General features: G+C 32.4%; 9 protein-coding genes across 15 annotated transcripts; 5 read left to right on the top strand and 4 right to left on the bottom strand.

Annotated features, from left to right (window-relative positions):
* Window positions 1-1,030: 1,030 nt before the first annotated feature.
* LOC118182762 (dehydrogenase/reductase SDR family protein 7-like) lies at window positions 1,031-105,365 on the bottom strand. Of its 4 annotated transcripts, none has more exons than XM_085825694.1 (7): window positions 105,166-105,365; window positions 33,499-33,682; window positions 23,188-23,285; window positions 18,788-19,007; window positions 17,399-17,491; window positions 4,709-4,861; window positions 1,031-1,351 (listed from the first exon to the last, which is right to left on the bottom strand). In XM_085825694.1, exons 1-7 carry the CDS (start codon window positions 105,316-105,318, stop codon window positions 1,137-1,139), a joined length of 1,116 nt encoding a protein of 371 aa, XP_085681820.1. In that variant the 5' UTR covers window positions 105,319-105,365; the 3' UTR covers window positions 1,031-1,136. The 4 variants fall into 4 exon arrangements, with proteins under 4 accessions (XP_085681820.1, XP_035208033.1, XP_035208030.1 ...); XM_035352142.1 differs by lacking the exon at window positions 105,166-105,365 and adding an exon at window positions 34,481-34,501; XM_035352139.1 differs by lacking the exon at window positions 105,166-105,365 and adding an exon at window positions 34,332-34,474.
* Window positions 34,780-89,555, top strand: Mppe (Metallophosphoesterase). Of its 2 annotated transcripts, none has more exons than XM_035352143.2 (8): window positions 34,780-34,945; window positions 38,275-38,487; window positions 48,342-48,504; window positions 51,121-51,252; window positions 53,634-53,753; window positions 55,710-55,760; window positions 61,510-61,684; window positions 76,467-89,555. In XM_035352143.2, exons 1-8 carry the CDS (start codon window positions 34,914-34,916, stop codon window positions 76,616-76,618), a joined length of 1,038 nt encoding a protein of 345 aa, XP_035208034.1. In that variant the 5' UTR covers window positions 34,780-34,913; the 3' UTR covers window positions 76,619-89,555. The 2 variants fall into 2 exon arrangements, with proteins under 2 accessions (XP_035208034.1, XP_035208036.1); XM_035352145.2 differs by having other exon boundaries at window positions 84,542-89,555.
* A 79-nt stretch (window positions 105,366-105,444) lies between the features above and the next one.
* Window positions 105,445-190,563, top strand: LOC118182761 (telomere length regulation protein TEL2 homolog). The gene is made up of 20 exons (XM_085825693.1): window positions 105,445-107,006; window positions 110,805-111,008; window positions 119,056-119,213; window positions 122,593-122,740; window positions 128,612-128,714; window positions 131,439-131,507; window positions 133,915-134,056; window positions 135,557-135,693; window positions 138,498-138,571; window positions 139,599-139,712; window positions 153,880-154,060; window positions 157,961-158,077; window positions 165,372-165,443; window positions 165,636-165,794; window positions 171,564-171,655; window positions 173,157-173,256; window positions 178,121-178,185; window positions 186,813-186,928; window positions 187,771-187,853; window positions 190,447-190,563. The coding sequence occupies exons 1-20, from the start codon at window positions 106,684-106,686 to the stop codon at window positions 190,480-190,482; spliced, it is 2,493 nt and encodes an 830-aa protein (XP_085681819.1). The 5' UTR covers window positions 105,445-106,683; the 3' UTR covers window positions 190,483-190,563.
* Window positions 190,564-198,733: 8,170 nt separating this feature from the next.
* On the top strand, window positions 198,734-261,105 carry Hn (phenylalanine hydroxylase). Of its 3 annotated transcripts, none has more exons than XM_085825696.1 (13): window positions 198,734-198,888; window positions 237,344-237,481; window positions 240,511-240,688; window positions 241,035-241,129; window positions 242,281-242,348; window positions 243,655-243,705; window positions 248,241-248,386; window positions 249,232-249,367; window positions 252,453-252,579; window positions 255,496-255,591; window positions 257,377-257,510; window positions 257,704-257,819; window positions 260,778-261,105. In XM_085825696.1, the coding sequence occupies exons 1-13, from the start codon at window positions 198,832-198,834 to the stop codon at window positions 260,816-260,818; spliced, it is 1,383 nt and encodes a 460-aa protein (XP_085681822.1). In that variant the 5' UTR covers window positions 198,734-198,831; the 3' UTR covers window positions 260,819-261,105. The 3 variants fall into 3 exon arrangements, with proteins under 3 accessions (XP_085681822.1, XP_085681821.1, XP_035217508.1); XM_085825695.1 differs by lacking the exon at window positions 198,734-198,888 and adding an exon at window positions 226,446-226,602; XM_035361617.2 differs by lacking the exon at window positions 198,734-198,888 and adding an exon at window positions 233,546-233,698.
* A 30,086-nt stretch (window positions 261,106-291,191) lies between these two features.
* LOC118190834 (uncharacterized) lies at window positions 291,192-301,117 on the bottom strand. The gene is made up of 2 exons (XM_035361614.2): window positions 300,794-301,117; window positions 291,192-292,008 (listed from the first exon to the last, which is right to left on the bottom strand). Exons 1-2 carry the CDS (start codon window positions 301,098-301,100, stop codon window positions 291,425-291,427), a joined length of 891 nt encoding a protein of 296 aa, XP_035217505.2. The 5' UTR covers window positions 301,101-301,117; the 3' UTR covers window positions 291,192-291,424.
* Window positions 301,118-315,626: 14,509 nt separating this feature from the next.
* On the bottom strand, window positions 315,627-326,695 carry LOC118190835 (zinc finger protein 711-like). Its single transcript, XM_085826112.1, has 3 exons — window positions 326,441-326,695; window positions 321,059-321,148; window positions 315,627-316,453 (listed from the first exon to the last, which is right to left on the bottom strand). The coding sequence occupies exons 1-3, from the start codon at window positions 326,571-326,573 to the stop codon at window positions 315,831-315,833; spliced, it is 846 nt and encodes a 281-aa protein (XP_085682238.1). The 5' UTR covers window positions 326,574-326,695; the 3' UTR covers window positions 315,627-315,830.
* Window positions 326,696-386,420: 59,725 nt separating this feature from the next.
* Window positions 386,421-487,370, bottom strand: LOC118199710 (EF-hand calcium-binding domain-containing protein 6-like). The gene is made up of 18 exons (XM_035371623.2): window positions 487,247-487,370; window positions 481,094-481,226; window positions 460,715-460,842; window positions 460,364-460,483; window positions 445,414-445,508; window positions 437,485-437,536; window positions 427,078-427,214; window positions 420,109-420,279; window positions 416,574-416,673; window positions 416,116-416,264; window positions 414,919-415,017; window positions 411,561-411,663; window positions 409,560-409,742; window positions 401,247-401,372; window positions 399,327-399,515; window positions 389,585-389,818; window positions 389,223-389,462; window positions 386,421-387,910 (listed from the first exon to the last, which is right to left on the bottom strand). Exons 2-18 carry the CDS (start codon window positions 481,194-481,196, stop codon window positions 387,632-387,634), a joined length of 2,508 nt encoding a protein of 835 aa, XP_035227514.2. The 5' UTR covers window positions 481,197-481,226; window positions 487,247-487,370; the 3' UTR covers window positions 386,421-387,631.
* A 557-nt stretch (window positions 487,371-487,927) lies between these two features.
* LOC118199711 (lysine-specific demethylase 3-like) lies at window positions 487,928-494,162 on the top strand. The gene has a single exon (XM_035371625.2). The coding sequence runs from the start codon at window positions 488,176-488,178 to the stop codon at window positions 492,301-492,303; it is 4,128 nt and encodes a 1,375-aa protein (XP_035227516.2). The 5' UTR covers window positions 487,928-488,175; the 3' UTR covers window positions 492,304-494,162.
* A 28,871-nt stretch (window positions 494,163-523,033) lies between these two features.
* On the top strand, window positions 523,034-553,516 carry LOC118199712 (ionotropic receptor 40a-like). Its single transcript, XM_035371626.2, has 7 exons — window positions 523,034-523,142; window positions 525,512-525,602; window positions 529,338-529,496; window positions 530,614-530,767; window positions 540,666-540,892; window positions 548,203-548,462; window positions 552,696-553,516. The coding sequence occupies exons 1-7, from the start codon at window positions 523,054-523,056 to the stop codon at window positions 552,925-552,927; spliced, it is 1,212 nt and encodes a 403-aa protein (XP_035227517.2). The 5' UTR covers window positions 523,034-523,053; the 3' UTR covers window positions 552,928-553,516.
* The last annotated feature ends 23,200 nt before the right edge of the window (window positions 553,517-576,716 follow it).

The following is a 576,716-nucleotide window of genomic DNA, read 5'->3' on the forward strand; positions in this document are numbered from 1 at the left end:
AAAATGATGAAATGCACACAATAAAACTTTTCAGTTCACCAGATTAAGATTTTAAATGCTTCGTATAACATTAAGATGCTGAAAGAACATCAGAAACAAGAATATATACATTTTTAAAATTAGCTAACTTAAAATAAATAAATCCAAAATATAAACTTCAAAACAGAAAGCTCACTTTTGCATGGTAATGCCTGAAACGTGATAATAAGTCACACTAAATTCAGTACTAAACAATGAATATAAATTTCTTCTAGCTTGAATGAGATGCAGACAGGGAAAAACTGATCAACTATCTCACACTGAGAGAGAAAGTTGCTCTTGTGAAATACATTATTTCATTAATGATGCTATATGAATAGCATGAAGAGGCAGAATTACAAAAGATACAACAATTAATGCACAATTTGGTTTACACTAATTTCTGATTCCAAGTAAAATTGATTATGCAACGCAAAGCTGTATGTTTAAAGTAATTACCAGGGATTCTACTATACAAGTGAATTAAAGAAAATAATTTTACATTCAAATTTGTAGGCATTCATTGCATGTCCTAAAATGATACCCCTGATATATATATAACTTAAAAATTTTATTTTAATTTTATGCCCATTTATTTTTCCTTATGTCATATTTTAATATATTTTTAATGCAGTTTAAATAACCAACTCCATTAGATCAATACTTTTAGACTGTAACATACTCTTCCCAAGACCTCTTTTCTCAAGTGAAATTTTCCTCAACTATAGGGTAATGGTAGAATGGCCCCAAATTATCTGATTCCTTATATCATGATAACTAATTACTAAATATTATAGCTGTACCTTCCGATTAAATATCTTAGAAATCTTCAATTTAAATTTTAGCTCTTGAAATATATACTCCTTGAAATTCCGCATTTTTAAAATTTAACATAGAAGGTTTCTCACCCTTTTAACCAGTTCAGTGTAATATTTATGCTTCCTGTGCTATTTTATGCCTTGCTTAATTAAGTGAATCCTACAACTGCCTATTTTATTAAAAAATTCTCCAGTTACAGATTGGAAATCATCGTTTTTATTACATAGATATATATTTATAATACAAAATAATTCATTTAAAATATCACAAATGGTACATATAATACACATATAACACAGTTAGTCTTCTTTGATCATATCAGCAGCTCGTATTCTGCGAGCTCGACTGCCCATGATATAAAAATACAGCCAAGGGCATAACACCCTAATAAGTATAGCAATCTTTGGCAAAATTCCAGCTAAAATAAGCTCTGTCTGTTTCGATGCAGTTGCAATAACTACACTTTCAGCAACTTCTTTTGGGTCCATTCCAGTGGCTGTAGTTTGATCCATTTCTAAAAAAATTAAAATATAAAATTATTATTAGCAAGATTAATTTTAACCTTTTTTAAAAAATTCATCAGTTTTTAAGAAATTAGAGAACTAATATTTCTAAAACTGAAAAGTAAAATAAATGGAAATGGTTCAAGTTTAGATACAAGAACTTCAAGATGAAATAAGAAATGTTCAGAGAAGGGTGGAGGACAATTAGCAATATAAAAAATATTACTCTTACACATTTTTGTCCATAAATAAAGCAAAATTAAATAAATAATTTTAATTTAGGTATATTATCAAATACACAGTAATCAAATACACAGCTGCTTTGATGAAAATTTAATATTAATACCATTGTAAACTGTTTTTATTAACGAAGTCTGCCCATCTACCGTAATTTCAGGTAGATAAGTTGCGGCTTATACATATTTAAAAGTTGAAAATTTAGGTCTACAGTGTATATGAGAAAATTTTATTTTCCCTTTCCTTAAAACTTCGCTAGTCCAGATCATAAGCTATGCAGAAGCGAAACGGTAAGAATTCGCTACAATATTCTAACCTCAGATTGCACTAGGGCAGTGCAATAAGTTCAAACTCGCCTAACTAAGGTAGGTGGTTTTCTCTACCTTAGTTAGATAGAGAAAACCACCTACCTTAGTTAAGGTAGGCGGCATGTACTAAACTCCATAAGGCATGTACTAAACTCCATGGTTTTGCTGTCGTTTTCCTATTACTTTTTGTTTTAATGGAAACAGCTACATTTACTTGCCAAGTGCTGTGTTCATTTTTACACGTTTTTACTGCTTCATAGCTTGCTTTTTTGCTTGCCTTATCATTCGCGCTTTAAAAATATCATTATTATTATGGCTCTTACTCAAAGAAAATGTTATACAGCTGGCTTTTAAGCTTTTGGCAGAGAAGAAAGGGATCGAAATTGGAATCGCGCTGCGGCTAAAGAATTTCAACTTGATGAGTGATGCATTCGGCGGTGGAAATCCGAACAAGAAGAACTAGATAAATGCCTAAGAATAAAAGATCTCATTGAACTTGTTTCATAGCCTGGCCTGTTTTGGAAGACAATTTAGAGAAATGGACAATAGAGCAGTAAGAAAGTGGATTATCAGTATCAACAATTTGCCTTCAAGCAAAGGTAATTGCTCGACAAATGGGCATTAAAGATTTTGTTGAAGAACCTAATTGGTGTTTCAGGTTCATGAAGCAAAAGAAATTATCAGTCTGTCAGGACTAAAATAACAGTTGAGCAAAAGTTTCCCATGGACTGGATTGAAAAAAGATGGCTTTTTTGGAGTATACATCTAAGAAAATTAAAGAACAAAATTTGAAAAGGGGGCAAATAATTAATATGGATGAAGTGCCCATTACGTTTGACTGTCCTCCGAGCAAAAATGTTCATTCGATAGTTGAAAAACTCTTTCAGTGTTAACAACCAGGAATGAAAAGACTTCTTTTACCTGTGTTTTGGGTTGTGCCACCAATCGGACAGAAGTTGAACCCTGTCCCATTGGCCCTAAGCTCCGAAGCAAAAAAAAACCTTAGCATACTAGGTCTCAGTCATACCAGGTGAGCTCAGAAAAATTTTACAGCTGCTGGATCTCACTACCAATAGAATTTTTAAGCATGAACTACAAAAGCAGTGGGAGGAATGGATGCAAAGCGGACTCAATTCCTTCACGAATTTCTGACCAAAAGAGAAAAGTGTCATATGACGAGGCTGTCTTATGGGTCGATAAAGCATGGCAATCAGTCCGAGCTGATATGTTTGTATCAGCTTTCATTAAATCGGAAATTAGCAAAAATGAAAATAAAAGTGAAGATAGTGATGTTGAAAGAAGTGATTTACAACAGAATGATGATATTGACCTTGATGATCATTTGTTAAATTTATTTAACTCTGACATCGATGAGTCGGACTTTGAAGGCTTTGTATAAATTTAGTTTAATTTAAATAAAAAATTTTGTTTGTTTATCTAATTTCTGTATTCTTTTTCATAATATGGTAATTTATGGTGATAAAAGTTTACCGAACCCATAAAATAATGTCTATTAGAAATCATTAGAGTTCGTTTTCGGCAAGCTCAAGGTAAGATTTTTATTTCTTCTTTATTTATTAAATATTACTGATTATATTTATGTTGTAGATGTTATAAAATGTTATCAATGATGATTACATCAATATGGCAGAGAATTATTGAATAAATGAATATTAAGTGCCGTGTTTCGGAATGCTTTGCTGTGGCATATATGGCGGTGTGGCTTATTTGATGAACTTTAATTTCTTTTCAGTCATTTATCATGTGTACGACATATTTGCCAGGACAGCTTATCTACCTGAAATTACGATACTTTCCAATAATTGAAGATGATGTGAATAATTTATACATTTAGATTAAATTTAAAAGCAACGGATATCTCTATACAGCATAACATTCTATTTTTAAAACTAACAATCCACCAATGAAAAGCTGCCTGAATTCACATTGTCTAAGCTTTCTGCAAATGAAAATACCAACTTCAGATCACAGGCAAAATTATCTTCATTCTAAATTCATGACACCACCTTACTTCAAAATAAAATTAATGTTTTGCCAACTAAAACATCTATAGGCTATGAAGCATTTAATTTATAAACCCACTTTCAGATGACAACCGCTCACATGGGGAAGTAGTTAGCAACTCTTGCCTTACCAGAGAACATGGGTTCGAATAACAGGAAAGGTTTGGATGTAATTTGTTCATCCCTTCATAAGATTCTCTCCCTAGTGGCCTACCTACTAGGTGCCTCCATAACAGAGACCATCGTTTCCTGCCTTAATAGTGGCCAATGCTTATAAACTATGCTTATAGAGTCTGCTTTTGAAGGAGGGGGAGGGGGACTTTTGCATGACATTTTTAAAAAGATATTTGTTTTGAGCAGATTAATCTCTCAAATTCTAACTTTCTCTGTTGTATAACATTTATTGTCTGTTAGTACTATTAATAATTTTCATATCAAGAGATTTTTCAAATAATACGCATTTTCTCTTAATTGAAGTACTGTAGTTTAAATCTGTGATTGAAAACTCAATTAGATCAAAACATAATTTTCCAAAATGAATGGTATCAGATGAGATACCATTTCAAAGTGTACTGTAATCAATCATCATCTGTCTGATGATGATTGATTACAGTACACTTTTCTCAATAAGAACACATTTTGTGAATAGTCAGCAGTTGCCTAAATTTCTTTAGAAATGTGAATTTTTAATTCCATAACATTTTGGTAATGATACATTTTTTCTTATATAATCTTGTGTAATATCTATAATAAAACAAGACTAAACAATTATTCTAAAAAGTAGAGAAACTATTCTTACCACCATATCTGCTACCATCACCAGTGACAGCATTTAATGAAAGATTTGTCTGTACATAACCTGGACTAACTACACAAACACAAACATTTGTATGACTGAGTTCAGACTTCAAAGTATCAAAAAATGCTTGAGTAGCATGCTTAGATGCTGCATCTGTGAAGGAAAAAAAACATTTAAAATAACAAGACTACAATTGATACAAAATAAGTTCACTACAATTAATGCAAAATATTAAATCGCAATAAATAAACTATACAATAATATTCAAAAACACGCATTCAAATTATTTATGCCCAGAATGCACTAAGGCTGCTTGCACATTTTTTAGATGATTTTGCTTTGCTATAAAATAACTGTCAGCTTGGAATTTTTATTTTTTAACTGCAATCATATTTTTGAAAGTATAAATTATTGTCTGCTATTTAACAGGTTTGGTTTCATGTAAAATGGCATTTCTAAAGAAGCAGACAATAGAAAGCCATGTCTGTGGTATTTCCGAAGAATTTACTCATATCTAGTTATTAAAAAAGTGTGAAAAACATATTCTAATCAAGCGACACAGTCGCAGAGCAGGTACCTAGGCTACAGCTTTACCCTGTGTATAACACGTGAGGAGTGAGCATATATTTCTGTAATAGCATAAACATGGCAATATTTAATGCGAAGCATACAGGTGCTCTAAAAAGAGCAGTGATGACGAGGAAAACGAAAAGATAGTAGAAAGTTCATGATGTAGCAACTATAGTTAATAGGCATAAGTAGTATTGGATAGCTGATTGAAGATTTGACTTGCAGAATTCCGCATGTAATTAGAAAAGTTCATTTCAGATGCCACTGGGAGCATAGTTCCTTCTAGAAGTTCGACCGCTGCTGTACTGACGTAGCTGCTGCATTCGTCGTAGAGGTGGTAGAAGAGTCAGGTGACTTGGAGGAACTAGAGCTGCTGTGATTGGAGGAGAGTAAGGTGAGTACAACATTAACTATCGGCAGGCAGGAAAAAAAAGGGGGTAGGGGCTAGGGGAGGGTTTTCAGAGTCATACATAATTTAGTGATAAGTTGAGCCAAAAAGAGGGGAGGGGCTAAGGGGAAATACAATTTTTTGCACGGTTTAATTACGTATCAAGGCATAAATTAATTTAAAGGTAGTAATTAAGTATTAAAGCAGCAATAATAAGATTTTAAGTTTTTGATGCATAGAATATACAATTCCTTAATTCAGAGCCCGTAGTAATGCGCCAGACCTTCTGATGTTGTTAATATCATTGAAATCATATTTCATTTCTGGGATACTTGGGTTTTGAACACTGCTAATCTTTCTGTAGAATTTCTTAGCTATTTTGGGAACATACCATTGTAACTGAGGAATTCTAAATTCCTCGTGAATAGCAGAGTTTCTGATGAACCATCGGCATCTGATAATTTGCCGTAAAGTTACATTTTGCAGTATTTGTAATTTTTTAATATGTGTTTGACTGGCAAAACCCCGAACGGGAGAGGCATAAGTAATTATGGAACGCAAAATGACTTTATACAAGAGTAATTTATTATCTATAGACAAAACTGAATTCCGAGAAATTAGGGGGTAGAGTTTAGCTTTAGCAACTCGGAATTTTTGAGCTAACTGTGTAATGTGGGGGAGCCATGTTAATCGTTTATCTAACGTAATTCCTAGGTATTTGACAGTCCTGGCCCCACGGGATATCAGTGCCATACATAGTAATTTTTTTAGTAATGATTCTCTTTCTGGTGAAGAGTATGGCTTCAGATTTGTCGACATTGATCAGAATTTTCCATTTTTGGAGCCAGGCCTCCAGTGCATGTATGTGAATTTGTAGTTCTTGTGTGAAATGGTCTAAAGATGCACTTTTTGCTAGAATCGCTGTGTCATCAGCGTACATGGCAAGTGTAGTGTAAGGGGTCTGTGGGATGTTGTTCGCATAAAGTAGAAAATAAATTGGGTCAACCAAGGACCCTTGAGAGAAGCACGCATGGATATGTCTCTGAGTAGAGTACGTGTTTTTGTAGCGAACAACAAAGTGTCTCTCATAGAGATAAGATTTCGTGATGTTTATGATGTATCTTGGGAATCCCAAGTTTATGAGTTTGTAGATTAAGCCGTCTAACCATACTCTGTCGAAAGCTTTCGATATATCGAGAAAAAGTGCTCCAGTGCTCTCCTTCTTTTTCAGTCCTTCGGCTATGAATTCTGTTACACAGTAGAGTTGATGAGTGGTGGCATGCTTTCTTCGGAATCCATGCTGCTGAGGGATGATGATGTTTTTCTCGTTGATATATTCGAGAATTCTGTCATGGATAACAGCTTCTGCAATTCTGCTGAGAGACAAAAGTAGACTTATCAGCAAATAAGAAGCAGGTTCATTTTCAGGTTTGGAAGGCTTGTGAATGGGAACAATGACTGCTGTTTTCCAGGTTTTCGGGAAGTAGTTCAGGATCAGCATTTCGTTGATGATATTGGTGAGTTTAAATAGCATCATGTGACCCATCTGCCGGATCATCTTCATACTTATCCTGTCCTTTCCAGGGCTTTTCCGAACTTTCCTTTTCTCGATATATCTAATAATTTCCGAAGGTTTAGCTAGACGAATGTTGTCTGCGTTTGTTTTTGAGAAGTATTGATTGTTTGTGCGACTAAATGTGAGTTCTGTATCTGGGTTAGCAATGTTGTTAGTGAGAAACTGAGATGCATAGTTATCAGCTAGTGACTCAGCTTTCTCAGCTTCGGTGTATGCGATTCCATTTTGGCCATTTAGGGGCAGAATATTTGTGGAGCATCTTTTAAATTTGAAGACTGCTTTCCATATTGAATGATCATCTACGGAGAGAATCCAAATAATTAGACCAGTCTTGTGAATGGGAATTAGTAAGGGAACTGACTTCCTGATTTAGTTGATTTAATAATCGTTTGTCATCAGGGCAGCGAGATCACTGCCATTCTTTTCTAGCTCTGTTGCGTCTTGTGATTAGTGCCTTAACTTCAGGATTTCGAGAGTGCTTGAATACAGGGACCACTTTGCTATGGACGTTTGATATCTAAAGCTATGATAGGTAATACTGTCAAAAAAGAGAAGGGGGAAACATCAAAATCTGACTTCAAGTGGAAAAATTGTTCAAATACAGTACAAAGTCCGAGATCTGGACGTCCAATATCCGGAATGATCTAAGATCTGGACCTCAAAGCCACCAACAACCCTTGTTTTATTTTTTTTTTTTTATTATTATTTTTGTATGCTTTACACACAAGCATTTGATTTTTCCCACATAATAAAACATGCAGAGAGGCCCTGTTCTTAATTCACTTTGCCACTGAATAGAATACCTCGTCACTGAGGAAACAATCATTTTAGAATAAATTTGTGTGATCAATAATTTCACTTCGTAGTAGCGTATTTGCTTGGCACAAATTTCAAACCCAAACATTCTACATAGAAACATAGTTCACAAACAAACACATTTTACACCAACTAGTATTTTATATCCCTGAATTCATAATGGCGAATCATTATTTATTATATTTAGCTTTCATCATTGCATGCTTCTCAGAACATGACAACTTGTGTAATGACTCATGCAGTGATGCGTAAACAATTTTTAATTGAATAATAAAGAGTATGGTAAACTTTTTTGTTATCATTACGCTTGACCATGATTACAGTTTTAAGCTAAATGCACTAAGAAATGTTGACGAAGTAGTGAAGAAAGTGACAGAGAGGTTATTGAAAATGAAAACATTCTAATTGACAAGTTAGTCGAAATTCTCGACAAGAAATTACAGGACTTGAACAAGAAATTAGATCTATCTGTAGAATTAAATAGAAAATATTAGCACAAAAAAAACAAAGCAACTTTCAATGAAGGAAATGTTTAATAAAGTAAACAAATAAATAATTAGCTTTTTTTCTTGTAAATTTTGATACCCTTTAGATCATAAATGCTTCATTATTTCATAAATCACCAACTCATATTTTTAATTTTATAATTTTTACCTGACATCTGAGGAGATTTAAACTGATGTTCCAATATCTGGAAAAATCCCAAATCTGGAATCACCAAAGTCCTGACGAGTCCGAATCTCGGACTTTGTACTGTACATATCTAAGGCAGAAACAGAATGTTCTGAATATTGGAAAGGCAACATCTTTATTGTTAAAAAAAATCTACCAGATTAACGAACAACTGCAAAATCATTAAAATGCTCAGTGTCAAATGTAAACAAAGTGATTAATGCCGATTTGCATCTTTAAAGGAAAAAAAAAATTACATGCATCATCTTTCTCCATAACATATCATCAAATGCAGAATGCACTTAAGAATTCTTTAAGAGAAACATATATCCAGACAAAGGGAAAAATTTTGTCCCCGTAGATGATTCTTGGGTGTATTTAAATGACTGCAGTAAAAAGAGAGCCATTTATTACAATCAAAGAAAAGAAAAAGTCTCAAAATATGGTTCAAAGAATTCAAAGAAAGCTTTAAAAGGGAATTTATGATTATATTGATTGTTTTTAATAGAAGGGCAAATTAAAAATAAAGAGAGTGGAGAAAAATGTTCAGATTAACTGCACATATTGTCAGAACATACTTTGTATGCAATTTGCAAATATGAAACACTTTCTCTTTAGGCACAGTGCCATCAATCAGTAAAACTGCATCATAATAAAGCATGCAGCCGCATGTCAAAATCCACTGTTAATTCCCCCCCCCCTCCAAAATGAAACAAAAAACAGCATCAAGGCCAGACCCTTCACTCATATCTCTACTAAATCTTTTGATTATCACTCATGGATTTTTTGGTTTTTGAACTTTTAAAAAGCAGATTGTCCAAATGTTGACCTACAAGCCTCCTTGGACTTTTGAAAACTGTTCAAGAGGAATGAGTTAAAATAAAGGGTGCTCAAATGAAAAGGCACAAAACGTTGTAACAACCAAACTGGCTGAAATTTGAATATGCCGCTCTGGCATAACATAGTGAGACTTTTGAGGATGTGAACGTAGTATCCAATGTGGTTGCTCCGCACATGCAAGCGCTCGCACATGATGCCAGAGTGAAGTAAGCACTTGTGTGTTCCATCCAATTGATGCGGCGATACGTGTGATCCCATTGTAAAATTCGACAACTGAACAGCAGAGAGATGTTACCAGATTTCTGACTGTGGAATGGAACCAGCCAATATTCATCGCTGGATGGTGGCCGTATATGGAGCAGACTGTGTCTGACAAATCAATGAAAAAGTTGAGTTTTCATGACAAGTCAAATTTCATGAAGGCTTGGAGTGTTTGAGTAATGACCTGAGACCAGACAAGGTAAAAATGGTAACCACGGTCAAACTCATCAACAAGGTGAACAACTTGGTGAGAAGTGACATCTCAAAGCGAAGTGCTTCAATTCAGAGAATGAGCTGAAGGACACAGTGGAGGATTGGCTCCTATCACAACTACAGGAATTCGGGGAAGAGGGAATCCTTCTCGTGAAACAATGGGATAGTTGGGCTCCGGCCTTTCGTGATTACTTGTGAATAAAAACTTCAGTATATCTATAGTGTTGTTTTGCACCTTTTCATTTGAACACCTGAAATACCTCTTCCAATACTATATAAGGCTATTTTGGAAATAAAGATGTAGATAGTAAAGAATAAGGATTATCAAACAGAACATTCAAAATAGAAAAATTTTAGGTAAAATATTTCTGTAAATACAATGAAAATTGTCTAAAAAATGTGCAAACATCCTATGTATATATCAAGTCTCTATGGCATGCTAACAAATAGCAGCATGAGGGGTTGTCCATTGCACATACAAAAAAGAAACTCCTGGACTCAACATTATGCTGGCAATTTTAGAAAATTCAGTTTTATGAAAGGTACTGATGAAGAGCTATTGTATGTTATTTGTTATATGGCCTTATCAAACAAAACCTTCAAACCTGAAGTAGCACTTGGAATTAAAACATCCAAACTATGTTAGCAAGCCAATAGATTTGCTTGAGAATAAGAAGAATGAATTAATAGTTGGCATACAGACTATGTCTTTGAATTTTTCTTAAGGCCTTTGTCTGAAAATCTAGTTATAACTTGTTATGAAAATTCCCAAGTAATGCTATAACTGAATATCTTCATACAGCTGAGAAAGAGTTAATAGTTCTTGCAATGAAAATGTTGGACTCTTGGATATGTGAAAAAAAACAGCAAAAGTAAATAAATATATTGTCTTTTCTCCAATAATACATTGAAGTATAGAATCATGAAAATAGCAGATAACATCGAAGAAGCAGTAATAGTTCACTTAAAACAGTGCAATTTTTTTTCCTTCAAATCGATAAAAGTACAGATATATTGGCAAAATAAAATTTAATGTCTTTTGTGAGATATAATTTTAAGAATGCATCTAATGAAGAATTTCTATTTTACAAACTATTGAATACAAGAACAACAGAGCAAGAAATTTGTATAAAAAAATGAGTGGGAGTGAGCAGCAATGGCAGCCATCCATGCACAGCTTTTTCCAAAAATAAAAGCCATGATATCAGAATATGCTCGGTTGCATTGTAGCATACACAGTGAAACCTTGGCCATAAAAAATGCCAACGCTTTTGTAAACTGCTATGCAAGAGTGTATGAAATTCATAAATTTTATAAAACATCATCCCTTGAATTCCAGGTTATTCAGTGCATTGTGTAAAGAATATGAAGACCTTTGCGAACATGAACATCACATATTAACATCTTTTGCAGTGACTATGAAAGTCTTTCAATGCAAAGTACTATAGCTATCTAATGAGAATGTTTGAAGTTTTAATATTTATAAACCAACATCCCCCACCAACTAGAAATACAGTATTTAGTGATGTAAATTTGTTGATGAGCTTGCCTAACCTTTGTGACATTTTTTTTATCTTTTAAATAAATTTATCTTTTGTGAGGAGGTAACAATGTAACTGAAAAAGCTCAATTTGTACGCTCTTTATATGGGAGCAGAAAATGATAATGTTTTTATTAAGCTAACTGAAATGCTAAAAAATATATAATTTTTGCTCCATACCAGATGAAGTTTCAGTTACTATGGAAGAACATCTGATAGGATTGCAAACAAATATAAAAGAATATTTAGCTGAAATTCATAGCAAAATGTGGATAAAAATTCATTTCACAATTAATACAGAATCAGAGATGGAATTATTAGATTCAGATACTGAATCCCTTACTGAACTATTTTATGATACAGTGCTTTTATTGGCAATGTTTTTGTCAATGAAATGCAAGAAATCTATGTTGTAACATTAGAGAAACTGTAAAAAATATCCAAATTGATAATGTCCAAATTTGATAATGCAATTACACAAAAACTTGTTTAATAAACATAAAAATTAAATCAGCCATGTTCCTTTAACAACAATGAGTATTTAGTACCATCTACTAAAAACATATGTACTGTACAGATGATCTAGATTGCTTGGCTTTAATGAATAATTACACAATGTAACCTAACCTTTCCTAACACAGCATTCACTGCCAACTGCCAGTCTTCATCAGTAACCTATCAACAGGTTCAATATGACTCTAGACGGCTCATATTCACAAGTGATAGATAACTTTCATGATTTTATAGTTCATCATGTCTGGCCATTAAAAAAAAGTCTCACCGAAAACTGAAATTGTTCCCACCTCCCTTGGGGAAAAAATGTGTAGCAAGCCCCATGTGCAACTGATGCAGTGACAAAAATGAAAAAATGTGTAGCAAGCCCCATGTGCAACTGATGCAGTGACAAAAATGCACAGCTGCATTTGAATAATTAAATCATTTCTTTATTAACCATTTTGAGTACCAAGCAGGGCAATCGAGATTTTGTGTCGAGAAAAACCCAGTACATTTCGAACATTGTGAACAAAATGACAGACACTTATGCAGGGATACGTCTGATCATTTTGCAAACTGCAATGAGAAAAAGATGACAATCGAGTTACCTAACAAATACAAGAAGTGCTATTGCTCCAACTGGGATTTATCGATGTAAAATAAACATAACACTATTGCGCCACTTAGTATTTCTCGACATAAAATAAAACAAGCGCTGTCATGCTGCTTGGGTCTTTTCCTACTCATTTAGAGAAAGTTTGGTTGCACTATTTGGCATTCTTCGACAGCGTTTTTTCAATACCCTCTGGGACTCAAATGGTTAAACAAGTGCAAAAATCTCCTATTTACTACTGCTACTTTAAGCTGCTTCTTCTAAAATATATGTACAGGTAGAAGTAGGTGGGATACTAGAACCCTCAAAAAAAGTCTCATCTTGATATTCAGAGACAGAGAAAGAGAATACAGGAAAAAAAAGGCACACTTCTTTTTTAATGTTTCCAAGGATAACCCATTGTAATTGTTTGGTATTGAACTGAGTGTGATGATTCCCTTCCAGCTGAAAGCATAAGCAGCTTAGCTCTCATACACAACATCTTAAGACATGAACATATTCCCAAGTCTAACTCTCAAAGAGAAATTGCAGAACACCAGTTCTTAAAAGTTGGACATAATACAGGGTGCATCCAGAAAGTAATGAAACTGATTCCAGAAAATCACTTATTTGAAGATAATTTTACAGACATTTAATAATCTTCAAAATAGCCTCCTCCTGCATTGATACACCATTGGCAATGACTCTGCTACCCATTGATGTCTACCTGGAAGTCTTCAGCTGTAATGCTGTTCAGAACATACGTTATGTTCTGCAAGTTCTCCAGATTTTCAAAACGATGACCTTTCAAGCTGGGTTTTAACCGGGGGGAATAGAAAAAAGTCTGGCGGTGACAGATTGTGGCTGTACAGTGGTTGCAGCAGTGGTGCAACATTGTGCTTTGGCAGGAACTGAATCATTTTGAAGGATGTGTAGACTGGCACATTATCGCTGTGCAGAATTCAGTTGTTTGTGAGCTCCAGGTGGATATGCAAAATTCAATTCTTCAACCTTTTAAGCACTTTGTAAAAATCTACACTAAACTGTCTGTCCAGGTGGCACAAAGTCTTTGTGCTGTATTCCCTTGATGTCAAAGAAGGCAATGGGCATGGACTTCATTTTGATTTGCTCACTCGAGCCTTCTTTTGTTGAGAAGATTGGGACATGTGCCAGTCTGCACTCCGTCTCTTTTTTTTTTTTTTTTGGGATCATACTGAAAGACCTATGTTCTGTCACTCATGATCACTCGCTTCAAAAAATTAGGATCACTTGTTAACACCAGAAAATTCCCACGAAGTTGACTAGCAGTTTTCTTTCTGTCTATCGGTCAAAACCCTTGGAACAAGCTGGCATAAATTTTCCACATTTGAAGTTCTTCCTGATGATTTGATGCACAATCAGTTTTGTAAATCCCAATGTTTCCACAATCATTAGAATACTCATTCAACGATCAGAGTCCAGAAGTGCTTAAGTTTTGGCCACATTGTCTGAAATTCAAGAACTTGATGGAAGCCCAGCTTATTGTTCCTCATCCATGTCCTCTCTTTCGTCTTTAAAGGCTTTTTCCACCTAAACAACTGAACCTTGGACAAAAAATACTTCCCATAAGCTACTTGTAACATGCCAAACATCTCAGCATTTGGTTTGTTTAGTTTTACACAAGATTTTAAGGCATATCATTGCTCAACCCTCCACTGCATTGCTTGGCTCAAAAATTTTAATCTCATTACTTTCTAGACAGACCCTATATCAATAACAAAATTTTTCACAGAACTATTAATTGTTTCTAAAGGAGCGAATGGAATTCAACAAATTCTTTTCTTAAACTTTATAACATTTAATATATATACGTCCTTTGTCAGAAAAATTCCAGGACAATTTTTTTTATTTCTGAGTTTGCAATACTAAAAAGGAACAAATGTTGCTTTTATGTTACCTGGTATGTATTCTTACTTGACATGGCCTTGGCCATGTTTCCATGCAAACTTTTTTCTTGTACTGCTGCAATCAAAAGTTTTTCTGAGCAGTTGATCTAGCATAGTCACTAGGAAATATTCTTTTGAATCATGACTTCAGATTCACAGCATTTGTAAAGTAATATAAACAGGCTATCACTTTTGACAGTTACAACTGGCATTCCATTAAATGGAAAGTACATTTATTGAAGAACCCTTTTTAATACTATGAAATAGTAGCACTAAAAAATGAAATAAATAATTATGAAAATTCTCAATCAGTCTGAACAAAGGACACTTACTAAACAAAACTGAAGATCCTGTAAGTGGATATTATTGAAGCATTTTACTGCATTTATTTTATGTTCCTTATCTTCAACTTCTGGAATTTAATTCTTAAACTCAACGGCCTATTATAACAGCTTCATTTAAATGTTTCAAATGCTAAATTGAAATCTTACATTAACAAGAAGCGTAACAAAATAAATGCACATTGGCTAATACAAAATTTCAATTGCAGTATCATTGTATTCAATTGCAGTGCTAAAATAGCATTATTTAAATTATAACCCAATTTAATTACATTTTAAGTGTTTTGTATTTGAAATATTAAATAAATTTTAATTTAAAATGAAAAGTCCTACTGTTCATTATGATATTTAAATATCATAACTGATAATCTCAAAAGTTTAGGAAGGGAAAAAACTGCTCAAAATATCGAAAATAATCAAAATGCAAATTACTTTTTAAAAAAATCTATTGTGAAAAAAATGAACCCTCATAAAAGGCAGATATCATAGTAAGAACAGACAACTTTTAAGATATTATGGTAATGTTCTGTTATTGGGACCATATTCAGGAATGTATGAATGAATGTATGTATGTATACACATACATACATTTGTACTTACATATATATACATGCACACATACAACCATACATAAATTTTTGGAACCAGTCCCCTCATAATAGAACAGAATAGATATGATTTATTATAGCATAAATTTTGTCAATACTATGAAATAGTAGCACTAAAAAATGAAATGAATAATTATGAAAATTCTCAATCAGTCTGAACAAAGGACACTTACTAAACAAAACTGAAGATCCTGTAAGTGGATATTAGACATGCTACAGAGTTCGTCACTTTTATTTTGCTAAATAAGTTTTGAGGAACCTAGAGAACTGTTAAGCGAATTCTTGCTTATTTCAAAGGACAGAGATCATAAACTCAAGAAGGGTTGCCCTTTATTCACTCAAAATAAGATTAACAGTCAGCCCCTTTTAGGGGGCTTACAGCAAAGCCTCCACTCGGCTTAAACTCAAAAGTAAGAAACAAGAACTAACTATTACTAACTAGGAAATTTAGTCGAAACTAATGCAATTCTAATCTAGTTGGCCCACAATCTGAACTAGCCAACAAACTATCAAAAAGCACATAATAATACGGCCAAGCATAGCAACAGCTTAGAGAGATGCAGCCCAAAGGCAAACGCGCGCTACTCAGGATTCCTAACTCTTTCTCTTGAAAACAGCTGAACTTTCCTTTAATACTACCTCTTCTTCATTTGCATTTAACCCAATTCTAAAAACTTATTCTGGCAGACAGTTGTAAGTTGAAATGAGACAAGATAGGATAGTTCACTAAATTAAAATAACTATTAGAAAATTAAAAATATGCTTTACAATGTTAATTATGCAATAATATAAGAAATAAGTTTTCTACAAGATAAATGGTATTTAATGGTTTTTAGATAGATATGATTTATTATAGCATAAATTTTGAATGAATGTATGTATGTATACACACACATACATTTGTACTTACATATATATACATGCACACATACAACCATACATAAATTTTTGGAACCAGTCCCCTCATAATAGAACAGAATAGATATGATTTATTATAGCATAAATTTTGTCAATACTATGAAACAGTAGCACTAAAAAATGAAATAAATAATTATGAAAATTCTCAATCAGTCTGAACAAAGGATACTTACTAAACAAAACTGAAGATCCTGTAAGTGGATATTAGACATGCTACAGAGTTCGTCACTTTTATTTTGCTAAATAAGTTTTGAGGAACCTAGAGAACTGTTAAGCGAATTCTTGCTTATTTCAAAGGACAGAGATCATAAACTCAAGAAGGGTTGCCCTTTATTCACTCAAAATAAGATTAACAGTCAGCCCCTTTTGGGGGGCTTACAGCAAAGTCTCCACTTGGCTTAAACTCAAAAGTAAGAAATAAGAACTAACTATTACTAACTAGGAAATTTAGTCGAAGCTAATGCAATTCTAATGTAGTTGACCCACAATCTGAACTAGCCAACAAACTATGAAAAAGCACATAATAATACGGCCAAGCATAGCAACAGCTTAGAGAGATGCAGCCCAAAAGCAAACGTGTGCTACTCAGGATTCCTAACTCTTTCTCTTGAAAACAGCTGAACTTTCCTTTAATACTACCTCTTCTTCATTTGCATTTAAACCCAATTCTAAAAACTTATTCTGGCAGACAGTTATAAGTTGAAATGAGACAAGATAGCATAGTTCACTAAATTAAAATAACTATTAGAAAATTAAAAATATGCTTTACAATGTTAACTATGCAATAATATAAGAAATAAGTTTTCTACAAGATAAATGGTGTTTAATGTTTTTTTAATTCTTACTTAATCAGAAATTCAAAATTAGTAAAATAACAATAATGTTTCATAGATATAGGAAATCTGAAAATAACTTAAAAAATACAGCATACATACATGAAGACCTGAATGGAATAGCAATTTTTCCTTGTACACTGCTCATTGCTATTATAAATCCAGAATCTCGTTCCAGCATGGATGGCAGAATTGCTAAATATCAAAAACAGTGCAACAAAATTATTACACGTTGCACATATTTTATGAATATAAACTTAGGAAACTGTGACTAAATATTTTATAAAAATTTAATTATATAGTAACATAATAATAGGTTTTTTTTTTTTTTTTTTTTTTTTTTTTTTTTCTGATATCTGCATTTTCATTTCAAAAAAATGCAAATGTTTAAATTTTTTCCTCTCGGATAGAGAAAAGTCATTAAATTACATTTCAATAACATGCTCAAATAAATGCTAGATGGTGGTTTTACATAATCTTACTCAGTTACACTTTCTACGATACTATATACTAAAAACAAGATAATTTTATCCAGATATTAATAACAAGATAATTTTTTATTTCCTTGTAATTTTTTAACCTACCCTTGTATTTAAATAGCTGTGGTTTTGCTATCATTTTATTATATTGTTAATTTTTTTTTATTTTTCCCTTTTCTTTAATTTTATTAATATTGAAGTACAAGAAATTGCAGTACGTGTGATGGTAGAGGCATTGGAACTATATTTCTCACTCTAAATGTTTATTATAGAAAATATACTGAAGTAAAGCAATTATTAATTTAAGAGTTAACTTTATTGAATTTATAAAAATTTGACAAATACGAATTTATATACACATATTAGACATACTTATACTGGCCCTGCCTAAGGAGATGCAGGTAGTAATTTTTTTTTAATTTTTAATTTTTTATTTTCTTACTAGACCTGCATACTGAGGAGTAACATAGTCTTATTGAAATGCTTTCAGCTTAATATGGAAAAAAAAATTTCTAAATTGGAAATCCTCCTAAATATAATTATGAGTGCAATAAATATAATACACATAAAATTTAATAGAACAATTTGGTACATTGCATGTTTCTAATTGACATTCAGCTCTTGCTCATATGTGTCACATCTCTTATTATTTTTACAATCACTTCTCAGATTTTTAATACTTGTTTCAACATTTTAGTACATAGCATGTGCAGTAAGGTACATGGCATGTGCAGACAAAGCAATTCATCAATCTACGTAATCCCTGTCACATCTTTACTTCACAGTGAACTCATGTTTAAATGATTGAAAATGATGCAGCATTGGATAAAGTAATAGATTTAATAAAACAAATCAATTTTCAGCACTTTGATATTACGCATATTCTTAATAAAGCAAATCTTTGAGAGAGGGGAGGAATGGCCGACTACAGTACAAAAATTCATTCGGATAACAGTTATAAAAATAAAATAAAATTTCCTTAACATGAAACTCTCAGCTGCTATCAACTCACCTTTCGTCAGAGCTACAGGTCCAAAATAGTTTGTAACCATAACTCTTAGATCAACTTCTAATGCTGTATCAGTAATTTCTCCTCGAGAACTGATGCCACCATTATTTACCAAGATATCAATGTAACCATATATATTAAGTGCTTCTTGTGCTTTTGCAGGAATTTCTTTCAGATTGTGAAGATCTAATGTAAGAACTGTTGGTTCATGCTTAGATGGATACTGAAATGAAAATTTGCTCATGTAAATAATAATTTAAAATAGTAATTAAACTGAATATGTAATTTAGAATATCTCATTTAACTATTTTTATTTCATTTAACGAGTTTAATATCTTTAGAGAATGTAAAATTAAAATGCTGAAGAAAGTTAAAATAACATACTTAAGACACATGTAACTTGAATTTCAAATGGGGAAAAAAAAATCATCTAAGTTAATTTTCTCCCCAGTAAATATTGAAATTCCAATTGCAAAAAGAATGATTGGTTAATTCAGAGAAACAAAGCATGTGAAGACTATTGCAAATAAAAAATAAAAAAAAAAATTAAACAAATATTATTAATCAGTTATTATAAGAATTTAGAGAATAAAATACTAAAAACACTAAACAATTATTCTACAAATCTTCTAGATTTTAAATAATGAAAAACATTTTATATAACCCATGTTTTCACTTCTTTAATAAAAAAACATCCAAACAGAATATGCGATTTAATTATGAAAAATTTAATTCAAACAGAATAAATAATTTAACCAAACATTTATAAATGACACTACACTGAAAAAAAAAAAAAATTAAAATAAATTAGGACACAAAAGATATTTTAAAGGAATATACTGTTATGAATATGTAAGTAATTTTAATGAAATTATATGCAAAGTGTAATATATCTTGCATAGTGTAATATGAAAGAGTACAAGATCATCAAGCCTTTCTAAAAAAAAAAACCAGGTCACAAGAGTAAATGCATTGAATATTGAGGAAAATTGCTATAGTGGCAAACAGCAGTAAGGTGGTGATGTTTTGATGACTAATTTCGTTGCCAAATTTGATGAGAGATTGCCGAAAGACGTGAACATTTCATGACATTTTGGTCCGATCCCCGTATAACACTAGCTAGTGCAATCGCTATGTAACTGTATACGCCTTCCAAAATTTCAAGAAATTGGAGGTACTGGAAATTTCTCAGCAAACAAGGAAAATTATATAAGACTGAAGAGAGCAGTTTTAGTTCAGAGTTTAGCTCAGAGTATTGAGCAACCACTGTGCAAGCTTACACATTTGAGGCATATTATATTGTCTAATGTTTAATGTTCTTCGTAGTTTATAAGTGATAACTATTCATTGAACTCTCTCACGCTTAGAAAAGTTGTACGAATACATCTGTTTCAGAACTGTAAAGTGTTTCTTCTGGGAGCATAAATCCTATCAAGCTATCACGGGTTCTGTGTGCATTCAATCCAATCTTAACCCGTACATACAAAACAATAGACTTAAAAAGCTTTGCTTAGAAGATTATGAATTTTATGTGCTCTTATCACAGTAGCGTGTTACTTAACAATCATTTTCTTTTTTAATTTTTTTTCCCAAGTTCAAAACATCTAACTACTTTATTAAACCATATACAAGTTCCAGCTTTTTCACAATTACATTAAAAGCACATTCTATTTCAGATACATTTCCAACTACTTTATTTTCTTTCAAAGTTCTTTTTCCTTCCTTTTTCTCTCTTTAGAATTTTGAAATGGTCTAGTTTTTTTTAAACCAACAGAAAATATGTAGTTTCCTTTTTACTCTAAAAAAAGTATTTTCATAATTCTTTTAAGGTTACTATTTCATGGACTTAAACTTTTACACTGGACTCTTCATTTAATTATTCGATTAAATAAAACCACACCACTGCTTAACTACACTTTCCATAAAATAAGTTTTGATCATGCTTTATGAATTCTGAATTATCCTGGGAAATGGGAAAGAAAGAAAAACAGAATTTGACAAAATTATCATTAACAGTTATTTATACACAGTCCAGTCACATTAATGTGACTACCACCTACTTTCAACATCAGCGTGAAATAACCAACCACAGAAGGCAGGTGGCAGCAATTGCAGTGGAGCATATATAAAGGATGTACGAGAGAATCAGAAAACGTTGCAATCATTGGCAGAATGCATAAATAGAGTGATTTACCTGACATCCAAAAGGGCATAAATTATTGGCTTTCGGGCCAAGAGTAAAAGTATTTTTGAAATGGCTAATTTTATAAACTGTTCGCATGCCTCTGTAGTAAAAGTATACAGTGCATGGCAACATGGCACTATTCAAAATCAGTGATGTTGCAAATGTGGTGCACCATGAGCCACAGATGACAGAGGTGAACGACGGCTGCAGAGATGCATTCGTGTGGATAGACATGCAACCGTTGAGCAACTCACCGCCCAGATGAACCAAGGGACTACAAACAGTGTCTCCTCAATGACGATTCAGGGAATGATGCTGGGTATGGGCCTCCACAGCAGATGCCTGGTTAAAACACCTATGCTGACTGCAGTTCATCAGCAACGATGGCTGGAATTTGCAAGGCTGTACCACAACTGGATATCCACTGAGAGGTGACAGGTAGCATTTTCTGATGAATCACATTTTATGTTTCATCGGACAGATGGACGTTGGCGTATATGGTCTGAAATGTCAGAAAAACACCGTGCAACAATTGACGGAGGGGTCAAAGCTGAAGGAGGTAGCATTATGGTCTGGGGAATATTTTCGTAGCATTCTCTGGGGGCATTCATCATTGTGGATGGCACGATGGATCAACAGAAATATGCATCTGTCCTTGCAGACCATGTCCACCACTGAATGCAAATTGTTTTTCCTCAGAATGATGGCATCTACCAGCAGGACAATGTGAAGTATCATACAGCTAACAGTGTGCATGTGTTACTTCAAAGAGTACCAAGATGAGTTTACCATACTTCCCTAGACTTAAACCCAATCAAGAATATGTGGGACCACCTTGATTGGGCTGTTCGTGCCATGAATCCTCAACGGCATAACCTAGCACAGCTGGCTACTGCACTGGAGTCGGCATGGCTCAACATCCCAGTGAACACCTTCAAGAATCTGACTCTTTTCCTGGCATATCTCACAGTGGTCCGTTCTGTGAAAGGTGGTTATTCTGGCTTCTGACAGGTAGTCACATTAATGTGACTAGACTGTGTAATTAGAATTAAAATTAAACTTTTCAAATTACATTAAATTAAAAATTATAAAACTTTACCATAAAAAGTGGATTCAGTATACACAAATACACACATTTAAACAGGTACAAAAAGAACCAAATATATTTACTACAAATATTGCAGCAATTGTGAAATTTTAAAACAATAAGGTCAGTCAGTCTAAATTTCTATGATAACATTATACATTTGAATTTAAGCCCTTAATGTTCCTTATTTTCCAAGAAAAATTATATGGTTAAAAGCCTATGTTATTTTCTTTTCAGCTTAGCTTAAATTTTTGAAGTTTTAAAAGATCTTTTCCCATAAAAAAATAAGCTGCTTACATATTATCCCATCAGTCATGAAAGTTGGCTACTATTGAATGATGAAAGTTGGTGGATATCCTGCCAAACTTACACCTGGAGAATTCTGAGCTGCATTTCTCTCTGCAACTCTTACAGTGAAATATTCATCAGTCTCTCTGCACAATCTACTGAATAGCCAATGTAGTGGTAGTACCCAACCCACTATGTTTTTACCAGAGTCGTAGCTAGGGTTTTCAGCGCCCAGGGACAACTGAAGATTTCGCATCCCCTACTGCTTGCCAAGAATGGAAAACATTTAATTCTAAAATGTCATAACATCAGTTTGGCGCCCCTTGAATTCTGTGCCCGAGGACAGATGCCCCCCTTGCCCCCCTCTAGCTACTCCCCTGGTTTTTATATTTAATAAGGCTTTTGTTGATTTCTACCATTTTATTAATCTCTCCAACTTTACAAAATACCTTGCTTAGAATGCTATTGAATCAAACTTCCCTTTTTCCCATTCAACAGATGTTGATTCTATTGGTCAGTTATAAATGTACCAAGAAGCAGTCACAAATATGATATAGCCCTCGAAATTACTTTTTTCAAAATGCAAGAAAATATACAACAACAATTAATATCTTTTTTCTTAAAAAACAAAAGCAATCAAAGTTTGAGAATCAATTGGGGTGACATCAAATAAAAATACAGATGTCATGGATAAACATGATGTCTTAATACACTCATTATTCACGTATGCTGTTTGGCGAGTTTCACTGTTGATGGGATAATATATAAGTATCAAATATAATATACAATTTAATTTACAATAATTATTTTAGACACCAGTTACACTATGTAAATAAATCATACCATTGACATTAAATCCTCCTTAACTTTCTCCAGAGCATCTCTACGTCTTGCAGCAAGTATAACTTTTGCCCCTGCTTTATAAAAAGCATGAGCAAGAGCTGAAAATATCCAGATATTTGTAACTTGAATCCAAAATAAAGTGAAAGTAGTTCTATGTCAATACAATGCAAAGGAAAAAATTCATGAATTAAATAATTTTAGAGAAGAAAAAATTCAATTACCATTAAATAAGCAAAGTAGTAAAATGAAATTTCATTAAATATTTATAACAAATATATACTTTTGTACTAGAGTGTTAACATGTACTAACATATCCTGAACTGCCCTTGAATTAGCGATACCTCATTAGTAATAAGTTGTTACTCTTTTGCCTGATTAATGGTTGTATCACATGACAAGGCGTAGATTCAATAGTACTAAAGTAGTACAATGGTACTAAAGTGTACAATGGTACTAAAGTGTACAATGGTACTAAAGTAGTACAATGGTACTAAAGTGTTAAATAATTTTTAAGTGCCAAATGTTTTTTACAGTTTCACATAAATCAGTTAAATATGCTGGTAATGGATGATATGCTTCTACATCATTTTAAAGAGTATCCCAAACGTTTTCTATGATATTTAAGTTCAGGCTTATCAATGACCATTTCAGCAGTGAAAATTCAATTTCACTGTTGAAGTGGCCTCCTCGATAAAGTGACACCGAGATCTATGACAGAGATAGTTGTCCTGCTGGTACACTCACTTTCAGAAAAGCATCAAAGGATTAAGTACAGTACAGTCTTTAATCCGGACTCGTTGGGACTTTGGCTATTCCGGATTAGGGGTTTTTCTGGATTATAGAACATCAATTTAAATCTGGTAAGATGGCATGCAGAAATTATAAAATTAAAAATATGAAACCGTAATTTATGAAATAAAGAGCAATTATGATCTAAAGGTATCAAAATTTTCAAAAAAAAAAAAAAGCTTAATATTTATTTGTTTTAGTAAACATTTCTATCAACGTAAGTTGTTTAAGTTGCTTCATTTTTTGTGCAAATACTTTCTCTTTAATTCTATAAACAGGCATAATTTCTTGTTTAGTTACAAAGTTCCACTGTTCAAGTCCTGTAATTGCTGTGCCGAGAATACTGACTAACTTGTAAATCGAAATTTTTTCCTTTTCACTAACCTCTCTGTCACTTTCTTCATACCTTTATCCATTTTTTGCAGCAATTCCACTTTTTGTTTCATGGCCATCGAAACATGCTTTCGCATTGTAGATCCTTTGGCAGCTCCAGAATCGGAAACTCTTTTTGACATAATCGAAAGTTCAAGCTTACTTTTTATAAAATTGCTCTAACAGTCTGCAAAAAATAATAAGGCGGATCCAATTACAAATTACAATATTAAGGAACAATGCAATCTGCAACATTAACTGAAATAGATAATTTTAGCCTAGTTATACCGTCCGTTATACATTAAACGCACATGCGTAAACATATTATGCGCATGCATAAAGGTATTATGCACAAGCATAAATGGTATGCATGCGCAGAAAGTTTGTAGCTTTGAGGTCAGAATTATAGATCATTCCAGATTATGAACGTCCGAATTAAAGACTTTGTATTGTAATCACCCAGCATAGTAACTGAAGACTTGGGGAGAAACACTGTTTATGTCCATTAAGAAGAATTTTCAGAAAAACTAATTTGTGTGTAGCTTCAAAATTAAAGAAAACATTACACAAAATCATATAAAAACTTGATAATATATTTCCAACCTGTATTTAATGAAATTTGTATTATAAACAAACTTCAAATATACTAATAATAGATATACAAACACACAAAATAGGAGAGACACAAATTTTCATTTCCCCCCCCCCCCCAATATGACTAAACTTCTTTCCCAGTTCCTTCTATTAAACCTTGGAGACACAAAAGTTTTTTGTTGCCATAATTGGCTTTCCCTCAAATGAGTTCTTTTCCAATCATTTTATTTTTCAGATTTTAAATTAGCTTTGCTTTTTCTTGTCTTTCAACAAGTTTTCCGATTTTTTGGCAAGCATATCAGTCTCTACTTATAATGTATCACAAGACTACTAGTGTCCTTTTTTGGGTAACCAAATCCAATGTCAAACTTAGAATTCAAAATATCTCTAAATTTATCACATCACACTGGATTGTTCCTTTTATACAGTCAAAAGTCTTTAATCCGGACTCGTCGGGTCTTCGGCGATTCCGGATTATAGATCATAAGTTTAAATCTGGTAAGATGGCATGAGAAATTATAAAATTAAAAATATGAAACCGTAATTTATAAAATAATGAGCAGTTATGATCTAAAGGGTATCAAAATTTACAAAAAAAAGAAGCTTAATATTTATTTGTTTACTTTATTAAACATTTCTTTCAATGCGCGCATGCGTAAAGCATACCTTACGCATAGCCGAAATTAGAAAATTGCAACCAGAAAACTATTTGATTTGTATTCGTGATATTTATAATGACGAGGAATTTGATTTAAATCATGTCAAAGACGGAGTAAATCGAGATTAAATACTACATTTAGTAAGGAATTATAAGCCGAATAAAATAAAAACATCTGCCCTGAAGATAACGATAGTGCTGACAGATCAACTTCCAGTTCATTGCACGCCACGACATCTTCCCCCGCGCAGAGCAGCGTGAAATTGATAAACAGATTTCGGAACGGTTAGATAAACAAAGGATATGCCTTTATCCATTTTTTGTAGAAATTCGTTTTTTGTTTGATGGACATCGAAACATACTTTCGTTTTCTAGATCCTTTGGGAGCTCCAGCATCGGAAATTCTATTTGACATAATCGAAAGTTCAAGCTTACTTTTATAAAATTGCTTTTACAGTCTGTAACAAATAATAAGCCGGATCCAATTCGAAGATTAAGGAACAATGCAATTATCAACATTAACTGAAATAGATAATTAGATAATTTTAGCTTATACCGTCCGTTATACATTAAACGCGCACGCGAAAACGTATTCTGCGCCTGCGCAGACGCATATGTGCAGTCGTAAATGTCTTGCGCGCACGCGTAAAATGCCTATGCGCATGCGTCAACGTGGGGCATGCGCAGAAAGATTTTAGCTTTGAGGTCCGGATTATGGGTGTCCGAATTAATGACTTTTGGCTGTACATCATTTAATTTTATGATTTTTAACTTTTCCGACAGGTATATTTTCATACTCTTTTTTAAGAAATAATGAAACTTTCTGTCCTTGAAGGATCTGACAAACATGATTATTTTAAATACAGCATTTTCAAGAAATGCATGCTTTCTGTTTGTATGTTTTCTTCTGAGGTACATTGTTGCTTTTCCGTTGATGGCCAAATCTCCTCTTACTTTATGAACCTATTTTTTTCTAATGCTGTTAAATAAAGCAAAGATGTTTATACAAACTTACACACCAATATATTGCCCGACTTGCAAATAATGTTCTCAATAAGAGTAAGAGGCAATGAATGAAGATCCCTCTTTTTCCCATACAAGAATTTTGGCACATCATAGGCAAAAATGTTACAAGACTGGGAAGATAATGATTTTAGGTATTATAATTCTGAAGTTCATTAAAATTGAGAATTCATCATTTTCCACTAGCAGAGATCAAAGAAAAACACTGAAAACATTCGCACTAATAGTCAGGTCCTAACGCACGTGTGATTGCTCTTTAAACTTTCATAACATTGCAGATTCTTCATTTGATTCTGCTTCTTGCCAAAAAACTGAATTCAGCCTGCATCGGAATCACAGTTTCCACGTTCGCTACTACTACTGTAGAACTGATGGATGAAGCATTACAAGGTCATCATTACAAAAGACAAGAATGGACATGAATAAGTTTGTTTGATAAAGGAAGTTGAATACAAATGCTTCTTTACTTTTGATGTGTAGAGAAAAATTGTTTTTCTCCAGTACACAAAATCTTTCTTCAGTTCCAATTACGGACATATATACTTTTGCTCCTGAAGTGATTCATAATGTAAAAGTTATTCTTATTATTTCCGCACTATACAGCATTATTACTTCAATTTTCACAAAAAAGGACATAAATGCTTTTTCCCCCAAGGTCTTCAATTTGATGCAGTGAGTCATTACATTCAAAAGCCCAGTACTTAGATGCAGTGAGAATGTTTGGTAAAAGTACCCATGTATTGCAGAAGTAAACATCTCAAACACACATAGTTATCCCGACCTCATAAATTTGGAACTTAGCATACTGGACCCATGGCTTCTTAGGTCTGGTACCATTCATATACTAGCCTACCAGAGTGATGCAGTTGGAATTGCAACACATTCCAATCATAGATGGCCCAATCCTAATGTTCTATGGCCTATACAAAATGCTTAAAATGGTGGCATGTAATGAGAAGAACAGTTTGGCTTCTGAAACCCATATGGTAAAGCAAACACCAGACAGTCCAGCTAACCAACTGTCTAACTGAATCTCACAGTAGGTGGTTCCCGAGTTCAGAGTTGGTATTGTCGATTAGAGCCAAGTTTTCAATGATCACAATCATTCAAGACAGCATATTCATTGCAAACTGCACAGTTAGTCTTTGATTTTCTACTCTCTCTATATTTTTAATATACTTTGAAAAATAAGAAAACCTCAATTCTCAAAACATTTTCTAAACTGGATGTTCTATGACCCATACAAAATGCTTAACACGGTGTCATGTAATGAGAAGATATATTTTGGCTTCTGAAACCCATAAGGTAGAGCAAACACTAGACAGTCCACCTACCAACTGTCCAACTGAAACTCACAGTAGATGGTTCCTGACTTAAGATTTGGTATTGCTGATAACAGCTGAGTTTTCAATGATCATAATCATTCAAGATAGTATATTCATTGCAAACTGCACAATTAATCTTTGATTTTCTACTCTCTCTATATTTTTATCATACTTTGAAGAATAAGAAAACCTTGATTCTCAAACCATTTCCAAAACTAAAATTACCCATATGGCAAGTACTAAGCCAACGTTTTCCCTTGAATAGATGCAAGCTAAACTGCAAGCTTTATCTATCATGTTACATTCAATAATTGTTTACAAAGGGATATACTTCCAGAAATATATAACCCAAATGCAACACCATGATGATTCAGCCCTATTAAATCATGAAAATTCAAGGGTTGTAATAAAATTTTCCTGACTTAACTTTCCTTTTGCTGCCAGACAAAAACTAACATAAAGAATAATAAATTCTTCTCAAAATAGTCTGAAACTAAAATCCTAAGCTGTGAAGGGGAGGAATTGTATGATTGATCTAACCCACTTTACATTTAAAACTATTTCTTAGAATCACTTAACTCAATCAGATGCAGATTCACACTTAATAAAACTTAACCTGAGAAATAAAGAGGAATAAGTCTTCGCTGGCACTCAGGTTAAAATAGTATGCTATCTCTCAAACAAAATTATTACTTCAATTCACTTACACTACACATTCAGTCATTTATTATATTGACTCAAGAGCAACTAAGATCAGTTTCATTAATTCAAAAACCTCACAAACACCAGAGAAAAAATACTCATACCTCAATCTGTCAGTTCCCCTTAAAAAAAAAAAAAAAAAAAAAAAAAAAAAAAAAAAAAAAAAATTCTAGAGTTTAAATACAGTCCTAGCACCTAAAAATCATTACAATTTAACCAAAATCAAACTTTCAAATAATTATACGGCTCAAACAAACGGAGTGACTAGACAGACCCAAGTAAGGTAACACAAAATAACAAATGAAACATAAAATATACAAATCAAAACACATTTATTAATTCTAGATTAAATTCAGATAGTATGATAAAATGATCAACATTCTACAAAATTAACCTTAAGATGTAAAATAACATATATGTCATTCCAAAAATTACACTCAGATTAATAGTAAGTATGCTATATTTTTTTTAAACAAATCCAGAACTCGCAATTTAAATGGTTAAACAGATTTTCTAATCATTTGTTTACAGATACATTAAAATAACTTGTCATTACTTAAATCTTCAAATCATTTCATTTACATGTATATTAATATAACTGATCATTATTTAATTCTTCTATTCACTTCATGTAAATTAATATAACTCATCATTACGTAATTCTTGTATATTAATATAATTTATCATTACTTAGTCATGGTTTAAATTGAAAAGACAGAGAAAAAATAATCACTCGCAGGATGAAGTTCATATATCAAACTTCTATTACTGGGGATTGCTATCATCGACTGAATATTCAAGAAATTTAAATAGTTCAACAGATCACTCCGCTTATTTCCTTTGGGCGCCTAGGAATTCTCCACAGAAACCCAAACCGAGCAAATTGCCGGATACAGATTAAGAATATTTAATGGCTGGGTTCACTATGAGCTTTTCACACCAGTTTTGTGTACAGGTAGGGTGAAAAGTCTATGTAAAATTATCTCACACTAAATTGCCCTTTTCATCAAAAACACAAAATGATGGATACTGATCAAGAGTATTTAATAGCTCGGTTCACTATGAGTTCACACCAGTTTCGAGATCGGAAGGAATGATCACGAGATGCAGATGAGGTGAAAACAATCTGTGCTAAAATCTCACAGTTAATTTGACTTTGCATCTTGCATTAAATTGCTTAATCATCTCGGACTAAATTTTGCCCTCTTTTAAGCAGATTGTCAATTAGGGCCCCTTGTGAGAAAAAACTCGTTCTGCCACTTCAGTAGGCGAATCTTCTTTCAAGCAACCTCCAGTCGGGAAAACGCAGCCCCAGCCCACTTGCAGAGGCAACCCGCAGCGGGGAAAGCCCGTAGTTGGACAAATGACCCATAATCTCTTTTTTTCTAAGCTCACATCACAGAAAACTCCAATGTAACTCACTTCAACACATTTATAAGTTCTCAAGAAAACTCAGTTTCTCCACTCACTAAAAAACTATAGGCCAAAAAACTGAACATAAAATTAAACTTAACCAACACAAGAATTTTTCTTCTTATATTGCTGAAAAACTTCACACCCCCAACAAACCGAAGCAGAGACGTACAAAGAACTGTTGACAGTTGTACACGGTGAGCATGAGAAACCAAAATTCGACCAACAGCTAACAAGCAGAAAAACAAGAGATAAGAATCAAGCTGCCCTTTAAGATGAATTTTAAGATGCCTTTCCACCTGAAAGAAACTCATTTATTCAACATCCCCAGCATTCACAAAAGAAAGTGCAAAGCAAGACGGCAATTAAAACTTCCTTTCACCACCCAGTAACCCAGTAAAAGGTAACAGTTGCGAAAGACCAGGTCTATCTAGATGCACTAGAGAATGCACAGAATGATGCACATGAAGAAAAGTAGTGGCAGCTTCACAATTGACTACTATGGACACTGCAGAACGTGCATGGAGCTTTGGTTGCTCCAGTATTGGAGAGAACAGTTTCCCAACGTTTGGATGCGTGAAGACTGCCATTGACACAAAAGACTGTGATGGTGTCATTAATGATCCACGTGGACATCTCAGTGGCACAATGTGGTATTCAATGATGAATCTTGGTTTTGTATGTCTGATGATCATCATCGGTTAAGGGCCTGGAGGTGCAGTGGAGACACAGCTAATCCAACTACTATTGCTAAATGCCACACTGCTCGTCAATGTGGTCTAATAATTTGGAGTATCATCAGTCACGATAGCAGGTCACCCCTGTTATGCATCAGAGGCAAAGAACATCTATGTAAAGAAGGAAAGGCTCCACAGACGTAATGTAAATCAGTTCGTCTTCTACGCTGCTTGAAAGAAGAGGAAAAATTCGCCAATGGATTTGGCGACAGAACCTGTTGGCAAGAATTTCCCTCTCTGTGATGTACCAGACCTGGCCAACATTTTCCTCCTTCGCGACATATAATATATATTCTTTGTCGGAGGCATGCTGACAGCATGATCCGTTGAAACACTACAGCCAGTCGTGCTACTTTACTTTCAGTGGCTGCAAAATGGTATTTTCCGGCAATTCATTAGCCAACAAGCCTTGCAGCATGCCCCATTGCTTTCATGGTCTGAAAAGTCCCCTGATCTTTTACCGATTCAGCACACTTGAAATGTGATTGGTCGTCATGTGTCTGCTCTGCCTCAGTCATCATCAGAGGACTAACTTTGGAGGAGAGTGAAAGAAATAATAACCCATATTAATAAAAAGGTTTAATCAGAAACAAATATATGTAAAAGAAAACATTCTGACAAATGGGACTTATAGATAACAAGATGCCATACTGTAAATATGGTATGTATTGCAAAAATATTTTATAATGTAATCATTTGTTACTTGTATAAATGTTTTATGGTTGAGTAAATGAGGGCAAAAGCATTTTATTTACTCTATTAAATGGCAAGTCAACTCCAAAGAAGAAACAGATTACAAAGAAAATAAAGACTATTAGACTAATCCATAAATCTTCCAGATCCAGTCAGTGTATGTTATGTTGAGTTATGGCAAAGCACACGAGCGCTATCTGACTAAGGGGAGGGATGCGTTCGTGGAGGACTTTCTAAGGAAAACTGGCTCGTATACACGTTACACATGGGGAAAACCTTGAAAACGCACACGAAGCCAGCCCGTTTGCGGGATTCAAACCTCGGATCGAACTACCAGTGTTCAGCAATTTTACCGATCGGCCGCTGGTGGGCCCAGATCCAGTCGGAGAAAAGACAGAAAAAAAGTAAGCAAGTGAAGACTGGCAGCAACCGCGAAGGTATAACCAACCTACAATGCCGTTTAATGGCAGAGCAAGTAAAGGATAAATAAATAATAATTACTGCTTTCAAAAAATTATACTTTTAAAAGGTGGTATAAAAATAATGTAATCATTTGTTAATTGTATAAATGTTTTATGGTTGAGTAAATAAGGGCAAAATCATTTTATTTACTCAATTACATGGCAAGTCAACTCCAAAGAAAAAAACAGATTACAAAGAAAATAAAGACTTGGACTAACCAATCTTTCAGATCCAGTCAGAGAAAAGAGAGGAAAAAATAAGTAAGTGCTGACTGACAGCAATCGGGATAAAAATTTCCCAATTACAGAATTAGAGTGAAACACTGCTATAGTGAGCTTCACATAAAATATATATCTATATGAATATATGGAATCCGAAAGAATCTATATGATATATGATCTATATGAATATATGGAATCCAAAAGAATCTATATGATATATATGAATATATGGAATCCGTGAGCTATATGGAATCCGAAAGAAAAATGAATCATTTCACAAAAAAGTACATAAATTGACTGGAGCATCACAAGAAAATTGATTAGCATAATTACACTTACCAAAAAAAGTCAATAAGAACTACTTTTGGTTAGTCTATATTTTAGGGTACCCCTTGGATTATCATCAAGTTATTGTTTCATTTATGGTAACTGAATAGTTGAAACCCTATTATGACGCGATTAGTTGCATGACTGCAGTGAATCTGACTAATGGGATTTGTAAGGGCTTATTTATGTGTTGGATATTAGTTAAGAAATAGTATGTTGCTTATTTTGTGCTTTACACCATAAAATGCCTGCTGGTGGTATGATTAACCTGAAGTTTCAGTACACTTTAGAACGATTGGGAAAGAAAACATTGGTAAAAGTATAGTCTACGGAACCCCTTGGCGATTTTTGGCGGCACATGGATACCGATTTTGTGCAATTCTTTGACTCGTTATTTTGGCGCAAAAATCGCCGCTACACAAAGCCAAAATAACAAGACAAACAATTGCATAAATTTGGTATCCATGTACACATCGATTTATTTTCACTTAAAAAAAAACCCCGAATTGCACAAAAATGGCATTGCGCACTCCTTTGACTTTATCCATGTGCACGTCGACCTATTTTCACTTTAAAAAAAAATTCCAGAATTGCACAAAAATGACATTGCGCACTCTTTTAACTTTATCCATGTACACGTCAACCTTTTCACTTAAAAAAAATCCCAGCATTGCACAAACTTGCATTGCGCACTCCCTTTACTTTGCCCATGTACACATCGATATATTTTCACTTAAGTCACGAGGCAAGTATTTTGCATATTTTCAAACATTTTCAACCAAACATTTCTCTTTAAAGTCAGCAACTTGTTTGCCATATTTCAGTGGGGATAAGGATAATCAGAATGTACCGAAATCACTTTTTCAACCTAAATAAGAATTTTGATCATTATTAATGATTATCTAATTTACATTTCAAACTTATTGCAGTAAACAGTAATTTCATACATAAGAAAAGTTAGTCTGATTTAAAAGAATGTGAATATTATTACAAACCTTCTCCTATGCCAGAACTTGCTCCAGTTATTAAAACTACTTTATCTTCAAGAGAGCGGTTTCGAAAGATTTTATGTTTGAAATGAGACTTATATAAATTATAAACCAGCCAAGGAAAAACAAGGGGAAGTGCAAGTCCTCCAATAACTAGGCGTGCCCAATGTAACATACTAGATGCAACAGTCTATTCAAAAATTAAAATTTTAATCACATTAATATGACAATAAAAATCTGCAATTTTTATACAGATAAAAATTTAACAATGGTAAATGCTAAAAATTCAGAATAAAGATAACAATCAATTCATTATTACTCAAAATCCTCAAAATAGGTTTAAATGTACTGAACTGAGCTTTCTTCCAGTCAGAGGCAAACAAACTTATAAATGCACAGATAAGAACTTTTAATTTATGTTAATTCCTTAGAGAGAATATATAAAAAGCTAAGTAAGAATAAAAATAAAAAGCATATTTGCAGGAATCAACTGTAAAAAATTTGGTGAAGCTTAAGAATTAAATAGGAATTAAAAACATAATTTGCAAGAATCACCTGTAAAAAATTGGTTGTATCCTGCAATGGATCATTACTAGTAATAACCATAATTAATATTTTAAGAGATGCTGACGAGTATATTGCATTATGAGTAAAAATATATCAGTGAAATTTTTTTTAAGTTTGTTATTAGGGCTTATCTCCATACAACATATGATAAGAGAGGTGCAAAGTTTCATTTTATCTTTGACATACGGAGAAGGAAATACCCACATTTGTTAAGCAGAAAGTGCTTGACAGAACTAACAAAAATTTTTTTAAAAAGAAAATAAATTTTTTACCGGTACAATCTGGTGAGCGTGACTCACTAAATTCGTTGGCCCAACTGATGATTTATATGATTTATATTCTGCCATTTAACCTAAGTTAGCATAAAAAGATAAATTTAAATGTATTTTAGCTAAACTAAATGTTAAATTACGACGATTACTTTCATAACTTTCAGCAAAATTTCACTTTTCTGTGTACTAGCAGCTTACGAATATTTAACAGGGAAACAAAAATTACGGCTACATATTAAACATCTTTGCGGCTGCCATAATATCTAGATCTAATCCAGGTAAAATATCTGGTTAAGAACATCTTATGCGCATGTAAACTAGAAATATACCATGAAATATTTTGATTAATGTATTTCAATGAAACTTTAATTTTAAAATCCTAATTTCATATTTCGGTCCTGTAGCAAAGGGGCAAAACGAACTACTACTTCAATTGTGTCATTTTGAAGTTCACGATGTTTCTACGTTTAAGAGTGTTTGTTTCTTTTAATTTAAAATGGGCTGTTTATGCTCAAAAGGCTTTTAAAATACCAAAGAATTTAATCTCGTTTGTTTGAAATATAGTGGGAACAAATCCGAAAAATGGAAATGAATAATCTGTCGAAAAAATACAGGTTTGTTTCGATGACTAACCTTGTTAGCCTGGATAGTGCAGAGTGTTAATGTTTGAGTGGAAGGTTGAGCATTGTACTCCCGGTTATCATTATTTGTACTAAAAAAAATAGTTTTGTAAAATTATATTTAATATTTGAATTTGGTAGAAAAGGTGAACTTTTCAGGTGTTTTGAATAAAATGCGTTTTACTATTTAAATTAAGATTAACTAAAATTATGTAAATTAAGTGTGATTAAAATAGTTATGGAATAAATTTCACTTTTTCATCAGCGTAAAAGTGATCATTACTCAGTACGTAATACACACATGCATATGTACATCATTTAATTGCGAGGCGCGTTCTCGTGTTACATAATACAGTGCTCGTCCTCCCGGGTTAACTCTCTAAATGTCATGGTTAACCTATTTATTTTACTTCTATATGTTAAATATCTTATAACTTGACTGTACACCGCTAAAATCATCGCTTCCATATGCTAAATATCTTGCAACTTAACTATACACCGCTAAAAGCATGGTCAATTAGCCATTGGCGAATAAATTCACACCGCCGCCAATGGATCCTTTGCAGAAGAAAACCCCAAAATTATGTTAATGCACTGCACCAAAGCAGCAGCTTTATTCAGCTCCTCACAAACCATCACCAAATGGTTCCCTGTTGACCCTTTGATACAGACCAAGGTTAAAAAGGGCTCTTGGCATGATGTGACTAGTGCGAGGGAGGAACAGTTACAAGGAAGTACCAATTTATTTTCTCGAAAACTTTGACATTAAACCTGTATTACCACACATCTGCACTCTCCAAAAATATTACTTAATTATAAAGCACTCATGCTGCTTCAGAAGAAACTCATTTACAGTGCAGTGAATTGTTAAAGTCTGGATTGAAATCAAAAGCTTGCACTTCCTGCAAGACTGAAAAATTCTGATTGTTGATTTCATAATACATTGAGCTTTAATAAACTTATTTCTTGTATCCACGTATCGTAAAATATAAAAAAAGGGGAGAAAATGTTTTTCACACTGAAGTATGGATGGAGAAATATGAGTGGTGATTTAGCCAGCCTAGGTAGTATTGATGCAATAACACAGGAAAGTCAACAAAAAAGTAGGAATCGAATGAGCGATAGAAAAAAAAAAATAATCATCAGAATGTGTAGACGAAGTATTCAACATAAATGAATAAATTGAAGAGGTAATGTGCAGAATTGCCCACTTATTTGTTTGGCACTTTTTGCAAGTAAGAAGAATTGGATTTATGTCAATTTTCTTTGACTTTTTAAGTGAAAATAGTTCGACGTGTACGTGGATAAAGGGAGTGCGCAATGCCATTTTTGTGCAATTGTGGGATGTTTTTTGAAGTGAAAATAGGTTGATGTGTACATGGATAACAAGTGTATGCAGTTCTTAAAAACGTACCAAGCAGTGGGTGATTCTGCACTTTCCCCCTTATTTTATCAGAAGTTTAAACAATAACTGTTTAAGTTTCAAATTTATATACTGGTTTTTGTGTGAAGGAAAATACAGAATAATGATAGTTTATCTTCACATTTTATTTTATGCAATGAATAGATAACTTTGTAGTTGTTTTAAAAAGATTTTTGATAAAGTAATTCCAGTTTCCTAGGTGATTTCCACAAGTTATTTTTTTTGCCAATGTCACATGCTTTGCAAAAGTATCCACATATCCAACGTCAAAATTGAATATTTTTCCAAGGAAAGTTTAAGCTAATGACTGGGTTAACTATAGTAACACCTTTAGGATTTAAATAATGTGATGCCTTAAGCTATGAGCACATCTGAAATACTGGAGAGTAAAAGAAAAAAAGACTTCTCTAGAGAGTTTATAGGCAAATCACTTGTGCAATGTTAAGCTTCATAATGAATTAATATTTTCTGTTCGTTAATTGCCTTCTGTAAATTTAGTAAATTTTCATTGCAATATTTAAAAACTGATTCACTTTTTGATAGGATTACAAACTCTAGGATAGCAATAATTGATAATCAAAGCTAACTTTTTATCTTTTAACATTGGAAATATCAAGTTTTTAATGAAAGTTTCCCGCCACTGCAAATATCGTCTTTGCAGACAGTTCGTGTTGGCATGTTTAATCATATTTTGTCAAACAATTTTTGTCATTTGAAAGAAAGAGACTTGCTTAAGAATACTGTGTTGTGGAATTTGTAAAAAAATATTATTAAAGTGTCTGAAATGGAACTATTACGCTATCAGATTAGAACCATCATTTACATCCAGCTCTGTTGCAAAATGTCAGCAACAGAATGTCACCAAATCATGTGTACAACTTTGGATACTAATGTTGTATCATATGATACTGTGAAGGTTTGGTTTCGAAAGTTCAAAAACAAGGAATATGACATTTAAGAAGCAGAGCACTCTAGCCTACTACTAAATATTACTACTGATGTTGATGAGACCCGCCTGTGAAAACTTATGGAAAAACATTAGTATGCAACTGCTTGAGAGCTTGCTAAGGAGTTATATGTTAGTGCCATGTCCAAGAATCGCACTGTACAATGCATAAGCTTGCCCTCTCCCCAGACATGAAAATTAAAATTCTAGTTTTAATTTGTAGTAGCTTCGTATTTCTTCATTTTAACTTGGTTACTTCCTATTTCTGTCTCCAAAATAGTAACTGCTTATAATAAGTCACTGTAAACTGCATCATTTCAAAATTAATCCATGTCGTATATATTTTATATAATGTTAATGATGCTTTTGCTTATGTAATGCTTCAGCCGATAGTAATTTCAAAATTTGGGGACCAAAGCTTAAACTTAAGTTATGATAATAACCAAAAATAAACAATTCTGAATTGGGTTTTCATTTTAGAATATCATATTTCTGCTGCCCTGCCAGCATGTTGTTGCTTATCTATCATCATTTTCATTTTCATAATGATGTTAAAATTCATATAGGTGATAAAGAAAGACATGCACATTGTGATTATTAACTGTGTCATGTCTCATCTCAAAAACTTTTGGATAGAAAGGTGCTAACTTGGCCATGATTGTAGCTATTTCTTAATGTGTCTGCGTGTCAACATCATCTAGATCATCTTATATTAACATAAATATTACTAAATGTAGAAAATGTAATCTGCAGTAGAATAGCTTTGAAGCTTATAAACTCTGAATTAATATTAACTCTTAAATATTTTTATGTTAATAACTTATGTAGTGTAACTTCGGCAGATTACTTAGAATTTTTTAATGTATGTTTGGTAAAAAATGTAAAATTTTTTTTCATTTTGCTACATTTTTTACATTATTTTTGTTATTTTATTAATTATTGTTTTTATTTTAGGAATTCCTTGAGAATAACAGTATTTTTCATGTTTGTTCTTACCATGTTTGAGTGGTTTGAATATTCTCTCTCACCACTACTCATTTGGCCAAAGTTCTCTAAAGGTGCTGGAGATACAGTAAAATTGCTCATTGTGGGAGATCCTCAATTACTTGGAAATCGCTATTCTGCTCCTTCCCTTCTTGGTCTCGTACTCCGTTGGGATGCAGATAGGTCTGTTAACTTTATTGTACAGTCAAAAGTCGTTAATTCGGACACCCATAATCCGGAATGATCTATAATCCGGACCTCAAATCTACAAACTTTCTGCGCATGCGTCGCTTTGACGCATGCGCGTAAGACCTTAACGGCTGCGAATATGCGTGTGCGCATGCGCATAATACATTTACGCAAGCACGTTTAATGTATAACGGACGGTATAAGCTAAGCTGAAATTATCTAATTCAGGTAATGTTTCAGATTGCGTTGTTCCTTAATCTTCGAATTGGATCCGGCTTATTATTTTTTGCAGACTGTTACAGCAATTTTATAAAGGTAAGCTTGAACTTTATGTCAAATAGAATTTCCGATATATATTTACTAATATGTAAAGGATCTACAAAGCGAAAGTACGCTTCGAAGTCCATTAAACCAAAAGTGGAATTGCTGCAAAAAATGGATAAAGGCATATCCTTTGATTATCTAATCATTCCGAAATATGTTTATCAATTTCACGCTGCTCTGCGGGGGAAGGGAAACGACATGGCGTGCAATGAATTGGAAGTTGATCTGTCAGCACTATCCTTATCTTCAGGGCAGATGTTTTTATTTTATTTGGCTTATAATTCCTTACTAAATGTAGTATTTTATCTCAATGTACTCCGTCTTTGATATGATTTAAATCAAATTCCTCCTCATTATAATTCGCTTCCGATAGTGAAGAAAGTGACACGGAGGTTATTGAAAACGAAAAAATTTCGATTGAAAAATTAGTCGGTATTCTCAACGAAAGTATGTTTCAATGTCCATCAAACAAAAAACGAATTTCTACAAAAAATGGATAAAGGCATATCCTTTGTTTATCTAACCATTCCGAAATCTGTTTATCAATTTCACGCTGCTCTGTGCAGGGGAAGATGTCGTGGCGTGCAACGAACTGGAAGTTGATCTGTCAGCACTATCGTTATCTTCAGGGCAGATGTTTTTATTTTATTCGGCTTATAATTCCTTACTAAATGTAGTATTTAATCTCGATTTACTCCGTCTTTGACATGATTTAAATCAAATTCCTCGTCATTATAAATATCACGAATACAAATCAAATAGTTTTCTGGTTGCAATTTTCTAATTTCGGCTATGCGTAAGGTATGCTTTACGCATGCGCGCATTGAAAGAAATGTTTAATAAAGTAAACAAATAAATATTAAGCTTTTTCTTTTTGCAAATTTTGATACCCTTTAGATCATAATTGTTCTTTATTTCATAAATTACGGCTTCATATTTTTAATTTTATAACTTCTGCATGCCATCTTACCAGATTTAAACTGATGATCTATAATCTGGAAAAATCGATAATCCGGAATCGCCGAAGTCCCGACGAGTCCGGATTAAAGACTTTTGACTGTATATATAAAGCTTTTTGTTATTTAATCAATCTGATTTTTTTCGTATTTATTCTATAAATATCATGAAAATTTTTAAACATCTTTATGGTAAAATAAATTCATTGTTAGTAATTTATTTGAATTGAGCATAAAATTGTATGGCAGAAAATGTGACTGTATGTTGCATTTTCTAGTAAAAAGTGATCAAATATTTTATCTCCCTTATCTTTTATATATTAAACCACTGAAGAAATGTGGCAGTATTTATGATACAAAATTTATGTTTTAAAAGCCTAAAATTTTTAGGTCTTGCTTTTTTAATTAACCCCTTTGAGCTGGGTAGCGAAAACGCGCGCTTATTGCGGAGGCCGGCAGTGTCTTCCGCGAGCGTCTCTCCAGGGCCGGGGGCTTTTTTGCTACTAAGCCTAAATCCATGAAATTTCCGAAGTATCAACGCATTGTTTAATAATGCTCTATAGAGTATTTAAACGGCTTATGCTTTATAGATATTTTTATATATATACTTTAATTACCTTATTTCTTGTTTTAAATGCATATTTTACACATTTTATTTTAATTACTCACCATTTTATGACTTTTAACATTATACATCTGAAAACTAAATATATTACTTAAAATTCTCTTTTCGTATGAAAAATTTGAAAACAGGGATCTACACACAGTCCTACGTTACATTCCTTGAACAAACGAAGCATCGTTGTCTCATTTTCTTATCAGTCTCTTCTGAACAAAGTTTTGGAAAATGTCTTTCAGTTAATCTTTCAGAATCAATATCTGAAATATTTTGCATCATTTCTGCTATTTCATGCTCTGTTAAACATTTTCGACGCTTCGACATTGCAACAGTAAAAACAAAAAGAATTCACGTCTAACAGGATATAATTATTTTCTAAAAACTGAACTGTAAACCGAAATACTCAACGCTTTAGCGCATATAAAACTTCTGCTTACAATAAACAACTACCACGTGCGAATAAAGTGCGATTTAAAGAGACGTCATAAATCATGCCATTCGGAAACATTTAGTTCCCGTTTGTTTATATAATCAAAAACACATGTATGTGAGTCATGCTTCTCTCATTTCTAGTAGAAGGTCTAATGTGCATGTATCTGAAACCATATGGACATACAGTGCCATCTTGTGGCAGAAATTATAGTTTGAAAAACGTTCCAGGACGCTGGCACAAATACGTGACAGTAGGTAGTAAACGGGAAAATGCTCTGTCACGCCTGCGTGTCGGCCGGTAGGTGAGTGTGTTCGTTGCTGGTGCGTAGACGTGACAATCGGCGCGAAGGGGTTAAATGGTTAATATTCCATAATCGGGGTGAGCGCCAAACTTGGCGAGAGGTTTTGATTAGGTTGTGGTATTCGGCTGTATGTTTCCTTGTAGCAAACCTAGAGTTTTATTTCGGTAATTGTAAGAGTGCAAATTTAGTATAGCCAGATTTTTTTAAAATTTAATTTTGAAATACTGTGTTTGTTTTTAAAAGTTTTACTGTTTAATATTATTATATAGTATATTGTTGCATGCGTATGGGTTCGTTATGAAATAAATGCACAAGTCCGATGAAAAATGAACAAAATTTTTTATTATCACAACAAAAATGCTTAAATTTTCTCAGATATTTGTCAGTATTACAATATCTCACAGTAGTTATCTTTTAACTACTCAAACGTTCAATAAAACTTAATTGAAAACAGCTAAAGAAAGCTAATCCGCGAATTCGCTTCAGTCAACAAGAGCAGTTTTCTAAACAAACTCTTAAAACAACAACAAACTAACTGACTAACTTAATTGAGAGGTTTTCCTCCCTTTTATAAGATTTTTAAATCGCGCGTGAGAACTTTCTGGAACTTTCTTGAAATCAAAAAGAGATATTTATTTATTAACTGTTAAATGCATGTGCTCTTGTATTTTTAATTTTCCAGCTTAACTTTCCTTTAATATTCATAACGCGCTACACTGCACGGGGAATAAAACAATTTAATTTATAATTCAACTAAGATTCGCTATTTAAATACCAAATCCGTAACACTGCCCCCTTCCCAAGGACTGCACGTCCCGGGCAGTACAATCCCTGGACAGGAAGCCAAACTTACAACTAAGGCATAAATGCAATAATGAAAATTACATTACAATAACAACCAACATAAACAATAAATGCAATAACTAAAATAAAGCAAGTGTTATCGAATAAATACAAATTAAATACTAAATACACATTTAGAAACAGAAAGGACCATGGTCTTACACTATTTACATTACGTACTATGGCCATATTAATGAGCTAACCTGTCGTAATGAACGACTTTATGTTTAAAGTTCGAAGACTTACAGATCCAAACCACGACGTCATTCAACCTGTTTAGGACTGTGTACGGACCATCCCAAGATGACTGTAATTTCGGACAGAGTCCTTTCCGTCGAATCGGATTCCACAACCAAACCTTGTCTCCTTCATGGAATTGATGTCTAGTGGCTCTCGTGTTGTATCTGGTCTTCACTTTCTCCGTCGCCAAGTTGACTCGCTTTCGTGTGGAACGGTGCATCACTTCAAACCGGGCCTGGACATCTTGGATGTATTCCTCAGGTGATGAAGGTGCATCCGTAGGCAGACCAAACAGGCGGTCACAAGGCTGACGAAGGTCTCGACCGAAGAACATCTGGGATGGAGAACAGCTGGTAGTCTGGCTGGTAGTCTGGTGTTTCTTTCCGACCCTAGTATGATTACGGCAGCTTTCTGAGCTGGGTCTTTCAGACAAGGCGTCGGTGTTTCCATATGAGCATCGCTTCACAGGATGGATAGTCATGTCATCAGATGCTGAAAGAAGTTTGTTGTTTTTGAAGTCTAAGGAAAAATTGTATTTCCTTAAAAATCCAATCCGAGTATGCATGGATCTGTAATATCCGCCACATATGCTGTGTGATGGTAGGCGGCACTTCCAAATATGATATTCATGTTTAACTTTCCAGCTATGTCGATCTTATCACCAGAAGCAATCTGAAGGGTTACACTGGATGGCATTCAAATAAGTTTATCTTTAAATTGTTGAACTAAATCTCTCCGAATGATGGTAACATTAGCTGCTGTGTCAATGATCATATTGCAAGGAACTTCATCGATGTGCCCATTGATGGACAGTCCGTTACTGTTGCCACTTACTGTAGAAATCTTCAGCACTTTAAAACAAGGTTTTTCATTCTCTGGCAACCTCCGTTCCTCGATATGGTCATTCATTTGTTTCCTCGGTCGTTGCTGGGAAAAAGTCTCAATTTCCGTGCTCTGGGGTGTTCTGCAGTTCCTTCACACGTGGCCTTCAGCTCCACAGTTTCAGCACTTTCGTTTCTTGTCACTCCTTTTTCGTCCGATGGCATTTAATTGTCTATTCAACTCGTTTGTCATGTTTTCCGTGCTTTGGGGTGTTCAGCAGTTCCTTCGCACGTGGCCGTCAACACCGCAGTTCTAGGACTTTAGAACTGGTTTTTTTTTTTCACTTCTGTTCCATCTGAAGCCACTGACTTGTCTGGTAAAATCATTTGTTTTATTTTCCGTACCCCGGGGTGTTCTGTAATTCTGTCGCAGGTCACCTTCAGAACCACATCTCCAACACCTTAGAGCCACTTTGTTTTCACTTCTACTCCGAATCAAAGCGTCAACTTTTCTGGATAAATCATCTAAAAAAGCCATCAATTGATCCACTGGCTCGTGGAGTCGTACAGCTCTGACTGGGTAGCGACCTGTACCAGTTGCTTGCTGAGCTGCCTCGAATTTTACGGCATACAACAGAGCGCTTTTCAAATCTTTAACATCTGCCATTCGTAGATCTTTCTGTATTTCAGAATCTCGGATGCCGTCGATGAAGTATTGCAAGGGCAGGATTTTCCTTGTTTCTGTTGGGCACTTCGAAAAGGCAAGATGGGATAGCCTGTTGGCAGGATTTTAATTGAAGCCTACTGTAGTCTTTTAAACACTTTTCCCCAAAGTGCAGCTTCAACGCACTGGACAAAGCTTCGAAATCTAGCCTTTTGTTTTCGGGAAGAGTCTGAAGGATATCCGCTGCGTCTGCTCTCAAAGAAGTGGCGAGATGACAGGCCTTTGCCTGGGGATCCCATCCATTTGCTTCTGCCACTATAGAGAACTATGTCTTATATACTTGCCAGGATGTCTTCCCGTCATAAATGGATAACTTTAGTGAGGAGCGAGAAGGCACAGATAAAAATTTAAATCCATCGGAACTACTTCCTGTTGTTGCTATGCATTTCTTTAAGGTGTCAACTTCTTTGGTGATGGCAGCAGAAACCCTCTTTTCAATTTGTTGTTCGATTTGCTCTTTGACAATAGAAACCCTTTCTTCAATTTGTTGCTCCACTGCAGAAACTCTTTCCTAAATTTTTCCAACTTTGTCTTCAACTGTGTCTATTCTGCCTTCCATAGCCTCGAATTTGGTTTCTATTATGCAGGCAATTTCTCTTTTCGTTTCGCTTCAATTTTTTCTTGTACAGCTTTTATGTCTTCTTTAAAAGTTACTTGACCAGGTTCCAACTTTTCGTGAAAGGATTCCTGTCCCGATTTCATTTCTTCTTTAATGGATCTAATCTCTCCTTTAACAGAGTCTTTCATCTCTTCTTTAAATGCAGCAAAGGCTGCCATAAATTGCCTTAACTGTTCTTCCAATGCTTTAGTAAATGTCATTCAAATTCCACTTCTGACACCAAAACCTGTTGCGTGCATATGGGTTCGTTATGAAATGAATGCACAAGTCCGATGAAAAATGAACAAAATTTATTATTATCACTACAAAAATGCTTAAATTTTCTCAGATATTCGTCAGTATAACAATATCTCACAGTAGTTATCTTTTAACTACTCAAATGTTCAAGAGAACTTTATTCAAAACATTTAAAGAAAGGTAATCCGTGAATTCTCTACAGTCAACAAGAGCAGTTTTTTTAACAAACTCTTAAAACAACAACAAACTACCTAACATCACATGAACTGAGAGGTTTTCCTCCTTTTATAAGATTTTAAATCGCGCGTGAGAATTTTCTGGAACTTTCTCGAAATCAAAAAGCGATATTTATTTATTAAATATTAAATGCACGTGCTCTTGTATTTTTAATTTTCCGGCTTAGCTTTCCTTTAATGTTCGTCACGCGCTACACTGCACAGGAAATAAAACAATTTAATTTATAATTCAACTAACATTAGCGATTTAAATACCAAATCCGTAACACTATATGTGTTTACTATTATATTTATATAAATATTTGCAGAAGGTTAAGCTGTTGTTGGTGGGAAAATGTAGGATTTCAGATGACGTGAAGTTTATAATTTATGAATGTATTCATTTAATTTTATTTATTTAATTATTTTTTATAGTTTTGTTTCTTGCATGTGGAATATTTAAAGCTTTGAAGGAAAGTTGTTTAGTGTGTTGAATTCCACAACAATAATAACTTGACTATTTTAGTAAGTTTATGATGCATCCATTATTAGTGAATTTCAATTCAATATATTTACTATTTAGTAGTAAACACAGTGCTTTGTTTTTATTTACAAAGCTGATGCACGTTGTTTTATCATTTAATCAATTTCATTTACTATTCTCTTTGCACATAATAATCGCTGTTTACCACTGTAAACAAAAATGTGCTATTCTGTTTACATTTAAAACTCACTTAGCAGTGCTCTGATGTAATAAGTGTTATATTTATTTACTTAATAATTATTTATAAAAATTGTTCATTCTACTAGTTTATGATGAATTACATAGATAGGACTATGTTTTTACTTGCAAAGTTGTTGGACCTTGTTTTACTCATCTAGCATTTTATCATCTCATTTTACTATTATGTTTACATAAAATAATGGCATTTCACTACTGCAAAACTTAAAAGTTGCTATTCTGTTTACATTTAAAAATAACATCTTAGTGCTTTCATTGCCGCCAAATTTTGAAGGCCAAAATAGTTTGATGCCAACTTACCCAGCTTATAGAATATTAGCCAATTAAATTAAAATTACAGTGCTAACAACTGATTAAAACATTTGGTACCTATGTATTATTCCATCAAGTTTAAAAGCTGACTATCATCAAACCATGAAAGTTGGTTGCGTTCCTGCCAAAATTGTACCAAATGTCTACAGAATTCTGAAGGAACTTATATTTCTTTATTTAAAAAACAATCAGTATTTGACCCACTTCTTAAAAAGGCTTTTATCAATTTCTACTGTTTTATGTTTTTAATTTTAGAAAAGTTCCTCTTAGAATGCTTTGAGTACAAACTTTCTATATATAGTTGTTCCAGTCTATTAGTATTTTGTTGTCCATATTTAACTGACAATATCATGTCCATTAGTACCCACTTTTGTGAAGGTTTGTTCAGTCCCAAAGAAACAGTTAATCATTAGCGCATTTTAAATATTGGAAGGGAGTAAAATGCTTGATACATAAGTGAAATAATAAACTGATTTGGAATGAAATAATTACTTGTTTCAGACTTGTAATTAACATGTCTACTCTGATGTTGAAAATTTTTGTCTGACAGTTTTTTTTTTTTTTTTAATATGAAAATGGTTTTTTTCAGTGTAACAATGTAACTGGTTGTCTTCAATGTTAAAGCTTCATGCATGCGATACAAATTTTCTGTGAACTTTTGGATAGAAAGGTATTACTAAATATTGTGCTGAATGTGATGTGTACAATTCTATTAAAATATTTTATTGCATCACTTTAAACCCTTTGCACCCTGAAACCACCTATTTTCGAATTTTTTTCTCCTCTTCTTTCTGAAATTTTTTAGTGAAAATCAATTGATTACTGATCTTTAATCTCTAAATAACACAAAATGACTGCAGAATCGTACATGTTTTAAGTCTTAGTACTTCAAATCAGATGCCTTTTAAAATTCGTTTTCAATGAGACAAAATGACTTCCTTTTATTAATATAAGCAACTTTAAATTTCAAAATTATTCATCGCACATCATGATTTCTATCGTGAACAATAAAAAATTGTAATACTTGGTCGCACCTTGAAACCACTGCTCTTCACAGTGGCGTTTGCTTGCTTTTCAAATGGGAATGTTTATTTTTATCCAGCTATTTTATTACTAAACAATACATGCTCCTGCCCAGTGAAAAGGTCTTTCTTTTCCAGAGATTTTTCTCTGACCTCAACACACTTGTTTCCCAAGCTAGTATTGTGATTTTATAAATTATTTGGTGTGGTTTAAATTTGATGTAAATATACTTTGTGATAATTAAAAATACAAATTGCGCTAAAGTTTTATTTAAATTAAAAGTATTTTTTAAATATTTTGGGACGAAATACGAATAAAATAAATATGAATGGGAAACGAATGATCCTTTACCAAAGCCAAAAAGACCAATCCCTCCTTCCATTAACATAAAAAAACCCCACAAATTTCATGTGCCAGATGAAAAGAAACTAAATAACGTTGAACATATACCAGTGAAATTTAGAAGATACAGGCAGTGTACATTTTATAACACAAGGAAGAAACCTTATAGAACAAGATACATATGTGAAATGAGCAATGTTGGTCTATGCATGTATCAAAAAGACAAAACATACTTTGAACAGTGTCACAAAAAAAAATGTGTTCTTTGAAATTAAAAAAAAAACTTTCGCTGCTATAGAAAAATTATATAAATGTTTATTTTTAATTTTTTCTAATTATTTACTTTGTAAAACAATATGAAAAATTTACATATAATGCAATTCTTACATACGTTTTTCAAAAATTCATAAATTTTGTCATTTATTGGAAACCTTCAAGGAAAAATTAAGTTTTTCCCCTACTACCTCAGTAAGTTTCAAAGTCCTAGATGTGTGCTGTTTTCACAGGGCAACCACCACCCACAGAACAATGGGCAAGAATAGATTTTTTTTTTAATTCGTATATTAGTCTCTAAAATCATAATATTCAATTCCTAGAATTTCTAGTTAAAAAAATTATAAAAATAATATAACGCACATCAAAAGGTTAATAAAGGAAATGACATGATGAAATTTATTAGGAGAATGTTATGTTTCTAATTAAACCTGAAAATGCTAGTTAAATTTACTTAAGTGAAATGTTAAATACATAATTTTTTCAACTGTAAGTGTAAATTCAAATGTTATTCACTTTTTCAAACTCAAAAATTTTCTTCTTCCTTAATTGCATTAATCCAGTTTAATGAAAACAAACACAGTCGACAATAACTGTATTATTTTTCTTTTTAATTATTGATTCCAATGTTATTTTTACATATTGGAAAATGGCTCTTACTTTATTTGCTGCATTAGAACATATATGAATTGAATTAAAGAAATATGAAATGCAATATGCAATATCAAGTTGTTGCTGAGTAATGAATTATGTATAACTTTACTAAATTTATTAGGTAATATTTGTATATATATAATAATAATAAATGTTTTAATTTTTTGTAGATATATATCTAAAACATTTTCTCTGGCATACAACTTTGTAGAACCTGATTTGGTCATATTTCTTGGAGATAATTTAGATGAAGGAGAAATTGCTAATGATGAAGAGTTCACTACCTATTTTAAAAGATTCAGGAATGTTTTTCAAGAAGTTGATTTTGATAAGGTGTCGTACGTATAACTTGTTGTTATGTCTGATATTTTTATTATAGGTGCTAATAAATCGCATGTAATATGTCATTTATTTAATTATTTTGAAAATACCTTTGTTATTTCTTATACCAGCTATCTAAAAACATTCATGCCACTGAAGTTTTTGGCAATCCTGTTGAGATGATGTCAAGTATTAACATTCTCATTAACCATCATTCAGTGCAAAGTTGTGAGATGTATCGGTGGTCATGTTGAAAGCAGTTCTGTGGAAACTATAGTTCTGTTGTTGTACCATGCTGTCAAAGGATGTTTTACAGTCATGTTTACTTTGTGAATTCAAACTAGGCAACAATTCTGCAGAAACTGGAAAATATGCTGCATGTTTGTAGAGGCATCAGTGAGTGAGCACACAGAACAAAAGTGGTTCAGCCAATTTGCATCGGGAGATGAGAGCCTCCAGGAAACTCAACATGGGCATCCATCTGCTATTGATGAAGCCCTGCTGAAGGAGAACATCGAGCATAATCCACATCAAATGCGCAAGGAACTCATACAAGGCTTTGGAGATTTGCAGGAAACCATTCGACTGCATGTGCACAGACTTGGGAAGCATGGAAGCTCATTAAGTGGATTCCTTATGTTTTGATTGAGGAAACTACACTTCATCTTCTCACCATTTGCTCTTCATTGCTGTCATACCATGAGAAAGCTCTATTCCTAAACCAAACATTGACATGTGATAAGAAGTAGGTGTTATACAGTAGTCTTTAAAGAAAACATTGGTCATTCCCTGGTCCTGTGGCTTGCAAAGGGTTGATGCTGCACTGCATCGGAAGCAGCCAACGCTAGTCAGCAGGAAAGTAGTGATCATTTTTCAAGATAGCACGTGATCTCATATGCCAAAAGTGACCAACACACTCAATTGGAAAATTTTACCTCATCCTCCTTACTCCCTGGACATTACTCCATCCGACTATTAGTTGGCTTTGTCCATGGATAATCATTTGCATGAACAACAGTTCCAAAACCGAGATTATATCATGCAGTCCATCGGACAGTTTTTTTGGCTCTAGAGACAAGAATTTTTACAAACGTGGGATTTATAAGCTTGTAACTCATTGGGAAGGAGATTGTTTTACTGAGTAAAACGCATTTTCATAAAATTATTGGGGTGTTATTTCTCACTAAAAACTGTGGCACAATTTTTTTTTGAGTACCTAGTATATCCTTTCCAACTATTTTAGTTTTCTTTCAGATTGGTTTTTCAGATAAATGAAATGCTTTTAAAATTATTTTGTATCAACTTAGATTTTCAACTCATTCAAGGGATAGAACAATTGCTAATTTAATATTTTTCATTGTCGATATTTCTGTGTAATATAAAAGCAATTCTCTCAAAAGTATTTTTGGTCAGGAACATGGTTTTTACCTGGGCAAAAGAATTAAGTATATTACTGTCTCAAATCTTTGACTCGCGGACCAATTTTATGTTAACTATTCTTGAACACAAATACCTTAAATGTAAATATTTATTTGTATTATGAATTAAGAAACACTCGTAAATTTAGATTTGTTAAAAGAATATACTGTAAAATTATCAACTGGAGATATAAATAATAATTCAAAAATATTTTGAACTCCTGAAATATAAAAATGTTTTATCTTAAATTCTTGTGTTCATATGAATACTCGAAATTGTCTGATTTAGAGATTAACTAGATTTGTAACTGTATTTCGGCGTGAAAGAATTAGCTATGTAAAATAAGCACAATGATGAATGTAAACTTTTACATTGAATGTTTTAATTTGAATGTTCCTCTTCTTAATAAAGCTAATGTAAATAAGATTATTTTGCATTATTACTGCCTTTCTGCCTACTTGAAAAATGGGAACTTATTAATGATGCTATGAGAGAATGCTCTTAAAAGATTGGCATTATCGTTGTATCTCTATAAATAATCTTCTGTATTCTTAATTTTTTTTTTTTTTTTTTTTTTTTTTTTTTTTTTTTTGGCTGATACAAGGAGTGTATGTATATGATTGTGTAACATTGAATATTTTTAAACGCTCACATTTACCATTCTGCTACTTCTGTATTAGAAACGAATTTGTTATTTTTCTGATTTTCAGTCATAAAATGCTACTTCATTTTCTCTTTATAACTATTTGTTATATTTAAAGAATTCATCGCTTTCATACTAACATAAGCTTATAATTGGAAAATATAGTGCAATGGCAGTCACCTATGAAAGTGGCTTGTCTGAGAATCTACTAATGAGTGTATTAATAATAATATTTTCTTTTCAATTATGATTAAAATCTTTATCAGAGATAATAATTTGCTATTCTGTCTGGTATATTAATTTAACAAATATTTTTGAATTTCTTATTAATAACATAGAAGTCAAGTATAAGTAATTTATAGCAAAATTTTTTTGCTTTTCCTTGCACATTAAGGTATAAAAATGTGTACCATTGAGATATCGAAATCATTGTCATATATAATTTTTTTTTTTTTTTTTTTAAACTCTTAAATCCAAAGGTTTTAAGTAAAATTTTTTGTACCATTGTGTGGAATTTTTTAATGTTGTTTTTTCATTAGTTGTCTGTTTTGTTATTTGTTTTCTAGGCTGTTATAGTACCAGGAGATAATGATATTGGTGGAGAGAATGAACCACCCTTACCTGAAATAGAAAAAAGATTTAATAAATACTTTAGATCTGATGTTTTCATTAAATTTCAATTTCTGGAATTCGTCAAAGTGAGTAAATTGATTTTTACTATTACCATTAGCTTTTATGTCAAAATTACAGTACAAAGTCCGAGATCTGGACGTCCAATATCCGGAATGATCTAAAATCCAGACCTCAAAGCCACCACCACCTTTTTTTTTTTTTCGGTATGCTTTGCACATGCACATTTGATCCTCCCCCCCCCCCTTCGTGCATAATAAAGCATGTGGAGAGTCCTGATTCTTAATTTCACTTTGGAACTAAGTAAAATACCTCATTATGGAAGAAACAATCATTTTAGCATAAATTTGTAAATAATTTGGCTTTGTTGCTATATATCTGCTTGGCATACATCTCAAACAAAACATTCTACATAGAAACATTGTTGATTTTACACTGCTAATATTTTATATTCCTGACACCAACCTGGCGAATCATTATTATATTTTGCTTTCATCACCGCATGTTTATCAACACATGACAACTTAAATAATGATTCATGTAGGCAATGCCTAAATAATTTTTTTTATGTTAGTAATTGAATAATAAAGAATATGGTAACCTTGTATGTTGACATTACGCTTTGGGACGATTACAGATTTAAGTTAAATGCACCGAGAAATGTTGATGAGAAAAATTTAAAAAAAATTTCTTTCCATATGCTAAAAATAAATTCGTTAATGATACTCATAGGCCAAAAGATTATATTTAGTGCCATTTCAATTAAGAACAACTGATTTGTTTTTCACATAAACCCAGAACCAGCACCAGAGCTCGTATGGCCACACCGGGCGGCAGAATTTGGAGAAGACAAAGGGTGGTGCTTGGTAGCAAAATTTAGGACTCGCAGAGACTGAATCAGATTCTAGCACTTGTATGGCCACACCAGGCAGCAGAATTTAGGAAAGACAAAGAAAGGCACTTGGTAGTAGAATTTATGACCCACAGAGACAGCATCAGGTTCTAGCGCCGGCCCTCAATAAGCCGTAAGTATGTGTGGGAATTAATTTATTCAGAACTCATATAAGCCTTAAGCATGTGCAAGAAATAGACATAAGTATAATAATAAATAACTAAACTAATACAATTCAAACTTAATTGTCTCAGTGCAAGAGATGCAAGATAAAATTTAGTGGAACAATTTGTCATTAGTCACCAATCTCATGATACATAACCAAATATTTATGGCGAACGACAGCTAAATTTGATGATGATAGCCATGAATTTTAAAGGTTTTTTTCAGATATCGCAAACCAAAGGTGAAATTTTACAATTAACGAATTTTGTAATGTAGAGAAGTGGTAATATATGAAGATAATGTAAAAGAAGTTTTCCATTATGATGACGTTGTTCCTCAATCATAGATCAATTAATGGATGGCAAAATCTGTAGTATGATTCTAGATCCAGAAAATACTGAAAGTGACAGAGAGGTTACTGAAAACAAAAAACATTTTGATTGACAAGTTAGTTGGAATTCTCGACACACCAATTACAGAACTTCAACAATGTAACTAAACAAGAAATTATGTCTGTCTACAGAATTAAAGTGAAAGTATTAGCACAAAAAACGAAGCAACTTAAACAACTTACATTGAAAGAAATGTTTAATAAAGTAAACAAATAAATATTAAGCTTTTTTGTAAATTTTGATACCCTTTAGATCATAAATCACGATTTCATATTTTAATTTTATAATTTCTACATGTCGTCTTTCTGTTTTTAAACTTATGATCTAATATCCAGAATCTCGAAAGTCCCAACGAGTCCGGATCTCGGACTTTGTACTGTAGCTATTTTATTTTTTAAAGGATTTATTGGTGGTTACCAAATTGTTACCCTTTCTGATATATATAAGTGTGCACCTTTTGATGCAGGTAATAGGATATCCAGCCTTGGATCTTGGTTCAAATCCCAGAGAAGGTATGGATATTTGTAAATGTATCATGTCTTTGTGGCATGGGACATTAACAAGAGTTTGGTGGAAGGGGAAGAAGGGTGGAAAGCCCTCAGGTTCATCTTTTTTTTTTCAGGGACTACTCCACTGAAACTGTATGAAGCTAAAAAAATCTATACTGTCACCCGTAAAGTATCCCAAATCTTATGCCAATGCTAGACAAACCTTTTCCTACTGGCCATGATAAAACTTTCGAACTAAATTTGATATTACTGTTGGGATGTGATATATGTCACAACAACAACATTATGTGTTGTCATTTTTTTGTTAATAGTGATTAAAAAGTAATAAAAAAATGTAACAATTTGATAATGACCAGTCTGTTTTTTAAATTCTCCACATGGACATGATACAATAAATAAAGACCTACATTAGAAATGCAAAATTTTGCTAATATCTGTGCTATTTTAAAATAATACAAAGAATAATATTCATTATTTTATTGTTTATTTAGGTAAATTACATTACTCATTCTAATAAATACATGTCAGCACCAAATGTTTCCAGCGGCTCTTATAGGATAATACTGTCCCATATTCCTTTGACTCAGTTTTACAGTACTTTTGTTTCTAAGGTAAGAGGATTATTTCTTATATTTCTTCTCATATATTCCAAAATCTAAATCATTTATGTTTTAAAATAGATTGTTGAATTTTTTTTTTTTTTTTTTTTTTTTTTTTGTTGTTGTTGTTTTCCCTTCTTCATGTATATTATTTGATCATAACATTTTAAGAACTTTTTAAGTAATGGTTATCATAAATTTCTTCGTATTTGGGAATTCAGATTGTCTGAGAAGAGTGTACGTAATTTATCTTAACATTTCTATGTGTAATGACAGAAATGACAGGTTGAAGTATAATACCACTGTCTCTATTATCTAAATCTGGAAATAGTAACATTTTATATTTTTTTAATTTTTTGGCTAAGAAAATGTCACGCTTCACGTAACCCTACAATGCGACCACATTCAAAATTGTTTAGTTGTTTGTAAAGTCTTCGATATCGTCGTAATGGCATCTTTAGTTGCTTCTTTACAAAATTACAATGGCAGCAACAAAAAAAGATAAACTTTCCACCTCTGTTACTGCTTTTATACTTTGCGAATTGTGCACTAGAAATGTGCACTATGATCACAGTTCCTGTTCATTTGCCTTGAAACTTTGATCATTTGCGTGTTTGATCAAGATGTTTTTGCATTCCAAATTTCTTTGTCATCGCAAAAGTCCTTCTTGGTGCTTAGATTTTTTTGCAAAAGTGTGTAAAAGGAAAACAAGCAATACAGTAGCATTCTGGTGATTATTGGTAATAATAACTTTAGAACATCAGTTGGAAAGAACAATGGTCAAACTTTTCAGTAGTCTTTAAAGGTTTAGCAGAGCTAGAGTCAACAGCATTCAACTGGAAAGATGTTTGAATTCACCAGAAAAATGCTCATGCACATGTGACTTAACGAAAGATACCATTTCCAATAACCAATTCAAATAATCAAAGATACCATTTCGTATCATAGCTATAAGACACTAATCTGTCAACCAGATTCTCAATACTTCTTATCTCACAAAAAACCTGTAGCAAAGTGCTGCACAGATGTTTGTCTACTCAAAGCTACGAAATTTCTACTGTAAGGATAATTATAACCTTTATCATGATAGAAAAAAAAGCAACTGATTATTTTTATCAATAAATTTTTAATTGATAGAATCTGTTACCTTATGTTAAAAATGATAGACTTATGATTACCTAATAAAAAGATTGGCTTTTATCTTAGCCAAACCAGAAGCTTCAAAATGCACCATGATAACTTTAATGGGAGAAAAATGGCGATTTTGTTTTATTGCAGAATGGTAAATATGGCAATAAACTAGCACACTAGCCTTTTGATTTCCAGTGTTTACTATTTCCTGCAAAATCAGTTTCCGTTCACTTACAAAATAGTTTCCATTCACTATTTGGTAAATCACAACAATCCTTAAAGAAGGTAAAAAATTATAGACATGTGAAAGTTAATAGGGGAAATAATCATAGGTTAAAAAAAAAAAAAAAAAAAACTTGCAGAAAGTTTTTGGTGAGCCTGCAGCAAAGTGGCAGACTTTATTGGCCAAAATGTATCATATTTTTGGCATTTTCAAAAACGTCTGGTTCCCAGTAAGTACAAATATTGAAATATGTTATAATTTTTTTTTCTTTAAATTAAAGCATTGTAAATTAGAACATTAAATTTCTATAGTTTTTAGAACAAATGACTTGCACTTGCAAAAGATGCCTACTTGAGAGGAAAGTTACCTTCAGGGGTGAAGAGGCTTTCAAATCAAATCTGCCTGGTTTTAATTTATGTTATACATGCAGGAAACCTATGCTACCCCATTCAGCCACAAACTACCTATTCCCCGACAAAGTACCAGTAATTTATGATTTTTAGCTATTCACTCGCAGGTGGATCTTATACTTAATTAATAATATTGTATATAATGCAAATGAATGTTATATTTAAAAAGTATTGTATATCTCATAGTTTTATGTGCAATTTTAGGTAATTCCTTTTTTGGAACCTCATATAATTCTCTCAGCTCATGATCATAAGGTAAATAAGATTTATATAACCTTAATTTTGATATTAAAAATCTAATTGGTTAAAATGTTTTGTAGAGTAAATGTACACCTGTATATACCGGGTGATACATTTGAAAATTCAATAATTCACTGAATAATGTAGGTAGAGAGGTTAAAAACTGACACAAATGCTTTGAAATGTCATGGGGTTTTACTGAATTAAAAAATGTGCTTAAAACGGCCAACAGATGGTGCTTCATATGATAACAAAAGCAACAATTAACATAAAAATTCATTTTTAGCAAAGACTATGTTCTTTATAAATGTTCAACAAGATACGACCATTCATCAACAGTACTTGTAGTCAAGGGACAGTGTTGTTCACAGCACTGTACAGCATATCTCTAGCTATCGTGAGAAACTGCTGTCAGATGTGGTCTTTTAGCATCCCTAATGCATACCTGCCAACTTTTATGAATTTTTCGTAATTTTTACGAAAATGCGTTTGTCTTTACAATTTTACGATCGTAATCCATTTTTTATGATTTTTTTTTTTTTTCCTTTTTGAAGTGTTTTTAGTGATTTTTGTTGAAATTTTAGAATTTTTCGCCAATTTAGCATTTTTCGCCAATTGCATCGTGTTTTACCGACTACTTCGAATCCAGTAACCTGCGGTTTCTCCCAACTCGCCGCTTAACCAGCCAATCCAATGCGCTGAACTTGTTTCTCCCACTCTTTTAGTTGTGGGCGCCAGATTATTTTTTTCGCGTTTGCTTCAGCAGCAAGGGAATTACTCAGCTCAGACTCAGTGAGTGTGGATTGTCGCATTCTGTTTGTTTTTTGTTTGCATGTGCTACGAATTTTCTTAATACGTCGTTGTTACGAAATGAGTTCAAAAAAACCGTGTTCTCAATATTTTTGGCCTGCCTACAAAGCCGAATTTCCAACAATTAAAGAATCCTTCAAAGGAAATAACTATGAATTTCCAAAGAATTTTTGGCTAAAGCCAAAAAATGCAGTCTAAATTCATTGCAATAATTTTTTTGTGTAACATTAAGCTCTTGTTTTATGTTTCCTAATAAATTTTTTAGTTACTACTTAATTGAGATTTACTAATGTAAGTACAATTTTCTTTTTTCTATTTTTATAAATTGTTATTTTGTTAATATCAAAGCATGATATTAATTCTTCGTGTTCTTCTGAATTTTTATCTTTAGAGGTTGGCAGGTATGCTAATGAAGTTATAGGATCACAGTAGACTTGCGATTTCAGGAAATCCTGCAACCAATAATCACACGGATTGAGATCAGGGGAACTGAGAGACCAAGCATGACGGAAATGGCGGCTTAGCATGCAATCCTCATCAATCAAATGATGTGTACAAGAGATCTTTCACACGTGTAGCAATATGGGGTGAAGTGCCATCTTGCATATAAGTGATACATTACAGCAGGTGTTTATCAGCTAGACTAGGGATAATGCGATTCTGTTAGCATATCAGCGCACCTCATGCCTGTCACACTGATAGTTTGAATAGCAAAACCATACATTTCCTCAAAGAAAAAGGGTCCGATCATGATTGATGTAATAAAAACACATCACACCATGGCCAACACCCAGAGGCAAGGATAGAAAAGTGACCATGAAAGCAATGAATCCCTCTCTCACTACAACTCATTTCATACATGATTCTCATGTGGCATCACTGGCATTTTGCTGCCCAGTGCCATATGATGGCCTTCTTTTCGCTTTTTTTTTTTTTTTTTTCCTTCTCCTTCTTTCAATAAAACCCCATGTCATTTCCAGCATCTGTGTCGATTTTTACCTCTCTACCTGCATTATTCCATAAATTATTGAATTTTCAAATGTTAACAGACTTTTGGGGCACCCAGTACGTGTTTCAGATTTTCACTTTTCATAATAATGGTGCTTAAAATGCTCATATGTTAACAGTTTCAAAATTGTATCTGTGAATTTGTATTTTGTACTTGATTATCACAGCAGCAGTATTTAAAGCAGCAGGATATATCTGGTTGTAACAAAATTTTTCTGCCCCAAAAATATCTTAATAAAGTTTTAAAAAAAAATTTAAATAAAAAAACCAAGAAAGCAGTACTCTTAGTGCGGATAGTAATCACCACTCAATTCTATGATTTTTCTCCCAACATTTTGGTAATTTTTCAAAGCCTTTGGTCCAGAAACATGGTGGCTGCAAGTCCAAAAATAAATAAACCTCATGTTGGATGCCCCATGCAGAATGAAAGATGATAGCACCAGAAGATGTAGCTGAAGGTGTGAAAAAAGGAAGAAGTTGTAAGGAGCAATGTCAGAACTATATGGTGGGTGTCGCAAAAGATCCCATTCGAGTCCCTACAGAAGTTCAGCCAGTGAATGCAGACACATGTGCTTTTATATTATCTTGATAGAACATTACTTTATTGTGCCAGAACTCAGTTCGACATTTTTCCTTGGTAGCAGTGTCAACATGGACTAGCATATTGCTGTACACCTTACTGTCAATGGTTTTACCTTTTCCCAGATCCTCTTTGTGGATGATACCACAGCAGCCCCAAAAGATACAAAACATGATCTTCCTGTTAGTCAAATAGTGCTGTACGATGATGCCAAGGGGCTCACCGGACCCCCTTTTCGGCCTGTGTTGTTCAAGTAAATCCGCTTTTCATCACAAGATGCCGATCCGGTCCAGAACTGTGTCCTTGCACTGATATTCAAGCAGATTAGTGCAGGCTGGAACACATCTGTCCTTATCAACTTGAGTCAGCTCATGTGACACCCAGCGATTGATCTTGTACGTCAAGTTAATGCAATGCTTAGTGGGACTAATGGACATAGCACTTATGTTTAACTCCTGAGCAAGCTCTCGAGTGGTTGCATACTGATCTTCTTCCACAAGTTCTCGCAATCAGCATCAACATCAGTAGGGTGGGCAGAGTACTGTACTTCTTGAATGTCATCGCTCTTGTTTTGAAGGTACCAGACCTTAACAGTGTCATATGATACAACATTAGTACCTAAAACTGATTAGGTGGCATTCTGTACCTGACATTTTGCAACAGAACTGCAAGTAAATGATGGTTCTAATCTGGTAGATTAGGCACCATTAGTTCCATTTCAGACACCTTAATAATAATGTTTATATATATAAAATAATTTATTTACTAAAGAAATATTGGATATATTATCTCCTAATATAAATTTAGTAGAATGTATCAAAATGATGGAACCCATAAGTAGGAAGTTAAAATCCGAAAATTGTTTTTTAAAGGTACTTGAATGTAAATCATGAAAAAACTTTTAAAGGGGACTTGAATTTAAATCATGAATAACAAAATTTCAAACTTTGAAAAATTTAAAAATTAAAAAAAACAAGTAATTATTGCTATTGGTCGGAAATTAGTTGACTTTTCAAGGGGAACAAACCAACTCCTTTTCAATGAACAATAATTAATAAATGCAAAGGTGTTTCGTCTTTTACTCAAGTAAAAATAATAATGCCAAACTGGCAAATTAAGTTAGGCTAAAATTGTAGTTCCATGAAGTGATAGGATTTATAGCCAAAGTAGAGTATTAAAGAACTCATTCTAAATAAAGCATTTTCGCTAATACAAGATTCTTTAGAAATTTTGAGTGAAAATCCGATTTATGTAGTAAAATTTACAATATACTTGAGTAAATGTTCTCTGACACCTTTGCTTTTATGCATGTTAATTCAAGACTATTTTTATAAAAATAAACATAATAAACAGTGGTAATCTTAACTGGAATTATGAAATAAAACTCAATTGTAATAAACATAAAAAACATAACTATGCTATCTTTGCAAAAACAAATCAAATAAAAGTTTAAAAATTGAAATATGTATAATAAAAAATAGTGAAATGTTAAATGTACATGAAATATAAAAGGCCAGAAAATGCATTAATTAGCTTACTTTCTTTTTAGTGGGATGTTGGTGAAGTGTGCTCTTCTGTGTCTTACTTAGAAGGGGGGTGTCCGAAATGCTGTTATCGGCAGTGGGAATACTTTTAATTATTACAGGCAGTGAATCTTTGAGAAGCTATTTTGGGTACGTGGGAGGGACTTGAAATGTTTGAGGGAGGTTTGTTGTGGAGTTCTTATGTGAGAGAAAATGTCTGTTAAAATTTTGAATGTACTACTGAATGGAAATTAATTAATTTCTGGCTAATTATCATGTTGGAACAAGTAGGAAAAAAAGAAGGCAAAAAAGTAATTTTCACTATCAGTGAGCTATTTGACAGACTATAGAATATGAAATAGGCTCATTTTTTTAGTAACAGCATAAGAAAAGTCTGAAAACAAAGATTTTTTACAATTTTGTAATTATGCTATGTACAAATCCTCCAACTGATAGTCATCCAACTTATACCGCCTTCTCCGGTTTAGGAACAAATTATCATATCCTTATCAGTTAAAGGATTTAGAGTGAGTATTTAACGCCTGCCCTTTAAAGACAATGGTTAATAAATCGATTAGGTATTAGATTATTTTTGAGAATTTTAATAAGGAGCATAATTTCACATTGTAGATCTATCGTATCTGTGCAGATATTTTTAATATGTTGTATTTGATTTAAGATAGTATTACTGATAACTTTTTTGGAGATGTTGGAAGTCAAATTTATTAATTTGTTAGTATTGAAATGGAACTTTCATATTTTGTCGAACAGTGAAATTTTTTTGTAGTTAATTATTTGAAGATCAAGATAGTCTATGTTATTTTGCGAATGATTAGTTTTATTAAGGTATTCTGGATAAATCTTGGAGTGTTGAATCTTATTCAAATTATTAAATGTATAAGATCATCTATCTATCTATAAGTGTGCTTGTAGTAATTTAATTCTTGCTGTTGTAAATTTTTTGGGGAGATAAACTCTCAATATATATATATATATAAATTTCACAACACGGTGTTCTAAAGCAAGTCTCTTTCTTTCGAATGGCAAAAATCATTTGACAAAATATGATTAAATGCTCCAACGCAAACCAATTGCGCATATGATATTTGCAAAGGTGGGAACTTTCATTAAAACCCGGTGTATATATATATATATATATATGCAATAAACACACAATTTAGAAGTACTGATGTAGGAACACTAAGACGTAGAAACACAAAAAAATACTGATGATGAAACTTGTAGATGGCATGTTGAAGTGGAAGCATTCCAATTGCATAGTATGTTGAGTTTGCAATATCTAAGAAACCTGGCAATCGAGGCAGTTTTAATTCCATTTTTATTTGCAATTGACATTTGTGGCGACAGTTCGCTTAGCACTTTAGTCGTGCCTATTCAAGAACATTTATATTTTTTATATTATTGTGACAAGAAATGAGCCACCCTGAAATCTTGAAAACCACTGATAAATGGCTGTTTTCTTTAAAGAGTCATACCCATAAACTGTTAAGGTTAACAAAGTATCTGGAACAGATTTCCTCGATCTGCACATGAACTGATGTTCGGCCTTTGTTCGAACTTTAACATCGTACCAACTGATGACCACACCCTCCTACCTTCAGCTACTTTACCTGTTATGAATTCCATTTGTAAATAAATATAGTGGTAGTAAAAAGTAAATTAATTATTTGAGGTGATAAAGAGTTACAATGAAATTCCAGGAACTTTTTGACTGCCCCTCATATGTCAATAAATAATATGATGAATATTTTTTAAATCCTTGAAAAACTTATATTTTTGTTTCTTGACCTGGAAAAGTAATATGCAGGTATCTCTTTTACAGTCACAGTACATTATTTCAGAAAGAAAGACTAGTATTCCAAAGCAAATGGCTCCTGTTACTGATTTCAATTCCTTCCTTTTCAATATTACAGAAACTACTGTTCATGAAATAGTAGTTCCAACTTGTTCATATAGAATGGGTACAAGCCAGATGGGATATGGTGCTTTAGAGATAAGTATGTTTTTCTAATTTACTATTTTAAATTTGTGATAATAAGTGCATATGATATGGCTGTAGACAGTGTTGAGTTTTTTCTGGAAGAAACAGGACATTTGCAGAAATTGGAAGAAATGAACAATGATTCTCTCTTAGTAACCATGGTAATGGGGTAAATCTGTGTACAACAGTTTAACTTACTTAGAAATAAATGATAATTTTATTATTTCTACTATAAAATGCAAAATAATTAAATTTCTGCAAAAATTTGTATGAAAAGTGTGATAGAATTCTTATTTATTTGCTGATGTAATATTTAGTTGAATTTTATTCATCCAACAGAGTTTATATAGTTCTTAAGAGTCCTAAAAGTCTTTAGGTGTTTCGAAAACAATTTTTGATTCTTAAAAGTCCTTAAGTTTGGCTGAAATCAGCATAAGATCCTTAATTTTAATCATCTGAAATTTGTGCCATTTTGAGTGTGAATGAGCATTCTATAGGCATAATTTTTGGCAGTTCACTGACAAATATGTATTTTATGGATTATTGTTTGAATTTATTCCTACTTTTAATATAAATGTTGTATTTAAGTTTCTGGATAAGAAGGGGAACAAGCATTGTGAAATCATTTTCCTTTTTGTAGATGTGAATTCTTTTATTAAACTACTGTAAATTTGGGGATTTGTCCCCAAATTTTTGGGTTTTTTTTTTATTTTGGGTTTGGGTTTGGGTTTTGGGTTTCAGTTTGGTGAATTTAAGGTCAATTTCTATACAAAATTTTCAATTCAGAGAGTTGTGAATTTTTTAACTACTTTTTAAGCATTATAACATTGATAAATTTCATTAAAATAATGATAATATATTAAAATTATACTTAAGAAATAACATTAAAATAAAACATTTTTATTATATGTCATACATTTTTATTTTTGTTGTATTTATTGTATAGAAAAGACTGAATAAAAAAAATGCATGCCAACATTTAACACTCCATCAGAAATTCTAAACACCTTCTATTTTTAAATTTTTTAAAAAATTTGCTGTTGAATTGTATGGAGTGTAACTGGAAAGAAAATTATGCTTAATAAAGCTAAAAAGACAAAAAGAAATGGATTAGCGAGAGTGAGTGTAACGGTAGACTGCGAGCTTGTAGCAGCTCCCTCTATGTATAATATTATCTTTGTTGTTGTGAAGTTTAGTTTCTCTGGATTGGCAACAAGAAAAATGTAAATAAAGATGAGTTCAGTTTGATGTAACTCTAATGACTTCTTTTACTATTGTGAATTAAAATATGATGTAACCATTTTGGAATTATCATTTAAGTTATTAAATTATTCTATATGTTGACTCAGCATAACGTCCACAACAAGCTCAGCGAGAGATTAGAAAAATCTTAACAAATGCTATTTGATCAAAATCGTAAAAACAACCTTGTATTTAGCGTAGGTATAATGAAACACTCAATCGATTTCGAGGGCAGCTAAAGGTCCCTCCTCATCAGGAGAAAGAAATACCTAGAAAATAAAATAAAGGAGAAGAAGTCACAGAAACACATGGTCCTTATCAGCCCACGTGTTTTTGTGACTTCTTCTCCTTTATTTTATTTTCTAGGTATTTCTTTCTCCTGATGAGGAGGGACCTTTAGCTGCCCTCGAAATCGATTGAGTGTTTCATTATACCTACGCTAAATACAAGGTTGTTTTTACGATTTTGATTGTCACATTAGCGTGTTTCTCTTCTAATCTAAATGCTATTTGGCTACCATTAAAATCTGAGCCCTTTCATACTTTTTTGTACTCAAATTTGTTTATAATTTTTTTTAATAATGTGCATCTTATTTACAAACCTGTTATATTTGTAGGATGGTATCACAAAAGTGAATTTAATTTGTTCATTAATGATCCTTAAAAGTACTTAATTTCTATGTGTAGAAATGTTTAAGAACCCTGTTTCAAGCATATTGGGTCAATATGAAAATGTTCATTACACTGCATGCAATTTTTGAAATTCCATGTAAACTGTGGAATACAGTTGCTTTAAAGCAGTTATCCAATGTCATTAGGATTAGAATGAATTTTGTTTCTTTTAGATTTATCCATTGGCTATTATTTAAAAAAATTACCACATATAACAACAGAAAAAAGTTCTATTCTGTTATATGTTTTACTGGCTTAATGATCAAGATCCAGTTTTGCAATAATTCCAAATTGAATTTTTTCCATTCTTTCTGAATAAATGCATTAACCCCTTGGGTACAGATTTATTTGAGAAAATATTTGCATGTGGAACAGATATAATTTTTGGTTGCGATTCATCAATAGCTACTTCACTATCAGGAGTATAAATGTAACAAAATTTATTATTTAGGTAATCCACTATATTTCTAATATTTCTTCGCGTGGCATAGTAAAAATTGGAGTACTTATTGCATATATTTTTGACCAATACATATGCATTTTTGGCTTCTTCATTTTCGACATCAAGATGCATAATCCAATATAAGCTTTCATTTCATCAGAACTTACAGGAAACCACCTTTGGTTTTATATATATATGTGTGTGTGTTGTGTGTTACATAACCTTCTTTTTCTATCACTTGTCTGGCATATCTATTCATCTCTTCTGTCTGGCATATCTATTCATATACATATATATATAGTGTCCCAAAAATTTTCATTCAAGACTTCTTTCAAAACATCTAAAGGCGTAGGATTACCATCTAGTCTATGCAGGCTCAAAGGATTAATTCCAGATATTTCGGAAAAAATTTTTATATCGGCTACATTTCCTTCTTCTTCTTAAATCCATTCCTCTGATTTTGGTTCACGAGAAGATTCACTATCACTGCTTGATAGACATCTTGTGCATCTTCAAAACCTTGGTTTTATATGAATAAATTGTCAATTCAATTGTCAATTACAATTGTCATCATTTCTGGTTCACGAGAAGCTTCACTATCACTGCTCGATAGACGTCTTGTACATCTTCGAAACCTTGATATTATATTACACTTGTCATCATTTTCTAGTTCAATATCGTCTTCATCACCTTCGCATTGTATTTCATTGTAATTGTCAATTTCAGGATCACTAAGCAATTCTTCTTTAGATTTCTCAAATTCACTTTTGGTATCACTATCATAAAATATATTCTTTGTTTTTGACATAATGGGGCAGTGTATCACAAATAATGTTCACCGAAATACTGTAATTGCCTCTTCTATTATGACTGATACAAGCTACAATGAAATGAACAGAATTGCGCTTAACCTCAAATAACGTTTTAGACACGTTATCCGCTCCTATTGAAAACAAGTGAATGACGTCTCTCAGACGTCAAATGTACCCAAGAGTTGAATTTTTGGTTTGACGTCTTAGACACATCATCCGCTCTTAGGGGGGGGGGAAGTGAATGACATGTCTCAGATGTCAAATGTACCCAAGGGGTTAATTTTTTATTTTTATTATCTGTGTTGGTTAAAATTCAGTTTCAGAATCAATCAAAAGTAAAAGGCTTTTCACAGCAAATGAAAAATATTTACAAGACTCTCTGTGATCTTATATATTAAACACGGTAATTTGTTTAATGCAGTTTCAAGTTTCAAATTGTACAGAGGAATGACAAATGTATTTCGACTCATTAATTGAGCAGTTTAGCATTTCAGACACTTACGCCTTGGCAAGTTCTGTTTGAAGCAAGGGAGATTAATGTTATGTTTTTCTTATTTTTTTTTTTTTGCATTTCTACCTGCAATGCTTCCAAATGTTCACTTTTCACTGCAGCTTTTTTTGGATTTTTAACTTTAATTTTATTTTTAAAAATTTTATTTTTAAATTTGTTTTAATGTGTTTAAGATTCCTATACAAAAGTCTTACTTATTTTAACACCTTTAATTTCTTCACTACACCGATATTCCGGATTGCTTTTTCCGTATTTTTCAAACTTTATATATGTGTTTGTATATAAACTAACAGAGAAGTATATATTCAGCAGTATTAAAGTCAATTTTTCCCTCTTTTCAATTTGTTCATTCAAATTTATATATATATATATAAAAAAAAAAAAAAAAAAAAAAAAAAAAATTTTTACAGGAAATAGCAAAAAAATTTCTGTCTTGTTTATGAAAATAAATACAAGTAATTAAGATTGGTAATGATTGCATTAAATTTAAATTGCTTCCAGTTTTACAAAACGGAAAGCCCCTTAAGGGCTGTGTTTTTCTGAAGTCATTCAGCCATTTATACTGCTTGTGTCATGCCGCATGGCCAAAAAATAATCATTACTTTTATTAATTTTAGGCAGATAACCTTCAGGTGCTTTTCCATAATCAAATAAACCAAACTACTTTTATTAACAGATATCCATCATGTTTCTGCATGATATACAGGGAAGTATTTGCTGTCTTGTACTCTTACATCACAATTTAGTTGTTTGAATATTAGTAGTGTCTACAAGATTGACACAGTTCTTTCAATGGTTTACTGTTCGATGATCAATTTGGGATGGTTAAGGGTTTGTGCAACCTCTTCAACAGTGCATCAGAAATCCTGGTCTTTGATACTTTGGAATTAGTTGTCATCTGCCATGGTTGATTGTCCAGACCTTGCTTGGTCTCGGGTAAGGTAAGATCTCATCCAAATCTGCAGAACTAGAAGTTCATTGTCCATCTTGTACTAAGATTATTCTTGTAGACTGTTTAAGTTTTTTTTTGTGGTATTAGCAATAATCGTTTTTTAAAAAATAAATAAATAATGAAGCACAATTTGTCATGCGTGTTTGTTCAGATTGTTCATTTTCAGTGCTTCTGTAGTGAAATTAGTGCAGCTAACATGGCATGCAGGCAATCTGGGGGAAGGAAGACATCGTCCTTTAATGGTAAAAAAGCAGTTGGGAGAAATACAGGTGCATTGCTCATGACCTTGGAATGTGAGAGCTGGCACATGTATGGGTAGTGCAAAATTTTGTTAACAACACAATATTTATGAATTTAAAAATACAAGTAAAATATTAAATATATTTGTACATTTGTAGAGATGGTAAAGTTGGTGCTTTTTTCAGCAGCAAGCAGTTTCATTTAGGTGGAATTTGTAGAATAAACATAATAAAGTAACCAATTCGTATTTGCAGCAGTACAATGAGTAATAAAAAGTGACATGCAATGCCTATTAACTGGATAAGGCAGGTGTGAGAATAGTAAGTGCTTTGGCTGTTGGATTAAAGAATGGATACTTTATTTCTCAATCGATAAACATACTATCATTTTATTACTATTGGTTGATAGAGTGCAATGTCCATAATTCGGACTCGTCGGGACTTTGGTGATTCCAGATTATAGATCATCAATTTAAATCTGGTAAGATGGCATGCAGAAATAATACAATTAAAAATATGAAACCATAATTTACGAAATAAAGAGCAATCATAATCTAAAGGGTATCAAAATTTACAAAAAAAAAAGTTTAATATTTATTTGTTTACTTTAGTAAACATTTCTATCAACGTAAGTTGTTTAAGTTGCTTCATTTTTTTGTGCAAATACTTTCTCTTTAATTCTATAAACAGGCATAATTTCTTGTTTAGTTACAAAGTTCCACTGTTCAAGTCCTGTAATTGCTGTGTCGAGAATACCGACTAACTTGTTAATTGAAATTTTTTCGTTTTCAATAACATTCTCTGTTACTTTCTTCACTATCAAAAGCGCACATGGGTAAACGCTTTACTGGCTTTACACGTGCGCATCAAACGCGAATGCGTAAGTTTGTGGCTTTGAGGTCTGGATTATAGATCATTCTGGATAATGGACGTCCGAATGAGAGACTTTGTACTGTATAAGTTTTGATTATTATTTGATAAAATACTTCAGTTTCACATTTTCTATAATGGAAGTATGTACACTGCTCAAAAAAAAAAATGGGACAGTGCTATATCTCCCGTTCTATTGGGCCGATTGACAAAATTCAAACTGCGTTTTTCATGTCTCGAAAGCGCGACTTAGGATATATATTAGATTTATATATAGCACTATTCTAACATAGGTATTTTGACACAAAATCGGACTTTTTCTGAAATAACATACCAATTTTTTTTCATATTTCGATTCTACGACTCAAATTATGCCAAAATACCAAGTTTTGTAAAAATCGTACGAATAGTTTTTAAAATATTAGCTCTCAAAATTTTAGCTCCTCAATGTTAATTGAATTTGGCAAATATTTATTAATATCTCTTTTTTTATTAAACTTTTTTGATTTTTTCTCTCACATTTCGAAATTTTGGTTCATTCCAAATAAAATTTACCCATTTTTTGCGTTTTATTTTTTTAATTTCTATTTTTAAATAATTTCTATAGATTTTTCGAAAAAAATTTTGAATTATAACCTATAAAATTTTTACCATCATCTTAAAGTAGGTGTATTTTTAAGCATATCTGCAAAAAATTAGACTTTTTAATTCAAAATTTTCTAAGATATACACGAATTTAGATAATTTCGCGTTTTGAAATTTGGCACCTTTTTTTTGAGCGATAATAACGCCAAATGTGGTCTATGGATTTTTGTTAAACTGAATTGCCACAGCTATTTTTAACCTTAAACTTCAAGCAAAATTTTACGAAGAATTAATTATATGACATTTTTTCCCTCAATGATGCGTAATAAATATTTATTAATACTATATGAAAGGCTATTTTTTAAATTATAGATGATATTATTCAAATTTTTAATTATTTTTTTAAATTTCTCTCGTATCTTTTCTTTTTTTAAAATATTTAAGAGTAAGTTTTTGTAAGAGTAAATTTTTACCTTTGGCGTTTTATCGTCTGCTACTTACTTCGTTTAAATCGAATTGTCTAAAACTGAGAATTTTCGTTTGATATTTATTTGAATTTTATGACATTAACTGCATAATTTATTTCTAAACAAACTGTTGCTTTTGAAGTGGCTGAAAGAGCGGCTGATATTATCATCCATATTTTTAAAGCACAATATATTTTTATAGAAACATAATATTTAGAATAATCATTTTTTATAAAAGTCAAATTATGATATAAACATACAACCCTCTAGAGAATGAATTAATGGAAGTTCAATGGTTATGTAGAAATGATCTGCAGTTACTTAATGGCTGAATAAGTCAGCAGATTCTGTGGACAAGTAAGAATAATTATATAAATGACATCCAACATTCTGGATTCAATAAACAACGAGGATACAATGTTTACTAAATGAATTTAAAAAGTTTTAAAACATAAAAAATCAACTCATTTTTTTTCCTAAAACGTATTTTTGTGCGTAGCGTATTTTCATTATACCCTTAAAATTCTAATTTAGAATGTAATTGTCAAGAACTGAATCCTAATCATCAGTAATATAATAAGTAATTATTACGGTTATTAATAAATCCTTCTTATAAAGTAATTGCAAATATTTCAAAAAAACTTTCTGTCTGAATGCAAACATTTTTCTATGCAAATATTTTTAATTTTATATTAATCAAGATTGCACACCATATTACTTATTTCCACTTCAATTCTTACCGTCAGTTTTAGTAAAATTTACAAATCAATTATATTTAATTAAGGATTGGATTGGATTATTTAATTATGGCAAAGCACATGAGGGCTATCTGCCTAAAGGGAGGGATGCCTTCGTGGAGGACTTTCTAAGGGAAACTGGCTCGTATACACGTTACACATGGGGAAAACTACGAAACCGCCCATGCGGCCAGCCCGTTCGCGGGATTCGAACCTCGGACTGAACTACCAGTGTTCAGCGTCTTTACCGCTCGGCCGTTGGTGGGCTATTTAATTAAGGAATGACCATCTAAGTTAAGAAGTTAAGAAACAGCGTACCGTAACAACATTTCAATTATTGGCGCCGTATCTTTCATGTTACTCCCGATTGGCTAGCTACATGATTTTTAATGAGTATTCGGATTTTACTAGTAACTTCACTTGGAAATCGCGCTTAAACTAGGTTAGTTGGTTATTGGAACATAGAAAGAACATGGGAGCTATTTGATTAAGATGCTTTCATAGAGAATCTTTGTAAAGAGAACCTAAAAAACTAAGAAAACCAACCATGCAGCCTGGGTTAGACTGAGCAGCAAACAATTAGTATTTAACAATCTTTTTTTTTTTTTTTTTTTTTTTTTTTTTTCAAATGCTAGGCAACTGATGAGGCTCCAATTTAATATTTTATTTGTAAATATTTAAAATATTGTTGTATTCTTAGACACAAAAAGCAGAATTTAAGTTTTGTTAACTCGTTAGTAAACTACCAAGCCGCAGTGCAAATGAATATTCAATTTCTTTGGCAATAATTGCATTCACTTAATATTCTTGGAATATGAGCTAAAGAAGGAACGTTCTCGGAAGATTAAAGAAGTGTTTAAATCCAGTGATATTAGGTTTGTCTTACAAGCTCAGGATCAAAACGATTCTGCAATTGCCCGAGTAGTTGACTTGTAAATGGATGTGAATTAAGCAGATGACTTTTAATCTTACGTTATTCAGCCAGAAAACGTATTCCAAATGTTTTGTATTGCATGACAATGCATCTTTTCATTATTCAATAACCAGTCGGAGAACCGCTTGTGTTCCGAAAATATTATGTGTACTCAATCGTCCTGCATGTTCTTCAAATTTGTCTTCTTGTGATTTTTTTTCTTTCCCAAAAACTAAAGTTGCCTCTCAAAGGAATGTTTTTTGACATTGAAGAGACAAAATTAATATGACATCTACTTTTAGAGGCATGTCAAAAACAGATCTCTACAAACCTTCTCTTCCATTACATGTTGTGCAGTCAGACAAAAAGTTACATCAGCGTAAATTCTATAATCTATTTTTATTACACTTTGATTACTTTATTAACATACAGTGAATATATACTAAATCTTTTACTTTAGCTTAAGTAATTCGGAATTTTTGACGGAATTGTTGTCGGAACTAGGACTTAGAAGATAAGTCAAATTAAATATTTCGATAACCCAATAAATTCAAGTTCGAAATTTCAATATTTTATTTTCGGAGGGAGGGGAAATATTTTCAGTTTTGGTCCATTATACTAAGTATATTTGCTTCGATTTTTTATTTTTCCATAAAAGCGAAAATTTTGCGCATGGTATACATATAACGCATAGCTTCAAATTAAAATTTAATAATATACAGAGTGGTTATAATTAAAGTTCCACATTGAAACGGTCATAAAAGGAAAACTACTGGATCAAATGTTATCAAACTTGGAAATCATGTAAAGGAGGTCATGGGAATTTATTTTCAGCGAAAAAAAGGAAGTTCGAAACATCACCACCAGGGGGGAAATGGCACTGTATGCAATATTGTTAAACGAAATATGGGTCGGAATCTAACTTAACCTTTTGTTAAACGTGTTTAATATGTTGTATACCCTTAAGAAACTTTGAAGTAGGCAAATTACCATCTAAAGACGTTAAATTCGATAAATGTCGAGTGCGCCATCCCTGTAAGTGAGAATTTCGTCCGTGAAAAACACGAATTTGCGATTAGAAAATGTGAGATCGCAAATCACTCTCACAAGCGTGTACAATCTGGAAATCGTTTTCTTACAGATCGCTAATTTGTAATTTTTTAAGCCTGAATTCAGCACTAAAACATGAAGATACTGATTCAAAACGCTTTTAATCGATTTGGGCCAAAGAAATCTCTCATGTTATCTATCTAGTTCCATTGCATTCTCCTACTGCATTCGATTGCATAACAGTCATTTCACATCGTTTACTGTTGAATGACAGCTAGTTTTATAACTGAACCATTTTTTTCTGAAGAGCAGTCGACAGCTGGACCACTGCGATTGCAGCTCACTTAGAGCCAATATTAAAATGTTTCGTGATACATGAACTGCAGTAACGTGGCATTTTAGATACTACGATTTTTATGCAGGGCTGGGCACCACCTCAAGAGTGTCGCATAGTTACTTAGGCAACATTTCACGAATGAACGTCTTATAGGCCAACACTTCCCTTCTTCCCACCAGACCTCAACCTCTGTGACTTTTGTCTATGAGGTTATCTCAAAAGCACTGTTTATGGTGATAATCTAAACAATTTGGCAGAAATGAAAAATGTGACACACTGATAACATTCCTCCTCATATGCTATGTGTAACGTGTATACGAGCCAGTTTCCCTTAAAAAGTCCTCCACGAAGTCATTCCTCCCTTAAGGCAGATAGCCCTCGAGTGCTTTGCCGTAATCTAATAAACAAACCAAAACCAGACCTGATATGCTAAGAGCTGCTGTTGAGAATGCAGTAACATGATTTAACTTGCTTTCGTAAAATGCTGGACGCTACATTGAACATGCTTTGTAACACGTTTCGGAAAATATTAAACACATTTTAAACAGATGTTTTCGTGTCTTATTTCATTTAACAATATTGTATACAGCGCCATTTTTCCCCTGATGGTGAGTTTTTGAACTCTTTTTTTTTCCGCCGAAAATAAATTCTCATAACCTCCTTTACACGATTCCCAAGTTTGATAACATTTGGTCCAGTAGTTTTCCTTTTATGACCATTTCAAAGTGGAACTTTAATAATAACCACCATGTAAAATAAGCTTTAAAAGTCTGACAGTTTGGTTCAAGTCCCAACTTTAAAAAATATATATATAAATATAAATTTTTATATTAATTCTCTTAGAAAGCATGTTTTAAGAAGCTAATTTTTCTCTCGCGTTATAGATTGTATAAAAAAACATGATCTTTAATATGATTTAGATTGTTTCAGCCGATATAAGAATCGGGTTACTCTGTGGTGCAGAATAAACCCTGCTGGACTGTTTTATTTCTTTGTCATTTAGCAAAAATCTTTTAATTAAAATATTTATCCTTTGGACTTCGCTTTAAACTTTATTTATAGCTAAAATGACTAGAAAATGAAAAGCTGTCTTTAGCTGAAACGCAATTCATATAATTGATATTTTAAAAAATTGACAAGAATGCAAAATGTATGGAAGTCTAGCAGTCGAAAAATCTTAATTTTCTTGTGTGAGCACTGAAAATAACTGTAGAAGGAAAGAAGAAAATTATGGAGAAAAGTAAGCAAAAATTTGCAGGGAAATTTGGCTGTCAGACGTGCCAAGATGTTCAAAAAGTTGGACGCTTTCGAATATACTTTCAGGATACTTCAAAGAATTTAGGTGTTCAAAGAGAAAACACTTGGAGGAGTACACCAGCAAATACCATCAATTGAGCTTGTGTTAACAGAAAAGACAAAACGATATCATTGCAGATTAAAGTGAAGAGCGACTGGTTTTAAACTATATGGTTGTGTAAATTACGTTATAGAACATCATATCATATCATAAATGGTGAATCCCATGATTTCCTCAGTCGAATTATTTGAAGATTCAGGAGTTTATCCAGTGATGTATGTGGATGTCACTTAAAGATGTTTTTTCCCTTCCTGATGAAACAGCGGCCGAGCGGTAAAGTCGCTGAACACTGGTAGTTCGGTCCGAGGTTCGAATCCCGCGAACGGGCTGGCTGCATGGCGTTTTCGTGGTTTTCCCCATGTGTAATGTGTATGCGAGCCAGTTTCCCTTAGAAAGTCCTCCACGAAGGCATCCCTCCCCTTAGGCAGATAGCCATAGTGTGCTTTGTCATAATAAAATAAACCAAAACCTTTTGATGAAACCAGTCTTTCCTTTCATCTCATACCTTCAAAATGTGTAGCCTCTAAAGACTGATAAAGGCTCTGACGAAATACTTCGTGAAGAACTTTCTAAGGGAAACCAGCTGTCATACGCGGTACACATGAGAAAATCCACGAAAATGCCCATGCAACCAGCCCGTTTACCGGGGTTCGAACCCCGGAGTGAACTACCAGTGTTCAGCAACTTTACCGCTCGGCCGTTTGTGGGCCTTTATGAAATGGAAGGCGATAACTTTATTTAAAATGATTGTCAGAAATACCAAAATGTTTCGAAAAGTTAGATACTTTTCAATATACTTTCAGAATGCTTAAAGAAACAGAGAAGAAAAATAAATTTTTTCGTAAAATTAAGTATTCGTTTTTTTTAAATTTAAAACTTTTCAATCTTATGATATTTGATTCTTGCGATTTAAAAAATAAAATATTTGACTAAAATATGAATAACATTTTAAGAAACCAAATGTAGAATAAAATTGTGTAAAGCAATGGGTACAATGATAAAACTGTTTAAAGCAGTGTATGCAAGTCATCCTAAGTTAAAATATCGGTTATACATCTCTCTTATTTATATATATTTTTTCTGAACGGAACATTGAAAGGCGTGTAAAACTGTGCTTTACTGTATTTTCTCTTTTAATATAGTATGCAGTTTTCAAACGCATCGTAGTCTGGGTTACAAAGTATTCTTCCGAAAAAAACGCAGTTCAAATAAGTAAAATCAAATTCTGGAAAATTGATATTAATAAATATATTTAAAATGCTCAGTTCGAAGGAATAAATAGAAAATTTTAAAACAATTATCTGAAGAGACAATGCAACACAAACAATTAAAATAAAAGTATAAAAATTTAAAAATGACCTAAAATAATAGCTATGACGAAAAATATATATAAAGAAAACTATTTGAAAAAAAATAATAATAATAAAATAAACGCTGCACCTTTATTTACGCAGTTCGAATAGGTAAATAGAAATTTTTAAAACAGTTATTTGGAAAAAAAAAAAAAAAAGTGCAACTTAAACAATTAAAATGAAATTCGAAAAGAAAAATTACTTAAAATAATAAGTTATAATTAAAAATATAATATAAAGAATATTATTTGGAGAAAAGGAACGATGGTGACTTTTTTTCCTAAGGAAACTAGGTTGCCATATATTAAGAAGTTCGCCAAGTGAAGTATTCTTGGCGCAAACTGACAAAAAAGTGCCAACATAAATTTGTGAATTTCTCCGTAAATTTCGCTCCAAATTTTACAAAATTTCATATTTAGGCGTAATTTGAGTCGTAGAATAGAAATATGTAAAAAAATTGGTATGTTATTTCAGAAAAAGTCCGATTTTGTGTCAAAATACCTATGTTAGAATAGTGCTATATATAAATCTAATATATATCCTAAGTCGCGCTTTTGAGACATGAAGAACGCAATTTGAATTTTGTCAATCGGCCCAGTAGATCGGGAGATATAGGACTGTCCCTTTTTTTTTTTTTTTTTTTAGCAGTGTACATTAGGTATATTATGTAAAAATCATTTAACAGGTAATAATTTTGGAATGATACACTTCAAAATGATTGATTACAAACATGTACTATTTTTGGGGTGAAAAGAGAAAATAACCAATTAGAAAGGAGACTTTGGAGGCTATTATAAAAGTAAAGATAAGACTTTAACTTATATATTTGTGTGTGAATGAATGAATAAGGTAATATATATTGTTGTTTACGTATGGGTTCATAATAGATTAAATGCACACAGGTCCAGTGACAGGTTAATCTTTTTTTTTTTAATCAAATGAAACACTTCAAAATTTTGGAATTTTCCACAGAAATACTCGGTGTTTGCAGTATCACAGAGTACAATCAGTAGTTACACTTCGAACTACTAAGAGCGTTAAAAAATCAATGTAAAGCACAGCTAAAGAGAAAGGTAATCTGGGGATATCTCATTTCATGCTAAATCAACAATTCACCACAACAATAACTAAACAACTAACTGAGAGCAGATGCTCTCTCCATCCTTATGGAGTTTTCAAGCAGACATTGAGATATTTCTAGTACTTTCTGGTTCTCGAAATTATTAGAAAGTAATATGAGGGTCAAATTACAGTCATAGGTAATACAATGATCAATTACATTTATTCATTTACAATACTTATTACAGTGATATAGGGACCAGACTAAAAGTCGCTAAACAGTGGCCAAGTTTGGAGACTTTTGTTCATTTCTCACCAAGTTTGGCAACAAAATAAGTCGCCAAAACCATTGTCAACTTGCGATATCTCGCCAAATTACCGAGATACCATTATTTATTCAGTGTTAAATTGACTTGGCCCTGCATTCTTACTTTTCCAGTATAGCTTTTCTCTTCACATTTTTTGCATTACATTACACAGAAAAAGACAACAATTTCATGTATAATTGAACTAAAATCATCTAATTATGTACAAAATTTGTAAGAATATGGAAGATAAAATTCTAGCTTTTATTTGTTATAGCCTCTGTCATATAATTTTATATAATGCACATGAAGAAAAGCCTTATAGTCAATAATAATGTTGCATTTACAAACGAAAATTTATGGCTAACCAGTAAAAAATAAATTGCTATCATAGCCTTGCTATCTTAATCTAATTTCACTGTCATAATCTTTGCTTGCCTGTGTGTGTCTAATGTCATGTCCACCACATCCGTTACATTTCTATCAGGTTGTTAAATCTGTGCATGTGTTGCTAGATTGTATTATTAGTCAATGAAAATTGCTTCAGTAAAGATGAGTGAAAGCTTCATTACAGATCAGTTTCATTGTGCAACATCTTCATCACTATCTAAATTTTTTTCATTATATATATGTTTCATGTTTAATATATGTATTTTTTAACACATAGATTAATACATAAATTAAATGGGAATATATTTAAATAAAATTGGTTTTTAATGCTTTAATTTATAAAGACTAGAGAAGTCATAGTGCATCCATTTTCTTCTATAGTATGCATTCATTGATATTAAAACTTATTGGGAAAGTCACTTTTATGATCAGTAAGTAGTTTAATTGTTGTATGAAAAGAAATTTCAATACTATGTAAACAATTTATTTTAAAATTTTGATTTGCAGATGCATTTGGGGAAGTTTCATATGCTGTACTTTGGTTACCGTCAAGATTTCGACAATTGCTTATTTACCTTATTGTCATAATATTAATTTTTCTTTTGTGTCTCATTTCTGTTTTGAAACCATGTTTAAGATTAAGACATTATGGATTCTAGCCAAGCAAAATTTATGAAGGAGTTTTATATGTAGTTAATAAGAATTTTTTTATTTTACAACTGGTGATCAAAGTTAATCAGATTTGTGATATATATTAGAAAGAACTGTTCTTTCTTTCATGTTTTGTAAAAATATTGTGGTTGTAGTTAAAGAAGCTTAAGATGTTCCAGCTATTGAAATGACCTTGTTGCTAATGTATGGTAGGTAGATCTTTTGTCACTTTGTGAAGAAAATTAGGAATAGGAAGCAATTGCTGTCCAAAGAAAGATATGAAATGCCTAATGCTCATTTCAAAGAAGTGGTACTACTAGACACTACAGTCCATCCAGTAAAATTGAAATTATTGCCATATATTTAATATAAAGTTTTCTCTTAAAATTAGAAGTTTATGAGCGGAATGTACTTAATGCAGTGATCTTAAACTCAGATTGCATGTGGGCCAAATGCATGACCTGAGAATAGCTATTGGACTGCAGTTTAAAAGAAAAGATGAAGTTTTTTAAATTCCTACTTTTAGTTCACACTTTCCCTATACCTTGTTCAAATTTTCAGTCATTAATAAAATACTTTTTATTCATCTACTCAAGTTCAAATACATTTTTTTAAACTTTTCCAGGGTTTCACGTGATATTAATACAGTTTTTTCACATATTAAAGTCGATTCCTACTTGTGTATTCCTGTTTATTGGAACTAAAGATATCCTGTTTTTTTTAATATATTAAAAAACTTATAAATAATGACCATTTATTAGGAATCCTCACATGTTGTAAAAATTAATTTTAAAATAACTTAGAAATAATAGTACATGTCTGAGATAAACGGGATATTTAACAAAAATAAGTGGCAACATTAAGACAGAGTTTTAAAGTATATGAAATTGTAGTTTTATATAGTTGAAGTGGGTGTAATGTTCCATTATGTAGCAAAAATTTAATAGTAATACATCTAGGATGAAAACTCTTTGCAGCAGGTCAAGCATGTCGTGTGAAATCATTAGATGGAATATTAATTGAAGAACTAGACTGCTACAAACTCACTGGAAAGGTTCCTTGCAATTATAAAGCATTACAAGAGATGGATAGAATGAGAAATTATAGACCACCATCAGCTTCATAAATTAGAAATGAAAAAATAAAAATATTTAAATTTTAAATTTGGATTTTCTGTTAGTTATGCTGTGCTTGAAATCTAAAAGTTGGTATCTGCAAAAAATTGCTGTTGGTCAAAATTTGTGATTCAAACATATTGACAGCTAAATATTAAAATTTTCAGATTGACATTGGTTCAAATAAATGAAATATTATTGAAGTAATCACTAAATAACTTACGTAAAATAAAAAGAAATATATGAAAACTTCCCTAGATGGGCAACACTTGAGAATGAATAATGACAACCTTTTCTCTTTCTTTTATTTATTAGATTTTTCTATGATGCATACAGAAAAATTACATATTTGTATGTAAATTAAACTTCTTTGTTTCTTACTACAGCTGTCAACTACACTATCTCATAATGTTTCAATTTTTATAAAGTTAGAAATCTTAAAGGGGGGGGGGTTCTTTTGCAAAATTATTATAAAGTATTTTCGTTACAAATTGTAGATACTAATCAACAGTCTGGTTCTTTTTTGTAAACTTATTAATTTTCAACAATGGAAAAAAACTGTTAATATGCAAATATACTCCCAAACAAAGCGATTATCCTTATTGCAAAAATTCGGAACTGAGAATATTTATTTTTTGACGAGTGCTAATAAAAGTTAACTAAATCTGTATCTTCAAATTTTTTAATAAGATTTATTTCACATTGTAAACTACTTAGCTCTGTTTCTTGATTTTCTGGAGCATATTATGCATATTCATTTCTTTCACATTTACTCACATTTGTTTTTAATAATGGAAGTAAAATAAAATTGAATTTCAAATCATTAAACTTTTTCTTCAAATTCTTGTCATAATAACGCTAATTAATTTACGGGAAATGTATTTGTAGGCTTGGGGCCACATATTGCCCGTGAGCCACCAGTTTGAGAACACTAACTTACTGGTTTGATACTTTTTACTAACATAGTTGTTTCACTGTCTCTGTATAGCAATATTCATGTCGTAACATGGTAATTTGTAAAAAAAGATGTTGACTTAGGTACAGTCAAAAGTCATTAATTCGGACACCCATAATCCGGAATGATCTATAATCCGGACCTCAAAGCTAAAAACTTTCTGTGCATGCGCCGCGTTGACACATGCGCATAGGCGTTTACGCGTGCGCGTAAGACCTTTACGACTGCGCATATGCATGTGCGCAAGTGCAGAATACGTTTTCGCGTGCGCGTTTAATGTATAACGGACGGTATGAGCTAAAATTATCTAATTATTTATTTCAGTTAATGTTGATGATTTCGTTGTTCCTTAATCTTCGAACTGGATCCGGCTTATTACTTTTTTCAGACTGTAAAAGCAATTTTATAAAAGTAAACTTGAACTTTCGATTATGTCAAATAGAATTTCCGATGCTGGAGCTCCCAAAGGATCTACAAAACGAAAGTACGTTTTGATGTCCATCAAACAAAAAGTGGAATTGCTGCAAAAAATGGATAAAGACATGAAGAAGGTGACAGAGAGGTTATAGTGAAAACGAAAAAATTTCAATTGACAAGTTAGTCGGTATTCTCAGCACATCAATTACAGGACTTGAGCAGTGGAACTTTGTAACTGAACAAGAAATTATGTCTGTTTATAGAATTAAAGAGAAAGTATTATCACATAAAACGAAGCAACTTAAACAACTTACATTGAAAGAAATGTTTAATAAAGTAAACAAATAAATATTAAGCTTTTTTTTTGTAAATTTTGATACCCTTTAGATCATAATTGTTCTTGATTTCATAAATTACGGTTTCATATTTTTAATTTTAGAATTTCTGCATGCAATCTTATGAGATTTAAACTGATGATCTATAATCCGGAATCGCCGAAGTCCCGACGAGTCCGGATTAACGACTTTTGACTGTATTTAGTTTTCAGAAAAAACTGTTAACATTTATATCACTAGTGTAATTTTAAAAAATATATTTTCTAATATCATGTATTATGTACTTTAGTTTAAGAGTTATTAACTTTTTCATCTGTATGCGATTTTCTGCATCAAAAAATTAACGAGTAAAATTCTAATAATGAAATTAAATTTATAGTCATAAAATTATTACAATTATCTGAGTAATAAATATCAGTGGCTTCCAAACTGTTTACCATGGTGCCTTAGTGTATCATAGGTGATTTATATAGGTACTGCAAAATATTTGAATATTTTCATAAATGGTGTTTAGTCCTCTTGTTTGTAGAAATAAATCATCAATGTGTATGTGTTAGCTCAGGAGGAATGGCTAACTGATAGTATGCAAACCATTGTTTCTGGAAGACATTTATTAGCCTATCTGTTGATTTTCTTTTACTCTCAAGGAAATAATGTGGACAATTCAAGGCGCTTTCGTAGCCAAACTTTTTCTGAACGACATTGCGCAAAGAAAAAAGGGGGGACAGTTCTATATCTCCCGTTCTACTGGGCCGATTGATGAAATTCAAATTGCATTTTTCAGTCTCGAAAGCATAGCATTGTTCTAGTATAGGTATTTTGACACAAAATCGGACTTTTTCTGAAATGACATCCAATTTTTTTTATATTTCGGTTCTGTGACTCAAATTATGCGTAGATTAAATTTTGTAATGTTTGGTGAGAAATTTAAAAATTTATCTTGGTGTATTTTTTTCAGTTTGTGCCAAGAATAATTCACTTGGCGAACTTCTTAATTTGTAGCAACTTATTTTTCTTTCCCTTTTTTCATTGTACACGTGCAGGAAAAAAGTCATTTTTCATGTTTTCAAACAATTATAACAAAGTGTCTAAACCACATTTGGGGTTATTATCGCTTATAACGAATAAATCAAATTTCAAAACACCCCAATGTGTAAATTCACATAAATCTTAGGAAATTTTGGATAAAAAACTATATTTTTTCCATGTGTGCTTAGGAGTACATCTACTTTAAGATGATAGCAAAAATTTTATAGGTTATAATTCAAAATATTTTTCGAAAAAATTATAAAATTTAGTTAAAAATACAAATTTTAAGAAAAATCATAAAAAATGAGCAACTTTTATTTGGAAGGAACCTAAATTTCGAATTCTGGAAGAAGGAATTAACTAAGTTTAATAAAAAAAAAAGAGATATTAATAAATATATATCAAATTCAATTAACATGAAGCTAAAATTTTGAGAACTAATTCTTTAAAAACTACTCAGGCGATTTTTACAAAACTTGGCAGTTTGGCATAATTGTAGAATCTGAATATGAAAAAAATTGGCATATCATTTCAGGAAAAATCTGATGTTGTGTAAAAATATGTATATTAGACCAATGCTTATATAAATCTAATACATATCCTTAGTCATGCTTTCGAGACATGAAAAAGCAAGTTGAATTTTGTCAATTGGGCCAGTAGAATGGGAGAACTGTCCCATTTTTTTCTTTCACAGTGTACCTCTGTAGAAGAAAATTATATTTAGCTGTATTGCAGTTGTACACCGAAGACAAAATTTAACAAGAGGGAAAAGAAATGTTTGGGAACCACTGATCTGTATGCTTCTTCCCTTTATTTTAATTTTAGTTTTAGTAATAAAGTTTGTTATTTTAATTCGGAAAAAAAAAAGAAATGAAATATTTGTGTATAGTTTTTTCCCTCAGTTAATGTTTCAGTAATGTTCATTAATAAGAATATGTAATATTTACAGTCCCTTTTTAGTTTGCATGTTGGATATATTAATTGCTAAACAATTTTATTTGGGAAGAAAGCATTTTTTTTTTTAATTTGCATATTATATCTAAGGTGATAAAAAAAATATCTGTAAAGGCAGATACAAGAACCGAAGTAAGTAAATTTTGTAATGGAATGTGTGTCTCGAAATGGCATATTGAAGTGGTATATTGTATTGTTGAAGAGTAGGTAAAAGAATTCTGTCAATGTAGATTGTAGTCTCCCCCAGAAAATTTCAAGCAATATGCATTGCTACAGGAACATGGAGCTCACTCATATGCATTTTATCTGTGAGGATGCAGATGGTAACAGAGCACCTGCTCAAAGGATGCCCTCAGGAATTGTTCTCTTTACCTCCTTTGAGTAGCTATTCCATTTTAGCCATAGCTCCATAGATAAAATGTATGCTGGCAAGCTCTGCCGTCATGTAACGATGCATACTGCTTGATATCCTGATGGGGAATGGCAATTTACATCAGCAGAACTCTTTTATGTACCACTCAACAATGCCCTATACCATCTCAATGCACCATTTCAGCAAATGCATTCCATTACAAAATCTGCTTATTTTGGTTCCCTTTACTTGCTGTTACATTTCTAACAAATATTTTTGAATCACTATGAATATTATATATATATATATATATATATATATATACATATTCTAATCATGGAAAAAAACCTAGTTCTTGCATTTCATATTGCAGGGTATCCATTTGTCACATATATTCAGAACAAATTTAATTTGTAGCATTGAATAATACCCAATGATAAGAACTGTATGTAATACTAAATGTATTATCTTTGATTATTTATTTCCAAATGACTGAATGTAAATATATTCTAATTAAATAATTTTTGTAATACTTGTAATGAAAAGAATTATAATTAAAAATATTACCACTGAAGCTTAATTCAAAAATGATAACGTGTAAATATATGCTTTTTCTAATAATCATAATATTTCAAGTCAGTTTTGAGGTAAATATGAATCATAATTTGCAGTCATTGCATTTGTAAGTAAAAACATTTTAAGAATCTAATATTTACATAAAAAATTGCTGAATTTTGTCAGCAAAGATTTCTGTTAAGCAAAAAGAAATAAAATCTATTAAAGTTTATTTTATTGAACAATAAAAATTTTCTGTAAATGATAATTTTACCTATATAATTTTTGTTAATTTTTCATAATGAGAAATAATCTTAACTTGTTGTACCTCTTATTTGCAGATGAAATAATATTTGTTATAACTATGGTATATTATTGAAAGTACAGATTACATTAAAATACAATTATGTTTTTCCATCTCTTTAGTTATCAAAAAAATTCTATTATATATCCAAGCACTGTATAAAAATTCTCTTTTGCAGATGTTTGCAATATAGTGTACAAAGAAATATTATAGTGCCTTAATATTTTAGTAAATCTTAGTACTTAATGCATATATTTAAAAATATTTATATAATGAATGTTGCATTATGAAACATTTTAATTCTTTCAGCACTGTTAATGTGCAACTTCAAATATTTTCAGAATTTTTTTTTTTTTTTTTTTTTTTTTTTGTAAGTAAAGAGGGTAAATTCAATACAAGAATAGTTCAAATTCTCTTTTGAATTTGAATAAATAATTTGATTAGGCAAGATATGAAAAATGTAATAAATCTCATAAAATATTATAAGAAAATGCTTGTAACAAATATCTTAATGTTTCTTAATTGTGTATCTTTTTGATGCAGCTCATGATATGTGTTTAATAAATGAAATGAATAAGTACTAATATAATGATTCCCTCCTCCCCCCACCCCAAAAAAAGTTTAATTTCTTCATTCTCCAAAAAGGTCTTTATATTAATATAATTGAAAATCACTGTAAACTTTATTTTGGCATAAAAAAATATTGCACATTTTCAATATTTCCTCGTGAATTCCCTTTGTATCCAAATTGGAATGTGTCGTTCAGTTTTAAATAATTTTTCATGTTTCTGTACTCAGCTATTTCACAAAACGTATAGCAACATCAATAAGAAAAAGGTCACTTCATTTCCACTATTTTATGTTTGCCATAGGCTGCAGTTTGAAGCTTGGATCATATGAGACTACAGATAAATCTCTCTTAAAAACTATTTTTAGCAAATTTAATTTTCTACGAAATAAAGATTTTATTTCTTTCAGTTTAAAACTTCAGTTGAAATGATAGTTTTTTAATTTTCCACAACTTATTTCTTTGCAGACTGTTTAACTGAATTCTGCATTTGTTTTTCTAACAAGATAAAAAATTATATTTTTATTGTTCATATTTATAGAATTAAATATTTTATCTAATGGTATACAGAGAAATTTTATGATGGCTTTTTTTCTAAGTATGTCTCTGAACCTGATTAATTTCTGAAGTATGAACAAATATTAGTATTAAACATTATTTCTCTAAAAAGAGCAGCTTTACAGAAGTAATTCTGTGGAGATGTTTTATCCATGTACTTCTCATCTGGAATTGCAAATTGTCATCTGAGAAAGGATGTAATTTTCATGGTTTTAATCCACAGGTTTAAATCCAATTTTATATTTTTTTGGAGGGGTGAGATGCTGACTGTAGAAACCTTTGAATACTTTACCAAACTACAGTTCTATTTTATCTGCTTTAAAAATCGTATTTTTGTCATAGTTATATGCTGAATTTATTATTGCTGCAGCTTTTCAGAAAGATACCTGAAATCCTGCTTTTTTGAGTAAATATCATATAATTTTCTTTAACGCATTCTCTACTGACCAGCTTATATAAGGGTTTTTTCAAACAGAACAACAACTCATATGTAGGACAATGACAAAAGCATAATCCCTATATAATCTTTTGATGAAATCCATACCAACTGCACTTGATATAGTGATCTGCAAGAAACTAAGACTCATATTTGTGACTTGTTGTCTTAGGTTCTGAATTGTTCTTTAAAGAATATTGAAGGTATTAAAATAATATTAAAATCATATTTTTGATTATATTAACCCTGAATGCTCATATTTAGCATTTGGTATTACTATATAAACATTTACTATAGGTTTGTGTAATATGGTGCTTTTTTATATTGGTAGTGAACATGTTAATTTTCTTCAGATTGATGTGATTTTCCTTGAATGCAAGCTTCATTTTATAATTTCATCTAAAGTCTCAATCTGAACAGCCGAGAGGATAAGAAAATAATGTCATGCATTTTTTTAATTAATGGATTGATATGCTTTTGTAGTCATTGCAGAATTCACAGTTCTCAGCATATAAATAGGAAACTCACAGCAGTTAAAAACTTATTGATTCTTATCTATGATTTTATTTCCTAATGTTATCATTTACTTTTACTTTCAAGCTAAATGTAATTCAAAATTCACATTGTATGCACTTATATTAATGTTAAAAAATGGGTTTATATTATGTCTTGATTACTAGTATAATTTAATGTTACGGATAAATATTTAGTATCATTTATTCATTGAGTATTTTCTGTGGTATCTTTATTAAGTATGATCGGATGTGAATATTACAGTTTTGTTTACAATTTGCCTTTAAGGCAAATTATCTTTTTTTGAAAGTGGTTCTGTATGTGTATGTATGTTTGTGTCTAAATTTCTCTTCCTTGGAGATGATATATGAAAAACCTTTTCTAATAATAATAATAATATATATGTGTGTGTGTGTGTCTTTGCAAAAGCTGCAATGGATTGAAAAGGTTTATTACATTTTAATAACTTGGTAAATCTTTACTGCATAGATAAAAGGATGACTTCTGTAGAAAGCTGTAGAATATAATTTTATTATTGGATAAAGATGCATAAAATCTTATTCACAGTAAAATATGCACCCCGCATTCTTATTAGCTTAGCACATCTTCATACAATGGATGCTGCAGAGAAGCGAGCTACATTCGTTTTAGTAAGAATGATGCAAGTGAAAAAGTGATTACACATGAAGAAGTTTCAGTTCTTAATTGAAATCTCTAATCTGATTGGTTAAATAGCATTTGTTCTGCAGTGTTACATTAGATAGTATAATGACGATTTAGTTTGAAATTGTGTAGATAGACATACTATAAATAGTTGCTATTTTTAAGATAGAAAGAGGAAATACCCAAATTAAAATGAAGAATAAAGGGATTAATTCAAAATTAAAGTTAGTAGTTTGCTTTCATATTTTTTATCTTGCATATATATTAAATAATATACGTGGTTAAAAATATTTACCATGGAAGGTAGCTGAAGGCAAGTGTTTTCAGCAGAATATGCTACAAATTTTCCTGCATTCACTATCTAGAGATATCAATACTAGTTTGGTTTTAGAATATTGAAAAGAATGTGTATGTCAGGTAAGATTAGTGAAACTTCTTTGTTTATCTGGTGCAATGTAAGAAATTTCTTTATTACAGCTTGAGTTTATATATAATGGAATGAATTATTATATTATTATGGAAGTTTAATTTTTTCTTATTCAACTAACACACACAGTTGTTATTCCTTATAGGGCTTCCATGTTGTATCAAATATACATAGAATTTTTTAACTTCTTAACTGTGGGAATTGAATTCCTATGTAGCTAACAATCAAATTAAAGAATCTGAGATGTGTTCTTCAAAAAATGTACTTCCATGAAATGTAGTATAAGTACAGAAGCACATTTTGGCTTTGGAAATGAAAATATTTGGAAGTTTATAGTTTCCTTTGTCAATAAAGAAAATTTTACTTAGCAATGTTTTGCTTTTATATAAATGTTGATTATCAATATGGTATCACTGAATATTTTAAAATTGTAACAATTTAAATATGCAAAGAGAATTTGAGTGATCAGTGATACTACATTTGTTTAATATGGAGAATGAAAATTTTGATACAGAGGGACTTTGCTTTTCTTTTAAATTAAGTACTAATTTTATGACAGATTTTTACCAGGTTATCTAGTGGTCACAATTAATATCTGTTCAGCTTTTCATGTTTCAGAATAATGCTTCTGTCATTAATTTCAGTTTGTAATTATTAAAATGTTATTCTTTGAAGTAAGAAATTTTTCAGTTATCTGATGTGATTGGTTGCTTCGGAAGATATTTTAAAAATTGTCTCATGCTCTTCTCAAATATGTGTTGTGATAATTTTATTAATAGTGTTATTTTTCATAAAACTAACAGGTTTTAATGTCTAGAAAATGGCTGTTAGATTTTAGTAAGATATAAATACCTCATTTTACAGCTTTGTGATATGTTTGTAGATTGCAGTTTTATTCCTTATTTTATAGAATTGATATAATTTTATAATCTAGGAAAAAACATTTACACTATAGTGATATTTTAATTGTATGTATTTAGAATATATCAGCATGGATTTTGTGAAACTTCTTATTTTATAATATTTGTATATAAGATAATATTATAGATTTATTATGTATATGAATGATTTATAGAAAAAATATTTACTTTTATTTTATTGAAGACAGAGTTTTTATTTAGATTTGTTACTTTTAAATTCGTATTTCATGTAATTTTTATGTCACTGTAAATTTCTTGGTTCATACATAGTTAAATTTTATACTATGATTTTGGCTTTGTATACAGCTACATAAACGTAAATTCTTCCTTTCGGTCTGTACTTACCAAATGTGCTGCAACATTTTGTATTTATTTTAAACTGTTTTGCATTTGTAATAGTGATTTGAATATTTTTTATGTGTGTATCTGTAATTTTAATCTTTAACATTTTTGTGACTAAATAAACAAATTATAAATAAATCATGAAAAACAGCTGAAGAATTAATTGTACTTTTAAAATATATTATTTTCTTTTCACATTCAAATACACATTTCCAAATTTTGAAGTAAAATACAATTAATATGATTTTTAAATCTTAATTATAAAATGGGTTATTATTTTTCCAAGTTCTTTAGTATAATTTTTAGTACAAAGTTTATATGAAAAATTACAGAGATCTAAGAAACAATTTTCAACTCATGTCTGATAGTAAACTAGCAGTCTTTAAGATAGTCGACATTGCTTGTCGAAACCAATTTAGTCTATTCTGATCTTTTAATATATCAAATTAATAATCTTCAAATTGTACATAAACATTAAAATCAGCAAATTCTTTTTGAATGAGTTATTAGTATATACATACTCATTTACTTTCACCCACATATATATATGGTATATATGTAATATTTTAAGTGCACAGTCATAAATACGATACTTTAACTTCTGATTGTAGACATGGCTGGGTGGAAAAGGCAGGAATAAGACATTCACAAAACTGAATTGAAGTAAAAAAGTTATTGAAGTAAAAATGCTAGTAAAAAAGGAACGTAGTCATTGTTCATCAGAATATAATAGGCATTTGAAATATGCTTTTACCTAGATTTGAAGTTTTTGCCCAAGGGCACTGGCTAACATTTAAGAACACAGTAGTGCTCACACCAAAAAGGTGAATTCATAGACAAGTGCTGCCACTAGTAGTGACTAAAAGAAGGGTAATTTGAAAATTTAAGCTCGAGAAGCAATTAAAAATTTATCATTTTGAATTGTGATGAATGGTTCTTGGCCTTTTGACAGTATGTTCAATAATTGGATCATAGTTTACAAGTTCTCTTATATGGTGGTATTCTGAATTTTGCATTTTCTGGAAAAAATTATGGCAAGTAGAAAGTATTTCGTCATGCATGGAATCAGTCTTCATTTCTTTAAGTATCTGCTTGTTCCGAACATACTACGGGGCATTTAAAATCATCTTTAGTAATTTATTTTGAAAAACTTCTAATTTTTTACTCTAGGTCTCAGCAATGGTGTTCCAGGCAGGAATACCATATAGTAAAATGGGTGGAATCATATTGAGATATAGCATGCGTTTTGTTCTTATGTGAAGTTTCGAGTTTATTCATAGGAGAGGCTAAAGGGCAATAACACCTGCATAAACTTTTCATAGTTTGTTCTTTAAACAATAGTTGTTTGTCAAAGAACATGCCTAGGTATTTAATGGAGCATTAACTGGTATTTGTACATCATTAATTTGAATATCAATGTCAACAGGATTATTCTTTTTATAACTTCTAAAAATAGTGATGTTACACTTATTTGGGTTTAATTTAATTCTCCAAATCTTGAACCAATGATCAGTGTTGTTAACTGCTAACTTTAGTTTGTCAATAGCGAGTTGCAGTTTTAAAGACTTCGTAAGAACGGCAGTATCATCAGCATATTTAGCGATTTTTGGATTTAATGGCTGTGGCATATCATTTATAAAGATGTTAAATATAATCAGTGCTAAAATGCTTCCTTGAGGGATAGCACTTTTAATGATCTTTCTATATTTGAGGGAGATTTTCCAATTTAAACTTGAAACGTGCGATTTTTTTAAATAGGAGTATATTAATTCTTGAGATTGATAGGGAGAAGTGCTTTTTGCATTTTTAAGAGAAGGTCGGCGTGCCATACTCTGTCAAATGCCTTTACTATGTCTAAAAAGCATGCAGCAACAGCATTTTTCTTAATAAAAGTGTCAGCAATAAATTCAGTTGCATTAATGAGCTCGTCTGTGGTACTCTGTCCTTAGCAAAATCCATATTGTTCAGAGTCGACGATATTATTCTTTTCTAGGTGATTAATTAGTTGAACTTAAATAATTTTTTTCATGCCAGTGCAGGGAAGCAGGCTTATTGGGTGGTAACTGGTCATTCCTTTTGGATAAGGAAGTTTATGACTACAGCATGCATCCATTGATGTGGGAAATAATTAAAATGAAGGCAGGCATTAAAGAGATTTTTTAATAATACAATGTAATGCTAGGAAAGTTCTCTGATAGATTTATTGGAGATTGAATCATATCCTTGTGCTTTTCTGATCTTGAGATTCTTAATGATGTACTGTACTTCTTTAGGGAATGTAGTTCCTCGCAAAACCGTATTTATACTGCATAGGTGCAGAAAGTATTCTAAACTATGATTGGTCAATATTAGTTTTAGTTACCTTTCTCAAGCAGTGTTATGTAATTTGGGAGAACAGATGAATTTAGGAGGGAGAACACCAAATCTAGAATAGTTAATTTAAGGTTGCCAATGATTTTTAAAGCAGCTGTTGTATTTTGTTATTTCTTACATATATGTATGTGCACACGCATATGGAATGAATTGCCAAATTAACTGCATTTCCCTGTCAACTGTGGAAGTATGCAAAATGGAAGCAAGTGCATTAAGCATAATTAACATTTCTAAATCATCTTGCATAAACTTCACTGTATTTTTCTTTTTCTAATTTTTATGTGCATTACATTTCATTTTAAATTCATTTCTTGAACATGATCTAGTTTTAATTTTTAAAAGGGGATTATTAAAAGCAAGGGATATTAATTAAATTGCAGTTAGTTAACATAAGAAAGAATTTATCTTGTAGCTGATATAAATGAGCAGCTGCCATGAGATAATTCGAATTTCCGCACATGTTTGACTAGTGAAAAATTAACTGAAACATTTTGTAAATGCCTAATATTAACTTGTTTACTTTAAAAAATTCTTCTCCTCTGTCTGAATTATATATATCATACTACAAATGTTTTAATGAATTTCATTATTTTTTAACAGAAGTTTTTGATAAAATGTGAATATGTATGATATTAAAACACTTTTAAAGTTGCATTAGATATTGCCCCATGAAAACATGACCACCTTTTTTAAAAAATAATCATATTACCTATTTATTAAGAAATAATAAAATTTCTTTCAATTTACGTTTGTTTAGTGGTTTTCTTTTAATTATAAGAATAATTTGTTTGCTTCAAATTATGCATGCTTTCCTTTTCTTAACTATACTTCACATATTTTTTCCATAAAAAATTAACTTTACGAAACGCAATTTTGGCGTATACTCAGTATATTAACGACGTAACCCCTGCGTTCGCAAGGGTTTGCTGACGACTTTTGATATTATAGATTTTTTAATGCACTGAGAAGGATCCCAAACGAATCGCCCGTCGGGTGGACAATCATTAAACTAGTTCTTGCACTAGTGTCTCATGTTGTTACGCAAAACTGATTCCGAATTTCTTGATTGCATAAAGACCTAATTATATGAAACATTTTCTATTTGAATAAAAATGCATATTATATTATGCTAGGTTTTCCTTGCAGCATTTCTAGTCTTTGTGAAATTAATAAGTAGCATCATCATCGTGCAGCAGTTTGTTACGGATGTAAAAATGCGCTCCTGTAATGGTGCGTAAGATTGTGTTTTGAGTCATCTGCAATTTATTGATATTTGAGCTCGTAGCAGTCGCCCAGACAGGGGACGCATAACGCATAATTGGTCGTAAAATAGAAATAGAAATCTGCCTTTTCCTTCTCAGATCTAACTGCGAGCTGCGTCCTAGCAGTACTTGTAATTGTTAAGCAACTCCTCTGGTCTTGTTTGCAAGGTAATTGACATGCGTGCTCCACGTGAGTCTTTGATTCAAGTAAACACCTAAATACTTGGCTTTGTTTACCATCAGGACACGTTGGCCGAATAGGTAAAGTGGCTGAACTGAGACCAGTATTTTCTTCCTTCTAACAAGAAGTAGCTGTGATTTAGTCGCATTGATGGAAATCTTCCAGTTGGAGCACCACTCCTCAATGTCCATAATAATATCCTGCTTAACAGAAATTGCCCTGTTAGGCTGAATAGATCTGACTGCTACAGCAGTGTCATCCGCGTAGCAGGCCAGCAGTGTTTATCCCGCGGAAATCAGCTGTTGAGTTTATCTCGCGGAAAATCAGCCGCATAGAAAAGCTAGACTACTGGGCTAAAATAGGACCCTTGGGGAACACCTGCAGCGATAGTTTTGTATCCAGAATGAGTCAGCTTGCAGCTAACTGTAAAGTAACGATTTGCAATATAAGATCGGGTGAGTAAGATCAGTTCTCTAGGCAAATTCATCATTATCAATTTTTTTTTTATATATTAAGCCTTCATGCCAGACGCAATCAAATGCTTTGGCCACGTCCAGCATGAGCACTGCAGTACAACTCTTATGATGCAGAGCAGAGCTGATAAATTTCACAAGCCTAATCAGTTGTTTAGATGAACAAAGTTCGCTCCTAAATCCGCACGATCTTCCGGAAGTAACTGTAAATAAGGCTGGAATTTCCTTAAAATTATTCGTTCAAATATCTTGCCTATATTAGAGAGCAAGCTTGTGGGTCTGTGATTCTCCGCCTTAGCCTGCAAATGTCCTTTGCAGGCTTCGGTAGTAGGAAAACTTTTGCGTACTTCCAGCAGTTTGGGAAGTAGCATAACGTAATGAAAATATTAAAAATGCTGGTGAGTCTTGTGATTCCACCGCGCGGGAGGTTCCTGATCATTAAGTTCGCAACTCCATCAATACCCGGGGCTTTCTTGGAGGTTCAATTTGGAGATAATATCCGTAACTTCTCTTAGATTAGTTAAACCATCGGCATTTAGAACCATGGGAGCACCTAGCCATTATTCTACTTTCATTCTGACTTGGGTTTCAAAATGAACATTACAAGGTGTCCGATTGGGAGAAAACTGCTTTTCAAGATGTGAAGCGAAAATCTGACATTTGTCAGTATCTGAATAAGCAGTCATGCCGTTAGCAATTAATTGGCCTATCACACTGATGCGTCCTCTTTAACATTTTTGCAAACTGCCAGAAGGCGTCACTGTCTAACTTTAACTCCTCCATTTTATCATTCCAAGCCTCACACTTTAATTTTTGCATTTCAAGCTTAATATGCTTACTGATCCTATTTAACTCCGTTTTAGTAACTGGGTCCCAGGTGATATTATACACCCTTCGTAGGCTATTTCTTTCGGCTATGAGAGATTTGATGTACCTTGGAATCTTAGCGATTTTGCTAGACCTTTGAGTAACATTGATGGAAACATAGTAAGAGTCATTAAGACATGTAGTAAAGTTATCAATCTCCTTGTCAATATCAGAAGGGCTTTTCATAACACCTAATTTAGGGAGCCTCGCTTTCACAACATTGTGGTATATTCCCCAGTCGGTATGGGTCTTAACATTTGTATAATTAATACTGGTGACCCCTAGTGTAGCAATCACAGGAGTATGATCAGAGCTCAAGTCCCCTCGAACCTACAGCACCATATAAATTCCTGTTCTAGACAAAATGATATCCAGAATATCAGGCCTGTATCTGATGTTGCTGGGCCTGAACGTCAACACAGCAGGCGCAAAAATACTAACTGGTGGTTACTGATATACTCTCTCAGTATTTTACCATTGTGGTTGGTGCTGCGGCAGCCCCAATCTTTATGCTTACTATTGAGATCGCCAACAACACTCATTATTGAGGAATCTGGAATAATATTTTGTAATATTTCCTCAATTAGGCTATTAGTTGGGGGGTTGTAAATAGCCGCAAATAAGATATCTCCAATCTTAGGCAAGTTAATAGAAGCAACCACAATTTCATAGCCCTTGTCTCCTTCAGTCGAAATTATGTATGATGAATATTTACAATGAATGTAGATGAGTGCTCCATCTCCTCTGTGATGTAACCTATCACATCGGTAGGTTCTATAATTTTTTATGCTAACTCTGTCTCCTGGGGTGATGTGCGTCTCGGAGATCAGGCAAATATCAATGTCGTTCTCATACATAAAGTCCTCCAACTCATCTTTCTTTCCTCTCATGTTGTTAGCGTTCCACATTAACATCTTGATTGGCCTAAAATTATTGTCTTCCCTATTCACGACTGGGTTCATTATTGTCCGCGTTGAAACTACTAGGAGCTAAATTTACTTGTAGAATGTCGGAGGACTTAATAACCTCAGCAAGATTTTTAAGCCCTTCAAAAATACTTATAGCTTCATCTAGAGTATTCGTGGTTTGCCCGCTAACAACAGCGGCATAAGATTTATTGATAACTACTCTGTCACTGAGTTTCTTCAAAGGCGGATTTTGAGTATTTATTTTGGGAAAACTCGGGTAATCCCTGTAATTGCTTGTATGGTCTAATTGGCAATTTTTATACACTTAGGTTTCTCTTCTCTTGGCTAGGGGGTAGGGGCAGTCTTTTGAATAATGATCGCCAGCACATTTCATGCATTTGGAGTCATGCATACATCCTGCCTGGTCTTGATGAAATGCCTGATACCGAAAGCATTGTACCGGCCGTTTCCTTCCTTTGTAAGCTTCTACTTTAACATTCAGCAAACATAATTTAGTTATATTATGTATCCCTTTTATCTGATCAAAATAACCAGAAACAGGGGCAGATTAAATTTTTCTCCATTTCTGCGTCTTACTAATTGCGAGACTCGTTCAACAGGGAAACCTCTATCTATCGGTTCGTCAGCTATTTCTGAGGTTGGCGTGTCGATCGGTAAGCTGCGTATAACAACTTTAACCTTCTTGTTTTCGAGTAATATAAATGAGTGATATTTCACTCCTTTGACATTAAGTAATGCTGTTAAACTCTTATGAGTTTCTATACTGTCAACTTTTAGCTCATAGTGGTCTTGAGCTTTCATTATACCTAATTTTAGCTTAATTCCTGCATCTTTAAACATTTCCTTATATTTTGACTAGGAATATTTACCATCCTGTATAATAATCGGGGGAACTTTATTGCTCACTTTATTTGGATATACACTGGTGGGTAAAAGTTAAGCAATAGGTGTTCTTTTTTGCATAACTCCACGAGAAATCATCTGAGAGACATGAAATTCGGAATTAAGAGACAGCATTTTGTATTTAAACGATGACAAAAGCATAATTGCGCTAAAATGAATACAATGGATACAGTATGAAATCAAACAAAAATAGGCTTTATTGAACTCATAGTATCATTATACATGATTGTCTGTACAAGAGGAAGAACAACAAGCAGATGTTCCTTACTATGAGATATACCCTCCCCTTACTGCAATGGTTGCTTCGAACGGTCTCTCCATACTCAGCACCAGATTGTCCAACAGATCTTGAGGTAAGACGGACCATTCCTCAATCAGCATCTATTTCAGTTGCTAGGTGTTCCCCGGAGGATGTAATCGTGCCACAAGGCATCTCCCCAAGGCATCCAACACATGTTCTACGGGATTCAAATCAGGGGAAAGCTGTTTGAACAAATCGTTGTTCTAACAGCTGGCCAATCCATTTGAGTGATATCTTCACTTTTCAGTAGCTTCTGAACAGCAGGAGTCTGGTGTGGTCGTGCATTGTTATCCATAAAACGAAGTCTGCTTCAATGACACCTCGGAACAGACGCACATGGGGAAGAGTCACCTCCTGACAATAGTGATCTCCGGTCACAGAATTTCTGTCGAAAACGTGGAGCTCTGTCCGCCCGTTCAGCATAATGCCTCTCCAGACGAGATCTTCAGAATACCGCAACGGTCTCTTTCCGTGATTTTACTGAGATTAAACCGTATTCCGACCTCTCTCCAAATCAATTTGTGTTGAGAATCGCTTGTGGCACTAAAATGACTCTCATCCGTAAGGAGGATACAATTCCATTGATGAAATGCACAGTTTTTGCGCTTCTTGCACCACTGTAAACGGTGACGCCGATGGCCAACTTTCAAAGGGATGAAGCGTTCAGGACGGCAGGAAAATAAACCACCTTTTTGAAGGTTTCTGCACACAGTAAACCACGACACTTGTCGCCCCGTTGCTGTACACAGTTGTTGAGCTATGGAGTTTGGTGACTGGTTTCGGGTTCTTTTCGCCTGCGAGACAATATATCTGTCATCCACTGCAGTTGTTTTCCTTGAGCGGCCACCACCAACCTTTCTAACGGCCGATGCTATTCGCACCAACATTAACCACGCATGCGCATTGAGTTGTCAAAGGCGGGTTTCTACCTTGGCGTAGTTTATCATTTTTTAAGCGTTGGTGACTTTCAAAAGTTTAGAAAGGAAAATGGGTTCCTTTTCTTGTAAAAAGAAGGAGCACATTTCCTTTTATTAAAGTATATATAAAAAAGGCAGATTTTTATGTTCGCAATGTTTATCCTTTTCCTGAACGGTTTGAATAGTTTAAATTACTGATTTGAAGGGGGGGCAAAATCATGTTGACATTTTTTGTTTTTCTTAGAATACATTTAGCTTTAAAGATGTGTTTTGCTCAATCAAGCTTTTAATTCATTCCTCTTTGAAAAATTTCGTCCGATAAAAGGTACTAAAAATTAGACAGCGGATTTCTGTGTAGAAAATTTAGACAAGAAATAAATTAAAAGCGATTATATGAACTATTAATGAATTATTCTGTATGCCTGCTTATTTTTTTATGGAAATACTTGGCATTTTCAGGACACAAAAAGTGCTTTAAAGAACTTTGAAATATTAGTACAAACACATTAATCAATTAAATTGAAATAAATAATGGGATGTAATTTAAAAGAAAGAGATAATTTAATGTAAGAGATTTAGATTTAAAAATTTGTACACACAACTCAGATTTATTTATCAGATTTTGTAAGGTTTTATTTCATAAATAACTTTGATTTTGAAATTTGGCATTTGAACCTATAAACCTGTGTGGATACTGAAAAAGTGATGAATATATAAGAATATTATCATTTTCAGTAAGTTTACTTATTGAATAATAAATTCTGACAGTCCTATGCTATGAATAGGGTCTAAGTTTGCATAAAAATTCTTCTGTTAAATAAAAGAATTTAAGTAATTTCTGTAACCTTTTTGTCAATACACTAAAGATTATTTAACTAATTACTCGTCCTCGCTTGCAATTAGAACCATCATTAAATCCCTATTTTATCTAATCATTTCCTGAACATTATCATGTATATAGATTGACTTCGTCTTTGTAACTGATAATTATTACTTGCAAATTATTCTCTTGCTGGTGAACTATTAACAACCCTTTCTATTGCTGAGTTAGGTTTAACAACCTTCGCTCTCACTACCGCCTGCCTTACGGAAATCGGCGTAAAATGCTGGTACCTGGGCTGCTTGTGCGCATGCGCTAACGTAGGTGGTGTGAATAGCCTGTTAGCTATTCGCACCGTCGGTGCGATTAGCCACTGCGCCTTTCTAACAGCCCTACCTATGGTTTGCAAGGCTTTCCAAGCGCACGAAAAGACACTTTTGGTGATTCCGAACTCTTCAGCTATACTGGTCACACTTCGTCCCTACTCCAAATTTTCGATCATTCTTTCACGTGTGAAGTCATCCAGATGCGTGCCGACCGTACGCATTTTGCGTACGCTCACGTAGCCTGTGACTTTTTTTCTTGACATTTGAATACGCATGATCTTTCTACTGAATTGCGTGTCCATTGTACTGAACGCAAGAACCCCCTTTTCTACAATTTAATGGCTATCTTATCAAAATTTACATTGTTGCTTAAGTGTTGCACACCAGTGTATGAATTTATCCGTATCCTGCTCATTATTTTTGACAGAATTGGTGCCAGCTTCATAATCATGAGTACCACCTATTGGGGGCCTTAGATTTCTGAGGCGCAAGCGAGAATACATCCTTAGGAATTATAGCGAATTTCTTCCTTTTGGCTTTTGCAGCGGTTCCTTGTATATTTGATTTAATGGAGTTTTCCTCAACATTTTCTGAGGAGGGAACAGTATCCACAGGAAGGCCAGCAAATTTATTGTTACATTCCGTAGTCGTAGAGGCCGGATCTCGTCTCCACTTATTGTTAACTTGTTGGAGACCTTGGAAATCCATTTCCTTGGAGTCCTCATCTGGAACTGTTGAAGCAGTAGCAGTGGTATGATTGAGGGCTAAATCAGGGAACATAACATTGAAGTTGGACAACTCCTTCACTAGAAGCTTAACAAACTTCTCGGTCAATTCATATAGGAAGGTGTCATCTGAATCCAGGGTGCCATTTTCCTTACGGCTCCTGAGTTCCTGGTAATCAGTTGTGAGTTGTTTTAAGAATGCCATAATCGGTAAGCCAGTCAGTCGTTTTGCGAAAAAATCAGAGTGAAGAAAGTGCACTGACACAGAAAAATAGCAGATACACTTTAAAGTGCATCACACACAGGGCACTTAAGGCGGTTTTACAGTACCCAGAATGCAAGGCTCAATGGGACCAACCTTCTATTAGCTCCAGCAAATGCAGAAAATTAACACAGTATAAATTCGTAGTAAGAGCGAGGGGTAAGACGCGCATGCACAGACAGATAGGAATGGCAAGTCCTGCTGACACCAGAGGGCATCACCTGACAGTGAAAACTCATCGCCTGCGCACCTGCAAACAGATATTCTCGGCCCATATTTATGGGCCCTAGTCTGGACACCGTCGAGATGGAAGAACGGGTCTTTTTTTGCGATCTACTCGACAGAGAGCGAGTCTCGTGTCATCGTCTCGATCATTACAGAGATCGACGTGTTGGAAATTTTTCCGTAAGCTGGATAGCTGCCGTTTAAGTTTCTGACTGTCGTTTTAGAGCTAAAGTGACGGCGGATAGTTTCTGGAAGTGTACTTAAGGGATATTTTAATTTCTTAAGATTTGTGAAAAACTCGAATATTTCGCTATAGAAATAACGCATTTGATGCTGACGATTCTAGATTATTTATGTATTCTACAGTAGCAATTCCTTAATTAAATTTTAGTGAAAATAATATATTTGGTGTTTTCCTATTTCACATATAAAGAAGGAGTGCATACTTTTAATTTAAAATTTTAATTTTTCAACTAATGCATATGTCAATGTACTTAATTTCATGTTTGGATGAGTAATTTATAAATTTTATTTTTTAAATTATAATGTATTTCCCTCTACTTTTATTTTAATTTGTAGTGTATAAAAATTCAATACATTAAAACGTGCATTAAAGAATATGCAGTATATAATTCAAATTATTCACATCCTAAATTCAACATTTACATTAAATTGCTTTGAGTTAAAAAAATTATTTAAGTAGTTTTAACTGTACTGATATGAATGTCAGTTTCCAAAATCTCCTGTATAAAACAAGTTAAATTCCTGTATAATTTTCGGTTAAATTCTTGTAAATATTATAATGCAAGATTTATAATTAGTTATCAGATTTTTTAATGTGGTCTGCGTTTAGATATTACATCAGTTTTGTATTTTTATTCAGATCTTAAAGTGCTTGGTTTTGGTTTTATGTAATTACGGCAAAGCCTCGAGGGCTATCTGCCTAAAGTGAGGGTTGCCTTCATGCAGGACTTTCTAAGGGAAACTAGCTCGTATACACGTAACACATGGGGAAAACCACGAAAACGCCCATGCAGCCAGCCCGTTCGCGGGTTTCCAACTTTGCATCGAACTTCCAATGTTCAGGGATTTTACCGCTCGGCCGCTTGTAGGATCGATTTAAAAAGGGTATAAATAAGAATATGTACTGCAATTTCTTTCACTGCATCTGATAATATATATATATATACACATTTATTTATTTAAAACAGATATTACGTGCCTTAACCTTCTATGCTTCTGGAAGTTTACCAATGATATGTTGGTAATGAGGCCCATGCAGCCAGTCCGTTCGCTGGATTCGAACCTCGGACCGCACTACCAGTGTTCAGAGATTTTACTGCATGGCCACTAGTGGGATCGATTTAAAAAGGGCATAAATAGGAATGTGTACTGCAATTTCCTTTCACTGCATATGTTAATATATTTATAATACATTTAATTACTTATTTATTTAAAACAGGTTTTGTATGTCTTAAATTTTTATGCTTTTGGAATTTACGAGAAATATGTTTGTAACGAAGCCCATGCAGCAAGCCCGATCGCGGGATTCGAACCTCGGTCCGAACTATCAGTGTTCAGAGATTTTACCGCTCGGCCGCTAGTGGGATCAATTTAAAAAGGGTATAAATAGAAACATGTACTGCCATTTCTTTCACTGCATATGCTGATATATTTATAATACAGTTATATATTTATATAGCTATTTATTTAAAAAAGATTTTGTACGCCTTAAATTTTTATGCTTTTGGATCTTACCAGAAATATGTTGGTAATGAGAAATATATTAGTAATGACAGATATATTGATATATTGTTTATTAGAGATATGTTGGTAATGCAGCCCATCCGTTCGCGATATTCGGACCTCGGACTGAACTACCAGTGTTCAGCGATTTTACCTCACGGTCGCTGGTGAGATCGATTTAAAAATTTAAAAAGGGTATAAATAGGAATATGTACTACAATTTCCTTTCACTGCATATGTTGATATATTTATAATACAGTGATATATATATATATATTATATAGTTATTTATTTATTCAAAACAAGTTTTGTTTACCTTAAATTGTTTTACTTCTGGAAGTTACTAGAGATATATTGTTAATATTATTGGGCTGAGAAATAAATATCAAGTTGGTGCATTTGAGAGGTTACATATGCTATTTGTTCTGGTATTTTCACCAAATAGATAAATTTACGCAGTTTTCAACAAAACAAATTCAAATTACGATTCAATCGAAAGTTTATATTTTCTGGTGTCATCAGCGCTGTAGGATGGTACCCACGTATCTATAATTGCACCTACTGAGACGGAAGAATGCCAGAGTTCATTTATATAAACAGAATAATTTTTCCATTATCTTTAAATGCAGCTGTTATGCAATTTTCCCTTCCATTTTATATAATATATATATGTTTATGTGTGTGCATTTATATGCAAGATGATATGTTTTGTGACTTAACCTATAGTTATTTAATTCTTTTTATTTTCCTTCCCATTACTTTTGTTAAAAATTTCTTATATTTTTCCTCACTAATAAATCGTCTTTTAATGCATCAATCCAAAGTTTTCTGCTTATTAGTATTTTTGATACATGGTATATTTGTAGCTACGTGATAAGTATGATTCCTGAATAAATAAAATTATTGATATAATCATGGGCTGCTAAAAATTAAAAAAAATTTTGGATTCAAATTCAATATGAATATTAAACACGCGTACGTGATGCTATATTTTAATGATTTGATTTAGGACACTGTTACATAACCTTTTAAGACAAAAATATTTTAACCATAAAACTGTTAACAAATAGTTTACAAACATGTTACCTTTTAGAAAATTTCCATTTTGCAAAAGATCATACGTAAAATTATGCTTACGCTTATCACATATCTGCAGTTTTGTGTAAAATATCCATTGACTCTTCCCATTTCTTTTTCCTGTGCTCTTTACTAAATGTTCTATCAAGTTTATCACTTAACAGCTGCAGAGTTTTTGCGAAAAATTTCACCATTTACTCCAACTGATTGGTAATTTTTTTTTTTTTTTTTTTTTTGATACCGCCATCCTCATTGAAAAGCACGAGCGAAGCAGCACTTTTGACAACAAACTACCCCCTTTCCCTGAGCCTCGAGCAATGTAGAGGTGAAACAGACTGGTTGCTATAATCTCCACTTCATTTTCCGCCGACGGAATTTGAAGGGGTCAGACTCGTTATCCCGTTTACTGTGGAGTGGAAAGAGAATCCCGACTGTTTTTCCGATATCGATCTCGACAGGTGTCCAGACTAGACCCCTATATCTCTTTTACGTTGCCGACTTCCCAACTCCTTCAAATTCAACTTCGATGCTTGCTTGCTACGCGGATGATGTCGGCAAACACCAACCATGCTATTCGGAAACTTCAGGATTTCTTATACTGCAGTTAAAAAATGAAATTTTGCATTTTGTCGAATTTTGAACAATTAAGACTTGAGAGCATTACCATGTCTAACAGCACACAAATTTGTCACATACATATTTCTAAAAAGTTGTTATTATTTCTAATTCGTACAATAAATACTAAAAATACTAAATGTGCTATAAACTAAATATCAAACTGAGGCTACAAATGTCCCAGAACAAATATACTGCAAATATGTTTAGTCTGAGAACTTAGGTCTGTTTAAGCCAGATATTTCTAGCAACTGTGAAGTAAAACTTCCACTCTACAGGCAAATTTAAAGTTCCTCTGAATTCAGATTACTGTACATAACTATGAATATGATATGAAAGCACACATTGACTTATTTTATTGCACTACGATATGAAAGCACACTTTGCAAGAAAGAAAGTACAGGAAAATGTTTATAGATTATTTGCAATCAATGCACATAAAATAAATACTAAAAAGCTATAGAATAAGCCATGTATGATTATCGATGTGTACAGGAAGCATAACAAAGCAAATGAAAACAGAAAATACAGCATTAAATAAATGAAAACAGAAAATAAAGCATTAAATAAATATTTACAGATGCACGACACTTATTTTTACATATATTATTAATTTTTTTATTTTATTCAATTATGTGCTATTTCTAATTTAATACTCTTTGCTTCATAAGCAGAGAGCAAACATAATATTTTCCGAATACGTATCCCGATCTGCTGCTACGGATAATCCCTTAGTAGGGAAAAGTATCAAGCTGTCCTCCTAGAAGTAAGGCTCCTCTAAACCAGGCTGAATCACCAACTTTTCTCTCTTGGCGAGGGAGTGAACGCGCTGCCAATTTTGGCGCGTTTATCGAACACGCTGTCTGAATATCTGCTGTTTTTTTAAAGATTTATTTTATAGACGCGCGGCATTCAGCGCATATAAACTTTTCGGATAATTTATTAATTCTCGAATAGTATATAGACGTTTTCACTTAAATAAAAATTTCGCGTATATTTTGTAAACATATTCAAAATAACTTAGTCTTTAGATGTTTCAGTTTCGTTAGCAGACTAAAATAAATAAGATATGAATAAAAACTTTCAATAGTGTCAAATGGGGAAATAGTTAAAGCGTAGAGTGTGCAAATAAATTTATCTTAATGACATTTTAACAAAAATTTCCATAAAAGCACTGTAAATTCATACTAAAAAAATAACCTAAGAATATGTTGTCATTTAAGTCTGAGGTATATGGAAATAATTGTGCAAGATTCTGAAGAAACACTTTCTTTCAAATGTGTGAAATATTTCATAACATATATGGAAGAAGAAAGTACAGCATTCTGTGTTTTGGATGCTTTTCATCAAATGTAATATAAATACGAACTAGAAACCGTAATAAAAAGTCCTTCCTCTTCAATCAGATCACCTTTGTGTTGCATTGTATTTGTAATACTTCTAAAAATCCAATTTTTACCTAAATTAAAAAACAGTTATTCCATAAAAGATAATAACTTTGAACGTATATAGAATGAATTTTGTAATTTGAGTTATGTTACAAAATAATTCATAGTTTATATATTTTATACTAATAATTTAGGTAAAACCTGTCCAATTTAAGAATGTGTGTTAACCACATTCTTAAATTGTAAAAGGACGACTTAACCACATGTAATTCATTTCAAAGCATAAAAGAAAGCTTATTTTTTATTTTACACAGCAACAGCATTTTCATGCAGTCAAGCAGTCAAGTTTTTTTAACTTCTAGTTATTATACATAATACTTAATTTTAAACCCATTCTTATTAGAAAGCATAACTAAGAAACTTCTTTTTAAAGCACCACAGTGATTGCAAAGAATGTCATTAAATTTACAAAAGTATTGAAGATATATTGAACAGCATTATAACAAGAAAGTACTGTACAAAATATGTAAATTGCATAACTTCTTTTTTAGTATTTGCATAGTTTCCTCCAAATGAACTTTAATGGGAAGTTATCTTGCGAAAATTTAAAAGTATTAAAATGGCCTCTATTTAAGATGTAACTGCATTTATAATTATTTTGTAATTGCGAATAGATTATATTATTACAATTCGATTATGCACTTACAACATAATTGCATAAAGTAATAAAATTGAGAGTTCACAGATACAATGTAATATAATTACAATGCAATTACCTAAATTGTAATTATAATCACTTATTTAACATCACAATATTATTACAATCACAATGTAATTTAAATTGGGTACTATATTTGCATACCCTCCACTCAAAAGGAGGTACTGATAAGCCTGGAAGTTATTATCAACAAAAAGCCTGTTCAGGACAGTTTGATGACAATTTCCACTGGGCGAAAAGTACATTCTTAAGCCCAGGCAAATCATGAAAATAAAAATCATTTAGTCTTATGATTCACTATATTTTAAACCCTAAATTTGAATTCTGCACCAAATTATTTACCTATATTTTAACATACTTTATGAATTATTAGAAGCGATATGGCAAATATCTTCTAAAAATAACTGTAAAATATTTGTATCCATTAATTGATTCAGATACACACTTTTATTATTTAAGTATATCAAAATAACAGTTTCATGTTCCTGAAATACAAAAATTCTGGAAAAAGTTAAAGTAATATTATTAGAAGCATATGATATTAGTCACCAGATGCAAAATTATAGTTAATTTTTTGCCCTAAATACAATTTTATTACACAGTAGTCAAATGTGTAACTTAATAACATGTTATATAAAAAATTAATGATAATAAGTTTATCAGAAATGAATTAATTCTGCAAATAAACTTTCTGCACTTGAAAATTTTCTACACCTGAGGGGAGGGAGAGATCTAGTAAAATTAGATTTATTATAACTTCAGTTGTACCAAACATCTTCTCTCTATATATATGCATCACTAAAGAAATAAATAAAATTATCATGCTTAAAAAACAGATATACCATACCAGTTTTTTTCCCCCTTGTTACCCTTTACATTGAGAAATAACAAACACTGAAAAATACTATCCTTGAAATTTTGTTTAAATGAAGAAACACACACCATCTTTTTATTTAAGCATTACACTTCAAAAACAGATACACATACCAATTTATTTTCATTAGCCTTTATACTGATAACATGCCATATAAAAATGAAAAGAATTATCCTTGAAATTTAGATAAAATGAAGTAACACAATGGGAAAATTTATGCACACGGACATCTTTTTTCTATTGCATGTTGTCCGACATGATCCACAAGTGCCTAAAAATGTACCCAATGAAACGCATTTCAATATTAACAAAAAATTGTTTACAGATTAAAATTCATTCATTTCATAGCAGTATTATAAAGATCATGCATGAAACAAATCTGCTTTCCCATACTTATAAGTAAAACTTTTATACTGGAAAATAGACTATATTTCTATATATTAGAAACAAGAAAATACTAATTTGAATGTTCTGCATTCATTTCTAAATCTTTACTCCATTGCCAAATTGTATAATACTGTGATTATAAATAAACTTGCACAATCCTTGCAATTATTGAAGTCATTATATATATTTTGTCTCACACTATTCAATTTATTCTATTGACTTCAGATGTCAATGTCAAAATTCTGGAAGTTATTTTAACCAAGAAACAGTAGTGGGCACCGTGCATAAACAACTCATCTAACTTTTTAACAATAGCGATTATAAAATAAAGAAAAAAATTATATATCATTCCAACGATATTGCAACTATAGTATAATGTTACATATATCTTTAGCAAACATTCAGATTTTATCTTGACTTTCCAAATTATTATTTATTTTTTAATAAATTTCAATATGCTAATGATTTTCATGTTACATTAGTATAAATTCCACAATTAGCACAGGAAAACAAAATCCGCGCTTTATATTAGCAGAGAAATTTCTTTTCCACATTCAAAACATCTACATTGGCGATGTTTGGCGACGGGTACATTAACCCTAGACTAATTTAATTATAGCTATTATTACAGAAATTAGCAGATACTCAGGTTATTGTACACAAGAATTTCACTTTACTTGCACATTATAAACATCAAAGAAGATATAAACTCTAAATGAAGGCGTAATTAACATTATACTTACTAAGTAAAGTTCAGCGCCTGGACCAGGTTTCCAATTGTCTCTTCGGCAATTATTTACCCATATTTTTCTTCTTTCTTCATTTTTAGGAAATTTTACCAATGTATGACCTTTCCGTGAATGATTTGAACAATTAATAGCTGTACATCCGCCCATTTTACACAAAAAAAAACACAAAAAATTGTTGCACCGTAACTACACAGCCGCCATTAAATCTCCCACTTGGGAGCGCGAATGCCTGATGATTCAGCCTGGTATATAGGAGCCTTACCTAGAAGAAGTACGCCATCGGAGGACAACCATAACGTTGTCTACAATAATAAGCTGTTTCTCCCCGTTTTGGCGTTAAGGCTGTTCTCCGAACCTTATCCCATCCGTCAAATTGAAAACTGGTGCCGGAGATGGAAAGTTTGCATCAACGCACAAAAGTCCCAAATATGAATCATTAGACGAAAGAAAAGTCCCAACCTACGAGGAAACAACTTCTCATCTTTAACGAGCCGGTCTCGACAGTCAAACAAGCAAAATATCTCGGAATCATAATTAATGACTACCTCACCTGGGAAAATCACATTCAACATGTCAAGAAGAAAGCTAATTATGTTTACCACTTCCTTCTCCCTCTGCTAGGTAAATACTCAAGATTGGACTTTGGCAAGAAAAGGCATATCTATCTCTCATTCATAAATCAATAATGACTTATGCCTGCCCTGCCTGGGCCGCTGCAACATAGCAAAAATTAACCAGCTACGAATTCTATTGTCTAAAATCCTAAGATGCATGACAAATGCGCACTACTTTGTGAGAAACGAACAACTTCAGGATTTGAAAATATGTAAAAGCTCCTTTTCCTTTTAACAAATAGGACATTCTTCAACTCTGCCAAACAATGCGATTTCCTTACTTATTCTGGAACCTTCCATTAAGTTACTGAATGAGGATAGATATTTCCGACCCCTTGCAGCCCATATGTTTGCCGAAAATCAGAATTTTCCCACCTAACTGTATTTTCCGGACTTGACATGTCGTCACTGCGTAGCATCAGTTTATTATTCTCCCACTCCAGGACGTGCTGCTGATTATTTCTCAGACCTGTGCTATCTTGCGGTCTCCCCTTCTCAGCATGAAAACCTCGCTTTCAAGCACCAGGAAAACTTCAGGCGGCCCACAGTCAGGCGGCCCACAGGGCAGTTATTTCAAAGAGCCGGAACACGTCCTACAAATAGTATGATATTCGCGGCATATCAGCGGCACTTGGACCTGCAAACAGAGCGAGATAGAGACAATGGGCTTTCTTCTGATCGCTAGAGCTGGAGCAAACCGCATGTATTCATTACCGAGATAGCAGCGGAGGCAGAGGATTGAGTTGAATTTTATGGTTTTTAATTTCCGGAAAACGTTTTATCAGAAAGGATTTGGCATCCGGAAGTTTATGTGTGAAAAGCGGTCTGCATGAGCGGGCTTGACATGAGTGTCTTGTGTTTTTATCCCAAATTTTGATTGTGTTTATCTTCTGTGGTAATGGAAGGCAATGCATCCCCTGATGCATCTGCTGAAATACATAATTTATGTTTGGAAATAAAGCATGCTTTTAATGCACGGCCAGAAGATGCTGAATTGAAGTGGTCATTATTAAAAAAATATAAATTAAAATACCTCCCTGAAAGTCATAATAATCAAGCTTTTATATCTAGCTATTATTCCGTTCTGTCAGCATTATTAGATTCTCTAAAACCAACTATTTTTACTGAAAAATGGCAGGAAAAATTGTTTGATGACATTTTTCTCAGTGGAGTACACCATGAAGCTTTTATGATTTTGGCTAGACGATTAAATGAAACCTGGTACAGTTTATAGTTTCATTTATATTATATTTCAGTGTTATTGTTATAGAATGGTTCTTAGGATTCTTGTTAGTTTTGATATTTCTTTTAATTGTTTGTTTTTCAACAATTGTGCGATTCACACTAACCATCAGTTCATTGTGTACAGGAAATATCAGTGATTGTTCTTAACTGTATATAAATGAGTAATAAATAATGGTACTCTTACTGTTATCAGGACTGCATTCAGAAATGTATGGATGGATGTATGTGTTCATGTATGCATGTATATATGGGTAAAATCCTAGTATACGGTGCAGACTTGGCGCAATTTTGAAAATTATCGCCAACACCAAAAATTACCAAAAGAACGTCTATGTATATATAGTGATAGTATACTATACACTATATACTGTCACTATATACATAGTATATACTATGTATACTATGTATAACTATATTGTTTCATAAGAATAAATTGAATTTAATTAAAAAAATTAAATTTAAATACATATTTAATTAAATATTCTTTGCGCCATTGCTGCAAGGAATGAAATTTAAATTTAAACAAATTTAAATTCTTAACAAATACGTATAAAAGTAAAAAACCAAATTTAGATTCTAAAAAAAAAAAAAAAAAAAGCCAAAATAATTTTAAAAAGAAAATTGCAAACATGTAAAAAAAAAAAAAAAAAAAAGCCAAAATAATTTTAAAAAGAAAATTGCAAACATGTAAAAAAAAAAAAAAAAAAAAAAGCCAAAATAATTTTAAAAAGAAAATTGCAAACATGTAAAAGAAAAAAAAAAAAAAAATGTGCAAACTTGTATAACTATATATATTCTTTGAATACCTGTTTACTACTCATCGTATATGTCCCGTTTTTACTGCTCATCATAAAAGTCGCCAAAAGTAGCCAAATCCCGTGTGCACCGGATACTAGGATTAAAGCTACATATGTGCATATGTATACACATACACACACATATAGATGTACATTCATATATACGTACATACACACATGCATGCATACAAATATACATTTCTGAATCCTGTCCTGATAAGATAAGCATAGCTAAATAAGTAATAATAAAGCTTTATATAGGTGTAAATTATAATTTTTTCAACCTCAACATTCAGTTCATAAAGTGACATCAAACATGTGAGTCTCTCATGTCATTGCTAGATATATATATATATCATTATAAGGTATAATTCATTACAAAATACAAACTCAGTGCTCAATATAGACCTAGTGGTTTGAGGAAAGTAGGTTCTTCACAGTGTCCTAAAAAAGTTCTAATAGTAGTCTCATTTAAATTTGATTTTCAAGTAATTTTATGCATACCTGTTAGTTATATGTCATTTTCACTCAAGGATCTTATGGGCCTTATTATTTGAAAATAACCTACTTGAATATAAAACCCTCTGCATTTTAGGATAAATTTGAAGAAATAAAACTGGAATTTGAGAAATGAAAACTGGTTCGTAAGGAGAAAATTAAAGATGGCAGGGTTCTTTCACAATACTGGATATTTTGCAGGTTGTGCCAAAAAACTGATGAATTCTTTCAGGTTTCAAATACAGAAGAAACTCTTTAAGAAAAATATATCATCTTGATCACTTCTGTGAAAATCAAACATTTTAAGCATTTATTTGAAAATAAATATTAAGCATACTCGCAGCTCTTTTCATGATACAAGAATTACGATTGATCGTAAATTGTGTACGTTTATATGAAAAAAGAAAATATAACACATGATATGATATATAAGAAAATATAATAATATGATAAAAAAATATGCTAAGGTATGGTTGACTTGGAGCTCTTGTTTCCTTGAGCAAATTATAGATGGTCAAAGGTAGGACTGCCATTCATTTGATGTTGGTTTGTATTGGCGATTTATTGATAATCTTGGGTGCACTTACAAAGTGAACTTATAGGCAATGAATGAACAAACAAACAAAATTACAAAATTAATGTATTGGCTGCTAGAAGTTATAAACAATGCTATTGATTAAAGACAAGTCTTCACTTATTTAAGCAGCTATCCCTTATGATATTGTATAAGAAATGAAGTATTATAAATAATTAATGCTATTGCTTAAGTGAAGATTTGTCTCTAGTCAATAGCATTGCGTATAATTTCTAGCAGCTAATAAATGCATTTTGTAACACTTATGCAGCTGAAGAGGAAGGTTATTTAAACCTTCAAAAGGAGTTCTGCAAATTTATGAATATTTTGCTGATTCTTGTTGCCTTGGCACCTCCAGTATTCATTATTTGGCATGTTATTTTAATTCAGAAAGCTGTTATAGTTAGTGGTAATTATACTGTTTATAGTAATTACTTGTGTGGTTTGCAGTAAAGTCCTGAAAACTTGACTCTTGATTATGTGACATTCTGTTTAACTTAACATTTTAATAGCTGAAATCTATTGGTCAAGCAGAACATTTTTTAAAAATAACTTAGTGGTTTAATAATAACTAGAGTATAATAATCTCGAATATTACTTGTTTGTTACAGATATTATAAATACATATTAATTACTGCTTTGTTATAATTACAGTACATATTCATGTGTATGAATGCCCATATCTCTGCAAGTTCTGTTCAAAGATTTATGGTATTCTAATTTTGAAACTTTTGCCTCTTTCCTTTTGTGACCCTATTTCTTGAAATAAATAATAAATTTGGTGACAGGTTTTTTTTTTTTTTTTTTTTCTTTTCTTTTCATAGACTTTCCAATCTGCTCCATTCCTCTTCTTAGTAACAAAATTCTAAGTAAAACCAGGTTACCAGGCTTTAGATTACCACTTACATTCCTCCTCTCTGTTGCTAGCTGTTAGCAGGTTTATGACTGTTCTCTGTTGCAAGCTAAATTTATAGTTTATTCTAGTGAGTTTCTTAGTTTATATCCAGGCTTGCAAAAGTTGTCTTGTGTCATCTATTTAAGTGGAAATGCAAACAAGAATAAAAGAAAACAAATTAACATAAGAGTGGAAATGTAAACAAGAATAAAAGAAATCAAATTGACATAAGAGTGGAAATGAAATTGAATGCCTCAACGGACTGGAAAAATAGAATAGTAATAAAATTCTCTTGGATTTAGGTTTTGAATGACATGCTATGAGTTGTAATTAACATCTCCTTTCTTCTGTGAAACTCAACATCCTCTCAGACCATTAAGTTGAGTTTGTGGAGCTCTACTATATTTAAATTTAAATAGTTTTAATTATTTGGTACTCTTCTGTTATTGGTACCGGATTCAGAAATGTATGCGTTTACATGTATATATGAATGTATGTGTTTATGTAGGCATGTATATAAGTGCATATGTACATATTTTTGCATATATGCACATAAACACATCCATCCATATATACAAGTATGCATAATATATTTCTGAATTCGGTTCTGATAGCAGAAAAGTACCAATTATTCTATATAGCATGATAGTTTAACTCCTTTCAGTTTTCAATTTCATTTTTCAAAATACCTGATTATAAAAACCTACCAGATTTTAGTACAAATGCACAGCAAGGCAGAAGGATGCCTTATTTTTGAGTAAAGAATATGAAGTAATATCTAGGACCTGCAGCAATAAAAATACTGCACTTTTGTTGTTATAATTTCTGTCTTTGAGGGATTTATCCATATATGAAATAAGATATCTGTATGCTTTACTGATAAGTAATTTTACTTAGTTATGAATGATTGTGATTCATTATTTATATTTACATTGTGATTTATTTTATTATTAAATAGCTGCATTGTGCAAAGAATTTTGCTTATTACTATTATTTATTTATTTTTTTAGTGAAAGTTATGCACAGGAAAAAATTCTCAGTCTTCTGCAGATGTTTCTTAAAAGCTCAAGTATTGATTCCATGCTACATTTTCAATGTGTTAGTAGCGTGTGGAATCCAAAATTCATAGCAAGTTCAAAAATGTGGGATGATTTGATTACCTTAATGGTATCATTGTCTGAAAGAATAGCTAATAAAACAAAAGGGCAAATGAAGTGAGTCTCATTTTTTCATTGTGATTATTTTATTTAAGCTGTAATTATTGATATAAGATAAAAGTAACTGTAATAAATATTACAATTAGGAAAAAATTATCTTTGTTTTTTATTGTATAGTATTTTTTTACCATAGTATGGAGATTGCAGAGTCACCATTCTGTAGAGATACGTGTTAATGTAAGGGTAAAAGATGACTTACCTGGTTTTAAAACCATTATTTTAAATAGGTTAGCAAATATATTAATTTAGCGCATATAAACAGATAACAAAAATAAATATCAAATGTGAGTTGCTCAACGCAATCAAAGAGTAATCACTAGCAGGAATCCACATGCTGGTTCGCAGGAAAGTCAGCAGGTATTGCACAACTGGGGTGAGGTAAATTTGATGTTTTGGCTGATGGCTGCCAGAAATGAACTTTTGGAGGTGATAGTCTCAAATTCTGTTTCATACTAGACTAGAGAGAGAAAGCTAGTGGTGTTATCTCTTGCATCTGGCTTCTACTTAAGATATGCCATAATAGTGATTATGTGTTTAAAAATATTGCTTCGATTTGGGAAGCAGAAAAATATTCTTTTATATGACACATTTTGCGCAAAAAAATAGTTCTTAAGCAATTGTAATATTCATAATGCTTTTTAATTTCTTTTTCTATTTCCAGTTAAAGGCATTAAAGTATTATATGTTATTATTATTATTAAATTAAAATATTTAAATGCAGTCTAGAATTTTGTTAAAATGAGCCACAGAAGAAAAAAAAACTTCTTTAATCTCTTATTTGCTATATTTATGGCATTTAACTTTTTGTGAAGGCCATTCATACATTAAAATCATTATAATTTTCTCGCCCACCCGGGTAGTGGTAAAGCCACTGAACTAGATTAGATCCAGTGTTCAAGTCCCAGTGAACCAGCTGGCTGCATGGGCATTGTCATGGTTTTTCTCATGTATAATATGGATATGAGCCATTTTTAACCTAACCTTTCGAAGTGAGGGTTTGATGCCTGCATGATCCTAAGATTTTATATAAGATATTATTCTGTAATTTTTTGCTATCTTTTGACAATTCTTTTTTTAAAGTTATTAAGTTTTTCATAAAGAATAATTAAAATGATATTGGACAGTCTCCAAAGAAAAACTCCAAACCATTCAGAGAATTTTGAAGTGAAAAGATGAAAATCTGAGGGAGAAAGGTCTGGTGAATGTTGGGGGGGGGAGGGGTGATACATAGCATCCCAAGTATATGCTTTGTCAGATATTTATTATGTGGGCTTGGAATATTGCCATTATTATTTACAATAACATTTTGATGATTGGTCAGTTCTGGTGCTTCGCTACGATTTCTTCTTTTACAGCTGCCCTTTCGGAACAGTAATTTTTCCGTATTTACTTTCTCATTTTGTGGCTGGCAACAATTCATAATATACAATTCCTGTATAATCCCACTATACAGAAAGTACTTTTTTTAATGAGGATGCAATTCCTCTCTTGATGCTACTGCAGAACATTCATTTTACCATATAATCCTTTTCTTGTAACATTATTGCATAATATCCACTTCTCATTTCCAGTCACTAGTGTTTTAAAAAAGGAGTTTCTTTATTTTGTTTTAACAAAAATCACAGGCCAAAATTCAAGCAAGTATATTCTGCTCTGTTAAAGTATGAGGTTTCATACATTTTAGTAGCTTACCTATCCAGTCTTCTTCAAATGATCATGTACTGTACTTTTTGGCATGTTTAAAGAATTTTATGATTCTTGAACTATACAATAAGGTTTTTCAGAGGTAGCTTTTTTTTTTAATAGGTCATTGTTTAGAGAGGATTGGTTATCCAGATTGGGCATCATCTTCAAGCTGAAATTTCTGCCCTTCTGAAAACACCTTTTAACTATGTTATCAGAAACGATACTTTCTGTTTGTATGCAGCAGAAATTTTAAGAGCAGTCTGACTAGGATTTTTTCTTTTTAAAGTAAAAGAGCATGATGTGATGAAAATGAACTTTTGGGTTCTCCTTACTTAGCTCTGTGCTGAAACAAGTTAGATCACAACGTATGTTAGAATTACACAGTATGAACTGAAAAGACTGTATTTACACATCTGCTTCAATAAGACTCGCTGTTATCAGCAGTAGTAAAACCATTAGAACAAAATGCACTTTGGTTTTAAAAATTATAGAACTTTCCATTTGACCCCAATATATGTGCCAAAGTTTTTTTAAATTTTTTCTTGAAAGGATATACCACATGCAATTTTAATCAATCTTGTTCAGAGTCATTTACTTTAGTCTATATATTCCTTATTTTCACTATAATAAATATAATCATTAAGTCATAATTTCCAGATTGTTATCACAAAATTTGGTAGTAGAGCTGTTAGTAACAGGAGGTTGTTATTTTAAAGATATTGGTGATATAGTTAAACCAGAAGCTTTTGTTTAAAAAACTTTTATAATATATGGGGGATTTTTTTTTTCTTTTCCCTTTAACATTTGAAATCTGCATAATGAGCCTGAATGTCCTAAAAAATCCTGTGTAATTTACAGGCAAGGCAAATGACATCAGCCAACTTTGAATAAATCTTCCATCTTTACTGTATTTGAACCCTTCAAAAAGAGAGGAAAACTATGTTGTTTTACTTCATTTGGTTACAAAAGATGAAATATTTATAAAATAACTAATGTATGGTTGAGACACTTTCTCAAGTATCTTTGATTCAAACAAGTATTTTACCTGATGAGCTGGCCATAGGTGTGTTTTAACATGATATTCTCAATAGCATATCTATATGATTTATTTTGCTAGTTGATGCAACTGCCACAAAATGAGAGGAAAATAGTTGCTAAAAATAATCATTACATCATTGTTTGTAAATTTTTAAAACCATTTTATGGTTGTCTTCAGGAGATAATTAATATTAGCACTGTAGTTCCAGCCATAGGATGGCTGAAAATTCCTTTTAAGATGATCAAATTTATGAGTTTTTAACCAAAGATTTTATAGTAATTTTATCCAGACACTCCATTTTATTCATTGATTCATGAAAACTATCCTACACTGAATTTACTATGAAATGTGGATTTTTTAAGCAAACAAATCTTGAGCAGAATAACAATAATGGTTTGTTCAAAAGATCTGTTTTGAAAAACTGGGTGCTTTTCTGTTATCAGCATTGGCTACAGAATATGTATACACATACATATATTTCTAAACCCAATTCCGATAACAGAAAAGTACTGAAAACTGCCAATTTTTATTTTTGAACATTAAAACTTGAATACATAATTCTTATAAAATTTTGATGTTGTATTAAAAATGACAGAAAAAACATTAAAAATTTATGTATGTAACTGACCTAAACTGGTCAGTTTGATCTAAACTGGTATGTAAACTGACCTAAAAGAGAGGAGAAAGAAGTGGGTCAAAAGATAAAAAAAACTCAAATGTCATCAACATACTGATTATCAGCTTGAGGTACAGCTATAAATATTATGAGTCTTTTAATTCTTTGATAATTTTCAAAGGAAACAAATGTTTTGTTTATTCTGTGACTAAAATTAAAGATGTTTCTAATATCATGTATTATGCTGCTTCAATAACAGAAGCTTTTTTTCTCTACATACAAAAATTTCAGCCAGACCCACTGATTACAAACACAATTTGTCCTTTTCTAAGATTTGCAATGACAAAATGTGGATACTTTTTTGCAGGTGTACTTTATTCCATATGAATGTCTAACACTGCGGCCCGCAATGAATTGGAAGTTGATCTGTCAGCACTATCCTTATCTTCAGGGCAGATGTTTTCATTTTATTTGGCTTATAATTCCTTACTAAATGTAGTATTTCATCTAAATATATTCTATCTTTGATATGATTTAAATCAAATTCCTCATCATTATAATTTGCTTCTGGTAGTGAAGAAAGTGACACAGAGGTTATTGAAAACGAAAAAATTTGGATTGACAAATTAGTCGGTATTCTCAACACAGCAATTATAGGACTTGAACAGCGGAACTTTGTAACTGAACAAGAAATTATGTCTGTTTATAGAATTAAAGAGAAAGTATTATCACATAAAACAAAGCAACTTAAACAACTTACATTGAAAGAAATGTTTAACCCCTTCGCGCCGACTGTCACGTCTACGTGCCAGCAATGAACACACTCACTTCCCGGCCGACACGCAGGCATGCAGAGCATTTTCCCGTTCAGTGGCAACTGTCATGTATTTGTGCCAGTGTCTTGGAACATTTTAAAAACTATAATTTCTGCCACAAGATGGCACTGTATGTCCATATGGTTTCAGATACATGTATATCCTTCTACTCGAAATGAGAGAAGCATGACTCACATACATGTGTTTTTGATTATATAAACAAACGGGGAAATAAATGTTTCCGAATGGCGGGATCTCTTTAAATTCGCACATGGTAGTTGTTTATTGTAAGTAGAGAAGTTTTATTTTCGCTAAAGCGTTGGGTATTTTGGTTTGCAGTTCAGTTTTTAAAAAATAATTAGATCTTGTTAGACGTGAATTCTTTCTGTTTTTACCGTTGCAATGTCGAAGCATCGAAAATGTTTAACAGAGCATGAAATAGCAGAAATGATGCAAAATATTTCAGATATTGATTCTGAAATTCTGATATTGATTCTGAAAGATTAACTGAAAGACATTTTCCAAAACTTTGTTCAGAAGAGACTGATAAGTAAATGAGACGACGATGCTTCGTTTGTTCACATTCCCAGAAAAATCCTCCAAAACGGCAAATGAGTTATTACAAGTGCAAGGAATGTAACATAGGACTGTGTGTAGAATCCCTGTTTTCAAATTTTTCATACGAAAAGAGAATTTTAAGTAATATATTTAGTTTTCAGATGTATAATGTTGAAAGTCATAAAATGGTGAGTAATCAAAATAAAATGTGTAAAATATGCATTAAACAAGAAATAAGGTTATTAAAGTATATATTAAAGTATATATAAAAATATCTATAAAGCGTAAGCTGTTTAAATACTTTATAGAGCATTATTAAACAATGCGTTGATACTTCGGAAATTTCATGGATTTAGGCTTAATAGCAAAAAAGCCCCCTGCCCTGGACAGACGCTCGCGTAAGACACTGCCAGCCTCCACGATAAGTGCGCGTTTGCACTACCCGTCGCGAAGGGGTTAATAAAGTAAACAAATAAATATTAAGCCTTTTTTTATGTAAATTATGATACCCTTTAGATCATAATTGCTCTTTATTTCATAAATTACGGTTTCATAGTTTTAATTTTTTAATTTCTGCATGTCATCTTACCAGATTTAAACTGATGATCCGGAAAAATAATCCGGAATCGCCCGACGAGTCCGGATTAACGACTTTTGACTGCATATCTCTTTTGTATATTCATACCAAATTTCATTCAAATCTGTCCATTAGTTTTGAAAAAATCTGACGTTATGTGCAAGTTTTCTTAATTTTGCATATGAGTGTATGATACAAATTTCAGCTTTTTTTTTTATTATTATTCTTAAGTTTTTTTAAAATGAAAGGTCTTTTAACTCTCTGGCTGCTCAACCCGCAATTTTTGCAGGCATGTGTTTTTCTTCCTTTATTGAGGAGTGCATCCCACCTTTTCATCATTTAACCAGTGAAATAAATTACACTGCTCGACATTGAAAATGCAACATCAAGAAGGAGTGGTAAGAAATTTATGCAAATTTTAGAGTAGATGCACGTCACTGAGTTATGCGAATGATGTGAAATGCGCAGCTCTCCGACGCACGTGAAGTAAGATATAAGGGAAGGAACGTGCAGAATGGGCAATATTCGTGTCGTTATTTCTGCCAGACGAATTATCAAAGAAAGTTGGTTTTTGTCCCGGTGGATAAGTGTAGTAGGAGAGAATGCCAGACTGCCGTCAACGAAGGCACTTCCAGCAGATAGACGATTTTACGAGGGGTATGGTGATCGGACTGAGAAGGGCGGGTTGGTTTTTACGTCAAATCGCAGCTGATACCCACATGGATGCAAGCCCGGTGCATCGGCTATGGCGAACATGGTTGGAACAAGGAAATGTGGGAAGAAGGAGGGGTGGAGGTGCAGCCAGAATGATGTCAGCACACGTGGATCGACGCATCTACCGACAAGCTTGCAAGTAACTTGTACTGCGATTCTGCAGCATGTGCAAGATACCCTGTATGTTCCCGTGCCAACCAGAACCATTTCTCGTTGATTGGTTGAACGTGGCCTGCACACACGCCGTCTGTTAAGAAGACTGCCATTGACCCCAGAGCATAGATGCCAACGTTTAAAATGGTGCCGGACTGGAGCGATGTGGATTACGGAATGGTGAAACGTCGTGTTCTCAAATTAGTCACGCTTCTGTTTATCCAGTGACAGTCGCTACATACGTGTGTGGCGTCGACACGGAGACAGATGTAATCCGGCAGTAACTGTGGAACACACCACTGTGTGACAATGTAGCGCAATGGTTTGGAGCGCTATTGCCTACGATTGCAGGTCACCTCTAGTTCGTATTCAGGGCACTATGACGGCTCAACGATACTTGGATAATGTACTGTGGCCGGTGGCAATCCCTTACCTTCAGGGGCTGCCTAATGCAATTTTTCAGCAGGATAATGCCTGACCACACAGTGCTTGCATCTGCCAACATTTTCTGCAAGGCATACAGATGCTTCCCTGGCCACTGTACTCTCCTGACCTATCACCAATCAAACATGTGTGGGATGTGATTGGATGCCGTTTGCAAACTCTGCCCCTGCCTCATTCATAAGACGAACTGTGGCAAATGGCTGAAAGGGAATGGAGAGCCATCTTCTCAGGACACCATCTGCACTCTTATTGACTAGATGTGTTTCTTCGTGCATCGCTGTCCGCCGTGGTCCTACATCCTACTGAGCCGACGCCGTTCTCGCTCTGTATTCTGACTATCATTTTGAAATAAAGATCACTTATTGCTGGTTGCTGTCTCTGTCTTTTTTCCAAATTTCATCACTTTCTAGCCACTCCTTCTTGGTGTTGCATTTTCAATGTTGAGCAGTGTATATACAGTATTAGACATTTGATTTAGATTTTGACCAACAGATGTCATTAGTCCTCTGCTAAATTGCAGGATTTGAAAGTACTTGGTATTTACCGCTCTAACTTCACTATATTTGCCGCCTTTTTCTAATCAGAAATGGCTGCTAGAAAATGTTCAGTGATTGATGCAAGAAAAGATGCAAATGGGAAAAAGAAACCGTAAAGAACACGAATCTGGTGCAAAGATTGCAAAATTGGACTTTTCCTTGAACTCTGTTTCAAACTCTATCATACTAAACAACATTTCTAAGGTATTTTTTCCTCAGTGCACATTTTAATTTTTATATTATGTAACAAATAGAAATTAACTGTAATTCAATTCAAATTTATTAAAAAAATTTTTTTTTTGTGTGTGACAACATCTGAAATTGGTTTTTCTGAGAACTTAGTTTCTCATGATAAAAATCTGTATAAAGAACTTTTCTAGAAAGAAAAAAGTGCATTTTTCAATTCTCCAATATATATAGATTTAAAATATGAAAAAAAAAAAAAAAAAAACACACAAATTTTTAAGCGATTTTGGTCCACAAATTGAGAAGGTTAAATGGTCAGAGGGTTAAATGACAGTTGTGGGTATTCAGTTTGAAAGAGAAACATGCCAATGTAAAATTTAAAATTAATACAAAGGAATTTAGGAAGAGAAGGAAAATGCTTGCATATTTCTCTACTCATACAATGTTTCACCATTTAGACAATTTTCCCATATTTCTATGTATGTATCATGCCATATCATTAAACATTGTTGATTGATAAAGTTGTGTTTCACCCTTGAAGATTGTGGCATGTTTTGCATGCTAAACCTGTGTCATGAAACATTTTAAATAACAACCTCTTTTTGGGGTTTTAATTATTTCTGAAAAGTATTATCTCAATATTAGTAGAATGTTTGTTAATTTCTATCAAAAAAGTTTATGGCAAATTTAATTTATAGTAAAATGTGTGTTTTCTTTTAGCAAAATATTTGGCATTAATTTTTATGTACCTCTTTTGGCATCATCAGTTCTAAAAGTATTAGGTCAACTTCATGAAAAAATTATCAGTTGTGATCAAGACTGTAGCCTTGAATTCTTGGCTAAATTAATTGGAAGGCTTTGTGTTGTTGGGCATGCTAGTAAGTAAATTTTTATTTATTTAAAAGGAACCATATTGCTTTGTCTTTAAAACTTTATTGTGTTCAAAGCAAACTGTGGGCAGTATATTATTTTTCATTGATTTTTATTGTTACAATTCTATATGAATTTATTTGTGCATTTCTGATATTATTCTTGTTAAATTTAGTGGATAATTAAAACATGTCTAAAAAATTATATAAAAGTTCTTTAAAATATGAAATAAATTATGTAAAACATACTTGTTTTTTGCATTTGTTTATCTCTGAAATATTCCAAAGTTGCTGCTAAGACCTTCCATATATTTAATTGAAGAAATTGTATTGTAAGTCACTCAGTTATTCTTTCAAATAATCATCAAAAGCAAGACTAGAATTAATGCTGTCTCTTGTTAAAAAAGATCTAAACATCTGAATCTTCAATACTATAAAATTGTGGACACCAGACTTTTCTATACTATATTACTTTAAGAAATGTTTTATTAGTTTTTGCACTTCCTGCAGTGTTTATGGACTAGTGACTGGTTGTGATGATTAATGACTTTTTCCTCTCAAGGATACAGGCCACTCTTTATCCCATCCTTTAAAATTATGTTTTCCAAGTTTCTAAACACCATAAGTAATTAAACTATTTAAACTTTACATTTCAGTTTTGATAGAATTTTATGGCTTCATATTAAAATTCTATGGCTTCATACTAAATAGTTATTAAACTCAAAATATTTTTAATATTTATAAATTAATTGCATCTGGTATTTTTAGGTTTTTCTTGCAAGTAATTTGTCAGTAAATGTCTGTTTTACAGTTAGAACACCATAGAGACCAGCAATAAATAATTTGTATAGCAGTTGTAAATGTTCTTTTCCTTTAAACGATGTATTAATAGCAACCATATCTTCCTTTAAACCATGTAATGTATTAATTAATATTATTCTATGATACGGTGCCTTCTTGTTGAGTATTTTATAATTTCATTGTTTGGGAATTTGTATCCTAATTTTTTAGCAGTACTTTGCCACCTTGAAAGAAATGGGTAGCTTATTTTTGCTTCATTTGGCAGCTGGTAGGCTAAGAAAAAGGATACTGAATTGGATTAAATAAGTTTTTAATAAGAGAAGGCTAAAGTTATTAAAATGTTGCAAAACCTAATTAAATCTTTGTTGAAAAATTATAACTAATGATAATGCAAAAGTGTTCCTGTTGGCAAATTGCTTTTTATGTAAATGAAAATTATCAGTTAATATGTAAGTACCACACTTTAAGTTTTAATAAATTTATTATAGTTTCCTTTTTAAGTTATTGTGACATATCTTTTTTGTGTAACAGTAATATCAAAAGCTTTGTGACCCAGAGACAAGGATTGTGCATGCCATTGGCCTAAACTGTGGCCATCTTGTAAGTGACAATATGAATTTGCTTAGCTTCCATACGAGTTTGAAGGAAAATCCAACGGGAAATGCACCCGAGAGTCAATCTCTCTAGAAACTTAGCTCAATAGTATTTTAAGTGCCATCATATGTCAGAGATACTGTATGGTTATAAATATTCGTGCTTTCTCCAGGTTTCAAACTGGAGCCAAAGCTATGGCAGTCAGATTTCTAATCCAGCATGCGGAACTGTGTATCGAAAATTCTAAAGATATGCTCATTTAAAAATTATTTTGGGATATTGCTGTTAAACTGAATTTTATGGTTTAAATGCGATGAACATGATATTTAATAAATAAAGGTAACACATAAAATGTTGGAAAAAAAAAAAAAAAAAGACCCCTTTGGATGTAATTTAAAATCTGAAATCTTTCAGATTTTTTCTTTTTCCTTTGCCACCCTCCTTTTTTTAATGATTTACTTATTACAATTTTTTTTAAATCTCTCAGTGCATTGACATATTTTTAATGTGATTATTTTGTTAAAACTCTTCCTACCATCCTACCATATTTGGTCTGTTTCAGGCATTTGCAATATTTCTGAAATCTTGTATTATTTTTGTAAGTTGTGAAATATATGATATTTATACAGACTTGATAGCATCATGACATATCTCTTTTATATGAGAAACGTTTCTTCATAATCAAGGAAATATTTTGTTGTAAATGAGGGATCGTTAGTAAGCATTTAGTGTACTTGGGCTTAATTTGTGACCTTTCTTTGCAATGTAACTCTTTTGTGAGCTGGCCTTTGGAAATAAAGTGTTCTGAGTCTCCCTTTTCCCCACGTATGCACTTGTCCACATCGCTCAGATTTCATACAAAGTAGTATGTGGGGAAAGGATCATATTGAAATAAAAAGATGCTTATAAAGAAGTTATATGAGATTGGATCATATGTGGGTTTGTTATAGAAGTTAAAAAGCCTTCTACCTACTTCTGCATTTTCCTATTCAGCTTGCCATTTCTTTAATGTAAATTTCCTCAGCATATGTTTCGCATACGATTTTGGGAATGGGACATTGATTGATGGTAGAGATGGATCTTCAGCTGCATTCTTTGCAAGTGCCTCCATACAGGAGAATGACAGACAAATGAATGGTGAAATTGTCTGTTTAACAAAGAGGAATAAGTGACAGTATGTTTGTTGTTGCTGTCTCAGTACTGTAACACACCCATATTTGGCTGAATTCTTACAAGAAATGAAAAGAAGGTCCAATATGACACTCCTAAGACTATTAGACATTGGTTAACATCACATGACCCTGCAACAGACACCTTTGCATCCAGTGGACTAGTTGGCAGTTGGTATATTAAGAACTATTACTACCAGGCCACACTATTACTCTATTACTGAGACATATACTTGCAGCTGATGTAACATACTTTACAGCAGGAGGAACCAGTGTTAGCTAATTGCAAGGGCATGCTGTACCTCCATGACACTGCAAGACTACATGTGGCAAAGATGAGTGGGGATATTATTCAGCAATTTGGGTTGGAGATACTGTGCTTATAATACTTAACATTCATAAACTACAATCTTTGTCGTCTACTCCATCCCTGACAGACAACTCAATGCAAAATCTTTCAATAATGAGGCAGAACTCCAGCACACACTCATGCATCCAAGGCTATCAATTTTTATTGCCAGGACATTGGACAACTTCAGGAACCTTGACAAAGGATGATGGATGCTGTTGGAGATTACTTTAAGCATAACAATGAGTACCATTTGCTATACGTCTGCTTTTGATTTTCACAAATGGCAGGAATGGTTTTGGTTACGTTGTATTTTAATACTGTTCTTGTAATGGATTTTTTATGTCATGATCTGTATCTGTATTCTTTTTATATATGCTTATTATAATACCATGAATTATTTCATATTATGTGAGCTTATATTTTTTAGCTTCATAATTCTAATTGATACTTTGTATGTAACTTTTCATTGCAGCTATTATTGCTAAGAAATTTTCTGTAGAATTTATAAAATATTGTGAATCAGATTATGTATGGAGGCGGATGGCTCAACATCTAATTAAAAAAATGCCTGCAGCTTCTCTGGAGTCATTCATTACAAATATGCTTTTAGTTATCCCCTGGTGAGTATGCTTTTGGCTAAAAATTTGCTGTAGAAAGTATTCATTAAAAAAATTGTTTTTGGTATTTGTTTTTGTATTTAGGCATTGTTTTTCAACAAATTATTGATATTAAAAAATTGGAGCAAGGCATATTATTGTTTTATATATAATAAAATAGGAAAAAAAGTTTCATTCTAACCTGTTTTCTCCTAAAATTTATAAAGGTGTTTTAGATTGTGAATTTGGATTAACAATATTTGAAACTTACTACGGTTACTGAGAAAAAGTTGTAAATAACTCGCTTTATTTCAAAGCATTTCTTTTTTTTTAGTGAATTTTATAATGTTTAATTATGTATACACTTATGTGCACACTTGTAAATATATACAATCTTAAAAAAAATTTCCTCAAATGTGTCAAAATAATAAGTATTATTATCTTTTGAGTTTTTAAAAATTATTTTGCAAGAATAATGTGAAACTATTTCTAAACTAATCGCTTGCATTAGAAATATATTTGGATAGCCTAAAACTGTAAAATTACTAATTCAAAGTAAAAAAAAAAAAAAAAAAAATTAAAATTTTTCAGAAATGCTTACTTAACCTAATTTATTTAGTGGATCGGAGTACTAGTGAAGATGTAAAAAAATTGAATCTTCTAAGCTGTTTTTACCTTCTTGTATTTGTTTATTAGAATCTATAAAGAAATATGATTTAGAGAGTGTGTTATGTAAGTGCTTTTATTTTATTAAAAACAGAGAAACTGTTAATAAGTTTTTGAGCTCCGTCATGGACCCTTGTAAACTTCCTCTGGCATTGGGCAAAATTTTGAGTCATGGACCACTTCCTTGTATCTGCACTAGCCATTATAACTCTTTGTTTACCCTAGAATCTCATTGACTGGGTGTGCTGTTACTGATGTGTCATTAGACTTCACATAGGGCACTTTTTGAATTTTCTGCCCTGCAGTGGCTGACTATGCATTGGGGACTTCCAGTATGAATGCTGGGTTTGATATCCATGCTTTGTCTCATGGCTGTGAGCATTATTTGGTACCTATTTCCTTGTGCACTGAGTTTCCATTGATATCTGCTGCTTGCTCGATTGTTTCAAGGATCTGCTGGATCGTTGTAACTTTCTTTTCTTGATGGAAATTTTTCTTTTCAATTGACTGCACCTCATCCTTCTTTTATCAGACTGCTTTCTTTTAAGTGGTCATATTTTGATTTTTTTCCCTCATTCGCTGTTTCCAGCCTGCTTTCTTTTTCTTTCCGGGACTTGCATTCCTGAAGTTGATGGAATACTGCCTGTGTTTATTTCTGTTCCTACGTCGCTCATAAAAGGTGATTCGTGCACAATAATATGAAATAAAGACAAAATTATGGATATCACTACGCTTGTTCTAGCACTTTATTTGATCCACATTTGACTTATTATTTATTATTCCCCATTTGGAGTTTTTAGCTAAAACACTGTCTTTTATATTCTCTTGTTGAAGAAGGGGTCTTCAAATTTAGGCCAAAATTTCTTCGCTTTATCTTTAGGAATGCATAAAAAAGAATGATTAATTTTCAAGACTTTATCTCCCACCTTGAATTCAAAATCCCACCTTTTGTTGTCATTACAAAATTTTTACTTTGCTGTAGCCACATCAGAGTGTTTGATGGCCTCATCTACTAGTTTCTGGATGTCTGCCATCTGAAATTCCTCACCTGTCTTTTAGATGAAAAATAGTTCATCCAATTAACTTTTTGCCAAGAAAAAATTCGACTGGCATTCTCCTCATAGTTTCATGCTTGCTGTCTTGAAGGCAAGTGCAAGTTCACTGACGTAGCTATCTCAGAGTTTATGCAATTTTTTTATAACAATATTTCTATTCATCCACTCTGCACTATTTGATGGCAGTCAATAAGGAACCATTTTATAATGGAGCTGCATATTTTGGAATAAATTTATTCAAAAGTGCAACAATTTTAGCAGAGGATCTTTTGAGGGGAACTATTTTTATCTATTTTGAAAATTGATCCAAAAGAGTAAATATCTATTTTTGTTAACCTCACTACTTGTATATGAGCTTAATAAATCAACTTCTGTTAATTCATTTGGGAAAGTAGCTTTTATGCTATTTAGATACCCAGCTGGGCTATGATTTACATCATTAACTAATTGGCAAATGCAACTGGAATTAACATACTGAGTAACAAACTTTTGTAGCTGTGGGAAAAATACAGTTTCTTGAACTCTTTGAACTGTTTTGCTTATCTTGAGATGGTCTGAAATTAGTGCATCTTCCAGTTCCTGAAAATACTTTGTCTTAAACTTACTGAGATAACCTGTCTTAATGTTATTTCTGTTTTTTTACTTTAGAGTAAAACAAAAGTTTGCCAATAATTTCGTAATATAGCCATTATATCCTGGTGTTCAAAATGATCAGATCTTTCAATGAAGGATAAATATTTTTAAATTCCAGGTCTGTTTGTGACTTAGAAATAATTGTTTTGCCAGAATCTAAAATTTTAATTCATTCCCCTTATCATCTGATTCAATTCTTTGTAAAGCATCCATGATAACATTTATTGGCAAATTTTGTATGGAACATGTTTAATTATTGAATTGTATTCTTGTAATTTAAGGGCCATCTTCTAAATATTGGCGACAAACTCTTCTTGAAATACAAACAACTCATGGTGGCATGCTCTGAATAAATTTTTATAGGTGATTTCCCAAAATAAACTCAAAATTTCTGAAGCACTGAAAGAACTGCTAATGTTCCTCTTTTTGTAGCTGTTTAATTCCTCTGAGTTGGATTAAATGACTTACTAAAATATGCAATTAGCTCACCATCTTGCACAAATACGCACAACCTCTACTGTAAAATCTGATGCATCTGTGTAAATTTCTAGGTTCCCATCGCTTCAGGAAATTTCAAAGCTGGACCTTGTATTAATGTGGTCTTAAGTCTTTCGGACATTGTGTTTGCTTCAACCATCCAAGTAAATTCGACTTTCTTTTTCTTTAATATTATTAATGGTTCTGCTATCTGTGCGAAGTCTTTGGTAAAAAGTCCTATAATAGGAACACAAGCTCAGAAATCAGTGTGATTTCTTCACTGTATTAGGTGGAGGGTAATTTTTTATTGCATCTGTTTTTGAATCTTTGGTTTCGATTCCTTTTTGAGATATCTTATAGCCAAAGTAACGAAATTCTTTGGCAGCAAGCAAATTTGCATTTGGATGCATTTACTTTTAATCCTGCTTCATTTATACTTCTCTTATACTTTTATGGTTCTTTTATACTTCTTTCTTCTTCTATTGCTTTTAATCCTGCTTCTTTAATCTGCTTAGAAATTATTTCATGTAAAGCTCGAATATGTTTGTCTGTGATTTCACTGGTTATAACATATAGGTTAAAAAACATAGATTTTTTTTAGGACAGGTTGTAGTATAATGTCTATGGCTTTTTTTTTTTTTTTTTCTGTTTTAGTTACAGCAAAGCCTCGAGGGCTATCTGCCTAAGGAGAGGGATGCCTTCGTGGAGGACTTTTTAAAGGAAACTGGCTCGTATACACGTTACACATGAGGAAAACCACGAAAACGCCCATGCAGCCAGCCCGTTCGCGGGATTCGAACCTCGGACCGAACTACCAGCGTTCAGCGACATAATGTCCATGGCACTTTCAAACATGGTGATGCTCTATATAAGCAAAACAGTATTCTCAGGAACACCTGGTAATCTGTGCGGTGGTTTTTGGCACATTCTGTGGTTTCACACATATTGGAAAATACCCAGAGAAAGATCTAGTATGGTCATGTATTTTCGGTGACTATTTTCGAATTATTTCTTCAATTATGGGCAGTGGTTAAACTGGATATTTAGTTACACTATTTAATTTTTGACAATCGGTTGCAAAAAAGCATGCATAACAATTTATCGATGGGACATTATTCTTTCTTCGTGGTACTACTGGGCTAGCATAAGACCTAGTTATGGGAATTTTAATTTTGTTTTTTACCATTTCTTGGATGTGTTTTTCCATTATTTCTTCTTTAACTTTATCATAATGGTAGAGCTTTGCTCGATTGGGGGGAGGGAAGAGTTATTTACTGTGTCTGTGGTATGGTTTATGATTTTGTGTTAACCCAATTGAATAAAGTAGTAAAGCTTCTTACCAGCAGGTTCATCTTCAGTTTTTCTTTTGGCTCTAGATCCTTGAAGTCTATGGCCAGATTGTCGCTTCCTGAAAATTAATTGTAACTCCTGCCACTTTTAAAAAATCCATTCTTAAAATTGCAGGTGCTTGAAGATTTTTCAAAACCCTATTTTTGTTCTCATTTTTCACTTGTACATTGTAACTGTACTCATATATTGGCACTATTTGCTTGGACAGTAATAATTTTTATTCCTTCAGTAGCAAACACTTTATATCATTTAAAATTCTTTCTAAAAACTTTTCTGCCAAGAAACTACTTTGTGACCCAGTATCCAATAATGAGTCTGCTGAATTTTTTTTAACAGGATTTGGATTAAACATAGGGATACATTTTTGATTGAAACTATTTAATTGAGTTTGAGAGGGAGTTTTCTTCTTCAGAGATCTCTACTTTTTGTAACCTCTGTTTTTCAGTACCTCTTATTAGTTTAAATTTTTTCTGTCTTCCCCTTGTTTCGTCTTTTGTGATTTATCTTGGCAATTGCCATTTACATGTGAAACTTTCTTTTTATCTTCAAAATGTTTACTGCTATCAACCCTTAGCCTCCATTCTGCTACAGATCTGCAAAAATATTCATTTGATCGCTGGCCATATCTTGACATATGCATACATTTCTCCCTGCCTACTTTAAACCTTACCGCAAGCTCAAATAAATTCTCAAGTGTGCTCAGGATTCTCAATTAAAAAAAAAGTCTCCTCTGCATCTTTTTTTTTTTTTTTTTTAACCGTACAATAAATTTACCAGCTGTGCATGTGGAGACTGTGATGCTGAGAAGACCAGACTAAAAGCTGTATTGTGTGTAGTCTGAGATTTTCTTCGAATAGCAACAGAGTTTAGTCTTCTTTGCTACTATAAACTAAGTCCAGTCCAAGCTCCTAATAGACTTAGAGCAAGTTATTGTTTCATCCGAACAGAGCTACAAAATGTTAAAAAGGTTTTAAAACAAACCTTTTTTTTTTATTAAATTGAAATGGAATATAAATGCATGACTCATGCTTATAAATCAGTCAACCACTTGTGGTGATGTAAGTAACAGTAAATTTAAATTTAAAACTATGTTTCATAGCCAAGGCTACACAAATTGATTAACTCAAAATGGGCTAAACCCTGTCAATGGCATGACATTTTAAATGTTGGCAACTATAATTAAAAGCTGAAGAAAATAATCATATATGAGCTAGCTAACCTAGTAACATGGCCTGAAAAGGCAGAAACACTCTCTGTCTTAGGATCTAACAACCTTGGCTTAAATACTCAATCTAATTGACATTCTGATGAGGAAATGAAAGGGAGAAGTGACAGTAAAGATCCAAAGCATAAAATAACTGGTTAATGAAAACTAATAGTAACCTTACGATTTGATGAAAGTTAATTTTTAAAAGTCAGAGAAGCAAGGGAACAAATATTACCTTTAGCATTTTTATCCATGTAAATTTATTAATATCCTATGAGCAGTTTCTTAGCAGTGAAACCCACTTACTGAATTTCGTTATATTTTTTCCAATTTAAAAAAAATGTATATTCTTTCTTCATTTCATAGTTATTTATATACAGTTTAATTCATTTATATATTTTCTTTTCTTAGCTACTAACTATATCAGGTTTCATTGAAATTTTTAATTTTAAGTTAATTTAATTATGCATTATATGGTTAGTCTGTGACAGGTCATTTTATTTCTAGGTATGGTTATGTTGATTGGATTCTAGGAGATGAAGGTGTTAAAATTGAAAAGTTGAACTTTATCATGACAGTTAAATTGTTTCTCATGCGATGTTTTCAATCAGTATGTATTTTTATGATATAGATTGAATATCTGTTAAATTTAGTGAGAAATGGTTGAAAAGTAAAATTTATATATATATATATTTTTTTGAAAGTCTGAAAAGAAAAGTATTTTAGTTTTCAATCCTTTTTTAATTTCTTTTAATCCATGTTTATTGCTTTCATTATACTTTTGTTTTTGAGAGAGACAGAAATTGCCTGAAAATTATGGAATTTAACTTTCTGATTTAAAATGTTTAACAAAATCATGCTGTAATTTTTAATAAGGAATTAAATAGTTATTATGTTTTAGATTATTATCTGCATTAGAATGGTAAGAATAATAGTTACATGTTGATTTTTGTAGAAAGTGATTCGTTGGAATGCTAGTGGAAGTGCATATAAATACAGTCAAAAGTTGTTAATTCAGACACCCATAATCCGGACCTCAAAGGTTCAAACTTTCTGCGCATGCGTCGCGTTGACGCATGCGCGTAAGGCCTTTACGGCTGAGAATATGCTTGTGCGCGTGCCCAAAATACGTTTACGAGTGCACGTTTAATGCATAACAGACAGTATAAGATAAGCTAAAATTATTTAATTATCTATTTCAGTTAATGTTGCAGATTGCGTTGTTCCTTAATCTTTGAATTGGATCTGGCTTATTATTTTTTGCAGACTGTTAGAGCAATTTTATAAAAGTAAGCTTGAACTTTTGATTATGTTAAATAGAATTTCTGATATATATTTATTAATATGTAAATGATCTACAAAGCGAAAGTATGTTTCGAAGTTCATTATACAAAAATTGGATAAAGGCATATCCTTTGTTTATCTAAACTTTAACGTTTGTTTATCTAAACTTTGTTTATCTTTAACGCTGCAGCACCCACCGCGCAATGAATTGGAAGTTGATGTGTCAGCACTATCCTTATCTTCAGGGCAGATGTTTTTATTTTATTTGGCTTATATATCCTTATTAAATGTAGTATTTCATCTCGATGTACTCCATCTTTGATATGATTTAAATCAAATTCCTCGTCATTATAATTCGCTAACGAAGAAAGTGACAGAGGTTATTGAAAACGAAAAAATTTCAATTGACAAATTAGTCGGCATTCTCGACACAGCAATTATAGGACTTGAACAGCGGAACTTTGTAACTGAACAAGAAATTATGTCTGTTTAAAGAATTAAAGAGAATGTATTATCACATAAAAAACGAAGCAAGTTAAACAATTTACATTGAAAGAAATGTTTAATAAAGTAAACAAATAAATATTAAGCTCTTTTTTTTTGTAAATTTTGATACCCTTTAGATCATAATTGTTCTTTATTTCATAAATTACGGTTTCATATTTTTAATTTTATAATTTCTGCATGCCATCTTACCATATTTAAACTGATGATCTATAATCCGGAAAAATCGATAATCCGGAATCGCCAAAGTCCCGACGAGTCCGGATTAACGACTTTTGACTGTAATATGTCAGCATGAGGGAGTGTATTAAGTACTCATACTATTACTGATACCTACATGATACTCATATCAATACTTCTTTTGTGGCATGGAGAATGTCAAGTGGGTAATCAAGCTCTTGTCATGTATGGTTTAGCTTGTCGATATTTATAGTGGTTATTCCCCCCCCCCAATAGCAGGCACTATACATTATAGGCATTGGCCACTACTAAGGCTGGAGGCGGTGGTCACTTTGTTATAGAAATACTTAACAGGTAGCCCACTGTTGCCTCCTATGAGAGGAGAGACAATTTACATCCATGTCTTGTTTGGAATTCGAACCCTGGCCCATCAGTATGGCAGTCAGAGTCACTTATGACTTTCTTGTTTGGGCAGCTCTATAGTGGTTATTGTATTGATTATTCTGGCGTTTAAATCAACACTCATAAGTTTCATCTTATAAAACAATGTCTTTCACATATTCCCAGAGAAAAATCTGAAAGGTAAATTCCATAATTTCTACAAAATTGATTTTCTTAAATATAAAAATGCCAAAACATGAATATTTAAGTTATTTTATATTTGAATAAAGTACATGATGAATATTTATGTCATTTAAACATGAATATTATGTTAGTAATTTTTTTTGTAACTGGAAGTATGTGTCTATGGCCAATAGTTGTGGAAATAAAGGCTGAGTAAGAACTTTCATGGGCACAGTGTGTACATTTACACACACATATACATATATAAGAAAGAAATAAAATAAACAGAATTCATATTAATCCAAAGTGACCAATTTTCTAACAAGGAACATAAATTAAAACAATTGAATCAAAAATTTGGAAAACAAGACTGATGTAAAAGTAAATTAATACAAAAATAAAAAATATTCAGATAAAATTTGGACAAGTTGCAGAACTAATCCAAGAAGTCTTTAAATAAAAATATTTAAAAAAATGTTAATATAAAATTTAAATTAGTTAATTTTTTAAGAAACAAAACTTTAAAAAATAATATAATAAAACTTGTTTGATGTTATTAGGCATAAAAAGTTTTTTCCTTTCATTATTTCCCATCTTTCTTTACTCAAATGCTTTTTTCAAAACAGGTACCCTTAAAAACTGCATTTTTTGGATTTTTAACAGTAAGAGTATTAAACTAATTCTTATTCAAGTTATTTTATAAAATTTCTTTGTCAAACAAGTTAGCAAATGTTATAGTTTTTAATTATTTTAGTACTTCTGTGATTTTGCAACTGCTTAAAGCATATCATCATTTCAATAGGAACTGATTCTTCAGAATATAATAGGTTATTTTGCTAGTTCAGATAGTCGAATAAGTTCTTTTTGGAAGGTAAGTAAGTTTTATTTATATTCATTTTATTTAACTGATGTTTTATCATTTCTGTGTTTCTGTGTGTATGTTTCATGAAGATATTTCAAGTTAAAATTGCTATTAACATGAGAGCTCTTATATATATAGCTTATAAGAATAATATAGCCCAAATAATATTATATAATATTATTATATATATATGTATATTATAATATATATATGTATCTGTGTTTATTTTAAGCATTTTGTAGTATTGCATCTTATCTTCCTTTTAAAAAATGTAACTCTTCTATGCTGACACCCATTGCTAAAATTATAAATTTTATTGAATTATAAAATATTATGCTGTAGAAAATCTAAAATAGAACTAAAATAAACTTTTGATTTTCCTCTATCTTTCTCTCTATCCCTTCTTCCTTTTTTTAAGGAAATTTCTTTGACTGAAAAGACTTTATACTTGATTGAAACATATTTCATTGGTAAAGTTTCATATTCCTACATTTTATAACTGCCCAGCATTATTTTCATTAATAACTGCCCGGCATTATTTTCATTAATGTAATGAATACAGTCAAGCCTACTTATTGTAATTTTGGTTTATGGATATCTTGCTCAATAAAACAAATTTTATGTGTCACAAACCGTAGCAATTTCTTTTAACCCCCCCCCACTCAAAAAAATTCCCACCTAAGAGAATATGATATTATTGCTGTCCTGCTTATAAGAATAATTTTAGTAAGTAAATAAAGTTTTCAAGCAATCTTCATTTTTATTTTATGCAAGTTTGGTGGCAGTGAGAGGAAGTAGTGTCCACAAAAGCATTACATAAAGTGTCTTCGTTCATTAGCGGTCTGGAAACAAGAAAATATTCAATTTATTCTGCTGTAAAGACATTTGTTTTTGTTTCTTTTTCATTTCTTTGCCCCTCCCAATCGAGATTTTGTAATCTGGTATAAAAATTTAGCATTTTCTAGTTTTATTTTTATTTATTACCTCCCCAAATTCAATGCAGTCTTAAAAAAATCTGAAGTAATTAATTCATATTACATCCAATCCAACACCAGTTGGGATGTTAGAAATTTGTAAACCTGTCTTATTAATGTCAAAATTTCCCTTTTACCAGCACTACTTTTATAGAAAAATCTTACATTAGAAGAATGGTAGTTTTATTGAAGCAGTATTCTGATTTTGCCAATTAAATGCTAGAACAGTTTTAATTATTACTTTAATTACCAGTTTTGTCATTGTATATGACACCCCCCCTTTTTTTGTACACATTTTTAAAGAATAAAACTGTATTGCTGATCATTACAGAGAATTTACAGTATTTTAAATATACAAATAATACAAATGCAATGTAATACTTTCTTCATATACCCAATCTATCTGGGAAAGAACACCTTTTAACCATCTTTGTCAAAACCGAGACACTCATCTCCATAGCTATATGAAAAGTCACTTAAATCCTCTTCTAAATCAGTATCTGTCCTTATGCAACAAATTGTCATGTGTACTGTCCAGTGTGATTGTGAATGTCAGGGTATACACATTCACTGAACTGTACATAATTGTAATATTCCCACATTCCTCAAGGAAAGAAGAAAAAAATCATATAACTCTGAATAGAGGAAATTTCCTGAAATGAAGGTAATCAAAAACTGAGTACCGACATATAAGAAACTGAGTACGACATTTTCAGACCTATTTTCAAAGGAAAGAAGTGCGTCTTATTTGTCAGCAAATATGGTAATTAATGCTATTATTTTGAAAAGCGAGTTTTCTATTGTAATTGATGTACATTTTCAATTTCTGATTTGTTGCTCATATTTTAATTTAAAATTGTGAGGCATTCATTTCAAACTTTTTGTGATATTTCTTTTTAACTGTTCTAATTCTGAACTTGCATTGGAACAATTTCTTTAGATTTAGCACTTATCTTTTTTCTTTGTAAGAACATAATCATATTTTTAAATTTCTTAAAAACAAATTGATAATACCAAAAATATAATAAAACTCAATAATATATTTCTGTGAGAGATGCACGTAATGGAACTGATTGTTTAAAAGAAAAGGAAAATGTTTCCATTTTCAGCATTGAATATAATGCAACCTTTTAATATGCATAGATGAATAGAATATGAATATAATACATAGATTTTCTTGATGTTATATCTGAATTTTCGAGTTAAATGTAAGAATAATTCTTTCAGATGGATACTGTAAATTGGCCGAAAAATCTTCAATAAATTGTTAATATGTTCAAGTTTTTAAAGTTATTAAGGCATGAGAAATATTCATGAAATTAATAATTTCATTAAACAGGATTTGTTTAATGTGTATTTTGTTTCAGTTTTAGCTTTTAATTCTTGAAAAGTACATAAATTGAGTGTTTTATTACTTTCTAAAAATCCTACCTTTTTCTTAGATTTTTGATACTTTACTTTCTTCTTGGACTGATGCAAGTACTATGAAATACCAAAGTTTTCAACAGCAAAAATATATTGCTTCTGCTCTAATAGTGTGTGCAGGATGGTTAAAAAAATTAAAAGAAAATACAAACAGAAAAGGTAATTTTTTTTTTTTTTTTTTAAATTTTAGTTATAAAACCTGGGTCTCTCTTGTAAAATATCTGCAAATATGAATGAAATTATAATGATTCATTTTGGAGGGGGGGACCTAGCTACAGAAGTAGGAAATAAAAGTGTTTAGAACAGTTTAACAAAAAAAAAAAAAAAAAGAGAGAGAGAGAGAGAGAGAGGTGAAACATCTTTTCATAATCTGTGTGTGATCGTAGAGACAATTTGATAAGCTAGTTTGCTTTGATTTTATTCTTGACTTAAATATTTTCAATATTCCTTTATTTAAATTTAAAAAAATGAATATATCTTTGTGGTTTACATTAATAGTTTAATTTTGAAAATAGGAAACTTCATAAAATGGCATAATTCATTATACTTGTTTTCCTTTTTTTTACAAAGTTGTTAAAATATCTAACTTTGTTTCAGCATCCATGCATTTGACCCATTTAAAAAAAGTCTCGTCTAATAATCCATATGATTATTATAATTATTTGCAGTGATGTTAGAGAGGGATAATATTGCCTTTTTCTGAAAAAAAATATTTATAAGTTTAAAATTATATATAATTTTATAATTAAACTGTTAAATCTAGTTTTATATTCCTGAGAAATTAGTACTTTTGCCAAGAATTTAAATTTTACTGCTGAATAATAGAATACACTTCCATGCTTTTGACCTGAAATCTGATATTTTTAGGTCTAGATGCCTAAAACTATGAAATGCTGATAATAACCTAAGATACTATGCCTGGCAGTTGAATGGGGTAACCCTTGTATATTTTGCCATGATGAAATGATCTAATCCAGTCTAAAAAAATAAAGATGTTTAATATAAGTATAAAATCCTTAATCTATTGAACTTGTCTTTTATTGCATTCTGCATGTTGAACATTATCTGCAGTTTAGGTGCAGTTCTTGTATTTATGTTATCTTAGAGATAAAACCATATTGCTTAATTAATTTTTATAAAAGATTTTCATTATTACTCACACATAAAATGAGTTCAGAAACTTGGATATTTGACAGAAATTGAGTGATTCGGGAGGTGGCTGAAATGTTCATGACAGAATCAAAGATGGGAACCATATTAAATAAATAAAAAAATTCCGATCTTCTGTTGAAATTTGATTGATAGTAATTGTTTAAACCTCCAAGAACTTTAATATCTGTTTAAGAATTTGGCCTTAAAATCTCAGTGTTCTCAAACATGCCATTAAATATAGTATTTTTTTCGTTTGCACCATTTTATATCCAGAGTCTTTTTCATTTGGCATACAGCTTCAATTGTATGAACACATTTCAAGATGAATTTGTAAAAAAAAAAAAAAAAAAAAAAAAAAAAAAGAGAGAGATTTGATCTGCAATATACATAATTTGATAGGCTGGAATGTCAATAAAAGATCATATTCAACAAAAGTGTATGCTTTTTAAAATTCATTCATTATTCCAAAAATTGCCTCACTTTGTAATTAAAAACTTTATTTTGTAGTACATTTAGATAAAGTGTTATATGGAACACACATAAGAATTGCAAGCTCTGAAGCATCTGTTCGTAACCTGGGCATGATCGTTGGAGATAAATTGATAACTGCTATTGATCCTGAAGCTCCAAAACTAGAATTTGAGGTAAAAATTAAATTATTTATATTTAATTAATTTTTTACTATAATGAATATGTGCAGTATCATTGAATTTTTTTTTTTTTTTTTGCAAGTTTTGCAGTTTTATAAAATATTCTATAAGGGTTATAAATATAACAAAGTAAATGGGAAAAGAAAATAATGAATGCTGTTAATGAAAATGAGTCTTCCTATAAAATTACCCTGCTAGTTATGGATTGAAAAGATGTACATCAACTTTTGTAAAAACATAAGAAAGATAACTTTCTTCAGGAACAAATTAAATTATTTTTTTGCCTTTTAGTTTGTAGAATCAGTCCAGAATAAGCGAATTTTAGCACACAAAGAACTTTTTATTGAGCTTGAGATAACCTATCCTTTTGCTTAATTTTATAAAAAATGTAGAGTGTCATTAGCCTGTTATTATCAGTAAGTCAAGATACAAGTTGCTGTATGTATGTTTATAATTTCTGCTGCTTTCATGAAAATACTTGATCAGTATGCTGTGATGAGGTGATGCAAAATTAGATCTTCCTCACTACCACTGCTAACTTAGGTACTAAACACCAACCACTGCGGAATCCAGGAGCAGGAAAACCAGTTTTCTTGTAGTACCTAAGACAGTAGCTTCACTCAAATTCAGTTCCCAAGGTGTACCTTATGGCTTCTCCTTCATTCAGTTGCCATCTCATTTTTTTAGCTGCTAACAGTACAAATAAAGCATCTAATTTCTAGTATGTCTTTAATTTGCATACTTTCAACCATGTAAGAAATTAAGCAGCAAATATTTCTATAAGTATTGGCTATTTGCTTACAATGAAGCCACAGCTTATGAATTTAATTCGTTCCTGCATCAAACAAAATGTTCATAAACTGAAACTGTTTTTCCTATAGGAATTAATGTAAAATGGATTGATTCATTCCTAGACCACAGATGGCTACTAGTTTAAATTTTACAACAGTATTCAGTTTCATAACATGAAACCACCATTAAATAGAAGGCATCTTCTTTGATTTTTTCTTTGTCTCTGTCACTTAGTTCTGCTTTAGATTCACTGAGTTTTTGTTTCATTGAAGATGGGTCCAATCTGATTTATCAGGCTGATATCTTTATGGGAAACCGTTGCATTTTACTTCATTTTGCAAAAATTTTGTAGTTCAGAGAACTATGCTAATATTTCTTTCTTTTTTTTATTCTTAAGATATTTCTTCCGTTATCTTTTGTCTCAGCTTCTGAAGTTGTTCTTTCTTTTCGAGCTCATTTTTATGGTCCTTTAGTAACTTCTCATGCCTTCATTGTTCAACTTCAAGTCTATTGTTTTATCTAGAGACACAATATCATAGCTAACGAAAAGTCCTATATGTCAAAGGGCTGTGTTTGCAACACAATCTGGCCATAATTTTCTCTGAGTGGAATTTATGGTTTTGTAAGTCACTTGTTGACAGGTTTTGTTACTGAGAGTCAAGCAATGTAAAATGTTAAAATGATATTTCCAGAAGTCCCCGAGTGTTAATTATGTGGCATAGATCACCTCAAAACACCTTTGAAAATCCTATGTTGCCAACTTGAATGTTTGTAACTCGAGACATTGTTTGTCATCTGAGGCATTTTTTGTTCAAATAAATTGTCTGTTATCCATTGTTTAACTGAAAATTGTACGAAGATTGATGCTTTTAGGCACAATATGAGATGCTTGTAATAGGATTTAAATAGATTTTTGTGTAAATAATTTCTCATTGAAATAATAACTTAAGTAAAATTCTTAGTTCATTAAATATTTTTTTTTTTTTTTATAAACAGGAAAGAATTCTCTAAAATAAAACAGTAAGAATTTTCTAAAACAGTAAAAAATTACATCTGAAATGACTTTGGAAAAAAAAGGCAAATAAATTTTGTTGTTATGGGCCTGGTTTGTTTGATTATCAGCTGTGTTGCTGTCAGAAATACTTTTTCATGTAAAAATAAAAGCATTTCATTTGCACTTCTAACACTTGCATATATTTTTAATTTATGGAATATTATAATAATGCAAAGAAATTCTCACATAAATAACAAGAAAAAGATTAATATTTTTAGTATATTTTCTTTCGTTGCATCATTATATGTTAAAAAGACATTTATCTTTGGGAAATATTCTGAAATAAATATAATTTTGAAAATGAAAGATTTTTATTATCAAATATACTTTTTCTCAAATATCATTAATTATCATAGTATTTGTTGGTTGTGACAAATTATTGTTATAATGTCATAAGGTGAAAAGCTCTAGATGTGAGATAGTTTCTTCCATATGTAACATGAGTATGAGTTAGTTTCCCCTAGCAAGTCTTCCATGAAAGCATCCTTCTACTTAGGCAAATGACTAACTGCGTCTTGAATTGGTTAAAACCTGGATGCAGTGCCTAAGTATGGATTTTTGTAAGTAACATATATTAATGTTAATTGTTACTAGTTTCAATAAAGAAAAGCTAAAATAATTTTGATTTTCAATAACTGGTTTTGGCTAATTAGTAATCAAGTTATTATATATCTGTTGCAAGTAAAGTATGGAGTTTGATAATGATTTAGAAATGACTTTGCATTTTGATCCTGTTCTGATTAATATTTAACTAAAGCATAAACAGAGGAAATTAATATAGTACCGAGAGAGGGTTAAACTAAACTGGAAAAATGGTTAACAACATTTCAGTTAATAAATCATTGAAAAAAAAAAATGAAATTTTTATTTTTAAATTTATTTTTATCTTCTATACTTGATATTTTTATTATGCTGTTTATCTTATTTGGAATTTTTTACCTTTTATTTCCAGCATACAGATACTAAATTAGTAAATTATGCTCAGAACTTGATTGAAATTCCACGCAAACCAGAGAAAGATTCTTTGTAAGTATTCCTCTTTAACTTTTTTTTGAGGTAAGGAACTCAAAATAAATTTTACCATTTTACTTTTTTTTTTTTTTTTTTTGTGAGAGAGATAATTCTTTAGGGGAAGTGTTTTATTATACCTTCAGAATGTTAATTTGTTTTAACTGATTTGTGGACTCGTATTAAAGGTAATTGTTCACATAGTGAGAGCTTTGCTTAGAATTTGACAAGAAAATGTGAATATGATCCGTATCTTTAATTTATAGAAGTAGATGAAGTAAATTTGTAGTAGCATGCAAAACACTTAAAATAGTGAATTATAATGATCGTGATAGATATTTTGGTATAACAGCTCAAACTGTGGTTTACCAAGCATCAGTTCTCTGATCTATAATCTATGAAATTGGTACTGCAGACTGCAAATGGTATTTGTTTCAATATGTGGCAGCATCACTGCAATATTCATTCATTGCTAAGCTATATAAATTTGTTTTCTTTCATCAGATGAAGGCAACTACGCAGTATATTTTGACTTAAATTCAACAAGGTTGCATTATATTTGTTGACAAAACAGAATTTGTACTTGCCTGTAACCTTTGAAGGGGGGATATGAGAATTGAATATTAAGCGAACATGACTAGGAGAAAAAATAATATAAGAACTCCCTAATGCAGAAATGGAGATGAATGTATTTTAGTATAGTTATTATTTTAATTGTATACTTATAATACTTTTTGATTTTGTACATTCAAAAACTCTTATTAATTACCATTTAGTTTCAGTTTTGCAGTAAAAACAAATTAAGCCATAACTTTATAATGAAAAAAAATTCAGTATTTGTTATCTTCTAACTATTTATTGTGTATTAGTTATATATATATATTGTTTCAATTATACAACTTAATTGCGTTCAGCTTTTAATGTAATTAATAAGTAGAATTCTTGTTTATCATATAAAAAGAATTATTAAATAATTCATTTTATTCCCAAATAAAATTCCTTTGAAAATGCTTGAAAATTATAGAACATTTATTATCTTATATAGGATCTTTGTTGAGGATCTTAAGTGCTTTGAAATTGTGGAACAAGAAAAGACTAGTTGGAGCCAATGTGATGATGCTAAAGCTCAAAATGCTACTATTCATGCAATGGTTGATAGGTAATTAAAAAAAAAAAAAAAAAAAAAAAAAATCTGAATTGTCTTCTTTTCTCAAACTTCAATCTCTGGGGATATTTTTACCTCAATTAATGGAATAAAATGTATTATTTTTCACACTTACACGTATATATGTGACTAAAGGATTTCTGTTATTACAGCATTTTGCATGACTTTAATAGCAATTTTTATTAATCTATTATCTTAATTTTGGAATTTCTAAACTCTAGGTTTAGAAATATTGTTTTATATATGTATATGTATGTAGAATTTGACTTAATTCACAGCATGAGAGCACGAAGTAATATTTAAATGGTTTACTTAATAGAAAGAAATAAAAGTAAATAAGAAAAAGTAAATAAAGATGACGTTAACGGTATGCAGGATTAAAATAATGATGTAGTCCTTTTACACAAACATTTAAATAGTATGATCGTCTAGAGTCATCACAGCTAAAGGCATAACATCAAAAGCACAATCTAAATTCATAAACTCTTGAAGACGCGTGAGCCGTCTGCTCACGTCTGCCCTCTGCTCTCGACCAGGTCTCAGCGCTGTCTGGGACGATTCTTACTGCGCTGGGCTGTACAGATGACGTCATCTGGTATTCTAATTTGGCATTGGATGTTATGATTTCCCACAGCTTCGGCCAGCCTGAAGAGGCATCGTCCTCGATGTCTGTTGAATGGACATCACCATCATGTACCTGCAAAGATAATAAAAAAAAAAAAAAAAGAAAAAAAGAAAAAAAAAAGAGTATCAGGTTTTTAGGTTTTAAGCTGATACAAACATCAAATCAATTTGACCATGGCTTCATATGGTCAGCCACAGTAGATGTCAAATTTGGTCCTTCATGGCATCCTACTTTTTCGATTTCATATCTGTCATTTGGTCTTACAGCTATGATTTTATACGGTCCATAAAATTTAGGTCATAGTTTCAAACCAGTCCCATATTGAGTTCTCTGAATGGCTACCAAGTCGCCAATCTTGTATAGTTTCGGTTTTTTACGTTTCTTGTTGAATTGTTTACAGTTCTCTTCTTGTATCTTCAAAATGTTGTTTTTCGCATCTTCTCTCATTTCATCACGTTCTTGTATCAATTGCTTTAGATATTCTTCATTCAATATCTCACTAATTCTCAAATCTTCTTTATTCTTCATTTTCGTGCCTGTGAGAAGCTCAAACGGTGAATATTTCGTACTTCTCGTAGTTGTACTGTTGATTATTCTCTGAACATCTGGAACATACTTAAACCATTTCGTTGAATTTTCATGTGATAATTTTGACAAAACAGGAATCAAAATTCTATGAATTTGCTCAATTTGTCCGTTACCTCTTGGAATACCGGTAGTAATTTTGACATGTTCTATTCCTTCTTCGGTACAATACGCTGAAAATTCTTTCGATGTAAAGGCACTACCTCGATCTGAAATGATTCTGGCTGGATTTCCAAATACAGTCTGTTTTTGCTTCAATTTTGAAATAACTTACGTAGTTGGTGATTTCACTGGATAGAACCAAGTAAATTTCGTAAAAGCGTCGACACAGTCAGGATGTGTTGGTATCTCTTGTTCGTCGATGGAAGAGGTCCAATAAAGTCGATATGATACATACTCAAAGGAACATTTTCTTTCAGTACAGGATGAAGAAATCTTTCTGCTTTTCTTTGCTTCTTGTTGTACAGTATACATTCTATACAGTTAGCAATTAACTTTTTCAACTTTGCATTTCAATCTGGGAATATAGAATTCTTGCTCAACAGCATTAACAGTTTTATCTACAGCAAAGTGGCCTTTTTTATGTACCTTCTGTATGATTTCATTCTGTAAGGATTCTGGCACTACTAGAAGATCTTTAATATTTTCAAATTTGTACAAAATATCATTTCTCACGAAGAATCCATTTTCTTCTCCCTTCTCAACTAAATTCTTGATTAACTTCACATGTTCATCTTCATTCTGTTGTTGTACTAACCGAATCTTCTCAGTTATATCGGATGTGTATGACGTTAAAATTAAAGTGTTTCTACTTAGAGCATCAGCATGTTTCATTTGGCTTCCTGAACGATGTAAAATTTCGTAATCGAATTCTTCAATAAACATTGCCCATCTCGCAATTTTAGGAGTTAAATCTTTCTTATCTAAAGTTTTCTGAAAAGCACTACAATCAGTTACAATTTTGAATTTAGTCCCTAACAAATAGTTTCGAAATTTCTTCAGAACTTCTATTACTGCAAGGGCTTCTAATTCGTAACTACAGAGTTTCTCTTGCTGCGGTGAAGTCTTCTTACTCATATACTGGATTGGGTGATAATTACCATCATCAGACAATTGGAGTAATACCGCACCAAAACCTTGACTACTAGCATCAGTATGAAGTTCTAATGGATATCCTTGCCTAAATATGCGTAGAACAGGTGCTTGAGAGAGAATTTCTTTTAATCTGCAAAAATCCTTCCTGTTGTTCGGAATCGAACTTAAAACCAATACCTTTTCTAAGCAAGTCACTAAGAGGTTTAGCTATTTTAGCATACTGAGGAATGAATTTACGAAAATATCCCGTTAGTCCTAAAAAGCTTTGTAGTTGTTTACAGTTACGTGGTTGTGGAAAGTTTCGAACAGCAACAGTTTTGGAAGGTGATTTGTCGAATAGTTCCGTTTTCGATTACATGTCCCAAAAATTCAATTTTACGTTTTAAGAATTGGCACTTTTTGAAATTTATTTGTAATCCATACTCCGAAGCAGTTTTGAATACTCTTTCTAATTTGTCTAAACATTCAACTTCATCATTAGCCGGTATGACTATATCATCCATATAAATAATTAGTACACCTTCATTTAACAAGTCACGGAATACAGAATAAATATACCTTTGAAAAACATTTGGACTAATACATAAACCAAAAGGAGCTTTAAGAAATTCATAGATACCATTATGTGTTACAAATGCAGTATATTTGGTGCAATTTTTGTCTATGTCTACATGGAAAAAGCCATTTTTCAAATCTAGTGTCATGAAGACTTTTGACTGTTCTAAACGATCAAGTACTTCCGGAATTAAAGGCAGTGGAAATTTGTCTTTAATAATCTTCTTATTTAATTTCCGATAATCAACGCATAAACGTTTCGAATTATCACGCTTATTACACAAAACAATAGGGGCCGCATAATTAGAATTGCTAGGCATTATTATGCCCTCTTTCAACCATTCCTTAATTTGATCGTCAACAATTTTTTGTTCCGCGATGTATCTTCTATTTTGACAGACCGGAATATCATTGCATAAATTTATTTGCATCTTGAAGTCAGATTGTCTATTTTTCCGAGGCTGGTACAAATTAATTAAATTACACAGTCTTTCTTTATGTTCTGCATTTGAAATATGCGATAAATCAATCTCGTTGACAGAAATAGCATTCACCAGATGTGAAAGGTAATTAAACGTCGAGCTACTTCCGCTTTTGGGACTTTTGTTTACATTAACAGAGACGCCAGACGATTGCGAAGGATCGTAAACATTCTTCAATGACATAGCAATATTCAAATTTCCCATAATGCAACGAACGTTAGAATTTCGATATGACTCAGCAGTTATCAGGTTTACATTACTTTTATTCCGATGAGAAATTATTTGAAGGCCATTCTCGGTAAAAGAGAAGTTAAACTGACTCAATACATCCAAACCTAATACAATTTGATTACATAATGACTTAACAACATAAATTTTCGTACAAAGTAAAAAACTATCAATTGAAATATCAGAAATGAAAAAGCCGATGGGGTATGTTTGCTTTGATTCAATTCCGTTTAATGTGATATCGCTACAATTTAAATTAGGAGAACCAATCTGCTTGTGTAACTCTATGCTGCATATCATTACATCTGAACCAGTGTCAACTAAACTAGCAACTAAATGATTATTTATTTCTACAGTCTTCATAATTCTATCCTTCTCAGAAATTTGTTGTAATAAAGCTGCTTGTTGTGTCTCGGGGTTCCGCTCTGGACAGTCCGTTGAATAATGCCCGAACTTCTTACATTTTATACATTTTACACCCTTCGATTTGTTTACACAATGCTTAGAATAATGCCCAAATTCCTGGCAATTAAAACATTTGACCTTATTAACGTTAGATTGATTTCGGTTTGATGACGAAAGCTTACTTCTATCTTTAACTTGAGTGTCTACTTTTAGTTTTGGATTTTTAAACTTATCATTATCCGATTTCATTTTATCATAAATTTTAAGCCTTTGTTTAAATTCAGATATTGTTCCGCAACCATATAGTATAGTTTTCCTAACCACAGAATCAGGAATACCATCAATAACATATTTAATTAATGAAGCATCTTCAATGTTACCTCGCAAACACATTTCTTTCATTCTCAAAAAATACTCATCTAAAGATTCATTAGGCATTAATTTACGTTTACATAACATTTCATGCAATTCAGCAGAATTAAAAGCTCTACCATATTCAGATTTCAAAAGTTTTTTTAACATACACCAGTCATTAACTTTAGGTTCACTCTGAATAAATAGTTTCGCTTTACCTTTCAATGATCTTTTAGCAAAAACTAATTTATGCAAATCACTCAATTTCAAAGAATTTATAACATCTTCAAATTCATCAATCCATTTATCAACATTTTCATATGCATTACCAGAAAAAGGATTAACAATACTTTCAATATCAGAAAAACTAAGATGAGGTTTAAAATGATCTTGAATTGGAAGCTGCATACTATTATTTACTTGAGACTCATTAAAACCAGGATTGTCTCTTTGATTATCATCAAGCATTACTTCAGAAATTTTATTAATAGTTTCATCTTCAATATCACTATTTTCTTCATGCAAAATATTTTCAAATAATACAGATAAATCACATAGGAAAGAGACAATTCGGGTTACTACTTCCGTTTTTGAACCTTCTGAATTTATGCACAATACATTACAAACTTTAATTAACTCATTCAAAGTAAAACTATTCTGTACTGTATCTATTTTCTTATTAAATTCTTCAGAATCTGGTTTAAGTGTAAAGCCAGAAAATTCACGTAATCTTTTCCGGTTATTTCGGTCTCCATCAGTATTAAAAATAAGCTTATGCAAACTTTTGATTTCAGAACTTTTACTGTTCTTTAAAGCTGCTTCCAATTCTGGAATTTCTACCAACTTCATATTGGAAAGAAAGTTTTGTACTCACCCGACAGATGATCGTCGTTAATTGGGTATTCCACACTTTATACGAGTAATCCAATAAATCGAATAACTTGTGAGAACAGTTCACTCAGTTCACAGTTCAAAGCACAGTTCTACTACTCGCACAATTTCAAGTTCTAGGCCGCACAATTGGTCGCCATATTTTTTGTAGAATTTGACTTAATTCACAGCATGAGAGCACGAAGTAATATTTAAATGGTTTATTTAATAGAAAGAAATAAAAGTAAATAAAAAGTAAATAAAGATGACATTAACGGTATGCAGGATTAAAATAATGATGTAGTCCTTTTACACAAACATTTAAATAGTATGATCGTCTAGAGTCATCACAGCTAAAGGCATAACATCAAAAGCACAATCTAAATTCATAAACTCTTGAAGACGTGTGAGCCGTCTGCTCACGTCTGCCCTCTGCTCTCGACCAGGTCTCAGCGCTGTCTGGGATGATTCTTACTGCGCTGGGCTGTACGGATGACGTCATCTGGTATTCTAATTTGGCATTGGATGTTATGATTTCCCACATGTATATATATATAAAACAATATTTGCTTGTATCAAATAGTGCTTATATAAAAAATTTAGATCCTAATTCACAATGAATTTCATTTCCTTCATGTCTTTGTGAAATAAGTTCTAAATTTCTTACTATTTTATCCATAATTAATTTTTCAGCAGCATATTGTGTGGAAATAATTTTTTAGTATTTTTGTTCAAAAGAATTTTGTGATACTGTAATATCAGCAGCTTTTAGCACTTTTTCTAATAAAATAGTTTAACAAAAACTTAGTGTTTAGAACTGACCAACACAAAGACAAAAGATTAAAGTTTTCCTCTGTAAACTTTATAAACTTTTATAAAGTTTCCCTTAACCCTGTAATTTAGGCTAGCTCCCTGATTGCTCACATTTTGCTTGTATAAAAGATAAAAAAAAAAAAAAAAAAAAAATTAAGGAATAGCAGAGTTCAAACTGATTAACCTGTAGTCATAATGACACTCCAGTCAACCATATTGCAACAAAACAACAATAACTTTAAAAAACATATAATTGTATGTACTCCATTATATGTAAAACTTGCAGTCTTGTGTATATTGCACAAACTAAAAATAATCTTAACGTCAGAATCAACCACTATATATCACACATTAAAAAGCTTGGAATTGATAACAACAATATTAATTCAACTACCAAGGAAATGGAACTTTTCAAATTTTACGATTTCAACAATATAGCTATTAAAATCTTAGATATTGTTCCTAATCTTAAAAGTAGACTTTTTAAGGAATCTCTTTATAGTTTGCAGTGCAAAATGATTTATTATCCATATGGATTAAACTCTTCACTCAATAATAAATCTGATTTTTGTGCTACAGTTCAGTGTTTTCAGAAGAAAAAAAAACACAAAGAGGAACCAGAGGAAAAAGTAAGAAAGTAAAAACTACTATAAATACTACTTTACCACAATCAGAATACCAGGATATGTTTGATGAGCCTAATTTTAAGAACATTCTTGACAACATTTATTCATTCCCTCACAAATATGTGCTTATCATTCAGAATGTCTTCAAAAATAAGTTAACAGGAAATAACATAATCAAAGATTTAGTACTTGATTTTATAAAATTTAAATTTAACTGTAATTTATATAAGTACAAAAAGTTTTTCTGTACTATCAAATTTCTTCATAAAATTTTTGATGAGCTCAACCTCCATTGAATCTTTAAACAAGTACAACAAAAATTTCCACCAAAAGAAGTTAAAAATAATTATCTGTTTTAAGTACAACATAAAGCTCAGTAGTTAATTACATTGCTAACTATGATGAAGAAGAATTTCTTCAACTTGATATTATAGTCAACAGAGATTTCTACCATATGTAGATGAACAACGTAAACATATAATTACAGGAAATCTAGACATTTTATGGAATCAAGAATTAATTCTGCAGATATTGATAATTTCATATTGAAAGAAAGTTCTCTACTAAGTGTACCAACTCACCTTTTTAAAGAATGGAAAAAGAAGTACTTGAGCAGAGCAAAAATAATACTAATAAAGTTAAAGGATTTAAAGGAATTAAAAATTGGAAAGATTTATATCAGAATTTTTTTGCAAATGAAAGAACTATTTGCTATTACTAAAATTGATGAAGCAAGTAACAAATTTAGTATTTTATGAAAAAACTCCGATAATTCTCTTATTGAAAAGGAGCTGCATAATTCAACAACCTATTGCATTTCCAAAAATAAAAAAAGGTCTATAATCATCAAAATTTATGCTTTTCTCAAAAATGCAAAATTTCTATTTATACTGCAAACAATAGATTTGCCAATTTATTCACAATTTCAAAATTTCATAGAAGTCCTCTCAAATTTAGATTTACAGCAAGAGGAGTACTAGAAACTGTAAGAAAAATTTTGGTAATATATTTACAAATCTCTTTAAATCAATATGTAATTTAATTTTTGATAAAGTTGATGCTGATAAGCACTTCTATTAACAAAACTTGCAAATAATTGAAAAAAAATTAAAAAAGATCTTAAGGTTTACAATATCAACTGCTATGAATTTAAAAATATCTACATCTCTCATCCACTTAAAAAAATCTATGAACATCTTCTTAAACTTCCAGATTTTTTCCCTGAAATACATACTATACTAGATTTATAAAAATTGAGAGATTATCTCTATTTCTCGCTTTTTAATAACATTACCAAGCATGCAAACATTCTTCACCTGCATATAAATGGTACAGTGGGAAGTTCTTATTTGACTCACTTATGTAACCTCTGTTTATTTTCTAAAGAGTATAAGTTTTTTAAAAACCTTTTAGAAAATGATTTCAGTAAATTTGCCCATACATTTAGATGTATTGATGATATTGCATTCAACAATAATAATCTTATTTAAATCAGCAACATCTGCCCCAGCTGTTTAAAACTTAACAAGTCGAATAAAAATTAATTAATTGTAGATTATCTAGATCTTAACATTTATAATCTTAAAGAAGTAAGACTTTTTAATAAAAGAAGAGAATTCAATTTTTCAAGATATGATTAAACTTATATGTTGTGTTGTGACTTATCTCACTTGTCTGACAGTAACATCAAAACAAGCCTACGAAATTCATTGTGGAAGGGTTTGCAAGAGTGCACCTCTTGTTGGCAAAAACCTTGAACACCATAAAGGTGACAGTACGACTTTGCTTAGTTCCATCCCCAATTGTGATGGAGAGCACCCTTGAAAGATGGGTCCAAGTGTCTTCCACCACTCTTCCTTTATCATCAACCTCTGAAGAGGAATTTTCAGCATGCCGCCTATTTAGAGTTCCCCAATGTCACATAGACACTATGCATTTACAAACAATCATACCTTCTCCGGGATTCTAAGCCAGCCCCTTTGGTATGGAGTCAGAGTCAGTAACCACTATCCCGGATGGGCGGCTTAAATTTATAAATTGAAATACCAACATCTCTAAAACATTTATTTCAAATACAATTTTTAATCAAATTACTAGAATAAAAAAAGTATGTATGGAAATTGAACAACAGCAGGAAAAAATTCTTCTGCCTAAAATTTTACAAGAAAATGAAATTCCAATTAATTCACTCATAAATCTGCTTAAAAAAGCTAGAGCGGTCTACATCCTGTACAAATTTTTTTTTAAATAATGAATTTTTATCTGAAAGCTTGAATAACAGAAGGATGAAGAAGGATGTCTTAGAGGGTTTTATAGTATAATTTGTATATATGTTTAAAAATTTTTTTTTTTTACTATACTTTTATTAACAGAAAACCTACTCTTCTAAATCATCATGATAAACCTATGGTATGAAAATTTTATTTTCTAACATTTGTTTCTTTTTTCCTTTTTCTTGCTTTACTGTAATGCTTTTGAAACCTAAAATTAGAAAATTACTTGGTATAACTTCACCTTTTGGGATATTTCCAACTTTCCATTGCCAGTTTGTATTGCCAATGGCGTCAAACAGGCAACCATTAACATCTACTTTTTCCTTTTGAATTATGGTCCTTTGATCTACTTGTGGTGAGTTCAAAAACTAATTTTCTCGGTTAATTGTTAATATATTTTATATATTATTATGTTTTTATCTGAAAGCTTGAATAACAGAAGGATGAAGAAGGATATCTTAAAGGGTTTTATAGTGTAATTTATATATACACTCAAGAGCCAAAACATTATGACCAGCCCTACATTTTGCGATGAACACGCCTGGATGACGTGGAAGGCACGTGATCAGGTGGAAGTGGTATTTAACTGCTGCTGGAGAGTCTGAAGAATCATTCTTTCACTTACTTCTGTGTGTGATGGGAAAGCTGCGGATCTAAGCGACTTTGATAGAGGGCAGATTGTAATGGCTCGAAGGCTCAGAACAAGTATTTCCGAAACTGCATGACTCGTGGGTTGTTTGTGATCTACAGTTGTTAGTACGTATGAAAAGTGGATGAATGACATTGAAACCAGCAGTAGACGACATGGTGTTGGACGTGCACACGCTATCAAAGAAAAAGATCGTCGGAGATTGTCTCGCATGGTGGAGCCAGACAGTGGTTCAGCTGACAGCCGAATACAATGCAGAGCCAAGTAGAAAAGTATTGGAGCACACTGTTCAGCAGACACTATTGCATATGGGGCTGCGCAGCAAACGTCCCACTTGTGTGCTTTTGCTGACCAAGCGTCATCGCCGCCTGCGCTGGGCCCGGGAACATTGCGACTGGTCCATGGATCAGTGGGTGAGAGTTGCCTGGTCAGATGAATCACGGTTTGTCATTCATCACATCGATGGCCGTGTCAAGATATGCCATCTTCCAGGCGAACAGTTGCTCCCTCAATGCACATTAGGTCATACACAGGCCGTTGGTGGGGGTATTATGCTCTGGGGGCATTCTTTTGGGCATCTCTGGGACCCGTGGTTGTGGTAGAGCAGACCATGAATGCTACAGGGTATCTGAACATCATTGCGGACCAGTTGCACCCTTACATAGCCTCTGTTTTTCCAGCTGGAAATGGAATGTTCCAACAGGACAACGCCCCGTGTCACAAGGCTACAATTGTGTTGGAGTGGTTCCAGGAACATAATGCTGTTTTCCAGTTAATGTCCTGGCTGCCTAACTCACCGGATCTCAATCCGATAGAACACCAATTCGCAGTATCTCGAATTTGTGTGACCGTTGCTACACCATCTGTTACAATCTGTCTCCGGCCATCTATCAAGGACTTGTGGCATCCATGCCAAGGCGTGTTGAAGCTGTGTTGCGTGCCAAAGGTGGCCCAACTCGTTATTGACAGGTGGTCATAATGTTTTGGCTCTTGAGTATATGTTTTAATTTTTTTTTTTTTTTTTTTTTTTTTTTGACTATACTTTTATTAACAGAAAGCCTACTCTATTCTAAATAATCATGATAAACCTATGGTATAAAAATTTTATTTTCTAACATTTGTTTCTTTTTTTTTTTCCTTTCCTTACTCTTTACTGTAATGCTTTTGAAATCTAAAATTAGAAAATTACTTGGTATAAATTCACCTTTTGGGATATTTCCAACTTTCCATTGCCAGTTTGTATTGTCAATGGCGTCAAACAGGCAACCATTAACATCTACTTTTTCCTTTTGAATTATGGTCCTTTGATCATTTGAACTACTTGTGGTGAGTTCAAAAACTAATTTTCTCGGTTAATTGTTAATATATTTTATATATTATTATGTTTTAATTTGAATTTTAATATTTGTAAATATTGTATATTTTACTTTTGCTTTTTTTGGATGTTGAATTAATTTCCTTTGGATTTTTTTTTCTATATTTTTATCTCACATGAAGGCAGGGCTGCTGCATAGGGGATGCAATCAGATGAACTTTTATAATTAAATAATTTAAAATGGTTCATCAACTAATTTTTGCTGAACACAAATGCAGTGATTTTCCTGGGAGGATGAATTCACTTGAATCTGATCTACCTTTTCTTGGTAGCATTGAATCAGATTTGAATTGTATTTTTTCTTCCTATTTTATTTTATGTAGTTCTCTTGTTTTTGAGAATTCTTCTGGCTTGAAAACACTTATGGTATTTTTTTTAACAGTTTTACTGTTAAAGTTTGGGATTTTACTGGTTTTGAATTTTATTTTTTATTTCTTGTCTTTGTGAATTAGGTTTTAAATTTCTTAATGTTTTGTCTATAATTAATTAATTTTCAGCAGCGTATTGCATGGAAATAATAGCAAGATATTTTTGTTGAAAAAAAATTAATCCTATTGATGAGTGTGGAAAATGTCGGATGATTGCTAAATATTTTAATATTAAATGTCAAATGTGCTGTTTAGTAACTGAGCTTTAATTGTATGTAAGCACTTTTAGTAACTTAGGCTAGTCATTTTTTTCCTGGTGTTGTGGTTTTATCCAGAGGTTTATCCATTGTCGTTTCCAGTATTCTGTGTGAATTCCAAACATGTAAGATGCTGAATACCGAGAGCAGTTTGCTAAAAGCCTGACATTGTTTCAGCATGACTATGCAGTTGCTTATAAAAACACAGGTTGTACAGTTACAGTTTTAACACATGTATAGTGTCAAGAAATGAACAGTAAATATAGTATTCTGACTTGCACTGTATCTTTGCATAGCATATTTCCAGCCTTCCACCCAAGCTTTATTAATTAATTTTTTTCAACCCTTTTTTTTTAAAGCAAATTTTGCTTCTTGATCTCTTCCCATTTGAAGTCCACATCTGAAACACTTAGTGTTCTATGGCTGGCATTGTTGACATGTGTTCTCTATAACTGCACATGTGGTATTTAATTTTAGAGTTTGTCTTTCTTTTTCATAAACAAGTCTATAAATAAAGTGATAAAACTTTTTCTGGGAGAACTTTTTTTTTTCCATTTAAATTACAAATCCATTTAATCCCTTCCAAAGAGAATGCCCTTGGGAAGCCATACGTTACTTAAAATGTTGCCACCCTAATAGTAGTGCTAGAAATTAAAAGAAGTATAATATCCTTTTAATGCTTTCTGCAGTTGCAAAATGATCAACTTAAGAAACAGGAAAATGTCACAGACTTTGAGAGCAGGTGAAAATAGGGGTGTATTTTTGAGTCAAAAACATTGTTGTGGAAAGCGACACATGACAGGACAGAAGTAGTATTTGTTAAAACTTGAGAAAGTGTGGTGTGATTTAAATTCAGATTTTCTGCTGTTATTCTCAGTTATTTGATATACTGAATGCACAACATGTCTAATTTTGACTACATTTGCATTTGTTTATTTTGTTAAAGGTTTTCTTTAACAAAAAAAAAAAAAATGTTAATTCTTGGCTTTCTGAAATGATTTTAAACACTTAAAAACGTGCTATCAACAAATCAGAGTTGCCATAGTAATATTGACAAAATTAACAGTTGCATTGCACCCAATTTTGAAAGAGAATTTCATACTACACCTTTGCTCAAAACACAGACTATTTATTGTGATGTGTGAACAATGTAATAACATATGTGAACTGCTTGAAGTCGTTTCTTGAACTGAAGCTATATGAGAAGTTCACCTTCATACCCTGTAAAGAACAACTGCTGTCACCCTCTGCAGGGTGCTGTCTGACCATTTTCATTATTTTGTGTACAGACCTCATAATCTGGTTCTTGAATTCATTTAAGGCTAAAAAATGTTTGGAATTATACTTTTGAAATTCATTACCATTTTATTCAAAAATAATTTAATAAAGTTTCTTAAGAGTTTTTTGTAACATCCAAACTTTGGGTAAAACCTATTTTATAATTGAATTTAAAATTTTTAATTTTAAACTAATATGGCAATAGCTGAAACTATCTGTTTTATATAATAATGGTAACATGTACAAGGGCTGTTCAGAAAGTATTGAGACGGAATTTATTCTATTTATTCCAGAAAACCCCTATCGGTGAGACTGTGTGCATCATGCACATGCATGTTTCACCTCGTTTTACAAAAACCGGCAGGTCTGTACAGCGCGTCGTTCAGTCACACTGACTTCTTTCATGTGGAGTATTTGCGTGCGTTCGTCGGAAACAGAAAATGTCTGAAAACACAGAGCAGCAAATCTGTATCAATTTCTGCTTTAAGCTCAGTAAAATTGGCACCGAAACCTACGATATGATGAAAATAGCATTTGGAGATGAGGTGATGAGTCGTGCTTGGGTTTTCAAGTGGTTCTGGCGATTCAAGGAGGGTCGGAAATCAGTGAACAGTGATCCCTGTTCTGGACGCCGTCCACCTCTCACAATGAGGACAAGATTGCATAAGTGCAGGCTGTGGTGAGCTCTGATCATCGTTTAACAGTCCGAGAAATTGCACAGGAGTGTACCATTTCCATAGGATCATGTGATGAAATTTTGAGAAAGGACTTGAACATGTGTTGAGTGTTTGCAAAGCTTGTGCCGCGCCTCCTCACTGAGGATCAGCAATTCCAACGGCTGGCAATCTCATCTGATTTGTTTCAAAGTGAAAACGATGATCCAGAATTCATGAAGCTCATCATCACTGGGGATGAGTCGTGGATTTACGGATGTTTCGAGGACTAGAAATATTGTTGGGCCAAGTGTGTTACTGCCAATGGAGCATATTTTGAAGGAGTTTGACTCAAAACCTGTTTTGCATAATAAATTCAGTCTCGATACGTTCTGAACAGCCCTCATACGTCCTGTTTTATTTTTTGATGTTTTACGTTGGAAGACAAGAGATAATATGTAATATGCTTAAAATGTTATTTTTAATCATAAGGAAAGAAACAACCTACTTTTTCAAAATTTTTGATGAGCATATCGAATTTTGAAGAATAGTCTAGAATTGTTTACGTGTGATTGATTTAAGATGACTTACTTGCTTAGTTGCAAAACATAAACTAATAGTTTTAGAATTGTACTTTATTTTTTAGTATAATATTTTTTATTGCTTATAGTGATGAAGAATTGGAACCATATGATATGTCTCACGATGTTCCACTAGAGGAAGTGAAGCGTCCTTTATACATACGGGATTGTATGATGGGTTTGCTTGAGCAAGAAAATTATGATTGGACAGAACAGTGTCTAAAACATGCTGAGCATCTCATTAAGATGAATTCTGACACTGTGCACGAAGTAATTCTGTTATATCTATTTTTAATTACCTTTATTTATCTAGGTAGAAGTTCATATGAATGATGTTAAATTAACCTGATTTTCAGTTTTATAGTACAGATCAAATTAAACAATTATTTTGGAAAATAAGATAGATATACTGCTATGATTTTGAGGAAATAACTTATTTCAGGTTATATATGAATGGGTACCATGTTAATTATAAGAGGGGGATGCATTAAGCCTATTAGTTAAATAGGTTACTGTAACGTTTTTATTCATTATCATTTTAGGAAGTCATCTTAATTTTTGAAATTTGTAATGCATGCTTGAATTCATATTTATCTGAAACTTCTGCAATTATAAAATGTATTTTTATTGCTTCTTTAAGAATCAATAAAACTTACTTTTGTATACATCTTGCAATCTTCACATAAGATATTAAGGATTAGAACATTGGGCTTGTTACCTAAATGGTACTGCAAATCTTATATCATATGGTTTTTCGTCTCTTTTCTCTAGAATCTTATCATCCTTTTAGCACTTGATATTAGGGATTAGAACATTGGGCTTGTTAAACCTAAATGGTACTGCAAATCTTATATCATATGGTTTTTTCTCCCTTTTCTCTAGAATCTTATCATCCTTTTAGCACATCTGTAATATTATAATGGTGAAACTCTATCAGTTCAGATAATGTCATGGTGATTTTTCTCCCACATCGTGGGAGAAAAGAAAGCAAAGAGAAAACACTGCAGTTCTAAAATGCTATAGTAAAAAATATCCTCTTCGAAAATAAAATGCTTAAAAAACTTTACAGTTTAAAAGCATTGTCGTGGACAATATCGTAGTAAAAAATAAAGCACCTACGAATCATTGCATGATGATAACATTGCAGACACACTTTTTTCAGACATTAATAAATGTAAATGCTTAATGTCACTTAATTATATATGAGTGCAACAAGAAAATAGGGACATTTTTATTTATATTTCATATTAACTGATAATTTTTTGCTGAAAAGTTAAGAAGGAAACTTAAGTGAAAATGAGTAAAAAATCAATGCAACTTACAGCACTTAATGGAACTTTAAACTTAACATACTTAACTAATGAGGTCATTAATAATTTTTTTTTATAAAGTTTTACTGGTAAATTTCATGAAAAACATAGTCTAAAACAATTAGGTAAAGGAAGATAAGTAACTACATGAAGTTACCTAAATTATTTTCTTTCACATTTCTTAATATGATAGTCTTTTAATGAAATTTACTTTTTCAGGAAAAATTTATTAGTTAATGTTAAAATATGAAATAAAAAAAGTAAAAATATCCCTCTTCCCTTCTTGCGCTCGCAAATCATTATGTGAACATGGATTACAAGCTTTAAGGTTCAAATTTAAGGTACTGCATTCAAATCGTAAATTGTGATGAAATTTTTCAAAAAATTTTATTACTTTGTTTTTAAGCTTATACATTAAGGTTCTCAAAACTATTTTTATTTTGTCTCTCTAGTTGTGAGAAGTAGAATTATGGTTATTCTTGTTCTGCACTCTGAATGGGAAGTTCTGTTTAAGAACCAGAAATCTGATGTCTAAAGGTACACAGACTACTCGAAATAACTTTAAAATGAGAATTTTTCATTTGACTAATTTTGGTGATGTTCAGAAGATGATTTTAAAACTTTCTATTTGTTATTAAGTGTTCAGGAACAATCAGTTTTGCAATTTAATTTTCACACTTGGAATATTTTCTTTTCCTTCTGTTTGGACTTGCATTACTTTAAACCTCAATGAAATATTGTGAATTTAATGGACTAAAACTTTACTTTTATGTACATGTCTAAAATATTTTCAGGTAATTGTGTATAGGAAAAGAGAAACATTTCTAAAAAAATAGCTAGTGCATGTACTCAAACAGGTTTATTTAATAATCGTTTTACTTTATCACTTAGATTTTAGTCCATTTAATTCCCTAATAAATATAAATGACAAATATAAAATTAAAAGTTGATCAATATTTTTGTGGGAACATGTCTACTAATCCTAAAATGTAACACATTTTAAACCAAAATGTAAGACATAATCAAAAATTATACTTTGATAATATGTTTAGCATTTGTTTCTATCACTTTAAGTAGTGTTCTGCTAAATAACACCAGTAATAGATTTATTTGTACTATTTTCCAAATTTGGGTGTCGAAACATGTTTGGCTACCTTAAAAGCCTGAAAAATGTGGGTCTATGATGTTATCATCATGCAATGATTTGTAGGTGCTGTATTTTTTAACAGGATATTTTGGACAACGATGTTTTTAAACTGTGAAGTTTTTGAACTGCTTTATTTTCGATGATGATATTTTGCACGTCCATATTTTAGAACTGTGATGTTTTCTCTTTGCTTTCTTTTCTCTCATGATGTTTTGTAGTTCAATATTTTTTCCTAGTGTTGTTTTCTCCTGTAACCATTTTAGTGACAGTGTAATTTAGGTATTTATTGCTATTTCACTGTATATCAGCTAATTGTTTTCTGTTCTGAAATTTAGAAATCATATACGTTTTTACTCTTTTTACTTCCTTGTACGAAGTAAAAAAGAAGTATTGTAATCGCGAAAAGTTTCAGGCAGCATATTTCAACGAATTTTATTCAATAGCGGTCACTTTTTATTTTGACTGCTATTGAATGCAATTTAACAATGTTTTTGCGTGATATCTGTACGTAAGGACAGAGTAAAAGACTCGTTTCCTCCAAAAAAATTATAAAGCTGCCTTAAAATCAATTCTGAAGAGAATTTTTGGTGGCGTCTGTACAAACGTATGTACGTACGTATCTCGCATAACTCAAAAACGAGTAGCCTCAGAATGTTGAAATTTTGTATATAGGACTGCTATAACATGTATATGTGCACCTCATATTTTGGTTGCAATTGGCCGCACCAAACGTATATAAATATATTTATATATATATCTACTCTGTTAACTGGCTCAGTGATCTCAGTTTCTTTACTCTTATATGTTTGTAAATTATACATTGTTTGCTTTAAAAATGATTGAATTATGTTGTTTTTATCTTCTGGTTAAGGTTTTTATACCTTTAGTAAATCTGTATGCAATATTTTTAGAATTATCAACAATTTTAAAGTTGTTTAAGTGCTTCTAAGCCTTTTTTTTTATGGTGGCCATTGATTGTTTACATTTGAAACAGCAGACTAGTGGATTTGTTGCCAATCTAGAGAAACTTAACTTCGCAACAACAAAGATAACGCCTTCATTTATTATTGCCAATTAAATCATGCTTAATCCTTTCTGGAATTTTTTCGAGGAAATAAGTGTTTAAGATTTACTTCGCAATTTTTAATATAGATATTTTGAGTTTTTATGTATTTTTGGCTTCTTGCAAAGTGAGAACTGAATTAATTGAATGAGAAATACTCAATGGTCTGTGAAAAACTGTTTCTTTTTTGTTTTGTTTGCTTAATTTCTTTTATACATCATTCTAGCTTTATTATAGTATTTGAATAGAACATGTGGCAACAATTAGATAATTCTATTCTTTAAATGATATAAATTTTGTGCATTATGAGTTATAATATGAACGAAATATAATACTGTTAAGTGAATGTAACGCCAGAGTGTCGCTATGGTAAACAAATACTAGAGTGAATTTTAAAGAACGCATTTATTCTATTGTGGTTTATGCGCTGTCGGCGAAGTAAATTTAATTCAATTCAATAAGTTTAAATGAAATGCAAGAAAAATGCGTATAATTTAATATTCTGTACAAGGAAGTCGTGGTGTACACATCAAATTTTTTATTTAAAGCATTCTCAAATTTTATGTAATTTAAAATCATCTTTTGTATCAGTGAATATTGACTTTTAAATTCCTTTTTGTCAAGCATGTACATGAAATGCTTTTTCATAGATTGCTGTAGAGATGACAAAAATTGTGCTTCATATGGAAGACAAATATTCCATTCCAGACTTTATCAGCTTGCGACACAGAATTCTTTGTGCATTAAATGTTGAATGCCCTATTCTGGTAAGTTATATTTTTTTAATAGCAGAAATGTTATGTCATTTATCTTGAAATGTTCATTATTTTGAGCTTGCCAGTTTTCTTCCAACTCTACATAATTGTTATGGACTTTAAAAATGAGTATTTTTGGAAACACCTAGCTTGTATCTCTTTGAAATAAGCCTGAAAATTAAGGTTAAAACTCTAAATGACATTCATATTATTTAATTCCTCCATTTATTGCTAGCCTTAATAGATATGGTTGATTGGCAATAAAAATATATCAGTCAAAAATTCATAGTTTGAATGTAACTGTTGGCATTGTTATTTTTTATTAGTACTGTCAGTTATTTTAACATTGTTTTATTTTGAAAGAAAATTTATCCACGAAAATAACTTTTAACAAAATAACATAAGAAATTATTGTGCAATACAAATATTTTAGGGGAGAAAAGCTTTTTTTATTTATTCTATCCCATTGTTAAAAAATAAAATTTCTTGCTATTTATATTGCTGTTTTATATTTTGAATATTTTTATTTATAATGAAAACACTTAAAATATAAAATATCAGAATTAGCTCCTTGAATAAATGATGGTTTATCATAATTTAAATGAACTAGTTCAGTATTTCTCGAAGTTTTTTCAAGTGAGGACCACTTTTATAAATTAAAATGTTTTTGGTCAACCTTACTCCTCTCCTCTGAAAGCAAGTTTTTAGCATATGTCTACTTTCATTTTTAAAATATGATAAATTAAAATTCATTTAATTTTATATTGATATTAAGTAATTATGCTAATAGAAGGAAATTTACATTTGTCTTTAATAATTTAAGGTTACCAGAGTTTGGATAATCTTTATCTTATTAACTAAAAATTAAATAAATGTTGGTACTCACAATTAAAGAGATGGGTAAGCCTTCCGATTTTTGCATAGCATATGTATGCAGTGCAGTCTAATTGTAGGGATTCCCATCCTTTTCTTTCATTGACTCTTTTTAAAAGAATAGTTTTCTTCATTGACCCCCTTACATTTTTCTGCATAATATATAGCATACAACATAATCATAATACAAATAATTGCACATACATACAATTTAAAGATACCAGTTAGACTAAAAATATAAACAAAAGTTTTGGAGAAGAAAATGTTTATCAGGTTTATTTTTTTATTCTGATTATTTTTAATTTTACAATCATAAACAAATTATCAGACACAAAGTCACAGATTCTAATCCCCCATAAGTTCAATTTTCATTAATATGATCACTGCACTTTATGCAAGTTCTTAAATACTTACCATAAAATAGCTTAATTTAATTCTTAAATCACTTCATTCAGAAATATTCAACCTGTTTCTTGTTTTCCATAATAAGCTATTGACTTGACTAAAGCCTGTTTCCATTACATAAGGAGGAGGAAAGGGCAATAATATTATTTTGATAGTAACATTAATTTTTGGATATTGTTACATTATTTTCTTCCTTCACATTCGTATGGGGTTCGTAGATTTGGAGTGAATAACTACGACACTGGATAAGTATCGAAAGACACTTTATTTATCAATATTAATCAGGACAGCTCCAAAACACTTTTTCAGTTGTCGAAGATATACCATAAACACGCCGGAACAATCAGTGACACAGCCATCACACTGTCAGGAAATAACGGTGGAGACAGCTTCCTGCAAAGAACCCGACTCTGCTTTCCAGAGTACAGCTCCCGACTCTGCTTGATCGTTCTCGGAACTCCACGTACTCTCGAGACTCTCCACGCTACAACTCGCGATGCACTTGACGACACACGGAGCTTGGCTCCCGACTCTTCGGTTCTGTCATTCCCGGAGCTCAGCACGCTCTCTCGACGATGCACTAACTGCGATACACTTAGAGACTTCTTTGGTGCACTCGCTGCCTAGCTGTCAACTCAATCAACTCTGCAGGAATTGACTCGCTAGACGAGACACCAACTCGATACTGACTAGACAAGGCACACTAACTCGCACTCTAGACGAGGCACACACATACACACTAACTGACTGTGGACCAGCAGGGTTTATATAGCTTTCGGCTTGTGTTCGAGAACATTCCGGGCTAAACTGGTAAGAATCCGTTCCAGAAGGTTCTCCATCCGTCCATGGTATATCGCCAATTTTGCCACCAAATGACCGATTTCACGCCAAATGTGGCAACCCTGCCTTCCCTTGCCATTTTATGGCAACCCTGAAACTGTGTTGCAGGAAAGCTATCTTACCACACGCCTTTACATTTCATAACACTGCCACCTCCCAAGGACTGCACGTCTAGGGCAGTACAACCCTTGGTCAGAAGCCAAATTCGATACAAACAAAAGGTAATAAAACATACAGATAACATAACTAAAGAAACAAATATTTACACTATGTACAAGTTATATACACAAATTAAACACATAACAATTTTAAATTTTACAAATTAAAGTTCTGAATGAATTTCAGTCTCAGTCTATTCACTAAGTTATACCCGGGTCAAATACTTTTCCAGTGCAATTTTCAGATACATTTCTATTTTGCTGTCTGAAGATTCAGTCCTTTCAGAATTTTCATCCACAGGAAAATCTGAAACAGTTTGTTCACTACTCTGAAGTTTGTTTGCATCACGTGTACAGTTCACCACGATACTTTTAGCAGATGGTACATGCTTATTTTCCTTCATTTCCTGGGAACCAGCTTCAAATTCTGCATCAGAGTCATGAACAGAGCCCGATGCTTCACAAACATAAGTATCCAGGTTTAGAATCAAGTCCTTGTCTGTAAAATCTGCACTATGAGACTCGCACATAATTTGCGAGGTGAATGAATTTTCTTGAAATTGGAGCGCACTGCTTAAGCTGCACATCAGTTTCTCCCATCTCTGCATCACATTCACTTTCAGATGGCTCAACACTTGCTGACTGTGTTTTCATAACTTCACTGTCAGTTTCGAAGAACTTAACAGTTGGATTTTCACTTTCTTCCACCTCCACTTCAGACACTTGAGAATCAAAAAGTTTCTTTACTGTCTTTTATTTCTTCATGTTTTCATACTTTTTTGTTGATCCTGTTAGATGCTTCATCCATCATTTCTTGATCTTTCTCAGGCAGTTTGTTAGTTACTTCATTTCTTCATCCTTTGATTCTTCAGATGCCACTTCTCTCATTTCAACATCTTCTTTTATAGCTCCAGTTCCTTCCGGAAGCTTGACTTTCATCTGTTGGAGTTGCTCTCGCCCCTTTTCTTGGCCGGCATTTATTTCTTCTCGCCGGGCTTTCTTATCTTCCAGTCCCGCTTTCATCTCTTTCAATCCAGCTTTGATCTCAGTTGTCATCTCTTTATATCCAGCTTTTATCTCATCATATCCGGCTTTTATCTTAGCCAGTACGGCTTTCATTTCAGCCTTCATCTCAGCCCTCATCGTAACATATCCGGCTTTTATCTCGGCTAAAATGTCCATCAAAGACTTCATTTCTTCCGACATGGCTTTCCTCTGCAAACGAGTCACTGGCATTCACTCGCAAATCCCGCTCCTGATACCAGTTGTTGCGTTTTTCTTTTTCTGTCTCCAGTTGTTACATTAATTTCTTCCTTCACATTTGTACGGGGTTCGTAGATTTTGAGTGAATAACGACGACACTGGATAAGTATTGAAACTCACTTTATTTATCAATATTAATCAGGACAGCTCCAAAACACTTACAGTCGTCAAAGATGTACTACAATCAAAAGTCGTTAATCCGGACTCGTCGGGACTTCGGCGATTCCGGATTATCGATTTTTCCGGATTATAGATCATCAGTTTAAATCTGGTAAAATGGCATGCAGAAATTACAAAATTAAAAATATGAAACTGTAATTTATGAAATAAAGAACAATTATGATCTAAATTATTTAAATCAAAATTTACAAAAAGAAAAAGCTTAATATTTATTTGTTTACTTTATTAAACATTTCCTTCAATGTAAGTTGCTTCGTTTCATGTGATAATACTTTCTCTTTAATTCTATTAAACAGACATAATTTCTTGTTTAGTTACAAAGTTCCGCTGTTCAAGTCCTATAATTGCTGTGTTGAGAATACCGACTAATTTGTCAATCGAAATGTTTTCGTTTTCAATAACCTCTGGGTCACTTTCTTCACTATCGGAAGCGAATTATAACAACGAGGAACTTGATTTAAATCATATCAAAGACGGAGTATATCGAGATGAAATACTACACTTAGTACGGAATTATAAACCAAATAAAATAAAAACATCTGCTCTGAAGATAAGGATAGTGCTGACAGATCAGCTTCCAATCCGCAGCGTGAAATTGATAAACAGATTTCGGATTTCAAAACATACTTTCGCTTTGTAGATACAAATTACATATTAGTAAATATATATCGGAAATTCTATTTGACATAATCTTTCTAATCTATCATAATCTAATAATGACGTTTCTGCCCCCCCCCCTCTGCCGCAGAGCAGTGTGAAATTGATAAACAGATTTCGGATTTCAAAACATACTTTCGCTTTGTAGTAAATATATATCGGAAATTCTATTTGACATAATCGAAAGTTCAAGCTTACTTTTATAAAATTGCTCTAACAGTCTGCAAAAAATAATAAGCCGGATCCAATTCGAAGATTAAGGAACAACGCAATCTGCAACATTAACTGAATTAGATAACTTTAGCTTAGCGTATAACTCCGTTACACATTAAACGCGCATGCGCACAAACATATTCGCAGCTGTAAGGGTCTTATGCACTCTCGTAAACGCCTGTGCGCATGCGTGAACGCGACGCATGCGCAGAAAGTTTGTAGCTTTGAGGTCCGGATTATAGATCATTCCGGATTATGGGTGTCCGAATTAACGACTTTTGACTGTATAAACATGCCGTAACAATCAACGACACAGTCTTCATACTGTCAGGCAATAACAACGGAGACAGCTTCCTGCAAAGCACCCGACTCTGCTTTCTGGAGTATAGCTCCCGACTCTGCTTGGTTGTTCTCAGAACTCCACGTACTTTCGAGACTCTCCACGCTACAACTCGCAATGCACTCGACGACACACAGAGCACAGCTCCCGACTCTTCAGTTCTGCCGTTCCCGGAGCTCAACATGTTCTCTCGACGATGCACTAACCGTGATGCACTAAGAGACTCCTTTGGTGCACTCGAAGACCCACTCGGCACTCGTTGCCGGGCTGTCAACTTAATTGACTCTGCAGGGATTGACTCACTAGACGAGACACTAACTTGATACTAACTAGACGAGGCAAACTCACTCGTCCTCTCAATGAAGCACACACTCGATACTAACTCACACTCTAGACGAGGCACACACACACACTAACTGACTGCGGACCAGCAGGGTTTATATAGCTTTCGGCTTGTGTTCGAGAACATTCCGGGCTAAACCGGTAAGAATCCGTTCCAGAAAGTTCTCCATCCGTCCATGGTATATCTCCAATTTTGTCACCAAATGTGCAATTTCTCGCCAAATGTGGCAACCCTGCCTTCCCTTGCCATTTTATGGCAACCCTAAAACTTCTTTGGGGGGAAGCTATCTTACTGCGCCTTTACATTTCGTAACAATATTTTTCTCAGATGACTTTTAAATTTCAAAACTTATTATATCCATGTATTTTGAATAAGACTTGACTTATTTGTACAATAAATCTTCATATTAATAAACAATTTTATTAACACATTTTTTTAATGAACGGGAATTTGATTACACCAATCAGTTGCTGGTGTATATTTGTATATCGACCCCTTGATCCTCATAGACCCCCTTGAAAATTTCATCAGCCCCATTTGGAACCCCTAGTCCAGTGCTTTAAATTTCTTTGTAGTTGCTAAGATTAGAATGGGAATGCCATAGGCAGGTTAATCATGATGATTGCCAGGTGTAATTTTCAAACTCTGAAAAATTCAGCAATAGTATGGTATACTCATCTCAATTTTATTTTTTCTCTTTTTTGGAAATGGAGGATCAGCAAGGTGAGGCTTTGAGGAGCACGTGTAATTTGCAAACCACAAACTGAGAAACACTCGCTAAATTAAGGTATATGGTCAATACATGCATTCCTTTACATATATATTTGCCAGGGTATCTGTCTGCCTAAAGATATTGAAATAAAGTTTTGCAATTATATGTAAAGCTGTTTAGAGATATATATATGGATCTGATTTTTTTAATGGATAGCTTGCGTAAGAATGTAGGAAAAATGGTTGGTTTATGGATATGTAGGAAACATGGTTGATGAATTAAGATACAATAACACTCCAAACAAATACTAATTCAGATGTCAAACAACAAAAATCAGCGTTACATCTTCAAATTTTCACAGGACTAGTTTCGATGGTTTTACCGAACCATCATCCTCAGCTGCAAAAGTGCAAATGAACGAGATAGTATATAATGATTAGATAAGATAAGAAAGCCTGGACAGGAAATAAGCTACTGGCGCCATCTGTTAATGAAACCAGAACTAAAACATAATTTTTTTAAAGGCTGAAGGCAAAGATGGATTGGAATTAGGGTCGTTAACTAGAAATTGTTTGACTTCTGAATTAGTATGGTTGATGAATTTTTGGAAACAGAAGGTACTGAGTAAAACATCTAGTCAATCAGATCTCCTGATCTGGTATGCCTCTTGAGTACTTCAAGAACTTGTCTGATATTTTCAGAGAAGGTTTTGTTTGGTAAAATTATACTAGAAATTTCAGTGAAGAGCATTGTGATTTAAGAATGGAATTTAATTCTCCCAAAGCTAACTAACCACCTTACTGTAAGTATGAAATGGTATTATACATTTGAGAGGGGAAAGATTGCAGTTCTCTTTGTTTCTGAGATATTTACATTCCATTTTTCTCTTTAATACAATTTTGCATCGTATACATTCACATTTAAACTTGTATTTGTATGCTATGATGTTATGTACTAGCCCAAATAAGTTTTTCCAGTTATATTAAACAGTTTTTGAGAAATCAGTGTTTTTGTTATGCAGAGATAATTTTAGATGCTAGTATAATAAGGTTTTTAAGAAATGATAATTTGTTTATCTGAATGCTTCTGATTAATGAGAGATCATTTCAGAATTTCTGTGCTATTGAGTTTTAGTTTATGCTACTTAATTTTAGTTTCCTTGTATAATTTATTTACTGTCCTCAATGTTTTTTGCCAGTGCTGTGATAAAAAAGATACATAACAGGAAAGGAACGTATTTTGTATTCTGCATCACTTTTATTCAAACATATTTTCACTGTGGAGTTATTTCTAAATTTTATTAGGTTATTTCTTTCTATTAGGTAGCTGAATATCTTACTTCTCAGTTTTATGAGAGAGATTATAACATTCGACAACGTTTAGATATATTAGAAGTGAGTTATTTAAATTATTTATTTATTAATTATATAAACATATTATTTATTTATTATAATTTAATTATTTATATTAATATAATCTTTATATTAAATTTATTTGATTTTTTTATAATTATTTTGATGAATTTCATGGAACAGAATAAGTTAATTTTTTATTAAAAATTACATTTGAATATTTTACATATTTAGGTTTTAGCTGCATCGAGCCAAATTTTATCTCGTCCAGATGTAAAAATTACTAGTACTAATCTTTCAAACCCAAAAGAAAAGTTTGAAGTTGCAACAGAAAAGCAGTGGAAATTAATAATTGATCAACGAATTGAAGCAAAGTCTAGACATATAACTAAGGTGAATATTTAATATTTTATGTATATATTCATTCACACTTCTTTTTCTGACTAAATCAAAATTTAATCTATTCCTTCTTGTAGCTGCCAAATCTGATATTTATGTGGATATTGGTTTTTTTAATCAGTGAATTTGTTATTTCTAGAAATTTGTATGTATGTACATGTATGTATCTCACATAACTCTAAAACAAGTAGCCTCAGAATGTTGAAATTTTATATATAGGGCTGCTATAACATGTAGTTGTGCACTTACCTTTTTGGTGGCAATTGGCCGCACCAAAAGTATATATATATATATTTATTTATAATTATTAAAGATGTAAAATAAGAAATTTAGAACTAATTTTTCAAAAAGACCAAAAATTGAAATTCATAATTAATGAATTTCAAATAATGCTATAAATGCAACAAAGAATTAAAAAAATGTTAAAACAAAAACTTTTCAAACAAGCAAAAACCCATTTCAAAAAATAATTAATGAAATTTAAAGAAAAATGAACATAACAGAAGAGGAATTCAATCAACTTCAATGCCACTTTGTCAGGGAGGAGGAACATTGAAATCTCTCTTCTACAAAAATCCTTGCTTTTCTGTATCCAGAATTAGCCAGCGAACCATTTCAGTGTATTTTAATAGTTCACCCCAAAATTCTGGCCCTTTCCCAAAGCAAGGGGAAAGAAAACGAAGTAAATTCTAATTAGAATCTTGTACCTCAAATAAAGAGAATTCCATTTCACTTAAAGACTTGAAAACGCAAGTGAAATAACAAAACACTTCAGTTTAAAATTACCCCCCCCCAAAAAAAAAAACATACAGCATATAATCCAAAGAATTAAAATTAGTGAATTATAAAACATAGTTGAAAAGACTTAATTAAGCCTCACAAGAAGTAATTAAAAGCTTTGAACACTCTCATTAGACACCAATCAAAAGTAGGAGATTTATTACAGTAGTGAAGTACAGGATTGCCATTTTGGCTTTATTGGCAAAACTAAAAAACCTTGACGAGAAAGTAATAGCTCAAAAGGCTAAAATTTGGAACAAAAGAGGGAATTTTGAAACCAAAAGAAAAATGTTTAAACATTTCAATGAATTTTTTTTAAATTTTAGGCAAAGAAAAAGGTTGCATTTTTAATTGAATGAAATTTAAGTAAATTCTGACTCTTTTAAAACAAAAATGGGAATAAAAAATATCATTCAGTGTAAATCTTTAATTAAATTTTTAAATCAATTAATCTTTAAAAAATAGCCTCAAAAAGTGGTCAAAATGTTTTTAATAATTGTGTTGTAGATATTAGTATTAAAATTCATAAATTTGAATTTTTGATTTTTTAAAAAAAATTTGTTATTTAAAATTATGGTAAAAGGTAGAAAAAAGGAAGTAAAGGACTATGTTAAAAATGTAAAAAGTCTTCACATCATGGGTTTATCATGACAACTTTGAAAATATAGAATGTACGTAACAGAATAGTAATTAAGAGAAAAAAATAGTAATTAAAGTCCCATTCACATGCAACGCTCTTTCGTGCAGCCACTGTTTGTATTAGGGAGAAACAGGGATATAAAGCAGTTTCGCCTTCAGGATTGGTTCAGATGCACATCATCTTTCATCCCTCAACCATTAAGCCACTGTGAGCAATGAATGATGTCACAAACGTGGATCAGATTGGCAGATTTCTAATGCTTGCTCACATCTTTTTTGGCATTGTTTACTATTGCTATCGAAAGCCATCGGAGTTTAACTCTTTAATTAACTAAAATACACCTAAATTAATTTAAAAGGCAATTTATGTATGAGACCAAATGGTTAAAAGAAGAAAAGAAATCACGTATATTGCTGAACAGTTTTAAATAAAATGTTTTCTGGCTGTTAAAATTTCAAACTTTGCTTTTGAAAAAGTGAATAAAACGACAAATTAATATTATTTACATTAATTATAAACATTTTAATATTGATTATAAACGTTTTAGAAAATATATTATAATAAATTCATGCATTAAAATTGTTTTGAACCTGTTTTACAAAGATTTAAATAAAAGCTTGTAATTTATGTTTATATTAACCAATTGAATAGCACTAGGTTTTATTTTATATATATATGCATTGAAATTCAGTAATAACATTTTCAAGAAATTTGAAATGATTTAACGATGATTTAGGCCGTTTATATAAAGTTCTTTTTCTCAGTTTGCATTTTTTCGACAAATTTTTTTATTTAATGTCCTAAAACATATAGATATGGCCTAAATTATTTAATATTTTTACCACTTATTTAAAATTATGTACTTTATAGAAACAAGGATGGATTTTGCAAAATACTGAAAAGAAAATTTATTTGAAGTGAAAATGTGAATGAGATATTTGTTTCAAAGTTTTTACATAAAAATATGTTTTTTTTTTTTTTTTTTTTTTTTTTTTTTTTTTTTCTTAGAAACTAATTCATTATTTGCAAAATCAATCATTAAAGTTAATTAAGAACTCTCTAATAAATACAATAAGAAAATTTGGGAAAAAACATTGAAAGCTGCTGTGGGGGAAGAATGATATTTTAATTGTTAAAACTTTCTTCAAAAAATTTTAATTAAAAAAAAAAATTACTGGCTAAAAAAAAGTATTAAAAAAATTTGAAAGGTTTTTCAGATTTTAAATTACATCCAAAGGGGTGTTTTTTTTAACGTTTTGTGTGTTACCTTTATTTATTAAATATCATGTTCTATGTACTCAAACCATAAAATTAAGTTCAATTTTAAAATGAGCATATCTTTAGAATTTCGGATACAGAGTCTCACGCGCAGGAGATAAAAAAGGATTTTTTTTCATGAAGTTTTGCCATTGCTCGCTTTGAAATCGTTGAGTTTGTTAATAAAAAAATTCTTGAAAATTTTACAAAATATGAAATAGTTAATAAAACAAATTCCAAATTTAGGCTTCCAGATGCCTGTACTGGGGTTAAAATGCACGTTTTTCAAAATTGGCTGGCTCTAGGTACCTTTGTTTCATCACAGTGCGAGAAACAGACATACATTTATGCAGATTCTTCATTATTTAATTAATTTAAATATAATACAAGGTGATAATATTTTGTGGCAACAATTTGAAAAGTGATTCGCCATTTAGTTTTCAACGCAAAATGCCAAAATGAAATATAGTCCTTCAGGGCAAATTGTCCCTTTAGACTAAACATTTTCTTTCAGCTTAAAATTGTCTTGTCTTACAAAACTATTTAATAATATAAAAAATAGTAAATGAAAGTTCTTAAATTAAAAAAAAAAAAAAAAAAAAAAAAAACGTTCAAAAGGTACCGAGTCTCCTTGTCTCGTTGAATACGATATGCACGTCTTTAGTTTTAATTTGAACAGTATTTCTGGAATACCCAGCATCAGATAACCTTGTCTGTACTAGTTTACAAATTTCCATATTTCGTATGGTTCCATCTAATTTTTTTGGGACGACATCGCATCCCTAGATATCTATCAATGCGATTATTTCGCTGACAGTCCAACGAAAAAAAATTTTTTTTTAAATCTTAAATACTCTTTAAAACATCCTTCTTTATCCTTCTCTTTTGGAACTTTCAGATAAAAAAAAAATATCATACTTTGAAAAAGTATTATAGGGTGTAGACTACTCCAGATTTCTTTAATAGACTACTAATGAATTTTAAAGGAATTTCATTATTTTTTAAAATTTTGGTGAGAATTAGAATTTCTTCTTTTTATGTTTCTATTCCAGAGTAAACTTTTTTAATTCTACTAATTTGGTTAATAATAACTTTTTTAGATATGCTAGAATTCCAATTTATTAGTAGAAAAATTAAAATCTTTTCTTTTATCAAAAAGTTTGATTTCGTTAGATTATGAATACTTATATCAAGATAAACTATTTCTGTTTGGTTTTTATTGGTCTTATGTAGTTTTAGACAATTTAGGTAGATCTTGCTGTTTTCAATGAGATTAAATTTGTTGAAAGTAATAATGTCATCAGTATATCTATAAGTGTGTTCAAATATACTTAAATTTTTTTTATCAGAAGGGCTCTTTAAGAATTTGAATTCTTTACAAAATAGAAATAAGTTACAAATATGAGTGGAATTTGAACTCTTCCCATTTGAACTCTTCCTTGTGTTTGCAGATAAAGAAAGTTTGAATGTTTAATATAATTATTGTATATCAAAAAATGTAATTTCTAAAAAAACTTTCATAGATTTCTTTGAGTGGCAGAGACGTATAGAGGTTTTCAGAGTCATAGCACTTAATATTGCATATTTTAAGATTTTTAACTTTTTAAATGATTTTCAAATTGTTGTAAATAATCCAGCAGAAGTTTTTGTCTTCTTTAACTTGTTCAAAAACTGTATTACAAATAGTTTCAAGTAAATTGGTAAAAATATTAGAATAGAGTTGAAAACATAAGTGAAATTATAAAAATTTCCGTTCCCTTTTTAAAAATGAAATTTTGATTTAAATTTTCACTAAAGTATGTTATCATTTCACTTACATTTTCAATTCTTTGAAATAAGTTATCTTTGTTTAAGGATAAGAGTTTGATTTGAATTTACTTTTTTTTTTTTTTTTTTTGCCCTATCTTTGGGGAGGGGCTAGAGTTTTCAAGTGAACTATAATAAATGGAATGCATTGAAATGGTTCATTGGCTAATTCTGGATGCAGAAAAGCAAAGATTTTTTTGGAAGAAAGATTACAATTGATTTCGATGTTCCTCCTCTTGATGAAGTGGCATTGGAGCTCATTGAGTTTCTCTTCTTTATATTCTTCGAATTTCATTGATTTTTTGAATTGGGATATTACTTGTTTGTGGTGTTTTAGTTTTGACATTTTTTGAATTCTTTTTTTACATTTATAAGATTTTATGAATTTTATCATTTATAGGATTTTATAAAATTTATTATTTATAGGATTTTATGAAATTTATTACTTATGAATTTCAATTTTTGGTCTTTGTGAAAATTTGGTTATAAATTTCTTACTGTATGTCTTTACTGATAATTTTTCTGCAGCTTAATGTGCAGAAATACTAAGCATCATTATATTATTATTATTATTATTATTATTATTATTATTATTATTATTATTACTATTATTATTATTTTTTAAGTTGCTAGTGTATATATATATGTGCATTTTTGCTTTAAATATGATTGAATTATGTTGTTTTTATCTTCCGGTTAAGGTTTTTATGCCTTTAGTTAATTTGCATGCCATAGTTGTAGAATTATCAATAATTTAAAAGTTATTTAAATGTGGCTAAGCCTAACTTTTTTTTACCATAGCAGCCATATTTGTTTATATGTGAAACTTAGCAGAATAGTGAATTAAGACAAGTTTTGCACCTTCAGTGTCTTTTTGCCTAGTGAGACCAAAAGTAAACTTTCACTTTTGCACACCCAATTTGCCTGCTGGCCAAATTGCTTGTTTTTGCATAGAAACTCTAATTTTTTAATTGTAATTTTTGTAATTGTTTTAACGGTTTTGCTGTTTTATATTTTTTCAATTTTTAATAAAGACATTTTAAGTATTTTTGCGTTATCATGAAGTGAGAACGGAATTAATTCATTGAGAAATATATCAGTAATGAAATTTGAGGTAATAAGTTTTAATGAAATGCAGGGAAAACTACATAATATTTAATATTCTGTACAAGGAATTTATGTGGTGTACACATCAAATGTTTTATATTTATATTTATATTTATTTTTCATTTATTATTAAGCAACTAAATTATACTTTTTAATCTTTTGGTGAATGCTAGACACCCAGGAAGCCACTTCCTGAACCTCAAGTAAATAGATTCTCAGCTGTTGCAGGATATTTCTTTTATCCTTTGCTGGAAAAGTATGATAGGTATGTGAAGTACCCTTTAAATTTTTTTAAAACTGATTTGGAATTTTTTTACTTTCTACAACAGAACTCCAAATATCTGCTTTGAGTGGAACAACAGCCCATTCAGGAAATATAAATAATTGCATCAACTTTTTTTAAAATTTTTTCTTGTAATCCAAATGCATTAAATATGATATGCAACTAAGGATATTTTATTTATTTATTTTGCCACATTTTAATTTAAGAAAGACTATAGTTACGAAAATACGATCTTTTTACCTGTACTGTTTAAAAATTAACATTTATCCTTAAACAAAAAAGTAATAATGACATGTATGAGAAAAAATGACTGCAGCTGTGTTGCATATTGTAATGCAAAAATTCTTTGCTGAAAGAATTTATGCCACATTTATTAAGTCTGTTTTACAGATATTGTTTTTAAATATGAGGTTTAATATGTCATTTACTGGTCTTAAAACTTGGCAAAATTATATGATTTAGAATATTTACAACAAATATTAATATCAAATCACTAGGTGAGACAGAATAAACACTGGAATCTATTGACCAAAAGAGTTTGAAAGATGCTTTATTCCTCTATAATTTGGTAGCACATTTTTAGCTGAAATATTTTTCCTCCAGGATTTACGTGGAGCTTAATTTGCAGTGAAGATGTTTAGAAAATGAAAAGTAATCTCGCTGAAAGGTACAACTAAAGTTTAAAAAAAAATTGATAAAAATATAACATTTATGGGAATATAACTTAAAAAAAAAAAAAAAAAAAAAAAAAAAAAAAAACCTGAACATTTGTGTGTCAACAGTACAAGCAAACGTTTCTGAAAGAAGAAAATTAGAAGAAAGAGCAACCATTTTAAAGAAACTGCATGTACAAGGTGAAATATCTGGGGGTTTAAACCAGATTTTGCTGAAGTTTTCATTCATTGCGGTGCATCAGATATTCCAGCGAATGTGCCTGTACTGGCAAAAAAGATACAAGGAATTACATCATGAAGGGAGACTGTTTTTTCACTTAAGGGCTATATAAATTTAAATTAAATCATAGTATATTATGTCATATTATAAATGGAGAATCCAAAGATGTCTCAGCTGAATTTGTTGAAGATTTAAGAATCTATCTAAATGAGTGTGTAGATATCAGTTAAACATGTTTTCAATATTGATAAAATTAATATTTTCTTTCATCTCCTGTCTTCTAAATGCCTAGTCTGTAAAGACATTCAGTATCATAGATAAAATCGCTTTATTATTTTGTTCTGACCTAATACTGATGAAACATTTCAGAAAAAGTCCGATTTTGTGTCAAAATACATATGTTAGAGCAATGCTGTAACATAAATCTAATATATATATAAAATTACAATTTTTAGTCATGAAAAATATAAGTTTTAAATTTATCAATCGGCCAAGTAGAATGGGAGATTTAGAACTGTCCTTCCCTTTTCTTTTGAATCAGTGTAAATGTATGTTTTTAATGTCTTGATGCATATGTTTCCTTTATTAGGCAAAACGATATGCTAAAACTTTTTGGGGAAGACAGTTATGTACTCGGAAGATTAATCTACACCTTGGGAATTATTATGCACTCTGCTTCAAATATACCTGTAAGTAGCTAAGGTGTATATTGCTGTAGTTTCACTTTTGTTGAAGTAACTTCAACATGTTTTATTTATGATGTACTTACTTTAATCATTTTGTAATTTATTAATGAAATGCATCTTTCTAAATGTGTAAATAAGTTTCTTTTGTATGTAAATAGTATGTATTTCTGTTGTATAAGGATATGATTTAATTTCAAGGAACTTTTTTGTAAGAAAACAAAATTATACCATAAAATGTACTGTAAAACTGCGAATCCATAAATTTTGTATGTTCATGTGGTTTTCTTGTATTTTGATGTAAAAGTAAGGCTTTGTGTATCATATTTGAAAGTTCACTGTACTGCATCTTTAAATCGAGCATATATAATAATTTAATGAGGCTGAGAGTACTGTTTAACACATGAATTTTACCCATGTGCCAAAGCTTTACTTTAATTACATTGAATAATGAAATAATATATAAAACACTTTATTATTTCAGTAATTTTCTTTATTGAAGTCTTTCATTATGATGATTATTTAATCATTGCATTTTATAAAAAAAAGTTGAGATAAGAAAAGAATAAAATATTATTCAGTTACTTTTTTACAAAGGCTTTATATTATCTATTCCATATAAAAATATGGAAAAGATAATATAAATATAATGAAATGATAATATAAATATAATGATAATATAATGAAAGTAGTGAATCTGTAAATAATATTTGATGTTTAAAGATAATACTGATAACTCATGTTTAAAATAACCAAAATTTGCAATTTTTAATGAAATCTTTCGACTCGTGCTTTAGTTTTCAACTGTCCATATTTCAAAAGGTAAAAACAACCTGGCTGAAGAGCTTCCATAGAATTTCAACTTTAAATTTGAAGAAAATATTTCTAGTATATCAGTTTGAAGTTATGCAAACTTGAAATTTACTTTAAATCATTATTATTCCAGTTCATTTAAAATTACAACATGCAATGTGTTTTCTAATGTAGATCCTTAAATTATGTGTCTCCATAGTGAAGCATATGAACTATAAATTATGAATGATATGTTTATATTAGAACAACATGGTAAACAATCTGTGATTTAAACATCATTTATAAGAAACTCCTCATTGTAAGTTTGTTGTACTGTTGTTTAAGGCATTGAAATTTTATTGATTCTTAAGATGTCAAGCTTCTTTAAGAATTTACCTTTTTATTAATTTCTTATCACACATGAATCACATATTATTAATATGATAATTTATTTCGTTTCATTAAATTAACTTTTTTATATCATTCATTTCTGTTTTGTTCTTCTAAAATCTCAGTTTTCATATCTTATGATATTCAGTTAATACTGGTGCTGTTTTTTCTTTTCTTTATTAACTTAGAAGGCTTTAATTTAATGTGCGAAAAAAATTTAATTTTGCTAAGATTTTTGAAGATGCAGTCAGACAAAAATAGCATACCAGTTACAACTAAATAATAGATATACAATAACATGTTTATACTCAAGTGTAGCTATGCAGTAATGTCCTAATAATCATAACTATCCTTTTTCATGGTAATGAAATGTATTTACTAAGACATCAGTTTAGAAACCTAGCATGATGTGTTTCCTTCATTGCATAAATAATATGGTATAATATTTGTAAAATTTTATTTTTATTTGTATTAGATTTTACCATATTATCCAAAAACTACTGTTTAAAATTTTTCATTTTTGTAGCTCAGGTCCTTTTTTTCATTACTATTATTCCTATAGCATGCACCATAATATCTTAAAAAGGGTGCTTAAAATTTATTCTTTTCTTCCTCCCCTTTTTTGATGGAGCTGATCCATAATCTTATTTCTTATACTGATTATAAATGATGAGTGTGTTTTCACCAGTAAATATAATCATATGGGCCCTTTATATTATTAAAATTAAGTTTACATATTAATCCCATTCTCATAACATACTGTAGTTTTAAGCTAAAAGAATTTTAATGCCTCTTTTGTACTCTGCAGGTATTCGATAGTTTGCATTACAAAGGAGCAGTGAAAATATGAGAAATATTTCATGAGATCATTATTTATATAAGAAATATCATCCATACTGAATAATGCTTGAATAGAATTTTTTATAAATTTGACTTCATGAAATTATCAAGTTTTTAAATGTTAAATAGATCAAATAACAACACAAGTAATAGATTTAAAAATCTGAATTTTTAATATGTTACACATATCCATATGCAAATATTTACTTTATGTTATTTTTCTTTTATGAAAGACCTAAATTGGCATTTGCAAACTAAAAAGAATTTGAAGAGAATTTTCACTCTCAAGACAAAAAATGAAACATAATGCACTTTTTATGCTGTGAGTGGGTGGGAAAAAAAGGGGGGTGGTACTCTTTTTAATTGTAACAGAAAGAGAAACATGACAATGTAAAATTTAAAAGTAAGCAAAAATATCTTAAGTTGTGCATGTTTTAAGCAGTTGAATTTTTTTTTTTTTTTTTTTGATTTCTAGGGTGATCAGTCTTTTCTTCAAGAGCCAAAGGAAAATAATAATAATAATAATAATAATAATATCATCTTCTTTTACTTTTGAAGAAGAGAGAGATTTATTTCTGGTCACTCTTCAAATTACTAGTTTTATTCAAAATCTCTGCTAACCTAAAGTTGTATTTTTTGACTAATGTTAATTTTAATTATTGAACATTCTAGCAATTTATAGATTGAAATTCTCACAAAACGTGTTTTAAATTTTTACAAAGAAATAAATTATAGAAAAAGAATGAGTTTAAATAGGCAAGCATCATTGTATTTGAATCCCTCCTTGTCAACTTTGGAGATGACAGACCTCAGTCTTAAAATACTGAAGTAAGCAGGTATAAAATTATAGATTTTTAAAACCTATCAGATTCGTATGTAAATTAATTAAATTATCAAAATACATTTGCATTACAAAAAAGGAAAAGAAAGTAAAATAAAATGTTAATAGTTGATTCTTTCCCTCTCATTTTTATTTTAAAGCATTTTATTTTAAACTGCAAACTTACATTTACAGCCAGTTCTTTGAACTTTTCAGTTTCTTTCCATTTTCAAAAGCCTATAGATATGATAGTGCACGCATTATTTCAATTTCACAAAGGCTGTGTATTTATTAGTCTTCCTTTCATTATATTTTATGTATTATTTGATATGTTATTTTCAGGAATTGGGCATGCTAATTTTTTAAAAATTTATTAGTTCTTTATTTTAGGAAATTTTGGCTTACAAAAGCATAAGAATACTGTGCTTTCATGTAGAAGGCTAAATCTGCATTTATTAAATTGTTATAATTTCTGCTGTGACATGCAATGCAACATGTAATTTGTTTCGTAAGTGTTCATACGAAGGGTTAAACGTGTGCATAAGTTATTTTTTTGTTTTCATCTATTTCATAGTGCTCATACGGAGTGCACATATGGAGTAAGTGCTCATATGGAGGGTTAAACATGTGCATAAGCTAATTTTTTGTTTTCATATATTTCATAGTATGTTGTACCGTATATAAATGAAAATTCAAATTCATAACTTCTGCATCCATTTTTCTTACTATTTAAACATTTAAAATTTTTTCTGCGCTTTTCTATTAACTGGATGCTAGTTGCCAAATGTGCATTAAATGTGGTAGCTTGTTTATATTGCATAATGAAAAGTCATTAAGCATTACACAGCATTAAAAAAACTATATTTGTTTAACTACTTTTCTGAGCAAAAACAGGTCACTGTGCACATGGGAGAAAAACGTTTTATTTAAGCAAAAACAGATCATTATGCACATGGGGAAAGTAAGTTTTCTCCATGTATATAGTGATCTTTTCTGCATAAAAACATCTGAGAACTGCACAAATTCAGCATTTTGTAGAGCTGCAGCATTGTGCACAGTGAACATTATATATGTTTTATTATATGACAATTACTGTTATTAAAAGCTGATTTTTGTTTCATGAAGCTTTATGTATCAATGGGGTTGCAGCCATCCAGTCAGATAGCATGTCAACATTTATATTTGGTTCTAAGGGGTGCCCTGTTAACAGAAAAGCATCTTCCCCCCCCCCTAATTAATGTTACTTTGGGTGTAAGCAGATTAAAAGATAAATGAACGATGTTACATATGGAAGTTTTATGCACTTCACATTTTAATTAGATTAACATTCTTTTTTATTTTATATTTTTACTTGGAATTTTAAATGCCCATCTTAAATTAATTAATTACTTTATACATTATTAATATACATAGTGTTTGGTAATGAAATAGTAGAAATGATAGATGTATGTATCCAAAATTAGTATGTTTATTACATGGTGATTTACATAGCTGGAAATAATTTCTTAAAAAGCTTTATTTTATTTATTTCATTGTGAGTCATCACTTTCTGGTAGCTTAAGTTGCTAGTTTCAGGATAGGGTATAATTGTAAGTGGGGGGAGGGAGATTTGCTATGTTCCATCTGAAAATGATGTTGAGCATATGTGGCTCATTTGATTTCGGCCAGCCATGGACTTTGCCATCTCTTGATTGGAAAACACCCTCACGCTCTGTTGTTCTCTACTCAAAATGCTGTGCCTACATTCCTCATATTGTCCCTTTGACTTGTACAACTGCACATGCATTGTCCCTTTGCACCAGTCTTTCTAGCAGGCAAAATTGTTTGACTCCTTTCAAGCTGTGTAAACCAAAATGTAATAAATGTATTGAATAAAGAATAAAGGATGCATGTGTTCTTCTTTTTTTATCACTTTCTTCACACTTGTATATATTAATGTTATTATTAGTTAGCTAGTCCACTTCGTGTATCACCTGTATTTAACAAGCCAGTGTAAATCAAATATTCAGACATCTCCTGTTTAAATAGCTCTGTGACAAAATGGGTGGAGCCATGCTGCAGTTCTTAAAGAGTGTGAGGAACTATGCGGATATGTGAGTATTTTGCTTATCATTACCTTTATAGACAATTGTAATTTTTTCCTGTCAAAGTTGATAAGAAATTATCATAAGAATGATTACTTATTGTGCTTTTATCATAGTAGATTATTCATATTTTAGAGTTACTGCATGCTTGCTTTCTTTTTTCGTCCTCTTCAGTAACATAATGTGACCCTTTCATATATTGCTGCATGTATTATACTTGATTTTAAGAACTTTGATTTCCCTCTTTGCCATGAAGTCTAACAAGAAATGGGAAAAACATATAATAGTATATATAACATTTGCTGAAGGAATGTGAATCCTTTGTTGATTATAAACATGAGTACAGACATAAGATTATGAGTTCAGGTACATTTTACTTGTACTTTGTAAATCAGGAGATACTGCATCTTGTGAAAATGACCCGCAGAACAGTTACATAGATTTGATACTATGATGGGGTAGTAGTGCTAGTCAGGCACCAGGACTTCATCCATAGATCTACTGTTAGATGCATTGTTACACTGGGGACACATTGAAGGAATACTGATGAGCCAATCAAGTTGTAGACGAGAATGCTACCATAACATGCATCAGTTTTGGAGGCATCTAATGAGAGAGCTCTCGTAGACTGCTAACTCGTACCATAGATAAATTTCCACTTGGGTTTTAAATTAACCTTAATGATGTTACTTTTCCTGCTCCGCACAAATGCAACTAAAATGTAAATTGTTTAACTTTCTCCATACTATCAATGGCTTCAAGAATTAAGTTGCAGGGAAACACTTCCATATTGTCTTTTGATTAATCAGTATTTTCTTTAGAAATTTTCTGGTTGTTTTCAGTTTTTGTCTTTTCTGTATCTTTTGTTTTATGTTTGATATACTGTAACTGGTGCTATATTACTTCTCTGGCTTCATACTTTTAGTTTGCTGTACTATCTGCTTACTCATCTGAGTCTGTTAGTGAAAAGTTACAGTATACTAACCTAGTAAACTAAGTTTTCTCATTTTTAAAGTTATTAAAATAAACTGAATTTTCAAAATTATTTACTTATTTCCACAGCTAGTGTAAATTCATTTCTTAACAATTTGTACTTGACAGATATAGATTTAAATACTGCAAATATAATCACCTTTAATATACACTGAAGTGCCACTAAATTAGGGATAGCTAGTCAATAACAAGTTGGGCCTCCTCTGGCCTTTATAATAATGGCTGCCAAATGATGAAGCATAAATTCACTATGTTTCTGAGATAATCAACAGCCAAGTTGCAGATTCCAATATATTCAGAATGTTAAGTGAGATAAAAGACTCTTTTTGCAAAATAATTTCTAAATTTGCTGCTTTCTTTTAAACTATTTCTGGTAATACCAAGGAAGAGATTTCACTGGAAGCTGACAGCACAGATAAAACTTCTGTTGTCTCATTATCATAATGAAAAGATGTAGATGGTAATCATTTTGTTTTAAGTGAATTTTGTTCAGGCAATGTTTCTGGAACAAAACATCATTTCACCATGTCTTAGCATGGTGAAACATATGCTGAAATCAAAGATTGTGTATTTTCTGCAAGATCAGCACCCACCAAGTTTCCTTCTAATTTAAAATATTTATTTCAAGTTCCAAATTGCTTTCTCTCCTTATTTTCTTGTTCTCGTCTTCGTTTACTCTACTGCCCGCTGGACAGCTGAAATCATCTATCAGACATTTTAAGAAACCAGAATAAACATTTCTAATAAGCTATGATATTACAGAACAACTTCCCTCACAAATAAAAATTTTTAAAAAATAAATGTAAACAATGATTTGTGTTAATTTTTATTTACATTTTGCTTAACCTTTTGAGGCCGGAGCTTTGGTAGCAGTAAAAGCTACCAAAAGACGGGGAATCTTGAACCGAATGCTTTCCCCCTTTTAAGAAATCACCTCCTATTTGCAACAAAGATTCTTATGTGTAGTTTAATGGATTCTCAGAGGGGTGCATCTATGTCGCAAAAGAAAGACCTTTGAAAGAGATAAGTGGTTAAAACCCCCAGGGACGTCAAATTTGACATTTCACCCCACTTTTCAGCCTGGAAAATGGGGGGAAAAGACATGGCCACTAAAGTGGACAACCCTGTCTTTTCAAAGAGAGGACTCTATGGCCACTATACACTATAATGGCCATCCCATCTGTAAAAGGTTAAGAGAAACTTTACAAAATATTGCAAAATTAATTAAGATTTCAATTTGGTAATAAAAGAATGAAAGAAAATAAGAAACATTTGTATTTTAAGCAGAATTATTATACGTGCAAAAACTGAAGATAATGAATTACAAGTATTTAAACACAGATAAGCACAAAAACTGACAATTAAAACTTTCATATGAGGGGAATGTTAATGCATTGTATTATTTTCATGTCAGTTATAAACTAAGCAGTTGTAGTTTTCATTGTCTGTAAGCTGTTAATAATTAAATTCTCTAAGAATGATTAAAAATATTTTATATTTATGCAATAAAACACAAATAGCATTATAAATATAGATTTCAACAATTTTAGATGCTGTTATTTTATTTCCTAAACTAATTGTTTATGTTTTGAAGTATTGGGGCTCAGATTTGCAGATGAATTTGCAGTTCAAAGACGTTAGACATTATGTATACATATAGAGAATTTTTTAAAATTTATATTTGCATCATGTATTAGACAACATACACAGAATATGTGAACTATTTCATCTGCAACCTTTTCTTCTGAAAAACAACTTCTGTATTGAATTCATACATATCCTTATGAGAACAATACCATTATTCAAGCTAAGATTAATTTGTTTAACAGATGTGTTCCAAAATATAAGCCAAAGGAAAATAAATTATATTAATACATAATTACTGATTGACAAAATGAACCTTTCAGATACTTAAACACCATTTAGTTTCTTTTAAGTATTATTAATCACCTCAAATTTCCTATTTTTACATCGTTTACAAATTAAAGCCTATCAATTTTCTTTTATATCTTAATCATTAATTATTAATGACAAAAATATGAAAAATAAATATAATGTATGGAAACATATATTATATTTCTATTTCAATTTCATCATCAAAGTAGTTCATGTTCATAATAACAGAATGTTATTAATATTAGTAGACATTTGCATTGTTAATAGTGATCAGTTTGGATTTTCAGATAAATGGATTTAAAGTGTGCTGCATTGAATTTTTAGCAAATTTTAAATTATAAGAATTTAGTTTAGCTTATGTTTAATTCAATGGTACTTTTATAATGAAGAAGTATATTGAAGATCATTATATCACTTTGAAATTTATGTATTTTTATTAAAGAAAATCTTTTTTATGTTCTCGATATAGACTATAAAAATTACCTTGAGAATAAGGGCAAATTTCAAGTTCAGTTTTAGAGTTCTGACATCTCAGCCAATTACAAGTATATTTCAGGAGTAACATTTCGCACTTCAACGCAGCTGTTTAGCAAAGAAAGGGACCCCACCTCCACTATAAATTTTGAATGGCTTCTCTGAAAACTTTCATCCGAGGCTTTACTGTAAAGATGTTCTTATGTTTCCACTTTCCTTTTAACACGCCGAAACGTTTTTTTGGCAGTGTTAAAACATCAATTTGTACTATTATTATTGTCATATTCTAATGATACATAATATATGACCCACTATACCTTTCTGCGTTTTCGCTGTACTTTAAATATATTTCAGTTAATATATGATTATTAAGTATTTAACAGTAAAAGTTAGGTATTTGACTAATTTTAAGAAGTTCTTTCTCAAGTTTAGGATGAATTAATAAACAAGTAGAAACAAATTTAATGATTCTGCATCCAAAGAGCTTTGAAAATAAATGTGTGATACGAAATGAAAATTTTAAAATCGTTTTAAAATTAGTATTGGTACTTTATCTAAATTTAATTATCAAGTATAGTAGAATATGATGATTTGCTTCCAAATTTCAAGTTCCCAGAATAAAATTTATTTGTTTATAAAACTTATTTATAAAACAAGTGTAAGGTTTCTGTATAAATAGTAAAAGTAAAGTTGTAAATGTGCAAAATTTCATTTAATGAAAATAGGTTTTTTGTACTCGAGGTAGATCGAAAAGCAAAAATCACTTAACGAAACTGGATATATTTTAAGAGCATTAATACTTATAATTATTGTTAGCCTTTTTATTTATGTCTAGAAATACTGGTAATGGAAACCATTTATGTCTTTAAAATGTTATGCAGTGGTGCAGAAATGAAAGTAGGTAATGTAAAAAGAGATTTTATAAGTGAGAATCCTTCATTTACTATTAAAACATATTTAATAAACTTTTTAATTGCAAAAAATTATTGAAATATTGCAATGTTCCAATAACAGAGGAAAATTCTTTCTAAAATATTTCATTCGTTTGTGTAGGGAAAATTACAGTGTAATTCGCATTCTTTTAGGAAATGTTAAAATGCAACATGAAACTATTAGAACAATGTATGGTATGTTTAATATTTTCAGTAGTTAATTAATCGAAACTTCAAAGCAATATATACTTTTAGTTGTGTGTTAGCATTTTTATTATCATTATGTATTACTATTGATCATTTTAAGTACTGAATATCATGAAGTTCTTCTAAAAATTTCATTTCAAATAAAGATTAGGAAGTACTTCACGAAAGCATTCTTCCCCTGAGACAAATAGTCCCTGAGTGCTTGCCATAATATAATAATTCAATTCATTTTAAGTAACACACAAATTACTGCACATTACTGAATTCTATACATAAATGTTTCACATTGTTAAAGTGAATTGTAATTTATTGCATTTTTTCAAATGAAAGGAAATGAATATATTACTTTCAAAACAAATTCAACATCTTCAGAATTATCTTTTACAGATTAGTGGGAATTTTTGAATGATAAATAATTTACAAGCTAAGAAATACCATAGCTCTTGTCTTTGGAGAAATCCTCAAGCACTAAAATATGCTTAGTAAATAAGATATATTTTAGGAGCTCAAGGCTAATTTCTTTGCATTTACACTATGCATGTGTGAAACCACTTCAGCAATTACCTCCAGTTTGTTTTCCTGTAAATCAAAAAGGATAAAACTATCAATAATTGAAAGTTGTGCAACACGCCACCACTTGTAGCCACTTTTAACATCAAAAGCATTTAAGCCTTATATATTAGTGATGTTATGATTTATGTTAGGATTTACAGGGGAGGCAGTAGATCTTAAATAATTAAATTAAATAGCTTCAAAAATAATAAATTATTAAAGGAATAGTACTATTTTTTTTTAAATACAATAATTTTTTATGGCATTCTTATTTGACATTTTCAATCTACTGAATTATTATGACATATAATGATTATTGAAATGCTCATGTAAGTTTATTTTACTCATAGATACTCTCTTAAATAGCTGCTTCAATTATTTGATAATGCCGTTTTTCATTTCTCGGTTATATGAAATAGAACAAACATATTCTGCCATAATGTTCCAATGTCCTATTGATCTCCTTTCTATCTTTATATCTCTTTCTATGCCCTCAGGTTTAATTCTCATTTAGGGATTTTAAAGAATTCTTAACCTGCATTTTATCTGCAATGTGACAATATTTTGAAAACTTTCAATATGAAGAATTGGAATAATACTGATTTATTCATAATTTCAAGTAAAAAAATTCATCCATTCCATTTCCTTCTCCCCATGAGTGAAGAAGTGATGAATTTCAATAAGTGTAATGGAAAAAAAAAATGCAATTTATGCCAGAAATTAACTGAAATATTTTTCCACTTAGTGTATGAGCATCTGATTGAAAATTTGTGTTTTAACCTGTCACATAAAACTGCTTCATCTTTCTGACCTTGAATTCATTCAAAGATCCCTAAGCCAAACCGGAGACCTCACATTTCCAAATGTGAGATCTAAATATTTTGGATATCCTGGATGAAATCTGCATTTCCACATGTGGGTGGGACAAAGTCCTTTCATGCTTCAACTCAGGACTTAGAAGAACTTTTTAGTTACTTCAACTCAAAACTTAGAAGAACTTTATGAAAGTTAGTTAGCAGTTGAGGCAGCGTTCTGCCTCAACTGCTAACTAACTTTCATTTATGATTTTGTATCCCCAAGAAAGGAAGGCATAAATTCTGGAGTTAGCAACTGATACTTACAAATGATTTCTTTTTCCTATATTCTTAGTCTAAAAAAAGGAGAGAAAAAAATCGTTAAAATCCTCCTTGAACATTGTCATTTTGGAATGTCAGTCGTATTTCTAAATCCAAAATTTTACGCCCCTATATCCTGTTGCCCAATGCGACTGCACAGGTTGCATTAGCTCTGGCGATGTGTAAAAACCAATTTCTCTGTAGTTATATATATATAAAGAATTTATCACAATTTCAGAATTGCCAAATCTCTTAGCTAATTCAAATTTTCTGTGTGATCTCTTAATCTCTTATACATTTTCAAATATCCCTGTTTTTAATTTATTTGAATTTATAGTATCTTTTTGAAATTCAATTTTAGAAGAATTACTGATCCCTAAGTATCGGTAAAAAAGGAAATGATATGGGGAAAAAAAATTGTGATAATAAGTTCCTAAAAAAAAAAAAAAAAGCTGGGACTTTTGTTCCATTATCCTCTGGCTCTTAATGAAATTTGAAAGACAGCTGGATCCTCCCCCCCCCCATTTTTTGTACAAGTGATTTCCCTGATTAATATTTATTTTTGATCTGGTCTGTTTTAATTTATTTTAGAGTATTTTCTAAAGATTTAATTAATGTTTGATAAGTGGACATTATATACTTAAATAATAAATTGTTAAGTTTATTGGCATGATTATATGCATGTATGTTATTAATTTTATTTTTAGATAGATTACAACGTGGATTAAGTCGTATTGCACGCAACACATACGGTATTAATTACAATGTTCATTTGCTCATGTATAAACAAGGAATTGCACTCTTCATTATGTATGGCTCTAAAGTCTGGGGTATATCGCTCAAGAAGAAGATAAATTATAGATATTTACGACTTGTTCAAAGGCGCATACTTCTGCGGGTCATATGTGGATATCGTACCGTTAGCTATGAGTCTGTTTATGCAATTTCTGGCTTTCCTCCAATTGACGTTCCCATTCTTCATGCTATTGCTTATAAGAAAAATATTTCTGCTTCTACTGTCTCTCAGTGTGATTGTATTTTAACTCTTTGATCTTCCTCATCCTTCAGAAAGAAATGCTGTTAATTTTATCAAGTTTAGCAATAAAATCGTAGATGATTCGCCTGTAACTTGCTATACTGATGGCAGCAAAATTGATGGCAAGGTTGGTCTCGCATTTGTTGTCTTCAAAAATGGTCTTGAATTTTAGCACTTTCAATTTAGAATTAGAGATGAATGTACCGTTTTTATAGCTCAACTTTTGGACTTAAACTTCGCCATCAAATGGGTCTCTGAACAAAATAGTGCTGTTTCAGACTATCTCATTTGTACTGATTCCTTTTCATCCTTGGAGATCTTAAAATATATTTCTTCTAATAATATCATTATCAAGATTCAAAAAGAACTGAAAAACCTAAAAGATAAAAATATTTCGGTTGCATTTTCATTTGTTCGTGGTCATACAGGTGTTGTTGGGAACAAATGAGCCGATTTCCTTACTAAGGCTGCGACTAAGTGGGAAATTCACACTTTTGTCAATATTCCTAATTCCTTTTATAAGAAGGTCATGTATGAAAGTATTGTAGAGTTGTGACCCACGAATTTATTAATTAAAATAAAGGGAGCTTAACAAAGAGATTTTTCCCTTCTATCAAGATGAGATTGTCATGTCATCACTTCTTCACAGACTATAAATTAACCCAATTTCTTACTGGCCATGAAAATTTCAAAAGTTATTTGAATAGATTTAAGTTGAGCTCCGAGTTTGTCTGTGATTGTAGCCTCGGTGGAAAGGAGAATGTTGAACATGTGCTTCTTCTATGTCCTAAATATAAGAACAAAAGAAAAGTCTTGAAACTGGAACTGAAAAACTTAAATATCAACTGGCCTCCAGAATTTTATCAATGTATTTCTGAGAGAAGTGCTTTTAACACTTTTTGTCAATTTATTGTGAAATTTTGTAATCATTCTTAATTTTATTTAAGTTTTTTCTTCTGTTTATTTTGTATTGTGTTCCTTACTTACTTCTGTAAGCCCCATGTGATACTATGTGGTACATGGGGAACTTATTGTGTTTCTTTAATTAAAAAATAAAAAATGTGCTTAAAAAGTTCTTTGAAAAGTAAAAGCTTTTTCTTTCCTATTTGTATTTCTATTAGCATAATATAATAAGGAAATTTCAAAATGAAATGAAATTACCCAAAAAATATCAGTAAAATTAAAATTTAGAATTATGAATTAATAGTGAGCTAATATATTTTTACCTGTATTATAACTAGTTAAATGAACTGAGTGATGTATTATAAAATGGCTTTAAGAAATAGTTGCCATTTTTGGCATCTATTTGAAATAATGTTGCTGCACAATATGCTATTCTTTTTAAATATTTTTTGATTAAAAAGGATATGCTTTTATTTAAATTATCTTAATAATATATGTATGATTGTCAATGATAATTATTTTTTTTAGATTTGTTCGTCAGGCTGTAATTTTTGCTATAGCTACTATATATGTAAGTGTCCCTGGTTATCTGCTCTGCTCAGAAATGTTAGATGAAGTAATGGATAGTCAAAAATGGTTACAAAGTAAGACTTTCAGAAACAGTAAATAATTTACTTTAAAATAATATACTTTAATATATGTTCTGTCTATATAAGCATGAATTATATTTTACCTGGTATTTAATCAATTTGAAATGTTAAAAATTAAAGAAAGATAATTTCATTAATTGCATGTACAGAAATTTCTTTTTCACTCTGAAATGCTTACGTGTGCATATTTTGTTTCATGCATTATCATTCAGTTGATATTACACTGCACCTCTTGAAAAAGGTGATTTAGGAAAACATTTTATATTCCAGAAATATTATTATTTTGTATTGATGATATGCAACTTAAGATTAAAATCATGTTTAATATAAAAAGTCCATTTTAATATTACAGATTATTACAAATAATTTTGTAAGTAAACAAATTTATTTGTAATTTTGTATAAATTTTGTATTGCAAATAATTTTTGTAAGGAGCCTTTAGTTATGCATAAAGTTATGACTATGCTACTGTATTTTATCTTAACTTGTAATGTAGAATATTAAATAACTAAAATTTGGTTTGACTGTATGCAGTACTGAATACAAAGAAACAGGTTCTTTACAGTCATTACTGATACTTCTTTCATATTTACTTACACATTTGAAATAATATGTTAATTTATAAATACTTTTTATAAAGCTATAATAGTATTTATGGGAAAGCTATGTGTATAATTTTATGGGATTTATGTAAATTATAATTAATCGCAATCTAATAATAACTATATTTACTGAATCAAATCATATCATATTTGTATGTTTAGTTAGCATATTTTGCTGTCAATGAAATTTTTTTATTTATATTTTTACATGTACAGAAAACAATTATATTACAGGTGTTATAGATGATGATCCTGATATTAATTGTCAGCTAAAAGCTACTCATGCTCTTGGTTTAATAATAGGAATTCTGAAAGAGGTAGTTATTTTCAATAGTATAAAATTATTCTGTTCTTATACTGGATGATTGTGTTTATGTTGAATTCATATGGAATGTTGAATTCATATTCTTATGTTAATTTTTTAATATTTGTTCAGTATGATACTCAGTATGACTTTGTAAGTTCTGTGTAAGTTATAACTTGCAGCAGTAAAATATATGTTATATCAATCATTGAAAAATTCTTTAAATTTAATTTTGAGGTACTTTTCATTTATTTAAATTCCACATTAAAACTTTTAAATTACAACATATTTATTCCTTATCATATTGTCTTATAATAAGGGAAAACAATTCAGCTTTCTGTAGATAATTATCTTATTTGTTAGATCAGGAAGCTATTTTCTTGACTCTAATATATATGTATATATATATCTGCCTGCCTGTCTGAATGATGCATGTATATGTGTGTGTAAAACATGAACCAGAATTTTACCCTAGACCTTTAATCTGTGCTACTGATGCAACTTTTGTTTATGTTTGATATATAATTTTCCGCCACAAGGACTGCTTGTTCTCAGCATGTAATCTGTACCACAAATGCAAATTTTATCTGTGGTTAGTTCAGTCTTCAATGATTTTCATGTGTAACCTATAAAGCCATATTATGAATCTGACTCATGTAAACCAGTTTATGAATATGGCTTGTGTCTGTCATGTTTAGCTTGTCATTAATACCATGAATCTCACCCATCATTTTATGGCAAGGCATTAATATGCTTTCTAACACTGTTTTGCTGGGTCATGCAAGTTTTGAATTTATAGTTCTTAAAGTAAAAAAAAAAAAAAAAAAAAAACACTGAAGGCAATTTTGGAGCAACTTAAACAGATTTGCTCTTTTGTAGTTTGTAAAATGAGCCTTTATAACCATATTAGGAAATCCTATTTTATCATTTTAAAGGTTTCTTTTATAGGTATAAGTTCAAAGGCAAAAAGTTTAGAAAAATATTCTCTAAAGTTTCGTGAAGGAAATCTTTTAGAATTGTATATATATGTACTGTAATTTACGAAGGAATAAAATTCTGGCATGATAGTGATTGCAAATATATTACATCCAAAATAGTCGGTGAATTTTTTTTTCTTATTGTAATATTTGTCTGTTACATGTTGGAAAATATTTGTTTTCAAATGTGTGAAGATATCTCATAAAGAGACCAATTAATAAAATAATTCATAAAGAGATCTCATGCGCATTAAACGTTTTCTTTTGACAAAAATGAATGATGCTTATGAAGCACTAAAATGTTTCTTTAGATTAACTTATAACACTCCATTTAAATAAATTTCTTTACTTTGCATATTTGATTGCAACTCTTGTACTCCATTTGCAAGTTGTTAGCTAAGTATGTTGTCAGTTGAGAAGGATATAGCAAATATGAAATGCAAGTTAGTATTTTTGAAATCTTGAAATTTTTACGTTCTGATGTTAGTCATGGTTGCATCTTTTGTACTGTTTACATACATGACTTTATCCAGTCAGACGTCTAGAAATTCCTGTTGTCATTTATTTGAGATTACTGTAATTTCAGTTTTATTTCAAATGTTGTTATTTTTCATAACATAGGTTATTAATTGCTTTTGCTGCTTTTGGCAGTTTAAAAAGAAACAGTTAATTAAAATAAATATTCACATTAATGATGCAATTTCAAGCATTTCATGCTATTATTCTTTTATTTTTCAGTCATATGATGAATTAGACATGTGCGATTTAAAGAAAAACTTTACGGTTCTTTAACATGTTTTCTGTCGAAGCTGATAAGTGCATCCGTTATGCACACCAAGATCCTATCTGCATTTTTATGCTTTAAAATTATTTTCTGTTGTTTTATCATTTAAATATAAATATAACACATTATTTTTAGTACAAACTAAATTCACACGAGTATACTTACAGTTGGCACAAGAAATAATATTTTTGCACCCTGTGGCAACTATGAGATAACTCAGGTAAACAACATTCACCCTTTCTGCATATTCATGCAAAGCTCTTAACATAGGATGCATTGTTTTCCATTAGTCTTGTAAAAGTCATTGAATAAGAATTCAATCAGTCTGCTTATAACATTTCCCCAAGTGAATACACAATAACAATACATTTTGAGAAATAAGGATCCATTTCAGTATGCCAAGCCTTTCTTTGCATCAAGTATCAATACTCATACTCGCGATTTAGGTAAGCCGATCAATAGTGAGTTATCTCATAGCTGGCAAGTAAACTCAATTTGTCAACTATTAGTATTCTTACAGATGGCAGTGAATATGTTAAGCATTAAAAGTTTTTTTGTATTTGTAAATATGACTGGACATCTAAACAAGCATTTTTAATTATCAGAGATCTGATTCTTCTGAGTGAACTTACCTCTGGAAATTTTATCTTAATGCTGTTTTGTCTTGCAGAAATTGCAGTTCTGAATTATAGCATACGTATTTTAATTACATAAAATTTCACGAATTAATTTTTGTATCCTTTTATATGCTAGTAACAGGAAAGTTTTAGGAAAAGTTACTGTAATTCTTTTACATTCTTTCATATAAAAATTCTGGATCTATGACAACTTTTTCTTTCTTTCAGGAATTGCCACTGATGGTAGATCCATTTAGTACTTAAAAGCCCAAAGTTTTTTTTTATGGTTGTAAAAACTGTTAAATATTTATAAATATTGTAAATAAATACTTTTGCATATGAAAATTGGTACTGTTTTAATAATTATTATATTTCTTGACATATTCATTTTTTCGTATTTTTTTGTTAACATTGCAAAAAATTGCTTGTTAGTTTTATAAACTGATCAGCATTAGCCCTAAAAATGCAATAAACCTAACTGGGAAATTTAATTTACATGTTCGATGGGCATTGTCTCTTTATCGAACATCTCTACTGAAACAGTGACAGAAGCTTCTTAGAAAACTGGGTTTCTATTTAGTGTTCTGTAATGTATAAATACAGATAGAGGAGCACAATTTTAACGTCAAATCTTCAAAAGAAGTCTTAATATCATATGGGGCATTAAACTTCAGAGTACAATGTTACATTACCTTCAGTTAAATGGGAAAACTGAGCAGTTGCTTAAAATCCTGAAAGTGCTGTGAAAACATAAGTTTTAATTATTATGAAACACTGTTAAATGAATTTAAAAAAATCAATCAGCATTGTAGTATTAGAGCTAGGTGTTGCCTTATATGATGGAGCTAACTGTACTATTGCACAAGTGGTAGAAGGTAAATCTCTCAAGCTGCCTGGAAAATGTTTTGTTGAGTTCAAGACCAAATTAGAACACTATACTTTTAAGTAATTTTCAAAAGTAAATGGAGATTTTAATACCAATCAAGTACAAAAAGAAACACTTTTGTTCATAAGGATTTAAAATCATGCACACTTAAAAGAGAAAAGCATGAATATTAATCAAGGAGAAATATTAATACAGTAATTGATAGACAGAAAACTGCTTATATTGGGTCATATAAAAAGTTTCCATGGTTTTTTTGCCACTAGATGGTGCTGATGCCTATATATCCGGCAACATTTGCCCGATTGTTTCAAATGAACATGTGCTTAAAAGGTGGCATTAAGCTTCCATCGCTTGTGAAGATAGTTTTCTGATTTGTTGCTCGTGTAAAATGTTATATTGATTTGAAAATGAGTGAAATACTTGTAGAAATATGCTATGTGATGCTTTTTTACTATAAAAAAGGTAAAAACGCTGCAAAAACATACCGGAAAATTTGTGAAGTATACGGTAAGAATGCTGTGAGTGAACAAAGGACCCAGGAGTGTTTTGCTCTATTCTGTTCCATAAATTTTGATGTCAAAGATGCACCTCTCTCTGGTCGGCCTGTCACTGAAAAAGTCGATGAAATTTTGCAACTGATGGAGCAAGACCAGCATGCAAGCTGTCAGGAAATAGCAGAGGCACTAAAGATCAAGCACATGACAGTTTGGAATCATTTGAAAAGAGCAGGCTACAAAAAAGAAGCTCGATGCTTGGATGCTGCATGAATTAACACAAAGAAATTTGATTGGCTGAATTCCATCAGTGAAATGCTGCTGAAATGCAATGAAATCGAACCATTTTTGAAGTGAATCATTACAGGTGATGAAAAATGAGTGAACTACAATAATATCAAATGCAAGTTATCATGGGCAAAGGCTATTGACCCTCCACAGATGACTTCAAAGCCTTGATTATCATCAAACAAGGTTATATTGAATTTTTTTAGATTGAAAGGGAGTTGTCCATTATGAGATGCTGTAACCTGGCAAGACCATCAGTTTGGCCCTGTACTGCGCACAACTCAACCATTTGAACTAAACAATCCAGAAAGAGTGACCAGAAGTGGCCAACAGAAAATTAGGTAAAAAATTGGCCGACCAATGTGCCGCTGAAAATCACTTGGCCAATTTTTGGAGAATAAACCACACAAGTTCTACACCGATGGAACTATGAAGCTATCTGAAAAATGGCAAAAGGTCATAGATGTACGTGATTAAAATGGTCAATATGTACGTGATTAAAATTGATTTTCGATAAAGAAAATTTGTGTTAAAAAACGAACTAAAAAACCACGGAGACCTTTTTATATGGCACAATATATTATCTTCAGGTGAAACAATGCCACTGGCATGGACTATATTACCAACTTCATGATATGAATCTAAAAGACTTCTGAACATCCTTCTGTACAGTGAATCATTCAGACTCATGACTTAACACATTCTAGGTCTGGAAAAACTATTACACTTTACAGTTTAAATTAGAGATTAATGTAAGCAATAATTTTTTGTGTATAATTTAATTGCTTGTGTATGAACTTTTTATTTTTTCATTTTTGTTTATTAATATAAACTTATTTTCCTTTTCTAAGTTACAACGTAATGTAACAAAACTAAATTCAAATGAAAAAGAATTTAATATGTTCCACACTACATACAGTATTTTTCTTTAATGTAATATTTTTGCTGAAAGGGGAGTAGCATAGCAGGATAATTATCTAATTATTCTAAATGTATATTTTATAATATTTTTTTATCAAATAATTGTTATTTTTATTTAAATATTATCTATAGTTTTTGGATAAATGTGAATTATATTAATTTAATATTCTTTTGTCAGCAATGTATTTTAGATTTGCTTTTAACTACAGAAAAAATTCTTTAAATTAATACTACCAAAATATTTTTCAAGGCATAAAACTACCACCTTGGCAGTGCTTACCATGTTTACAGAAACTATTGCTTCCTGTATCAATGCAGTACATGAGCATGACTATTAATCTGCTGAAAACGAAACTGCAACCCATCAAATGCTTTTTCTCAGATTGAAATGGGCCAGCTGGTATATTGTGGCCAACATACAGTCCTTTATCTGATGATCTTTGGTCAAAAATGGCATCAAATAGGGCAGTGGTTCTCAACCTTTGACTAACACATACCATCTAAACAAAAATTGAAAAACTTTAGTACCACCACTACATTTTACAATGATTATGTTTCATTTTCTCAAAAGAAATGTTAAATATATATATTGCCATTTGCATAACCTATTGGCTGTTTGTATTAAATATGCACACTTGAAAAAATATTAGATAAAAAATTGGTGATCATTCTAATTATCAAAATTTAAGTTATAACACTTTAATTCTAAAAATTTAATGTGAAATCTGAGCCTGTTTAAGAGAGATCACTTTCTTTGTCTGGTCTTATTTCGCCTACTTTTAACCATAAATTAGGATCTGTTTATATTTATTTTTGTATTTTTCAAATATAACATGGAAGAAAATCCTTCTTTACACAAATAGGTTGTTCAAAAAGGCAATCAAAATTGAATAGTTGTATTTGAAATGCCTTTGAATTCTATTTTTGCTGTTCATCCAAGGGTTAACAAATGTGCTATTTTCAAAAATCTTCCGTTAGAGTTCGATCACAGGGAATTTCTGTCAATTTTTCTTTTTCATAGGAGGTAAAATTTCAGGTACTTTTGGACAAAGTGGGTTTCTAACCCAACTTTCTTTTTCATAATCCTCTGGAAAATACATGTTGAAATTATTTATCAATGAAAAACAATGATTTTTTAATGTCAGATGCTAATTTTTTATTTTCAAATTATTTTTGGTTAGAAAAACTTTCCGAAAGTTGTAGAAAGCTTAGAATATTATTACACAATTCGTTGATTGTTAGCTCGAGTTTATTTTATCATTGCATTTGTTTTATCTCTAATGGTGAACAAATTAACTTTCCCCATATAATCCTAAATTTAATTCATTTAACTCTCCAAAAATATCAGCTAAACATGCTAAACGTGCCGGCCATATTACTTAAACAAACAATTTTGCAATTCAAATTCTGCAAATAACCCTTCTTGAGTATCTGTTCTTTGTTTACTGAACTAAAGCGATTATTCACTTACTAGTTCTTAAGATTCCTCAGGTTTAGCTGAAACTTGAAAGTAGGAATCTTACAACTTATTATTTATTTTAATTTATTTTGCAAGAAGAATATGAATGGAAGATATTTACCTTTAAAAACAGCAAAAATAGTTTTCACTTTCTTCTAAAATGCATTAATTCTAAAATTACGTACATATAGCAGCGGTAATGTATGATTATGTCATACAATGACCGATACGAAGTTGGTCAAGTATATGAAAACTGTTTTTCAAACACTATTTGTATAAAACAACAACGTGAAACGGGGCTTATTTTTATTGGACCACTGACCACCACCACCAAATAAGAGAAACCATTGAAATAAGAAAAACAATATACTACTGAAAGAAGAGAAACGATGGTTGAAACATGTATACCTTCCCCGCTGGGCCCGAAAAGGTTAAGGTACTAGTATTGTAGAATTCCATAGCCTTACACACAAAACTTAGTATTAATCAAATAATTTTTCTTTTTTTATTACCAGACTAGACAAATACTTCTATTATCCTTACGAAATTTCTTTATTCTGCCAATTAAATTTCATAAAAGTCGCACATCTAGATAATTTATTTTTCATGTAAATTAGTTACAAAATTGTAGCTATCCCAATCTGGCGTAACTATACCCCTATGCAAAAACAGTTCTTGGCCCTCCTGATAAATTTACAGTACTAACCCCCCAAATCGAGGTTTCCAGGAGCCAACATTTTAACAATGAGTTTTAGATTAGGATTAGGATATTAGGAACAAGATTAGGATTAATAGTTAAAAATCTGATATGGACATGACTTCCTTGTATCGCCTATTCAATTATACACACTTTTTGCTGCATTTCATCTAAAGTTTTTTCCTCCAATAATTTTAACTTAATTACCCAATCCCTCAAGGCAAGTTGAAAATGACATCAAAAATTGCAAATTTTGAATCGAATATCCCGGTCAGTTTTTGTCGTACGGGAATCGAACGTCTAATTTATTTTTTCATAAAGAGTACAAAACTTTCCCAAGTATAAGTATAGGAACCGGGAGACCGAATAAAAAGTTAAATTTCGTTATTTGTCGAATTTTTTATTTAAAAAAATATATATATTTTTTTTTTCATAATTTGACATAGCCAAGACATTTTTCGTCGGTTAAAACACTTCTGTAATGGGAAGATATGACTACGACCAACGACTGCGAAAATAAAGGCCTAGGTAATGGGGTTGATATATATGTAGATGTTCACTGCAATAAAAAAGAGAAGTTCAGAAATGGATATTATAGCAGCCCCATGTGCAAAATTTTAATGCTCTACGGCAAATTGCTTTTGAGTTATGCGATGCATATATATACATATATGTACATACATATGTACGTACATGCGAACATACAAGTGTCGAAAAAAAAGTCCTTTATATTATCTGTACATACAGACGTAATCCCACCCACCCAAAAATGGAGTCGGTTTGGTTTATGCGATTACGGCAAAGCCTCGAGGGCCATCTTCCTAGGGGATGGGAGGCCTTCGTGGAGGTCTTTCTAAGGAAAACTGGCTCGTATACACGATACACATGGGGAAAACTACAAAGGCCCATGCAGCTAGGCCATTCGGGGAATTCGAACCTCGGACCGAACTACCAGTGTTTAGCGACTTTACTGTTCGGCCGCTGGTGGCCCCCAAATGAATTCGGGAACAGTCAAAATGGATATTTCCATTGAAATATGATAACAGAAGTTTTTCGTGATTACGATTACTTTGTACACGATATTCTTAGAAGAAATAGAAAAGGAGAATTTTTGATTTTATCCAAAAGCTTTGTTTTCAAACAAATACTACTTAAACAATCAAATAACTCATTTTATGTGGCAGAATTCAAATATTCAACTTGAGAGCAGTTTTATAACACTGTAAGGTATTTCTCCTGCCTTCTTGGCATGCCTTTGTGATGTAGTGGTCAGCACATTCGGCGTGTATCGAGAGGTTCGTGTTTCGAGTCCCGGCCAGGGCATTGCTCATTTTTCATCTCTCTTGCTTTCAAATAAAAACCAAATGTCTCTACAGTGGTGCCCGAACTAAAATAGTGGTGGATGATGATTCTCCAGCAGTAGGATTTGGCGATTGGGTCCCCTAATCTCCAGTCACCTTTTAAAAGGGGGAGTATGTAAGGTAATTCTCCCGCCTTTTTGGTATGCCTACATGGTATAGTGGTCAGCACGCTTGGCGCGTATTCGAGAGGTCCGTGTTTCGCTTCCCTGCGAGGACATTTCTCATTTGTCATCTCTCCTGCTTTCAAAAAATACATAATGTCTCAACAGTGTCATATTTTTCAATAATTTGACATCAGGTAAAAAATTAGCTATTTATGTAACCATTGTTACTTTTTACTGTTAACTATTCTTACTTTTTTAAGTTATCCGGATTTAATCTCCCTAAAACTATCTGAAATTAATTTCATCTTTTACAGATTTTCCCCTTATTTGATCAATACAGTCATTTGCTTCCCAAATTTTTCTGTTTAATAGAGCTTGCAATATGATGAGAACTTCCCTCGCGCTTTTTTTTTTTCTCATGGGTAACGTTTGCCACTGCTGTATTTCTGTTGACCACGTCTGTCCTTATTTAAAATTATCCAACATGGTTCGCAATAGTCTTTAAGTTCAAGCGAATAACAAAGCAAAATCTGTCTCTAAAACGGAGTTATTAATTCACTGTAATAATGAATAGAAGAAAATGATCTGCTATCTTTATTTCGGGGAAAATTGGTATGGTCTGGAAAGGCTAAAATTTGAAATAAATTCCTTCTTATCCTTTGTAAGAATTTCTGAATAATGACCTAAATTGGATGAATATCTTTCATTTTTTACACCTCTAAGAACGGTTGGAATATTGTCTGACCTTTCGTCACTGTTAATGACTGTAGCTGAAGTATTTTCTTATACTTCACCTTCTTCAATGATTTCATGTCGAAATAGTTTTTGGTACATTTTTAATTTTTATGTTTCGAAGGTCTTCCCTTCTGCCAAACCACACGAGAGGACTTTCGGCTCGCCACATATTTAGAGTGCCGCTATGCCGCACCGACACTACAAACATCCATGCCTTGCAATCTCCGAGATTCGAACGGCAGCCAGCGACGCTAACCACTATACTGGTTGGGCAGCGAAAGCTCTTCTCTAGATAATATCAAATTAAAAGGATATAGCTTATATCCTTTTAATTTGATATTATCTAGAGAAGTTGATATTATCTAATATCAAATTAAAAGGATCTTATATCCTTTTAATTTGATATTATCTAGATCTAAAAGGATATATAAATCAAATTAAAAGGATATAGCTTATATCCTTTTAATTTGATATTATCTAGATCTAAAAGGATATATAAATCAAATTAAAAGGATATAGCTTATATCCTTTTAATTTGATATTATCTAGATCTAAAAGGATATATAAATCAAATTAAAAGGATATAGCTTATATCCTTTTAATTTGATATTATCTAGATCTAAAAGGATATATAAATCAAATTAAAAGGATATAGCTTATATCCTTTTAATTTGATATTATCTAGATCTAAAAGGATATATAAATCAAATTAAAAGGATATAGCTTATATCCTTTTAATTTGATATTATCTAGATCTAAAAGGATATATAAATCAAATTAAAAGGATATAGCTTTTCTGCTTTGTATTCAGTTGAAGTTTTGGAGTATATAACACTGAATTCAGCTTTTTTTGTCTGCTTTCAAGAGCCCCCTAACTGTGTCATATGACCCAGAGGGCCCCTGAAAATTTAAAAGAAGACGGATTCTATCATATAGTATTTATAAAAGAATCCATCGTCTTTTAAGTTTAAACACATAAATGTGGTTCAGCAGAACATTCAAGGGCCCTCTAAGCCTTTATGCGACGGTATTCTTTCCATACCCTTATTTACGCCACTGGTTCCAATGTAATCAAAGCGGAAAACTAAAGTTAGTAAAACATATCTAGAAGGCATTGCCGTTTAGGATATCTCAAAATCTCAAGCGCTGACACTGTGAAAATGCACCATTATTATTTTAAAAACTATTTAAAAAAATTATCAAACATACGATGCAACGATAAATGATCATCGGTTTTTTTCGGCTATGATTTATCTATCAACTATTCTAATCGACTCCCATGAGCTAAGATTTGTTTCCATCCGAAAATTGCCACAAATGAACTAGTCACTTCTCTTATCAAGAAGAGCAGACCTAATTTTTTTTTTTTTTTAAATCTCGCAAGAAAATTTTTAGATTTTTTATCTTAAACATCAGACTTGTGAAAGCATATGCTGCAAATATGGTACTGCAAATTAGTAACAAATCAGAGAAAGATACTGGGATCTAATATCTTGATGAGCAGTTAGTAAGAAGTTAAAATAAGTGAAACGATAAATCAAATATTTGATCTCTGTAGTGTTTCTGATAGTTGTTATCTTATTGACTCAAGAATAAATTCTGTGTGGTCCGAATGAGAAAGGTTAAAATTTGAATATCGTTTACTGGCTCGTGTTTCAAGCTTGAAAGATGGCTGCTGCTAATGTTGATCTCAAGACTTTATATGACGGGGTTAAGTTTGAAAAGGTAAAATAATTTTGAGGCCTTTTAAAGCATCTTTTAGACTATAATAATGAAAACTTTCTATACATTTTTTATATTTCTCTACTGCTTATTAAAATCTGTTAATTTCATATTTGACCCAATAAGGACGCTTCTGATAGAGACTTTATTACAAAGTTACAAAATATTCGATAATTCTAATTGCTGTTGAAATTGAGAAATTAAAAAAATTCATTTAAACAATCAATATTAAATCATAAAACAAAATTCTTTATAAATTAAAGATTTTAGAATAGGTTATTTATTGCAAATGAAGAACGAAATTAAGTTTCTTCATAGCTAAAAGAAGAATTATTTTAAAAATTTTCCTTTTGAATATATTTTCTATCAATTTGCATAATAATCTTTTATATTTGAAGAACCTTTATGAAGCCTGATAAGGGTTAAGCCATTATAAAGTTCTTTTCACTTGATAAAAGGATGAAAAGAAGCACAAAAAGTGCTTCAAGATATTAGTATATTTACGGCGTAAATTTTTAAGATTCAAGTAAGAAAGAAAGCAAATTATCAATTTAATACTAACATCGAGAATCATTTACAAATTACATGTCTGTTTTAAATTGTAATCTCTGAAATTATTAAATATTTATTTTTTGGACTTATCAGAGATAAGTTTTTTTTTTTTTTTTTTTTAAATCTATGTAAAAATTTCGGATGGTGAAAATAAAAATACAAAATAATTGTCTTTTTGCATATTTAACCTACCAGTTTTCCAGAACTATTTAGTTTTTCTCTTTATCGAATAATTTCTGAAAATGTTGCAAACTTTTAAACAACTTTTCTGAAAAAATGTAATATAGTCTTTTATATCTGCATTACATTGTTCTGTATCGTATCTACAATACTATCTAATAACGTTTTAATTTGTTTATGAAAAAATAAGATATACTTTCAAAAAGTAAGGAGAAGTCATTGAAATTGGATTTTAAATTTTTAACTTCTCAAAACAGATTCAATACTTTGTTCAAAGTAAGTTTGTTATTTCAAAATACTATTTTATCTATTCGAAAAACTATGTAATCTTTTAAAATTTCATGTACCTTTCTCTAAATCCTAGAATTTCAAAACTACTTGACTAAAAGATGTAAATTGGTACTGTATCATTTTCTTGTGTGCTAAAGTTTTTGTTTGAATAGAATGTTAAATACAGAAACATAATACATCAAATCGGTTTAAATGCAAATTGCATATTACTTACTCTGAAACACTATATTGCATCTTTTTATCAATGTCACATGTAAAGAAAGTCAACAGAATATCTTCTTGAAAAAGGAGTTTTTCACGATTTTTACTATTTACGTAATAGGAAAGATAAAGCGTTCTAATTTGAATTCTAAAACTGGAGGAAACCAGTTACCTTTATTAAAAATAGATATTAAGAAAAAGACCTAATGACAAAGAAGCAGTTTGTTTGCTTCGGTAATAAATTATTCTATGCACACTCATTCATTCAAACATCTTAGGTCAAAGGAAATTTAATGTCTCCTACTGAGAACAGAAGAATCAATTTTGGAAATAAATTCATCAGCTAAAACTGACGAATTAGATGAAGTGATGAATGAATTAGTATTAGATGATTAAATTAGATGAATTGATGATTAGTGACATAAGCGCACGTCACTAATTGCAAATTAGAGAGACAAAGGATCAGTTTTGAAATTAAATTCGTCAGCTAAAATTGACGGATTTGATAAATAGAGAAGGCTTTTATACTAATTTCAAGTACAGTAATTGAGAACAGAGTGATCAGTTTTGGGATTAAATTCATAAGCCAAAACTGACGGATTTAATGAACACAGAAAGCTTTAAATAAATGGATTTTAATAATTGCAAGCACAGTTACTGAAAGAATGATCAATTTTGGAATTAAATTCATCAGCTAAAACTGACAGAGCTGATGAACATAGAAGACTAAAAAAGTAGACTTTACTAATTGCAAGCGTAGTTTGATAAATTTAATAAGAAAAATTGAAAATAATAATTAAGAGACCAGCAATGATTAATGACTGAAAATTTTTTAAATTCGCTTTTACGATGTGAAATTCATTCCCATCCCCAAGAAATTTTAGAACTTTCTAAATTTGAACTATGTGCGCCAAATCTAGGCACGAACAAAAGCATTTTTTTCTTTCGATGCTAATATTCTTACTTTCGTATAAAGTATTTTTCCTACACAGTTTGTTTTTACACAGAAACTCAATTTTTTAAAATCTTGCTATTTGTAAGAGATTCATTTTTGTTGTTATTAAACTTTTAAAAATTTTCTTTTTATCTATACCGTATAATGGTAGTTGACATTTTTGTATTAAAATATAAACGTACATTCTCATATTAAAAAAAAATATAGCGACACCCTTTGTCTGTCTGTTTTATTATTTATGAAACTGCATTAATTTAAATGTGGTCTAATATTTAAAATTATGTTACCTTCTACAAATAAAATTCGCAGTTCAGTCTTCAGGAATTCCGCGCCAGATATGAATTTGGGGAATACAAGAAGCCTAATGAAATGAGAATGTGTATTAAGAACTAGAGCTGCAAACTCGACGCAGATACTCAAAACTGGGAAGGAACTTCCTCTTTCTGTTATGTAAAATCGGCCCTTGGGCAAAATTCTCGGTGATGAAATGGTTAAATGACTTCATGACGAATGCATTAAATTCCAGGTGTCCACCATTTGAAATAACAATGTATTTTCATATCAAACGGAGAAAAGAGACATTTATACATTTACTTCCTGTATTATATGCTACAAACCTTCTCCATTATCTGGAATAATCAAAGTGACTATCTAAGGTATTTCTACCGCCTTCTTAACATACCTTCGTGTAGTGGTCAGCACGCCGGGCGCGTATTCCAGAGGTCCGTGGTTCGATTCTCGGCGAGGGCGATGCTTATTTTTCATCACTCCTGCTTTAAAAATAACCTAATGAATCTACAACTATAATATTCATTAATAAAAATAAATTTTAATAATAATATTATTTTTCTCCTTTACATAAAGGCAAGTATTGTCAAGGCATTTTTGTCACACTTATATAAACGCACTATGTTCTCTTCCTCAAGGCTATAACCGCGAGATGTATTCTAAATCCGACAGTAATGCTACTTAAATATTTCTTATTGGTCCAATCCTCAGAAATTAAGGACTTTTCTTATTGGTCCAGTCTTTAGAAGAGCCTTAAGATGAGTTTACAGATCTGATGCTCAAGAATCTCATAGTCCTAAGTCAATCATCAATGAATCAGGATCTAAGCTTACTTCATTGATTTCTAGAAGAAACAGGATATCCTCCAAATGCTGATTGAAGGTTTCATTAGAAAAATTGGTTTTAAAATAAGCTTGGCACAATGACAGATCTCTATGCTTATCCTTCTAAAGTAATTTTTAGGATTTTAAGAATGTCATATAAATTCTGATATTGATCTTTTCGAGACAGAACCATTATCTGAGATTAAGGTAAATCTTCTCTTGCCTTAGCCTAAGAATGAGTTTACAGTTATTAGACTTACTTATTCAATGAATGCAGAAAATGTATTTTAATATGGAAATGACTTCATTTTTAAGAGTTTTGCAAATGCAATTTAAATGCAAGTGCCGTTTAAATTCAATGAAACAAAGATATGAACATGTAATCATATTAAATAAAATTTTGCCACGAACTGGCACTGCATTCCTTGAAAGCCTCAAGGCTTTAAAAAGGCACTAATATGTAAATATAATTGTAAAAGTAAATATTCAAACACAACACATAATAGTGGGGCAATAAATGTATTTGGCGAAAATATTTCTATAATTTCCCTTCCTCTTTACATTCTTTGTCTTCATTCACGATCATGTTTATTCGTCATGTCGTTATATGTATTATTAGTTGTTGTCTTGCCCATGTAATGCTAGAGTCTCGAGGAGGTTGGACTGCTACTTCCCCCCTCCCCAATTTTGAGGGAGAGCACCCCAGAAAGGGGGCGACTCGAGGAACTCCCACACCTCCTACCACCAAACCACAAGAGAGGACCTACGGCTCGCCATATATTTAGAATGCCTCACGCTGCAAAAGCACTGCAAACATAGGGATTCGAACCCGGACCCTTCGGTATCCCAGTAGGCTTCCCTATCCATTCTTTTTTGCATTTTATAAATGTCGTCTGCTCAGCCGGTGCTGCCCAGGGCTGCGGCCTGGTAGCTAGTGGTTGACTCCTGCCGAGTTTGTAATCAATTCTGCATGGATATATCTATACCTGGGTCGGAAGCCAACTCAGCGGTTTACCTCCCCTATTCATTATACCGTCTAGGCGGCTACATGTGTTATTTATTACTTGAAAATGAAACAAAATTTTGAACATTTTAATTTAAGACTTTTTGGAAAATATTTCTATCAGTTTTCGGCAAATGGTGTCAACATGTGCCGAAAAACATTTGCCATTTAAAAAAAATAAATGAATAAAATAAAGGGAAAAAAAGGTTGCGTATATATTTGATATGTAATGCTTATCAACACCACGGCTTGTTTCAAGTATAAGCAACATGGGCAGTTGTTTAAGGCACCGATTTTCAGAGGGCGCCAGCTAAATTATTTTCGTAAGCGAAAATTAAATAAAGATGTGCATTACAAAGTTCGATGTCTGGATGTCTAATATGCGGAATGATTTAATATCTGGACTTCCCGACAATCAACCGAAAAATAAATAACATAAATGAATAAAATTTTTAAAAAATCCACTGTAAAAAGTCTGGGAATGGAGAATATAAAATTCAACAAAAGAAAGCAGGTGTGCTGTAAATGCAATTTTTCTTCAAACTAATTGAAATTCCTACATGTCATTTTCAAACACTTGCTGGCTAGGAGAGTCGCACCGTAGCCAATAACAGTACATTAATTGACGTTATATTGATGTTAGCCAGTATCACACTTTCGGCTTTTGATTGGTTGGGGGAAAAACCCGATGATACATATATTGTCACTCGCTATCTCTGTGGGTCCTAAATTCCGTTGTACACGATTTCTCGGAATTCTAAAAATTTTGCTGCGCATAAACTTTGAAGCTCAATACCTCTCCTAAATTCTAAAAATTTTGCCATCATTAATTTTCGATACTCAGTGCTCCTCTAAATTCTATAACTTCTTCCGGCCGTATTGGCTCTGCCACCGGATCTAGCGGAAAAATGTTGGAAGCCAAAAGGATTAATTTGATATTTGTTTTCGAGGTAGGTAACAATTCTAAATGTAACGTAGCATAAAATTTTACATCACATAACATTACAAAAGTTACCAATGTTGTTCGTTCACAAATACGTCCAAACAACATGCTGTAATAACACGTACTACGCATTAATTCCTCGCATACGTTAGAGTGTTCTAAGCTCTTAAGAATCTTCTCGTCGTTCTTGCTCTAGCATTTTTGGTAGGGAGTAGAAAGTAATAATAACATACATCCCTTCGCTCCATTTAAAGGGCAAATGGAGAGAGGCACGTATCTCAGTATATAAGGTATTTCTCCCACCTTCTTAACATGCCTTCGTAGTGTAGTGCTCTGCACGCTGGGCGCGTACTCCAGAGGTCCGTGGTTCGATTCCCGGGGAGGGAGTTGCTCATTTTTCAAGTCTTCTGCTTTCCGAAACATACCTAATGTCTCTACAAGTCTACCAAATCCAAGTGATGTCCGACTTGCCGTCTTTTACATTTAGTTTTATGCCATTGTATAGATATACTTCTCCCCCCCCCCCCACCTTCAGCGCAGGAAATACTAAAAATTATAGGACGCTCACACGGAAATCACAGAAATCACATGCGCTCACAGGGATTTGAGTCACAGGTTTTTTAGTGCTAACTGAACGTGCTACCATTTACATCACAAGAATACACAATGAAGAAGATGACAGTTCTTTATACTTACTTATCTTGTAATCATCATTCTTGTTTTCACCTTCCCTTGCCCTGCATCTACTTCTTGATACTACAGACTTGTTTCTCTATTGAGTCTGCTTCATTATTTGGGCTTTAATGAAAAAGAAAGTCTGTTTTGTGAATGTATTATACACTACGATATATAAATGCAAAAGAGTTGAGAATTCAATTGTGAGCAAGTAAAATATTATCCATCATTAAAAAAGTGGATAGAAAATCAGGTGAAGTACTTGTTGTTACCAATGAATGGAAATTAATAATTGCAAATATTTGGTACAGGTATTACTTCTTTGTTCGTTTACTGGAAAAAAAAAAAAAAAAAACTAGTGACAAATTAAAATACCAATAATTGATAATAAATTTTCATTTAATTAAATATTGTAATGTTTAAATGTAAATAGTTTGCTTTAAAAGTCAGCTTTTTATTAAAAGAAGCACAAAAAATTGATTATCAAACATACCTTGACTTCATCTAGTTTGAATTGTCAAGGTTTTGTCATTTTTCTTTTAAAATTTCGGTTTTGCATTTTAATAAGTCCAAATAATGCAAAGCAAATACAAATCCTTGATGTTGCTCAGCTACAAATACAGCCTTAGTAATTCGATATATGCAAAACACTGCAACCAATTAAGTTATTAAGTTTCCTTTCTGTATCTGATGTTGCTCATTTGTATTCCTTCATGTGTTAACAGTTTTTGAATTATTATTACATTTTCTCTCAGAATATACAATTTAGAAGAAATAGCATCACTGGGAACCTCCCACTCTTGAAGGTCAAATACTGACCTTAAACTTCTTTTGAATGTCTCGCCTAGCCTGTCCAGGTCTTTTATTACTAACCTGTTTGAAGGCCACTTAAAAAGTTTCTTTTGGCATTTGAAGTTCAGGTTCAGAGAAGTAAGGATAGGAATTTTATTTTAGGAGAAGTAAATCATTAATAGAAAATTTAATGGTAATAAAGGAGGTTTTTAACGAGGGAAAAAAAAAAACAGACATAAGCTCATAGTTCTTTATATGCGACTCATGGCAGTATCTTAACAATATATATCAACTTGAATAAAGCTAAAATTAATCAGCTGCATGAAACACACACGCAAGGAAAACAAAATTAATGCTATACTACCTCTACTACAAAAAGTGTCTTTAAAAAATTCTACTTACAAAGTCGTCTAACGCCATTACAGTTATGAAAGTGAAAGAATAAATAAAATGATGGCACACATCAATGAATCATTTTCAACCGGGAAGCATCCTAAATATGTCTTTGAAAATATAATAATGTTGTTTATGATTTGAATAGTTCAGTTCAGTTGATGACTGAACTAAACTGAACTATCATTAACTGGGATTTTTTATGAAAGTACATAACATTTTTGCATTAGTCTAATTGCAATGCAATAAGTTTTGAATATATGAAGGAACGAATATGATATATATGAATATATATGAAGGAAGAATAATTAATTAAAACAGAAAATAATAGTCCTAAAGTATATAGAGCTCATAAAGTTCACAAAATAATAAAAATAAAAATTTGATTAGATATAAAATTCAGTAAGACTGTAGAGACATTAGGTACTTTTTTTGGAAGCAGGCAAGATGAAAAATATGCAGTGTCTTCGCCGAGAATCGAACCATGGACCTCTCAATTACGCGCTGAGTGTGCAAACCACCACACCCCAAAGGCATGCCAAGAAGGCGGGAGAAATACCTTATATACTTCCCCTTTTAAAGGGCAATGGGGTTTTTAGGAGACCCAATCGCCAAATCCTGGGTGAGGAGAATCATCAACCGACATCCTTTTAGTTCAGGCGCCACTGTAGAGACATTAGGTTTTTTTTTTTTTTTTTTTTTTTTTTTTTGTTGTTGTTGGAAATGAAGGCAAAATGAAAAATATGCAACGTCTTCGCCGAGAATTGAACCATGGGCCTCTCAATTACTCGCTGAATGTGCAGACCACCAAACCACGAAGGCATGCCAAGAAGGCTGGAGAACTACCTTATAAGATCAATAAGATTTAATTCAAAATTTAATAAACTTATAAATAAATTTTATTTAAAATTCAATAAGATCATGCATATAATTAATAATTATTTAATAAGTTCAACGTTATGTTAATATTCAATAAGATCATATATAATATTGTCCATTAAATCGAATATTCATCGGTTCACAAAATCTATAACAGTAAAATGTCTTTATGCCTTATGTCCATAAGCAAGTCACTAAGTGTGGGCTGATATACAGCAAATATTTAAATATGTATAAATGATACTTTAAAAGATTCATTCAGTATGCTAACTACCATGTTTTCAATTTTATTTGCTTGGCAAAAATCTTCTCCAAGAGCAGAAAATGGATTCACGATTTTAGAAATCATGAATAAGATATTTTTGTCTTAAGAATAATCTTAAAACACGAAACTCAATAAATAAATAAATAAAATAAAAAAACATTAACTATTTAAAATTTAAATAGCTTGGGGATTATATGGCTCTAAAGACACAGTGATCGATATTAATTAAGGTTAGTTATCATGTGCTATTATGTAAGGTAAGTTGAAAAATAAGTTTTCCCTGTCGACTGTGGTCAGAGTTGTGTATGAAAGTCAAAAAATAGAATGAGACATTAAAAATATGAGATACCTTTATTTTATTATTCTCGTACGAGTACGTTGAGATATTTGTCATATCGTTTGATAAGCTTCAAAAAGCCCTCCAGGAAAAAATCAGGGCTTTGCATATGGAAGAAGCGTTAAACGGCTTGTTTCACTTCAGTATTGCTTCCAAAGCGCCTTCCCCCGAGATTTTTCTTCAAAGCCGGAAACAGGGGGTCAGCCTGGAAATGGGGGTCAGCTTGGAACATCTCGTGCATTACCATGAAGATGGCAATGACTTTCTGTTTCGGATTGTGACGGGGGATGAAACGTGGGTCCACCATTTTACGCCAGAATCGAAGGCCGCATCTATAGAGTGGAAACATCCGTCATCACCTGTCCGAAAGAAGTTCAAGACAACTCCCTCTGCAGGTAAAGTGCTCCTCACAGTTTTCTGGGACGCCCAAGGAGTTTTGTTGCTGGACTTTTTGGAGGTTGGAACCATCAATGCTACGCGCTACTGTGACACCCTGTCGAAATTGAAAAAGGCGATTCGGAAAAAGCGGCCTGGCCTTCTCACATCTGGCGTTCTGCTGTTGGATGACAATGCCAGACCACATTCGGCGACGGCAACGCAAAACCATATTGCAACTCTTGGTTGAAAGCGCCTACACCATCCGCCATACAGTTCTGATCTCGCACCAAGCGACTTCCATCTGTTTCCGGCTTTGAAGAAAAATCTCGGAGAAAGGCGCTTTGGAAGCAATACTGAAGTGAAACAAGCCGTTCAACGCTTCTTCCATATGCAAAACCCTGATTTTTTCCTGGAGGGCTTTTTGAAGCTTATCAAGCGATATGACAAATGTCTCAATGTACTTGGTACCTATGTGGAAAAATAAAGGTATGTCATATCTTTAATGTCTCATTCTATTTTTTGACTTTCATACACAACTCTGAACACAGTCGACAGGGGAAACTTATTTTTCAACTTACCTACGTATCTTAACTGCGATATCGAAATTTTGCGATTTTCATCAAAATATATCTGCCATGTTCACAAATATCCCAAACTTCTTGCCATTTCTTCTTAACGGACAGGAAATAAATTATTACTGGGAATGTATAATAAAATTTATGTTTGACTAACAGACTCCAGGTTTTTTACAACATTATGAAAAATAGTAGTTATCATATCGATACCTGTCGATAAAGAAGGTTGCCACATGAGATTCCCCCTTTTTTTTTTTTTTTTTTTTTTTTTTCAAACGTTAAGTCTGTGGAAAATCTTCTGGACTATAAAGTTGGTTTTCGTAAACTAAAAAATCTGTAGCCTTCACAATAGTCAGTGCCCATATATGTTTTCATAGACTTTTAGGCCATTACTGCAGCTTTCTTTTACTGAGAATAAAAATAAAAAAACATTCGCTGGGAAAGATGCCAAGTAGGTCGAATTATATGATTAAAAGATAGGCTAAATATTTAAAGAAAGCATCTCTGAAGCTTTGAATTTCATTCAAAAGAAGAGCACTCAAAAGAGTTTATAATGCAAGTCTTTAAAAGTATACATGCTTTTGGGAATGAAACAGAAAGTGACATTCATGTTAAATATTAAGGTAAAAATGGTATGGGTCATGCGATAAATGGCAAATGAAAATTTTATTTATATCTTAAATAAAGTTCTTTTTAAAATGCTAGTGTTAGCCTGTTACAAACCGCATAATGTATTCTAGTAATTGGAAACTAAAAATAATTTTTTTCAAGCAGACTGAAATGCATTTTCAAATTTATCATCTTAACACAACCTCGGGGAATTCTTGAATGAATCAGTTATTATTTATGACTGATTCATTCAAGAATTCCATGAGATTCCATGAGCCGTAAATAAAGAGCACTCAAAAGAGTTTATAATGCAAGTCTTTAAAAGTATACGTGCTTTTGGGAATGAAACAGAAAGTGACATTCATGTTAAATATTAAGGTAAAAATGGTATGGGTCATGCGATAAATGGCAAATGAAAATTTTATTTATATCTTAAATAAAGTTCTTTTTAAAATGCTAGTGTTAGCCTGTTACAAACCGCATAATGTATTCTAGTAATTGGAAACTAAAAATAATTTTTTTCAAGCAGACTGAAATGCATTTTCAAATTTATCATCTTAACACAACCTCGGGGAATTCTTGAATGAATCAGTTATTATTTATGACTGATTCATTCAAGAATTCCATGAGATTCCATGAGCCGTAAATAAAGAGCACTCAAAAGAGTTTATAATGCAAGACTTTAAAAGTATACGTGCTTTTGGGAATGAAACAGAAAGTGACATTCATGTTAAATATTAAGGTAAAAATGGTATGGGTCATGCGATAAATGGCAAATGAAAATTTTATTTATATCTTAAATAAAGTTCTTTTTAAAATGCTAGTGTTAGCCTGTTACAAACCGCATAATGTATTCTAGTAATTGGAAACTAAAAATAATTTTTTTCAAGCAGACTGAAATGCATTTTCAAATTTATCATCTTAACACAACCTCGGGGAATTCTTGAATGAATCAGTTATTATTTATGACTGATTCATTCAAGAATTCCATGAGATTCCATAAGCCGTAAATAAAGAGCACTCAAAAGAGTTTATAATGCAAGACTTTAAAAGTATACGTGCTTTTGGGAATGAAACAGAAAGTGACATTCATGTTAAATATTAAGGTAAAAATGGTATGGGTCATGCGATAAATGGCAAATGAAAATTTTATTTATATCTTAAATAAAGTTCTTTTTAAAATGCTAGTGTTAGCCTGTTACAAGCCGCATAATGTATTCTAGTAATTGGAAACTAAAAATAATTTTTTTCAAGCAGACTGAAATGCATTTTCAAATTTATCATCTTAACACAACCTCGGGGAATTCTTGAATGAATCAGTTATTATTTATGACTGATTCATTCAAGAATTCCATGAGATTCCATGAGCCGTAAATAATGACTTATACTCTATATGTGTCATGAGCTCTTTTCTACAGAAACTTTTGTAAACGCTTCACGTTAATGTTGCGAAATGGAGAACAGATACAAAATTAAAGGAAAGCTGTTAGCCTTGAAAGACAGTTATTTCAACTGGCAGTCATCAAATCATAAACAGACATAAAAATGTTACCAGTCATTGTAATAAAGAGATTTTAATTCAGGACATTTTCTACTTTCATTTAGAGAACGTTTTATAATTTTGATTTTTAAATTTCAAGTCAAAAAATTAAGTCTTAAATCTTAAAAGAGCTTTTAAAGCTATTGCAACAGAATTGCACATTTGGTGGAAGGAAAACTTTGAATGTAAAAAGAATTCATTTGACGCAGTCTAGGGTCATTTGTGCAGCATCGTTTGGGGGCCTATTTAACATGTTTTCAAAAGCAAAACGCGATTATAACGAATTATAGGAGGATTTGCCTTTACATAAAATTAGTGTTTATCAGAGAAGGAAGTTTCTTTTCTTATATACATACATCAAATTCAGGGACAATACTGAATGCGCTTTTTTTCTTTCATTTTAAACAACAGAAGTTTAGAAATGACATGGCTGTTAACATGGAAATAATATAACATTTGCAGAGGAAATATTTGAAAGGAACAGAATGCAATAATGACAACATACCAACTGGCACACAGTGCTTTAATAAATTGTACCGAGATCGTCGCGTTTTAGTTTTTGAACTAAATTCACGAACACAGCTATTTATATAATCTAAACGTTTAAGATTTCTTCTGGTATTAACAGCGTCTTTGAAAGATTTTATAATTTCATTATTTCATAAAACAGGAAGCCATCTGCAGAACGCTGCGGATAAATTTTTTCATTTCAAAGAAAATAAGCCATAATTTTCAGACATCCGTTTAACTCATGCGTGTCATTCAACGAAAACAAAACCGTATGAATCCCGCCTAACGTCAGTACGCCGAAAGAAAATGATGTCATCGGAAAGTATGTCCAATCACAAGTACGAATTTTTTCCTATACTCATGGCGCGGCACACAATGCTTATATGCGTCGCACCATTCTGTAAAAAGAAAGGTTAGAGGCCAAAACATCGTGACCATGGAAGAGGAAAACGTCGCGAGAAAAATAAATGAAGGAAAAAAACGTGCGAGAAAAGAAAAGCAAGGAGATTAAATTGTAGCTATAAAACATCGTCGTAGAAAATGAACAGGTTCAAAAAAATTTCGCAATTTTAAAACGTCGTGGTGAAAAACAAAGCACTTACAAATCTTCGCATGATGATACCATCTCAGCCATATGTTTTTCAATCTTTAACAGTTCTAAATGTATGTTCACGTAATGATTTGCAAGCTCAAGAAGAGCTGAGGAATGTTTTTACCTCTACATTTTGTATTTTAAAATTAACTAATGAATTTTTACCGAAAAAGCAAAAAGGAAATTTCAACATTTAAATTCTTAAATTTATGCTGTAATACGTATAGGGTATTTCAAAACTAGAGGAACAAACTTCTAGGAGGGGTTGGTACACTGAGACGACTCGGAATCCTATAGCAATGCAGGGTCGGAAACACAATCCTAATGAGATAGAGGGGCTGTTAAGGGTTGTCACAGGGAAACCATCGACAGCCACCCAAAAATGTATCAGGATGGAAAATACGAATACATCGTGATCGCAAATTAATATTTAAAGATCAATTTTATATTTCATTATAAAAAAAGGCATAACTTTTTTTGACAATGAAGTTTCGTAACGTGGGGACCACATGGAATCTGGAACGCTTTGAAATGCGCTGGGCATCCGTCGGAAGGCTTCTATAGCCACTTAAGATGCCCCATTGCAAAACGCCCAGTACATTTTAAAACATCCGAGATTCCATGCCTTACGCCTTGTTAGAAATGTCGCAGACCTTCATCAGGAAAGTCAGGATTTATTGTTACGGTCTTTAAATGCCAGTTTGCGAACAAGATGAATTCGTATTTTCCATCCTAACATCTCTGCGGGGCTGCCGACGGTTTTCTTGCGATAGCCTATAATATCCCCCACCCCCCATTTCGCTTAGGATTGCATTTTCGATTTGGCATTACTATGAGATTCCGAGTCATCTAGATGTACTCTACCCCTCCTAGAAATGTTCTCCAGTTTTGAATCACCCTTCATATATTTTGAAGCATCAGTTATAATTAATTTTACAGTTTGATAATTAATTAAACTACTACGGAGTTCATAGGTAAACTGCAGAAAAGTACGTTTCTAACAGAATGACAGATGATTGCCTTTCGAAAAGAAATTTTAATTAGGCAATTGAAAAACTTCAGAATCACATGCACTGAATTTAATTGGAAGTACATGATGGCATACGTTTCACTAAACTCGAAATTGCGGAATTACTACTTCAAAAACATAAAAGAAACTGTATCAACTTTTGAGATTAAGCTGTATAGTCATAGAAAGTGTTACTACCGTGAAAAGCTGTTATGTCTGTAATCAAATGAAAAGAAGATAAAAATTAACTCTGAGATCAGAAACAATTTTTTTTTCTTTTTCTTAAGGTGAGTGAACAGAAGCGCGAGATATGAAATGAGTTTTCAAGATAAACACCTCGTGCTGTAAAGATTAGAGAAAAATACCAGATTTCCTTCGCACGCACATGCACTTTCGGAGAAAAGAATTTCTATAGCAGATAAACAGAACTTAGCTGTCATCTGCATTAAAGAAATTGCAAAAGGATATCTTCTGGTAGATAAAGTTTTAGCCTATCATCTGAAATCAATTTTATCAAACTTATCTATCAGTTTGATGATAGATCTAACAAAAACATATCAAGTTAGACAAAATTCAACTTTAAAAATGGTACCTTCAGAAGATGCTATAATGTTTTTACTTTAACAGACTAATGTATTCTAGTTAGTAAGAACTGAACATTTCGTATTAGGAATTCCAATGATGTCCTTGATGCATATGCTCAAAATTAAGCAGAAGATAACTAAATCGTATAGTGCTGAGACAGTAAAGTTTTTAGTAGTTTCTCAAATAAGACTTGTTCTGAAATAATCACTTTGAGGTATATTTCGAGAGATGGTATAGATGTCTCTTCTTCAACTATTCAAGTATTCTACTAAATGTCTTCTGCTCTAAAATAAATGCACATTGTATGTCAGTAATTAAAGCGGTAATTATATTCGGCAACACACACCGAAAATTAGAATAGCTGAAAATTAGTCAGAAGGAGCATTAAATTGCATTGTGAAGACATATTTTCTTTTGCTGAAATAAGCATTTCTTACATCTGCTGCGAAAAATTTAAAATCTGTACACACAATTTGGCTAAGAAACAACATGACTTAAATTTTCATGATTTTTCAAAACACTTTCGACCATACTACACTTCTATACACTTAGGAACAACCCGTTAAGCTAAATCTTACAAGTTTCCTCAAGAAGGCTGAATGCGCTCATCATTTGAAGATCCTCTTCTAGGAAATGCCCTTATTTTAGCCTACTCTCCTTTGAGGAAAAGTACGGTGTATTTAATTATGACAAAGCACACTAGGGCCATCTGCCTAAGAGGAGGGATGCCTTCGTGGAGGACTTTCTAAGGGAAACTGGCTCGTATACACTTTACACATGGGAAAACCACGAAAATGCCCATGCAGCCAGCCCGTTCGCGGAATTCGAACCTCGGACCGAATTACCAGCGTTTAGCGACTTTACCGCTCTGCCGCTGGTGGGCATCAAGAGGAAAGATTTGGACGGGTGGGAAGATAATTTCTCATCTGCAGACCTAGTACTTACAAAATCGGTGGATAATTTGGGATGCTCTGCAATAGTATAAAATAACGGGGTTAAAATAACGGCAATAGTATAAATAACGCAGTTATAAAATAACGGGGTATAACAGAGTATTATAATGGTGGTGAAATCACATGCTTACGTTTCTTTGAGATGAATGGTTTCGAGAACTTGAACGTCTCTGGTCAAACACTTCTTGGTATAAGAGTTCGCTGTCACTGTTTTTTGTGTTTTCAGTACGGTAAGGTTTTCACTTCATAAAACATAGAAGAAGGCACCGCAATTCTGTTATACGCAGAGCTTGGTTTTCGCATAGATATGCGCGTGTTTTCAAATACCTAGACTTTACTTTGTACTTTTGTTTACTGAGAATAGCAGCAAACAAAAGTAAGGTCTTATTGTCTGTTGGTATAGATTCTGACATAGAGAGATATTTCATTTAAAAATTTCTTGAGCGTTGTGCGATGCCATTAAAAGATCCGCTCCTTGGTTAAGGTATGGGTTATTCCATGGAGTGCACACTTTTCTAACTTGAAAATGGCTGGGAAGAATGGCATGAATATTCAAATGTATTCTTGATACGAATTTTATTTTTCAAATAAATGTAAGTTTCTTCCAGTGGTGGGCTCTAACCATTTATAGAAGTTGGCTATTACTAAGGTCGGAGGCGGTGGACGGTTTATTATGGAGGCACCTTAATAGATGGGCCACCGTTGCCTCCTATGAAGAGACGAAAAAAATTACATCCACGTCTTCGCCAGGATTCTAACCCAGGCCCTTCGGTATGGCAGTCAGTGTCACTAACCACTTCCCGTTTGAACGTCTTATTCAAACGTATGAATTGTTCAGTATATTTGGCTAAAGGTCTTAGATACATTTTCGAGACTATGCGTGTGAATAAGCGAGCGGTTAAGATGTCATAATAATAATAATGGTTTACAGAAGGAAAGATCTTGCTATGCAGATTCTTTGCAGGTTTTGAGAGATCGTCCAGGAAACTATAAAGAATACGCAGAAGTCATCTTGAGTTGGGTATTTATTCATCATTCTAAATCAATGCTTCATATTCTGTAACAACAACATCAGTAATGACAACAAAATCCATATAGAAATTTGTGACATATCAGGTAATTTTGCCAGTCTAAATACTGTGATATGAAAAATCACACCGTATATACTTCCAAATGACTGTTCAATTTTACATTGCGCTATCAATCAGGCATTTAGTTTCACAGTTACAAAGTTTACAGGCAATGTTGGAAAGAAAACATAGGTAAGATATGTATTTTCTCCTTCCTTTCCCGTGACTTTGTGTTGCAACTGGAAAGCACATTCGGTTGGCAATTGAAGGTCTAGAGTACGAATTCTGGGAGGGACATTGCAAATGTTTCATATTTCTAAAAACCTAACGATTCCACAATTAGTCACCAAAAAAATCTGATACAGTGTCTAAGCTGCTTGCATATCATCTGATAAATATTTACGGAATTTCCCTCTTAAATTAAATTAATGTGATATCGTCACAGCCTTCCTGGTAACCGCAATTGTCTTTGTGTTAGATGAGACTGCCCATGTTGTCTTTAGAGCTACTTTCAGGCTGAAACTTATCCAGAAATTTGATACTGAATAAATATGATACCACTTTTGAGAAGGATTACCTACGAGCACAAAAGCCTTTTTCTCTGAAACTCATTACCATTCAAACAGTATAGAAATCCGTAGCGCAGAATATCCTAGTATTTGCTTTTAACCAAAATGACAATAAAGACACAATAACACGCCGAATAAATACTAATTCAGAAGTCAAACAACAAAAATCAGCGTTATATTTAAAAAATTTTCACAGGACTAGTTTCGATGGTTTTACCGAACCATCATCTTCAGCTGCAAAACCGCAAATGAACAAGATAGGAAATAATGTTTAGATAAGATAAGAAAGCCTGGACAAGAATAAGCAAGTGGCGCCATCTGTTGGCGAAACCAGAACTAAAACATAATTTCTCTAAAAGCCGAAGGCAAATTTGGATTGGAATTAGGATCGTTAACTAGAACAGAAAGATTTTTATGAATGTGAAATGCCTCTAGAAAATCCAGTTCTCCAATGGAAGATGTTTTTTGAATAATTTTGGCAGCAGAAAAATTGAAAGTGTGATTTTCGGATTAACAATGCTGAGCAACAGAAGACTTCTGTGTTTCCTTTTTTTCTAACATATGCCTCATGTTCTTTGACGCGAAATTTTAAGGCTCTCTTAGTTTGGCCAATGTAAATTAAACCACACTGGCAAGGAATCCTATAAATACCCCAGGAATTCATATCCGGAATGGGGTCCTTGAGTATAGAAGTTGGAATTTTATTGATGGGAGAGTAAACAACCCGAAAGTTAAATTTCTGCAAAATATGTGCGACTTTATAGCTAACTGATGGAAAGAAGGGAATGACAACACAATTTTTATAATCTCCTAAAATAAGAGTGTGGCTTTTAGTGTGTTGAGATGATAATTTTTTAACTGCTTGATTAATAATGTTGGGTGAAAAGCCCCTGTCAATAGCTATTGCTTTTAAATAATTTAGTTCTTCATCAAGGGCTAGTTTGGAGGAGCAAACTTGAAGAGCACGGAAAACATAGGAATAAAATGAAGCTAACTTTTGTTTAGTCGGATGACATGATTTAAAGTGTGGTGGAAGGCAAACCGATGAAGGTTTACGGTAAACTGTAGTACTGAAGTTGGATATGTTACGTGTGACCAGAATGTCGAGAAACGGAAGAGAATTGCAAGTCTCAAGTTCAAAAGTTAACTGAATAGCAGGATCAATAGAATTCATTGTTGAAAGAACTTTATTCAAATCATCTTTATTGCCTTCAAACAGGGTAAAAGTATCGTCTACGTAGCGGAACCATGCCGGGAATTTTAAAGTTTCAAACAATTTTGATTCATAATAATGCATGTAGATGTCAGCCAGGATGGGACTGCGGGGGCTTCCCATGGCTAATCCCTCAGTTTGCTTGTAATATTTTTTTTGGAAAACAAAATGTGTTTGTTTCAAACAGAGTTGAGTGAGAGAAATTAGCTCATCAATTTCGATGCAAGAGAAATGAAATTCGCGAAGTCTGGTTTCTAGACATCTTAATGCACCCTCCACTGGGACATTGGTGAATAATGATTTTACATCAAAAGAAACCATGAGTAAATTACGAGGAGAAAAGTTTTTAACTTTTTTTACAAACTCTATTGAATTTTTTATGGTGTAAATGTTATTGTCTAATAGAGTGGAAAATCTAAAAACTAAATATTTAGCTAATGGATACGAGGCAGTACCTAAATTTGATACAATAGGGCGGAAAGGAATACCACTTTTATGAATTTTGGGAAGAGCATATAATTTGGCACAATTCACAACAGATGGGATAAGTGAATGTTTTAAGTTGCTTGAAATGATTTGCGAAGATTTGATCGCAGTTTTTATTTTGGATAAGTCCGAAGGTGAAGGATCTTTAGGGATAGGATTATATGGTCCTTCGTTTAAGAGTTTAGTGACAACATCGATGTAAGTGTTCTTATCTGTTAATCGTTTCACTAAATTACGCCTGAAACGGCAAAAATTCCTGAATCATCTTGACTTAAATGTAAATGTAAAAAATTGATCCCCAATTTTATTCAAATCAAATCTAATCAAAAACCTTCGAGTCGCGTTTCAAGAATTCTGTTAAATTGCAAACTTGCCTTACTTCGGTCCGTGATAAGGGATACACGTCAACAATTGTCCAAAATTGAACATGAACTCTATAAGCTTCATCTGGAACTCGCTAAAACATATCCAAAATTCACTGCCCTTAAACAAAAGTCTTGGCCTAGAACGGAGAATGCAGTTAACCGTCATAAAAACACCCTTGCAGTTAAATTCGAAAAACTTCTTTTACAGTCTTCCAGTTCAAGTAGTTCAAAAAATCTTCCCATTGTAAACATCAAGCCACTAGTTAATATTTCTAATGTTAGTCTTTCAGAAGAACAAGAGAGAATTCTAAAATATAATTTTAACTTCTCACAAACCTGTAAACCCTCGATTCCAAAGATTTTGGCTCCTATCGAAAAAGCTTTCAAGTTCAGTAAAGTTTCAGATTCACAGAAAGAAATGATTAGGCATCTTATCGCTCATAATGTGAAATTCAATAATAAACCTTTGAAACCAAATCTAACTGCGAGAGAAAGAGCTACAATGCGCGAGATTCATTCTAACCCGGATATTGTCATTTCAAAGGCCGACAAAGGTGGCCAGATAGTCGTCATGGATAAGAACACTTACATCGATGTTGTCACTAAACTCTTAAACGAAGGACCATATAATCCTATCCCTAAAGATCCTTCACCTTCGGACTTATCCAAAATAAAAACTGCGATCAAATCTTCGCAAATCATTTCAAGCAACTTAAAACATTCACTTATCCCATCTGTTGTGAATTGTGCCAGATTATATGCTCTTCCCAAAATTCATAAAAGTGGTATTCCTTTCCGCCCTATTGTATCAAATTTAGGTACTGCCTCGTATCCATTAGCTAAATATTTAGTTTCTAGATTTCCCACTCTATTAGACAATAACATTTACACCATAAAAAATTCAATAGAGTTTGTAAAAAAAGTTAAAAACATTTCTCCTCGTAATTTACTCATGGTTTCTTTTGATGTAAAATCATTATTCACCAATGTCCCAGTGGAGGGTGCATTAAGATGTCTAGAAACCAGACTTCGCGAATTTCATTTCTCTTGCATCGAAATTGATGAGCTAATTTCTCTCACTCAACTCTGTTTGAAACAAACACATTTTGTTTTCCAAAATAAATATTACAAGCAAACTGAGGGATTAGCCATGGGAAGCCCCCTCAGTCCCATCCTGGCTGATATCTACATGCATTATTATGAATCAAAATTGTTTGAAACTTTAAACTTCCCGGCATGGTTCCGCTACGTAGACGATACTTTTACCCTGTTTGAAGGTAATAAAGATGATTTAAATAAAGTTCTTTCAACAATGAATTCTATTGATCCTGCTATTCAGTTCACTTTTGAACTTGAGACTTGCAATTCTCTTCCGTTTCTCGACATTCTGGTCACACGTAACACATCCAACTTCAGTACTACAGTTTACCGTAAACCTTCATCGGTTTGCCTTCCACCACACTTTAAATCATGTCATCCGACTAAACAAAAGTTAGCTTCATTTTATTCCTATGTTTTCCGTGCTCTTCAAGTTTGCTCCTCCAAACTAGCCCTTGATGAAGAACTAAATTATTTAAAAGCAATAGCTATTGACAGGGGCTTTTCACCCAACATTATTAATCAAGCAGTTAAAAAATTCTCATCTCAACACACTAAAAGCCACACTCTTATTTTAGGAGATTATAAAAATTCTGTTGTCATTCCCTTCTTTCCATCAATTAGCTATAAAGTTATACATATTTTGCAGAAATTTAACTTTCGGGTTGTTTACTCTCCCATCAGTAAAATTCCAACTTCTATACTCAAGGACCCCATTCCGGATATGAATTCCTGGGGTATTTATAGGATTCCTTGCCAGTGTGGTTTAATTTACATTGGCCAAACTAAGAGAGCCTTAAAATTTCGCGTCAAAGAACATGAGGCATATGTTAGAAAAAAGGAAACACAGAAGTCTTCTGTTGCTCAGCATTGTTGGTCCGAAAATCACACTTTCAATTTTTCTGCTGCCAAAATTATTCAAAAAACATCTTCCATTGGAGAACTGGATTTTCTAGAGGCATTTCACATTAATAAAAATCTTTCTGTTCTAGTTAACGATCCTAATTCCAATCCAAATTTGCCTTCGGCTTTTAGAGAAATTATGTTTTAGTTCTGGTTTCGCCAACAGATGGCGCCACTTGCTTATTCTTGTCCAGGCTTTCTTATCTTATCTAAACATTATTTCCTATCTTGTTCATTTGCGGTTTTGCAGCTGAAGATGATGGTTCGGTAAAACCATCGAAACTAGTCCTGTGAAAATTTTTTTAATATAACGCTGATTTTTGTTGTTTGACTTCTGAAAATGACAATGTGAACAATTTTCATTGCGGCAGATCATAAAGGAATAACATTCAGAGCTCATTGTCTATTGTGGTAGAGGTCTCAAAATGCGTGAGCTCTTCATACCGTCCGACAATCGGTTGTGTCCTAGTAACCTTAACATTAAAGCAGAAGGTGTTCAGCTTCTATACAAAACGAAGCCCAGATTTATAACACGGGCACAACTACAATTAAATCTCACAGTATTTTTATTTCGCCAACTTAAGGAATACATCCATATGAAAATTTTCTTCAAGACTGCAGCCAAGTACGTCTATAGTAACAGATATGCAGTTAAAATATTAACAAGTCAAAATATAAGTCTGTGGAAGCAGGAAATTTAAAAAGAGATTGTAAATAGAGTTTTCCATAAAATATCTGTAACCTCGAATTTTAAGACTTAAACTATAATAGAAAGTTAGTGAGTGCCGAAGTAACAACTTCATCAAGGCCAATGTTTAGTGATAATGCTGATATTTCCAAATCTTTGATGATGACTCTGAGATGTTTAAAGGTCAAATGGCGTATAGAGTACCCGTCGCTTATTAAACTCGCCAGTTAGTAAACTCAACTGCTTCTGAATTCAAATTTCCTGGAACCAAAACAAATAAATATTATTCAATAGAAAAGTTGTAGTTTATTACTCAGCTCCGGCGTAGTTCTCTCATTTAACGTATTGTGGACTGTGGCTTTATGGTTCAAAACCATTTTAATATACGTATTGTGAACTTGTTCATCCACTTAACATATTGTCGATTGTGGTTATATCGTGGGTGACCGAAATTTTACAAACCCTGTCTTTGTACCTGTAAAATAATGTTTTAAGATTTCTTTGTCGGCAATGATCTTCAGAGGCGCAGAATTTCCATAGCTTAAGGTTAACGAAAACAGTTCTATAGAGATATATATAAATGAGTGTTCTTTCTAGAATAGCAGCTGAGAGGAGATGGAAATGCAACTCCTACATGCCATCCTCTAAGGTTTCCACGTTTAAAGTCGTCTTTTTGAAACAGATGCTGTATGCTCTCTCAAAGTCATAATAAAAAGTTCATAAAATGCTTCTGAGCATTACCGTACATTAATAGTCTTTGAATGGAAAGGAAATAGTAACTGTAGATTGAAGAAAAAGCAAGAAATGCATTAATCATGCTTAAATGTTTTGTGTGCATAACCTGCAACATGTCGAAATGCTGTTTTCGAAAATGTGGCCTTTAGGTAGAAGACGCCTCAAAGGAATTGCAAACTATGGCTAGCATTTCAAATAACAGTGAGGGGCATTATGTGGATTCGTTTTTAATATAGGTATCAATTCACATCAATGTTGTTGCGAGGTGCATTATCGTTAATGTTTCTTTAAATAATGATGTCCAGATAAACAGAAAGAAATCTTTATTTGTTTGTTGTCCTGTCCATGAAGTCAGTTAGATGGTATCATAGGCGGTGCAGACCGCCTTAACTATCTTGCGGCAATTTTCTTCATAGAGGCCTTTCTGGGAGAACTAATTAATTTGCTGCATTGCAGCCAAGATGGCGTAACAGGGGAAGAAGTGGTATGGCCCAAGTTCAATTCCACGGTAATTTCTGCAGACAGTGTAGGTTCTTGTTTTGTGTGGAAAATGTTCATTCATCTGAAATGGTCAGTTCGAAGTCTTGTCAAGGTTTTGGAAATAACTCTGTTGGTGTTGAGTTCTCATAGCTGAAATTTCTGTCTGATGGTCGGATTTCTTAGTTTTGATTTAGCAACAGAGTTTATGTCAATAAGCGAGGTGGGTTGATGAAATTCTTCCTTTAGTTTTTCTCGCTTCTTTGGCCAGGGCATCCGCAGCTTCATTGCTGTCAGTGCTGACGAAGGCTGGTATCCATTGCATTATAATGTTTAGTTGATTGATGTGGTCACGTATCATCACGTATTTCATGAGTCTGTCTTAAGACACGTTACTGAATTGCCTGAAGGACAGCCCTGGAGTCATTGAAGATTATTATTGTCCTGGCCTTCTCGGGATTCTCGAACTGGATATAGAAGTTTAGAGTCGCTTGTATAGCAAGGAGATCACAGGTGTAATTTGAAACAATTTTTACTGTTCCAGTTCTATGTTGTTTTATGCTGCCGTCTGGGAAAATAAAGTTTATTCCAGCTCCGCCGTTAGAGTCTCATCTAAAGATCCATCTGTGAAAACGCAAACACAGGCATTCTCTGAGCACGATTCTATGGTCCTGATTTCTTTAGCTTCGATTTTGATAGATGGCTCTTTTTTTGCAGCATTGTTCAAGAAGATTAATAGCAATTGCAGCATTTTGAGGTAGCAAAGAGGGTAAAATTGGCTCCTATATAACGGTATATTTGTAATGTTCCAGGTTGATTTGCTGTGTTATCTCTTGATCGTACTGAAAGGTGGAAGATCTAAGCCTTGTTTTTCTGATCCACATCTGAAAGGGTTTTTTTGCTAATGTGATCTTCTTTACGGCTTTTATTCTTGTTAATGAACTTGATAACATTAAATTTTCTTCAGTTTTTTTAAAGTCTTCAGGCTACATTCTTGCTGTGATTTCAGATTATTCGAGGATGAGACTGCTGCGATAATTATCTTTGCTGCTCTTGCTCATACGTTATCGTGCTTTTCTAATGCAGATTATGAAGCATGGAACCAGACTGGTGTTTTATATTTCATGATGGGCCTTGCCAAGATTGGTATAGTTAGTTTCTAAAGTCTTAGTATTTGCTCCTCAATCATTGTCACATACACTTTTCAGAATTTTCAGTCTTGAGAATGACTTATTAGCACATTTTCTGATATGTTCAGTAAGACTTATTTCTGCTTCCACAGTTAGTCTTAAATAAACTAGATTTTCTATCTTTGTAAGTGGTTGGCTGTTTAGAGATAAATTTAGTGAGAAGAAATACCTATGTTTCCTATCCGTGGAAAAAACACGGAAAAAATACTGTAATGTATTTTCTGTTGGTTAATCTCCAGTTTTTAAGAATTCCGCTTATCTCTATATTTTGCAAAAGACTAATATTCACAAATATTTATAACACTATTGAGACAACGTGTATAAAGGACTGCAGAAACTGATAGCAAATGTGGTACAAAAAAAAGTGATGATATGCTATCATTAATCAAATCTAGAATAGCACTTCGAATTTTAAGAAAAATTCTTGATCAGAAGGATGCTGATTAAAACACAGATGGAACAGTTAGTTGTAAGAGGCAAAATTTCGTCAGAAACATAATTATAAAAGTGTTTTTATGAAAATTTTTAAAATGAATGTAAAAATCTCGTAAATAGTTTAATTTTAGTATTAACTTTTAAGTATTACGTTAAGGTTCATTAATAAATTAAATGTTAGTTATTAATTTATTTGTTTTTAAAGTTTAAAACCGATATCATGGTTTCCAATACTTAAATCACCGCTTGTTAAACTCAGGTGCTTAATAACCCGAAATACGTCTAGAAAGGAAGTAATTTTAATAAGCGGTGGGTATAGTATAGGAATTTTAAACACAGTTTTATAATTAAATTTGAGTTGAAATTTTTTTCCATTAATGAATTTTGACTCCTGTAGATATACAATAAATTTGAGTCTAATACCTTCATACATGCACAAATTTTGAATAATTTCTCCTTTTATGAAATATTCTATTATTGCAAATGCTTTTAAATTTTTTTTTTGTAATATTTATGTTTACTCAAAAGGCATAAATTTAACCGCACATTGTTAACATGTTACTCCTCTTTCGATTATTTACTCGATGACAGAATTTTATTTTAAGAGAAATTCAGAAAAAGTTAAAAATTCTGTGAACTATGTCTTTACATCTTGCCCGTGAAAGAAAAATCAAAACACGCAGTATTATATATAACCAGGACTTTTTTCAAGGATAGGTGACATATCAACCGTCTGTAGCCTGTTATTTTAGGGCAGGAATGGCCAACCTCCAGCACGCGTGCCACAGTGTGGCACGGTGGAGTTTTAACAGTGGCACGCAAAAACTTATTGAAAAAATTAAAAGATCCGGAAAAATAGTAATATCATTTGTATCAATTCCGTCCCCCCGGGGAATTGACTCAGGCGAACGCCTGGGAAATACTGGTTAGGATCTGTACCTAGGCAGTCTCAACCACGGAGGTATATAATCAGTCTTCACAGGACTAGAACCCTAATATTATACTTAGGTTGGTTCAGGCTTGGCAGGGACCTTACTGGTACTGTCGTGTTTGTTCCTCTGGCTGTGGTGGAGCTATATATGGTTAGATTTTCTCGACCTTCTCGATGGGGGTTTGGTTCTCAGAGTCCCAGTGACGGGAACTGACGGAGTAAGGCAAGGCACCAAAACGGAATGTATTCGATGCCGAGGGAGTGGTGCCCGAAAACAAAGATGTATTAAGCATCATATTAAGTTCAACATTTTCGTACTTGCCGAGGCTGTGTATAAAGCCGGGCAGGAACTGTGGGGTCTGCGCCGCCACTGAGGGTTCTCCAAGGCCCGAATATCCAACTTCGAAAGGCTTCTACCGGGACGAGGGTTCTTTCTTTGACGCGCTGTATCAATTCCATCATAAATATATTGGAATAAATACAATTATTTGTATCTTCAGTTTAGGTTTATTTTACTGTAGCGAAAGTCCGTCACACTATTGTTTTAGGTTTGAATCAACATCTATTAGTGAACAAATGTTTTTTGTTATGAACATAGTAAAATGAAAATATTATTCAAAATTAACTGACATGCACCTAAAACACTTAATTTTGTTAGCATCTTCAAGAATTAATACTAATACAAATGGCTTGGTAAAAAACTACGCATTCAAAAACCACAATAATTAAGAACCGGCTGTTCAATATTTATTTGGAATTTAATTTTTTTCAAATTTTGCATTTTAAATATGTTTAATGACAATAAAACCCTAGTTTGTACGTTTTTTCTATTTATTGTATTATTTTTTTAACATCCGCTTCACAGAATTGTATAAAAAATGTTCTGTTTGCGTAAAAATCCTAGAATCGGCTTATAAATAACACTTTTTCACCTTTTCATATTTTTTAATGTATTGGAAAAGTTGGAAGCGGCACGTATAACTTTTTTTTTCAGATAGTGGCACTCTTCCCAAAAGGTTGGCCACCCCTACTTTAGGCGCTTCAAGTCATTTCTTCCATTTCAACTTATTTCGCAAGCATGGTAACGATTGCTACAAAAGATGATCGAATTCTCCAATTTGTTAAAATCTCCTTCTCTCTGTGCGATAAAGACGACAGACATTACGATTGCAAATGAGGCAAGGGTCGTTACGACCTTAAAATTCCTATTTTAAAGAAACACACTATAGTGTGCAGATTTTTCAAAAGGCACTCTATAAATTGATCTAGTAAACGATTACTTAATAAAGAAGTATTTTGCTTTGCATTATTGATATGTTTAATTTACACGTGGTGTCAATTGTACTCCTCGCCTAGAGCGCTGAAAATGCTGAGTCCTGGCCTGATTACGATAGCAGTCCAAACTAAGAAATGAAAAAATGGATAACAAAGTTCAAGAAGGTGCGCATTGCCAAAAATTAATTTAGTTGAAATTTATTTCATGGAAAGTGGTATAAGACGTAGTAAACCTTTTAAATCAGCTGTTTTCGTGTCATTTTCTTTATTGCACACAATTGATAGATAATGTAAGACTCTTTCGACACTTCCTTATTTTCCTCGTTTGGTATAATATGCCCCATCTTTATTTCATTGACAGTAATTCCAGTGACCTTCGGACTTTCAATCTGAAGCCAAGTCGTTTCGAATACTTTTATTAACAGCAATGTAAGCACTATGACTATAACCCTGAAATCTGTAAATTATGGAGAACAAAAGTACAGTTCTTTAAAAATTAAAAAAAAAAGTTCGATAAAGAAACATGATGCTTATAAAATGTGCATAGGGTGTTATACGAAAGTGAGTTAAAAAATATCAACGTATATATATTTTATTCATTCTCTTTTTAAATTGCCTCACTTCAGACAATAAGAATGGAAAATGGAAAGACTTAAAAAAAAAAAAAAAAAAAAAAAAAAAAAAAAAGCAAAAAAGCAGAAAGCACTGAAATTTGAATATGCTTTTATTTATTTTCGATGCACCTGCATTTCCAGATTAAGTCGGGTTTAGTTGTCTGTCGCCTTGAAGTTTGAGGTCGAACGAACTGCCGGCTATGACGCAACTAACGGTGATTATGAACTCAGTATGTAGTATATAAACAAGAGGAATGAAAATGTGTAGCAAATGAAAAAATGGAAGTTCTAAAGCCGTGGAAAGAAGAATTTAAGACGACGAAGAGATGGAAGATACAGGTTTGTTTTTGCAAACTTCCGCTTTTGGTATGGAAGGAGAGTAATGGATATGCATGTTTTTCATCAGGTGCCCTAGGAATGTTTTATTAAATGCCTATTTAAAAATTTGTTAAGAAATAAAAAAACTGTTTAGCATACATAATTACGAATTTATTGTACTGAAAGCAATCAGGAGAGTAAGACAACTAAATATTCAGTTTATTATTTTTTCTGCGTGTTTGATAGGAATGAAGTCAGTTGAAATAGTCATTTGTATTTTAGATTAGAAAATTTTCTGAATCAAAGTCAAAGCATGCTTCTTACTTTAACTAAAAATAATTTACAACAGGATATCAGAAAAGCAGGCTTTCTGATCCGTCATATGAAATTGAGTCAATTGAAAATAAGTAATATAATGCATCAAATATATTATGTAAAATGTAACAGTAATATTTAAAAACATAAGTAGAGAACTTATTTTTAAAAATGCATTGCGTTATTTTTCAATAACCCCCCATTAATATTGCTATGTGTACTTTGCAGTTTCCGAAACGTATGTGCAATTAAGCGTTTAATAAGTTTGGAACGGAACATTTGGCTTCAACATTTTCGGTGGTTTAGGCGATCAGTGCAGATATCACCCTATGTAAATTAAACATATTAATAATTCAACTCGAAATTCAGATGTCGCTTGTATATAAATACACTTAGCTGGCGTCCTAGACTGCTAAAGATGACGCTATAGTGGATGGAGCAGACCTTGTGAGCTAGCAGTTATCGATTTGTTACTTCCGTATTTTTAATACAATTATGAATTAAAATAACACATAAATATTCATTAAATTAAAAGATAAGCAATTAACAATGGTAGCCAAATGTAGTAATAAATATTTAGATATTGCAAGTAAATAATATTTTAAAAAACAGAAAGCAGATCTTTTATGTAAATAGGGAAAATATTATGTAAACAGGGAAAATATTAAGAAATATATTATAAATTTTGTTTAATTACTGCAAAAATACTTACTACTACGTTTATCCAATGAAATTTTGTTACTTGATTTTGTCTTTTGGTTAACCACTTCTTTTCTGAAACAGTTTTAACTTCATAAATTAAATCTACCCTCTTATTTGCTACATTATGATCTAGTTGTTTTAATTCGTTTTATATAATTTAGAGGTTTATTTAGGAGAGCTACTGGATTTCTTCCAGTTTTTTCCTTTTCTCTAGAAATAAAAGCATTATAAGGAATTATCACGTTTCTCTAGGTGGGCTCTCGTTGTGTAAGTGATAGCACGTCCAACTAGAAACTAGAAGAATTTGAATCCCAGCGAGGGCACATTTGATTTTTCACGTTTCTCGCTCGAGAAACTAAAATAAGCTTTACAAAATTAAAAATCTGGTGGCCTATAATTCGTCACCACCTGGCTTTGGTCGACTAAAAATTCTTTCACGCATTCTTCTTTCTGTAAATTGCTTGAGTGCTTTAATGCAACCATCTCAGAAAGTATTCTTATTATACTACTAATAGTGCTTCTAAGTAGGTTTCGCAAAAATACACCATAACTAACAAAATTCATTTCGACTATTTGCAGAAACGGGGAATGTGTATAGAATCTGAGACTATACCCCATGGGATACAAGGCTGTATTTTAATACTTAAAAACATTTTCATACATGGAGTATAGCCTAGAACAGTTTTCAATTGCATTTAGAAGTTTCTCGTAAGTGATGAAGTCTCTTCAGAATTTTACCAAAACAAAGTTAATTATTGTGCCTTATGGAGAAAAACAATTCTTTGTATTTGCATGTGTATTTTTATATACGAATTTTAAATGTATGAATGTCTAAACAAGAGTGGGATAAGTAAACTCTACCCAAGATAAGTCATGAGAGGATCAGCAAAATTAAAATATCCCATGGGCTACAGCCTGACGTGGGATATTTCAGTAAAATCCGAAACTACCCCCGAGCAATTAAGATGCTTGCACACTTTATAAGGTATTTCTCCCTTCTTAGCATGCCTTCGTGGTGTAGCGGTCAGCACGCTCGACGCGTATTCGAGAGGTCCGTGGTTCGAGTCCCTGCGAAGGCATTGCTCATTTTTCATATCTCCTGCTTCAAAAATACCTAATGTCTCTACAACTTTAGATTAGAGTTAGCATTTAAGTTATACCACTCGCTTCTAATTATAAGTATTTCCCCTCTAGATTTTATTAAAAAGGAATTATTTCCCTTCGAGTTTCAGAAATTAGAAGCATTTTAATTATTAATAAGCATATATCAAATAGTTAATAAATATATATTAAATTATTAATAAACATAACTTAATTTAAATATTAATAAACAGGTATTTACATTCGAAGTGTTTAAGGAGGATTCTCACATCGTAAATATTAATATCAGATCCTTGACATTTAATCTTTATGTACGTCAGAAATGTACGCAACAAAATGCGTTATTTATCGACTAGACAAACAGATGGACTAAAATCAACAAGAACTATTCAGTCACCTTGAGCGTGCTTTAAACAAGCCTACGTAAATATTACGTAGTGTTTGTTTTTATTTTATGCGTCTTTAGTGAACATATTCAAAATAATAACTATGAGACAAAATCTAAATGTGATTTCGTTTCTCGGCTAAATTTCTAAAAGTATACCAGAAACAGCAAATAGAAAAGTAAATAAATAAACGTTCCCCCCCCACCGCAATTAAAAAAAAAAAAAAAAAAAAACCGAAAGGTTTTAGATTTTAAATTACATCCAAAGGAACTTTTTTTTTTTTTTTAACATTTTGTGTGTTGCCTTTATTTATTAAATATCATGTTTTTCGCACTTAAACCATAAAATTCAATTCAAGAGCAATATTGCAAAATAATTTTAAAATGAGCGTACCTTTAGAATTTCCGATACACAGTCTCGCGCGTTGTAGATAAAAATGTTTTTTTTTTTTTCTTTGCAACGTTGTCAATGCTGTCTTTGAAATCCTTGAGTTTGTTAATCAAAAATTAGTTAAAGTTTTACAAAATATGAAATCGATAATAAAATAAATTCCAAATTTCAAATTTGGGCTTCCAGATGCCCATATTCGCAGGATGATTACGTTATTCAAAATTCGATGGCTCTAGGTGCCGTTATTTTATCACAATGCGAGAAACATACATATATTTATGCAGGTTCTTCATTATTTAATTTCTTTAAATATAATATAAGGCGATAATATTTAGTAGCAACAATTTGAAAAGTAAAACAACGCTTGTAGTGAATAAACGGAAAATGCCAAAACGAAATTAATAGTCCTTCTGTGCAAATTGCCCCTTTGGACTAATAATTAACAAAACATTAAATAAGGAGAAATTAAAGCTAAATTAAATATAAATAATAAGTGATTTAAGTTAAATTGGAGAAAAAGTTTCTGTACTGTATTGAATTAAATATGCAACAATATACTCATTTGGGTCTTTAGCTGTATTTACCACTTACTTCAAAACTAAAAAGTATTGGGAGTCAACCTCCGACTGAATTTTGAGTCTTGTTGCGTTTTCTAACAAAGCTAGATATTATATGGCTAAAGATTTTTTCCTATTTAAAGGAAATCATTTAGTTCTATCAGTTTCCGCCTACAACGTATATTAACATACAAAGCAGTATTTATTTTATTAGATATATATCATTATTAAATGTATTACATTAAATGTGATTATGATTTTTTTTTTTTTTTTTTTTTACTATTCTTTTAAATTCTCGGATAGTAAATAAATGAAAAAATAAATCTCAGATAAATAAAAAGTCGGATTTTCTATTATACACGTATATGTAAATAGTAAATTCTAAATGTACATGCAAATAGTAAAAAGCCTTTATGCAAGCAGTGCTATTGCCAAGCAACATAATTTGCGAATTATTTGCAATTTTTTATAAATTTATTCTATTGTAACCATTAGTAGTTTGCTAATTAATCTTTCTTAATTTTTATTTGTGGATTGAATGCTTTCTTTCTGAAATGATTTTGTGACCTTCAGTAATTTTTTCCTATCCATTTTTATAAAAATATGTTTAGCTCAAAGGGTTGGTTTGGTTTATTAGATTACGGCAAAGCACTCGAGGGCTATCTTCCTTAAGGGAGGGATGCCTTCGTGGAGGACTTTCTAAGGGAAACTGGCTCGTATACACGTTACGCATGGGGAAAACCACGAAAACACCCATGTAGCCAGCGGGATTTGAACTTCGGACCAAACTACCAGTGTTCATTAGCTCAAAGGGCGCTAGCCCAGAAGGGCTATTAATTTCGTTTTGGCATTTTGCGTCGAAAACTTTAAAAGTCTGAAGGACTTTTCAAATTGTTGCCACCAAATATTATCGCCCTGTATTATATTTAAGGAATAAAATAATTAAAAATCTGCATAGCTGTATGCACGTTTCTCACCTTGTGATAAAACAACTGTACCCAGAGCCATCAAATTTTTAATAACGTACGTCTCCACCCGAATATGGGCATCCGGAAGCCCGAATTTGGAATTTGTTTTATTATCTATTTCAAATTTTGTAAAGTATTTATGAGTTTTTTTATTAAGAAACTCAACGATTTCAAAACAAGCAATAGCAACACGGTACGGGGAAAAAAAAATTATCTTCAGCGCGTGAGACTGTGTATCGGAAATTCTAGATATGCTCTTTTTAAATTATTCTATGATATTGCTGTTGAATTTAATTTTTTTGGTTTAAGCGAGAAGAACATGATATCTAATAAATAAAGGTAACACACAAAACGTTAAAAAAACGCTACTTTGGGTGTAATATAAAATCTGAAGGCTTTCATATTTTTTTTTCGATTTATTATTTAATTGCTTTTATTCGATTCTGTTTTCTTGAATAATTTAAAACTGTTATCAAAGTCCGTCTCCTTAAAGAATCTGGAGATTAAAATTAGGAAAAGAACAATTTTATATTGGTGTAAACTTTAAATAAAAGGCTGCCGATTTCGAGAGCGATCAGAAGCAAATAATATTTGCTCAAAACGTTTTCACTGTTGAGAAAAATGGAGCTATATCTGATTTTGTACGAAACAGATAGAGTTTATTCGAAATCTGCACCATCATGGATGTGGTTTTGACAGATTCTAACTTTACATAGAAATGTTTTTATTTCAGTCAGAATCTAGATTTATTTAATCAGAGTTGGTTTTCTATCTTTATTCTAACTGTGATAGATAAATCTTCGTAATTTTTTTTCAAAGAATTTAGATTTGAATCTCTTTATATCTTTAGATAAAAAAATCTGGTTTTTTAAAACATTTTGCAAACCCAAAAAGATTTATTATATTGATATCGCTTTTGTTTTAACTAATTATTTCTGCTCGGAGACTCTTTCTAGGGCATGTAACTGTTAACTAAAATATTTTTGCTCTATTATTTCTAACGTTAATGAAAACTGTATTTCTGATACATTTCAGAAATATAATCTCTTTAATGTAGAACCGTTTATAAAGGAACTGAAACTATTCAGGGCTGATATAGCTTCTTTTCGTACGAATCTAATGACATATCGGAAAGAAACTATATTAGTGTTGATGGATGATGAGGTGAGTACTTTTTTATATCTCTAATTCAAGGATCACAGTTGCATGTAATTTATGTAATTTCTGTGATTTTTAGATAGGAAAATTACTGAATAGTATAACTATCATTCCGCAGCTATCGGTAACAGAATTGGAAATAACCGTTCTATAGAATGATCTAAAACCGTTCTATAGAATGAAGGATCTATAAACCTTTTTTTTTTTTTTTTTGTTTTTGTTTTTGTTAAAAGAAGGAAATATTTTATGCAAACATAATTCAAAAATTGGTCTTAATATTCGGAAAAAAAATATGTTTTTCGCAAGAGAACATACTTCTAGTAAAACAGATTTCTGAAGAGATTCCGCAGTTTCTTTTTTTTCGTGGGGGAGGGGTGGGGAAGCTCATTATGTTCGCGGTACTCTTTATGAATATAATTCCATTTGGAAAACAGAATTCGAAATGGATGTCTACAAAGTTTTTGAAAGGCTCTTTACTTTAAGCTATTTACTACCAGCAAAACAGAAAGTGTTTTTCTAAAATTCTGGATAAGTTCTTAATTAAAAAAAAAAAAAAAAAAAAAAAAAAAAAAAGAGCATTCAACCAGAAAAACAGATTTCTAAAGGCATTTTATAGATGTTTCGGAGACCTACAGAACCTGCTAATTTTAGGAATCGTTTTGTTCAGTTATCAAACTTAAATTGTAAAGTAGATCGGAAGATTGATTTGAAAAGTTCTTTATTTTAGGAAAGTGCTTCTACCAGCAAAATAGAATTTTATAATGGTTTTCTAGAATTTTGGACAAGTTTCTTATTTAAAGAAGAAATATTCAACCAGCAAAACAGATTTCTACGATTTTGAAATCCTGTTTAATCCACTAGCAAATTAGAATTTTAAAATGGCTCTACGGACTTCTTGAAAAGTTCTTTATTTTGGGAAGAAGAATTCTAAAATGAATTGAGAGATTTTAGGAAAAGCTCTTTATTTTTGAAAGATGCATTCATTCGACCTTCAAAATATAATTATAAAATAGTTCACCAGAATTTTGAATAAATGTTTTATTTAAAGAAAGAAAATTCATTGAGGAATTGAATAGAAAATTAAAAAGAAAAAAAAAATGAAATTGTTTTATAGGTTTCTTTGTAAAGCTTTTCATTTTGCTAGCAAACTAAGACTTTCTGCTAGCAACTCTCAAAAACTGATTGCATAATTTTTTGAGAAAGGTCGTTATTTTTGGAAGAAACATATTTAAACGGTGCTACTTCTTGGTATCGTGCTGAAGAAAGACGCAGAAAAGCACAAAATCATATCCAACGAATGAAACAAATTACATTTCGTACGAAATCTGGTGATAATCAGGATTTGCAGCCAGTCGATCGGAAGATAAGATTTGTCTCGACAAACTGTTTAGCAGTTTATGACACAAGGTCAAGTGACGTCCATTTGTTTGCACTGTTAAATGCCTGAACCAAAAGACGATCCATGAAAAATCTACTCTTCATTTCTACTCGCAACAGCAACGACATGAGCGTCGATTTACGCGCCTGTTTCAAACGTCCCGTAAGTATTAGTAACACCGCACAAAATTAACATTGGCTTAAATAAATTTTGTTTTCCAGTTACGAAATTAAATAAAAATGCAATGATAAAATAAATTTAGTTGCATAAATTTTCAACGTTTTATTTCACAAAGAAATTTTATTGCTGCAATGATAAGAGCTAAACTGGAGAAGTGCAATTTTGATCTATAGTATTTAATTACTTTTTTATGCATAAAGGTCATTAAAAATTACGTATACGGACAGAAGCATAATAACAGCAGGCCTATCGCTAGAAATATATAACTTTTAACTCGAGTTCAAATAGCAGATTTTTTTTCTCAAAGATGAATGAAGTAAATAATAAGTGTAGTTTAAATTCATGCTTAGTGATAAGTGTTAGTATTTAACGAAACTTAGAAGATATTTACTTTTTATTCTATTTATATTTGAATTTGTCTCTTTTTAAAATAAAATATCCGTTAAAGAAGCGCTGAGTAATGAAATGAGTTATAAGAATACGGAATAGGACATGATAAATGCTTTCATATAAATGACAAGTGAAGTAATGTATTTTATTAAAATTTTAGCATTATTTTTTAATTAATTTTAATATTAAATATTTAAGACAATTATAGATAATTTTGAGCTTTAGATAAACGAATTGCGCATATATAGACTTAAACTTATTTGATTTTAATGACTTATCTGTGAGAATGTATCTTTGATTCTAACTTATGCTAAATATTATAAAATTATACAATAATTTATATGTTTATAAATTTTCAAATAAAGTAATTAACTTGAATTTGCAAGAAATGTCTGATATAGGTTATATGAAGTATATTTGTTTTCATTTTGTGAAAGCAAAATGAAATAGGTTCTGAATTCAGTAAGATGGAAAGAAGTTAAAATTTGATGTAACATAAAATTTCAGTCCAATCACATGATTAGCATCGAAAAAATGCATAATATATTTTATTTAATACTGCTATGGCCACTAAAAATTAGTAGTAGTTCCTATTAATTGCATTAAATTTCTAGTTTTAATAGTAAAATTTTTTAATGCAGTATTGATTGATTTTTTTTCAGATGCACCGTGTTCATTTTCTCAAATGCATGTCCAAATATTTATCTTTCAATCGATGTATTTATAAGATATTATTGTCTTCTCCCGTGCATGCTCTAGCAGTGTAAGTGCTAGTACGTTCAGCTAGCAGCAGAAAGATCAGCGGATTGAATAACGGCGAGAGAACGACTGATTTTTCTAGTCTCATGCTCCGGGGGAGACCTAATGAACTATTCAGACTTAACTTTTTAAGCTGAACTTTCTAATTATTATGAAATGCGCTGTAATTATGATTAATTAGTTAAGATTTTATTATATTAGTAAACGTTGAAAATAAGCCCATATAAAAGAGACGTTTGGAACTGACGTTTTTAAGTACCGTATTTATAATTTGTAGATTTGAGTTTCTAAATTCATTTTTGTAATGGGACAAGAAAATTTTCAAAAGAAGGAATTATTTTTCCACGGAATTCTTTATTTCTTTGAAAAGAGTTAACTTTGAAATAAAGTATTAATTTTTAAAATCTGGATATGTTCAATATTTCAAACTTTGCTTCAGGTTTGTTCGTGTATAGAGACATTCAGACCTTTTAAATACTTTGAGAGGAATTCGTCTTAAATATTAAAAAATTAGTTTTCCTCATTTTAAAGAATTATTTAAATTTATAAGATTTCAAATTTTAGTTTTTCGAAATTAGAGCTAAACAAAATCTTTAACATTTAAGAGAGCATAAAAAATACTATATTAATTTTTAACAAATTACGAATTGTTAAACATCACTTTTTAAATAAATAAGTGACATATTCTGTAGCTCTTCTCTTCAACGTTTCATAGTATATATTTTGTATGCATGGGATGTATGCAATCGTTTCTCTTTACGTCCAGAAAGTAATCGCGAGTCAGTGACCTTTTATAAGATTTTTTTTTTTTTTTTTTTAAATATACTATCAACTTCGGATTAACAGAAGACGAATTAACCAGGTTGAGGACGAAACGAGTTTTGTCTAAAAAAAGGTTATTTTTGTTTATTGCGGAAAAGGTGCAAAAATAAACTGTCAGAAATAAACAAAATTTGTATGGGGGTTGGAAAAAGAAGATAATGAGTGAGATAGCAGCAGGGATAGCAGATGGTGTTACAGTATTTAAATTAGGAATCGTTTTCATCCACAGTAGTACGTGATTCAATTGTGCACAATATGAAATACATTAATGTTGTTAAATCATACATTAAAAATAAATTGCTAAATTGCAAAAATAAACTAAATGTGCAATTATTAATTTTCTATTTCTCATTGACTTCTGTCGAAATTGAAGAATAATGAGCTTCTTTTTTCTGCTTTGAAGTATGTCTTGCTTTAATTCATTTGAATGCTGCTTAGAATTACAGCTAAATTGATAATAATATTTTCTGTTAACTGCAATATAGGTGTTTCCGCCTTCTTGTGTTTTTCTAACTGCTATGAACATTGATTGTACGAGAAAAGCTTGTATACTTACTTGTTTTTTCTTAGCTGCTGTTGCCATTGCAGATTTATTCCTTTTATGTACAAATGTATTCTTCAACGTATTTTTCTAATGTAAAATTTTACAGTAAAGGCTTATTAAGTTATTAAACAACAATAACGATAATAATAATAATGTTACTTCTAAATATACAACATGGAAAGAAATTTGCAATTAAAATTTTTGTAAAGTTGAAGAGTTTTTGTATGCACCCTGCTCTATTATTACTTCTCAGGAGTTCGAAGTTTTTAATTTTGGTAATACATAAACTGATATCAAGTCATATATGTGTATCATTTCTACAAGCTTGCTTATTAAGTAACTAGCAATTTTCACTCTATATGATTTTAAAATCAAATTAATTCTCAACATTAACAAATATTAATTCGTTTGTCTGATATTATGATTAAAATTTAATCATTCGCAGTATATGTTTAGTAAACGCAAAATTTTCTTCTAAAGTTACTATCTAATTATGATATTTTATGTCTAGAGATACAGAAAAATGAAATATTTTCTGGCAAGTATTAGTTGCCTATATAGAACATAAATGTGTTAGACTGAAAATTTTGAATTTTGAATAGTCATGTACCTGGTATCGCTTGTCACTATTGACAAGTTAATTGCTTTGATTTAAAAATATATAACCAAGATTAAATAATTTCTACAAATGGAACTAAAGAAAAATTATACTTTATACAAATAAGAATTCTGAAGAATAGTAAGTATTTCTATAAATTTATTTCCTCTTACTATTCATAAAAAAAAAAAGATTCTATTTCGAAGTCAAAAAATATATTTTTTAAATTAAATTTTAATAAAAGTATTAAATTAAAGGAACATATCCAGTCTTTTCAGGGCACATAAATTTTTTTAATAGCTTTAATTTTCAGAATTCAAGTACACATTCTAGGGTTTTAGTTAGGTATATATTCTAGGGTTTATTTATTCCAGAATCGATAGATTTAGTAAGAGTGTAATCCCATTATTATTTATTTCTTATGACAAAGACATGCAAAATGCTTTAGCAGTGGACTGATCCTCGTTTGTGTTTCAACAGGAAGTGATTATGACCTTACTTATTTCTGTTTTAGGACGGAGTGAAGGGTGGTCGCAATGGCGAAGGGGACTCGAGAAAAGAACACGATGAGAGGAATCTCCATGCTATGATAATCCTCTTCTCCCTTAAAGAAGAAGTGGGAGCTTTGGCGGAAGCACTAAAGATATTCAAAGTAAGGTTTCAAGTTCTTAACACTTATTGATTAGACTGTAAGTTTCATATTTTTTATGGATGTTCTCAAGATTCATATAAATTTAACGAGTCATGGATATGAAATCCTGTGCTGCTGGGTACCCGGGCATGCGGTAATAAAGGGAAATGAGCTGGCAGATATCACAGCGAAATCTGCTGTTGAACTGTCCAGTCGCCACATCCCTTTTAGAGGCATCCGCTGTGTGATCAAGGGAAAGATCCGAAAAAAATGGCAGTAACTTACGTTCAGCTTCACAACAAGTTGAGAAGTGCAAAGCGTACAATTGAGCATTGGGATATTACTAGAAATCGTAAGGAGGAAGTTCTTTTGACTCGCCTCAGAATTGGTCCCACTTGAGTGACACATGACTGCCTTTTGAAGGCTGAGAATGAGACTGTTTGTTCAAATTGTAATCTTTATCTATCAGTTCGTCATATTTTAATTGAATGTCCATGTTTTAATAGTCTTCCTCAGAAATATTTTAATAGCTATGACTTACCTCTCGACCATTTCATCGGAAGAGAAGTCAATTGTAATTCATTTTATTATTTAAAAGAGACTAACTATTATTATTTAATGTATTGTGTATTGTATTTTAATGTGTGCTTTTACATGGTTTTTATATGTCTTCATCCTCTGGATTTGGTACATTTGTCCGCCTTTTTTTTATTTATTAATAAATTTTTGATTTCATCGAATTAGATCATCCTACCTCGTGTTTGGCGCATCATAATCATCTTTGGTTTTACGACCAATAATCTCACTCTCTTTCACTCACTCATATTTTTCACGTACACCGTTCTTCCTAATGGTAATGGTTTTGGCTAATTATCATTTATATACACCTGTTATACTAGTATTACAAAAGATTAATTTTGGGGTTAGGTACCTCTAAAATGTCAAAATATGCCAAAAATTTTAACACACATTAAAGCTCAATAGCTTTAATAAGTAATTGCGTTTTGAGCAGGCAGTAAATTTTATATGCATGTTTCGATATCCTTTAATTTATATGTGATACCATTTCTTTATATTCCAGATATTAAAATATTTTTAATAAAATAAAAATAAAATTCTTTCTTCATCATCGACATGAAATTGTAACAAGCACAACTGGAAGTGTTATGGGATAAACAAATCACTGTTTTTAGGTTCTTTTTATTTTATTAGAGAAGTAATGTATAATAAAATAACCTAATTTAAAAATAAACGAGTATTTTCTTAAAAAAGTACATTTTTTTTAAATTTGAGATTGGAAAATCAACTATTTTTTTAGCATAAAATTAAACGCAATTTCTAAAGTTTGTATGCTAGGAACATACTTATTAGCTATTTATACAACTTTCAAAATTTCTTGAAATTATGACCAACAGTCACAGAAAAAGAGCTCATTCAGAAAAATTATAGTTCTAAAATTCTTAATTTAAAGGGGCCCACCAGCGGCCGAGCGGTAAAGTCGCTGAACACTGGCAATTCGGTCCGAGGTTCGAATCCCGCGAACGGGCTGGCAGCATGGGTGCCTTCCCCATGCGCAACGTGTATACGAGCCAGTTTCCCCTAGAAAGTCCTTCACGAAGTCATCCCTCCCCTTAGGCAGATAGCTCTAGTGTGCTTTGCCATAATTAAATACACCATACACACACCTTAATTTAAAGGTAAAATAACTTTCAAATTCTGTAAATGCACATGTTTTTCCTACTATTAACATAAAAATAAAAAGATAAAGATATATTTATAAGTTAAAATTTGTAACTATACATATTTATATATTAAAACAATACTAAATGTACATAATCGTCATATTTTTGTTTGAAACAATGAAAGAGTCTAGTTGAAACTTTCATAGCTTTCAAACTGAATTATATTTCTAAGAACTTTTATATCAGAAACACAGTAATTGATAACTTTATACAATTAAACAAAATTTATTTTCATAAGCTAATTTGAAGCATTTTATGTGTAATTCAGGAAATCTGATATGTGAAATTCGTTAAAATGCAGATGTAAACAAACCACCCGGCACTTTGAATTTCAAATCTCAGAACTACTTTTTTACTATAACTTTGGTTCCAGAGCGAATTTTTACGTGAGGTTCGTTTCAAAATGATTATAAGAAATCGAATTTTATTATAAGAATATTAACAAATTTCGGATTTTTCAGTTTTTTAAAGTTATCTGAGCCCTTAATACTCTCATTTCGGTATATACCTACAAATATCTTCCATTTTGTTACATTATTTTAATCAGTGAAGCTGAAGTATATTTTACTTTATGAGACAAATAATTTTATAATTTATCAAAACGTAACATTTTTAGACATTTACATTCTCTGTTTCTTTCGATATGTATATGTGTATATATATATCTTGAGGGGTACGCATTTTTGACTTTGAATAAACAATCCGAATGAGTAAGGAAACATTTGATTGAGGTATTGTTAAATCTAGCTAACTGGTAAGCTTCCGCTCCAGTTTTGAGGAAGAACCCTCCAGCGAGCGGCCCGAGAGTCTCCTACCTCTCACAACCTTACACTTATCTGCCCAGTTCTTTCTTTCCTGGGACTGGAGTCTCTATGTGGAAAAAGTCTGAAGTATTAATTTCTCAGCGAACGCAAATAAACGTGAAATAAAAAACTCCAAACGCTTTTCAAAGAAAACCCTTCACATGGGAATAATCATCACAATGAAAGTAGAAAGAATAAAATTATTGAAAAGCATCATTGAGAAAGAAAACGCCCGAGGTAAAGACGGCTGAAATATCTCGAGATTGCCGCATCCTGAGGACTGATTGAGTAATATCTATGATTCGGGGAAAATACAGGAATAACTCGAAAGATAAATATTCTCAGTTTTTTTATTTTAAAATTTTTATTTCAAATTGAACAAAATTTGTTATATACCGTTACTTTGAAATGAATTAAATATATAAAACTCAATTTTTAGATTGGAATACTGCTCTTAAAAAAGTATAAGGCTAGTTTAGTTCATCAGTTTTGTTATTTTTTGCAGGAGAATCATGTCAATCTGTACCACATTGAGTCTCGTTCTTCTAAGAGGCTGGATGACAGCTACGAATTCATGGTGGAATGTGATACAAGGCAAGGAAATATTACTGCGGCTATGGAACAACTGAGAACTAATTCAGAATATATGACCGTCATTTCGAGGGATCACAAAGAGAACGAAGGTACGCAATTTCGAACGTTTCCGTAAAATAATAATTCGTTAGATTTAACATCTGTCAAAGCCAGACACCAAAATTGCTGAGAGCTAGATTATATTTGTCATATTACTTATATAAATAGTATATTAAAAATCTTTCTTTTTTTAGAGTTCATTTATAGTTATGAATTATGTTCCTACTTTTTTAAATATCATTCATCAATGAATATGCTTTCAGCTTTAATAGATTGTAGTATAATATAATTCCTTATTTTGCTTTTTGATATATTTTTTAATCTGAAAATTCATTTTAGGTTCAAGTACCAATTTCAAACATTGCTTACCAATATTTTATCATTTGTTTTTTACAGATACTGTACCTTGGTTCCCTCGAAAAATCAAAGAACTTGACAGATTTGCCAATCATATATTATCCTATGGATCGGAGCTAGATGCTGACCATCCGGTAAGGAAATAATCTGCGGAGGCATGTCCCTTTTTTAGAAAATGCTTGGAAATTAGCGAGCCTTCTATGATATGGATAGAATGGGACTTTCTGTAATTTCAGATTAATGAAAAAAAAAACACTTCTATGATATTATTAGCTATAATTTAATATTTATACAGCTTATTAAATTAAAGATCAAACAATAATTTTAATATTTGCAGTATTTTTCTGTCTTACACATTAGCTAAGGCTGAAAGAATTGTGTTTATTTATTTAACAGTTAAATTTTGAGTTAAACTCCCTTTCCTGTCCCTTCTGAACTGCAACCTAGAACTTTCGGCCAGAATGTAGTTTTAGAATCGCGTTTGAATGCAAATGAGGAAGAGCGGTATATAACCGCGAAGTTCTACTGTCTGAGTGAGAGAGAACCAGAGTTTCTGGCTAGCACGCGTCTGCTTTTTTAGGCTACCCTCTCTTAAGCTATTGTTACGCTGGGCTGTACTTAAGGCCCTTGATAGCTTCGCAGTCAGTTAGCGTTAAGGGGTCAACTCCGTCAGAATCTTGATAGCTTCGGCTATATCGTTTTAGTAAAGATTAGTTTAGTTTAGTTCTTAGTCTCTTAAGTTCAAGCCCGAGTGTCGCCTTTATTGTACAACTCCAAGACGGAGTTCTGTTAAACTTTAGTTTGAATAATAAAGAGTTATTTCACCCTTCTCACTTGTTGTTTTCTACCTCACGAACTCAAGCGATTATTCGCTTAAGATTCATTATTCTTAAGATTCATCACATTCAACTGAGAATTGCATAGTGGGGAATGCTACAAGCCTGTTATATCATATTATTACTTTCTAAACTTCAACTATTTTATAACATGCTTCAATTTGTTCAGAAAATATTACTGAATTTGCATATAGATTTACTTATAATATTTATAAAAAAATCAGTTTCTGGTCAGAGGAGAAGGAACCTACCATAAAATTATGTTTGCTTTAATTCCATCGAAATTTAAGCATAAAGTTTAAGAGCAGAATGTCTAGCAAATTTCAGAGCATAAACGAATTTTTCGCAAATTTTTTATTTTTGTTCCAGTTTTATATACAATCTTACTGAGATGATTAAAAAAGAAAAGCAAATTTGTATCTTAAAATTTTGTGTTTTTTCCTTTTCAGGGTTTTACAGACGAAACTTACAGAGCTAGAAGGAAATATTTCGCTGATATCGCCTATCATTACAGACAGTAAGCTTGCTAGTCAATGCCTATTTTTCTCCATAAGTGAGAACATAGCAATTTGATAAAAACTGCCAGTTTAATTAAATATTGTGTTTTTCTTGCCAAATAAAGCAAATTCAAATTATCTAAAAAAATTATTTAGTAGATCTATCTGTCAGTGTATCTGATATGCAGAGGACTTCATTTTATCTTTTATTTTAAAGAATTGGATGGTTTATAAGAACTATGTAATTAACCTATACATTTCATATCTATATTTTATTTATTTCAACCTCGATGAAGCTAAACTTAAATATAAATCATTAAAATGGTCAAAAGTTTCCAAATAATAGCCTATTTATTTCCATATTTCAATAAATGTCCCGATTAAAATTAACTAAGAATCAAGAAGGACAAAATAATATCGATTTTTTATATTCCTTTCTCCCGTAAATGCTAAAAATGGCAATTAAAATTTGTGTTTAGTTAGCTAAAACCGAAATGTATTTTTAATTAAGTCCATAAAAATAATTTTGGAAGTGCAAGAAAGTGAGACTGATTCTTCTGTCATTTAAACTTTGAGTGAAAGAATTTACTTCTTATTAATTTGTAAATCAGGAAAAACAAATTCATCATACTAAGCATTCTTGAAAACAACATGTTTGCTGAATCCAGTCTTAAAGTTTATATGCTAAGAGATCAAGATTTTAATTACGCACACGAAATGCAATACAGACCATGCTTCTTTCGTTTGTATAATTGCTTTTAATTATGCTGTCACTACCACTTTTTAGCAGCATTTTACTTTATTTATAAAAAGTAGAATTATTTTTGCACTACAAAACCATTACTTTTACAGTCAGTAAAGGTTTCAGATGAAAATAAAAATAAAGTTTATTTTTAAAAATTAACTTCTGTTTCCAAATTTCCAACATCTCATACAGAGTAACAGATTTCATAAATGCCACAAATTCTTGCGCAGAATTAGTATTCGTGTTATACGAATATTTTTTGTTGTTAAACTCTATTTCTTAGTGAATTCAGAGTATTGATTTGAGGGAAGATTTCTTCAAGAGATTTAGTTTGAGGGGAGAATGATCTTGTTATCCATTTTATTATAATTATTTTACTATATTATTAATGTTATTTGCATAATAATTCCACAGTATAGCATGCATTAACATTCCATTCTAACATAAGTATTAAATTGCTTTGATATTATTTAATTATGAATAATAAATAATTCTGCATTTTTCGATTCTCCTGATAAAATTTTATGAATGGACTTCGAAGTAATGCATTCAACAAATTTAATTTCAAATTTCTTTTCCAGTGGCGAACCGATTCCCAGAGTGCAATACACAGAAGAAGAAACAGCAGCGTGGTAAAACACTTATTTTTTAGTCTGTAGTATATGTAATACAACAATCTGTTAAATACTTATACAGTGAATCTTCTCTAAGATGACCATCCGCGGTTTGAGGTCACTTTTGGCCTTCTGTAAAAGTGATCGTCATATGAACGTCGAGATTCAGTTGCAACGATTAGCGATTTTTGAAATCCGATAAAAATGTTAAAATAGAAATAGGGATCGTATGACTGTTATTGATAACCTTATATTAATAAAATTTCGAATTAATTACTAAGACAAATAGCAAATAGGGTGGGAAAATAAATTATTGAATAAATAAATAACACATTATTTCATAATCAGGTTTTCTAAAATGCTTTAAATAAATAATATTTTAAAGTACGAAGGAAACTTTTTCGGTTAAACACAATATTAAATAAAACTTCATGTTGTAAATGTCATAATGCGAAACAAGGCTAAATGCTGAATCACAGAAGCTAAATAGATGGATTCTGAGTTTTACCGTATTAAGTTAAAAAATCAAATAAACCGCATTTATCAATGATAACCTGCTTTGTTCCATAAAAATTATTTGCTACTACAATAATAAGTAGAACTGTAACTTTATGGTTTACGTAGTATACCAAGTACATTAGTCTGATAGTGAAATTAGACATACTGTATATTTAGTATAATTGGTCGAATTACGGAGAGGAAAAATTGATCCCCAATTTTATTCAAATCAAATCTAATCAAAAACCTTCGAGTCGCGTTTCAAGAATTCTGTTAAATTGCAAACTTGCCTTACTTCGGTCCGTGATAAGGGATACACGTCAACAATTGTCCAAAATTGAACATGAACTCTATAAGCTTCATCTGGAACTCACTAAAACATATCCAAAATTCACTGCCCTTGAACAAAAGTCTTGGTCTAGAACGGAGAATGCAGTTAACTGTCATAAAAACAACCTTGCAGTTAAATTCGAAAAACTTCTTTTACAGTCTTCCAGTTCAAGTAGTTCAAAAAATCTTCCCATTGTAAACATCAAGCCAATAGTTAATATTTCTAATGTTAGTCTTTCAGAAGAACAAGAGAGAATTCTAAAATATAATTTTAACTTCTCACAAACCTGTAAACCCTCGATTCCAAAGATTTTGGCTCCTATCGAAAAAGCTTTCAAGTTCAGTAAAGTTTCAGATTCACAGAAAGAAATGATTAGGCATCTTATCGCTCATAATGTGAAATTCAATAATAAACCTTTGAAACCAAATCTAACTGCGAGAGAAAGAGCTACAATGCGCGAGATTCATTCTAACCCGGATATTGTCATTTCAAAGGCCGACAAAGGTGGCCAGATAGTCGTCATGGATAAGAACACTTACATCGATGTTGTCACTAAACTCTTAAACGAAGGACCATATAATCCTATCCCTAAAGATCCTTCACCTTCGGACTTATCCAAAATAAAAACTGCGATCAAATCTTCGCAAATCATTTCAAGCAACTTAAAACATTCACTTATCCCATCTGTTGTGAATTGTGCCAGATTATATGCTCTTCCCAAAATTCATAAAAGTGGTATTCCTTTCCGCCCTATTGTATCAAATTTAGGTACTGCCTCGTATCCATTAGCTAAATATTTAGTTTCTAGATTTCCCACTCTATTAGACAATAACATTTACACCATAAAAAATTCAATAGAGTTTGTAAAAAAAGTTAAAAACATTTCTCCTCGTAATTTACTCATGGTTTCTTTTGATGTAAAATCATTATTCACCAATGTCCCAGTGGAGGGTGCATTAAGATGTCTAGAAACCAGACTTCGCGAATTTCATTTCTCTTGCATCGAAATTGATGAGCTAATTTCTCTCACTCAACTCTGTTTGAAACAAACACATTTTGTTTTCCAAAATAAATATTACAAGCAAACTGAGGGATTAGCCATGGGAAGCCCCCTCAGTCCCATCCTGGCTGATATCTACATGCATTATTATGAATCAAAATTGTTTGAAACTTTAAACTTCCCGGCATGGTTCCGCTACGTAGACGATACTTTTACCCTGTTTGAAGGTAATAAAGATGATTTAAATAAAGTTCTTTCAACAATGAATTCTATTGATCCTGCTATTCAGTTCACTTTTGAACTTGAGACTTGCAATTCTCTTCCGTTTCTCGACATTCTGGTCACACGTAACACATCCAACTTCAGTACTACAGTTTACCGTAAACCTTCATCGGTTTGCCTTCCACCACACTTTAAATCATGTCATCCGACTAAACAAAAGTTAGCTTCATTTTATTCCTATGTTTTCCGTGCTCTTCAAGTTTGCTCCTCCAAACTAGCCCTTGATGAAGAACTAAATTATTTAAAAGCAATAGCTATTGACAGGGGCTTTTCACCCAACATTATTAATCAAGCAGTTAAAAAATTCTCATCTCAACACACTAAAAGCCACACTCTTATTTTAGGAGATTATAAAAATTCTGTTGTCATTCCCTTCTTTCCATCAATTAGCTATAAAGTTGCACATATTTTGCAGAAATTTAACTTTCGGGTTGTTTACTCTCCCATCAATAAAATTCCAACTTCTATACTCAAGGACCCCATTCCGGATATGAATTCCTGGGGTATTTATAGGATTCCTTGCCAGTGCGGTTTAATTTACATTGGCCAAACTAAGAGAGCCTTAAAATTTCGCGTCAAAGAACATGAGGCATATGTTAGAAAAAAAGGAAACACAGAAGTCTTCTGTTGCTCAACATTGTTGGTCCGAAAATCACACTTTCAATTTTTCTGCTGCCAAAATTATTCAAAAAACATCTTCCATTGGAGAACTGGATTTTCTAGAGGTATTTCACATTCATAAAAATCTTTCTGTTCTAGTTAACGATCCTAATTCCAATCCAAATTTGCCTTCGGCTTTTAGAGAAATTATGTTTTAGTTCTGGTTTCGCCAACAGATGGCGCCACTTGCTTATTCTTGTCCAGGCTTTCTTATCTTATCTAAACATTATTTCCTATCTTGTTCATTTGCGGTTTTGCAGCTGAAGATGATGGTTCGGTAAAACCATCGAAACTAGTCCTGTGAAAATTTTGTAAATTAACGCTGATTTTTGTTGTTTGACTTCTGAATTAGTATTTATTCGGCGTGTTATTGTGTCTTAATTACGGAGAGGTCGTCTTAGAGAAGCTATTATAATTATTTATGTCGATGTTTACTTATGTATTCAAAAGTCTACTGGTTATTTTTAGAGGTGATTGTCTATGGTAAGGAGTAACTGAAAGAGGGTTGACTGTATTTTTGTATTATTGCATGTCGCACTTTTTTGACATTATGGGTTTTGGTTTAATTTATTTTATGTATCTGTTGCTCCGTTTGCTTTCAGAATAACTGTAGAATAAGGAAGGAAGTTTAACAAATCTGGAAATATTAAAAATACGGCAATAAAATACTAATTCGATATAAACGTATTGCAAGTATAATTTCATGTATTTTGTGTTTAGAAACGTTGTCTTATTTGAATAATTTAAGCTGATAAACATTATTTAAAGCTTATATATTCAGAACAATACATTAAAAAATACTTAATCTGTGTAATATGCTATTTTTTTTTAATGTGTTACTGTTTCTTCATAAAATCATGTTAACATTTCTACAAGATCATTAGATAAAAACAAACAGAATAATATTGTACAACGATATAAGAATGTTATGACTGTAGCTCAGTTACCTAACATTTTAAAGCGTCAGCAAACTCAAGTTCTATTTTTGGATGGATTTTAAATTCTTAGAATCTCTTTTGCCCGAATAATTTCTTTAGAAGTACACCCGCCATAAATTTATGTCTGCAATAAATGGAAAGCTACGCAACAGAACAGCTGATTAATTGCACAGAAATTGCAATTTTTATATGATATTATTATACTGTAATGCAGAGACCTCAGTCTAGGCTAAGTATGACGATAAGAAGTATTGTTTTTAAATAGTGTGTATAATACATAGTCATAGAAGAATTTTTAAAAATCCATTAGACAAAGCTTTTAAATTATACTAATTTAAAACAAAGCACGGTTTCAATATGGTCTTTTCACATTGCTGTAAGTACTAAACATAATTATATTCGACAAAAATACGGTAACTGAAAACAGTTAACTTTCTATTATACTTAGTGATACGAATATGCAAGTAGCAGTCTTCTAAATTGTCGTAATTCTCATTGTAATGAATATTAGAAGGAATAAACAATAACAACAAAGAAAATCCGTTTCCATCTATGATTTCACCATGCTTGTAGAAAAGAGAATCGTTTTAGATAATTAATAATTTTTTTGTAATAATATCTATATAAATTCCATTCGCATTTTTAAAAAATTTACCACCCTCGTATCATTGTTTGGACTATTTCAATATTCATTTTCCCGAGGAAATTTTCCTTTTATCCGTAAAACTTTGATGCACTTGGTTTCACATATGAGGCTAGTCATATGCTATTGCAGTCAAATGTTAGCTGTATCTGTTTCCGTTATTAAACAAATCATTTATAATGCATATTTATGTTTTTCAAGGGGCACCGTCTTCAAAGAGCTGACGAAGCTGTATCCTACGCATGCCTGCAAGGAGTACAACCATATTTTCCCTTTAATGATTGAGAACTGTGGTTATAGGGAGGATAACGTTCCACAACTGGAAGATGTCTCCAATTTCTTGAAAGGTCAGAATTTAATGAATTTCATGGGATTTATAAAAGATTCTCCTATTTTAAGAGCCAAATAAATCTGAAATGCAAACTTTGCGCTTTGAATATGTTTATACGAAGAAAATGTGCGTTAAAAAGCAATATACAGCAAAATATATTATTTTTCTGTTTATCATTATTTTCAAAAATATACATATTTCTGAAATAATTATAATTCATTTTGTTGATCGTTAGAAACTATATTTTATTGATCTACAGAACTTAATTTAGACATTAGTTCTTAGCTGGAAGTTTTTTTGCACCATTTTGGTTTTTTCCTCCGAATCTATGTTATCACGAAATTGATTAAAAAAATAAATATATTAAATTGGGTTACATTTTGACAAGGAGTAGATATGAAGATGATCAAATGCCCTTTCTAATGTCACACGCTAAGTTCTTGAAATAAAAATGGACATAAGATTGAGATTGCCAGTAATTCTCCTCATCATACCTTAAAGTAATCCGATAGAAATCATATCTGCTTTTGTCAACATGTTCTGCAACATTGCAGACCGTATTTAGTATTACTGCAATTGTAGTCATTTTGAACTTCTGTAACTTTATGATATGTGACACAGAAAAGTCAATGCTTATTGTAATTAGCATTATTCCTGTTATTAACATCCAAAATGTGTTAAATATTATTTTAAGACACCTTGTATATAATGTAATAATTGTAATATTTAAAAAAATAATATTTATTGCCATTGATGTTGACTAAGTTGTCTTAAAAATCCTATAGAGTTGCGTCATTCTATTAGTGCTTTATAATCACTGAATAGGAAAATGCTCTAATTTTGCGACCTTTTTTCTCTTAGACTGTACAGGTTTTACGCTTCGTCCTGTTGCCGGACTTTTATCATCCAGAGATTTCCTGGCTGGCCTTGCTTTTCGGGTTTTCCACTCTACTCAGTACATCAGGCATTCATCCAAGCCGCTCTATACTCCTGAACCGTAAGTGCTATCGCTGCAGTTATTTGTGTTTTTTCGGAAATAAACTTGCTAAATCCTTTGTCTCTGGCCAGCGAAAATTGTTAAAGTAATGTGAACAAATTGTTCATGAACTCAATAAAAATTACGTAAATCTCATGGTTAAAAAGAAGTTATCCAGCAATGTCGTTAAATGTTTTTAGTTAAAAGAGTATTTATTCACTGATAAAAAAGGTACTGGATTCGATTACCAGTTTCAGTTTAGGTTTCTACAAAATTGCTATTAAATTTTTGTTGTAGTTCTAGCTTTGGAAATATTTGGAAAATTTATTATAATTTAAAAAACTATAATATTAACATCACATGATTTCCTTGAACTGCCTATTAAATTATGCATATTTTTTGCAGCATTTCATTTAAACTTATTTCCTTGAATTTCATTAGAGATATATCTCTTACTCAATCAATTCAGTTCTCATTCTGCGGCAAGGCAAAAATACATAAAACTCAAAACACCTTCATCAAAAATTGAAAAATATAGAAAAACATAAAACACCAAATTAAAACAATTAATTTTTTTTACAATTAAAATTAAGAGTTTCTGATCAAAAACAAACAATTCAGCCAGCGGGTAAGAAGGCACATTTTTCGGTGCACAAAACTGAAGGTTTATTTTTGGTCCCACTCGGCAAAAACACACTGAAGGTGCAGAAATCGACTTAATTCGCTATTCTGCTAAGTTTGAAATGTAAGCAAATATGCCAGCTCTATTAGGCTTAGTCGCACTTAAACAACTTTTAAACTGTTGATAATTCTTCAGCTATTGCATGCAGATTATCGGGAACAGAAGAACCCTAAACGGGAACATCAAAACAACGTAATTCAATCATATATATACACTTCTGGTGCGGCCGTTTTGAACCCAAAAGGGAGGTGTACAGCTACACGTAATAGCAGTCCTATATACAAAATTTCAACGTTTTGAAACTACTCGTTTTTGAGTTATGCGAGATTCATACATACGTACGTACAGAATTCGCGAAAGAATTTCTGAATCCACTTTATAATCCGTTTTGGGGGAAAGAGTCCTTTATTCTGTCCTTACGTACAGATGTCATACAGAAACATCGTTAAATTGCATTCGATAGCGGTTAAAATGGATATTTTCGTTGAAATATGATACTCGAAATTTTTCGTGATTGCAACACTTCCTTCGTAAAAAAGAATAAATACATCTTTAGGAAAATTTTACAGTCTTGAATAATATTGTAGTTTAATATCTGCGTTCTGATGAAAGGTAAACTTATAATAATATAAAGCATGGAAAAGAATTCAATAACTGTCCAGTAACATTCATATATGTACATGATGTATTCATGGCAAAATGTTTTCACAGATTTTATTATTACTTTTACATACTGCCCTCTGATAAATTTTAATAATAGAAAGATAGTATAATGGCTCCGAAATTAAATTTGGATGATAAATGTAACAAATTAAGGCTGTAGTAAGATAAATTAATAATTGCAGAAACCCTGTTCATTTGCAGGAAAAAATCATAGATTTTTATTTTACTTAAACTTGAATACTTTAAAGTAATTCACTGACAATTATTGTAGTGGTACATATGTTGTTTGGAACCAGTTTGCACTTCAGATACTATTGTCATTTCTTAAATATTCAAAATTTATAAGGAAAAAACGTGACGGTTGAAAAACAAATATATGCAACGAAGAGGAAAAACTAAAAGTACAAGCATACATAAAATGCTATTTTGAAACATTCAAAACTCTTCTTGAAAGTAATGTATTGTTGCGTGCGCACGCGTTGGAAATATATTGAATGCACACAGAACTGATGATAGCTTGATAAACTTTTTATCTTACGGAAAGAAACACATCACAATTTTGAAACTTTTCATAAAAATACTCGTCACAGTATCACAGATTATAGTCAATAATTACACTTCAAATTAGTAATACTGTTTAACATATCGCAGTGCATAGCGCATCTAAAAGGCGAAGCTCTCTCGGATATCTCAGTACTCCGGGTTCAGTTCTGAACTAACTACCGCCGAGAGCAGATGGTCTTAAATAGCTTTGGTCTTTAATCGTTTTCACCCGGCCGCATAGGAACCTCTGGTAAATTCTATTTCTCGAAAATACTAGAAGGCATGCTCTGTTAAAGTTACATCTAAGAGACGGATACGGTTACAGTTGCATATATAGATTTATTTCAGTTATTCAATTGCAGTATCTGTTAGAGTTATCGGGACCGAACAAAAATATCGTCCAATGGCCGCTAAGTTTGGCAACTTTTGGCGATTTCTCGCCAAATTTGGCGACGGACATTAGTCGCCAAAACCATTGTATATATATGTAATTTCACTAAAATTATCTACATATGTACGAAATTCGAACCACTAGAAATCCGTCTATGGCTTTCTCGGCAAAAATGATTTACTAATCCAAACAAGCACCGCAGTTCTTAGCACTGCAGTTTTAACTGAAATTTATTTGAGAATTTTCTGGCGTAATCTGAATAACACTTTCATTCCAGAAACAGAACTCAAGGCGGCTGAGGGTTCGAACCTCGGACCGAACTACCAGTGTTCAGCGTCTTTACCGCTCGGCCGCTGGTGGGCCCACTCCAGCATTGAAAGCCCGGCTTAATCGAATATACACTAAATCATTCCTTGATGTTTTCGTGATGAGCATTTTTGATGAATTTTACATTTTCAATTTTTTTTACACAAAACAATAATTTTATTACAGCAAACAATAATTTTATTTTGGAAAATTTCTTTTAATGAGAGAAGATTTATAAAGAATTCTCTTACAGCTAACGATACGGTTAGAAAACATACTGCAACAGCAGTTTTAACCTTACTTGTTTCCTAGCAAGTTAGTTACTATTTGCAATGGCTAGACTACTACGAAGTTATTCTAATTGAAATCTTAACAGAAAAAGAAGATTTATACCATATTCTAGTCCTTCAGAGGCTAAGTACATTACGGCTTCTTGATGTATGATAGATGAATCTGATTAATGTATTCTTTCACGGCTATTATATACTTGCACTGAGACTAAAGCTTTTACATTTCTGCAGAGATATATGTCATGAATTGTTGGGACATGCGCCTCTATTTGCGGACCCTAATTTTGCAAAGTTCTCTCAAGAAATCGGACTTGCCTCTCTTGGTGCACCAGATGATTACATCGAGAAGTTAGCGACGGTAAGTTGATTAAAAAGCTTCTTAAACTTCTTAATACATTTAGACTTTTCCTGAGCTCTGAAATGTTAGGATTATTTATTTGTGTATACTCATACCCAGTTCATACATTGTATTTTCCTACCCAGTTCATACAATTACGTTATATGGATTCAAACTAAATAAAAAATTGCACAAAATGTTATTAATATAAAAAAGTATTTGAATAACTTTTATTCTTTATGAAATGACTATAACAGAATATGGCTTCTTGCTTTAACGATTTGCAAATATCTCTGTTGATGAAATATAACTGCCTCATCAAAGCTTTGCAATTTTCATTCCGTTAATACATATATCTTCAAATTTAATAGTTACATAAATTTAAAGAATGTTGATTTGTAAATAAGTTAACAGTGTGGTTATTTTATAACTAAGCAAACTATTGCCTACTTCCTTATTAGGAGATGCAATAACAAGAAAATTACAATTAATATCTTGAAAGTTGTTTACAAATCGTAAAAATGGGAAAAATTAATAAAAATATAAAACTTTAATTTAAACACGGAAACAGTTATATATCTGCAGAACGTCTGGCATGTTCATACTGCTGTTTGATCATTTTTAGAATACTGTTTAAGTTCCTGGTTACGGTTTTCTGAATCTTTCCAAAATGCTATTAAAGCACACTATATTTTCAGTTATCTCGGCTATAATGCCGGGGGTTTAGGTCAGGGATATTGAAAATATGGATATACAAACTTTAAATTTTCATGCATACTGTATTTGTTTATTTCTTAAAAAAATCAGTAATTTTGCTCTGTTTGTGAGAACATTTAAATATTTATCGAATTTCATTACGATTTTTCGGAATTCTATTTTCTAATTTTATTTGAAGGCCCTTCGATCCACGAAGTCCAATAGAGATTCAACACAAGTCGTTGCTGTCTGGTCACTTAAGTTGTCTCCACTTCTGTTCTTGTGACATTTAAAAACATACACACATCACTCCAGCATTAGATTGGTTTGGATTATTTAATTATGGCAAACGAGGGCTATCTGCCAAAACGGAGGGATGCCTTCGTGGAGGATTTTCTAAGGGAAACGCCCATGCAGCCAGCCCGTTCGCGGGTTCGAGCCTCGGACCGAACTACCAGTGTTCAGCGTCTTTAACGCTCGGCCGCTGGTGGGCCCACTCCAGCATTGAAAGCCCGGCTTAATCGAATATCCACTAACTCATTCCTTGATGTTTTCGTGATGAGCATTTTTGATGAATTTTACATTTTCAATTTTTTTTACACAAAACTCCAATTATTGCCCCGATTTCTGTATTAGGAAGATCCCTTTCTTCCTACTCGGATATTTATCTTCTACGCACTCTCGTGCATAACGTTCAGTATGCGTACTTGGGCACCGCCATGCAAACCAAATAATCAATACCCGGATAATTGAGAGTATACTATAATAACAATTTAGGCGAAACTTCACTTTGAGAAAGAGAAATAATCTGCCGGTATCAGATTGAAGTGAAATGAGAGTTATGGCATTTTTCTTTGATATATAAAGAAAACAAGACAAGAATGGAATTATGTAATGACTCATTATCGTGGAGCGGAATTCATTTGAGGCCTAATATACAATTTACAGGTCTAATGTATAAAATTATCTTCAGAAAGTCCATCTATTACGTCTTTTACAATATGGAGCTTTCTGACTACGTCTAAAAAAATTACTAGTAAATTATCCGGTTTTAATCAAAAAGGATCTTCAACATGGTTTTTTGCCTCGAGGTTTCAGAAACCGAAGTTTATGTGCTGTAGTGTTTCTTCTTCATTCAAGCACATGATTGCCATTTTGTCTCAGAATCATAGTGTCTCATAATCCATCAAGTTTCATCTGCAGTCACAGTCTATGTTATGCAGTCAAAGTCAGGATGAATTCTCACTTTATAGCAAAAAATTTTTTTTTGTTATGCTTTGCTCATCTTTCAAATACATGAGCACAGATATTCAGTGGATAAGAGTAAACGATCAAATCCATAAAAATTCCGCTTCTCAAGTTTACGATCTCACAGTAAAATGCTTTTCAGTTGTCATAGTAATAAATATTATCTATTATCGTTTCGCAGGTTTGCTGGAATTTGCGAAAAGTATTAGTCAAAACATTTTGGAGACGTATTGTGTGTAATTACTACAGTTTCGAAAACCAAAAATTGCCCAAAAAAGACGTTATTATGAAATCAAAATCAACACTAAAGTAATAGAAGTATTATAAAATCTTACCACCAAATAGTAGAATCATTATATAATCTTTGTTTTCATCCCAACAGAAGATGAGATCAATACATTTTTACTTTTTCTTATGCAAGCTAATTGGTTAGATCGTTATTACTGAAAGAGCTATTGAATATATTACTTTTCTATGTAACAAAAGTCGAAAGTACCAATTAAAGCATGACTTAATACTTATATAAAGCTTTGGACTGTAAGTTCTCAAGGGAGAGAAAGCTTGTAGAAAGAAATGTACATGCTGTTTCAATTCTTAACAGTATTTAAACAAAGCTTTGAATTATAAATTCCCTCAAAACGGAAAAGTTTGTTGGAAGATACCCATCTTAAATTTGTAAACAAAACTAAGTTAACTACTAGTATCTGGATAGAATCATGCACTAATTTATGATATAGGACAGATCAGACTAACCATGTGATGGCTACTGTGCCATCACAGTGCTAGGCGGGTTTGACATACATGGTAAGATTATTCTTTCTTTTGCTTGATGTGTGAGCATTCAAGCAAACGAGAAGTGTTACTGTAATATTATACCTTGTCAAAGGCGGCCGCATGTAAATGAATTTAAATAAAATGTAATCAAAGTTAATATTCTTTTCCCATAAGATGCAACTGAAAAGCATGTAATTTAAAATTATGTTTATCTTTCAGTGCTATTGGTTTACTGTTGAATTCGGCTTATGTAAGCAAAATGACAAAATAAAAGCTTATGGGGCTGGATTACTATCCTCATATGGAGAATTAGAAGTAAGTAAGAATGAATAAGTTTCACTGTTTAGTTTCCAATTTCTTTCTTTTTTTCCTTTATTTTGTTATAAATATGCATATTTGTGTGAATATTAAGATAACTTTCACATTATGCTTATTTTTACGAAAGGTTTTGAAACCAAAGGTGTTAATTATGCCGCCAAAGAATTATGCAACTAGTCAGAGTCGAATGCATACATGTCTGCGAAGTTGTGATTGTGGAGAGGATAAAAGCGCTGAGGGATTTTCTGCGATTTGTATGATCGTACTCATTCATGACGTTTTCCATGTTTCTCACAAAAGTTTTATAAGGTATCAAGTAAACAGAGTAGCCACGAATATGTGGATGACGGAATGAGGTAGAGAATTGTTGGTAGATCTAAGGCAAGTCAATTACAAGCTAAAGTGACAACAGAGTTTAATATAACGCCTAGTGTCCTCTGCAGTTTATGGAAACAGTTCCAAAACCCTGGATCTTTATCGAGACCTGAACAAAGTCGACCAGGATACACAACAATGAATGAGAATCGTTATTTGACACTTTCAGATTGCCGATACAGAACCACTACCCCTTCACAGCTCTCACGAGAGCTGTAGGCTGGCACTGAAACTCTAGTTTCTAAAGTTACGCAGAGGCTTGATGATGTAGGGCTGTGTGCCAGAAGTCCCATTGCTTGAGTCGCGCACACTGCAGCACACAAGAGAGGGCGTTTAGCATGGTGGCAGACAACATGCACTTTGGTTTAGACTTTAGTCGAACAGTGCTTTTTACAGATTAGTAGAGATTCAGCCTGGATCTGATTCTTGGCGTACTTGTATCTGGGGAGAGCCTGGAACACGATACCCTCTCTCCCTCATCAGAGAAAAGGATCATTACGGTAATGGAGGTGTAATGGTTTGCACAGGCATTTCGTTAGATGGCCGCACACCACTGCATGTGCTTAGCAAAGGCTCGCTGGCTATTATGAGGTATAAAGAACATATTTTAGAGTCCTAAGTTCCACTTTTCAGAAACGCATTTGTTTCCGAATTTCTGTTAATGGATATCAATGCTTGTCCGCATATGGCTCAGCTGGTCCATGATTACCTGCAAAGTGAGGATATTCGCCTCATGGATTGCTCAGCCCGATCTCCTGACCTTAACTCTATAGAGTATGTCTGGATTGATCTTGGGAGAGTAATTTTATCTCGCCCATCCTTCTCCAGGAATAATCTCATAGTTAAAAAGCTACATTGCTACAGGTGTGGGATCGACTACGACAGAAACTCCTCAACTGCTTTCTGCTGTGAGACAGGACCAAACCCCATAGTAGGCTTATTTTCAATTCGATAACACAACGTGCAGTTTAGACATTTCTGCACTATGCCTACGTAAAATGATTTCTGAATGGCACATCTCTTTCTCTATAAATATATATTGATAGCAAATTTCATTCAATCTGCTCATTTATTTTCCGAAATTCTATATAATGTACAAATTGTCTTGATTTTTCGCACAAAAACTGTCGCGCAAGAAACATACAACTTTTCTTTCTAAATCATATGAGAAAATTTCACTTTTTCAAAATCTAACGAAACAACGAACAATTATAACCAGAATTATTGTAGTAATATTTCTAAGGAAGTAAATAGTTGAAAAAATGTAACCAATAAATAAGATATGTCTTTGTATTGACTTTGTTTCTTGTTTGTTATAAAAGGGCCCATTTTATAGTTATACAGCTATTTTGTGTTTTATGAACACTTTAAAATTTTTTTGAAATAACGATATTAAATTTTTTGCAGTACTCTCTATCGGATAAGCCAGAAATCCGGGATTTCGATCCCCCGAAAACTGGCGCTCAGAAATACCCCATCACAGAGTACCAGCCAGTTTATTATTTAGCAGAAAGCTTCGAAGATGCTCAGAAGAAAGTAAGGTAAGTGGAAAAATAGTAAAAGCCGTTATTTATAAGGGTGTGATGCGATATTCTAATATAAAACCGTACTCAGGGAGGGAGGCTCGCCTTCCTTTCCTGTGCTGCACGCCACTGAGCGGCGTGGAGCACAGAAAAACTTTGTATTGAAACTTTTGAAAATAAAACCGTATAATGCATCAATATATATTTTCAGGGAATTTGCTCTCTCGATTCCCCGGCCCTTCACAGTGCATTATAACCCATATACTCAGAGCGTAGAAATTCTGGATGCAAAGCCACAAGTTGAAGAACTTGCAAGAGATATCCACTGTAAGTACTGCAATGTGTTAACGCATTATTTTTAATGCAAATTCTGAAGAAACTGTTTTTAAGAGTACACTAATGCTAATTAAAGAGTATACCCTGTAAATCAGTACTTAATGTATCAACTTATAATTGAAAGTAAATGTTTGATCTTTGAGTAAGATACCAACTCATTTCTTTAAAAATATAAGTATATACTGCATTCTCTGTGCGTGCTCTCATGTTTAAATGGCAAAATCTTCACTTGGCAGCTGGAAGATCCGTAGGGCCAAACCTGGTGAGGTACATTTGATTTCTCACGCTTCTGTCTTAAAAAAACCTTCTGACGCTTCTGTCTCTATAGGGGTGCTAGAATCAAAAATACGGTAGGCTATAATTCGTTTTTATCTGAATTTGGTCGTCTGGTTCTCGTAGCAGACTCTCCAGTAGTCCTTTAAGCGGAAATGAATTTTGAAAAAATCAATTTTTGCATTGGCCTGTGCTTGCTCTCGGGATGTTAAAAGGTAGTACATCCAGATGGTAGCTGAAAGTTCCATGGTTCGGTGAGGGCGGGGTTTATTTCTTGAGTTTATTCCTTCCCTCATCCCCCTCCAAAGAAAAAATAATAATACCTCTACACGTCTTAAAAGTAAAAATAGCAATATCAGATTTAAGAGAAAAAAATTTATCTGTAAAACATCAAATTACCCCCAAATAGTTTATCATAATTTTAATTAAGCGCGATATATCTGATACTTTAAGAATTGGTCTTTCCAAAATTAAAGATACAGAACGGAAACTTGGAAGCTAAAAATATTAAACACCTTCCAAAAGTCTTTTTTGAGATGTTTAATAACACACATTTGTTTTACAAATGGATACTGTATTGAAGTCGTGCATATAAATATGAAATTTTATAATTAACAAAAATGTTACATTTATCTGACATTGACAAAAAGAAACTCTACTTATCTGCATTTCGAGAATAAACCTAGAATCTTTTCCTAAACTTGAAAGCTTTCGAAAATCGAATATCGCAAGCTTAAACACAAGAACATCATTTTATAAATGCAGCAGATTTAAAGAATTCTTTAATGTACTCAGCGGATTTCATCTCGTATCTAATACAACAAGCCCAGAACTCAATTCTGTCGCAAATGTTAAAAAACTAAAATTAACTTGAGAACAAGATAGAACCCAGAAAAGCTTTTTTCTGATTCCCTCGAAATTCTGTGGTTACTACTGTGACAATCAAAATCGTAAAAACAACCTTGTATTTAGCCTAAGTATATTGAAACACTCAATCGATTTCGAGGGCAGCTAGAGGTCCCTCCTCATCAGGAGAAAGAAATACCTAGAAAGAAGAAAAATAAAGGGGAAGGAGTCTCAGAAACACGTGGTCCTTATCAGCACTGCACGTGGTTATAACCGGATTTTTTATCAGAGTTACACTGGCCGCCTACTTTTACTGAGCCAGCCATCTGATCAAACATGTAAGACAAAGGACAAGAAAAATTAGCGAAGTTAAAAATAGGGAGCGGGGGGCAACTGCACCTTCACGCTCAAAATCTGAACTTCGAATAATGGAAAGCAACCACTGAACGGAAGGTTGTTTTTACGATTTTGAAACTTTTTTCTGCCTAAATTCTTCTTGCGGGGACAGGTTTCAGCTCTTTAGCTGAGATCTAATGAGTATTACGCAGTCCGTATTTTGACAGTAGCATACACATTCCGCCTTTATGGAATACTAATACTAAGAATCCTAAGGGAATGGCTAATATTATTAATCTTGTAATCTACCGTTAAATAAAAATAAAAGCTATTTACATTAAAATGTAGCTAGTTTGTCGATTAATTCTGGCGTACTTTATGATGTAGTGTAAAATAATTTGTCTGGTTTGGCTATTGCGAGGCCATTATGTGATTGGCTATTGAGATTAAGAGTATTTACAAACTTTTTATTTCAAGCTTCTGTCGCAATGTTGAATTACGTTACACTAACAGAATTTATAGAAATCAAATTATTATAAATTTTCTATATGATTAATTGTTTGTAAAATTTCAGCTTACTTAGAAAGAAAATAATTAAAGAATACAGTGAAATATCAGCTCACGAATTTGATTCTCTCCTGAAGGTGGTTTGTAAACCGAAATCTTCTTTAACTGAAATAATCCTCCTTATAAAAATTAATACAATGGATTAATCCATTTATCGACAGACCATTGCTAAATTTTACAATAATTCACTGTGCCATAACCAATAATTTACTGTGTTCATTACCAATGTCATTAACAAAACAAAAAATAATGAACACAATATTAAAACAGATAAAATAGATAAAAACTTAATTATTATTACATGAAAATTTTGAATTTTGACCCTTTTTCTGAGATTTCTCGGATCAAAAAATTAGGATCATTTTTTCTCTTTTTCTTCTAAAAACATTTCTTTCATAGTAGCCTTTTGTTGCTGCTTCTGAAATTGTTGTGATTCTTTATTGTTGAGCTCATTTTCATGGTCATATAGTATTAACTATTCCTCATCTTTATTGCTAAATTCTTAACCTCTGGTTTGGTTTGGAAACATAGTATCATAGAAAACAAAAAAGTTTTAAATGTCAAAGCGTTCAAAGTCTCTGCATGCAACGTAATCTAGCCATAATTTCCTCCAGTCCAAATTCATGGTCCAGTAAGTCACTTGTTTCCAGGCTTTTATTAAGGTTGGTTGATTTAGTGAGGGTTAAACAGTAGAAAATGTTAAAATGATGTTTCTAAAAATCTCTGAGTGTTAATTACGTGGCATATATTTCAATGCTGGCTTGAGAGTTTGTAATTCGAGACACCGTTCGCGATCCGAAGCGATTTTTATTCAGATAATTTGTTCATGAACTGAGGCTTTCGCGATCCAAGGCTGCATTGCATGTTATAATTTTTATAATTTTTATTATATCATGCACAAAATAATTTTTTTTAAATATTTTACAGCTGAATTGGAACTGTTGATGGATGCTCTTAAGAAAATCTGAAAAGAAGGTAACTTTAAATAAGAATTATACCAATATTCGATGATATCGGAGTATAAATCCAGGATTTTATTCATTTTTTATGAATATCCATGTTTGATCTTCTTTGTGTATTATGCCCGGACACTTTAATGTAAAAATAAATGTGATAGCACTGTATCTAATACATGTGTTTATTTTCGAAAAAGTCATGCGATTTATTTTATTCACTTCTGTAGAAAGATATGTGAATGTTATTTTTATTACGTGTAAGTCCACACTAGGAAATAAATATCATTTTTATTTCTTTACGAATGTTACAATCTCCCTCATTGATTGAACTTGTCATTTAAAATAAGTACACAACAGTATGGATCATGGCAACTAAATTATTAATACGTAAAAAATATTTTGTAGCTTTGTTAAGTCTTGAAATGCTTAAAATGAATTTGGGTTTTAATGATATCGATAAAACTTAATAACAATAACGATAATGATAATTTTCTTTCACCTTAGAAACAGAAAAACCTATTATATATATATCAAACCATTATGATAACGATGTAAGATAATCTCACTTATAAAAACGTCCTAGTATCTTTTAAAGATGTTTAATAAGAAAAATAAGTGATTTAGAAAAAGATCGCCATATATATTCATATACATGTGTAAAATAATCATTTTGATCAAACTTTTACGATTTCTCTTTTTCAAATTGTGTTTCTCTTCATCTGTTACCGCTTAAACGCTTTTTCTCTAGAAAAGATTTGGTATTGCTAAGCCTTTTTCTCCTTGAAGAAGGAATATGTAAGATGGCAGTAGATCTTTTAATTCCTGATTTTAATTTTAATACAAAAGCTCTGTTCTGCGTCACTTATCTGCAGTCACCCGTAGTGAGAAAGCTTTGCCCAATCGCTGTTCAGAATTCAAATAAATTTCCGAATTATAAATACTCCCGCAGCTTTATACGTACCCTCTTTCTGTGCTTGCTCCTGATTGAATAACCCACGTCTCTTTATCCTACATTATTTAAAATGTAAGAAGTGTATATATATAATATATATATATATATATATATATATATATATATATATATATATATAATATATAAAAGTGTGGGTCATTTGCATCAATCAAGGATATGTCCTAAGAAAGTAATGATGTGATTGAAAATATGTATCAAGAATGCAGGAATAAACTGTTTAGAACTCGAAGCGTTTGTCTGTAACTTAATCGTTCCATCTACGCAACAGTTTCAAGCTATCTTCTAACATCAAGTTAACTACAAAGAAATAAATGATCACATACAATGAGCTAAAAATGTTAAAAATATGCTGTAAAAAGTTGACTTTAAATGGTTTTCAGATACATTTAAAGAAAACTAATACATTCGTTTTCTTTTTAAGTATAAATTAAAGAGTATATTACTCCCTCCTTGCAGCATGCCTCTGCTTCAAAATTACCTACAACTTACAACATTAATAAACTTTGATTACTTAAATTAATTGACTCTACAACATTAATAAATTTTCAAAGTGTTGTGCTTCGTATAATATGGGTATCAGTTTATAAAGCCATTAAGGGCTTGATTTGATTGAACTGTTTAATTCAGGCAAAGTATTCGAGGACCAGATGCATAGCTGCAACTGGGAAGGTGCCGGTCTCATAAATCTCTAAGGTTAGTTTTCCTATAACCGCTATTCTATTTTTAGCTCAACTGAATGGATTCACACTGTTGCTTCTCTTTTCGGGACCTCGAGCGGATGGGACAATTTTCTTGAAATTTTGGCATTTTTTTTTTTTTTTTTTTTTTTTGGTCTTCCAGTCTTTTGTTTACGCGCTGTCTAGTAGATCACACCTCTTAGTGCTCCTATTTTATTCAAATTTTAGAGAAAAGCGCTGAAACTTTGTCCTCGAAATGCAGAGCCGGTGTAAGTAATTTCGGGCTCCTTGCAAGCTGGGATTTCGGGCCGCCCTTCAAAAGTCCATTTTTTAGGGAAAGGCTGTTACATAATGTATTGTCGCTAAACACTTCGAGAAAAAAATGCAAGTTCTTCTGTTATCTGCTGTTAAGCAACTATGAACTATGTAAGCATGTATATGAATGAACTATGTAAGCATGTATATGTATGAACTATGTGAGCATGTATATGTATGAACTATGTAAGCACATATTATGAAAGATCTATGTATTATGAACTACTTGTATATAAGCATGTACTATGAACTATGTAACTATGTAAGCATATATTATGAACTATGTAACTATAAGCATATATTATGAACTATGTAAATATAAGCATACATTATGAACTATGTAAGCATGTATACAGGATCAATGTATGCCCTTATAGGGCCCATGAGGTGTTGCCCCGAATAGTTGCGGAACCTGCACTAGACCCGAATAGTCTAAGTAAGCCGCACGGGTGTCCAGATTCTGCTCTCAACTGTCAACTGATATCTGCTGTTATAGTGAAACTGACTGGTCTCATCCAACTGGTTCTGTTAATACTTACATTTCCAATGAATTTAATGTTTTCCTCTAGTAACTCGTATTATATTTATAAACCGTGTTGCACTACCTTCCGCTTCCATTTTATTCTTTAAAAATAGACATTTTTTGCCAAAATCGGTTTTCCACAGTTTTATTCACTTTATTTTCTTATTTTGTTCTCTGCCTTCGGAAATGGGGGGGGGGAGTCTACAAAATATTCTTCATAGGTGGTAGAAGAAATCCCTTGCAATATATCAAGAACTTCCTACTTGAGCTGCTCCTACGTTTACGCTGCAGAAGAGGACTGCTGACCCTGCGGCTATAAAATATGCTTCACAGCATTATTATGCATTACTGTCCTATGTACATATTTTGCAAACAATATCATGTGTTTATATATACAACAAATACGATAACAGTGGTAAATTCTATCTGGGAAAAAGACTTCTAAATTCTATACTTGTGTTCAATCAAACTGAAGGTTTGACTTAATTGATTACAGCACAGCACTTGAGGGTTTCTGTCTAAGAGAAGGGATACCTTCATGGAGGTCTCTCTAAGGAAAACGAGGTGTGTATACACATAAGGGGGGGCCATGATAATGCCCGCGCAACCAGCCCGTTTGCAGGGATTCGACTCCTGGACCCAACTACCAGTACTCACAGACTTTACCACGCTTCCGCAGGTCAGCTGTTAATCAAGCGCAAGAATACTGAATGTACTAAAAGGCATATTATCTGCCAAGTTTAATTCCATCTTTTCTACCAGTCATATTTTGGAAATTACGCAACGAAATACGAATATTTTCGAGAAAACAAACTGAACATAAAAGGAAGCTTAAGTACAAAATCTGAGTTTTAAACTTTAACTAATCTGAGTATTTAAAACTGTAAACGTGTACATCTGATGACAATTGGAAGGGAACCTGAAAACTGTAATAACCAGTGGTTTAACTATAGCTTTTACACTTTAGCTGTGCCAGTAATTACTAACGAAAGAAGAAAATTTCTGGACTTTTAGAGTACTCCATGATGTAAAACACTCTAAATAAAAAGTGAAAACTGTATTTCAAATAATGTTGATTTTCATACGCAAGTTTCTCTATTAGACCCTACAAGGTAATATTGTAGCTGACTAATATTGTTAAAATTAAGACTAAAATCTCCATAAAAATTTTCATTTACTAAAAATTGATTTTTTTTTAACTTTCATTTCTGCAGAATACATTTTAAATTCCTAGACATCCATACTTTTTCCGTCATCTGAACTACAATACTAGTTCTAACAATGTCAAGATTAAATAAAAGTAAAAATACAGAAGACTGAAATTAATACTAATTTTTTGTTAAATTTATTTAATATAGACCAGTACTAGCATGGCTGTTCTGAAAATTTCTGAGACTGAGTATCAATTTTCAATTCGTTGGAGAGTTTGGTTGCAAGATTTGAAAGGAAAAGATATTTCTTTTAACATGTGTTTTCATAAGGAAGTGTCCCCGTAAAAGGATTCTAATGGTTTATTGGCTTATTTCTTTAAATATTTATTCTAGACGTAATATGCATCCAATTAAAAAAATTTCTCAAAAAAAAAAAAAAAAAAAAAAAGGATATAATTATACGAAAACAGCTTTTGCATAGTGAGTGCGATGGGTTGCGTAAGTAATAAAATGAAATTTTTTGAAGAATTCGTAAAAAATAATTAAAAATAAACTAATAAACAATTAAGTAATTAAATCATAATAATTAAAAATGTTTAGCTCCTATGCAATCAGATTTCCAATTAATAAAATATTCATTATATTTTAATTAGTTAAATATGAAGTTTCTTACCTTTAATTGCAAAGAGGCGAATTAGAATATTAAGACTTACTCACTTAGTTCACAATGGATTGGTTTTGAAGAGATGCTTTACGTTTTCTTCCCAGTAGTCAGTAGTAGCTACTAGTAGTAGAAGAGCGTTCTACTTCTTTTTTTTTTTTTTTTTTAAAGTGAAATCGATTTATGGTTATTATGAAACAGAAAATTTTATTTGAATTAAATGAATGAATGGGGTTTGAATGGGGATCTTGTAGACCTCCCTTTCTCAGTTACGTCCAAATATATCACCTCACTAGTTAAGGATTAAACTCAAAATCTAGTTTTCTCAAGAAATGGAACCCGAGGGTCTCGTACCTCCTTTCCCCACCAACAAAAGTATCCAAGAAAAGACTTAAATCAAGAAAAATTATAACAGTTTTAAATTGCCTCATTTCGGGAAGACATCATATTGCAAAGAACAATGCCTTTCTTCAATTCTGACAGCATGCACTGCCAGCATCCCTTAATCATTGTATTGTCCAGAATGGTGGTCATTTTAATGGTGGAAATTTGTTTCATAAGGTTTAATACACTAGTTTCCTTTTTTCCACAATTGTGCATACATGCGGTCGAGACGGTAAAGCCACGGAAAAATACTTTGTCCTATCTTAAGCCGGCTATTGAACTGATTGACTGATAGACAATTTTGTAAATTTCCTTTTGTGTAAAGAAGCTCTCTATAAAGACATTTTTCTTTCAGCAGATAGCCTTCGAGAACTTTGCCAAAAACCAACAGCAATGATCATAACATGAAAAATATCGAACTGTTCATTAAGAACTGTATGTTTACTATAAAGGTTTGGTGTTGCATTTATCCGAATACGGAGGAAGTACGGTATTTTTTTTAATATATTTAAAATCTTTTGGTATTTTTAATTGTTTTCATCCTATATCTACGGAAACAAAAAGTAAATTATCAGTATTTAAATTTGAGAGGACAGCTATCAAAACAGTACAAACTGCTTATTTGAAATCGATAGTGGTAGTTATTCAGATAATGTTTTCATATTTCAAAATAATATTTATTCGATACTGTTAGACACATATGAATTAACTAATGTTATGAAATATTAGGCGATATTCAGGAAAAAGTTGGGAAGTGTAAATTCAAAGCTAAGCAAAACAGGCTAAGTGATAGTGAAAAATTGTTTTAAAAATAAACGATTATAATTTTTGTTTCCTTTACAAGATAACACGCGCAAACAATTCTAATAAATGAAGCACAATCCTCTGTGGTAATAATCATATTTTGCTTGATTCTTATTTATTTGAATGCACCCGGGTACTCTGGAATAAAGATAAAAATCCATTTGAACAATTTTAGTCGACATAGGTGCTTATTAGCCATCTTTAATTAAATGCATTTTTCTGTCTTGTCAATGTTCTTGTTTTCAAAGTAAGTGATATTGGTAAAACATCTTAAAGTACATCGCTGTATCTAATTTCTTTATTTTTATTGAAATAACTAACCAAACAGGCATGTTCCCATGTTTAAAAAATTTTGTCCTGCAGTGGAAAAGATATCAAATTTACAAAGAAATCGAAAACTGGTATTATCGCTAGTTACTGAATTTCAGCTAATCTCCATGATGTTATAGCAATATTTTTTTATCTTTAACGTTTCAGAATAAACCAAAGAATACACAAGCAATGCTTAATAGCGCCCTTCGGCTGGTGCAAGTATTAGAACGCTATAGACGAAAATAAAAATAATAGAAAGATTATTAGGGCTTTTGTAGGAAATATAGTAAATTCTGTAAAGCCTATATGCATGATACTGCCAATAACAAAAGACACGCATAGAGATTTGTTCGTCTTAAAATTAAATAAAATAGATATTACAGTGGATTACAGTGGATAGATGTAATAGATGAACACATTCTTATGTCGCCATTCCCGATACCTCGTTCTCTACACTTAGACAAAGATTTTCTTTTAAGTTTTTGTTCTTTTCCCATGTGACCAATGGGCTGACCCCAAGTAAATCTCGAAATTTAGGTCTTTTATGACCTTAACAAGACACTGTAAGGTTTATTTTAATGAACACGTTGTTGTTTATGTTAAAAATCTGCACTATACTTTTACTGTTTTGTCTGCTTCCACCAGAATATATAAATGAAAAGAGTTTTACACGAGTTCGAAATTTGAGTTGAGGAATTTACATTTTTGCTGTTGCTTAGCAAATAATTAGTTCGTGAAATTTCTAGATTCAGATGTTAGGATTAGAATTTAGCTTTGTGATTTGTATATTTAATTCAGAGCTTCATTTTCTGTCATCTGTTAATTTTGTAAGCAGCGGAAGTAAATTTATGCCATATTAGTTACGTGCTTCACCCCGAAAAATCTGCAATAAATTTTAGGTGTTTTATTTTATACATTTACTGTGTTTATTTAGCATTTTGAGATTACAGTAGGATTCAGAACGACAATTCGTTTTTCAGGCTTGATGTTGGACTAGTTTAGTATAACAAAAAACTTAATATAACCTTTTAAAATATGGGTTTGTAAGGATTTATTTTATTCTAACCAATTATTTTTAGTTTTTCGTTCCTTTCCCTCCTGATTTCAGTTTCTTGCTGGAATGTAAATTTTGTAATGACTTAGATGCAAATCTAAACGTGTTTCAGAAGCAGTATTTAAGCTGCGTTTCAAGAGTTCGAAAAGAGGAGTAGCGTACTTAGTTCCGAGTTTATACTGCGTGTTTGAAATTAGCTCTCTACTCGGTGTTAGACACCTTTCAGTTTATACTGGTATTTCTAGGCTCGGCTTTGCTGTTTGCAGTCGATTTAGCGTTTACTTAAGCTAAGGAGCCAGTCGTTAGATATCTTAATTTATTAGTGATTTATTTCGTTCCTATTCTCTGTTAAATTTACGTTAGCCACAAGTGGTGGTGATTTGTGAGCGCCAAGTTTGTGGATCTGTTTTAATTTAGTTAAATAAAAAAAAGGTTATTTAAGACCTTCTCCTGCAGTATTTATTCTCAAAAGCCATAGCAAGCATTTACTACCTCATCTTCTACGTAGAGTCTACAGTGTACGTTACCAAAAAGAACCCACAGACTCTATAGGTTGACCCATCAAGTCCCTCTCAGGCTATAGATCATGATGACCAACAATCTCGAAAAGCACAGTGTGCTCGGATTTAATTTTAATTAAAAAGTATATCTGTCCAACAGCGGTGACCCACTAATTGATTCTATGTAATCTAAAAACTACAGATCGCCAATGACTAACAGCAATAAAGACTAGTGGTGATTAGCAATCTTGACGACCATTCATGACCTTGATTTAATATTAATTAAAATATCTGCCTGAATTAATTTATTTCACTTCCCCACACTCGGGACTTACAGAATGAGGAAAAACCATCCTTAACTTGTAGGTCATTAGGGGTCAAACTCTTGAAACTCACCAATGTGTTTCGATTAAGTTTTAGTTTAAACACCTGTCTAAAGTTGAAGAGACATTAGGTTTTTTCAATGAGCAACGCCTTCGCCGGGAACCACGGACCTCTGGAATACGCGCCCAGCTTGCAGACCACTACACCACGAAGGTACGCTAAGAAGGTGGGAGAAATACCTTATAAAGTTACAGAACTGCCCCAATCCATGACTATGTGTTCCTAGACTTGTAAGTCATTGATGATCTTGAGAAGTATTAAAGGCATTTTGACGAACAAATTTGATGGACGTCGGTATGTTGCGATTCAATTTTAATTCAAATATAATTCCATCATTTCTAAGATTACTCCATTGTTCAAAGGTTCACCTATGACTTGATCACCAGTGGTAATTAGTGTGTAGGTCATCAGCCGTAAAGAGATTTGAATAATCCCCATCTGTTTCGATCTAAGTTGAATTAAAAAAATCTACTAGATTTACTGCACCTTCTTATAAATGATCTGATTGACTTTATTAGAAAAATAAGAGTACGCCTGGGAGCGCAACAAATCATAAATTATATTATATTAGATATATTTAGCTTACTCATGAATGATAACATTGCTCCATTTTAGCTGCAAATTGATTTGCTTGGAAGAACATCATGAAAAAATTGCTTAAACATAATCATCATTAGAAAAACTGGCAAGAAATAAACAGTTTTTGGTAGCTGCATATATATTTCTTATTGTTGGTAGAAAACGTCTGTTTGGTACATCTATACACGCAGCGGAGTTATTAAAGTAACAATTACAAATCAGGCTTCTGAAGAGAACAAAAGAATTTTGGTAGCAGCTGTATACATGTTTCTGATAGTTGGAAGACTACATTAATTTGATAAAGCAACATATGCCCTAATAATTAAAGTAAAATTATCAAATGGTAAATAAGCCTACTGTATGATTCCAGTACTGCAATCTTACCAATGCTTTCTGTTACAATACAGGCCTACCAGCGGCCGAGCCGTAAAGTAGCTGAACACTGGTAGTTCGGTCCGAGGTTCGAATCCCGCGAACGGGCTGGCTGCATGAGTGTTTTCGTGGTTTTCCCCATGTGTAACGTGTATACGAGCCAGTTTCCCTTAGAAAGTCCTCCACGAGGGCATCCCTCCACTTAGGCAGATAGCCCTCGAGGCTTTGCCGTAATTAAATAACCTAACCTATTACAATACAATATGAAACAGATATCCTAGAGCCGAATATATACATGTTTTTCAATGAATGAGCTAACTTTTTGAAGACATTTCTAAAGGCATCAATTGTACCTTTTCGTCTTTATCTCAAACTTGGTACAAAAAGTTTACAGCTGAATCCATAAATCTGCTTTCTCATTTTTTAGAGTAGGAGCAATTTCTGAAAAGTGAATTTTATGTTTGTTGTCCACAGCAGAAAATTCACAAAACTCTAAATAATGCCCATCAGTGGTACTTACAGCATTATCATAATTTACGTTAATATTTTATAACTCAGTAAACAGAACATATACAAATCGAATATACAGACTTGATAAAGTGTTAGGGCAGTACATGAAACTTTGTTTCTGATATAAAATTATCGATTTTTAAAAAATTCACCACTATTTGAAAAAGTACACCTTTATTCTGAGGCAGCTTTATAAATACGCAGGATTAATGAAAAGTTTTGAAGCTTTTTCTCTTATTCAAAATCGCATGATTTTCAAGCCTAAAAAGTATATTTTTTTTCCAGGTTCACATACTTCACATTAAATTATACTTTGTTTATAAATGATTCAAAAACGTTAGTTAGACATTTTAGGACATCCTACACAACATTGTGAGCGTGGCGATTTCTTTTTCTCATCTTAGTCGAAACTCTTCGCACATATTTGCATATTTAATACTCCGAAATTCAGAAAGCATATAAACTACTTCTAGGTTTATATGGAAAGTTTTCAAGTGTTAATAGATTGATTTTAGACAATACTAATCCGTGTTACAGCAGCAATATGCAGATCTTTTGGGGCACTGATAGCACTGTGCAGTAGCAAAGCCATTGTTTTCAACAACTATTTTTAAAAAAATCTGTTCCCCCCTAATGATTCCCATCAGCATTTTTTTCAAGATGTTTATGTAATACTCACTGTTCACTAGCTATCCCTGAATCATTCCATTCTGATATCTGTAAACTCAATAGATAACCTTCGAAAATGTAGTATGTTAACATCCGTAGCATGGATAATCTGCTGCTATCCGTAACACGAGAGTGCTTCGCTGCTTTCTCCCCTGTTACCGTCTTGAAGTGTTTTTATCCGTTTAATAACTAAATCCTGGCTAAATGCTTTATAACCATATACATATTTTGTAAGATTTCAAGGTGTGACATTTGCTTTATATTTTATTAATAGTTAGCTTCATTTCGATTTCTTTTCTTTAAGCTTTATTTGGTCGCGTACTCGCTGAGTTCAGAGATTTAATAGAAAATTTTACGGCAAGCAGCGTCCGTTAAAAGTAGAATGAAATCAGATTCTGAGTAAAATTCTCGTCGCTTGTGTTCCTATTGCTCTAAAGCTGCCTATAAGTATAAAAAGAGATCGCCCCTGACATTAGTCAAGATTCGATAGCTAATTTTCTAGCCGACCAGACAATGTTATAGCTTCATGTATGGTTTTGTTGGAATTTGTACCGTATACGTACATCTGTACCGTGCCAGTGAATTGCTGTTAGCGAGGAATGGGATTTATTGTTTTGTATTATTTTTAGTTATAGTATCACAAGTAGTGGAAAATTCAAGTTTTGGTTAACTTTTACCTATTTAGTTTTATCTGGCATCTACAGTAAGCATCAAGACAAGCGATAACTTGCCAACCGGTAGTGTTAACTTCTAATGGTTAGCCGTTAGGTGCAAGCAAGATAAGTAGACACCTTTGTTTGTATGTTACAAAGTCTGAAGTCCGTTACAATGCTTAACAAAACATTCAATCACATTTTTTTGTTTAGTTTTACATAGATGTCTTCTTCATTTGTCGCAACAACCGATAGTAGTAAGAGAATATACTCATTGCTATACCATGTCTATTCTATCGTTGATTTCCACATCGATGTATATATCCTTCACAAAACCAAGTACAAGAATAAGCTTAGTATCAAGAGATAGGAATAAAGAAGTTTCAAAAGACTTTCCAAGGGTTATTGTAATTTTATAGTTAAAACTTAACTTAGAAATAGTCAATACTTTTTTCTATTACTTACTACAACCTATTAAAAAGTAAACACATAATTACTTACAGATCATAGTGGCATACCAAGCAAGCTACTTCAAACATATCTACTTATAATACATTTAAGTTCTTTAAGACTGAAAATACCGCGATGAATTTCAAAATGTGCCTCTGTCTAAGAGCTGTTTCTTAAATACGACGTAAATAGTGCTTACGTCATTGGAAAATCCTGAATTAAAGTGAAATATTATTGTCGAAAGAATTAATAAACACTTTTTTAAATTATCAAACTTGGCATAAAATAATGATATTTTCAGGCTTTAATTTTTAACATTTTGTGTTATCTGAAACCAAGCTGTTCAGTTTATATTCAAAACGAACTCCAGTTTAATGCGAAAGGAATATTAAAATTATTCTATTAGTTTGGAGAGAAAAGAAATTTGAAGTTCAAAGAAGCTCTTACTAATATCAAGAACAGCTTCTATTAAAGTAGATTTAGGAAATTACTATTTGCCTTTCGATTATCAAGATCCATTAGTGTTACGTGAGTGCAAAAGGCAAGATAAAACCGTTCACGCATTCAGATTGATCAGAATTTTAGCTGCGTTAATTCAACCGTGCTACATTCGTGAAATATTACTTTTTGCAAATTTGTTTTGATCGATTTCTCTCTCATACAATGAATATCTTAGAAAATATAAAGTGTTGTTCCTGTCTTTTTTTTTTCCGGGAAGGGGGAGCTTCGAATATTAATCATTAGCATTAAAAATAATTTTGAAAACCTCAAAAAGCATCCTTTTCTTTGTCACGTATTTTTGGTTTCTCATGGTTATGCAATCAACTAATGATCCTTTCAGACATTAAGCTTCTTTATCTGCCGTGCTTTCAAGAGAATGTTTTCAGCTAACATTTGAAGACAGGTTTTTGTGCACGTTTTCACTAAAAGTGTTGTAGGGAAAGTAACTTTTTAACTTGATTGAAGCTTTGACAGCATTAAAAAATGCAGTCGACCGTTCTTGAAATACCGTATAATATATTCGAAAAGAAGGATACGACAAGCGAAGTGTGTCAACCTGAAATAAAATATCTCTGTCGTAACACTAGAAGAGTTTCATATTTGAAGACACGTATAAAGAATTTCATTGATTATAGAAATAATGCATTTCATTTTATATTCAACCTAGGATTATATTTTGGCATTCCTGTATCTTCATCAGTTTTGAAAGTAGATACCATTGATATAGAAGAAAGGGCGATGATGTGGTGTTATGTTATCACAATTGCTAAAACAACAATGTTCATTTTCCACTTCTTTTATGTGCACCAAATAATACAATCTGTGTCAATGCAACTGACTATATATGGTTGCAGTATTTGTGGCTATCTATCAACTTTCGTACTGTTTGCCAAACGTCGAAAGCTAAGTAGTGCAGTTAAAAGAATTTGCCATCTTTCTATGCTCTTGGATTCAAGCCGAAGCATTGGCGGCAAATATGTTCGAACAGAGATTGCATTGCTTCTCGTTTCGGTTTTAATAGTTCAAATTACTTTTGTTTTACATGCTTATAACATCATGGATCGCATTAAAGATAATGTTTACATTCCGTTTCAAGCATCCGACGGAGTACGCGAGATCTACATTCAGTTAGTAACATTGTCCACTGTTTTCACATTTTCTCTGGCTGTGTCAACTTGCGGATTTGTTTTCTTGCTTTGCATGAGTTCCTATTCAGTTCTCAACAACATAATTCAAGCATACGGCGAAAAATTAAAACTGAGTATGCCGAGATCATCTGCTATTAAAAGCAAATTCGCAGAGGATATATCTGTCTTCAGATGCATAGCTACAAGAGTTAAGGAAATCGATGACGCAATTAGATTGTGTGTGCTTTTTCTTTATGGCTCTATCATTTTTAGTTTATTCAATGTAGTAAGTCTGCTGATTATACACGGCGGACCTCACCCATCCACACCAGTCATCGCATATATTGCATGGAACTGCACTGTAACTCCATTTGCGCTCCTCATGCTTTCCAAAAGAGGGTCAGCTATTCTTGAAGCAAGCGAAGAACTGAAGCAAATAATGGTTGAATACTCAGAAATGCTCTTAAACTTTCCTCCTGACATTTCTACGATGCAATCATTTACTCTTCTGTACGAAAACGTAATGAATTCCAAGTTTCGGGTGACTGCCGGAGGCATATTCGGAATTGATTGTAGATTAATATTAACTGTCGTTGGAACAATGGTCACTTACGGTGTTCTGTTGTTCCAATTTGACAAATCTTAACTTATAGTCCATGACACATATGCGTTTTTAAAAGAGATTACAGTATTCTCAAACTCAAACTGACCGAATCAAAAATAACTGCTTCTAATCAAAGATCCAAAAAGGGAAAAAAAAATATTTATGCAACTATTTAGTTCTTCACACACACATTTTTAAGGAAATCTAAAATCTTTGCTTATTCTGAGCACGTAAATTCATTAATTTCCGTTCTTGTGCATATTTTATTAAATATAATTTGCTTTAGTAACCTATATTAACGAATAAAGTCTTCTTTTTAAATTAGGTTAGATGCCTTAGAATAATCCTGGTTGTTATCTACCTGCTGGTTGAATAAAATTTCTTTGCTTGTGCGTCATATATGCATTATCTCCAATGATAAATTCAGCTGGACAAGCTATTGAGGAGAGTTACTCTTCCAAATTTATATTGAATTCAAACATTGCAAATTGAAATCTATATTGACAGAAAAAAAACCTTCACCTCCAAATATAGTACATACATTTTAAAGAATTTTGCAATTTTCAAGGAGACACTTCATCACCTTTGCTTCAATGTGATATTGTTAGTTGTAAAACTGCAAGTAGTCTATGCAGGGAGGAAAATTATTTCCGGAATTAGCAGAACATGAAGTGAAAAAATACCGATTCAGAATTTTAGATATAAATTCCTTTATTCCTATAACGTACAATTATTTTGATACAAAGAAGATATTTTGTGAAGTATTCTTAAAAAAAGTAAACCAAAAAAAGTAGGCTAGGCATTTTCTTTGTCTTGCATGCAACAAATGTATAATATACCGTTAGTAATATAAGCTATTTTAATTCCTTTTGTTTAATATTTTACGTAGAAAGATTAATGACATTTTTCTATAGAAACTGAAATATTTTTCGTGATAATCAAAATAGCTGCCACTAATATTTTAAAAAATGGTGCGATTTGTATTTTGAGGAATCATAAAAGCAATATAAACATATAATGGTTGTTAAAAATATAAAAGGAGACATTTCTGAAGAATACGTGAAAATGACTGGTTTCTAAGCCTGCAAAATTTGTCTGATTTTAATAAAAACCATTTGTTTATACGATGGATTAAGATGGAGAGCGCTCGGTTGGCTTCAGACTATCTATCTTCAAGATGACATACCCACTCCTGCTGACAATACTTTGTTTTCATCATTTTACTTTCCCATACAATGGAAAGATAACTAACTATACATGTTTGCTCTCACGCTTTGATTTGAAAATATTATTTGATATTTGATATGAAAATATTATGCTCTCAAATTGCATGCGGTGCGAATGCGCAATCTGAAATCTGATGACAAGCCAGAATTTTTTTAGCCAAAGCGGAAAATTTTATTAACAAAGTAAAACATATTTTAATTTAGTTTTAAATTTCGCTTAATATTTATCTAAACATACATAAGCAATAATGACAATAATATCGAATCTGAAATCTAAAATTGAGTATGCCTGTTAGATATTTTTTACGGTTATACTTTCTAATTCAAATGTATTGTCAGCTAAACATTAAATTCTTACACTAATATTTCTTCCAAATAAACCTAAATAGCATATTTAATAATTCATTACAAAATAAACAGAACACTTTCTAAGTCTTCAGAGAAAATTTACCCAATGCTGTAAAACTTGAGAACAAATAATAACAGTCTAGTTTCTTTCTCTTGTTAAATTTTTCTTGGATGTGTAAATAAATATAAATATATTTTGTATGTAAATAATTATAAATTTCTTTTTTTTTTTTTGATACTCATCGGTCAATCTGTTTTTTTATAGAACCAACGGGAAATTTGCCCAGAAGTGCTATTAATTTCGTTTTGGCATTTTGCGTTGGTTCACGATAAACGGCGTTTCGCTTTTCAAATTGTTGCCACCAAATATTAGAGCCCTGCATTATATTTAAAGAAATTAAACAATGAAGAATCTGCATGAATGTATGTATGTTTCTTGCACTGTGAAAAAACAGCGGTACCAAAGACATCAAATATTGAATAACATAGTCCTCCACTCGATTATGGGCATCTGGAAGCCCAGACTTGGAATTTCCTTTAATATTCAGTTCATATTTTGTAGAAACTTTAACGAATTTTTGATTAACAAGCTCAACGATTTCAAAGCGAGCAATGGCAACACTGTATGAAATTTTTTTTTAATCTCCAGCGCACGAGACGTGTATCGGATATTCTAAAGACATGCTCATTTTAAAATTATTTTAAGACATTGCTGTTGAACTAAATTTTATGGTTTAAGTACGAAGAACATGATATGTAATAAATAAATGTAACACACAAAACGTTAAAAAAAACATCCCTTTGGGTGTAATATAAAATCTGAAAGATTTAAAAGAAAGATTAACGTTTGTGTGTGTTTTTTTTTCTTATTAATTTTCACTGTGAAAGAAACCTGTCAACATACAAATGTATTTCCAAACCCTAAATGATTATTCTTAGCTCAAAAATTCGTAATCGAGCTTATTTATTTTTTGTCAAATATGAATAAAATTTTATAAAATCTGTATCTTCAAATCTCTGAGTAAGATTCATATCACTCTGTAAATTAATGAACTCCATTTATGGATTTTCTTGTGCTTTATTCAAGCTGGTTTTTAATAGCAATGGAAATAATAGGAAACCGGACTTCAAATCGTCTTTCTCAAAAATCTTACTCTTTCAACACCGTATTTTCAACAAATGCATAATTGAAAAGCCTTCGCGACCTACGTAAAATTGCTTCAGTTTCCGATTGCAACCTACGAGTCGCGGTATAAGTTCACCGGTATAATGTTACGGATTCCCCCGGCAATTCCAGAAACCATCAGAATAGTAAGGCCATCGTTCACCCGTTTTTTTTTTTTTTTTTTTAATTATTATTTTAACCGAAACTTCTGAAATCACATTTGAAATTCATAACAATTTCTTCTCTTCTGTTCATTAACTAATTAAGTAGTGTGAAGGTTTCCACTAGTTCCTGACAAAGGATGAGCTACCCCAATGAGTGTATACTAAGATACTTTAGCCGAACCAAAAAAAGAACCAAAAAAGAATCCTTTTAGGAAAGGCTGTCTATAATAAAGTGAACTGATAACAATGCCATTTGGAGAACTAGCACCTTTGGCTGTTGAGTACTTTTGGGGTACACAGATGACGTCCGGCTAATGGATGAGAATTCTGACAGTGATGGCTAGTCGTATACTTAATTTGATTTCAATAACTTTATATGTAACTTCTGTTTAATTGCAATCCAGCAGGGTAATAAAAACCAGTCCATCAACCAAATAATTCTTTATTTTTTGCAGTTTTATGGTATTAAAATTAATTAAGCTGTATCTTACACATGGAAAGCATCTTATAGAAAGGAAGTGCGACAATCAAAAGGCATATAATATTCACCCATCAAAAGCAAAACGTAATTGTTTAAACAAACCGGATAGCGAAACTAAACGTTTTAAAATAAATCTAAAAATTACCTACAATAAAGATAGCAATATAATGAGAATTTCTAGCATATAAAATATTAAATATTAAACCTCCAGATGCACATAATTTCTCATAGTTATTAACCTTCAAGCTTGAAAAGTCTAGAGTTTTTCTCTCGAAAAATTTTCCGACAGATTTTTCACGCTGAGAGTGAAGCCATTTCAAAAAGATTCCATATTGACATAACTTTATTTTATTATGTATGATTTAGGCATTGATTTATTTATGATAATTAGATATTCTAAATTTGGCTAGTTAAATGTTGTAATTTTCTTGCATTTTTATACCGAGAAAATCCCGTGAAGGGAAGAAAAGTTTATTTTTATCAAAATACTGTTAAATATGATGAAAATAAAATTTAATAATTAATATGCCTTCTATTGTGTAGCCAAATATAATAATGTACCACTTAAAGATATGTTAAATACAATTATTAACTTATAGGATCCTAACTTGTGCAATTCTAACTTTAAGAGTTCTTTAAACCCTACTAGACTCCCAAGCACATAATCGCTCAGTCTGTGGCGGCACCACAAAGTCCGATGAAGGTTTGAAAGAAATCTTTTTAACAAAATCTGAACTTAACAGAAGGTATAACTTACGCATAAAATCAAACTCCTCTAGTTACGGGGATTAAATAGCAGATACAAGTTGAATTAAGGCCAGCACCTGTCATCCCTAAGGTATATTGGTATTAAATAATAGAAAATTGAATTTACAATTTAAAATACATTTGCAGCCTGGGATTACACATTTGGTTTAACTAAGCTTGGCTCAAACTTATAATGGCATAATTTAACTTTGGCTAATAAAATGGCTAAAGCAAGAAATACTAACTTAGCAGAGCTGAGCGAGAAAAGGTAAAGTTGAAAGCGGCGCTGTCTAAAGCTCTGTACTTGAAACTTTACCTCATTTGCATCCCGGTGAGAGCTAACGAAAGAAAAAGTGACAGCACAGATCAAAATCATAAGAAAATGGGTTAATTAGCATAAAATATACTTTATAAACTGACTAAACATTCATTAAATCTTCATAAAATGTTCGAAAATATCTACAGTAGATTAGACCTTTAGTTCAAATAAGATAATAAAAAATTATGCTGAAAATCAGTAAGGGTTACGGAATTGGAATTTTCAAAATTCAGTTTTCACTAATTCAATAAATTTCATTTACGGTTAGAAAACATTTTCTTTAATAAAGGCTGAAAACTAAATACCAGGAGGCTCAGAGATTAACAGGAAGATGTGAAGAAAAAACCGGGAAAACTGGCAGCTATGCTTTGCATATGATTTGATGAAAATAGTTTCTTCACATAAAAAATGGCACATTATAATATGCATGTAAACTTGTAACAAATTTGGTGAGAACTTTCTATTGAATACACTTGCTTATCTTGTACAAGGAGTAGAATCGTAGGGAATTACATAGATATCAAAGCTTCCTACACTATACATTAGTCCTAATATTTTATTTTAAAACAGATAATGAATTAATTTGAGAAATATGTTATAAGGTATTTCTCCCTACTTCTTAGCGTGCCTTCGTGATGTGGCGGTCTGCACGCTAGGCGCATATATCCGAGAGGTCCGTGGTTCGATTCCCGTCGAGGGCATTGCTAAGTTTTCCTCTCTGTTGCTTTAAAAAATATTCTAATGTCTCTAAAGTGGCGTTCGAACTAAAAGGGTGGTGGATGATGATTCTCCTCACCCAGGATTTGGCAATTGGGTCTCCTAAATACCCCAGTCGCCATTTAAAAGGGGGAGTATATAAGGTATTTCTCCCATCTTCTTAGCATGCCTTCGTGGTGTGATGGTTTGCACGCTGGGCGCGTATTCCAGAGGTCCATGGTTCGATTCCAGGCGAAGGCGTTGCATATTTTTCACTCCTCCTGCTTCCTATTATCTTAATGTCTCTACAAATTAAAATCTAATTTTGAAACGGGAACTAAATGAAAGATGAATGAAACATAGGTATAATTAAAATATGAGTTTGAAAGGCATAACAATTAAAAATATATTTAATATATGTCTGTGCCACCAGCGGACAAGCAGTAAAATCACTGAATCCTTGTAGTTCGATCCAGCTTCAAATTTTGGTAAGCAATCTGGCTGCATGGAAGTTTTAGTGAATTTTTCCATGCGTAAAATGGATATGAAATTCTCCACGAAGACATCATTTTCCCTAAGCAGATAGTCTTTGAATGATTTGCCATAGTCTAAGTACCTAATTTAACCTAATATATGTTTATATACATTCATTTCACCTTGCAAAATTTAAATACAGCAATTTTTGAGAAAGTTATTTTGCATTGCTAAACTAATTTAGTATTATACAAATTCAATACTTTCCAAAAATTGTAATTCTGTGTTTGATATCAGGCAAGAATCTCAGACACTTATTATCCAAAAATCATTAAGAAGCATCGCGTATGTGAAGATTATTCCTATTGTTCCGAAAATTAAACTTCTTTTAATAGGAACGATTTTCCATAAAGTTAACGAAATTTCTTTCTTTGTACTTGCTAGAAATTTCTTTTGTGCTCTAAATGAACATCTGTCTTTTTCTATAAGCTTTTCGGCTGCAGAGACAGCTTCGCTAGATGCTTCAAATACGAGTGTTCCAGATACAGTTATGATACAGAAAGACAAAATGCTTGATATGAACTGTCCTGTAAATACGACAGCCTTTGTCTTTGTTAATTTTGTTTCTGCCTGAAGAACTAGCGATATTTCGAAGAACGTCGCTGTTGCGCTGTATAACACTACCAAAAAAGCGTTGAATGATAGCTCATTATCAGTTTTTTCAGCCAATTCTCTCAATACATTATAGAAGGAAACATGGCAATTATATAAAACACTTTTAACTTTTGTCATTGAATATGCCAAATTTCTAATAGCTGTCTTCAGCTCGTCACATGCTACAGCGTAATATATTGCAAACGTGTATATTGGCATATGTAGTGTAAGAATCCTTGTCGTTAAATAGATCAGATTCATGACGTGTATCGTTGTATCTTCCATAGATAATTTAAACAGAGCCTTGAGAATTTCTTTTATACGTTTGAAGTCGCGAAAAGTGAATAGAACTATAATAATGTGCATTGAGATATTTAAGATAATCCAGATCCATATAAAATACACAACTTTTGTGTTGATCTTTGAATTTAACTGTGGTAATTGTTTCATTACTTTTTCCAGTCGTTTTATTCTGAAAGATAGAACTACTTTGTGGATTATTATTACTGTGAACATGAACACATAAATAATTATCCATACTGATATTTTAGACATTAACACAGTTGTAATTACAATAATGCTCTGAATTATATCGATCGCGACTGCACTTAGTCGCAACAAGTATTTCAAAATTGAACTCGTTTTCTCACACTTTGGACTGAAATTCATGCTAAATATTCCGCTCATATAAAAGAGTATAAAAATGTGTTCATAAGGTGCCTTCGCCTTCGTTTTCAAACTATTCATAGTTGTTTTAAAAATTTTTAAATCTTTAACATTGTTTAGTTGGACAACTTTCCTAACAAGATTATTCATAGTTTTCGGTTGTCAGTAAATTCTTCAGAAGGTCTTAATTAAACGAGTGACATTTTTCAAAAATCGCCCGAATTTCATCAATAATTTTCAGAAGAAGAAATAATTTTCAAAAGGCTAATTTCCTTTATTAGGTTTTCAGTTCATAAAGTAGATAGTATATTTCCAGAATGCTAATACCTAACTATTCCTAGCAAAGTTTGGTACAGTCCTTGAATTTTAAAATGACTACTACAATACTTGAAGATCTGACTTCAATCGTTTCAAATACTTGCTTAAATGCTGTACCTTCTTATTCTAGCTCCTGTCTTATACTTCACTTAAAAAGCATTGTTAAAACGGATTCTTTTTTTTCGGTGTGAATCCATTTTATAGTTTTAAAAGACGACAGTTTATTTTGTATTTTCAACGCTTCAAGCTTTTCTATGGTGCAATTATTATAATAGTTTTTCGTGTCATCAAACATCCTGTTCAATAAATTTTAATCTCTCAAAGTGTCGTTTTGAAAAATTAAATTTAGTTGTTTTATTGCTGAATTTCCCCAATAGATTAGTTTACATTATTATTAGACATAGAAGACATCGAAATCGTTGTTTTGCCTTACAAGTACCATGCGACTGCACTTCTTATGAATTTGTTGCATTTAGAATTATCTATTAGGCATTACGGTAATGAAATGTTTTCAGCGATAAACATCGCTGAAAGGAGAGAATCAAAACTACTGTGGAGTGAAAGACTGAAAGAAAGTTCAGTACTAGTCATCATTGTGTTAATCTACAGAATATGGCACTTGTGGACACAGCAGTGTATTACTTTGCAAAATCAAAAGGTGTTTTTTTTTTTTTTTTCCCGCCCAAACAGTATAGTGATTAGGGGAGCTGTAAATTGATGGAAGGCCGAAAATGGGTGTAAATTGTTTGCCCTCTCATAGGAGGTAACGATGGCTCCGTGTTAGGTGCTTCCACAATAAAATAAAAAAGGAAAGTGCCCACCATTCAATTAAAAAAAGTTTTTCTTTTTTTTTTTATTTAATGACTCCAGGACACTGAATAACAAACCGCTTAAGAATTTTATTTTTTGTGGAATAAATCTGAAGATGAGTTACGCAGCTATTACGTTGAATACAAATAATGTTATATATATTCAATGTCATTATATTTTTCTGTTAATCAACCATTTACATGGGATACTGTTCTAAGTATTAATCCTCCAACTAAGAGTCCCGCAGTTTCATGAGCAATATAAACGTAGAAGGATTTCCACAGCCAGAAAAGTGCATTTCACATACAATATTTAGGTTCTTTTTTTATACGTATCATTTTTTCAGTTTACTGACAATGATTGACTATTATACAGATTATTAAAGCTAATTTTATTTTGTTCGAACCTATACAAAAAGGGTTCACTATTTTCTTTATGAAAAATAATTGGAAGAAAATGAAGAAAGAGCGCAAAAATTGTAATATGGAAGTATAAAGAGGGAGGGAAATTTTAATTCCCAAATTGTTAATTTAGTTCAGAGCCGTAGATCTAAATCTGTTATTATTTTACTGTGTTTGTATTTTCACTGATTAGCTTTGATACTATTTTGATAATTATCAAATGACTATTATGACTATGAGAATTTTTATTAGCCACAACGCACTAGTGATGAAATGATTAAAACCATTTAATTTTGTTAATTTAACCCGGTTTTGGGGTTTACGCAATGTGTAATATGAACACGAGCCAATTTCTCTTAAACATTTCTCCACGAACGTATCCTTAGATAACCGTAGCGTGCATTGACAAAGATGAATTATTAGCTTGGTAATTCATGGCATTCTTGGCATTAATAATCTTTGGTGGCCAGTTTTATGCGCCATATTCCAAGATCTTAATTGTCCAACAAATCTCTACAATTTAATGAAGAATTATCTTCATAATAGAAAAGTTATCTACAAAAGAAGATGTCAATATTTTCAAAAGTTATTACAAAGACGCAGCTCATGGATCTAGTTTAGGTCCAATTTTGTGGAACATTGGAGTTAATACTGTAATAAAAACGAAGAAAGCGCTAGATAATATAGAAATAAAGAGTGATAAATATAAACTAAATTTGAATAGCACTGCAACAAAAACGATAACATTTCCTAAGGGTTTAAAACTGGTACAAAATACACAAAGATTACTGTGGAAGAATATCCCTATTCGAAATAATGATACATTAAAATATCTAGGGTTCGTTCTTGATTAAAAAGTTAATCTGGATTTCGCACGCTCGGAAATGCGAGATGGAACACATGCAGTTGTTAACTATTTAAATCGTCTTATGACGCGCAAATGGGGATTTAAGTGGAAAATTTGGAAAGAATGTATTTAATAGCAAATGAAAGATTAATGTTATACGGTTGCGATGTATGGTGGCATTAGTGGCACTGTAACAGCAACAAATAAGTTGTTACAAATTCAACGAATAGTTTTTATTACATGTAACTGAAATATTTTGTATTACACCAACAACTGCTCTTCAAGTTCTTGTTGGAGCGCTACTATATTCTAAAAGCAAAACAGGTAATACATTGTAATACATTGAGGGTACACTTAGACCCTCCTGGCCACGAAGTGGCCTCATGGTAAAAAAAAAGAGTAACCCCAAAAGAACATCAGATACAAAATAAATAATACATAATATAAAATATAAATAAGATACAAGTAATACTCAAATATAAAGTAAAAATAGGGAAAAACATATAACTAACACTCACGAACATACAAACAAAAATTAACACAAAGGACAACATTAGATCAGAATTCCAATTACACCTCGATTTGCATTAAGAAATTTAAGGACACCTTGTGCAAAAGATATAAAAGCTTTGATATCAAAATTATCCTTATATATAGCATTATCAATTTTTTAAAGCTTCCTCTGATCGGCGAAAATAGGACAGTCCTCCACAAAATGTTTCGCGTCTCCAATGGAATTGCAGGAAATACAAAATTCATTATTTTGTACTTTGAATCTCCTAAAATAATAGCGAAATCTCCCGTGGCCAGTAAGAATTTGGTTTGAAATCGTTTTGTTACAAATAGCCATTTTGTAAGAAATTCTGATAATTTTCGTGTATCCTTTATTTTTTGATGAATTTTCGCACGGGATTTTCCATTTCTCGATGTAAAATTTCTTCATGTGTGTGATGGTCATCTGTTTAGATCCTGAAATTTCAATAAAGGAGATCTCCACATCGGAGGCTGCCTCCTTGGTCAGACAGTCGGCCCTCTGATTTCCAATATGCCCCACATGAGCTTTGATCCAGTGCAGTTTTACATCTAAATACCCGTTCAAAGTTTGTAAACAGTTTTTGATTTTCAAGAGGATGGGATTGGCGTTGTCTGGGCGGAAGAGAGACTGACAATCTGACGACAAGAAGACGACAAACAATCTGTGTAAATATTAATCACATTTCGAAAAGCAACGCATCTCTTAATCCAATTAAGGCTTGATATAGAATCTCGCACTCTGCCTGAAATACAGAGGATTGAGGGGAGTTGTTTAATCTAAATTTCATATAGTCGATTTCGACACCCAAATAATATACAACAAACGCTGCTCCAATCCCCCCCCCAATCCCAGACCCGTCTTTATATATATCGTACGCACTAGAATCAACAATATCTTTGTCATAAAAATAGCAAATTCGTTTAGAGGGTTATTAATATAATAATAATAATAATAATAATAATAATAATAATAATAATAATATAAGTTGAATATTATAACGCTCAAAAACATACTTTGTGACAATATAATCATAATATATTTTAAAATCAGTTCGGTTTGTACGTAATAAGAATTTGTCCAGAAAGAATTTGTAGAGAATTGAAAGGGGCGACCATCCGGCCCAAGACAAACGTCTCAGTGGAGACTGTCCTAAAGCATCTTGTGACAGCTAAAGCCCAAGCTCTCTGTATGCTATCAAGCTTAAGCCTCAACCTGACAAGCTCCCTTGCTCTATGTCCCCAAGCGCCTATGCCGTACATGATCATTGGCAAAATGACGTTCTGGTAGATTTTAATCCCAGGGTGAAATATTTCGTTGCTAAAACGTCAGCTGAAGTTCTTTTATATAGTACAATAAAATCTGATCTGTTCGCCGTTGCAGTTCTTTAAAATGTTTGACGAAATTCAGTTTATTGTCAATGATAACACCCAAAAATTTTATATCTTTAACAAAACTTCCCTCTAAAAATCTCAGTTGTGCTGTTCTCACTTTCCTACCACCTCTGGGGAAAAATAAAGCATTTGTTTTATCTAAATTAAATTTCAATTTTTCATTCCTTTGTCAGCTTTCTAAAATGTTGCAAATATCAGTGAAAGATCTCTCAATTTTTGCCAATGCATCGTGTTTAATTAAAATCGTGATATCATCAGCATAAGAGTAGATCTTATCATTCTGGGGAACTTCATATTTTAGTAATTTATCAATGATAGCATTCCGAAACAGGGGAGCGCTGCAGGATCCCTGTGGGCAACCTTTATATACATTAAAAACAGAATCCTTATTTTTATCACCAAAGCAATTAAAGAAGATCTTCCTATCGATAAAGTACTTAGCAGAAGTCCCCAAATCGCGCAAATACCCAGCTCAATCCCCACCAATCGTATGGCATATGAATGTTCCCAAAGAAAAGGGAATAGAAATTTTTACATATGTATCAAAGATCCAGGATAAAGTTGGAGCTGCGTTTATAGCTTACGAAAGTAAACAAGTTATAATATGTAAAACATTTAGACTAAATGATTTAAGCACATTTTAGCAAGACGAAGCGATAGATTTGAAGGAAGCCCTTTTATGGTTAATGGCTTTTCTCAAAAGTAATAGGTCACAATATGCGAGCATTTACACAGAGAGCCAAATATTTTAAAGGCACTGTATTCCACGAAGAAAACATCCTTACTTATCCAAACTAACAACAACTAAGGTAGCCACATTAAAAGATATGATTGATATCCATTTTCCTACTTCAAGGCTTACAATCAAGGATAAAATTTCTAAACAAGGTTTAATAAAACGACAAAGAAGATGGGATGACGAGGCAGATATAGGAAGATTAACTCACCAATACTTCCCGTAAGTATCCCAAAACGAATAAAAGCAATTTTCTGCTAATACAATTAGCAACAAATCATGGAAGGTTGTCATCTTCCATGATTCCTCCAGCGATTTTTAAGAAGGAATGTAAGATATAGGTGCGGAACACCAGCACATCTAGCAGATGCTACACGTTATATATGGTGTAACGTTTGAGCCCCCGTGATGGATGAAGAAAAGACGAGATATTTTTAAACTTAACAATTTTTCAGGATTAAATAAAAGTAAAAACCCACTACAGACATAATAATAAATCGGTCGCTTGAAGCGGCTTTTCGTCGCTGTCGCGACCTCACTCAAGTCTCTCTCTGCACAAAAACTCACACAAAAGCCTCTTTCTTTCCTTTTAAGATAGCGACTGTAGGAAACGAAATCAGAAGGGGTCTTTTGATGATTTCCTTTTTTTGAGTACTTTGGACATTTAGCTGACACAGAGAGACAGTTTCTCCTGGAAACCGCCTAGGGTATTTCCTGAAAGCATTTACGCAGATAATTAACTGAAAATTAGTCTCTGGACAAACAGAAAATTCTCTAAATGAACGCATGGTTATCAGAGTTGAGAATTTGTTACAATGGCAATGTCCATTACTTTCAATTATTACAGCAAAACATTTACCAGGATTTGCAACAAAAGTTCCAGCGAAAGATTTATTTTACAGTACAAAGCGTGTGTCTACACTTCAAAAAATTATGAAAATGTTATCGAAAACGAAGGCATGGTGATTATAAATAATAATTAATCCCATTACTGAGTGAATTAGCAAGTCAAGATTACAACTAGTCCTGTCTACATATGTAAAGAGCAAGAAAACGATAGAAAATTATATCAAGTCTTCTTCCCATCTGTATACGTTGTATATGTTTTCCTTCCATATTTTATTATTTAATATTTTTAACAAAAGACAAGTGGGTCCCAGTCGAGCGCGATTAATCAGTGTTAAAATGCTGTCAGCCTTATGGTTACATATGGTGAGTGGATGGCTGAACAATTATTTCGGCAGTTTGGACACAGAATTTAAAATTTTCTCCCGCAGTGTTCTTCGTTTAACGGGCTGGGAAGTCAAATTATAAATTGATAGATGGAATTCTGGCGGTGATGACAATTAATAATCCGCCTTTTGAAAGTTTGCTAAATTTAATAAATAAAAAAAAGATGAAAGTCTCAAAAAGACGATATGCTAATTTTTACTCTGAAATAAATAAATGAAACTGTACAGACCTCCGAAATTTTAAGTAATAAATCTGTCTTTCTTATACTGTTTGTATTGCTACCGTATTTTGACTTTTTATCTTTCTTCCATCTTTTTTGTAGGCAATATTTTTTTTTCTTCTGTTTGCTCTTTACAATAAAACACAGAAAGGAAAAGGGGACTTCGTGAAGGAAGGGAAACTAATTCGTATTTATACATGATGAAAACTATGAAAACTCCAATGTTCACCCATCCTTTGCATTTAGTCAAATCAGTACCAGAATAAGACTCTAGCGAGGTGTAACTGGAAGAACGCTCGTCGCATATTCGGGAGATTCGAAGTTTGATTCCCGACGAGTGCAAAGAGTATTTCTTCAGTTTCCTGACTTCGAAAAATTCTAATGACTCGACAGTGACAGTTGGTGCCCGAACTAAAAGGAGGGGAGTGATAATTCGTCACCACCAGGACTTTTTACTAGGTCTCCTAATCCCCAGTCGTCCTTCAAAAGGGAAGGTATATAAGGTATTTTCTCCCTCCTTTCTGCATGCCTTCCAGGTGTAACTGAAAGCACGCTCAACGCGTATTCGGGAGGTCCGCAGTTCAAACCCCGAGAAGGGCAAAGAGGATTTCTTCAGGTTCCTGACTTTGAGAAATTCTGATGGCTTTACAATACAACATGTTACCTTGTTTATTCATAATTTTCTTTAGTTATAAAATCAGTTTCGACATCTTCATTATTCCACCAGAGTACATCATTTTCATTGCCACTTAAATTATTAGTAATGTAAAGTTTTGAAAATACTTTAAAAAAGATTTTAAAGTATCATTACGGAATGCGAGACTTGCAGAAATAATATATTAAAAATATTCGCTTTGAATTTAAGCCACACCCTAGTTTCTAAAATATCCACATAAATCCTTACTCGGTTTTTATTTTCGCAATCGTTGATCGCAGACATACCCTTTCGATACTAATATTTTCAAATGACGTAAATATTATTGTTTTGGCATTTTGAAATTTAAAATATAATCAGCTTTGTAAAAATCTTAAAATATATCTCTTTATACATTTCCTCGGTCCTTATACTTGTATTCAGGAAAATTTTATATTAATTACAAAAAATGAAATAAAAAAACTATGATTGCTGTGCGACCAAAAGTGATCAAGCTACTTTGTTTTGAAATTGAGCATCACATTCAGATGTCGCACACAAACTGAAGAGCGAATTGTTTTCATTTTTTCAAAAAGAAGGAGATATTATTTACAGAATCTTACAAAATTCATATAGTGACTTCAGTATTAGCACACGGCGAACTCGTAACATTATTTGTCTAAATTAAAAAAGAAAAGCCAATTCCAGTGCTTTCTGTGATTCTCAAATTATGATTCTAAAGTAATGAAATTTCATAAGAATATTAATGGCGTATTTTAGGGGAGAAAATTCTTTCGGCATGCCAACTATAACAAAATTATATGTTACACAGTTATAAGTTTTAATTATAAATTAAATAGTATGTATTAAATGTGCTACCAGATCTCATCCTAAATTTAAAAATATGTCTTCAGATTTTGGAAAAACATTTGAAACTAATTTAGGTAAAGAAACCTTGATAATTTATTCCATTTAATGCAAAAATATCAGGAGGAACAGAAATAAGAAAGGGGGACCTGTAAAGAAGAGTATCCTATGCTTGATTGCCCTCAAAATACACAGACATTTATTTAAAATTTGAACCTAACTGTAGTAGCTTTTTACTTCCTTGCAATCGCAAAAAAATTCGGGTATCATATTTCAACTAAAATATCCATTTTGACCGCCCTCGAATCCATCTAAACGATGATTTCGCGTGACATCGGTACCTAGGGACAGAACAAAGGACTCTTTTTCCCAACATGGATTGTGAAATGAAGAAAAGGTTTTTTTTTTCCATGACGTCTGTACGCATGAATCTTCCATGACTCAAAAACTAGTAGCCTTAGAACATTGAAATTTTGCATGCGGGTCTGCTATAACATGTACTTGTGCACCTCCCTTTTTATTCGCAATTAGCCGGCCCAAATGTATATAAAATGTATATAAATGTATATATATATATATATATATGCTGACTCTGTTACCCGGCTCGCTGAGCTCAGTTTTTTATTCTTATATGTTGGCAAATTGTGCATTTTTTGCGTTCAAAGTGATTGAATTATGTTGTTCTTAAGTTCCGGTTCAATTTTGTATGCTTTTAGCTAATTTGCATGCCCTAGTTGTAAACTTATCAACAATTTAAAAGTTATTTAAGGGGTACTGAACCTAACGATCCCGCCATTTGTTTACATTTGAAACTCTAAGCACAGTGAATTAATTAAGTTTCTTTTTGCCGAGTCGAATAAAAAGTAAACTTTCAGATTTGTACACCGAAAAAAAATCTGTCTTCCTGCCCGCTGGTCAAATTGCTTGTTTTTGCATAGAAACTCTCATTTTAATTGTAAAAATTGCTTTTTTAACTATTTTAACTGTATTTGGTATTTAATATTTTTCTGCATTTTACAATTTTTAATGAAGATCTTTTGAGTTTTTTGTATTTTTGCCTTATGTATTTTTTAATTGAATAAGTAATATATCTCTAATGAAATTCGAGAAAATAAGTTTAAACGAAATGCAGCAAGAAAATGCTTATGCAACCAGCCCGTTCGCCGGTGTTCGAACCCTAGACCGAACTATCAGTGTTCAGTGACCGCTTTACCGCTGGTTGCACAAAAAGGGATAGAAACAATGCGCAATCCCAGAGTAAGCAAAATTCCCTGCAAGAAAAGTATCAAATTGGTAGGATGAAGCAAAACAATAAGACTAGCAGAAAACACAGGCCCACTAAGCTGCCGAGCAGTAAAGTTGCTGAACACTGGGTTCGAGCCCCAGTGTACGGGCTGGCTACATAGGTGTATTCATGGTTTACTCCATGTGTAAAGTGGATATGATCCAGTTTCCCTTAGAAAGTTCTTTAAGAAGACATCTTTTCCCTTAGGCAAATATCTCTCACGTTTTTTGCCATAATTAGATAAACCAAACCAATTAGAAAACATGTGCCATGCACTGCCTAAACGAACATGCAAACCTATATCTAAAAGGAAGAATAAGAGTTTGATATGTGTTAAATAAACGTTAGGCTGTCCCAAGAGTAAACTGGGAAATAATTTGGAAAAGAATAATTAGATCTTTTTCAACATTCGAAAAAGATAATAACGATTGAAAAAAAAAGTATGTTGAAATTCCGATTAAGTTAATGAAATATTCTGCAGCCATCGCCAAATGAAAAGTAGGAAATAGTATTCTTTTCAGTGAAACGCTAATAATCATGCTGATAATTTCGAAGTCTATCGATTAGAGATGCTTCATCTGCTTTTAAAGGAAATAGAGACACTTAGTACTAATGGCTATTGATAGTTTGATTTTTGATGGTGGAACAGACTAACTGTAAGTGTATTTAATGGCTTTCTTAATGTGAAAAGTCTAAGCAACGTTTCATTATAACACAGTATACAAACGTTAAAATAGCGAATAGTTAGGCGTTACATGAGTTTCGAGTAAATTCATGTTATGTAATTCAAATATTTCAAACAAAAGTGGTATTAGTACTCTTTCTACAGATGTATATTTTAGAAAAATCAGTCATGTATATATAAGTCATAATTGCAAGTTTTCTAATAAGAAACATTTTAATGAACGTTGCTTTAATCAAAAAAAAAAAAAAAAAAAAGAAAGAAACAGTATACTTATGTCAGAATAAATACTTTTTTTTTTCCCGTCATAAATCGTTACTATAGTTACAATTGTTGCGCATATTATTATTCTTTTGAAGCGTAAAATAAGTTGAAATAAATACCGCAAAATTATAGATATAATTATTTCTGAATTTTTTAGAAATTGGAGGTCATAGTTCATGTTAAATCTCTTTAGAGTTTTGAGTTCTTTTCGGAAATTCTGAATACAAATGGTAAAAATTATAAGTTTAACTTTTACAAATGGAAAAACCTTCGCATCACATAGATCCGCTTCTTCTGAATATCACGATTGTCTCGGCGAGGAAGTTGTACACCTATACGTAAAGGTTTGTCGTGAAAAGGGAAACCGTTGTCGTCATTGTAGTTGTTCTTCTTATTCACAGCAAATGCCTGAATATTTGCACGGTGAGGTTTGGCATGGTGTAAAGCATCATCGTCATTCAAGTTACGCATGGCAAAGAACTGCATATCTGGTGATGAAGTTTTTTCATAATGCACACCAAAATCTCCATTGCCGTTTTTATCAAAGAGAGATAGGCTGTGCTTATCATCTGGCCTATTACCGTATGCAAATGCTGAAGGGTGGTCAACACTTTTCCTTCTGATATCCTGGAAACGCATCATCAGAGGATCTTGCAGAAATAGGCTGCTGAAGAGACCGTTCCCGAGCAGAATTTCGTTAGTAATTTCGTCGGCTACTCTTTCAGCCATATTGCTCGACTCAGTGAGTTTGGGAAAAGCCGTCGTTGGCGCAGGTTTCGTACCATCTTCCACCTCAAAATCATTGATGCTTTCCACAATTCTTTTCCATCTCGCCCCTAAAATATTAAAGCAGTTTAGTGGTTGTTGTTAATTATAGATTACTCATGCATTTTAAATTATTTTGTGTGGTGTTTTCAAATATGCAAGTTCCTAATACTATTTAGTGTTTATCTGATCCAGAGGTTCAAATCCTGGAGAAAGCACTGGTTGGCTGTACAGTCATTTTCGTGGTTTCTACCTATTGTATAACGAGAATATGAGCCAATTTTTCTTTGAAAACTTACTGTACAAAGATTCGATAAAAGCTTACAATCAGGTGCCCCTTTTGATTACATTTTCAACACCAAGAGGCAATATTTCCAAGATGGCTGTCACTCAAAAAAGCGCCGAAAACGTAAGTCATAAAAACAACAAAAGTGCTCATCTTGTGTGTTCTTGGCTATGCTCTATCATCAGCATCGGATGACTTCGACACATAGACAGTCAGTTCAACAAATTATTGTACCCGGACAAAGCCACAACCCCACATTTTGCCATCATCCATAACTAAAAATTCTTCAGTTGATATAAACATGCAAGAGTGCAATTTAAAGAATAACGCTTCAACTCAAGATTATAACGTGGACAGTGATGTACAAAATAATCCACCCCCAACCTTGCTAAAAAACTCGATACCATTTTCTTCAATGCGTTTTCTCCAAATCAACTTACAAAGAGCAAAAGCGGCTTCTGATCATCTAGCATAATTCTTAACTCATAACCATAAAGACTTTGTTTTAATCCAAGAACCCTATTGTATCGAAGGGAAAGTAAGTAGCATTCCAATGTCTTGGAATGTCTTTCAATATTCTCCTCAGTCCCCCAATCAACATCCCAGAGCAGCTATCATCAGTTTTAAACATAGCTGGCACCCAATTCTAATTACAGCCAAAAGAGACCTAGTTACAATCAGTCTTAATAGTTCCAACTCTCAACTTCTTATTTCAAGTATTTATGCATCTCCCTCCGAGGATATTTCTCCTTTGCTTCAAGATTTAGAATCCATCTTGTTTTCCTTCCGAAGTCCACACATAATTTGTGGAGACTTCAATTCACACAACCAGCTTTGGGGCTACAATTCCACAAATCCAAGAGGAAGGTCCCTTGAGGAATTCTTCAATTCACATAATCTTGTCATTCATAACCAAGACTCGGGTTTACCTTCTTTTGAAACAATGTATGGGAGAGGGTGGCCAGATCTCGTAGTTACTTCCCATCACCTAATTAATTCGATTTCAAATCGCAAAATTGAAGAAGACAACTCCCACTCAGATCATAAATATATTACTTTTTGAAATCAAAGAGAACTCAGAATCAGTTTTAATGAAACGTTTTAAAATTGCTAAAAAGAAAGAAAAGAACTTTATTAAGCAAATTCAACAATCCGCATTTCCAATGACTTCTTCCTTCCAACTAAGTGCAACAAAAGAAGATCTAAATAAAGCTACAGAAGATTTTATAAAAAAAAAAATCCAAGAAATATGTGAAAATACCTTTCCAATACGATCTGCAAAACCTTACTTTCATATAAATTGGTGGACTAAAGAGTTACGCGCTCAAAAGCATAAGGCGAGAGTATTGAAACGGAAAATGAAATCGGTTACTGACGATGAATTAAGACACCAAGCCTGGCTCAAATTCAAAAAAGAAAATGCAAACTACAAAAAGATGATTCTCAAATCTAAATTAAAAAGTTGGCAAAAATATTGTTCAAACAATAAAGAAATTTATGGCACCTTATACAAGATCGCCAGTAGTAAAATATTTAAACCGTCACAAATCCAACTTCTCTCAAATTTGCTTTCAAGTTCTGCTGAAATTCAGGATGCCAATCTTTCAACCCTAAATGAGATTCTTGACTCTGTCTTTCTAAAAGATGATCCAGCTGAAGATTCGCCTACTCAAACCAGAATCCGTAACTGCGATGACATTCCACAAACAGACAACGATATTCCGTTCTCAAAACAAGAAATAAAGCAAATAATTAAAAACCTAGCTTTAAAAAAGGCACCAGGCCCAGATGTCATCGATAACCACATTATAAAATTAATCAATCAAGCCCATCCTGACATAATCTGTAGTTTTTGCATTCGATGTATAGAACTCTCTACCTTTCCTGATTGCCTGAAAATTGGTAATATAATACTCTAAAGAATAAAAGCTCCAATGAACCTAAATCTTATCGTCCGATAAATCTTCTCCCAGCCCTGGGAAAAGTTTTGGAAAGATGTCTTATTGGTCGTCTAAAATTTCATGTTTACAGCAAAAACTTAATAAGCAATAACCAGTTTGGATTTCGAAGCCTACTTTCAACAAGTCATGCAATTAATTCAGCTCTTGAACAAGTCAGAAACAATAAAATCAACCAACTTCATTCTGCAATAATATGTCTGGACTTAAAATCAGCTTTTGATTCTTTACGGTGGCCAGCAGTTTTACAAGCGCTGCGTTCCTTTAAGTGCCCTCAAAATTTATTTCTAATTATTCAAAATTACTTCAGAAACAGGAAAAGTATGATTCTTTACAACACTGAAATTGTGCGTAATCAAGTCCGAGGATGTCCTCAGGGGTCTTGCATGAGTGCAGATCTCTGGAATATCAGCTTCAACAATATCATTGCCTATCCATGGCCAGATCACTCAAAAATTGTAGCTTTTGCAGATGATGTAGCTTTTATTACAAGTGGCCGTACCAGAGACATTTTACAGAATAATTGCAACGAAACACTCCAGTTATTTAACCAACTTTGCAAAATTCAAAAACTACAAATTTCACATAGTAAATCCCAAGTCTTAGTGATCCATAAACCAGGACAAAATATAACTAAAGCTTTAGCTCTAAAAATTGACAATCAAAAGATCAAATATGTGAACACAATCAAGTACCTCGGTTTAACAACCGACAAAAAATTCTCCTGGATTCCTCATCTACAAAATATTAAACTTCGTACAACATCAATAGCTAACTGCCTACGACGTATGCATGGATATAACTGGGGCTTAAATCTCCATATAACACGTATTCTTCTAAAAACAGTCATCTCAAAAATGGTAAATTATGGAGCCGGAATTTGGGCACAACCAATGACAGTAAGAAAGATGAAATGTTTAAATTCAATTCAAAGGCCTTTTACTCTTTGCATTACTCGGGCGTATCGCAGAACATCAAATATAGCACTTGATACTCTAGCTGGTACTCTTCCGTTATCAATCAGTGCAGAAATGGAATGCACCTATATGAAAGTTCTTCAACTTAACCAAGCCGCAGAATTCAACAACCAAACCTTTTGGTCATCCAACTATGAAAAGAAAACTAACCCCAATTTTATCCATCCAGCGCTTCGCTTCAGCAAAATAATATTCCCCACGTCTGAAGAAAATTCAAGTTCATCTCCAATTGCTTATACTGATGGATCAAAAATTGAAGGAAAAGTTGGTTCCGCAGTCTTTTTTCAAATTACCCCCTCAAATATCATCAAATGGAAAGGCCATCTCCATAATAATAATAGTGTTTTCCAAGCGGAATTGTCAGCTATAAAAGCAGCGATTGAAATAGCCATTCTCAAAAATCTCAACGAATTTAGCATAAAATCTGACTTCCAAGCAGCTATTCTAGCTATTAAAAATCCCTTACCTTCCTCTCCATTGATATCCGACATAAATTCTCTTCTTGGAAAAATCCCAAACTACAAAATTCAAATTTCATGGATCAAAGGACATAGTGGCCATTTTGGTAATGATCAGGCAGATGAACTAGCCAAAGAAGCAGCTATTAATCAAGATGGTACTGAAATCATCATTCCGTGGCCTCGCTCAAATTTCAAGTACCAACTAAAAAACTTGCTTCAAAATCTTGGCAAGATTTGTGGAACAATGCTCCACAGGGAAGACGCACATATAACTTGGTGCCCAATCTAAGCTTAGCATCTCTGAACTCGAATCCTTCCCTAAATTACTTTATAACAGGACATGGACCCTTCCCCACATATTTCTAAGCAAGAAATTTGGCAAATTCTGACATCTGCATATGTGGGGAACAGGGAACTCCTGATCACTACGTTTTCTCATGCCCCTTAACTGAGGATATTCACATAAAGTCCCCAAGAACTGACCTCCTGGCATTCAAAGATTTTTAATTAAAGATAAACATCAATATCCAAAGTTTCAGAAAATTATGCAACGACTCTCTTCCTACGGCCTAGATCTCTGTCAAGTGTAAGTCCACATACAGTTTAAACTTAGTGAACTTTTACATGCTGTGATTATGGACAAAATGGATCCTCTCGTGAACTTTATAAACTGCAGTAAACCAATATATCTGAAATAACCCATGGACACCTACCTCTTTAGCATTATTATAACAATTCATTTAAGGGGACTCATACACCTTAAAACCAATAAGATGTTCGAATAGGTGACTGTTGAAAGAATTGGGATAACTTATTTATTTTACAAGCAATTACTACCAACTTTTTACAGCTGACTACATAATATAGCTGCTTTCTGAAATAGTAATCAGAAAGTTTGTGTTGCCACAAATATTTGTATAATTTAATCCGCTTTGTGACAACATTTTTCGTCATGTTTCCAACTTGCGCGCACAGTTTAAAACATTCTGTTTCATAATTTAATTCCATATTTAATATATAGCTTTTATAACATTTGGAAACTACTGTGAACCTAAAATTCTAAAAATTTCATGTTAAATTTTTATTTGATTTTGAGTTGAGTTTATAAAATGTATTTTATTAAAAAAAATTTAATGTTTTCGTCCATAAAATTTTTCAATATTAAAATATTCATACAATAGTAGATTGTTACAATAGTAGATTCAACAATAGTAGATTGTTGGTTCAGTTAGAAAATAGTGCCCATATAAAGAATTTCATCAAATTTCAAGTATGTACCTTTAGCCATTTTTAAAATCATGCGCGCAACGTGGAAACAAGGCGAAATATTTTGTCACAAAGAAGATTACATTACAAAAATATTTGTGGCAACACAAACTTTCTGGTTACTAATTTCCAAAGCAGCTATATTATGTAGTCAGCTGTAAAAAGTTGGAAGTAATTGCTATTAAAATAAATAAAATATTCCAATTCTTGCAACAGTCACATATTCGAAGATCATGAGGGGTTTAAGGTGTATGAGTCCCCTTAACATTGTGTTGCCAGTACTAATTATAATTATCTCATTATGTTTATTTGTTTATTAATTATGTTTATCTCCTATTTTTGTTGCACCAAATCAGATGTTCAATTTATCTTGTGAATCTCAAATTGTATTCCTACTATTTTGTAATCTACTTATGCCCTACACCATTATTTTTAATAAATACTGGATGCGGGGCGTACTGTGGAATTGCACGATGTACCATAATAGGCAAACTTTAGACCTTTTGAAAAGCTTCAGTTTATGCAAATTCTTATAAAACTTGCAATTACCCCCCCTTTTTTTCTCTCTCAAAGAGTTAGTATGGAAAGGCATTACCAGTTGACCTATGGTACATCGCTGGTATCCCCCATACTTTACCTTTACCTTTACCTTTACCTCACATACAATTTTAAATATAGTTCACGCAGTCCCGCGACGAATTCTCATCCTTCTCTCGATCCTAGTAGACGCGACACCCCACAGTAGAAATAAAATTCCGCAAAGTAGGAATGAAAAATTTCGTCTTCCGGTTAATCTGGCTGCTCTATGCCCTAAATGGTGTTGGTACGTGCGCCAGTTTTGGAGTTTTAATACGTGAGGGAATGATTAGCTGACAAATGTTTGAAATCTTGTTATCGAGGCCAACACACAGCTTTCATTCACCTTACTACCTTATTATTCTTCCTTTTACCAAACTTGCTCTCATCTGTCTCCACAACCGTGCCAGGACAGGCAATCATTTCACTCTTTTACACATACATTCATACACACCTTCTGTACAAAAATTCCTTCAATTAACTACAGTTTCACTCGAACCAATTTAATTCGACATTGTATTCACCTCATTTATAAATTACAGCTTTATGCACCTATAAATAGGAAAAAATTGAAATATCAATTATGCTTATCTTTCTTTCTTCGAACAATGTACTCTTCCTTACAGACCTCTTTACAGTGATGAGCACTGGCACCTTTCTCACAACAAAGCTACTCATAACCATTTGATCGGTCTTTACGGTCGAGCAGACTAATCAAATATGCTCCTTTCAGTAAATGATAATACCGTACATTCCGGTGAATAATGCTGACCGGTGTATAACGTACACCTATACTTTCAAACTATATTTTTTTCATTTTTTGGTATATTCGCCGTATAACGCGCACCCTTTTCCCGGCGAAGAAACCTGAATGATACATGTGCGATGCTTTTATCTTTCGAAGTCATTTAGAAGGTATTTCTCCCGCTTCCCTAGCGTGCCTTCGTGGTGTAGTGGTTCTGCACGCTGGGCCGATATTCCAGTGGTCCGTGGTTCGATTCCCGACGAAGGCGTTGCATATTTTTCAAACTCTCTTTCTCCCCCCCCCAAAAAAATCCTAATGTCTCTACACATTCATCCAAAGATATTTATATTTCTCAGGCTTTCGAACAATGGCATACTGATTTGACAAGCGATAAAGGGAGCAATATGTATTTCAGAGAAATGGTTGAGGGAGTAAATAATAATGCAAAATGCATGGGTTATATTCAATGCAAGTGTGTATAAGAATGTTAATCTTGGGTTTCCTGAAAAGACGGACATAATTTGGGGGAAGGATGCACTTCCGACTCGAATATTTTATTCGCTAGATTAGAAGTCAGATCATTTTACTTTCTGTAGTCATTGCACTGGTTTCAAATACAAAATCATTCAATTTGCGAAAGAAAATGGAAATCTTGTTGCAACAAAGATGTTTCGTTATGGGGAAAGCTCCATATGTGACTGGAAAAAAATTAAATTTCAATAATTAATATGCCAAAGCATAAATACTCTTAACATAAATTAATACCGAAATGGCCTATCATAGAAGAAATTGTTGCGAACTGGGTCCTAGAAAAAAGTCAGAATGGATTAATTATAACAAGATACCTTAAAGTGGCCGAAAAAGAATGTAAATGAAATTGAAAACTTTACAGCAACTTTGAGTTGGTGTAGTCGATTTATGTATTAATTTAGTTCTAAGATAAAAGGTAAAAGTTTCGAAAAGGCTTCCGAAAGACTGATAAGTTTCCAGAGGTATGTCATTGGCCTACAAAGGCAGCAAAAATATTTAGTCTCACATACTGGAAATTTGGATGAAACTCCAGTAATGTCTGAAATCACAGGAAATAAAACAATTGATGTGAATGGGAACAAAAACTGTTCACATAAAAACAATAGATTACGAAAAATCTCACCTCACGGCATTGCTTTCCCGCTTGGCGGTTGTACAAAATTAAAACTCGTGGCTATTTTTCAAAGAAAGACGGGGAAAGTGCAGAATCGCCCACTGCTTGGCGCGTTTTTAAGAATTGCACATACTCAGTATCCATGTACACATCGACCTATTTTCACTTTAAAAAAAATTCCGGAATTGCACAAAAATGGCATTGCGCACTCCCTTGACTTTGTCCATGTAACATCGACCTAATTTCACTTAAAAAGTGAAAGAAAATTGACAAAAATCCAATTCTTCTTACTCTTGTAAAAAGCGTCAAACAAACGCCAATCAAATAAGTGGGGGATTCTGCATGCCAGAAAGACAATGAAATATGATATCTCAAATTTCGTTTTCATTCATGTTCACAAGAAAGGATGAATGAACGAAAAAGGTGTAAAACTGTAGGCAAGAAATGTTTGTCAAAAACGCTCTGTTGCGTTAAAGGACCCAGAAAGTATTTTAGTTTGGGACATGTTAAGATCCCATCTAATGAGTAATGCGAAGAAATTGCTGAAAGGATGTAATACAGACATGGCAGTTATTCCAGGCTAATTAACGCCACTAGTTCAACCTTTAGATGTGTGTACCTATAAACCATTCAAAGAAAATTTAAAACGACAGTGGAATACCTGGATGTTAGAAAGTGAAAAAATATTTACAAAAGGCGACCAAATGACGTCAATCCAGTCTAGAAATAGTGCTTGAGTGGATAATAAAAGCGTGGAATCAAATTAAACCCGATATAATTCAAAAATCACTTTAAAATGTAGTATATGTAACAATCTAAATAGAACGGAAGATGTTTATTTATTTATGGATCAGAGTAACAGTGACGGTAAGAATAAAACAGAATTCGATGATGTTCCTGAAGGTATAACAGGAGACATAAGAAGAACTTTTCATGTTATCGGATAGTGAAAATTTTTAAGTTCATAAGGTATATCATTTCTTTTAAGTAAACAGCATTTAGTTAAGTATAGAAATCTAATTTTTGTAAGCTCATATTTCCCCTATTTTTAAATCTATCATTGTTATATCTGGCGTATAGCGTGCACCCTTAAATTTTGATCTTTTATTTTGTATTGAAAATTCGCGTTATACGCCGGAATATACGATAATAAAAATCGAATCAGTTTGAAACCATTTTGGTGCATCGTAAGTAGAAAGTGAGGTTGGCTTTTGCGAACATTGAGAAGATATTTGGACATTACTGTGACATTAACATTAATTACCTTTCTAGTAGTGAAGAAAGCTTTACCATATTTCACCATTCATCGTACTTATAACTTTCACGAAATAAGTATTTCACCCAAAACAGTCAAACATTTATTCCCATTAAAAGAATAATCAAAGCTTTTCTGCTGTATCATATTATGTCTTATAAGTATTCCATAATTTTATGTAAACTTACATGGTAAGTCATGTCCCTTTGTATCGTTCTTTACAGCTGAAGATGTCGAATTCGTATCGTTCCTTAAAGTATCCAAAAATCCTATCATTTGCTGACATAATCCGCATCCACCGAAAATTAATCCATTCGTGCTGTTCGTAGTGACATTAACGAATGTTATATTAAACTCTAGCATAGGAACAGGCTCCAAAATTTGAACACCATCTGTCGATAAATGATGAGTTTTATTTGAAACCATAAATTGCATAGAATTATTTACAGCAGAGCAACTAGCGATGCCTGAAAACAGAAAATATATTATCATCATGTTATATCATAGGGAAAAGAAATGGTCATATTGAAATTACTTTGGAATGATGCCTAAATTTTTAATATAATTCAGCTCGTGAGGAGCATTCTTTAATCTCGTAACATTAATAACACAAGTAACAGTTAAATTATTTTCAGCTCAGCGTGAAATCGAGATTTATTAAAAGTTTAAGTGCACATAAAAATACATTTAATAAGAAGAATATAAAATAATAATAACTACATTATGCCGTATAAACAAAAGGGTCGACGCCAAGAGTATCGATAATTCGCCAGTGATAGTCCTAATGTAAACAAATTACTTAAATTTACAAACATTAAGCGCATATGCTATTTGCTTAGCCACTGCGGGTGTAAACTTTTAACCGCATATAAAAAAGGTTAAGAGTAGATCGACTTTGAATCAGCTCTAAGATATGTATTGCAGTTCTATAAGATGATACCTATTGTCTGCGATATTGTTTATTTTGCAGTGTAATTTCAAGAAAATTTGTTTTATTCACTATCCGTTGTGACACTTACTTTTGAAAGCTGGACTGCCATTTACGTTAATAATAATGATCTATTAATTAGTTTATTTGTCAAGAGAAAAACTTTGATTAGGCACGGAATTTGATGCGCAACTACAAGAAAAAAAGCATGTTTCGACAAGTGATTCAGTGGCTGCAGAGAATCATTTGCCCATCAGCACCAAAATTGGTTTACCGTTGAACAGAAGAACTTACGTTGATTCAGTGGTGTGAGAAAAAACCAACTGAAACTTCCCAAAAATACGATTATTGTTGCGTTCTACGGGTTCTTGGATTTGGAATAATTGCTGATAACACTTGATAAAGAATCAAAACACGATTTATTCGCCAGTAGGCAATATTACACAGGACAGTTCGAAAAATACGTTTAAACACGTTTAAGACACGAGCTGAAACGCTTAGCAAAACAGCTCCATGGGCAAAGCACTAAAGTACAGCTCTTGACTCCATCCATCGCTCTCAAGTTAATCTCTGAACTCAACACACTACTTTCTTCCCGTAGCTTTATGAAAGCTTATTTGGGGGATGGATTCCAATAGTAAGTCTGAATTGTGGTTTAGTTCTTATAGCGATGCTCGAGGAAACAGGCTTGGGGATTTTATCAGCTCCTATAATTTCTATGTGATCCAGTGAGAAAGGATTGTTGGCCCTAACTTTTGTTCGAAACAGGTATCAAGTTATATAGGTATCACAATTGTGGGAGTTGATTTGCTTTCGAATGTTAATTGCTGGTGTCTCTCAGACTACGAATCGTTGTCAGATTATGTGATGATTGAATGTGACTTAAATGACAACAGTTCCCGTTGCGCATTTTATTGCGGCTAGTAGAGTATTGTTTAATACAAAAAAAGCAAATTGGAAATATTTTGAAAAATGTCTTTCACAGTATATTCCTTCTGTCATGGAATCGTTTGGATTCTTGCGCAACTATTGACTCGCTTGAGGTGATTATTGATTTTATAACTTCAGTTATTTTTCAGGCATCTATGAAATTTATGCCTGTATGCGTAGAGTACCATGGTGATCGTTGGAGATTTCCATTATGAGAAAGATAGTTAATGCTGCAAGACGGAGGTTTCAGAGAAGTAGCAATATGTCATTTGTATAAGCGGAAATATCTTGATTTGAGGAAAAAATACGATCAAATGCTCCTTGAGGCCAAATTGGATTCGTGGAGGAAGTTTCTTTCAGATATTAATAATGAGGATTAATAATATGGAGAAACATTTACTGTTATTGTATTAAAGAAACTTTTATGAGTAAGACTGAGATCTTAGGTCCTTAGCTTCCAACCCGTAATTTTACGTCTTCCATGGAGAAGACTTTCGACGCTATTCTTCATTCAGTATTTCCTCCTGACTATAAATACAAGTGAGGCAAATAACTGTTAAGAGGATTGATAGTGATTTTCATACTCAGTGGCCCATATCTGCCTGCAGTGAATATATATATCTCACATTGATCTTCCCTTTTCGCCTACTCAGGTTGACGATGTAATTCGGATTTTAAAGCTTGGTAAAGCTTCTGCCCCGAGTCTATTCCACAGAAACATATTTTTATCGTTTTTTCTCAGCTATTTTAAGGGGAGGAATTTTAGTGTTCCACATGTGAATAATCTTCGGTGTACCTGTCTTCTTTCTTCTCTGGGTAAATGTTTTGAAAAATTAATTACAAACAGAATTACTTAGCATTTACATAAAGAAAATCGGTACTATTCCGTTTTGAGGACCGTAAAAAAATTGCAACGAAAATGTATGCTCAAAAGCGCCAAATCTAGCAAACACGGGCATTTAACAGCGCGCCAAATCTAACGTATGCGCTGATTTCAGATTGCGTAGCTTTTTATAAGTTTATATAGTTCTATATTTCTAAAGACGCCATTGAAACACTAGTTTAATTTTTAAATCCTTTTTTGATATCCTATGGATTTAACAATTTGGGAATTGCCCGTGACGAAAAGTCTGCAATAGAATTTTGAGTAAAGTGCAGAATCACCCACTGCTTGACGCGTTTTTAAGAATTGAACATACTCGGTATCCATGTACGCATCGACCTATTTTCACTTTAAAAAAAAATTCCAGAATTGCACAAAAATGGCACTGCTCACACCCTTACTTTATCTATGTACACATCGACCTATTTTTCACTTTAAAGTAAAAGAAAATTGACAAAAATCCGATTGTTTTTACCCTTTTAAAAAGCGACAAACAAATAAGTGGGCGATTCTGCACTTCACCGAGAATTTTTTCATAGAAAAGGCATCATTCATTATAGAAAATTATGTTTGAACAACCAACGAGATGAAATTATGCGTTAGAGATAACTCGGTACTTAAATAGCGGTTTAGCAATTTTTATATAAATTATAATAATAAAAAAGTATTATATGAAAATAACTTTTCAAAATTAAAACATTAGTCTTAGATAGTTATTTACTATTATACTTATTTTCTTGCGTTAGGGTTGCCGCAATTATTTTTGGCAGCACTGGCATCAACAATAATAGTTTGGCGATTTTTTACGGCCCTCTAAACCGAATAGTACCAGAAAATCTTCTTAGTGCTGATCAATAGGGTTTCACTGCCCAAAGGTGTACTGAGGACGCCCTTCTGAGTTTAAACAACATTGTTTAGAGGGCAAGCCGAGAAGTATATATACTATTCTATTTTTTGTTGATATTAAAAGAGCCTTTGATAATGCATGGTGGTCTGCCATTATTAATTTATTGAAGAATATGAAGTACTTCATAACGTGTTTAATGTTGTTGCTGATTTGCTGAAGGATAGGACTGTCGAGCTTTTTCTGTGTTTTACCTCAATTCGTCAACCTCCGAAGGGATGTTCGCGACACGCAAAATCTAAGACGATATTTTTTGATAGAAGAAATATCACTTTGATGAATACCAATTGTTTTCAAATAATCCCTTTGAGACGGTGAATGAAATTAAATATTTAGGCGTTTTGTTGGATAGCAAATTTAGCTGGAAAAAGCACATTACCTATATTTCTAATAAATGTGAGAGAATTTCAGCGTAGACTGAATCGAAATGCATTTAATAGTTTTGGTGTAAAATCGAATGTTTGCACAACTATATATAAAAATTTGATGTGTACACCACATGACTTCCTTGTACGGAATATTAAATTACATGCATTTTTTCTTGCACTTCATTTAAACTTATTGGATTGAATTAAATCGACTTCGCCGACAGCGCATAAATCACAACAGAATAAATGCACTCTTTAAAATTCACTCTATTTGTTTACCATAGCGACACTCTGGTGCTAGGTTCACTTAACAGTATTATATTTCGTTCATATTATAACTCAAAATACACACAATTTATATCATTTAAAGAATTATCTAATCGTTGCCACATGTTCTATTCAAATGGTATAATAAAGCTAGAACGATGTATAAAAGAAATTAAGCAAACAAAACAAAAAAGAAACAGTTTTTCACAGACGATTGAGTATTTCTCATTCAATTAATTCAGTTCTCACTTCGCGACAAGGCAAAAATACATAAAAACTCAAAATATCTGTATTAAAAATTACGAAGTAAATCTTAAACACTTATTTCCTCGAAAAAATTCCAGAAACGATTAAGCATGATTTAATTCGCAATAATAAATGAAGGCGTTATCTTTGTTGTTGCGAAGCTTAATATCTCTTGATTGGCAACAAATCCACTATTCTGCTATTTCAAATGTAAACAAGCGATGGCCGCCATAAAAAAAAAAGAATATTAGGCTTAGCGGCACTTAAACAACTTTAAAATTGTTGATAATTCTAAAAATATTGTATACAGATTTACTAAAGGCATAAAAACCTTAACCGGAAGATAAGAACAACATAATTCAATCATTTTTAAAGCAAAATATTTACAATTTGCAAACATATAGTAGTAAAGAAACTGAGATATTTTCACTGCACCGGGTAACAGAGTAGATATATATATATATAAATATATTTATAATATGTTTGGTGCGGCCGATTGCAACCAAAATACGAGGTGCACATCTACATGTTATAGCATTCCTATACACAAAATTTCAAAGTTCTGAGGCTACTCGTTTTCGAGTTATGCAAGATACGTACGTACGTACACTGCTCAAAAAAAAAAAAAAAAAAAAAAAAAGGGACAGTGCTATATCTCCCGTTCTATTGGTCCGATTGACAAAATTCAAACTGCGTTTTTCATGTCTCGAATGCGCGACTTAGGATATATATTAGATTTATATACAGCACTATTCTAACATAGGTATTTTGACACAAAATCGGACTTTTTCTGAAATAACATACCATTTTTTTCCATATTTCGATTCTACGACTTAAATTATGCCAGAATACCAAATTTTGTAAAAATCGTGCGAGTAGTTTTTAAAATATTAGCTCTCAAAATTTTAGCTCCTCAATGTTAATTGAATTTGGCAAATATTTATTAATATCTCTTTTTTTATTAAACTTTTTGGATTTTTTCTCTCACATTTCGAAATTTAGGTTCATTCCAAATAAAATTTACCCATTTTTTGTGTTTTATTTTTTAAATTTCTATTTTTAAATAATTTTTATAAATTTTTCGAAAAAATTTTTTAATTATAACCTATAAAATTTTTACCATCATCTTAAAGTAGGTGTATTTTTAAGCATATCTGCAAAAAATTAGACTTTTTTATTCAAAATTTTCCGAGATATACACGAATTTACATATATTCGCGTTTTGAAATTTGGCATCTTTTTTTTGATCGATAATAACGCCAAATGTGGTCTATGGATTTTTGTTACAGTGAACTGACATTTTCCCCCTCAATGATGCGTAATAAATATTTATTAATACTATATGAAAAGCTATTTTTGTAAAATTATAGATAATATTATTCAAATTTTTAACTATTTTTTTTTTTTTAATTTCTCTCTATCTTTAAAAAAAAAAAAAAAATAAGAGTAAATTTTTGTAAGGGTAAATTTTTACCTTCGGCGTATTATCGTCTGCTACTTTACTTCGTTTAAATCGAATTGTCTAAAACTGAGAATTTTCGTTTGATGTTTATTTGAATTTTATGACATTAACTGAATTTATTGCTAAACAAACTGTTGCTTTTGAAATGACTGAAAGAGCGGCTGATACTATCATCCATATTTTTAAAGCACATTATATTTTTATAGAAACATAAGATTTAGAATAATCAATTTTATAAAAGTCAAATTATGATATAAACATACAACCCTCTAGAGACTGAATTAATGGAAGTTCAATGGTTATGTAGAAATGATCTGCAGCTACTTAATGGCTGGATTAGTCAGCAGATTCTGTGAACAAGTAAGAATAATTATATAAACGACACCCAACATTCTGGATTCAATTAACAACGAGGATACGATGTTTATTAAATGAATTTAAGAAGTTTTAAAACATAAAAAATCAACGTATTTTTTATCCTAAAATGTATTTTTGCGCGTAGCGTATTTTCATTATATCCTTAAAATTCTAATTTAGAATGTAATTGTCAAGAACTGAATCCTAATCATCAGTAATATAATAAGTAATTATTACGGTTATTAATAAATCCTTCTTATAAAGTAATTGCAAATATTTCAAAAAACTTTCTGTCTGAATGCAAATATTTTTAATTTTATATTAATCAAGAGTGCACACGATATTATTTATTTGCACTTCAATTCTTACCGTCAGATCTAGTAGAAGTTACAAATCAATTATATTTAATTAAGGATTGGATTGGATTATTTAATTATGGCAAAGCACACGAGGGCTATCTGCCTAAAGGGAGGGATGCCTTCGTGGAGGACTTTCTAAGAGAAACTGGCTCGTATACACGTTACACATGAGAAAATCCACGAAAACGCTCACGCAACCAGCCCGTTTGCCGGGATTCGAATCCCGAAGTGAACTACCAGTGTTCAGCGACTTTACCGCTCGGCCGTTTGTGGGCCTTTATGAAATGGAAGGCGTTAACTTTATTTAAAACGATTGTCAGAAATATCAAGATATTTCGAAAAGTTGGATGCTTTTTAATATACTTGCAGAATACCTAAAGAAAAAGAGCAAGAATAAAGCAGAATGCCTGAAGAAAAAGAGAAGAAAAAATAAATTTTTGCGTAAAATTTAGTATTAGTATTTTTTTTTTAATTTAAAACCTTTTAATCTTATGATATTTGATTCTTGCGATTTCAAAAATAAAATATTTGACTAAAATATTAATAACATTTTAAGAAACCAAATGCAGGATAAAATTGTGTAAAGCAATGGGCACAATGATAAACCTGTTTAAAGCAGTGTATGCAAGTCATCCGAAGTTAAAATGTCGGTTATACATCTCTCTTATTTATATATATCTTTTCTGAACGGAACATTGAAAGGCGTGTTAACTGTGCTTTACTGTATTTTCTCTTTTAATATATGCAGTTTTCAAACGCATCGTAATCTGGGTTACAAAGTATTCTTCCGAAAGAAACGCAATTCAAATAAATAAAATCAAATTCTGGAAAATTTATATTAATAAATATATTTAAAATGCTTAGTTCGAAGGAATAAATAGAAAATTTTAAAACAATTATCTGAAGAGACAATGCAACACAAACAATTAAAATAAAAGTATAAAAATTTAAAAATTACCTAAAATAATAACTATGATAAAAATACATATAAAGAAAACTATTTGAAAAAAAATATAAATAAACGCTGCACCTTTATTTACGCAGTTCGAATAGGTAAATAGAAATTTTTAAAACAGTTATTCGAAAAAAGAAAAAAAAAAAAAAACATGCAACTTAAACAATTAAATAAAATTCGAAAAAGAAAAAAATTACTTAAAATAATAAGTTATAATTAAAAATATAATATAAGGAATATTATTTGGAAAAAAGGAACGATGGTGACTTTTTTTCCTCTTACGGGAAAGGAAACTAGGTTGCCATATATTAAGAAGTTCGCCAAGTGAACTATTCTTGGAGCAAACTGAAAAAAAAGATGCCAACATAAATTTGTGAATTTCTCCGTAAATTTTGCTCCAAATTTTACAAAATTTCATATTTAGGCATAGTTTGAGTTGTAGAATCGAAATATGTAAAAAAATTGGTATGTTATTTCAGAAAAAGTCCGATTTTTCTGTCAAAATACCTATGTTAGATTAGTGCTATATATAAATCTAATATATATCCTAAGTCGCGCTTTCGAGACATGAAGAACGCAATTTGAATTTTGTAAATCGGCCCAGTAGAACGGGAGATATAGAACTGTCCCTTTTTTTTTTTTTTTTTTTTTTTTTTTTTTTTTTTTTTTTTTAGCAGTGTACATACGTTTGTACAGACGCCACGAAAACGTCTTTTCAGAATTCCTTTTAAAGCAGTTTTATAATTTTTTTTTTTTTTTGATGGAAAGAGTCTTTTATTCTTTCCTTACGTACAGATATCACGCAAAAACATCGTTAAATTGCATTCGATAGCGGTCAAAATGGATATTTTCGTTGAAATATGCTGCCTGAAACTTTTCGCGATTACAATACTTCCTTTTTACTTCGTACAAGGAAGTAAAAAAGATATTGTTCCATTTATTGTGTATGTCTGCAGAGTTTGGGTATTGTCTCTAAAGAAGAAGATTAATTCTAAACGTCTACTTCAAGTCCAAAGGCGAATTCTGTTACGTTTACCAGGGGTTACCGAACTATTAGTTATAATGCTATTTTCACCACTGCTGGATTTTCACCATTGGATATGCTTATCTTCCATTAAATAGGTTACGATGATAGCCTTGCTAATTGCTCCAGTTTTCACTTTGATCGTCTATTGCCCTTGTCTGTTCTTCATCAACTATCTACAAGAGAACCACCACAAATTTTGGATAGTATGGGGGGATATTGATGAAAACTCTTTCTCAATGCTTTTATACGGATGGTAGTAGAATCGATTGCAAAGTTGGTATGGATTATTTTGAGAATGGTGTTGGAATTTAGTACCACCAATTTCGTATTAAAATAAACGTACTGTTTTATATTTCTCTGTATTAATCTTGCAATGTAGATGGATATTAAATCAGGATGGACATGTTTCCAACTATTTAATCTCCTCCCTTGCACCCCACCCCTAAAAAATATCTTATCATGTAAAGATATTACTGTTAATATACAGCAGTCTCTCGGGAGTATACTGGAGCAGGGTATTTCAATGTTTTTTACATTTGTTCACGGTCATATTGGGATTTATGGAAATTAGAGAGCTGAACAGCTTGCTAAGAATGCAACTAAAAAAGATATTAATGCTGAAGTGAATATTCCCAAAACCGTATTTATAAAAAAATGTTCAAAGCTAAAATTAATGAGCAATGGAATTATCATTATATCGCTTCTGATAAGGGAGATATTACAAGAAAGTTCTTTTCGACTATCTTTGAAAGGTTGAAAATAAGAATGTAATGCTCAATTTTAACCCATTAGCCGCTGGTGTTGCATTGACGCAACGGTTAAAATAAATGCGTATATAAATATTACCTAAGATATTTTATACCAGCAGATGATTTTGTGTAGGGAATATTATGAAGATTATTTCTGTAAAAAATATTTGCCTTCAACAATCATTTTGTTTATAATAATTAATCTCATACTTTAAGCAAAATTTTCGACCGGGTATTTTTGCTGAAAATATTTAACGAAAGAATTGCAGTCTTTATAAGTGATCTATTTTTAGTCAAGGTCACCATTTATCAGAACATTACATCAGTCAGATGTTTATATTTGTGTTTGGAAGGAATGGAAAACAGGTGTTGCGTTGACGCAACGTTAGCAGGAAACGGGTAGTCAATCTCTTTTTTCACTCATTCCTTTCGATGTTCTGGTTTATGTTCTGGTTGTTTAAAAATGCCTAGAACGAGGTATCTTACATTAGAAGAAGCCCTTGAAAGATTTTTTGATGAAGAAACAGATGATGATAATGTTAATAATGGCCAGAATGAAACTGATAGTATTGTTGTTCCTCCAGAAATTGCAGAAACTAGTGACGAAGAAGAAAGGAATGGTAATGTTTTAAATATTGATAATGATATTTTACAAAATGATACTGCTGGAAGTTGAAATTCACGTAAGAAGTAAGTTTCAGCCTTCTAAAAGCAGTTATAGTCATACTAAAAAGTTTTAAAAGCAGAAGACTGAGATCTTGAAGTGGATAAAAAAAGGAACTGTTAGTTACGCCTCAGGAAAAACATGAAGAAAGAGATAGAAGAGAAATTATAAAAGACAAAACACAATGTAAAACTAGTGCACAGATTTTCGATTTTCTTTTTGGTTTAGACATTTACTCTCTTCTCGTTGAACAGACGAATATATACGCTCACCAAAAAAAGAAAAAAAAAAAAAAGTTTTGGAATAATTTGGAATAATAATTTATTTAAAAAATAAATTTTGGAATATTTTTGGAATAATAATTTTGGTTTAGAATTTATTGCATCTGAAGCCTATATGAGAAGATTTATCGGAATATTATTGCTTACGGGATATCATTTTTTACCTCAAGAAAAAAATGTATTAGTCTTTTGATAAGGACATTTCTGTTCCTGTTGTACGAGAATTGATATCACGTTTGGAGTACAGGAATATGAAGCAGAATTAGCATTTAACAGTAGTCAAATTGACAATACTGATAAATTATATGAAGTGAGATCATATCTAAACTTACCAAATATCACCGCTTTTTACTACTGGAAATATAAAGTCTATTTTAGATTTCAGATGCGAGAATGCATTATTCCTTTTGCAAACTCCTATTGAGAGTGTAGAATTAGCCAGAAATAGATCAGCAACAGCAATATCTAGTCAATTCAGAATTCAAAAACCATTGCCTGCAGATGGTAGACATTTTATCGTAAGTCCGTTGATAACAAAAGACTATGTTGTAAAGAGTACCATAGCCAGACTGTTTATAGATGTACAGTATGTAATGTAGCTTTGCATCATGATTCTAATCAAGCTTTTCATGCTTGAATCTTTCAATTGAAATAATCTCTATTTGTAAAAGAAATACAATGTATATTTTATATTAAATTAATTACAAGTAAAGTGATTTGTAGATTTATAAAACGTTATACAACTAAAAAGTAATCCTGCGCTCCACTCAAAAGAAACATCACACGAGTACAATCCTACTCACTAAACATCCGTAGTTTTATTCCGCTGACGTTACGCGAACGCAACACTCGCTTTTTCTACAGGTAAGAGCATTTTTTATAATTTTCAATGTAAATTTATGTTATAAATGCATAATTTAATATTTGTTATTATTTTCATGAGAAAAGAAACATTCCTTGTAGTTTTAGCGGTTAATGGGTTAACGTTATGCAATTTTTGTCTGTGCATGGCAAGTTTAATGTTTATCTTGAACGGTTTAAACTGACACCTTCCAGTTTGTGTTATTATGATCTCGGGGTTCAAGAAAGTGTTTTCCACCTACGTTTTGATTACCCTTTTCTTAGTTATGTGCAAGAAATTCACTGAAATGTAGACTAAAATTAACTGAAATTTATTGGCCATCGCAATGTCGTAATTTTGTTTCTTTAACCACGTCCTACTATACCTTTAATGACTTTATCGATTAGTTTAGAAGTCAAATAACAAAAGTCAGCGCTATACTTACAAATTTTGTAGGACTAGGTTCCATGATTTGACTACCAAACCATCTTCCTCAGCTGCGAAAGTGCAAATAATTTTAACCTAAAACTTTATCGATGTTTATTTTGAATATTGTAAATGATTAACTCTGTAGATTATTTTTCTTTTTTGTGTGTTTTCCTTTAGTCAAAGATGTTTGAATTAATTGTATTATTTAAAGCTGATTTTTTTTACTTACGTTTTTGTAAGCCTGATTCAGTTCTTTGTGGTGCACGAGGAAATATATTTTTCTTTCTCAAGTAAAAAAAAACAACTTACCTTTGAAAACATTCCTGAGAAAATCGCTAAAGGCCAGTTTACACCTCTGCGAGCGGCACCCAGTGAGCCTCTCGCTACGACTTCTTTGACAATATAAACGCTCACATCGTAGAAACGTAGGGGAGATGAGTCAGCGATTCTGTTCCTATTTCGAACCAGTTGAAAATAGGTGGAGAAAGCATTTGATAAAGTATGGCAGGATGATCTAATCTTCAAGCTTACTAACTTCATGCTTCCATCCAGTCAGCTTTATTAAATTCGTAATATCATACTCTTAATATCCAAACCCTCTAAATTCAAAGATTCTAAAATATGCAGACGATACGGTCATTCTTTCAAAGTCCAAAAACCCACAGTTTGCCTTAGATAACTTACAGGTCCACGTCAATATTGTCGTCACCTGGTGTCAGCTTTGGAAGATAAAATTAAACAATTCAAAATGCAATATCATACAATTCCAAAGATATCGAAGGTATTATGCCCACAAACTCAGAAATGAAAGTTTTCAACGAAGTCATTTCAGTCTCCAACTCATTCAAATATTTGGATGCCATCATTGATAGCCATCTCTTCTTTAAAGATCATGTAATATAATTAAGATAAAATAACACGCCGAACAAGTATGAATTTAGAAGTCAAACAACAAAAATCAGCGTTATATTTGCAAATTTTCACAGGACTAGTTTCGATGGTTTTACCGAACCATCAGCCTCAGCTGCCAAAGTGCAAATGAACGAGATACGATATTGTGATTAAATAAGATAACATAAGAATGGATGGACAGGAGTTAAGCTACTGACACCATCTATTGATAAAACGAGAACTAAAACATAATTTCCTTAAACGCTGAAGGCAAAGATTATTTCAGTTTTACTATTTACTACTGCATCATTTATCTATTGTAGTGGCAAGTTTATGGACTCTGTGCCTGGTACAGCAGGCTTATGCACTCTACTTATAAATTTAATTAGTAGTTCCAGTCTCCAACTCACCGCAGTTTCAGAACTTTAGCGATCACAGCAGTTCCAGCACTTTAGGATCGGTTTCTTGTCACTCTTATTCCGTCTAAATCGTCTAGACGAGCAACTAATTGATTCACTGGATCTTGAGCAGCTCTGATTTGGTGGCGATCTCTACGAGTTGCTTGCTGGTCTGCCTCGAATTACATGGCATACGCTATAGCGGTTTTTAAACACTTGATATCCGCCATTCTCAGGGATTTCTGTATCTCAGGATCCCGGACGCCATCGATGAAGTACTACAGGGACACTGTTTCCCTTGTTTCTGGTGGGCAGTTCGAAACAGAGATGAGACAGCCTTTGAAAATCCGTGGCAAGCTCCCGGAGAGTTTCCGTGGGCTCTGTTGACTGGATTCCAAACGGAGGCTTCTATAGTGTTCTTCCCGAAGCAAAGCTCCAAAGCGCCGGATAGAGCTTCAAACTCTAGCCTTTGGTTTTCGAGAAGAGTTTGAACGAAATCCGCTGCGTTCGCTCTCAGAAAAGCGGCGAAATGAGAGGTCTTAGCTTGAGAATCTCATCCTTTCGCTTTCGTCACTAATTGTGTCTTATATACTTACTCAGAGGTCTTACCATCAGATGTGGATGACTTCAGAGAGGGACGAGAAGGCATGGGTAAAAAGTTAAAAATCCACCCGAACTGCTTCCTGTTGTCGCTATGTATTTTTTCAAGGTGTCAATTTCTTTTGCAACGGCGAAAACTCTCTCTTCGATTTGTTCGTTGGCAGAAGAAACTCTTTCTTCTGTTTCTCCAACCCTATTTTCAACCTTCTATTATGCCTTCTATAGCCTCGAATTTGTTTTATATTACGCAGGTAATTTTTCCTTTCCTCGTGACCTGCTTGAATCTTTTCTTTAACAAAATCTTGGCCAGCTTTAATCTCTTGTTTGAATGGAGCACAGGCTTCCACCAGCTGTCTTAATTTCTCATCCTTCGCTCTTGTCACTGGCATTCAAATCCCACTTTTGAGGCTAAAATTTTTTGTTTGCACATGGGCTCGTAATATGCCCCCATGTCGTATGATAGGTTGATAAAAATTATTTTATCAAAAGAAACACTTCAGAGAACTGGAATTTTCCACAAAAATAGTCTTACAACTCTTCACAGTATCACAGAGTACAATCAGTAGTTACACTTCAACCTACTGGGAATGTTAATTACAACGCAATGCAAAGCGCATCTAAACAGCGAAACTAATCCGGAGATACCTCAGCGCTTTACCATGAAATAAACAACTAACAACAACAACTGAGGAACTGATGCTCTCGTCGATCTTATGTTGTTTTCTCCCACTCGCTGAGAGAGTTATAGTTCTTTCGTTTTCTCGAAGTTATTGGAAGGCATATGTAGCCAGGTAAGGTTGCAGTTGCATATGAAATCAATTACAGTTATTCAATTACCATAGCTATTACGGTAATACAGGGACCGTACCAAAATGTCTCTAAGCGGTCGCCAAGTTTGGCGATAAAAATTAATTGCCAATACCGTTGCCAGCTTGATAAAATATCGCTAAGTTAGCGAGACAGCAACTTACTCAATGTTAAAACTTGCCTCCGTATTCTTATTTTTGTGTCAAAGCATCATTTCTCTAGATTTTAATGTTACATTATACGGAAAGTTTTTTACCTATCTATGTACAACATTCGTAACATTATTAACAAACCTAGATGCATTTTATTTACTCAAGTTTTCTAGTGCGGTATGTATAACTGAATTGCCCATCTTTGTGTAAAATTTTAGTCAATCAAAATATAATTTTTTCCAAAGCAGTTATAAATGTCGAATGCTTAAATGTATACTAGACATCTTGGTTTATATTAGGAAATGAAAGAATCGTATCTTGCTGATTTGGAATGCTTTCAGTAAACAAATATTTTTAATCGTGTTTTTAGTATGCTAATAAGAAATTAAATAAAAAAAATGCAACTAAATATATTTTATTAACATTGATTCAAGAATTAATTATTAATTATGATTATTTAATTATCATTATTATTCAAGATTTAATTATTAACTATTCCTTCCATAATCATCAATATCTGCTTAAACCTTTCATGAAGATACATTATTACAAATGCCCAAGTATTGCAGTTAAAATTCGTAACAAAAAATTTATACTAAATGAAATTTTACTATAACATTATATTTCAATTAATATCGAACAGATTCTTGCCATATTGAATCAGAAAAATGCTTCTCACCAATAAGATTTGCCACCTGAAAGCAAGGGCATTTCTGAAATTTCTATCTTATTGATATTCAGCATTCACTGATTCACGACATCGTTTTCCCGCTCGGTGTTGCTTCAAGTTACTTGGCAAATAGAAACCTTTTCCACAGTGCTGGCATACGTATGAGAAGCTTCTTGTGTGTCGACAGACGACATGCCTACGCAGAGAGCTTTCATCTCTGCTCCTGTAGTCACACTGGTGGCACTGGTAAGGTTTCTCTTGAGTATGCAAATTCTGATGAGTCTGGAGACGTTGCTTACGGCTGAAATTTTTTCCACATTCGGAGCATCTATACGGCTTTTTGCCGGAATGAGTTCTGACGTGACGTTTCAAGGACGAACTTTGAAAAAATATTTTATTGCACAAGTTACAGATGAACGGTTCCTCTCCAGTGTGAGTTCCTATATGGCTCGGTAGGGTGTCTGATTTGGTAAAACTCGGACACTGGTGAGATCTTTCTTTCTGATGTTTCATGATGTGTTTTCTTAAGTTAAATGAACGCGGAGTAGAATACGTGCAAATATGACATTTATGTCTCCGATCTGGTATCATATGAGGGTGACGAGATTTATGCGACAACATATATTGCTCTTCTGAAAACAGACAGTGACATATATCACACTCGAATCCCGCTACTCTATCTAGGAAAAGAGAATTTAAAACGTATTAATGCAAAGAAGCTAATTTAGCTACAATATTCTTATATACAATTATTCTGTGCACAAGACTTAAATTTTGCACAAGACACTTTTTAAGACTGTGCACAAGACACTTTTTAAAAATACCTTTCTGAATACAGTTTAGTCTTATATGCGCAGCCTTGCGTTAAAAAATCATATTATTAAAGTGATTTATCACTTATTCTTTAATATTTAGGTTGAAAGGAAATATAACTACTTAATGTTAAACATACTATGCAGAGTCATTAAGTTTTTCGAAACAGGAGATGGTGAAAATGTACAATGCCTTCTCTGGGACTCGGATCCTGGAAATCTTGAATACTCATTGAGTATGCTTATAATTACACCCTGAAGGCATCCGGAAAAGAGGGAGAAAATACCTTATCCCCCCATTTTAAAGGGTGATTAGGTGATCCAGTCGCCAAATCTGGGTAGTGGTGAATTATCGTCTACCACCACTTACCATAGGTGCATTTGACTCCTTGCCACGATGAATGTCGTGGGTTTATGCTGACAATTGTATGACAAATGAGAAAGGTAACAACAAACTTCCAACTATGGCATGAATGATTTCTACATTTTGTGTAGTAAACCAATGAATCATATTATCTTTAAACAATTGTTGAGTATTTTTATTGATAAAACCTGTAACTTTATCACTCTGGAATGGACACTCTCAAAACTACTCTTATCACTCTCACATAATAAAAAAATCTAATGTGTACACCACATAACTTCCTTGTACGAAATATTAAATTATACGTATTTTTTCTTGCATTTCATTTAAACTTATTCGATTGAATTAAATCTACTTCGTCGATAGCGCACAAACCACAATAGAATAAATGCACTCATTAAAATTCACTATATTTGTTTACCACAGCGACACTCTGGCCCTAGGTTCACTTAAGAGCGTTACATTTCATTCATTTTTTAACTCAGCATGCACAAAGTCTATATCATCTTAAGAATTATCTAATCGTTGCGACCTGTTCTTAAATCTAAAACGATGTATAAAAGAAATTAAGCAAAGAACAACAACAACAACAAAAACAAAACAAAACAAAACAAAACAAAAAAAAAAAAAAAACAGTTTCTTACAGACGATTCAGTATTTCTCATTCAATTAATTCAGTTCTCTCTTCCAGACAAGGCAAAAATACATAAAAACTCAAAATATCTATATTAAAAATTACGAAGTAAATCTGAAACACTTAATTCCTCGAAAAAATTCCACAAAGGATTAAGCATGATTAAGTGAACAAACGATGCTTAGTAATAAAGCTAAAAAGACGCGGTTAGCAGGAGTGAATGAAAGAGCAGACTGGTAGAATGCCACCTCCAGAGAGAGCGTAAAAAACCTTAACAAACCCTTTTTGGCGACCGTTAAAATCTTAAACCTTTTATTTTATTTTATTTATTTATTTATTTTAAGCCTAGCCACTTGCGCGGCTAGGTATCGGACTGGCATACGTTATTCGTCAAACCGCATACATGCCAGAGGTCTTAATTTATTTTGAAAACAAATATTCACAAATTGTCAAATACATGTTGCTCTTAATAGGGTAAATTCATAGGATGGACTTAAAATTAAGGATCTGGGTAGCACAAAGCTGACTCAAAAAATAAAATTAAAAAAAAAAAAAAAAATTCAGTAGAAAATCACAATAATTTAAAACCGGCATATGCTTAGAAATCCCGCTATAAGTACTGCCATACATTTTTCTATAGTTTTCTCAGTTTGTTCTCCCTTCATCAAAATAAATGTTCAGTTTATCAGGTTCAATGTTCCGTCTAACCTTCTTCGGGAACATGCAAGGACCTGACTCGGAACAGAGAGCTTACTAAAGCTACGTTCAACAATTGTGGGAAGTAGACAGGATACACAAGAAGGTTATACAAAACCCTTTATTTTTCTCTATTTACAATAACTTCCGTACTTCGGAAATACACAGACCCGCTACTTGGGGTCAAAACGTAAAAGTATAAAAATAAAACTAAACTCTAATTTAACTTTAAAATAATAAACGTGGAAGATTGGCCTTATATTAACAGGAAGCCGTATGTAATACAGAGAACTGTGAACACTACAATACGTTTAAAGTTATCAAGAGGATTAAAACCTCTGGCCTGGAACGCAACCAGCAACTGAGTAAAACTTCTAAGGTAAGCGGCCTGCTTCGACTCACTGCTTCCTCTCTTTCGCTTAGCAAAAAGCCACAACTTAAATACTTGGCGTTCGCCAGACAAACTTTGCATAAATACTTTAACGCTTATAATTCTGGCCGGAAGTAGAAAATAAGAAGTGATAGTAAAGATTTAAAATAAAAGAAACGTTAGTAAAACTTAAGATCCTTACAAGTTTTTAGTAAGATGACTTGCACTACACTTTTTGGGCTTTTTATTACTACCGTTTTGTGTATTTAACCCTTTTTATTAAGTGTTCTTTGCACTTATGCTAGGTAAACTTCAACATCAAAATTACAAAATATCTAAAAATAGCATAGGATTGGACTGGATTATTTAACTATGGCAAAGGACACGAGGGCTATCTTCCTACAGGGAGGGATGCCTTCGTGGAGGACTTCCTAAGGGAAACTGGCGCGTATACACGTTACACATAAAAAATAGCATAGAACTCCCGATAAAGTGTTAAAGTTTGCTATACATCTTATTATATTCCTTATAACATTTCGTTTAAAACTAGTCGCTTGCACGATCAGCCGCCTGAAATACTTATCACTAAAAAGCAAAAGTATGCAATGATTTTAATGAGCCCAACTAATGTAATTTCATAAAATTATTAAATATTCCTAATTAGTCTTCACAGTATTTAAATGCATTTTTATTTAAAGCAATCACATTAAAAAGTTTATAAGGTACTTCTCCCGCTTTCCTAACGTGCCTTGGTGGTGTAGTGGCCAGCACACTGAGGCGGTATTTCAAAGGTCCGTAGTTCGATTCCCGGCGAAGGCGATAGCTAATTTTTCATCTCTCCGGTTTTTTCAATTAACTTAAAATCTCTACAAGTTATAAAAAAATTCCTAAGAACCGTGTTTATTGCTTTTAAATCTCCTAGTTCATTAACCATCCAGATAAAATTTAAAAGTTAAATATCTTAGTCGTTACAGAATGGCAGCATACTAACGAGTGGAAGATGAAAGTATTTTATTTCCAATCGTGGTAACACATTCCTTTTATACGGCCGATTTTGTAAATTAAAATTGAAAGATATTTATCTTACATTTTTTCGACAGGCAACCGTCTCGCAGGGTCGCAGGGTGGAGATGAAAATGTTTTATTTCGAAGCAGTGTTGCTACTACTTGCTTTCAAACTCTCGATTTCTTAATCAATCATTTACAGACACATAGACGTTTTGAGAACATTTGGTCTAAAAATATTTAAAAACAGCATATCTTTACAATTTCCGATATGCAGTTTCCCGCGCTGAAGATGAAAATGTTTTATTCCCTACAAATGATGCCACTGCTCTCTTTCAAATTGTTCAGTTTTTAAGGAAAAATTCATTAACATTTTACAAATACACAATAAAAAAAATTCGAAATTCAAGATTCGGGCTTCCAGGTGCCCATATTCGGGTGGAGGACTACATTATCCAAAATTTGATGGCTCCAGGTATCGTTGTTTTTCCTAATGCGAGAAACATACATGCGGATTCTTTATTATTTAATTTCTTTAAATATTATACAGGACGATAATGTTTGGTGGCAACAATATGAAAAGGGATACAGTCGTTTATAGTGATTCGATGCAAAATACAGTATCGAAACTAATAGCCCTAACACCCCTTTGAGCTAACGAAATGGAAATTCAAAATTCTAGGTTCCAGGTGGAGATTCACACATTCGGGTGGAGACAAAATGTGATGGCTCAGTATGCCGTCATAATCCGAAAAACATGCATGTATGCATGCATAAAGATTCTTCATTATTTAATATCTTTAAAAATAATATTTGGCGATAGCATGTAGGGTAACAATTTGGAAAGATAATCGGACACAAAACTGATACGGACAAAAAATAAGTTCGAGACTATCAGTATCTCTGGTGCTAAAATGTTTTCATAAAGTAAATTTTTATTTAAAACTCATAAAATAATTAATGAATAAAAGGAGAAAATTAATTTATCACGCAATTGAGTGGAAAAAGATATTAAATAAGTCTCGTTTCAAAACTCTTCTTCTACAATTTTATATCATGAATAATAAAAGCGTGGGGCCCAGGAACAAAATACAATAATCTAATTGCATTATTTTTACAAATTTATCACAAACCTCCCACACTATTATTATTCCTGATATAAAACTGTAGATGAATTTTGTACAGATAATTACTTGATCTCTTGTTACTGTAGGACTATGAGGTAAATTATTTTCCTTCTTTCAGTTCGATCAGTTCTTCTTTCAGTTCGTTCTTCAGTTTATTTACGATCTTTAAATAAGAGCTTTTTTTTTTTTAACAAAAACCTTTTTTAAATATTATTTTCACCCTAAATTAATTCAGTTTTATTGTTTGAAACATTATGGACTCTAAAGTAATATTCACCTGATATTTTCTTCGTGAGTGTTTGTTTAACTTCTCTTCTCTTAGATTTGTTTTTCTGAAGCGTGAAAGCCGGCGCCTTAACTTCTAAACCTGTAAATATAGAGATTTATATCAATACAAAAATATGCAAAAATTAAAGTTTTTAAATTTATGTACACAGTCATATTAAATTGCATGGTTTAAAATAAAAATGATTACCATAATTTCATCTAAGAAATGTATTGACAATGAAAACGCAATAAAAAAATTAGCCCACACAAATGGCTCACATTTTTTTTCGGAGACTTATGTTTTTCACACTTATTTGCAAATATCAGTTACTGAATATTAGAGAAATGATTATATTTCTCTTCCACATATACTATTGATCATCATTTTATAAACCTGCTTGGTTTGAAAAAAAAACTCTCCTTTTTTACAGCCCATGGTGATAAGCAAACTTGAGAGTTAACTTTGAATGCTGTGCACGAGAAATGTAGCTAAACAACTCTCTCACTTTTATTATTTCTTTTGTCTGCTAATTCATAAATAAATTGATATGCGAATAAATAATACTTAATTGTATTATTTATTAACCCCAGGATTGTTTAATAATGGATAATAAGAAATATGCATGTGTTACAATAATAATTTATTCAAAAGTTCTGAAAATGAACTCGCCTAAGTGTTTAGACGCTTTAAACAGTTTAATAAAAACATGAAAATAACAGGATATTCCATATTTTTTTTTTTTTTTGATGTTCTTTACCTAAAACTACACTTTTCATGCATTTCGGCATGGATTCAATTTTTTTTTTTTTTTTTTTTTTTGTGTGTGTGTGTGTGTGTGTGTGTGTGTAAGAATGTCCTATGTTGTGCTATTCCACCGTAAGTATTGTTTTTAGTAAACCTTTCGAAGTAATGTCTTGGTTTACTATTCTTTCTCCAGCTCACTCCAGGCATATTCGATCGGATGTAAATCCAGAAGATACGGAGGATTTGGATAATTTCATGACTGTTGCATAATAACCAGAAGCTAAGATTTAAGTTTGTATGTTTAGGATCGTTATCAAGATAAATCCTGAATGCATTTTGCATTCGCAGTTTTCTTGCACATGCTTTCAGGTTTTCATTAAGAATATTTCTATATTTATATTGATAACTGATCCATATTATTTTCTATACAAATACTATCTATTATCCATCCAAGAAGCAACGAAATATTTCCAAACCATTATGACTCCACTCACGTGCTTAACAGCAGATAATAAGTTTTCGAGATCAATTTTTTTTTTATTCGGATTTTGCCACACAACTGTTCGTCCCATCAGAGCTAAATGTAATAAACTGCAACTCGTATGCAAATATAGCTTTATTTTAATATGATAAATCTTTTCTTACCATAATTTTTATGAATGTCAGGTGTACTTGGGCGAAAAGAGATTATGTGACCGTTCACTATAAATGACGTATTACTTTTCAGATATTTGCCACTGAATATTATCGCCCTATGTTATTTTTAAAGACATTAAATAATAAAAAGAATCTGCATGTATGCAATGTTTATCACATTGAGTTATAACGACGGTACTTAGAGCCGTCAAATTTTGAATAACGTAATCCTCCACCCGAACATGTGCACCTGGAAGCCCGAATTTTGAATTTCGAAGTTGTTTTATTATTTTTTATTTCATATTTGGCAAAACTTGAATGAACTTTTAATTAACAAATTCAATGATTTCAAAGCGAGCAATGGCAACACTGTACGGAATAAAACATTTTATCTCCAACGCGCGAGACTCTATATCGGAAATTCTAAAGATACGCTGTTTTTAAATATTTTGCAATTTTGCTGCTGAGTTGAATTTTATGTGGTTAAGTGCAAAGAACGTTATATAAATAAAGTTAACACAAAAAAGGTAATAATAACAAGGCAAGACTTATTTTGTGTTAGCCATCTTACTAAGAAAATTGAACATTGATATGACTGACTGAGAAAAGGCTGAAAAAATATAAAAATATATGCCAACACTTAATATTGCATCGGAAATTCTAAAAATACGCTGCTACGCAGCTTTTAAAAATTTTGTGACTTTTGTTGTTGAACTGTATACGGCATAAGTACAAAGAAAACAATGTATGATAATAAAGCTAAAAAGACAAAAAAATAAGTTAGCAGGAGTGATTGGCAAGAGCAGACCGGTAGACTGCGAGCTCAAGGGAGCGTGAAAAACCCTAACAAACTCTTGTCGTGGGTGACAGTTGAAATCTAAAACCTTTCTGAGCTTTTTTTTTTTTTTTTTTTTTTTTTTTTTAAGAAGGTTTGGTTTCTTGCTGATTGCTCTTTATCACCTACCGTTTTTTTAATCCGCTCTAAGTTTCGCCGCGTTAATATTTGGGATTTCCGACTGCTTCCTTTCAGTGCAATATGAGGCCCAGACATCAATGCATTCGTTTTCAACAGACCCACGCAGTTTCTTACATTTTGCAACATCAATCATAGTTCAACTCTTTACATCAAGAATGTTTTGGATTTTTTGAGTATTTCTTCCATTTTTAAAATGATGACTAGTTAAACTTCTGACAGAACATCTCGTTAGTTTGAAGCTCCCTGCCATGTTCAGCTCAGATATAGAACTCTTAATAAATAAGTAATCATTTCCAAATGCGGACTACAATTCTTGTGATGCGTTTTCATTTAAAACAAAAAATCATGACAAGAAACTTCATTTGTTAACCCTTTCAATATGTCCGAACTGTTATCTGAGTTACCGACTAATACATCTTGAATAAATTATTTTATTATAAAAATATGTTAATGGTATTTACTTCGTAATAAGCAAAGCTTAAAATAGAGAAAATTATGTTAGAAAAAATTAATATCTCAATATTTAGTGCAAATAACTTTCAAAAATATAAATGTTCAAAAAAAATGTGAGCTACTGTATTTGTTTTAATAAACCCTCAAAAACTAAGACATTTTCTTTTTTAAACTGCCTTTTTTGATAACTTTTTCTCTAAATTTTTGCAACTTTATTCTTAGAAAAGAAGTTTGAAAATTGTAGATGGAAAAATATGCTTAAAATTTAGAGAAAATATCGAATTTAGAAAAATTTGATATTTACAATAAACGAATTTTAATTTTATTGAAGAGTCTGTCTAATAAGATATATAAAAATGAAGAGTGTATGTATAAATAAAAAAGATGATATACAGCGTCTCACAAAAGTGATGGGACACTTGTGCTTTACAAAAGGAAACTGTAGTAAAATAAATTTAAAAAAAACATGTAAAATTTTTTTGTGGGTTGTTTCATACTTAAATTTAGTAACAATTATTACATGACATACATTTTCTCAAAATATTAAAATATTAATTTAATAAAAATACAATTGGTTAAAACGGAGCAAAAAATGGCTCACATAAGTGATAGGACACTTACTTTTCCATCAAATATTTATCCAAAAATCTTACTTTTTAAAAGGTTTTAATATTTTGTTGGATTTTCTTTTACTTTTAAAACATGATTTAATCTTCTTGGAATGGATTCGACTAATTTTTTTTGTGATTTCTGGAGTGATTTTACCCCATTCTTCTTAAAGCACCGATTTTAATTGTTGTTTTGAAGAAATGGTGTGTTTGCGAATTCTTGATTCCAATTCTTGCCAAATATTCTCTATGGAATTTAAGTTTGGAGATTGTGGTGGTGTTTTTATTATTTCAGGACAGTTATACAGCAGTCTGAGTCTAACGTTCAAAGCAGTGTGCTTGGGGTCATTGTCCTGCTAGAATTTAAAATCGTTATGAAGGTTCAATTTTCGTGCTGAAGATTTTAAATTTTGATTTAAAATGTCAATATACTTGTACTGATCCATTATACTGTCAATAAAAACAAGATTACCAACTCCAGAGGACGACATACACCCCCATACCATAACTCCTCCTCCACCATTTTTTACTGTTGGCACCAAGTTCTGTTTGCGAAATTCTTCCCTGGGTTTTCTCCACACCAAGATTCTACCGTCAGAACCAAATATATTAAATTTACTCTCATCAGCAAATATAACTTCATTCCAGTAATCAGAATTCTTATTTATGTTGGATTTTGCGAAAGCCAGTCTAAGTTTTCTATTCTTTTCACTTACGAAGAATTTTTTCCTGGCTGCTCTACCGTGATATCCAGCAGATCGAATTACTTTTCTAATAGTCTCAGGATTAGCAATTACTCCGTATAATGCTTGTAAATCAGCAGCAACTTTAGGAGCACTCATTCTTGGATTTTTTTTTAACATTTCGAATGATAATTCGCTTTATTCCATTGGATAGCTTTGATGGTCGACCAGCTCTTCTTTTATCCTGAATCATATGATTCTTTTTATATCGTTTAATGATATTGAAAACTGTTGAATGACTCAAGTTAACTATTTCAACAGTTTCTCTAATAGATTTTCCACGTTCAATATGCAAATTAATAACTAATTTTCGAATTTCAGGCAAAGTTTCTTTTTGTTTAGCATTCATGGCTGCACAGAGCTAAAAAACACAAAATTCGAAAACAAACTGGAGAGAAATACTGCAGACGATTTTATAAATTGTCAATTTCTTTTGAGTAAAAATGAAAACACCCAAAAAATATTTTTATTGTAGTACGTAGTAGTATTTAATCGTGTTCCATCACTTATATGAGCCATTTTTGCTCCGTTCTAAACAATTGTATTTTTATTAAATTAATATTTTAATATTTTGAGAAAATGTATGTTATGTAATAATTGTTACTAAACTTAAGTATGAAACACACCCACAAAAAATTTTTAAATCTTTTTTAATTTATTTGATTACAGTTTCCCTTTGTAAAGCACAAGTGTCCCATCACTTTTGTGAGACACTGTATATATTAATTTAAACAACACACCCACAATATTACACTCAAACGAAGATACTACTTAAAAAAGTTGTGTAGATTATTTATTAAAAGATCACAAAGTTCTAATTATATGGATTATTTCGAGTATGGTAAAACACCTGATATCTTTCAGATCTCCACAGAAATTCTAATACTTTTATATCAAAATATTAAACATTTTTAAATTCATTGTAAATGTACCTAATATTATATAAACACAATAATTTCCAAATTGTTTTCAGATAAAAATAGTTGTAATATTTTAATTATTTTAATAATTCATTTGGTACATTAGCATGTGACTTGCATGAAAACTTCTCGTTTCTTTTGCTTAGAGAATTCAACTTTTTGAAAAGAACTTGTGGAATAAAATGGGGGAGGGGGATTTAAAACATAAAAACCGTCCAAGAGATAAATAATTTGAAACGCAATCACATACACACGAAAAAATATAAAATTTTCTTTAAAATTTTACTATTAATAACTTTTAAGATACTAACCAGTTGAAAGAAGAGCTTTATAATTTCGCCACTGACTGCTGTATCTAAGTTTTTCATAGTCACTTAATTTTTCCCATTCTTTAGTTGAAAAGAAATCTTCGACTTTCTTTTCTCTGTTTTTCTTGAAATTCATTTTAATATAAAAAATATTAATTAGTGCTACAAAGCACAAAATTTTCTAAATAAAATAAAATTTCCTTCATAACAGCAATCACTTTGCATTAAAATCTTAAATTTTGTGAAATAATACGATGAAACAATGCGTCGGGTTTAACAACTCATTTATTGAATCGTAGAATAAAATATGCCTTTCCGTCTGAAAAAAATATCGTCTGCTTACTTTTTTTTAAAATTTGTTACTGGACCAATCAATTTTGCAAAATTTGATTTTATGTTAATTTATTATAATGTATTATTTGTAAAATTCGCTTTTATATTAACTTTATATAATTGCCAATGTTATTCCTTACCACTTAAACGTCTTTTTCTATATTCATGTGGTTTAAAACAATGTTTTTAAAATTAAAGAGCTCGAATTAATCAGTAAATGCGCATTCTAAATTCATTGTGACATATACTGTTTACCCAAGTTAAGATGATCCTCGCGATGCGTCTGCGCATGGCCGAAAAACTCTATACATTCGCAGAAATGGGCAGCCAGTTTAGCCCATATGCGTCAATTTAATTCATGTTTTAATAAGTCTTGCTGCAATCCTGCAAAGTCACAATAGTAACCAAAAAGCATGCCAAAAAACATAGAGAGACTGAGAGAGATATAAGAACGATTTCAGTAAATAAAGAAAGAAGGTTAGTGTTTACGGTGTCCGCCGATAATATCGCGGCAAAAACATTGCGGACGAAAACGTCGTGGAGAAAACAACGCAAGAAGAAAACGTCGTGGTGCAAAACATCGTGGGAGAAAAAAAAAAGCAAAGACGAAACATCGCAGTTCTAAAAGATCGTGGTACAAAATATCGTCGTCGAAAATAAAGCGGTTCAAAAACTTCGCAGTTTAAAAACATTGTCATCGAAAATATCGTGGTAAAAAATAAAGTATCTACAAATCATCGCATGACGATAACATCGCAGACATGCTTTTTTCAGGCTTTAATAATTGTAAATGGATATTCCATAAAGATTTGTGAGTACAAGATGGAAAGAAGGATAATTTGTACTTTCATATTTTTTATTGACTAATAAACTTTTGCTGATAAAGTAAGAAGGAAACTTAAGCATAGAAAATTAATGCAACTTATAGCACTTAACAGAATTTTAAACCGACATAATTAACTAACAAAGGTAATTAATAAATTATTTTTTATAAATTTTTACTGGTAATTTTTCATGAAAAGTATAATCTAAAAAGAGATTAGAAAAAGAAAGGTAAGCAATTGCATGACCTTATCTATAAAAAAATTGCTAACTTACTTATGAGATTATTTGCTTGTATAGTGAAAATTATTTCTTGTTTTGTTTCAGTTTATTCTTAAAAGTGTTATCAAAATTTTCATGCACAGCTTGCAGTCAGTTACTTGTATGTCGATTTGTTAGTTATGACGAAAGTTAGCTATATAATATTTCAGTAGGGTTTGCATTCATTAGATTATGCCAAAGTACACTACGTTTTTTTTTTTCCTTAGAAATAATGTATACTTGCAGTGAACATTCTTGGTGACTATCTCCCTAAGACGAACAGTGTTTTTCAAAACTATTAACATAGGTTTTAATCGTTACGCAAGTTCACCACATGCACACAAGGTTAAAAAGATATGGAACTTTGAGTGGTCGCTTTAAATCGGACTGCTTACATTTAATTTACTTTTAGATTTAAGCCGCCCATGTTTAGAGGTTTGTGGAGCCGGGCTGTGATACCAAAAGTCTCGGGTTAGAATCTCGGAGGAGGCATGGCTGTAACTATCCGTAATATGAAAGTAAAAATTATCCATCTTTCCATCTTGCATGCACAAATCTTTATGGAATTACAATTTACAATTCCATTTACAAGTATTAAAGTCTGAAAGAAGCATGTCTGCGATATTATCGTCATGCGATGATTTGTAGATACTTTATATTTTACCACGATATTTTCGACGACGACGTTTTTAAACTGCGAAGTTTTTGAACCGCTTTATTTTCGAAGACGATATTTTGTACCACGATGTTTTAGAACTGCGATGTTTTCTCTTTGAGATGTTTTCTCCCACGATGTTTTGCAGCACGACATTTCGCCTTGCTTTGTTTTCTCTGCAACGTTTTCTTCAGCAGTGTTTTTGCCGCGATGTTTTGGGTTGTAACCGTGTTTACAGTTTACTTGGAAGTGAAAATTTTAGAAACATTCCTTTTCCCAGAAATGGGAACATAACTTCCTGCCACATTTCCATTCCACATTTCCATTAGATCAGTGGGTGAATAGCAATGAAAGATTTCAGACTTCTGCATATTTGTGAAAATTTTAACAGTTTTCCTTGGGACGGGGGGATGTTAAGCGACCTTTTCCATCTCAAAGTCAATCAAGAACGTACAATATTTTGAAGTTCTGAGAAGTAGTCCTTTCTATTCCATTGCAGATAGCAACAGGCAGGTGTAATAATCAGTAGTAGGATGTCGTGTGACAGATGGCAAAAAATGCCACCTTAAAATGATGCTAACTGCTGCAAAGAACATTAGCTGGGCACGCGTGCTTTTCTTGCGGTCGTGGTTTTAAATTAAAAGTACGGTGCTTTAAGGATGTTTAATACTCTAACAAAAAGTGTGAGCAATTTTTGAAATGTATTTTTAATGGTTTTGCTTTTTAAATAGATATGCAAAGTGCTATTATAATCCTAAAAGCATTAGCTATATCATTAAAGGCATTTTTTTGCCGAATTTGAATTTTGCAGAGATTTATTTTTTAGCATCAAGGTCAATAGCACTTCATTGCATATTGAACACAACAAAATTTTCCACCAATAATTAGTTAACTCGAAACCTAAACCAAGCATTTTTCAACACCTGAGTTGCCATTTTCCTTAGAGTAAAAATCCGACAATCAGGCACGTTTGGAATTTCAGCGATTCGTATCGAGAAATTTACCGGTTACCGGGTGAAAATTATACAATGCCGAAAATCATTTTCTCTTTCGGGCGTTATTGAATGCGCTCAAAAGTGAAAACATTTTCATGTCATATTTCTGCAAATATATTTAAACAGTCAAACTTATGAGTAAATAAAAGTATTCAATAGTTTTCCTGTGTTTAATCAGTTTCTAGCTTGAAATCAGCATTACTTTCTAGTCCCCGAAATCTTTTAAAATAAAGTAGTTGATTTACTGCATAGGTTCCTATATTTTTTTCAAACATTTATTCCATAGAAAAGTGTTTCCAACACTTTTTTAAGATATAAAATTTTTAAGGAACACTAAAATAAAATTTTGGATATTTAGTTGTAAAAAATGATAACACAGGTATATTACGTTAAAAAAAATAAATATATTCTAAATTTTATATTATTCCAATAAAAAGAAAAGTTTTTCAATTTTTTTATTTTGCAAAAATTGAAATATAAAATAAGTTAAAGGAAACAAATAATTACAAAAAGGTTAAAATTTGAATTTAACATTCTCTATTCGTAAAAAGCAAATTTAAAGTTAATTAAATTTTAAATGAAATTGAATTACAAATAAATTTAATTTAACTTTGCTGTATTCTTTTAAGAAAGTTAAAACATATTTAGTTTTTAGGAGCTTTAATGTGTCTGAATCTTCGAAATGCAAAATTCTTTTAATGTCAGGCGCACTATTAGATACATGAATTTTTTTATCGCGTGCAGCATCAAGTCGGTTTCAAAACTGTTGCAACGGAATGTAAAAACTCTGACTCGCATAAATACGCTGTTGCAAAAGTAATTAAAGTACAATTAACTCGTTTTTATAAGTTAAAATATTCCTCTGACAAACTTGTGCAAAATTAGTTTAACGAATTAGTTTTATATTAGCGTTATACAAAATTAGTTAGTTAGTTCTTTAAATTTTTGTTTTACGTCGGAATCAGTAGTCGAGCTAATTATTTTTTTAATCTGTTGTTTTATCAATGATCTACCAGCTTTGAAATCGTCGTGAAAGTATTTCGAATCTAAAATGCATTCCAGACGCTGTGGAAACACTGAAACATTAACAGAAACACTAATAAAAATGAGTTCTGAATTTATTTCGTTGACAACGTAAGCGATCTGGTGTATTAAATTTATTATGCACATAACTTAAAACCTTTGCTTTGCTTTCTATCTAAATTTATTTAAAGAATTGTTTTAAATTCTGTTAAATACATGAAAGCGAAAAATGTTTCGTTGTTCTGTAGCCTCAGTTTCAGAATTTTTTACGATGTACTCACTGCGTCTTCTTTGCAGAACACAGTTTGGAAAACTCCTGCTGAGTAGAATATGAATATTTCTTACATCTCAAATATTATATCTTTTGTTATTTTGACGAATTTCATATTTGCATTTGACAGTTCACTAACATGAGGCTCAAATAATCTAAATTTAATTTTCTTGTTATTCCTCATTATCATATTTATTCTATTACATGCGGACACTTTGAATTATTACCTTGTAGTATATCTTATGTTAATTAACCAGCTACTCTATGATTTCAGCCTTTAATAAAAAAATAAAAAAAAGGGAGAGAAAGAAATCTGAAGAAAACAGGCAGATTTTAACGATCGATCAAAAGGATTTGTTCAGGTTTAAAAGCTCTTACTGAGCTCGCAGTCCACCAGTCTGCAGTTGCACTCACTTCTGCTAACCCATTTCTTTTTAACTTTAATTATTAAGCATAATTTTCCTCGCACTTGGGCAATATACAATTCATCATAAAAATTACGAAAATTTTAAACGTAGCATAGAGGTTTAGGTTTAAAATTAACGAGTTAGTGTTAAGAGGTGGCATAACAATTTTAAATTTTTTCTAGTCTTTTTACAATTCATCATATCAATTTTCAATTTTCTTAGTAAGATGATTTGGAAACTTTTTTTTGGAGTGTTTTGACTATAGTAACTTTTTTGAGGGGGGGGGGTCAATTTATTTATTAAATATCATGTTCTTTTCACTTAAGCCACATAAAGTTCAATTCAACAGGAAAATCACAAAATATTTTAAAACAGCATACCTTTAGAATTTCCAATAGACAATCTCGCGCTCTGACGATAAGAATGTTTGACTCTACACTATTGCTTACTTTCAAATTGTTAAGTTTTTTTAATAAAAAAATTCATTTAAGTTTTACAGAATATGAAACATAAAATTCGAAATTCAAAATGCGGTGTTCCAGGTGAGCATGTTCGGGTGGAGGACTACGTTATTCAGAATTTGGTGTTTTTAGATACCGTCGTTTTTACACAGTGCGAGGACATACATATATATACATGCAGATTCTTCATTATTTTAATGTCTAAAAATATTACAGGGCAATAATACTTGGCGTCAACATTTTGAAAAGTGATTGGACGTTTATAGCGGACGATGCAAAATCCCGTTTCGAGACTAATAGCTCTTCGAGCTTACGCGCTTTCGGACTAGTAATTTCTCCTTTCCATATTGCTCACCATAATGTAAATTAGTTGTAAGTACACGCGTGCTAAAAAAAAAAAAAAAAAAAAAAAAAAAAAAAAAAAAAAAAAAGAGCAACAAACGCTTAAAGAAAACATACGAATGTGAAAAGGAGAGTTAAAACATTTCATTTACGTATGAGATAGAGGTTGCATCGCCGAATGTAAATAGGCAACTAAAATTAGTATAAAAAGCAATTCCGTAGTCACACCACAACGCCTTAAAAAAGGGGTATGCCATGCTCATGTGTCAGTTCGCAAGCAGCGATAGTTCCGTGTAATCAGACCCAAGCCAATGTGGAAAGCGTGAACCCAAGACGGCATTTGCATGATGAAATGCGTTAGAGGGCTGCTGGATGTTGCAAGCTGGTGCAAGACAATCCATTGTTGCCAGACAGCCGAGTGTGTATCGTAGTATCATGAACAGGCTGTGGAATCGTTACCCGAGGGAGCAAAACCCCTGTATAAGATGTGGGTCTAGACGCCGAGCATCACTGACCAAGCTTCCGACCTAATAGCCAGTTTACTACTGTCCGAGCAGCTCGTACCGAGTCACTCGTTACGACTACTTTGACAATATAAACGCTCATTTCAAGGTGAAACCAAACGGAATGATTCTTGATCAGTGGAAAATCCACTGACTTAGCAGCCATCCCCACCAGAGCAAGGTTGACGAAACAACGGCAACGGTTGTGCTTATTCAAGATTTGTTACAGAGTCACAGTAAGTTTTGTACAATGTCATTTTTCTATACACATTACACATATTCACAAAACTTTTCATGAGTCAAATATTTATCATACATCATAGTGTGCTGCTACAATAATCTACATTACAGAAATACATCGAGTAAAGTTATTAGAACAGAGTATTGGTGCATACTAAGTGGTTTAGCAATGTTCTCATGTGCTCTATAATTACACAGAAAAGTCCGTCATACCACGGACTAATATATTCTTGGTATATTACATGAGCTGAGTAACACATTACATGAACTAGTGTACACATTACATGAACTGAGTACACGAGGTGTAGTGTAGTAGTATTAATTCATACATCGACAATTATTCTGTATTGAATATTAAATGTGAATACCAAGAATATATTAGCTGATGATATGTAAATTATAAAAAAACTAAAATTACGTAATTCTATAACAAATAAAAAAATTCCGTCAGACATGAATAATACGTTTGAACATCATTAACAAATATGTATATATATATATATATATATAAATATTACCTAAGAACAAGTGAAAACATTTAACAGGTTATGGTAATGTTAAAACACTGATTACTTCACTATGAAATTTGAAACAGTGTGTTGAGACACAGGATTGTCCTATATAGTGCAAATGATAAAAAGTGAAATTATGAAGAAGTCAAAAAAGGTAAACAAATATATAAAGCCTATTATGTTAAATAACAAAATAGTACAACGAATGACATTAACTGATTTTCAATTATGGATTATGTAAAACAGAATGTATTTATGCTGTAAGGATCTTAAGTTTTACTAACGTTTATTTTATTTTAAATCTTTACTATCACTTCTTATTTTCTACTTCCGGCCAGAATTATAAGCGTGAAGGTTTTTATGCAAAGTTTGTCTGGCGAACGCCAAGTACTTAAGTTGTGGCTTTTTGCCAAGCAAGGAAGAGAGGAAGCAGTAAGTCAACGCAGGCCGCTTACCTTAGAAGTTACGCAGTTGCTGTTCGCCTTCCAGGCCAGAGGTTTTAATCCTCTTGATAAATTAAACGTATTGTAGTGTTCACAGTCTCTGTGCTACATACGCTTCCTGTTATTATAAGGCCAATCTTCCACGTGTATTATTCTAAAGTTAAATTAGAGTTTAGTTTTATTTTTATACTTTTTTACGTTAGACCCCGAGTGGAGGGTCAGTGTATTCCGAAGTACGGAAGTTATTGTATATAGAGAAAAATAAAGGGTTTTGTATACCCTTCGTCTGTATCCTGTCTACTTACCACAATTAGTGAACATAGCTTTAGTAAGCTCTCTGTTCCGAGTCAGGTCCTTGTATGTTCCCGAAGAAGGTTAGAAGGAACATTGAACCTGATAGTGGCGCCCAACGAAGAAGAATAACCATGGCCGAGTTTCAAGAAGAACCTGTGCTGCCTGCAGAAACGGCTCAGAATCCAGAAATGCCAGCTGCCGCCCTGGAAGGATTTGAGTACATCGTCCAGACCATGCGCGCTTCGATGAAACCAGAAGCAACATTTAACGGAAACTCACCGGTAACCAGTTTTTTGGAAAAATTGGATGACCACTTCATGCTCTACCCCGTGCACGAGTTTCAAAAAGTTACCTTAGCTACCAGCGCTTTGAGGGGCCAAGCGCTTAACTGGTTCAAATGTATCGGCAGAAGTCTCTTGGGTCAAGCAGGAAGTCCCACCTATACTTACGAAAATTTCAAGACTGCCCTACTAAAAGCCTTCCCTGTTGTAAGGGATCGTGCGAAATTAGAAACGGAACTTTCTAGTATATATCAACAAAGAATCGAAAACCTCTCGAGCTTTATTTTAAGAAAAATTCACGTTTTCAAGCTCTTGTATGGAAACCGTCCGGATCCTGAAATAATTCAAGTGATTTTGCCGAGGTTACTACCCCAAGTGCAAGACTTTATTGAATTAAGAAATCCGACTACACTGGAAAAGTTATTTGAGCTAGCAATCCAGTTTGAAAGTAGAAGAACGGCGGACGTCGAAAGAAGACGCCAATATCAACAGCGAAACCAATTTGGTACGCCAAGACTACAGCAAACTCAAGCATACGGCTACGGAGAAAAAGCGAATCAGTGGGCAAGGAAACCCGAGCATTCAAAAACAGCCGGCGAACGTCGACAGTTCAATAAGCGATAAGCAACGGAGGACGTGGGCACTGTCCCTTTACCAAAAGGTTAATCGGTATAGCACCACGTCCACCTATATCTAGAGCCTAAAGAGGAATCACAAGACGCCACGCGCCGGGCGCCCAAACCCAGAGCCAAATTCAACCCGGGGGCAGTCCAACAGACCAAATGCCCACGAAAGACAGTCCCAACAACCGCCCAGGCCCCACATTTATTAAATAAAATAACAAAAGCATGCAGGGCCAAAAAGGGCGAGTTTGGACAATAAGCAAAAATTTTACAAAGGTGTAATACACACAAATATAGAATATACATAAGCTAAAGTACAGTCTGATGTTGGGCAGCCCAATAATATACAATGAATAAAATATAGACAGTAGAATTAGACTTAATGACAATATAACATAAAAATAGAGAACATAGTGAAATAATGAATGTAAATGATTACAGCAATACAGAGAGGATATACCAAAAGAAATAAAAATAAAAGAATACAATGTAACAGAATGCAATAGAGGTACAATACACTTGATCACGTGGTATTGTGGGAAAAACATGCTATAAGGCTAATTATACGATTATGAGGAATAAAAATAACATATTTAGCCTGCATAAAAGTTAACGAATATAAGATACTATACAATACTATACAATATTACAATACAATACAATACAAAAAAAAAATTAACATATTTAACCTGTACTAAAAGCCAACTGATATAAGATACTATACAATACCACAATACAATACGATACAGTAGATACAATACCACAATATAATACGATACAGTAGATGCTATACAATACTATACAATGAAAATACAAAATACATTCAGTGTTGGTGACACAAAAATACATTTAAAATTGTCATGACACTAGTGATGAAAATACAAAATACATTCAGTGTTGGTGACACAAAAATACATTTAAAATTGTCATGATACCAGTGATCCTAATGCAGCAAATAAATTGATGCAGTTACCTGCATAAAAGATAACTTATATAAGATACCATACAATACTATACAATACAATACAAAAGCTAATTAAACGATTATAATGAATAAAAATTAACATATTTAACCTGTATAAAGCCAATTGATATAAGATACTATACAATACAAAAAAAAAAAAAATACCATAATACGATACGATACAGTAGATACTATACAATAGAAATATAAAATACATTCAGTGTTGGTAACACAAATATACATTTAAAATTATCATGACACTTGTGATCCTTATGCAGCAAATAAATTGATGCAGACAGTTAAATGTGTTACTATACATTTGCAAAGGATGAAATATAGACTTAAGTATGCCACAAATTATGAACATATATTATACCGTGAAAAACACAAAATACATTCAATGTTGGTATAAATACAATGGATATATTTAAAACAATGGATAATGGTTGGATATATTATACAATGAAAATCTCTAGCGACCCCAATACATTCAGTGTTATTATTACACAGAGAATTAAATGAATGATATTACATGGGCAATTGATGAAAAGAAGACAGTAACAGTATAATGTATAGCCAAATATGCAAGTATATGGTATACCGATGTTTAACAGCAACTGGCAAACAATGTACCATTAATACGCCCAACTAAATATGCCAAGATATTATATACTATTATACAGTGAAAAACGCAAAACACGTTCAATGTAGATATTATCATAGTGCATTATGAGGGAATACAGACAGTTATATGTTTGATAATACATGGGCAAAAGATAAAAATAAAGACAATAACATTATTATTCATAGGTAAATATGCAGATTTAATATATTCAGATATTTAACAGCACCTGGTAAAAAATGTACCATAAGTACATTGATAGCTGCTATGGACAACAAAGAGACTATTAGGACAATACATATGCAACAGATAAATATGCAAATTCAATATATACAGATATTTAACAGCACTTGATAATAAATGTGCATATGCAAAAGATAACATTATTATTCATCGGTAAATAGGCAAATGCAAGATATACAGATACTAAACAGCACCTGGTATTAAATGTACCATAGGTACAAGGACAGCTGTTATAGACAATATTACCTGGTTGCACTTAGAAAAAGATGCTGAGAGAGAATATACAAATATTTGACTGCTGCTATACACAGCGACTTATAACAGATGGATTACAATAGATTACAATGGTTACAAACACTTCAGAGCATAAAAGTAGATGGGTTATAATATATACAAGCAGTTGAAGAAGTTGAATCATATGTCGATATTATAAGGCACAAAGATCAAGTCCCAGATTCATCAGTTTGTCAATTAAACGGACTACCTTTTTGACTTGATGCCGTTGCTTAATCAAAAAACGACTAAAGGCATTCCTATCCGTTGGTGGAAAAGGAATATGGAATTCAGTAGTAAGTGGACAATCCATTAGATAGTGTTCTGGATTGCCCAGTTGTCCACAACTACAGAGTGCTGAGGAAGAGAGTCCATGTCTCTCGAAATATAAGGGAAAAGGCCCGTGGCCCGTAATGTAGAAGATCAGCTGTGGTGGCATGATTAATCGGTCTAAATCTACTTTAGGGACATGGGCAAATGCTCGGCGACCAGTTTCCTCCGAACTCCATGCATTTTGCCACAAAGAGATGGCTGTGAGAAGTAAGTGACGCTTTAGATTAGATACTGGGCGTGAAACCGTCAAGGTCTGTGTTATCTCGTGATTCTGTGCTGCTTCTTTAGCAAGCCTATCGACAGTTTCATTACCGTAGTTCCCCACATGAGCTTTTGTCCATTCTAAACAAATGTGTAGATTTTTATGTCGAGACAAGCTAGTTTGAATGTCCACAATAATGGGGGATGAATGCAGAGGATTTAAAATGGCATACAATGTGGAGAGACTATCGGTAAGAACATAGGAATGTGAATATCGATGATTAATGATTGTTTGTATTGCTTGTCGAATAGCAATAGCCTCACTCTGGAAGACGCTGTTAAAAGAAGACAGATGGCATTTCCACTGGTGAAGAGTTGTCTGATCTTGCAGTATGGCTATATATGCACAGCCAACCTGATCTTCCAATTTAGAGCCATCAGTATAAAAGACCAGATCAGCATGAGAAACTTGATGACTCGGTTTGAGATTAACTTTAACTCCCGTACCATAGAGGGAGGGGTGTTGGTCTTCTCTGTTTATTGCTGCTTCATAATCATGGGAGGAGAAAGAGTGATCTCCAAACTGAACTGAACAGCCAAGTTGTCTAATCAACTGATAAGCTGCGTCCTTTTCAACCGCAATAGGTAAAGGCAAGACTCCAGCTGCAACTGCGAGGGCGTTAGTTGGTGATGTGCGGAAGGCACGAGTGATATTTAAGAGAAATGGTCTCTGTATACTATTTAAATGTCGGACTTTGCGTCCTTGCATTGGTGCTGCCCAAATTGCAGCACCATATGAAACAATCTTTTCAGTTACTGTTGCATATAAAACTTTAAGAAGATGTGGATTTAAGCCCCAGTGGATTCCCTTCATAAGTTTAAGGCGTTGAGCAATCACAGCAGTACGCTTCTTGAGATCTAACACATGGGGAATCCAATTGAGTTTGTCGTCGAAAATAATTCCAAGGTATTTAAGTTCACGTTTAATACGAAGACGCTTGCCATTTATGGTTATTCTCGGCTGACGAGCCATAGAACCACCCTTCTTAGGAATGATCAGAATTTGCGATTTCTCTTCAGAGATTTGCAATTTAAAATCTTCACATCTAGACTGAAACAAAGAACAGGTCTCCTGTGAGTTTGCTTGAAGTTGATCACGAGTCCTACCTCGCACTATGAATGCGGTATCATCGGCATAAGTAACCACAGTTGTATGTTCAGGCCATGGCTGCTTAAGGATAAGATTGTATGTCACATTCCAGAGAAAGGGGCTCGCACATGAACCCTGCGGGCACCCTCGAGTCTGACATCTATGTACCAGGCCTCCATTATAGGAAATGATCAAATGTCGATCGGACAGATAATGTGCAAGAGTATTATATAAATTGTGGGGGCAATTGGCATCTCTTAATGCATATAGAACTGCCGGCCACCACAACGTATCGAAGGCGCTCTTTAAATCCACTGAGATAAACGCTGTGTGGTGGCCGGAGAACTTATTGCGCAGGATGGTATCTTGAACTTCCTTTAAAGCGTGCAGTGTTGATCTTTTGGTGCGAAAACCGTATTGAAAAGGACACAGATAATTTGTTGATTGCAAATGAAATCTCAATCGTCCCATAAGAAGTTTTTCAAAAGTTTTGTTAAAAGCTGACAACAAACAAATAGGGCGATAAGAATCGGCACGGGCTGGATCACGGTGTTTCTTTAAAAATAAGATCACCTGGCCAATTTTAAAACATTGAGGAAAAGTTCCACTATTGAATAGCTTATTAAACAGGCTTTGGAAGAGACTGAGATTGGTGCTAATAATCAATTTGACAATACGATAGTCAACACCATCTGGACCCGGTGCGCGCTTATTAGGGAGTTGGCGTAAGACTTGCCGAATTTCTTGAGTAGTAAAAATAACATCGTCTGGTGTTTGAAGACTAGAAGTTTGATTTCGAATAGTCTGATGAAAGGAGGAATCAGTTGAATTATCATCTGTAGAAAAAACCGTATCAAGGACTTCTGATAGAGTTGATTCAGTCAGGTGACTATTAGGACTAACTGTAGGTAAAAGATGGAAAGTTGCTGGCTTAAACAGCTTTTCGGTCGCAATCTTATGATGAATACCATAAACAGATGTTGTCTCAGAACAAAATTTGCGCCAGCTAGTTAATTTGGCACGTATAATCATTTGTTTGTAACATGCTCTTTCCTGTCGGTAAAGAAGCAGAGTATTGGAGCTGATATTATTTCGACGCTCTTGCTTTAGCCGACGTCGAAGAGCTCTACATTTTTGTTGTTGAGTACGAAGCTGAGCATTCCACCAATTTAATGTACATAACTTCTTAGTGGTACGAATAGGCAAAACACTATCACATACTATTCGAATGGTAGCCATAAGATCACTAGTAAAATGTTGTAGATCTTCACGAGAATGCAGAGATTGAAGACGAGAATGATAAGAGGCCAAATTGGCTTGAATGGCTGCAGTAAACTGTCTGACCTTTCGGCCAGGTAAATTATAACGCCGTATGATTGAGGTGGCTGTAGTTCCCGCGAGTGAAAAACGTATATAGTTATGGTCTGATAGACTTAGACCCTCAATTACTCGCCAATCTTGAAGAAGAGAGGCCATAGGCAAAGTAGACAAAGTCAAATCTGGCCAACCATGTGAATGTTGACGATCAAAAGTCGGAGGAGCATCATGTGAATTATGTTTCACGAGATTAAAACTGGATATAAAATCTTCCAGAAGTCTACCCTTTACGTCCGTAGTAGCATATCCCCACGAAACATTATGAGCATTAAAATCACCAGAAAAGAGCAAATTTGGAATTTGAATTGAGGTCAGTAAATCTTGCATCGCAGAGAGCACAGGTTCGATTTCTGAGGACGGTGAGGAATAAATGGAAACCAGAAGGACTGTCAGATGATGAACTTCCAGAAGAACAGCAACAATATCTCGCTGCGCAGTGACAAGTAAAGGAGACCAGGAAGAATTACAATTGACAATAATTGCACGGGGTGGAAGTAAAGGATCTTCCTTTTGATATAGTGTCCAGTGCAGTGGAAAGCCAACCGCCTTACCATTTAGACAATACGGCTCCTGGATTAAGATGAAGTCAATATGCTCAGAAGTAGCATATTCTACAGTCTGTGCCGTCGCAGCTCGAGCATGTTGAAGATTTATTTGTAGACATTCCGTCGGTAAAGTTCGTTGCAGAAGAGTGGTATTAAGATCTTTTTGTATATGATCCAATGAAGAATCAGATACTAAGTTACCTGATGCTAGACTATAAGGATTGAAGTTAGTAGTCTGTGTTTGCCCTGATGAGCTGGACGCGACGTTGATACTCTGGACAATCGGGGTGGTAGGCGGGATGGGCGAAGTCATATCTGGTACCGTAACGATTATTGGCTTCGCCACAGTTGATGCATTCAGGTGTTTGAGCTGTGCAATCTTTGAGCCCGTGATCTCCTGCACAGTAGGAGCAGTATTTTCGCTTACTCTTGCATTCTGTTTGCACATGGCCATATTGCTGACAGGAGTAACATCTTTTAATTCCAATAAATTCAGTGGCTCTGTGAGCTTGCCAGCCGACGAAAATTTTTCGCCGACGCATGACCGCAGCAAAACCTGGGGAGTCACATTCAACAATCCATTTAATGTATCCCTTCTGTCGCTCCCTGAGACGGAATCGCATCGTGAATGCTGTTTCTGGCAATCCCGTGGCTCCGCTGAGTTCTGAAAGTACTGTTTGCGGTGTGATTGATTCCGGCAAGTCATGGATAGCAATTCTTGGCTTTCGTCTGATTGGTCTACTGACATCTGCTGGTACATCAGAGCGCGTGAGTTCTTGTTCGAGTATCGCAACATCATCAGGTGTTTGACAGAAGACCTCCAAACCTCCGTTATTTATTTTAGTAATACGATCTATTCCAATTTTAAGTTGTGAGAGCGGAACTTTGGTATTAAGTTGTTCTTTAAGCGTATCACTAGTAGTGTCAGCTGTAGGACGAATAATAAGGCTAGGCTTTTTAGGTCGTCGAACAATATCCACAAAAGATGGAGCAGGAGCCAAAGCCTGATCAGCTGTAGATGGGAGAACAGGTGACTGGAAAGAATGTTGTCGAACCGCTTCACAGCAAACTATGGTAGATGTATTGACTTCAGCGTCCACCAATTCTGGAATAGGTAAGCCCTCAGGCCCCTGTAAGGCCAAAGTTTGCAAAGTTGTCAGAGATTGTAACAGATGCTCTCGAAGATCCGAAGATAAGAGGATTCTGCCACCTCTGCTGGTGGTAGCTACTTTGCGTATATCAGCACAGAGTAGTGTAATTTTATCCGCATAAGGTAAGTCAGAGTCTAACAAATCGGGTGCGCTAGTAGCCCCCTGTGATGTTTCTCTGGCAGTTGTTAAAACAGATTTACGGGACATTATAAAGTATTAAAGAGCAATAGTAAAACATAGACTAAAAGTGCAATGTCCAAAAGTCACTAAGAACGATCAGATTAAAATGTATATGTGACACGTGATAACAGAGAATAATACAAGCAAAATTCCTGTATAACTAATCAATATACACAAAGTAATGTTTAGACAGCAGAATGACTAAAATTTTAACTGACTCAAATACATATCGAGGTATATTATCAGCAGTTATAATAGCAAGACACTAAATATAGGCAGAGATTATAGATTTCAATCTTCACAATATGAAACAACTAAGTCCAGTAAAATTAATTAAATTACATAAAAAAAAAGTGAAACAATGCTTAAGGAATATTATAAGACAGTTGAGAGATCAAGAAATATACTTAAAACACTATTTTAATCAATACAAATGTCAAAAAACGAAAACCGAACACTTGTCGAGTGAGATTCGACAATAGTCTAATGACGAGAACTGGATCTCGACAAAAAGTTCAACTTCTCGACAATGTTAAAAATTTCGCGAAAAACAACTGCCAAAAGGACAAACCCTTTGGAGCAAATACATATGAAAATACAGTTAAGCCTATTTAAATACAGGGTGAAATTTAGCATAAGTGCATAAAAACATAGCTATTATATACTAACTCGTTAAAAATCAATACAAGATTATATTAAGTAATACAAAAAGATAGAACTTAAAATTTAACACATTTTGAACAAAACCCGGTGTGAAAATCACTAAAATTTGAAGAGTTATGGATTTTTGAAAACAATTGTCTAGTCTCTGGACTTAGAAAATTTCAAGCAAAAAGTTAAGCCTACCTCGGTGCCACGTGTTTGGCCGGCGGGAACCTTCCGTAGGGAAGGCGGCGAGGTAAGTGAACAGAAGTCCGCTGAAATTGCAGCAGCCTATAATCCTTTGTTATTGCACTAAAACACTTATATCTCCGTAAAAAATGGTCACACACACATAAACAAAGTATCCACGCATGTAGCAGATATTCATACACACTTTAAAACCAACGGCGCACTTTCGGCGGCAGAATTTCCAATAGAAAATCTCGAAAAAACAGGAGCGAAACGACACACGTCCGTTCTCTCAAACATCCGACAGTTCAATAGCAACCCAGGAAAAAAGTCTCAAGGCCAGGGGAAAAAGAAGGAAAGCACGGAAAGGAAAAAATAATTTAAACTAAAACGGATTTCTGCTGACGAGAGGGTGCGGAAATCCGAAGGCCACGAAAACCCCTCTTCCTACAAGTTAAATACAGTAATGGTGAAAAATTTGACTCTTCCGAAGATTGAAGTCTTGGTGAATAATATCCCGGCCACCGCACTCCTGGATACCGGCGCGCAGTGTTCCTGTGTGGCAGAAGTCTTTTTTAGAAAGTATTTTCCCAAATACCGCATATATAATGCGGATAATACGACAGTATTAGCGGCGCAAGGAGAACAATGTAAGTGCGTAGGTAAAGTACCTTTGTATATCCGTATCAAGGACGAACAAGTAAAGGTGATGTTTTTTATAGTAAAGAATTTGCAAGTACATTTAATCTTAGGAATAGACTTTCTTTCAGAAGCACAAGCTACACTGGATTTTAATGAAGCGTCCCTTAAGCTGACAATGAAACCAGTGCGTGTAGAAAAGGTTGAACCGCCAAGGTTAAATCTTGACCACCTGCCTAATGACGAGCAAGATAGAAACCGACAAGTGGTAAGTGAATTTGCTTCGTTATTTAGTGATATTCCAGGATTTACTCAGGTTACTAACCATAGTATTGACACCGGAGATGCATTGCCAGTTCGTCAAAAACCATACCGGTATGATAAGAATAAGAAAAAAATTATAGAATGGCATATTACCGATATGCTACGTAAAAAGATCATAACGCCCATCTCAAGTAGTTATGCTAGCCCGGTGGTTTTATGTTAGAAAAATAATGATTATCCTTTGGAACATCCAAAAAGGTGGAGATTCGCTATTGATTACCGTAAATTAAATTCCATAACGAAATATCCGGTATATCCGTTGCCGATCATAGAAGAAATTTTAAGGAACATAAAATCAACCAAATTTATGACGACTTTAGACTTAACGACTGGTTATTTTCAAATAGGGGTTAGGCCTGAGGACGTGCCTAAGACTGCTTTTATAACCAAGTCTGGCACTTATGCATTTTTGCGTATGCCGTTTGGCCTTTCAGGGGCCCCAGCAACATTTCAGCGATGCATGGACATTGTGTTAAGACCTGTTCTTGGAAAGTCCACATTTATCTATTTAGACGATATCATTATTACTAGTGATAATCTAGACCAACATGTACAGGATTTAAGACAGGTGTTTTCTTTATTAAATGAGGCCGGTCTAAATGTTAATGTCGAAAAGTGCAAATTTGCAGCCCCTGAATTAAAATATTTAGGTTACAAAATATCTCAAAAAGGGATCGAGACAGATGAATCAAAAATAATCGCTGTACAAAAGTATCCGACTCCAAACACGGCAAAGAAGCTCTCTTCTTTTCTAGGACTTTGTTCATATTATAGGTCCTTTATAAAAGATTTTGCGGCTATCGCTGAGCCATTGTTAAAATTAAAAAGGAAAAAGGCAAGATTCTCGTGGACGGCCGAAGCCAATAGTGCTTTCGAAAAATTAAAACAAGCATTAACGCAAGCCCCTGTGTTAAAATTTCCTGAAAAGGATGAAAATTTAGAAATTTCAGCGGATGCTTCGGATTATGTGGTAGGAGCGGTACTTTCGCAAAATCAGCAGCCCGTGGCATTTTTTAGCCGAACTTTAAATCAAACACAAAGAAATTATTCCGCGACCGAGAGAGAGGCACTTGCAGTTCTGTTAGCAGTGCAAAAGTTCCGAGTCTATTTTGGAAAGGCGCCAATAACAGTGTACTCTGATCATGCGGCGGTAACTAGATTGTACTCAGGGAAAAATTTATCCCCAAGGTTAATAAGATGGGCACTCAAGCTACAAGAATATAATCTGGTAATCAAGCATACCCCCGGAAAGGAAAATATCGTAGCAGATGCCCTATCACGAATTAGATTAGTCGAACAGGGTAATACCGTAAAAGTTGCAATGCTTACAACGTGTACAATAAATTCCCGAGAAACTGTAATAACAGAACTGGGTAAGGATCCTGAGTTTGGAAGTATTTATGAGTATTTGAAGGATCCTGAAAATTTTAGCCACCAAGATATTGTGGCGATAAGAAATAGGGCGTCCCATTACGAACTAATAGATGGTCTATTATTCTACACAAAAACTACGAATTCCAACAACGAATTTCGACCTGTTATCCCAGCTAGTCTTAGATTAAATATCCTGCATGAGCTCCATGACAGCCCTTTAGCTTCTCATGCTGGTATTCGAAAAACTATCCAACGCGTACGCGAGGCAGTCTACTTTCCTGAACTGCAAAAGTTAACAAGGGCGTATGTCCAGTCCTGCCCAACATGTCAAGCCGTTAATTATATTAATTTCCGCCCGGCCGGGTTTCTAAATAGTATTAAATCCGAATTTCCAAATGAAATAATTGGCATCGATTTATTGGGCCCTTTCCCAAAAAGTCAGTTAAATAAAAGTCGCTATCTCCTTGTTATGGTTGATCATTTTAGTAAATGGACTGAAATTGTTCCCTTAAAACGAGCCTCCGCGAAATTGGTTACCGATTTTTTTTTAAATAAATATATTTTAAAATACGGGGCGCCCCTAAAAGTTATATCGGATAATGGTCCTCAATTTGTAAGTAATATATTTGAAGACATGTGCCAAAAACTGGGCATACGTCATTTAAAAATGGTCCCGTATCGGCCGCAATCAAATATAGCGGAACGGGTCAACAGAAATATAGTGAAAATTATCCGTAGTTATGTTAAAAATTTTCATAAAAGCTGGGATAACTATGTCAATGAATTTGCTTTCGCCCTTAGGACCGCAAAACATGATACAACGGGCAAAACTCCTGCTGAGTTATTTCTAGGCAGAAAGATTATAACACCGTTAGATAAACTATTCTATGTGCAACAAAGAGCCCCAGAATTTAAAATGGGTGATATAGAAAAACTAATAAAAGAAGCAAAAAAGAATACGGAAGTAGCACAAAGAAAACAGAAATTATATTATGATTTGAAACGACGGGGAGTAACTTATAAAGTAGGGGATGAAGTTTTAAAAATTAAGCATTCACTTTCTTCAGCACCAGAAGATAAAACTGCCAAATTTTTTTCACGATTTGAAGGACCATATGTTATAGAAAAAATAACTCACGCTGTTGTAGTGTTAAAAGCCAGAAATGGTGAAACCTGTTCCGCAAACATTGATCAAATCAAGCCCTACTTCGATCGTAATAAAATGCAAACCTTTTCAGATCTTTTGCAGGATCCGGCACGGCAGACACCGCAGGTACAAGTTCCAGAGGTGAAAAAACGACAAGTACAAGGGCAAGCCAATGAGAGACAGAAGCAAGTGAAAAGAAAATTGCCCCGCGGAAAAATGCAAGGTAACAAGAAAAAGAAGCCGTTCCACCGTTCAGAAAACAGAGTTCACGAACACCCCCAGAATGAAGAAGGGAGAAGGACGACGTATGTGAAGAGGACCAGGAGAAATGACGGCAACTATAACCCGGCTTTAAAACGGAAGATCTACTCATCCGACAGAACTCTCCGGAGTAAAAGTCGCCGAACTGCGGAAGAGCCATCAGCGGCGGAGGAAAAAGTACAAGAAAAATTTGAACGGCCAACAACGAGGTCCAAGCAGGATCACGACAGAAGTTTCCCGGTTCCGCCAAGACCAGCTGCCATCAAACGGCAAAGACCACAAGCAGAGGAGAAAAGGAAAGTATTCAAGGGTGGCCGTATTGGTGAAAAAGGAAGCTTCCAGAGGAAAGCACTGAAGGGCGAGCCCGTAGAAGAAGGAGGATAAACCAAGCTACTATCTGCGGTACCTTTAAAGACTGGGCCCAGAAAAGGATGTCCGAATATTACAAAGATAAGTAAAATTTTATGTTACTTTGCAAACTTAAGTTAATCTTTCATTCTTCCTGCAAGTGGCAGATTTCAAGAAGTTTTACCTCATGCGAGGTCTACCTTTATCGCCAAAAGGGCGAGAAATGAGTTGTGACCGATTTTCGTATTATGTTTTTAAATTTCTCGTGCGTAAAACTAAAGTTGATGTATAATAGCGTTGTGTAAAGACTTAAATATTGTAAAAAGTTATTGTATAAATTTTATTTAAAACATTCTAGCAAGAAAGAAGTTTTAGTCTGAAAGACGTTTTGAAATGTAGTATTATTTCAATGTAGAAAGAATTGGCACTTGCTTTGAAAAGAATAGAAGTTAACAATGTACTACTAATGTATGTTTTCAAATGTGTAAAATTAACGGCATGTTGATATGTTCTTATATACATGTGAACTGTTATTTTAAATGTTAAGAAATACCGTGATATGGTAAAAGTGGAAGTAATGTTAAAAATTTGTTATTCGTGTGACTGTAAAGATTAAATCATGGCGAATATGTGGTAAAGGTTGAATGATGTAGTTAGGCTCTCTGACGCTACACTTTAGAGTTAGCCACTTTTAGAATAGTACCTCAGGGTTTAGAGTTGAAAGTAGGGTGTGTTAAGAGGTCTCGTTATGTTGAATTTTAACACGTTAGTGTTTTGATTGTAGGAGGAAGTGTGGCACACGTAGACAGAAACACAAAACAGACAGAAACACAAACACAAACACAAAACAAACACAAACAGTGTAAAAAAACAGTGGTGTTTTTTTACAACACATGTCAGAGAGCACGGGGAGAGATAATTAAAATAGTCATGAATGAAATAAGAATGTTAAGAGAAGTATATTCTATATGTTATTTGCAATGTCATTGTGTAACATTTCATTAAACTAGTTTTCCTTCCAGATCTCTGGAAGGAACCAGAATTGAATAAAGCTCCTGTTTAGATGCAGTACAGATGAAAAAAAGATTGTTGTATATCCTGGGAGCTGCTATTGTAACAAATTTCTTTCTTTTAAATTTTCTAGTTTCTAGAGAAGTTATGTTGTAAAAGATTGGCCTCGCGTTAGTTTCTAGAGCTAAAAGTTTTCAACAAGGTCGTTTTAGACCTCAGTTTCAAACTAATTAACTCTGGCGGGAAGTATGTAAGGATCTTAAGTTTTACTAACGTTTATTTTATTTTAAATCTTTACTATCACTTCTTATTTTCTACTTCCGGTCAGAATTATAAGCGTGAAGGTTTTTATGCAAAGTTTGTCTGGCGAACGCCAAGTACTTAAGTTGTGGCTTTTTGCCAAGCAAGGAAGAGAGGAAGCAGTAAGTCAACGCAGGCCGCTTACCTTAGAAGTTACGCAGTTGCTGTTCGCCTTCCAGGCCAGAGGTTTTAATCCTCTTGATAAATTAAACGTATTGTAGTGTTCACAGTCTCTGTGCTACATACGCTTCCTGTTATTATAAGGCCAATCTTCCACGTGTATTATTCTAAAGTTAAATTAGAGTTTAGTTTTATTTTTATACTTTTTTACGTTTAGACCACAAGTAGTGGGTCTGTGTATTCCGAAGTACGGAAGTTATTGTAAATAGAGAAAAATAAAGGGTTTTGTATACCCTTCGTCTGTATCCTGTCTACTTACCACAATTAGTGAACATAGCTTTAGTAAGCTCTCTGTTCCGAGTCAGGTCCTTGTATGTTCCCGAAGAAGGTTAGAAGGAACATTGAACCTGATAATGCTATAGTCCTAAACAAGGATTACATATAATAATATGTTTTAGGTAATTCCAGAAACAACAATGGTAATTAGTGCATGCAGAGACAGGTATACATTAGGTATTTCTTCAGCAATTCCATATATATATACCACTATGATATAGAAAACTCTAAATGTTATGCATAAAAGAATAGCATGTAAGTCAAGAATAAAGCCTTGTAATACTTAATATGTTGTATAGAAATCTAAATACAAAAGCAAGGATTTTACATACTAACATGTTATGCATGGTACAAAAGAACAACACTGCTAGTACGCAGACAGTGTACATTACTTGCAGTTTTAATAATTTCATGAAATATAAGGATGCTAATAAATGTAAGCGAAAATAAGGATACACTTGTTATTTTAACGCTGATGTGCAAATTACAACAAATATAAAATTGTAATGTTCTGTGATCAATTATTTGAAAATACATGCCATTAAGTTGTGAAGAACACTTTTACATATACTGCCCAACCGGGATAGTGGTTAGCGACGCTGAATCTCTCTTTGTGCGAACCCGGAATCTCTCTTTGTGCTTCTGTCATCATTATCAAAACAAAGTCATTTCGTTTTAGAAATTAATAGTGTGTACAATATTCACTCATGCTATATTGATCCCTGGGTTTTATAAAATGAAATGCATGGATGTTCAGAATTTTGCATTTCAGGTACCCACGTATCTAGACAAACCCAACAATTTTCATGTTTAACAGAATTAGAAGACAAATTGAAAGATATTTTGATGTTATGTAAATCTTGTAAATAAATGAAACCTCTCAAGCCCAGCATCTCATAGAGAATTTCTAATTTCATCTAAAATATTATCCAGAGAAATATCTTTGATGCAATATTTTTTATTTCATCTGTTGTTAAAAATAAGTGACCTAAATCATTCCGATGCCCAGTATATATTTTCTGATATGACACTACACATTTGCCATCTGTATGTTCTGTTACTTTTAATGCAGCTGCGCAATATGTATTTATTTTATTGATACCAAGGATTTTTAAGTGACGCAAACCTTTGCTTTCTGATATAAAATTTCCTGAACAGTGGCATTACACCATGTATATTAAATGTGCTTACTCCATAAGAAATTTTGACTTCGTATTATTTTCAATTTCTGCCTTCCATGCCAAAAAATCATTAAATGAATTAAATTCTAGTTCAGTATGATTCAAATCAACATCATGAACATTATTGAAATGAAATATTATTTCTCGCTTTTCAAAATTAGCATAACATACAGGACACACACAATTACCTGTTAGAAGTATGAATTTTATTTTGATGATATTTCCAATTTTTTAGGTGACTAAATTTCAGATAGCAGTCCTCATATTTGTAGCTTGGTGATCGACCACTCAAATAATACTACATTAAAGAACCATTAATGTAGAATTATTTGAGTGTAATGTGTTGGTATGGCGTTTCAAACTGCATTTATTTTGGTACGTTTTTAAGCAATCAGAACATACAAAATTACTCTCAGCCACACTAAAATTATTTGCACAATCAACCATACTATTAGAACTTAGCTTTCAGAGACTCAATTAATGTAGTATTATTGTACAGAAATTTATATGCATGGCGTTTGAAATTGTACCTATAGTTGAAAGTTTTAAACAATCACGGCAATCAAAATCACTCTCAGCTATACTAAAACCATTTGCACAATGAACCATATCACTCACAACACAATCAGATATGAATTGATATGCATGGCGTTTCAAAGAAATTTATATAAGAAATTTATATGCATGGCGTTTCAAAGAAATTTATATAAGAAATTTATATGCATGGCGTTTCAAATTATATCTATAGTTGAAAGTTTTAAACAATCACGGCAAACAAAATCACAATCAGCTATACTAAAATCATTTGCACAATGAACCATATCACTCACAACACAATCAGAATTATCACACATACCAGAATTGGAATTATCGCACACGATTACTCCTTACTGATTTTGATTCGATTCAGAATCAAAAATACCTTCTGAGGAAACAGAAGTACTTGGCCCTGAAATGGGCAGTTTTTCCTGATTTTGTGCAGAAGATATAATAATGGAAGCAAAATAAAAAAAAGAGAACTGTATTATCAATCACACGCTACCACAGCAGTTCAAAGAGTAAGAGTAAATGACAGTAAAGACATGCGCAGTTATCTGCGCAGATGTTCAGGGAGGAACCACGAGGAAACTAGCGTCTGAGGGGCTAGACGCTTGTATCGGGGTTGTCCAGTTGACGTTCTACGTAGGCAATGGCTTATGTGTTTCCACCGCTAATTATTTCGTATTTAAACGAAGAATACGGTCGTAAATCACTGAATCGGCGACGAAGTTATAGAAAATATGATGCTGCCAGAAGACGTTTTCATTGCATATTTCAGATTGCAAAAATTTATAGTTATTTTAATTTACGATAAACTGAGAGAGTATTTGGTGCCACATTCAGAAAACAAGAACGCAATTTCTACCGAGTGTCGTTCATTATTACGCGAAATTCACACTACTGTAAATTAAAAATGAATATGTATATATATATTATAAAACTATAAAATAGTTTTATATTTTTTTAGTAATAGTACTACTAGTGTGATACTTTCAAAAATAATATTTAGCCCAGAAGGGCTATTAATTTCACTATGCCATTTTGTGGCGTTTCTCGATAAATGGTGCTTCACTTTTCAAATTGTTGCCACTAAATATTATTGCTCTGTATTATATTGAAATAAATTAAATAATGAAAAATCTGCATAAATGTATGAATGTTTCTCGCACTCTTATAAAACAAAGGTACCTAAAGCCATCAAATTTTGAATAACGAAATCCTCCACCCTAATATAGGCATCTGAAAGCCCAAATTTGGAACGGAGAATTTGTTTTTTTATCTATTTCATATTTTATAAAGCATTTATGAGTGTTTTATTAAGAAATTCAAGGATTTCAAAGCGAGCAATGGCAACACTTTACGGGAAAAAAAAAAAAAAAGCAAGCATTTTTCATCTCTAGCACGCGAGACTGTGTATCGGAAATTCTAAAGATCTTTTTAAAATTATATGATATTGTTGTTAAATTGAATTTTATGGTTTAGGAGGCGTTGGAAACCAAAAAATGAATTTTTGCATTTTCAAATTCTCTACACTTTTATTTTTCTAACAATCCCATTCTTTAATCTCCATGAAAATTAGAACTGTAAAAAATCTAGTTTTAATTTGTCATCGAATGCTTTGATAAATGAGGACTTTTAGATAAAAAAGCGTTTTTCTCGAAAAGTAATTTTTTTTATACTCGATGTACCTTTTCTCAGGAACTACTGCTCACAGGTATCTAAAAATTTTATGGCTTATTTATTAGGTTTCCTAATATTTACTCAAATGAGCTTTTTGTGATAAACTAAAAAAAAAAAAAAAAAAAAAAAATTGTTTTGTATGAGAAAGTGCTAAATTTTACTATACTTAACAAAATACTCCGTAAATTGCTCTAAAATTCAAAATGTTTCAAAGGCACATTTCAGTATAATCAAATCGGTATACTTTAACTACACAAAAACTTTTAATCGTGTATCCACATCAGATTTTGAGAAAAGGTACATCGAAAATGGCAAATTTAACATTTTCGGTATATGGTTTGCTGATACCCCTTAGGTGCGAAGAACATGATATTTAATAAATGAGGGTAACAGGCGAAACGTTAAAAAATGCCCCTTTGGGCGTAAAATAAAATCTGAAGGCTTTCAGCTTTTCTTTCTGCGTGTGTGTAATTTTATTACGACTTAAAACTGGTTTAAGGGAGGACTTTCTCAGGAAAACTGGCTCGGATACACGTTACACATGGGGAAAGCCACGAAAACGCTGATGCGACCACCCCGTTCGAGGGACTTCAAACGTCGGACCGAACAAATTGCGTTCAGCAACTCTACCGCACCGCCGCTGGTGGACTTATTCGCAGAACTATACTGCATTATTATTGTATTATGCTATAAAGTAACAATGCTATAAGTCTGAGGATTTTTTCATGAAATAGTACTTTTGTAATTCTATTAGTATTTAAAAATAATTATTTCTCTGCCAACAAAACAAGAAAAAAAAAAAAAACACCTGTTTATAGTTTATAGAGTTTTTATTTTTATATTGTAAAAGAGATATTGATTATTACTACAGCTTTTTATTTAATGTGTCAAAGGATTAAAACGCTGGTTTGACAAGGACTTCTTCAAGTGCAAGAGAACTACATTGATTATTTTTACTTTAGTACTTCCATTGCGAAAATAATATTACTATCTTTTAATTATTTTCACAGAATAAAATCTTTTGAGAAGGAAGAATATTTAAAATAAGCAGTTCTTATATACACTCTTTCGCAAAAAAAATCGAAGCACCATGAAGGAAATGGTTGTTTTTGATGAAATTTAATATGTGTATAGCTCATACACAGATTATAAAAAAATTAAAAAATCAAGGTCATAGTACCTGTTCATGGCTCACAATCACCAATTGAGTGTTCAAATTAGTAGTTGGTCGAACCACCCCTGGCGGCAATGCATGCTTGAATTCGTCGAGGCAAGGAGTGGTAGAGGTTCCTAGCGTCATCCTGCGACACATTCTGCCAGGCACTATGAAGTTGTCACTCCAGATCTGCGATATTTTGTGATGCCCGAATCTGGCAGCCTACCATGCCACAGAGTTGCTCGATTGGTGAAAGATATGGCGGATTTGCTGGCCAAGGAGGAGTAGCAACCGCACGGAGATAGTCCAGATATATGCGAGTGGTATGTGGCCTGGCATTATCTTGTTGGAAAATGGCCCCAGGATGACGCGCCATGAAAGTTAATGCAACCGGCCGCAGGATGGTATTAACATATCGTTTAACTGTTAAAGATGTACGGAGGATGACTAAACACGACCTGCTGTCATAAGAAATGGCGCCTCACGCCATCACACCAGGGGTTATGGCTGTATGCCTTTGTAAAACAAAGGCTGATTGGGACCGCTGGCCCCGTCCTCTCAAGAACGGTGGTTATTTGCTTCAAGAGTGAAACGGGATTCATCGCTGAACACTATACGATGCCAATCTGATGACAGCCATGATGGTCGGCTGCGATATCACTCCAGACGACTCCGCCAATGTTGTGGGCTCAAAGGCAAACGGCTTAAAGGCCTCTGTGAGCTTAACCCCGCCTCAGACAAGCGCCGTGAGGTGGGGTACGGTGCCACAGGAAGTATAGACGTGGCTGTAGTGCGTTGAATAGTCGACAATGATACCGTTGGGGAGGTTCGAACCTGGCGAAAAATCATCCTATCTTGCCTCGCAAATCATCCTATCTTGCCTCGCACTCCTTGGCCTTCATTTCATCGGCAATTTCCTTGTAGCAACCATTGCTGCCAACATCTTTGCACAGCAGTGTCTGTACGCTACAGGTGGTGGGCTATTGCTCGGTATGACCACCAAGCTTCACACAACCCTACAATGCGACCATGTTCGAAGTCGTTTAGTTGTCTGCAAGGTCTTGGATATCGTCGTAATGCAATTTTTAGTTGCTTCTTTACAGAATTACAATAGCAGCAACAAGAAAGGTAAATTTTACGTCTCTGTTGCTGGTTTTATACTTTGCGAATTGCGCACTAGAAATGCGCGCTATGATCGCAATTCCTGTTCATTAACCTTGAAATTTTGATCATTTGCATGTTCGATCAAGATGTTTTTGCATACCGAATTTCGTCACGGTCGCAAAAGTCCTTCTTGGTGCTTCGATTTTTTTTTTTTTTTTTTTGCAAAAGAGTGTGTGTATATGTATAAGAAATAAAATAATGTTAGAAACAGCAATGTTAGAAAAAATATTACTATTATATATATCACAAAAATTGCAATATAGATTAATCACACATACATAATAGATTATTATAATTTTGGTTATATATTTTATATTGAAAAATTATTTTCTTTCACGTTAGTTATAGAATAAATTATTTAAAATAAAACATTTTGATACATGTGTAATAGCTGAATGCCGCAATAATCGGCTTTACTGTAATAACGAATGAATTTTATTTCTTTTCCTGAAAGAAATAATTTTCATAGGAACAGAAAATAAAAGAAAACACACTTTTAATGTAAGCACAAAATAAAATTTAAAAAAAAAAAAAAAAAAAAAAAAAAAAAAAAGCCCCTTTTCAATAAAGTCAAATTGACCCATCCGCCCGCCAACTGAGGAGCAGAGAATGGCTTTCTCCGATAAGTTGAAAACGGCTGACCATACCGGTTTTCTGGAGTCAATATTGTTCCCTCAAGTTGTAGATGGATCCAGTGATCGTAGAATAGGCGTCCAGAATTAACGCTGCAAACAACCGATTGAGGACGAGTCAGGCCAAGGGCCGAAGTTCCAGGAGAACCAAAAGATGTTGGTTATAAAGTAGTGAGAAAGCGACCGGCTACGCCAGAATTCCCAACAGCCCAGAGAAACTCCATATGAATAACGGGATCCATCACAAAAACGCAAGCGACCAATAGAAGAGCATACGGATTTTCGGCGGCCCAAGAGGATAATTACACACGCATTCCGAGGTGGGACAGCGCTCGAGATAGACGTCTTATCGCTTCGCTCTCCGTTTCCTTGCGTTGCTACCACCCCCGCTACTGTATCGAGTTCATCGACCTCGCCTCACGGGCTCTGGGTTGTTTCTTCTTTGGCTTTCGCCTCGCAAAAGCGTAGCCTTAACTGCACTGCTGCACCCTTCGCTGGATAAAACAGGTCGTATTTTATTCTTTCTTCTGATTTTCTTTATTCACCGTGCTGATAAGGGTACCTTCGGGTACGGCCTTTAGTAAGGCCTTTCTCCAACTTATTTGCCTCACATGATTAATCAATATGACACAACAAACATAACTGTAACTAATAATAACATAAACATGGAAAATTCACCTCCAAACTCAGAAAATCGCCAACAGCGGCCGAGCGGTAAAAGCCGCTGAACACTGGTAGTTCGTTCCGGGGTTCGAGTCCCAGCGAACGGGCTGGCTGCATGGGCGTTTTCGTGGTTTTCCCCATGTGTAACGTGGATACGAGCCAGTTTCCCTTAAAAAGACCTCCACGGGCTCAATGATGAACCCAACGTTCTCCAAATATTAAGTTACAAAATTACTTTATCCAATGACGTCGAAACTACCAGATCCTTGGTGGAAGATATCCAAGATATCCGTAACGACCCAAATGTGATTATGTCCGCTAGTGATAAAAAAGAACTAAACTTTCTTCTTGTGAAAGCCATCAATCAACTGCGTATGCAGGAAAACGAGATGGCCAATGCAAAAATAAACGAATTACAAACCTCTAACGAAAAGCTCGCTAAGCAATTTGAAGAGATCAAAAACTTCTGCGACATACTTCAATCCACTAGCGGTTTCAAAGAACAAAGAAAAAGAAAATTGCGCCATAGACAAACGGATTCTGACTCCGATGAGGAGCCTTCCCTCAAAACCAGCAATCGATATAAACAATTAGGGAACCAAATAGACGACATGCATTTGGACAACGAAGATGAATCAGCCACTCAGCTCACTACCACCCCAAAAGACCAACCAAACAAAAGTGACACCATTCCCGCAAATAGAAAACCAAACTCCTGCCCCAAAACAAGCAGAATTGATAAAGTGCCAATTATTGTCGTAAATGACGTACCAAAAGCGGATGAATTCTTAAAAAACTTAAACAAGCAAACCGGAAAAGAGATAACTGGCACCTTAAAAGGACACCGCCTTGAAATACAGCCTGCAGACTCTGACTCACATCAATTCATTCGCAAAATAGTCGAAGAAACAAAGCTTAAAGCCCACACCTACTTATTGCCCGAAGATAAAGTTTTAAAAGTCATAATAAGAGGCTTACCGATCACCACAGATCGCCAAACCCTCACTCAAGAACTTCTTGACAAAGGATTTAAGGTTAACTTTATTACACTATTAAGAAACAGAAAAGAAAAGAAACCAATGCCGCTTTTCTTAGTACATATACCAAAATCAGAAGAAAATAAGGAAATATTCAAAATCAAACGCATAGGTTATATGAATGTAACAATAGAATCATTACGCAAGAAACCTGGCCCTCCACAATGCTATAGATGCCAGGGATTTTTTCACAGTTCCCTGCTCTGCACCAGAGAATGGGTATGCGTTCGTTGCGGAGACAATCACAAACCTATAGAATGCACCCGTAGCTGCGACCAGCCAGCCATATGTTATCACTGCAAAGGTCCTCACCCAGCCAACTTCTTAAATTGCCCGGCCAGACCAAAAAACAAACAAGTTCAATTCCAACCCAGTCCTCCACCAGCAACAAATCCCTGGACTAACAGAAGACAAGACTTTCCTCCGCTGACATCAAAAAGTAACGAAAATATCGCTCAAACCTCCATTCAAAACGAAATTCTAAGAGAAGAAACTACCAGCACAGCAGAATCCTCCCTGTCAGACCTCTTTGACTTCTCTTCGCTAAAAACAATCTGGACAATAGTGATACAAGGACTCAAAAACATTAAAACCAAGAAATCACCTCTTGATAAAATAATCGCAGTAGTCGAAATCATTGAAAAAATAGGAAATCATCTTTAATGCTAATAAATTCAAGAACAGATGCAACATAAAAATCCTCTCTTGGAACGCTAACGGTCTTTACCATAAAAAAGATGAATTATCCAACCTCATTATTGAAATTGAACCTGACGTAATACTCATACAAGAGACTCACCTTAAACCAGCACTCAAAGTACTTTATGCTAATTATAACACCTACCGTACGGATCGTGAGACAGGAAGAGGCGGTGGCATCATCACATTTGTTAAAAGGAGCATAAAACACGCTCAAATTCCTAATCCCAGCACCACTTTCGAAAGTAACACAATAGAAATTGTAATAGAACATAAAAATTTCAAAATTTCGAATATATACATCCCACCAAATAATAATCCCAGCGCACAAGAATTGATTCACCTCCTTAATTCTAATACTTCTACCATTGTCGGAGGGGACTTCAACGCCAAACGGCCCTGCTAACAAAAAAGGAAATGACATTATTTAAACTCATTCAATCAAATAATTATAACATTCATGCTCCAGACGACCCCACCCATTACGGGTACTATAGCGCCACCACAATTGACTTCTTCATCTCAAATAACATTACTAACAGATGCAATATCTCTGTAATTTCAGCCCTGTCTTCCGACCACAACCCCATTGTATTTGAAATCCCCATTAATAAATACCTCCCCTCACTTGACAGAAGTATAGGAGTTACAAATTGGATCAAATACTCTGAAATTCTGAATAACTCCAGACAAGGTAACCCATGCATCAACAATACAGAAGATTTAGAACACGAAGTCTCAAAATTTACCAACAGTATCAATTCTGCTTTAAAGGAAGCCACCAATACTTTTTATGTGAACAAGCCTTTTCTTCCCCTGCCTGCCGATATAAGAAATAGGATTAAAGAGAAAAACCGGAACCGTAAGAGATGGCAAACCACCAGGGATCCACAACTCAAACACGAACTAAACTCTATGCAAAAAGAAATCAACAGAAGAATCAAGAACTTCAAAAACCAAAAATGGACCAATTTCCTAAATAACCTAGGTATAGAAGACAATTCCCTATTTGACATTTCCCGCAAATTCAAGAAACCTTATAAACCTATTCCACCTATCCATGGATCTAGTGGAACTTCATATACAGAAGAAGATAAAGCTAAATCTTTTGCGGACTATATGGAAGATACATTCACTCTTAATCCCACTCCGTACGACAATAACCATATTGAACGGGTCAACCAGGTGGTCAATAACTTCCTTAATACCCCTGCTCCGTACAACTTCACTTTCCTGACTACCCCAACAATCGTTGCCGTGTTGGTTGATGGTGTTCATCAGCGCCTTACAAACGAAGAAAGCCCCAGGGCATGATGGCATCTCGACCAAAGCACTGAAGCATCTTCCGATCAACGCCTGCCTAACTAAGATAATCAACATTATTAAATTCACTCATTTTCCTAACTCATGGAAGCAAACTATAATAATTGTTTTTGTTAACCGCAACAAAATCCAACTCTCCCACAGAACTATCGCCCTATCAGTTTACTTAGCCACCTGTCTAAAGTTACTGAGAAAATTCTACTTTTCCATATTCAAAAAATTCACCCTTCCATGAATTTTCTCCCAGAAGAACAATTCGGTTTTCGTAATCATCATAGCACTTGCCACGAACTTCTTAGAGTTATCAACATTATCACTGAAGGCTACAACTACAAGCTTCCGACCGGTGCTATATTTCTCGATATCGCGAAAGCTTTTAACAGGGTATGGCATCTAAGCCTTATTTACAAACTAATCACTCTTAATTTTCCAGATCATTTTATTCGCTTAATAGCCTCTTTTCTCAGCAACAGAACATTCAGAATCAAAATCGGTACTGCTTACTCTATCATCAGAGTAATAAATGCTGGTGTCCCACAGGGGTCGGCACTTTCGCCGTACCTTTTAAATATTTATACACAAGACATCCCTAAAAACCCTTCTGTTCATCTTGCACTCTTTGCCGATGACACCGCCATACTTACTAAAGCCTGCACAGTTATCGCCGTAAGAAACCAACTCCAAAGCTATCTCATAAAACTGGAAAAATGGCTTACCCTTTGGAGGATTAAAATTAACACTGATAAAACTAAGGCAATAATTTTCCGTAAAGGAAACTTGAAATACTATCCTCCACCCCTGAAATATTTGATGAAGAAACAGACTGGATTAATGAAACTAAATACCTTGGAGTCACCCTTGACCAAAAACTGACCTTCAGAACCCATTTCCGATCCGTAGTACAAAAATTTAAAATCACCACAGCTACTATGCGAGCTCTTCTTGGTAGAAAAAGCAACTTATCTACTACAAAAAAATTAATTCTATATCGCTCCATACTGCGCCCAGCTCTTCTTTATGCAGCACCGATCTGGGGACATGAAGATAAAACCAATATAAAACAATTACAAATTCTACAAAATAAAATTCTACGAGAAATTATCAATGCTCCTTGGTATATTCCCAACATCTATATTCACAGAGACCTTCGAATTGAACTTATTCAAGAGTATATTAAACGATTAGCGGTCAACTTCTTTTATTCAGTACAAACCCACAGTAATAGCCTTATTAGCACTCTCAGACACTCCCCGAGTCCCAAAGAAAAACATCGTTACCCTTGTGACGTCCTTCCCACATAAGAATTACAACCTTAATTGAATCATTCACGCCAAACTGACTCTGCGGTTTTACCACACGCGGCTACATCTTATAACGACACTGCACTTGACACCCCCCTTTTTTCGCCGCCGCTAGTGCGGACCTCACTCTCTTTCATCCGCCTCCCACATTCCTTTCACATGGAGGTAGGAAGTAAGATGGAGTCGCCCTAAACAAATTTCTCCGGTACCCTGCACTGAAGCACAGGCGATCCCTACGTGGTGACAAAAACATTGGGTCATTTACCATTGAGTTCTATGGGATTTGACGCGTTCGGGTGTAAATATTTTGTAATTACGTCGTAAATATACATATAAATGTATATATTTTCTTTTTCTACAACACTTCAGAGTCGTGAAAACAACATATTTTTAAACAACATTTCATTCTGAACGGAATTAAATGCTATACTTTTCACAAGACAGTTTTCTCAGAATGGTTTAATTTGAATGAAATATTTTCACAAGTTTTCGTTAATTACATTAGAAAAAAACATTAAGGTAATTCGATTTTATTCGGTTAAGGTACAAAAATTAAGATCGAAGTTTATTGTATTATTAATATTAAAATTATGCATTATTTCTTTTCTATTTATAGAGCTTCTTCCTAAAATACTTTCTTAAATATGACGTGATTTTTTGGTTTCTGAGGCATCTTTTAAATCGAAAAATGTAAGTCAATTTATAATTAATGCTCTCTTCGGTTCATTTTAAATTAGAGAATTATTAGGAATTAGCGAAATACTTTAAATATGTATTTCGCTTATTCCTAATAATTAAATAGGTATTAAATAGTACTTGACTTTCTCTGAATATTTAAAAGGGAATAAAATAAGTTTTTTTTTTTAAAGTATTATTTAAAACTTGTAGCTGAGTTATTATAAAATGTAAGGGGAATAATTCTTTTAATTATACTTATCAGATTTTTTTTACCCTTCATTTCAACAATACATATTCCAAAACTCTTTATTACGTTCTTAAGTGCGCATCTCATAGCATTTGCTTTACAATACCTTTTAATAGATTGCTTTCCAATACGAACAATTCTTGCTTAAATAGTTTTATAACGTATTTGTCAACAGGATTTCAATTTATGTTCACAATTCAATATTAAGGTTATTATATATTTAGATAACATTTATAATCATTATAAATTAGATACATTTAATAATTAGATTTCTTCACAGTACTTTCACAGTTGTTTATAAGTGAATAAATTCTTCATTTCAAATGCATTTATAAACAATTTAATGAATATTTAAGTATTTTGTCAAAGGCAGATACATGATTTTTGCAAGCACATGCATAAATACCCATACATATTTCCTATTTTTCATTTCCGGCATGTGCAAATCTTTAATTTCTGTGCATTCACTATATTTTTCATGTAAAGTAATTTACACTAATTTAGCATACATCCGAAAGTTTTACATAAAAAATATATATGAATATAATTTGAATGAAAATTATAAGTATTATTTTTAATACCCACTCAAAGGTCAGTTTTTCTTCAAAATTCCTCCACGATGACATCTCTCTCTTTAGGCAGATAGCTCTTGCATGCGTTACTCTATTTAATAAAAACTTAATCTGACCTATGTGCCTAATTACAAATAATTTAACATACATAATTTTATATTTATAAAACGTGTAAGCCCAAAGTGATTATTTTTCAGATATATAAAATTAAAACGATGGGTTTAAAATGAGCAGCAGTAAAGCCTCTCCTCTAAAAAATTACAAAAGGTACATGTTACAATAATATATGGATGTGAAAAAAATTTGTTTTATTTAAAACATTTTGACATTTGGAAAATAAAATAAAAGTAGCGAATACTCTATCAAGGGTATCGAAAGACGTATACAATTTTAAATGTACCGTAAGGTATTTTTCATTCTTTAAGCATAACATTTTTCTTAAAATTTATATTTTTGTAGTGCAACAGCTTATAATTTTATAAAACAAATTCATAATCAAAATCGCTGTTGTTAGTTATCGAAAAATAACCAAGATGTGATTTTTGCGTAAATGTCACTAAACTATACAAATTGCTATTATCCATCACACTATGAATGTTTCTTTTCTCCAGGAAAGGCAGGAGGGGCCAACCCGCGCTAAAAGTGAAGCACTGCTTTGAAGCTTGGGTCACCAGATGGGGTGTTCTTTGTTTACATTCAGAAGCTCGCTTGACAAGATTCTGATAGTATTTCGACACACGACAGTTCCATAGAAATCGAAAAAGGAACACTTTCGCATGAAAGAAACATTCATAGTGTGATGGATAATAGCAATTTGTATAGTTTAGTGACATTTACGCAAAAATCACATCTTGGTTATTTTTCGATAACTAACAACAGCGATTTTGATTATGAATTTGTTTTATAAAATTATAAGCTGTTGCACTACAAAAATATAAATTTTAAGAAAAATGTTATGCTTAAAGAATGAAAAATACCTTACGGTACATTTAAAATTGTATACGTCTTTCGATACCCTTGATAGAGTATTCGCTACTTTTATTTTATTTTCCAAATGTCAAAATGTTTTAAATAAAACAAATTTTTTTCACATCCATATATTATTGTAACATGTACCTTTTGTAATTTTTTAGAGGAGAGGCTTTACTGCTGCTCATTTTAAACCCATCGTTTTAATTTTATATATCTGAAAAATAATCACTTTGGGCTTACACGTTTTATAAATATAAAATTATGTATGTTAAATTATTTGTAATTAGGCACATAGGTCAGATTAAGTTTTTATTAAATAGAGTAACGCATGCAAGAGCTATCTGCCTAAAGAGAGAGATGTCATCGTGGAGGAATTTTGAAGAAAAACTGACCTTTGAGTGGGTATTAAAAATAATACTTATAATTTTCATTCAAATTATATTCATATATATTTTTTATGTAAAACTTTCGGATGTATGCTAAATTAGTGTAAATTACTTTACATGAAAAATATAGTGAATGCACAGAAATTAAAGATTTGCACATGCCGGAAATGAAAAATAGGAAATATGTATGGGTATTTATGCATGTGCTTGCAAAAATCATGTATCTGCCTTTGACAAAATACTTAAATATTCATTAAATTGTTTATAAATGTATTTGAAATGAAGAATTTATTCACTTATAAACAACTGTGAAAGTACTGTGAAGAAATCTAATTATTAAATGTATCTAATTTATAATGATTATAAATGTTATCTAAATATATAATAACCTTAATATTGAATTGTGAACATAAATTGAAATCCTGTTGACAAATACGTTATAAAACTATTTAAGCAAGAATTGTTCGTATTGGAAAGCAATCTGTTAAAAGGTATTGTAAAGCAAATGCTATGAGATGCGCACTTAAGAACGTAATAAAGAGTTTTGGAATATGTATTGTTGAAATGAAGGGTAAAAAAAATCTGATAAGTATAATTAAAAGAATTATTCCCCTTACATTTTATAATAACTCAGCTACAAGTTTTAAATAATACTTTAAAAAAAAAAAACTTATTTTATTCCCTTTTAAATATTCAGAGAAAGTCAAGTACTATTTAATACCTATTTAATTATTAGGAATAAGCGAAATACATATTTAAAGTATTTCGCTAATTCCTAATAATTCTCTAATTTAAAATGAACCGAAGAGAGCATTAATTATAAATTGACTTACATTTTTCGATTTAAAAGATGCCTCAGAAACCAAAAAATCACGTCATATTTAAGAAAGTATTTTAGGAAGAAGCTCTATAAATAGAAAAGAAATAATGCATAATTTTAATATTAATAATACAATAAACTTTGATCTTAATTTTTGTACCTTAACCGAATAAAATCGAATTACCTTAATTTTTTTTTCTAATGTAATTAACGAAAACTTGTGAAAATATTTCATTCAAATTAAACCATTCTGAGAAAACTGTCTTGTGAAAGGTATAGCATTTAATTCCGTTTAGAATGAAATGTTTAAAAATATGTTGTTTTCACATACTTAAGACTCTGAAGTGTTGTAGAAAAAGAAAATATATACATTTATATGTATATTTACGACGTAATTACAAAATATTTACATCCGAACGCGTCAAATCTCATAGAACTCAACGGTAAATGACCCAATGTTTTGGTCACCACGTAGGGATCACCGGTGCTTCAGAGCAGGGTACCGGAGAAACTTGTTTAGGGCGACTCTATCTTACTTTCTACCTCCATGCACCCTTCTCTTTTTCCTCCCGATCTTTATCAGAAGTCGAGTAAAAAGATGTTTCTAAATCTTAACACTCGAGAATAAAATACGATCTGTGTGTCACACCAGTACTGTCAAGATTTTCTAAGGAAAAGAATGGAAGAATACCAAAGAAGAAAAGATTAAGTGAAAAGTTAATTTATTTTTCCTTAAAGAGTCAGTTGATCTTCTGTTTTAGTGCAACAGCTGCTATGACATGTTGAGTTTTGCCTCAAAAGAGGACTACCTAGTTTTTATTGAGCAAGCTTTTGAATTTAATTATGCATCTATCTTGAAGGATTTTTAGTTTTAATGTAAACATGATTCTGTGATTTCAGTTGAAGAGACTGTAATAAGAAAAATTTTGGCACAGTTGCAAAATAGATATTTCAAATCATGATTAATATTTCAATGTGACAGTTTTAATATCTCCCGTTCTACTGGGCCGATTGACAAAATTGAACTTGCGTTTTCATGTCTCGAAAGTGCAACTTAGGATATGTATTAGATTTATATATAGCATTATTTATTAGAACAATGCTATATATAATTATATGGGCATTTTGGCTCAAAATCGAACTTTTTTTGAAATGATATGCCAATTTTTTTTCCATATTTCAATTCTACGACTCAAATTACGCCAAACTACCAAGTTTTATAAAAATCGCACGAGTAGTTTTTAAAAAATTCGCTCCTCAATGTTAATCGAGTTTGGTATATATTTATTAATCTCTCTTTTTTTATTAAACGTATTTGATTCTTCCTTTCACATTTCGAAATTCAGGTTCATTCCAAATGAAATTCACCCTTTTTTAATGATTTATTTTTAAAATTTGAATTTTAAAATAAATTTTTCAAAAAAAATTGAGTTACAAGCTATAAATTTTTTACCATCATCTTAAAGTAGACGTATTTCTAAGTATTCCTGCAAAAAATTACAGTTTTTTATTCAAAATTTCCGAAGATATACGTGAATTTATATATTAGCGCGTTTTGAAATTTGGCATATTTATTGAAAGCGATAAAACATCAAATGTGGTTTAGATACTTTGTTAAAATTATTTTGAAAGTAGGACCGATGTGACTTCTTTCCGCTCATGCACAATGTAAGCAGATAGGAATGAGGTGGCTTTTTTTCTTCTGCTCTGGTATAATAGAAGGGAAAGGAAAATAGGTTGTTATAGATTAAGAAGTTCGCCAATTAAATTATTCTTGGCGCAAACTGAAAAAATTGCGCCAAGATAATTTTTTTGAATTTCTCCGTACATTTCACAAATTTTACATTTAATATTAGGCATAATTTGTGTCGTAGAATCGAAATATGGAAAAAAATTGATATGTTATTTCAGAAAAAGTCCAATTTTGTGTCAAAATACCTATGTTAGAACAATGCTATATATGAATCTGAAATATATACAAAGTCGCGCTTTCGAAATATGAAAAACGCAATTGAATTTTGTCAACCGGCCCAGTAGAACGGGAGATATAGAACTGTCCTTTTTTTTTTTTTTTACGTATGTGTACGTATGTACACGTATGTGTGTTAACTGTTTTGTAAAAGTAAAATATTCTAAAGTTGTTTATGGTAAATTTAAAATACAAGCTAGCAACTCATAATGATTTGAAATAAAATAAAAGATAGCATAATGAATTTAAGTAGTTCCAGCCAGCACTTAGATGGTTAATGAAAATTAAACTTAGAATATTATACAATATGTTCTCTCTCCTTTCCACATGCCTTCGTGATGTAACAGTAAAGCATTGCACATTTTTTACATCTCCTGCTTCAAAATAAACTAATGACTCTACAATGGCACATAAACTAAAAGGTGGTGGACAATAATTCGTCACCACCAGAATCTGAAGCCTGGGTTTTCTAATCCCCAGGCACTTTTTAAAAGGGGGAGCCTATAAGGTATTTCGTAGCTCCTTTCCGCATGCCTTCGTGGTGTAATAGCAATCTTGGTGTGTATTCGAGAAGTCCAGGTTCAAGTTTCGGTGAGGACATTACATATTTTTCACGTCTCCTCCGAAAACATCTAATGACTCCACAATATTAGGCATAAAGTCTTGAAAAAGGATGTTCCTGAGGTCTACTGTGTCTAAGCTATTAACAATTTAGAATTTTGATTAGTATGTAGTTTATGGAAACTAGGCGCATTTTCATACGCACGTTCATGCATTACAATGCTGGAGGGCAGGAGTGAGGAACTCAGTTTAGAGAAAGCAACATGTTAAATTGGCTTTGAATGAAGATGTAAATGGCAAGATGAAAAACGTCTATAATATTCCCTTGGTAAACAATTTCCAGATTCCTGGAAGGAGATGAAGTTTGAACTAAATAGTGATGGCGTGAAGTTTTGTTCAAAGAAATCCAAACTTCTGTAAAAATTTTAATTTATTTTCTGACATTTCAGCATTTGAGAACAGCAAATGTTGGCTCATGTTAGAGATTTAAAATTAAAAAGAAATCCTGGCAAGGTTGTTAAACATCTTTTGTTGCTATTGCTTAAATTCTGGTGGTGAAAGTGTAAGGTACCTTATGTTAATTCCCCAATTGTTATGATTTCAAGTCTTCTCTAGCTTTTCATTTCAGTATTCCTCACCAGAATACAAATTAGTTGTGAACATTTAAGCTCGGATTTTTAGATTTGAGATAGAATGTTTCTGGTACTGCGTGTGCATTAACATGGTTAATTGGTGAAATCTCTAACATTTGTGAGTATTCGGCTTTGCTGTCTTTCAATGCCGATACTTTGCCGTTCTAACGCGGCGGTATAATTACTCAGCTGGCTTCTAGTTGAGCATTTAATTGGCAGTCCGTGACTACTGCTCAGCGCTTAATTTAAATTTAACTGTTCTACGCACTTGCATCACCACGATTTGTGATCACTGTAGCATCAGAACACTCTTATATTCGAAATTCTGTTCAAATAAAAAGATTATAACTTTCTTAAGACATTTTCATTATCTCGGAAATAGCAATAATTTACTTCATCATCTCTCAGAGTTATAGGACTAAAGTAGCATTACCAGTACTTAACCTTCCAGCAATTGGTTCAGTTTTACTACTCTCAATCCAGTCAATAATTTTATGTTTTTTCTTCTTTCTTTAAGGCATTGTTCGAAAGAAGATTCTCAGCTATTTTGGATAATTGGTTAATCTCTGGAATGGTTGATCACTGGGTCATCATTTTCACTTGAGCTTTTTGTAAAGTTATTTTGTTTAAGTGTTTCCAAGCAACAGAAGAGTCGTGAAAATTTTATCTTTTATTTTGAAATGAAGAAGTTAAGTCCTTAACACTGCAGTTGGCATTTAATAAATTTTGCACAAAAGAATTATTAGCAATGTAATTCCATTTCATTTTCTTATCAATACTTTTATGAAGTTCCAAAACATATTTTAAATAAAGATAAAGAAAGCAGCTACAACCATGCATCAGAATGACGACGTATATCGCTTAAAAGACGCATACTGATTCTTATAAAGAACCGTCGCCAGAATTAGAGTTATTGCTAAAGAAGTAAGGAAATAATAATTCAATAGTCATTCCTTCCTTCCCATTGATTAGCTATAAAATTTCACATATGTTACGGAAGTTCAGCTTTCATGTCATTCTTTCTCCTATCAATAAAATTCGCAGTTCGACCCACTCCGTTTATGGACTCTTGAAGTGTAAACAGTATTCTCTGCCAGTGTGATACATTGGTTAAACTAAGGCAACCTCGAAATTTCACATAAGATATATGCTGTGTGTGGGGGGGGGGAGGAGGAAATCAAATACATCCTTTACTGGCCAACATTACTGGTTAAAAAATCCCCATTTTTCTTCAACCAAATTATTCAAAAACTGTCTTCATGGTGATTACATGTTCTAGAGACGTTTCACATTCATAGAAATCTTCAGCTTCTAAAGAATTTATTTCACTTTTTTATGAATAGATGGCACCAATAGCTTTGCTGTTTTCCTTCACTAGAACTTTGTTTAGTGTTATCGTATAAGCATACGCTTTTCCTTCGTCATTTTCACTTCTATAGCGAAGAAGGTTCTATTGAAATCTTCGAAACTAGCTCTGCAAATTTAATAAGTAATTATGCTATTAGGACTGATTCATATTGATGAAACTTAACGCTTGATAAGATTTATACTGATTCTTGTTTGAATCAGTATATTTCATTTTATTTGTTTGATTTAACATCAAACAAATAAAATGAAATCCATACTGCAACAAGTTGTCAAGCATTTGTAACAAAAAAAATCACAAACCTAGATATCAGTTAGGAAAAATTTTATAACAAAATAACCTATTACTCTACATGTTGATACAGAAGATAAAATTTTAAAAAGATAATTTTAAAAACTTTCAATCAATCCCCCCCCAAAAAAAACTACTTTAGTCTTGCAACAGAACAAAAAGTAATCTTTCTGACATAAAATTATTTTTAACTAACACATCTAGTGTACAGCATTAATATTAGAATGTTAAAATATCTGTGAAAATGAGTCGTGAGTGATATCATTATTATCCCCCCTCATGGTCACAGCAGAAAGAAAAATATGACATTGGCCCCACAACTGACTAATCATTGTCAACTTTAATGTATACTTCAAATTAATATTTACTTTTTTTTTAATATGGGCTTCTTTCATAGTTACTAACCTTGATATATGAAAAACTGGGAGGTTTCACACTGTTTGGTGACACTATTTCAAACAGGGTTCGTACACGTTTCTGCACATGGAAATTAAGTACTTTTAAGGACCGTTAATGAAAAAAATTTAAGGACCTATGAGCAAATGGGAACTGAATAAATTCAATTGAAGATATTATCTATGCCTGAATTTCCGTTTTGCAATACCATCCTAAGAATAAAATAGATCCCTAAGTAGTACGCATTATTGCTAAACATGAATTAATTAACATAATTGTTAATAAGTTTGAGAATAAAATAAACTTTATGCAATTTACCAAGTAGCATTAAATATTTTACACTTATAATTGTTGGTCATATTTGAAAAAAAATAAGTGAAATTCACGTTTTACGAAAAGTTAGCTTTATGTTGATTTTTGTTATGTCTCATTTTGTCACATACTTGGTCAGTCTAGAGGTTTAGTAAATAGCAGGTGGATTTTATGTCAAACTGCATAGGTTAAAATGAGAAGTAAGATCATAATCAGCATGATTCATAACCAAAAGACTGAATGTTGTCGCCGCTGCTGCTTGTCTAGAGAGAGACTTGATGATTAGAACTAACCTGAAAGGCCTGATGTAGGCAAGGTTGGCAAGTGTTGAAAGTTAGTCAGGTTCTGTTTGATGCAGTTAGTGTCGTAGCTTTGTGTACAGTTCCAGGGGTTGTAACCCAGTTAATATACTTTAAGGTTCCAATAAGGCATTAAAGCACCAGAGGTGATAAGTTGTTTTGTATTAGTCTAAGTAGATGCATAGAATATGTTTTACTTGAATTTTTACATTTTTATAATTTATCTTGTGACCACAGTGAGTATTAATGAAAGGCAATAACTCGCTTTAATATGTAGAGATAATTTTTAAGGGTAAGCAGTTAGATATAAATAATTAAATTAGGTAGTTTGATAACCATTATTAATTTACATGACCACTATTAAATTTTATTTTTTAACAATATTTGTTAAAAAAGCCCTATTTAAATCAAAATCTAATAAAATTTCACAGTTTAAAGTATATGTAATTAAAGTATAAGTTTAAAGTATATGTATACACAGATTCTTAAAGGATATTAAGATGATTTTACACATTAAAAGCTACAGAACATTTATGTTTTGTAACAACAACAGTCAACAAAATATTTATCCGTCATTTTAATTTGAAGCCTTCCCAGACATTTTGGCTAGTTTATATCGATTTCCTTCTCTTTAAGCATCTTTTCTAACATTTGTCTCAATATGCAAATCAATGCTGTCGCTAGTTTCTGCGTCTTTATATCCTAACTTGTCAACCTCTCCACAATGTACCTATGAGGGTTTAATTGATCTGGTAAAAGTTAAATAGTCCAAAACTCCCGACAGGCGTGAATCATATTATCGCTATGCCTGAAATTAACTACAATAATATTAGAAAAATGTTTAAATAAGCATCTTATTTAAAAAGAGCTTAGAACATAAAGGCATGTTCTGATGCTAACAAAATCAATTACATCTTACGGTGACGTAATTAAACAAGAACAGTCAAATTCTCAAACCAATAATGTGGATTAGTGGTCAAAGATTATACAATTTAATTAAAATTTAATCTGGCTCAATAACTCTATCATATGAGGAAATAGAAATGGGGAATTATAGTAAAGGTTGATATCATAAACAATTGGGTAATTTACATAATAATAACTGCACATATCTTTGAAGAATAATTTCCTTTACATATTCAGTTTCTTTCTTCAACACGTTTCCTTTTCCTTTTAGAATTTTTGGATTTAATTAAAGATTTCTGTTATTCTAAAAAACACTAAATGCATTTAGAATGTACAGAAAAAGCAGCTAATTTTATTTCTTTAGTAATATGAACATTCAGAAGCAATATGAAATATATATAGTAAAGGACGGTTAGAGCTGATGTGGCAGAATTTCTAGAATTTAGTGACACACCGAACAACAACATCTAGAAATGGCAAAACGTTTAGGATTTATAGCAGGCAGCATTGGAAGCAGAAATTAGAAAGGCACTAGGCAACAGAATTTAGGATCCACAGAGATTGCATCAGGTGGTAAAATGCCTAGTGCTAGCTATGTGTATGATGCATTAAGAAATATTAGATGAATCTTTTAAATTGTAAGTTTTCAATTTCTTTATTAATAAAAAAATCCCTTTCTGTAATGCCTGCCCACGTGATAAAATCAGAAGCATTTTTGATATTTTCCATGCTTCTGTCTAGTGAAAAGTAGAGAAAATAAAGAGAAGATAAATATGTTAAGATTCTAGTATCAGAAGTAAATCATTTAAATATTATGTTTTCATTGTTCTTCCAGATGTTCTCCAAAAATTAAGAAATTCATTGCAAACCTTGTGTAAAATACATCCATTACGTGCTGATACCATGGAGACATTTTTCATTTTGTCATATATTTCTCGAATCTTCTAGAATCGTGGGTCTATAAATCTCGCCTTCAAATCCTCCTAAACTTTCCAAGCTGCAATGTCTAAAATCCTAAAGAAAAATTATCCCTACCAATTCTGTAACAGCAAAAAGCCAGAAATATTTTGGGAAAAAGTATAAAATTAATTTTATAGAAAAAACTGATGCACATTCTGAGAATTTTGAATATTCTGAGACAATTACATGGGAAAAACTCTTACTATGAAAAAATTAAAAACAAGACATTTTTTAATTAATATATAGCTAACTTTGCTTTTGTTAAGAGCTGTTTCGTAAATTGTGCTTTATAGCATTATACCTTATTTATTTTTCAGATTTAAAATACTGTATAATAAGTTGCCAAAATTAAACTTTATAATATTACAGCAAAAAATAAAAATGTCTTATTTCAGTGTTATTTTTTAAATATAATTTCAATATATTACCATTATTTTAATGAAATTTATTAATGTTACAATGTTTTAAAAAAATCGTCGAAAAATTATCAGATCTCGGAATTAAAAAGTTTCTATAGAAATAATCTTAAAATCGCCAAAATGTTGAAAAGTCGCAAAATTTAGAACCGTTTAATAAAAGAATTGACATCTCCAAAAGCGAAAAGTTGTTTAAGAGCTCTTTATTAGAAAAAAATGAATTTCGAAAGGCTTATGTTTCACTTCTTGCTTAGAAACTCGAGTATCCTATCATTTATATTAGAAATAGAAACAAATTATAACTCATGAACCCATTCAAAAGATACTCATATATACAGCAGTGAATCGCCAAAAATATTCCTCAAAATGCTAATTCACACTCAAAATGACAGTCATAAAAACAGACAGAAATTTTAGATGATTAAAATTAAGGACCTTCTGCTGATTCTGGCCAAAATTTAGAACTTTTAAGGACCAAAAATCGATTCCAAAAAATCTAAGGACTCTTAAGGACCGTACGAATCCTATTCAAAGGAAAAGCATAATTCAGGTATTCAACTATATATAATTTTTTTTTTTTTTTTTTTGTTTTTTTTGTTTTTTGTAAAATAACATACATCAATACTTAATTAGATATTTTAAAGTTTGGTCTTTGTATTATTTCATTTTGTAATTTTCTTAATTGAATCAATCAGTCCTAACAGCGTAATAATTCTTAAATTGAAACGTTCTGAGTTGGGAAGAAAAGCTTGTATCTATCAAAGTACATTTAAATACAATAAAAATAATAATTAGTGCACTTACTGTTACATGAATAAACTTAGCAATGTAACATACACTACAGTAAAACAAAATTAAATACAAAAATTAATTGATTAAACATTGGTAGAATCTTCAATAAAAAAATTCTACAAATGTTTGGCAGGCCTGTTCTTCATACAGCATTTGTTCAAAAAATTTTATTAACATAAAATTGTATAAAATAAAATAAAATCAGCTTATTAGGAACAATATGTCAAGTATTTACCAATGCAGCGATTCTGAAAATTGTTTGATTGCTGATACATTTAACTGGAAACTTATAATCTTGAAACTGAATATAATGCTTTGAAATTATTACCGCTTATATCAACACGAATATTATGTTAACAATCATCAACTATATGAAATTAGAAAATTATGTGTTTTACATCATTTATCAAGTCATGATATGCTGGTTGACAGAGTGATATGCAGATCATCTTCAAAATATTTATCAGCAAGTCTTATTTTCTAAACAGGGAACATTCATTTACACTTGAAACACTTCAAAGGGCTTTTTGACTCATAAGGTGAGGAATCATTTATAACGTTGCGCGCCTCCAACTTGCACGCAACCAAGAGGTGACTGTGAAAACTTGTATAAAAGATAGAGCCTTATGAAGGGTTTAAGTCCCTTTTTATTCAACGTAATAAATTACAATTGCGTTCTCTTGACGCTTACAGACGGTGCCAACTCGGCAGTCAAATAAAAATAATAACCTGAAAAGAAACTAAAGACAAGATTCTACTACGAGGTTCTCTAAAATAACTAACTCACCGCGTTTTACAATACCGCTGCTAATTCAGCAGATTTGAAGCTCACTGGAACGATTACCACTACTTCCCGCCAAGCACATAGGCCGCAACGCGGGGTTCTTCAATTCTCGCTAACTACCTCCGCGCTCGCTAAGTAAGAATATCACACACCGAACTTGTTTCCTCTCTATTTTAAATCAGAATACTTCCGCTGATAATTTGAATCCTTGCGCGTTCTACTCAAATTTACATATTCTGGCATTGGCAGTTCCAGGGGAAAGTAAGGCTTGACAGGAAAGATAGTTTAAACTTAAAATAAATATAAACCCTACATTTGCCGCTGCCAGAATTTGGAAAACTTGGAAGCAGGTCCTACAAACGACCTGTTGTAAGTTTCTCTAATTCTGAACTAACTGGCGAGAACCTCGTTTACACAAAAAAAAATCTTATGTAACAATTATATACTAAAATTCTGTTGCTCGTTATAACTTTCTTCTTACAGCAACTTTTCCTGGACTTCATCAATCAATCTTGGTCTTTCCTTCCAGCATCTGGAAGGAATAAGTATCAGTATCTTTCTAAATACATTATAATTTACACTTTCTTGACACAATAAATTTTTGTTTTTAAATGGCTCTCCACCGTGTGTGGTGTCAAACGGGAATATTCGTGTTTTAGTCTTACAACACTTCCCCTAACCACCATGATTTGTTAGAATTCAACGACCAAATAGACACACCTTACTCGACATTCTACAACTCAATGAGCTACTTTAATATTCTTAAAAATTCAAATGTAGGTGGAGAACCCTACAAAACACATTCATTCTAACTTCCCCCTCATTCATCTTTAAACATGCAGGCTTTCGCTCTAAAGCATGACTTTATCTACAATTTACTACTTAAATTTTGACTTCATTGCTTTTAAGCATTCACTTTTAGCATCTACAATTTTATGCTTCTAGACTAAATTCTACTTTTACATAACCTTCGAGGATTTACGTACATTTACAAAATTTTAATACATATGCTTTTTACAATTTACCATAAAATGAATAAGAGAAAATAAATTTTTACTTTACTCATTCTTCGCCAAGCTGGCGGCACTGAAAGTAAAATTCTTATTAATACAAGAATACGAAGTTATTTTTATCTTCGGCCAAATTTTGGCTTTAACATAACAGAATTTGTCTTTCGACCAAAAGAAAATGCTTGTTTTTAGCTTTTACACTTAAAGAAAATAATACTTTTGCCTTAGCTAAATAAAGTAAAACAAAAGTAAGTCTCAACCGAGACATATTGACTTTCGTCAAAACATAGAACTTCGTACTTATGCATAACATTTCGGAACAAAAGAGAAAAAAAAAATATAGAAGGTTTTAACTTATCTTTTTAGAGTTTTCGATGCTTGAAACTCCGTCATCCGTTTTTGGCAAAATTGATCCCAAGTTAGAGGTTTCATGGAAGTCAATCTTCTCCTTATTGATCTCCGAGTGTCGTCCATGATGCTTTTTCTTTTGCGTCCTCTACATGCTGGCCTCTTGACGGAGTAATCGTCTGGTTGTTGGCCTTTCCGTTTCTGCCTGGGACGGCTGGTCTTGACGTCCTCCGGTCTGGAGTCCTTCTTGAATTTCTTCTGTTCCTCGTATTTTTGTGCCTCCTGTTGGCGTTTCAGTTTCCGGAACGGCGGCCTTGCTGGCCCCTGACTCTGTGGCCGTGTGCGCGTTCTCCTTGATGTGTAATTTCTCCTGCTATCCTTTGTAGGTGGTGTTTTTCTCTTTACCACGGTTTCTTTACCCGGTGCATCTGTATTTTTGTTTTTCTTAAACGCTGGAGTTTGAAAATTATTTTTTCTTTTTGATACCGACGTCCGGGTTGTAGAAGTGCTAGGTCTCTCTTCAGTTCTCTGTTTCTTGGGTGGTGGAATAGTTGTTGTAGTCTCTGATTCTTCTACTTCGTTTAGACTTGAGTCCTGCAAGAAACTTTTAAGGATTTCAAAATCATTTGGATTATAGTATTTTTTCACCTGGTCGGGACTTGCTTTACAGATTTCCCCTCTCTCGTTCTTAAGATATAAGACTACTCCTTTGATTTCCTGAATTACATAGGGGCCTTCAAACTTTGGAGCTAGCTTTGCCATAAAATTGTCTGGGGCACTTGATAAAGAAAATTTCCGCTTCAATACTTTATACCCAACTTTAAAATCTGCTTCACGGCGTTTTCTATCGTAATAAATTTTCTGTCTATTTCTTGCCGTATCCGAGGTTTTAAGCGCCTGATCAATCAACTTTTGCACATCTTTTTGTTTAAACTCCTGCTCTCTTTGTTGCACAAAGAATAATTTATCTAAAGGCGTAATTAACTTTCTGCCTAAAAATAATTCTGCTGGAGTTTTTCCCGTAGTATCATGATGTGCCGTTCTTAAAGCATAAGCTAATTCATTTATGTAGCCATCCCAGCGCTTGTGATGTGTGCTAACGTAACTGCGAATTATTTTTACAATGTTTTTATTAACTCTTTCTGCTATGTTAGCCTGTGGTCTATACGGAACCATTTTGATATGGCGTATGCCAAGTCCATTGCATATGTTTTCAAATATTTGACTAATGAATTGTTTTCCGTTATCGCTAATGACTTTTATCGGTGCACCGTATTTTAAAATGTATCTGTGTAAGAATGCATCTGCGACTGTTTTGGCTGACGCGCGTTTAAGTGGAACAATTTCTATCCATTTTGAAAAATGATCTACTATTACTAAAAGAAAACGATTTTTATTTAACTCGCTCTGGGCGAAGGGGACCAAGAAGATCTATGCCTAAAATTTCATTCGGAAATGTAGCGCGAATGCTATTTAAGTACCCGGCCGGGCTGTAATTAATATCATTTATTAACTGACATTGATTGCAGGACCTGACATACGCCGTTACTATTTTGTATAATTGCGGGAAATATACCGCCTCGCGTACCCTTTTTATAGTCTTTCTGACCCCGAGGTGGCCCGCTGTTTTTTCTTCGTGCAACTCCTTCAAAATGCTTAATCGAAGCGAGGCTGGGATGACTGGTTTATACTCAAGATTTTCGTTTGTTGTTTTCGTATAGAATAATAAATTATCTATTATTTCATAGTTTTTTGCTCTATTTCTTATCGCATCGATATCTGTATGCTCAAAGCTTTCGGGGTCTTTCAAATAAGCATATATATTTCTAAATTCAGGATCAGCTTTCAGTTCAGTAATAACCGTATCTCTAGAATCTAAAATTTTTGAAGTCAACACAGCGCATTTAAGTTCATTTCCTTCATCGTCCAGTTTTATACGAGAAAGTGCGTCAGCTACATTGTTTTCCTTACCCGGTTTATATTTTATTGTGATATTATATTCTTGGAGTTTTAAAGCCCATCTTATTAACCTGGGCGTTAGGTTTTTTCCCGAGTAAAGTCTACCAACAGCCGCATGATCCGAAAAGACTGTTACTGGCGATTTGCCGAAATAAACTCGAAATTTGTGTACAGCCATTAATACGGCTAATGTTTCTCTTTCTGTAGCTGTATAATTCCTTTGTGTCTGATTCAATGTTGTACTAAAAAATGCCAGCGGATGGTTATTTTGCATAAGAAGCGCGCGCACCCACCGCATAGTCTGACGCATCTGCTGCAATTTCCAGGTTTTCGTCCCCCTCAGGGAATTTTAAAACAGGGGCATTAATAAGCGCTTCTTTTAATCTTTCAAAAGCTGTGTTAGCTTCCGCTGTCCACGTAAATTTACTCTTTTTTCTTTTGATTACTAAGAGTGGTTCAACAATATTAGCGAAATCTTTTATGAAAGATCGATAGTAAGAACATAGTCCAAGGAAAGACGAAAGTTTCTTGGCGGTGTTGGGCGGTGGGAAATTCTTAATAGCTTTTATTTTTGAATCTTGCGTTTCTATAACCTTTTGCGAAATTTTATAACCGAGATATTTAAGTTCTTTAGTTGCGAACTTGCATTTTGAGGCGTTAATTGTAAGACCGGCCTCTTTTAATAATTTAAAAACTTGTTCGAGGTCATTAATGTGTTGTTCCAACGTACTACTCGTTATAATTATATCATCTAGATAAATTAAAGTTGATTTTCCTAGGACAGGCTTTAGAACAATGTCCATAGCTCTCTGGAATGTTGATGGGGCCCTACACAACCCAAAGGGCATGCGTAAAAATGCATAAGTGCCCGATTTTGTTATAAACGCGGTTTTGTGTATATCTTCGGGTCTCATAGCTATTTGATAGTAGCCAGACGTTAAGTCCAAAGTAGACATATATCTTGTCGATTTGATCTGTCTAATGATCTCGTCTATAACCGGCAAAGGGTAAACTGGAAATTTAGTAATACTATTTAGTTTTCTGTAATCAATAGCAAACCTCCAAGCCCTTTTATCCGAAGGAGGAAACTCGTTCTTTTTCCTACATAGTACGACTGGACTCGCGTACTCACTATTTATGGGCGTTATTATTTTATTCTTTAACATCTCCTGAATATGTTCTTCGATGATTAGGTCTTTTTGTTTATCATAACGATACGGTTTAGTCCTACAAGGTTTTTCGGCATTTAATTGAATCTTGTGAGTCACGATTTGGCAGTTTCCTGGTTTTTCTGAAAACAAATGAGAAAAATTACTCACCACTTGCTGTATTGCTTTACTTTCATGGTCATTCAGATGGCTAAGGTCCACTTCAGGTGTCTCCACAGGTTCCACCACCCTCTGGTCCATCTCCAACACCACGGAACTATCTTGAAAATTTAATTTGGCTCTCGCGGCCCTTAAAAAGTCCATACCTAAAATAAGAGAGTGTTGCAGGTCTTTCACCACAAAAATTAATACTTTGAGATTTTCCTCTTTTACCTGTAAGTTTAATGATAAAATTTCCTTCTGCTCCTGTATCTATGAGGGCTTCTACTGGTACATCGCCAACCAGGACTTGTATAATTGGTAGCTGTGAGTTTTTTACGATGACCGTGTTTAAATGTCTATTTGAGGGTTTTTTTAAAACTTCCGGGGTCTGGACCCTCCCTTTCACAGGCCCCTCTACTCGTTTAAAGCTTTCCTTTCAATCTGTGTCTTCTGGGTACGCGGATGTTTATTTTCAAATTTTCTTTTTGGGCCTTGACCTTCGAGTTTCGATGCGTTAGCTTGATAGTTCTTTCCCCCATATGAGCGATTTCCATTTCTGGTTTCCTCCTTCCTTCGGGTACTTTGAGAATATGTTTCCCCTCTCGCTCTTTCCGCTATTCTGCGATTTTGAAACTTCACCGCCAATTCGAAAAGTTCCTGCAATGTGCTTGGGTTTCTAATTTCAAAGTAGTCTTGGACAGCGGGTAACAATCTTGGTAATATTATTACAATTATCTCCGCATCGGGTTTTTTTCCATACAGCATATCCGTTAGCTTGATTTTTCGTAAAATAAAGTCCGTCAATTGTGCTGTATTCCATTGATAGAAACTATATAGTTCGGCTTCCAGCCGTGCGCGATCTTTCACTATGGGGAAGGCCTTTACTAACGATTTTTTGAAATTTTCAAATGTATACGTCGGGCTTCCAAATTCACCTAGAAGAAATTTGCCTATATTTTTCCACCATAGCGCGGCTTGTCCTCTTAGTGCTGATGTGGCGATGGCAACTTTTTGACTTTCAGGCACAGGGTAGAGCTGAAAGTGGTTTTCTAGACCTTCGAGAAATACCGCCACCGAATTTTTTCCGTCGAAATAGACGTTTGGCTTGATTGATGCTCTCAAAGTCTGGACCAGGTATCCAAATCCTTCTAACTGAGTTGTCATTTCTTGGTGTTGTCCAGCGGCTTCCATCCAATTTTCGGCCATTTCAGTTCGATAAGTGTTCGGGCGCCAATATAACGTTGCGCGCCTCCAACTTGCACGCAACCAAGAGGTGACTGTGAAAACTTGTATAAAAGATAGAGCCTTGTGAAGGGTTTAAGTCCCTTTTTATTCAACGTAATAAATTACAATTGCGTTCTCTTGACGCTTACAGACGGTGTCAACTCGGCAGTCAAATAAAAATAATAACCTGAAAAGAAACTAAAGACAAGATTCTAACTACGAGGTTCTCTAAAATAACTAACTCACCGCGTTTTACAATACCGCTGCTAATTCAGCAGATTTGAAGCTCACTGGAACGATTACCACTACTTCCCGCCAAGCACATAGGCCGCAACGCGGGGTTCTTCAATTCTCGCTAACTACCTCCGCGCTCGCTAAGTAAGAATATCACACACCGAACTTGTTTCCTCTCTATTTTAAATCAGAATACTTCCGCTGATAATTTGAATCCTTGCGCGTTCTACTCAAATTTACATATTCTGGCATTGGCAGTTCCAGGGGAAAGTAAGGCTTGACAGGAAAGATAGTTTAAACTTAAAATAAATGTTAGTTAAAATAAATATAAACCCTACACATTACTCTAATATAGAGACAGGCAAATAATTCAAGAATGGGGCAATAACTGAATTTAATTGGTTAGATTAGAAAAAGTACAAAAAATGTTACCAAACTGTAATATTTTTCAAGTGTTTATCTCCAATTAGACCATGCTGACAATTCATCAATGTTGGTTTACTGTTGCTTTATATGCACCTAAGATGGCATTTTTAAAAGTCTAAAATTGCTTGAGGAGTTCAGCGATAGATATTATCTTCAAGAAATCCCCCATGATAAATCATAAAAATTCAGTACAGTGCATATAAAGCCCAACTCATTCATTTAGAATAATGATTTAGATAACCACAAATATGATACTATCTGAAACTGAACATTAATGCAGGACAAAATGCTCTTTGTTTGGTGTCATCATAATTAGTGTCTTTCAATCTAATTTAATGATTTAAAAACCATCAAGGAAATTTAATTGATTAAAAAGCATTATGGTCAGCATAATTAGTGTCTTTTCAATTAATTGAAAGAGATATTGTTAACTTAACTTTTGAATTAAACTACTTGATAAAAAATGAGATAGTCATGAGTCTCAATTAATCATAAATACATTACCGTATTTATGCGAATCTAGTGCGCCATCGAATCTAATGCGCATCCCCATTTTAAAACTTTAAATAATAAAAAAAATGTTTGTCGGCGAATGTAATGCGCATCAATGATATGAGGAATTTATTGAATCTTATTTTATACAACAATGGATTTGTATATAAACTATCAATTAATGGTATGATAATTTTATTTAAATTTAGATACCATATTTTATACAACAATGGATTTATACATAAAGTAGCAGAACATAGAATTAACCTATTAGTGGGCTATTGTGATGTGAAACAATCATTGTTAATTAGCACTACCGTATATACGGTACCTATCGTAAAATATGAACATGAAATAAATCGTAACATTTCTATCTAGCTAACAGTTTCTACAATCAGTGATTAATAGTAAACGTCTTTATTCACTAATGTTTTCATCACTGGAATCCTCACAGCTCTCTTCCTCAGAAGCAGATTCATTTCTTCTTTCCTCATCATCGTCATCCTTGGCGTTCCAGAGCACGTCATCGTCACTGCCATTCAATGAATTTGAAATGCAGCATTTCTTGAAAGATTTCACAATCATTGGTGCTTCGATGCTTTTCCAGGCAGCAGAAACCCAGTGTGCAACAATGTGCAGTGCAGCACGCTTAATTTTTCCTGTCGGGGTCAATACACGGTTTGGCTCACAAAACCATTTTTCGTACTCCGCCTGAACGTACCCCTTAAAAGGTTTATTTATACTAACGTCCAGGGGTTGTAACACAGACGTCATCCCTCCAGGAATGATAACAAGATCACTGCTTAGGCTGTGCATCTTCTTTTTTACGTCGTCGGTGAGATGACCACGAAATGCGTCCAGACAAAGCATTGATGGTGGATTACAGAGCCCACCGGGACGGCGTTTCCATACATTTCGGAGCCAATCAAGCATTAATGATTCCGTCATCCACCCCTTCTCTTGGTTTCGAATCAGGACATCATCTGGGAACAGCTTTTCATTCTTAGGGGTTTTAGGACATGTTTTCCGTTTGAAGATTAAGAAAGGGGAAAGTTTGCACCCGTCTGCTGTTATTGCCAGCATCACTGTTACGCGTTGTTTTTCACATCCCGAAGTTTTGATGATAACTTCCTTAGTCCCCTTCTCCGTAATGGTGTAGTTACGAGGCATATCAAACCAAATTGCCGTCTCGTCAGCGTTGCCAATTTGCCCCATTGAAAAATTCTTTTCCTTCCGAAGTGTGATGACATACCGCTGAAATGTTAGTAGTTTTTCCTCAAAATCTGCAGGAAGCTTTCGGCATATTGTTGTACGGCGTCTTAGAGATAAACCCATCCGCTTCATAAACCGATCCACCCATCCACCGCTAGCCTTAAACTCTTGTTTCGGTATTCCAAGAAGTTCAGCCTCCTCTTTTGCTTTATTTCTTATGGTGTCACTAGTCACAGGTTGTATATTCTTCCTCCTTTCACGTACAAATTCCAAAACGTTTTCTTCAATTTTAGGGTGTCTTCCTTTGCGAGGGCCAGTGAATTTCTTTCTACTAGTTTTAGTTGCAAACAGTGCCAATTTCTGTTGCCGCCACAAGCGAACATTGCTCTCAGCTACGTTGAACTCTCTCCCTGCCTTTCTATTGCCATTTTTTTTTCAGCATAAAGAATTACTTTACGTTTGAAAGTAGCGTCATATGACATTCTTCTCTGTTTGCCCTCCATTTCGTGACTACGTACTCTGCAGTTTGTATCCTCTATGCAATAATGTGTCAAATATAAATGTAACGGTAAATGTAGTCGAGAAATTTGGTTGACGTCATCGGCGAACTTTGCACTCGAATCTAATGCGCCATCGAATTTAATGCGCACCCCAATTTTGAATACTACATTTGGCCAAAAACGATGCGCATTAGATTCGCGTAAATACGATATTTATGATCGATATGAACTACAAGAATAATATACTTTAATTTAAAACATTCCGCTAACCACAGAATAACTCACCTCCCAATGCGAGTTACACAACAGAAGTTGCTGCCAAGTACGTTTTCACTGATTGAAATGTTAAAACACAATTTATGTTATCTGTTGAGATATTCACGAGTTATTTCTATGTAAAGTAGCTCATTGATAATAAATACCCATCAAACTAAATTATAAATAAAAGAATAATATAAGTTTTCATAACAAATGTTTACTAATGTGTGTCAACACATAACTAATGTTGTCTGTCTGGTTCAAAATGGTAATGAAAGTAACATAAAAAATAGGGAGAAAAGCTTCCATGTGTCTTTATAAAAAGCATCGATACACTGGAAGTATTTAATGCACAAATAATCATGATTATCCATTAACATTGGTGGAAAAGCATTCTAAGCATTCACTTATTAATGAGATGAGAATCTCTTCACAACAATCCAAATTTGATATAATCTGAGCAACTAAAAGTGCTCAAATCGAAATTTATTAGATGTGCTCATAAACAATTTTGACTTCTGTATCATGAATTTTTGTAGGAAAAAAAATTAAGTTACTTTTTTTTACCACAAACTGCCTTTAAATACCCTGCTCAAATTTTTACCACAATTAGTGTAATAATAAAAATCTGGGAGGGAAAAAATATGACGCAGACACCATGACTTCCTTGTATGGAATATTACATTATACACATTTTTTGCTGCATTTCATTTAAACTTATTTCCTTGAAATTTATTAGATATATATTTGTCATTCAATTCATTCAGTTCTCACTTCCTGGCGAAGCAAAAATACATAAAACAACAAAATAACTTCATTAAAAATTGAAAAATATAGAAAAACATAAAACACCAAATAGAGTTCAAACAGTTAACAAAAAAATTTTTTTTTCTACAATGAAAATTAGTTTCTGTGCAAAAGCAGCAATTCGGTTAGCAGGCAAAAGGTTGATTTTTGGTGCCCAAAACTGAAAGTTTACTTTTGGTTCCATTCAGCAAAAAGACACTGAAAGTACAGAAACTGACTCATTCACTATTCTGCTGTGTTTCATATGTAAACAAATAAGGCTGGTATGGTAAAAAAAAATTAGGCTTAGTCACACTTAAACAACTTTTAAATTGTCGATAATTCTACAAATATGCATGCAGACGAACTAAACCGGAAGATAAAAACAACATAATTCAATCATTTTTAAAGCAAAAAATTCACAATTTACCAATATATAAGAATAAAAAAATGAACTCGTGGAGCCGAGTAATAGAGTGGGCACATATATATATAGATTTTGATTGTAACCAAAAAGGGATGTGTAGATGTGTACAACTACATGTTATAGCAATTCTATGCATGAAATTTCACTGTTCTGAGGCTACTCATTTTTGAGTTTTGCAAGATACATACAGTGTTGCCAGATCATGCAATTTTGCGCAAATTTGCGACTTTTTACAAACTTGTGCTACTAAAACTTTCGTATTTGCGATTTTGCGACTTCCACCATTTCCTTATGCTACTTTTTGCGACTTCAAAGTTTTCTAATATATCATAAAATGCTTACATGTTAAAATAATGTATCAATTAAAAATAATTTGCATTAGAAAAAACAGTTCATTTAGGCTCAAATAGAAGTTGGCATCCATTTTACATGTAAAGGCTGCTCAGACTGACCCTGGTATAACGAGAAGGGGGGAAAAGTGGGGAAAAAACTGCTTCAGGACCCCTCACCTCCCCCTTTTTTTGTTTTGTTTTATTTTTTGTTTTTAAATCAGTTCAGTTTAAGTTTTAAGTCAGTTTTGTTTTTAAGTCCAGGTCTATGGTGATAACGAATCGAACAAAAGAACTTGCAGCTTAGGTCCCAAACAGAGAAAGAAATCAAATTAATTTTCCTGATTATAATATTGCTAAGAGCTAAGCAATGGAAATGACTTCAGAATGAAAGCCATGGCATTTTTCTAAATAACAACACAAGTTAAATTTAACCGTGAAAGAACAAGGCTTTCTTAATTAATCAGAATCTAAAATAAGCCCACCAGGAAAAGCAGAAAACTCACTGAAAAACATTCCTCAATTAAGATGTTCACAATTAAGTAAAAAAACAATGAATTAAACAAATTAACTGCCAATTAAAAAAATTTAGTACAAAAGCACTAACAATCTAAACGTGAGGAATCTCTTAAGCATGGATATGCACAAATTAATTTAAAAATAAAACCTAAATTAAATGAGAATTATTTAAAAAAGAAATTATTATTCAAATAATCGAAAATGAGCAATATAGTTTTAAAATGGGTTCGTTAAAGCTAAGATACGTATTTAAAATGGCTAAGAATCGAATACAGTCTATAATTTACAGAAGCAATGGATAGTAAATTTGTGGTGACGTCAGAGATCATGTGAGCATGCGAAACTATGACGTCACAAACATCATGTGATCTCTGATGTCATTTGCGATTTTTTGAGTCTGCTTTTGATACTTTAGCTGAAAATTTTCTGGCAACACTGGATACATACATACATATGGTACATACATGCGCCATGAAAAACAACTCCTTTAAATCAACTTTATAATCTGTGTTTGGGGGGGGGGAGTCCTTTATTCTTTCCTTACATACAGACGCCTTACAAAAGCATTGTAAAATTGCATTCGATAGCGGTCAAAATGGATATTCTCTTTGAAAAATGATACCCAGAATTTTCTGTGATTACAATACTTCCTTTACTTCGTACAAGAAAGTAAATAACCTATCCACTAACTTAATACGTAAGAATGTTGTACAGTCAAAAGCCGTTAATTCGGACACCCATAATCCGGACCTCAAAGCTACAAACTTTCTGCGCATGCGTCGCTTTGACGCATGCGCGTAAGACCTTTACCGCTGCGAATTTGCGTGCGCAAAATACGTTTACGAATGCGCGTTTAATGTATAACGGACGGGATAAGCTAAGCTAAAATTATCTAATTATCTATTTCAGTTAATGTTGCAGATTGCGTTGTTCCTTAATCTTCGAATTGGATCCGGATTATTATTTTTTGCAGACTGTTAGAGCAATTTTATAAAAGTAAGCTTGAACTTTCGATTATGTCAAATAGAATTTCCGATATATATTTACTAATATGTAAAGGATATACAAAGCGAAAGTATCTTTTGGAGTCCATTAAACAAAAAGTAGAATTGCTGCAAAAAATGGATAAAGGCATATCCTTTGTTTATGTAAACTTTAACGTTTGTTTATCTACACATTGTTTATCTTTAACACCGGGCGGCGTGCAATGAATTGGAAGTTGATCCAGCACTATCCTTATCTTAAGAGCAGATGTTTTTATTTTATTTGGCTTATAATTGCTTACTCAATGTAGTATTTCATCTCGATGTGTCTTTGATATGATTTAAATCAAATGCCTCGTCATTATAATTCGCTTCGGATAGCGAAGAAAGTGATAGAGGTTATTGAAAACGAAAAAATTTCGATTGACAAATTAGTCGGTATTCTTGACACAGCAATTATAGGACTTGAACAGCGGAACTTTGTAACTGAACACGAAATTATGTCTGTTTATAGAATTAAAGAGAATGTATTATCACATAAAAAACGAAGCAACTTAAACAACTTAGATTGAAAGAAATGTTTAATAAAGTAACAAATAAATTAAGCTTTTTTTTGTAAATTTTGATACCCTTTAGATCATAATTGTTCTTTATTTCGTAAATTACGGTTTCATATTTTTAATTTTATAATTTCTGCATGCCATTTTACCAGATTTAAACTGATGATCTATAATCCGGAAAAATCGATAATCCGGAATCGCCGAAATCCCGACGAGTCCGGATTAACGACTTATATATTATTAACGACTGTATATGTAATAGGCATCATATTACTGAAAAAAAGAATTTACTGTAGCTTGCTCTGATGCTATTTACTCCCTCTATCCAAAAATATGATACAGTTTGAAAGTGTGGTAAAGACTAATGAGGCATAAGTAAAAAAAAAAAATACGATCAATTGTCCTTATATGTAAATTCATATGCCAATAAAAAACTGAGATATAGTTGGCTGGTATTTGATTTTGTCTGTATAAAAAATGTCATTACACTTATATGTTGTTATTGAAAAATTGTAATGCAGGACTTACCAATGCTAAGAACGAGCATGTGAATTCAGAATTTTTGCTTGATAAATTGATAAGAATCAATGGACAACTAATGTCTACATTCAAGTACTTGCTTTCATCTTTCTGTTTTATTCCCTTTTCCCACTGTATACATATTTTATTTAAATACATTAGAGTGAAAAAGAATTAAAAAGTTTCAACAATATTTTAATTCATTCTACCAATACCTATACTTATATGTATAATTTTAAAGTATTAAGTATAGACCTTAGAAGCATAAAGTGAATAAAAAAGAAAATATTTTTTTCAGTTCATAACTGTATATGGTTTTAATCATACATATATAAATATAATATAACAAAATATGACAGCTGTTTCAAAAAAATAATTGGCGACCTCAAAATTAACATTCTAAATTTGGTGATCTGCCCCTAACTTCATTTCTTCTCACAGTTTCCAGATATTTCTATCTTACATAACGTTTTAATGCAGATACCTCTTGTACAATCAAATTAATTGCAAACCAAAACTCTGAACTGAAACTTTCCCACTCCCAGCCTTCTTCCTCCGAAAGTACTATAACTTCCCCCTTTTTCGCATAAGCTCTGCTGCTGGCAAGACGCTTTTCAACCATGCTGCTGCCGCTTTCTTGCCGAAAATGATGTCGTACTTTAAAATGCATTTTACTGTATTCAAATATAATTAGGAAATGTCTTATCTGCAAAAGGATGATTTGATATGCGTAAAAAAATTAAAAATTGTGATTTTTCAAGATATGTTGTGCTAAATTGTGTCATCATGCTTCCCACTCAGCCATTACGGTCTTCTCAGTCATCTACGCAATATCGAAAGCTGTTGAAGGTTGTTGTTTTCATCTACGCATTTTTAAATCATTGCAATTCATATGTAATCAAATGATTTTTAATAAAAAATAAATGATTTATTTAATTTCAGTAACAGATTTTGAAACAAATAGATATAAAAGAATTGTATAAAAACCAGCAGAATATGAACATACTGAATTTACAATAATCAGGTTATAAAACATTCCATTTGAATCAATAAAATTTTCAAATTTTAAATAATAAAAAATTTGATACAGTATTAAATTTTAATCAATTTACAAGAATATCTACCACAAAATAAAATTCAATTTACAAGACTGTCACATTAAAAAAATTAAGCATACCATACAAATATACGTAAAAAGTCCCTATAATTGATTTTTCCTTTTAAATGAACATCAAAATACTCCAAGATGTGAAATTCTTCTTCTTTGGTGAAATATATTCCAGATTTCGCCAAGATATTCTTAAGTACTGTAAAATCAACAGTACCAGTTACTTTTGGATCAGCACGATGTAAATGAAAACGAATTTTTCTGAAATTTCTAATAATGGCACTTTCCATAGCATCAAAAATGTGCTTTAAATGTGGAGCCTTTGAATACAAAATTACCTGAAAATGCAAAGGTTACATGATGTTAAACAATAACTTTCTATTTATTTAAAGATGCACAGATTTCAGGAAAATTAAATAGAAGTTTATAAATATCTTTCTTTGTTAGTTACCCAAAATAAATAAATAAGTAAAATTAACAATTACCAAGCTAAAAGCAATGATGACAATATATTCAAAACACGAAATGAGCGTCAATAAGTTTTCACAAAACACATTTTCTATATAACCTGATTTCTTTCAATCTCACCTTGATTAAAAAAAAGTAAGCATTTAACAGATTTCATTATGGCCCCTCTGCGACTGAATCAACATACCAAGGACACATTTCTAATATGTCTGGTGATAAAATGCTGCTTTTTGCAAACCCAAACTGACACCTTTTACAAATGGCAAAGTAAATACTTGAACTTGAAATACTTTTAAAAATTGCACATTATTTATTTTACAGAGTTTAATCTGCAAATTTCAATGAAAATACATTAAAAATATACAGTAGTCAAAAACCTAATAAATATTTCAATACACCCTATCTATCTGACTTAAATTCATTACTCAAACTTTAAGGAAAAAAAAAAATCTGTTAGTAAATTTATATACAATGGCATAACTATAATTAGAACATATCAAATTCCTTGCCGAAAAGTAAAACTTTCATTACTTTGCTGTTGCAAAATGTTGCTACATTATATTTATCACAAATTTCTTATTAAATTTTAACTACTACAATCATTCTTTTGACAACATATAACAAATAAACAACAAAAGCAGAAACAAAAGATAACATATAATAAAAGCAGAAAATCAAAATGTACAAATTTTTTATAATTAATTTTCTTGAATTTCTTGAATATTAATTTCTTGAATATTTTCTAAAAATTATACTTATGATCTGTCATTTATTTTACTAATTATAATTAATAGATTAAGTAAGTTAGATTGAGAATAAAACTAAAAATGGTGATTGCACTCCCTCAAAAATCACTTAAATAAAACATTTTATGTAATCTCTAATTTTGCCATAAAACCTACAAATTTACATGGAAAAGTGACAGGGGAAAACAATTCAATATCTTATTTTACATTTATGTAGTCGAAAACATAAACAAAATAAATGAAAGGTGCCAAAAGTGGAAAATTTTGCTTTAGTGAATAAAAGTTACATTATCAAAGCTTTCAATTAAAAAAAAAAAGTTTGCCAAATAAGAATATAGTTTTATTTTAAAATGTAATATTCTTATATACTTAGCCACTGTTGAGTTCATTAAAATTATGTTTGAATGGATTAAAATGCAAAGTCCAGAAATAATACCTTTGCACTTTTTCTTATTTCTGGGGCTTTGCGAGTAACACAAGTCGTTTTACTTGCTTCTTTTTTATCTCTTTCCTCAGTGTCTTTCTCATCTTCAACTTTTTCACCAGTTTTATATTGCACACTTTTGTTGCTGCTGGATACTAGTTTATCAGATTTTGCAGAATACTTTTCTAAAAATTCATCATACAACAACTGATCATATTTGTTGACAGGAAAGCGCTTCCATATTTCATGAAACTGAGAAAAAAAAAAAAAAAAGGAACTTTATTTTTCAATTCATAATTGGCAAAAAATACACATATGCAAAGCAATATTTTTTAAATGGATATATGCAAAGTAATCATTTTAAGGTATATTACTTGTTTATCACTGAATCGAAAAGCATATTTATTCAAGACATGTTTAGCATCATCTTTGCAAGCTACTCCAACATTGCATACATCAAGTGTTTTGAAATCCTTCAACATAGCACTTTTTCGGGCACATACACAGTCACGAAGTAACTCTTCAACCTCATCTATTGGCAATTCTGGAGGACATCTTGATTTATAAGTAACTAATTTCTCAACAATAGCTACCCATTTGTCTGCATCCTACAAAATAATAGAGTGCATTTTTAGTTTATTTTTATTTCTACCATTCAATTCAAAAATTAAATCACAACATCTAAATTTTGCTATTGAATAAATCCTACTGAAACACAAGGAATTCGAAAAAGTTTGTGCTATTGTTGTAATGAGAAAAAACAACCCAGTAGTTTTGTGCAAATGCTTTTAGAAAATAATCTGCTGCAACTTGCATTGCATGTTGCCATTGAGTTACAGGTTTATCTATTCTCATATTTGCAAAAGTTCTTGTTCACAGAGTTAAAAAATTGGACTATTGATCATCACCAGCATATAGAACTGCTGCTCAAACATATAGTTACATATGGCCAAAATACATGTGATAGCTGGAAGGTGCAATGTCTGGAAGGCAACGCGTATGAAGTAAAACTTCCCACCCAAGTAACTGCTGCTCAGCTTCTGGGTCACTTTTACTATACAAGGTCTGAGATTCAAGTAGTTGATCAGCTTCTGGGTCACTTTTACTGTATGAGGTCTGAGATTATCTTGAACAAGTATCATTCCTTTCATGTTAAATAGTGTTGACTGCTTCTGATGCAGTGCAGTTGCCACTCTTTGGAACTGGAACAAGTAAACCTCTGCTGTGGTGGTTTGGCCACTCTCTAGAAATTCGATGTGCATAATATAAGCACTGATCCACCAAACACACAGCAATACCTTCTGTTGATGAAGGTTTTTGTTAGGTGCAGTGTTATCAGATCATGCGATTTTTCATAAATTTACTACTTTTGACAAACTTGTGCTAGCAAAATTCATGTCTATGTGATTTTGCAAATTTTCTGCTGCTCCATCACTTCTCTCTGCTACTTTCAAAATTTAATTTTTAATAAAATGTAATCTGTTTAAGCTTGAATAAAACTTGATAAGTGGTAATCCTGCACCTGTAGCATATAGGCATACATGCATACAATTTTTAGCACTAATCGCAGATGTTTCCATATGTTTGATTGATTACTTTATTTAATATTTTGGTGAGCTGTGAGCAGACTTACAAAGTGAAATTCAGATTATTGCTGCTGTGTTAGATAGAGTGTGGATTATGATTAATATGAAAGAGTTCAGAACTACTTCTTGGCTTAATATATCCATACTTGGAGGGTTTGTACTCACTTCTGCATGGGAAAATTAAGCACTTTTAAGGACCATCACTGAAAAAAACTTAAGGACCTATCAAACCAACAGGAACTGAATAAACTAAAACAATTATCTACACTTTAACACCGCTTTTGTAATACCACTTATATAACTTCAGTTTTGCAATTTGTAAGAATAAAATAAATCTGTAAATAGGATACATTTTTATTAAATATAATCTAATATTTAACTTAATTACAATGTAAATTCAAGAATAAAATTAACTTCATAATTTTTTCAAGTAATTAGCATTACAGTATAAAATTTCTTGTAACATTTATAATAGTCCAACAAATTTAGAGAAAAATAATGACTTTTTATTTAAATTTTACTAGCCAGCTTTATATACTAATTGCTTCTTTTATGCTTCATTTTGCCATGTACTTGCTCAGTACAGAGGCATATGAAAATTTTATGTTAAGTGGCATTAGTTAAATTATGAAGTAAAATAATAATCAGCATGATGCATGACAGAAGTCTGGCTGTCGACACTGCAGTTTATTGCCCAGAAACAGAGAACCACTGATCAGAACAGCTGTGAATGCCTGGCATTGAAAGCTAGTTGCACTTTAACCCAGCTAGTATCATATCTCCATGAAGATTTGCTGAAGTTGTGATCCAGTTAACATACAGTATTTAAAATAAAGTTCAAATAAGCTACTAAATACCAAAGATGGTAGGTTGTTTTGTATTATTTCAAGTCTCATTATCTGTAAGGAATCGGTTTTTATGTTAATATTTCCATTTTTGTGCTGTATCTTACATACACAATAAGGATTAAGCAGAGCAGATAATTCACCTTAATAATGTAGAGATAACTTCTAGGGGTGAGCAATTGGTCACAAATAATTAAATCATGTAGTTAGATAGTCATACATGGTTACAATTACAGTGTTTTTCTATTTCTAAAAAATATCTGTTAAAAAAGCACCAAGAACATTTTACAGAAGTTTTTTATGATATTGATGATGGTGATGAAGAATTTTATGATATTGATTCTAAAATGATATTAGTATAACTAAACATTAAAAGTTAGACAACATTTATGCTTTGTAGCACAAACAAAATAAATGTTTATGCAACTTTTTAACTTCAAAAGTTTCCAGATATTTTAGCTAATTTACATTGATTTCCTTCTCTTTAACATTTTCTCCTACCTTGCTAACGTTTCAACAATGTACCTTTGAAGAATAATTTTCTCTCTATATATAAAACCAGTTTCTTTTTTACTGAATTTCCTCTTTATTTTAGAATTTTTATATTTAATTAAAGATTTTAGTAATTCTAAAGAACTGCTTTTTACTTAGAGTGTATAGAATAAACTGATAATTTTATTTCTTTAGTAATATGAGTATTGAAAATAAATATGAAATGATATGAAGTCAAGGTTGATGCCTGCGGCAGAATTTTTAGAATTTATTGAAGCACTAAGCAATAAAATTTAGAGCAAAATATCTAGAATTTAGAGCATGCACTGAGGTATGTATGATGCACTGACACATATGTGATGAATCTGTAAATTAATTGTTAGTTTTCAATTTCTTTGCTTTCTTTGATGCTTGTGTCTAGTGGAAAGATAAGAAAATAAAGGGAAGATAGACATACTGAGAGAAAGACTTCTGGGATCAAAAGGAGAAAAATTCAAATTTTTCGTTGTTCTTCCAAAAATTCTCCAAAAGATAAGTAATTCACCACAAATTTCCTATAGAACACATCCGTGTTAATACCATGAAACACTTTTCATTTTGTCACACTGTTCTGGAAAATGTAGATCTATAAATTTTGCCTTCAAAATAATAATCTATAAATCTTGCCTTTAGGAAGAAAAATTATCCATACCAACTCTGTAAGAGCTAAAAGAGCCAGAAGATTTTCAGGAAAAAAATTCAGAAAAGAGGAGGATAAAGTGAATTTTCTAGAGAAACCTGATACACGTTTAAATATTCCGAAAAAAATTACATGGGAAACTCTTAATGTGGAAAAATATTTTTAAAAAATGAAATCTATTTTTAAATAGTTACAGTAGCATTTTTGTATTTTATAAGAAGTGCTTCAGAAACTGTGCTTTGTAGCATTTATTATCTTGCTCATTTTTCAGAATCCAAATATTTCAAAGTCACCAAAATGAAAATAATGTCACTTTAAAATATGGCAAGAGAAAATAATGTTTCATTTTAATGTTATTTCTTAAATATAATTTTAATTTATTATCATTATTTTTATAATATTAATTTATAATATTTTAATTTTTATATAATTATTTGCTATTATTTTTGCAAAAATAGTCAAAATTTCGCAGATTTCTGAATAAAAAATTTTGTATACAAACTGATTTTGAAATGGCTAAAATGTTGATAAGTCGCCAGATTTAGCACCACAGATTTAGCACCAACTCTATCCCCAAAAAAGAAAAGATGTAATATTTTATGAACTTTTCATTCGGGGGTGGGGGGGGACTTTGAAATGTTTGTTTCAATCAAAGCAGGGTCTCATGCTTCAAGTATTCACCATATATATTAAAAAGTAGGAAAGAATTAAAACTTTAACCCAAATACAGTCAAAAGTCATTAATCCGGACTCGTCGGGACTTCGGCGATTCCGGATTATAGATCATCAGTTTAAATCTCGTAAGATGGCATGCAGAAATTCTAAAATTAAAAATATGAAACAGTAATTTATGAAATAAAGAACAATTATGATCTAAAGGGTATCAAAATTTACAAAAAGAAAAAGCTTAATATTTATTTGTTTACTTTATTAAACATTTATTTCAATGTAAGTTGTTTAAGTTGCTTCGTTTTATGTGCTAATACTTTCTCTTTAATTCTATAAACAGACATAATTTCTTGTTCAGTTACAAAGTTCCGCTGTTCAAGTCCCGTAATTGCTGTGCCGAGAATACCGACTAACTTGTCAATCGAAATTTTTTCGTTTTCACTAACCTATCTGTCACCTTCTTCATGTCTTTATCCATTTTTTGCAGCAATTCCACTTTTTGTTTGATGGACACCGAAACATACTTTCATTTTGTAGATCCTTTGGGAGCTCCAGCATCGGAAATTCTATTTGACATAATTGAAAGTTCAAGTTTACTTTTATAAAATTGCTCTTAACAGTCTGAAAAAAGTAATAAGCCGGATCCAGTTCGAAGATTAAGGAACAACGCAATCATCACCATTAACTGAAATAGATAATTGGATAATTTTCTTATACCGTCCGTTATACATTAAACGCGAAAACGTATTCTGCATTTGCGCACACACATATGAGCAGTCGTAAAGGTCTTAAGTGCACGCGTAAATGCCTATGCGCATGTGTCAACGCAGCGCATGCGCAGAAAGTTTTTAGCTTTAAGGTCCAGATTATAGATCATTCTGGATTATGGGTGTCCAAATTAATGACTTTTGACTGTACATATTTTTCAATAAATCACCAAAAATTATTAATTCACAATCAAAACGGCAGTCTCTCTTTTTTTTTTTTGACTGCCATTTTGATTCAAAAAAAAAAAAAAAAAAAAAAAAAAGAGAAGAAGAAATAATGTCAGATGGGTAAAACTAAGGGCCTTTTGCTGGTTACAGCCAAAATTAATAAGGATTAAGCAGAGCAGATACAGAGGACTTTTAAGGAACAAAAATTGTGTCCAAAAAAACCTAGGGCTATTTTACTAGGGAGTAAGAATGAAAACCGACATGATATGCACTTATTGCAAGCTGTACAAATGTGAAATGAGGATGCATAAAACTTATTTAATGATACACAGCCGTTCTTTGAGGCATAAGCAAGGGGGGGGGGAATAATCAATTAAAAAAAATCTGAAAACTTTCAGATTTTATTTTACACCCCAAATGGGCATTTTTTTTTTTTTTTTTTTTTTTCATTTACAGACAAATACACATTTTGGGAGTATTTGGGCTAATGTACTTTAAAAACAGCATATCTTTAGAATTTCCGATAGATAGTCTTGTACACCGGAGATAAAAATGTTTTTTTCCCTACAGTGTTGCCACTGCTCACTTTGAAATTGTTGAGTTTTTTAACAAAATAATTGCTAAAGTTTTAGAAAATATGAAATAAACAATAGAACAAATTTTAAATTCAGGCTTCCAGGTGGAGGCCTATGTTATACAAAATTTGATGATTATTTACTACTGTTTTTTCACAATGTGCGAAACATACTTACATTCATGTAGATTCTTCACTATTTAGATTCTTTAAATATAATATGTAAAATGATTCAATGCAAAATGCTGCTTCGAGACTATGAGGCGTATTCAGAAACTAAGTGCCGTTTTGGAAAAAAAAAAAAGTAAAACAATTTTTTCGAATCCAATTTTATTTTTACATGAAAATACATGTCAAACTATTTTTAAACATAGTTTACGCTAATGATCAAACACTTGTCATAGCGGGTGACCAGTTTTTGTAAACCATCGTCAAAGAAACTTCCCGCCAGTCTCGATAACCACGACTCCACAGCATTTTTCGTGTCATCGTCAGATCCAAAGCGCTTGCCACCAAGCTCGCTCTTCATGTGCAGGAACAAGTGATAGTCGGACGGTGCCATGTCCGGGCTGTACGGCAGGTGATCGAACTGCTCCGAATGAAACTGTCGAATTAACGATTGAGTGACACCAGCAGTATGGGGCCGAGCATTGTCATGGAGCAACACAATTCCTTTACTGAGCATTTCTCTTCGTTTGTTTTGAATGGCATGCCTTAGTTTTGTTAAAGTTTCACAATATCGTGCCGCATTAATGGTTTCACCTCTGGGAAGAAATTCAGTAAGCAAAACGCCTTTCCTATCCCAGAAGACAGTGCACATGATTTTTTGTGATGACATTTTAACTTTGAACTTTTGTTTCTTCGGAGAATGAGTGTGTCTCCACTCCATCGATTGTTGTTTCGATTCTGGTGTGAAATGACACACCCAAGTTTCATCACCTGTCACAATTTGGTTTAAAGAGTTTTCTCCCTCATCACCGTACCGTGCGAGAAATGTCAGGGCACTACCAAGTCACTTTGTTTTGTGAACATCAGTGAGCATTTTTGGAACCCATCGGGAACACAGTTTGCGATAATTCAATCGGTCAGGCACAATTTCAAACAAAACAGTACGTGAAATTTGTGGAAATGCCTCTGAAAGAGTTGTCATCCATCGTGAAGCGTCTGTTCTCATGAATTCCTTCATCAACTTTCCTTACCAAATCATCGGTGACAACAGAAGGCCAACTACTCCGAGCCTCGGCGTGGACATTTGTTCGACCTGCATTAAACATTCTTACCCACTTTCTCACCATTCCATCACTTATCACGTATTCATCGTAAACTTCTGTCACTTGACGATAAATTTCGGCCGGTTTAACATTCCTCGCGTTCGAAAATTTAATCACGGCACGAATCTCACAATCAGCGGGAGAACTAATTGTCTTAAACATTTTGAATGTGCACAGCAAACTGAAAACACAACATAGAGCAACCAAAATGGCGACAATTGAAAGTCAGTGAACAAGAAAGACTAGTGCGCATGCGCGAGACGCCTACCACAGCGGTGCGACGGCACTAGAATGAAACGGTACTTAGTTTCCGAATACGCTACGTATAATATACTTTCTGGGGTAAAAACATTATCAATTATATATGTAATAGATTCTGTAGTAGAACACAGGCGGTTGAATCCATAATGAACAGCCAGAGTTTTAATTCCGGGGAATGCTGAAATGCCACTTCACTACGAGTAAGAAATTTGGCAGTTAAAATATATTAAATTCAACTTTTATTTCAGCAAACATGTTGTGGCCACAATCAAGTTGGCACATTAATTGTGCCTTTTCCAAGAGGTTTACAATTTTGATAACTTTGCAGCAAGAAGGAAGCAGCAGACAGACAGCAGCCTAGCTAGGCCAAAGCATTGAAGGCAAGTGAGTTATGGGCAGGGTGAAATATTAATTCAGACTGAGTTAGTTTTGGTTTTCAATGCTGCTATAACATTACTATCGGCTGTTAAGAGTTTTAGTTCCATTTACAATCATCAGAATTATGTAAGAGTCATATGACATGGATTAGTCTCGAAATGATGCAGTGCAAATAGAGGTTACTATTTTTAGAATGCAGAAGGGAATTAATTTTCGCTGCTAATTTAATCTATTACATATTCTTTATTTTTCTTACATATATACATATATAAACACACACAATGAAAGGAAAGAAATTAATTGCAAAATGTAATGCATGTATGTACACACACACACATATATAAATATGTACAAACATTCATTTAACTAAATGAATAAATCATTACTTTATACAGCATAAACTATTACATACATTGCTGTTAATTAGATTTATTATAAAGCATCATTTTAAGTGTATTAAAGAGGAAAAACAAATTTTATTATTTTATAAATAGTATAAAAATCTAATAATTGTATTTATATAATGAATATAAATAATTAACTGGCATAAATTTTATTGCATAAAAATATTACACATTACATGTAAAAATTTTAATAATTTTTATACTAACAGAATTCTATTAATTATAGAAACAATAAAACATTTTTTTTCAGTGAAAAAAATCAGAAAATAGCTCAGCTATATTCGAACTTGCAATTTTCAAGCAAAATTTAAAACTTTGGTATATGTGCCAAATGAGTTAGCTAGACCTAATCTGAAAGTTGAAAAATTATTAATAGCAGAAAATCAAAAATATAATCAAATGTGAACAAATGATGAATTTAAGCTTTTCTTTTTTGTCAGACTTATTAGAACATAAGAACCTCACAATCCTCTTAAACAGGAGGAAAAATATTTTATCATATTTAGTTAATGTTAACAAATAAAGTAAATAGGAAAGCCTGAGAGTCTTAACTATATTTCCCAAAAGCCACAAATGCATAGTTACATTATTTAAAAATATATTTATATTATTGTGGTGCCTATGTTTACTCTAATTACAGCTTGATGAACTAAAAAGCATTGTTTCAGTTTTCATTTAGTCTTATTCTTCCATGATACCTTCTTATAAATGTTGATCTATCACATCTTTGCAATGCTCATGAAACTTTGGATTCTTCTTAAATCTGTGCCAAAGATTTAACTTAAATTGTTTTTTTGCTACCTCAAACGAATTCCATAATTCCCACATATGCCACGGCAAGCCATATATATGTCCCCCCCCCAATGGCAGGTGCTTGCCTATGCCAGCATCGGCCACTTCTAAGGCCAGATGTAGTGGTCTCTTTATTATGGAGGCACCCACTAGTGGACTACCATTGCCTCCTATTGAAAGGACAGACAATTTTACATCCATGCCTTCTCCTGGATTCATGCTCCCCTAACCACTATACTATCTGGGCTGAAACATGTTGATATAATGTTAAATATGTTAAATTTAATAATATATATTAATAGTGGTTAAATATGACAGTACAGTAATTAAATATGTTGCTGTCAAATTTTATGGGGCCCTCTAGTGGCTGAGTGGTAAAGTTGCTAAACACTGGTACTTCAATTCGGACTTTGAATCTCAGGAAACAGGCTGGCTGCATGGGTGTTTCATGATCTTCTCCACGGGAAAGTTTACATGTGCAAGTTTCAATTAGGAAATCCTCCACAAAGGCATACTTCCTCTTAGGCAGATAGCTCTCAAGTGCTTTGCCATAATCAAATAAACCAAACCAAATTTTACATAATCTCAAACTTTTATTATGGTAACACTGTCTGCTAAGCTGAGACTACCACCAGATTTATTAGAAGTTCACAAAATTTCCAGTTGCCATAAATTTCTCATCAATTCAGGCATAGACTTATTTTATACTTTCTCATCAATAGGGCTCCTTATTCTTCGAAAGTATCAATATAGACTCTCATCAATATAGGGCTCCTTATTCTTCGAAAGTATTATATTATTTTTTAAGAGATGTGTTTTAACACAGTGACAAGTAATTTACCTTAATAATCTCATACCCCAACAAAAGATTTATAGTTAAAGGGATTAGTTATTAATACTCCATCCATATAAAAATTTTATTTTTTATTTCTATTTATTTTTTTTTAAATAAAATTACATGAAATTCTTTTGATTTACACTAAATTCAAATTACATGTATAGCTTTATCGTATGACAAAAATTATCTGCCCCTTTATTGCCATAAAATTATCTTTCATTTATGGCAAAAAGTTCGTTTAAATATTTAATACTTGTTTCACACAGTTATACAGAACTCATTTTAAATCAAAGGTATAAAATAATTAAAAGCTCTAGTAGTCAAGTATTCCTTTTTTTAAAAATTAGATAATTTTTAGTTTAAAGTATTAAAATGAGGGGAAAAAAACCTACTTCATTTGACTTCTTTTTATAAAGTTTTAAAAACTCTTTATAGTTTAAGCTGTCACCATACTTTTTTAAACCAGCAACTAAGTCTTCAAATTGTTCATCTGAGAGAGGAAAACAAAAATTGCTGAGAATATCCTTCAATCTTTCTGGCAAAATGAAACCACTTTGATCACAGTCACAAACCAACAAAGCCTGAAAAAAAGTTCACGTCAGGAAAAAATTCACCATTAAAAAAATAGGTAGTTTTAAGTTAGTCACACAAAAATTAATTGCATAGTATAAAAATTAACAACGGATATGATAAATTGCTTATTTGTTTACCTTGTAATTCCTATTTAATAACATAATTCTCTTTCTTTGCAAAATGTTTTGTATGACAAAAATATCTTTTCTTCGTAATTCCTGTTTAATAACAGTATTCTTTTTCATTGCAAAATGTCTTGCTTTTGACCATTAATTTTCATGGTTAAAAATTTAAATTAATAAAGTTTTAATTAAGAAGCAATACTTATGTCACGCTTTATGATAAATTTATTCTATTCAAATTAAATTCTTATTTCATTCCAATAGGGTAAGTAATTAAGTTAGCAATTTTCAATTAGTGATTTTATTTCCTGCTCTTGATTGATGCACAAGTACCAAAATTTGTTAAAAAAATGAAATTTTTTTATATTATACGAATGAATGAAAAGGAAACTTATTTTTCTTCCCAGACAAGGATGAAATTATGGCTGCTAAGTGTGGAACTATTTATGAAAATAAAACTTGAATTGTATGAGTAGAACTGCTTTTCATGAAATTGTATTGTTACACTGATCCCAAATTCTGGCCTCATTCTATTTCCCTAATAATCAGATGTGCTTTCCTTCACCCTAATAAACAACAGACTATTTTATAGGTACATTTTCAAATAAAAATAAGCATGTTCTTTGAGAGAAAGTATAAAGGACTGATGAACAATAGAATATAATCTTCAATGTATTGCCAGTCCTCGAATGCAACCTAAGGGAACACTGAAGTATAAAATTTTTCCTTTAGAAGGCCAAAACTTTCTTAATCAGTATGTAATGAATAATAAATCCCAAATACAGAAACAATTATATGCAAAATATTTAAAGGGAAACAAAATTCTGATCTCGAGCAATCACAAGATTTCTTTCTTTTCAGTTTCTGATTCCTACTTTTTCTTTACATCCTCTAATAATAATTTATATGACATTTTGTTTTTACTTGATATTTATTTGAATTTTTACTCCTAACTTTATTATTTAATTACAACTTACTGTTTATGAAAATTCTGGACCAAATAAATTCTAATTCTGGAGACTGAGGAATGCATATTCATTTTTAGGCAATATATTTCCAGGTTTAACTTAACAATTTTTTTGTACCCTATTATAAGAGAATTTAATGAATTAAGCAGCTTCATTTAAAATTATTCTTTTCCCTTTTATATCTTTTTTAGCAAAATCATAAGAAAATGGAAGTTATGTAAATGACATTAAAATGCAAGCAATTCTGAAACAATTTAAAAATATAATCAGACTTGATTATAATAAAACAATGCGATGGGCAAACAGCCACAACTGTCTAAATGCCATTACCATAAATTAAAAAAATTACAAATTTCATCTCCATGCAGTCAACAGAGATACAGCAAGTAATGATTGCAGGGCAGAAATTTTGGAGTCTCCTTTCTTTGCTTGCTATAAGATTTAACTACATAAATACATAGCATATAAAGTAACTTTTTAAAATAAAATAAAAATTTAATGTAGGTCTGAAAATTAAATCTTCAAACACCTACTTTAATGTTATGCTAAAAATAAATTTTCTTTTCTGTTATATATTTGTTATTTTCCTCCTATCATAGAACAACTCTTAAAATTAGATGATATTAAATCAAAATAAGAAGAAGCTTACTCTTTCTATGTTGATGATATTTTTGTTTAAATGATGCTTAAGTTTAGATTTCAATTTTTTGCCACACAGATGCTGATATTTTTCTACATTAGGAAGTTCATGAAAATCACTCAAATTATCTTCTCTCTAAAAAAAAATACAGCAAAATTTAATACAATTCCTTAATAGTATTATGAAAAACCATTTTAAATTGTATAAGTGTATTATAATTAAGTATATATAAGCATGAATAATAAAACTGACTTGAAAGGGCTGGAAACTGAATAATAAAACTGACTTGAAAGAGCTTGACTTTTAATTCAATTAGAGCCGGGCTTTGGTACTTCTCAATTTTCGAGTGAAATAGTAATTCCAAGCAAAGCACACCAAAGCTCCAAGCAAGATTAACTTCAATAGTTTGTAATGTAATAAAGTTACAATATAAACATTCTAAGATAATTCTGTTACTAATCTAACATTTCTTTTAGCAGTCAGTAAAACTAATATTTAAATCACTAGCTAAGAAGAATATGCCTCCTTTGGAAAAACAAAATGCTAATGAAAACTTGAGAATTTCAATAACAATCCTCTATTTTTAAATGATAAGGCTTCAGAAAGATTCAGAATATTTATGGACTCTGTGTAGTCTGTCTGGCCAAATAGGAACCTTTTTTGGTCTGGAAACCAAAATAAGGAAATTATTTTATAGGACCATGATGAATGCTATTCAAAATCTTATCATTCTCTTTTTTTTGGGGTGTGTGTGTGGATGTGTCCTACATACACCCTGCTTTGTTACCATTAATTTAGTCACCTTTAGTGCTTATGAATTCATTTCATTTTAAAGATTTATTACTTTAATAATATAGTTCATCATTCCTCGAATTATCAAATTAATATTTTATGCTTTACTTAATTTCAATTATAAATTGTTTACTGTTTTACTCATTATTATTATATTTATTTATTTCTCTTTGCATTTCTGAAAACTTGTACAGCCCTCTGGCATTTATAATTTAAAAATTAAGCCCTATAGATGATCTAAATATATTGCCATAAATATTAATAAGTTCTAAATATTTTTGCTGAAGTTTCAGATGTGCAACTCCATAAAAATTTTCAATTAAACTTCATAATTAGAAAAATTTACTCATATAGTCATATGATTTGCAAACAGAATAAAAACTGCAAAATACTTCAAGAACCAAATTTTGTTGAAATGTAAGCCATCAGCAATAAATCATAATTTGAATTTTTGTTAGTAAATAATTGACTCAATATAAACACTGATTCTTGTCATATAATAAAACAAAGGCTTTGGCATATGTTGCTGCCTTTAACTGTAATTGTGGCAAACTTGGCAATTCAAATTGAATGCTGCCAACTAGGCGGGAAAATGTTAGTTCGTTCATCTGCAGGCACCAAGTCGCGGTGTCAATTGTCGAGAACTTCGGTTCTAAGTAATGTATCGCATATATTATTGTTGAGTTTTAATAAAACTACTAAAATACATTATTATCGCATACAGTCCACTATTAGACACAAACATTTTTTGGTAAGTCGAGCCGCAGCTTGGAATTGGCTTGTGAAGATTCTGTGTAACTTTTGTTTTGTTAAGAATTCTCTGTCTCGTTGGATATGGATGACCTTTCGCTTTGAGAATTCTTTGTCTCTGGTTATCATTACATAGTGATCTGCTTGCCATTACCCTGAGAAAAATGGGTAAGTGAACTTTGATTCTACAATTTTCAGTTAAGAACTGTATAATTTAAGCATTCGAATCATTGCATTTGTTTAATTTATAGTAATTTATACATTGCTTTAAATTTCGAACTGTCTGAAAAATTGTTTTATTTGACTATTCAATATGGAAATAGAAAAAATAAAGGAAAAAAGAACACCTTTGCAAACTATTACTATGAAGCGATTAGATAAACTCCAAATCGAAACTGAAAATTCAAATCCAAAGAGTGAGGTTATTGAAGAACTACTTGCTCAGTTAGTGGTTAAAGAGCAAGCCTTATATTTATAGATAGTGAAATCGAAAAAATTATTGCAGTTGATGATTTGGAAGGTTAACTTAATAGAACAGAACAATATAAAGAAAGAATAATGTTTTTTAAAAAACGTGAGTGAAGAACTTTTGTAAGATAGCAACCGGTAATTGAAAGTCACAGTTATTCAACTGATAAGGATATTGGAAGTAGAATTAAATTACTGGATATATCTTTGCCAACATCAGGATTGGAACAATTTTAAAATTCAATTTACTAGCACAATTTCTAACAACTCTCACTTATTAGAAGTTGAAAAGCTTTATTATTTGAAATCAGCGCTATGTGGTGTAGCAAAACAGATTGAAACAAAAGATGAATCCTTTCAATCATTATACGATAAAGCGATAGAAAATCCCTTTGAAAATAAAAGCTTAATTTTTGACAGACATATTAACTCCATTAACGCAAAAAAATAAATAATGAATTGGCGGTTGTGCCCAGCAAGTTATTGGATAATATTTCTCAAAATATTAGAGCTCTTAAGCATCGGAGCATTGAAAGGCATACATTTTCGGGTCTCATACTGATAAATTTAATTCTCCTTAAATTAGTTAAGGAAACTTGTAAATTATTCGAAATGTGTTTGAACACTACTGAGTCTTCTAAATGGGCAGACTTTGTCGCATTTCTTGAAAAAAGATGTCAGGTTCTCGAAAACACAAGTAAAATTACCAATTCAAATTTCAAGTCTTACACTTCAAGTATCCAAGGCAAAGGGATTTTTAGTAATTTCAAAACAAACCTTCTAACAACAATTGTAAATTATGTAAATTGACGCATCAAATTTATATGTGTGATGAATTTAAAAATTTAGCAGTGAATTTTTAAAACAGTTTTGAGACACTAAAAAAATTCGATTTTTGTATTAATTGCCTTAAACCATTGCATAAAGTGACAGAATGCAAATCAAACATTTCATGCAGTTTATGCAATTCGCACCATAATAGCCTGTTGCATTTTCTTCAGCTGAAAACACCTGCCATCGAAGCGCAAAAAGAAATTCAGAAGGATTCCTGTGCTCCAGATCCCCCCCCCTCCAACCTGTAGCTTCTCAGAGGTCCTCGCTCACCAACTCCTACGCTGAAAAAAATTTCTAAACTGTTTTGCTGGCGACAGCTGTAATTTACATCAGGAACAGAGATGGTGAACTTTGTCCTTGCAGAGCAATTGCTGATAGCGGTTTGATGTGTAACTTCATGACTGTTGAATGGTCAACCAGACTTTATTTAAATCGCGAGAAAATTCATGTTTCGGTTTCTTGTTTAAATGATAGAACTTTCAATATAAAAAAAAAACTTAATGCCACTGTCCTTAATAAAGAAGAATAATAATACAAAAACTTAGAATTTTTAATACTGCCTAAAATAATTAATATTACATCTACTCAGAAATTGGATATTACGTCCTTAGGAAATTCGAATTCTGTTCAATTTGTTAGGCCACGAAAGATCTATCTACTAATAGGTGCTGAAATCTTTTTTGGTTTATTAAAATGCAAAAAACTTGCACTGAAAAACTCTAGCCTTATACTTCAGAATTCAGTATTTGGTTATATTATCAGCAGAAAAATGGATAGCAGTTTGAAGCAAGAAGATTCAGCATGTTGTGGGTTAATCCAAGAATTGGACGATTTGAATCAAAGCATAAATAATTTTTGGGAAATTTAGAGGATAGATGAAAATAAACCTGTGACGAGTCAGAAAGAATTATTATGTGAGAATCATTTCTTAAGAACACATTCGAGAGATGAGAATAGAAGGTATGTTGTCCAGATGCCTATGAAGAGTGAAGGACATTTACATCTAGGAAATTCTAAAGTCAATGCGTTAAAGAGATTAAATTTGTTATGGAGCAAAATTACTATCCTTACATCCTGCTAAAGGAACCAAAATTACTATCCTTACATCAAGATTTTCTCAAGGAATATGAAACTTTAGGCCATATGGAAGAAGTACACGAAGATGTAAAGTTGGAACCATCATATTACATTCTGCATCATGGAATATATTGTCCAGACAAGAGTTCAACAAAACTGAGAGACGTATTTGATGCTTCTGCAAAGACATCAACTGGAACATCTTTAAATGAGCAGTTACTGAATGAAGGCATAGTGCAGGAAGATTTGTTTTCCATCATAAGGTTAAGGAAACAGATTTTCATATTTATTGCTGATAGAAAAAAAAAATGCATCGTCAAATTTTAATAGATCCATGCCAGAGGAAATTTCAACGAATTCTTTGGAAGAAAAGTCCTAAGAAGAAATCAAGAATAATATCAAGAATAAGCTGAATACCATTACATATGGCACTACTAGTGCCCCTTTCCTTGCTACTAGAGTCCTACGACAATTAGCTGAAGATGAAGGAAAGGAATTCCTATTAGCTGTTTCAATCACACTTCAAGATTTTTATATGGATGATGATCAGGAGTAGATTATTTAGAAAAGCTTAAGAACTGCAAAATCAGTTGGTGAATTTTTTTAAGTCAAGGAGGCATGAAGCTTCGTAAATGGTTCGCTAATCCGAGGGAATTGCTGATTAATGTTGATACTAAGGCTGAAGATTATTTGTTCTCCAATGAAATAAGAACTGAAACGAAGGTGTTGGGTATTTTATGGAATCCAGTTTCAGATTCTTTCACATTCAATGTGACTACAAAATTGCATGATTACTATACTAAGAGACAGATTTTATATCCACTCGGTTTAACTGGACCAGCTATTACGAAAGCCAAAATTTTTATGCAGAAGCTTTGGCTTTTAAAAATTGGCTGGAATAATGTCCTCCCAGAAAAGAAATCTTGTTAGTAGAAGAATTTCATCATGTTGATGCCTAAAATTAATGGTGTAATTATTAATCGAAAAATTTTGTCTAGCAATTTTTCTGATGCTTCAGAATTGGCTTATTGGCAACTGCAATATACATTTATGCCAAATGTATATTGCAGTCAGGTTCCAGTTCTTTTGTGTAGTAAATCAAGAGTCGCACCATTAAAATCAGATTCCATACCAAGACTTGAACTCTATAGTGCAGTGTTACTCTCGCAGTTAATGAACAAGGTGCACTTAAATTAAAATTGGATAAGATATACATGTGGTGTGACTCATCTGTAGTTCTTGCATCAATTGAGAATTCTCCATATGTATTAAAGACATTTGTAGCTAACCAAGTTGCCAAAATTCAGCAACTTATACACAAGTTTCAATGGAGATATGCGAAATCAGAAGAAAACCTTGCTGACTTGATTTCAAGAAGTGTTAGCCCAGATCAAGTTGAACATCTTAAACTTTGGTGGAATGGACCTTCCTTCTCAAAAAGTTGATTTGTACATAACTGTGTCTCAGTCAGATTTGGATGTGATTTACTGCAAGGAACTAAAGCAGCTGAATCAAACTACTTCAGTGAATAATGACTTTCAATTTGACTTTAATTCAACTCATTTGCAAAACTTTCTAGTCGACCCATTAACTAATGACCTGTTTTATAATATTCTAAATATTACAAATAACTATACTAAATTATTGCATATTGTAAGTTATATTTTCAGGTTCATTTATAACTGTCAGAACCAAGAAAAAAGAAGGGGAATTTTATCAGTAGAAGAAGTCACTGGGGCACAGTTGTATCTGATTAAGGTAACTCAAAGTGAAATATTTTTTGGATGATAGTAAAAACCTAAAAGGGAAGTCTCATAATGCAAATAAAAGCTGTTTGAAATCATTGAATCCATTTTTTGATGAAAATCAGTTGCTAAGAGTAGAGGGATGTTTTCAAAATGCTAATTTAAATTTCACACAGAAACATCCTATTATTCTACCACCTAATCATCAGTTCACTAAATTAGTAATGGAACATTAGCATAAGAAATATCTGCATATAGGTCCACAAGCATTGTTGAATTGTGTCAGACAAACGTTTTCGCCTCTTAGAGGTTGGAAACAGGCATGACCAATTGTGCACAATTGTGTAGCTTATAAAAGGGGTAAACCAATTCTAGTTGAGCAAATAATGCGACATCTTCCTCAGGAGCAGGTAAGAATAAGTGGACCCTTTAATTGCACAGGAATCGATTTTTGTGGCCCATTTTATATAAAGTATACACATCAATGAAAGGGACAGTTTCAAAAGATACATGTTGCTATTTTTGTTTGTTTTGTCACTAGTACATTTTGAATTAGTATCAGACTTGTCATCCGATGCCTTCATTGCTGCATTAAAAAAATCCTCTTGTAGGGGTAGAAGCTTGACCATATTTTCTGACAATGCAACAAATTTTGTTGGTGTTAGTAGAGAACTGACTAAATTGTATAATCTTGTTAAGAACCCAGATGAATCTTTAGGAAATTACCTGACTTCTGAAGAAGTAAAATGGAACTTTTTGCCTCCTAGAGCCCCCAGTTTTGGAGGACTTTGGGAGGCAGGAGTCAGATTATTTAAGTATCACCTTAAACATGTTGTAAAACAAAACTTATGTATGAAGAATTTGTGACAGTGACTCTTCAAATAGAAGGTATATTAAATTCTAGGCCCATCACTCCATTACCAGCAGATGACGATTATACTGTAGCTCTAACTCCAGGTCATTTTTTAATTTTTAGACCTATTACAGCGATTCCAGAACCAAAACTTCTAGAAAAGCCTGAGAACAGATTAAGCTGCTGGCAAAAAAATATCAAATTGTCCAAGGTTTTTGGGAAAAATGGAGCAATAACTACTTAAATCAACTCCAACAAAGAACAAGTGGCAGTTTAAAAAACATAATGTTAAACTTAATTCTGTAGTTTTGATAAAAGAGGATCATTTACTTGTTAATAAATGGTTTCTTGGTTGTACTGTAAAGGTTTTCCCTGGAACTGATGGCAACATAGAGTAGTCACTGTTCGAACAGTGTCTACTCTATGTTGGGTCTTCAAATGGTCTGTGAAACGACCAGTAACAAAATTATCTATTTTGATGTAAACAGTTGAATTCCTTGTGAACTTAGAAATAGTGTAATAGCTTGATATTTTTGAATTATTTAGTATGTACTTAGTATATTTAGTTGATTGTACTGTCATTATCATGCATGTTTATTGCTGTGTTTTAAAAGAACAGCGGAATATTATGTAAAGTAAATATTTATTGTTATAACTGAATTAATATTTTCTTATATATTATTGTTGAATGAAATCATTCAATGGGGGGCAGAATGTTGCTGCCTTTAACTGTAATTGCGCCAAACTTGGCGATCTTGCAATTCAAATTGAACACTGCCAACTAGGCGGGAAAATGTTAGTTCATTCATCTGCAGGCACCAAGTCGCATCAGTGTCAATTGTCGAGAACTTTGGTTCTACGTAATGTATCGCATATATTATTGTTGGGATTTAATAAACTACTAAAAGACATTATTGCCCCATACAGTCCACTATTAGACACCAACAACACTACAACCTACTGCTGGCCAAGGCCCTCTCAATCAGTCTACACAATCTGGACCTATTAATGGCGATACTCCTCCAGTCTCCCCTATGTATGGTATCAATGTCATCCTCAACAGCATCAAACCACCTAATTGGTGGCCCTCCTCGCCTTTTAGCTCCCATAGGTTTGGTAAATGCGAGTTGTTTTATTGGGTTTGTGTCTTCAGTCCTGTATAAATGACCCAACCATCGAATTGTGAAAATCATTTCAAATAATTACTTCAGATGAGCACAAAGACTTTAATTTTGGTAATTAATAAGAGAACACAGTACTCCAAAAATAACCACAATAAATAATTCATAGTTAACACAGCAATAACAGAAGTCAGCCTTAAGATACAAGAAATATTGCAAGTTACCAATATCATTCATAGAGTAAACTCTAAAATTCAACTTAGCTAACTTTCTTAACTACAGTCTCTCTAATAAATCAATAGATAATCTGACTGTTATAGCTCAAACATGACTGCTTATATAGATTTGTCTGGCCTTTTGGAAGCTTCAAAAGAATTGTTCCTAGAACTTAGAAAAAGAATTTTCCTACAACTAAAAAAAAAAGAAAAAAAAAAAAAAAAAAAAAAGAAGAAGAAGAAGAAGAAGAAGAAGCCAGGTCAGAAAGAAATCTTTACATGTTGCCAAAGCCATGGGGTAAATCTCTTTATAAATGAGTAGGTAATATATTTAATACAAATATCCGTATCAAAAAAATCATTTAAAAAGAAGCAATGAAAAAATAATGACAGTTTTTCATCACTTTAAATATTAACACGATAAACTCATCACAATAAAAAAATTTAACAGGAGAAAAAATACTTACAACAAAATTTCTGCCAGACGTCTCATCAAAAAGTCTAAGAAAATCCATGCAATTAATTACATTTGTGTTGCCTGGATCTAAAAGTGTCATTAATTCTTTAAAATCATCATCTGACAATTTAAAATCAAGTCCTATTTCTATAGCATGTTTTAACTCAGGTCTTGTTATTTGCCATACTTTATCCTGTAAATAAATATAGAAAACTCATAAAATACTGTTATTTTAGTAATACAGTCCATAATTTTTACATATTTCTGTTAACAGATCACAAATCTACAGCTGCCTACTTCTCTATAACAACCTCCCCAATAAAAACATGACCATAAAGGCAAAAGAAATGCTTTAACTATCTAATTCTTAGAGAATACAAAATAATATTATTGTCTTATGCAGAACCCAAAAACTTTGGCACAGTCAGTTCCACAGAAGAAGGAACTAATTTATAATTTTTTTTTTTTTTTTAATTCAGATCTAATTATGGAGAATTAGAGAGTATGAAAACTCTGACCAAAGAAGTTTAAAGCAGTGTGTCCAAAGAAGTCCAATCTAAAGCTTTACCAAGCTAAATCTTTAAAAAAAAAAAAAAAAAAAAAAAAAAAAAAAAAAAAAAAAAAAAAAAACTCATGACTTAAAGTGTGGTTAACAGCCAATCTTTTTTCCAATTATATGTTTAGCAGCATTTTCAGTGGTTGACTGCAGATATCATTTGGTTAACAGCCCCTTGATTCACAAGTACAAAGTTAAAAATGGCCAAAATCAAAATTCTCAATACTGCATCATGATATTTATTTAAGATGATGATAAAAAAAAAAAAAAAAAAAAAAAAACTTATAATTTATTAAATGGCTAATTTCGATAAAACAGATCAAGGGTGGTATTTTCAGGGGATAGATCAAGCAGCATGTTAGAAATTTCAAAACCTACAACTAAATGCATACTGAACATGTCAACCTTGAAATATGAAAAACCGAGAGTTTTGGGGCAGGTTTTTGCATTGCATAGTGACTTAAATTCATTTTATAATGCATTACTCAGGACTATAGTTATGAAATTATTTATAATATGATTCTGATGTATACATTAATACTTAATTAAATAGTTTAAATTTTATGATGAGATGAATTAAAGTTGGCTATACTTTTATGAATTTAAATAAAAAAAATTGCAACAGCTGCAGTTAAAAAAAACCCATAAAACATTTTGTTGAAGAATAATTAAGAGATTCACTTGCAGTTGATTTTCAAAATTCCGCCCATGGGATTTGAAGCTACAAAACAAACCTGGTAGCCTTTTTCATTCCTGCATTGTTTCAAGCAATTAAATTTCGTTGAATCAAATCTATAATAAAATAGTACAAGAGATCACTCAGACACCAAATGCACACTTTTCAACTGTTTTACGGGACTTGGCAAACATGAAAGTAAGGAAATTTGAGAAGTGCCTGCTCAAAAAATCACAGATGAAAACAAAGCATGACAAATAAAAGAAGTTTTATAAACAATTACATGAAGAGAAGTAATTTTTAAAACACAAAACACTTTAATAAAAATATTTCTAAATCCTGTACGATTTCAGGACTTAAAATTACATCTGAAATTTAATTAAATATTTAATTTGTATTTCTATTCAATTTTCACTAAATCAGCTCCGAAATATAGTACATTAATTCATAAAATTGTATAATATCTATGATAAATCTAGAATTTAGTGTTTTAAAGACATGATTCAGTATGCAAATGATCATATATAAGAAAATGGGATCAGTAATGTTTGTACCACAGAAATATATTCTTTTTTTTTAAATCTATTTTTAATATTCAAATTGGGCAGATATAAATTTAGAGAAACAATTTTACAATAAAAAATTAATCCTTTCTTCATCAATATTTAAGATTTACCTTATAAGAGTTTCATAAAAATGAAAGAATAATTATGCAAAAAGCAGTTTACATATAATCTCACTGTCATACTAAATTTTCACACTATTAAAAACATACATACAGGATTAATTTTTGTAAATACAGATCGAAGACGGGAATCTGGGTTCACAACTCTGTTTTTGATACGCTGAACAACTGGATAGCAATCCAACTTCAAAAGACTCCTTAAAAATATATAGAGAGAAGAAAAATCAATAAACTTATGGTTTTTTTTGGAGAAATTTATACAATAAATGTATCAGAATAAAGAAATGTAATAAAAATCTGAGAATCATAGTAGTTATTATTAAAAAAAAAAAAAAAAAAAAAAAAAAAAAAAAAGAAGAAGAAGAAGAAGAAGAAGAAGAAAGACAGTTTAGAGATTCAGACTTTTAATGCAGTAAACCTTCGCGAATTTTTCAGTTTGTTACTTTTGTGTATTATTAGCACATTCTTGCTAAAGCCCAAATCACATTTTCAGGTGCATATACTTTTTATTGCCTATAATTCACAAATTTTTAATAAAAAGTTTCAATTCTGAATAATTTCCAGAACCCAGATTTTTACTCTTAGCAGTGGCGATCAATTTTTGTACAATACAATTTGCCAATGAAACTGAAATTTATTTCCCCAATTCATTTTTCAATATACAATTTCCATCATTTTAAGAGTACATAGGTTTATCAGCTTACCATATTATTATTATTTTACTTTGCTTTAAGTACTAAGAAGCTTCTGTAACCTTATGATTTAGTTCGTGAATTACTTCTACTGGCTTTTCAAACAGAACTTCCAAATAGCACTAAAAAAAAGCTTTTGCTTTCTTGTTATATTTAAAGTTAACATCCTGCAAATGTTACATTAACAGCATTGATTTCATAGAATTATTTCTCAAAAAAATTATTGAGATTTTTTGAGAAATAATTCTATTCTTTCTTCCCCATCAATGATAATATGTGAATTTGGTTGGCTGGGTGATAGGCTTCTCACTAGTCTTCTTTTAAATGGGAAGGAATCCAAATTAAAATAAATAAAAAGTTTTCATAACAGAAGCTTTTATTTAAAACTCTTATCATTAATAAATTAAAAGGAGTAAATTTATCATATAGATTGATGGGAACAAGAGATTAAATAAAATAGTTTTCTTTCAAAATTCATCTACAATTTTCTATCATGAATAATAAAAGCATGAGGTGCCTTTGATACACTTTCTAAATAATAGTTTTTGACAATGCATTTTGATTATTTTAATTTGTTAATTAGAAATGCACGCTTTTATCGATGGTGATATAAAACTGTATATAAATTTTGCAAAGAGAATTTTTGAAAACCTTTTGTTTTTATTAAACTATATGAAAAAATATGTTTCTCTTTTTAGTTCATTAATGATTATATGAGTTTTAAGTAAAACTTATTTTAAAAAGCTTTTAAAAAATTGTTCCATTTTCATCCTTTTAGTGATACATTAAGAATTAAATAATTCACAAAGAGATTCATATACATGGTGATTCACTATCAGTGGTACAAACTTGTAGGAGATGTAGGGAATATAAAGATGATTCAGAATCCCCCAGCATTGCACGGTATGAAATGCCTTCTATTCAAGCTTTGGTTAAAGGAAGCAAAGAAAAAGATCAGCAATATGTTAGTGTAACAGAAATTTATTTAATTACAAGTTTCATGTTGGCGTTTTTACACTAGTTGTATGCACAAATTTTACAGAAGGTGTCTGAAGTTCTGACCAGCAGTAGCAAACACAGGCTTCACAGTAGCGTTCATCTAGAATTCACCTATTGTTCTGAAAGAGTTTAGTGCATCTTACATTTTCCTGGCAACTACAGAGATGCACGCATCTACATCTTCAACTGAATCAAGGAGTTCTCATATACTAATGTTCATTTGACCCTATCAGAAGAAGCCCAGGCATGAAGGGCATGGCAATTTAGCATGTCAATGAATTGGAGCACTATAATCTATCCACTGCTGACTAAATGTAACATTTAGGTAATGGTAGATGTCAATGGTGAAATGTTAGAACCACAATGAATGGCACAATGACTAAGAAACATTTGCTTCTTCAATAAGTTCAAGCAGGACTTGCTGTAGGAACATCAAATATGCCCTGCCATCCACAGCTGACCCAAACAGTGATGAACTGCACACGTTTACATATCACAGAGCTTTTCAAAAGCCCACAAATGGGCGTTATGTTGAAGACTCCCTCTCTTGTGACAATTGCCTCATCTGTGAAAAATACAGATGTGTTGTCTATCCCACTCTATTGAAGATAATAAATAGCAAAATTCCTCCAGAGTGGACAACACACAGGCTCCAATGATTGAATGCATTACAAATAATATGAATGTAGTTGGTTTGCTGACAGTATATTCCATACAATGGGTTGGCACAAATCTGCTCGAATACTCACACTCGGATTGCCTTCTACCAGACATAAGACATTCTCCTCATTCTTTGGTGTCCTCGTCTTTCTCATTTCAGGGATCTCAAAGATCTATGATGAGGAGCAAGCCTGTGGGGGAAATGTTCCTGGTACAAGTGCAAAGTGGCATGTCACTTTACTGTCTGCAACTCCATATGGGAGGTGCATGTCGGCCAGTTCAATATTTGAATACTTGTCCATCCTACTTGCATATGGAACCAGTTTGCAAAGGTTGATTTCCAGCAGGATCATAGTTCACGAGACCTTATATATATATAATATATATAATCAATTTTAAACAAATCTAAATGAAAAAGAAAATGTGATGGAATGACATCATAACTTTGGAACTGAAGAAAGGATAGTTCCCCTTCTGTTTCATATTGTAGTATATCTTTTTAAAAAGTGTAGAAAACTGCCCAATTAATATCTTTTTATTATTCTTTTTCTAAAAAAAAGGAAGGAGTTCATTCTATATTGCACAAAAATTTCAAAAATTTGCAACCCATACATTTTTAGATGGTAAAGTTTTAAAATCATAAACGTCAGTAATAAAAAAAGTGCAATTATAAAAAATTTACCAAAAAATCAGAAGTTGCGTTAAAAATCTCATATAAATTCCATTAAAAATTATTTTTTGTTCTATCCGATGATGAGTAAATTTTTTAGACTTTTAGTTTGTTCATTAAATAAAGATACGTGTGAATAAGTCATTTCAACATTAGATGACACATTTAGCTAGATGTGTAGTTCAAATCACTGGCCAGTGTACAACTGATTTTTACTGTTTCGTTTTCCTTTACAATATGTGCACAGTTTTTTTTTTTTTTTTTTTTGGGGGGGGGTTCTTTTTCTGCCATCTTTTACAATTATGTATTTCTAAACTGCTATAACACATACAGTCTTATAAAATGAGTCAATCTTAATATATGCCCGATGAAGGGTATTTACAAACTAGCAAATGTATTTAAATTATGGATTAAGATTTAAAATGTAATACCTTTCTCCACATTTTTTATCACAGGCACTTTTACTACAGAAATTTTCCAAAAATTCTTGATAACGTAGCTTTTTGCTAGCAGGAATTTGTATATCTAACCTGCAATACAGACATAGCTTAAGATTCCATATGAGCATTTAAATCTGGAAAGTAACATGATTCAATTATTTAATAAGAGCTTAATAATTAGACATTTAATTACTTGATAAAAACTGAGGATGCACTTTAAAAAATAAATTTAATGCATCCATAAATCTACTTTTTCATACATTTAAACACTTAAATTTTCCATACAGAATTATAGCTCAACCATAAAAATATTTAAAACAAGTGTAAACTTCAAAAAATTAGTTAATAACTATAAAAATTAATGAAATTTAACCTTAATTTGGATGCATTTTCTCATGAAAACGTTCTTTGTATTTCAAAGAACAATTAGATGTAGACCTACTTTTATTGGATGCAAATAATCCAATACTAGCTTCTGATGGGGAAAAAAAATCCTTATTAGATTATAAAGTTATTTTTCATTTGAAATTAAATCCAAACTAAGAATGAATTTTGCTTATTTTGAAAGTTTAATTGGAATGCTTGTTTAAAATCAGATGACAATTCAAAATATTAGACATACGAGAAAAAGTATTAACTCTCATAACTTGCTAATGAACTGGAATTTGCTTATAAGTTATTTCCCTCATTCGAATATGAATGAAAGATATTCATTAAACAAAAAAAGGAAGAAAGTATTATATCAAAAGTAATGACATGTATTTAAAAAAAGTATTTTTTATTCTTATGGGGGAGGAGTAAAATGTTCATATTTTATAATTTTCAGGAGAAAGTGAAATGAAATAAATTAAATATTAAGCTATATTAGGGTTTGATTTCAGCCTTATTATTATCATGATTCATTTAAAATTACCATATTCTGCATCATGTAAATCATTATTTTAAATTTTGATTGTTAATCAATATTTCTATGTAAAAAATCCGAATTATTTAATCCAAATTAAATTTTGCATATGTATCTATCTTTCATTTAAAGAAAAATGGAAAGACTGTGCAAAGTAAAGTTCTTAATACATATTTTCTGATGCCCCAATATTTATTGATTATTTGTATATAGAGTTTCATTTATTTTATGATTTAAGTTTTTAAACAAAGATTTTGCAAATAGAGAAAACTTAAAAAAGTAACCTTTTTATAATTCGATTAAACAAATTTGAAGACATTGGCATAACAAAGAAATTTATAATCCTACGAAAGTCTGATAAGGATATTTCACCAGTATTCTCATAATCAAATAAAGGAAAAGCATTTTTCAGCACCTTGGCCTGCCTTTGAAGCTGCATAACAAATAATAAATTTTAGAATGTAATTTAATAGAATAGGAAAGGAAAATGCATAAAAACGAAAGAGAACACTTAACTCTTACATTAAATTAAAAAAGGCATAAATGGAAAGCATTCACAAAATTCTGGTGCACTTAACTGCACACAAAAAAATGTGAAATTAGGACAGATAGTAAAAAATATAATTTGAGCATGTTATTTACTAAATTTTTAATGCAATTAATGAAAATCAAAGAAATTTACTGCTTATGAGATATAACATTCTGCTTCATGAATCTAAAGGATCTTAGTCTCAGGACTTACTCTATCGAGAAAAACGCTTAACACTTCTTCTAGTGGAAGTCCTTGAATAATAGGATCATCTCTATTTTCTACAGCAGCTCTTCGAGTTCTTTGCTCAAACCTATTAATGTGCAGGTAGAAAAAAATGAGTTAATTCATAGTATTCAGTGAAAATCTTTAATATTTTTGCATGTATAAGCATTATTAACATGCTCACTACAAGCAAAAATTTTAGGACCATATCCAAAATCTCATACAGATATTTCAAAAGCTGCATGAAAACAGATTTTTTAAACACTTGACACAATTACTAATTGTTTCATTTGAATGTATAGGCCACAATAACTCTTATGGTTAAGTTACAGCTTTATGAGATTTGTTTCTTTAGCCATAGCTGATGTCTCAGCATTTGACTCACACAACTGAACTGAATTTTTTAAACAAAAAAGGAAGTAAAGAAAAGATTTCTACGTAAATGAATAATACAAACAGACTAATCTGCAGTAATACAAAATAAATAAAATACAATTAAAAACAGTAGTTTATTTTTTAAGATAATACATACTGAAACAAACCAAATATTCAACAGGGTTATCAGACAGTAAACCTGCTTTTAGTCCAATGAACCTAACATTGAAATGTTTTTCACATGTTAGGATTATTATTCCCCACCAACACTTTTGATCTATCAACAGTGAGAACATTTTCTATGTCAGGGGTTGACAATCTCTTTTATTAGGAGGGCATATTTCAGAAATCAAAAATTCAACAGGGTTATCAGACAGTAAACCTACTTTCAGTCCAGGTGAACCACCAAATGAAAAATTTTTCACTTGTTAGGATTATCTTTCCCCAGTGACACTTCTGATCTATCAATAGTAAGACCATTTCTATGGCAGGGGTTAGAACTTGGGCTTCTTTTATTGGGGCATATTTCAGAAATGAGAATATTTGGTAAGCATCGTGGGTTGGTTACAATAATAATAATAAATGCATAATTACATCAAATTAGAGTTAATTTATGTGGACTGCAAAAGTTTTAATGTTCTAACTATTTGTTTTGTCATTGCAAAAACATATATAAAAGAATATTGCAATAACATGTTGTTCATAAGTGCTGCTATCCAAATGAAAAAATTTGTTGATGAAATTTAGTCAACCGAAAAAAAAATTAATTTCTTAGTATCAACAATTGCAAAAGCAATGTTGCATGTAACTTTTCTATTATCTTTTAATCTGAATTGAAAAATCTGTGCTCTGCTTACTACTTGAAATACAAATTAATGAAATAACAACTTTATGTATAAGAAGAGATTGTGGATGTAAAGCATAGCTCACTGTGGTTAGATTGAGTATATGAAGATAATAGGGAAAGAAAATAGTTCACTGTATATGGAATCAGATAGTTCCAGCAGTTAGAAAATTTATTCATCTAATCATGTAGTGTTATTTAGATGCTGCTACGATTCAGTTTTTGTCAAAAGTTTATAGGGATTCCTCACAGTGTGATTTTAAGTCACTAAAGAAAGTAAAGACCCTTAAGAACTGATAAGCAAATAATCGCTTGAGTTCGTGTAACAAGAAACAACAAGATGGAAGGGTAAATGATCCTTTATTATTCAGATAAGATTTAACAGAACTCCGTCGTGGAGTGTACAATAAAGCCGATGCTTGGGCTTGAACTTAAGAGGCTAAGAAGTAAACTAAAACCATTCTAAACTAAAAGAGATATAGCCGAAGCTATGAAAGTTTTAATGTAGTTGGCTCCTTAAACACGAGATGACTGCAAAGCTATCAAGAGCCTGAGTATGGCCGAGCGTAATAATAGCTTTGAGAGAGAGTAGCCAAAAAGGCGGACACGCGCTAAACTGCAGCCGAGCGTAATAACAGCTTGACAGAGAGTAGCCAAAAAGGCGGACACGCGCTAATGCTGAGTTAGAGAGAATCTCTGATTCTCTCTAACTCAGCAAGTAGAACTACGCGGTTAAGTACCGCTCTTCTTCATTATGTATTCAGACCTGATTCTAAAACTACGTTCTGGCCAGAAGTAGTAAGCTGAAGTTAAGAATCGACAGGAAAGGAACTTAAAATTTAACTGTTAATAAAATTAACATAATCTTTACAAGTTTAATTGTAGAATTCATACAGTTGTTAAAATGGCAAAGATAAAATAAGAATTTTTAGTAAAATTCTTCATTAGAGTTACAAGTGTACAATTCACTACAGTTACAAGATCATTGATTAAAATAATTTATTTATTTAAATGATGAGAAATATATTATAATCAAAGGTTAAGATAAGCTGTAATGCTTTTTATGAGATTTTAATTGCCCATTACAAAAAATAGGAGAGTCTTAAAGAGGTAAAATTATTTAAACATTTTAAACAACTCATGTTAGAACAGTGCAGGAAGTGTATCATTTAATGAACAGAATGGAACTGATTCAAATATGCCATCTGAAGCATGTAACTCAATATACAACTCCCTTGAAATCTAGAATTGGCAAATTTTCATATAGATCGTGGAAAAAAGTTAAGATGCAGTAGACAAGAACACTATGGTTATCAGACGAAATGTCGAGGACCTCTTACTTCATTTGAAGCCAGTTTCAGTTTCTTACTATAGCTTGTAAAAATCTTGAAAACAAAAAATATTTATACTGCATGCATAAAATTATTTAAAACATAATATGAACAAGGATGGTCATCAAATTTTTTAGACTACATCTTTTCCACCAAAATATATAAAGTTGATACCTTTACTAGCAAGTGAAACAGAAGAGGAAAAGAAAAACAGTATTAAGCATAGCAAGAGCTTTACCAACAGAAAATATTTTCTACTTTGGAATAATTTCCAAATAACAAACTGTAAAATGTATAACAAACTGTAAAATCAATTAGAGGTTGAAGAGCAGCAAAATTTTGTTTGTTTGTTTCCAGTATTAAATGCTAAAGGCAACAGTGTAAATATAATATGATAAACTGTTTTGGAAAAGTTATACAGATTGCAGTTATAAATGTTATTCCTATGTTACTAATATTTACTGATTATTTGTTTTATATAATATATATAACTACAAAAGTGTTTGGTTTTGTTTATATGCAAGTTTATAATTAAATTATTACAATGACCTTGCAAGTTACTGATGCCAAAAAACTATCAAGAAATTTTATTATTTTATTTATGCTAGTATATAATAAACTTATGTACAGTTTAGATTATCTCTTATTTAGAAATAGGTATTACTTATGTAAAATATGGATTATGCTTCTTAATATCATTTAATTAGAAGTTTAATTACTCAGAAAACTTTCAATGCATGATAATCATTTAATTAGTTTATGAAGAAAAAAGTCTCATTTAAATAAAATTATATATGCTCCTATATCTGTATATGTTCTCAGGTAATAAAGCGTAGCGATATATGTTCCCATTTTGTACCTTTTATTCAATACATACCTTCTACTTTCAAATTCGCCATTAATTTTAGTCGTGTATGCATTAATATTTTGTGTTATTAACATATTGAGAATTAACTTATTATAATATTCTCACTTTATGTCATCCATTAAGTTCTTAGATTTTTTATCTGTCCAGCACATGGCATGAGCCACGGTTTCAGGAGGCATATATTTCCTGTATCGATCTGCATTTACACCTAATTTCACCAAAAAGTCTCTATACCGAATAACACCAGTAGCTTTGGGATCATAACATTTCCATAACCTACAAAATAAAATAACATACATAGAAAATGCTAGAATATAACACTGATAGAATACTGCATATTAAAATTATGAAATAATTTCAACTCATCAGCTATCAATGTATATACTATAGTCATATATTACGTATTACTGATTTAGATGCTGACGAGATTTATATTTGTCTTCAAAACACTATATAATAACTTTACATTTAATTACACCTATTCCTAATGAGAAGAATGTTCACTTAAAAAAAAATCTGTACTTCTTCAAACTGCTATGAATAATTATGAATGCCATTGCACAACAGCTATGCAAACAGTAAGTGAAAGGTTTCATGGGAGGCATAGAACTGAACAAGTCAATTCCTTTTCTCTCTCCCTCATCCCTCCTTTTAGGATTTTAGGCAGCCATATCTACCTAATTGACAAACAAGTTACTGCCCTAAATAATTTAATACATGACTTTTTGTAAATAAAAAAAATATTAAAAACATACTGGCATTTTAATTCAAATCTGCAATACTGAAGTGTTAACTTGAGATTTTTTGTTTGTCATGCATTTAAAATGGTTAGTAAAATATTTTCTGTTTAATACTGCATTGATGTAAATATTGTACACAAAGTAAAATTCTAAATGTTTGCCAAAATTAAAATTTTTTTGGACAGATTTCCAGAAGCTTTAGTATTATGATCATTGTTTTTCTAGCATTAGTATCATCAGATGACAATATAGAAATTTTACATTTTTAACTGTTATTTTTAAAAAATAAACATTTTTAACTATTATTATTAAAAATAAATGAGTAACAATAAAACAACACAAGATTAAAAGTCAAATTATACTGAGGAGAGGTTGAACCACTTATCTGATTAATTAAGACATAATTACAGAACACAAAGGCTGCCTGAACACTCGAATAGCCAATAATTCTAATATTTTAAAACTTCAAGCTTCCAATTGGCAATTTACTATTTTTTAAAGTTTGTGCTCCCAAGAGCTACACTCCTAGAAAATTTTTTTTTGGATTTTATCAGTAAATTCTCTAATCAGAATGTATGCAATAATTCCTATTTATTCTTATAATAAAAAGTTATATCATTTTAAGTTTTAGAAAACATTTTGGAAAAAAACTTGACTCAAACAACTGATAGAAGAAAACGAATTTTAGGGCATACATCTTTATTTGGTATAATTTTTATTTTTAAAACTATTTTTAAAATTTCCGATGGTGGGGGCACATGAACAAGAATAAAATAATAAGTAAGAGAAAAAATAAATAAATACAAGTAGTAAAAAAACATAAAAAAGTTCAAAATGTAACTACAGGTTATCACACCAACAGTCTTCTAGCCTCCCAAATATCCAGAACCGTCAGTATCTCCATGGAAAGCATCGCAGGCACGCAGATGTTGGTCCATAGGCGCGTTTTTGTTCCACAAAGGGTAGGCAGCATCATTGAGAACGCAAAAAAAAAAAAAAAAAAAAAAAAAACCCACAGATATGCAGGCAGTCACGCCAGTAAGAAGTTGAAAAGAGCCACTGGCTCCCATCTTGGTTTATCACGTATACGATGTATTGGGTAAAAGACATTTGTTTTCATATTTGGCTTCAATTTTCACAGGAATTCATCCTGGTACATCGATTGCATAAACTGACCTACAGGTAATTTAGAGGTGAGGAAAAAAACTTTTTTGTTTTGTAAAGAGTAACAGCATGACATCCATTTTGGCAAGAAAATTTGCCTGATCATTACCATGTAAATTACAATGGCCAGAGATCAACTGCAAAACAACATTTTTACATCAAGACCTCAAATCAGTAGCTCTTGACACTGAGAAATCTCATATGATAGTTGCTCAGATGGCAAGTTAGTTGTTTAAGTGTGATGTGGATCGCCTTCACTTCACCATCAAAGGCTATACCATACTTTCCAGCTAATGCATATAAAGAAAACAATTTTGAGAAAACTCCGGCTCTAAAGTTCTCATGTCTTACTTAAAAGCTGTGATCCATCTGTATAAATATGCAGCCAACCATTTTCAGGATATTTAGTCTTAAAGTCTCCAAAGAAATACATTTTACTACTTGTGGTGAAGCATCCTTTTTTATATGAACTGAGATGAATTTAAGTTTGTCTTCAGACCAGCGTTTCCCAAAATTGAGCCCACTCTTCACAAGGAGCATATCAAAAATGGACTTATTCAGAGTTTTAAGGAGACAAAGAATGATCAAATGTCTAAATTTTTTCCAAAAATTCAACATTTCATTTTTTTTCCATTTCCCAAAATAAAGAATAACGTAAATGATGCATATATAACTTTTTTTTTTAATTGCACTGTATTTTATAAAGAATTTTCGCTGGAGACATGGACATTCAAATGGCTGGCACATCATGCTTTCCAGACTTTTTTGCACATGTCAGCCAACAGATTCATTCTATTTTTTACTGTAGGAATGGCAAGATATTATTCTTCCCTTGAATGACAACCACAGCTGCTTTTAGCTTTATTTACATTTAGTTGGTGTGGCGAAGTTTATTTGCTTTATGCTTATGATCTTGGTCAGAAATCAAAATACATGCATAAGATAAGTTAGCAATGTATGAAATGTAATGGTAAGCGACATTTTGTGCATTATAATTTTTACACGAGACAGAATATGACATAGCATGATTCTATTGAAACTAATTGAACAAAAATATAATTGATAAAGAGCTAGTGAATGATTTTGTAACATATTACAGCACAAAAGCTTTTCTAACTTATTTTTCACATATGCAACTAAAAGAAATTCTTCATATTCAGTTTTCATGTAATTGAGCATTATGTTTCACCTTTAAATGTGCTTCAAGACAACCTTGTTTCATTGATTCGTTGGTCAGACATTCTTGGCGTAAAAGCCATAAAGGTAATCATTCATCATAGACAGTGGATATGATTTTAATTTTTGAAAATTTTTGAAAGCTTTAGGCTTTTAAAATTCCCCTTGCATTTAAATTTTTATTGAATTATTTTCATATCAGATTTGTAAGATTCTGGCACTATTCATAAGAGAACTGAAAATGTATCTTGATAAACTTTTTTTAGGAATTATTATGCATTTTGAATAATTCATAATGGCTACTAATGTTTTGTGTGTTATGCTTGCCTACAGAACATATAAAAGATATAAAACTGATTTTTTTTAAAAATTAGGTAAAGAGAAACTGAATTGTGATAGAGCTAATAAATGCAGTAATGATATATTTCAATGCAAAAGTATTTATTAGTTATTTTTCAAGTATACAATTAGAAGTAAATGTGCATTTTTTATGAGTTTGAGATTTTTGCTCTGGGTATCTAAAACGTCCCTCGTATTTAATTTTTTTGCATTGTTTTCCCATTAAATTTATGATTCTGAAACTGCGCATGCATTTTTAGTATTGATAAAATTTTACAGGTTTTGTTAGGCTTTTCATAAAGAAATTATCAATAAAAGTTAAAAATTGTGTAAAATTCAATGGAAAATTTATATATTACAAAGAAATATGTATAATATGCATAATTATAAAATATCTTAAAGTTTGAAAGCAAAATAAGAACTTTTTTTTAAACATCCAGAGAGTCCCCTTATGACTTAAGGGGACTTAAAACTGAATGACGGCCGTATGGATATACTATAAATGCCATGTAAATTGAAATGTGCCATATATATCTAAAAAATGCATTTTTAGTCTATGTTTACTCCAGTTTTTTTTAAGGTTTTTGATGTACTTTATATTTTTTTATTTCAGCCAATAGTGAAATGAGTGGTGCAAGCAAGAAAAAAAACTTGTCAGTATTCTGAGGAATATTTAAAATCATATCCACTGTCTATGATGAATGATTACCTTTGTGGCTTTTACGCCAAGAATGTCTGACCAACGAATCAATGAAACAAGGTTGTCTTGAGGCACATTTAAAGGTGAAACATAATGCTCATTATTAATTCAGATTTGAATTACTTTCAAACTTTATAAAAAAAAAAGAGTAACTTTAAAGGCTTTGTTTACTACTAATAATGTAACTACCATTCGTATGCATGATCAAATTTCATTACACATTGTTAAATCTGGAAAAAGTCATATTATAGGGGAGAATTAAATCAAACCATCCATATCAGCATTTTTTAAAAAAAATTTTGGAAAAAGATGACAAAGACATAAGTTATGCTATCAAGTAACATTTCTGTTAGCAGAAGAATAGACAAAATGAGTGAGGATATTGAAATACAGTTTGTGGAACAGATTAAAAGAAAATTCTACATGCAAATGGATGAATCAACTATGGCAGACAATGCAGCCATATTTATAATTCAAGTAAAACACATTGATAAAGGTAATTTTGCTTTAGAAATGTAGTTCTGTAAATCTTTAGAAAGCACCACTACCTCCAAAAGTATATATAGTAAGCTAAGAAATTACTTTTTTTTTACTAGATGTCAATAATATACCAATGAAAAATATAACACCTTGTACAGCAGATGCTGCCCCTAATATGATAGGGAAGAAAAAATGGTTGCTTAAAATTGATGAAAGACTAGAATCCAAAAATGCTTCTTGTGCAATGTGTTATTCACTAGGAAAATTTGGTATTAAAAACATTTTGCCTGTTCTAAATTTAATTACAAAGTGTATCAATGCTAATAAAGCTAGTGCCAAATGTGAATGTGTTATCAAGCTATTTTGTGAAGAACAAAATGAAGACCATGAGAGAATTCACACTGAAGTAAGATGGCTCTCAAAAAAGAGCTGCTTGAAAAGATTTATGGAACTATTTGACACTCTTAGTGATTTTTTTAAATAATTAACCTGGAATGAAAAATCTGATAATGGTCAATTTGTGAATTATTTAGCCAATATCTTTGAAAAAATAAATATACTAAATGAACAACTTCAAGGAACAAATAAAACATCCTAGTCGATGCAAAAGTGAAGATATTTGGTTTTATTACCTTTATTGAATCATGTCAGACATATATTTATAACAAAAATTTTTGAAAATTTCTTTGGCTCTAGAAATGAGTGACTGATACCACATGTTAATGTGAACCATATGACAATTTTATTAACTAATTTGAAAGAAACTGAATTTCCAACTTGGATGATGCAGACAATATTAGTGGATTTGTCTAGTATTTCAAATATGCAGTATCAAGAACTCACAGAAATGCAAAATGATAAGTCAATTAAAACATTATTAAATATAAAAAGAGCAACAGTATGGCTTTGTGAGAAAACCAAAACCAAATGTGCAAGAGAACTATTGTTAGCGTTTCCATCTTCAGATTTAGAGGAATGCAGAGTTAATGCCATAAATGATTAAAAAAAAAAAAAAAAAAAAAAATTGTCTGGATGCAATAAACCAGGAAGACTTGAGATAGAATTTAACTAAACTGGAACCCAACATGAAATCTCTTTGCAGCAAGCATCAGTCGTAAGGATCTCACTAAATTTAAATAATAAATAATCACTAATAATTAAAATAATATAGAAAATTCCTTCATTAAAATTATTTTGAACTTGAATGCAGTTCTACATTATATCTCTGAAAATTTATTTACTGTGTTTGCTCAGCAATTTCTTAGTGATTTTCCCCTAAAACCTATCATTCAAGTTTCTTTAGTTAACATTTCAATTTTTGAATATTAAAAAGTATGTATATGTTAGAGGGTATAAGAATTTTGGAAAATATTAGGTGGGGCATAGGTAAAAAAAAAAGGCTTGGAAAACACTGCTCTAGACCATCAATTCCATGAGATTTCTTGTTTTAGCAGCAGTCGCACTTCTTAAAATTCAAACATTTCTCTAATGGCCAGAAACCTCTCGGCAAATTCATCCTGGATTTCGAGGTTTGTATTTCTGGGTTGATAATCCCCCAAAACGTATCTTCAAATCTAATAAGTTTTTCATAAGGTATTGAAGCTCTCTCTTGAATAATATTCTGAATGGGTTTTGTTTTTTGTCAAAAACAACATTGTATCAATAGGCAAGAGCTTCACTGCCCAATGATAAGCCTTAATGCTTGTTTCTGTACACTTCCTAGTTTTTTAAGCAAAGAATTTGAGAATTTTTTAAACATTAATCACTACAGCATAAATACTTTATTCTGTAGAATATTAAGATAAATTCAAAAAGAATTTTTTTTAATATCTTTTTAAAAAAATTATCACTAGATGAAAACATTTATCTTTATCTACACTGAAATTCAGAAAATATTGTTATGATATTTTTAAAAAATTACCTAGAATACTCATTTAATAAGAAAACAGGATGTTAAAAAAAGGACAAAGAACATCTCAATAATGCAAATTAGAAAGTTTTATAACAATAATATTATGAATAAAAATTAAAATTGAAAAATAAACATAAAGAACTTGAAAAGAAGAAGCAACATTTGGAACTTATAATGCATTTAATTAAAACTGTAGATAAGATATACATTAATTTTTATTAGTATTATCTACCATTATCTGCACCGATTACTTTTCATTCAGTTATAAAATGAAATTGGCAAGCAACCTTAAATTCCGGATGACTTTTAAATGTAACACTTTTGGAAATTTTTAAAAATAGAAAGTTAATTCTAGACAACACTTGATCTGCCAGTTATTTAGTACTTCTGAAAAATAATCGGAATAACATTATAATCAATAAAGTAATTATTTAATGGTCTGACACATTTTTAAAGTGATTAATTAAACAAAAGATTGCAGCTATTACTTTAACAACTGCTTCTAAAAAATTCACTATATCATTCTAATAATATGTATGCATACAGAGAAAGAAGATACTTACTCATTATATAAATCATCACTAAATTCAAAACAGTAATTTCGAATAATCCGACGGAGTTCATTTTTCTGAATAAAGCCATCTTTATTGATATCAAAAAGCCAGAATGCACAAATGACATCACGCAATCTTGAACTTATCTGGCATAAGATAAAACAGCATATCAGGATTTGAAATACCACAATTAGAATTCTTCACTTGATCAAAGATTAATAAAAAATGTTTTAATCTATCTTTGATTAAAAAAAGTCTTAATTACATAAAAAAATATGTTGAAAATTATATAATTTTTTACAATCTGCATCATTAAAGGCAATACGTTCCTATTTTCACATTTCAGTTTATCTTTTACTGCATCACACCCATTTTGGTATTTCTTTTTTTTACAGTGGGCATGGTGAGAGAATACAGAGTTGGAGCAAGCTTAGAAAAGCACGATTTGTTGCCAAATATTATACACATACAAAATAATAATAATAAAATAAATAAAAATAAGTAAACCGTGATGAATGCAAATCAGACATTCATTCAACATCTACAAACTACAACATATTTTATCTATAAATACAGAAGCAATTTAATATAAACTTGCATTTATTATTTTATTTAATGTACTTTTAAAAGGAATTTAAAATAAATAGCATATATAAACATACCCAGAAATTTGTCTCTAACAGGTGTTATGTGGTGGCCACAGTTATACAACTGCTTCTAATAATGTGCCAAAGACATGCCTCTAAATCACAGAAAGGTATACTTGTGTTTTTTAATTTGCCACTTTGCTAATCTTTTAAGCATTCTACTTTCTGCTATTGCATCATTTTCCACAGTACAAATTGAACATAGGAAGCATATTAAATATTTAACGATGAAAAATTGTTATATTTTAAAAGAAAATTTTTACTAGCTGAAGAAATGCAAATAATGTGCTCATGTGCAAAGTAATAGCCATTTGTTTCTAAACAAGGTGGAAAGGCACATATTAAATATTTAAGGATAAAAAAACCACAGGCTGATTACAAATGAATCAACAGTTTTTTTTAAAACATTACATCTAAAAAAATATATATTACAGATGAAACAAATAATGTACACATGTGAAAAGTAGCCATTTGTTTCTAAACAAGGTGGAAAGGCACATACTAAATATTTACGGATAAAAAAACCACAGGTTGATTACAAATGAATCAACAGTTTTTTAAAACACTACATTAACCCATATTTTACCAATGATCGAAGAAATTAAAATTTTTGTTTGAAATTTCTAATTTCGTTTTTTAAATAGATAAGAGAAGATAATAAATTTGAAAAACATACGAAACTTTTATTTTCTTTGAGTTTACAGGTTGTCCTATATACAGGACGATGGTCAAATCCAGTGCTATGAAATTCCAAGACATTATTTTCTTTCAAGCCTATTCTTTGAATGGAATGGTGAAAAACAACTCGAACATTAGCCAATATTAGATTTTTTACAAATAGTTGTCGGTTTCCTAGTACAATTTTTTTAATTGACAACAACGTTGACGTCCATCACAGTTTTTGATAATCACATGATCAGTTTGCATTTTCAAGAAGTCCAGATTTGTCTGCTGCACACCTAATGTTCTGCCTTGAATGTTCCTAGTTACTGATAATCCCAAATAGCTGACTGTTATAGCCCATCGATATTCTATAAGATCAAGAGCTTTGGTTTCGTTTATATATATTTTACAACCATGTCGACTGAAATAGCTCACCATTCTTTGATCAATGCTTAGATGTTTGGAAAATACACCTAATTGTTGTAAAGCATCATTCAGGAAATCATAAATTGGACATACTTTGTAAATAGAGGTAATGGTGCTATTGTGAATGAAATGAATATACCGCTTGATTTCAAAATATCTATTTCATGGCATTGCTCGACTAAATAGTATAGTTCCTGTGTCTGGCACGTTTTTCCAAAACATTTTTTCAGGTAGCCACTATAAAAAAATATACCTTAGAATTGCTTGAGTTCTTTTGTTTTGTCAGTGAAAAATTATGATTATTTGTCTGCCCAGCGTATCTGTTATAATCAATAACACCTTTGTCTATCATTTTTTCAGTGTCATACTCAAAGTTCTGTAGGAGATTTTCCAGAAACAAAATCAGTTAGAGACTGACTAGAATCTTGAGAAAATATTTCTGAAGCACATGAATATTTAAGAACGCAATCTTTCCAATCAAGTTTTGCCACACATATTTATTTCATCATCTTCATTTCCTACTAAAATTTCCACAGTTCCTGCTGTGTTTTCGTCACAAATAGCTTATGTGCATTTAGTCTTAGTACAGACATCATCTATTTCTTCATTGTCACTGACTGCATCTGGATCAGGTGGTATTATTACCATTTCCGGCTCAGTATCTTCATCATCTAATGTCATAAAATAATCCAAAGCTTCTTCAGCTGTTAGAAATTTCCGACTCATTTTGGATGCATAAAGTAAATATACTTTACAAAATAAACATTCACAAAAGTAAATTTCTTTCATACAAATAAAACGTGTGAAACGGCTTTCAGATGCTAAATATACCTCTTTACAAAAGGAGACACAGCGCAGGAAATAATTGATTGCTACATTTTACACCGAGGAGATGAAATGGACGTAACCATTTCACTCCAAAGCAATGTTATGTTTTAACGTCATATGATAGTGGATTTTACTATTGTTCTATATATAGGACGCTCTAAAAAAGAAAGCAAAATAAGGATCTATAATATATTTTTCTTTCGGATTTTTTGTCATTCACATTAATGGAGACCTATTTTATTTAGCATAAATTCAAAACTTTTTATTTTACCCTTTTTTCCTCTTTTTTTATGTGTTCAAAAAATAAAATGCAAAAAATCAAAATTAGTCCTTTTTGTATGTTTTTAAAAAACAGGTTTATAAAAGTCAAAACTTAAAAGAAAATAGCTAATATAACAAGCAGCTTTCTAGCAATAATATAATGTGAAAGAAATAGTTTAAACATTATTACTTTTTTGGTACAGCCATCATATATGTACTGTCCTGCATAAAGGACAATGGTAAAATATGGGTTAAAAATATATTACAGATGAAACAATGAAGCAACAAATGATATAAAAAATAAATGTTAAATATCCAAGTTTGTGCTCATAACATCACAAATTTTCAGTGTGGTCCAAAAGACACATGTATGTGGTATTCGAGTTTGACTAATAATGCCCTTAAATCCGATTCTTGAATTCAGCCAATGTTTCTAGCTGTGGGGGATTTAGAAAGAGTTTTAACACATCCCTAGAGAAAGAAATCACAAACCATGAGGTCTGTAAATTGAGCAAGTGATGAGAACACTGTACTTCTTTAGCACACTATTGCCCAACCCAGTGGTGTGAGAGTTCTTCATTGAGACATTCAAGTGAATTTTAAAATTGGGATATATACTTGGATATTTAACATTCATTTCTGTGTATCATTTATAATTCCATCAACAATATTTTATGAAATACAGGACTTTAAAACCCAATGAATCATTCCTAATTATCCTATATCATATTTTAAAACAGAATGCATATACTAGTATTTAATAATAAAAATGTTTATACTACAGTACAAAGTTTGAAATCCAAAATGATCTAAAAACCAGATTAACAGCAACTATTTTTTTTTAATTGAAATTTTTTTGTATGCTTTATTCTTGCATATTTAATATTTTTCATAATAAAATATGCAGAGAGTCCAGATTTATAATTTACTTCACAACTAAATAAAAATTTCTCCATATTGAAGAAACAATCATTTATTATGGAAAATGTCTGTATGGTTTATAATTTAGCTCTGTAGCCACTTTTTTGCTTGAGATACATCTCTAACCAAAACATTCTAGTTCGAAACAATGTTGATTTTACATCTACTGAACAATTTATGTCCCTGACACCAACCTGGCAAAATATTACTTATTATTTTTTGCTTTCACAACTGCATGATTATCAACATACCATAACTTAAGAAATGACTCAATTAGTGATGTGTATCAAAAAAGAAAAAAAAAATCTTAGTACAGTAAGGCCCCGCTTAACGCTGTTTTGGTTTAACGCTCTTTTATTTGAATTGTGAGAATCCCCGAAATTGCATGCAGCGTTAGGCTTCCCGATATCCGAAGCAGTTTATCTGTGTTTCTTTTTTCCTAAGGTGTTATATGAACGTATTTTTTATCAACATACTGTAACTTAAGAAATGACTCGATTAGTGATGTGTATCAAAAAAGAAAAAAAAATCTTAGTACAGTAAGGCCCTGCTTAACGCTGTTTCGGTTTAACGCTCTTTTATTTGAATTGTGAGAATCCCCGAAATTGCACGCGGTGTTAGGCTTCCCGATATCCGAAGCAGTTTATCTGTGTTTCTTCTCTCCTAAGGTGTTATACGAACGTATTTTTATTGTTTCAAACATTTGTTGACGTTATTGTAAGTATAAATTTATATAATATAACGATTGATATAGTGACCAATACTATGATTTTTAGTTTTTATCATGGGTGATAATAAAAAACATGAAAATAAAGCAACAAGAAAAAACATTTCACTAGAAACTAAAATGCAAGTGATTTGGAGATTAGATACTAATGAACATCAATCTCAAATTGGTGCTGCATTGAATTTGGCAAAGTAAGACTATTTTTAAGAATAAAGGAAAAATACTGTCATCGGCAACTGCAACTACGACAAGCTCTGCAACTAGAATTACCCGTTCTAGAAATAATACAATAGAAGAAATGGAAAAACAACTTTCTATATGGATTGACGACGAAATTGAACACAATATGCCATTAAGACAATCTATTATAATGGAGAAAGCAAGAAGGATTTTTAATTCTATTCAGGTTGAGGCAAGTGACACAAGTGAAACTTTCGTTGCAAGTCGAGGATGGTTTAATGGATTTAAACATCGAAATAATCATCATAACATACAGATTACAGAAGAAGAAGTAAGTGGTGATACGAAAGTGGCAGTTGAATTCCCAGCGACATTAAAAACAATAATTGAACAAGGAAACTATTCTCCAGAATTGGTTTTTAATGTTGATAAAACAGGCCTATTTTGGAAAAGAATGCCAAAACGAACATTTTTATTCCGTGAAGAAAAACGTGCACCAGGATTTAAAGCTGCAAAAGATCGCTTAACACTTCAACTGGGTGGTAATGCAAGCGGAGATTTCAAATTAAAACCCTTACTTGTTTACCATTCCAAAAACCCAAGAGCGATGAAAGAAATATCCAAATCAACTTTACTTGTAATTTGGGAGTCTAATAAAAAACCATGGATAACTATGAAAATTTTCCAGAATTGGTTCACTGAATATTTTTGCCTGTCTGTTAAATGCTATTGCGCACTACATCATAATGCTCCAAGCCATCCAACGAATTTAACTGACTTAATAACATGCATTCCAGTCGAAGTGGTTTTCTTGCCGCCTAACACAACTTTCTTAATCCAACCAATATCAAATTTTAAGGCTTATTACCTGTTTCGAACATTTAGACAAATATTAATTTAGAAGTCAAACAACAAAAATCAGTGTTATATTTTCAAATTTCACAGGACTAGTTTCGATGGTTTTACCGAACCATCATCCTCAGCTGCAAAAGCGCTTTTGCAGCTGAGGATGATGGTTTTTTGCAGCTGAGGATGATGGTTCGGTAAAACCATCGAAACTAGTCCTGTGAAATTTGAAAATATAACACTGATTTTTATTGTTTGACTTCTAAATTAATATTTTTTTGGCGTGTTATTGTAACTTAGACAGATGTTTGAAAAAACAGAAGCAGAAGAGAAACAATCAATAAGAGAGTTTTGGAACAACTACAATATCATGAATGCTGCAGAAAACATAAACCTTTCTTAGAATGCGGTAACAGACAAATGTTTGAAAGGGGGAGTGAAAGAACATTTGGCTAGATCTAAGCAGCAAGGGCGGAGACACTGGACACTCTGTCGATATGAAGGAAATAGTGGAATTAGCAAAACAAAGCGGTTTGTTTATATCAGGTAAATGTGGAAGATGTCGAAAAAATAGTGCAAGAAACAGCAGCAAGTCTTTCTAATGATGAGCTCAAGGAATTAGTGGACCAAGAAGAACACAAAAATATTGAAAGTAGTGATTTCTGAAGAAGAGCAAAAAGAACTTTCAACAGAGTTTCTAAAAACCAGTTTGATCATTATAACAGAAATTATGGACCAATTTAGTGAAAATGACCCAACTTTTAACAGGAGTTCAAAGGCAAGACGGGGTGTTATGGATGCCTTATACACTTACAGAAAATTGGAAATACAGAGGAGACTGAATGATCTGAAATGTAAACATACCGACTTAGAATTTTATTTATTTTTATATGAATATTCGTTTATTATACTTCTATACTTGTAAAAAATAAATTTTTGTTTTATTGTTGAAAAAACATAATTAATAAATTTAACAGTAAAATACCTGACCAATTTTCTACCTATCTTCCCCTATCCCCAATATTTACATGATGAGATAACCTTGTTTAATGCTGTTTCATATTATGCTCTACTTTGATGGAATGTATACTTTGCATTAAGAGGGATCTTACCATAATTGTATATCCAAGAACATGGTAACTTCTTATGTTGACATCACATGCTTGGCAATGATTACAGACTTCAGCTAACACAGCTGTGAAATGTTGAGTGTGTCGATAAGGAGAAATATTAAAGAAATTTCTTTCTTTATGCAAGAAGTAGATTTTCCAAATGATAATCATAGGAAAAAAGATTACATTTAACCTTGTTTGAATTGAGAATAACTGATTTGTAATTCAGATAAACACAGAATTCTCACCAGAGTTAGTGCAGCCGGAACTGTCACCAGAATTTAAGATAAGCAAAATTTTCAGATTTCAGAGATCCACCAAGAACAAAATTAAGGGATAGCAAAGTTTTTAGAATTTAATAAAGGCACTGAAATGCAAAAATTACAGGAAAAATTTTTAGATTTTAGGGAGGTGCTTAGTAACAGAATTTCAGACCCACAGAAACAACACCGAACAACAAAATGTCCAGTGCTGGTCCTGGAGATGCCTTGGATAATGGTATATGTGGGAATTTATTTATTCGGGACTCAAATAAGTCTAAAGCATATGCAGGAAATATGCATAAGTATAATAAATAACTAAACTAATATAATTATAGCTTAATTTTGTCAATGCAAAATGGAAGCAAGACAAAATTTAGTGGAACATAATGCCATTAGTCGCTAGTCTCAACATAAATAGGCAATAATGTGAAACAGATTCTAACTGATTTTTATGATGATAGCTGTGAATTCAAAGGTTTTTCAGATATCGCAAACAAAAGGCGAAATTTTCCAGTTAATGGATTTTGCAAAGAAATGTGGAAAAGCGGTATTAAATGAAGATGATATAATAGAAGTTTTCCATTGCTATGAAAATGTCTCAATCATCAATTAAGTAATGAACAGCCGAATCTACAGTATGGTTCTAAATCTATAAAATATTGCTACTAAATATGAAGAAAGTGACCCAGATGAAAAGTTGATGAGAATGAAAAAATTTCGCCTCTCAATTTAGTGGAAATTCTCAAAATGACAACTGTAGAGCTTGAACAATACGGCTTCATAAGTGAGCAAGAAATTATGTCTATCGATAGGGAAAAGTATTAACACAAAAAGTGAAGCAACTTAAATTGCCTATACTGAAAGAAATGTTTAATAAGGCAAACAAATAAATATTATGTTTTTTCTTTAAATTTTGATTCCCTCAAAAGTCATAAATGCTTCATTATTTCATAAATCACTATCGTATATTTTATAATTTCTATACATCATGTTACTAAATTTAAACTGATGATCTAATATCCAAAATCCCGGGAAATCCGAATCTTAAACTTTGCACTGTATTTTTTTTTTTTTTTTTAAGAAAAAATATTTCTTTAGTTGAAGAAATCATAGGCAGACACATAAATTGGTAACATCCTGTTTCTCAGCAAAGCAGAATTGTGCTAAATCACTTTTCATGCCATGGTTGTTCAGGGTTCATAGCCACGTTTTAGTTAAAAAAATAAGCACCTATAAGCACTTTTCAAGCACATTTTAAGAAAAAAAATAAGCACCTATCTAATTACATTATACACAACTGCATAACCTTAAAAATTAAGACTCGTAATTTAAAATATGAGAAATGCAGTATTTATTAAGAGAGAATAAGCATTACCTCAACCATGGAAAATAATTACTTTTTTAAAAAAAATTTTAAATAACAGTTAAATTTACAGAACTAGTTTACAATGGGAGAAAAAAAAAAACTATGCAGAACTAAACTATATTACACGATTTAATGATGAAATTTCAGTTCAAAATAGAGGAAATAAATAATAATAAGGCATATTTATTCTATTCGCTTGGAACTTAATAATAAAAACAATTTATTTTCCCACTCATATTCATATTTAACTAATTTAAATCTAAATTCTGAACATTTTCTAAATTTTCATCGTATATCAGTTTTCCTTTAACAGATATCGCAAGCAAAGTAATTTAAGTAAAAAAGAGGAACATTTCTGAAATCAGAAGACAGAAATTTGCTTTATGCTGTCATCCTTTAACAGTAAAAGCTTAACTACCCGCCATACTTGAAAATTGGCGAATATTCGGACAGTCCAGCGTAACTTGAAAAAGAGGAGCGGAGGGGGGATAGACTGTAGCCGTTCTTTAGATTTTTCCGCTAAATAAATGCTTTTGACAGTTCGATATGTGCATCATATAAAAACAAACCAACGGAACAGAAAAATATTCTGTTTTGCAAGCACAGTAAAACTCTTTTAAGTGTTCATAAACAAATCTCGGACAGAACATCAAAATTATTTATTTCTGCAAAATATCGCAAAAGTTATTGCGCAATATGTGCGCCGTAATTCTTCCCTACATGATATTACGCAATCGGATTCAACAGCTGCAGGTATTGGGAGAATAAAGAACTAAATAAAGGAAAAGAAAGAGACTTACCAATCTGGGGTGTTTTTTATTCTAATTTTCAACAGACGAAGTTAAATTTCCGGAATAGAATCATTCTTCGCTTGGGTTAATAGACCGCAAAACTTTTCGTCCTATTCAATCCAGATTGGAAAGTGACAAAACAACAACAACAACAACACACACACACACAAAAAAAAAAAAAAAAAAAAAAAAAAAAAAAAAAAAAAAAAAAAAAAAGTTCCGTTTCTTGTTTTGCAGCAAACTGTAAAAGTTTCAATATTCGAGATTTTGCGGAGAAGGAGAGAACCTCCCAATCTTCGTACTGTATAATGTATTGGCCAAAAAAAAAATGAAATTATTTTGACTATTCGATTACCTTCCCTTTATTTAGGCCATTCCGAATATTATTCCTTAGAAAGCTAATCTGTGTTAAAACACAACCATTTTTGGAAGTTCTTCAGCAGGTACTGCAACTATGTTATTATAAGCATTTCATACATACACTCATAATATAAGCATAACGATCATAATAAACACGAATATGAACTGACCAAGCGGAACGAGAATGCAAATTATTAAGATCTTGATAGAAATTCAAACGTGTGTAGTATTTGGGTGGGAGGAAAAGAATGCCGAATGTACCGAAATTTTCTACTGCTTTGGCAATTCTTTGACCAACAGAACGACGGGCACCTGTCTGTACTCTCCGGTTATGTTAATGCAGAGAAAGGGAGAAAAGCATTTCCGGGAGTATGATTCACGATCTGACATTCCATATTAGGAAGAAAGGTTGTTTAATTAGTTTCGGCTTTGGTATGGGGAAAAATTGCGCGTTCATTTAAAAAAAAGCACTAAAAGCAAAAAATAAGCACTAAAAACAAAAAAATAAGGGCTTTAAAGAAAAAGTAAGCACCTATAAGAGCCTTTATATTTTATTTTCAAATATAAGGACTTATAAGCACTTATAAGGACTGCTACAAACCCTGTTGTTATAATAGGGAAGTACTGGTCTTTTCATACATCTTGAAATTTTTAAAGTACTCAAAAATTGTTCAGCTTCTTTTTTCTTTTTAAAAACTTTTCTTGTTTGATGTGAAAAATCACTTTGAAGATACCAATTGTGATGCTTAACTTTTTCACTAACATTGTTTCCCTCATCCAGGAGGAAAAATTATGCTAAAAATATAAATGAACATAATTTATGAAACAGCTTCATGTTTAACATTTAATGGTAGTTTTCTGAAATTATCATTAACAGTTTTCATATTGGTTTAACAATAATATATGATCTACAACCTAATGAATATAAGTACAAAAACTTTAATATGTATTAAAGAATAAAACTTTCATTAATCTCAAGTTCTAAAATCCTTTCTTGTTTGTAATTAAGTTGTATAAAAGTATACCTTTTCTTTGATTCGAAGTTCAATTTCATCAACTGAAATTTGCTCAGGCAACCTGAAATAATAACAAGAGTAACTGCTATTTTTATGATAAAAATTTAAAAAATAAATAAATAAATAAATTTTAATGAAGTCGTTAAACAGCAATTAAATGAAGTAAACATTTTTGCACATTATTCTAAATGCATTTAATTGTGTTCTTTTGCGACTTTTTTTCTGAATTCTAACAATAGCAACTATACCTCTAGATTTAGTACACATTTCCATAATAATTAAAAAATAAGGGTACTTTTCAGGAATAAACAAAGCTTTGTAAGTGATTCTCTACGTTTAAGTATCATTATTACCTTCTTACATGTAATTAAAAAGTATAATAACAAGTCAAATTATTTAAATGATGGAAATTAAATATTAGAAAAATTACATTAAATTAGTATACCCAAATAATGTATGTCAAAGTGTGGAATGAAAACTTTTTTTTTTTAAATTTTGATTCCTATTATATGGGAATTAAGGAATTACATTAATTTAACTATTCAAAATAAATTCATTAACAAATTAAAAAAATTATTTATAATTTTGCAATATATGCTGCATTTCTACATCAGAATTCTTGTTTAACAGTCTCCATGATTTCCGCATAGGATCAATTCATTATGTAATTTGCTTAACAGATTTGGGCAATGCACACAAGGATTATCAGCTTAAGGGAAGGAACATATTTACAGAGAAATTGGTTCAAATTCATATTAAATATGGGAAAAATCATAAAAATACTCATGTAGTTAGCCTATTTCCCAGAATCAAACCTAGACTAAGCTACCAGAGTTCAGCATTCTTATTTATTTGACCACTAGTCAGCATAGGTCAAACTGCTATGCCATTATTATAACAATATTCACAGACAACTTAAATACTTTAATGATTTAACTTATTTATTAATTTCAGTTGTACAACACAAATTATAGAAATGAATTAAAAACTTTATGTCCTAACATATACACTGTGCATTTGAAAAAGTGAGCATATGCTTTTTTTCTTAAATAATAATTATAATACTTAAAATTAGGCAAAAAAAAAAAAAAAAAAAAAATCGTAGTTTGGAGAACTTTATTTAAAATCTACATTAAAATAAAGTAGTTGTTTTGCCTATGTTAAGTCATTAAGACTATTTAGCTGTAAGATTACGTCATTTTTTCTGTAGTAAGTCATTGCTTGAAAGATGGCACGCATTTGATTAAAGTTGTTGAATAAAATATTTAGTACAGTCCACTTCTAGTTAATTTGAAATTGTTGTATAACAATGCACGCATCGCATGAACACTTTATGGCCTGCCGAGCCACAGGTAAAAGATATCGTTGCTAAAATTAACTTTTTAGAACATTTGTAATACTTTTGTTTGGTTGTATTACGGATAACTTCATATAGAATGTTTGGAATGCTTTCGTTTTCGTGTGGATTACGCAATTAAGATTGAATACTGTGTCATCGTTCATTTCCGGTGTTGCTGTCGAGAAATCTGCAATCACGGTAAGTGATAAATTATTTATTTGTTCATGATGAATGAATTGAAAGCGATTAAAGCTAACAAAAAAAGTTTAAAATGCAGTATCAGAAAGTTTGAAAATAAGGTAAATTCTACAGTGGATGAAGCAGATATTTCCTTATTGGAGTTATACGAATCAAAAATATTAGAATTTAAAAAGGAATTAAGTAACATTTTCGATTCTTTATTTGCACATTGTGAAGAAAAGGACACTGACGAATTCATTAAGGAAAAGGAAAATGTAGTAGATAATCTCGATGAAATTCATTTGAAAATTAAAAGAAAAATTTCTGAGATCCGTTCTCAAAGGAATAGCTGCTCAAAATATAAAATTACCTAAATTGTCTCTTCCAATATTTAGTGGGAAAATCGAAGAATGGATTGAATTTGAGGATTTATTTTCGGCAGTTGTGCATAAAAATAGCAAATTAACTAATGCACAAAAATTGCAATATTTAAAGAGTACGCTTCTATTTCAGGTGTAAGGCAGACGCTTTAAATATTATTCAGTCCATTCCAATTTCAGATTCGAATTATGACATAGCACGGAATCTGTTGGTTGAGCGCTACTGCAACAAAAAAGATTTGATCAATTCTATCATAAAGAAATTAATTTCTATACCTCAAACGAGTGATTCTACTTCGTCGCTTTTAAAATTTATCGATAAGGTGCATGAATGTTTACGATCCTTGGAAGCATTGGAGCAAAAGGTGGAAGAATTTTCAGACACGTTAATTGTTTATTTATTAGTTGAAAGGTTGGATAGAAATACTCGGTGTTGGTGGCAAAGGTCACTTAAAAAAGACGAAATAGGAACGGTTAAACAACTGACACGTTTTTTTAAGGAACACGCTCGCACCCTATCACATTACAAACCTCCGCATGGGAAATCGAAACGTTCATTTAATACCAAAGCTCTTACATCACTTTCAGAAAATTCAAAAAATTGTCCTTATTGTAAAGCTGATCATTTATTGTTGAAATGTGTGCAATTCTTAAATCTAACAGTCAAGAAACGATTTGAATTTGTAAAGACAAAAAAAAAAATTGTTTCAATTGTTTATCTTCGGTCCACACAATCAAGGACTGTAAAAGTTCTAATACATGCAGAAAATGTCAGAAATTTCACAATTTGCTCTTACATTTTGATCGAAATGAAGAAAATTTCAATAAAGCAAATGGCACATCGAATCAAATCACAAACAAGACTAATAAATTAAGCAGTAATCTTTCTCCAAATGCTGATACATTTACTCTAATGGCAAGCAGCCAAAAGGTTAGTGACACTAATGAAACCAACCAAGCAAAGTCCATTAACGGTACTGCGCTGAATATTTCCAGTTCTTTTAATAAACAAGTTCTACTTTCAACTGCAATTATTTTCGTTAAGGGTAATGATGGAAAATTTATTTCGCTGAGAGCCTTGCTGGATTCCGGTTCTCAAAATAATTTTATTACTAAACAAGGTGCTGAGTTATTGAATTTGAAGAAAAGAAAAATAAACGCTTCTATTTCAGGTATCAATGGTACAGTTATGAGTATTAAGGAAAAAGCTATAGCAACCATCGCTAACGCTACTAGAGATTTTATTCGTACCTTACAATTTTTTGTTGCTCCAAAAATAACTCGCGTAACGCCTGCTAGATATATAAACATTCCTGATGTTAAGCCTGATGTTATTCCTGATGCAACTCATTGGTTTAGCTGATCCAGAGTTTTATAAACCTGGTCAAATACATGTTTTATTATCTAACGAAATATTTTTCGATTTACTGGGAACAAATAGAATAAATATGCAAGACCTGATTCTCCATCAGTCAGTTTTTGGATACATCGTTAGCGGGTCAGTACGCAGGCCGCAGCAAGGCAGTGTTAATAATTTTTGTGGGTTTGTGGAAAATGGGGATAATTTATCTGACAACATGAGAAGGTTTTGGGAGATTGAAGGTATTAATGAAGCAAAAAAAGTGAAAAGTCAGGAAGAGGAATTTTGTGAACAGCACTTTCTTCGTACACACACGAGGCAAGATAATGGCAGATATGTAGTGGAAAAGCCAATTAAGGAGGAAGGACTTAGCCTTTTAGGGGAATCGAGAGAAAACGCTAGCAAAAGACCGAATTATCTACTTAAACGCTTCACTCGCAATCCCGTAATGAAACACTTATACGAAGATTTCATTAAGGAATATAATGAATTAGGCCATTCCGAAGAAATTGATGAAGGGGATAGCTCTAGTTTCTCATATTATCTTCCTCACCATGGGGTTTTCAGGCCCGAGAAACCTAGCACTAAACTTAGGGTAGTGTTCGATGCCACTGCTCCTACGACTACTGGAATTTCGTTAAACGATATTCTGCTGAATGGAGGGTTAGTTCAAGACGAACTATTTGATATTATTTGCAGATTTCGAACGCATAAAATTGCCTTCACAGCAGACATTGTAAAAATGTATCGTCAGATTTTGATTAAAGAACATCAAAGAGATTTATTACGCATCTTATGGAAGAGTAGTGAAGAAGAACCAGTTAAGGTCTATAGACTGAAGACTATAACTTACGGTACTTCCAACGCACCATATCTAGCAACACGCACACTTAATCAATTAGCAGAAGATGAGAAAAACAATTTTTCGTTAGCAGCGCCAATAGTACAAAGGGATTTTTACGTCGATGACGTACTCACAGGAGCCCATACTCTAATAGAGGCTAAAGAATTACAGTCGCAATTGATTGACCTATTATCACGTGGAGGAATGCGTCTGCACAGATGGTGTGCTAATCATCCTGATCTTTTGCAGTTTCCGGATGGACAAGAGGAATATTCTTTCAGTAATTTCGATGACGATCAGAGCATCAAAACTTTAGGATTATTATGGAATCCAAGGATAGGTTGTTTTTCGTACAAATCAATGATCAAGAAATCAACTACTTACACAAAGAGAACAATGTTGTCTGATATTGCTCTCATTTATGATCCATTAGGACTGCTTGGTCCAGGGATAACAAAAGCAAAAATCTTCATCCAAAGACTTTGGTTATTGAAGCTTGATTGGAACGATCCGCTACCCGAAGGATAATTAAGGAGTGGCAACTTTTTATTGATTCAATGCAATCTATCAACAATTTGAAAGTCAGTAGATATGTTTTACAGGATAGTTTTTCTGATATACAAATTCATGGATTTTCAGATGCATCAAAACACGCACACGGAGTAGCCATCTATTTACGCTGTAGAAGTCACAATAATTTATCTTCACATTTGCTTTGCAGCAAGTCCAGAGTAGCTCCACTAAAACCGCTGACAGTACCTCGACTGGAACTCTGCGCAGCTGTACTGCTAGCACAGCTTGTTGCAAAGGTGGTGCCTTTATTGAAATTGGACATCAGTAAAATATGTCTGTGGTGTGACTCAACCATAGTGTTAGCATGGCTTCAGAATCCTCCGCATGTACTAAAAACTTTTGTTGCTAATCGAGTATTGAAGATCCAAGAGCTAACACATACATGCCAGTGGAATTATGTGTGTTTAGAGGAGAACCCAGCAGACCTTATTTCCCGAGGACTGAATTTTGACAAGCTGCATGATGCTGATCTGTGGTGGAAAGGTCCTCCATTCTTGAGTGAGGGTGTCATACCTAACAAGAACATTGACTTTGAACAATTAGAAAAAACAGAGACATTTTCTAATGCACTGAGAAAAATAACTGACATTGCTTGTTTATGCACTTTGCCTTCAAAATTTATTGATAATGTCCTAGATATCACTAACAATTATTTAAAATTATTACATATTGTTAGTTATATTTTCAGGTTCATTTGGAACTCTAGGTGTGCAAAACAGAAAGGAGCACAGAGAAGAACAGGAGGAGTAAGTTCAAAGGAGTTAAATGAGGCAGAATCCTTTTTAGTAAGAGAGGTTCAAAAATGTAGTTTTTATTCAGAATACAACTCCCTCGCACAAGGTAAATCCATTAATAATAAAAGTAATCTACTTTCTTTGAACCTTTTTTTGGATGCAAATAATGTAATGAGAGTAGGAGGCTGATTACTAGGGGCCAATGTAATGTTTTCACAAAAACATCAAATAATTTTGCCTGTTAAATGCAAACTAACTAAGCTGATTGCTGAGCATTATCATCAGAAACATTTACACGTAGGTTCGCAAGCATTATTGTGTTTTATGAGACAGAAATTTTGGCCATTACAAGGTAGGAATTTAACTAGAAAGATTACCCATGAATGTATAATTTGTAGTAAAAATAAACCAGTCACTATCGAACAAATTATGGGGTCATTACCTGCAGAGCGCGTAAATCCAAGCTCACTCTTTAATCATGTCGGCACCGATTTTTGCGGTCCATTTTTTATTAGGTACAAGGGACAGAGGAAAGGAACTCTTCATAAGGTATATTTAGCTCTTTTTATTTGCCTTATAACAAAGGCAGTGCATCTCGAACTAGTGAGTGATCTCACCACTGACGCATTTATTGCCACCTTAAAGAGATTTATTGCTAGGCGCGGAAAATGCTCAATCATTTTCTCAGACAATGCAAAAAACTTCGTTGGCGTAAATGCCGAATTGCAAAGAATTAACAATTTAATTAGAAATCTTGACAAAAAATTAGCAGATTATTTAGGTGAAGAAGGAATAGTATGGAAGTTTATTCCCCCACGGACACCTAATTTTGGTGGACTGTGGGAATCTGGAATAAAATCCGTGAAATATCACTCAAAGCGGATTGTAGGTAATGCAAGGTTGACTTTCGAGGAGTTATTAACTGTAGTAACTCAGATAGAGTATGTTTTAAATTCTCGCCCTATTACTCCCTTATCTTCCGATGTAAATGATTTAGAGGCATTAACACCAGGTCATTTTCTCATTGGAAGACCCTTGAATGCTATAGTAAAACCTGAATTAATTGATATACCTGGAAACAGACTCTCAAGATGGAAACGAACTACCAGATTTATCCAGTTGATATGGAATCGTTGGCATAGGGACTATTTAAACACACTACAACAGCGTTCAAAATGGAAGGTAGAACAAATGAATATTAAAATAGGTATGCTAGTACTAGTTAAGGAGGATGAGCTTCCTGTTTGTAGATGGGTGTTAGGGCGCATTACAAGAATTTTTCCTGGAGTTGACGGTAAGGTTAGAGTAGTAGAAATACAGACAGCAAAGGGCATCATTAAGCATGGAATTACAAAAATTGCAATTTTACCCCAAGAAGAAGCTTCCTAAGTTAGTTAAGTGTTAGCTTATTATTATAAAACTTGTATTGTACATTGTATTGTGTATAAAATTGTTATTGAAAATTGAATATTATTATATTGAATTAAGAGATATTATTCGTATTGCATTATTGTATAAGGTAGTAATTGTACAATTTTGTAGGTTATTATGAGTATTATCGCACGAAATTATTGAAGTAACCCTTCAATGCCAGGGGTATGTTAAGTCATTAAGACTATTTAACTGTAAGATTACGTCATTTTTTCTCTTCTTGGCACCTTGCATGGCGCAGATGTTCATTACAGCAACCCTGTAAACGCTTACTCAGTTTTTTTTATTGCTGTTGTTGTTAGTAGTAAGTCATCGCTTGAAAGATGGCACGCATTTGATTAAAGTTGTTGAATAAAATATTTAGTACAGTCCACTTCTAGTTAATTTGAAATTGTTGTATAACAATGCACACATCGCATGAACAGCCTAAATTTTATAATAACACATTTCTCTTTTATTTTTTATTATATATATATATGTAATGTTTTATAGCATAGAAGAAAGAATCCAGTGCTTTAATTTTTGGTTTCCGAAGACACTTTATTGCGTAGCCAGAAGGATGAATGCACAAACCAAAAACCTCCAGATATGGCCATTTCGAAACATAATTTTATTGCAGGATAATTTACATTAGATCAGCTTTCTGTAGATAAGATATTTTTCAATCATAGTTGAATGAAATAATTTCCATGTACACGGGTTTGGTAGTATGACATTATTTTAGATGAGTAAACCTAGCAGCAAAAGCTTAAGAAGCAGAAGGAAAGCTTAAGTGTAAGTGGATGCCGCAATTCGAAGGAAAAAGGGAGGGAGCTAAAGGTTTCAGATCAAGTTAGAAAAGTTTCGGTTTACAATTATTTTGATTGGAAGAGAGGCATCTGCATTAAGTGTTACATAACATGGAAAGATCTTGAATTTGGGAGAACAAATGAACTTAAAGGGAGAGCATAAAATCTAGAATCATTAATTTTAAGGTCGCCAATTAGTCTTAAAGCAGCCATTATATTTTTTATATCTTACATATTCCCCCATAATGTTCAAGATGGAATATATGAGTGATGCATGGCATCTATGATGTTTACAAAACTGTAACTTACTTTTCAGAAATTCTAGTATCGCATATATTCTTCAAACCAGATATCTTTGTTAAAAAATCATAATAATTAAGCTTTCCATATGAATCAACATTAACCTATAAAGAAAAATCCTTCATTAAATACGTATCATACAAGTTTTCATGCTAAAAGCATTAAAAACTACTATATTTTTTATATACAGTACAAAGTTCGTAATCCGGACTTGTCGGGACTTCGGTGATTCCGGATTAGGGGTTTTTCTGAATTATAGATCATCAATTTAAATTTGGTAAGATGACATGCAGAAATTATACAATTAAAAATATGAAACCGTAATTTATGAAATAAAGAGCAATTATGATCTAAAGGGTATCACATTTTACAAAAAAAAAAAAAAAAAAAAAAAAAAAAGCTTAATATTTATTTGTTTACTTTATTAAACATTTCTTTCAACACACACATTGCGTAATGTAAGCGTATTCTTTACGCGCATGCATAAAGTTTGTGGCTTTGAGGTCCAGATTATAGATCATTTCGGATAATGGACGTCCGGATTACGGACTTTGTACTGTAATAGCTTTTAATGTAATAACGGCATTCTTGCGTTATCCCCTCAACTTTTCCACAAAGTCATTGGGACTAATTTTTCGCCAATCTAACACATAAAAAACAATAGCCATTTAAAGAAAATGGTGGGATATTGAAAAATTACCTGAAAAAGCAATGAGTAAACAAAATTAAAAATGGAAGAAACATCCATAAGGAAACATTAAAATTTACATAAAAAACATCCATAACTTAACACTCAGAACTTCATAAAACAGTAATGAATTAACTAAATTAAAAAAGCAAAAAACACCACTTTCTTTCTGTTTTCAACACTTAAATCTCTTTTTACTTGATCATGTGTCCATATGCATCCTGATATGTTAAAAAAAAAAAAAAAAAAAAAAAAAAAAAACACAGAATCGCAGAATTCTCAGCATTACAGAGCAAACCAATACTGCCTCCATGTGCACATCAACCTGCTTGAATTAAAAAAAATGTTAGAGTACTGCACATATTAACTTCATGGAATGTATATTCCATGAAGACAATGCAAATATGCACCAAAAATCACAGATTTTGAAATAAAATATCTCAGTCAATTTTCGTCATACAGGAGGTCAAACCTTTTATGTTTTATTTTCTATAATGAGCATAAAATTTTCCTAAACATATGTAGGAAACTGAGCAATGCATAAAAAAATTAGATTTCATAATATTTACAAAACTGATGTCTTTAACTTTTAAAATGATCAAACATGAATCTTTGCATCATTTAAAACAATTTTGTTACTGGATGTATATGTTGACCAACAATTGGGAAAATATGGGCTGGGTAACGACTGCACATACATTAAAGATTCAGCCTTTCTTAGACTTGAGAAATTTATTCATAAAATAAATGAGATGCGATACTAGTAATCCCACTGTGGTTTGCTTAAACTTTATAACTTTTATGTAAGTCTAATACAAAAATGTTACAATCTTCATCAGAAATCCTATGGGAAAGATGCTTTCTACGTTCATCATATTTTTGTAGGGTCACATACTTTGCCATAATCATAATCACTTAAGCTAACATAGTCCATATAAAAGTACCTACCACAGTGTGGTCCTAAATTGATAAAACAGAAAAATGCAATTATTAAAGCACTTTAAAATAAGTATGCAACTATGTATTAAATCACAACATGAGGACTGTATTGCATATGATAATCATAATGATATTTATCTTAAAACAATGGCAGAAATTATATGGATTTACATGTTATATTACTTCAGCATTCATTCTTGTGCAATACATTGCCATCTTTACATATAATAAAAGAAAGAGTCTGTCTGTGTGTGTGTCTTTTGGTCCCTGTAAGCTAATAGACCCACGGCTACGAAATTTGGTACATAGGTGCATCTAGAAAAGAGCCAGTGCACTTTGAAGCGATTTTTTTCAAAATTAGAATTAGAATTTTTTTATTTTATGTTTTGTGATGAAATCTCGTCATTTTGAGACATAACGGGCTATAGGAAAGCGAGATTTTACTCTACACTCTCCATTTTCACATCGTCATGAAATGTAGGCACATAGCTATTTTACGAGCTTAAAATAAATTTTGTGTTTTAATAAATCGATTAAATACGAATTTATTTAACAACATGAGCTTAACACCTTTTCAACGGGATTTTTTTTTTTAAGTTTATTTTAAAAAATGTACAGTTTAGTTTTCTTTGATTTTTGGACTTGCTAAACTTTCATCCTTGCGACTGCTTTTACAAAAAGAATTTTGGAAAAATAATAATATTTTGTATTTTAAAAAAAAATTTTAAAGTAAAGTAAATTTTCCGAGTACACTTCTCGCATCTCACATTTTTAAAAATGTGATTTTGGCAACAATTTTACTTTCTTATTGTTGTTGGTAGATTTTTGATGAAATTGCATCATTTTGAATAGTTTCATTCTTTTAGAAATGTGGGTTTGGCAACAATTTTTCATCGTATTTCTTATGTCACTGTTTTTAAGAGATTGGCATATTTAATTTTCATTTATACACTCATGTCCATAAATTAAGGATAATTCGGAGTCACGCGGAATTCGAACTCTAAAATAAATATATCACCTGTAAAATCATATACATCTTCAAGAATTATATGCAAATTTCGAGAAGTAACCAGATGACACCGATAGTACATCACAATGATGAGAACGTAATAGAGTGATATTATAAGGAATACAGGCAAAGAAGTAAAATTGTTTGCAGGCGCTTTATAAGCATTTCAGTGCAATAAACGAATAGTTATGACACAAAGGACGCATTTGGAGGATTTTTTACGTGGTAGAATTATTGGCCGTCTGGAATGTGGGCATACCCAACTGGAAGTATCAGACGAACTTGGAATTGCCCAGAGTGTCATCTCCAGGCTTTGCCAACGATTCCAAGATGATGGTAATGTGAGTAGACGTTACAGCACAGGTCGCCCCAGAGTTACAACACCGAATGAGGAAACAACGTATCTGGCAGTTACTGCCAAAAGAAACAGGCGGAGCACAGCCTCAGACCTGTCTCGTCAGCTCTCTTCAGCCACTGGTACAACAATTTCAAGGCAGACCGTGTACAGACGCTTAGGGCAGATTGGTCTATATGCTCATAGACCTGTCAGATGCATTCCACTTACTGCAACTCATTGTCGCCTGCGGTTAGCCTGGAGTAGAGAGCATGCATTGTGGACACCGCAACAGTGGGCTTGTGTGATGTTTTCTGATGAGTCCAGGTTTAGCTTGCAGTCTGATTCTCGCCGGACTTTCTTGCCGGAGAGCTCCAGGTACCCGTTACCACCAAGAAAACATCATTGAACGACACCGTTAGGGTGGTGCAGGAGTGCTCGTTTGGGGTGGAATTATTCTGGATTCCAGAACTGACCTGCATGTTTAAATTGGAACCATGACAAGCCAAATCTATCGGGACGTCATTCTGGAACAACATGTACATTTGTTTCAGGGCGCCATGGGCGCACAATTTGTGTTTATGGATGACAACGTCCGTCCTTACCGTGCAAACATTGTAAGCGAACGCCTTCAATCGGAGGATATCACCCGTATGGACTGGCCAGCATTCTCACCGGACTGGAATCCAGTAGAGAACATGTGTGACATGCTTGGCCGATGAGTTGCAGCCCGTCAACCTCCTCCTACATGTCTACCGGAACTTCAGAGAGTATTGCTTTTTGAGTGATGTAATATCCCTCAAGATCAGATCGATAATTTGATACTCAGCATGCTTAGGTGTTGTACGGACTGTATTGCATCGTCTGGGAGACATACAATGTATTAACAATCATACCAACCATGTAATGGTTTTTTTTTTTTGTAATTTGCTCCAGGGAGAAAAAATCGCTATTTTTTTTAATAATATCAAACATATAGCATCTTTTTTTGCTCTTTACCTTTTGTTTAATAAATAAGCTTTATAAATAAGTCAAATTTGTTTTGCTTCTCTTTCTTTGCATGATTTTGCATTATCCTTAATTTATGGACATGAGTTATATAATACATTTTTATTGATTTTTTTATAAAGTTGTTCTGCAGAGTAAAATTATGCACGGAATTTTTTGTTTTTTGAGTTTATTTCATGTTATTTTTTGCCTATTTCACTGCTTGTAAGATATTGAAAAGTTTTTCATGATTTTTTTTTCAAAGGAAGTTGTCTAATTTTTTTTATTAGGATAATTAATACTAATTCAGAAGTCAAACAACAAAAATCAGCATTATATTTTCAACGCTAACACTGATTTTTGTTGTTTGACTTCTGAATTAGTATTTATTCGGCGTGTTATTGTGTCTTAAGGATAATTAATATTTGTATTAAGGGATATAGCTTATTTCATTGTAATTTTTTTCTCTCAAAAATATAAGATAAAATATCATTAATTATAATTTTCTTTTCAGAATTTTTTGTTTTTTGTATTCTTTTATGTTATTCATTGCTCATTTCACTGTTTTTAAGATATTGAAAAGTACTGAGTGGTTTTTTTAGGAAAGTTCTTAACCTCCTTTATACCATTTGAGTTCTTAAGATTTTGCAAAGGGAAGTTGGTTAATTAATTTATTAGGATAATTAATATTTGTATTAAGGGATACTGATTAGTTCACTGTAATTTTTTTATATATATACATTTTTATTGCTTTTTTTTTAATAAAGTTGTTCTGCACAGCGAAATTCTGCACAGTTTTAAAATTTAATATTTTTCTCGGGTACTGGACATATGTTGAGAGAAAAGTAATAAAATTGCTCTAATTATTATTTGCGTTTTCAGAATATTTTCTAGAAGATTCTTGAAAATATGCCTCAGCCACCAAGAAAAAAGAAATGTTTGTGTGCAAGACGAGCAAGTGATAGAAAACGTGGAGAATTATCCTGGGCAAATGAAACATCCGAAGAAAGAGAATTGAGACGAGACGAGAGAGGGATAGAATATTTAGAACAGCAGCAAGGGAAAGGCCTGAAGAAACAAACATAAGGCAAGAAAATAATAGGAGGGCTACAGCACTAGCGAGGTCAAGGGAAACGTGCAAAGAAAGAGAATCAAGACAAGAAAATAATAAGAATACTACAGCAGTAGCAAGGGCAATGGAAAAACCCGAAGAAAGAGAAAGAAGATAAGAAAATAATAGGAGGGCTAAAGCACTAGCAAGGTCAATTGAAAGTCCCAAAGAAAAAGAATCAAGACAAGAAAATAATAGGAATACTACAGCAACAGCATGGGCAATGGAAACACCCAATGAAAGAGAAAGAAAGCAAGAAAATAATAGGAATACTACTGCAGCAGCGAGGGCAAGGGAAATGACTGAAGAAAGAGAAACAAGAAAAGAAAGGGATAAGATGTTTAGAGCAGTAGCAAGGGTAAGGGAAACATCTGAAGAAAGAGAAGGTAGACTACAACAGGATCGATTTGCTACTGCTTCTGCTCGGTTGCAGATATGGAGAGAAAAAGAAAATGCAGCATTCTTCTATAATCCAGCAGTGGATTATGCTTCTGATCCAGCATGTGACATTGGATCAATGTCAAAAAGATGCTAGCACTGTGCTGCTATGAAGTGGAAAAGTGAAACTCAAGGTATGTGTTGCAGTGCTGGAAAAGTTCACCTGCCTTTATTGATGGATCCTCTAGATATATTATATATTATTCCGTATGGATTATATGCAAATTTGTACCAACAATATAATAGTCTTACACCAGCAAAGTATAGTACCGGTACTAATCAGTATTGTGTTAGTATTAATACCAGTAAAGTATTGTATCAGTATTGTAACATTTAAATATTATATATCCACATTTGTATCAGTAATGTAACAGTCGTAATTGAGTAAAGTATTGTATCAGTATCAGTATTTCCCATTTACAATTAATCACTATTAGTCAGTATTGAATGAGTATTAATACCAATAAAAGTGTTGTATGAGTATCAATATCAGTAATGTATTGTATGAGTATTAATATCAGTTAAGTATTGTATGAGTATTAATACTAGTATTGTATATGCATATTTGCTCGTGCATATATCGCATGGGCAATAAAAACAGTCTTACAATCAGTAAAGTATTGTATCACTAATATATCAGCCTTGTATCAGTAGTGTATCAGTTATATTTCATCAGTAATGTACAAGTAATGTAACAGTAGAACATTGATCTATGATATTTTAATTCTCATTTTTCTTTTTTTTGGGGGGGGGGGATCTCTGTAACGTATAATTTCGTGGATTTATTTACCGACTTGTGCAAAATCATTCCCATTTAATCAGTAATAATATTCAGTGTTATATCAATGTATCAGTACTGTAGCAGTATTAATCAGTGTTAATATTAGTATTATATCAGCCATTTATCAGTTCAGCATCTGTCATGTTTGTTTCAGTAATGTACCAGTTATGTATCTTGAATATTAATCTGTAACTCTGTAACATATTATATTGTATGTCTTGTCGTGCACGTTGAATACCTTTCAGGTGGCATTATGTATTTTGAAGGGGTGCTATAGATAGTGGTGGACGTGGTGCTATACTAATTAACCGTTTGATAAAGGGATAGTGCCCACGTCCTCCGTTCTCTCTCTCTCTCTAGATATATTATGTAGGTTGTTGACCTCGGACTCCAGAGAAGCCAAACATTTTCAAGACAACATCCGACATTACAATTTGTGCTTCCAAATGACCTCTTTTAGGACTACAAAAGAAATCAGAGAATGTGGTTTCATGCCAACATTTAAGATACAGGGCAAAGTCTATCATCGTATTGGAAGTGTACATCCTTTACTAAGCGAGCAGCCTAAATTCTTGCAGATTTATTTTATAAGCGATAAAGGGAAGCAAGCAGAAGAACATTGTAGAAATGTTCCACAAGCAAGAAAGGAATTGGTTCTCCAACTACAAGAAATGCTGCATTGGGAAAATACTTATATCATGAGTTTCAAAACGGCTCTAGAAAAAAATAGCACCTGAATTAAAGTTGGTGATTTTGGCAGACAGAACCCCACCTGGTGAACATCAGAGGAGATATAATCTTCCAGCAATGTCAGAAGTTTCAATTATCATGGCAGGGGAACAGCACGGAGTGAGAGATATAGTTTTGGAACTGCGAAACAGCAATGTTGTGAAAATTGCAGATACACACAGATCTTATGATGCTCTACAGCATCCTTTAATATTTTGGCAGGGAGAGGATGGACACCACTTCGAACTCTATCAAATTAACCGAACTACTGGATTAACATCACAAAAAAAGGATGTGTTTAATGGATTTTTATGCATTCAGGATTATGGTGCAGTCTTCAAATTTCAATATAATATTGCGATGCAAAACCCTTTTCCAACAATTTATGGTTGATATGTATGCAAAAATAGGTCGGAAAGGTTAAGATATATGTATGACTTAATCAAAAAGCAGTGAGAGTCGATCAATATATTCATCTTAGAGATGCTGTGATGACTGAAGGAAACGTCACTGACATCGGTCAATTTATCATCTTGCCATCCACCTTCACTGCAAGTCCAAGATATATGCATGAAAGAACTCAAGATGCAATGTCTTATGTGCGTATTTATGGTCGACCGGATCTCTTTATTAATTTCACATGTAATCCATCTCTGGATGAAATCAAGAATGAACTCTTTCCAGGACAAAAGCCACAAGACCACCACGATTTACTTGCAAGGGTTTTTACCAAAAGCAAAAGATCATGATGAATCTCCTTGTGAAGGCAAAGATTTTTGGCAGCATTTAGTGTCACATGTACACAATTGAATGGCAGAAACCAGGGTTCCCTCATGCTCACATTCTGGTATGTTTCAAAGAAAAAAATACATGTTCAGAGAGTCGATGAATTCATTAGTGCGGAAATACCAAACTCAAATGAAGATCAACATTTGTTTAAATGCATAACTACACAAATGGTTCATGGCACGTGTGGACTCGTCAATCCTCATTTTCCATGCATGACGAATGGAAAACGTACTAAAAGATACCCACGTAATTTTCTGAGAGAAACACAGACAGGACAAGATAGATACCCACTTTATTGTCAGAGACAGCCAAAAGACAAAGGATTTACTGCAAACATCAATGTTCAAAGGTGTGAAGTGTTGGTGGACAATAGATGGATTGTTCCCTATTGTCCTCTTCTCTCAAAAATTTTCAATGCTCATATAAACGTTGAATCATGTAATTCAGTGAGGTCCATAAAGTATGTATGTAAATACGTAAACAAAGGATCTGACATGTCTGTTTTTGATGTAAGGACTTCTGGAAATGAAATAAATGAAGTTCACCAATATGAGATGGGAAGCTATATCAGTAGCAATGAGGCTGTGTGGAGAATTCTGAACTTTTTGATTCATGAGCGTTATCTGACTGTTATTCATCTAAGTGTCCACCTTGAGAATGGACAATGAGTATATTTCACTTCTGCTAATGCAATTGAACGGGCTCAGGCTCCTCAAGAAACAACTTTGATCTCTTTCTTCCGCCTTTGTACTGAAGATGAGTTTGCACATACATTACTGTATCATCAAGTGCCAAATAACTATACATGGAACAATGCAAACAAGAAATGGAACAGGCGTAAAATTGGAAACAATGTACCTGATCATCCTGGAATCGAGTGTATACCATACATCTAAACAACTCCGAATGTTTTCACCCGAGATTGTTGTTGCATGAAGTTCAAGGTCCCAAGTCATTTCAAGAATTGCGAACAGTGGAAGGAAGAGTATGAAAAACTTATAAAGAAGCTTGCCAAGTTAGAGGACTTTTGGAAAATGATGAACACTGGAATGCAACACTGGAAGAAGCTGCTGTGACTTGCTCCCCAAGAATGCTACGAAATCTGTTTGCTGTTATGTTACAGACATGTGCCATGTCAAATCCTCATCAGTTGTGGTCATATCATAAGAATAGCCTGTCTGAAGACTTACTGCATCAATCAAGGCTTCAAAAAATAATATGAATCTCGCTTATAATGAAGAAATTTACAACAGAGCTCTTATCATGATTGAGGAAAAAATTCGCTTCTTAGGTGAACAAAACTTGCAGTCATTCGGGTTACCTGAACCAAAGCGAAATGTTGAATCTACAATGCACAGTGAAATTTGTCATAAAATGAGTTACAATTTGCAAGAACTTACAAAATGCTTAGAACATGAAAAGAAACTGATTCCAGATCAAAAGAAAGCATTTGAAATAATTATGACCGCAGTTTCTAATCAAGATGGTGGTATTTTTTTTATTGATGCACCAGGTGGTACTGGGAAAACATTCCTCATTAATCTTATACTGGCAAAAGTACGAGTTAAGAAACACATTGTGCTGGCTGTTGTATCATTTGGAATTGCTGCTACTATGTTGCTAATGGGAGGAAGAACAGCTCATTCATCATTTAAATTGCCATTAAACCTGGAAAGTACCGAAACACCAATATTTAATATTTCTAGAAGTTCTGCCAAAGCAAAAATTCTGCAAGAGTGCAAGTTAGTTGTATGGGATGAATGTACAATGTTTCATAAAGCTGCATTTGAAGCCCTTGATGTTACTTTGCAAGACCTGAGAGATAATAACAGAAGAATGGGAGGCATTACACTGGTACTTGCCGGAGATTTTCGACAGACACTACCCGTTGTTCCATGGGGGGACACGAGCTGATCAAATGCATGCATGCTTAAAATCATCATATATTTGGAATGAAATTCACAGACTTCATTTTAGAACTAATATGAGAGTTCAGATTAATGGAGATACTACAGCTCAAGAATTTGCTGACAATTTGCTGAGACTAGGAAATGGATTCTTCACCCCAGATAAAAAAGATGGATGCATATCACTGGAATGTATTGGAAACATCGTGAAAAGCCACCAAGACCTTTTACTTGCAATATTTCCTAACTTAAGACAGAACTTCACCGATCACAGCTGGCTATGTGAAAGATCCATTCTTGCACCAAAGAATGATACAGTGAGAGCGATTAATAAACAACTTTTAGGACAGTTGCCAGGCAGTGTTAAAATTTACAAGTCAGTTGATACTATGTGTTCTATAGATGAGGCTGTAAATTACCCAACTGAATTTTTGAATTCTTTGGAACTGCCTGGAGTATTCTAGAGTTGAAAGTTGGTGCACCCATAATGCTGTTGAGAAATTTGGATCCCCCTTCACTTTGCAATGGTACAAGATTATCTGTCAAGAAGCTCATGAAAAATGTTATTGAAGTAACTATTTTAACTGGTCATGCAAAAGGAAAAGACGTGTTCATTCCAAGAATTCCCATTATACCATCTGATGTACCATTTCATTTTAAACGGCTTCAGTTCCCAATATCTTTACGTTTTGCAATAAGTATAAACAAGGCACAAGTACAGTCTTTAAAGGTTGTTGGGCTAAATCTACAAAGTCCATGTTTTTCACACAGCCAGTTATATGGAGGTTGTTCTAGAGTGGGAAGAAAGGATAATCTTTACATCTTTGCTCCCAAAGGGAAAACATTTAATATTGTGTATCCAGAAGCCCTTTAAGAATAGCCATAAATTAACTCACTGTTAACACTTTATAAAATACTTGCTTAAAATCATCCTATGCCTGAAACGAAGGTCAAAGACTTTGCTTTACAAGTTAAATGGTTGCCATGTGACTGCTGACACATTTACTCAGAAGATTCCTAAAGTATTATAACATTTCAATATTTCAGAAAAAGAATCATTCAAACTGTCGAGTAAGAAACTGTTTAAAAAATTTTAATTTTATTGTAGAATTTTTATATAATTTTTATGTAGATATGGTGGTGGTTAAGAAGGGGGATATAAATTATGCTTTAACAAACGTTTAATGCACATCTCATGCAATCAGTTTGCTAAAAATTCAAGATGTATATGTTTTTCTGGAGATACATCAGGGCTGTATGCAAGGGAGGGTTGGAATCTTAACAAAGAGAAAAAAGTTAGAAGAACTTACATGGCCATCGGTCCCAGGTGTGTCTTTTAGGCATTTTTCCAGTATGTTTAAAAGCCAGATGAAGGCTGGCCACATAGCGGCTAGTAAATTCATAAAAAACTGGCATTAGCATTTATAGCTTCTTGGAATATTGAGTATCAGAAACCTAGTGAGCAGTATTGGTTGATCGATCAACTGATTACCATCATTCTAATATAACTGCATTTTCTTTTCACCCTTCTAAGTATGAATTTCAGCTATGAACAGCAAAATTATTACTTTAAACAATAGACCGTTCTAATTCTTCAAGAATCAGACAAAGATGGCCTTGATTTTCTCAATGTGAATAAATTCTCAAGATACTTTTTTTTTTTTTTTTTTTATTATTATTATTATTTAAAGAAAAAAACTCTCCCCATGCACTACAAAATATCACACAAGGCTTAAAAAATGTAACTAAAGGGAAACAGATCAACTTTAAATCATAGATATATGATTAAAAAAAAGAAAGCTTTCAAAAAGCAAATATAGAGAAAATCATTTAGAATATTTAGAGTAAGCATCAAAGTCATCAAAAGCAAGGCAGGCTGCAGGCAGAGAAATTCATGATTTTGGTGGTCAATTAGTTCCAATAAATTTTAATCTACAGTTTAATGTATTTCTTGTATTATTAAGCTGGGAGCACTTAAAAAGTAAGTGGAAGATGCTTTGCTGAATTCCGAGATCCCAATAGCATAAATTATAAGACATCAATTTAAACTGTTCAAGATAAACATTAAACTTTCCATGCCCAGACAAAAATTATATAACGTTAAAATTGAGCTAGTCCTTACTTTTTAGATTTTCACAGAAAAATCAAATTTGGTCAAAAATACCTTTTCCATAACATCTCCCTTATAAGTAAATGATATAATCATAATTTTGTTGTCCAATCATTTTAGCTATGAATATATTTTTAAAGTATGATTTTGGAATATTTACATCAGCATTAATGTTTTTCTAGTTGCATTTTTAGCAAGATAATTAACTGGCTTCCTCGTTTCCATATATTTCCCCACATGCACTCAAACTAATGTAAAAAGCACTGAAATGCCCTTGTCCAGTACATTCCCGAAAAACTGCTGTAAATTAACGATAATATCATTATGTGATGAGGTACTTTTGAAGAACTGAGTAATGAGAAATATGTCTATCTTGGCTAAGTAATCATTTAATTATAAAACTAATACAGAGAAGTTTATAAATATAAACAGTACATTCATTTCTAATATGAAACTGGTGCTCCTCAATTTTGACACTCTCCTCATACATGACATAAGCAAACCAAAATTTGTCATCAGTTTTACTACCGTCTGTATGGAACACAACTGAGAATAAATTTTTATCAACATTCCATAGTATCCAAAATTTAAAATCGTCAAAATTAATTGAATGTTTGAAGACACTTTACAGTCCATAATTACTGGTCCTGTGCATCAATCCTATGTAACATCTGCTAGGCAATTACTGATTTTATGTAGCATCCTATATAACAATTATGCATTAACTTGATTGAAGTATTTTTTTGACACTAAGATATTTTACATTAAAGTTGGCAAAAGCCAACCTTAAGAAGGGTTTTATAAAAAATTCTATGCATTTTAAGGGAAACATGATTTAAATCACTATTCCTCAGAAAGCAAGTTTCTGCATCTTTTGGAAAAATAATTATTTAAACAAGCAAAGTTAAAATGAATAAAAAAGCAACAACAGAATGCCATTTTCTTAATAAAAGAAAGGATAGGATTACATTTAAAAGAGAAGAAGATTTTTTAAATGTTAAGTAAAAAAGAGATTTTAAATAAAAATCCATTTTTATTATACATTTATGCTTATTTCACATATTTGTCACATACATTTTGCAATATATTCACACTCCATGAAGAAAAAGGCATCCATTGAAAACATAATATTTTTCATACATAACATATTTTTAAAAAATCAACATAAATAAATAGAAAGTATCTACTTTGTATTTATTTTACATTGGAAGACAGTTATAAAAACTTCTATACAGCCTGTCTCTTCTGAAACAAGTATTGAACATTAAAACTACACTGCCTAGTTGTTTTATTGACCCAGCAACTCAATTGTTATTACAAGTAATATAGAGATTACAGCTTTTTTAGCATTTCAGTAAATTATCTAGCTTGATATATTATTTAATTTTTTTTTATTAGTCCAAAGGAGCTTTGTCCCTAGGGAACTATTGTTTTCGTTTCGCGATTTTGCGTCAAATCACTCTGAATATCCGTTTCACTTTTCAAACTGTCACCGTCAAATAGTATCACCCTGTATTATATTTGAAGAATCTGCATAAATGTATATATGTTTCTCACACTGTGATAAAACAATGGTATCGAGAGCCATCAAATTTTGAATTACGCAATCCTACTGTGAATATGGGCATCTGGAAGCCAAAATTTGAAATTTGTTTTATTATCGATTTCATATTTTGTAAAACTTTAAAGAATTTTTGATTAACAAACTCAAGGATTTCAAAGCGAGTAAAGGCAAGGTTGTACAGAAGAAACATTTTTATCTCCACCGCAAGACTGTGTATCAAATTCTAAAGATATGCTCAGTTTAAAATTATTTTGTGATATTGCTCTTAAAATGAATTTTGTGGTTTAAGTCCTAAGAACATGATATTTAATAAATAAAGGTAACACACAAAATGTTACAAAAAGCCCCCTTGGACATAATTTAAAATCTGAAATGTTTTCAGATTTTCTTTTTTATTTATTTATTATAGGGGTGAAAAACATAAAATACATTTAGTTTGAATCCAGTTTTTCTATTAGGTTTAATGTTAACTTAAGATTTAATTTTACGCATCTTACAATCTTTTGTGACTCTTTATCCATGAAAGTTCATGTTAAAATAAATGTTTCTTTTATTGATAAAGCAGTATAATATGTTCAGAATGTGAGAAATCGGAATATTCAGAAACTGCATCTTTACTGAACAGTACAAGTCATATTTAAATGAAAACTGAATTCAATAGCAATTGGCTTGATAAGCTTTTTCCAACAGCAATTTACTTAATTTGCAATTTTTGCAGTGTAAAGCATTACAAATAAAAAGTAATAAAAATAAAGTAGCTTAAATTGTCATTGGAAACAAGGGTAAGAATAAAACAAATTACTGAATGTTTTATTGTTACTAAATTTGCAAGAATGACATCTGATGACTACCTGTTGTTTACTGGTAACAGCAACAATGCGTTTAAGTCTGACATTAATATTTTTTCAATACAGGGTTAATTTTTTAGACCTATATTGATGAACATGCCTTCATGACTGACAGAACACATTGTGTGAGACAAAAAGCAAATTTAAATGCTTCCAAGAGTTTAATTAAAGAACAGAATAGTTCTTCAAAGTTTTTATTTCTCTTACTTAAGAGACTAGCTGCAAGCAATTTCATTTCTTCCCTCAACACATGAACAAGCCAAAGTTTTCCTCAAGCTATTGTTAGGCAAATAGCTTTACCATAAAAAAATAAACAATCTATATAAAAAGTAACAAATCAGTACAGCCAACTTATTTTAAACTTTCTATCATTAGTAATTGAATAAACTGGCATTTAGCAACATAAAATATTGTGAAAACATCCTAATTATTCTACAGTTAGTTACAAACATTTACAATAAAAAATTGTATTTTTTAGTTAAAAAAAATCAGAGCAATTACAGCAATGTTAAGAAACTCACAAAGTCAATCTAGAGCTAAATTATTTACACAAAATGAAATTTGCTTTCACACTGTGTGCATGGTATTTAAAAGAATTTAAATGATTATTTTGATTATAAAAACAGAATCTCATACTTTTCCCATAAGTACAAAAATGTTTTACCCTAAACTGGTAAGTTTTTATAACTTATCTAAAATTTTACATTGTAAATTAATTATCTCACCTCCTCACATAATAAATCAAACTGAGCAGCCGTTATGGGAAAGCAGAAAGTTCTCAGAACTTGCCTTAACTGTGATTTTGGTATTTTACGTGTTGATCTTCGGTCAAAATTCTTACATGCCTGGATAGAAAAAAATTTGCTCATAACACAGTTATACACTAGAATGTTAAACAGTTATAAAAACATAAAAATAATATAATGCATCAAAATAATCATCAAATAATTCTCATTAACTCCAATGTGTCTTCTCTAGTAAAACTTTAATTAAAAAAAAATTAATTAATTAAAAAAAATAAATTTACAAACACAAAATAAACATTACATTTCTCTGACAGTGTGATTTTATGCTACCTGAATCAAATCTGGACCTTTACTTTTAATTATATCAGATAACCTATTCTTTATAACTTCTGGTTGCAGATTAGCTTTAAGATCATATTCAGGAAAGGAAGCAATAGATGAAACACTTGCTGAGGATGCTATAAAAAAATATCAAAGTTATTAATTCATGCAGAAACAAAACATTAATAGTAAAATATAAATTTATAATAAACTGCAAGGAAATAAAGTGAGAACAATAATTCATTCTTTTTTTAATACAGTATGTTGGATGGCCATAAAATAAGTTACATACTTGAAGAATCCTGCAACTTGATCCAACAACATTTTTGGCCTCACACACAAAAAAACTGCTTCACAATAAAATCCTCTTGCATACACATAGTTATAATGTTAAATGAATAAATTTGGAAGTTTTATAAGAGAAATCACATATGTTCTCTTTTGACCATTTATTGAATGAAATGAGATGTGTGTCAGTTTGCTCTGAACTATTAAAAATTAAGGGTACTTAACATATTAATGCAAACCACCTCAGTGCAATTTGGCAATTTTTTGAAGAAGAAAAAGTATGATGACTTAAGCCATCATTCTGTTCTGTAAGTTACTTAATGCCTGCAAGTTGGGGATTATGGCAGCTTTTTAAAAAGCCGAACTATCTATATTTACTGTAACTCAGCAAACACTACCAACATTTAGCAAGAAAACACACTTTAGCAACTTAAAATACAAGTTTTAAATATTAAATAAGGTTCCATTGTCTATATGAGTTCTGCCTGTGTACACAACAGAACCTTAATTTCCCCATGTACATAGTAATCTATTTACATTAAAAAAATAAGATAATTGCATACAAACTTAGCACTGTGGCATGATTCCAATCACCTAAGAATGGTTAAATATTGAAGTATGCAAATGCATATAAAAATGGTGACATACCTTAAAAGACGAATTTTAGTGCATGTGTTGCCAGAGTCTGGAATATTCTGATAACCTGGCGACTTCAATTAAGATGGTTGCAATAAAATGTAAGTGCCAAATCGAGTACTGTTTTGTGAATAAATTGTCTACAGAAGGTCTTAATATCAAAGAAGTAAAACAATGCCTATATCGTGTGTATGGTGATTTGTCTCCTTCCTATAGTGAAAGAATAGATAAAACACTTTCCCATGGGCCAAGAACTCGCAGGTGATTTTCATATAGGTTGAGCATTGGAGGCACTGATAATGGAAAACATTGCTCATGTTCAAGATGAAATACTGAGTGCTAGGAGATTAAATGTAAAGGATATAGCAGCAAGATTAGATGTATCTAAAACAACCTTTTTTTGTGCAATCTACATGAACACCTTCACATGAAACAATTCTCTGCAAGACGGGTACCTTGACATCTTTCCTCAGTTCAAAATGGTAACAGATCATTTGTTGTGGTTGGGTTTCATATGCTTAACCCCTCACATTACAACCCATGTTCAGCACCAAGTGATTATGATCTGTTTTCAAAACTAAAACTGATCTTTAAGGAAAGAAATTTAATGATAATGATAGCATGAAAAGGGCAGATATGGAATGTTTTGAGGATGGATTTCCAGATCACTATTTCAGGGACACAGAGCTGCTCATTAAATGATGTGATAAGTGTTATGAGTTACAAGATCTTATTGAAAAATAAACTAATAAAATATAATAATTTTTCTCTGTTTCTTTTTAAATAGAGAAATCTTTCTCTACTTCAAAAGAAACAGAGAAAAATTATTGTATTTCCTATTAGATATTATTTTTTTCCTCTATTCTTATGAAAAATAAACTGATAAAATATACTAATATATTCTTTATTAGTATATTTTAACTTATTCTTTATTAGGCTGGAAACTTTTTGATCTATTTAAGGAAATACAAGAATTCAGAAAGTGATTCTGAAGGTGATCTTTTATCTCTAGAGGCTGCAGCCAGCAAAATGCATCTAGCAATCAACCAAAATAAAACTAAATACATGCCATGTGGTAATAACAGCAGTCCCTAGTTTGAAATTGGGAATTACAAATTTGAAACTGTTAGCAAATTTAAATATTTAGGATCAGAAGTTAATACTTTCAATGATTTAATGCCCGAGATCCGTAGTAGAGTCACAGATGCTAATCGGTGTTTTACGGTCTAAAAAAACACTTGAAGTCTAACTTCACTAGCACAAAAATGAAGATTTAATTTACAAAAGCTTAATCAGACTCATTCTTACATACTCTGCTGAGAAATGGGCAATAACAGAAAAACCTAAAAGTATCATTTCTGTCTTTGAAAAATTTTTGAGAAGTAATTTTGGTGGCATAAAATGTAACATCTGGAGAAGAAGAACTAACTATGAACTCTATAAATCCTTTAAAGAAATAGATATAGTAAAATATATAAGGATTCAGAGACTTAAATGGGCAGGACACCTGTGCAGAACGGATGAAAATCGAGTAACTAAAAAGATCTTCTTGACCAGGGCGTTCGGCACCCGAAAAAGAGGGAGACCTAAACTTAGGTGGCTCGACTGTTTGGAAACAGATTTAAGAATTTTAAAAATAACCAATTGGATGCCCATGGCCAGGGATAGAAGAGCTTGGAATTCGATTCTGAAGAACACAAGGGCCCATCCTGGGCTGTCTGGCCATTGAAGAAGAAGTTTTTTATCTATTTAAGGAAGTACGAGAATTCAGAAACTGATTTATGAGCTTATAATAATGATAAAGAGCCACGCTTCAAATCTACCATTTTCATGTCTGTAAAAAAATTAAATTGCTTGTTATAATTTTTCATGTTGAATCAGTATTTTTTATCCATTTTCAAACAAAGTCACATATTGTGCTCAGCAGTGTGTGCTTTTCTTTTTTTTTTTTTTTCTGATGCCAGGAATAAATAATTTTGAAAATGCTTCATTGCATTTAGTACAGATCCCAAATTTTAATGAATTATTGAAAATGTGAGGGTAGCAATTAATTTACAGTCTTCTTAACAAAAACTAAATTAGCCTATAAAAAAAATTAAATGGGTTAACATAAAACTTAAGGTGAACATTTTACAATTGTATTATGATGACTCGTCGGGACTTCAGCGATTCCGGATTATCGATCATCAGTTTAAATCTGGTAAGATGGCATACAGAAATTATAAAATTAAAAATATGAAACCGTAATTTATGAAATAAAGAACAATTATGATATAAAGGGTATCAAAATTTACAAAAAGAAAAAGCTTAATATTTATTTGTTTACTTTATTAAACATTTCTTTCAATGTAAGTTGTTTAAGTTGCTTCGTTTCAGGCAATAATACTTTCTCTTTAATTCTATTAAACAGATGTAATTTCTTGTTTAGTTACAAAGTTCTGCTGTTCAAGTCCCATAATTGCTGTGTCGAGAATACCGACTAATTTGTCAATCAAAATTTTTTCATTTTCAATAACCTCTGTGTCACTTTCTTCACTATAGGAAGCGAATTCTAATGACGAGGAACTTCATTTAAATCATAACAAAGATGGAGTACAATGAGATGAAATACTACATTTAGTAAGGAATTATAAGCCAAATAAAATAAAAACAACTGCCCTGAAGATAAGGATAGTGCTGACAGATCAACTTCCAATTCATTGCGCGCTGCGGCGTTACAAATTAACGCCACCGCAGCTGCAGATTTGGTTTTTAAGTGCTGACAATCTACACCTAAAATTTTTGCGACAAACCACAAATTAAAGCACTTTATTTAAAATCAAAGTAGTCAATCGGATTTCGGTGGAAAATTGGCCGATACAGATTTTAACATACTGTCTGTCTACGGCAAGAACAGCTCCCGCCACAGTGTCTGGCTGGTGGCGGTCGCTAGTATATTTCAAATAGGGACGAACCAAGGGTTGCTTTATTGTTATTTTGTTTTTGGCGACTGTTGGCTGAGGGGAAAAGAGTTTATCATTTGTCTTCTCGGTTTCATTCCAGCTGCATGCATCTTTTCTTAAGAAATGCATTAACAAAAGAAAAATTCTTATCGAAAGACCTCACATTGTATTTTGGAGGAACAATTATTTACGCTAAATGAGGAAACTCAGTGCAAGTGAATGCCACATCATTTACATCGATGAAACATGAATTGACAGCAATTTAACTTTTAAGAAATGTTGGCAGCATGATACGGTTTTGTGCGCACAGATAAATATCAGTTAAAAAATAGACTGATTGTTGTCCATGCAACTCTTCTGCAGGATTTATTCCACAACTTGTATATAAAGCATCAGCTCAAAGCGGGGATTACCATGGGCAAATGAACTATGGAAATTCTGAAAAATGGGTGTTGGAAAAGCTTTTTCCAAATTTACGACCCCAAAGTGTGGTATGCATGGACAATGCCCCGTATCACACAAAAATTGAAGATCCGACACCCATGAAATATGCTACAAAGCAAAGAATGGTAAATTGGCTGATGAAGACGACGATATGCTGTGATCCCAAAATGCGAAGAGCAGAATTGTGTAACTTAATAGAATGTAATCGTCCTAAAAAAGAAATCTATAAATTTTCCAAAATCATAAAAGAAAACAGGCATCATGTTGTGCATCTCCCTTCTTACCACTGTGATCTAAATGCAATTGAATATGTTTGGTCATCAGTTAAAAGACTGATCAGGGAAAGGAATGTGACTGGGGACTTAAGCTTGAAAAATTTAACACAAAAAGCTTTGGATGAAGTCACTTCTCGAGAATGACATGCAACCACGTGGAAAAACTTGAAAATGCTTGTTGGGACAACTAGAAGAGATAGTGGATGAATTAATAATTCAAACTGGCAGCAGCGATTTCGATTCTCATTCAGAAGAAACGGAATCTTGCGACAGTGATTCAGACAACTTTTCAGATGTTATACCTCTATAAAAGTCCTCCCTGAAGGCATCCTTCTTCCTCATCTGATAGCTCTCTCAAGTTATGAGGATATTTCTAGGTTCAGTATTTTCTTTGCCACTATACAAATGAAAGACTACCAAAAGGGAGCAACAATGAGCCTTCGGCAGAGGCGAAACCCCCTTGTGGATAATAAAGAACACTGCATGGTTGCTTCATTTCCCATTACTATGTTCTTGGGAACCCATAAGCCATGGTATAATTTGCTTAAAAAATAATTTTTAATCTTTAATGAAAATTAAATAAGTTTCGTTTTATTATTAAAATATTAATACAAAATTATGTTAATGCAACAAAGCTCACTGCAGTTATAATAGCCAAATTTTGTATAATTATATAAATTTCGTATAATTTTAAATATAAAATAGGTAACTGAATAATTTAAGAGACCTTAATTTTGCTCTGATTTTAACATTTTATTATGTTACTAGCTATTACAGTATCCATAAAAAGCAGCATAATACATAAATGTGTGCTGGTAATTAAGTGGCCCACCAGCGGCTGATTGGTAAAGTCACTGAACACTGGTAGTTCGGTCCGAGGTTTGAATCCCATGAATGGGCTGGCTGCGTAGGCGTTTTCATAGTTTTACCCATGTGTAATGTATACACGAGCCAGTTTCCCTTAGGAAGCCCTCCACAAAGGCATCCCTCCTCTTAGGCATTTAACCCTGGAGGCTTTCCATAATCATATAAACCAACCCAAACCACTGGTAATTAAGGTAAAAGAAGTTTTGATTTTAATTCACTTTCACTTCCTTTTGCCATTAAATCAACCAGCTTTTGGATTAGTTTGAAGGTATGAGAAAAGAAGAAATGTTCGCAAAAAGTATTTATTGAGAACATGGGTATGTAAATAAACACTTTTACTTTCAGATGATTCCATATACATTTAATGATGAAATTTTTAGTCATTATTAAAGCACACTCAATGCAATAAATTAACAGAAAATTTTGAAATAAAAACATAGCAGAACATCATTTAAAGACTGAAGAAATTGCTTTGAATGTTCACAATAGATTAGCTAGAGGGGAGAACTATAAAAATTTAATTTATTTTACATTTATGAAGTGCATCTATACTATACTACAGAGAATGGGGCAATCAAGTAGATTTCTAAGATGTCATCTATGATTTTGCAAGCAAACAAAAAAAGGAGCAAAATACAGTCAAAAGTCGTTAATCCGGACTCGGGACTTCGATTCCGGATTATCGATTTTTCCGGATTATAGATCATCAGTTTAAATCTTGTAACATGGCATGCAGAAATTCCAAAATTAAAAATATGAAACCGTAATTTATGAAATAAAGAACAATTATGATCAAAATTTACAAAAAAAAAAAAAAAAAAGCAAGCTTAATATTTATTTGTTTACTTTATTAAACATTTCTTTGAATGTAAGTTGTTTAAGTTGCTTCGTTTTATGTGATAATACTTTCTCTTTAATTCTATAAACAGACATAATTTCTTGTTCAGTTACAAAGTTCCGCTGTTCAAGTCCCGTAATTGCTGTGCCGAGAATACCGACTAACTTGTCAATCGAAATTTTTTCGTTTTCACTAACCTCTCTGTCACCTTCTTCATGTCTTTATCCATTTTTTGCAGCAATTCCACTTTTTGTTTGATGGACATCGAAACATACTTTCGTTTTGTAGATCCTTTGGGAGCTCCAGCATCGGAAATTCTATTTGACATAATCGAAAGTTCAAGTTTACTTTTATAAAATTGCTCTTACAGTCTGAAAAAAGTAATAAGCCGGATCCAGTTCGAAGATTAAGGAACAACGCAATCATCAACATTAACTGAAATAGATAAATTTTAGCTTATACCGTCCGTTATACATTAAACTCGCATGCAAAAAAGGATTCTGCACTTGCGCACACGCATATGCGCAGTCATAAAGGTTTTACGCGCACGCGTAAACGTCTACGCGCATGTGTCAACCCGGCGCATGCGCAGAAAGTTTTTAGCATTGAGGTCCGAATTAACGACTTTTGACTGTAATAGCATGATTTTTTTTAAATGTAAAAATTAAAATTTTTCTTCAAAAATAAGCATGAATTTTAAAATTTATTTCATTACAAGTTGTTTTGATATATTTTTACTCATTGTACATCAAGAGGGATGGCAAATTGAGCAACTTGTACCTCACAAGGCAAAATCAAAGACCGTTTCTTGACTGCAAAAGCTTGATCTACCCATCGAATTTTCATTTTCGGAAATTGGATGTCGCGGTCGACGCAAAGGGTCAACAAGCATTTTACTTGAAACTAAAACAAAATGTGAATATCGCCAAATCATCTTTAAATACGTCAAGGTGGCTGAAAAGTAAATCTTCAAGACACCCCTATGAAAAATGGGTCAGGGCTCGTTTTTATGGCAACAGACAACTGCAGACAAACTGGTGACAGCTGTTCTTACTATAGACAGACAGTACATTCAAAACAGTCTCTATTTCCTTTGACCTGATGCTGTTGTCATATGAACTCTACTAAATAAAATTTTAAATGATGTCTCGCTGTCCCCCTATGTGTCTTGTTGTTCCATTTAGCACTGCCCCACATTCTCTCAACTGTATGTATATGAACTCCTGTATCAGGATCAATAAAATTGTATTTATGATTAACATTAGCAAGCAGGAATCCTTCTTTTTCTGTTATATTTGTTTGGTAACCTTTCCAACTGTCAGAATAAATTTTGCGCTATCATCTGCAATGTTTTCAATAATTTTATTAAGAAGGGTAGAGCCAGTTCTATTAGGAATAGTGACAACAAATGAATCTTTTGTTTCTACATATACCACCAAACATCCACTTTTCGGGTAATACTCGACCACACTTATTTTTACGTTTAGTAAACAAATTTTCACAATGCAATCAGGACGCCTATTCTACACTCCGAGAGTCGGCATCAGCGTGTGGGCCGCTAGATGTCGCTGCTAGTGAAAAACAGGTCTGCCCGACATACCATATTCTCTGAGCACGGAAGTCGTCAGAAGCGCTGGGAAAAGTGTTGGCCCGTCGTCAATCAGGCTTGTCCTGTTGATGTTCTAAGTAGACAATGGCTTTGTATGTGTTTTCGCAGCTAGTTTTTTTGTATTTAAGTGATGAATATGGTCATAGATCTCTGAATCGGCAGCGAATTTATAGAAAATATGTTGATGCTTTTGCTCTGCCAGAAGATGTTTTCATTGTATGTTTCAGATTGCCAAAATTTATAATTATTTTAATTTGCAATACACTAAGAGAATATTTGAAGCCACATTCAGAAAACCAGAATACAATTTCTACTGAAAGAAAGGTTATTTATACTTTTTCTGAAATTATAGATATATAAGGGTTGCTCAAATGAAAAGTGGACACATGTGATAACGTCAGAATGAATGCATCGATAGCAGCGTCACTGAACAAGTATATAAGGGGAGGTATGATGTATGCATCTCAGATGGCATTTATCTATGAAACCTGTTTGTAAGCGATTAAATTGTGTGAAAGGAAAGTCGTTCTATCCATGGATGCATCCAGATTATAACAACGCACGTTACAGTCAAAAGTCGTTAATCCGGACTCATCGGGACTTCGGCGATTCCGGATTATCGATTTTTCCGGATTATGGATCAGGATCATCAGTTTAAATCTGGTAAGATGACATACAGAAATTACAAAATTAAAAATATGAAATCGTAATTTATGAAATAAAGAACAATTATGATCTAAAGGGTATCAAAATTTACAAAAAGAAAAAGCTTAATATTTATTTGTTTACTTTATTAAACATTTCTTTCATGTAAGTTGTTTAAGTTGCTTCCTTTCATGTGACAATACTTTCTCTTTAATTCTATTAAACAGACATAATTTCTTGATTAGTTACAAAGTTCTGCTGTTCAAGTCCTATAATTGCTGTGTTGAGAATACCGACTAATTTGTCAATGGAAATGCTTTCGTTTTCAATAACCTCTCTGTCACTTTCTCCACTATCGGAAGCGAATTATAATGACGAGGAACTTCATTTAAATCATATCAAAGACGGAGTACATCGAGATGAAATACTACATTTAGTAAGGAATTACAAGCCAATTAAAATAAAAACATCTGCCCTGAAGATAAAGATAATGCTGACAGATCAACTTCCAACTCATTGCGCGCTGCGGCGTCTCTTCCCCCCCCCCCCGTCGCAGAGCAGCGTGAAATTGATAAACAGATTTCGGATTTCAAAACATACTTTCGCTTTGTAGATCCTTTACATATTAGTAAATATGTATCGGAAATTCTATTTGACGTAATCGAAAGTTCAAGCTTACTTTTATAAAATTGCTCTAACAGTCTGCAAAAAATAATAAGCCGGATCCAATTCGAAGATTAAGGAACAACGCAAACTGCAACATTAACCGAATTAGATAATTTTAGCTTAGCTTATACCGTTTGTTATACATTAAACGTGCATGCGTTAACATATTATGCGCTTGCGCACAGGCATATTCGCAGCCGTAAAGGTCTTACGCGCACGCATAAACGCCTATGTGCATGCGTTAACGCGACGCATGTGCTGAAAGTTTGTAGCTTTGAGGTCCGGATTATGGGTGTCCGAATTAACGACTTTTGACTGTAGTACAGTTTCTGGTTGTGGAAGGTGAATGTAATGTGGACATCTATGGTGACAGTGTATAGCGACCACTGTTTTAGGTCGTACGGCTGTAAACATATGGTGCAAAAGTTTCTGTGAAGGGCGGCAAATGACATTGGATCTGCAGAGACCACGCCAAGCAAACAAATGATTCCAACAATGATCAAACAAACAAAGCAAGCAAACAATGATCACCAATGATTCCATTGCCTCCGTTAATGAAATGATCCAAGCGAATCTAAAGGTTATGACCCATGAAATCAGTCATGAACTCAACCTGAGTAAAGGAACAGTTAACACCATTATCCACAAACATCTGTGGTACAGCAAAGTGTGTGCAGCATGGGTACAAAAACACCTGACACTTGATCATCAGAAATGACGAATGGGTTTCTGTCTCCAGCACTTGATCCGTTATGAGGAGAATCCCGCATTTCTGGATCGTATCGTTGCGGGTGATGAGACCTGGTGCCACCACTGCACACCCAAATCCAAGAAAATGAGTATGCAATGGAAACAGAGCTCATCTCCTTCACAACAGAAATTGAAAGCAACGATAACTGCACGGAAAGTGATACTTTTATTTTTCTTCAATTGTTGTGAATCACTTAATAGAGTTCCTTTTCCAAGGAAGAACTATCAATTCCGCACAATATTGCAGTATTCTGACGAAACTGCGACAAGCAATAGAAAACAAACAGCTGGGCCTTCTCACGCAAGGAGTGATCCTTCTGCATGACAATGACCACCTACATGTCACCCAGAAGATCTTAAACACATTCCGTTGGGAGGTTTTGAAGCACCTCCCGTACAGTACGGATATGTCACTCTGTGATTTTCACATCTTTGGACCACTTAAGAGAGCCTTACAGGAAAAACGTTTCCATTCGGACGATGGAGTGAAGGAAGCCGTGCAGGACTTCCTCAGGAATCAGCCCCAATCTTTCTACAGCAAAGGCATCGAGCTGCTGCCACAATGCTGGGACCTGTGTTTCAACACCCATGGCTATTTCTTTTGATTTACAATAAAGGTATTATTTTTCTTCAACTTGTCCACTTTTCATTTGGGCAACCCTTACATACTGTAATTATATAGTTTAAAAATGTAGAAGATAATAAGTATTTATCTAGCACATAATCCTTCTTTTGTTAATAAAAAGATAGACATCTGAGAAGTGTCTACTCGAGTTATATACAGCAAGAATTAAGTTTATTTTAAAATATAACAGTGGAATACCTTACAAACAATATTGTGAAGACAATAAGGACTGTTGTTCATTATTTCGTGAAATTCACACTACTGTAAACAGGGGCGTAGCTAGAGGGGGGCATCTGTCACCGGGCGCAGAATCCAAGGGGCGCCAAACTGATGTTACGACAATTTAGAATTAAATGTTTTCCATCCTTGGCATTTTGTTTTGCCATTTTGTGGTGTTTCACTTTTCAAGCTGTTGCCACCAAACATTATCGCACTGTGTTATATTTAAAGAAATTAAATAATGAAGAATCTGTATAAATGCATGAATGTTTCTCACACTGTGATAAAACAACGGTACCTAGAGCCATGACATTTTGAATAACGTAATCCTGCACCCTAATATAGGCATCTGGAAGCCTAAATTTGGAACTGGGAATTTGTTTTATTATCTATTTCATATTTTGTAAAGCATTTATAAGTGTTTGATTAAAAAACTCAACGATTTCAAAGTGAACAATGGCAACACTGTATGGAAAAGAAAAAAAAACATTTTCATCTTAGTGCTTTTAGAGTGTGTACCAGAAATTCTAAAGATAAGCTCTTTTTAAATTATATGTTATTGCTGTTGAACTGAATTTTATGGTTTAAGTGCGAAGAACATGATATTTAATAAATAAAGGTAACACACGAAACGTTAAAAAAATGCCCCTTTGGGCATAATCTAAAATCTGAAGGCTTTCAGATTTTTTTTTCCAGTATGTGTGTGTGTGATTTTATTACGATTTAAAACTGGTTTCTAAGGAAAGGCTTTTTGAGGAAAACTGGCTCATATACACGGTACACATGGAGAAAGCCACGAAAATGCCAATGCGGTCAGCCTGTTTGAGGGATTCGAACCTCGGATCGAACTACCTGCGTTCAGCAACTCTACCGTACCGCCGCTGGTGGGCCCTGATAACCTGAAGGCTATGTTGCTGATTGTGTCAGCGTGTTTATAGTAGTTCTTCGACAACTGTAATGGGATTTTGGAGCTGTCCTGATTAGTACTGGCTAAATAAAGTGTGTTTCGATATTTCATCAAGTGCTGTCGTCGTTATTCACTCCAAATCCACACGAACCCTGTAAGAACGTGAGGAAGAAAATAACGTAACAACTGGTATCAGAAAAATTACACAACAATATCTTATTTCTTAGCTCTAAATTCCTACATTAACTTTCCCCTTAAAAACGGGATTTTCCCTCACATACTACAGCAGTATATGCTGCTGCGTTTTGGTCATAAATACTGTTTTGTGCCATTTTTTCGAGCTACAAATATAGCATGTGATACCATGTGCGTGAAATAATGGGAGAATATTCCTAGAACTTCAGTCAGCGTGCATTATAAATTTCGTGACTCGTTCTTACTGTGATTGGTCTAAAGCTCCTTAAAGCCTTGTCCCCTTTCAATAAAGTCAAATGGATCCACCTGCCCACCAACTGAGGAGCAGAGAATGGTTTTCTCTAGATAAGTTGAAAATGCTGTCCATCAGGGCTGTAGTGTCGGAGTCAGGCAGATTTTAGGATAAAAGGAGTCGGAGCTGGAGTAGCTAAAAACAGGTCGACTCTGACTCCAGTTTTTTTGTGACAGTTTGAATTTGAAATGAAATTAAAATGAATTGAAAAAATTAATGACAAGCTGAGTTATTTTTATTTATGGTCTGTATACATTAATAAATAGATATTTTCTATTTTATTGACATACTAATAAATAAATATAAGGGGAGGAGGATGAATGTGATATTTGCCATTAATGATTAAACTGATTTATTTACAAATCTCACTGGTAAATTTAGGTAAGCAGCAATAGCAGCAAGAACTCCTAAAATTGTTGCCATTCTTAGGAAGCGAGCAGGAAAAGTAGCAATTATTGATCAAGCAACGCGATAAGGAAGTACATATTTGATGATAAAGAGGTTTTTAGAATTAAGAACTTTATTTACAACATGTAGATAACCCTAATGTTTCACTAACAGAAAGATTGTGGAATGATCTTGCAAAATTTGAAACTCTTCTTTCTACACTGTATATAGCCACAAAAAGACTGCAATCTGAAGAATTGACAGGAGGCGAGAATGGAAGAATGCGATGTTTGTTCTTTTTGAAATGGAGTGTTTATTGCAGAAGGAATCATTTCTTCAGTGAAGAAAACAGAAACTAGTTTGCTAGACAATGAGATCTTGCTGGATTCAGTATATGTAGATCCGAAACACAGAATTTTCTTGGATGACGAGCAAATTAAAAAGGCAAAGAAAGCCATCTATGAACTTTCGTTAAGAATGAAATTATTCTAAGAACAACTATAGAATTTGAATAGGACAGTCAATTGCAATTGAGTCTCTATCATCCTTTTCCAGTGATGAATTAGATTTTGAGAAATATTTTTGGATAATATAGAAAAGGCTAAGGCAAAGTGAATGAAAATAAAGAACCAAGTGCCTTTAGATATAAAAATGAAAAATGCAAACAAGATTTCTACACGGCCTTTGAAGAAATAGAGAAATATGATTGCGCTTGAAAGACAACTCTTTTAGGACTTATAAAAATCTATCCTGAAAAGTTAAAAGAAGTAGCCCTACCAGTAAGAGCTCTTCCTTCTACTCAGGTCAATGTGGAAAGACTTCTCAGCTCAGAAGTTCATCAAAATGGATCTATGGTCCTTTATCAATGAAGATCTTGCCGAAGCTATGGTGTTTCTTAGAAATTACTAATGCTAGTTTTTCCATTTCATAATAAATGCTAATTAATATAAATAATTTGCTATGTCATCAATTCTCCCCCTGTAGCATCTATTACTTCTTTTATATTAAAAAAAAATAAGCTGCAACCCATGTGTATATGCTTACATATATATGAGGGAGTTGGAGTCAGAGCCTTTAAAATTTCAGGAGTCACAGTCGGTCATTTTCTCTACCAACTCCACAGCCCTCGTTGCAATAATTTTAAAAATGTAAATGTTCTGTAGAAAGGCACAAACTGCCAAGTGAATTGTGGCCACAAACGTCAACTGAAAAATAAAAGTGGAATTAAAATCTTATTAAAAAAAGTGGAATCTTCTTTCTGCACCATATATAGCCACAAAAAAGCTACAATCTGAAGAATTAATAGGAGGCTTATTTTTGCGAGAATGGAAAAATCTGATGTTTGTTCTTTCTAAAATGGGATGGCTTATTGCAGAAGGAATCATTTCCTCAATGAAGAAATGATTAACTAATTTGCTAGACAATGAGATCTTGCTGTGTTCAATATATGTAGATCCGAAACACCGAATTTTGTTATGTGACGAACAGATTAAAAAGGCAAAGGAAAAAGGCCAGCTGTGAACTTTCACTAAGAATGAAATTATTCTCAGAACAACTGGAGTAGTCACATTAAGACAGTTAGACTGCAAAGATTGAAAGTGAGTCTCTATCATCCTCTTCCATTGATGAATTAGATTTCGAGAAGTATTTATATAGAAAATGAGATCTTGCTGTGTTCAATATATGTAGATCCGAAACATCAAATTTCGTTATGTGACGAACAAATTAAAAAGGCCAGCTGTGAACTTTCACTAAGAATGAAATTATTCTCAGAACAACTGGAGTAGTCAAATTAAGACAGTTAGACTGCAAACATTGAAAGTGAGTCTCTATCATCCTCTTCCACTGATGAATTAGATTTCGAGAAGTATTTGTATAATACTGAAACAGCCAAGGCAAAGCAAATGAAAATAAAGAACCAAGAGCTTTCAGATATAAAAATGAAAAAATACAAACAAGATTTCACCAGAAAGAAGGCCTTTGAAGAAATAGGATTGCTTTTGAAAGACACCTATTTTAGAACTTAAAATATTTATCCTGAAAAGTTAAAAAATGTAGTAACAGCTCTTCCTCTTACTCAAGTCAGTGTGGAAAAACTCTTCTCAGCTCTGAAGTTTATCAAATTGGATCTAACGTCCTCTAATAAAGAAGATCTTGCCAAAGCTATACTGTTTCTTAGAAATTATTAATGCCAGTTTTTCCATTTCATAATATAAATAATTTGCTACGCCATCAATTTTTTCCCCTTATAGCATCTATTACTTCTTTTATATACAGTCAAAAGTCGTTAATCCGGACTCGTCGGGACTTCGGCGATTCCGGATTATCGATTTTTCCGGATTATAGATCATCAGTTTAAATCTCGTAAGATGGCATGCAGAAATTCTAAAATTAAAAATATGAAACCGTAATTTATGAAATAAAGAACAATTATGATCTAAAGGGTATCAAAATTTGCAAAAAGAAAAAGCTTAATATTTATTTGTTTACTTTATTAAACAGTTCTTTCAATGTAAGTTGTTTAAGTTTTGCTTCGTTTCATGTGATAATACTTTCTCTTTAATTCTATTAAACAGACATAATTTCTTGTTCAGTTACAAAGTTCCGCTGTTCAAGTCCTATAATTGCTGTGTCGAGAACACCGACTAATTTGTCAATCGAAATTTTTTCGTTTTCAATAACCTCTGTCACTTTCTTCGCTATCGGAAGTGAATTAAAATGACGAGGAACTTGTTTTAAATCATATCAAAGACGGAGCATATCGAGATGAAATACTACATTTGGTAAGGAATTATAAGCCAAATAAAATAAAAACATCTGCGCTGAAGATAAGGATAGTGCTGACAGATCAACTTCCAATTCATTACGCGCCGAGCAGCGTGAAATTGATAAATAGATTTCGGATTTCAAAACATACTTTCGCTTTAGATCCTTTACATATTAACAAATATATATCGGAAATTCTATTTGATATAATCGAAAGTTTAAGCTTACTTTTATAAAATTGCTCTTACAGTCTGCAAAAAAAAATAAGCCGGATCCAATTCGAAAATTAAGGAACCACGCAATCATCAACATTAACTGAAATAGATAATTAGATAATTTTAGCTTATACGTCCATTACACATAAAACGCGCACGCGAAAACGTATTCTGCACTTGCGCACACTCATATGCGCAGTCGTAAAAGGTCTTACGCGCACGCGTAAACACCTATGAGCATGTGTCAACGCGGCGCATGCGCAGAAAGTTTTTAGTTTTGAGGTCCGGATTATAGATCATTCCGAATTATGGGTGTCCGAATTAACGACTTTTGACTGTATAAAAAAATAAGATATAACCCATGTGTATACGTTTATATATACATGAGGGAGTCGGAGTGAGAGTCTTTAAAATTCCAGGAGTCGGTCATTTTTCCTACCAACTCCACAACTCTGACTGGTGAGAACTAATGCGGGGAGCCAGTAGAGGTCAGAAACACACTCTGTCTTACACTTCAAAAAGCTCAGTTTAAAAAGAGTCTAATTGATGTGCAGTTTGATGAGGAAATAGAAAGGGAAAATTAAAGTAAAGGCTGAAATTTACAAAATTACATTTGGGTAATTTACAAAATAATAACTGCACATATCTTTGAAGAATAATTTTTTTCTCTTCATATATTCAGTTTCTTTCTTCAACATGTTTCCTTTTCATTTTAGAACTTTTGGATTTAATTAAAGATTTCTGTTATGTTAAAAGAACTAAATACATGTAGAATGTATAGAAAAAGCTGATAATTTTCTTTAATAATATGAACATTCAGAAAAAATATGAAATGCATATGGTAAGGCAGGTTACAGAGCTGGTGTGCCAGAAAGTGACACACAGAGCAACAAAATCTAGAAATGGGAGAACTTTTAGAATTTAGAGCAGGAATTGGAAGTAGAATTTAGAAAGGCACTAAGCAGCAGAATTTGGGATCCACAGAGATTGCATCAGGTGGGAAAATGCCCAGCTTCAGCCTTGTGTATGATGTTTTAAGACACATTAGATCAATCTTTTAAAATTGTCAGTTTTCAATTTCTTTATTAATAAAAAAATTCCTTTCAATAACACCTGTTCATGTGATAAGTTTAGAAGCATTTTTGACATTTTCCATGCTTGTACCTAGTGAAAAGTACAGAAAATAGAGGGAAGATAAACATCTTAAGAAAAAGATTCTAGTACCAGAAGTAAAACATTCAAATATTATGTTTTCATTTCTCTTCCAGACATTCCCCAAAAAGTAAGAAACTCATCACAAACTTTCTGTAAAATACATCCATACATGCAGACATTTTTCACTTTGTCACATTTTTCTGGAATCTTCTAGAATCGTGGGTCTACAAATCTTGCCTTCAAATCCTTCTAAACTTTTCAAGCTGTAATGTCTAAAATCCAAAAGAAAAATTACCCCTACTAATTCTGTAACAGCAAAAAGACAGAAATTTTTTGGAGGGGAAAAAACAAAGGGAACAAGTGTAAAATTAATTTTATAGAGAAAAATTGATGCATGTTCTGAGAATTCTGCATATTCCAAGACAATTATATGGGGAAAAATTCTTACTATGAAAAAATTAAAAAGACATTTTTAACTAATTATATAGCTATTTTGCTTTTGCTAAGAGCTGTTTCATAAATTGTGCTTTATAGCAATATACCTTGTTTATTTTTCAGATCCAAAATATTATATAATAAGCAGAAAAAATGGAACTTCATATAACAAGACAGCGAAAAATAAAAATATTTTTTATCTTAATGTTATTTTTTAAACACAATTTCAATATATTAACATTATTTTAACGAAATTTATCAATGTTACAATGCTTTAGAAAAAAAATCATCGAAAAATTCTCAGATCTCGAAATTAAAAATTTTCTATAGAAACTAATCTTAAAATTGCCAAACTGTTGATAAGTGGCTAAATTTAGAATCATTTAGTAAAAGAATTCACATCCCTAAAAGTGAAACGTTGTTTAAGAGTTCCTCATTATTAAAAATGAAATGATTTTGAAATGCTTACGTTTTACTTCTTGCTCAGAAAATTGAATATCCCACCATTTATATTAGAAACAGGAACAAATTATAACACATGAACCCATTCAAAAGATAACCATATTTGTCAGCAAATTCCCAAAAATATTCCTCTAAAATGCTAATTCACACTCAAAATAGCAGTTGTAAAAACTGACAGAAATTTCAGATGGTTAAAATTAAGAGCCTTCTGCTGATTTTGGCGAAATTAAGGACTTTTAAGGGCCGAAAATCAATTTTAAAAACCTAAGGACTTTTAAAGAACCATACGAACCCTGTTCTTCAATTAACAACAACTGATTTGTTACTCAGATAAACCCAGTATCGGTGCCAGAGCTGGTACTGCCGCATTGGGCTGCAGAATTTAGGAAGAGAAAAATGTTAAGAGCTTGACAGCAAAATTATCAAGTAACAAAATTAGGAATGGCAAAATCTTTAGAATTTATGAAAGCCACTGGGATACAAAATTTTTGTAATTTAAGGAGGTACTTGGCAGCAGAATTTTGGACATGCAGATTGCACCGCTTCACAAAATATCTGGTGCTGGCCCTGGAAAAGTATATGTAGAAGTATACAGTCAAAAGTCATTAATCCGGATGTCCATAATTTGGACCACAAAGCTACAAACTTTCTGTGCATGCGTAAAAGCAAAATGCGTTCATGCATGGGTATATGCATTTATGCATGCACATAATACCTTTACTCATGCACATATGCGTTTACACATGCGCATGAGTGAAGGTATGTGCGTTTAATGTACAACGGATGGAATAAGCTAAGCTAAAATGATCTAATTATGTATTTCAGTTAATGTTGCAGATTGTGTTGTTCCTTAATCTTCGAATTGGATTCGGCTTATTATTTTTTGCAGACTGTTAGAGCAATTTTATAAAAGTAAGCTTGAACTTTCGATTATGTCAAAAAGAATTTCCGATTCTTAAGCTGCCAAAGGATCTACAAAGCGAAAGCATGTTTCGATGTCCATCAAACAAAAAGTGGAATTCCTGCAAAAAAATGGATAAAGGCATATCCTTTGTTTTTCTAACCATTACGAAATCTGTTTATCAATTTCACACTGCTCTGCAGCGGTGGGGGGGAAACGTCGCGGCATGCAATGAACTGGAAGTTGATCTGTCAGCACTATCCGCATCTTCAGGGCAGATGTTTTTATTTTATTCGGCTTATAATTCCTTACTAAATGTAGTATTTCATCTCGATGTACTTTGTCTTTGATATGATTTAAATCAAATTCCTCATCATTATAAATACCACGAATACACATCAAATAGTTTTCTGGTTGCAATTTTCTAATTTTGACTATGCGTAATGTATGCTTTACGCATGCGTGCGTTGAAAGAAATGTTTAATAAAGTAAACAAATAAATATTAAGCTTTTTTTTTTTTTTGTAAATTTTGATACCCTTTAGATCATAATTGCTCTTTATTTCATAAATTCTGGTTTCATATTTTTAATTTTATAATTTCTGCATGCCACCTTACCAGATTTAAATTGATGATCTATAATCAGGAAAAACCGATAATCCGGAATCGCCGAAGTCCTGATGAGTCTGGATTAAAGACTTTTGACTGTACTTATTTGGGACTCAGCTAAGGCTTAAGCATGTGCAGGAAATAGGCATCAGTATAACATATAATTGATGTAATCTACGTTTAACTTTTTTAGAATGCAATAGAAGTGAGACAAAATTCAGTGGACGAACATGCCTTTAGTCACCAATTTCATGATACATCGATAATAGTGTATGTGGAATGGGAACTAAGCTTTACAATAACAGCCATGAATTCGATGGTGTTCCGATATCGCAAAAAAAGCAAAATTTTCCTATTAATGGAATTTGTGAAGAAATGTGGAGTTATAAATTTTTGTGAAGAAATTTTGTGAAAAATTTGTGAAGAAATGTGGTTATAAATGAAAATTATATAACAAAAGTTTTTTATTCCAATGATTATGCTCCAATTATTAATCAACATATGGATGGTGAAATTCTGTAGCATGATACTGAATCCAGAAAATATCACTACCAACAGTGACAAAGAGTTTGTGAAAATGAAACTCAATGCAGCATTTACAGAATTCAAACAATGCAGCTTTGTGATTGAACAAGAAATGTCTGTCTATGGAATGTATATCTACGTACAAAAAATGAAACAAATTAAACAACTTACATTGAAATAAATGTTTAATAAAGCAAATAAATGTTGATCTTTTTTTCATATAAATTTTGATTCTCTTAAGGTCATAAATCATCATTTCATTCATTCAATAGTTTTAATTCAATAGTTTTAATTTCATAATTTTTATTTGCCACCTTAGAAGATTTATACTGATCTGGTAAAATCTCAAATCCAGAATCAGCAATGTGCTAATGCGTCTGAATCTCGGGCTTTGTATTTGTGAGTTAAAAGTGAAGGAAAAGAAACAGGTAAAAATATACTAACATAGCAATGAAATTCTGAGGAATGGTTTAATAAAAAAGTAACCAAAATTATTCTTGCATTGTAATTTTCATTAATGACAAAAATGCACATCTTCAGCTTTCTCACATTTTGTTACTTTGCAAAATCAACAAATTTGACTTTTAAAAAAAGTTTCTATTTTGTTATTTTTAATTTTAAAATACTTTGCTATGAAATTTTAAAGTAATAAAAGTTCAGTCCTTAATTTACATATTCATTAATATAACTGTAAATATAGCAAATAACTTGTCTTATTTTGTATTATGTATTTTACCAATTTTAGATAATGGAGGACTTGCAGGTCTAGTTTCAAAATTGCAAGTATCATCAGCAGCATCAGCCCTATCGTTTGATTCACGTGAAATACAAGATGCCATTTTAATTCAAAATCACCAAAATGGAAAGAACTAAAATAAAGAAAAATTTAAAAAATATTAAAATTACCTTACTGTAACAGAGCTTCATTCATCTTGAAGCAAGCTTAATAACAACATTGCAATACTTATGCAAAATAGAAAATAAAATTTTCACAATCATTTGGTTAAAAATTAAATAAAAAAATATTGATATGTTAGACATATAGTAAAATCCTATCTTAACTGATTTTTTTCTCCAGGTTGGCACAATATCAGATCTATTATGCCAATAAATATTTGACTGCAGAACCCTACGACAAAAATGTGTGACATATTAAAAGAAGGAAAAAATAATTAAAGGTTCACATGTTAAACATATTTATTTGTCTGTTAACACATCAGAGAGAACCACTTGTGAGATATTTATACCCTTCTAGAAAGTGGCAGTGGAATTTTGGCAAAATAAAATGTATTGCCACTTGAGAAAAATATTTATGCAAGCCATTCAATGAAATAAATGCACTATTGTTTTAAATACCTAAACCTTTTTCTGTTGCTGTTAAATAAATACAAAACACTCCACGGGCAGATAATTTATGATGAAATAATATCATAAGTTTTCTTTCTTACGATGCACCATTGTTATTGTTAATACATGATTATTTTTAAGAAATAATTTTGGGTTAATCCTAGTATCCGGTGCACACGGGATTTGGCTACTTTTGGCGACTTTATGATGAGCAATAAAAACGGGACATATACGATGAGTAGTAAACGGGTCATTCAAAGAATATATATAGTTATACATAGTATATACTTAGTATATAGTGTATAGTATATACATAGACGTTGTTTGAGTATGTATATAGTATATAGTTAGACGTTGTTTGGGTCATTTTTGGTGTTGGCGATAATTTTCAAAATCGCGCCAAGGCTGCACCGTATACTAGGATTTTACCATAATTTTAATTATATGATTTTAAATTTCTGGAAGATTAATTATTAAACTAGAGGGCTAAACATAACTGTTTAGATCATAAAAGTGGAACAACAGTTTGTGTCACACATAGACTTTTAGCATAGAAACTATCGATTTCAGGGCGAACAAAGTCCTTCTTCATCAGCAGCAAAGAAGGCACAGATTTCTTTGTACTAAACTTCTTAAACTTAACTATTTGGTGAATCTTCGGATTATGATAACTTGGCAATTTTTTGGCGGCCAACACTGCTATGGCAACCAGCAAATTTTTTTTTTTTATGCCATTTTGTTTTCACGAAGTAAAGGCACTTGGTTGATCTTTGGATTATGGTAACTTGGCGACTTTTTGGTGAAAATTTGGCGACCAACTCTGCTATAGCAACCCTCTATTTTTTTTCACCGCCATTTTGTCTTCACGAAGTAAAGACATGTTTCTTTTCTTTTTATTTACTCAACACTTTTTCCAACAATCTGCTAGCCGAATTACACTTATGCTAGAAATTTTATGGAACAAAACTGCTTAATCATGACAAATATTAACTGCAAAATTGGGAAAAAGTGCAGAATCGCAAACTCCTTGCCGCGTTTTTCAAAATCGCACATACACAGTAACCATGTACATGTCGACTTATTTTTACTTAAAAAAACATCTCAGAATTGCACAAAAATGGCATTGCGCACACTCTTGACTTTATCCATCTACACTGCTATTTTCTCATAAATTACAAAAAGTTGCACGCAAATGCAGGAAAATTTTGTGAATCTTTAAACTCGGTAAAAAGCACATATATGAAATTACCTGATTGCGAACCCTATCCAAGGATGAACATTTCCATGTATAATATAAATAAAATATCCAAAAACTTTTACCTCTAAATTATCTATTATAAACGTCACCAACGAATTTATAACAAAACGTTAAAAATGATTACAAATACTTCGTCTCAAATATTTAAATTATTTCTATGCATGTTTACTTCCACTGAAACGTATACCAAATTGCTACAAACATATAATTCACAAAATAACTATCATTTAATTAAAATATAATTAAACCATGTACACGTCGACTTATTTTTACTTAAAAAAACATCCCAGAATTGCACAAAAATGGCATTGCGCACACTCTTCACTATATCCATGTACACTGCTTTTTTCTCATAAATTAGAAAAATTTCCCGAAAACGCATGAAAATTTTGTGAATCTTTAAATCCGGTAAAAAGCACATATATGAAATTACCTGATCGCGAAAAAGTATATACCCTTTCCAAGGATGGACATTTCCACGTATAAAATAAATAAAATATCCAAAAACTTTTACCTCTAAATTATCTATTATAAACGTCACCAACGAATTTATAACAAAACATTAAAAATGATTACAAATACTTAGTGTCAAATACTTAAATTCTTTCCATGCACATTTACTTCTACTCAAACGTATTCCAAAATACTACAAACATATAACTCTCAAAATCACGATCATTAAATTAAAATATAATTAAATTAAAAAACACTACTTAAAATATAAGCACATACATTAAATTAATAAAAATTAGCTTATAATCCTAATTACTTTAAACTAAATCATTGCTAATAACAATTTTCCAATAATACCATATTAATTTATTTACTCCTTACATTTAGAACAATGCATAAAAATAATATCCTCAAATAATTAAAAATACTAACTTACCTAATCTTCTACAGAATCTTGAGTGCATGGCGGATCACGAAATGTCCATTTTCACCAGGTTTCTTGCACCGCCATTCAAACTTATCTGTAATATCCTTCCTTTCACACAATCTCATTTCATTCCCACATATTGGACATTCATACTTATCTGCAATTAAGCAATTCTTTTCAATTACACATAAACGCAATAAAAATTTTAGATTTACTTTATATAGGGCCATGGGATCCAAATATTAAACAACACCGTTTCACATAACATAGAATGAAACTACTGCTATAAATTACAGCAGATATTTTTACAAATTTACCCCCTTTTCCGATTAAAGAACAGTGATTCGTCCATTAATGTCACATGACATATCTCATGATCTCTCATTTCCCTCACACAAAATACAGTCAAAAGTCGTTAATCCGGACTCGTCGGGACTTCGGCGATTCCGGATTATCGATTTTTCCGGATTATAGATCATCAGTTTAAATCTCGTAAGATGAATTATTACATTAAATTATAAAATTAAAATTAGAAATTCTAAAATTAAAAATATGAAACCGTAATTTATGAAATAAAGAACAATTATGATCTAAAGGGTATCAAAATTTGCAAAAAGAAAAAGCTTAATATTTATTTGTTTACTTTATTAAACATTTCTTTCAATGTAAGTTGTTTAAGTTTTGCTTCGTTTCATGTGATAATACTTTCTCTTTAATTCTATTAAACAGACATAATTTCTTGTTCAGTTACAAAGTTCCGCTGTTCAAGTCCTATAATTGCTGTGTCGAGAACACCGACTAATTTGTCAATCGAAATTTTTTCGTTTTCAATAACCTCTGTCACTTTCTTCGCTATCGGAAGTGAATTAAAATGACGAGGAACTTGTTTTAAATCATATCAAAGACGGAGCATATCGAGATGAAATACTACATTTGGTAAGGAATTATAAGCCAAATAAAATAAAAACATCTGCGCTGAAGATAAGGATAGTGCTGACAGATCAACTTCCAATTCATTACGCGCCGAGCAGCGTGAAATTGATAAATAGATTTCGGATTTCAAAACATACTTTCGCTTTAGATCCTTTACATATTAACAAATATATATCGGAAATTCTATTTGATATAATCGAAAGTTTAAGCTTACTTTTATAAAATTGCTCTTACAGTCTGCAAAAAAAAATAAGCAGGATCCAATTCGAAAATTAAGGAACCACGCAATCATCAACATTAACTGAAATAGATAATTAGATAATTTTAGCTTATACGTCCATTACACATAAAACGCGCACGCGAAAACGTATTCTGCACTTGCGCACACTCATATGCGCAGTCGTAAAAGGTCTTACGCGCACGCGTAAACACCTATGAGCATGTGTCAACGCGGCGCATGCGCAGAAAGTTTTTAGTTTTGAGGTCCGGATTATAGATCATTCCGAATTATGGGTGTCCGAATTAACGACTTTTGACTGTAATGCGTAATCGGAACTGAGTGCTTCTCACATTATTCCCAAATTCCTAGGTAATAACCTTTATCGCCTCCAAAATGTTGCCAAACTACCTGTTACCATATTCCAAAGATTAGCCAGGCACTTTTTTTAACTCAACATTTTTTCCAACAGCTGAATTATGCTTATGCTAGAATTTTTTTTGAATAAAAGTTCTTAACCCTCTTGTTGCGCATCCCACAATTTCCACGGACAAGGTAAAAGTAGCAAAATTTGTGCAACCCGCGATTTCTGCGGGGATGAATTTTTGCCGTCTATTTAACTGTGCAACCTGCTCTTTCCCCGCTCAAGGTTTCCTTTTAGCTTTTCTGTGACGTTTAATTGTTTATTTAGATGTGGGCTAACAGATGGCATCAGTTGCCCACATTTCTGCCAAATACTCAAGAATACATAATGTAGCATTTTGCTCGCACTTTTCAGAGCTCAAATATGTCTGGCAGGAAACATTTCGCGCGTGATATAACCTATATTCCTGATGATATTTCCGACACTGATAGAAATTCAGACTCTGATTTCAAATATATTGAAGATAGTTATAGCGAAACTGATGAGAATTTCTCAGATTTCCTCTGATTATAGTGATGAATCTGAAAATTCAGTTTCTATTGAAAATGTTTAAAAATGGTGCAAAATTGATATATATGTTTTGATTGATTGAAAAAATTTATATATACAATATATAGCATATATGTTTTACCTTGAAATTTTATAAAATAAATCATAATTTAACCAATATTAATTTTCAAAATTTTTCTTTTATATCATTTTTCCTTCAATTTCAGTATTCTGACAATCTTTTTCTATGATCTAATTCTATATTGAAAAAAAACTCCTTTACAAAAAGTTTTTATACATTTTAACTCTAAACTATATGCAGATTTGATATATGCAATAAAAAAATTCGCAATTTTGAACCTATTTTGATAAAAATAGAATACGCAGTGAGAGGGTTAATCATTACGAAGTTTAGGTGCAAAATTGTTTCTAAGTGCTTATTAGCTGAAATCATGATCGGAATTTTTCGGGAAATAGTGTAACAAACATGTACAGAAATTCGTCTTTTGTAGGATAAATCTATATATTTAATACGTAAATAATATCTCTCATAAATTAGAAAAATATGCACAAAAATGAAGAAAATTTTTGTGAATCTTTGAAATCGATAAAAAGGACACATATGAAAATATCTGAATGTTAAAAATTATGTATTCTGTGCAAATTTTTATATATTTATTTGGCATATATCCCTATCCAAGGATGCACATATAAAATAAATAAAATATGCAAGAAATTACATTATTTAATTTTCCCCTCTAAATTATGCATTATAAAAGTCACTAGGGAATTATAAGGCAAACATTAAAAATGGTTAAAATACTGTTATTTGATAGATTTCATCTTTTTACTAAACTTCTTAAACAGATTACTTTTTTAAACATCAAATTATCTGTTGATTAAGGTGATTCCTGAAAATATTCTCAAAGGTTCCACAGTTTAGTCTTTAGCAAGTACAAATTGAAATGTTGTCAACGGCTGTGGAGAAATACAACCAGAATTACAAATGCAGTTCACTCATACAGCCAACTTTGGAGTAGCTACGTTATTTCGCAAAGTTAGAAATTAATAATGAAGGTATTACAAAAAGTTTAATTGAGAATTATCTCAGATAATTACATATGAATTACTATACAACATTCATGCGTACATTTTTTTTCTTAATTTAAAAATGTGGTATTTTCAAAAACATATGCTTTTCTTAACTCTTATAAAACCGAAACCATATAATCCAAACATAGGGCGGATAATCGTCAAAAAAAAAAAAAAAAAAAGAAGAAGAAGAAGACTGATTAACCTTTAAAACATATAAAATAAGATCTATCAATATTTACCACATACTTCAATATAAGTATTCAATTTGAACGATAAATTAATTTAGTAACTGTTTAAAGTATTATATGCGGAAGTACAGTAGCGAAACATGCCCGCATTTTAAATTTCACGGGTACGTAAAACGGTGTTGCCAGAAAATGTATTTGTGTGGGGAAGGTAAACTTTAATTTTTAAACACAATTTCGAAATTTGTATCAAAATGATTTTAGAGAAGTATAAATCTGTCCATACAGTCAAAATAAAATTATTGCAGCAATTTAAAATTAGAAATTATTTAGTTTTATTGGACTAAATCATTTCTAATTGCTTTGATTTTACTATTAGTTTAAATTTTACAAGCTATATATATATATAGAGAGAGAGAGAGAGAGCTTTTAAAATTAATAAGAGAATTTTATTATAATTCTTGTTTATTTAAAATTTGAAAATTTACTGTAATAGACAAGTCATTTTGACGGAAGACGGTTGGAAGAATAATTTTTGTCGCAATTTTATGCTTATCGTTTCCTCTGTTTTCTATCTGTTTAATTACTTTATTAAATATTTTAAGCTATGTACAATAAATTAGCAATTTTATGAGTAATTAAATAAAATTCAGTCACAGATTTATTTTCAAGAAGTTCTATTTTACAAACGTAAATACAATTGTAGACTTCTTGATTGGCAACTTCTCTTTAATGTTATATTTTCGGTAATGAGTGACAATTTTAGTGAATTATAAGAGTAAGTCGTTAAACCTGTGATAATGCAATAAATCGGCATTCCTTATGATATTCATCATGTCTGCTATATCCTACACTGAAGATAGATATCATGCGATTTAGTTATTTCTGCTTAACAGTCAATAAATTGTGGATATTTGAGCAAGTGAGGTGATATTTGAAATTATTTATGTACTTCCATTAGAAAAATCATTTTCTTTATTGTAAGTGACAATGTCATACACATCGAATTTTCAGAATGTGCCATCTTCACAAGTTGTGGATGAATCATCTGATGCAAATAATAGTTCTCAACATTCAAACAATGAAACTGATTCCGAAGAATCGAGTTTGAATGAAATAAAAGAGACGACTAAAAATAAAGATTCAGTTTCATTCTCTGGTGCTAGTCGCTTTGACTCTAATAGTAATATTTCTTCTCGTAGGAGAAGGGATGCAAAGTCATCGAATATAAATTCAGATAAGGGAAACTATGAAAGTGAAGAAAGCAAAAGTGCATCTCATAAAAAGGATTCTGATACAGAACTGAAAATAAAAGTTAAAAAAGAAGTGCTTTCTGATGATCCTCATTCCCCTATGTCAGATATAAATCCCCCATCGTTTACAACTCGATCGAAACAACGGAAGTTGGAAAGGCGAAAATGTCAGCGTGCTCCTAGCAGTGCAAGTAGTGCTGTTGATTCTGATGCAAGAAAAACGAAAAGTGAACCAATTTTGATTACTATTGATTCAGATAGTGATGATAATGTTTCTGTTATTTGTAGCCGGCCTAACAGAACAGCAAGAATTAGAGGCGAAATATTTAGACAGCTTTCGAGAATTAATTGTCGTTCTGCAGCTAAAGTAACAAGCTACAAAGATAGTGATTCTTCATCATCTGAAAGTGGGAAAGTGAGAAGGAAACGTAAAAGCAAAGTGAAGGTTGCAAAAGTTTCAAGAGATAAAAGAAGAAAATATTTGGTGAAACGTATTACTAATAAAAGCCATTTAAAGTTAAGAAGCAACCACCCAAAAAAACATATAGCTCAGGTTTTTAGTCCTAAGAAAACTCAGCGTCTGAAAATTAAGAATCTTCGAAAACGATTTGAAAAACAAAAAAAAGAAACTTCTGGTTTTAAAAGGCAGTATCCACTAAAGAAATCCTCACAGCAGGTTACAAGTCCTGTCAATAAGGTCAAAAGTATTAAAAGTGAATTTGTGTCAAATGTTGTGGCTTCTACATCAGGTATATCAAAGAGAAGAGCAAGTTCAAAAAGCAGCAGTATTAAAGCAAGTGAACATTCACCTGTCGATGCTGAAGTTAACTCTGATAAAAAGCAAACAAACACAAGCATAGCAATTAATGAAGCAAGTAAATCAAATTCATCAACTATGGAAGATCGTGATATTGATTCAAAATCAAATAAGGATTTGGATGAAAAGGTAAAAAGTAAAAGTGATTCACTTCCACAGAGTGTTGGGGCTCGAAAAAGGTCAACAAGCAAAGTTTGTAATGTAAACGTGAGTGATTCTAAATTCTGTGATGTTAATGTAAGCGATTCAAAACTTAGTACTGTAAATGTGAGTGATTCTAAGATTTGCAATATAAATATGAATGATTCAAATAAATGTGAAACTGTAAATGAATCTACAAAAGCTGTAAATAAAGCTGATAAAGATACAGATATAAAGGATTCAGATAAACGTTCTGCTGTAATTGATTCTGGTAAAGCTAATGAACATGGAGAAAATAAAATTGTTACTTTGTCAGAGAAAATGGATTCTGACCCAGTTGATAATTGCTCAAAAACTCAGAACTGCTCACGTATAGAAAATAAAAATGTTGTGGATAATGAAAAGAAAGCATTAATTTCTTCTAAAGTCACAGCAGGTATTAAGAAGAAATTGAAACCTGTGGATAAAATAATTCGTCGCCGAGGTAGACCTCGTCTTTGTGATGCCAAACCTAAAGTTATTCCTGTGCTAACTGATATAAAGAAGTATCAGCCATTCTTGCAAAGCACTTTCTGCTTTGATATTGCCCAGAGGCTTTCAAAATGTCGTGAATGCCGCATTGCGCTTTATAGGAACAATCGTAGAATGTTTAATTCATATTGCCGCTTTATGGAATACAGAAAATTATGTTATACTAAAAGTGGTGCGATTTTGATTGCTGGTTTTTCAGAACCAACTGAAGCTACCCATGAACACTTGAATCAGTGGTTGCCTCAGATTCATGATCCTCCAAAGGATCTGAATAATGAAACTGCAAAGTCACTCTTAGAACATATTGGAGATCAGTTTTGTGATCTCATCGAACAAGAAAAAGAAGCAGTTTCGCTTCATATTGGGCATAGTAAAACCTTAACTTGGAAAAGAATTGTTCAAGGAGTAAGAGAAATGTGCGATGTATGTTCAACCACTATATTTAATATCCATTGGGTTTGTCCAATTTGTGGTCTTGCCGTATGTATTGATTGTTATAAAGTCCGAAAGCAGGGTATCATTGTTGAAGACGATGAAGAACAGCCAAAAGATCGAGATGAGTATAAATGGCTGTTGTGTACAATGAAGCAACCACATGAACAGGAAAAGCTACTCATGGCACAAATCATACCTGGTAATGCTTTATGGACTATGAGAGAGTTATTACATAATGCAAGAAAGAAGTGGAATATACCATCATATTGCAAATGCAATCCTCAAGCAATATCTGCTCCAGATAAGCATATTTCTACAGGTATTTGTAAACAGTTAATGAGTTTTGTGTCAAAAGCGTTTCCAGCTGTTCGAACTCATTTTAATGCTGGTGGTGAAGCAAATAATGTTAATAATGAAATTAATTATGATGACTTAGATGTTGAAGTTAATGATATAGCTCTTAGATGGTTAGAAGGAACTGACATAAATTCTGATAGTTTGAAGCAGTCAGATGATAATTTCCACAGTTATGAAGATTTTGCTATTTTAAGAGGTGATCTTCTACAGGATTTTCCGAGAGATGAAAGTGTGTCGGAATCCGAGCAGGACTTTTCAAGTATTTCTCTGGATGAAATAATTGCATGTGTTACAAAACCTCAGGGAAGTGATGAGAAAGAGGGATCTGAAAAAAGTGTTCTAAAGCATTTCAGTCAACGATACCCACAAGCAAATAGTGGAAGAGATCCTCTGCCTATTCGTATATATACTAATATAGAAAGCAACCTAGCATTTTCCAATGTACCACATTCATGGTTTTGTAATGGTCGCCTTCTGTTTCTTCATAAAGCTGATCATCCAGATAATTTAGCCTTGTTTCAAGAACAGTGGAAGAGAGGTCAGCCAATATTAGTTAAAGGGGTTGAAGAAGGATTAGACATGAGTCTTTGGCATCCTGATAGCTTCTGTAGAGATTTTGGTGAAGTGAAGAATGACTTAGTGGACTGCAGAACGGGTGCTGTATTGAAAAATTTGCCAATGAAAAGATTTTGGGAGGGCTTTGAAACATTTAGCAAAAGAATGAAAGACGAAAATGGAGAATATATGTTACTGAAATTAAAAGATTGGCCTCCAGGTGAAGATTTTAGTGAAAAACTTCCAACAAGATTTCAGGATTTGATGAAAGGATTACCTTTACCAGAATATACCCATCGTGATGGTATTTTGAACCTTGCTGGCAGATTACCATCTTGGTTTGTTCGACCTGATCTTGGTCCTAAAATGTACAATGCATATGGATCTGCTCTTTATCCTACCAAAGGAACAACAAATCTTCATTTGGATGTTAGTGATGCTGTTAATGTTATGGTTTATGTAGGCATACCCTCTGATGGAAATTCTCATCTGCACATTCAAGAAGCCCTAAAAGCAATTGACGAGGGTGGCTGTGATTCACTGATGAGACATAGAGTTAGAGGTCGATCTACAAAACCTGGTGCATTGTGGCATATATATAATGCTAGAGATGCCGATAAAATTCGTGAAATGTTGACCAAGGTTGCTATTGAACGAGGGGAGAAGCTGGAAGCCCACCATGACCCTATCCATGATCAGAGTTGGTATATTGATTCAGAATTACGAAAACGTCTGTATCGTGACTATGGTGTGGAAGGTTATGCCATTGCTCAATGCCTTGGAGATGCAGTTTTCATTCCTGCTGGAGCTCCTCATCAAGTACGCAATTTGCATAGTTGTGTGAAAGTTGCTGAAGACTTTGTATCTCCTGAAAACATTGCCCATTGTTTCAAATTAACTCAGGAATTCAGGAATTTATCTGACACACATACAAATCATGAAGATAAATTACAAATAAAAAATATTATCTATCATGTTGTACGAGATGCTCTTGCGCACTTACTTTCAAGTAATCAGACAGTGAGTTGAGCCATGGAAAGATCTCGCTTAAAACTTTGATGTCCATTATGAGGAGGAACTCAGAAATGCTGCAAGTATTGCAACTATTATGACATAGTTTTTGACATAACTATATGACATAGCATTTGAGTTTATTTTCATGCAATGTTTCCTAAACTGTTCGAGAGTATTGTCAAGATACTGGTTCTCAAAAGTAATGAAAATAAGATGTACCTTTTTGTTATGTATGTGCATATCTACTTATAAATGTATAAGTGTGCACACAAAATGGAGGATTACAAACAGTGCTAATGAAATAATTAGTCTGAAATGTATAGTACTTTAGTTTTGGAAACGTCGCATTCATGTATTTGCACTTTATTCATGCCTGTTAGGAAATATGAATTATAAAATGACCTAACGGTGGTCAACTTTCTGGTCATCAGTTAGTAAAATTGCTGAGGGTCATTTAATGTATTTCAAATCTTGTACATATTTGACATTCTTTTAGAAAGTGTTTCATAATTTCTAAAAATTGTTCTTAAAATGTGTGTGTTATAATTAAGCTATTATTTGGGACAATTTTGATGTTTCTATAAGAAAATGTTCCATGATTTCCAATATGTCATTACTAAATTATTATTTGAGAAAACTTTGATATATTTTTTAGGAAATGTTCATGATTTCTAAAAATTTTTCTTAACATGTGCTTGCTCTGAAAATTAATCTTAAAGTATATGTTATTGCTAAGCCGTTATTTGGAATAAATAGAATAAATACTAGAGTAACAGAGTGAAATTTTTTTTATGAATGTTGAAGGTATTGCTTAATAAATATTTAGATTCTTTTGAATTTTCTATAAGTACTCAAATTGTATTCATTAGAAAGAAAATAGAAAAATAATGTTTTAAATGTACGTACACGTTGTCTTGTCATTGAAAATGAAAAATACAAATGAATTACAGATGGGAAGATTCTGTCTAAAATAAGCATTTAGTATTTTTATAAATAACTGCAATTTTTTGTCTCATCTGATATTAATGTACTTAATAATTTACTTTTTTTTTTTTTTGAACCAGTAGCAGCCGAGTAATTAAAACCACTAAATACTGGGAGTTTGATCTTAGGTGAATGAACCGGCTGCATGCTAGGCTTTGGTTGGGTGGGGGTCCTCATGCATAATGTGAATACAAATCAGTCTATGTTAGAAAGTCCTCCACTAAAGCATCCTTCTCCTTAGGTGCATAACGAGCGTTGCCTCATTCAAATAACCTGTGTTTGGTTTTGCATTAAAATGTTATCATTAAAATAAACATTATTAAAAACTTTTCATATATTACAAGAAACTGTTATTTTTAAATCTACTTTTACTTCATAGTGAAATTGCTGTGTAAATTATCAGTGCTTTAATAGCTTATCTTCTATTTTAGGAAAAAAAATAAGTTGTTAAACAAAACCTTATAAATCTATTATTTTGTATTTATTATTTATGTAGTTATTAGTCATACTTATTAGAATTGAAATCAACTCGCAATCATCAGCATGGCAGACTTTAAAAACTTTGGAACTAAATTGTTAGAATCAAAATACAAACTGCTTAAGATTATACAAAAATAGATTATGCATTATCTGATGTCAGCTAACATAACCTAGAATTTTCTTCCTTTTGAATTATCAAAACTCGTAAGAAAATTGTTTTAAAAATATGTTTTAAAATTGCATAGGAATGTTAAATATTTCTTAAATATGAAATAGATATTTTTTCAAAACTTAATCATTTTAAAAGTTTGTTTTAAAATTGCATAGGAATGTTAAATATTTCTTAATTATAAAATAAGTACTTATTTGAAAAACAAAAAAATCTTATCTGACTTGCGTGTAAGTTTACATTCCTTTTAAGTTATTTTTCTCCATACTGAAGTCAATCTGATTAATTATAAAAAATATTATTAAGTCTTGAAATTTAACCGAAATAAATAAAAGAAAATTGTCAAACTTTCTCAAACTATAAAAATTTATAGATGCCATAAATATTTTACTTTGTATTGAATGATTCAATTATTTGTTAAGTTGGAATTGATTACAATTGTCTTTTTTATTCAAACATGCTTTGATATTTTGCAAAATAACATTTGTGTTGATTTTTGTTGTACAAGCAATGTTTTACAAAATGTGGTATCTTAAAGCTACATATTTATGTTTTGCAATTTTTTTTTTTTTTTTTTTTTTTGGTCAAGTGTGTTTTATTTTTATTTGCTGATGTTATGTATTTTTAAAGTAGCAAACTTGGTTATGAATATTAGTATATTCTATGCTATAAAAAAACAAATTTGACATTTTTGAAATGCCAAACCTCCCCCCTCCCCCCCAAAAAATATTTCTTCTTCTTGGCTCTCCCCTCCTTTCTTTGGTGCTTGATATACTAGTTTTTAGTGGGACATTTCTGAATTTTACTTAGGTAGTTAATTATTTCAACTATGAATTGTCTTAGTGCATAAGTGAGTATAAAATTTTCTTTTATTATGTTAAAACAGTCTGCAGAAGTATACCAGTTAATACTATATAGCTATGGGATAGTTTTTACTAATACAATATTTTTGCTTGATATTTTAGTTATTATAAATTTGTAATTAAAAAAAGTTATGTTTGTTTCATATAGGTAGTTAATTATTTCAACTATGAATTGTCTTAGTGTGTAAGTGAGTCTAAAATTTTCTTTTATTACGTTAAAACAGTCTGCAGAAGTATACCAGTTAATACTATATAGCTATGGGATAGTTTTTACTAATACAATATTTTTGCTTGATATTTTAGTTATTATAAATTTGTAATTAAAAAAAGTTATGTTTGTTTCATATTATCTTTACTACCCTGAAAAGATGCTAAAATATGCAACCAATCACATCGCCAAAATGTATTTATGTGGCAACCCAGCTCTATGCATGCATGTAGTAGATGTGAGTTGATTTCCCCCTTCAAATTCAATGGTCATTTTCCTGATTATTGTTTGTTTTTGTTCTATTCAAGTACATTATTTTTATTGAATTTGTTTCATATCCATGAAGTTGTACTGCTTAAATGATTGAATTTCATGGATAGAAATTTGCAGATTCTGTTGAATTTATGCAGTTCTCTTTCTCTCTCTCTCTCTTTTTTTTTTTTTTTTATTTTTTTTTTTTTTTTTTATTTTTATGTGAAAGCAGAATTCTGTGTACATGAGGAGAATGACAGTGATGCGACGTCTAATTTATGCAAATCTCTGTTGTCTCCTGAAGTTAAAACAGATCACTGTGTATATGGTGATAGCAGCAATTTAAAATTCTTGCATTTTTAATTGTGTTGATTAGTTGTTGTGTTATTTAATTCTTAGTGCACCACCATTTTTGATATCTTTCATGTCTTACCTTGGTGAAAAATTAGTTTACTTTTCAGTAAAGAAAAGTATCACGGTTTCTTATAAAGCTTAGTTGCAAAATAACTGTCTTAATTGTAATGCAGTGTGCAGTGCATGTAATCCTGCTGAACTATTCAGTTATATTATCAACTTCAGTTTTTAACTTCCTTCGTTCTCATTTGTATACTAATATCTCTTGTTACTAGTAAATCCTTGCTATCTTGCTAGACCTACTAAGTGAATGAGTGAAGTTTAAGAAACTATTTGATAGCGATAAAAGAAAGAACTTATGTGAAGATGAATAAAAAAAATATACCCCTTAAAAAGTTGTGAATTCATTGGCAGGAACTTTTTGCCAAGCTAATGTGCAGAAAAACAGGCTTTTTCAAAGTGGCGGCACACTGAGGGTTGCCTGCTAGTGCAATCGATCAATAAAATTAGAAAAGCAAGAAATATAGGTAGTAAAACACCTACCATCTTAAAGTTTCTTTTTTCCCACTGGTATTCTTCCCATATACACAACAATTTGTTTTTGCTTAAAAAATATTAGAAAATTGCACAAACCTGGCATAGAGCAATTTGACATTGTGCACCAGGCAAAGCAGATGTACTACACATATAACTGGATTTCCCATAACTATTTTGGCAATGTATTACTTTTTCTCATGAATACTTTTTTGCACTACTTCAGCAGGGAGGGGGAGATAATCAGAAAGTAACAAAAAAAATTTTTAAAAATAAACTTTTATTTAAAATTCTTAAACTAATTAATGAACAACAAGGAGAAAAATAGTTGATCATATAATTTAATGGGGAAAAGCTTAAATAATCATCTTTGAAAAATTAATTTTCAATTTTATATCACGAATAATAAAAACATTGGACATTTGTGATAAATTTATAAAGGTAATGATTTGTGCTTTTGACAATAAAACTTGCATGTTAGATATCATTATTTATACATTATATTGTGATTTATGTTTCATTGAACAGTTTAGTAAAAATATTAATGCATTGAAAAAATGTCAAAATGTGCCAAAAATATACGTCATGAGTTAAATGAAAAAGCACAAGAACTATCTGCTTTTGTCTTGTGGAGGTCTCTATATTTGAAACTACCTTACACTCATGTTACACAAGAGGTAATGATGAAAACCAACAATGAAGCCAGTCTATTTACCTGAGTTTGAACACTGAGTATTCAGCAGTGTTAACCACTTGGTCATTGGTGGGGCCATATAGTGGGATAGAAGTAGCCGATTATGCTGTTTGCTATAATAAATATAGCTAAGCATAAGCATTTAGTTGTGTTTTCTCTGACCAATAAATTTCCATATGAATATCCCAGAATTCGATACCAGTTGATGTGACTTTTTCATTATTTGATATTTTATTAAGTGACCTGTGGAAGCAGAAAAGTTACAACTCTAGCTTTAAAACAATTTGAACTTAAGGCATTTCTTTTAAAATGTCTTTTTGGTATTCTTATTTCATAGTTTTCAAGCACGAAAATAATGCTGTAGCATAATATGTTTCAGATTTTGGAGGTTCACAACGTTTCTGCTTGAATAATTTTTACGGCAATGTCGCTTTCTTTTTTGTATATGTTAATCCTAATAATGTTTAAAAGCAAAGTGTTTTCAGTTGCACAAACACCACTTGAAAGTTCAACATAAAATTTTGCATATAAATAGACAATAAGGTCATGTAGTATTTAAAATTATAGCACTATTTTAAAGGAATCCTAAAATTATTTGATAATACTACCAGGAATGGCAATGACTTTTCAGTGCTTGAGCTTCATGTTTAAACATAGTAAAATTGCTTGATGCATTATTATAGATATTAATACATGATGTTGAAAATATATGTTATAAATGAGTAGCAATTACAAGAATTTAAATACATTTTGAGTTCATTTGCTGTTCTCAGAGTTATCAGTTTATGTGAATTTAGCATCATTTTGCCTGCATTTGTAAGTTAATTTGGGATTATACAGTAATTTTTGTGGTGTTTAATGGTCTGATGCAATTTTATGAAGAAAATTACAAGTATATTTAAGCAAGAAAGCTAATTTACCAGAATGTTTGTATAACTATTGTGGCCTGCATTATTTTACTTTTAAATAAACCTAGCTCTTGATCAAATCATGTTTCCAATTCCAGCTTTTAATTCTGTGAATTCATATATTTTAATTATTATTTGATGAATTTACAGTAACACTTTAAATGGGAAACAGTTTATTTTTATTGAGTATTATATTTCCTCATCTTTAATTCTGTGACTATATTTCTGCAGTCTTCACGAAGGCCGCAGTTTTTTAAATTATGATTGTTCACAATTAATACTTTACTTCTCTATTTATCTATGTATTTTAAATTAAAGCATGTATCTTAGATGTGTGTTTTTGAAGTGCAGTTAACGATATTTAGAATCTCAAAAATTTTATAAAAACAAAAATCAAATGCAAAAAATTATTTATGTCAAATTGTTGTTTTCATTACTATGCATGTGATTAAATTCCTATGAATCAGATGGGCTGTAAATATTTGCCTTTTTCGAAACTGTTAAGTCCTTAATCCTATTTATAGAAAAATAGAGAATTCAAATATTTGATGGGATCAGATGCAGATTCTGGGTGCATTGAGCAGTTTTTGCTGTCGAATGTTGCTATATGTATTATAACAGTTTTATTGTGTATTTGTGAGAATAAATTACTCGTAAGGAATATTTCTTTTGTCAAACCAAATATGTAGCTGTAATGATTTGTTGTCAGAATTATGCATTGCTAATTTTCAGTCTAAAAACAGTGTTTGAACTTTTTTTTTTTTTTTTTTTTTTTTTTTTTGTTGTTGTTGTTGTTGTTGTTTGAGCACTTATTTTTATAGTGGAGTCAAAATATTTAAGTATTTATATACTATGTGTTATTCAGCACTTAAGTTGTTATCTACCAAAGATTAAACTCCATTTCATGTGTAAATAATACTTTTCATTCAGTTTTTATTAGTGATGTATTATTGAAAAAACAGCATTCATTCAGAATTCATGAGACTATTTTAATGGATTTATTGCAGTTTTGCATGCTGGATCAAGATGTATATATATTTTATGTGTTTTTTTTTTTCTATGTATGTTATCACTAAATATTAAAAAATATTCATGTTCTTTGAAGAAATTTTTGTGAAAGAAATAATTTTGAAATCTTAATTCATTTAATAATAACATTTAAATTTTTCTTATAAATAAATTGCAAAAGTTTTCATTTAGATGTATCAATTATAATAAAATTCAGTCATAATAATAAGATAAAAGTCAGCAAAGACTTAATGGCATATCTGGAAAGAAGGATATTGTGGTGCAAATAATTATGGTCATTTATAGGATGATATCTTGATGTTATGCATTTGCATTAAGCAAATGCTTCATTATTTAAATAAGAGTAGTTTTGTCATTATTAAGTAATCAAAAGTGGTGACTTACAGTAGCTGTTTAAAATATACTGTTAACTATGATGTAAGTATCTGCTTGTGTCATCAGGTTATGCTAAATTTAATGGTCATGGATAGAAGAATTTTAAGAACCAATTTCACTAATTTAACCTCTTAAGCGGTATAATTGACTTTTATCTCGTCATGATATATTTTATCACTTGGTAAATATTAAAGCTTATAATTTAGGATTGTTTTCTTGCTTACTTTCTTTGAAAACATTATTTTAATGAATGTAAGTTTATGAAAATAGAGACTGAAATAAATAGTTATACAAATTTAGCTAATAAATGCTATTAAATAGAAGTCTTCATGGGGAGATCCAAAATCCTGTGCCACTTAGAAGATTAAAAAGCAATAATATTAGCTATTTAGCAATTGTTAAATGAATAGTAAAATTAAGTTTTAATAATGTTTACCAAATTAAAAATGCTTCATGAAGCATTTCTGTCAAATTTGTGCAAACTGGCTTAATCCCATTTTAGACTTACTTTCCTTCAGTTCTTGTGCTTCAGAACTGTACGGTTCTTGTGCTTTATCCTTCAGAACTTTCTGAAGTGCTTTGGGTAAAGTCACTTGCCACTTATATTCTTTGTAAAAGTTCCATCCATGTGCACAATAGCTGTATTGCTTGTCAGCATGCTTCAGATTCCAGTGAGTTTTAGGAACTGCTATGCAGTTTATTCCTACAGAGTTATTTTCATAATTTCACTTTATAGTAATCGATTATCAGATACTAATTAGTTCATTGAAATATGATATATCTTGGCTGCTGTATGGAGATCCTTCAGCTGCTTTGCCATTTTCATGAACTTTTCATGAATAAGATGCATGTATTAAAAGTTTGATATTAATGTAGTCCTTATTAGTTTGGTATTTATATAGTCATGTGGCATATTTGATAGTGAATTAGTTGCTCAAGAGCTCTTATATTTGCAGCAAGCTTGAATCAAGAATTTTTTCATTTTAAATGAACGAAATTAGGAATTATTTCTTTTATGTCTAATTCGACACATACACAATTTTATTAAACTGCTATTAATGCGGGTTTCACGCATATTTTGTTGTGGCATCACTCATAGGAAAATAAGTCTTAAGTTTATTTTGAAAAATGATCTGCCGTTTGCAACGCCAAGCAAAGTCAATAATATTCTTAATCAAATGACAAGTTATGAAAGATAAACCGATAGAAGGATTCTGAGTTTTAAGTTTGTAAATATCTTTAAAAGCACATAGAAATTCCCCCACCCCACTCCTAATTCTTTCAGTTTTTTTCGTAGGTCTATCTTTTATCAATTTCTGTTAATTTTTGTCTGAAATTAAAATTACTGCTATGAAATTCCAGTACTTCAAATGTATTCATTTGATTATGCAATATCTAAAAGCGAATAAAAAGCAGTTAGAAAAATCTTGGGCAGTGATTCATTTGATGTGCATTTTGTTTTCTTCATATTTCAACTGCAGATTTAAATTAAAATTCTTAAATCTACATCTTCTGTGTAAAAACTTTGCCGAGAGAAAAAAAAATAATCTTTAATTTTAACGCAGAAATTTTGTGCTCCGTGTTATACAGTCAAAAGTCGTTAATTCGGACACCCATAATCCGGACCTCAAAGCTACAAACTTTCTGCGCATGCACACAGGCGTTTACGAGAGCGCGTAAGACCCTTACGGCTGCGAATATGTTTGTGCGCATGCGCGTTTAATGTGTAACGGAGTTATACGCTAAGCTAAAGTTATCTAATTCAGTTAATGTTGCAGATTGCGTTGTTCCTTAATCTTCGAAATGGATCCGGCTTATTATTTTTTGCAGACTGTTACAGCAATTTTATAAAAGTAAGCTTGAACTTTCGATTATGTCAAATAGAATTTCCGATATATATTTACTACAAAGCGAAAGTATGTTTTGAAATCCGAAATCTGTTTATCAATTTCACGCTGCTCTGCGACAGAGGGGGGGGGCAGAAACGTCATTATTAGATTATGATATATTAGAAAGATTATGTCAAATAGAATTTCCAATATATATTTACTAATATGTAATTTGTATTTACAAAGCGAAAGTATGTTTTGAAATCCGAAATCTGTTTATCAATTTCACGCCGCGGATTGGAAGTTGATCTGTCAGCACTATCCTTATCTTCAGGGCAGATGTTTTTATTTTATTTGTTTATAATTCCGTACTAAGTGTAGTATTTCATTTCGATGTACTCCGTCTTTGATATGATTTAAATCAAGTTCCTCGTCATTATAATTCGCTTCCGATAGTGAAGAAAGTGACCCAGAGGTTATTGAAAACGAAAACATTTCGATTGACAAATTAATCGGTATTCTCAACACAGCAATTATAGGACTTGAACAGCGGAACTTTGTAACTAAACAAGAAATTATGTCTGTTTAATAGAATTAAAGAGAAAGTATTATCACATGAAACGAAGCAACTTACATTGAAAGAAATGTTTAATAAAGTAAACAAATAAATATTAAGCTTTTTCTTTTTGTAAATTTTGATACCCTTTAGATCATAATTGTTCTTTATTTCATAAATTACGGTTTCATATTTTTAATTTTGTAATTTCTGCATGCCATCTTACCAGATTTAAACTGATGATCTAAAATCCGGAATCGCCGAAGTCCCGACGAGTCCGGATTAACGACTTTTGACTGTACTTCATGCTGTTGTTAATCATTTTATAAAATGCGTCGTAAATTTCTGACATTTGATACTGTAGAATTTGAATTGTTCCGAATTTGTTTGCCTGCAGTATGGCTATTTCAACTTTAAATTGAATATTAAAATTGAGAATTAAGAATTTCTCAAGTCTATGGCGGAGAAGTGAAGAATGAATATTTGGTTAAGATATGATTGAAGAGTTCTTAAACTGGAAATAGCACAGCGAAATAAAATGACAGTAATTTGAAAATTGGGAAGGCATAAAACCCAGCACAAACAAGCATCGGTGAAATTGAGGCTTTTTTAATGAGTTAGAATACTGATTTGATTGATTTAACAGTGATTTTAATTTTAGAGGTCAGAAGCTGAAGAGTCCTTGAGGCAGTATGAGCCTTCTGTTACAAATCTTGCAACTTCTTCATTCAAAGCATTTATATATATATATATAACCATTATCAGCTTTGGGGTGAAACGTAGTTCTTGAATCATTATAAATTTCATACAGGGCCAATTTCAATTTTAGATTAAGATTAAAACGGAATTTTTTATTAAGCAATTTATAATTGAAGTTAAATTCAATAGCATTAATAGTGTTGCCACCTGGACAATCCGTTTTTTTTAATGGTCTGCCAACTGTTAGTTTGATAAGGTTGTTGTCCGTTTTTCAAAAACTTCTTTCAGAAATCATACATTTAATCACATAGCTGATGTTAAAATTAGCTATTTATATTGTAAATACAGAACTAAATACCTTCATGAATAATTTAAATAATTCACTTAATCTCTCATTATACTTAATCAGTTATTTCAATAAACCGAATTGCAATAAATCCCCTTTTAATCGAAATCTTTCTTAGCAGAAATGGTGGAGAAAAATACTACTGACTCACAATCGTGTCCAACATTCCCCCCCCCCAAACTTTGTATGCATAAACATCAAACTGGGAAATAAATCTTTTCATGAGATAATTTTAAATGTCTTTGATAGATCAATTTGAATTTGGGAAACAAGCTATGGAATTTGCTAAGCTACTAAAACCAAAATTCTAATTGTATTTAAAAGTGTTTTAAACATTGTCATAAGTGGATTTTTACATTCTATCAGGAAATTCGTTAGTGGTCATATCTTTAGATGACCACTAACGAATGACCACATATCTTTAGATGACCACTAACAAACTGAAGTTGACAATATACTGAATTCCCAATTTTACATTATGTACTATATTATCTCTGTTGCGGTCTGCCATGCATAGTAGCAAAGAAACTCTTATAGATTTTCTAGTTTCTTTGAAATACATTTGACACTTTAGAAAAAAACTCTCAATTTTGGCACACTGAATCTCTCTGTTAAGTTTGGGATGAATTAAGTTTAATGCTAATTTGTGGGCACGTGCTATTGTAACACAGAAATGGCCTGTCGTCTATAAAGCAACACTATCCACCCTCTGATATTATTTCTGGTATTCCAGAGATTGAAAATATAAATGAAGTGAACAGAAGTGTGGTTGGAGCTAACAGTGGGATTTTATAGGACCAAGCAATAACAAAAAGTTAGTATAAGCCCACAGAAGGCGAAGCAGGAGATAACAAGGATAACCATGGTGAAGCACTGAATAAACTGAGCTTGAATTTAATGTCATTATATGCACATGTTTGGTTTGGTTTGGTTTATTAGATTACGGCAAAGCACTCTAGGGTTATCTGCCTTGAGGGAGGGATGCCTTCGTGGAGGACTTTTTAAAGGAAACACGTTATACATGGGGAAAACCACGAAAACACCCATGCAGCCAGCCCATTCGCGGGATTCGAACCTCGGACCAAACTACCAGTGTTCAGCGACGTTACCGCTTGGCCGCTGGTGGGCCATTATGTGCACAGGACTATTGTGTTGATCGAACAGCCTAACACTAAAGAAAGGAATGTAACAGATGTTTAAAGAAAATGAAATTATTATTAAGGCCAGCACTACGCTTTCTGCCGTCCATGCATATTAAACCTTCTCGCTCTTAAAATTTTGCTTCCTGGTGACTTCGCAGTGCATGGAGGTTAGAATTCTAACTTCCATGTCCCAGCGGCTCTACCTGCAGCCCTGAATACACGCAAGTTTTATTACTATATTAATAAAATTCTAAGCAGTATGTCATATTTTTAACACCGAATAAACGGTATTATTTCGAATTTAAACCTCGCGTTTTATGCAAATTTTTAAGATGTAAAATTAGAGTGCTGCTTAAAACGAATATTTTAACAATTTATTTCTGCCGATCTCCCTCTCTGCAACAGCTAGGTCCTAAAAATTAAAATAATTTTATAACAAGTATTTATTAATGGCTATTACATTTTATATTTTATTTTAATTATTTTTTTATTTTATTTTATTTATTTTTTAAAATTTTTTGTTGTTGTGCACTGCCACCATACGTTTAAAACTTCTGAAGACCATTGTATGTTTCCTATAAAAGAATTACAATTTTAGAGTCATTTGTCAGTTTTGGATTGCCAGTGTCTAGGGATTATATGGGCGCACCCTATCATTAAGCATTAATTAGGATAGTCGGAAGACTATCGTATTACAGAAGCGTTTTATATACTTCTATTTGTGGAATATTAGATTGATTTACTTAATTTATTTATTTTAAAAATTGACATATTGTTACGAAATGTCCAGGCGCGGTAAGATAGCTTCCTCACAAAGCAGTTTTAAGGTTGCCATAAAATGGTGAAGGCAGCGTTGCCACATTTGGCGACAAAATTGGCGATGTGACATGGACGGATGGAGGACCTTCTGGAGCAAATTCTTACCGCTTTAGCACAGAATGTTCTTGAACACAAGCCAAAAACTATATAAACCGTGCTGGTAGCGGAGTTAGTTAGTCCGTGCAGAGTCGATCGAATTGACAGTCGGTCAGCGAGTGCCGAGAGTCTCTTAAGTCCCAATCTCATTATGTCTCGGCTACGCGGGACTTGACGTCGAAAGGGACAATTTTCACGACCCGCACAATTCCAAGAAACCCACATAGCTAGGTTACCATTTTAACTTACTACAAATAATTGAACGTCAAACACTAATCGATTATCTCTCAGATTGGGATCACGTGAGGCTTCAGAAGCAGAACTTTCATCTGATTGATTGTCTCTACCTGGGATTGAGGTCCAGCTGAGATGTTTTCGGTGAGGTTTGAAAAAATCCCGCGTAGCTGCAACATTGTTTCCATAGTTAGGCGGGACTTCGCTTCAGGCGGGGTCTTTTTTGTAGGAATCCTCCCGTTTAAACCAGTGCTACCAGAATCTCGTTTCTCAGAAAAGTCCCGTCTAGCAGAAACTGTAGCCATGTGTGACAACCTCTTTAGTGTATCGCGGGTAGTGCATCGTCGAGAGAGTGCTTTGAGCTCCAGAACCGAGGAGTCGGGAGCTGTACTCTAGGGTATCGTCTAATGCAGGGATGGCCAACTTTTTTGTATATAAGATGTACTTTTTATTTTAAAAGTGTGTTGCGATCGACTTGTTTTAGATGTAGTCTAATGGGGAGAAGGGTATAAAATACATACAAGGTTTATTACACTGTGTTTCAGTATAAGGTGCATTCCAGCGAGGTATGTGTAGATAAATAAATTATATGTTCAAAACTTTTTTTTTTTTTTTTTTATTTTTTAAATCACTTATTAAGTTTTCAAGATATAGCCTCATGAAGAAAATCAGCTTCCGGACCCAACTTTTAATAGCAGCATTCCGTACATGCAGTAACTAAAAAATTCGATTTTCCTACACTTTTTCAAGATAGATCTTGACCAACTTTAAAATGCAATTTAATTTTTTTAATCTATTTATCTATAAGTTGTTGTACTATTTGTTCGTTAATATGAAAAAGTTGTTATAAAAATGCATAGTATGGCTGATAATTTGGTTTCAATATTTCACTTTCGCATTTCCTTGGGCCAGGAGAATTTAACATGAAAGAATAACATGGCTTAATTTTTGCTAATCTATCAATAGCTTGCTGAGCATACCTCGTACTGAAACATAGTAGATATAAGATTTAACACCTACGTAAAAAACAACAACAATAATTATTTAAAGATCCTTAAAAGCTCATGTCAAAGGAAAAAAAAAAGAACATTTATAATTATTAACAATGTTTATTAATTCAAAGTAGCTACAGATAAAGGCAGATTTGGAATTTATTGCCTTAACATAAGTGGGAAGGCTGAGTTTGCATGTCTCTAACCAAGGAATCCTAATTAGGTGTATATCCTGACAATAATAATAATGAGTCTTCAGTCATAATAATCAGTCAGGACAAAACGTTGTTTAGTATTCGTTAGTTTTAAGTATGAATATACTTTTTCTCATTGTTATATACTAGATCCGAAACAAGAACAGATATATTCGCTACATTTGGTGATACTGGGACAATTTTTTCGGTTGACATATTTCCAAAATTCTTCTTCAAGTTTTCGAGCTTATAAGATTCAGTCAGTTTGTAAAATCATAATTTCATTTTCTAATGCCTTTTGATCCGTATGAAATATGTCTGAAATTTTTTGGCTAATGCGTTTCACACTTAAATCTTTTTTAAAAGGAAAAGATATGAATTCCTCAATTTCTTTAATTTTTTTCAAAATCCCGAAATCTTATCTCAAAATCTTCAATTACTTTTTGTATTTCCGCGATATATTTGTCGATCTTATAATTAATATTTTTATATTTTTGTAGGTCATCCGCCATACTTGGATAATGATTTAGATTATTTTGTTGCAGATTTTCTATTAGTAAAATAAGGGCCCACCAGCGGCCGAGCGGTTGCTGAACACTGGTAGTTCGGTCCGAGGTTCGAATCCCGCGAACGGGCTGGCTGCATGGGCGTTTTCGTGGTTTTCCCCATGTGTAACGTGTATACGAGCCAGTTTCCCTTAGAAAGTCCTCCACGAAGGCTATCCCTCCTCTTAGGCAGATAGCCCTAGTGTACTTTGCCATAATTAAATACACACCAATACACATTAGCAAAATAAATTTTGTTTTATATGCGTCTATGCAGCTGATCATATGAACTGCTGTTTTATTTTTACCTTGTAATTCTAAATTTAAATGACTTAATATTGTAGTAAAATCAGTAAGAAGCCACTAAGCCAAATTTTATCATTTAAATTTTCATAGTTTCCATCTTGTTCGTGAAGAAAATCTATAATTTCAGGCAATAAATCACGAAATTGCTGCAAAAATTTACCTCTGCTTAGCCATCTGACATCGGTATGTAGTAATAATTCAAGTTGGCCTTTCATCGAGCTGCAATTGGAAGAGACGCCGTTTGAGGGAACTTCATTGGAATTGAGTTAACAATTTTAAATGCTATGTCCATTACCTCTTTTGTGTTTAGTCTCTTGCTAGCTAACTCTTGCTGGTGAATTATGCAGTAATAGCTTAAAAAGACAGGGAATTTATCTTCCTTTTGACATTAGGGGTATAAATCCATTTATGTTACCTATCATTGCAGCTGTGCCATCCGTTGTTATTGAGAATAATTTAAAAAGTGGTACTTTCAAATTATTGAGCAAGTGTTTAAAGGCTTTGTCTACACCTCTAGTCATTTCCTTCAAAGAAATCATGTCCAACAATTCTTCTTTAGATGTAAAATCCTTAAAAACCATACGAACGAAAACAAGTAATTGTGCTGTATCACTTATATCTGCCGATTCCTCACACTGAAGGGAAAAACAAGAACATCTATTAATAATTGCTCTCTTACATTTCCACTCATCCTCTCAGTTCGTCGCATCACTGTGTTTCCAGACAATTGTAGATCTTGAATTGCAACAACGTTACTCTTATACTTCAAATCGTTATAAAGTGAATCTAACATTTCTAAAAAAATTTTTAAAATTCTAAAATACTTTGAATAATGCGCTAGTTACTGCTTGTGACTCAAACCTTGGCTTTTTAAAAACGCTTTGTTGATTGAGTTTTTTAATGATCCCTAAATTTATATTTTCTTAGTTCAAAATGTGGTGGATAATCTATTTGATACTTGTTATGTAAAGCTAAAAAAAGGTCTCTCTAGATTACCCTTTTTAGCACTAGCTACTGAGGTAAGGCGTATTAAACAACAACATTTATCATTCAACATTGTAAAAAGTAATCTAGTTCCCATTCTTCATTGAAGTGATAAGTTTACGATTTCTCCGGTTTACTACTCATGTTCACCATGGGTATACTAGAAATGCAAAGAAATATGACAATTTAAAGAATAAATATTGAATTAAATATTTTTCTTGAAAATTAAAACTCCTGAACTGCGGCTATTTATCTCCCTTACATTGAGAGAAATGATAACAATACTGCATACTACTATCGGACACAGCAATACAAGTGTATTAAAATCTAATAAAGATATATTCAAATTTAACAAGAAGTACGTTTAAGTTACAATATTATTTATTACGGTTTAAATACTGAAATCTTAATTTAAATTGAATTATTGTTATTCCTAATGTATTTGTAATAATGTCCCTTATTTTTCTGTCAGTGTAATAACCGCAGTTTAGATATCTGTTGCCGAGATCTCACTTATCAAGTAAATGTTTAGATATCTCACTTATCAAGTAAATAGATATGTAAAAAAAAAAAAAGCAATATTATTTAAAACAAAGAAAAGGTACTTACATTTTAAACAGAATAAAAATTGAAACCGAAAGTGGTCGCTGAGGATAAATAATGTTTATTAATAATAATACTGTTAATACAAAAGAAAAGAAGCTACCGTATGACACTATCAAATATTTAAGCAAGCTGACTGTGTTCTTCGATGAGTCGAGCTCTAAAACAGTCGCGTTCACGCATTGCGTCTAGTGACAAGTGTAAAACATAAGTTAAAATGTATTGTGGTGCTGGATGGGCGGAAATCGCAGTGTCAGACTGTCAGAATTCTAGGAATTTATGACCTCGGCAAATTCTCAGAATACTATTGCTAAAAGGTTTTATCTTCTGCAATCGCTTCAAAGTCCATTGTATACGGAATTTCACTCCAGTCATTGCGAACGATCGACGATTGACCAAAATTAGCCTAGGGATCGACTTGTTGGCCGCCCCTGGTCTAATGCATCGCGAGTTGTAGCGTGGAGAGTCTCGAGAGTACGTGGAGTTCCGAGAACGACCAAGCAGAGTTGGGAGCTATACTCTGGTGCTTTGTAGTGAAGCTGTCTTCACCGTGATAGCCTGATAACCTGAAGGCTGTGTCGCTGATTGTTCCAGTGAGTTTATAGTAGATCTTCAACGACTGTGAAAGCGTGTTGTTGGAGCTGTTTTTGAATAATGCTGGCCAATAAAGAGTGTTTTGATACTTCATCCAGTGCTGTTGTCATTATTCAATGCAAATCCGCACGAACCCCGTACAAACGTGAAGGAAGAAAATAATGAAGCAATATTTTTAAAATATTCACAACTTTAAATTATAGTACTATTCATTTTCAAAATTCATTTTTCCGACTCATTTCAGTACTTTTAAAATAAAAAACTTAGGTTTATTTTTTAATATATAAGTTAAAAAAACTGAACAGTGTATTACTTATTGGTTTTTGTGACTTATTTCATATATCTGACTAGCATTAAAATTGCGTCTGTCATTCGCATGGGTCTTGAGCACCATATATAACAATACAACTTTGCCCTGCTTCGTCCCAGTTTTGATGTACAGCAGACCGAGAGACTTATTATATGATTAATATAAGCCTGTAAATATATTGCAATATACAGTTTTAATTAACAGCATTATAATTGGTTGTCTTTACCTTTTATTGTGTTGGGTTATTTATTAAAATATTATCATGACCTTAGTCTATTATTTGGAATGAACGAGATTCTACTGTTCTTGCACTCTAATTTAAAAAAATGTTTTCTTAATTAACAAAATTAATGCCATTCTCTGTGAAAACTGCTTTCCGCCTCCTACGAGCAATTTATTTGAGAAAGATCGAGCTTTGACCCGGAGTATTTCTAATCGGAAATGGGACTGACCATCTGAAAAATAAGAAACTTCATTCTATCGATCCAACAGAAACATTCATTTCATTTTCAGAAATTCTTTTCTTGACGTGACATCATGGAGCTTCTTCAAATCAATATGTGACTTAAATTTCAAAGGGAATACTATTCTCGTTAGCTAATATTTACGAGTACAACCGAAGGTCCGCGGTTCGATGACACTGTGGCTTTCATTCAAGATTTTTAGGCCATACATCTGATGAATTTTCTGAAAACTGTCGAAACAGAGAGCAAGGTAAACCTTTCAAACGAAAGAATTTTTAAACATAAGAATGTTCCCTTCAGTAACGATTCAGCGCATCCTGCTTAGCGAGCAGTTTAAGTGTATCTGCATGGATACATTCTAATTACATCATATTTAATTTTTAATACCAGTTGCTCAGATTTATTTTATATGGCCAAATGAAAAGAAATTTACTCAGCAGGGCGTTAGCTAGGGTTTTTAACGCCCGGGTACAACTGAAGATCTCGTGCTTCTCTTCTTTGCCAAGAATGGAAAACATTCCAATCTAAAAATTCGTAACATAGTTCGGCGCCCTCTGAATGCTGCGCCCGGGGACACATGTTCCCCCTTGCTCCCCTCTAGCTATGTCCCTGTTACTTAGGAAGCTCTTGAAAATGTGATATCAACAGAACAACAAAACAGAACGTTAGAAACGAATTCAAAAAGGAAATATCAGATAATTCTCAAGATTGTCTGTTAATTACATATAGCACATGTTTTAAGAAAAATCGTTCTGTTTTGAAAATCTCAGAAAACTATTGCTTATGAAATATTTATTAAATTGTGGTGATGGCGATAAGGAGCGCGCCTTGCGCCCTCCGATAAGTGTGGCAACCCTAGAGGAGAAGTTTCTTACGAGTAGCGAGCAGAGCGAAACAGGCAGGCTGTCTGGGAGTATGCGCGATGTTCCTAAATAAAGCTTAATTTTTATTGTGCACTATGTCTTGTTAATATTTATATTAATGCAGTAAGAACATAATCTGTGATATGGAATTCGAGGATTGGTGGTAAAAACATAACAGGAAAACACCATAATGGTAACCCGGACTGTGTTAAATCGTATGAACAGTTCTCAAGCACTTTCGGTTTTGACTACAAGCCATCACTCAAGATCTCCAAACCAGAAGTAATGGATTACATCGGTTTTGTCCTCCGGATCACAGATGAGTAGTAATTATAGATCATTTTATAATTCTGTTTTCTACTTATCATTTAATTTCATTTTCTTTAGTTAAATTTTTCCTTTTATTTTGGCTTAAAAACCTTGCACAATGTCTGATGTTTATGCCGTCCAAATTCCGGTTTATAACCGATCAGACCCATCTTTATGGTTTATTATGTGTGAAAGTACCTTTGCTCTTGCCACCCCCAAACCTATCACAGAATCCATTACTAAATATAATTATGTAGTTGCTCATCTTCCTCCAGATATTGCATCAATAGTATGGGATTTACTTACGAAACCAGACCCTATTGATCCATATGCAAAGCTTAAAACTGAGTTAATAAATCGTTCGGGAGAATCTTCTCAGCAAGAAATTCGCCAATTATTATCTGGAGAAGAATTAGGTTCTCGAAAACCTTCCGATTTGCTTAGAAATATGAAACGTCGAGCAGAATCTTTAAATGTTCCTGATAACTTAATGTTAGAATTATTCCTTCAACGTTTGCCTTCGACTGTTCAGTCTATTTTGGCAGCGGTTTCCAATTTAACTGTAGATAAAGCTGCAGAAATTGCCGACAGAATTTTAGAAGTAAATCCAACCCCAGGGACTTGTGCCGTTTCTCGCACAGTCGATCAGTCTCTTGAGGATAAATTATTTAAACAAATAGAAAAATTAAACAAACGTATTGATCGCATTTCTCTTTCTCGTGGTCGCTCGCCAAATCGCGGAGATCGCAATAAGGAAAGAAGCAATTCCAAAAGGAGAGATTATTCTGTTTGCTGGTATCATAGACGTTTTGGGAAAAAGTGTAGAGATGACAAATGTACAAAACCTTGTTCATGGCAGGGAAACGAAACCAGCAAAGAATAGAGGCGACTTATTCTTTGCCTCAAGTTTCACGTCGCCTGTTCGTTCGTGACCGTAGAACAAACCTTTCATTCTTGATCGATACCGGCTCTGACGTGTCCTTACTTCCAGCAAATAATTCTCAAAAACGGAATTCGTCCCAACAAACACTTTTCGCTGCTAATTCTTCTACTATTCATGTTTATGGTCAAAAAACACTTTCTTTGGATTTCAAATTAAGACGACAGTTTACATGGACTTTTCTTATAGCAAATGTTAGTACACCCATTCTTGGAGCAGATTTTCTCCATTTCTTTGAATTGGTCCCTGATCTCAGAAACAAATGTCTCAAAGATTTAAAAACGCATTTTAAAACCGTCGGTTGCGTGAAAAATGCAAGCATTTATTCAGTAAAAACTGTATTTAGTGATACACCATATCACAAAATTTTAAAAGAATTTCCTTCAGTTACTAGATTACCAGATCCTAACCAACCTGTTAAACATAACACCGTTCATTATATCATAACTAAAGGTCCACCTGTGGTTGCAAAACCTCGTCGGTTAGCTCCAGATCGCTTAAAAACAGCAAAACAAGAATTTCAAACTATGATGCAATTGGGGCATTTGAGACCTTCGAGCAGCAATTATGCATCCCCACTTCACATGGTTCCAAAAAAGGGAAGTCTGGAATGGAGACCTGTAGGAGATTATCGAGCATTGAACGCTCAAACAATAAAAGACAAATACCCTATTCCATGTTTAGCCGATTTTACTGCTGCATTGCACGGTACTAAAATTTTTAGTCATGTCGACCTGATTAAGGCATACCATCAAATACCAATTAACCCAGCCGACATCCACAAAACCGCCATATGCACACCATTCGGTTTATTCGAAAGTACCCGTATGCAATTCGGCTTATGCAATGCATCCGCGACTTTTCAACGTTTTATAGATGAAGCCACGCGGGATTTAGAAGGCGTTTACGCTTTTGTCGATGACTTGCTCATAGCCTCTAAAGATTCTGAGGAACACTGCAGGCATTTGAAAGCTTTATTTTCCAAACTTCAGGAATATGGACTTTGCATAAATGTTTCAAAATGCACCTTTGGTCAAACTTCTATTGATTTCTTAGGTTTTCACCTTAGTGAAAACGGAATTGAACCTCTTCCTGACAAAGTCAAATGTATTTTAGATTTTCCTCAACCTACCACTCTCACTCAGCTTCGCCGATTTTTAGGCATGTTTAACTTTTACAGATGTTTCATACCTAAAGCAGCACATATTCTTTCTCCTTTAATAAAATTGTTAGAAGGCTATATTGATAAAAAGAAACCTCGTTCTCGTGTTCAGGATTCATCTCCACAATTAAATTGGAACGAGAATGCTGAACAAGCCTTTATTGCTGCCAAAAATGCCATTGCCCAGGCTACCCTTTTGAGACACCCTATTCCCGGAGCCCAGCTAAGCATCTGGGTAGATGCCTCAGACGTCGCAATAGGCGGCACACTTATGCAGTTGTCTCAACAAACATGGGAACCTATAGCATTTTCTCTATGAAACTCAATAAAAGTCAACAGAAATGGTCCGCGTACGATAGGGAATTATTTTCTATTTATTCTGCAATTAAGAAATTCCGACACATGTTAGAGGGCAGAAATTTTATAATTTATACGGATCAAAAACCGTTAATATACGCTTTTAAACAGAACCCTCATAAATGTTCACCTCAACAATTGCGACATTTAGATTTTATTTCTCAGTACTCTACTGATATTAGGCATGTGCAAGGTTCAAAAAACGTCGTTGCTGACGCTCTTTCAAGAATCGAAATTGATTCCATAACAAAATCTCCATTTTTGGATTTTAAAAAATTTTCGGAAGCTCAAAGGCATGATCCGGAGGTACAAGACCTTCTCAAAAACAACACATCATCTTTGAAACTGGAATTTAAACCGTGCCAATATTCTGATGGTAATATTCTTTGTGACATATCAACAGACATTCCTCGTCCATTTGTTCCGAATTCCTTTCGCAGACTCATCTTTAATCATCTGCATAATCTGTCACATCCAGGAATTGCAGCTACTACGAAGCTTATTTGTTCTCGATATGTATGGCCCGATATGAAACGTCATATCAAAAATTGGGTGAAATCCTGTGAATCTTGCCAAAAATCGAAAATTACTAGGCATACTAAAGCACCACTGGGCACATTCTCTCTTCCTGATGCACGTTTTTCAGAAATCCATATGGATATCGTCGGACCGTTACCTCCATCAGAAGGCAATGTGTACCTTTTGACTCTAATAGATAGATTCTCCAGATGGCCTGAAGCCATTCCCATCCCGGATATGAAAACGGAAACCATTTGCAGAGCCATCTTCAACTGTTGGATATCTCGTTTTGGCTGCCCATCGATCATAACAACAGACCAAGGTTCTCAAATGAGATCCGCACTTTTTGCAGAATTCACGCGCATTTTGGGTACGAACAGAATCACAACAACAGCCTATCATCCAATGTCAAACGGCATTGTTGAACGATTTCATCGACATTTAAAATCTTCTCTCAAGGCTCACGAGACCAATAACTGGACTGAAACACTACCAGTTGTTATGCTTGGTATTCGGACAGCCGTAAAGGAAGATCTACAGTCATCTTGTGCTGAACTGGTGTACGGCACAACTCTCAAGCTGCCTAGTGATATGATAACGTCATCTAAGATATCTCCGTATGACACACAATTTATCACGAATCTTCGGCATAGAATGCAACAGTTGAATCCAATAGCAACATCTGCACATTGCCAAGAAAAATGTTACGTAAGTGCTACCTTAAAGTCGTGTACGCATGTATACTTACGTGTCGATCGAGTAAAGCCACCTCTGTGCCAACCATATACAGGTCCGCATAAAGTCCTTTCTAGAACAGACAAAACTTTCACAATTGATGTTAACGGTCTGAAATCTACTGTGTCTATAGACCGTGTGAAACCAGCCTATTTGCTTTCGGACTCTAATTTGCCTGAACTGAAAACAAATAAAGACTTAAAGACAGTTCAGCAGAATAAATCTGCAAACGAACTCTCTAAGACACAAACTGTCACCAGATCGGGAAGACATGTTTACTTCCCTAAGAAACTTGCTTCTTACATAACAATTTAAAACATTTTTTTTAAATTCATATCTTAACATATTTCTTGTTATTTCATGTTTATTATATGTGTCAATACCTTGTTATATATTGAATTTCATTTTGATCTATTCTAATTTTGTAATCATGTAAAAATACCCGACAGTACGGATACTCTGAGATAATTTCATAACCTATGTCGTTCCTTTGAATAGCCATTAAAGGAACTGGGGGGAAACTCTGTGGTGATGGCGATAAGGAGCGCGCCTTGCGCCCTCCGATAAGTGTGGCAACCCTAGAGGAGAAGTTTCTTACGAGTAGCGAGCAGAGCGAAACAGGCAGGCTGTCTGGGAGTATGCGCGATGTTCCTAAATAAAGCTTAATTTTTATTGTGCACTATGTCTTGTTAATATTTATATTAATGCAGTAAGAACATAATCTGTGATATGGAATTCGAGGATTGGTGGTAAAAACATAACCGGAAATCTCCATAAAATAAAACATGTCATAGTAAATTTGACAATGACTCTTTTTATCATATTTGTTTCAACGATACACTCATTGATCAATATATCTAAAACTGGACCCTGTTAGATATATTCAAGACTTCCAAAATTTCATCTTTGTATCACAAAATGTAAATCACTTCTGCTCAATTTAAAAAAAAAAAATAATAATAAAAAAAAAAATAAATAAAAAAGCGAATTAAAATTCGCCAGTTCTATGCGAAATTAGCGTGGCACATAGACACTTAAGTATATTTTATAATTCAGCATTTTTAATGGTCGACTTCTTCCTGTACTGTATGCGCTGTAAGTTTTAATTTCATTCTAAATATATGTTGCAACTTATATTTGTATTAAACGCCTCCAGTTTAAAGCCTAACACAATTTTAAAATTTACAGCTACGATTAGGCTATTAATTTAAAAATTAACCCCCTCCACTTGAATTCAAAGTATAGAACAGGAAACTGTGCACTTAAAGTAAACTGATAAAAAAGTGCCAGATGATAAAGGTAATTTATAACGAACATTTCATCATAAATTATCGCTAGATTTATGCGCTTATTTAACAAAGAAAACATTTCACTAGATCGTTTGCTGTTGAGAATACCAATTTCGCTTGCTGAAAATCCATCTATGTTTTTTTTTTTTTTTTTTTTTGGGGGGGGGGGAGGTCCGTCTTCTCCCTAAAAAGTCTGGTTAATTCGAATTTTGCATTACTCAATCATCCCCTCCTCTACCTCGCTACCTTCAGCGTTTAATTTGGGCTTTTGAAGCTCGATAGTGTTTTGAAATTATATTCAAGCTCAGTTATAATATTACAGAGATGTTAGGAGCTTAATAGTTCTAAAATCTTTTCTAATATATTTTCAGCTCAAAGGGCGTTAGCACAGAAGGGCTATTAATTTCGTTTTGGCATTTTGCGTTGGTTCACGATAAATCTCGGTTCACTTTTCAAACGGTTGCCACCAAATATTACAGCTCTGTATTATATTTAAAAAATTAAATAATGAAGAATCGACATAAATGTAAGTATGTTTCTCGCACTGCGACAAAACAACGGTACCTAGAGCCATCAAAGTTTGAATAACGTACATTTCCACCCGAATATGGGCATCTGGAAGCCCAAGTTTGGAATTTGAAATTTGCTTTATTACCGATTTCATAATTTGTGAAAAATTTTCGATTAACAAACTCAACGATTTCAAAGCGAGCAATGGCAAATGGCAATACTATAAGGGCTACACTGTAAAAAGAGAAAAAAAAAATCTCCAGCGCGCGAGACTTTGTATCGGAAATTCTAAAGATAGGCTCATTTTAAAATTATTTTGCGATATTGCTGTTGAGCTGAATTTTATGCTTTAAGTGCGAAGAGCATGATATTTAATAAATAAAAATAACATGCAAAACGTTAAAAAAAAAAAAATTTACTTTTTTTTTTTACTTTTCTTTTTTGTAATCTTTGTGCAGTGTTTTTTAAATAAACGTCGTAATTTTTTTAAAAGGTACAGATGCAAAATGCATTGACATGTATAATGCCGATTTTCTGTTCTTTAATTCAAATGGAGTTTGCTACTTATGGTACCCGTTCGTCCTCTTATTGATAACAAAGTAGTACCTAAATTTTCCTATTTAAATGCATTTAATGCATACGAACAGCTTTTTGCGAACACGCTTTAATCATAATAAATGGCACTTAGTATCTGATATCACTGAAGCCTTCAACTTAGTTATTATTGTATAAAACTCTGCATTAATGTTGGAGATGATAACACATTGATGCATAAAATCGACTGATACGGTAATGGTCCTCTTCCTGTATCGATTTGAAAGCTGTTTGCTAATTTATTAATTTTATTCCATTATGTCATTCGACATAAGCACGGAAGAACTATATGTTCCAAATGTGTTTTGAAATCCAACTGAATTGTAGGATTAGGATATTTGTTACAATCTTTGTATTTTGAATATTTTGGATCATAACCTTTTACCGAAATATTTTATCTCTGTAATCGTTTTAAATCAAGTATTAAAAGTTGTTCAGAAAAATTAATTCTCATACAAAACAAAATTTCTATATGTATTAATCGATAAAAAATTAAATAATAAATACAAACGTCTTCTTGATCATCCGTTGTTTCCATTCTTTTATTTGGATCCTAAACCTGTACATCTGATATATAAGTTGTTCTTCTGATCTATTCTAATTAAAAGGTAAGTATTATAGTCAGTTATATTTTAGGGTTTGTTATTCAGCTTTTGTAAACATTCGCAAATTATACGTAATATATTGTTAGCCTAGAAGGGCTATTAATGTGAATGTGTGATGAATGTGAAATGTGATTTAATATTGTTTAATTTTAATGCGTTGTTTCACTTTTCATTAAATTCTGTTTGCCGTTCTGCAAAATGTAAGATATTTATCTTTTAAATTTAATCTGCCTTCTATTGATGAACAAGCTAAGCTATATAAAAGCAATAGATGCAGCTCTTAGGAATATTATTTTTTTTTTACTTTTGAATCCGATTCAGCTAAATAAAAATGCATTAGTTTCATGATATGACTAATTAAAAACATTAAATATATTTATAGAATTACATTATGCATTTTTTTACTTTTCAGATGTATAGAAGATAACATTCTTACATTAGTCTAAAGGTATGTTCATCTAGTATCCTATAAAATGATTCGCTATTCCCCATGTATCATCGCTATTGATAACCTTTGCTGATAAACCGCTTTAAAAGAGCCGTTTCAAGCAAATGTTAAAATCTAAACCATTTCAATTTTTCGAAAAAAACATTTTATCAAACTTGCTAACCTTTACCGAATAATAATAAAAAAAAACCCTCTCATTTTTTCTAGAGTTTTGTATTTACCTGAAAATAAAACCCCCTTTTTTGCTATATTTTTGTTCTAAAATTTGGGAGAGTTTTATAATCAGGCACTTTGTTAAGTGAAATTTTAGAATAAGAGGAGGATGCTTAGTTATCATATGCATAGAATAATATCACCGTTTAAATATTAAATAAATCAAACAGATAAACGACTATATAAATGCATACATATTGCTGATTATATTAGCCACATCTAGCTGCTAAGTGATTTCAGTTTAGTTTGCATCCAAAATACTGATAGATAGGAATATACCGGAAACAACAAGGAAGCTACGAATTGTTCTTCCTTGTTCTAAGCAAAGTAAAATTTATCTTACAGTCCGATTATTAGTCCAAAGAGGCTTTGTCCCTGAAGAACTATTGTTTTCGTTTTGCGATTTTGCATTGAATCACTATAAATGTCCATTTCACTTTTCAAACTGTTGCCGCCAAATGTTAGAGTCCTGCATTATATTTGAAGAAATTCCATAATGAAAAATCTGCATAAATGTATGTCTATTTCTCGCATTGTGATAAAACAACGGTACATAGAGCCATCGAATTTTGAATGACTTAATCCTCCTACGAATATGGGCATGTAGAAGCCCAAATTTGAAATTTGGAATTTGTTTTATTATCGATTTCATATTTTGTAAAACTTTAACGAATTTTTGAGTAAAAACTCAACGATTTGAAAGCGAGCAATGGCAACAAACAATCTACAGGTGGAGGAAAAAAAAAAAAAAAAAAAAAAAAACACCTTTTTTATCTCCAGCGCGCGGAACTGTGTATTGGAAATTTTAAAGATAGGCTCATTTTAAAATTGTTTTGCGACATTGCTATTGAACTGAAATTTATGTTTCAAGTGCGAAGAAAATGATTTTTAATAAATAAAGGTAACACGAAAAATGTTAAAAAAACTCCCCTTTGGGCGTTATTTAAAATCTGAAAATTTTCAGTTTAAAAAAAAAAATTTTTTTTCATATTATTTTAGTTTCTTAATAATTTTAAATAACAGTAAAAAGTAATGTTGTTGTTAAAGTAAATAAGTGTATTTAAGGCCGTCTTAACGTATGGGACCGCTAGGTTACCTTACATGCTTAGGGGCTGCATATTAATCCATTTACATTTAATCTTTTGTGAGTGGTTGTTGGAGTATGCCCAACAGACTGGGTTGCCTAGGTTTCCATAGCAATGTTAAGACGGCACTGTATGTATTCATTGCATGTAGCTTATGATATTTTTTGTTTTTTTATATTAGGAATTATGCAGCATTTGAAAGTAGTAGCAGTTAATGTAAGTATTTATTCTAAAAAGTTTCAGTTATTTGATTTAAATCAGTATTTACTGGTATAGATTTCTCAGTAATGTTTCTGCTTGAAAGTTCGGTTCATTTCCAGCAGAATTCAAGTCTGTTCCGAAACAACTATTCATTTTTAAATGAATTCAGATCTGTTCGATAACAATTATTCATTTTCAAATGAATTCATTTTTAAATCTGCATATTAATCGCTAATGTATTTGTAATTTGAATGTAGTATGCCAGATTCTGGGTCACATATATTTACTGCGGTTAAGATCAAGAAGTAGTGCCTAACATTGGCCTAGGCCTTGGGCATCGTATAGGTGAGAATACGAATTTGCTCAGCTTCCTCTCATTTTTGGTAAAGGACAGATCCTAAGGTCTGCTATCTCTCTTTTACACTTTTACTACAGACTTTTCAAGAGGACTTTCAGCTGGACAGTAATTTTTATGTGCCTCCATACCGCAAACATACTCTGCACTTATTCATGCCTTCTTTTCATTCGAATTTGGGCTCAGGTCTACTGCATCCAATTCGCTTAACACCATCCCATTTAGGCTACTACGTGGGAGGATGTGTTTGCGTGTCTATGGTCAAAAATTCCTAGTTACGATGAACGCATCTAGTCGCATCAGTCTGTTACAGAAAATAGCCGGAATCGGTTATGAGCTTTAAATATCCAGTAGGTTGGAACAACATGTCAAATAAACGAAAGTCCCCTAGATTCAAATTCAGCAGAAAGCCCAAGTTGCTACCGTGGCGTAGAATCGAGGTGGAACTTCTTGGCGAAGTTAGAAATCCTTCACAGAGTCTTTGCATTTGTTTGCACAGTTATATGGAGGGTGCAACGGACTAAATGATTATTTAATTTAGTCCCGTTAAATTATACGCACTTTAGTTCATATGTCCAGAGTGTTTGGTGATTGGGCAAATTTCTGCAAAATCTGCCTAGCCACACAAAAGATGAAAACGTTAGATTCAAGCTCCAGCCTTATACAAGTTTTGGTGTGTGTTGGTGTTGGTGTATTTAATTATGGCAAAGCACACGAGGGCTATCTGCCTAAAGGGAGGGATGCCTTTCGTGGAGGACTTTCTAAGGGAAACTGGCTCGTATACACGTTACACATGGGGAAAACCACGAAAACGCCCATGCAGCCAGCCCGTTCGCGGGATTCGAACCTCAGACCGAACTACCAGTGTTCAGCGTCTTTACCACTCGGCCGCTGGTGGGCTGCTATACAAGTTTTGGAAACTGGAACACACTTAATCAAGGATGATGGAAAGTCCAACATTTTTGTGTACTCTTTTCAAATGCGGAAACCTTCTTTTTATGATATCACAGTTTTATTTAAATAAGTAATTTATTTTAATTGAAATGCAAGAGTAAATACCAAAGTAGAATTATAAATTAGACAAAAAAGCAATCATATAGATTGTCTTCGGTTTTGTAGCTATTGTGAACTTCAAGCGTATGAAATGGGCATGCAAATTTATGCAACGCATTTCTCGGTAACCTCTTTAAAATTATCTCTAATCATTTTTCTCGCTTGTGGATGCATTGGAATGTTTTTATTTATCAGAGTAATTTGGGAAAGAATTGATTTTGTTTTAATTCAGTAATTGTATTGCATGCATTTCACATTTTTTTTGAGTCTCTCAGTATAGTAATCTTGGTGTTTTTTTTTACGATACGGAGATATTTACTGTTAACGATAATCATTTGGCTGAGAGAAGTTTTACTACGACCATAGGAGCTTCGATTTCCGAAATCTTGAGTAAAAATCATGTTAGAGACCATTTTTTTGCACGGGAAGAAACAATTCACAAAGAATATACAAGAAGTTTTGCTTGAAGGATAGACGGTGAAAGTAGTAGCAGTTAATGTAAGTATTAGTGAGCTCGATGTTTCATAAAGACATATTGAGCAGACTTCTGAATATAATTTAGGGCTTTAGACTTGAAAACGCCTAATCGAAAAGCTTTATGATGTTCGATAATACGCCATCATGCATTTCAATAATCATGCATTTCAATTCTCAATAGGAAGCAGGAAAAAAAAAATATATAATCATCTTCTTTTGCTGACTTAAGATTACTTCCTCTTCTCTAAACTTAAGGCTAACCACAAAAGTTATTATTTTAACTTGTTGACTTTCATGTTTTAGTCTCTCCGCTATTTTTCGAAGGGGTTGTAAGAGTTAAAAGGATAGTGTTTTGGATGGTCTTGTCCACTCGGCCACTGATGGACACTATTAATCAAAAATAACTTTCCAAACTTAAGATCAGAAACTTCGATTTTATAAATCTCGAGTAAAAATCATGTTAGACCATGTTAGACACCTTTTTTTTTTTTTTTTTTTTTTTTTTTTTTTTTCATGTGAAGAAATAGTTCCAAAGAATTCATAAAACGTTTTGCCTGAAGGGCAGATGGTGAGCTCTGTATATTATAAGGACATAATGAACAGACTTCTGAAGATAACTGAAGGCGTTTTATCTGAAAAAGTCTAATCGAAAAGGTTTCTGATGTCCGATAATACGCCGCCTTGCAATTCACGTCTCGCCAAGCAGCAAAGAAAAGTGTCATCCTCTTCCTTTAGCATCTGAAGATTACTTTCTCCTCCCTAAAATTAAACCTAACCAGAAACATTATTGACCTCCGCGTTTTGGTATCTCCCCTTCTTTCCGACATTGCTGTAAGGATTAAACGACGGTGTGATCAGTGATCTTGCCCATTCGGCCACTGGTGGACACTAGTAATCAAAAATAACTTTTCAAAATTCAGATTATCAAGAATAATACATCTCACGTGAACAGAAATCAAGTGCAATAATAATTATAGATAGTTCTACAGCTAAAATTGTAGCGATAACTAATTGTAGATAGTCCTATCATAGAATATCCTACTACAGATATTGCTAATTAAACTGACGAGTATGAAAGACCGTGTTGACTGTTGTTTACGAGTACGTTCATCCAGGGTAGTTAACTGATTAATAATACTGAGGAATTAATTAATTAATAATGTTCAGAAAACCTTAACCGTAAAATTCTCGAAAAGAAGTTCAGTAAGCTCTATTCAGCAGCTGCATGAACTTCCCAACCGTTGTGTAAACTATACTAATTATACCTTAAGCAAAAACGTACGAATGTTGATTACTTCAGTTTTCGATTTTGTTCGAAATTACTCGTAAAATTTTGTAGACACTGAGCATAATGAGTAGTAACAGACGTGTAAATTATGAATTTGAATATGATTTTACTTTAGATTCAAGTTTGTGTTTTTACTATTTTATAAATTTTTCTGAATATGCTTATAAGTCTTTCATTTAAGACTACCCCACTTTTTGAAATGAAGAAAAGAGAAGATGGTACTCTTGAAGCAACAGGCGGAGCTGACCAACTCATACTTAAAGTATTATCTGATTATCTTCCTTTCAGGTATGATTTCATACTAAAAAATTCTGTAGAGTCTCTTTACATTCCGTTTCCATTTTTGTTAGAATCAAAGATATGTGTGGATTTGTCAATGATTTGTCAATGTTTCAATGTCACTGACTTTTTTATTTTTATATATTTTCCACTTTGCAACAGACTTTCGATCTTTCGTATATTAAGATTATAAATCTGTTTGGATCAATATGTAAAAGTCATTCTTATCTCAAATTTGCTTAGTATTGTTGTTTAGGACTGTTACGCAGTTCATTAAAAAATGTATCCAAACTGCTCAATAAATGTCGCGTAAAGATTTAGAAAAATTTCTGTATTAAAAATTATCTAGTCATTTGCATGAGATGTAAATATTAAACGGTAGTTAATGCTTAAAATAAAATTTTGTTTAAAAACATTTAGCGATACATTAAAGCAGAAGACTCGTAAAATATCTAAAATTAATACAAACATAATTTATTTAGTAGCCAGGTTTTTATGAAACAGCGATGTAGAGCCATGTATTTGATGCAGATCAGGCATGTCAAATTCAGTACCTCAAGTAGACCAAATAGTCATCAGTGTACAATAGTGCAGGCCACAAGAGGGAAAAGAGGCTACTTTGATACTTAACGGTGTATTTAAAAAGTGAATAACTATAACTATAAGTGAATAACTAAATTTAATTTAGTACTGTAATTCTTTCAAGAATAAAAGGAATATTAGGAAATACTGGTATTAGATGACTACCTATTGCTTCGTTCCCGACACCTGACATATTTCTCCTGCAATCACCTTTCGGATGTTTGGAGACATGTTGCTCGCACTCCCTCAGACTTCCTTCAGACTCAGACTCCACTATCGACTCCAGAATTCAGATGAATGTATATTAATCTGGAACTCACTAGGGATTTGAACCTTTTAACAAAAAGAGTAAAGTTGCTCACATTGATAATCAATTACCGACCATGAAAATCACGTAGGAAGCAAATTCGTAACTTTTTGGGAGCCGTGCATGCAAGATTTCGTAAAAATTCTTGCATGTATATGTACGTGTATATACGCCTTATATACTATATATAGTATATGTACGTGTATATACGCCTTATATACTATATATAGTACTTATATACTATATATATATTCACTTATAGTTATACTTATATACTATATATAGTACTTATATACTATATATAGTATATAAGGTTATCAAGTTACATGTGTATATGTAAGGAAAATAAGAATAATTATTAGTTGTGGTGGAGTGAAGATTTTGACGAAGAGAGATTTCTGTCAGTCGTGTGTGAAGGTGTTTCCGGTAGTGAGATATTTAAAACATATAGTTGACATCTTTGAAATCCCGGATGTAAATAATACTATATATATGTAAATAACACTATGTAAATATTCTTATACCGAATTATGATTATTGTGCTCATGAAAACAGAAAATGGCCGAAGGCCGTGAACACTCCCAGATTTTCCTAGCCACACTTCTCTGGTAGCAGTTAGGAGTAGTTTATAGTTTCTGTCAGTTCTATGCCATCTTCAATTGATGAAGTTAGGAGGAGAGTTTCAACCTGGAACTCATGATATGACTTTTGAATTCTATTATCATTATACACATCTTCAACCTGCTGGTATGTATTACAAACTCACAAGTGTTAGAAAACCTTCAACACTGTTACACCGGGCTAGCTAATTCGCGCGGATACCAGATAATTGCGAATCTTTGTGCCTGAACCGATGATCGGGTAGTAATGGCATAACTGCGTTATAGAAGAATTAATGATTTAGCTGACAGACGTGCCGTGAGTTAATACATTTCTTTTTTAACATTCTTGAAAGATATTTTTTCCACCTCACTTTATTATAGCAGGGAATAAGCACATCAGGATTTATCTATGAAGTACTATATTTCTGAAATAATAAAGGAAATCAACCAGGACCTACGAAGTACTAAACTAGTATGCCAATTTTTTTTTCATTTTAATGAATGATCAGAAATATGAGCGACTCAATGTAGCTAATCTCCATGTATTTTACGGTCGTCCATGTATTTTACTGTGAGATAAACCATGGTTTTATTTGTAAACATTAAAAAACTGTAGTAAAGAAAATAACGTTATTAGACTGTAGAGTTTATGTATTAAAACGACATTATTAATAAAAATTTTAATATCTGTCTCACTCATAAAATTAAAAAACAAATACTCATTGCGAGACTGAAAATGTTATCTTTCTCTTATTTGATAAACAGACACTTTAAGAAAAGGCAAAAGAATGTAACTTATAATTTTTAAAGTATCTTTTTCTTGTAGGAACTGAAAATGTATACCGTTTTAATATTTATGTTCACTTAATCACGTTATTGTATTTCAGCTATGATCTTATAAACCGTGAAGATTATTTATGGGGAAATTTGGACGACACCGGAAACTGGACGGGAATGATCGGCATGATGTGTAGGAAAGTATGTGTAACACATTTATAGCAACTCAAATGCAAATAAAACAGCAATTTTTGTTTGGATTTTACTAATTTTATAATTATGTAAAACTGTAAAAGTTATATATTTATATCATTAATTATGTCACAGAGAGAGAACCAGAGATTCGGTATTTTATTAATAAATGAAAATTAGTTAAATCTTGAGAATAATGCCTTTTTATTTATGTGTATTTTCGAAAACTGATTGCTTGTTTCTGTGTTCGCTCGTCTTTTTAAACACTTCTAGTTCATTTGCATAATCAGAATCATTTCTTATAAATGAATCTGCAAGAGTTAATTTCTTACTTTTAGGTATTCTAACTTTCTTTTGCTATGTGATGTACTAAGATTGGTATCATTTGCTATGTGATATACTAAGTTTGGTATTCGTTAGAAGCATAAAATACTGAGTTTGGTCTTCTTTGGTAGCATAAACTAAATCTGAATTCCTAGCAGGTTTAGAGCGAATTATTGCCGTGCCAGAAAATAACTTCAGGACCTAAGAAGGTTTAAAAGTAAACCTTTTTATTCAGTCAGAACTTGAACTTAAAGTACGTTTCTTACTTACAAAGCAATTGTAAAGATATAACTTCAAGTAACAGTCAAATTCAAATTTTAAACTAAGTCTAGTAGCCAAAGGCTACATTATTGATTCAACGCGAAGTTGGTTCAAACTTCTCACCAGCGTAACAATTAAATATCGCCAACTATAATGCAAAGCCGAACCATTATAATCTTATCAGAGCTGGCGAAACTTAGTAACGCGGCCTCGAGAGGCAGAAACATGCTCTGTCTTACAATCCAAAAACCTCACCTTAAATTCTCTCCAACTAAACTGATTTGCATTCTCGTAGGGAAACAAAACGGAGAAGTGACGTAAAGATCTAAATCATAATAACTGGTTAGATTAGCATAATGGAACCTTGCAAAGTTTATAACATATTTTATGTTAATTAACTAATTATTATGTTTAAACCTTTATTATATCTGCTCCTTTCCATAGTTCTCACCAAAATGCAAATTAGTTGTTTGTGTACTTAAGCTGAGGGCTTGAAGGTTTGGGTTCTTGAAGAGGGAGTTCTGGCAGCCGCGTATTGCTGTTACCTACTATCGCCAGCTCTACCAAAGCTGTATTCCAACTTTAGCGACTTTACGACCGGGGTGCGTAAGCATATGCCCTGAACAAGTGGTCAGCTTGTCGCAGGAGTCCCAGTGTTTAATCCCCAAGTGAACTTAGTACTCATAGCGGTAGCGACTTGTTATCCAAAATTTAGAATACGCGCTGTTAAGTATCTTTATGAAGCCATTAGGTTTTTAAGTGCTGGAGAAGTGAAAAATGAGCAATGCTCTCGCTAGGACTCGCACCTGGACTTCTCGAATATGCGCTGAGTGTGCTACCGTTACACAGCGGAAGCATGCTGGGAAGAGAGAGAAAATATCTTATATACTCCCCCTTTTAAATGGTGACTAGGGATTAAGGGGCACAATCGCCAAATCCTGATGGTGACGAATTATCATCCACCACCTTTTTCTTAGTTTGGGCGCCGCCACTGTAAAGTCATTAGTTTTTTTTTTTTTTTTTTTTTTTTTTTTTTTTTTTTTTTTTTTAAATTCTAGAGACGTGAAAAATGAGAAATGCCCTAGCCAGGACTCGAACCTGGACCTCTCGAATAAGCGCCGAGCCTACTACCGTTACAACGAATGCATGCTGGAAGGACGGAGAAAATGCCTTACGTCTTGAGCCTGCTTAAGTGGTCTATTTTATGGGCAGTCTCCGGCAACGTTACCTACTTTTGAATTTTAACATTATCTTATGTTAATTTAAATTCACGCAAGTAACGGAAATGCATCTGTGTACAAGAGAAACCTTTCTGTTCATTTTAAGACTTAAAACGATTATTTTAACCTTCTTTAGAGTTTGTGATTTGTTTCAGACTAACCGATAACTCGCTATCAGTCTAGTAGGATATGCAAGATTTTGATATAAGCTGCTTCAGACTTTATTAGAAGCAAGACGATTCTGCCAAAAGCTCTAATTCTGAAATTTCAAAATTTCAACTTAAATATACAAAAGAATTAATTTGCATTCTGGCGAGAACTACGGAAAGAAGAATTTATAGTAAAGGTTCAACTCATAATAACTGGTTAATTAACATAAAATCTTTCTTGTTGTTAAGTTCTTTGCTTGCAGAATTTGATTTGATGCTAGAGCTGTGAGGTAAAAGGGAAAGAAAAGCTTTTATTACAGAAAACTTCAAGCGATTTAGTTTTTTACTATTCAAAAGTCATAATTACATTTAGTTAATGTCATACGATTACAAGAAAACTTGTATTATATGAATGTATGAAGATTATACTACGGAAGATTTTAATCTGTTGAAATGGTCGCCTTGGGTAGTTTGACTGTTGTTGATATTTAACACCTTTTTTTTCTTATGAAAATTATGTTTTGAACATAATTAAAAATTATATATGGCTTTTAGAAATGGTTATCTTATAAGGTATTTTTCCCGCCATTCTAGCGTGCCTTCGTGGTGTAGTGGTTCTGAACACTAGGCCGGTATTCCAGAGGTCCGTGGTTCGATTCCCGGCGAGGACGGATTGCTCATTTTTCATCTTGCCTGCTTCCAAAAAAACCTAATGTTTGAGTAACACATCAGGCATAGTATTTTCTTGCTTTGGTTGAAAAATATAGTGATGGTTCAAAGTTCCTCTGTCAGCAGATTGGAGGGTGTGTTTGATTTCAAACTCGAATCATGAGATTTTGAAACTTTGAAAGTGACTCATGATGAAACATACGCATATGAATATTGTGTATATCCGTAACAGATAATCGTATTTCACATCAAATGTTTTATAATATAGACTACTCTATGAATTCAGAGTCTTATATTACATACGACAATCGTGCACTCAAAATGCTTGTATGTACATAATTCCTTTGTAACTTAATGTTTATTGTACCTCTGATTACATGATTTTATATGCCAAACGTTCTGTTGTTTTATTAAAGAACTTTACAAAATGATTTTTGGAATCAAGTTTTGAATATCACTGTTGCGACCTCAGAATATTCATTTCATGTAAAACAGGTGAAGAATAACGAAGATATTAATATATCATAGAGTTTTATAATACTAACATATCATAAAGTTCTAATTAAATTTCTTAATTCAGCCTAGCTCTAATTTAATTTCTTAATCATTTGCTATAAATAGATGAGAAAAATTGTGTGCTTTTTAAAGATTTTATAACTAAATTTTCAAGAGAGGTTATAGTTGATCGCTTTGGAAACATGAGGATTTATACATTCTCTAATTCTTCCCCCCCCGAAAAAAAAAACTGTAGCATGTTTCCGAAATTTCATAACGTAAAAAAGTGAAATTTATGTTTTAATGAAATATTAAGCTTTTTTATTGATCATACTGGAATATATTAACAAGTGATATTGAACTTGATATGTAGTAGCAAAGAAAAATGTCAAAGTGCTTCCTCGACGCAAAAGAAATGTTGCTGCCACAAAGTTATTACAATAGGAAAACAAGGAAATCGGCATCATTTTTGTATTCCTTCGTAACTCGTTGGCTGAAAACTGTAAGCGAATTCTTAAAACTAAAATGTCTCCAGAAGAGTTTATATAGCATTCTAGTGCTTAAATATTATATTATGAAATTCATATTAGTGTTAATTTATACTTATGCTTTATTCCCAACTATAGGAAATGGATATGGCGCTAGGATGGGTTGCAACAACGTATGCTCGTCACCAAGTGGTTGACTTTTCATTTCCTTACCTTGTGGATGCAAATATCTTCGTCACTGCTTCTCCCCAACTTCTGCAGAAGGATTTCGCTTTTGTTGACCCTTTTCAAACCATGGTGAGCATATTTCTTTGAATTAATGAAGTTTCGGAGTTTTTCAAATAAGAATTTCAGTAAAATATATATATATATATAGATAGAGAGAATATTCCTCAGCCTCAGCTATTTTATACGTGAGAAGTCTTTTGCTTAAGGACAACGCGGAAAAAACAACGCACCAGGAAAATGTCATCATTCACAACTCCGTGGGAGAAAAGACAAGAAGAAAGTATCGCACTTCTAAAATATCATGGTAGAAAATAAAGCGGTGACAAAAACATCGCAGTTTTAAAACATCTCATACAAATTTCGCGGGAAAAAAAAAACACCTACTCTGACTGAAAAATGTTGTTTAAGTGAATATTCGTGAAACGGTTTATGAATACAAGAATCAACAAGCAATATTTTTACCTTTATTTTTCATATATTTTATATCAACTGATGAATTTTTGAAAAACATAGCAAGGAAGGAAAAGGCAACAAGGAAACTTTAGCATAAAAAATTTGGAAATTAATAAAAATTAATACTACGAATAGCAGTTAATAGAATTTTAAGCGTGCGTACCTTCCTTTTTTAGTCTCTTTTATGCTATAACTTTTCATGAAAATTTACTAATATGTCTTAAAAGATGTTAATTAAATAATGACTTTTGATAGTCAGAAATTTAAGTTTAAAATTACATTGACTACTATATGTAGCATTCAGTTTTAGTAATTTCCAGCTTCTGAATGCTTAAGTTTTCTTCTTACAGTCGGAAAATGCATGTTTGCGATGTTATTATATCATGCAATGATTTGTAAGTGCTTTATTTTTTATTTATATTTTTTATGAAGATATTTTAAAACTGCGAAGTTTCTGCATTGCTTAATTTTCTAGCACGATGCTTTATATAGCAATGTTTTAGAACTGCAATTTTTCTCCAGCTTTCTTTTCTCCCACGATGTTTTGTACGGTGATGTTTTCCCCCTTACGTTAATTTTGTTTTCTTCCGCTATGTTTTTGGCTGACATCGGTCTTTTGATGCTTAGCAAGACATGTGAGCATAAAATATATTAGAATTGTGTAAGCTATTTGTAATATAAACTTAAATCTGTGCTACCAATTGTTCATATAAAGACACATCAATTCTTTCAGGTGTGGGCCTTGCTGTTATTTTCGATACCTCTCTCGTCCATTACATTGACATTACTGACTGAGTACGGTGTACTGTCAAATCGGAAGGAAAGAAATTTCTGGAAAACCTGGTTGAAAGAAACAAAAACACTTCTTATAATGTTTTTAAGCCAAGGTTTGTTTCTAAAATATGATTTAAGACTATTGTTTCTGTATATAATGTGTTGTATGATCATAATAAAAATCTTGTAATAATTTAATTGGAAAATAAGAACATTAAATTTCGAAATAAGAGTTTGTATCTGCTTTTGATCGAAATTAAAACTGCAAAACTAAAGAAATGGTAATTGAGATTACACTTCACTTTTGCTGTTTTTGTTAAGTTTTAATTGAATAATTACATGCTCGAGAGCAATCCGCTCTTTTAGCCATTTTAACGCTATCACACTGGCTTAAATTTTTCTTTCTTTTTAAAAAAATATAGGCATGTGTGTTTTCGAGTACTTGGATTTGTACTCTTTAGATTAACGTACGTATAACTTCAGCGATTAGCAACCGTTTTGTTAGTAAAAATGCAATAACAATTTTAAGAACCATCGAGGGCGCGTAGTTTAATTACAAAAAATATTAAGATAGCTTTCTAATTACAATCGTGTAGTAATAAATAAACAGAATATATTCTCAAATATGTATATTTATTCATGTTATTGTATTTATTCATGCATGTTTTGAGATGGGAGGAAAGGGGACATATCTGAAATGCATCTCCAGCCCTGCAGGCGCTACGTTGTCAAATCCTACTGTAAATTTTTTATCAGTTATTCGGATTAGACCCACTTTTGAAACCCATCGAGTCGGAGAAGAATTTTTTTCCACAATTCTGTCTCGAGTCCGAGAAGCCATTTTCCTTATAATTTTCAATTTATTGTGGGACATTTTTAAGGCTGTTTGACGTAATTAATGAAGCTCACGTTATATTTATCTTCAGAATATTCCTAAAGTATTTTCTGTCTAATTTATATCATGATTTTGTATTTTCTACTATAAATTTCTTTAAGAAAAAATCTATCTTTGAAATAACATATTTCTGTATTTTAACGTGCCATTTATGACGTACTGTTACGGTGTTCGTTGTTGGAATCTATATTTTATGAGAAACGTCTCTTTTAAAAATTATCAAACATTTGATTTTATTTTTAAATAGAAATAAATACTATTTAATCTTAACTTGAAGACATGAAATAAAATGCACCGGAGACGTCTGTTAACGAGATAGATCACCTCGAAATATCAGCTTTCAGCCTCAGTTTCTGGGCACAGAGTCCACGAATTGTTTATTTTCCCCTCGAAATATAATCGTCCACATTTTCTGTAATATAGAATATTTTTTTAAATAATAAATATTTCGCCCTCGTATCGTAGACTTGTTTTCATTGTTACTCAGAAATAATACAGTGGGATCGTATAAGATGACTAAAGAAGCCAAATCATGAGTCAATGAAATGAGTAATCCCTTTTTGGAACCAGCAGTATGAAACAGCCGGTTCAAAGGCAGGAAGCGGTGCATGGTGCACGCCCGCAGGCAGATTGCGGATGAGCTCGCACGCCGAAGTGCAGCTAACTGATAAGGATGAGCTTTTTATGATTGTTAATTTAGTTGATATGATGGCTTCGCGATTTGATGATTTGATAAGAGATTATCTTTTATTGATTTTTCAGCGGTATTTAGATTTAATTTTAAGATTTTGTTTAGCCTTTTTTTTTTTTTTTTTTTTTTTTCCGTATTCCAGCTCCGTGTTTTTTATTACATATGTAATGGTTAATTCCTATGTACCCTCAGCAATATTCGCTGTTATGTACGAATTTAATTACTGGTTTGATAGGCATTCATTTTAGAGCCAAAATTTTAATTTAATTGTGGCTTTATAGTCTTTATGAACTTCTAATTTTAAAGTATTTCTTATATTTTCCATTTATAACAGCATATTTATTTTCCTTAATCTCAATTACATCACTAATTTTAATTGTTTATTTCATTTTACACAGAACGTTTTTCATACTTTTTAACCAACATGCTTCTAATTTTGATTTATTTCTCATATTTCTTGATCGTATATGTAACCTTTACTTTATTTTAAATGTAATTTTTAACTTCTACGTTTTAATCTTTATAATTTTTAACATAATCTGAAATTTAACTAACTTGTATGTTTTACGAGAATAATTATTGAAATGCACTCTTCTAATTTTGCATATTATTTAATTTTTAACAATTAGTTTAAACTTTTTGATAGTTTTACTATTTTAATAATTTTCAGTGTATTTCTTAATTTTAACTTATTTCCTATATTTTCGCACCATATACATGACTTTAACTTAATTTTAAATGTAAGTTCTAACTTCTTTTGTACATTTTAACGTTTGTAATTTCCAACATACAACATAATTTCAACTTAATTTCTATATTTTTTTACCACACATATAATCTTTATTTAATTTTAGGTGTAATTTTTAACTTCTTTCGCACTCTTTAAAATTACGTTTGAAATTTTTGAAATATTCTGATTTTAGCGTTTTTATTATATTTTACGAACGTAATTATTCAAATATACTCTTTTTATTTATCATGTTATTTAATTTTCGATGTAATTTTCTTACTTTAATTTTTTCCCCTTTATAATTTCTAGTAAATTCTTAATTTTAAGTTATTTATTATATTTTCTGTTTATAATACCACATTTATTTTAATTTTTTAATAGCGACAGTTTCTTATTAGGTTTTAAATGAATATGTATTTACCTTACTCTTACTTACTAAAGTTTGATAAGTTATCATAAAAGTATTTTTTACCTTATACTGCTTATAGGAACTGATTTGTTACTCAAGTTTTATAGTAATGCATTACAAGATTTTACTTTTCATTAAAAAATAGGCAAAATTTTACTGTTCCTAATGAGTGGGATTTTTTAACATTTTGAGTACTGATATTTAACTGCATTTCACCCCAATAATGCTTGGGACTAATCTAGTAATATAAAATATGCTTTAAAATCGTAATTGAAAATTAATTAAGGTTAGTTAAATGTATCTAAAATGCTGATTTTGCTACAAAATGATTCATGAATTTTATCTGTATACTGAAAATTCTAGATAAAATGAACTTCAATCTGAAGACGATAAGAATCTATTAAGGCTCATTTTTAGGTAAATATAATTGATTTCTATAGCAGATTTTCTAAAACTTCTTGGAAATTCTGCGTGACTTGACAAATAACTTAAATTCGGTAAAAGTTCTAACCTCATTTTGGTAAAACAGTAAATATTGTACAGGGGAACATGCTTATTTGGTATTTGTTTCTCAATATTAAGAAAATAGTTTTAAGAGGGGTATTCTGTATTAAGATAGTATGTAATGCAGTTAAATATGAATGATTTAGTTAGTCTTTAGACTTTTCGTCTTGGAAAAAGGTAACATTTAGCAACATTAATTAAATTGCCCTTCTCGAAAACGCATAGGTTCCCGTATTTCAAACTTATACGTAGAATTATAAGATAACGGAGCATTATTTGGGTGTAATTTTGTACTGAAAAGGAGTATTCCTCATTAAATGGGTATTAATAAGTAATATTAGGTGGTAAGATAATGATTTTATGAAGAAATTTCTGCATTAGGGGTGGATGAAAGTTTAATTATTCGAAATTATGACATAGATTTTGGTAAAATATCTCTTACTGTTTCTTTTATATATACATGTATATTGGTAATCGTATGTTGTGTAAAGGTATAGCAGTCTTTAATAAAGGTATAGCAGTCATTCATAAGAAAATGCATTGACAAATAAATTAATGAAAAGTGAACATCATTCATGAAAGAATATAAGCAATATAAGAAATTATTAAGTAGACTGTACATGAGGATGGCTAGTGAATTAGGTTGGTACTGAATTAAGTTCGAATAAAAGTGTTGACATTATGTGTTAGAAATAAAAGTAGAACAATAAAACAAAATTTCAAGAGATGAAATGGAAGAAAATTCGTTGAACACTGGGTATTTCACCTCTGATTCGATTTGAAAATGTTGATCTTATGAATTTCTTTGTACGTATAATTTGCAGGTATAATTGTGTTTCTTTGTATGTTTGTAAATAATTGTTAGTTTCTCTTGAAAGATGTCCATGAAAGAAGAAATATCCATAATTAGTGCAAGAGAAATATAATAAAGTAAAATTTGCATAGTCCGGGCATGTTAAATGAAGAAATAATGGTATTGATGCAGTCATTTAGCGCAAGTATTGAATTTTAAAACATAGACTGAATGTTAAACGTTTAAAATAATAGGAAAAATTTCTCTATAAGTACGTATAACAGAAAATATGATTGTAAAATTATAGAGGAAAGTTCAGAATATATTTTCATTCTAAAAATTCAGAATATATCAAGCTAGTTTAAAGGCAATCGAGGTTCGAAATTAAACATTGGCAACATCGAAGAGCTTAAAAAGCATGCATTCAAATATAAGTGATATTAAAAATTATTAGGAAATATTTAAATGTGCAGGAAATTATAAAACTTGAAAATACAAATAAATTAATAATAGTACCTAAATGAAGTAAAATAGTAAAATTGTCATGGTTAAGACTATTATAGATTGAGAAATTGCACAACATGTAAATTAAAATAGTACTATAAAATATAGACTAAGTAAGGATGATTAAATGAATTATATACGAAAATTAATTAACAATAGTAATGTTAAATGTTAAATGTCTCTATGTTTAGGAAAGTTAAACATGCGAAAAATTATATGCAATTAAGTGTAAGTAGTAAAATAAATATCGTATCATAAACAGAAAACATAAAAAACTAGTTAAAATTATAGGTATGTAAGAAACCATAAAGCAAAATTATGTTAAAAAGGAAGTGTTACGAATTTGGTATTTAAAAAGCTAATGTTAGTTCAATTATAAATTAAATGATTTTATTTCTCGCGCAGTGCAGCGCGTGACGAATATTAAAAGAAAGTTAAGCCGGAAAATTGAAAATACAAGAGCGCGTGCATTAAATAAATAAATATTTCTTTTTGATTTCGAGAAAGTACTGGAAAATTCTAGCGCGTGATTTTAAAATCTTATAAAAGGAGGAAAACATCTCAGTTTGTAGTAGTTGCTTAGTTTGTTGTTGCTTAGAAAACTGCTCTTTCTGCCGAATTCGCGGATTAGCGTTCTTTAGCTGTTTTGAATTACGTTCTATTGGACATTTGAGTAGTTGAAAGAAAACTACTGTGAGTTGTAATACTGCGTGATAATTTGAGAAAATTTAAGCATTTTTGTTGTGATAACAATAAATTTTTTTTTCATTTTTTTTATCGGACTTGTGCATTCATTTCATAACGAACACGTACGCACGCAACAATTTTTGGTGTCAGAAGTGGGATTTGAATGCCAATAACAAGAGCGATGGAAGAACAATTCAGGCAATTGATGACTGCATTTGCTGCTTTCCAAGAAAAGATGGAAGGAGCCGTCAACTCCGTTAAGAAAGATATAAAAGCTGTACAAGAAAAGATGGAAGCTGGCCAAACATCTTTTAAAGAAGAAATTAAAGAGAAAATGGATGCTGGTCAAATATCCGTTAAGGAAGAAATGAAATTGGGCCAGGAATCCGTTAAGGAAGAAATGAAATTGGGCCAGGAATCCGTTAAGGAAGAAATGAAATTGGGCCAGGAATCCGTTAAGGACGAAATGAAAGCCGTTCAAGCTGGTCAAGAAGAAATGAAAAGAGAAATTACTTGCATAATAGAAAATAAATTTGAAGCTATGGAAGGCAGAATTGACGCAGTTGAAAATAAAGTTGGACATATTGAAGAAAAAGTTTCTTCCGTAAAAGATCATATTGAAGAAAGAGTTTCTTCGGTGAAAGAAGAAATAGAAGAAAGAGTTTCTTCTGTAAAAGAACATATAGAAGGGAGAGTTTCTGCTGTGGAGGAACGAATTGAAGGAAGAGTTTGTGCCGTCCAACACCAAATCGAACAACAAATTGATGAGAGAGTTTCTGCAGTTGCCAAAGAAATGGATACTTTAAAGAAATTCGTAGCGTCGGCAGGGAGCAGGAGTGATGATTTTAAATTCTTACCAATGTCTGCTCGTCCACCTCTGAAGCTATCCACATATGATGGGAAGACCTCCTGGCAAGTGTATAAAACACAATTTTCTATCGTTTCGGATGCGAATGGATGGGATTCCCAAGCTAAGGCCTGTCATCTCGCCGCTTCTCTGAGAGCAGACGCAGCGGATATCCTGCAGACGCTTCCCGAAAATCAAAGGCTAGATTTCGAAGCTCTATCCGGCGCTTTGGAGCTGCGCTTCGGCGAGAAATGTTTAAAAGACTACAGCAGGCTCCAATTAAAATCTCGTCAACAGAAGCTCACCGAAACACTTCAGGAGTTCGCCACGGATGTTGAAAGGCTGTCCCATCTCGCCTTTTCAGAATGCCCGACAGAAACAAGGGAAATCCTGTCCTTGCAATACTTTATCGATGGCATCCGGGATCCTGAAATACAGAAAGCTCTTCGAATGGCAGATGTAAAGGATGTAAAAAGCGCTCTGTTGTACGCCGTGAAATTGGAGGCAGCCCAGCAAGCAACTCTTAGAGATCGCTACCCAGTCAGAGCTGTGCGAGTCCACGACCCAGGGGACCAATTGATGACTCGTTTAGATGATTTATCCAGACAAGTCGATGCTTTGATACGGAGTAGCAGTGAGAACAAAGTGGCTGTAAGATGTTGGAGATGTGGTTCTGAAGGTCACCTACAACGGCATTGCAGAACACCCCAGGGCACGGATAATAAAACGGATGAGTTGACAAGACCAGTGAATGCTTTAAGACGGAATAGTGGTGAAACGAAACCGACCCTAAAGTGCTGGAATTGCGGTGTTGAAGGCCACCTACGAAGGAACTGCAGAACTCCCCAGAGCACGGAAAATAAGGCATACGATTTAAACAAACAATTAAATGCCACGGGAAGGAAAAGGACTGACAAGAAACCAAAGTGCTGGAACTGTGGAGCTGAAGGCCACGTACCAAAGAATTGCAGAACACCCCAGTGTACGAAAATTGAGACAATTTCTGAGCAACAACGCAGGAAACAAATTAATGACCATATCAAGGAACGGAGGTTGCCAGATAATGAAAAACCCTGTTTTAAAGCGCTTAAGATCTCTATAGTGAGTGGCAACAATAACGGACTGTCTATCAATGGGAATATCGATGGAGTTCCTTGCAATATGATCATTGACACAGGAGCTAATGTTACCATCATTAGGAAAGATTTAGCTGAACAGTTTAAAGATAAACTTATTTGGACGCCATCCTGTGTTACCCTTCAGACTGCGTCTGGTGACAAGATCGAGATAGCTGGGAAGTTAAACGTGAAAATCACGTTTGGAAGTGCCGCCTACCATCACACGGCTTATGTGGCGGATATCACAGATCCATGCATACTCGGATTGGACTTTTTAAGGAAATACAATTTTCCCCTAGACTTGAAAAACAACAAACTGCTTTCAGCATCTGATGGCATGACTATCCATCCTCAAAAGGCATCCTCACCTAGAAATGCCGACGCTTTGTCCGAAAGACCCAGCTCAGGAAGCTGCCGAAATCGTACTAGTGCCAAAAAGAAACGCAAGACTACCAGCTCTTCTCCATCCCAGATGCTCTTCGGTCGAGACCTTCGTCTGCCTTGTGACTGCCTGTTTGATCGCCGTACGGATGCTCCTTCATCGCCTGAGGAACACATCCAAGATGTCCAGGCCCGTTTTGAAGTTATGCACCGTTCCGCACGAAAGCGAGTGAACTTGGCGACGGAGAAGGTGAAGACCACATACGACACGAGAGCTACTGGACATAAATTCAAACAAGGAGACAAGGTGTGGTTGTGGAACCCGATTCAACGAAGAGAACGCAGTTCTAAATTACAGTCACCTTCGGATGGTCCATATACAGTCCTGAAGAGACTGAATGACGTCATGATTCGTAAGTCTTCGAACTCTAAACCTAAAGTCGTTCATTACGACAGGTTAGCTCATTGCTATGGCCATACTACATAATGTAAATAATTGTAAATAGTATAAGACCATGGTCCATTTTGTTTTTAAATGTGTATTTGATTTGTATTTGATAGCATTTGATTTGTTTTATGTATTGCATTTATTGTTCATGTTGTTTATTATTGTAATGTAATGCTTATTAATGCATTTATGCCACAGTTGTAAGTTTAGCTTCCTGTCCAGGGATTGTACTGCCCGGGACGTGCAGTCCTTGGGAAGGGGGCAGTGTTACGAATTTGGTATTTAAAAAGCTAATGTTAGTTCAATTATAAATTAAATGGTTTTATTTCTCGCGCAGTGCAGCGCGTGACGAATATTAAAAGAAAGCTAAGCCGGAAAATTGAAAATACAAGAGCGCGTGCATTAAATAAATAAATATCTCTTTTTGATTTCGAGAAAGTACTGGAAAATTCTAGCGCGTGATTTTAAAATCTTATAAAAGGAGGAAAACATCTCAGTTTGTAGTAGTTGCTTAGTTTGTTGTTGCTTAGAAAACTGCTCTTGTTGATTGTAGCGAATTCGCGGATTAGCGTTCTTTAGCTATTTTGAATTACGTTCTATTGGACATTTGAGTAGTTAAAAGAAAACTACTGTGAGATATTGTAATACTGCGTGATAATTTGAGAAAATTTAAGCATTTTTGTTGTGATAATAATAAATTTTTGTTCATTTTTTTTATCGGACTTGTGCATTCATTTCATAACGAACCCGTACGCACGCAACAGAAGAAAATTACGTCTCAAATTAAATAATATGATAAACAAAAAGCGTGTATTTGAATAATTACGCTCGTAAAATATTGCAAATTAGTTAACATTCAGAATGTGTTAAAAATTTCAAATATTAAAAGATAGGAATGAAATTAAAAATTACATCTGAAATTAAGTAAAGGTCATATATATTGTTAGGAAATATAAGAAATTCAGTTAAAAACTATGAAGAACGATCTGTATAAAATGAAATAAACAGTAAAAATTAGTAATGTAATTACGGTTAAGGAAAATAAATAAGATATCAATAAAAAATATAAGAAATATGTTAAAAGTAATAGTACACATTAAACTATAAAGCTTGAAACATGTGTAGAAATAAAAAAATATAGCTTTGAAATTAAGGTCTTGCGAATGAATAATTAAATTCATACATAAGAGAGGAAATTGCTAAGAGTGCTAGAAATTAACCATTCTTCTACATCACAGCAAAGACCTGACAAAAAAGCTAGACTGAAATCTACTCACTCTAATTTTCTTGTCTGCACGAAACAACTAAAACTTAGATTCAACTAACCATGCTACTACATGATTTGAATCTCAGTTTTACTATATTCTGGTTTATCATGATCGCACGGCTCTGTAATGGCGTTTCAGAATATTTAATTTTTCTCTGCGAAATCCGTAAGAGAAGATTGCAGCGGATAATCATTTAAATCATTTCAAAAATCTTTTAGGCTCTGTATGTTTGCTGTAATTTCATGAAACACATAACCTATCTGTCAGTCGTTATGCCTCTGTTTTAGTAATTATGTTTTGTCTGCTATTCTATCTTTCCTCGTGCCATGTAATCTCACAAAACATGTATACTGAAGGAAACATTTTACAGATATTTATTCCATTTGTGTTTTATGTAACACCCGAAGTATTTCAAAAGTAGAGATTATGCTTTTGCTTACTAATATAAATATAGTATGTATAGGGTGGACCACGAAAAAATAGCCAAATAGCTTTCCTTTAGCAATAACATGACAAGATGTACACTATATCTCTGACATGATGTATAGAGAAAGAATGGATAGGAAGGCATAATAAAGCTGGAACCCTTCTTTATTCGGCTATACCAAATGCCGGATAGAGAAGGAGCTACATCCTTTTCCAAATACAGCGATACTGTGTTGAAAGCTGGTCTCCTTTTTCATGGTCCACTTCGATGAATGTAATAATATCTACTTATTTTGCATTGCTTTTTCAGGGTCCTATAGATTGTACAGAAATCGAATTGTTCGTTTTTTCCTTACTATCTGGTCCATCTGTAAACTAATTCTGGTTTTTAGCTATACAAGCACTCTTCTGTCTTTCCTTATGGTTCCCGCCGTAGAAAGACCATTGAGAACAGTTCAAGAGTTGAGAGATGCTGTAGTTAGTGGTAGATATCAATTCGCTGTTTTTAAAGGAACATCTCATGTCGAAACCTTAATGGTAAGTTATCTGAAGGAACAGAATTTTCCAAATTTTGTTTTTGTTCAATATATGATTTTGCCTCAAAGATTTTGGTTTCATTATCAATAGAACTGTACTTGTCATAGAATTTTTGGTTTTTCAATAAATTTTTTATTAGCAATAATTTGAGCCATTATTAGAATTTAAAATAAAAGCTGTGAATTCCGAATTACCAGCTACTTTTGAGTGTTGACATAAAAATATCGCTTGAAGTCTAACTTATGCGTTTGAGAGTTTTAAACATTCTGTTCACTTCCACGCCTATCGAATTAATTTCCACCTTTTCGTTGCCCTGCGTTGGCAACACGCTTTTGAGATTTGTCGTTCGTAGAATTCGGTCGCTAAATGCGTAGCTGGCCTGTAACTGTTGTAATTCCTACATTAATGCTTATCTGTACTGCTGAATTATTGCTAAATGTTTACGTATGAATGTTTTATTATTAAATGTATTCAGTTTGGTTTAAATAGACCGAGAGTCGTTGAATTTATTAAGGATATTTAAAATCGAAACTACGTCATCCATTTCTGCGCCATTCTAACACAGGAACGTAAACAATTTTTGGAGGCACCGGCGAGATTGGGGATTCGTCAGCAGTTCAAGTACAGATAAGTGCTTTTTATTTCGATTTACATCTGAATTTGATTCTTGAAGTTTTATATATATTTTGTATTGATTTTCATTTTGAACTTGAATACTTCGATTACTTATTATGGAACAAGCTACTGTCATTAGATTGCGTGGTAGGGCAAAAGCAGCCTTCACAAGGCTTAAGAATACTATTTCTTCCGATTTATCTAAAAATGAAGTAATTTTGCATCTGGAGCGCTTGGAAAGGATTTATTCAGATTTTGATAAATTTGATGCCCAATTACCAGACGAACAGTCAGAAATTGAAGATTTTGAATCGAAGTATTTTAGTTTGAAACTTCAGTATCAAAATTTGTTAGATTTATTGAATGTGGCTAATGTGCCAAATGTCCCAGAAAATTCTAATATTAGTAACTTAAAGTTACCGAAGTTGAATATTCCTATTTTTTCGGGTAACTTTAATGATTGGATGAATTTTAAAGATTTATTTGTTGCAACAGAGCATAATACTTCTTTATCGAATATACAGAAATTTCAATATTTAATCGGATCACTTGCTGATGAACCAGCTTCTATAATTAAACATATTCCGTTATCAAATAATTCTTATGAAGAAGCATGGGCAAAATTGCTCGCTAGGTGCGATAAAAAGAAACAAATTGTACAATCGTTAATTAAAACATTTCTTGATCAAAAATGTATTTCACAGGTTGATAATGTTAATTTGCGGCAATTAGCTGATACTTCAGATGAAGTTATCAAAGGTTTAAAAGATCTTGGTGACGAAGCAACTTCTAGGGATCCATGGTTAATATTTATGTTGCTTCAAAAGGTAGATTCAGAAACCGAAAGTTATGGGCACAGAAAACAGCGAAAGATGATTTTCCTACATTGGAATCATTTTTTGAATTTTTAAATTTAAATGTTCTTCTCTCGAAATTATTATAAATGAAGAAGCAGAAGCTAAAGTCGTTAATAAAAATATAATGTTAGTTTTAAAACGTTACAGAATTCTAAATTTAGTAATGTTCGAAATGTAACGGACTTCATGCTTTATCTAAATGCGCTAAATTTAAGAATTTGGATGTTACTGCTAGAAAGAACTTTGTGAGAAAACAAGGATTATGTTTTTTATGTTTAAATTCACATCTTATCAAAAACTGTAATTCACAGTTAAAGTGTAATTTGTGTAATTCAAAAACACATAATAGTTTGTTGCACGAAGATATTAAAGCTAACAACGTGCAGCTTTTAACAGCGCCAAATGAAAACGAAAGCACTCCAGAGAGAATTTCGAATGAATCATGCGAGGGTCAAGGTCAGGTAGTTGTTAGTAATACGATTCAAAATTGCAATTCGGCGATTTTGCCTACGGTTCTCGCACTCGCATATTCTTCCAGCGGCAAAACTATCGAAATTAAATTATTACTAGATTCCGGAAGTGAAAGTTCGTTTATTTCTGAACGAGCTCTTCGAAAATTAGGATTAAAAAGAACGAATCAAAGGTTACTTTTGCGTGGAATTGGCGGAGTGCCAGTTTCCAAGACTCGCGGTTTTGTTAGTTTAAAAGTTCGGTCAAGGTTAAATAATGGAATAATTGATGTTAACGCATACATTTTGGATAGGTTAACTTTGCCATTGCCGGAACAAGTCATTAATGTAAAGCATATAGAATACATTAAATCTATTCCGTTAGCGGACCCGAATTTCGCTCAACCCAAAGAAATTGATTTGATTTTGGGAGCTGATTATTTTTTCGCCGTTTTAAGATGTGGCCAAATATATGGTTCGAAAAATGAGCCTGTAGCTCAAAATACAATTTTCGGTTGGGTGATTGCTGGGAAGGTCGGAAATAATATGGAAGGCCAAAAAACAGCAAATTCACATTTCATAAAGCTAGAAGATAATATAAATATTGATTACGAGCTTAAGCGTTTCTGGGAGATGGAGGATATTGTCGATGTTGGGAAGAAGGAATTTCTGACACCTGAGGAACAATTTTGTGAATCACATTTTCAGAACACTCATTCTGTTAATTCAGATTGGTGATTTGTTGTAAAACTTCCATTTTATAAATCGCATTTGAAGTTGGTTGATTCAAAACCGGCATCAATATCTAGGTTGCGTTCCATGGAACGAAAATTCAAAGATAATCCGGAATTTGAAAAACAGTATAAAGATTTTATACATGAATATGAACAGTTAGGGCATATGACTGTGATTAATGATGATCGAATATAGAAAAGTTTTATCTTCCTCATCATGCGGTCATTAAACCTTCTAGCACAACGACAAAATAAAGAGCAGTTTTTGATGCATCCTGTAAATCTGAAAACGATATATCATTGAATTCTGTTTTAGGGGTAGGTCCGAAATTACAAAGAGATATTTTTGAGATTTTGATTAATTTTCGTTTTCCTAAAATTGTTTTCACAGCCGATGTGGAGAAGATGTATCGTCAGGTGATGGTAGCCCCTGAAGATCAGAATTATCAATTGATACTTTGGCGATACAATTCCAGTGATGATATGCGCACGTACAAGTTGAAAACAGTTACGTATGGTCTTTCCTCTGCTTCATTTTTAGCAACTCGACATCTGAAACAGGTAGCTTTAGATTCTAAAGAGGAATCAGATGTATCTCGTATATTGCAAAAGGATATGTATATGGACGACTTATTGTTGGGTGCAAATACAGTTGATGATGCAGTATCCGTCTGCAAGAAAGTATCTTCAATTTTACATGCACGTGGTTTTGATTTGAGGAAGTGGAATTCAAATTCTGTAGAATTCTTAACTGAATTATAAGAACATTGTTCATTGAATTCTGATTTCGAGATATCTCCTAATTCGAGTTCGAAAGTCTTAGGACTTTTTGGAATTCATCTACTGATACCTTTAGTTTTAAAGCTACACTGCACATCAACGCACCTATAACAAAAAGACGCATATTGGCAGAATCTGCTCGCATCTTCAATCCTTTAGGTCTCCTATCTCCTTGCACTATATAGATTAAAATATTCTATCAAAAGCTATGGTTAGTTAAAGGCGACTGGGATTCAGTTGTTCCCCAGCATATCTCAGATGATTGGTTTAAATTTCAAGAGACATTCAGTCAAATCAATAATTGTGAAATTCCGAGATGTGTCATACTTACAACGGACAGTGTTATCCAACTACATGGATTTTGTGATACATCCTCGCAGGCCTATGCAGCAGCCATTTACTGTCGTCAAAAATGCAATGGTACGGTTAAGGTTAATCTTTCGGTAACAAAGACTAAAGTCGCGCCTATAAAGAAAGTATCCATTCCGCGATTAGAACTTTGTGCTGCGTATTTGTTGAACAGATTAATGCGATCTCTTTTGAACATTTTAAAGAAGTTTAATTTCGAAATCTATGCGTGGATGGATTCCAAGGTAGTTCTGTCTTGGCTATCCGCTCATCCACGTAAATGGAAAACTTTTCTGGCAAACAGAACATCTCAAATCATAGAAGTGATACTTATTAAACAATGTAATCCTGTTCCTTCTAAACAAAATCCTGCAGACGTTGCTTCTCGTGGTATTGAACCTCAACTCCTACCAAATTGTACTTTGTGGTGGAATGTCCCAACATGGTTGCGTCAGGAAGAGGAAAAATGGCCTAAATATGAATTAAGATCTGAAGATGATACTGAAGTAAAGGCCGAACAAAGATCTGATCTTATTTTTATTTCTCATATACGTGAATCGAATGATTTATTAGCTAATTTATTCGAGCATTATTCTTCGCGTTGTAGATTTGTTCGTATTCTGGCCTACTGTCAAAGATTTATTACTAATTGCAAGAAGCATCTTGTTACTCAGAACATTTCGCGTTGTGGTATTAACTCCAGCTGCCTTATGCCGCTAACATTTCTAGAGATTAGAGTAGCAGAAAAGTTCATTATTCGTTGGATTCAGGATCATTATTTCAAAGATGATTTACAATGTATTGAGAAAGAGAAACTTTTACCCAAAAAGAGACAACTACGTTCTCTATATCCATTCGTAGATAAAGATGGTCTCTTACGGGTGGGAGGACGTCTTCGAAATTCATCTTTAGCATTTAACATCAAACATCCTGTCATACTTCCTCCTGGACATAAATTTAGCGAATTACTAGTGAAAGAACTTCCTATTTCTTACCTTCATGCTGGTCCTTCTTTATTATCACACCTCATCAGGCAATCTTACTGGATAATTGGAGGGAAGAGAATGATACGCAGTTGTATCAACCATTGCTTAATATGTCATCGATTTAAAGCTGCTTCAACTCCGCAATTGATGGGTGACTTACCTGAACATCGTGTGACTTTGGAACGACCTTTTTTCTCATCTGGTATGGATTACGCTGATCCTATTACTATGAAATTTAATAAGGGTCGTGGTTCTAAAACAACGAAAGGTTGTATACCTCTGTTTGTTTGCTTGTCGACTAAAGCTGTGCATATAGAAGCAGTCAGTGACCTGACGGCAGACTCGTTTATCGCGGCACTTAGACGTTTCATTTCACGTCGCGGTGCTCCACTGCACATTTACAGTGACAACAGTACCAATTTTGTGGGAGCGTGCCGGAAACTACAAGAACTAAATCAGATTTGGTCTTCCTTGTATGCAACAGAATCGGTTTCCCGAGAACTAACTAAGTCCTCTATTGAATGGCATTTTATACCGCCTTCTTCGCCCCACTTCGGAGGAATATGAGAAGCCGGCATTCGCTCAGCGAAATTTCATCTGAGAAGAGTATTGAAAGAGACTCTTTTAACTTACGAAGAGTTGTCAACGCTACTTACCCAGATTGAGGCTATTTTGAATTCACGTCAACTTACTTACGTGAACGATTCTGATATTTACTCTATTAATGTTTTAACCCCATCTCATTTTATTACAGGTGATACTTTGACTTCCTTTCCAGAGACACATCAGTTTGTTCGCACAAAGAGTTCTAGGTGGGAACTTGTACAGAATCTACATCGCGGATATTCGAATCGCTGGAAAAGGGAATACTTGACTTCTCTTCATCAGAGATCTAAGTGGCAGCACACTAAACCCAACTTTTGAAGGTCGACACGGTGGTTCTTGTCATCGAAGATGGATCTCCACCTTTAGCTTGGCCTGTAGGATAGATCATCGATGTCCATCCAGGCAAGGACGGCTTAGTTCGCATAGCTACAGTCAAAACTAAAACTGGTGTCTTCAAAAGACCAATTAATAAACTTTCACCTTTGCCTGTGTATCAGGACTAAACCTGACAGGGTGGGAGTATGTTCACTTCCACGCCTATCGAATTAATTTCCACCTTTTCGTTGCCCTGCGTTGGCAACACGCTTTTGAGATTTGTCGTTCGTAGAATTCGGTCGATAGATGCGTAGCTGGCCTGTAACTGTTGTAATTCCTACATTAATGCTTATCTGTACTGCTGAATTATTGCTAAATGTTTACGTATGAATGTTTTATTATTAAATATATTCAGTTTGGTTTAAATAGACCGAGAGTCGTTAAATTTATTAAGGATATTTAAAATCGAAACTACGTCATCCATTTCTGCGCCATTCTAACACAGGAACGTAAACACATCCCAAAGCATTAAAGAATTTCAAAAATTAAAAAGTTATTCTTTAAGAGAAAGTTTAAATTATATTTATTTAATTAAAGTATCTTTTGACTGACTAGTTTTGTTGAATTATTGAAATGATTTCATATTCAACATATTAAAAATTAAAGACTGCCTGATGAGGATGTTATTGAATGCAATTTTACGCTGTCTATATTAACACATATCTATATATACCTAAATAGGCATATAAGCAGGAAGCCAAAACTAATTTTCCATTAAGGAATGTATGTAAACTGCTAATTACTCTGATAAACATTAAATAATTTAAGTAACTTATAGTTTGTTTGTTTACATTTTGTAAAAAAGTGTGAACAAATTTTCCATTTCAATTAGTTAATGTTTCAAACACAACTTAAAATAATTTATTGAACATTTATTGAATAATACGCAATTGAACATTTATTGGGCATTTACTGGACAGACAATCTATTTTGAAGAAAAATATATGAATGAAAGCTCTAGAATTAGTTTGAATGATTAAAAATTGATTCGAATTCTAGATAAGAAAAAATAAAACAGTGAAATATCATAAAGTGCAAACTTAAACATGAGACTTGACAGCCAGAAAACTGCAGCGAATGATTATAGAATAGCTATAATACTATGTGCTATAGCACACTTATTCTATTATAACAAATTTTACTAATAATAGCTTCATATTTTCTTTGACATAAAGCTGAAAGCCAACAAGACAGACATGAAACAAAGGAGCTAATAGCTTAAAGAGCTATTAGTTGAATATTATAGTTGAATCTTGGCCAAAAGATTAGTTACTCAGAATCTCATAACAAATAAGCGAAGCTATTGAAAATCCTTTGAAACGCACTTTCTAAAGTAAGAAGGGAAAACTTAAGGTCAGAAGGAAAGCTATAAGTAAACATAGAAAACTTTGTAAGCAACAAATAAGCTCAGAGAGGACAACCTCTTACTCATTGCGATTGCTGTAGCTTTTGATGGAATTTATTCCTATCGAAATACTACTCTGTATAAAAAGGCATCATTTAAGCCATCATTTCATACTACTGTGTTGATAATTTTATGGAAATCTCTTTGTTTTTCAGGAATCGCGCAGTGGTATTATAAAAGATTTGGCTGATCACATTCGACAGCATCCGGAAAATATGCTGAATTCTCATGGCGAAAGCGTGTATCGGATGCAGAGGGAGAAACTGGCTGTCCTGAACATGAGACTACATTTTCTGTATTCTGCCAGTGCCATAGGATTGGATTTGTTTCATATGTCTTCTGATAATATCGGATTCAACATTGTCGGTGTACCTTTCAGAAAAGGATTTCCTTACATGGAACGCGTGAATATGATGTAAGCTTATACGCCTTATTCCAGCTAGAATTTGGCCATTTAAACAAGTAATAAATAACTATATTATAATTTAAGGTTCAACTAAGGAGCTTTTGTTTAACCCTTTGATCACGGGTACAAAATTCCTAAAAGCGTTAAAAAAAAAAAAAATAGAAATAAGCTCGCACTTTTTTTTTTTTTTTTTTTTTTTTCTGCGAATTGATTTTAGCTGAAATGCCATTTTCTACCTACGCGATAGGAACGTTCCCCCGTATATATTTAGCATTAATCTTGAATGCGTTATTAACAGATCCTGTGGTCAGAGGGTTAATTAAATATTATCCTTTACACGCTTAAAAATTTTAATTATTAGCTCTGTATTCGAGCTTAGCTTTGACAGTTTACTTTCCGCAATGAAAGTTTTGCATAAATGTCAACAAAAATCTTTGTTTTGATTTCAGACTTCCATAATTTTCTTTATTTTTCCAAAACAAAATTATATTTTGTATTTCTCAGAGATAATTTGCTTCATACAACAAAAATATGCAAATTTAAACCATTCTTTTGTTTAAAACCTGTTTGTTGATTAATGTGGAAATGTTGTTTGACAGAAAAGAATTTGTAATAGTAGATTCAGAGACGCAGTTGTAGTTATACTAAAGTACTATAAAACGGGGGAAAGGAAAAGATCCACCAACACCCAAGCGGTTAAATTACTGAGAATTAGTAGTTCAACCCGAGTTCAAACCCAGGCGAATAGGTTTTGTTGCATGGAAGTTTTCGTGGATTGCCCCATATGTATCGAAAGTATGAATTGCGTATAACATTAAAACATGATTGTAAACTGATTCTGCCCTGTCAGAAAATGTACCGTGCAATATATTAATGAGGACGACAATTTATAATAATATAGTGTTTAAAATTTAGAATTCAGTTCCGAACCCGCTGTATTTTCATTACATAGTTCTAAACTCATTTCAAAATATTAAATAACTGCATTAAATTACTTTTCACTGATTTACAGGAAGTTAATTTATGGATATATTACAGACATATTTCCCTTAAAACCTATTCTGTTGGTTTTTTTACTTGATAAGAAATGCTGAAAGGCTTTTAAATCCCCATTTTTAAATCCCACTTTAACATAATTTGAGTCATCGAAATATGGGTAAAAAATTGGAATGCCATTTCAGAAAAAGTGCGGTTTTGTGTCAAAATACCTATGTTAGAACTATGCTACATATAAATGCAATATCTTAAGTTGGCTTTTCGAAACTGGAAAAATGCAAGTTGAATTTTGTCAATTGGCTGAGTAGAACGGAACATACAGAACTAATTTTTTTGGGTGTGTGTGTGTGTGTGTAAGGTGTACGTCTGGAGAACAGCGGATCTTGACCAAACAGTTCTGTACTGTATAGGAATGCATATAGCTTTCCAAACCTTAATGGAATCTCAAAACAACCCTTACTAAATACCATGAATTGTTTTTCTTAAACTCGAATATATATATCCTGTTGATCCTAAGCCGCATATCCTGAGGATTGTATATCACTATGAACATTCAAACGTTATTTTTAATTAATATTATTGTTCTGCTTTGCACACACTTTGATATTTTCAATTGATCCGTGTTTTTTGTAATTCATTATAGCACAATATTAGCATAAATGCATCATACAAATGCTCTTAAAGTTTTTTAATAATTTTATTTTCTTCATGTTTCGTGTTTATTGATTAACTTTTGAGCAGCTGTATGATGTTTTAATATTTAAACCGATAGTTAAATTTTCTTTGAAATCCACCGAAAATTGTTTCGAAAATGGGGATTGATTATTGTGAAATAAAAATGAAGGGGAATTTTGAAAGCGAAGGGGAAATGGACTGAAACTTTGGCTGTTTTGTAATGAAAGATTTAATGTTAAACGAGCAATATCATGCCAATCTGGTACACAAATCGAGAGAGAGAGTATGAAGGAAAAAAAAAAGCGAAGGAAAATTGAGAAAGGAGCCATTATGCATTAAGACAGTGCACCTTCTTCTAGTGTCGCGAGTTAGCAAGCTGCTGTAATCGATAGTGGCTTAACTGCGCTGCTACATCCATCTTATTCTCTCGACTTGGCCCCGTTAGGTGTTCATCTGTTCTCTACTATGAGTAATTCACTTTGAAAACATCACTTCAACGTGGATGATAATGTCATTGTGGCTGTCATTAAGTGGTGTAAAGACAAATCCTTCTAAGATGCCTGTAAGCAAATTTCTGTACTTAATGTATAATTGCTTTAATATAGGAGATGATTATATAATCATAATGAGAAACGATAGCTCAAGCATTCCCTTTATTGTGAGCCTCAAATCGTTTCATCCTTTCGTCGTTTAGTTTGTTAAAAATTCAAAAAAAACTGCTCCTTGTAGTTATATGTCTTCTGGGGCATTTTCATTTAACAGCTGTTAAAAAGGCCCGAGCTTTTGCTTTTATGTAGCCAAAAGCACATGTCAATAACTCGTATAGCCACTAATAATAACATTTGGTTTGGATGTGATTAACTGTGTTTCGTAATTATGTATTTCATAAACAGTCTTTAAAGCTGAAAATGCATTTACTCACAGGACTGTTTTAACTTAATTTTGATTAAACTCTAGCTTTCCTGGTTTCCTTTGAGATTTTTTTTTATTTTCTACCTTTATATACTGATTTTTTTTTTTTTTTTTTTTTTTATTTTGGTATAGAAATAGTCAAGACCAGTTGAATAGTATGGCATCCTTAACAGAATTTTAAATTTTTATCAGGATATAAATTCCCCATAAGATTCCTTCCACATTCCCAGAAATTTAATTTTGAATATAGGAAAACAAATTTTCGTTGAAAGTTTAAAGCGCGTATGCATTTTCTGACACACCCTATATGCGTAAAATATTGTCTTTGTAATCAAGAGATTCTCATGCAGATATGTGTTTTATGAATTTTTTTCCCTGCACATGTTCCTAGTTTTTGTGGTTTTAATTGCGAATAACCTAGCATATATTGATATAATAATAGTACCATGGGGGTAATTCGTTCTATGGCATACCGCGGGTAACAGCGAACGCTATGGGAAACAGATATCCTTGTAATATAGAATTCGAGGAAACTTAATTGGTAAATCTGACACAGTAAATCATTGCTAATAGTAATAAATAATAATAAAATATTGCTTCCTACATTGCACTGTAATGCAATAATGCAAAATTTACTTTTCAAAATACTATTTGCTTCATCACTGATGGACCATTGAAACAAAATTTGCTGAGTGGCGATAGAATGTCGCTGGGAGAATAACGAGACTATTAAAAGCAAATATAAGAGAAATTTATCGGTAAATCTGCGTACATGGGGGAAGGGAAGGTGTCAGATATTTTGACCCTAATGTCTGTGGTCTGCAGCTAACACTTTTAGAGCTGTCATGGGGGAATGGTTAAACACGATTCTGAGGAGTGACCTCTAACCTGAAAACCACATGAGGTTTTGAAAAGGACCATTTTCAACCCTTCTCATTTAGTCAGAAATTATGAAAGTGTATGCACATATTTATAATCGTGATTATTGTGGGGATGTATATATTTATAGTGCTTAGCTTATTCCAGTGGGTGTGTTTCACATTTCATAAGCTGTTTTTCGCTTGGCGTACATTTTAGAACATGACTTTATCTTCCTGTTTTGAACAACGGATAACTGAAATCACGGATACAAAGCAACGATTGTGCCCCTATTTCTGTCATTTGTAGAGAAGGGCCAACCAGCGGCCGAGCGGTAAAGTCGCTGAACACTGGTAGTTCGGTCCGAGGTACGAATCCCGCGAATGGGCTGGCTGCATGGGCGTTTTCGTGGTTTTCCCCATGTGTAACGTATATACGAGCCAGTTTCCCTTAGTAAGGTCCTCCACGAAGACATCCCTCTCTTTAGGCAGATAGCCCTCAAGGCTTTGCCATAATCACATACACACACGCACATTTGTAGAGAAGTAAAAATCACAGTCGCTGTTGGGATTGAGGCTGTTGTAGTTATGATTGAGGCTGTAAGTTAAGAATTCAAAATTAATTTTAGCAATTATTCGATAATTTCAATTGTATATTCAATAATCTTTTAAAAGCTACACACTTTGTTTTAAAGCGAAGAAAAGTGCGCGTTAGATAAACTACAGTTGAATGCTTTAATATTTAATTTATGCTCAATTTTGTTTTCCTTCATATAAAAATAATGGATTTTTTTCTGTTTAGCATTCATCGAATGGCTGCTGCCGGCATCTATATGAAGCAAATAAATGAGATCAATTACTACCAGAAGCTCAAAGCTCCAGTACCTCCAACTAAGAACAATAAACGCCCTCTCTCTCTTCAAGATATCTGGACATCTGTTCAAATATTAATTGTTGGCCACCTGGTATCTCTAATATGTTTAATTGCTGAAATTGGTTATCACAAACTGAGAAATCGGAATCCCAATATTTGAGTTTAAAAAAAGCGGCTTTTGATTCAGTTTTTTAATTCATAAAGTAATTTATTTAATATTTTATAGTTTCAGAGATTAGCTTAATCAATAAATTTTTAACCGCTATTTTAACGTAATAATACATTTAGTTACCCTACATCTCAATAACTAGATGTGTACTAAAGCGATATGATACTGAAGATTCATAAAATCTTAGCTTAAAGGATTGCTAAGCATAAAGTAACCTCTTCCGAATGAATTATGTTTTACATTTTAAAACCTTAACAGAAGTTAACTGTATTTTAACTTTGTAAAATGAATGTTTCTATTTTATTTTATACATATAATAAACTCGGTATTGGTTCATTTAAAAAAATAATCGAAACTATAATTTATGTAATGTAATCTGGTTTGCTTAAAAGCCTGATATAGAAACGATATCGTAAAATCGTTTCTTCTGTAAGGTTTGGAAAAGCAGCTTTTCGGTCTGATTTTTCAAGTGAGTGCATTAACGCATAAGTATATACTGAACTTAAAATGTTATTTGGAAGTAAGAAAAAATAAAAATCTTGTACAGCTTATTTAAAACTTTGTGCAATTGTAGTTTTCAATAAACTGTAAACTGAATTTTTGAAGTATTTCACTTACATTGCGAATTTTATGCATGCGAAAAAGATTTTTTTAAAAAAATTATTATCGAAAAGCAAATAATTTTTAAAAACTAAAGAAAATCTATAAAGTTGAAACTCTAAGAGCACTATATGCCTGTTAATGTTCAACAATCCTACCGTTTGCATTAATAATATTTACTTATAAGGTATTTTCTCCTTCCTTTCTGCTTGCTTTCGCGGTGTAATAGGAAACATACTCGACGCGTATTCAAGAGGCCCAGAGTTCGAGTTCCGACTACGGTATTGCACATTTTTCCTCTCTCTTGCTTTTTTAAAAAAAAAAACTACTGATTATACAAGTGGCGCCCGAACTAAAAGGGGATGGACAGTAATACATCACCACCAGGATTAGGGAATTGGGTTTCCTAAACCTCAGTCGCCCTTTAAAAGGGGGAGAATATAAGGTATTTTCTCCCTTTTTTCCGCATGGCTTGGTGGTGTAATTGGAGGCATAGTCAACTCGCTTTCGAGAGGTTCAGGATTCGACTCCGAGGGCACTGAAAATTTTTCATTTCTCCTGCTTTAAAAAAAAAAAAAATTAAATTTAAAAAAAAAAAAAAAAAAAAAAAAAAAACTTAATGTACTCTACACACATCTGAATAGATATCAACCAAAAGCAAGTAATTTTGATTACTTGATTTTGTTTGGATAATAACAAGGGAGCGCAAATTTTATAAGGGCGTTTTTCAATGAAAATATTTGAAGGCATTGTCTTAAAAATTGAGTTTCGACATGAGAACGAACTTTTATTTCCAAAAAATTAAGAAACTGATACGCATATAAACAATTAATGTAGAAGTTAATCTGAATACATTAAATAATAGCATAATTTTAATGAAGCATATATGCTAACACAAATCAATGTAAACCGAGTATGAAATATATCCTTTTTTGATATAACTTATTCCACACTTTTTGGTATTGATTTTGATCAATACCAAACATTTATTTTCATTATTTTCATCTAAGTTTAATTCCAGATTGTCATGGAATTAAACTTAGAGGATAACTGGAAATTAAGAGAATTCTTGACTTATACATTTTGGTTTTCAGCTTTTGCTTTTCTTTCACAATAAACAGAAGCTTTTCTCTTAGGTTAAGGTCAGGTGAGTTTTCCTACTGCTGAAGGACACATAGAATTTTAGAAGGATACATAGAACATAGAAGCCAAGAAATTTTAGCAAATATTTGCAATGGAAATTTAGGGACTGGCTTTTGTACAGGTTCAAAATTAGTTACAAATAATTCGATAATAAAAATGATTTTATAGATTATATGATAAAAAAACAATATTATTTTTATTTTATTTAATCTTGATATTCATTTCTTAATATCCATATTTCTAGAAATATGGATATTAAGAAATTCTCCGGTGTTTGCCTGATGTAAGTCAGCAGTATCTATTCCATTATTATTGTTGTTATTATTCTGATAGACAATATTGTCTTCAATTCGATCCCTAGCCTTTTTCAGCAAATGTTATAACTTTTAATTTAAAGCGGAATACCAGTCCTCTTTGGTCTGGGCATCTTTAACTATAAAACGGAAAAGAAAAATCGTACATTACTTTCTTTCTTTTAGCCATCGACAGAATAGCTGGCCCACGAGGTTACGTGCTTTTCAGTTTGGTGGATCCCGTCGATGGAGTTAAAAAAAGATCTTAGTACTGTATCCTCCGGGAAATGATTACGTTTAGAGCATAGTGCTGTGCCCTCCGGGAATTGACCACACTAAACGAGGATCATTGAAAGAAGAACCAGAATATGGAAAGGAGGTGCATGGTGGGGACTGTTGAGACTAAGGGAACCACTTTTCACTATTATGGTACATGTTAGGCATATAGATATATTATGGACATGGTATAGACACAGGTACAGACGTAAAGATGAAACCTGAACAAATATTATTATGGTACATGTTAGGCATATAGATATATTATGGACATGGTATAGACACAGGTACAGACGGAAAGATGAAACCTGAATAAATACATTACAAATCACGAAATACATTAAATGAGTGTTGGATTAATCATAATATTAAATATAATTAAAAACAAAACAAAAAGAAACAAGCAAACAAAAACACAATATATTAAGTAAATTACCAGATGTGTAGAGCACGCTACTGACGGCACTGTGTCCAAGGAAAGAAATCACTCCAGGCTATCAGCAATGTTCTTAGCAATGGTAGTGCAGTCTTTAATGCGGCTGAGAGCATATTTATTCTTAATTGTGTTCTTGAACCATGCCGGCATATTGATTGAAACTGGTATTTTTAAAGGTGAATTCGCTGTGTGCGGGCAATCATACAGATAGTGATCTGGATCACCAGTACAGCCACAAATAAATTGGTCTGTCTCTTAGTCCAGATCGGTGAAGATAAGACATACACGGGCCATGCTCTATCAGATATTGTGTGAGGTGTGAAGAGCCTATTTAAATTCTGATTTACTTTTGGATGAAAATTATATAGTCTTTTGCTGTGATGCTCGACAGTAGTTTTGCCATTGTTTCATTAATTCACATTTTGAAATGGTTTTCAGATATGAGTGCGGAAGTGGCGCTCTAATGTTACTCACATGGGGTTCGTTAGCTGCGCTTTTTACAATCACATCTGCTGCTTCATTTCCTTTAATCCCCGTATGGGCTGGAACCTATTGAAGCTTGGGCCTCAGACTTACAGGAATCGAAATTAATAGTTTCTGTATGTCTACTGTGGCCGGTCTGGATAGTCTCCAAGCTTGACACTAAGCTTGTGTATATTGCTTTATACATTCCATTGGTAACAGTAAAATCCAGAGCTGCTTTTAGGGCTGTAAGTTCTGCCTGAAATACTGAGTTACTGGGATGAAGCTTTTTCCCCAGGAATGGATTATGGGGTCACCGTCCATTGCACACTAGGCACTGCAGTCCTGAGCTTTCCTTTGGAGCCATCAGTACAGAGGTGGCAGAGGATTGTACTGCAAGTGGAGGATTACAGCTTGCTTCTACATGAAAGTCTTCAGGGTTGCAAAGAGAGTGGGCAATGTGATTCTCGTATTCCGAGGATACATATATCCTACTCCAAATAGTAACGTCTTGTTTCAGTCTGATCGCTCTCACCGCAGGACTCTCGCTCTGTACTACCAAGTGCAGGGGCGGAAGACCTGCCAATACATTTGATGCAGTTGGTGGAGAGCTACGCAATCCTCTGCAGATGCCCAGAAGAAATGGTCTTGGCACTGAGTTCAGTGCTTGTTGCATGTTAATCAAGACATTGACGCTCCATATGGAGATGTCATGAAGTGCAATGCGCTCAACGACAATGGCATACCATACCTTGAGGGTCTGGGAGGAGACACCCCAGCTTGGCTTAACTGTTCTTCGCACTGTGTTAGACAGTTTATGCAGTCTTTCTTCTTGAAATTGTGAGCTTATGTTCACTATCACATCCGATTATTTTGTCTAATGCTTTTAGGGAATTGACTTCGTAACTTTTACAGCTGAGTTCGTTTGAAACAAGCAGGAAGTCGTCAGTATACGCTATTAATTCTGATGTTTCATCGTCATCAAACAGGTTGAGCGCGGTGTCTGCTACTGTTGTGTAGCGAATTTAATTTAATTAAGTGATTCATAAAAATCAAAATTTTAATTTGTAATTATTCAAAATTTGAGCTACACAAGTTTGGTTATATTCTTTTTGGGCCTATTAATTCTAGTGTAATATATTTTGGCTTTCCGAGTTTACGCGAACTGCGTCTTCAATCTTGTACACGCAAACAATGGATAAGTATTTTTTTCCACGTAATAAACTCAGTTTTTCATGTCAAAAATTAATTTGATTTCTTAGTATTTAATATCATTAGTTGCAGAAAAATTAGCTCTTTAATTTGGCATAACTTTCGTTTTTCTAACTTTAATTGCATTTCAGTTATGAGCTTTAATTAGTAGATTTTTCTTCGTTTGCTTGTGATTTAGTTAAAGGTGGATGAAATGCCTTCCTTCCGGTTGAAAAGTCACTTTTTGCGAGTTTTCAGCGTTCTTTCGTCGGGACCCTTGCAGGGTTGTTGAAATTCCTAATTTCCCCCTGTCACAGGTGGTGTTTATTTGGCGAGGGTTTGGCGACATAGATTTTCCGTTGAGGTTTCAAAGTAATGGATTTGGCGAGTTTGATAACATGAGGGTATGCTGTTGTTGCAACTATTTTAACTTTCGGCGAAGAGTGGGTTATGCCAACTAGGCAGTCCGGCGTCCTCCCTTTTAACGGGGTGTTTTGAGGGACAAGGTCACCTTTTTGCACTTTTGACTTACCATCGGACGCTGTACTCGCTGGCAGCTGAATTTTATTTTGGAAAATGCATTTTCCGCCTTTGGATCTACGGGCTTCTTGCCCTTGAGTTTTGAACGAGGGACTTAGTTATATGCATCATGACCTCTACTAAATTATAGTCTCATCAGTTTTTGTGTTTGAATATGTAAGTTATTCAAAAGATAATTAAAATAGAAAAATGCAACGAAGGGTGATGCCTAGTAATGGTGCCGTTAAGAAGAAAATTTTAGTCTCTCCTCCACGAATAGAGTCTTCATCTGTCTCGATGTTTCTTCCACGCCTTTAAGAATCATTTTCCGCTTTGCAAGAAATGCGTTCTCCACGAATAGAGTTTTCATCTGCCTCGATGTTTCTTCCACGCCTTTAAGAATTATTTTCCGCCCTGCAAGAAATTCCGTCACTGCTAGCTCCGGGGTCGCTACTACATAATGCATCACTTAACTGGAACAACGACTAACTTCAATATTGGATTGTAAATCAACTATCAGAGGAACTGAGAACCTCCTTAGTGCATCCTAAATCAATTAGAAACTTCTGGACTCCATTGAAAATTCATCTACATATGAACTCTTCTCATTTTCCACCACGCTCGGCAGCCGTCCTCCTTGGCATCTTGATAATTTTTTTTAAATATGAGGGTATTTCTCCTCATCCTATTCACTTGCAGCCTGTGATTCCTCAGATAAGTCTTTTTATTTGTTTTCTTTTATTTGTTGGTCTGATGTTAAAAAAAAAAAGATTCTAATAGTTAATTCTAATAACTAAAATAGTAGTTAATAGTGATTGAAATAACTTAATTAGTTGAATTAAAATATTGTAGTTGAGTAAATTAACCTAATTCTAATGAAATCATTTTGTTTGTCCATAAAGTAAATTATTAGATTGGCTAAGGAAATATATCCTTATTTAAATTATTTAATTGAAACAGTGAATGTAACTTAGTTAGATTGGTTAAGGAAATATATTCTTCATTAAATTATTTAATTGAACTTGTGAATTTCTTTCATGGTGAGGATTGATTGGTAAAGGTGTCATTATTTGAGCTTCTTTGCTCCTCTTAGGGACTAAATTGCTTGTAGGATGTAAAAGCCTGATTTTAATTAACATATTACCCGGTTAAATCATTCTTTTGAAAATAGAAAGTTACTATGTGCAATAACCTGAATTACATTGGTATTGATTATTCTGTGTGAAATGTTTTTTTGGAAAGTATAACTTGTTAATTATTCTTTTTTTTTTCTCCCCGGGGAGGGTATTGTTAATTTATCCAAAGTTTTATCTGATCATGTTTACCTGAATGTAATAGAAATAATAGTTTGATATTATTGAGTCTAAGATAAAAGTAATATTACTCTGTAGGGGTATGCATTTGTAGAAGGCAATATTTTACAGTTCAGCTTGAATATAATTTGCTTACTAAGTTAATTCTGCATTGTGTAATCATCAATATGTTACAGTTCTGATTGAATATAAATTGCCTACAAATTAATGGATTAAGTAATTCTTGAAGAATTTAATAAATAGGCTCACTTTTCTAGATCAGTCAATGTTTATTTATTTCTTTTTGTGTGTGTGTGCTCATGATTTTCACCCGTCTCTTTCTCAAATTGATTTCAGGGTTAATCCGAAAACACAACGCAAATGTACAGGGCTTATTGATATTAATATATTACTGTGGTTAGAAAATTTTAAGTGTTTTGTCAACAGAGTAGGAAACCTTTTAGGTACCTTACCTTTAGGAAACATAACACTACCAGGTTCCACAGAAGTGGATCTAAGCAGGAGCCCTGTGGCCAGCCTTTCATCACCTTTCGCATGTGGATGCCTCCGGCCGTTGTAGCTTGAACCCGTCTTTCACTCAGGTAGCTCTAGATCAAATCAAATAAAGTTTGGGGGCAACTTATATCTTTGAGAAATTTCAAACATCATGCCGCTACCACGAATCGAAGGCACCTTGAATGCCTACGCTGATGACAACGGTATGCAGTTTACTCTGCTTGTTTTTATGTACCATGTTTCGTAGGTGATTCAGTGCATGATCCACCAACTTCTGCTACAAAACCATTTTGCCTAGCATTTATGAATTTATTAGCACGAATGGAATAATTCAGTCTTTGAAGTATCATTCTTTCGAGGATTTTTCCCATGACTGGGAGCAGATAGATAGGCCTATAAGAGGCAGCCTCTTTTGGATCTTTATTCTTTTCGTGTTGGAAAAGGCTCAGAATCAAATAGACGAAGTATAATATTGTTCAATAGTAGTTTTTATTTCCTTCTGCTCAGTTGTGTCTTTATGGGGATCATCAAGCTGAAAAATCATTTCCAGTATATGCATCACAATTTGTGAACTAGTGTTGGTATTCTGACAGACTGACATAGTTAGACTGGTAGGTTTGAAGATCTTATCATGAGCACCTTTGAATAGTCTACCAAATTTTTCAGTTACGTTTGTACTATATTTCTGCCAACATTCCAGTTCTGCCTTTGAAATCTTCAGCTTGTAAGCTGAGCGGTTTTTCCTGAATATTATTCCCAATGCCTCTGATTCATTTGGATCGCGGCAGCCTTGAAAACGGCCCCTAAGGGCACAAACTCGACTTCGTTCGGCCGCTAACAGGAATGCCACCATGGAGTTTTATTTGAAGTAGATCGACTTCGCCTTTTAAGTATTTTATCACAGACCATATGCAATGCGTCTATTTTCACACTGTACACCGTATCGAGCTCTTCTTTATCACTTGCATTATCAAAGGCTGTAACTGAATGAGAAACATGGAATGCCAAATGCTGCCCAAGTTCTGCGAATTTATATATTTTGTTTTCCATCTATTTTTAACAGCGTATTGGTGTTCTAAGTCAAAGGTCGAGTCTAATAAAGCGATGGTGACTTAATAATAGGCAATCACTCCAAGTTAGAAGACTGTCAGCTGAATTAACTGTCGTCAAGCCATGGGATGTTATGAATCTGTCAGAATTGGCACTGCTCGTCTGTTTCTTTCAGGTGCACCCCAAAGAAAGCTAGTGGCATTGAAGTCTCTTGTAACAATTTTCCGCTAACCGAAAGTGTAACTACTAGTATATACTCTAGTTCAGTCAGCGCTAATATGATATCATGTGAAGGCGGAATATAGACACTAGTGAAAGCAATGTTCCCATTAGAGCTCTCAAGCTGAATGGTGATTGAGTAGTTACCTTTGCACATTAGTAATGATGTGAGCGAATCGCTGTACTAACTGCCGCTCGAATACTGGTTGACTGAAATACTTTGAAAGAACTCATGCCTACAATTTTTCCATTAGGGGTGTAATATTCCTGCAATAGGGCCACTGGAAAGTTATTTTCGATTATCATTTGGGCTGTGTTGCTTGTTGCAGCCTGGCATCTCTGGAGGTTCCCCGGGTGTGTTACTGCATATGTTGTGTCTAGGTTCTTATTCGATTCTTCACAGTAATATAGTAAGGTGTTGTGGTAGTACACTTGCCAAATGAGTGACTTTCATCACAGGCAGCCCACGCTGAGGATGACCTGCAAGTGTGGCTGATGAGGCCTAGTTTTTGACAGTTGTAACACCTCTTTACTTTGAAATATTGTCTAAATGTACCCGAGCTAAAGCCAATGAATACACGGGGGTGGTCTTTTACAAGGTAAAAAATGTTGGTGGGAATATCGACAATCCTGTTGTTATCACTCGAGGACGTATGTTCAGGTGTCCTTGCTGTTATGTGGGACTGTATTACTGACGGCGCCAGATTTAGGAAAGCCTCACTTATATCGTCAGCTGCGGCCGAGGCTGGCACACCGTAAACTATCACTGAAGTTTTTCGAACGCTGGGAACTCTCACAGAAACTGTTAAAGAATGCACAAGTGTTTTTCTATTGATTTCCGAGGCACGTCTATGTATTCTTTAGCAGAGAACAGCACCAGCAGTTCCTTGGCCCGGGTAGGGAGAACTTCTTCACCCGTTATGCCTATGGCTTTTGCGCTTATCTCTTGGAAGTAAGCTGGAGCCTAACTTGCTCAAGAGTTCGATCTGAGTCGTTGGGCAGCAAAACGTATTCAGATTGCTTTTTCCCAGCGGCCTTGTTTAGCGCCTTTTCTTTCGAACTTCAGTGAAATGAAGCTCGCTTGTGTACGTCGTAATCGTACATTACTAGTAAAAGCGAGAGCACAGCTGAGGGGAGAAGATCTTACGACTGCTTGAGAATGGTTAAAAGAACTGAGACCCATAGTAAAGTTAGCCTTAAGATTGCCAAAGCAACCAAACGGCGTGCATGCCTAAAAGATAGGAGAATTGAGAAAGTATAGAAGAAAACGTTTAGCAGTTATTATTTGCCTCGCTAAAATTAATATCCGTGCGTATATGAATATATTATACCAATGAAAATTCAATAGAATAAAAGCTCAATTTTTTGCGCTGCAGACAGTAATACACAGAAAATTCACGTATAACTGGTGATCAAACTTAAAGGATAGTGACAGAAATAAAAACGCAACTGATGCTTAATGAAATATTATTAACAAAAATTCGTACAAAAGCATTAGTTAACGAAAACTACAACATTTGGCAGATGGTTATTCGCAAAATATTTAAATTAAAGCCGAATTTATGGAAATTGGAAAATGAAAGACAGATCTTTTGAAGAACAGAAAACGGTTGTATGCAGTTATTGCTCTTGATCGTCGTTGACCAGGTTGTCTGTCAACCGATCCAGTGCTTAAAAAGCGGCTCCAAACTCTGTGACACTTTGAAGAATATTCAAATCGTGGGAGATCTCCATTTTCTACGACTTTCGCTGAAATGATGGCTTTGAGCCATAACTATTCAATACTGATTTCTTTCAGAAACCACATTCATTTTAAATAACACTAAAGACAGGAATTCCAACGTGCGTTCATTGCGCACTACGTTCTCATCACCGATTTTGCATATTTCCGGCTCTAACGTATGCGCATAAGTGCAGTTTTGTGTTCAATCGTATTTAATTCACATAAATAATTGCAGCATTGGGCACTGGCTGCAACATTAACTTAGCATATTTTTTCTCACTCTACTTTAAGGTTGATGGAGAGTGTAATAACGTAATCAATATAGATCATCAAAACCTAGTTCGAAAAAAATTAAGGGCTAGTGATGGTAATTTTTAATTAACAATTTTTATTGTTAATTTTTAACTTTATTTTGAGGCACAGATTTAATTGGCACGCTTATTTCTTGCATTTTGTACACAATGTGCATTTCTGAAATGCACTTTGTTGTCATATTAAGGTTAAGTCTGCCTAAATGGCATGGTAACTTCTGTCGTATGTATTCCATATGCACGTAATATAACATGTTCTTAAAATTTAAATGCGGTTTGGAATGCTATCGAAAATATATGCATATAAAAATGTTTAGTAAGTGTAAATGTGTTAATAGGTTATTTATGTAATTTTTTGTTCAATGATTTTTAAAAATCAGTGATCATTAGAATTAATTTTAAATGTATTTTATATTTCATAGATTTTCGCAGTAAGGTAACTACATTACAATGGTCTGCATAATTGTATCTATTGATTATATTTCCTTCCAGATATCATTAAATCAGTCCATATTTTATCTTTACAACTTGACAAGAGAGGGCAGCACGAGGCAGTTATTTCACTATTTCAATGCAACATTTGAAACGAAAATTTTGCACCCTAGAAGAAGAAATTCTTAAGAAAGCCAAAACTAAATATTTCTTTTTTTATTAAATTCTAATTCACAATCATCACGTTATAAATTATTTATCATATTTACCATTCATCGTAAAAAGTGTTTCAGTAGTAATTTCTGTACGATTGATCGGGAAAAACCTATTCAGATGTTAAAAAGTTGCAATAGCACTCCTGTTATATAATCAAGTTAAAGAAGTTTTAAGTTTTAATCAGTTTAAGAAGCGCAATAGAGTTTAACAAGCCCACTGAAATGGCTTTCCTATTTATGAGATACGACATGGAATGAATAAATTAGTTGAAAAACTAATATGCCTACTTAAAATTAATAAGCGCATTAATTACTTCATTAAAAATTAAATAATTAGTGTTATCATAAAAATATATGAAATGTTTACATAATACTGTGGGAAGCAAAACCGCAGTAGATGGTCAAACAATGGAACTGAAATTAAAGATGAAGTTTAGAGAATAATAAGAACACACACACACACACACACACACACAAAAAAAAAAAAAAAAAAAAAGGGAGGGGCGGGGGGAGGGAGGAAATCAGAATAATATTAATTTACAATGTATTAGAATATACGTTCTCTTCTGTGCAAAATGATGTCTTTGTATAAAGACAGAAATTTCTTCTAATTAAGTGAAGGGTAATAAATACAATAAAAGTTATTTTAAAATAAAAATGTGCCATTATTATTATTATTTGTTCATCAACAATTGGATAGTAGAGAGACTTTTTCAAAAACTTCATATTTTGCTTTAAACATCTTTGAAGAGCTTTATTGTTGCATTAATCCTCTCCGTCTTGATCAGTATAGGGTACAACGATGCTGATTGAAGTATTTCTAAGTTCAGACTCGAATTCTGGAGAAGGGTTGAGTGTTTTTAAGTGTACAGTATCTTTGCGGTATGGGGGCATTTAAAACACAGGATGAGCGGAAAGTCCTGCTGGAAACTTGGTGGTAATGAATGAGGAATGTTGGATCTGTTTCCCGGGGAATTCTCCTGTAAAATTGGTACGACACTGGGCAAAGTCACACTCTCACTTATAAAGTGTTCAGGGTGCATAAGAATGATAGATGTATTGCTGCGCTCCTCGCCACTGTAAAATTGATGGACTTGCTCTGAATTTATTGTCAGAGGAGTAAGATAAGTGACAGCAACAACACATTAATCACTTTTGTAGATGTAGTTCATGACATAAAACAAGGTTTTATAAATGCTTCGATAATACACTGTAAACAGAAACCGCAGTCAGACGCAAGGATTCCTAGTGACCACCTCTGAAAGTGACTAGTATTTATGACAGCTTCCCTAATTAACGATTGGTATTCGTTAGTGTAATATTATTCTTTCGCAGCACGACCATTCCTTGAAAAAGAACAATAAATATGTATTAAGGTGACCATCAAAATATCTAATTTAGCTATTGAGCTAAAATATTTTACAAGCGAAATAAATTTACAAAGCATTTATTCCAATTGTTTTTTTTTTAAATCGAAAACAGTTATGTTAAATTGTTAATTTTACTTTTTCATCATGGCGTAGTTTGCCATATAGATTTGACGTCATTTGCCCTTTTCAGTTGGTGACTTTTCTAAATGATTCATTCATCTTGTTTCCAGTATGATATCTGATATTTTTCATTTCCTGTTCGCAAACTTGGAAAATGTACAAAAGTCTGTATAGTGGAACTTTGGTTCACGGATGTAATTCGTTTTGAAGGCCGTTCATGAACTGAAATGTTAGTGAACCGAAATCACTTTCCCCATAGGAGTTAACGTAAAATGGATGAACTCATTTTTGGTTCATAGATTATTACTTATTTGAGCTTTACAACAGTTCTTTATGCAAAATTTTGTTAATCAGAACCAATAGAAATTATGAAACATGAAATAAAAAAGACAAAAATAATATTAAACAGAAAAAAATGGACGAAAACTTAATTTGATTTACTGTATCTGTGCAAAGAAGAGTGAACGGCGTAAGAGGAAAAGGATTGAGGAAGATGGGGTTATTATTTTGATGCGAAGTTCCCTTCTATAAAAGTACTGATAACTGTCTTCAGAGAGCATCGTTTTCTGTTTTTTAAGCGCTACTTGATCCTGGTTGAGACTTAATGAGCTCAAAATTCGCCTAGTGTAATTTCTTATTGCCTGCGTTTAATTTTTTTTTTTTTTTTTTTTTTAATGGGACATGGTAATGCTATTGAAGATACTTGGAAACTTTGAATATTAGTCTCTTTTGCGCAAATTTCGAGGCTCAAAGAACTAGCGTCATTTTTCTTTCTTCCTTTACTTCTGAAGGCCTTTCTTCCGAGTCTTTCTAAGATTCAACGTCACAAGAACAGTAGAAGAGCACTGTCTCAAATTTAATTTTTCTACGATATAAAATGATAATTCCATGATGATATCGGACTCGCCAGGGGTCGAGTGGTAAAATTCACTGAACGCTGGTAGTTCTGACCTGAGTTCGATTCCAGGCGAACGGGCTGGGTGCACGGGTGTTTTCGTAGTTCTCCTCATGTGAAATGTGTATACAAAACACTTTCCCTTAATAAGTCCTCCACGAAGGCATTCCTCCTCTCAGGCAGATAGCACTAGTGAGCTTTGCCGTAATCAGATAAACTAAAACCGTTATGATATCGATGTGCATTTAAAAATGACGCCAACGGTAATTTATTTCATTCATTTATTTTTGAATCTGTGTATTATAATAACCGTACAGGCTGAGATTTCTATGAGGCTCTTTACTTAACCCTATCATAGGTGTCCACTGAGAGGAAATTTATAAATTTTCGGGGATTTTTTCTGTAAACTAAGACCTACCCAAGATTTGACTTGACTAATTGTTCACCGCTTATGAAATACTAAATTCTTATCTTCTAACATTAAATTAGAAGTACCGAAAGTCTAAACATTATTAGTCAAATTATTTCTATTTCGTATTAACTTCTTTATTTGTTTCAATTAAATTTAGCTTTAACAGAATTTTATATCGTGGAAAATTTAGTTTCCCATATAAAATGATTATAAGTTTTAATTAAATGTTTAAAAATTTTCACAAAGAATTTCGCTTTTATTTTTTCTAGAAGAACCTTTGGTTGAAGCCTATTAAGAAATATTTAACAATAATGTACTCTGTATTGTGAAAAAGAATGTAATTAAATAAAATAGCTCAGAATACTGCTTATCGTGATGTCCTATTTCAGTCTTTCCCACTTCAGGCAATTTCTTTTCTTCTGTATGTGTTAAAGGACAATATCCTCCTCCACTATAAAAAGTGCATTTGTTTTTTTCAAATTATTCAGTAAAATAATGAACACATTTTTATTAAATTTGCGATAGCGGTGTCAATATCCATTTTATGAGTTTCTGGGGCATTTTAAAGTCGACTTCATGCTAATCCATTCTTTAAAAATTATAATTCCTTAAAAACTATGATTATTCCTTAAAACTATGATTTCGCTTTATTTATTCATTTAAGGTGTAGAATTATCAAATTATTTTAACTCCGATTATTCTTCAGAAATCGATATGATAACAGCAACACTGAATTTTAACCAAATAAAAATATTTTCATGCTTATTATATTGTTACGAAATGTCCAGGCGCAGTAAGATAGCTTCCCCGCAAAGCAGTTTTAGGGTTGCCATAAAATGGCAAGGGAAGGCAAGGTTGCCACATCTGGAAAGAAATCGCCAATTTGGCGATCAAATTGGCGATATGCCATGGACGGATGGAGAACCTTCTGGAACGAATTCTTACCGGTTTAGCCCAGAATGTTCTCGAACACAAGGCTAAAGCTAGATAAACCCTGCTGGTCCGCAGTGTGGGTGCCTCGTCAAGAGTGCGAGATAGTTGGTGTCTCGTCTAACGAGTCAGTCCGTGCGGAGTCGATCGAGTTGACAGCCAGGCAGCGAGTACCGAGAGTTTCGTACTGTATCATGGTCAGTGCATCGTCGAGAGAGCGTGTTGAACTCCAGGAACGACTGAACCGAAGAGTCAGGAGCTGTGCTCTCCTGTGTGTCGTCGAGTGCATCGCGAGTTGTAGCGGCGAGAGTCTCGAGAGTACGTGAAGTTCCGAGAACGACCAAGCAGAGTCGGGAGCTGTACTCTGGTGCTTTGCAGTGAAGCTGTCTCCATTTTTATAGCCTAACCTGAATGCTGTGTCGCTGATTGTTCCAGCTAGTGTATAGTAGATCTTCGAAGACTGTAAAACGTGACTTTGGAGCTGTGCTGATTAATACTGGCCAATAAAGTGCGTTTTGATACTTCATCAAGTGTTGTCGTTATTCAGTCCAAATATACGAACCCCGTACGAACGTAAAAGAAGAATATAAAGTAACAACATATCAGTGACATTAACGTTGGCTCTAAACAGAGTTTAAATGCGAAGATTAAGGTGCGGAGCGACAGTGTGACGTCATTTCATTCTGTATTTCACAGTCATGCAGGCTCCCATTATTGCATTTTCAGATTTAGTGTTGACTTTGAATGGAAAAGAATGAGAACCCTTCTTACTTATCTCACTGAGAATATGTGAAATAAGAGGGGTTTTCTCGGGAAAAAAAAAAAAAAAAGGCAGTTTCTTCTGGAAACCCTGAAGTGGGTCTTAACAGTTGCCAATACTCGACTTACAAATTTGCTGTTAGAAAACTTAATGACATTTGATGTTAATAAATATCACAGAATTATTCAACATAATTTTTGTATAAAAGAAAAATTATTATTGTTTCTTTTTCCAAGCTGTAGGCTCACCAGCGGCGGAGCGGTATAATCGCTGAACACTGGTAGTTCCGACCTGGGTTTATTTCTAAGTGAACGGACTGGCTGCGTGGGTGCTTCTGTGGTTTCTCCCATGTGTGATGTGTATGCGAGCTAGTTCCCTTACAAAATCCTCCGCAAAAGTATACCTCTCTTTAGGCAGATATCCCTAGTCTACTTTGCCATAATGGCCTAAAGCAAACCAAAGCAAACTTTTCCAAGCTGGCATATAAATTAGGTAAGGCATTTATAAGCACTTATTATGCATATGAATGGGAATATTTTGTAGTAACAGTAGACTTTGCAGTAACTAAACGAAAATATTTAATTTAAATTTTGCTTTTACAAATATTTCATGAAATAATAACAGATGAGTTTATTTATATTAAAGAACGAATCACAGTTTTTATTTTCAAATGAAAAATCCTAGAATAATCCGGCAAAAAATTACTACAAATTTTATTAAAATTTTATAAATTGCCATTGCATGTGCTATATCTGAACTTATAAATTTATGCGTATCAGTTACCCTAGCTGATATCCCTTCCACAAAAGAAGACATTTCCAACAGTGGCTTCTAGATCTTTTAGAACTGCTTCTGGTATATATTATATAATAACAACAAACAGGTGTATATCCTTAGAGGACTTCTTATTCTCTTGGGAAGAAACAGCAGTAACCACCGCGGAGGCCGGTGAAAGTGATTATTAGAAAACTCGCTAAAGACACCACTCTTTGAGGAGTTTCCGTTGACTCATCTTGTAGGCGAAAAAAGAGAGCTTTTGTCTGAGAAATGCCAAGAGAGTAAGTCGCATTTGAGAGTCGGGAAAGTTGAAATCTTCCCCCTTCAGTAATAATGCTGTAACTAATATAAAAGTCAAACAAAAGAAATTTAGAGCTATATTTGCAAATTTTCACAGGACCAGTTTGGATGGTTTTACCGAACCAACATCCTCAGCTGCCAAAGTGCAAATGAACCCAACATTATTAAACAAGCAGCTAAAAAAGTCTCATCTCAACATACCAAAAAGGCATACTCTTATTTTAGAAGATTATAAGAATTCTGTTGTCATTCCTTTCTTTCCATCAATTAGCTATAAAACTGCACGTCGGGTCATATATTTTCCTACCAATAAAATTCTGAGTTCCCTACATAAGGACCCTATTTCGGATATGAATTCCTTGGGTATTATAGAATTCTTTTACAGTGTGGTTTAATTTACATTGGCCAAGCTAAGAGAGCCTTACAATTTCGCGTTAAAGAATATGAGACATGTGTTAGAAAAAGGAAACACAGAAGTCCTCTGTTGCCCAGTGCTGTTTTGGTCTGAAAATCCCACTTTTCATTTTCCTGTTGCCAAAATTATTCAAAAAACATCTTCCATTGGTGAATTAGATTTCCTAGAGGTGTTTCATATTCAAAAAAATCTTTCTGTCCTAGTTAACGAACCTAATTCCAATCCATCTTTACTTTCAGTCTTTTAGAAAGTTACGGTTTAGTTTTCCTGTTCTTCAATAGATGGCGCCAATAGCTTAACTCTGTCCAGCCATTCTTATCTTATCTTATATTTTCACTATATCTTATCTCGTTCATTTCCACTTTGGCAGCTGAGGCTGATGGTTTGGTAATAGTCCTGTGAAAATTTGCAAATATAACGCTGATTTCTGTTGTTTGATCGATAGTTCTGGAATTAAGATTTGCAGGCCCACATTTTGGAAAATAAATAAAACTTCTCGATATATTGTTACCATGATCTATTGAAATATTGTTATAAAATGATATTTTTATACTTTAGTGATAAAAAATGAATTTAAGAGTACGGCAAAAACTAGCTTAAAAATGATTTTTTATGCTAAATGCGATTTGTTTTACGATTCCTAGAAAAATGTTAGAAATGTGCATGGTAAAGGTAATATGAACGGTGAATAAGTTTTCTCTTTCCTATGAAGAAAGAAGTAGCAAAATCATTTATAGGAAAAGTAATATTTTCCTTAAAAAAGTTTAAATCGATTTTCAAATTATTCAGCTGCTTCAGGCACTGGAAAAAATCAAAAATTACTTCCAAATAATAAGAAATTATTTTTGGCACTAATTTTTAGTACATGTACCATAATTTGTTTTGATGAGAAAAGAAAAATATTCTCTTTCATTTAAGATCGATTCTTCAAAGTCTTTCGATAACCGAGTACGAATTTTTAGAAAAACAAACTCAAGTCTTCAGAAACACAGCGGTTAAGTTTAATTTTTTTTTTTTTTTTTTTTTTTTTTTTTTTTTTTTTGCATTGTTATAGATTAAAAAGTAATTAAAAGGATGACTGAGCATATATAGTTAATAAAAATTAAAGAAGCGAAGAGAACATTTAACCAACCATAGAATCAAAATTTCGTCATTTAAAAAATAAGCCTTCATTTTCTTAGAAATGTTTTATTTTTCATTTCATTTTCAGGAAAGAGGCCGCATAAGGAGTTTTTTCCGTTATTTTGTTTTAACAGAATAGTCAGTAATTTTTGTCCGGAATTTTCCAGACAGAGTTCATTTTTTTGCGTCTGCTTTACTCAATACGGGAGCGGAATTGTCTGGTCGAGATGTCTGGTGGCATCGTCTGTGGCCCGATTAGATTCGTCCTTTAACAAACACCTCTTTTTGACAGTGATAAATGACTCCCGAGAAATGCGTTCGATACGACACACGAAGTTGCCGCACCCCCTCCTTTGTTTCACTTCATAGAATTCTACGATCAAGAACGTATGCCTTTGGCAAAAGACTCGAATACTTCAAACAGTAATCACAAATATACCTTCTAAAATTCAGCCATGTTTACGGACATTGAAAATTCGATTGCAGTTTACTATAATAAATTGAATCTCATAATAAAATTCGACTCATGTAAATTATTCGAACTTAGTTTCCCTGTACATATAGAAATCACGTTTATACGCAGTTAGATCCCAAAGATCCTAGCTTCAAATACAACACAAAATTGTTCTGCAATAAATTCCACTTACAGGTGTGCAGTGGCTATACCAGATGAATACATTTCAAAATTTCGTTGGAGAAATCATCTGCGTTCTTTTTTGACTGTTTCCTGAATGAAGTGATGAAATAGTTTGCTTCTGGAATGTTTGAAACTGAAATCTTTCTGTGAATCGATTCATAGAATCGGTATGGTATAGAACTGACACAGCATAAAATCGCGCTGGAATAGAATCGGCGCCATGTGGAATAGACACGACACAGAATTGATACAATATAGGACTGACAGGGCATAATATTCCGCACGGTACATAGGATTGATTTGGCATAGAATCGACCTTCCGTAGGATTGTCAAGGCGTAGAATCGATACATCAGAGGATCGATACTGCATAGGATCGGCATCAGCATAAAATCGATACTGCATAACGTAGCCAAAGATTTTAACAGTCAAGAATTAAGCAGTTTGATTAAACGATACTTTGGTTGCTTGCGTAAGTTCGATACCAGCCTAGAACAGACACCAGTATCGAAACTACATCGATATATGATTTTTCAGATTCCGTGTTGATCCTGTTTCACCAGGAAAAGGTTCATTACTGATTTCTTTCTTGTGTCGGATTTTCAGAGTAAAAATGAGATCTGAAGACTGAAATCTGAAGAAGAAAGATCTGAAAAAATATTGCAAAAATGACGAAATAAAATTAAGCATGCTGTTAACTTTAATTGATAATACAACTGTACAGTAAGAAAAACAAAAGTGTAACAAAATTTTCACGACGCAACAAAAAATTATATGCCGAAACGTTGGTCGCTCGCCATCTACACTTTGGAATTTACTGTTACAGCTGCGAATTGAGTTCTTTTGCTTTCTTATCACTTGCGTGTTTGCTAGAATAAGACTTTCCTTTTCCTTGTAGAAACTGCTCTTTGAGTTCCCAACTTTGCTAAATCGTTGAAATAAAGCATCAATCTTTGGCCTTTTTCTGTATTGACAATTAACCATTTCTAATTTTTAAGTCAACGTGAAAAAAACATGACTTCTTTTTATTTGAACATTTTATAGGCACCTGAACTTCACTCGCTGCCACTAAGAAATGGCATCAGGTGTGAAAAAAAAATAACCAACAAAACATAAATACTTCGTTCCGGATTTTAGGCCCTGCAGTGAAATGGGCAAGCTGCAGGGAGTCTTATCAGTTCCTCAAGTCTAACATAAATGTATTCCTTTCCATTGCAATATCTTCAATAAAAGTATTCTTTTGCCCTTTAGGTATATATTTCTAGTGTGCTCTACTGCAATTAATTTTCAGTTATAGAGTCATTAAGTTTGGTTTATGTGATTACGGCAAAGCCTCGCGGGCAATGTGCCTAAGGGGATGGATGCCTTTCTAAGGGCAACTGGCTCGTATACACCTTACACATGGGGAAAACCACGAAAACGCCCATGCAGCCGGCCCCTTCGCGGGATTTGAACCCCGGACCAAACTACCAGTACTATTCAGCTACTTTACCGCTCGGCCGCTGCTGGGCCATAGAGTCATTAAGTTTATCAGAGCAAGAAACATGAAAAATCAACGATGCCCTCGTTGGGATTGTAAATCCGATCATGCCGATTGCTAGCCGACAAGCTTTTTAAGTATACCACGAAAACCTGCAGTAAGAAACGAGAACATTGCTTACATTCTCCCCCACTTAAAGAACAAATACTGGATGGGTCCCAGCTGTCAAATCCAGGTGGTGACAAATTAATGTTCATATCATGTCTTTTCTGGGACTACTGGTAAATCCTTTAGATGTTTTGGAGCTTGGAAGGTGAGAATATCAGTTATGCTCTTGTTAGAATTCCAACTCTGGACAACTCTGGACCGAATTCGTTAGAATTCCAACTGCGACTGTTAGCCGGATGTGCGATTAAATAAATAGGTAAATAATATAAATCTGTATATCCCAAATATCGATTTTTAACATTTTCTCATTTTCTTAACACTCATATGACTCGTCAATGTCTGGCTCGATATAAATTTCTCAAATGACACTGCATGCTAAATAATCCATGCACTGCGAAAAACAGTACTTTGTTACAGAAACGATATAGACGATTCCAAGAAATTCAAACTATATCTTCTCAAATAATAAATATTAAATCATACATACATATAGTTGTTCCAAATTTTAGTTCGAAAAGACGTAAAAATATATTATGATATTATTCCGTGATAATTAAAAGTAACTTGAGAATATTTATGCTTTATTTAATAAATTAAAGATTTAATTACTCAAGGTGCAGTTGCGAACTTTTTTTTTAACTACTTTTCCCTTTGTTTTTCATGCTCATCAGATTTACAGCAAATATTTTCCGCAAGAAACTAGCAACATTCTCCGTTGCGTCAAAAAAAGATTTTTACCTTTCACTTAAATAATAAATAAATAAATAAATAAATATAAATAACAGAATATAAGAGGCAATGTACGACTTACCGTGTGATATAAATGTATCTCTTTCGCTTGTAATATCTCTCGTAAATTTTGATAGACTAATCATAACTGCCGTTATTTCACAGTGTAATTCTGACAGACTGTTAGTTATGCAAGAGTTTGAAAAGTTGTGAGACTTAGCTCAATATTAAATAACAAGACTATATTATCAGTGAAATGGTGCCGACTGCCTGGCTTGATATAGGATTAGCCCAGTCTTCGATTTATAAAATAATGCAATACTTGCAGCAAGCAATAGAAGGAGGCTACTCTGTATTGTTTCGATTAACTTAATGCCTAAAATCGAAATGAAAGAATAAAATCGAATGTGAAGTTTTACTTAACTTGATGTTTGCATTTATAGTATATGTAACTGTTAACACACAGGAAAAACATTAATAAGGATATTTTTAATAAAGAATTTTGGCTAAAAAAACAGTTAACCATATTCTGATACTGTTTACTTACGACTGAGGCAAGGAAATTGCATGCAAATAAGATAACTGAGTGTCGGATGGGTACGTGCAAAAGTGGAAAGCTCTGAGGCTTAACTATGCGAAATTGAGGCCAGAAGAAATGGTAATTTGTTTAGAGTTATCTTAGAAGGTTTTGTAGGCAGAAATTACGAATGGAGGAATAATGTATAGGGAAAAACACTCAAGAAAGGTTATTTTTGAAAACAGTGTTTATAGTTAATGGAGCGGGTTGTGAGAAGTGAAATCCTTTAAACATTCTTAGATGCATTAGTGCTTCCCTTTTGAGTGGTGTAATTTTATCTTCTTCGTTTGAATAAGAGCACGTATTGGCTGTTGCGATAACAGTATTTTTTTTTTTTTTTCGCTTGAAAAATTGTTTCTAAAGTGATTGATCAGTTGCTGTATGTTTTTTCCCGTTATTTCGCAACATTAGTAATAACATACATAATAGAACAACCATCTCGAAATTCAAGCTGCATGCAGACTGAATGCATGACCTGAAAGCAGCTGATGAGCCCGGGGGGATTCTGAAAGCTTTCAGGTTTTCGTTTTGTGCGTTACCTTTTATTTATCAAATATCATATTCTTTGTACTTAAACCATAAAATTCAATTCAACAGCAATATTACAAAATAATTTAAAAAGAGCATATCTTTAGAATTTCCGATGGGAATAAAAATGTTTCTTTGGTGCAACGTTGCCATGGCTCGCTTTGAAATCCTTGAGTTTGTTAATCAAAAACTTTACAAAATATGAGATAAATAATAAAACATATTCCAAATTTGGGTTTCCAGATGCCTATATTCTTGTGGAGGACTACGTTATTCAAAACTGGATGGCTCTAGGTACCGTTGTTTCTTCACAGTGCGAGAAACATACATCCTTTCGTGCAGATCCTTCATTATTTAAACGGCCTACCAGCGGCCGAGCGGTAAAGTCGCTGAACACTGGTAGTTCGGTCCGAGGTTCGAATCTCGCGAACGGGCTGGCTGCATGGGTGTTTACGTGGTTTTCCCCATGTGTAACGTGTATACGAGCCAGTTTCTCTTAGAAAGTCCTCCACGAAGGCATCCTTCCCCTTAGGCAGATAGCCCTCGAGGCTTTGCCATAATCGCACACACACCTTCATTATTTAATTCTTTTAAATATAATGCAGGGCTGTAATATTTGGTGGTAACAATTTTAAAAGTGAAACGCCGTTTATAGTGAACCAACGCAAAATGCCAAATCGAAACTAACCGCCCTTCTGGGAAAATTCCCCCTTTGGGCTAAAAATAAAAATTAAAAAAAAAAAAAAAAAAAAAAAAAAAGAGTTAATGAAAAGGGGAAAATTATATTAAACCCAAAGGGGCGTTTTTTTAACGTTTTGTTTTGCCTTTATTTGTTAAATATCATGTTCTTCGCCCTTAAACCAAATAGTAAAAAATGTAAATAGTTTTCAGCTTTTTTCTATGTTTTATAATTACGAATTTTGTTATTTTTGAATGCATTTTTTGCCACCACGACCAGGAATGCCAGTCCCAAGCTCTGAAAGTTTTTACGCCTCCGGGTGACCAGATGTACCTAAAGTACATCTCTTTTATTTTACTACCGTGATTGGCCTTTGGCAACTCTGAACTTTTGATAATAACTCTGTGTAGTTGAAACCAAGTGCGAGCGAAGGAATTGGATTGGAATAGAAGTGTTATCAACTTTGATATCAATATTTAAAAGATACCATTTTTTATATCTTCTGTACATAACAATATTATGTTTGAATGGGTTTACTTTAACTTTCCCCAACTTGCACCATGCGTCAGTTATACCAATTGGATATTTAAGCTTGTCGACTGCATTTTGAGGTTTAAGTGAGTTAGTTAAGATCACTGCATTAGCATACTTTCATATATTTGAATAGAAGGGCTGTGGAATGTCGTTAACAAAAATGCAAAATAATTTTGGTGAAAGAACGCTACACTGAGGGACACCTTTATGCATTATTTTCTTGCTAGAGAGGGAATCACTGCATCTAACTTGAAAGTTCTTCTTTTTAGAAAGGAGATAATCAGTTTTAGGATGCTATTTGGAAGTATGCAGTTTGAAAGCTTATACACAAGTCCTGCATGCCACACTCAATCGAAAGCTCTTTCGAAATCGAGGTAGCATGCAGCGACTGCCCTCTTTTTCTGGAAGTTTAATGCAATAAATTCGATTAAGTTTAAGATTTGGTGAGTCGTTGAATGACCTCTCCTAAATCCGAATTGGTTTTCATCTATTATATTCAATCTTTCTAGGTGAGTAGTCAGTCGGTTACTTAAAATCCTCTCGAAAACTTTGCCTATTGCCGGGAGTAAACTTATCGGTTTGTAGCTTGTTACTTCTCTGGGTTTTTTTCCTGGTTTAAGCAGAGTAATTATTATTGAATGCTTCCATTGCTGGGGGAAGTGCGTGAGTC

The sequence above is a fragment of the Stegodyphus dumicola genome, chromosome 10 (assembly GCF_044657685.1).
Source record: "Stegodyphus dumicola isolate Sdum_Otavi_A_Nest chromosome 10, ASM4465768v1".
Taxonomy (NCBI): domain Eukaryota; kingdom Metazoa; phylum Arthropoda; class Arachnida; order Araneae; family Eresidae; genus Stegodyphus; species Stegodyphus dumicola.

Bases quoted from the DNA above. Each gene is read 5' to 3' on its own strand.
- LOC118190835 (XM_085826112.1), bottom strand. From the start codon at position 326,573: ATGAATTTCAAGAAAAACAGAGAAAAGAAAGTCGAAGATTTCTTTTCA. The intron at 321,149-326,440 runs GTTAGTATCTTA...CTATATTTACAG, and splicing joins TAAAGCTCTTCTTTCAACTG to GTTTAGAAGTTAAGGCGCCG. The intron at 316,454-321,058 runs GTGAATATTACT...CTCTTTTCCTAG, and splicing joins ACTCACGAAGAAAATATCAG to ATAGAGTAGCGGGATTCGAG.
- LOC118199712 (XM_035371626.2), top strand. From the start codon at position 523,054: ATGAAGAAAAGAGAAGATGGTACTCTTGAAGCAACAGGCGGAGCTGAC. The intron at 529,497-530,613 runs GTGAGCATATTT...CAATTCTTTCAG, and splicing joins TTGACCCTTTTCAAACCATG to GTGTGGGCCTTGCTGTTATT. The intron at 540,893-548,202 runs GTAAGTTATCTG...TTTGTTTTTCAG, and splicing joins CTCATGTCGAAACCTTAATG to GAATCGCGCAGTGGTATTAT.
- LOC118182761 (XM_085825693.1), top strand. From the start codon at position 106,684: ATGGAAGGCAATGCATCCCCTGATGCATCTGCTGAAATACATAATTTA. The intron at 138,572-139,598 runs GTAAGTATTCCT...TATCTTATATAG, and splicing joins AAACCAGAGAAAGATTCTTT to GATCTTTGTTGAGGATCTTA. The intron at 171,656-173,156 runs GTATGTGAAGTA...TTCCTTTATTAG, and splicing joins TTGCTGGAAAAGTATGATAG to GCAAAACGATATGCTAAAAC.
- LOC118199711 (XM_035371625.2), top strand. From the start codon at position 488,176: ATGTCATACACATCGAATTTTCAGAATGTGCCATCTTCACAAGTTGTG.
- LOC118190834 (XM_035361614.2), bottom strand. From the start codon at position 301,100: ATGATGATAATATATTTTCTGTTTTCAGGCATCGCTAGTTGCTCTGCT. The intron at 292,009-300,793 runs GTAAGTTTACAT...TTAATATTTTAG, and splicing joins AAAGGGACATGACTTACCAT to GGGCGAGATGGAAAAGAATT.
- LOC118182762 (XM_085825694.1), bottom strand. From the start codon at position 105,318: ATGGGCGGATGTACAGCTATTAATTGTTCAAATCATTCACGGAAAGGT. The intron at 4,862-17,398 runs GTATGTATGCTG...TTTCCTTCACAG, and splicing joins TATTCCATTCAGGTCTTCAT to ATGCAGCATCTAAGCATGCT. The intron at 1,352-4,708 runs GTAAGAATAGTT...TAATTTTTTTAG, and splicing joins TGATGGTAGCAGATATGGTG to AAATGGATCAAACTACAGCC.
- Hn (XM_035361617.2), top strand. From the start codon at position 233,621: ATGAAAAATCTACTCTTCATTTCTACTCGCAACAGCAACGACATGAGC. The intron at 255,592-257,376 runs GTAAGTAAGAAT...AATTTTTTGCAG, and splicing joins CCTCATATGGAGAATTAGAA to TACTCTCTATCGGATAAGCC. The intron at 257,511-257,703 runs GTAAGTGGAAAA...ATATATTTTCAG, and splicing joins GATGCTCAGAAGAAAGTAAG to GGAATTTGCTCTCTCGATTC.
- Mppe (XM_035352143.2), top strand. From the start codon at position 34,914: ATGGAAATGAATAATCTGTCGAAAAAATACAG. The intron at 48,505-51,120 runs GTGTCGTACGTA...TTTGTTTTCTAG, and splicing joins AAGAAGTTGATTTTGATAAG to GCTGTTATAGTACCAGGAGA. The intron at 53,754-55,709 runs GTAAGAGGATTA...GTGCAATTTTAG, and splicing joins ACAGTACTTTTGTTTCTAAG to GTAATTCCTTTTTTGGAACC.
- LOC118199710 (XM_035371623.2), bottom strand. From the start codon at position 481,196: ATGGCATCTTGTATTTCACGTGAATCAAACGATAGGGCTGATGCTGCT. The intron at 445,509-460,363 runs GTGAGATAATTA...TTTTCTTTATAG, and splicing joins TTGATTTATTATGTGAGGAG to GTTAATGTTGATTCATATGG. The intron at 389,819-399,326 runs GTAGGTTTTTTT...ATTATTTTGTAG, and splicing joins ATAAAAAGAAGTCAAATGAA to GATGCAGACAAATGGGTAGC.